This window comes from Lingula anatina, chromosome 8 (genome assembly GCF_051362555.1).
Source record: "Lingula anatina isolate TDL-2025a chromosome 8, LinAna3.0, whole genome shotgun sequence".
Taxonomy (NCBI): Eukaryota; Metazoa; Brachiopoda; class Lingulata; order Lingulida; family Lingulidae; genus Lingula; species Lingula anatina.
The window spans coordinates 4,506,385-5,065,702 of record NC_141774.1 but is presented as its reverse complement, the minus strand read 5'-3'; the positions used below and the strand labels follow the sequence as shown (position 1 = coordinate 5,065,702).

The window sequence follows — 559,318 nt, the reverse complement described above, 5'->3', positions numbered from 1 at the left end:
AGACGGGTACTATGCTGGCAAACTGCTGCTAAAGCATTTGAACCCCATGCACTGAATTTTCGAACCCGGAGCAGCATATTCATCATGGTGTGGGGCTGCATCAGCATCCATGGCTTGGGCGAATATTACATAAATTGATAGTGGTTAATGGAAACATGAATCACTAGAAATATATCGATGTTTTAGAGTCAGGCTTGCTACCATCTATTACTAACGTGTTTGGTGACAGGAATTATCCATTTGTTCACCAGGATGACAATGCTCCTTGTCACAGGCCCAGAGCAGTTGATGATTGGTTTAACCAACAGGACATTCGCAGGGTGATGTGGCCTGCCCAGAGTCCGGATGCAAACATAATAAAAAATGTGTGGAATGATATGTCAAAACTTTTTACAAATGCCCGTCTAACCAGCAGAGAAACTCTGTTATATTCAGTATTTCATGCTTGGGCCAGCATAAGCCCTGAACGCATCAGACAATTATATGAAACCTTGCTTCGTAGACTGGCACCTATTATTAGGTCACGTGGCTATGCCACTAAGTACTAATTTTGGACTTGAAACTGCATATTTTGGTAGAATGTATATTTTGTTCTCATTTTGTGATTTTTTGTGAAATTTGATGTTAATAAAATGATACCAGGAGCATATCATTCCACAGTCATTTATCTCCCCCATAGTATTGGCTCAGTAGGGGTGACACTTCTTTTGTCCAGTGTGTGTACATACAATCGCACAAATAATTCACATATTAAAATCACGTAATAAAACCGTTAGAATATACATTGTAAAATGATTCTCAAAAGAACAAATGAAACAATGACTGACTTTACTGTATGAATAGCTTAAGCTTGTAAGAGGTGAGAGGTTTGAAATATAGAGCTAAGGCCCATAAAACGTATGATTTGCTTTTTTTGCAGTTTATTGATAGAGTTAATCTGCTTGGATAAAGTGCATAAGACATCACTGGGGACTTTGGTTTTGTAACTAAAGCCCCCATCACACTTATTCGGAATCAGCAAGAATCAAACAGAACCAGGCGGAATGACTAAATTTGAAAATTCGTACTACATTCGGGAAGACATTTCAAATTGACCTAAATTATTGTAAGCATGCCGTTGGAATATATAGAATGCGCTTGAATCAGCCTGGAATGATTCGTGCACATTTCGGCTGTATTGGCTCTCAAATGCAGCTCGAATGCAAGGGGAAAATTAAGAATATCAATAATGCTGTCAGAATGTAATCAGAATATATAGAATACACTTTGAATGGCGTACGATTGCAGTTCGATTGCTGGCTGAAATAGGATCGAGGTGCATTCGAGTTGCATTCTGACTCGGCTCATTCTAGCAGTATTTGAAGTGTCTTGCCATTTCGGTTCTCCCTCGAACGTGATCAGAATGTTTCGAATCTGTCGGAATGCCATGATAGTATGTTGAATGCAGTCATAGTGCAGTTAGAATACTATTCAAATGCCTCTCAAATGCATTTTTCACTTGGAATGCACGTCGATTTTTTTAACATGAGCAAAATATTCGGGCCGGCCACAAGAATGGGCAAAAATATTTTGAATGCACCCGGAACTTTTAGAATGCTCTTCAAATATCCAGGAACGTGCAAAGAATTGTGTTTCCGACGGCATTCTTGTTCATTCCGCCTCTAGTGTGACGGGGGTATTAGCTTCGGAAATTGACACAGTATATATTGACAAGGGCTGTGCTTTTATCCCTCCCACCCTCACCCATTGCCCTTCCACCTATTTTAGAGGCACCCTCTGCACGCTCCCTTAGTTTCGTGTTGTTGGTATTATTGATTTTTGATAATTTCATTTTAAAAGGGAAACATACAATTGAACCGCTTGGATTCTGCAGATCAAGGGCATCTACTAACACTAGTGGGCTGGATTTGGTCTTAAAGTGCAATTTAAGTTCACAAGTGATCTTACACGATCTTAATCATTGCAGCAGTGGTCTTAAAAAGGACTGAATCTGCTTTTAAGATAAAAAATGATCTAATAACTACTTATATGGTCAAGCAGTTTCCTCTCCTCACAATGGAGGATGCCTTCCCTCACAATAGAGGACACCTCTGCTCACAATAGGAGAATGTGTAAGGGGAGACAACTTAATTGGCTGTCAGACCAGAAATGGCCTTACTCATGGTTTAAGATCATGTAAGACTATTTGTGAACTCAAATTGCACTTTAAGAGCAAAATCAAGCCCACTACTGTAAAGAACGTAACAGTGTATTTATAAGCAGTTCGGAACAGTCCTCGTCTAGAATTTAGAAGGACCAATTCAGGACACATTTTACGAAATTCAGACGAAACTGGTTATAGGGTTTGGATTGCGTGCTTAAATACCACGCTTTTTCGTAATGCTGGCTGTTGACACTGATTAAAATGTGAACCACACTAATTATGCTGACAAGACTGTTGAAAGAACGAGAACAACTTTTCTTATTTCTGCCACGCCTTCTTAAACGGCTAGGGGTAAAAAATAATTACTCCCGAACAGTTTACTAGATGTGACAAGCATTTAAGCCCGTTAAGTTGATAACAATTTAGTGAGACTCCCCAGGGAGATAGATCGATCCAAATTTCTGTGGGAATGGCCCCTTTGTTTTTTAATTTGGACCTAAACGATAACTGGTAAGTAAAGAAAGAAAATTATTATATTCATAGGCGAATATAGGATTTTGGAAAGGGTGAAGTCCAACCACCAGGAAGTAGATTAACAACCTGAAAAAGGCCTTCACTTCCAAAATTTGGATAAATTTGAATATGTGATCACCAAAAGCCATCTGTTTTGAAGCTTAAGAGTGACCGCCTACAAATAATGAAACATTGATTCGTGAAGATCATGGGTTCGTCTCCCTCTCGGGACACACTTGTTTCCAAGGCTAAACAACAGCATAACGCATCATGATTACTTTAAAACAATTAGCGAGATGGCCAAACAATAACAATATAATTACCTTCTAATAGTTTTACTGCTTGTATATTGTAATTTATATTTATACATATATACATTTATTTTTAGATATTTCATTACGCTAGTTACTTATGTATTTTTGGTCATAAATCTTTATTTAATGTTTTAGAGCTTATAAAGATTTTCATTTTCTTATTATAAACGGTACCTACTGTGCTTGGCACTTTGGGGTTCAAGCAATGATAAAGTTCCTGGTCTGGCAGAGAAAGATATTTTCGTTTGCTAGCTTTCAACGCCTCTTACGGCATGTTGGGATATATACTCTTCAGGAAGATAGTAGTGTCAACAACCAGATTGTATCAGGGCCAAAAAAAGGCCAGACGTCGGTAAATTGTGCTGTGATGTATCAGTAGTGCGATATATACACTGTAAGAAGTGAACTCTCCCTTTTTGTATTCATTTTATTCCATGTATACCCGAAACGCGTCATAGGTTTAATGCGTGTAGCATACTTAAAGCAATAATAACTCTTCCTTTGAGATTCAAAATTCCGCAAGAAATACATTCTAAGCAACGCATGGAAATATATTATATTGCATTTCACCACTAAAATGGCTGTTATTATAGTAAAACTAAAAACTGTGCTTGTCACTAGGGCTTGGTGCCTTTCTCCCCGGTCGACAAGGCATCCGTTGCCAAGGTCTTTGGCGTGTCACGCGGATTCTCGTGTTCATTCGAGACCAAATAACATTTCGCAGTATAAGATACAACAGGCGCATGATGCAATCCTCAGACGTAAGTTGTGAGTTTTTGTACAGTGCGTCGGATAACAAAAGGCCCAGAACTGAACACATTGTAGATATAAATGCATTTTGAGCAATAAGACAATTATATCGTTTGAATCTTATTTTATTGTAATAAAGTGTTGTTGTTGTCTGCTTTTCCCGCTGTTTTAAGTAGGTCACCAGAAAACCCCGCTCGATATCGCGTGCCTATGCAGTGTCAGAGAGGGCCCCGTCAGTTAAAATCTCTTAAGAGAGATTTTAACAAAAAAAAAAAAAAACAAAAAAAAAAACAAGCGTTTAGGAAAAAAACTAGACTAACTTTGAATGCAGGAATGGGGTCGCTGACCTTTGGTAAGTACGGGGAAATTGCCGTTTACTCCAGGAAAATCCAATTTTTGACCAAAACGATGAGTTAGTATGACTTTAACAGCTCTATGTGTTTAGCAGCTAAACCCGTTGAAAAACATTAGACAAATCTGAGACAAATCAGGCGCTTAGAACTTGTTTAGGACCTTTGCACCGCCTTAACAGTGCATAGAGAAACTAGAGGTAAAACAATAAGTTATGAAGTTTTAAACCTGTCTTCTTTTTAATGAATGGATTTCTCTATATTGTGATGCGAATAAACAGTAATCTTATTCACGAAACAAATGCTTCGGTAATGTAATTCTCTGATTAAAGACATAAAACCATTAATAATGCATATTTAGTCGATTTTTCTAATTCCTATTCAGCGTTTAAATCATAAATATAATTTTGAAATTAAAAACTCGCTCACATTCTGGTAAACTTTCATATGGTTTTCCTCCTATGTATTATGCGCCGTAAAACAGGGAGTCCTCATTTCTTTTGAGAAAATAATCAACAAATGCTTTGGTGAACTCTTCCTTTTCAATGAGACCGTTTTGGTTTTTATCAATGATGATGAATTGATGCTCTCCTGAACATTGAATACTGCAAGGAAGTCTTTGTGTTCCTGAATACTAAGCTCTCCGTTGTCGTCATAATTTGTTACACGGAATAACCCTTTGCCAAAATATGTGAGCGACTTTGCAGCAAAATCGAACTTGTATAGATCAATAAGCACGTGTATCGAAATGAAGTCATCCAGGTCGAAAACACTTTCGTATTCATCCTCTGGAATAGACCAAAAGGTTGACCAGCCTTTGGAAAGAATATTGTTGATATCACTGATTTTATCTGGCCGAAAATATACTTTGGCTCTTTCAACTGGAATATCAACATACTCATGGCGGTTCATAATCCCGTCATTGTCAGCTTCCAATATGGCGAAAAAGTGTTCCATTTTAGCACGCCATTCAGCCGGGAGGTGCTGAAAGTCATTGGCTAATGTTAACAATTTGATATGCAAGAAACACGGCTTCTACCCCGATTTCTCACCGACTACGAATTCCACGAACCGCCAAGACATGAAAAATCACAGGTTTCTTAAAACACCCGCTTAAATATACAATGCTAAATGTTTATGATTTATTTCTTCAATGATCTTTCTTCATACATCATTTTGGTTGTTTGGTTGTTTTTTGTCTTGATTTTTTTTATTAACATACCTATTTTATAAATACATTCATCGACCACGAAGGTGATTTCTAACTAATAAAGGGGTAATAATACTACTTCTTCTAGATCGCAGTGAGCCGACTAAGTGACAAGTGCAGACGGGCTTACCATAGACTGATAACAATGTACTAACACTGCTAGTACCAGTCAACACAATGCAATACAACTGACAAGCGGGTATCGCAACATTTTGATGCTGGCTGGTACTACAATACACTTTTCAACACTTAACAGAGACCTGTTTTATTAGATTAAGAGTCAACGTGCATGATGCATGTCCCCAATTTTAGGCAAATACACTCTTGGTCAAAAAGGCTGTCCCACCTGTACTTCCATTTTTTTCCATTTTTTTTAAATTTTGCTAACTTTTTGCTCAAATAGCAATTGTTGTTTCACATATATTTTGAAGTTAATATTGGTTGCACTCATTAACCTACGTTATTAATCGTATATTATGGCAGTTATACAGTTTGGGAGATGTAAGATAACCCCCTCTCCCATTTTTGTAACTATTACATTTTTTATTTTGCCATTTATATATATATATATATATATATATATATATATATATATATATATATATATATATATATATATATATATATATATATCGAAGAATTAAGTCAGTTCACCGTGAAAAAGTGCTCCACCCATGGCGGCGGCCCGTGGGGAGCTGGTATAATCAAGGATGTGAATGACTTAGCTTCCTCTCTCCATTTTATTTAAAAAAAAGCCCTACGGCCGTTTCGGCCCTGAGGCCTCGTCAGGGGCGAAAACAAATTTGTTTGGAAATGGGGGTGGGACAACCTTTTTGACCAATGTTGTATATTGCCGTTTCAACACCTATTCAAATACATGTTGTGAGTGTCTTTTAACTACAATGCCCGTATAGACCTGAACATGGATTCAACTACATTTCACCCAGTGAGCAGTTCTGTAGGTAAATCAAATTAATTATAGATTGATGACAATCATCATCATCAGGTGCCATGTTTTGCAGCTTCGGCAATTATGGTCTTCAATCTCTTCGATTCCAGACACTAGCTATAGTGTTGTTAGGTCGTAATGTTCTAAGCCATGCCGTGAGGCCGTCCAGCATTTTTTCTCGTTGTTTAACTTTATCTCTCTTTCAACAGATCCTCCCAGTGCTAATGATGTGTTCCATTCCGAGCATTTGCATGACGTGCCCAAAGAATGTCGTTTGGCGCTTCCTGATCGATGTTATGAGGGATCTTGATGTTCCTGCACTCTTCAGCACGACCTCGTTTCTGACATGTTGCATCCTACGGAGGAACCACATTTCTGTGGCTTCCAGTCTCTTCTGTTGTTGTTTTTTTTTTGATGTTCCACGCTTCAGGTGCATATGTAAGGATCGGGTATACATAGTTGTTGAGACCCCCCTCTTCCTGACATTCATGGATATATTTTACTTTTTCAGGATTGGGTAAGTAATACTTATAAAGGCCGTTTATTGTGAACCAACTGAGTGACAAGTGCAGGCGGGCTGGTTACAATGAACTAATATTAATGATACTAGCTAACACAGTGTTGTCCTACCGACAGGTGGGTATTGCAACACGATGCTGCCTCATACTTGTTAAAGCACGGATTTGAACACTTTCGGGGACCTGTTAACTAGAATAATAAACAGAGGAAAATTATTTTAAATAGTGATATTTATTCCAGATAACATATCTGACATGGTTCATGGTACAGAAAATGCAAAACACCCTTAAAGATACCTATAGTTCATACTATTTAAAATAAATTTAGTGCATCTTTCCCCTCAGACCTGAGGTTCCACGGTGGTTATCGCGGGGGTAAATGTACTTAAGCTTTAAAATACACCATCAATGTCACCAACTTTACACACAATTAGCATTTGCAACGGGAATGTGCCCGTTTAAGGTCACGTGTCAAATAACGTGTGTGTACATGTATGTAGCGCGTACTGCATTAATTTTCTAATATCAGAACTCAAATATGGTTGTTCCTTGTATCAAGAACATTGTGTTTCTGCAATTACTCATTATTTAATATTTGTGTTTTTAACACGTTTGATTTTTAATGCTGGGTATTAGTAATAATGGACAGTGATCACACCTACATGTAAGTTATAGAACAAATCGTCGAAAAGAAAAGAAAAACATTCAACCCGAAATTCATGCATGCACTACTGTCATGTATTGGTATATATGGGTTTCTTCTACATATTACATGCCGAAAAAAGAAGAGTTTTCATTTATGTTACGAAAATAATCAACGAATGCTCTGGCGAACTCTTCCTTTTCAATGAGACCGTTTTGGTTTTTATCAATAAAAACAAATGATGAATCGATGCTCTCCTGAACGTTGAATACTGCAAGGAAGTCTTTGTGTTCCTGAATACTTAGCTCTCCGTTGTTGTCCTGATCTGCAAGCCGAAATAATATTTCCCCAAAGTATGTGAGCGATTTTGTAGCAGAATTAGACTTGAATAGCATTGTGCGCGCGTGCATCGAAATGAAGTCATCCAGGTCGAATTCATTTTGGTAATCATCCTCTGGAACAGACCAATAGGTTGACCAGCCTTCGGAAAGGGTATCGTTGAAATCACTGATTTTGTCTGCCCGAAAATATAGTTTTGCTCTTTCAAGTGGAATATCAACATACTCATGGCGGTTCACAATCCCGTCATTGTCAACATCTAACAAGCTAAAAATGCGGCCCATTTTAACACGCCATTCAGCCGACAGGCCCTGAAAGATATAAGTTATTATTATCAATTTGATATGCATATAACTAATAATCGAATGTTAAACAGGAAGAATAGCAACATATCATAGCGTAAAGTGCGTACGAGGAAATGGTCAGTCATGCCGTTAAAAAAGGAGTGTCTCACATCCATCATAAATGGTGAGGTGAAAGCCCCTGTAGGTGATTTAAAACGTACTATCAATCTTCCACAAAGTAAGCAGGACGTGGTCCCTTGTGCCTCTAACTGATTGCCATGGACGACGTCCAGTTTAAACCACGGTCCCCACATTGGGAAGTGACATCTTTCTAACAGAATGATCAGGTTAATAGATGTCTATAGATATGTGTTCTAGTGATAGGCCTAAGGTTCGAATCTGTACATTGTTTCAATTGGCTGAATTTTGTAGACGCCCTAGATTAATTACAACCAACCATCTGAAAGGTCAAGGTGCAGGGAAGAAGTTCAAGGGGGAAAAAGAACGCAATATTTGTGCCGGATAAATATATCATGATCGATCTTTAAGCTATAGAACTGTGTTCTTTACGGGTAATGGCATATTTGTGCTCAAGGACTCCTTCTTTCTAAAGTTCTATTCATATAACATTTGATATAGATTTTCCCTGAAATATTGGTATTAACTTGCACAAAATTTTAATTACTGCAGTGAAGAGTCCAGGTAACATGCCTTAAAACAAGTTTCCACAGACTGATGACAGTGAAATACAAAAAAAAAAAAAAAAAAAAAAAAAAAAAAAAAAAAAAAAAAAAAAGGTTTTACAGTCAAAACAAGCACAGAAGCCAGGAAGCAGGTATCATAACACGCTGATGCTGGCTTTTAACATGCTGGCTAGTTATGTCGATTTCCAACCCACACTATATCTGCAAATTCATAGCAAAATGCTTTAAGGTCAATTTGTTTAGTTGGGGGGTGGCTATGGAGTTTACCCATTCCAAATCAACTTATTTTATGTCATAGATGTTAATTTTTTGTTTCTTTTTTAATAAAGGGTCACATATAATGGTCTGGATCCTTGTCTGACAAGAACTCGCGTGTCTGTCGTCAAAATGTGCATTGACGAAAGGTAACCGTGTTAAGTTTTGTATCTATGATTAAATACTCTTTAGACTGCAGCCATTTAGAAAAACAAAATAGTTCAAGAAAAGCCATTATCCTCAAGTCTATCTTAACAATAATATAACAGAATCATGTAGGGTAAAAGTTTCTACCAAAAATGTGCAAAATTCTAGGATTCTTCACGATGTCCTTATCCGCAGAATAGGTGATTTTCTAGTTCATGCGGAGAATATGAGAGACATGATTTTAGAGGTTTAAAAAATGAAAACAATATTGAATTACAAGAGTTAAAGGTATTCACCCTCATGTAAAAATATTGCTTACTGATGTTATCGTATGTATGATGTCCTATTGTTTGTCTAATGACATATTAATTGTTGGCTTATGTTTCTAATATACCATTATATCATGTTCTTATTTTGTATTACTTGCAGTGATGAGATGTTTGTTACACTTGTATAATAATTTGGTTTTTGTCATACTACATGTGTTGCTCCATGCGGTTATCTTAAAACAAATAAATAAAAAAAATGTAATATGGGCTGGTTGCCTAAAATTACGGGAGTGTATTGATTTTATTATTATTATTATTATTATTATTATTATTATTATTATTATTATTATTATTATTATTTTTATATGTGTGAACTGAACATAAAACCAACAGGACGGCTTACCTTCTGACCATTTTGACCTCCTGAAGAAGAGTTTCCCATAACATGAACAACCACCAACAGCAACCCAAACACACGTGGAAGAAACATTTTACTAATAGACTGAACAGGCCAATCGCATTTAGAACGGCTGTCTGTGAGTTATGTGTCGTCTCGACTAAGTAATTGGCTTAAATAGGCTGTAACTCGTGGATGACGCTAAGGTATACTGCATCCAATCACCTTTGAGCACGTGATGGAAGGAAGCAGTTTAAGAAAATTGCGTCACCTTAAACACATAATGATAAATGGAAATTTATATGTATTTCTTCATACATGAAAACACACCCTTTCAGTTGTGAAATGAGTGTTTTCTTTACTTCAAACTTTAATTATATACCATATTTGCATATATTTACGACGGCGCTAATTTTCGTACTATTACATGGGTTCCCATGCTCGTTTCCCTCGGTCAATTCCAATCGTGAGTGCATTCTTTCTCGCACCATTGATGTAATTGTATAAATCTCTTTTGATAACATGTTTTTTAGCTATACATTTATCATTTTGGCAATAATTTAAGCACGTATCCTGAATCTAAAAGAGTAAAATAAATTTAGTAAGTTCTCATATTTGGATAGTTTTCAAAGTTCAGATTCTAGCTGTAAGCAACGTCATAGAAATCATTGTTTGATGGCGAAATCAACAAAGCAATAAGTACATCACGTTACTTCTACTTAAAAGTTTTCGAATTTATTAAACAAAATTTCATTCAAATCTGCACATGTAATTTTTGATAGTCATTAAACATTTAATGTACCTTTACTGTTTCTTCTTTAATTCCCGACATATTGATATTGATTAAGTCATAGTTACAGAGACGGCAGTTAACAGACGTGGTGACACGTGCAGGCGGGCTTCCCATAGACTGATAACAATGTGCTATCATTGATAGCACCAGTTAGCATCATGTTATACAGCTGACAAGCGGGTATTGCAACATATTGATGCTGGTTTACTCTTGTTAAAATACACATTTGAACACTTTACAGGGACATATTATTGGAATAAGAATCAGGATGTCTGTTTACAATCCTATGCATAATACATTCTTGGTCAAAAGTCACTCTAAATTTTTACGCTAGGTATATATATATATATATATATATATATATATATATATATATATATATATATATATATATATATATATATATATGAATGCATAGTAACCATACCTAAGTCACAGAAAAAAAAATAGAGCCTTCAACCCGAAAATCATGCGTGCACTAATGACACATATTATTATTCATGGGTTTCCCTGCATTTCACGGGCCGAAAAATGGAGATTCCTTATTTTTGTTGAGGAAATAATCAACGATTGCTTTGGCAAACTCCTCCTTTTCAATGCAGTTATTATGGTTTTCATCAGTAAAACCAAACGATGAATTGATGCCCTGATGAACGTTGTATACTGCAAGGTAGTCCCTGTGTTCATCAATACTACGCTTTCCATTGTCATCATAATCTGCTATATCAAATATCTTTCTGGACGTAGTATTTAACGATTTTGCTGCGAAAGCGGGCTTTAAAAGATCGATGCGCACGTGTATCGAAATGAAGTCATCCAGGTCGAAAACACTTTCGTATTCATCCTCTGGAACAGACCAAAAGGTTGACCAGAGTCTTGAAACAGTATCGTTGAAATCATTGATTTTGTCTGCCCGAAAATATACTTTGGCTCTTTCAACGGGAATATCAACATACTCATGGCGGTTCACAATGCCGTCATTGTCAGCATCCAATAATGCAAAAAAGCGTTCCATTTTAGCACGCCATTCAGCCGGCAGGCCCTGAAAGTAATTGGCTACTATCAACAATTTGATCTGCAAAAAACTAATATTCAAATGTAAAACAACTGGAACGATAGCAATAAATCATAGCTTATTCTGTCAGAGTCCGTTTAAGGAATACGTTTCATACCCCTTTTCAACACCGGCTACGAATTCCACGAACTGCCAGATATTAATAAATGGCAGGGTTTTTACTTTGATCGGGATAATTATTTTAAGTTCCTCACTGATTCTTATGTCAATCAGTTCAAAATGTTGTTTAAAATAGTTTATATTCATTCAGTTATAAATAATTCTATCACGACAGCAATGACCTAAACTTAAAATCCCTCTCAACCAAGATGCAAAACAGACATTTTAAACGTGACTCACATCATATTAAATACATTCATGTGTATATTCAATACTATACACTATACTATACACTAACTGAGCGGGTGCTTTATTGTGTTAACTCAGTGCTTTATTGTGTTAACTCAGTACTTAGGTTCAGCTATATGTGGGAGCAAGGCATAAAACAAACGGAACGTGAGCCTTACCTTCAGACGATTCTGAGCTCCAGAACAGAGTCTCCCAAGTACATAAGCAACCACCATTAGCAACCAAAACACACGTGGGAAAGACATTTTAGTCATATACTGAGCAAGATCGTCGCTTTTAGATCAGGGTTCTATGCGTTCTGTGCCGCCTCGAATAAGAGAATGATTTAAAAAGACTGTTATTCGTGGAAGGTGCAAAGGTAAAATGCATCCAATCAGATTTGTCAACGTGATGGAAGAGGGAGTTTAAGGAAACAGCGCCAGCTGAAATACATAATGATTAATGTAATTGATTGATTCCTTCATAGATGAAATGAACCCTTTCGGTTGTGCATTTTTTTTTCAAACTTAAACAATATACCAATTTTACAAGTACATATATTAACGACGACGCTTGTTTTTCTTACTAATACAGGGGTTCACATGCTAATTTCACTCTAAGCTTTGGGTCAATTAACTATACAAAATCATTTATGTAATAATTTAAGCACGTATCCACACATGCTAAATTAAAAATAAATCAAAATATTTTAGTATGTTGTCATATTTGGACAAGTTCAGAGTCTAGCTGTAATCAACCTCATTGAAATTACTGTTTGATGGCGAAATCAATTATCCAATAAGAACATCACGTGACGTTGATGTTTTCAGTTTATTTGCATTTCAGCGGGTATTTAACTAAATGTGGCTTCCACTTAAACATTTTAGTATTTATTAAATAAAACAATTCATTCAAATCCGCTTATGTTATTTTTGATAGCCATTTAACATTTGATATAAATTTACTGTGTTTTTCTTAGCCGCCACGTAACACGTGCAGGCGGGCTTCCCATAGACTGATAACAATGTACTAACATTGATAGCACCAGACAGCATCATGTTATACAACTGACAAGCGGGTATTGCAACATCTTGATGCTGGTTTATTCTTGTTAAAATACACATTTGAACACATTTCATGGACCAATAATGGAATAAGAATCATGATGTCTGTTATAATTCCATGCATAAACATTCTTGGTCAAAAAGGTTGTCCCATTCAATCTTAAATTTTAACGTAGGTGGAGAGAATGCACAGTAACCATGCCTAAGGCATAGAAAAAAATAGAGCCTTTAACCCAAAATTAGTGGCATATATTGTCATTTATGGGTTTCCCTACATTTTACGGACCGAAAAATGGAGATTTCTTATTTTTGTTGAGGAAATAATCAACGACTGCTTTGGCAAACTCCTCCTTTTCAATGAGGTTATTATGGTTTTCATCAGTAAAGCCAAACGATGAATTGATGCCCTGATGAACGTTGTATACTGCAAGGTAGTCTCTGTGTTCATCAATACTAAGCTTTCCATTGTCATCATAATCTACTATATCAAATGTTTTTCTGGCCACAGTTTTTAACGAATTTGCCGCGAAAGCGGGATTTAAAAGATCGATGCGCATGTGTATCGAAATGAAGTCATCCAGGTCGAAAACACTTTCGTATTCATCCTCTGGAACAGACCAAAATGTAGACCAGAGTCTGGTAACAGTATCGTTAAAATCATTGATTTTGTCTGCCAGAAAATATACTTTGGCTCTTTCAACGGGAATATCAACATACTCGTGGCGGTTCACAATTCCGTCATTGTCAGCATCCAGTATGGCGAAAACGCGTTCCATTTTGGCACACCATTCAGCCGGCAGACCCTGAAAGTTATTGGCTACTATTAACAATTTGATATGCAAAAAAATAATTTTCAAATGTCAAACAACTGGAACGATAGCAATAAACCATAGCTTATTCTGTTAGAGTCTGTTAAAGGTACACGTTTCATACCCTTTTTCAACACCGGTTACGAATTCCACGAACCGCCAGATATTGATAAATCGCAGGGTTTTTACTTAAATCGGGCTTATACTTTTAAGTTTCTCACTGATTCTTATTGATTGTCTGTCAATTCTTGCAATTCTTGAGAGAACGTGAAATCGGGACAAAGGTGTTGAGCTGTTCAACATTTTGTTAAAAAATATTAAATATTTATTCAATTATGAATAAATCTATCACGACAACAATGGCCCAAACTTAAACGCCTTCTCAACCAAGATGCAAAACAGACATTTAAAACGTGACTCACATTATATTAAATACCTTGATGCGTATATTTAATACTATACACTATACTATACACTAACTAGAATGCTTCATTATGCACTTACTGTGATGCCTGTCAATTCAAAAAAAGAGCAACAATAAACCGTATCGACCTCATTCTCATCCACCATGTAGGTGGTTATCATTATTTGGTCTCGACATGTTTTGAATACACCAGTCAGTTGGGTGGGTGCTTTATTATGTCAACCTAATACTCTGGTTCAGTATTTGTGTGAGCCTTACCTTCAGACGATTCTGAGCTCCAGAAGAGTGGCTCCCAAGTATATAAGTAACAACCAACATCAAGCAAAACACACGTGGAAAAAACATTTTAGTCATATTCTGAGCAAAACTGTCGCCTTTTCATAAACGTTCTATGCGTTCTGTGCCGCCTGGAATAAGTGAATGATTTAAAAAGACTGTTACTCGTGGATGGTGCAAAGGTAAAATGCATCCAATCAGCTTCATGAACGTGATAGATGGGGGTAGTTTAAGGAAACAGCGCACGATTAAATACGTAATGATGATGGTATATGGTTTATTTCTTTATAGATGAAAAAGCGCCATTTTGTTTGTGTGATTGTTTTTTGTCTAAAAACTTAATAAAATACCTACTTTACAAATACATTTGTTTACGACTGCGCTTATTTTCCTACTAAATCAGAGGTTCCCATGCTCGTTGCCCTAGATCAGTGCCATTCGTAGGTACCTTCTTTCTCTCACCACTTGTGTAATTCTATAAATCTCCGTTGATAACATGATTTTGGTCAATTAGTTATTTAATAATCATCCACGAAACAATAAAGCACGTATCCAGAGATCCTGAATCTAAAATAAATTAAATATATATTTAGTATGTTGTCATATTTGGACAGTTATCACAATTCAGATTCTAGCTGTAATCAACGTCATAGAAATTATTGTCTGATGGCGAAATCAATTAACCAATAAGAACATCACGTGCCGTTGATGTTTTCAGTTTATTTGCATTTCAGCTGGTATAAAGTCTCGGTCACAACTTGCCGTACGGGCTCTTACGGGCTCTTATTTTGCGCAGAATCTCACGTGCAACGCAAGTCTCTCTTGTGAAATTTGGAGTTCGCAGTCAGCCCGTATGCACGTACGGAGGATGTTTGACATGTCGAAAAGATCCTACGAACCTACGAATAATCTGCGAACAGCGAGGCTGCAAACGTACCTTGCTTCACTCGCAAAGAGTTTGCAAGTGAGAGGTGAGTGGTCCAAGACGCACGTCGCAAGCAATGAAGGAGCAAGTGCCTTTTGCGTGTTGAGTACGAGACACGCCCTCACAATTAACGACCAAAGTCGAAAGCACCGCGGAAGTGCGTCGCACGTGCTTCACCCCTACGCCAGTAGAATAAAAGGTGTACTCCCGACGCACGCTCGTGTCTCAAAAATGAATGCAGATCGTACAACCTGTGCAACATTTTTCAAAAAATTCGGATTTTGCTTAATTCAGCTTCTAATATGCCTCCAAAATGCAGAAAACCAACTTACATGTAGAAAGCAGAAAAAGGGGAGATAGAAGTAGAAAGAAGGGGAGAACAGTACGCAAAACTGACATACGCGGTTAGTACGTCATCACAAGTGTGTGAGGCAAGTGTGAAGCAAAATGGAACTACTTTCACTGTGCGTTGATTTCTCTACAATGGTGGTGAGCGCGAGCCACGTACGCAGGTAGAAAGACAAACTCAAGAAATGAGTACAATTTCCACAGCCCCTGCACCTTGCAATTAGCGTTCCTGCTTGGAAGGACATCTCATTTAGCCCCTGAAACTCACAAGGCAGATTTTCGTCTACCTCTAAGACCTCCACGGCTTCTACTGCACGCAAAATTCGCAGGGGACGTACGATCCTAAAATTCATGCGTCCGGTTGTGACCTTGGCTTAACTGAATGTCACTCCTATTTAAAGGCTTTGAATTTATTTAATAAAAGTTCATTCCAATTCGTTCATGCAATTTTTATAGTCATTAAACATATGATATGAATTTACTGTTTTTCCCCGGCCATATTGATATTGATATTGATTAAGTCATAGTAACAGAGACGGCAGTGAACAGACTGGGTAACACGTATAGACGGGCTTCCCATAAGTAGTAACATCCGTACTATACGGGAGAAAAGAATTTCATTTTTTTTCTTTTGTTATGTTACATCATTTGAACAATGGAAAACCTATACCGGACAATGGGGATGTTTACATAATAAACAAACAATTTTTCTCATAGTTCACTATTTGTGAGGTTTCATAACACAGTGAGATACCCCTCACTTTACAAATTGTCTTTCCCTTTGCGGTAACGTATGCGTAGTTTTTTGGCCCGCCCGACACGAAGGTGGTGATGTGGTCCCCCTCATCTAGCTCATCGGTGAAGTCGCCGAGGTAGCTGCCCATGATGGTATTTAGGTAGGCGTTGGTTTGTGCACTGCCATCGTCCAGGAAGATGATTGAGTCCGTGTCAAAGTAAAGAACGTTTCGATCCAGGACCTCTATGGCGCTGTAAAGAACCATACGAGCGTGGGCGGTGGTGTACGCGGCTATGACGACGTTGGTCTTATCGGAGCATTCATTAAACTCAGATTGGTGTTTGTAGTGTACCTCCACCATGTCATCGGTTAAAAACATCACGTTGGTGACATCGACGGATTTGTTCAACAGCAGCGCAAAGTACTCGTCCACCTCGGTGACGTATTCGGACTGTGTCATGGTCATTCGTTGACCGAATTTGCCTGAAATAACAAACATAAAAATAAAATAAAATAACATAATTATGGTAGTAAGGATAGTGAAAATGCACGGATGAGAAGTACTGTAATATTGTATGATGTGAATAAACAAGGTGTAAACATAATAACGCATCAAGGACAGATGTAATATGCAAATGTACGTACGATGTTATTACCATTATTTACGGTGAATGACAAATACAAATATTGGAATTATGCGTGAACCTCAGACATAGTGTTTGTAATAAATGAATGCTACCTCTGTTTATACGTACCCCAAAAGCTGTTAAGTATCAGTTTAGACAAAGCCCTCAGACCTGGGTTCTTCTTAATTTGGTTAGGGTCTAGTCGAATGCCCTCTTTGGTGAAGTAGGAAGCAATGTAGTCTCTTTTGAGCTGTGGTGTCGTGCACTCTGGTGGATAGCCGCTGGCCTCTTGTTTGAGCTTGAGAAATGTATTGATATAGTCAGAGAAAAGACCCCCCGTTTTTGTGATTGGGTTGTATTCGCTAACATGATCATAATGCCAGACCTCGTGCATTTGTTTAATCACATAGCCCTTGGAAACGGCCTTTTTTAACTCGACCGTAACCCATGTACCTGTCATACAACGCTCTTCGTCATTATGCTCACACCGTGACTGCTGCAGTGTGTCAGCGCATGTGCGACAAAGAGGAAATGTTAGTTTCCCTTGTGATCTATAGGGAAGGACAGGATGATAAAGGCCGTGAGGAGGAAGAATAGTACATTTGACTAAACCTTCATACTCGCTAAGAGGACCAAAGTTTTCGGTTATGATGGTGGGATGGCAGAGCGGGTATGGTTTGTATTTGTTGACATAGGGATATAGACTACACACGTCAATGTAACGTATTTTCTGTCCCTGATCTGCCTGACAAAAAAGCTTTACTGCGTTCGTCCTGCCCCCGTAAAAGGCTTCACGAGGGTCAATACAATCGACAACGTTCACGCTATCCACTATTTCTTTCACGCCAGCATCCTCCCGTATGACCCTGTCAAACTCACACTCCCATACCTCTATGTAGTTGAAACCTAAAGATTGAAGCGCATGCTTCTTATCCACCGTCCTTTCTAACAACTCACCCATTGTCATCAAACTGACATTGTTGATATTGTAACTGTTGTAACATTTTGGACACCCATGCCAAAAACACCCCTGATACTCGTAGACAGTGTTAGTTGTTGACGCCCAACCATCAACGACAAACTTTCCTATTTTCTTTTCTCCCTGATTATGAGCATGCTGTATAAAGACATTGTCACGCTCCGCCCTATACCGCAACCATTTAGCTGCTTTCACGGACGTTTTGTTTTTCGGCTTATACCCCTGTGCTGGAATAATGCCGATCGTGTTTTGCATAAGAAATAAAGATCTGAACACAACATTGCATGCGCTGGCTATAGTGATAGATCAATTTCCACACCATTCGCAACTGTTATATCAAGCATCAATTTCCTGAATCGGAGACATGCTTGCCGAAGAATGGTGACGTCCATGCGGCAGTATATGAGTATTTCCTTTTGGAAATCAAATATATAGTTTTGACTAACCTGATCATTGTACCATGCCAAAAATTTTTCTCTCGCACCGGTAGACATTGAATCAGAGCCATAGAAATTAGTGGCGGGCATTTTACCCCTATAGTCTTGGTTTTCAGGGGTATTAAAGAAGTGGGGGAAGTAGCCCTTTGACAGGGATTCATCTAGACCAAATGCAGCGGGAAGTTTGTTGAGTGCCATGGGGAGGAAGCTGTAAGAATCAATAACGGTTATATCGCCCACCTTAATAGAAAGCACCTTGGCGCCCCGTAATATCACCTCAGGAACGATACATTGGTCTTTGAGCCATTTTAAGAGGAAAAAACCATCATAACCAGACATGTTGTGTGCCAACAATATAGCCCCATTATGTATGATCATATCCTCCTCGTTATTCTCACATTCATACTCAGCACCATCAAAACATAACGATGCTCAAGGATTCATTCGTTTACTGCGACCTCCTTTGTTTTTTCCTTTCCTTTTCCTTTTACCTTGTGCATGTTCAAAACTCTGATCTTCAAATACCCATTTGCAAAATTCATCAACACACGACGGCCCCTTAAACACATGTTCATTTTTGCCACATAGCTCACATGTACTAGTGGGGGTTACGTCTAAATTTAGACAGTGATGACATACCCTGTGAGCAACCACTAGATTAGGGGTATGAACATGCGATGGCTGCGCTTCAAAATCAAAAAATATGAAAGGGCGTTTTGAACCAGGTTTAAACTTACCAATGAAATTGGCATCAGGATTCTCATCGATATACATAAGTAAATCGTCACCATCCTCACCACGGTCATCTCTATCAATTTGCATGTAACATAAGTGACCGTCTTTGACGTACTTATTACATGACTTGCACTTGTAAGTGTAACACACATGTTTTTCCTCCCTTTTATGATCGACAAATTTAGTGCACTTTTTACAAAGAGTAAATCGTCGGCAGGTTGACCATTTACCTTGTTCGGGTACAAGTGTATGATTTCTAAAACAGCTGTCAGAGAGGAAATTTCTGCTACACTGACCGCAATGACGCCATGTTTCAAACTTGCATGACGAATCCTTTTTACACCTCTCGCAATATTTTTCGCACGAATGGTCACCCATGTGATCAAAACCTATATTGCATTCCGTACAATAGTACGCCCTACCCATGAAACCTGTTATCGAAGTTATGACATCATAATGCCCCTTATGATAAAATAAAAACAGCTCCTTCAAAGCTGAAGGTCCTTTATGAATTAAACTCATAAAGTGATCTCCAGAAAACACAGATATTTGATAATTACTCAAATATGACTGAAACTGTTTAATTTCAGGGACACCACAAGGACCTAACGGTTTTCCAGCTCTTGTATGCAAGTCTTGGGCTCTTTCTAATTGTTCACGACAACGGTTATCAACGATTGTTGCATATTCGGGGTCATTATCTGCTTTGGCCATAGCTACAACCAATGCACGCGCTAAACACAACTGATCTCCCGCCCCGTTACGTATTTGAATGACTGAACGCTTTGCGTGGAGAAAGCTCTGCATACCCATAGACCCTCTTTTTAATCTTGCTCCACCAGGGCGTGGCATACTGACATGACACACAGTTAAAATAATAGATGCGTCAAGTCTAAACTCCTCGTGAGACTGTAATACTCTTATTAATTCGTCCAAAAAGAGATCCACTGTAAATTCAGATACCCTCGTGAACGCTATTGATATGGGATACTCTAACGTGTCAGATTGCAAGACAATTCTGACCAAATCATGAGGAAGCATGTTCTGCACTAAGTCGTCAAATATGTTTTGGAAAAGCTCACGTAGGAACGGGATCATAGAATTTAAACTTCTATTTTCTAAATGGGAGAATGTGAGCTGATAGTCCGTGTTTACAGTTGAAAATTTTTTCATGCGCCGTTCATTGACCCGTCGCAGATTATAAAACCTTCTATAATCTACCCCCATCCCGAGTTCACCTTCGAACTGATCTACATGATTTACCAGCTGATCGTCTGTTACATTTGAATCAGCCCATAACTCATCACCACTCTCATGCTCCGCATTCAATAAATCATCCTCATTACTCATGTCTTCCCACAAATTAGAAACCGATCCCTCAGACTCTGTGTCACCCATGATAAAATAGTGTTAAAGGCACATGTAATAAAAGGAGGGGTAATGTAAGGGGTGAGGGTAAGGAAATCTCAAGCTCAAGCAATAGCCACTGTGCGTGATATCTATAAAGATCAAAAAATCAAATCAGTCCCCCGTTTCAGACAGCTAAACATTTTAGACACAATATTAACGATACTATACAAAAATTTTAACGTGAATTAAATTGACTGAATGTTCAGTAACTTACATTTTGTGTGCTCCTACACTGGCACTCCATGGGACCTTCTACAATGTATTGCCGCGACATGCCTCCACAGACGTTAATGCTCAAATGACGCCGAAGCCACGATGTTTAATATTAAGAATAATGAAATAAAACTTTTAACCAATAAAAATATCCCACGTCACATAAAATTACGTATACCATTGTGTTGTTCGCGGAAAAATGTAGGGTGATAACCGTGAGAAAATGCTGTTGATTATTCATATGTCCTGGCCTTATATTGTCCTCCCTGTTCACAGAATCAACACCATGCAGCCTCTTATAATTTCAATGCCACTCTCTTGATGTAATCCCTTACAACAGCACGCATGGGTGTGACTACAGTTGTTCTATTGTATCGATTGATACGCGTTTAAATTTCATTACATAGTCACACAGCGTTGCACTCAATAAAATGTAGTAGTACATAACACAAATCAAATACTATCAATAATATCGTCTTCGTGGGAAATGTTGTTAATAATGTACCTGCCGTACAAATCGAATACTATCAATAATATCGTCTTAGGGGGAAAACGTTGTTAATAATGAACGTGCTGTGGTCTTCTATTGTACCCCCCGTGTACAGAAACAACACCAGTCTCTTTAGTACTTTCAATGTCGCTCTCAACGTAATCTCTTCACAAAAGAATGTGCACAAGCACAATCACACGCTATTGAAAGGCCCATAGAGACGAAACAGCACACATTAATTAATGGCGATTGCCTCTTTGTGTACGATGCATGAGAACTGAATGTACCGTGTCACTAAGTACCCTCCCCCGAACTTACGAACTTTAGCTTGAAAATGAAAAGCGGTTATCAATTTTACTGCAATTTTTATCACTTCACATGTATGGATAGATAGAAACAGTGTTCCCTAACCACTGTCTCAATGAGGTATACCAGCCCGCTTGGCGCCAGGTGTCGCTAGTGTGAATTCAGTCCTTCCACAGTCGCCATGTTGGATATCATATACGTTGGACTGTGGCACTGGCCTTAATAAACATGCCTCAGTATTGTTGTGTAACTGAATGTCAAAGTCGGCAAGGTGGGCATAATTTTCCTGAGGATTCAGGGCTTCGTTTGAAGTGAAGGGTTGCCCATGTCAACACACCTTCCATGTTAAAAGGACAGTTACAACTTGACCCAGGCACAGTAATTAGGCCCCTAAAGATAGACGAGTTGCCTCAAAAAGAATACACGTAGAAAGGTTAATTGATCTTGGAAAAACTTATAAAGTTTTGGAAAGAGAGCTCCATAGCAAGAAAGTGCCCCTAGAAAGTACGATTTATCAAAGTGCGTTTTCTTCTTATGTCCGTAATTTCAGAAGAGTTGTCAGTAAATATACATAAGTGCCGGTAGCCTTCTACCCGCATAAGGTTGTGTTATTAAGTAATATCCTTTTTTATTGATGTATTGAGCATGACCGGTAATGTTAATTAAATAATTATTTTTATTTAAAAAAATTATTCAGTACATCGTAAGAATCATAAAACTAGGTATAGTTAGATAATTTATTTGTACATGTATAGATGCAATTTCTCAGCCAATGGAATAATGCATGTTTGGAAATCTTTTTGTAACAGTTTAAGAAATAAAATTTAAAGAAAGAAAACATTTTATAAATAAACAGTTTTTATTCTTTTTTTTTTTTTTTTACAAAATAGCACTTCTGAATTGTTTTACTTGAGTAGAAACACCATATTATTTCATCGCTCTGAAAATTCATTAAAAAGCAGCAAAACCAAATGTTTTATTTAAACAAAATAATTATTCAGTCCATAGTAAAAACCATGAAACCATGTAATACTTAGATAATTTATTTGTGCTATAACTTTCCTGATTATATAGCTGCAATTTCTCAGCCAATGGATTACTGTAGGTATGGAAAACTTTTTGTAACAGTTTAAGAAATAAAAATTAAAGAAAGCAAACATTTTACAAATGAACAGTTTTTTTGTTCCTTTTTACAAAATAGTACTTATGAATTATTTTACTTGAATAGAACCACCACATTATGTCAGCACTTTGAAAATTCTTTTAAAAGCAGAAAAACCAAATTATTTGCTGTAAATACAACTATCAAATTATTTCATCCCACTAAAAATACTTTACAAAATAGCATCATAGTTTTTTCTCATTACAGTTAAATATTATTAAAAACAGCATAAACACATAAGTACTTTTTGTAAAGAATATAGCACCACCAAATTATTTCATTTTAGTTAAAACATTTTTTTTAAATGGCACTTCAAAATTGTGATTGCAGATAAAACCATCTCATACAGGGGTACTTTCTATAAACTAGCTGACACGTACTTCCTATAGTGTTTTTCATTAAAAAAAGTTATCCTCGGCAAAATACATGTAGAAAAATATCCAGTGTCAGAATGAATCAACCCCACAAACAGATCTTTGAATGTAAACACAACAAAAATAGCAGAATGGGCGATTCGTAATGAACATCTGGCCTTCTAACTGAGTAAAGTATTTGCAGGTTTTTTTAGGCCCGGATTTGTGCACGAGATACACATTCCAAAAGGGGAAATCAGGTCCGGGTCCAACTGTCATGTGTCTGCAATGGTTTTGGACACAACAATGATTCATACAGTTTGTTTATATACTTCTTCTCTGTAGCTGCAATTATCTCTCCAAATCTTGAGGCAGTGATCCGCCATTGTCTCTCCTTGTGTCAGATTGCGCTCTTTCCTTGTTATAACTTGCTTACTCCGTGTCCTTCGCTGTTTGTTCCTCAACCTGAAATATTCATATCCCATTAAAGCATGGTAGATGGTTACAGCATTAAATAGATACAATTTAGATTAGTTTAGATACAATATTATAATTCTATGATGTCACCTATCACCTAGTTTGATAATTCTTTCTCATATTTGGGCCTGATTCTTAAATAGTAGACCTCTGTTTTCACTTACATCATTCCCTCTATCCATGCTTTATTCTTTTCATGGCACTTGGCAATAGTTGTTGTCCATCACAGCCGCCTGTAAGTCAGCTTTAGGGTAGGCATTACTGGTGGCTACATCAATCTTTGCCGCTGATGTGAAGTGATAGGTAAGATTCCTGAAGTAATCATTTTATCCTGCTCTTGAAGTTGGCTGTCCTGGGGTCCTGAAATCGACAGTTTCAGGCTTTGCCCCCGATATATGGGCCTTCTTTGGGTAATCTTATAAAGAAAATAAATAAGTACATTTACTAAGTATAAAAATATTTCGTGCTACTAAAACAAAATATGAGCGTAGGCCTACTCGTACCTACAGTAGTCTACATGTACATGTACATAACATGTCAGATTTGACACACACACCTCGACTAATTTTTGATTTTTTCAAGGAAAATAGTTAGCATTCGTGTTTTTCAAGCACTAAATGAAAAGAAAACACATACCTTCCAGTCAATTCACATTTTTATCCAGATGTTATGGCACCACATTCAAGTAAATTGCGTTTGAGTTGGTTCACTGTCAGCGACGCGTGCACACGCTCCATGTTAAACTCTGGTGTAAAGCCGTGAGCGAGATTCTGCGAGATTTTAGAAGGACTGCTTTCACCCCCACGCCATCTAGCGGCAGACCCTTAAAGCGGGTATTCCCCATTAAAATGTCCAGGCCCCTCCTAATAAATCACATTACTACATAGATCAAAGCGCTAGCATAGCCAGGCTAATTATAAAACTTGAACATTGACCGTTGAAAACCAGATGTTGTAAGGATAATAGTAAGCGAAAACTTAGAAACACGTAGAACTTCATCATGGAAAGACTCAATTTATTTCTTACACTTTTGATTATATCTCGGATGAGCATTGCCCGTGGAGACTGTAACAACCGAAATTTACCTGTTTACACAGTTAAATGTCATGGTGTTGAAGATGGCGAAGTTTATTCGGGTGAGCAAAATTAATTTCCTAAGAAATTTACATTCAATTTTACCTAAACATATAGAGCATAGGGGGAAAATTAAGTTGTATCCAACCAATCTATTGATGTAAATATCGTACCGTTGTTTTATATTATTAGGTATGAGAGTGATAATTTTTGAGGATGCTGACCATGCAAAAGGTGTGAACCTGGATAACATGTTTCCAGATGGGGATGTATGGACGTTGTTTGTAACCCGAGGAATACGACGACATTTATATCAGTTGCAGCTACCGATATGACTACTTCATCACCACTTTCCAACCCCACTGAGAAAGATGAAATGGCTGACTGTGCAAGTACCATCTGTACGTGCAACTGGACTACACCTGACTTTATTACAGTTAGTCTGACCACAGCAATTTTATTTAGCGTTATTGCAATCATAGGATGTCTGATAAAATTATTTTTTCGCACACAATTACGTGTAGAACCAGAGTCGATGAATAGTTTAAGTAATCAGAGTTATTTAGCGCCAATACAGTTAGAAGACAGAATTTATGATTCAGTAGCTTCTTTGTAGAATGCATAGTTATTACGCTTCATTTTTGTTTCAGCTGGATTATCCTCGGGGCTTGCCAGTATAAGTAGTTTAGCGCTAGCATATGCCATCCACTTAGTTAGAAGATTTTATTTGAGACGAAGACGTCGAAATGCAGAGGAACCTCAAGGAGAAACTGAATTGTGACTCTTATTTTTCTGTTGACTATTTTAGATAGACTTTTTTTTTTTACATGTATATATACATATAGAATGTAGTCCGTTATAAAATCATATTACAGTACTATGACTTTTGTTTTTATTGCTACAGCTGTAATAGATGCATGGGAAAAGTACTGCAGAGTCACAACAACTGCAATGAACACGAGAATGCTCATTAGACGTAGCGGGTTTAACTAAGAAATGACGGAAAGAAAGGGGAATGGGTGGGCTTGGTGGAGTGGAGGGGTGGGAGACTGGCTTCAACATGGGTATGGTAGTATGAGATTGTCAACTGTCAATCATTTCATAATCATGTTCATAATACAGATTGGCTGAGACTAGGGGAAGAGGGGGTATAAATACCACGTTTCAAACAATGCTCTAGTATCCTTCCAAACACACCATGGAGGTTATTTGGGAGGAAAATGCAGCAACTCTTGAGGAGTTGTGCGAGGAGCAAATTTACACAAGTATAAATACGGAAAATGTCATTGACTTAATGTCAATGGCAGATAGGATGGGATGCACGTCCCTTAGGGCGTGCTGCATAAACTTTTGTGTACAGAATTATGCACGCATCAGCATAAAAACAGTAAACACACTATTAAGGGACCCAATGCTGTGCAAGCTGGTCATGGACCAGTTTGCATACACTCTTAGTGACATACACGAAGAGGTAAGTTAACAATTAATTTAACTAATCATATACATGTATATAAATATATATTTGTAAATAATGTAAACATTACTACATCACTAAATGTTAACAGAAGTACAGCGCTAAAATAAATAAATATATATATATATATATATATATATATATATATATATATATATATATATATATATATATATATATATATATATATATATATATATATATATAAGCGTTATATGCTGATGGATGAGATATTAGATGCAATACCACAGCGTGTGCGTCGCAAAGCTAACGTAATTTTGAGATACATGTCTAACCAACCTAATGTGCTGTCGTATAATGATCAAGGGGAGTTGAAATACAATGGTAGAGTGTACGAAGGAAGCAATGTAGTAGATTTGTTTAACGATCTGTATGTACCCCGTAGGAATTACGAACCGCCAGGGCTTACTGTATTTTTAAAGGGTTTGAAACGTCTTAATGTACCACTAAATAACATCTCAAACGTAAAGCGGCGCAACCAGATCATGTCGTTGGACACTTCTTCCAGTTCAACTCAGATGGGCTCGGGACATGTAGCAAAAACTAAACCAGCTCCCAGGCCAAGTCAGAAAGATTCGGAAAATGTAGTAAAATCTAAACTATCTTTATTCAACATATATTGAAATAAAATAATAACATAAAACATATTTGCACAGCTGTATTTTTATTATTACTCGAATAAATGTGTTTAATACAATATTCCTAGTGACTTCTTTGATCTACAAACTTGAAAACACCCGTTTACACAGTAGGGTATGTTGCAACGTGCATTAACATAATCATACACTAATATATCATTAAATTGTTTGTCGCTGGTGAATTTACTAAGTATCTGTTCTAATTTTTTTCCACGAGATCTATTCATCAAGTAATATATACAGTATTGTCCACACACTTTGGTATACAGGCTCTGTAATGTCCTAGTGTTACACTTCCACCCAGATAAAGAGTTTTCGTCTAAAAAACGTTTAAAAGCTGCATTGTAATAATAAGGTGATTTCGCATAAGAGTCAAAGAACTCTCCATGTCCCTGTTCATCAAAGTAAAAAGCAACCCAGTGCACGCCCGGTTTATCGTGAGGATCCGTATTAGCTACGAGGCATGCTGGATAAGTCCATATCTTTTTGGGCATCGCGTCTGATGCAAACACCCCTTGAAAACATGTACTCGTAACCGGATCAGTCTGAAGAATGCATTCTATTTGCTTCGTATTCATATTTTAATATTCTACAAAAACGCTCCTACGTTGGTCAATTTTGATAACTGAATCAAATTCTGCCATGACAAGCAACACGATATTGTTAATCTGTTGTCCAAACTCCAGATCGATGTTAAGCGAACCCTGCTTTGTTGGAGTTATATAATTGTCAAAGGTTTGATCAGGGGTTAGATCGTGAGCGAATAAAACATATCCATTCAGGTATTGAGTTCTATCAATATCGATGCTGTGCTCTCCGTCTGCCGCTCCAACTGCTGACAAAAGATCATAATACGCCCTTAAGTAGTTTAACCCCCCTTGAACACTAAAATCAAAATTGTAAGGTTTGAATGGTATTTGTTCCCCCGCCACCATTAATCGAAGTTGCCTTAAATCGTTGTGTTTGAAATTAAACGGATTCTTAGTATAATCTCCCGAAAAAGCATCATCTTCCAACAAAGCCAAAAGAATACGTTTAGGCATGCGTCCAAAATACGCATTGTCAATATGAGCCGTTCTTACACCATTGGGTAAATTGATAACTTTGACTTCCCTTCTAGTCATGGGATAACATGCTACGTGTTTGGCTAATATGTTCTCATGAGCCAGTTTCAACCGATCAGATACTTTGACTCTCCTTACAAAAAGGGATATGTATTTGATCAGAAATTGCTCTTGTTCATCAGTGTCCGACATAAGGCAAAATGCATGCGACGTCCTTCGCAACTTGATTCGTACGTCCACTTGATTCAGAAGAAGCTTGTTTTGAGTGGCTAAGTCAATTTTTAACGGTCCATACATTTCAACCCTCCTGCTCCTTTGAAACCAAGAATTACGGGCCTTAAATCCTTCATTCCCTGGGTCTCCGTCTACATCAACGTCGTCCATCATTCCATCGGTATCTCGGTAATACATTTCCGAAGTTAAAAGCGATTCTTTAGCATTTTTCCCATAATACAATAAATTTTCCAAGTATGCGCGGTAGGCATATGTATTCTGTCCCACAGTTATTAAATGGTCATTCAACTCTACGTCAACCGCTGTAAATAGGGAGTGTAGCGTGTTATTCACAACTGACGTGTTTTGTCCTGCATCGATGTCAGTTCCATCTGCTTTAACAATTTGACCTTCAACGTATAGGTTGATTTGCGTCGTATCGATATATTCGTCGGGTGTTCCTTTAATGACAAATTCTATTACGGGGCTCACATCTGCAACCGCAGTGAGAGGTCTCACTTCTTCAAAATAGCTCGATAACAGATCGGTCTGCATATGATCGCGTATATTCGAAAATATATCCAGTTCAGTTCTGACGATGGGATCATTTTCAGTGTTATTCATGTCTAAAAATTCGTTTCTCGTGCCTTGAATGAACGTGACTGTTTTGGTCGTCTACCTTTTACTCTTCTGGATGCTTTAGGTGTGTTGTTCTTTTTTATAGTCATGGCGTTTAACGTTTTCCTTATGATGTCACCATTAACATAAAGTTTTGACTTCGGGGTACGACTTCTTTTACGTTTCTTCTTTACTGCGGGTTGTTCTGTGCGTTTCGGGTTATTCTGTCTATCTACATGCAATATTTCAGCGTGTCTAGGTTGAAATAACCTACCATTGCCTCTTTGCATTCGTGATTGTACCCTTGTACCTCTAAATTTATGAATGGATCCTCCGCCCACCTGTGCTTCGTATCTTTTTACTAACGCTACGTATACAGGATCCATTTTTATAATAAACTCTTTCTGCGAAAATGAAGTGTCGCTATAGCCTTCCCGCTATCAAACTGCACAAGTTCACCCGTGTCACGACTTATATCTATTCGAATTGTGTCAATATGACGACGATTTAGAGGGATGTAAATGGGATTGTCAAATGTTTTTGTGACCACTTGTCCGTAAACACCATTAATATCAACAATCCTCAGTAAATTTGCCGAAGCGTCCCCTACCATCTGATTTTGTATAATATCTGTATACACGTAGAGGGAATTGAACCCTAACGTCATGTTTGGAGGGTAAGGGGCTATTGTATCTGCATTAACTCTGACATTCGGTTTAAACCCTAGCATTGTCGCCATGTCTCCCGCAACATCGATGTAGGCCCCCGATTTCAAGTGAACTGTAACTCGTCTGCTGATAATGTTATAACCCAACATTATGTTTGTTTTTCCAATAGCTGTTAACTGATCGTGAATTGCAGTTATTAGATCGCCAACTGTCGGATAATACCCTGCAGTAATGTTTAACGTATTTGTTTTTACCCCGTCGTAATATGTCAAGACACCGTTCTGAATATTATTCCACGAATATGGGTACTGTAGTTCGACCAATGAGACTTCAAAATCCCCTTCTAGATTAAGTGACGATGACAGTTTTGTTTGGAATGTCTCGGGTCTGTTGTTAGGGAAATACTTAAAGCTGCTGTTTGACGGTAAGATAACATGAAAAGACGACGCCATCCTTTCAAATGAGGTGTATTGTCTGGTACCGGTTACATTTATGTTTTTTGTACATCCTTTGAATCTACCCAAGTATTGAAACGATCATCATAACCTACCCATTTTACAAAAAGCTGCCTAGTTTTCCCCTTTCCACGGGTCTTTAAAATCTTCTCGATACGATCCACGTCGTCAGTTTTAATAACTTTAATCATTTCTGGTTCGTACAAGACACCTTCGATTTGCTCTCCATTGTAATCTTTCACCTTATACACAGGAGGTGTTCTGTTTAATCTTTCTGATATTGTAAATATTTCCTGTGTCCATCCCTGTTCGTATCCTTTTGCAAAAGGGGTGCGTGTTTTGCTTAATCTTACAGTATCTCCTACTTGAAATTTAAACCCCGACTTCCCTATTTTTACTTTTCCATACAAGTTTTTCCACACAATGTTTGCATTTCGTGGATTCACATCGATTGGGGCCATCTTTATGATTCGATGTTTTGCATGGTTGTATCCTGTCATCAAGTCGTTTAGGACTGTCACATACGTTAACGTACTGTTTGCTGTGAAATATCTGTACAAACGGGTCTTTATGCTTCTGTTAAAACGCTCAACCACTGAGCTTTTTCTTTCCGATTTTGTTGTGAAAAAAGCTATGCCTTGACTCTTGAGGTACGCTTGAAATTTTCTATTTGCAAATTCTGTCCCTGCATCAGTTTGAAGTACCAGTGGCTTTCTGCCTTCGGAAACAATGCCTTTAAACGCATCTAATACATTGTCCGCTGATTTTGATTTGATTGGAACTGCCCATGCGTATTTTGAAAATATATCAATCACGGTTAACAAGAATTTCATTCCTTTATTGTATTTTGCTATTTTACTGAGGTCTGCCAGATCACCCTGCCATTGATCATCAATATAATTCACCATGACGCAATTTGTACTGAATTGTTTCCTAACCGGTGCATGTAATGTATACACATCTTGGGCGGCTAGAAAATCTTTGATTTGCTGACGACTGATTTTCATACCATCTTTTCGTGCGGCATTATACAGTTTTAACATACCACCAAAGCTTACAGGGTTTGACGGGTTGGTATACAAACTATGCAGATATGCATCTGTTTTGTTCTGCCCTTTCTTGGTTTTTTTCTTACGCGGCATTTTCTCATACAGTTATGGATCAATTCCAACAAGCTAAATGTTTTCTTTCTTTATCCTATCTCTATTTATAGTTCCCGCCAGTTTCATCGTAATGGGTATTTAGTAGCGACATCACTGTACTGGCGGTATGTACAACGGGCAGTGTGTCATCTACCACAAAAAGCCTAACCATTTGAAATCGCTTTTTAGGTGTAAGTGGTACATTAAATCGTTGATTTATTCTTTTTCCAACCGTACTCATCATGCATTGAGGAGAGTGTCGTTCGTGTTCGACATCTGGGGCATCTCTCAGCGGGTCCCAATTCTTTAGATACAAATCGCAGTAAAAACAACGAACCACATCATCGTGTCTAGACGCTCGTGGGTCTCGGTAAAATCCACTAATGGCTAAAGGGATTGGGTTGATAAGTAGTTTGCCCGGCCAATTAAGAAAACTCAAAATTCGGTCTTCTTCTTTTGCGTATGGCATGACCGGTCCATATAGCGCACCCCCCCAACTCAGAATCGGTTTCCGGATGATCATCATCCATTCTGTCTACTCAGTATAAAGAAAAAAGGATCGCAAACACATTTTTGTAATTTTTTAGGTAAGCGGTGTGTTTATTTCAACCAATCATGTTGCTTCTTAAAAGGTATTACATTTTTTCTAACCAATCACGTTACAGCTAACAACAAATAACATTTTTTCAACCAATCAAATCACATATTATTTTAATCAATGAAATGTTTGTTATCAACTCTTTACTATCAAATTGTCTTCATCACATCAAATTAACGTTCCATATATAAATCTATTTTTAGATATGATGTCATAATCAACCAATCAAATGTCTTCTTTCATCGCACACTTCTAGCTAGTGTACATGCAAACTTTGTTAATTCTACACAGATTATACGGCGTCTTTTTCTGTTCAATTCAAAGTTTATTCTGATTTTTTTTCGCCTTATACAAATGTTCGCCATATACAATCTTGCACACATCGTAGACCATACTAGCGAGGACGGGATCAGGGGATAACGCATGGCTCGGTTCCTCCACGTCTTTCCGAAAATCTTCCAGCAGCGATGCAGTCATGATGATGGAAAGTATGTATGGGTTTTCTTGTTGTCTCAGTTTTTTCTTCATTAACTTGTAGGCCTTCAGTATTACCTCATGACTTACAGCAGCTTTTGCCCTGGTGAAGTAAACATGTACCGAAACTGACCAGTCGGCCATACACCCATCCATGTGATGCTTTTGGGAACCGTGCGCGGCTATACACCCAGTACAGTACCTGTAAAGCATGGCCTCTATTTCCTGCACGATCAACTTCACGTAAATGAGATGAATTAATACTACGTCTGCTTCTACATCGTTTTCGGCTCCAAACATTATTTCATCACTTTCTTCCGGCTCCTCGCTGACTGTTGTCGGTGGGATTTCACCCAGCGCTGCATTGATTTCAGGCATTTTGGTCAGCAACGTCTCCAATGTGCGTTTGTCAAATTGTACATCGTACATCGCTTCATACGACGCACTTACTGGTGCGTAGGCTAGCTTCATTACAGATTCCTCCTTACCAATGTCGTACAGCACACGGACATTATAGTTTTCCCTCAGCTGATCATCTATTTCAGTATCGGTAGACATAGCAGTTTGGACGGAAGGCAGGGTGTTTTTAAAATCTTCCCATGCTTCTCGAGGCATCCGGATCTTGTTCAACGTTTTCAAATCGCTGAAGACGACCAACTGGACCCCCTGTTTGCTTCTGCATATCGACAACAGACTATCTTCACCAAGTTTGAAGAACTGCGACATTTTGATGTTCGAACGTACAACTTAGGTCAGTGAATTGGAGTTTGATTTGACCATTCCAACATATATAGCCTTCAAATTGCACGCCTGAACATGCAACACGCCTAACAAAAGAATTGCGCTTGACGTCATCCGTCGCTATGACAAAACGTAAACATTACTCCGACATGCCCAGGCCCGTTCTGTGACGTCATCCGTTACCATAGTGAAACGTAAACATTACCCCCGACATGCCCAGGCCCGTTCTGTGACGTCATCCGTTACCATAGTGAAACGTAAACAAAAATAGGGAGTCTCGTTTGTTTACATTAAAAAAATTGTTTGTTTATTTTGTAAACATCCCCATTGTCCGGTATAGGTTTTCCATTGTTCAAATGATGTAACATAACAAAAGAAAAAAATGAAATTCTTTTCTCCCGTATAGTACGGATGTTACTACTCCCATAGACTGATAACAATGTACTAACACTGATAGTACCAGTCAGCATCATGTTATACAATTGACAAGCGGGCATTGCAACATCGTGATGGTGGCTTATTCTAGAAAGTTAAATGGCGGGAGAACCAGACACATGCGGCAGTCTACTTAAATGTCTAAGAAATTGTTCGACCACTGTACTGCTATTGAGTTTTCTAGAGACTGAAGTGAGATGAGTACGAAAGTTGTAGGTACTGTATTGTACCGACTAATTGTTTTAAACATAAAATTGGCTGAATTGTTATTCATGTGGATGCTTTCAAAAAGGAGCTGGTACTAGCGGCTACACAAGTGGGAACTTAATTTTTTGCAAGCATGCCTGTGTCTCCAGTGCAAGACTTCCGCATAAAATACATCTAGATTACTGTTGCCCAGTTGACCGAAAAGATCAAACAAAGTCGGCCCGAGTCTTGGATATTGTGTGCCAGAACAACCCTCAACCCAGAAACCAAAAATTCTGAATAGCTTTCACGGGCCAGTGTGCAGCTGTTTTCAAAGTCACATAAATTATTTTTGACGGTGAGAACAACGAATCAATAAAACTTTTTTTCTTGCATCAAATTTGCGGTATACATTTCATGTGTCTTTTTCCTGTCACATAGATATTGGGAAAGTCATAATTATAAAGGCGGTTAGTTGTGAATAGACCGAGTGACAAGTGCAGACGGGTTTTTCATAGACTGAATATTATGATCTTATGTGCATTGGAGATACCAGTAAACAAAGTGTAATACAAACGACACGCTAGTATTGCAACATGATGCTGCCTCACACTTGTCAAAGTACACATTTAAACACTTTTCATCGACCTGTTAACTAGAATGATAAACAGCTGTAAATCATTTTAAATAGTGTTTTTTATTTCATATAACATATCTGACATGGCTCGTGGTACAGAAATGCAAAAGACCTTTGAAGATATCCCTATTTTATACCATTTTAAAGTAATTTATTGCATGCTTCAAGTCAAATATGAGGTTTCACGGTGATTATCACAGGAGTGAAATGGTAATTAAATGAAAAATACACCACCAATGTCACCGAATTTACACATCAGTTAGAATCTGCACTGAACATAGGTTCATTTAAGGCCACGTGCCAAGTAGCATTTGTCTATACCTCATGCCGCTATTATATCCTAATATCAGAGCTCAAATATGGTTGGTCCATGTCTTCAGGACATTGCGTTTCTGCAATACCTCACTATTTTACATCTGTGTATTTTTAATACTTTTATTTTTTAATGCTGGGTATAAATGAGAACAGTACAGTAAAGTAAACATGTACAGTAAACATGAATAAGTCATAGAAAAAAAAAAAATAGAGCCTTTAACCCGAAAGCCATGCATGCACTAATGGGATATTGTTACTTATGGGTTTCCCTACATTTTACGGGCCGAAAAATGGAGACTTCTTATTTTTGTTGAGGAAATAATCAACCTTTGCTTTGGCGAACTCTTCGTTTAAATGAGGCCATTGTGGTTTTCATCAGAAAGCCAAACGATTAATTGATGCCCTGGTGAACGTTTAATACTGCAAGGTAGTCCCGGTGTTCATCAGTACTAAGCTTTCCATTGTCGTCATGATCTGCTATATGAAATAAATTCCTGGCCAGGTTATTGATCGATTTTGTGACGTACTAGACATGTGACTTCCAAATATGGAAGCGCCCCTGGCAGAAATTTGTAGAAGAAAGCCCACGAATTGACGGTGTTCGCTTGAAGCCTGGTATTGCTGATATGGTTTATATTAAAATTAAAATCAAGCGGGCAAAACCGGAATCTAGAACCAAGGGTAATTAAATGTTGCTTCCGCTTAAAAAACTTTCGAATTCTTTATATAAAAATTCATTCAAATCCTCTCATGTTATGTTTGATAGTCATTAAACCTTGAATATGCATTAACTGTGTCTTCTTCCCCGCCATATTGAAATTGATTTAGTCATAGTTACAGAAACTGCAGTGAACAGACTTGGTAACACGTGCAGGCGGGCTTCCCATAGACTCATAACAATGTCGTATCATTGATAGCACCAAACAGCATCATGTTATACAGCTGACAAGCGGGTATTGCAACATCTTGATGCTGGTTTACTCTTGTTAAAATACACATTTGAACACTTTACAGGGACATATTATTGGAATAAGAATCATGACGTCTGTTTACAATTCTATGCATAATACATTCTTGGCCAAATGGCTGTGCCATTCACTCTTAAATTTTAATGCTAGGTATATATGAGAATGCATAGTAACCATACCTAAGTCATAGAAAAAAATTAGAGCCTTCAACCCGAAAGTCATGCATGCAGTAGTGGCATATATCGTTTTTTATTGGTTTCTCTACATTTTACGGGCCGAACAATGGAGATTTCTTATTTTTGTTGAGGAAATAATCAACGCCTGCTTTGGCGAACTCCTCCCTTTCAATGAGGTTATTATGGTTTTCATCAGCAAAACCAAACGATAAATTGATGCCCTGGTGAACGTTGTATACAGCAAGGTAGTCTCTGTATTCATCAATACTAAGCTTTCTATTGCCGTCATAATCTGCTATATCAAATAGCTTTCTGGACACAGTTTTTAACGATTTTGCCGCGAAAGCAGGTTTTAAAAGATCGATGCGCATGTGTATTGCGATGAAAGCATTCAGGTCGAATTCATTTTCATATTGGTCCTCTGGAACTGACCAAAAGGTTGACCAGGCTCCGGAGAGAGTTTTGTTGTAATCATTGATTTTGTCTGCCCGAAGATGTACTTTGGCTCTTTCAACTGGAACGTCAACATACTCGTGGCGGTTCACAATTCCGTCATTGTCAGCATCCAATATGGCGAAAAAGCGTTCCATTTTAGCACGCCATTCAGTCGGCAAGTCCTAAAAGTTATTGGCTTATATTAAACATTTGGAATGCAAATAACTAATACTCAAACGAAAGACAATGGGAACGATAGCGACATAGCATAGCGTATTCTTCCAGAGACCGTAAAAGGAACACGCTTCATACCCCTTTTCAACACCGGTTATGAATTCCACGAACCGTCAGATATTGATAAATCGCAGGGTTTTACTTTAATCGGATAATCATTTTAAGTTCATGATTGATTATTATGTCCGTCAATTCTTGCATTCTTGAGAGAACAGTTACACTGTAAAAACAGTGTTTAGCACTTAAACACATTTCTAAGCGCCTGTTTTGTCTCATTATTTCGAAGCACGTTAAGCTCCTTAACATCTTACATGATTTGACGCTTTTGACGCCTATTAAATGTAGGGTGTATTTTCTTAACATTTAGGTGGTAAGGGTTTCAACTGTTTTAGTCACACACGCGCGCGCGCGCACACACACACACACACACACACACACACACACACACACGAAGTCACGGTCGATCTCCTTTAACTGCTATAGTTATCTCTATTTATAACAGGGTACCGTGAACTGTCAACATTGTTGACTTCACACCATTACCTTTACAGCCGGACTTATTCATCCTTGTGTTAGCTGATCTTGCCAGAAAGTTTATTAGAATATATTTCTTAAAATCAAGTTAGAAAATTCACTAGTTAACTAAAGACACGAAACAGCTATCACTTTTACTTTAAACGTTTTTTAATTTTTGATAAAATGCGTTACGGTTTTGGTGTCTATTTATTTTTTCCTGAAGTAATGAACAATAGAACATCAGGATGATGGTGGGGTATTCACTATAATGGTTTATCTAAGCTTTCATCGCATGCTGGTTATTTTGGTAACGATAGACCGAATATTTAACAAATCGCACCGGTCTGGTCGCCCACTAACCCCAAGCCCAATTTGGAATTAACCGCTAACAGTAGTTCATACAGCACTACGATCTATTAAACGGATATATTAGATCTTAGAACAACAGAAGACGTGTTTTGGTTATTTATAAAAAAAAAATTAAACATCAAATAAGGTTTTTCCAGAATGTTATAAAACGCTTATAAAACCGCAGGGGCATCATTTTGCATGGAGATAAAAACACCCATAACGTTACCATAAGGTTATTCTCTACCATCACCATCATGTAACCAGCTGATAACGTCGTGAATTTGTTATTTAGATTTATACTTAATAGACCTATTATAAATAATCACACGTTACTGCAAGGAAGGACCCAACGCGTTCGTGCAGGCTGCTCCACGCCTCCAATAGCTCCATACATTTACAATGCGAAGTGTTGCCAAATTGTTTAGTCTTGTAATAAACTTGTTATGGGATCGTATACATGGGGTTGTGAAGTATTTCTATTTATCTATTTATTTATTTATTTATTTATTTATCTAATTATATACGATCTATTAAACGGATATATTAGATCTTAGAACATATATATATATATATATTTTTTTTTTGTGACAAGCTTGAAAAGCTAAACTTGTTGTTCCACAGCTTCACGCGTTTAAGAGTTCCACACCTATAGCAGCTCCATATGTTTATCAACCTCACGTGCTTAGCAGGGGAAGTGCTTAGCCAATGTGCTTAGCTTGTGATAGACTTGTTGTAGAATCATATGCCGGTGAAGCTAAACGTCTCTAGCTTTTTCTTCTGTGAAACGCTTGAAAAGCTATACGTGGTTAGCTTTTACACATATTTCTAAATGCGTATAGGTGCCTAACGTGTGTTGTATGTATTTAAATGCTAAACACTGTTTTACAGTGTATGAGGTGTTCAAATTTTTGTTTAAATATTTAGTATTAATTCAATTATAAATAATTCTATCACGACAGCAATGGCCCAAATTTAAACGCCTCCTCAACCAAGATGCAAACAGATATTAACGTGACTCACATTATATTAAATACCTTGAAATGTGTATACAATACTATAACCTATAAGTATGTTTACGTTTAGAAGGTCATGAACATACGTCTCCAAAGTTTAAAATGCTTTAAATTTGAATGCTTAATTATGCACTGACGGTAATACATGTACTTTCAAAACAAGAACAGCAGATTAAGCCTATTGACCTCATTCTCCAAGATATGTAGATATCATTCTTTGGCCTCGACGTATTTCAACGCATGTGTCAGTTACGCGGGTGCCTTAATATATCTACACACAATTCAGCTTCATCTATGTGTTAGCGAGGCATAAAACAAACGGAAAGTGAGCCTTACCTTCAGACGATTGTGAGCGCCAGAAGAGTGGTCCCCAAGTACATAAGCAACTGCCAACAGCAACCAAAACACACGTGGAAAAAACATTTTAGTCATATACTGAGCAAAGTTGTCTCGTTTAGATCAGGCTTCTATGCGTTCTGTGTCGTCTCGAATAAGTGAATAGTTTAAGAAGGCTGTTATCCGTGGAGGGTGCAAAGGTAAAATGCATCCAATCAGCTTTTTGAACGTGATGGAAGAGAAAAGTTTAGGGAAACAGCGCCAGCTGAAATGATAAATGTAATTGATTGATTTCTTCGTAGATGAAATGCGCCCTTTCGGCTGTGTATTTATTTATTTTTTTTTCTTCAAACTTAAATAATATACCAATTATAGATTTACAACGAAGATACATTCTTACTAAAACAGGGAATTTCATGTTCGTTTCCATCGATCAGTACCAATCGTGAGTACTTTCTTTGTCGCACCAGTTGTGCAATTGTATAAAACTCATTTGATAACTCTGGGTCAATAAGCTATACAAAAATCATTTATGCAATGATTTAAGCACGTATCCGCACCTCCTAAATCTAAAATAAATTAAAATATTCTAATATGTTGTCATTTTTGGACATGTTCAGATTCAAGTTGTAATCAACGTCATAGAAACCATTGTTTGATGGCGAAATCAATAAACCAATAAGAACATCACGTGACGTTGGTGTTTTCAGTTTATTTGCCTTTCAGGGGTATTTAATTAAATGTACCCTGAGTGTCGGAGATCAGTTAAAGCTAGCTTTTAAAAATCTTGTGATGCGATTGCTTTTTCCTAGCTCTGACGAGCAGCGGCCATGTTAGATTTCCGTCAATCAAATGAATCTGCAGTTGAATGTCATCAGACCAAAATGAAACGTAAAACAGATTTAATTCTGCTTTATTTCATTTTATTTACTGTATTTCAGATATGTAAAGTGAAAAATAAACAATATGTTACAAAAGAAAAAGGTATATTCAATGTTTTATTTTTTTTGTATATATATATATATATTTTTTTTTATTGTATTTTTTTTTTTTTTTTTTTTTTTTTGCTTATCAAAGAAAATTTGCTCCTGAAGATATATGTAAACACAATGCACGTGTTTGCCGTGTGCCAAGTTTGACAGCTACACTGTATGCCCGATACCACTATAAGGGCTGCGCAATGGCTACAACAAAATCAGTTTTTAAAGCAGAACGTTGCTTGTATTGTGGTACTGACATTAGACTACAAGATTTTCTTAGTTAAAATTCCAACTCCACGTCAGCCACTTTGCTTCATGTCTCGTCTGCACGAGATAACATCAGTGCAAGGCGGGAAAGGCAGCTCCAGGCGGGCAAAGCTGTGACGTACTAGACTTGTGCCTTCCAAATATGGAAGCGCCCCAGGCAAAATTTTGGAGAAGAACACCCACGAATTTACCGTGTTCGCCTGAAGCCTGGTATTGCTGGTATGGGTTATATATGAAAGCAAGATCGAGCTTGCAACACCGGAATCTAGAACCAAGGGTAATTAAATGTTGCTTCCGCTTAAAAAACTTTCGAATTTATTATATAAAAATTCATTCAAATCCGCTTATGTTATTTTTGATAGTCATTAAACATTTAATATGCATTTACTGTGTCTTCTTAACCACCATATTGAAATTGATTTAGTCATAGTTACAGAAACTGCAGTGAACAGACTTGGTAACACGTGCAGGCGGGCTTCCCATAGACTGATAACAATGTACTAACATTGATAGTACCAGTCAGCATTATGTTATACAACTGACAAGCGGGTATTGCAACATCTTCATGCTGGCTTATTCTTGTTTTTACATGTTAAAAAAATTAAATAATCAGACCTAATATCTTTGTTGAAAGCAGGCCGCTTGATGTTCAATAAGAACATCACGTGACGTTGATATTTTTTAGTTTATTTGCATTTCAGCTGGCACTTAACTAAATGTTACTTCCGCTTAAAAACTTTCGAATTTATTAAATAAACTTTCATTCAAATCCGATCGTGTTATTTTGGATAGTTATTAAACATTTGTTATGCCTTTACTGTGTCTTCTTCTCCGCCATATTGAAATTGATAAAGTCTTAGTTACAGAGACGGCAGTGAACAGACTTGGTAACACGTGCAGGCGGGCTTCCTATAAACTTATAACAATGTACTAACATTGATAGCACCGGTCAGCATCATGTTATACAACTGACAAGCGGGTATTGCAAAATCTTGATGCTGGTTTATTTTTGTTTAAATACGTATTTGAACACTTTTTGTGACCTTTTATTAGAATAAGAATCATGACGTCTGTACACAATTTCAATACTGACAAAATCCAATATTGACAAAATAAATAAATAAATAAAATAAAATAAAAACAAAAACAAAAATAAGATATTTCCCCCATCCGACCTCTATTGAAAATAAATATGTTAATAATTGTTTTAGAAACAAGTGATAAAAAATAATCTCTCGAAATATGAACTATTACAGTTTGAGTACATAGGTACGACCTATGAACGTTGGACTGCAACATTTAAGAAAAACAAAATAGAAAATGAATCTGTTATCTTCCAACTATTTAAGAACCATACACCAATGTCCATTTATTATTCAATTTGACAGTTTTCACAGTTTAGATTTTGGCTGTTATCAACGTCTCATAAATAATTGTTTGAGGGCGAAATCAATTAACTAATAAGAACATCACGTGACGTGGATGTTTTCAGTTTATTTGCATTTCATTTGATACTCAAATAAATGTCACTCCCACTCAAAAGCTTGCTAATTTATTAAATAAAATTTCATTCAAATATATTTTTGATAGTCATTACCCATTTCTTATGCCTTAACTGTACCTGCTTCCCCGCCATATTGAGATTCATTTAGTCATAGTCGGCAGTGAACAGGCCAGGTGACACGTGCAGGCGGGTTCCCACAGACTGATAACAATGCAGTAACATTGATAGCACCAGTCAGCATCATGTTATACAACTGGCAAGCGGGTATTGTAACATCTTTATGCTGGCTTATTCTTGTTTTTACATGTTAAAAAAAATTACCTCAGAACTAATATCTTAATTGAAAGCAGGCCGCTTGATGTTCAATAAGAACATCACGTGACGTTGATATTTTTTAGTGTATTTGCATTTCAGCTGGCACTAAACTAAGTGTTACTTCCGCTTAAAAACTTTCGAATTTATTAAATAAACTTTCATTCAAATCCGATCGTGTTATTTTTGATAGTTATTAAACATTTGGTATGCCTTTACTGTGTCTTCTTCTCCGCCATATTGAAATTGATAAAGTCTTAGTTACAGAGACGGCAGTGAACAGACTACAGGTAGGCAACACGTGCAGGCGGGCTTCCCATAAACTTATTACAATGTACTAACATTGATAGCACCGGTCAGCATCATGTTATACAACTGACAAGCGGGTATTGCAACATCTTGATGCTGGTTTATTCTTGTTTAAATACGTATTTGAACACTTTTCAGTGACCTTTTATTAGAATAAGAATCATGACGTCTGTACACAATTTCAATACTGACAAAATCCAATACTGACAAAATAAATAAATAAAAGAAAATAAAAACAAAAACAAAAATAAGATATTTCCCCCATCCGACCTCTATTGAAAATAAATATGTTTATAATTGTTTTAGAAACAAGTGATAAAAAATAATCTCTCGAAATATGAACTATTACAGTTTGAGTTCATAGGTACGACCTATGAACGTTGGACTGCAACATTTAAGAAAAACAAAATAGAAAATGAATCTGTTATCTTCCAACTATTTAAGAACCATACACCAATGTCCATTTATTATTCAATTATATACCACATTTCTGTGAAAGTCGAATTTCTTATCAATATCAGACTCCGAAAAACCAGGAATCCACCTTTCGGTTGTAAAAATAATCATGAGCTGCTTTCAGGAACTCTTCTTTTTCGATGCTACCGTTTTGGTTCCCATCGATACATTTAAAAGACTTGTCAAATCCTTCTTGAACGTTAAACACTCGGCAAAATGTTTTGTGCTCGTAGACGCTGAGTTCTTCGTTGTCGTCTCCATCTGCTGCTCGGAATAGGCCCTCTGCCCAATCCCTGTTTGATTCGTCTAGTTTGTTAACTTTGAATAAACGTTTGTGAATCCAAATAGCATCTTTTTCGTCAAGACTACCTCTATATTCATCTTCGGAAACAGACCAAAATGACAGCCACGCTTCGGAGATGGTATCATTGAAGTCATTGATCTTATCTGCCCCAAAATATCGTCTAGCTCTTTCTACAGTCTTGTCAACGTAGTCGCGGCGGTCCACAATTCCGTCCTTGTCAGCATCCAACTTAGAAAAGAAACGGACTATCTTAGCGCGCCACTCGTCCCCTATATCCAGTTCGTCCTGAAATTTATAAATGTAACAAAATGTTTTGTCTGGTAATACTTAAATCTATGTTAATATGATTTTTCTCTCTGTTGACAGAGACAGTGAATGAGTCCATGACAACTAATATTTATTTGCATAAGTACATAGAACAAAAAAAAAAAAAAAAAAAAAAAAAAAAATCCATCTTCCTGAGTCTTCAAAGACGACCTCTTATAAATGTTATATACTAACCGTTGTTACTAGGCATCGGACAAAGGATGCGTCCAAGCTAATGACACATAGATGGCCAACAGCTCGAATCCAAAACCTTAGCAGACCTTATATGCCACGACTCTTTAACAAGGAGCTTCAAGGGTATATATCTATCAATTGAACATGTTTGAAATACGTGAAAAGGACACTTTTCAAGTTAAGGAAAACAAAATATAACAGATATAACTGACTCCAAAATATTATTTGATTTGATGTCAATAACTAGGATGTCATAGTCGAAGAAACGGGCATGCATTTTCTAGTATAGGACATGTTAGCTCACTTAAACCTTGTGGAGGGAATGACACCTTTTTTCCAGTGGAGTGCAGTGGTGGTCTCTGTACAAATGTGAGATATTGCAAACATAAAGAAGGTATATTTAAGCACAGTATTTGTAGATTTGATAAAAGTATGTCACGACGCGAGCTAAGTAAAACCGTAACTTTTGGGCACTTCACACCACTTTACGCAATACCCATTTTGGACACATATTCCAATGGTTGTTTTATAAAATGAACGCAGCTCCAAGGCATAATAACACATGTAAAATTAAAGCTAACAATTTTAACTCTGTCTAAATTCCATGGCAAAAAGATAATACAAATACAAATGGGCAACTAAACTTGAAAATTATAAGTGTCTCCAAACAGTGAATGATATTTAAAGCCCATACATGTAAACGTATTGTCCGTACAGGGCTTGGTTTTATCAAGATCATTTTTATTTCTTCTTCGTTTGTTAAAATATTAAACACATGTATAATTTTAAACATAAATGCCCAATTTATCACGAAAACAATGATCCAAACGTTAACGACCCCAACCCAGGAATGGCAGGTTCGTTTCCAAAACAAAGAGTAACGTAACTCACTTGATAAGCTAGTAATTCAATGCTGGACCGTAGCGAATCTTATATTACATAGGTCACCCAGGTACGTCTCCTTATTCTAAAAACGCTTTTAAAATTGGAATGTGTTATTTTGCAGTCGCTGTGACACAATATGTAGAAACAACAAAAAAAAAAAAACCTCATTGACCTCATTCTCCAAAATATGTAGACTTTTTTCATGAGTCTCGACATATTTTGAATGCATTACAACAACACAGTCAGTTAGATAGTGGCCTTATTGTGTCAGCTCAAAACTGGGCTTCATCTCTATCTGTGAGCTGTGCACAAAACAAACAGTACGCCTTACCTTCTGACCATTTTCAGCTCCAGAAGAGTGGGTTCCCATTACTTTAACAACCAGCAACAGCAAGCAAAACACACGTGGAAGACACATTTTACTTTACTTTTCGTTTAAAATCAACGTTCTATGCGATCTGTGCCGTCTCTAGTAAGCGAATGAATTAAATAGACAGTAACTCACGGAGGGGTCAAAGGTACATTTTATCCAATCAAGTTTGAATGCGGGGGTTTAAAACGCAAAATAGCATTGTGTCCAATTCAGTACACCATACTCAAGTTCATATTGCTTTTTAAGGAAAAAATGTTCTTGCACTTGCGATAGATTCACATGTCTCTCAAAGCGACTTCCGTGACATGGTAATATACCTGCAAAAAACTGCCTTTGATATATATGTAGTATAGAGACTTGATACAGACGTTGGGGAAGATACATGCCAACTGCCGGACGAGGCGCTACAAGTTAGCATAGGAAAAAATCTTCCAATGCCAGACAAACCACTTTACCCTTGATTCAACCTCCTAAGTAAAGCGGGGAGGAAGCAGGTACAATTTATAAAGGACGCTGAGTATTATTTCATCCAATCAAGGTTCCCTTACGTAAAAATCCCAAAGGATCCTATAAGATCCTACATGATCCTAAAGGAAATTGGCCCTATTTCCTATAGAATGTAATAGGATCTTATATGATCCTATGGGACTTGAATGTGGTGTTGAAGGGAGCAGTTTAAGAAAGGATACCGTCAAATTGAGCCGTATGCAGTATAATAACTCATGACCAAAGTGAATGCTATTATTCATCAAGGAGTGTTTTAACTAAAGTCGAGGCAAAATTGAATAACCGGCGAAAGCTCATTTCACTTAAGGAGGACCTTGTGAGATAGTCGAAACGTAGTGTTACTCGTTTCAAGTAACATCTAAAGTAGTGTTAGATTCAATTTTTTTCTCTACCTCATGGTCAATTTTAAGACAAAATAAATAACTTTTGTTCTTGTATGCTATACTTGCCATTGACTTGCCTATCATTTTTTGCTTCCGTGGCATCGTTGGCAACGTACCTGCAAAATATCGGCCCTGGTATAGACAGGATGTAGACGTTATCGCCTCCCTGGGGAGGATACATCTCAGTGACCGTCTGAGGCGCTGAAAACTAGCTTATACAATGTAATAACAACGACTTTCATTGTCAGAACAGCACTTCACACTTGATTCAACTCGTAAATACCTAGGGCCAAGACTAAAGACAGAGGGTTCTGTTAATGGCTTCATTCAGAATAGGGATCAAATGTGGCCGCGGGTCAAATGTAGCGGCCCACTTGAATGCTTGTTGCGTGATCCCCACAGAAAATCTATTCAGTGTTTTATCCTGAATTAAGCGACAAGTGGGTCACCATATTTGTTCTGAGGGTCAACTGTTGTAAATATTCCTCTGTGAAAGCGTGCACGTCCCCGGAAAGGATCGAAACCAAGTTGTCCAGCTGTGAGTATGGGGGACCTACATGAAAGGAAGACCAAAGCTACATGTATGTTGTCGGTTCTTCGTAGATGAAAACATATTTATTTATTTATTCTGTGTGTGCAAATTATTTAATTAAACAGAATATACTCACGAATAATCTGACATATTCCTTCACTGCACCTTTTTATTGTCATACTGTGGAACCATTCAGAATAAGAAGAGCCGAGTTCTAGCTAATTTTTGTGCTGTATATGAAAGGAAGGCCACTTAGTCCTGTAGGTTTTAAAAATGCCTAAAAAGGCACCAAAGAGCAAGAAGGGGAGAGGGGGAAAGGGGGCATGCCAAACTTATTATTTATAGATCTACCGAAGACGGAGGTTTATATGATTTGTCATATTATTAATCTTGCCATTTTACGTTGCTGTGCCGCTGTTTTTATAAAAATTGCTGGTACGGTTCAAATATGCAAAGAGGCCATTGATGTATTAGTCTTGGATGTCATATGGCACACTTTATATCAAACGGGTTTTGATTGATCTCAAAATGTGTATCATTTGGTGCAAAAGATGTCATGTATTTGGTACCCTGAATGTCAGAGCAACGTAAAAGCTAGCTAGCTTAAATATACCTTGTGATGGAGTAGCTTTTACTAGCTCTGACGAACAGCGACAATCTGAGGGAGTTCTTCTTCAAAATTTTGCCTGGGGTGCTGCCATATTTGGAAGTCACACGTCACAGCTGTGTCCGCCTGGATCCATAATTGGAAGTCATAAGTCTCGTACGTCACAGATTTGGCCGCCTGGAGCTGCCTTTCCCGCCACGCGCTGAAGTTATCTCGTGCAGACGAGACGAGAAGCAAAGTGCCTGACGAAGTTTGAATTGAAAATATCTTGCAGTCGAAGGTCAGTGCCACAATACAGGCAACATTCTGCTTTAAAAACTGATTTTGGTGTAGCCATTGCGCAGCCCTTATAGTGGTAACGGGCATACAGTGTAGCTGTCAAATTTGGCACACGGCAAGCACGTGTATTTTGCACGTGTATCTCTCAGGACTAAATGTTCTTTGATAAGCAAAAAATACAAAAACATTGGATATATCTTTGTTTTCGAAGAATATTATTCATTTTTTTCACTTTACATCTCAAATACAGCAAATAAATTTAAATAAAGCAGAATTAAATCTGTTTCATTTTGGTCTGATGACATTCAACTGCAGATTCACTGCAGAGCAGTTCTATTTGATTGACGGAAGTGTAACATGGCCGCTGTTCGCTAGAGCCGGTATTGTTGATATGGGTTATATATGAAATCAAGATCGAGCTGGCAATACCGGAATCTAGAACCTAGGGTAGTATTTGGTTACATTAGGGTAGTTTTCCTTTCTGATATAGTTACCTTCAGCGGCCTATCTCGGTATCTGCCCTTAATTTCATTAAAAAAGAATCTCTAGAGCCTGTCAGTGTGCTTGTGTTATGTACCTGTGCCACTGCCATATCAAAATTGCTGAAAAAAAGGTTCCAATATCCGTAATCATGTGTCATTTTCTATGCAAAAACAAATTTCCTACTGATTTTAAATGTATAACATAGAGGCCATTGATTAATTAGACCTCGATTTAATGCATTTTAAATCAGACGGGTTTTGGTTAATATAAAGTTGTATCATTTGGGGCAAAAAGTGTCATGTGATGTAACAGCTTAATTGTTACATTGGGGTAGTTTTTCTTTCAGATATAGTTACGATCAGCCGCACGATCTGCCCTTTCCTTTTCAGATATATCCAGTGACTGTCAGTCTGCTTGTGTTATGTACCTCTACGTGTGTGCAGGCAAGTGGGTGTTTGTGTTTAGTTAATTGATGATAGTTAATTTGAAAGATTGTCAGCTTTTGATATGATCTAAACCACTCGAGGCGACCATAGTCTCGAGCATCACATATATTGTCACCGTAGTTAGAAAAAAAAAAGTCACGAAAGACCGTCACAGGCAAAGAAAAAGATTTTCAACGAATGCCAGACCCCTTTCTGGCGTTTTGGTGCATCCCACGTCAACACACTGAGGCATATAACGAAAATTGCCCAACTCCGTTCATCATAACCTTCCCTCGCTTCACTGTATTCAGTTTGAAGCTCAGCTGTTGCAAAGACCTTTGGCTTTTTTGTCCCCACATCACCACGTGACCTAGATCTGTTACTTCATTTTTGCATATTGAGGTGGGGTTATCTAAAACGCTTTATTTCTACCAAAAAAAAAACTGTTTATAAACCATTTATAGGGTTATCGATACAAAAAATATCTCTATTGTACATATTGGGTGCTGCATCTAAAAAAAATCGAGAAATGGATTTTATTTATTTATTTTTTTTTGGTACAGCTACGTCCTTTTAAATTGTTCTACTTATATTTTTCCTTTGTCAACAATTTTCTTAGTTTAGTTGAGCTAAAAAAAATGACAGGAAATTGATTATTATTATTATTTTTTTTTTTATGTAAAACGTGTTGAAAAGGGAAAGAAATTCATTACAGTACAGTTATCTCTGGTGTACATGTTAGCATTTTCAAGGTATGACTTAGAAATTTCATGGGTCTGAAAAATTAAGCTATTCACATTTTCTACACACCCATGTTACCTGCAGTGCATTGTTAAAGATTGGTGGTGACTATGCTGTTAAGCATTATGTGATATTGCATCAAAATTGAAGAAAAACCTATTTTGGGCACTGTTGCCATAGTGACCATCAAAGGAAAAGCATGCCACTAACTCTTCTTAAACTTACAGGAAAGAAACATAGGACTTAAATGCAGCTTTATCTGGATAACAAGCATGGTTGGTTGATTTTTCTGGAAGTTATACATGTTTTTGTGAATTTTTAATTTTTCACATACTATTGGCAATTTCAAGGTGTGACTTTAAACCTCCATGGGATTGAAGACCTTTGCCAAACACACTGACAGGCTCTAGAGATTTTAAAAGGAATGGGCATATTAACAAAAAAGGCTGCTTAACGATATTATATCAAAAAGGAAAACTACCCATATGTAACAATTCAGCTGTCACTCCACCAAATGATACAACTTGAGATTAATCAAACCTGTCTGATTTAAAATGTATGAAATCGGGGTCTAATTAATCAATGGCCTCTATGTTATACATTTAAAATTAGTAGGGAATTTGTTTTTGCATAGAAAATGACACATAATTACGAATTATTGAACCTTTTTTCAGCAATTTTGACACAACTGCGTTAAAAAATAATATTCTGACAGATTTGATGAACAGGCGTTGTCGGTAGATCTATTAGTAAGTAGTTGAAATAAGCATTACTCAGTCAGTTTGCCCTCGACTGTTCAAGAGAGAGAGAGAAAGAGAAAGAGAGAGCAGACTTCTGAAACACTTGTGGTATCACAGTGACATAACAGGTAGGTAAAATCTTTGTATCAAACAGGTAGGTAAAAGCTTTGTAAGACGTATTTGTATTATAATTTATCGACACCATACAATAATTCAAACATACAGGTGTATATGTCACAGGCCAGACTGAAATCCTGACAGATTATAAACAGATTATAAAACTGCCTACGCCAGATTGATATTCAGAGTCAAAGACAATTTAAAATAGAATGATCGCAACTATATATGTGTGTGTGTGTGTGTGTGTGTGTGTGTGTGTGTGTGTAAAGAATCTCTGAGCAAGAACACATTGTATAAACTACATGTACATGTATGTTGCATGCGGATATACACAATATTTACTTCATCTTTTTTTTTTTGCCTCACATACGGGTTCTTGAAAAGCATGTCAATACTGTGTGTATTTCGATAAACATTTTGAAAATTCTGCGCTGCTTCCGTGACACTTTGAGTGAAAATGTTTAAAAAAATGTTTGGAATCCCAAGTGTTTTAAGATTGCAGATCAGTCAGGTGCGGAAAACTCTCCTAAGGGGATTTCAAATCATGCCTGGTTTTCAATCTGGCTTATGCTCGTGATATGTGTGTGAGTGTATTACCTATAACAACAACTCCAAGCAAACAAGGAGCTTTTTTAACGTTTTAACGTGTGCTGGGTTCATACTTCGACGAAAAAAAATGGGCAAGAAGATATTTATTCAAAATAAAATAACGTAAACATATTGAATGACATGGGGCAATTATTTAAGATGATGACTAAACAAGAGCCAGAACAGAATGTTGTTGAGTAGTAACAGTTTGCCAAAAATTTGCTTTAGGCGTTTTATCCCCTTAACTAACTATATCTGCTGTTAAGGAGATACGAGTGGAAATCGTCAGAAAAACACGTCTCACCACTAAAAATAAATGCAATCGAGATTTTACAGGCTTTGTAATAGCTTAAGGTGATCGGAAAATAACTAATGGAGGGCTATCGAGTGCGATGTGACAACGATTAAAACTGACAGAACGTAAACATTGATTTTTTATGCTTTTTAATTTTTTTTATCCCTCCCCCACCCCCCTGTAGACGAACCTGGCAACCAGAAACTAGTGTCGTTTTTCGAAAAACGATTCTGGCATCCAACAACTAGTGTCGTTTTTCAAAAACGATTCTGAGAAGCCAGAATCGTTTTTGCGAAGAGAAACAGGGGTGGGCAGAGGGAGAGGCAACCAGCGGTGTGCGTGTACCGCGATTAGGTAACCCTCCATCCCCAGAAATGCACTGCATGACGTCACGCCTAGCCCACTGCGCATGCGTGCATTTTTAATGAGTTGCTAGATTGCCATAGGAAAATGAATGGGTTCGCGATTCGTGAGAATTCGTGAGAATTGACAAACTAACGGCCTGATGCCGATAGACAGCAACGCTGTGCTATGCTTCAAGCAACTCCTGACCAAATATCGCTAGGGTTTTTTTTTTTTTTTTAATATGTTGTACACACGTACTAAGAAGTTTGCCGTGTATTGCCCAGCCTACCCTCAACAAAACGCAAATATTTTTAGTAATAGTGTTTTTAGACGGTAGATTCACTCAGAAACAAAGGCAAATTAATTCGTTGCCGATAGCACCAGCAGATAGCAGTAGCACCAGCAGATAGCAGTACCATACAGAGTCTGATTAAAAACTTTCATGGCAATTGAAAAATTTTTACCACTGTACAATGGAGTCCAAAAAGAGCACTTGGCACAAATGTAAAACTGCCCAGTGCAAGGCCAAGAATTCAATCAGTATTTTCAATCATATTATCAGATTCTTCATAAATTGACTGACCGTATCACTACTCAGTATTTAACTAAGCTCTTAATCCAAAATCCCTATCATCATTTAATAATTATGCAAAATTCTTCTTTAAGATTGCTATTTATTTAAATTTTTAATGCTGCGACTGTTCCAAAATAATTTTGTAGTAAAGGAAAATGCAAATAAGAAGTGGAAGACCAATTTTACCCACAGTATTCAATTATTTGAATATAAAAAGAATAAGATCACGATTTAACAAATTAAAATAATCTTTCATGAACCCTTCCATGAATAACATAATTAAACAAAAATAAAAGTTATAAATCAGTGGTAATGGCTTATTCTGGAATATATGACCTCTGCACATCATCAGTACCTGACTTGGTACAGTATAGTTACTACTTGGATACAGAGTAAGATTTAATAATGTAACAATAAGAACAATATATATTATAATAATAAACTTCTCTGCACATATCAGACGCTTGTTACCATGAACTAACACTACTTGACAATGGGCTGAGCACTTATCACAGAGTCTGTGTGCGATGCCATTCTTGTGCTGTGATTGGTTAGTTGAGTCACGTGAAGCCCTACTGTTGCGCCCTCGCGTATCGTGTGAATGCTGCACATTTCTGACCATGACCGCGAAAGCCGGGCAGGGTTTTACGGTATCTCCTCGACGTGCGCTGAGACCGAGACGGTCGCCGATTATTGCCTACGGGGTACGGGCAACTCTCAGTGTTTCAAAAAACGACACTGGTCTCTGGGCATCAGAATCGTTTTTGAAATATTCAATAATATTAAAAATTACACTTCAAACTACAAAGGGAGGCCCCGGGGGCCCCTTCCCCCTCTTCAACCTTACCCTTATTCCCCCACCCCCACTTAAACTTGCCTCTCCGTCTGCCCACCCCTGTTTCTCCCCGCAAATACGATTCTGGCTTCTCAGAATCGTTTTTGAAAAACGACACTAGTTTCTGGTTGCCAGAATCGTTTTTCAAAAAACGACACTGGTTTCTGGTTGCCAGAATCGTTTTTGAGAAACGACACTAGTTTCTGGTTGCCAGAATCGTTTTTGAAAAACGACACTAGTTTCTGGTTCCCAAGTTAGTTTTTTTGAAAAACGACACTAGTTTCTGGTTGCCAGGTTCGTTTTTGAAAAACGAAACTGGAAACTCAAAAATAGACATTAACTTCAGCGCTCTACGATTTCTAGTCTCGCATAACTTCAAGCAGTGCCGACAGTTTAGTTTTAGGATATTCCGGATGATTTCCACCATTTTTTCTAAATATTGTTCTGTTCCATTGCGTCTTTTTCAGTTGATTCGCGTGTTTAAAGATCATCTATGAAAGTCTGCACCTGAAGAATGTTTTTTATATACCTTCTAGGAAAACTGGAGATGTTTTTCTTGCGCATCGCCGCCACTCTCATGGTGTTGTTGCCGCTGGTTACCGCCCAGAAAGCCAGTAAGTCACCTGCAAATGTCTTTGATTATCGGAATCTTTTATATCAGAATTTACTTGTATAGCTATTATAATGAATTAATAAATATAATTTAATATTTTTACTATTGTAAACGATTATTTCCGCATGTTACATGTATATTCAAAATAATGTACATTGATTTCATTTGCTTTGCATTTTGGCAATTATATGTTTTTTATTATAGTGCACAAGGCAATATACAACATTTACTTTCAAAGTACATTGTTGCAGACTATTTAAATAAAACTTGTTTTTTTTTTCAAATTAAATATAAAAAGACAAATATCAGTCCTCTTTTTCCTCACTGATATCGAAACGGACAACAACTCTTGGGGATGGGAAATAAATCCTAAATAATAATGTTTTTTTCCATTGCAGTTGTGCTTCTTCGGTCCAAAAATTACGAGGATTATACCTGGGGGGTGAGGGACAATGGCGACGCATACATCAAACAGGGCTACGGCGGGGATGCTTTTCGCATTTTACCAGGGTTAAGCGGGAAGAAGAACGGGAAGAAAACCGTCTCCTTCATGTCCCTGGAGCATCCATGCTCCTATCTCCGTCACTATAATTTTTTCTTGCACCTCGAAAGCTCGAAGAACCCAAGGAATGCTAGCACCTTTGACGAGAACGCCTCCTTTATCCCTCGACCTAACCTTTTCTTCCGAGGGTACACGGCGTACGAATCAGTGAACTACCCCAACCACTTTATCCGCCATGGTGACTTCAGGCTGCAGATACGACCATACGACCGCCATCCCTTGTTTAAGACAGATGCCAGTTTCAAGCCGGAGAAAATAGGTTCGTGTATATTTTGTGTACAACATATAACCCATGTTTTTTTTCTACTGTACAATTGATATGAAAGCATATACTGTGGCCGAGTGGCCTCCCTTTCTCTCTCTACTCTGCAAACTGCATACTTTCTACTTGTGTTTATTTGTTTTTGTATCATTTCAGTGTTGCAGAAAAGCTGTAGCAACTAATCTCCTGTCACTCACGCCTAGGCCGGGGACGTTTGATATGCAAAAAAAAAAAAAGGCTCCACGTTCAATGGCCTTATGCGTGGAATAGACTAGATGTTCACCTGTAGATTTTATTTAAAATTAATTTTTTTCGGTAGTTTGATCTTTTAAAAAAAGAAGAAAAAAAATATATATATATCGGTTTGACAAAAGCCTCAGGCGCAAGATAAGTGAAGCGCTCGATCTTTGGATCATTTCAAATGAACCTGATAATAAATGCAGAGACGAAATGCTTTTTTTTAATTTTATTATTTTATTTTATTTCATTTTATTTTTATTTCATTTTATTTTTTAGCAGACACATGGGAAGTACACAGGTGTGTGTGTGTGTGTGTGTGTGGGGGGGGGGGGGGGGGTGAGGGGGTTAAAGCGGAGGTCGTATACGATTTTCCACTGAGTTTGAATTGCAATCTGTCTGATATGTTGGGCGTTTTTTTTTTTTTTTTTTTTTTTTGTGTGTGTGTGTGTGTGTGTGTGTGTGTGTTATTCTCTTTCTCCATTACCACTGCCACCGCGCACTAAATTTATGACTTGACATACCGCGTTTTGTCATATTCGAGTTCATGTTGACCGTGGCTAGGTGAAGAACTAATGTATGACAATAGTAACTACTTCTAAATTCAGTTCTAAAAACACATTTTAAAATAAAGAAGAGAGCACAGACCTTTGCCAATTCAAGGCAGCTCACTTTTCATTTTTTGAAAGCAATCAAAATCAACCATCAAAATGTAACAGATGCATTTAAGTCCATTTCTGATGCTTCTAAAAATGTCAAAAACCGTCCAAAACTTTCTAAATCAAGCGGTTCAGAAAGGTTGCATTTGCCTTCAATATCCTTGCGATTTCTATTTAATGGCCGTACCTGTATGTATCCCCTTTAAGTGCGAATATATCCCCTTTAAGTGCGAATATTGTACACGAATTAACACCATGGATTTAATGTACCTACTCCGAGGAGCTTGTTCTTTATTTCACCCATTTTTTACCCCCGTTTGTCTTTCTGTCTGTCTGTTTGTTTGTTCAACACCAGTCTAACGCAAAATGATTTGGATGGGTTTTGAACAATTTTTTAGGATAGGTTGGAAATGGGCAAGTTTACAATTGGTTAGATTAAATTCAGTCGTGATCCAGATTTTTTAAAATGATACTTATCCATTGCAATATAGGATCATTCACCTTGACCAAAAGGTGTTATAAGGTCATTGTACAATGGATGTCCTCTCAACTACCACAATTAAAAAAAAAACACCTCTAATTATGTCTGATTATTAAAAGTGATGAATGCATGACCCAAACTATAATCAACACGCGTGCCCAATTATATAATCCTCTGAGCTTTGCTTCCAGTTATGTCCCCTTCTATTGTCCAGAAAGGGGGCAGATGGCAACGCTACGCGATCATGCCTCCAGAGGGCTACGTCTCGATTAAGCGACTATCAAGTTTCTTTCTGTTTTGGCTGTACTTAGGCTTTGTTTATTTTTAACAGGACGACTGCTTTTACAAGCAGTCTTCTTCAGTTAGCTTTTTGATAGACAACGAACCCCTTAAGCTGACCCAACCTGAGAAATGACATAGATTCTAGATCACATTTTGGTTCAGAGAAAAGGGCGTTTCGTTCGACCACCCCAATCGTTGAAAATTTGTTCTGAAAACTGTAGAATTGACTGAATTAAAATACTTTTTGGTTATTTATTACTTTTGTTGTAATAAATATAAGCAAACGTCAGAAAAAAAAACCGTCGGTGTCGGCCTATTTATTAGATAAATTGATATTTTATATACTTTGGAGGCTAAAAACGCAAGAGTTGTCTGGTTCTCAAATCTAAGCACGGTGTTTTGTTCGTTTGCTCATAACACAGGGAAACATATATGGGGGGGGGGGGGTGTAAAATTGTAACTATTTTATTGGCTCGACCATGATGCCAATAGCGTGCCGTTATGTGCAGTTGTAGTTATGTTTATAGTGAGGGTGTTTTCTTGAAAAAGACGCCCAAAAGGAGTCATGTCATTTTGATATATATATATATTTGCACCAAAATGTAACAGATGCATTTAAGTCCATTTCTGATGCTTCTAAAAATGTCATTTTGATATATATACATTTGTAGTTGTCACTTCAAGACCGTCTAATTAAGTTCTTCTGTCAAAATTGTTAAATGTTAAATTATATAAGCCATATACGGCTGTTGCGTTGTATCTTTTTTTTTTCGAATGAAAATAACACTTGCCTATCAGCATAATAATTATGAATTTTGAAACATAATATGATATACACAAGAGGACATGATTATCGGAAAACCACACATTGGTGAAGAAGTAAATCGTTTCTTAAGGCTAAACAATTGCGGAACACAATCCCGTCGATAAGTAACACCTAAATGACAAGGTTAAATATATATATTGGTATCATCATTATTCCATAAACCTTAATAATGTTGGTTTTCAACTCTTTTGAGTAAAATTCCTATGGTTTCTTATGCATGGTTTCCAGTGCAGATAAATGGCATCGTATATAGACGGTATTACGATCACGCACAAAGACATTAAAATCCACCATAGAAACGGGGTTGAAGTTGGGACCGAGCCAGTCCTACGACTTGCAGGTACTCTGGGAAGGTATTATATTTGAAATAGCAGCCTGGGGAGGCTATGGCTTTAATTTTCTCGTCATTTACATTGTTACCAATACAAATCACGCAGATAAACCAACCTGGAAATAAACATATAGTTAATAAAATTAAATAAAATTAAATTTATTCAAATGAAAATCGAAAGGTTATGAAAAGGAGGGAACTGTGGACGTGGGCCCAGATGTTAGATCAATAATTATGGTGTTATCAGAACAATTTAATGTTCGAATATAATACCCAGGTCAAAAATGTATGTATTTCGGCCAAGCACACTTTCAATGGTAGTTCCCTCTTTCATAACTAGCTGGCTTATTGCCAACCCGATAATAATGGAAAAAAAATAATGATAAGACTATGCCCCATTGTAACTTAAACAATAATTTTCGACTACTTTTTAGACCCCATTCCCATACCTAGATCGACACAAGATTGTTAATTTGCCCCTAAAAGCTTCAGTACGCGTGCCTGACATCAGTAATTTAGAGAGAAAACCCTCGGAGAAGGGATAAACTAACCTAGTTTCTTAATGTGTGTTGCTCTTGGTCGTGCATCGCCCACAGTGAACACCCCGTCAGTAAGTAGCCATATTAACTTCGTGTTCTCTTGCAAGAAAAAATCTTCAAACATGAGCTGTGCGGTTTCCAAGGCCAGTTTACCGTTCGTTAGACCACCTTGGGTACAGAAAATAAGTTTTCAGTGGGGTGTGTTTTATCAGTGTTATGTTTTAAACGTTTTAAACAACAATCATTATTTTGAGAGTTACATTGGCATCAATGTAAATTCAAGAATAAAGTATCCTTGTATAGAATGTATGTCTGTGTTTCCCTGTGTGTGTGTGTGTGTGTGTGTGTGTTTGTGTGTGTGTGTGTGTTTGAAAAAGAAAGAGGGAGAGAGAGAACCACCGGTTTTATTAATCGCGTCATTGTCAGCTTAAACGCACGCCCGCTCGTGTGTGTGTGTGTGTGTGTGTGTGTGTGTGTGTGTGAGAGAGAGAGAGAGAGAGTATAGAGAGAGAAGTAAGAGTAAAGGAGAGAGAGATTATATAGAGAGAAGTGAGAGTAAAGGAGAGAGAGACCCACCGGTTTTATTAGCAATCGCATCTATGTAAGCTAAAACGCTGGCCAAGTCAGTGTGTTCATTCAGCTCGAACTCTCTCGACACGTTTGTGGCAAACGTCAATGCACCAACCCGGGATCCACCAGGGCGAATGCGATGGACGACATTAATGATTGTGGCAGTAATCTGAAAGAATGTTTAATTATATATTTTGTATATACAAGGGTAAATAGTTTTCGATTTGTGAATTGTCAAGATCATCCTCCGAAAACGTTACATAAATGCAAAACATGTTATAGTCCCTTTTTATATATCAATTTGTCTACAATAAATATTTAATATTTCAGTTTGTATAGGTGCGGCAGTAACTAATATTTCACCTGACATGTAAATTGGCTATTCATAGACATGGGAAAAATCGCAAAACACGTTGTGTTTTGTAAATTGCAGGAAACAAGAAAAATTAAGGGCATGTTTACTAGTTTACGTGAATTATCGAAAAGAAACCCATTACCTTTGATGCAGCTTTCTGTAATTGAAACTCTGTATCCTTAATGCTGCCGCTGGCGTCCAAAGCAAACACAACGTCCAGATTAGGATTCCTGCAGGAGGTGTACGTGTAGGAACATGGAGTGAGGAGAATCCTTAAAATCCTAGAGAGCTGACTTGCCTTTGTTGATGCCCCTTGTAATTTCATGTAACATTAGATCAATTCGTGTTCTTAGTAATGTCTTAACACATTGATTAGGATGATGGTAAAAGGTATACTGGTACAATACATTATGGTCAATTTATTGTTATTTAGAAAAAAGAGTATACATGTATGAGAAAGACATGAATTGCCAAGACCACTTGGAAGTCGGTATTTTCTTTGGATCAAAATAATCTCGCCGGCCCACTGTACAAAGAGCTATGGCCTTTGTGTCTCTTACAACCGTTAACAGAGGTACAGGAAAGTTTGCAATGGAAAGGTGCCTTGCGAGTCTCAGTGTCCACGTGAGATTATAATACTTTACGTGCTGACAACTGGCCGATCATTGAGCATTCATTCTGATACAAAATCAATGCTCGTGCGTCCTTATTAAGACCACAGCGATGCCAAATTTCATGGTCGCAGAAAAGACGCGGTCCAGTGAAAAGAAGGTATTACGAAGAGAATACTACGCATGGCGAAAGTAATCTCATTTTGCTTCACACTTGCCTCACACGCTTATATTAACGTACTGACCGCGTACGTCATTTTTGCATTCTGTTCCCCCTTCTTTCTTTTTCTTCCTTCCTTCTTTTCTGTTCTCTGAGCTTCTTTCCCTTGCCTTTTGGAGGCATATTAGGAGCTGAACTAAGCAAATTTCGAATTTTTGAGATGTTGTACACGAGGCTTAAAAGTACATACGAACCAAGCATCGGTGGAGCTTGGATTTTCATTAACACATGTAAACCACTTCGACTAGTTTCTTATACGACTCAAGTTAATTCGCCATGCCAAGGGATAAACTGGATAGATCACTCGATCAGCCATAAAAGAGCTTTAGACTGCTCCTTTCTTTAAACTTTTGGTCGAAAATTTAACCTACTTTCGTGACCTACTTTTCTGCCACATTGACGTACAGCATAGAATGCTAGCAGCAAAATCCATTCAAACATCATTTTCAGGTAAAATTAAAATCAGGTAAAATTTGCGGCCTCGCTGTTCGCAGATTATTCGTAGAATCTTTTGGTCATGTCCAGCATCCTCCGTACGTGCTTACGGGCTGTCCGCGAACTTTAAATTTCGCAAGAAGAACTTGCTCGGCAAGAGAGATTCTGCGCAAAATTTGGACGCAAACAGGCCGTAAGAGCCCATACGACCGGTTGTGACCGAGGCTTGTATAGAACTTAGGTAAAACCCAAATACCCCCCACATTTCGTTCAGGGGTCGGGTTTATAGTCTATCATCGCGTTGGAAGGCGCAGGTTGCAAGATGGTCGATGCAAGCAAAGTGCCCAATGGACGCGCGAGTAGCTCGCAGTTCCACAGGAAAGGCCAAATTGGGTCGCTTAAGGAGCTACAAGAAACGTTTGACAACACAACTTTCTTGTTTCAGAGTTCATTCAGGGTCCTAGAAATAGTCTTGGTCGTAGAAGGAACGCGCAAAGATCGCCTCTCGGCGTAAAAGGGTTTTACGGTTGCCCTAGGCAACGAAGGTTTATAGTATACATGTATCAAAAATCTTACCTTTGGCTGGGACAATTAAGTTTCCCGCATACCCCTTTGTCAGCAACAGAGCAGCAATCAGAAAAAGTGCACAGAATCGCTTCATATCGGTTCCGGCCGTCAGCAATCAGCGTTGGATCTGTATAATGTAACAAGCAGCTGCGCTGCCTTATATAATGCTAAGAACGGATGCGCCTCTGGCACGCTGGTTGTGTTGTTATTGCCAATGGCTAATGTAATCACCAAGGATAAATTTAATGACAGTCTAGAACAAGAGATATGGCTGCCTACTACAAGAAATTTGTGATTTTTGTATTTCTGAGGTGTAATATGTACACTCACCGGCCACGTTTACATATCGCTTCCTTGAGACTGTCATTGAATTCAAAATTAAAACGCCAATGGGCTGCCTGTACTATAACGAATTGCAAAGCGCGAAACAACTCAAACCAAAATCTGCAATTGCTTTGTTTCAAAATATACAGAATTGTATGAAATTGAGACAAAAGTCCTAAAGAAAACTCACAGATTGAAGAGAGTAGATGTCTGTCGTAATACCAGTGTAAATGCAGCCATGGTCGACCGTAATGCCTCAACACGCGCTCGTTAAATGTTTAATTTCTGCCATGAACACGTTCTTTGAGACAACATATTTTAACAGAACTAGAACTGGGCACTAAAATAAGACAATTATTGCGCCCGGCGCCACAGCAGAAAATAAACACACATGGCTTTGAGGGATGTACTGAGGATGACAAGAACATTGCGCCTTGTTGCTTTAAGTTTAATGGCGGTTGGGAATGTTAGATTTTACGTTTTAAAAGGTGGCTATATGCCAACTGAATACTAACCACATGTTTACAGGCCAGATCTCACATTGATTACGACATAATGTCAGTATGGATATTTTGTAGGATAGCCAGTTTTCCTCAAATGAACCCCACCCTCCTGACCATGGCCTAAAAAAAGAGTAATAATCCTCTTCTATGTTGGCCCGGGTCTAAACACATTTTTCATTTGGACGTTTTTTTTTTTGTTTGTTTGTTTTTTTTTCAGTCCATCATGTTGATACGTCGCTGATGATGCCACTCTTGGGCTGCTCTGGTCATGTGGTGATAATGGGTAGTTAAACCATAAGAAGGTTTAACCAAAGTCCCCTGTGTAACCAACAGCACCATTAATTCATGCAACGGCACAGCACTTATGTCACTCCCTGCACATACATCCTTCCTTTAGCATATATATATATATATATATATATATATATATATATATATATATATTTTTTTTTTTTTTTTTTTTTTTTTTGTTTTTTGTTTTTTTTCTTTACGCTTCACTGAGGTCTTGACCAACACCAACTATTTCAATTACAAAAAAAAAAAAAAAAAAAAAGAAAAAAGAAAAAAAAAAAAAAAACACACAGAGAACCCCGTCCTCTGCCAAGAAAACTCATCATTATCAATTAGTCGTTAATGAAAATAGGTGTCAAGTTGTACAGTGTATGGGAGATAGCATAATGACACCTAATCAATTTACACACATTTAGTATTAGGGTGTGCTCGTTAAAGGTCATGTGTCTATTAACGTGTGTGTGTGTGTGTGTGTACAACGTTCTGTGATTATTTCCTGTAGACGGCGCCGCTGCCATCAACAAGGGTTACAATTATGTTTTGTGGGATATAGAATATACATTTAAGTAAATATATATCAAGATTCTACAAATAAAAATTATCATGGGTCAGATCAGTCTTACGTAGTTAGAAAATGAAGGAACAGTTAGAGTTGACATAATGTAATTTATTAGTATCAAGGCAAAGGGTTTAATGGACAGATCAAAACATAACAAAAAATATATATTTTCACTTTTAAACCATAGTTACAAATGAAGCTTTTTAAAATGCTTACCGGTCCAGCCAATGCTCTCAGAAAACGCCTTAACCTCAGCGTCCTTCAATTCCTTGTTTGCCCATTTTTCTTGCTATAGTTCGCGAAAGTAAGGGCGGTCTTCAAAGAATTGCATAATGGTGATTACATAATGCACTGATTCATTTATCTCCATATGTCTCTGTGCAACTCTGTACTGACCCCTCCACATAAACATCCTCATAATGTTAAGCCTCAGTCACAAGGGAAAGAAGCTAAGAGAACAGAAAAGAAGAAGGAGGAAAAAGAAAGAAGGGGGAACATGAGGCAAAAATGACGTCAATACAAGCGTGTGAGGCAAGTGTGAAGTAAAAGGAAATTTCTTTCGCCGTACCGTGTACGTAGTATTCTCTTCATAAATGGTGAATGCGTGCCACGTACGTAGGTAGCAAGACAAACTCAAGAAATGAGTACTATAATTTTTTTCTTGCACCTCGAAAGTTCGAAGAACCCAAGGTATGCGAGCACATTTGGCGAGAACGCCACCTTCATACCGTCGTATCCCTCGACCTAACCTTTTCTTCCGAGGGTGCACAGCCTACGAATCAGTGAACTACCCCAACTACTTTATCCGACATGGTGACTTCAGGCTGCAGATACGGCCATACGACGGCGCTGCCTTGTTTAAGACAGATGCCAGTTTCAAGCCGGAGAAAATAGGTTTGTGTATATTTTGTGGTGTCGACATTTGATATGCACAGGACGTTTGATATGCACAAAAAGGCTCCACGTTCAATGACATTATACATGGAATAGACTGGATGTTGATCTTATTTAATTTTTTTCGGTTATTTGATCTTAATAAAAATTAAAAAGAATTTTCAGTTTGACGAAAACCTCAGCCGCAAGATTAGTGAAGCGTTTGATGTTGGATTATTTCAAATGGCATTAAAAATAAATGTAGTAACGAAATGCTCTTTATTTATTTATTTTCTTTTTTCTTTCTTTTTTTAGCCGACAAATGGGAAGTACACAGGGGTGCGGGGTACCGGTAAAATTATTTTAATCAAAATCAGTTCATATTGATAACCACCGAAATGATATAGATACATTAAGGTCCCTTTCTGGCGCTTCTAGAAAAATATCAAAAGCCGTCCCAAACTTTCTAAGTTAAGCAGTTTTTAATAGATAAGTTGCATCTGACGGCAACATCCGTGGGATGCCAATATCGTGGCCGTGTATTATCCCCCTTTAAGTGTGAATATTGTACACGAATTAACACCATTGAATTAAGGTACCTTCGACAAGGACCTTGGTCTTTATTTCACCCTTGTTTTAACACCGTTTGTCTTTCTATCCGTCTGTTTATTTGTTCAACACCAGTCTAACTCAAGCCGATTTGGAAGGATTTTGAACATTTTTTTAAAAATAGGTCGGAAATGGGCTAACTTACAATTGGTTATATTTAATTGGTGATCCAGAATTGTACATGATACTTATCTATTGGCATTGCGATATAGGATCATTGATCTTGACCAAAAGGTGCTATAATGTCATTGTACAGTGGATGTCCTCTCAACTACCACAATAAAAAAAAAAACACCTCTAATTATGTCTGATTATTAAAAGTGATGAATGCTTGACCCAAACCATAATCAACACGCGTGCCCAATTATATAATCCTCTGAGCTTCGCTTCCAGTTATGTCCCCATTGGTTGCGCCACCCCCTGTCCAGAAAGGGGGCAGATGGCAAGGCTACGCGATCATGCCTCCCGAGGGCGCGGCCTGGATTATGCGACTGTCAAGTTTCTTTCTATTTTGGCTGTACCTAGGCTTTGTTTTTTTTTTTTTTTTTTCAACAGGACGTCTGCTTTTACAAGCAGGCTTCTTCAGTTAACTTTTCAATAGACAACGAACCCCCTAAGCTGACCCAACCTGAGAAATGACATAGAATCTAGATCACATTTTGGTTCAGAGAAAAGGGCGGTTAGTTCGACCCCCCTTCCGAACCCCCCCCCCCCTCCCCCCCCCCCCCCCCCCCCCCCCCCCCGGGCTACGGGCCTGACTTGATTTATAACCTGGTAAGAATTGAATTTTTGTTCTGAAAACCGTTGTACTGACTCAATTAAAATACTCCTTTGTTATTATTTGTAATAAATACAATCACAAAAAAAAAGGGGGCAGGGGCGGTTCCAGGATTATTTGAAAGGGGTGGGGGACAACTGATTACGAAGCCGACCATCACCCTCTTGTGTCCCGAAAAAATTTTGGTGTGTTGGAGAGCAAACTATGCCCTTTGGTATGATTAAGCAAGTCAAATTCTTATTTCAAGACGGGAATATTGGTGTGATATATTTTTCAGAAACCGAATTCTCTGATCAACGGACCCCTCTGACCTCTTTCTTAACCTCTCACTGCTGTGCAATACGAACATTTTTATAATGAGGTTGAATGTTTTTATTTATATTTTTAATATTTTTAATCTGTTTTGTTTTGCTAGAATTAATGGGGCATGGTAATATTGAAACTCTTTTATGTACTCGACCATGATGCCAATAGCGTGCCGTTATGTGCAGTTTAAGTTATGTTTGTAGTAAGGAGGTTCTTGATGAAGACGCCCAAAGGGAGTTATATCATTTTGATATATTTGCAGATGTCACTTGAAGACGATATAGTTAAGTTCTTCTGTCAAAATTTTCACATGTTGAATTATATATACTCTACTCGGTCGTTGCGTTCTAGCTGTTTTTGCTTCGTATGAAAATTACACTTGCCTATCAGCATAATAATTATGAATTGTGAAACATATGATGTACACAAGAGGGCATGATTATAATAAAACCCTACATTGGTTTAGAAATAAATCGTTTTAAGGAACACAATCACGTCGATAAGTAACACCTAAATGACACGTTTTAAGGTACGGGCATTTATTGGTATCGTCATTATTTCATAAGCCTTTAATAATGTTGGTTTTCGACTATTTTGATTACAATTCCTATGGTTTCTTATACAATGCTGTGCAGATAAATGATATCGTATAGAGACGGTATTACGATTACGCACAAAGACATTAAAATCCACCATAGACACGGGTTTGGAGTTGGGACCGAGCCAGTCCTACAACTTGCAAGTACTCCGGGAAGCTTCTATATTTGAAATAACAGCCTGGGGAGGCTATGGCTTTAAGTTCCTCGTCATTCACATTGTTACCAATACCAATCACGCAGATAAACCAACCTGGAAATAAAACAGATGGTTAATTTACAAACAAAGTAAGGACATTATTTTTACTTCAGATGAAAATCGAAATATTATGGAAAAGGGGCGATTGTGGACGTATTACGCGTGGTAAATTAATTGTGGTCTCACAAATATAATACACAGGTCTAAAAATTATACATTTCGGTCAAGCACACTTACACGGTACAAGGGATAGTTCCTTCTATCATAACTAGATGGCTTATTGCCAATCCGATAAACGAAATAATATTCCAAGACAATGCCCATTTGTATCTTAAAATATTATTGATAACATTTTAGACAGACACCATCCCCGTGATGTGAGCCATTTAAGCTGAGCGCAATTTAGCGAGAAACCACTCGAAGATTAGTCAGACCTGCTAGATCGATGTAGGTATGGGGACGAGGCCTTAGATTGTGAAACACATCATAGCCTGCTAAGATCCAGGAAAGGCTTTTTTCAGACTGAGTGTGGACTTCATCCCTAAAGATACACTAACCTAGTTTCTTAATGTGCGTTGCTCTCAGTCGCGGACTGCCATGGGTGAACACTCCATCGGTAAGTAGCCATATTAACTTCACGTTCTCTTTCACGAAAAATTCTTCAAACATGAGCTGCGCGGTTTCCAAGGCCAGTTTTCCGTTCGTTAGACCACCTTGGGTACAAATAATAATAACAATAATAATAATAATAATAATAATAATAATAATAATCATAGTGTTATGTGTTTTATTAATATCGTTATGTTAAAACGTTTCAAATTTATAAAAATCTAAATGAAGAAATATTTTTGAGAGTTACACTGAATTCAAGAAAATGTTTTTTTAAATACGTGTGTGTTTCCGTGTTTGTGTGTGTGTGTGTGTGTGTGTGTGTGTGTGTGTGTCAGAGAGAGAGAGAGCGAGAGAGAGATAGAGAGAGAGAGTTGGATCGGTTTCATTAACCTCGGCAATGTACACGCAAACGCTTGTGTGTGTGTGTGTGTGTTTGTGTGTGTGCGTGTGTATGTGAGAGAGAGAGAGAGAGAGAGAGAGAGAGAGAGAGAGACCCACCGCTTTGATCAATTGCATCTATGTAAGCTATAACGCTGGCCAAGTCAGTGTGTTCATTCAGCTCGAACTTTCTCATCACATCATCGGCAAACGTCAAGGCACCCACACGGGATCCACCAGGGCGAATGCGACGGAAGATATTAACGATTGTGGCAATAAACTGAAATGAACAAGATTAAATGGATTTTAATTACTGAATTGTCAAGGTCATTGTCTTAAAAATGTTACATAAACGCAGAACACTTGATTTTCCATTTTAAAAATAAGTATGTCTATAATAAACGATCATTATTACTTTGTGCAAAGGTGCAGTGGTTAGTGATATTGCACCTGACATGTAAATTGGATATTCATAGACACGGGACATTTTGCAAAACAAGTTTTGTCTTGTAAATTGCAGGAAACTAGACAAAGTAAGGGTATCCATCCCTTGAGCCTTATGTAGCAACACTTGCAAACACTAAAGCAGAGTTTCTTGAAGGATATATGTTCTAATTTGCGTTAATTATCAAACAGAATTCCATTACCTTTGATGCATCTTTCTGTGTCTGAAACTGTGTTGAATTAATGCTGCTGCTGGCGTCCAATGCAAACACAACATCAAGATATGGGTTCCTGCAGGAACTGTACGTGTAGGAACATGGAGTGAGGAGAATCTTTAAAATCCTAGAGAGTTGACTTGCCTTCGTTGATGCCCCTTGTAATTTCATGCAACATAATTTAGAAACGTTTTCATAGCGATGTCATAACATATTGATTAAGACGATGGTAAAATGTATATATTGTATTAAGGCATTGTCAGACCTTTATTGCACACTTATCGAAAATGCAAATTAAAATTATATGAGGTAGACATGATTTCTAAGAAAAAAAATGGAGGTCGGTATTTTCTTTGGATCAAAATAAACTGGTTAGGCCCACTTTACACAGAGCTATAACCTTTTTGCCTCCCTTGGACGACCACTAATAAGGCCAGGATGTTCCTAAAGCAAGCAAATCTTGCCTCTGTGTAAACGCTACAAAGATCTTTTATTTGTGTATACTTTGAACTTGACAAACCCTATAGATTGAAGACCTATATGCGTCCACAAAAACTATGACAAGAACTGCATCATGAACTGCGACCGAAATCGTTCTAGTAGACTATATGGTCCAAGAATTGACAAACAATAAATTAATAGGATATTAAGTTTGGTTTGAATCATTGTATTTGTTACTATCAGATATCTAGCCTCTGAGGAAAAAATAACCTAGCAAGGATGAATGAGTAAAATTGCATCTATTATGTGCCGACCACTGACCGATCAATGGGCATACATTCTACAAACCAAGTGATACTTGTGCCTCCTTTCTCCTTTGCTTGAGACTCCCTTTAAATTATGGACCGTAATAATAATAATAATGATAATAATAATAATAAACTTTATTTAAAGATGACAAATCAGGTTGAATATAATCAAGTTTTTACTGCTTTAAATCTGATGTTTGTGCAGCCATTGCGCAGTCCTTATAGTGGTACCGACATACTGTAGCTGTCAAAATTTGCACACGGCAGGCACGTGTATTGTGTTTATATCTTCAGGGGCAAATGTTAAAAAAACATCTGGTATATCATTTCTTCAAAATATATTATTAATTTTTCAATTCGCATCTTAAATACAGTAAATATTGACGGATACTCAAAAGTGCCGCTGTTCGTCAGGGCCACTGTTAAGCACTCCATGCAAAGGTATGAATAATGAGCAAGCTAGTTTATAGTGCCCTTACTCTCAGGGCAGTTAAACCCGAACACCGCTCAAATGTCGTTCAGAGGCCGCCGTATTGACTACCATCGCGTTGGAAGTCGTAGGTTGAAGGAGGTATGCATGCCAGCATTTCAGTGGATGCACCAGTAGTTCGCAGTCCCATCGGAGAGGCCAGCTTGGTCGCTTTAGAAGCACACGAATTGATTGAGAATGTACACAAGGTTTATTGTTTTAGTGTCCAGTCGGGCGCTTAGAAATACTGTTGGTCGTTAAAGGAACGCACAAAGGTCACCACTAAGTGTAAAGGGGGGCTGGCAGTTGTCTCAGTCAACGACAGTTTACAGAATGCATTTAACAAGAACTTACCTTTTCCCTGGACAATATAGTCCGACGCATACCCCCCTGTCACCAACAAAGCAGCAGTCAGAAGAAATGCATATAATCGCTTCATATCGATTCTGACTGTCGACAACCAGCGTTGGATCTGCATAACGTAACTAGTAGCTGCGCTGTCTTATATAATACTAACAACGGATGCGCCTCTGGCACGCTGATTGTGTTGTTATTGCCTATGGCCAATGTAATCGCCAAGGACAAATTTTATGGCAGTCTGCTACTAGAGAATATGGCTGTCTATCATAACATATATGTGACTTTTGTATTAACTGAGGGGTAAGATGTACACTCACCGGCCGCGTTTACACATCCCTTCTATAAAACCGCCCTTGCGCTCCAAATGATAACGACATAGAATTACCTATAACAAAACGAATTGCAAAGCAAGGAACGATCCAAACTAAATTCTGCAATTGGTTTGTTTCAAAATACACATTCATGCAATAAATTGGGACAAACGTCTTAAAGAAAACGATACTTCAAGATAGACTTGAAGACCATAGCTGTCTGTTTTAATGATAGTCTAAATGCATCCATGGTCCACTATAATGCCTTAACGTGCGCTCGTTTAATGTTTACTTTCTGCCAACAACATGTTCTTTGGGACAACAACTTTTTAACAAAACTAGAACTGGGCACTTAAATGAGATAATCATTGCGTCCGGCGCCACAGCAGAAAATAAACACACATGGCTTTGAGGGATGTACAGAGGATGACGAGCATTACGCCTTGTTACTATAAGTTTAATAGCGATTGGATATGTTAGATTTCACATTTTGAAATGTGTCCATGCCAACTGAATACTAACCACATGTTTACAGGCCAGATATCTCATTGATTACGACATAATGTCAGTATGGATATTTAGTAGGATAGCCAGTTCTTGAATTGTTCTTGAAATGGCCCCACCCTTCTGACCATGTCTTCAAACAGGAATTGTAATATTCTCCTATGTCGGCACGGGTATAAACACATTTTTCATTTGGGCGTTTTTTTTTTTTTCAGTTCATCTTGTTGATGCGTCGCTGATGATGCCAGTTTTGGGCTGCTTTGGTCATGTGGTGATAATGGATAGTTAAACCATAAAATGTCATTCACTGATTCCTTTATCTTCATCTGCCTCTGTGTAACTCTGTACCCCTCCACATAAACCTCATGATGTTTTTGCTCCCCCCCCCCTTTTGTTGCTGTAAAGAGGCATATGAATAATAAAATGTATAAATATTCCCGAGTTTGGAGATGCTCGTTTCTTTCTTATTACGACGAGAGTGGTCTAATACGCACGGGGACTGCACCAATAATCACGCTCGGCTGTCATCTTGATTGGACAGTAAGCGATTGTCGTAAAATCACTATATGATTTAAAACTGGGAGCATAAATTTACCATGAATGTCAGAGCAACGTAAAAGCTAACTAGCTTAAATATACCTTGTGATGGAGTCGCTTTTACTAGCTCTGACGAACAGCAACAATCTGAGGGCTTTTTTCTTCACAATTTTGCCTGGGGCGCTTCCATATTTGGAAGTCACACGTCACAGCTGTGTCCGCCTGGATCCATATTTGGAAGTCATAAGTCTCGTACGTCACAGGTTTAGCCGCCTGGAGCTGCCTTTGCCGCCTCGCTCTGAAGTTATCTCGTGCAGACGAGACAAGAAGCAAAGTGCCTGACGAAGTTTGAATTGAAAATATCTTGCAGTCGAAGGTCAGCGCCACAATAGAAGCAACATTCTGCTTTAAAAACTGATTTTGATGTATCCATTGCGCAGCCCTTATAGTGGTATCGGGCATACAGTGTAGCTGTCAAACTTGGCACAAGGCAAACACGATATTTTCTTCGTAAGCCCGGTGTAATGGGAGGTTAGAGAGGACCGATTTAAACTTCAAGGTGGGGTTTGGGTTTACGGATTGATTGCGCCTATGCGGTTTGACAATGGACTCAGGCTCAGGCACTAGATTAGTGAAGCATTTGATGGTTGGATTATTCCAAAGGAACCTGATAATAAATGCAGTAACGTGATGTATATTTTTTTCTTTCTTTTTTTTTTTTTAGCAGACACATGGGAAGTAGGCCAACTCAGGGGTGCGGGGTACCGGTAAAATTTATTAACTTAATTCGTGCATCAGAAACCGTGAGCTCCCTGCTCTTTGCACTCAGAACTAGTGTGTGTGTGTGTGTGTGTGTGTGTGTGTGTGTGAGACAGTGTATGTGTCCTTTTGTGAGTGTGTTGGGAGAGGGGGGTTAAATTCAAGATCGTATACGATTTTCGATTCGATTTTAATTGCAATTTGTCTAATATGTTGGGCGATTTTTTGTGCGAGATATGTTCTTTCTCCAAAACCACTGCCACCGCGCGCGAATTTATGACTGATGCCGCGTTGTGTCATATTGTTTATGTTGCCGTGGCTAGGTAAAAAAAAATATATATTAAAATACTCTCATGAGAGAAATCCCGCAAACTACTTCTAAATTGTTCTAAAACACATTTTAAGATGAAAAAAGAGAGCACAGACCTCTGCCAGTTCAAGACAAAATCAAATTTATATCGATAACCACCAAAATGTAATAGATACATTTTAGCCCATTTCTGAATATTTTCAAAAGCCGCCCAAAACTTTCTAAGTTAAGAGGTTCAGATGGCTTGCATTTGGCTACAATATCCGTGCAATGCATATATAGTGCCCGTATATCCATTTTAAGTGTGAATGTTGTACACGAGTTAACACTCAAGATTAAAGATACCTTCGGCTAGGAGTTCGTTCTTTATTTCACCCATGTTTTTACCACCTTTTGTCTTTCTGACTAACTGTTTGTATGTTCAACACGAGCCTAACCCAACATGATTTAGATGGATTTTGAACAAAATTTTAAGATAGGTTGGAAATGGGCAAGCTTACAATTGGTTAGATTTAAGTGGTGATCCAGAAATTTTAAATGGTGTTTATCTATTGCGATATAGGATCATTGACCTTGACCAAAAGGTGTTACTTGGTCATTGTACAGTGGATGTCCTCTCAACTACCACAATAAAAAAAAAAAAAGAAAAACACATCTGATTACGTCTGATTATTTTAATAATATTTTAAAAAAGTGAGGAATGCATGACCCAAGCTACATAATCAATGCGCGTGCCCAGTTATATAACCCTCCGACCGTCGCTTCCAGTCAGGTCCCCGTTGTTTGCGATCTTCTCCTCGCGATTCTCAAGTTTATTTCTGTTTTAGCTGTACCTAGGCTTTGTTTATTTTTTAACAAGCAAGCTTCCTCAGTTAACTTTTCAATAGACAACGAACCTCCTAAGCTGACCCAACCTGAGAAATGACATAGAATCTAGATCACATTTTGGTTCAGAGAATAGGACGGAGCCCCCCCTGGCTGCGGGCCTGATTTGATTTACAGCCTCTAAAAAAATTATTTTTTTTCTGAAATCCGTAAAATTGCCTCATTTAAAATACTTCTTGGTTATTATTTGTAATAAATATAATCACAAAAAAAAGGCCGCGGCCGGTCTATTTATTACATAATTTATTGTTTGTAGAATTTGGAGGCAAAAGACGGTTCTTAAATCCAGGCAGGATGTTTTGTTCGTGTCCTCATCATACAGTGATACGAGTTATACATATTAATGCCGTACAGGGGCAGAACCAGGATTATTTGAAGGGGGGGGGGGGTCCAGAACGACAGGTACGGAAGCCGACCATCGGCCCCTTGTGTCCCCAAATTTTTTTGGTGTGTTGGAGAGCAAACGATGCCCTTTGGTGCGGTTTAGAACTATGATTTAGTTAGTCAAAATTCGAATGTCAAGAGAGGAATATTGGTGTGATATATTTTTCGACAAACCGAACCCCCTGATAACGGACCCCTCTGACCCCCTCATAACCTCTCAGTGCTGTGCAATACGAAAATTTTGATAACGAGGTTGAATGTTTTTATTTTTTATATTTTTAATGTTTTGTTTTGCTAGAATAAATGGGCCATGGTAATATTGAAACTCTTTTATTGTTTAGACTATGATGCCAATAGCGTGCCGTTATGTGCAGTTATATTATGTTTATAGTAAAGGTGTTTTCTTGATACAGACGTCCAAAAAGGGTCATATCAGTTTTAAAATATTAGAAGTTGTCACTTCAAAACGATCTTAATAAGTTCATCTCTCAAAATTCTTAAATGTTGAATCATATAAGCCTTTCTGTTTTTTTTTTTTTTTTTTTTTTTTTCATGAAAATTTCACTTGCCTATCAGCATAATAATTATGAATTGTGAAACATATGATGTACACAAGAGGCCATGCTTATCGTAAAACCCTACATTGGTGAAGAAGTAAATCGTTTTTAGGAATGAAAAATGCGGAACACAACTACGTCGATAAGTAACACCTAAATGACAAGGTTTAAAATATGGGCATTTATTGGTATCATTATTATTCCACAAACCTTTAATAATGTTGGTTTTCAACTATTTTGAGTACAATTACTATGGTTTTTTATGCATGCTTTCCTGTGCAGCTAAATGATACCGTATATAGACGGTATTACGCTCAAGCACAAATATATTAAATTCAACTATAGACACGGGGTTGTACTACAGTAGTTGGGAACGAGCCACCCCTACGACTTGCAGGTACTCTGGGAAGCTTTTAAATTTGAAATAGCAACCTGGGGAGGCTATGGCTTTCAGTTCCTCGTCATTCACATTGTCACCAATACCAATCACGCAGATGAACCAACCTGGAAAAAAACAGATGGCTAATTAACAAACAAAAAAGTAATTCTTCTTCAGATGAAAATCGATAGATTGTGTACAAGGGGCAATTGTGGACGTATTACGCGTGTTAAATTGATTGCGGACAAATATTATACACAGGTATAAGATGTATACATTTCGGTCAAGCACTCTAACACGATACAAGAGTACAGTAGTTCCCTCTATAATAACCAATTGGCTTATTGTCAATTCTATAAACGAAATAAAATTTCCAAGACAATGCCCAAAAAAGTATTATTGATAACATTTTAGACCCAATTCCCGTATCTAGATCGATACATAATTATCGATTGATAATTACCCCTTACTGCTTTAGTAGGCGTGTCAGGCATGTGAGCCACTTAAGCTGAGTGCAATTTAGCGAGAAACCCTTCGGAGATGGGTCAGACTTGTTAAATCGATATAGGTATGGGAAAGAGGTCTTACATTGTGAAACACATCAAAGCCTGCTAAGATCCAGGTAAGGCTTTTTTCAGACTGAGTGTGGACTTCATCCCTAAAGATACACTAACCTAGTTTCTTAATGTGCGTTGCTCTCAGTCGCGGACTGCCATGGGTGAACACCCCATCGGAAAGTAGCCATATTAACTTCACGTTCTCTTTCACGAAAAATTCTTCAAACATGAGCTGCGCGGTTTCCAAGGCCAGTTTTCCGTTCGTTAGACCACCTTCGGTACAAATAATATAATACAAATAATACAAATAATAATAATAATAATGCTGTGTTCTTATCAATATCGTTAGGTTAAAACGTTTTGAATTTAAAAAAAATCTTTATGAAGAAAGAATTTTGAGAGTTACACTGAATTCAAGAAAAAATACTCTTTTAAAAGATACATGTATGTGTTTCCGTGTGTATGTGTATATGCGTTTGTGTGTGTGTGTGTGTGTGAGAGAGAGAGAGAGAGAGAGAGAGAGAAAGAGACAGACAGAGAGAGAGAGAGAGAGACAGAGAGAGAGAGACCCACCGATTTTATCAATCGCATCTATGTAAGCTATAACGCTGGCCAAGTCAGTGTGTTCATTCAGCTCGAACTCTCTCGTCACATCATCGGAAAACGTCAAAGCACCAACCCGGGATCCACCAGGGCGAATGCGACGGAAGAAATTAACGATTGTGACAATAATCTGAAATGAACAAGAGTAAATGGGTTTTAATTTCTGCATTGTCAAGAAATATGGTACGCAGAACACTTGATTGTCCATTTTAAAAATTAGTCTGTCTATAATAAACGATCATTATTACTGTGTGTATAGGTGCAGTAGTTAGGGGTATTTCACCTGACATGTAAATTGGCTATTCAATCACACGGGGAATATTGAAAACCACGCTGTGTTTTGTAAATTTCAGGAAACAAGACAAAGTAAGGGTGTCCATCCCTTGAGCGTTATGTATCAACACCTGCAAACAGTAAAGCAGAGTTTCTTGAAGGATATAATTATGTTCTAAATTGCGTTAAATATCAAACAGAAATCCATTACCTTTAATGCATCTTTCTGTGTCTGAAACTGTGTTGAATTAATGCTGCTGCTGGCGTCCAATGCAAACACAATATCTAGATATGGGTTTCTACAGGAGGTGTACGTGTAGGAACATGGAGTGAGGAGAATCTTTAAAATCCCAGAGAGCTGACTTGCCTTCCTTGATGCCCCTAGTAATTTCACGCAACATAGTTTTCATAGTGATGTCATAACATGTTGATTGAGACGATGGTAAAATGTATATATTGTATTAAGGAATGCTCTAACCTTTATTGTACACTAATCGAAAGTGCAAATTAAAATTATAGTAGGAAAGACAAACAATGAATATATGAGGAAGACATGATTTCTAAGAAAAAAAAAAATGGAAGTCGGTATTTTCTTGAGATCATAATCAACTGGTTAGGCCCACTTTACACAGAGCTATAACATTTGTGTCGCCCTTGGACGACCATTAATATGACCAGGACGTCCCCAAAGCAAGAAAATCGTGCCTTTGTGTAAATGCTACAGCGATCCCTGTGCCTACTTTAAATCTTGACAAACCCTATAGATTGAGGACCTAAGCGTCCACAAAAGCTAGGACGAGAACTGCATCCGAACTGCGACCGAAATTGTTCTAGTAAACTATCTGGTTCAATAACTGACAAACAATAGTAATAGAATATTAAGTTTGGTGTGGAGCTGTTACTATCAGATTTCCTGCCTCTGTGTAAAAATAGCCAAGCACAGATGAATTGGTAAAGTTGCATCTACATTATGTGCCGGCCACTGACCGATCAATGGACATACATTCTACAACCCAAGTGATACTTGTGCCTCTTTTCTGCCTTCCTTGAGCCTCCCTCTATGGACTGTTATAATAATAATAATAATAATAATAATAATAATAATAATAATAAAGAGGGCAAAACGGGTTGAGTATGTTTATGTTCACTTTTTTTACACACGGTCATGTAGTTTAGAATAAAATATTGTTTTAATGAATAACATATTAATAAGTCAAATAATGGAGATAATAAAGAAGTAAAACCGATTCAAATTAAAAGTAATTATGCAATAAAAATAAAGCAAAATACAGCAGACAAGTCCATATGGTAGTAAAAATCGTAAATGTTAACTCACTACCTCGACCTGTTCGAGTGATGTGAACATGCTCAAAATTTGCGACAACCAAGACGTTAAATGCGACTCGTGAAAATCCGGCAAATCACCTGATGCTGCTTTTAGTCTCCAGTGGTGACTCAGTCATTTTATATGGCCGCACAAAGGTGGCGCAAGGATCAATTTTCTGTGTAAAGGGGGTGTGATTAAATATTTCTGTGTTTTTGAAAGAAAATATGACTTTTACGAAATGTTGGCGCAAATTAAGGTATAAGGTATGGCAAACAAGGTGCACATTTACTTATATGGAACTTAGGTTAAAACTACCATAGGTTCTAGATGTCAGTATTGCTAGCTCGATCTTGGTTTCATATGTAACCCATATCAGCAATACTGACTGTAGCCACTTGTCAGATTTGGGGTATGTTCGGCAAAATTTTGCCAGGGGCGTTTCCATATTTGGAAGTCACATGTCTCGTACGTTACAGATCTGTCCCGTCTGGAGCTGCCTTTCCCTCCTTGAGCTGACGTCATCTCGTGCAGACGAGACAAAAAAAAAAAAAAAAAGCAAAGTGGCTGACGCGGAGTTTGAAGTTTGAACTAAGAATATCTTCTGCTTTAAAAAGTGATTTTTGGTGCAGCCATCGCGCAGATAGTGGTACCGTCATACTGTATCTGTCAAAAGTTGCACACGGCAGGCACGTGTATTGTGTTTATATTTTCAGGAGCAAATGTTTTTGATGAGCCCCCTCCCCCCCCAAAAAAAAAATAAATAAATAAATAAATAAAATAAATAAACATCTGGTATATCCTTTTCTTCAAAATATATTATTAATTTTTCAATTCACATCTTAAATACAGTAAATATTGACGGATACTCAAAATTGTTCGTCAGGGCCACTGTAAAGCACCCCTTGCAAAGGTATGAATAATGAGCAAGCTAGCTTTATAGTACCCTTACACTCAGGGCAGTTAACCCCATAGGATCCAGTTAAAGGACAATGTTCATGTAAAAATCCAGTTCTCGAATTTTGAAGATACAGCACTCAGTCTATACACTAGAGGTATGTTTTAATCGATCCCCGCCATTTAAAAATTATAAAAACAATCTATTAGTAGAAAAAAAAGCGTTTTAGTAAACCTCACCTCAATATGCAAAAATGAAGCAACAGATCTGGGTCACGTGGTACTGTGACGACAATCACGATAAAGGTCTATGAGACTCTGAGCTGCATGTTGCATACAGACGGAGAAGTTAAGGAAAGTTGTGTAGAACGGAGTTGAGGAATTTTCGTTATGCCTCGGTGTGTTGCCGTGGGATTCAGCAAAATTGCAGCTCTCATTGACAATCTTTCTTTGTCTGTGACGGTCTTCCGTGACTTACTTACTAACTTCGGTGACAATAGTTGCGATGCTCTAGATCATGGTCACCTCAGGTGGTTTAGATCATATCAAGAGCTGGTAGTCTTTCAGATTAACTGTCATCAGTTGGCAAACTTACTGATTGCTGATGCATTTTAAATGCATTGTAGTTGACCAAAAGCTCGTTTACAACAAACCTGTTAATTATGCACCGCTGCAATTCCCAAGCCAGGTAATAACAGGTATGAAACTCATCTTGGTGGGCTTTCATATTTTTCAATATATCTCATGATCATTTATTTCATGGGGTTATTTTATTGGTATTTGTAAATGACGTTAAATATCAATACTTAAACAATTAAGTTCAAACACGGTCGCGAACATTAATAAAAGAAATTGCTCTCAGGGTATCTTGAAGCTTCCGTGGAAGAAAACGTGTTGAGGAAAAACAGGAAAAAGAGCGTTATATTAAAGAAAAAATGGGAACTGCTATAATAAAATGGTTCGTTATCCTAATTCGTTTATGCTTTGAGGATTTGTTTCTGAAGATTATTTCATCTGAAATATTAAATAATTTAAAAGATTGATCATTTTATAACTTGAAACGCAAATTCTGCGTCAGTACGCATTTTTTTTTTTTTTTTTTTGCAAATTTGTAAGCTTATAACACCGTGCTATTATAAAGATCTACTCAAGAAAAAAATTTGCTTGGGTAAAATTGAGTACGGAATGAACTGGAGACACTTGGCTTGTCATTAAGTTTACACGAAAATATGTCAGGTAATTAACTTTATACTGTCTTTGAAAGAGTAAAGATTGAAAGATAATTTTAGACAAACTTTGACGGGGGAAATACCTACAAAGAGTAATGGGCTATTTCGCCAACATCTTGTTGAAAATTTTACACTGCAATTCTATTCAAATAAGCTAAGGAACTAATTGCCAAATTAATACTCTCATCACATAACAGGGGGGTAACCAGACCTGCAAAAATTGTACGCACATATTTAAAAAGATTACACGCACATACAGCAAAATGTAGACTTACGCAAAACATGAAGGACAGCGTACCGTAATCACAGCAAATGTACCTCATATAGTAGCTTAATTTCCATTAATAATAAAATCATCATTTAAGTCAAAAATATTCTTGCGATGTAATAACTATTTTAATTTACCCAGAACGGTATATTTATTTTAAAGGCGGTTAACTGAAATATAGTTTTATGATTTGTTTGTGAAAATTGCCCATGTCACCCTGTTAGTTTGGAGATCTAAGCTGGATCAAGTCCGTGTTAAAATTCCTATGAAGTTGTGCAGGAAAAATTCTTCCTTTCTTTCTCTAGCTCCTCGATAAACCTGGTGTTCAGATTTTATCTACCCCTGTAGTACCCCCAGGTATACGGGAGCTGCGCTTTGTAACTAACGCACAGGTAGATTTTTACCTGAGATAACTGGAGTAAAGCTTAGATAGAGAGTGCGTTCGATACAAGCAAGACAAATTGAATGCCATTTAACCCTCTAATTAAGAGGTAAAGGAAGTTCCAGTTAGATGGATGATTAAGATAGGACTTGTCAAGGTAACGGGCATTGTTTACCTCAGTTTAATAAAAGTATGCAAGACGGAGTGTCAGCGGTTTAATAAAATAAATTGAATTTCACAAATAACATGGACCTCATATGCAATAATGAACATTTCCCTTAACTCATTCAAATGCAGTGTTTTATACAACTTGGGATAACCATAATGAAATGCTTGTTAAAGAAATGACTAGACGGGAAATGGTTTTACACAGCTTCACGAGGATTTAGACCCCTCGGGTAAGAGATTTGAATGAGTATAAACTTTTATCAGAAGCCAGATAGAGAAGTCATCTTACAGGTAGACAATGCAGCTCAGTTTGACAGCTAAGCACGCTCTGTTCTCCAGTGGCTCGATTGTCGTCATTGGACCACGTGACCACGTAGCTCATTAACTCCCAGGCCGAGCAAGTAGGACGTTTTTTAAAGCCAAAAATTTACAAAATGAGCTTTTAATTTGTGTATTTGGATTAAGATATCGTTAGTTGGGCATGTTTTCTGAAGAATATGTTCCGTTCAGGCCATTCTGACGGCATGAAGCAAACCCTTTAATGCTGACCCATAAAACTCTGCTGTGCCCAATTAATTCTGTGAGCTAGCCTTGAAAAGCCGGGTCACCTCAGTAAATTGGCCTTATTATTTGTTTGCCTTTATTACCCATACAAAGTATACATTTTTTAAAAGCCTATATTCCAAGGTAAATGAAAATAGAATTACATTTAAATTCAACATGCAGTATCAAGAGTTATGGCCGGTTAAAAACTACATTTTCATTTGGTAATGGGTGAAATAAAACAAAGTTGATTTATCTTATGCACATCAATTTTTTTATTTCTCCATACATTTGCCTGAAAATTCACAGAGATGATGTCAATTATAGTAACTTTCAATCCAGGAAATTTCAGCAAGTTATCTCCATTAATTTCCAAGTTATGCTCGTTTTGCTATCAGGTATACCTACTTGAGCCAGCTTTTCAGCTCACCTGAATATCGTGGCCAGAGCTGAATAGAAGTCAAATTTTAACACCATCTTTGACAAAAACATCTATAAAACTTATATCATGAATAAAGGAATATCATCCCCACTGTCTATATCACTGTCACTCGAAAACACCTTATCAGTGTCGTAGTTTTCAATCATTTCAATAACAGTATCCATTCGCAGGCCCCTTCCGTAGTGAGATGTCGCCATTTTGATTTTACTTTCTCCAGCTAGGTCTAGAAAATCGCCGATTTCTCGCTCATATATATTTCTATCGTCCTTTATATAATAAATAAATGAATATCATCGTCACTGTCTATGTCACTGTCACACGAAAACTTCTCATCAAAGTCCGGGTTTTCAATCATTTCAATAACAGTATTCCTTCGCAGGTCCCTACCGTAGCGAGGGGCCGCCATCTTGAATTTAATTTCTCCAACTAAGTCTTGAAAATCGTCGTTTTCTCGCTCATATATATTTCTATCGTCTTAAAAAATGGCGGCAATGAGAGACAAGAAACATACCCGGATGTTAAACTATATATCATTTCATGACTCACGATACAAAAGAGTACAGAAGACGATCTTTCCAAGATACGCACATATGCGGTTCTGGGCTTTTGGGGTAAACGATAATTGAACCACACATATGCGGTGACGGGCTCTATGGGGTAAACCCCGAACACCGCCCAAATGTCGATCAGGGACCGGCTGTATTGACTATCATCGCGCTGTAAGCCTTAGGTTGAACGAAGTAGGCAAGCCAGCTTCTCAGTGGATGCATGGATAGCTCGCAGTCCCACAGGAAAGGCCAGCTTGGTTGCTTTAGGAGTACACGAATTGATTTAGAATTTACACAATGTTTATTGTTTTAGTGTCCAGTCAGGCGCTCAGAAATATTGTTGGTCGTTGAAGGAACGTCACCGCTAAGTGTAAAGGGGGTCTTGCAGTTGTCTCATTCAACGACAGTTTACAGAATGCATTTAACAAGAACTTACCTTTTCCCTGGGCAATATAGTCTAACGCATACCCCCCTGTTACCAACAAAGTAGCCGTCAGAAGAAATGCATAGAATCGCTTCATATCGATTCCGGCTGTCGACAGCCAGCGTTGGATCTGCATAACGTAACTAGTAGCTGCGCTGCCTTATATAATACTAACAACGGATGCGCCTCTGACACACTTATTGTGTTGTTATTGCCTATGGCCAATGTAATCGCCAAGGACAAATTTAATGGCAGTCTGCTACTAGAGAATATGGCAGTCTACCATAACATATATGTGACTTTTGTATTAACTGAGGGGTAAGATGTACACTCACCGGTTGCGTTTACACATCGCTTCCTTAAAACTACCCTTGTGCTCCAAATGAAAACGTCATTGAATTACCTGTATCAAAACGAATTGTAAAACAAGGAATAACCCACACTAAATCCTGCAATTGGTTGTTTCAAAATACACAACCATGTATTCAATTGGGACACAAAGCCTTAAAGAAAACGAGTCCTCAAGACAAACTTGGAGGGAATAGCTGTCTGTTGTAATGATAGTCTAAATGCAGCCATGTTCCACCATAATGCCTTTACTTCCGCTCGTTAAATGTTTAATTTCTGCCAAGAACATGTTCTTTGAGACAACTAGGTTTTTACAAAACTAGAAGTAAGAAGTAAAATGAGACAATTATTGCGCCCGGCGCCTTGTTAGGAAATAAATACAAATTGCTTTGAGGGATGTACAGAGGATTACAAGAAAGTTGCGTCATGTTACTACACCTTTAATGGTAGCGCGATATGTTGGGTTTTACATTTTGATATGTCGCCATGCCAATTGAATGCTAAGCGCATGTTTAAAGACCAGTTATTTACCCTCACATTGATTACGACATAGTGTCAGTATGGAAGTTTTGCAGGAAAACAAGGTTTTCCTAAAATGACCACCAACCTTCCAGACTTCAAGAAGGAGTAATAATAATATGTAGACTCTAAAGACACTTTTGATCAGGGTATCTCTGGCAAATGAACAGTCACTTGTCACTAAATATCCACTCCCAAGTGACACGTTGTTTATTGGGTTTGTATCGGTTGATTACTCAGTTCACTCCGGTGAGGAATTGCTGGCGAAGCCATATGACGCTCCAATCGAAAACAGCAATGGCTAACCTGTATCAAAGCAAATTGCAAAGTGCGGAACAACTCCAACCAGAATCTGCAATTGCTTTGTCTCAAAATACACGGGAATGTATGAAATTGGAACAAAAGTTATAAAGATCACAGGAGTCTCAACGCATGCAGGCTTAAAGGAAATAGCTGTCTGTTGTAATGATAGTCTACGACTGGGTTCCCATACCTAGTTCTATGTAACAGGATCGATCAAACTCCGAGGAGTTTCTTGCTAAATTGCTTTCAGCTTTGATGATGACATTAATATCTATATATTTTTCCTTAATGCTGCACTGAGGTAACGGCCACATTACTTAATATGAATACAGAAAAGGGGGAGACAACACCAACGACATGAACAACATAAAAACTACATTAACACAGAGAACCCCGACCTCCGCAAAAAAAAAAAAAAAAAAAAAAAAAAAAAAAAAAAAAAAAAAAAAAAAAAAAAAAAACTCATCATTATCAATTTATTGTCAATGAAAATAGGTGTATGGGAGATAACACATTGTCACCCATTCGATATATGCCAGAACATCCCGGGCGTCAGCGCGATGTGTTTAGTGTGCATATCGCGAGGGTGGCAGTGCATACCTCGAAATGCTGAGAACAAAGAATTGCATTGCACCGGAAATATCCCTAAGCCAAATGAAGCAAATACCGCCACTGTCACATAACATCTCTATGTAAACAGACCACCCTGTTATTGACTGTGCTACGCATGTTGCATCTAAAAAAATATGTCCTGAGAGAACCGGAGTGCGGAGGTTATGGCGCATGCGTTGCAGGACGGAAACGGAAAGAGGAGATTGCATGTAGCAAATGAAGCCTTGGCAGTGCTGGGTTTTACATATATAAATAGGGTGGATGGTGATACAGAGCACCAGCAAAATCTGAGCATTTGTTCCTTGGCAGACTCCCATTACCTATCGCAAAATATTGCTAACGTACGTACAAGCAAAGTGAATCAAATACCTTACCCCTTGGCGGAAATATTATTATTATTATTATTATTATTATTATTATTATTATTATTACCAGAGCTTGGATCTTGGCATATGAGTAAATGGTATACCATCAGCGTATATAATATTCTCTCCTGACCCCAGGCAATGGAGAAGGCAGACACTTTGTCTCGCCTTTTTGTCTCCCATACGCTACTTTGTAGTTTTTTCTATAGATCCAAGAACATTATGAAAAAAGGTATAAAATTGCTGAAAAGAAAAGTTACAGAAAACATAAGCAAAACATGCATTACATGTAAAATATTTGACAAATGTCATTTCAAATACTGCTCTGTGTTAAACAATATCCATGCCTATTGATATTTCGCTCACCTTGTCTACAGTTACATTTAAAAATGTTATTGGTATTTCAAGATTTCAGCAAGGGTATTTCCATCTTCACAGAGCATAACAAAAACGCGGATCAGCCAACCTCCTGTGCTACTAACTGCGTCTGATGAACGTTAATCGCTTTGTTTGCAAGATCAGGTGATATTCAGAGTGCATGGTGTCACATCTCTGTTAGGCAACTACAGCAATCATATCCTGGCTTAGATTCTCCTCAGTGTTTATTAGTCGCATCAGTGTCTGTCGACCATAAACCCTTGCGTGTCACATGGTGAGTCGAGTAAAGGACAACTAGCACATCATTGAACGGACCGAATAAGTAACTAATTGTCTGGCACACTTAATAGTTGTCGAACTACCCAATAGTTGACTGACTGAATAACTGGCCCGGTGACATAACAACTAGTTAGTAACCAGACACCGTGTCTTTTATAAAACTCTCGAAAATACAGTCGACAGTGACTGTAGTACTACCAAACCTATTACATTATTTTTCATTATAATATGTTGATTTTATCCATGATTATTATCTATCTTTCAGATAGCTAGCTGTATTTTGTTGTTTTTGGAAGATGAGCCCATAATTATTTTACTGAATTATTATTATCTTATTAATCTTCAGGATAGATCATGCAACGTTAGGGAAAGAGAAACAAACTAGCACACCGGGCTTATAGAGACATCTACCGGTATAATTGCAAAGCAATATCAACTAAAGCAATATTACGTAAGTACCAGTCTCTGCAAGAATCAGAAAAATAACACAGGGACATTGGGAATTGACACCCTTAGATTTTTTTCTTTAAATATATTGTGAAAATATGCAAAATAAATACTAATAAATTAAGGCCAAAAGTTGCATATTTTAATTTATTTTAGAATGTTTTAAAGTTAAGTTTGAAATTTTCCTCTCAAATACTTTTTTAAATAAAATGTTTAGGTAAAGTTAATTTTTTCTCATTTTTATAGACCAGCAAAAACACTTACTTATACGTAAATCAGTTAGGATATGGTATGATATTTAACAGTGGCTGAAAATGAAAAAAAATGTTCATTTATCCACCTTTATGATTTACACGGTTTATGTCATCTTGGTTTATGCCATCTTGGGTGGGAATTAGTAAAAAAACTGCTGTTACCTGGCAAACGAGGGTGATAAACACAAACCAGTATCCGTTTTTTTTTTTTTTTTTGGTTTGGTTTTTTTTTTTTTTTTTTTTTTTTTTTTTTTTTTTTTTTTTTTGGGGGGGGGGTTTGGGGGGAGGAGGAGGGGCAATAAGGAACAAGTGCACCGTTTTCCATCAGAATCTGAGAGGGTTATGTGTCACCCTATTTGGAACCTTACAGAGACAGTTGCTAAATTATTCATCAAAGCTTGAGAGTCCTGGAAACAGCAGTAAGAGACCAGGCGTGTCACTGATCGCGTTTGTGACTACATAGACACAGGTATGAGTCTCCTTGGTTGGTCGCGTAACTTTTTAACAGCTATTTATTTGCATAATTATTTGATACTAATAGTTCTTTTTGGTTGTTTTAAATCAGAATAATTAAGCCGTGTATTTTATTTTATTTTTATTTTTTGCCTCTCCAATAATTAGGTTAAAGAACTAATGTCACAATGGCATTGAACATAGTATTCATAGTTATTAATGCACTATATATATTTTCTTTTTTAATTCATCAGTCGTAAAATAGGAAAAAATCGAAGAAACATATTAATCAAGGAAAGATCCGTAGAACAGAATTAGAGCAAACTTTTAAAAATGTATCAGGTTGATGTTTTTGTGCAACAGCCATTTCAATATATCCTGTCTGGACACCCCATGCTTAATCATCATCATTGTCATTGCCTATTATTTTATAATGTTAGTGTGGAGGGGGGCGTACATGTTCGTCTCGCACTGATTTTGACATGTTGCAATTAAAAGACACAAAGTGACATTGTACTGAAAAGAGTGTGTTTACACTGAGCCATAAATGGCTTTTGGAAATCCAAATCAATTACAACAGGCCAGACAAAAAGTTAAAGAACATAAACACGAGATAAATTACACCCTGATGACCAAGGTGATAGCATTTATTTAAAATGATCAGTATTCTTCGTGCTTGTGATAGTGGTGGTTAAGTTTTCGTCATTGTTCTCTTTTAATTACATATAACGTGCAAACATCTTTTTTATATTGAACGGATCTCGTACATTGATGGTATTGCGAGTCCAAATGACATGAAGAGTTAGGCAATTATATTTTTGTGGTCTAGGCCCTGAGCCTCTTTTGCCACCTTTGCGTACTCTGTAAAACTTCCAAATTTGACAGCACATCCCGGAGATGCTATGTCGGCAATTTCGTCTACATTCCCATGGTTACCAATAACAACCACGCAGATAATCCATCCTTGAAATAAAGATAGTTATTTGATAAATGATGAAGACAGAAACTATAAAGTTATTCCCAAGAACGCTGAAATATATTTATTTTTTGTTTGTTAATACTTATTTGAACTGTGAGTGTATTTCAAGGGTCACATCAACAATGGTCTTATAAAAAAAAAAAAAAAGTGAAAAACGGGCTGATTGTATTTGCCGCTTCATTAAAAAAACAAAAATAAGTAAAATAAATAATAAAATAAAATAAAAAACAGCATTATATATTTACTGTCTTTTACAGAACGCTTGCCCCACATCATTTCAAATCATTTGCAAAACAATAACTTAGTTGGCTTAAAACCACCAGAGTCGTGATTAAGACTGAATGAAAATTTGATCGTTTTTTTCAATACAGGCGAAAGGGATATACGAACCTTGTTTTTTCATGCTTGTTGCCCTTGGTCGCGGATCGCCCAGGTTATACACTCTGTCAGCAAGTAGCCATATTATCTTCTGACTTTCTTCCAAGAAAAAATCTTCAAACATGAGCTGCGCAGTCTCTAAAGCCAACTTTATGTTCGTAGCTCCGACTTGTAAAGAGAAAAATAAATGGTTTGTAGTGTATGTATGTGAGCGCATGCACGTGTGTGTGTGCATGTGAACAAGAGGGTAAGTGTGTGCATGTGTTTATGTTTATGACAGAGAGAAAAAGACAGAGAGGAGAAAGCGGCCAAGAAAAGAAATGGGCTTACCTCTATTGTCAATCGCATCTATGTAAGCTTTAATGGTGGCCAAGTCGGTGTATTCATTAAGCTCGAACTCTCTGACCACATCAGTGGCAAACGTCAATGCACCAACCCGGGTTCCGTCAGGGGCAATGAGACCATGCTTATCAATGAATTCAGCGATCAACTGAACAAAAAAGGAATGTCTGGCTTCAATTCATTTAATACATCCGAAATTAACATACCTACGACGATGGCATCTTAAGAATGCATAAAATTAAACATGTTAAAACATTCATTTTGACAGGTTATATGATGTGGCGTTAACACAGTTTGTAAATTGTGAATCACCCCCTATAAAGCACACAGGGAACAAACCTACCATTCTAATCCCAAAATGACTATCTAATTACGAAATATATATATAGTTAAAATTAGACCACTCTGTATCAGATTAAAATAAAAAAGTCGATGCTCGCCACATATATTTATTGTATTACGTATGACACTTATTCAAGCACATATGAAATAACCCACAAAAAGATCGCTGGCGTTGTGGAAAAATAAAGCAGTGTATCTTGTGATTTTTTATCTTAAATTCCAAGTAAAACTAAGTGTCTTTTGAGAATTATTTTTAAATATTGAATTCAGCGTTATCAAAGGAACTCTTACCTGTGTTGCATATTTCTGCACCTTAAATTCCGTATCATCAATGCTCGAACTGCTGTCCAAAGCGAAGACAATATCAAGAGCAGGATTCTTACAGTTGGTTTGCTTGAACGTACAGGGAGCCGCAACCGTCACTAAAATGTGCGCGAGCTCACTTGCCGTCGTAGATCTCCCTTGTTGATAGTATAATGAATTATGGCAATAAATAATTATATTTTCTAGTTATATTTACTAGTTATAACACAAGTCGTCCGCTATATGCGACATGTAAGAGCGTAAGCGCAACCGAGATACAAGTTGCTCTTGTATGTCGGACACACTGGACGACGAGTAGTTAATTATACCACGGCTGGCGCTTCATACATAGAATGAACGCATTGGAATGGATTTGTATGAGAATAAGAATGCAGGCATGCCTGTATGCGAAATACAAATGCAATTATGCCGTTGTTGGAAGCACCAGCCGTGGTACATGTATGATTACAGATATCATGGTAAGCGAGAGTAAACACCACAAGTGACTTCTATGATCATACATGTTTTCATGTTTACCAAGTCGTAAGAGACATTTAACTTAAAACAATTACTATTAAAGGTACATACTGTACGAACTGAGCATCGGTGGAGCCTGGATTCCCTGTAACACATATAAACTACTCTTACTAGTTTCTTACTCTCAAATAAATTCGACATGCGAAGGGATAAACTGAATAGATTATTCGATCAGCCGTAAAAGAGCTTTTGACTGCTCCTTTCTTTAAATTTTTGTTCAGTAATTTAACCTACTTTCGTGACCTACTTTTCTGCCCCATTGACATATAGCATAACATGCTAACAGAAGAAAAAAACATTCAAACATCATTTTCAGGTAAAATTAAACAATGCCCTTTGGTAATTCTCTTAGTTATACTACTTGAAACTATATGCTGGCGTTTGGCTGGGTTTTTGGCAAAAAATTGATTTTATATCTTTAACTGTTACCAGTTTGATCTCTAATAAATAAATATAATAATTCCAATTCACCTTTTATGCAATATGTAGCTTTTATTTTCACACCTTGAAATTCAGGGTTTTATTACATGTATTATGAAAATCAATTGATCTGTAAAAGACATCAGTGGCTACGACTAAGAAGTCTGTGTGATGATCAATAAACCAGTATATGCCATAATTATATTTCTTTTGGAATTTTAACTCCTACATATTCATTACAATAAGCGTTAAAACGCTTATTGTAATGAATATGTAGGAGTAGGAGTAGGACGTCAGTGTCAGTTAATTTTTTAATATTTTTTTTAATTTTTTTTTATGAACAGTACTGATATAAACCTCAATATCTATTATGCTGAGAAATATTGCAAAGCTGGGACATAAGTGCAAATTTACCTATAAAGAATGTCAATCAAGGTGCACGGTTTATTACGTTTTACGTTGTCCTAATCATCGAAAATTAATGGAATACAATTATCAATCACGTACCTTTACTCCAGGGAACAGAGTTAGCCACATATCCCTCGTTCAGCAACAGAACAGCAGTCAGAATGAGTGCACAGAATCCCTTCATTTCGGTTCCAGCGTTGGATCTGATAACGTAACTAATACCCGAGCTGTCTTATATAACACTAAGAACCGATGCGCCGCTGGCACACCTAATGTCCTGTTGTTGCCAAAGGCCAATGTAAGCGCCAAGGATAAATTTAATGGCAGTCTACTTCAAAATGTTTGTGACATTTGTAATGATTTAGGGGACATATGTAGATTCACCGGTCGCGTTCAAACATCGCTTCACAAAGACGGTCATTGCACTCCAAATGTAAATGTAATCAGGTGTCAAAACGATTTGTAAAGGGCGGAAAAGCCTAAACTAAATCATGCAATGGCTTTGTCTGAAAATACACTGAAATGTATGAAATTGGAACGAAATTTCTTAAGAACACGGGAACCTCAACGCGACCTTGAATGGAATAGCTGTCTGTTGTAATGATAGTCTAAATGCAGCCATGGTCATCCATAATGTCTCAACGTTCGCTCCTTAAATGTTTAACTGTCGTCGTGAACAGGATCTGTCAGACAACAACATGCTTTTACAAAACTGCTTTTACAAAACTGTGCAGTAAAATGAGACTATTATTGCGTCCGGCGCCTAATAAAGAAATAAACACACATTGCTTTGAGGGATGTACAGAGGATGACAAGATCATTACGCATTGTTGCTACTGTTTAATTGCAGTGCAATATGTTGGGGTTTACATTTTGGAATGTGGCCATGCCAATTGAATACTAAGCGCAAGTTTACAGACTATTTCCTTACTTTCTCATTCATTATGCCTCATTGTCAGTATGGATATTTTGTGGGATAGCAAGATGTCCCTACGTTCATAAATGAGTTGTAGAGCCGCATTTTGCAACTGCAACGCATTTTGCAACTAAAGAAAATTGTAAAAACGCATTTTGCAACTGCAACGCATTTTGCAACTAAAGAAAATTGTAAAAACGCATTTTGCAACTGCAACGCATTTTGCAACTAAAGAAAATTGTAAAAACGCATTTTGCAACTGCAACGCATTTCGCAACCATTTTTTTTTTTTTTTTTGTAAGTCCCTGAAACAGTTTGAAGTACGAAATAGGTAGAACTGGAGTGGGGGCGGGTTTGCTTCGACTATTAAACATTTTGTTAGGCACTTGCATGGGATTTCTTTTTTTTTTGTGTAAATTGGGGGGGGGGGGGGGCGTCCCTAGGGGTGGTTGATTGCAGTTTTTACTTCGTATTTTCTTCTATCTACCCTTATATCTTTAGAATTAGGAAATATAATAGGGATTATTTATTACACTATGGTAAGAAATGTTTTTGGGCACTTCGGAAATTCATTGTGACATGGGGTCCCTGGGGTGGTTGATTTTATGTTTACAACGTATTTTATGCTCTCTACCCATTGTATCGACTATTTGAGTTAAAAATATGAAACATAGCTACAGTATCATTTGATTTTTTTTTACTTGGGGTGTGGTCCTGGGGGTGGTTGAATATAGTTAGACGTAGAAATTTCTGCTATCTACCTTGAGACCATATAAGTTAGGAACGGAAGGCTATGGGGATTGAAAACATGTTTCTATGGATATGTATGGGTCCTTGTGGGTTTTTGATGATATAAATTGAGACATGAAAGGTTGGGGATTGATAAACCAGTCACTTTTTAAGATTGTTTAAGGGTCTTTGAGGAATGTAGAGAACAGCAGCAGCGCACATGGCACTTAACAGACTTACAGCCGTAGGCATTAATTTAGGTCAAGGAATCCAATTGAATAATCATTCAAGGCCCTACACACTCAGAAATCCTGGCGTTCAACTAGCCGTTGTGTCTTAATACAAAACAAACATGTGATTAGTAGGTGTGTCGGTATACAGAGGCTATGCACAATGATTCCTGAAAGTATGGGTTCTTGCACGGGTTTTTAATTAACTTGACCTACATTCAAGCATACCGCTGAAGGTGTGTTATTAAGTGCTGTCTGCTGCTTTCTTTGCATCCCCTTTCCTTCTTAACTCGAAGACCGCTTTTAGATTCACACATCCTACTAGCTGGGTCGGTCCAACTCTGCAGGGGATCTCACTTCAGTGCAATCAGTGAAATCAGCTTAATTGTCTGACATATGCCACCAATCACTCATCCCCTCAGGGACAGTCACACTCGAAGTCACACTAAAATTCCCCCGTACCCATGCACTAAAGACTCATGTTCCTAACTCGAATGGTCTAGAAGGAGATGAAAGAAATTGCGGTGAAAATATTACAGTCAACTATCCCCAGGGACGGCCACTCCCCAAGTAACCAAAAATTCCGATGTGCCTAAACACATCTCTAACGATCTCAACTACCCTCAGGGACAACCACACGCTAAGTCACAAAAAAATCTGAAGAGCCCAGGCACATTTCTTACGATAGTGTATTAATTCCCAACACTTTTATTTTCTTATTCAAAAGATATAAAGGTAGATAACAGAAAATACAATGTAAAAATTACAAATAACAACCCCTAAGAAACTGTCACACCCCCAATTTACAAATTAAAAAGTGCCTATGTACATACCTAACAATGTCTTTATTATGCCCTGACGCTTCAACTTCTTAACTCTAATGGTCTAGAAAATCCCAATGAGAAATATATATTATATATTTTCCCCGCCCCAGAGGCAACCTGACCAGTTTCAGCGTACCTAGTCGAAGCAAACCCGTCCCCACTCCAATTCTACCTGTTTCGTAGTTCAAACTGTTCCAGGGACGTAGAAAAAAACCTGGTTGCAAAATGTGTTGCAGTTGCAAAATGTGTTGCAGTTGCAAAATGCGTTTTTACGATTTTCTTTGGTTGCAAAATGCGTAGCACTTTCAAATGCGGTCGGTTGCAAAATGCGGCTCTACAGTAATAATTACGTTGGTCCTGCAGACTCTAAAGACACTTTTAATCAGGGTGTCTCTGGTAAATGAACCGTCATTTGCGACTGAATTTCCACTTCCACCCGACAAGTTGTTTATATAATAATATGTAATAATAATAATAAGAAGAAGAAGAAGAAGAAAAAAAAGAAGAAGAAGAATAGGAAGAAGAATAGGAAATATACCACATATCAGGAAAAATACAGGATTAAGGTCACTGGTCCACTGCTGGTTCTAGGAAATGGAGACGACTGACTGTTATCTACAGTCCAATTGTCTCCCCTGAGCAACTTTCATGCCGTTAATAACATATTCAAATCCATTAAGAACAATAAGTTTAAGAAAGGAGAAAAAAGGCCACAACAACCATTTATGGTACTTGTATCTGATGAACGTTACATGGTTTGTTTGAAAGGTCTCATGATATTAACAGTGGTTTATATCCCTGTTATGTGACTACCCCTGTCTGGGAATCTCTTTAACTTTATCAGTGGCTTCAATGTCTATCGACCACAAACCGTGTCACATCATTAGTGAAGGACAACTGACGCATCATATAACCTACCGAATAACAAAGTAACAAAATATCACACTGAGCAGTTGTCTCACTGATTAACTACCCAATCAGTGGCGGATTTAGAGGGGGGGGGGGGGGTCAGGAGGGTCTTGCCCCCCCCCCTTCGTTCTCTGAAAAATATATCACACTAATATTCCCCTCTTTAAATTAGAATTTTGACTAGCTTAATTATAGATGAACCTTACCAAAGGGCACTGTTTGCCCTCCAAACCACCAAAAATTTTCAGGCCCTTGAACAGACCTTGTCGTCAGAACGATTACATTTTTGACTCTGTTTAAACATTCTTAATTGATAACTTATATATTCAAACATTTGATCAGTCTTTCGCCCACCCTCTCTGTTTGAGCTTTGCCTGTTCCTCCCCACAGCCGTCTTCCAATGTGCCAGGCCCTCCTCTCCTATTACATAATTATTATATTTATCATTATAATAATTTCATTTTATCCATAATAATTATTTATCTTCCAGTTATCTTGCTGTGTTTTTATGTGTTTTTATAGGTGAGCCCCTGATTCTTACACTGACATTTAATTATTATTTTTCAGGATAGATCAGGCAACGTTGAGGAAAGAGAATCAAACTAGCACACGGGGCTGCAGTTGACTTACAGAGACATCTATCGGTATAATTGCGAAGCAATACCAACTAAAGCAATAATACTTAAGTACCAGCTCTGTGTGAATAAACAATTGAACAGGGACATCGGGAAGTGACACTTACAGATTTTGTAAAGTTTAAGTATTTTTTTTTCTTTTTCATTTTTAAAGGAGAGCAAAAACACTTAAATTGTCTGTTTTTAAATCCATATGTCATGATATTTAACAATGTCTTAAAATAAAAAAAGCTAATTTATCCAATTTTGTGATTTATGCATTCAAAAATAGCTGAACTTGAAATATTGTAATCTGGATTTTTCCATCCCAGGTGGTAATTATTATGTGCTACTAAGAAACTAATATCCGTTATGTTGGTTTGGGCTATAGTGAACAAATCCACCATTTTCCATCAGTCTGAGAGTGTCATGTGTCATCCTATTCGGAATCTTACAGATACAGTTACTAAAATTTCGTCAAAGCTTGAGAGTCCTGGGGCATGCAGCAAGAAGAGGGCAGACGTATCACTCGCGTACCTTTTTAACGGCACATTATTTGCATAATTTTCTGATATCAATAAAAAAGTCGTGTATTTTTGTTTGCTTCTTTGAGAAAGTCAATTAAAGAATAAATGTCACAACGACACTGTATATATATATATTTTTGTTCCTTTTATTTATCCGCCATTAATCGAAGAAAACGATTTGGAAATCCAAGGCAATTGCAACGCAACAGACAAAAAGTTAAGGAACATAAACACGGGATAAATTGCACCCTGATGACCAAGGTGATAGCATTTATTTAAAGTGATCAGTATGCGTCATGCTTTTCATAGTGGTGATTTTGTGCTTGTCATCGTTTTTATTCCAGTGGCTTTCGTAATGCGCAAACAATGTCTTGCATTGAACTTATCTCGTACATACAATACATGTTATTGCAAGTCCAAAAGACACTAAGCGTTATCCTTGGTAACCAAATTCATCAAACTGATCTGGGCCCTGAGCCTTTTTTGCGACTTTTGCGTACTCTGTAAAACTCCCAAATTTGACAACACATCCTGGAGATGCTATGTCGTCGATTCCATCTACATTCTCATGGTTACCAATAACAACCACGCAGATAATCCATCCTGTAAATAAATATAGAAAATGAACTGATAGATAAAGGCGACAGAAAATATAAATTATCCAAACAACTTTATTATATTAATTTGAACTGTGGACCTGTTTCAAGGGTCACATCAATAATGACCTTATCAAATAAGAGAACTGAAAACCTGAAAATAGGCTGATTGTATTTGTTGTTTCATTTCAACAAAATGTGGATTAAAAAAATGAAAATAAAACACACACACACACACACACACACACACACACACACATATATATTCATTAATAAGATGATCATAATGTTCTATATTTTAAACATGAAGTGAAGAATATCAGGTACATGTACGGAAAAAGTTAACTACAATATTGGTCACTGGGCCTTTACAGAACGATTGACCCACAACATTTCTAATAATTTGCGAAACAACATCTTAGTCCGGTTAGAGTTACGCATGTCTTGACTTAGACTGACTGTTGATTTGATCGTTTTGACAATACAAACTCTAGGTATATACTAGCCTTGTTTTTTAATACTTGTTGCTCTTGGTCGAGGATCGCCCAGGTTAAACACACTGTCAGTATATAGCCAGATTAGCTTCCAGCTTTCCTCTAAGAACATATCTTCAAACATGAGCTGCGCAGTCTCCAAAGCCAGTTTTGTGTTTGTACCTCCCACTTGTAAATAGAAAAACAAATGATTGTAAAAATGAAATTTGTAATAATGTAATATGTGTGTATGAATGTGAGTGAAGGAGACAGGTAGGCCGACAATGAGAGAAAGTGAGAAAGAGAGAAGAAAGAGGGCGAAAAAAGAGATTCACTTACTTCTTCTACCAATCACGTCAATGTAACCTTGAACAGATTCCAAACCAGTGTGTTCATTCAGCTCGAACTCTCTCACCACATCAGTGGCAAACGTCAATGCACCAACCCGGGTTCCATCGGGGGCAATGGGACTATGCCTATCGATGAATTCAGCAATCATCTGAGAAAAAAAAAGACATGTTTATTTTCAATTTATTCAATACATTCACAGTTTAACTACAAAGATGGCATATCAAGAATACATGAAATGAAATATGTTAACGTTATCGTGTCAAACTAAAAGACTTAATTTTAACAAGTTGTGTAATGTGGCTTTATTTATCTCACTTTGTACACTGTGCATAATGCCTAAAAAGCACGTATATAATAAGCCAACCATTTTCATCCAACATCTAATTGCTCAAAATAAAAATGGCACGATGCCCGCCCCAGGTGTTTCTTTTATTTCGTATTATAATAATTATAACACATTAGAAATAGCCCATGGTAAGATCACTGACATGTGGGAACGGTATCCGGAACAGGGAAACTAAGTTTCTTTGGATTTTTTTTTATATTAAATTCAAAGTAAAAGTAAGTTAAAATTAAAAATGGAAAATTATTTTACATATTGTATTTTGTGTTATCAAAGGAACCCTTACGTTTGTTGCATATTTCTGCGCCTTAAACTCAGTATCATTAATGCTCGAACTGCTGTCCAATGCGAAGACAATATCGAGATCAGGGTTGTTGCAGTTGGTTTGCTCGGTGGTACAGGGAAACACAATCTTCTTTAAAATACCCGAAAGCTCACTTGCCGTCGTTGATGTCCCTTGTTGATAGTATGTTAAATAATAGTGATAAATGCAATACAGTTGCGATACAATTTTTAAAGATATCATAGTAAGCGAACAGTTTCCGATGAGTAAACGCAATGAGTACATGGCTTTACATATTAACCAAGTCGCAAGATATATTTTTTTTTCTTTATTATTATTTTTAAAGAAGTAAGAGATTGGTTTAAGTATTTGCCCTCTAGCTACTTCCAGTTGGAACTCTAAATTAAAAATAGAAAGATTCTGATTCCCTTTGTATGCAATATATGGATTTTGTTTTCAAATCTTACTCCCCTTTTTAAGAGATAGAGAGCGTACATGCAAAAACATCTTGTAATCACGTAAGTGTTACCATACAGTTACGGTGTACAAAGAAATCACGTTGTCCATTTTGTCATTATTTAGGGAAAATAATCTATATGCAAAATGTATCAATGGCTACAACGAAGTAAATGACTAACAGTGATACCTAATGCACGAATATTTCCTTATCAGTCTTTTACAAGAAATTTGTGCATTGTTCAGTAAGCCAGTATATACCATGAATTTATATTACTTCTGCATTTAACGCGTATTATAATATATACGTAATTGGGTATCAGTATTTTTTATGAAACTGTACCGAAAAAAATATACATATACTGAGAAATATTGCAAAGGTGGGGTATAGATGCAAACTTTTCTATCAAGTATAACAGTCAAGGTACACGGTTTATCATATTAAACGTTTTCCTATTAATTGACAGTTTATGGAATGCAATTATCAATAACTTACCATTCCTCCGGGGAACAGAGTTAACCACACACCACTCGTTCAGCAACAAAGCAGCAGCCAGAATGAGTGCCCAGAATCTCTTCATATCGGTTCCAGTGTAATCTGTATAACGTAACGTAACTAGTAGCTGCTCTGTCTTATATAATAGTAAGAACGGATGCGCTGCTGGCACACCTATTGTGTTGTTATTGCCAATGGCCAATGTAACCGCCAAAGACGAATTTAATGGTAGTCTAGTACAAGGTATCATATGTGACTTTTGTGTTAATTGAGGGGAAATAAGTAGACTTATCGGCCACGTTTAAACATAGCTTCCCCAAGACTATCCTTGCGCTCCAGATTAAAAAAAAAATAATAATAATAAATGGCAAACCTGTATCAAAACCAATTTAAAAGCGTGGTAAGTCTAGATCCAATTCTTGCAATTTCTTTGTCTGAAAATACACAGAAATGTATGATATTGGGACAAAATTCCTCAAGAACAGGAACTTCAAAGTTGACTTGAAGGAAATAGCTGTATGTTGTAATGACAGTCTAAATGCAGCCCTTGTGACCCATGATGCCTCAAAGTGCGCTCGTTAAATGTTTGATTTCTGCCATGAACATGTTCTTTGAGACAACAAGGTTTTGACAAACCTACAACTGAGGAGAAAAATGAGACAATTATTGCGCCCGGCGCCTTGTTAGAAAATAAATAAACATGGCTTTGAGTGAAATACAAAGGATGACAAGAACATTGCGCCATGTTGGTATAAGTTTAATGGCAGAGTAATATGTGGGGTTTTACATTTTGAATACAAACCGCATCTTTACAACTCCCTCCAGACACGTTATTTATAGGTTTTGAATGCAATGATTACTCAATCCACTCCGGTAATGCATTGCTGGCGAAGCCATGCAAAGCCTCAAATTTAAACGTCAATGTCTAACCTGTATCAAGACGAATAGCAAAGCGCGGAACAACTCGAACCAAAACCTGCAATCGGTTTGTCTCAAAATACAAAGAAGTGTATGAAATTGGAACAAAAGTCCTTAAGAACACAGGAATCCCAATCAGACTTCAAGTACATAGCTGTCTGTTGTAATGATAATCTATGACTGGGTTTTCACACATAGAATCTAACAGAATCCATCCATATCCGAGAGCTTTCTCACTAAATTGTTTTAAGCTTAAGAGTCGAAGATGTCTGACACGCCTACTGAAGCTGCTAAACGATGATTGATAACCCCCTACCAGCTTCTGTAGACGAGACAAACATCTAAGCCGCTTAAGCTGAATGTAATTCAGTGAATATCCCTTTGGAAATAGGTGGATCCACAGATAATACGATAGGGTGTGAGAATGGTCCCTAAGTGAGCCATGGCCGACCATAATGCCTCAACGTGCGCTCCTTAAATGTTTTATTTCTGCCATGAACATGTTCTTTGAGACTACATTTTTTGGGCTCTGACCATGTTGCTATAAGATTAATGGCAGCGCAGTGCGTTGGGTTTTATGTTTTGCAATTTGGCCTTGCCATCTGAATACTGAGCGCATGTTTACAGATAAGTTCTTCACTCTCACATTGATTACGTAATAATGTCAGTATGGGTATTTTGTAGGAAAGCAAGATGTTCCTAAAATGACCGCCAACATTCTGGACATGGTCTAATAAAGGAGTAATAATACTCTTTTATTTTGTCTCTGCAGGCTCTTAAGACACTTTTGATCAGGGCGTCTCTGGTGAATCAACAGTCCTTTACCACTGAATATCCTCTTTCACCTGACACGTTGATAATGGGGTTTGCATACCTTGCTAACTCAGTTCAGCCCAGTGATGAATTGCTGGTGATAATAATAATAATAATAATAATAATAATAATAATAATAATAATAACCAAGGGTAGGCAAAAAAGTGTTATAAGTAAAAGTATACGATTAAGATGTTTGTTCCCTGGTCCACATGCAGCTAATACCAAGAAATGAAGACTGCTGACTTTTGTCTACACCCAGTTGTTCCCCTGCGCAACTTTTATGCCTTAAAAAAATCAAGAGCAATTATGAGCAATTATTTTAAGAAAGGAAAAAATACGTCCTAGCACCCTTTATTGGTATGTGATGAACGTTACACGCTTTCTTTGTAAGGTCTAATATTCACAAAGATGTTATATCTCTGTAATGTACTACTGTCTATTTAGTATCGAGTTAGACCCCATTTCCAGAGAATAGATCGATCTACTTTAGATCGACCTAACTCCCTGGGGGTTCACGCTAAATAGCTGTCAGCAGAGCGGACACGAAAGTTAATTACCCCCTTACAGCTTGTAGTAGGCAGGACGGACATTTAAGCCGGAATATCTGACAGTAATCTAGTGAGACTCCCCGCGGGAATAGATCGATCTAAAAGCTTTGGGAATACAGCCTTAGTCTGTTGCCAGATCAGGTATTTGGTCAGTCGGTGATAATGCAGTTGGTTGGGTAGTTAATCAGTTAGCGAACTATTAAGTGTGGTATTTAGTTACTTAGTTATTCAGTGCATGTAGGTTATATGATGTGTTAGTTGTCCTTCAATCATAATGCGACAGGCAATGGCTTCTTGTCAATAGACAATTAAGCAAATAATAAATGTTGCGATTCTACTCACCAGGCACCAGGCAAAAAGTTTAGAAACATAAACACGAGATAAATTACACCCTGATGACCAAGGTGTTGTCATTTGTTTAAAATGATCAGTATTCATGCTTTTAAAAGGGGTGGTTTATTAGTCTTCATTATTGTTCTATTACAATGACTTACATAATGCGCAAACGATGTCTGCATTGAAAGGATCTCGTACATATAGGGGATGTTATTGCGAGTCCAAAAGATACGAAAAGTTAAGCATAAATATCACTGTGCTTTTCTTGTGATTTAAATATACTCTGCAAAATTTCCTATTTCGACAACACATCCTGGATATGCTATGTCGTCGATTCCGTCTACATTCCCATGGTTACCAATGACAACCACGCAGATAATCAATCCTGGAAATATATAAAGATAATGAATTGATAAATAACACACACACACACACACACACACACACACACACACACATATATAAAAAATGGTTAATTATGAAGTTGAACGTTGGGCATGTTTCAGGGGTCACATCTATTTTAGTCTTATCAGAAAAGAGAGAATATCACTTGAAATTTTGTTGACTGCATCTGGCGTTTAATAAGAAATTCAAAATATAATTATACATTCACTGATAAGGTGATCACAGTAGACTATATTTCAACCAAAAGGTACATAAGCTGCTAAAGTTACTAAAAATGCTGAACTATAATTTTAATATAAATTACCCCCTAAAAGCTTCAGTGGACGTGTCAGACATGTAAGTCGGTTCAGTTGTTTGCAATTTAGGGAGAATCCCCTTAGAGATAGATCGATCAACAGTTAGCAAGAGACGGTCTGGGAATGGTCCCTTAGTCCCAATGTTGATTTGATCATTTTGGCAATACAGGCTTCAGGGATATACTGACCTTGTTCCTTAATTTGCGTTGCTGTTGGTCGTGGATCGCCCTGGTTAAACAACCCTTCAGTAAATAGCCATATTAGCTTCTGTTTATTTTCTATGAAAAAATCTTCAAACATGAGCTTCGCAGTCTGCAAAGCCTTTTTTATATTCGTAGCTCCCACTTGCAAAGAGAAAAATATATCTGTGTGTGGGTGTGTGCTCGTTTATGTTCATGAGAGAGGTAGAGAAAGAGAGAGAGACAGAGAGTAAGTGTATGCGCATGTGTATGTGTATATGAGAGAGAGAGAGAGAGAGAGAGAGAAAGAGAAAGAGAGAAATAAATGATTTTGTAATAATGTATGTGTGTGTTCGTATGTGTGTACGTGCGTGTGAAAGAGAGAGAGAGAAAGAAGGAGAGAAAGAGCGAGGCAGTGTGTACGCGTGTTTATGTTTATGGCAGATAGAGAGAGAGAGAGGAAAGAGCGCTAGAAAACAAATTGACTTACTTCTCTTGTGAATCGCGTCGATGTGACCTTGAACGGTGGCAAAATCAGTGTGTTCATTCAACTCGAACTCTCTGACCACATCAGTGGCAAACGTCAATGCACCAACCCGGGTTCCATCGGGGGTAATGGGACTATGCCTATCGATGAATTCAGCAATCATCTGAGAAATAAAGGCACAGCTGTCGTCAATACATACCACGCAATTGAGCTATGGTAATGGCATATTAAGAATACATGGAATTATATATATATATATATATATATATATATATATATATATATATATATATATATATATATAGGCCTATATATATATATATATATAATATTTGATGCGACTTTATCACGTCAAGTGCTCTGTACATCACCCTTTAAAACACTAGCGAACAAGCCTGCCTAAGAAGAACCATTCTAATCCCATTTCTTATTACCCAAAACATGGTTACAATTAATCCAAGCTGTGCACAGACACATAAATAATGGGCCGATGCTCGCCCCATACGTTTCCTTTATAACTTATAATGATAATCAAAACACGTTAGAAATAACCCATGGTAAGTTCACTGACGTGAGAACGGAAGATGACTACGTATATCAGCACCCAGCTAAAAAAATATTATAATAATAAATAAATTAATTAATTAAAAAAATACAGAGGACCCATTCACCTTTGTTGCATATTTCTGCATATTAAACTCGGTATCATCAATGCTCGAACTGCTGTCCAATGCGAAGACAATATCAAAATTGGGGTTCTTGCAGTTGGCTTGATTGGAAGTGCAGGGAGACACAATCTTCTGTAGAATACCCGATAGACTTGCCGCTGTTGATGTCCCTAGTTGATATTATAATAAATTATGGCTATGCATGAGAATATTTCAATACAATTATTACAGATATCGTAGTTCATGTAAGCGAAGAGTTTACGACGAGTAAACACGGTGAGTGACTTTCATCACGCTGCAATTAGGTTGTTTACCAAGTCACAAGAGACGTTAAACTTTTAAAAGAGGATATGATTTTATAAAAATATTCACCCTCAAGCCGTTTCCAGTTTTAGATATAAATTTAAAAAAAAACATTGCAATTGCCTTTTCATGCAATATGTGCATTTTATTATCTTACACTTCAGAGTTTTATTTTATCATTATTTGATATATATTCACCTTCCAGTCCCCTTTTTTTAGCCTACATGCAAAAATATTTTACTCACTTAATTGTTTTTATACAGTTACCAAGAAATCACAGTGTCCATTTTGTCATAATTCTAGAAAAACAGAAGATCTGCTAATTGGTCAATGGCTACAACTAAGACCGCATTCACAACGAGTTGAGCCATGGCTCTACAAATCCAAGAACTAAATATGGCGGACTTACATGAAAGAAAAACGGCCTAATATTTTAACAGTCTATCCGCCTCTCACACGCCTCCCCATGTGTCGTCCCAATGGAGCCGAGATTTAATGACTGAACCCCCGCAGGGAGGTGTGTGAGAGGCGGGGAGACTATTAAAAGATTAGGCGGTTTTTCTTTCATGTACGTTCGCCATATTTAGTCCTTAGATTTGTAAAGCCATGACTCAACTCGTTGTGAATGCGGTCTAAGTAAATGATTAACATAGACACCGAATGTACGATGACACACTTCAAAGCGATGGCGCAGATTCCCGATGGTCTCCCCGCCTCCACACGCGCCATTAAACGGACTAAATCTCAGCTCCGAGGTATAATTGTTAGGCCCCTGCAGTAACGGCGCTTGTGGAGGAGATCATCATGGATTTATCGGCATCGCTTTTGAAGCGGGGTCGGCCATATTTAGTTGGCAGATCAGTTTGTACCCGGATCATCTATTATACTGTAAATTACCCCTATTACAGTCAAGATACATATCAATTGATGTGTGTCATATGTCATATTGTATCCTATTGAACGTTCTCCTATTCAGCGACAATTTATAGAATATAATTATCAGTAATTTACCTTCACCCTGGGGAATAGAGTTAACCACACACCACTCTGACAGCAACAGCACAGCTAACAGAATAAGTGCACAGGAGCGCTTCATGTCGGCTCCGGCGGCCAACAACTTGCGGTGGATCTGTATAACGTAACTAGTATCTGCTCTGTTTTATATAATACTGTAACGTGACAAGGATGCAGCCTGATCCTTCCTGTAACTTGATGAAGTTTATTTCTAGTTAGCCCTGTTTAACCTGAATTTCAACGATTGCACTGCCACGATAAACAGTTGGGAATAGGAGCCGCCATTTTGTAACGTCATGCAGCCTTGACATACAGCATAGCCATTAAAAAAACTAGACACTTTAATAGCTTGCGCTGTCTACAACTTAAGTGCAAGTACGCAAGCCCCCCATAGTGGTAATGATAATAAGAGGATTAAGATTGGCAGCTTTGGTTGCTTATCGTAACCGCTGTTAAACCCGTAATTAAGCTATTAACATGACTAGCAATATTATGTATGGGATTGGGTACAGACACTATAGAGGTGCAGTATTGCTTAATGCGATTTAACCGGGTCCTGAAAAGTGTGCAATTTGCAAACGTGTTTTCTTGGAAAGCATGAGCCAGCATTAACATGTTGCAATACCCGCTTGTCGGCTGTATTACACTGTATTAATTACTGTCGTTAATGTTACATCATTGTTCTCAGCATATGGAAAGACCATGCGTACGTGCTACTTACAGTGTTTATCTGTTGTAGTTCTTTTTTCTGTATCAGTATGACAGTAAAAAAGGTGTAGTGAAGGAATATATCAGATGTTATTATATTGAGTATATTCTATTTAATTAAATACTTCGCAGGCGCAGAATAAATAGATAAATATGTTTTCATCTACGAAGAACCAACAACATAGCTTTGTTGTCAGTGCCCACAGGTGGAGGACTTGGTTTCGACCCTTTCCAGAGACGTGCACGCTTTCATAGAACGAAAATTGGAATGGTGGACTAACAGATCCAGAAATCAAATATGGCGACCCAATAAAAAGCTTCATTCAGAATAATACACTGAATAGATTTCAACAAGCATTCAAGTGGGTCGACCACATTTGATCCGCGGCCACATTTGATACCTATTCTGAATGAGGCCATTAAATGAACCCTCTGTCTCCACGCTTGGTGTTGGGTACTTAGGAGTTGAATCAAGGGTGAGGTGGTATTTTGAAAGTGAAAATATGTGTTATTATAACCTAGCTTTCAGTGCCGCGACGGCAACTGAGATGTATCCACCTCGGAGAGGCGCAAACGTCTACACCCTATCTATACCAGGGCCAATTTTTTGCAGGTATATTGTCAAAGATGTCACGGTGGCAGGCCAAGCGCAAGTATACAAGAAAAATAGTCATTTATATTGTCTTAAAAAAGTGATATTAAAGTGCCCATGATGTAGAGAAAAAATGAATCTATATACTGGATATAACTTGAAACGATCGAGCAACACTACATTTCGACCTTATCACAGTGTCTTCCTCAGGTGAAATAACGCTTTCACCGGTCATTCTATTTTGCCTCAACTTATTAAGTTAAAACGCTTCTTGATGAATCAAGTCATTTACGTTGACCCTGGGTTATTCCATTGGATACGGCTCAATTTGACGTTATCCTTTCTTAAACTGCTTCCTTCAACACCACATTCGAACTTATTTGGATGAAATAAAACTCGGTGTTCAACAACACAAAATATTTTGTCATGATTTTAACGTTCAAGAAGGGATCGACGAGTCTTTTATGAATTGTATCAATGGGAACCAAAACGGTAGCTTCGAGAAGGAAGAGTTCCTGAAAGCAGCTCATGATTATTTTCACAACCGAAAGGATGATCTCTCGTGTTTCGAAGTCTGATATTGATAAGACATTTAACTTTCAAATAAATGTGACATTTAATTGAATAATAAAAGAACATCGGTGCATGGTTCTTAAATAGTCCGATGATAACATACTCAATTTTGCTTTTTTTAAATGTTGCAGTCCAACAGCATTTTTTTTAATTACTCGCAATTTCTAAAGCAATTTCATGATTTTTTAAAAAATTTTCTTAGGTCGGAAGGAGGAAAGATTATTTAATTTTATGGCACTATTGAAAACATGTAAGGCCAATTTTAACGTATTTCAGCCAAATATTAAAATATTAAAAACAACGATTCTTATTTGATGAAGGATCTTATTTGTTCTTAATACACGACCTACTTTTAAAACATCATTTAAAAAGGGCGACCGGATACAACACATCTTGTAAACTGTAAGAAATCCACATTCTAATGGAACCATTTATTCAGCCTGACCAACAACTACAATGCAGAACCGATCTATCGGGAAAAATGCTTCTTTGAGGTTTGCTTTGTTTGTTAATAGAACTCATTAATGAATAAATTGGCATTTATCTTGGTCAGAGGGTTAAACGTGTTCGATGCATTCTGGAAAGTGCAAATACACAGTAAGACCCAATCAGTTTTGGTACATATAATGACATCCAATATCAGCACGATGTGGTGCGTTGTGCGTTACTCCTTAAATTACCAGTAAAATCATGTATGAGATTGGGCATAGACGCAATGTAAATTATTTCTTATTCTGATGTACAATGTCCCTGAAAAGGATTCAGTCGTGTAATTTTACAGGCATAACCCACCATCAACGTGTCGCAATACCCGCTTATCGGCTGAATAACACTGTATTGACTACCGTCATTTATGTTACCTAATTGTCATCCGTCTATGAAGACACCAAGCCTACGTGCCGCTTACATCGTTCACTGTGATCTAATGCTTTATTTCGTACCAGCATGATATTAGAAAGACGCCGGGAAGAAATATATCTCATGAATAATGACAATATGCTGTTGAATTAAATAGTTACGGTTGTATAAATAGATAAATAAGTCGGTTGTCATCTAAGGTCATATGGCCTTGGGGTTAATGTCAGCATTCGGATCTGGGGGACATGGCATCGACGAGCTAATCCTTCATAACCGGTACCTGCTGTCTCTCCGCTTGGTGCTTGGCACTTAGGAGGTTAAATCAAGGATAAAGTGCCTGGTCTGGCAGTGGAGGCTTTTTTTTGCTATGCTGACTTGTAGCGCCTAATCCGGCAGTTGGCCCAACGTCTACATCACCAAGTATATATATATATATATATATATATATATATATATATATATATATATATATATATATATATATATATGATTACATTTCACGAAGCAGCTTAGAGAGACATGTGGACCTATCTCAAGTACAATATACAAGAACAAACTCTATTTTATCTTAAAAGAGCAATTCGAAATTGGCCATGGTGTATTCAATAAGATGCAATAATAGTTTGTGTTTTTAAAACCTCGCACTCAAACTTGCTAAACTTGATTGGATAAAATGTACCTTTGAACTCTCCATAAGGAACTGTCTATTTAATTAATCCGCTTATTCAAGACGGTACAGAACACATAGAACGCTGATCTAAAAACGATTAACTCGTTCAGTCGATGATTAAAATGTTTCTTCCACGCGTGATTTGCTTGCTGTTGGTGGTTGTTAATGTAATGGGTTCTGGAGCTGAGAAGGGTCAGAAGGTAAGGCGTTCTGTTTGTTTTGTGCACAGCTCACAGATATAGATAAAGTCTAGCTTTTCATTTTTGACACAATAAGGCCCCTATCTAACTAACTGTTGTTGTGATGCATTCAAAATATGCCGAGACTTATAAATGAAGTATAGATATTTTGGAGAACGAGGTCAATGAGATTTATTCTGTTTTTTCAACTTATGAATGAGTCACAGCGACTGCAAAATAATACTTTCCAATTTTAAGCATTTATTTAGACTTAAGAGATGTGTATGTACGTGAATGACCTATGAAATATAAGACTCTACTATAGACCATACGCTTCAAAATTCAACATAAGATAGCAAAATTATGTCCACTTTCAAAATGGCGATGGCGGCCATCTTGGATTTGAGGCACAAAATGGCCATCAATCGCTTCCATAATATCAAAAATGGGTTCCCGGTCCCTAATTTTGTCAGGTTTGATAATCTATACATGTTTCTAGACCAAAAATTAATAGAAATATGAAATATTATATATTTTGGCACCTAATTTGCATAGTTTATGCTGATTTATGCATCGATAGAGCGTGTCTCTTTGGATAAAACATTTCCTTTTGGCCCAAGGAACATTTATGCCAAGTTAGACATTTGTACTATAAAATGCAGCGTTTGACCCCTTAACAAGCCTACTATACGGTATAGCACTGAGTACACACATCAACGTGTTTCACATTTTAAGTGTGTGTCCATGATAAGACCAGTCAGAGGGTGGCAAGGTGGGGGTCAACAGATTTCAACCAAATTCATAATATTGTTGCATATATAGGAGATATTAAAACTGAAGGCAACAATCCCAAAAGAAATCATAGGATATAATTATAATATGATATTATATGTTTTGGCCATTTTTGGCTTGATTTTCAGCTTCGGTCAATAAAGCCACTTCATAAGCAAATATTTCAAAACTGATGACTTTTTAAAATTAATTGAAAATTTACATATTTAAACCAGCCATTTGCCATTTAGAATATGTTACTAAATTTCAGTTTAACCCACAAACTAACGAGCCACGCCCATTTTTTATGACCCCACCCCCCAAACTCACTTTTCTACCAAGCAATGTTCAAGCATTCATATCTCTCTTTTTGCAGGCTTGACAGCCATAAAATTTTGTAGGGATCCTAAGCATATATTGGTCTAATCATACAAAATTCAAAAAGTGTGTTAAACACAACAGAAGATATTGAAAAAGTGCCTCAAACTTTAGAAATTTTAGCAAAAAACCGAACGGCCAAAATCAAGATATCACTACATTTTGAGATAATACCTATCAATAATCAAATTTAATCAAAGGCTCACAGCCAGGAATTCAAACTATACTTTGATTAGGGCAAATCTATCAAATTTTTATAAATACAAAATGGCTGCCATCAAATCTGTCCCAAAATACATTTACCCTAATTCCTCAAAATAATAAGAGGCCCATTTTTGCAGGTTTTTTTATTTTGATATCTGTAATACAGGATTGCTGAAATAATATTCTTTTCAAACAGAGCCATACAACTTCTGAATGAATTTAAATTACTAGTGACAAGTTATCCCCCCCCCCCAATTTAATAAGTTATTACTGTGCAATACAGTGTCATCAGCATTGTGTATATACCTTATTTTCAGGGAGAAAAAAAAAATTACAAATGATTTTCTAAAGGTAAAAGGGAATGACTGTCTCATTTTATCAGTTTTCTCAAGTGCAACACTAATTAATCCACTTGAAATGATTTATATTGCATTTTTCAACAATTCTTTTTCCTTTCAAATGATTCATAGGCTTTGTAAATACATATGATATCTATATTCTTTTTCTATAAAGAAAATTAAAACAGAGTCAGCAATATACAATGACAGAAGTACTTTATTTTTATATCATCAATTGGACAGTGAAAGAACAAAGCAGTTACTTTTTACAGGAGTGAAATCAAGTTATGAATCTCCAAGGTTCCAATATCACGGTCATCTTTTCCATATACTGAACACAACAGTGATGGGTAGTGTTCCACAGATTTTAATCTTATAACTGATTGACCCCAAGTTTCTTCTTCTGGTTGAGAGATCCAGGGTCTCCTACAGTAATGATAATTCAGCAATCTTAGAATAAGTGTGGTTACTTGAAGCAACATGCCACTATAGTTTAGTGTGACTGAACTGTCAATTGTCAATATTTGTCAATTCAATGGCGCCAATCCTCCTTTCCTACAAAACTGATTGAGATTGTCAAGCCTAAGATGCATATTTGTTATGGGGGAATGTACCAAGGTGGCTCTAAGTCCAATAAAGGTTTGCCAGGATATCCACTACTGCGTCTACCTGAAGATGGCAGGACAGGCTGTCAAAAGAAAATGTATGAAACATATTTTAAACTCATGTTAATTGCTGTATAAGAACAATTACTAAATAATATTCTGATCAAACATATTGCATAAGTGTAAAAAAGGAAATCAAATATGCATGATTGTAGCTACCAGAATTTCATGATAGAAAAAGAAACAAATGAAAAAAAGGTAAACCTTTTTTCTTCTACGTGTAAGTGTTCCAGGTATTACAAAGTTGGTGCTCACATCTGAATCTGATGAATTTGCCTGTGCAATTTCAGGTGACTTTTCTATTATTGTCTGTAACATTGTCCAGGTCAAGGTTCACATACAGGCCTAGGATGTAAAATCTGAAAAATAAACATAATATCAATAAATGCTTTACAACAACAGAGGCTTACTGTGTTCAGAATAGAAACTATCGTAGCAGGATCAATCTATCTCAGCGGAGTATCACACTCGGGCTCAGTCGTTGTAATCAGCTTAATTGTCTGGCACGCCCCCTTGCACAGCAACATGAACAACATAATGGACCGCAAAGTTTTCCTGATTTTACTAAAGTACCTTTAGTTACAAGTGTCCTGTGTAATATGTAAGTCTTGAAATTTGAAGCACAGGTGGTTAACTTCAACTTCATTGTAAACACACATAAATCTGCATAGTGAATATAAAACTGAAATATAAAAAACTGGCACAAGTAACATCCCCTAAAATGCCAAAACTTGAAACTGAATGCGTGTTACATACCTTTGATTCTGGGTAAGAAATTTCTTATGAAGCTGTCTTCAAGCTCAGTATAGTCCTTAACTGTTTGTGTTATGATAACACATGTAACAAAGCCCTAGAATTTAATGCAAAAATATACTTTATAAGTTAGATACACAGTTAATTCTTTCCAGCATACATGTTTACCACGAAACAGAAATCAAGTAAAACTCTGTGAATTGAAAAATACCAGTATGTCTTTTAAATTTGCTTATATTCTTTATATTACTGAAAAATATTCAAACTTATTATTTAAACTGGTTTGAGTTTTTAGTGTATCTGATTCTAGTATATGTATGCCACCACTGATCACTTACCTTACAACAAACATCCAGAGCTAAATCGATGAGATGGATGTATTGAGGAACCCAAGCCTGACAACAGTCTGAAGTGGTTCAACCAAAAAATGCACATTCTAAGGACGACCAGCTGCTATGGTCATTTCTTGTTATATTCTGTTGCACACCAATCCTTCTGAGATGTACCTAAGCATCTCTAGTGTGTGTTCTTCATAAATTTAAGAAAGTATTATGTTTTAACACAGTGAAGACGATGTGCTTTGCTCCACAGTTGCTCTGGTGATACTCCTAGTACCCGCCATGTTGAAAATAGGTCACAGAGTTAGCATCGTTATTTTACATTTAGTTTCTACAACATAAACAAATTAAAAAATCTATTTTCGCTTCATAAGTTCGTCTGCAGGGCAAACATAATTATTTTAAGGGCTTTTCACAAACCTATACATGGTTTTGACTTATTAATTTAGTTGAAGAAACAGTTTAGCTTTTAAGTAGTATAAAAATATTCGTTTTTAGGCCCTTTTTAAAATTGTTATAGTTTTTATTTTACGAGGTTTAACACAGATTTTATTTTACAAAATTTATTTTTCAACCCTTTTCTATCAGCACATACCAAAATTATATGGATACAGCCTGCAAAAAAGAAGTTGTGTGCATTTCAAGAAGGGGAGGGAGTCAAGCATACGGAAAACATGCCTTATTGGAATCAACCTTGTGTGGTCATGACAGTGCCTTTTCAAAAAATCTGTACTGGGTATTAAAGGTCTTTCCTTAACCTATCACGTGGCTGACCTAAATAATTCCTTATGATGTACATGATTTTTAAAAAGAATATTTAAAATTATAACTTTTCAAGAGCTAAAAAATGCTATATTTTGGCAAAATTGTCAATAAAAGATCTGTCCCCATATCTCTAAAACTAATGATCCCAAATAAGAAAGCCAGTGGCTCACAATATCTTTTATGTTGATGGTTTACCACACCAAAAATTATTAAAATCTGCTGACCCCCACCTTGCCGCCTTCTGACTGATCTGTCTGGCTTTCTCATGGACGCGCTCTTAATAACCCATCGAAATTCTAGCATATAAGCGAGTTGTGTTAATATTTGTTTTGTAAGCGAACCTGTCATTCCTTGGTTGAGGGGCCGTTTACGTTTTGATCATCCTTTTGGTGATACACTGGTTGTTTATGTTTGAAGTATTTAAGCAAAAGGAGAAAAACAATCTTGGTAAAACCAACATTTTACATGGCCTCTTCCGTGATATGCAACTGCTTTAACATGCACTGTATTCAAATAAACATTTTTTTTCTGTCTAGAGACAATTGGATTTTTAAAGTAAAGTTGATAATTTGTATTTTTGAAGGTCCTTAGTATTGCATTTTTCCATGAGATTTTAACATAATTAAAACTGTTTGCGTGAAGAGTACATGGCTTATTCTAATGCTTCGGATTGGAGTTCATTTTATAACACAACCATGAAATTTAAGTCTTCAAGATGGGTACTGTGTAAAGGCTTTAAGTGGGCAAAAGCTACGGTTTTACATCGCGAGTGAGATACTATTATCAACTCTATAAATACTGTGTTTAAATATACTTTATGTCTCCTCCATCCCAGTGAATCACAAACTTGCTTAGTCCCGTTCATAGCAAAAGAGAATGCAACAAAGACTATCGGGTGTTCGTGATTTGGCCAAACGAGGCCGCTTTTATTATATAAACTCACTATCCTAATAATTTTAACAAAAATAACAGTGTGGCAAATTGTTGCCTGCATTAAATGGCTTTAGGAATAAAAATTAAATATGAAATATTAAATAAGACTCATCATCCTAAAAATAATGATGTGACGAGTCAGCAAAAGTTATCATTTTCAAGCAATTTTGCACAAATTTCGTTTGTGGGGTTGCAAAGAGGCCACACTTTACTTTTTTATATTTGTTAAATCTCACATCGATACAACACACCATCGTTGAACCTCGCTGGAAAAAAAAAAAAACGTGTCAATCCCTCCCCGACTGTTCAGGGACGTTACACGCCCTAATCCATAATTTCCAAGCTCTTTTTCTCGACTATGGAGTCTATGTTATAGAAATCAAATCAAATAATATTCTGGAGTCTGTTATATTTGTTATATTTTGTTTTCCTTAATTCAAAAAGTGTACTTTTCACGCATTTCTCACATGTTCAATTGATGTATAACCTCTTGAAGCTCCTTGTTCAAGAGCCGTGGCATATTAGGTCTGCTAAGATTCGGGATTTGAGCTGTTGGCCATCTATGTGTCATTAGCTTGGACGCATCCTTTGTCCGATGACCTAATATTAAGAGTTGGCATATAACATTTGAAAGAAATCGTCTTTGAAGACTCAGAGCGATTGAAAAGTTTTGCTACATGTACTTGTGGAAAGATATACTCGTTGCCTTGGAATGTTTCACTCGCTCTGTTCACAGAGAACAAAAAAACCATATTAACCTTAGATTTTAAGTATTACCAGAGAGAAAATTTTGTCTCATTTATAAACTTCAGGACAAACCGTATATAGGGGACGAGTGGCGCGCTAAGATAGTCCGTTTCTTCTCTATTCTGGATGCTGACAAGGACGGAATTGTAAACCGCCACGACTATGTTGACAAGACTTTAGAAAGAGCTAGAATATATTTTGTTGCGGACAAGATAAATGACTTCAATGATACCGTTTCCGAAGCGTGGGGTAATTTTTGGTCTTTCTCTGAAAATGAATACAAAGGCAGTTTTGAGAGAAAAGATGCTATTTGGATGCACAAACGTCTATTCAAAGGAAACCTAAGAGAACCAAGCAGTGATTGGGAAGAGGGCATCTTTCGAGCAGCAGATGGTGACGACAACGAAAAGCTCAACGTCTACGAGCACAAAACATTCTGTTTGGTATTTAACGTTCAAGAAGGCATCGACAAGTCATTTAAGTATATCGATCAGAATCAAAATGGCATTATCGATAAGGAAGAATTCCTGAAAGCAGCTCATGATTATTTTTACAACCGAAAAGAAGGTTCCTGGTTTTTCGGAATCTGATATTGATAAGAAATTCGACTTTCACAGAAATGTGGTATATAATTGGTTAATAAACGGATATTGGTGCATGGTTCTTAAATAGTCCGTGGACAAGAGACTCATTTTATCAATTTGCTTTTTTAAATCTTTCTGTCCAACGTCACTTTGGTCATACCTATGAACCCCAACGTCAATAGTTCACATTTAATTACTTGTTTCTGAAACGGTTTTTAACATTTTCATTTTCCTCAGAGGTCGGATGAAAAAGCATTCTTTAAATTTTTTGTCAGTATTGAAAACATTGTTGACCAATTTTAACCTAATTCAACCAACTATTAAAGCATTAAAACAGTGATTCAAATTCAATGCAGTGTTTTATTTGTCGTAAATACACGACAAACTCCGTGGAAATAAATGAAAATTAAAAAAGGACACGTTTCTGACAAAACACAGTATAGAAAACTGTATATTAAATGTTGTTATATGTAGAGATTTCTTTCATGCAACTTTCACTTGAGCAATAATTGCGAGAGAATCACAATTGCATTATTTTCACCTTGAGCAACTCACATTTCCTTATAGAAACAATAAAAATAACACTGATAATAATCTCACAGTTAAAACATTGATAGGTTTACATTAACAGGTCTATTTTCTAAGTCAAAAAGCAGTTAAGACATTGCCAGGCCAATGGTTATAAACATATTCACAAAGTAACACGTGACTTTAGACGTTATAAAGGTACAGGGGTATATACCATTCTTGCGAAGGTGCATTTCAGTGTCTGAAAACATGGACATGTCATGATGAGATACCAGTAATAGGCATGACACGTCATTTTGTCATGATAAATAATAAAATGTATACATATCTAAAATGTAAGTTTCCATGTCTCCCCCCCCCCCATTAAAAACAGTGATTCTTATTTAATGAAGTAGTCATAGTCGGGACCATTCATCTGTCCACATATAATGACGCACATACACAGTTAATACACGTCGCTGGTGGTTGATTCCAGCCTATTTTCAATAACGCATGCGCAGTTAACGCATTTATTGCATTGCATTTTCAACATATAATGACGCTGATGAGATACCAAGAATTGACATGACACTTCCTTATGACATTATAAATAATAATGAATATAAAATGTTCGTTGTCCACCAGTGTCACTTTAAAATCAATGCTGGTGTATCAGTTTCAAAATATTCTTACATTTATCATACTTTTTTGGCAATAGTCGACAGTATGTTCTCGCCAACAATGCCCTCAAACAAGTACCCACACAGTTATTATTGGTCCTTGATGAACAAATGCACTAAAACAATTTCGAATGGATAAACTCCCTCCCCCACCCCCACACCAACTAAAGGATTTGGCCATTGGAAATTATTTTGCTACGAATATGCAGAGTTAATGTACATAAAATGGTTTGGAAATCGACAAACTGTCGAGCATGTTACATGTAAAAGCCAGTATCATCATACTTTGGGCTGGTAACTGTGGTTTACTGTAGTGTAAAACCAGCATTGAAGTTTCCAAGTAAATTCTCAATAATGGAATCTCCTAAACAGTAATTTCCATATCTTTGAGAAGAACATTATAAACAGATGAATGGTAGATAATAATCCATTGGGAGCTAATGAAGCATGGCACAGTCTGTGAAGTGCAAGGAATAACAGTGATGACATATGAAAGTGAAAAAGTTCAATCAGAACTCGACAGAGAATGTTTATGATATACGATGCATCGTGTCACTGTCATTTCCCCAAAGACAAATAAATTAAAATATATTGAAAATACAGCACCAAATGTCACTAAATTTACACACATTTAGCATACGGATGTGCTCGTTTATGGTACTGTTATATCATGCCTTGAACAAAGCTATTAGTTCTGAATTGAAATGTGCAATCCAGAGAAGAACCTAACTCCAAATAGTCCAGACCAATTCCACCAAGATTGCCAGGAATCATGGGACAATATTCCACAAAACAGATTTGAATGGGACAACCTTTTTGACCAATGTGTTATGCATGGAAATGTAAACAGACACCATGATTCTTATCCTAATAATATGTCCCTGGGAAGTTTTCAAATGTGTATTTTAACAAGAGTTAGCCAGCATCAAGATGTTGCAATACCCGCTTGTCAGTTATATAACATGATGCTGACTGGTGCTATTGATGATAGTACAATGTTATCAGTCTCTGGGAAGACCGCCTGCACATTTTGTGTATTTTTGTGAAATTTGATGTTTATAAAATGATACTATGGGGCACACCATTCCACAGTCATTTATCTCTCCAAAAGTATTGGTTCAGTAGGAGTGACAATATATATATATATATATATATATATATATATATATATATATATATATATATATATATATATATATATATATATATATATATAGACTTGGTGTAGACGTTGGGGAGGATAATTGCCAACTGCCAGATAAGTTAGCACAGGAACAAAATCTTTCACGTCCTTGATTCAACCTCCTAAGTGCCAAGTTGATACTGGGTTATGCTTGTTAAATTACACGATTAAATACTTTTCAGGGACATGTAAAATAATAATAAGAACCCAATCCCACACATTATATTGCTAGTCAGTTAATCATAATAAGTAGGAACGCGTCACATTTTATTACATGGGTTTAGGTTTAATGGGTTTATTTTATTGATATCTCCCTCCCTCTCTCTCTCTCTCTCTCTCTCTCTCTCTCTCTCGGAAACAAAATATATAAAGGGATACTATCATTTCACAGCTAACTTTTATTCATATTCGGTCTTCTGAAAAAAATTAAACTATTGATAAGTTATGCACTTGCACAAAGTGTTGACTACGGTAGTCTCAGCTGAATAACATGGGAAAATCGCTTTTTCCTACTGAATTCACTAAGGTCTCATAAACATTTCTGTAAAAATGCGAGCGATGACGTAAATGTATATGAGTCCCATAATATTTATCTTAATCGCGTATTTTTTAAATCATCTAGTCAAGCAGGTTGGTATATGCAAAGCATGTCGAAGTAGGATGGTGACAATATCCAAAACAGGAATAACCCGTCTTCGGTTCCGCGTAACACGAGCAGTCTGCGTTAACTGTACATGGGGTTCTTCGTTCATAAACATTAACTGAATGAGACGGCGCCCCTAAAACTAGAGAAAAATGTAATTAGCCAGATATACAATGGATTCATCCAAAATCTCGTTTTTTAATATTTTATACATTGTATATATTTATTTATTCAATTATTTAAACCAAATGTGCATAAATCATTTATTATTCTCTTAGACTAATATCGACTTAGCATTAATTTTCTAAAAATTTCTACGTCAATTTTTTAAAATGCAAATACATATAGTCTATTCACTACACATAATCTAAGAATACACGTAATGAGTAGACGTTTTCATGTTCATCTCAAGAACTATACTATAAGGTCGACAGACAATAGATAATATGCCAAACACTCGTTGGCGTTAAACAAACGCGCTCTATAAACCCGAAAAAGCAACATATCATATGCATTTCATAAAGGGGCAGTTTTTCTAAAATACACAGTATACATTTAGTTTACATTTACAAGGGCAATTCCATTTACTATGCAGGATTTCATATTCAGTCGTGATTTTAAGTCCCAAACTGCTGACAAATAAATGAAAGAGCAATAACATTCTTGGCCCATTACGAAAGAGGTTTCCCATGGTCTCTTGATCGCATATTCATCATAACTATCATTTTCTTAGATCCACACATGGTTTACCGAAATACTGTATTTGACTCTTATTTTAGTAAAAAAAAAAATATATATATATATATATATATATATATATATATATATATATATATATATATATATATATATATATATATATATATATATATATTCTAATTGCTAACGAATCAATACAACAAGTTGCTACATTTAGAATAAACAAAAACAGTCTCACAGAAAGCGTTAACGTTCGTTCGACCTTATGATTGCAACTATATGAAATACAAAATAGGCAACAAGCTCGGTATCCAGGTCTTAAAAGACAAATAAATAAATAAATGTTCACTCACCATCGACATGAAGGCAAATCATTACCACAACTGCGCATAGCAAAATCTTCATTCGCAACATCGTCGTGCTTACTAATGATGAGCGAAGAGGCCAGCACCTCTGAAGTGACTGAATCATCAAAGTGATGATATATAAAAGCAACCTCCGGATGAATGGGTTGTCACGCGACCTACGTTAATGCTATACAATGCAATGTAACTTCATGTTTTTCAAATTGAATTGTTTGTGTCTATCGCTTTGTTTTTTTTTATGTAATGCCGGTGTGAACGGAATGCAGGTCCGCCCGGAACCGAGGTCCTACGGACCTCGGTTCCTAGGAACGGTGGTCCGTAGGACCACCGTTCCTGAGGAATAGTAGTCCTAATGGGACCTGCATTCCTGATATAATAAAGGGTAGGACTTCTATTCCTGGCGGACCTGCATTACGTTTACATTAGTCAACGGAATGAAGGTCCGCCCTATAACTATGTCCGACCATTTAAGCTAGTGGATAATGACTATTGGCAGTAATAGTATGCTTCAGTGAGCACATATAAGTACCCCGTAAAATCGACGGTTTGCCAGTTCGTCTCCCTGGTGTAGTGGTAAGGCTGTGCAGTGAAATGGATGTTATACAGAGTAATTGTGTAAGTGGATGGAGGTTCGAATTTCGTTTACAGAAATAAAATTATATTTACTTTTCGTGTGAATTTTTTTTTATTTTGTTTTATCCTGGTCGTCATTTTTGCCACGTAGCAAATTTTTGATTGGTTACAGACATAACCAGATGTCACACGCTACCTTGTTATACTATAAATACCGCTCATATATGAATGCCACACCCTCACTAGACGTTTGATATGGAAGTGCCAAGCAGCACCCGGACCAGGCCCGAAGTTGAAGTTATTTTCCAATATCTTCAGGAGGGCACGTATCCTATCGAGACAACACCAACACAGAAAAGAGTGATTCGGAGAACAAGCAAGTCTAATTATAAAGTAAACTTTCAATTTTCATGATGTTTAATATGCAATATTATTAGAGGTCACACTACGTTATACGCAGATATATAATTCCAGGGATGTGTGTACAATGGGCCTATGTACCTTGAATAAATGTCCTGCAGGGGATTACTATTTAATGGGTATTTATGCCCGGGGGACTACCATTTCTGGGATTTTAGGTCCGGGGACTACCATTTCTGGGATTTTAGGTCCTGGGACCACCATTTCTAGGATTTTAGGTCCGGGGACTACCATTTCTAGGATTTTAGGTCCGTGGACTACCATTTCTAGGATTTTAGGTCCGGGGACTACCATTTCTGGGATTTTAGGTCCGGGGACTACCATTTCTAGGATTTTAGGTACGGGGACAGCTGCTTACGATTCCTTTTCTCAGTTTTAAACTCTAACAAAATAACAGTAATATAGGTCAATAAGTCCTTTAACATCATGAGTTCACATATATGCATATTGTAATGCTTATTTCAGATTGAACATGGCAAGCTCTATTACAGAGTTAGCAAGAGGAAAGTGAGGGACGTAGCAGATGAAGGGCAGAATGATAATGATGATAATGATGTTGGTGGAGTATGGCGAAAAGTTGTAAGAAACAGAGAAGAAGTGAAAAAAATTTTGGATACACTGCATACATCACCGCTTGGTAAGTATGTATTAAAAGAATTCCGTATTCACAATACCGCGTATACGTTGTTTTATTAATTGTGTGACGTAATTCCAGACATTGACAAACGTAAAGTGTCTATAAAATGCAATTTATTAATTTGCTTGTTTTTAAATTTAAGGTGGTCACCTAGGACGAGATAAAACCCTGGCAAAGGTTGAACAGAGATATTATTGGCCAAACATGGTAGACGACATCAGAAAATTCATTTCAAAATGTGACAAATGTCAGCGTGTCAACAAAAATAACAACAACGGCTCTCCACCGCTTAACCCTATTCCAGTGAACAAGCCTGAGGCGTGGAGGATGGTAATCAAGACAATTTTTCTCTTAATCGTGGTGTTTAATTGAAAAAAAAAAAATAGATATTGAAAATCGTTTTTCGTTGTTATCGTCATATTGTTTTAACAGAACACATTACGACTAGTGGAAATTTCTTTATTTTTCAGTTATTTATGTAGTTAAACATCTACGAATTTAATGTAAAATCAGAAATAACGTATTTTTATTAATTTTTGGTAGATTGGGATAGATCTAATTGGGCCAATGCAACAAACAGAAAGGGGCAATCAGTACGTATGCACTGTTGTGTGCTATTACACAAAGATGGCCCATGCACGTGCCTTGCCCTCCAAGGAAGCGACAGGGGTAGCCAGCTTTCTTTTGGACCTTTTTTTTACGTAAGTGTTGAATATTATAGGTGCAGTAATGAATATGTATCGACAACGATTGCTTTCAAAATTACATGTTAAGATAACTTTTTTAATTTACTTTTTTAAATAGGGTGGATTATACCCCTTCGATAACAGTAAAAAGTAACATTTCCGATGAACATCATGACGACGAAGTTGGTAACTAAAATAACCATGGTATTACTGAATGTTTTCCAGTTTCGGATTCCCAAAGGAAATGCTAACAGACCAGGGGAGAGAATTCAACAACAACCTGTTGCACTGTATTACCACGTCACTTCAAATAAAACATAAAAGAACCACAGCTTACCATCCCCAATGCAATGGTCTCACGGGTGTGTTTGATTGGAATTATTTAAAATGTCTCTGTGATCGTGCATACTGTCCTTAATCTTAGCCCACGTTTTAGTTAAAGAATATATTAGCCATTTAATGTAATGCATTATATATTATTAAACTTTTGCAAGTTAATATACTTGGTGAGATAAGCACACATTTTTATTATATTTATATTGTATATAGATTTTAAGATGCAGGCCTATATAATATTCCAGAACGCTTCAACCAGACCCTGAAGGATATGCTTTTAAAGTATCAAGACGATCATGAGTGGGATGACGTTTTGGGGGATGTAGTATTTGCTTATAATACATCAGTCCAAGCATCTACTGGGTTTTCACCCTTTTATCTCATGTTTGGGAGGTATGAAGGAATATGTAAATTATTCAATTATTGTTCAATTATTTCATGTTTTATTAAATAAATAAAATTGGGTTTTACCCACACCAGAAATGATGTAATTAATAATGAAAAATGTCGTCTTTTTATTCTAATTATGCTAATTTGGTTGGATACAACATACGAAATAAAAAGCATTATTAACTGTTTGTAAATTTAAATTAATATTTTCTTTAGAGAACCTGTACTCCCTCTTGATGTGTGCAACAGCGACGAAGGAGAAGACCAGTCTGACGAGAATACAGCAGGCCCAAGTGGCCTACAACTGCCTAGTGCATCTCAGTATGAAAAGGAAGTTGAAACGAGGGTTGAAACAATGAAAAAAAAAGTTGGAGAGGTAGCGTTACGAAATATAAAAAGAGCGCAGCAAGAGCAGAAAAAAAGATTTGACGCTCGCCATTCAACTGATGAGGTATAAGCTTTTGGTGAATTACCCCATGAATCAAATTGATGCATATTTTACTTATAAAGCATTGATTTAATATAGTGTGACCGTACTATGTACACTGTTTGCCTGGATTATACCATTTACTGGTGGTGCGCCTTGTACATTTGTATACTTCGTAGTCAATTACCATTTATATTAAAATTGAATGCAGGTGAACTGTGATTAACGATGCAAAAACACTTATGGTATCTAAATTAATTTTACAGGTACTTACCGTGGGAACAAAAGTGTTGAAAAGAAATTTACGAAGGAGTGACAGAAAGGGGGGCAAACAAGAAAACCCCTGGCTGGGGCCCTACGTTGTGAAGGGGATATCCAAATCTGGATCTTACATCCTCCAGATTGAGGGCGGGTGCACACTGAAAGGCGCCGTAAACAGGGCAAATTTGAAAGTTTATGTTGCAGATGAATAGATAAAGAACTGAAAAAAAAATGTGAAAAACTTAAATAAATATATGCAAATGTAACAAGTGTTATTCTTCATATACCTTTTTTATTCTATTGTATTTGTTTAGGTGAAATATTTTAAAAGTAATGGTAATATTATATTAGTTATCTATCTATCTATCACTCACTTAAAGTGCGAGAGAAAAATGGTAGCGGACATATATTCCTAGTGTAAATCAGGATAACAGGTCCCATCCGGACTTAGATTCCTGGCGGTGAGACATGCATTCCTTGGTAACTGTTGTCCTACGGACGTTAAATCCTAGTAACGTATGTCCTAGGACCTCCATTCCTAGCAACGCTAGACCTAGGACTTACGTTCCCAGGACTTAGTGTCCGGTCGGACTTGCGTTACTAGGACTACCATTCCGTTCACACCGGCATCACCTGAATATATGTGCGTTGATTTATTTCATTGATACACATCGAAACGTTTTACTCTCTCTCTCTATCTCTCTCTCTCTCTCCGCTACACCTGTACACACCAAACAAAATACGTTTGTTTGTGTCTATCGCTTTGTTTTTTTTATGTAATGCCGGTGTGAACGGAATGGTAGTCCTAGTAACGCAAGTCCGACCGGACACTAAGTCCTGGGAACGTAAGTCCTAGGTCTAGCGTTGCTAGGAATGGAGGTCCTAGGACATACGTTACTAGGATTTAACGTCCGTAGGACAACAGTTACCAAGGAATGCATGTCTCACCGCCAGGAATCTAAGTCCGGATGGGACCTGTTATCCTGATTTACACTAGGAATATATGTCCGCTACCATTTTTCTCTCGCACTTTAAGTGAGTGATAGATAGATAGATAACTAATATAATATTACCATTACTTTTAAAATATTTCACCTAAACAAATACAATAGAATAAAAAAGGTATATGAAGAATAACACTTGTTACATTTGCATATATTTATTTAAGTTTTTCACATTTTTTTTTCAGTTCTTTATCTATTCATCTGCAACATAAACTTTCAAATTTGCCCTGTTTACGGCGCCTTTCAGTGTGCACCCGCCCTCAATCTGGAGGATGTAAGATCCAGATTTGGATATCCCCTTCACAACGTAGGGCCCCAGCCAGGGGTTTTCTTGTTTGCCCCCCTTTCTGTCACTCCTTCGTAAATTTCTTTTCAACACTTTTGTTCCCACGGTAAGTACCTGTAAAATTAATTTAGATACCATAAGTGTTTTTGCATCGTTAATCACAGTTCACCTGCATTCAATTTTAATATAAATGGTAATTGACTACGAAGTATACAAATGTACAAGGCGCACCACCAGTAAATGGTATAATCCAGGCAAACAGTGTACATAGTACGGTCACACTATATTAAATCAATGCTTTATAAGTAAAATATGCATCAATTTGATTCATGGGGTAATTCACCAAAAGCTTATACCTCATCAGTTGAATGGCGAGCGTCAAATCTTTTTTTCTGCTCTTGCTGCGCTCTTTTTATATTTCGTAACGCTACCTCTCCAACTTTTTTTTTCATTGTTTCAACCCTCGTTTCAACTTCCTTTTCATACTGAGATGCACTAGGCAGTTGTAGGCCACTTGGGCCTGCTGTATTCTCGTCAGACTGGTCTTCTCCTTCGTCGCTGTTGCACACATCAAGAGGGAGTACAGGTTCTCTAAAGAAAATATTAATTTAAATTTACAAACAGTTAATAATGCTTTTTATTTCGTATGTTGTATCCAACCAAATTAGCATAATTAGAATAAAAAGACGACATTTTTCATTATTAATTACATCATTTCTGGTGTGGGTAAAACCCAATTTTATTTATTTAATAAAACATGAAATAATTGAACAATAATTGAATAATTTACATATTCCTTCATACCTCCCAAACATGAGATAAAAGGGTGAAAACCCAGTAGATGCTTGGACTGATGTATTATAAGCAAATACTACATCCCCCAAAACGTCATCCCACTCATGATCGTCTTGATACTTTAAAAGCATATCCTTCAGGGTCTGGTTGAAGCGTTCTGGAATATTATATAGGCCTGCATCTTAAAATCTATATACAATATAAATATAATAAAAATGTGTGCTTATCTCACCAAGTATATTAACTTGCAAAAGTTTAATAATATATAATGCATTACATTAAATGGCTAATATATTCTTTAACTAAAACGTGGGCTAAGATTAAGGACAGTATGCACGATCACAGAGACATTTTAAATAATTCCAATCAAACACACCCGTGAGACCATTGCATTGGGGATGGTAAGCTGTGGTTCTTTTATGTTTTATTTGAAGTGACGTGGTAATACAGTGCAACAGGTTGTTGTTGAATTCTCTCCCCTGGTCTGTTAGCATTTCCTTTGGGAATCCGAAACTGGAAAACATTCAGTAATACCATGGTTATTTTAGTTACCAACTTCGTCGTCATGATGTTCATCGGAAATGTTACTTTTTACTGTTATCGAAGGGGTATAATCCACCCTATTTAAAAAAGTAAATTAAAAAAGTTATCTTAACATGTAATTTTGAAAGCAATCGTTGTCGATACATATTCATTACTGCACCTATAATATTCAACACTTACGTAAAAAAAAGGTCCAAAAGAAAGCTGGCTACCCCTGTCGCTTCCTTGGAGGGCAAGGCACGTGCATGGGCCATCTTTGTGTAATAGCACACAACAGTGCATACGTACTGATTGCCCCTTTCTGTTTGTTGCATTGGCCCAATTAGATCTATCCCAATCTACCAAAAATTAATAAAAATACGTTATTTCTGATTTTACATTAAATTCGTAGATGTTTAACTACATAAATAACTGAAAAATAAAGAAATTTCCACTAGTCGTAATGTGTTCTGTTAAAACAATATGACGATAACAACGAAAAACGATTTTCAATATCTATTTTTTTTTTTTCAATTAAACACCACGATTAAGAGAAAAATTGTCTTGATTACCATCCTCCACGCCTCAGGCTTGTTCACTGGAATAGGGTTAAGCGGTGGAGAGCCGTTGTTGTTATTTTTGTTGACACGCTGACATTTGTCACATTTTGAAATGAATTTTCTGATGTCGTCTACCATGTTTGGCCAATAATATCTCTGTTCAACCTTTGCCAGGGTTTTATCTCGTCCTAGGTGACCACCTTAAATTTAAAAACAAGCAAATTAATAAATTGCATTTTATAGACACTTTACGTTTGTCAATGTCTGGAATTACGTCACACAATTAATAAAACAACGTATACGCGGTATTGTGAATACGGAATTCTTTTAATACATACTTACCAAGCGGTGATGTATGCAGTGTATCCAAAATTTTTTTCACTTCTTCTCTGTTTCTTACAACTTTTCGCCATACTCCACCAACATCATTATCATCATTATCATTCTGCCCTTCATCTGCTACGTCCCTCACTTTCCTCTTGCTAACTCTGTAATAGAGCTTGCCATGTTCAATCTGAAATAAGCATTACAATATGCATATATGTGAACTCATGATGTTAAAGGACTTATTGACCTATATTACTGTTATTTTGTTAGAGTTTAAAACTGAGAAAAGGAATCGTAAGCAGCTGTCCCCGTACCTAAAATCCTAGAAATGGTAGTCCCCGGACCTAAAATCCCAGAAATGGTAGTCCCCGGACCTAAAATCCTAGAAATGGTAGTCCACGGACCTAAAATCCTAGAAATGGTAGTCCCCGGACCTAAAATCCTAGAAATGGTGGTCCCAGGACCTAAAATCCCAGAAATGGTAGTCCCCGGACCTAAAATCCCAGAAATGGTAGTCCCCCGGGCATAAATACCCATTAAATAGTAATCCCCTGCAGGACATTTATTCAAGGTACATAGGCCCATTGTACACACATCCCTGGAATTATATATCTGCGTATAACGTAGTGTGACCTCTAATAATATTGCATATTAAACATCATGAAAATTGAAAGTTTACTTTATAATTAGACTTGCTTGTTCTCCGAATCACTCTTTTCTGTGTTGGTGTTGTCTCGATAGGATACGTGCCCTCCTGAAGATATTGGAAAATAACTTCAACTTCGGGCCTGGTCCGGGTGCTGCTTGGCACTTCCATATCAAACGTCTAGTGAGGGTGTGGCATTCATATATGAGCGGTATTTATAGTATAACAAGGTAGCGTGTGACATCTGGTTATGTCTGTAACCAATCAAAAATTTGCTACGTGGCAAAAATGACGACCAGGATAAAACAAAATAAAAAAAAATTCACACGAAAAGTAAATATAATTTTATTTCTGTAAACGAAATTCGAACCTCCATCCACTTACACAATTACTCTGTATAACATCCATTTCACTGCACAGCCTTACCACTACACCAGGGAGACGAACTGGCAAACCGTCGATTTTACGGGGTACTTATATGTGCTCACTGAAGCATACTATTACTGCCAATAGTCATTATCCACTAGCTTAAATGGTCGGACATAGTTATAGGGCGGACCTTCATTCCGTTGACTAATGTAAACGTAATGCAGGTCCGCCAGGAATAGAAGTCCTACCCTTTATTATATCAGGAATGCAGGTCCCATTAGGACTACTATTCCTCAGGAACGGTGGTCCTACGGACCACCGTTCCTAGGAACCGAGGTCCGTAGGACCTCGGTTCCGGGCGGACCTGCATTCCGTTCACACCGGCATCACCTGAATATATGTGCGTTGATTTATTTCATTGATACACATCGAAACGTTTTACTCTCTCTCTCTATCTCTCTCTCTCTCTCCGCTACACCTGTACACACCAAACAAAATACGTCCCTCTCTTTCGACTGAAAAATATACTTACCTGTATGTCTTTATACCGCATGCAAGCACTACCCTGAGTGTCAGAGCAACGTAAAAGCTAGCTTGTTAAATAAACCTTGTGATGGAGTCACTTTTACCATAATCTGACGCACACCGACAATCTGAGGGAGTTTTTCTTCAAAATTTTGCTTGGGTCACTTCCATATTTGGAAGTCACACGTCACAGCTGTGTCCGCCTGGATCCATATTTAAAAGTCATAAGTCTCGTACGTCACAGGTTTGGCCGCCTGGAGCTGCCTTTCCCTCCTTGCGTTGACGTTATCTCGTGCAGACGAGACAAGAAGCAAACCTTCCACGAGTAACAGTCTTTTTAAATCATTCACTTATTCGAGGCGGTACAGAACGCATAGAACGTTTATCTAAAGGCGACAATCTTGCTCAGTATATGACTAAAATGTTTTCCCCACGTTTGTTTTGCTTGATGCTGGCGGTTGTTAATATACTTGGGAGTCACTCTTCTGGAACTCAGAGTCGCCTGAAGGTAAGGCTCACGTTCCGTTTGTTTTATGCCTTGCTCACAAATATTGAACCTGAGTATTGAGTTGACGCAATAAAGCATCCACCCAACTGACTGGTGCATTCTAAATATGTCGGGGCCAAATATTGATAACCACCTACATACTATGGAGAATGAGATCTGTAAGGTTTATTCCGTTGTTCCTTTTTTTTTAATGTACATGCATCACAGTCAGTGCATTATGTAGTTTGTCCCGATTTCACGTTCTCTCAAGATAGGCAAAAATTGACTGACAATACTCAGTAAGAAACGTAAAATAATTCTCAAGGTTAAAGTAAAAACCCTACGATTTATCAATATCTGGCTGTGCGTAGAATTCGCACCCTGAGCTTCAGAGCTAACTTGACACTAACCTTTTCGCTGTAGCCTATCTCCATCGTGTCAAGTAACCTCTGACCAGATTCGAGTGCCCCCGCCGCCCGCCAATCAAATTTAAAGCCCGCACTCAATGACTCATTGAACGATCTAGCCAATGAACGCGAACGAGTCAAAGCGCGCTTTGTTCAAATCCGGACCAATCAAAGATAAGGCTGAATATCAGGGACTTGCCGTAACATCATCCCTCAGTAGATAATGATGCAGGGCATCATACTGCTCTGGTTTCAATTCCGATATACTCCATGCTTTCTTTGTGTACGGTTATGCACTCGGAACCACTCGGAACTACTCGGATGTCTCCGCACTCGACAATAACTATGTTGTTAGTATGGAGCTTGCGGAATCAGCCGAGGATTGCCGATTGACGATCAACCAATCAGCGTTTTCACCAAACTTTGGTGAAAAATTTTGAAACATGGATTCGATTGGCTTATATAAAATAGGTCAAACTATTTTCGTCAGAGGTTACTTGACACGATGGAGATAGGCTACAGTGAAAAGGTTAGTGTCAAGTTAGCTCTGAAGCTCAGGGTGAGAATTCGTAGCCGTTGTTGAAAAGGGGTATGAAACATGTTCCTTGAACGGTTTCTGGAAGAATACGTTATGTATCGTTATCGCTCCTGTTGTTTTACATTTGAGTATTCGTTAGTTGCAAAAAAAAAAAAAAAAAAACTGTTAATATTAGCCAATAACTTTCAGAACCTGCCTGTTGAATGGCTTGCTAAAATGGAGCGTTTCTTCGCAATATTGGATGCTGACAATGACGGAATTGTGAACCGCCATGAGTACGTTGATATTCCAGTTGAAAGAGCTAAAGTATATTTTCGGGCAGACAAAATCAATGATTTCAACGATACTTTCTCCAGAGCCTGGTCAACCTTTTGGTCAGTTCCAGAAAACCAATTTGAAAATGAATTCGACCTGGATGACTTCATTTCGATACACATGCGCATCGATCTTTTAAAGTCAGCTTTCGCGGCGAAATCGTTAAGAACTGTGGCTGCAAAGTTATTTGATATAGCAGATTATGACGACAATGGAAAACTTAGTATTGATGAACACAGAGACTACCTTGCAGTATATAACGTTCACCATGGCATCAATGCGTCGTTTATCTTTACTGATGAAAACCATAATAACCACATTGAAAAGGAAGAATTCGCCAAAGCAATCGTTGATTATTTCCTCAACAAAAATAAGAAATCTCCATTTTTCGGTCAATAAAATGTAGGGAAACCCATAAATAGCAATATATGCCACTAGTGCATGCATGGCTTTCGGGTTGAAGGCTCTAATTTTTTCTATGACTTAGGTATGGCTACTGTGCATTCTCATATATACCTAGCGTTAAAAATATAAGAGTAAATGGGAGAACCTTTTGACCATGAATGTATTATGCACGGGAATGTAAACAGACATCATGATTCTTAATCCAATGATAGGTCCCTGAAAGTGTTTAAATGTGTATTTTAACAAGAGTAAACCAGCATCAAGATGTTGCAATACCCGCTTGTCAGTTGTATAACATGATGCTTACTGGTACTATCAATGTTAGTACATTGTTATCAGTGTATGGGAAGCCCGCCTGTACGTGTCACCTAGTCTGTTAACTGCCGTCTCTGTAATTATGGCTTATTCAATATAAAATGGCGTGGAAGAAGACACGGTAAATTTATATCAAATGTTTAATGACTGTAATAAATAACATGAGCGGATTTGAATGAAATTTTATTTAATGAAGTCGAAAGATTTCATGTGGGAGTGACATTATTTATTAGTTTAGATTAAGTAGGTGTGTATAAGTGCTTAAATAATTGCATAAATGTATATTTTATTGATAATTGACAAAAAAAAAACATTTTATCAAAGGAGATTGATGCAATTTGCAAAAAAGTACTCACGACTGGTACTGATCGAGGAAAATAAGCGTGAGAAAACCTGTATTAGAAAATATGAACTTGTAAAGTTAGCATATTATATTATAAAGGAAATAATAAACTGATTCCACAATGAAAGGGTGTATTTTTATTTATGAAGAAAACAACCAATTATATTTATCATGATGCATTGAGTTGGCGTTTTCTCAAACTGCTCCCTCCCATCGCGATCACAAATCTGATTGGATACATTTTACCTCTGCACCCTCCACGTATGACAGCCTTTAAAACTATTTACTAATGGAAGTCGACACAGAACGCATAGAACCCTGATCTAAAAGCGACAACCTTGCTCAGTTAAGGGCTTACATGTTTTTTTTTTTTTTTTTTTTTTTTTTTTTCACGTGCGTTTTGGTTGCTAATGGTGGTTGCTTATGTACTTGGGAACCATTCTTCTAGAGCTCAAAATCGTCTGAAGGTAAGACCTCCGTTCCGTTTGTTTTATTCCTGGCTCACACATATTGCTGAACCTGAGTATTGAGTTGACATAATTTGTCCAGTGGCTTAAGGCAAAAAAAAAAAAAAAAAAAAAAAAAAATGGCCACATCGTGACACGGCGGATAAAAGCACTAAATTTTGCATGTAGGTACCTTTTGACATACTAAATCAAATTAGGGCCATAGCCCACGGAAAAAAAAATACCATTTTGCCAAAAAATCCCAAATGGCCGCCAATTTGTGAAATTCTGTATAATTATGTACATACCTACACGTATGTTAATTTTTATCAAATAAAGTATTTTCTCAATGTTTTCCACATCCTTATTACCCATATTATGCATATATGTCAGAAAACAAACGAGTGTCCTTGGACTCTGAAAAATCCAATATGGCCGCCGTATGGCATAGGAATACTAGAACATGTACAAGGGTTTTCAACTAATGCCAACTAGGAAGAAGCATTGCCCACTATCTAATTAATTTTGTTTCTGGGTGCCTTATTACACAAATAATATATTTGTGGTGAGTAACTGACCTTTATTCTCAGGCATTTCGACAAAAAGCCAAGATGGCCACCATATCAAAGGAATACTAGTATACACATAGGGCTTCTTCTGCCATAGAGATATAATATTAATTGATAAATTAGGTTTGTTCCTGAGTATTTTCCACATCTTTTTAATCCACATAATATATATGTGATGAGAATGTTATGTGTATCCTTTTCGAAAACAAAACAAAACAAAACGGCTGCCATTAGCCATAGAAGGTGGGGTTCAGTTAATACCTGCGAGAGATCCATATAAAATGAAGCTAAATTCAGTTGTTTTTCTGTTTTTTTTTTTTTTTTTTTTCATTATTAATATTAATCCCATGATAATATCTGTTAGGTAATTAATGTCCATATTTCATCATTTTGGGGAAATCCAAGATGGCCTTCTTTTCCCCATAGGAAAACTGGTGCATTGGATTTTATAGGCACTTCTAAGGCAAACGAGGGTAATTATGATATTTTGTCAAAATTCTTAAGGGTGCACACTTGTTACCCACCAGATAGATATGTCAAAGTCCAAAAAGAATGTGGGAAATACTGAGAAACAAAATTCATTTTATATTGAACCCAATGTCTCTCTAGCAGTTGACTGTACAATTCCTATTGTGAATTGCAGCAATCTCGAATTTTCTCAAATACCCAAAGATACACACATGCTACAGACCAGGTATACATCATAAGGGTATTAATAAATGGAATGAAAAACAAATTATTTTTTAAAACAAACCCATGGTAATGTAATTGTATAATGAACCATATGCATCTCTAGCAGCAATTGAAACCCACCCATTAGTATTCCTATGTCAAATTGCAGTTATCTTGGATTTTCTCAGAATTTCCAAGGATTTACCCACCAGATATATATTTTTTTTAAGCCACCGGACTAAATAAGGCACCTGCTCAACCGCCTGATTAATTCAAAATATGTCGGGGCCAAATAATGATATCTACCTACATACCTTGGAGAATGATTTCCATAAGGTTTTTTTTTCTGCAGTTCTTGTTTTGGATGTCCATGTATCACAGTCAGTGCATAATTAACATTTCTAATTTAAAGCATTTTTAAAGTTTAGAGACGTATGTGGATGACCTCCTAAACGTTAGCATACTAAGGGTATAGTATTGAATATACACATCAAGGCATTTAATATAACGTGAGTCACATAAACATCTGTTTTGCATCTGGGTTGAGGAAGCGTTTAAATTTGGACTGTTGCTGTCGAGATGAATTATATATACTTTAATTAATATTAAATAGTTTCAAAAAAAATTTGAACAGGTCAACACTTTTGTCCCGCTTTCGAGTTCTCTCAAGACTTGCAAAAAAAAAAAAAAATGACTGACAATAAATAAGAATCAGTAAGGAACTTAAAAAAAATTATCACGGTTAAAGTAAAACCCTGTGATTCATCAATATCTGGAAGAATACGCTATGATACGTCCCTATCGTTGACGTTGTTTTACATTTCACTATCTGTTATTTGCATACCAATGTTTTCAATATTAGCTAATTACTTTCAGGACTTGCCAGTTGAATGGTGTGCTAAAATGGAACGATTTTTCGCCATATTGGATGCTGACAATGACGGAATTGTGAACCGCCACGAGTTTGTTGATGTTCCTGTTGAAAGAGCCAAATTATATTTTCGGGCAGACAAAATCAATGATTTCAAAGTCACTCTTTCCAGAGGCTGGTCAACCTTTTGGTCAGTTCCAGAGGATGAATACGAAAGTGATTTTGACCTTGATGACTTCATTTCGATACACATGCGCATCGATCTTTTAAAGCCCGCTTTTGCGGCAAAATCGATAAATACTATGGCCAGAAATTTATTTGAACAAGCAGATTATGACGACAATGGGAAGCTTAGTACTGATGAACACAGGGACTACCCTGCAGTATTAAACGTTCACCAGGGCATCAATTCATCGTTTGGTTTTACTGATGAAAACCATAATGGCCTCATTGAAAAGGAAGAGTTTGCCAAATCAAAGGTTGATTATTTCCTCAATAAAAATAAGAAATCTCCATTTTTCGGCCCATAAAATGTAGGGAAACTCATAAAAAACAATATATGCCACTAGTGCATGCGTGACTTTCGGTTTGAGGCTCTAGTTTTTTCTGTGACTAAGGTATTGTTACTGCGTATTCTTATTAATTCATTGGCCCTATGTGGCAGCTGGCAATGCACATGCATTTGACACTTTCCTTTTTAAACTGGTAGGAAGGCCACCCCTAAATATTACCTTGTGCCCTTATGAACAAATCTGGTTTGAATTTTACACACATTTTAATGACAACGAATTGCGCAGATAAAACACGCAGGAATAAAGAACCACTCGTTTACACATGCCTAAATGACTGCGTTGAACTTATAGCATGTTGTTCAAAATGTTTATGATGCCCGGTAACTAATCGCTTACTGAGCTATTTTTGAGACATTATTGCATGTTATTGTCATTTTTCTATTGGCAATTGTTTATACGCGTTAGGCCCGAAGCCAGCAGTTTCAAAGAGGCATTTATGAGATGTTTTACAATGTAACTTTCGAGTACCAATATCAATTTCCCCATAATGGACCTCTTTTCTATTTTATAGCAAAAAAGTGGTTATTTTGGTCTCCTAGCTACGAGCTCTCTGGGGTGTACTGTAGTTGAAATTATGTTCAAGCCTATACCAACATTGCAGTTGAAAAAGATAAAGACACTCATAATCTTTATTGAATATGTGTTGAAACAGCATTATTTCATTTTAAACAGGCCTTGAACAGAAATGGATGTATAAGTCACTACCTGTAAAAAAGAGATTTATTTAATCATGACGCACTCAACGCTTTTTCCACTGACTGTTCCCCTTAATTTCGACCATACATACAATTGAATGCTACGATCTCGGGACCTTCTGGAGATATTAGCCCTTAAAAACAAAAAAAAAAAAAAGATGTACCACTATTGTAAAGCAAAATAATTTGTAGACGATTTATTTGATGAATATCCATGAAAAAAGAACGGCGTTTTTTTTTTTTTTTTTTTTTTTTTTTTTTACCACGTTCTGTGTACTTGTTAGCAATGTTTGTTTATGGTACAACCGCGCTTTTTCTATGGCACTCAGTGCGGCAAGGCACCCCTTTGTGTGAAGGAAGGCAAACTCACCATTTCTTAAATATGTTTCACTTATAATTTACCAGAAAGAAAGTAGGTGTACCTGTGATCGGGACTGAGGAAAAGGAGCATCAGTTCCCATGTACTCGTATGAAAACAAGAGTTGACGTCAATGTATGTATTTGTAAGGAATGTTTTTTTTTTTTTTTTTTTTTTTTTTTTTTTTTTTTTTTAAGACAAAAGGCAATCGCACAAACCAAGGGGTGCGTTTTCGTGTATGAAGAAATAAGCCAAACACTTTTATCATTTTTTATTTGCGCCATATTTTTCCTTTAAACTGCTCACTTCCATCACGTGCAGAAAGAAAGATTCAACATACCTTTGTTGCGTCCACGAGTTGCAGCCTATTTAAACCGTATAATTATTTGAAACGGCATGGAAGACATAGACAGCCGTTCTAAATGAGTTTGGCTTGTTCAGTCTGAGTAAAATGTTTCTTCTACCTGTGTTTTGGTTGCTGTTAGTGGTTGTTCATGTAATTGGACTTTTTTTTCAGGGAGTCAGAATGGTCAGAAGGTAAGGCTTTCTGTTTGTTGTATGCACATCTCACACATATAAGCTGAAATGATTTTGAATTGACACAATACAGCACTTACCCAACTCAAGGAGTTATAACAGAAGGATATTACACGCAAGCCTCTCTATTGCCCGATGTCTGTTACGGTGGGCGGAGCTAGCTACGGGGGGGCCTCCTTTCTCGAGGTTTCATCTGCGTCGCTCTCCTCAGCTTGGAGATTAATTTCATATGCGTTATTTCGCGTTAAAATTCGAGATCAGTAGTGTCAAAGCGGTGCTGTATGCTGACGATTTTTTTCACAGGTAATTATTTGGACGATGTGCTGGAAGGGAACGATATCATAGAAAGCGATTATAAGGTGGTGACTGAGGATGGTCGCCATGAGTATTTTTGAGTCGTTGATAGATGGCTTTTTTGCATAACCCAGTGAAAAATCACCAAGGAGATGTCAAAAGAAAACGTCCCAACTGTGGTTTGTGAAAATGACATTCAAGTGAACGTCTGTCCTCACTGTCCTCACTGCCAAAGGACATAATATTAATATTAACATGTCAGTTTTTTTAATACTCGTTATAAATTTCTTTATCTTGGAAATCACCCTTTTTTCAGGGTTATTTTGACACATACTAACACTGTTCATATTTGTCGGTAAACAAGTGCACAGTGCTAAACATTAAGAATAAGTTCTATTCATTCATAAATTTTAGTATTTCAATTTTAAATTTCAATTGGCTCGTATTCAATCTAGACCACATATAAAATCGAAAAAAAACAACAATACTGCTCAAGAAAATGTATTGCACACACACCAATTAGTTAAATTTTATGACTGTCATGTGACACAAGTATCAAAAAGTAGGAGGAAAATGTCTTTTGGAGTGTTTTTTTTTTTTTTTTTTTTTTTCGAAACATAAACAAGATGGCGGCTTATGCATCTGCTTGTTATTCGGCTATCGAAAGTTTTATTCTATGCTATTGCCACAAATTACTAAACAATTGCAACTGTATAAAGACCAAACTTTCTGCATCTGATACTAAATTTATAAGCACTTGTTATGAGTGGGAGATATTTTTCTTGCAATATTTATTCTCCACACACCACCTCGCGAGATCGACGTGGAGCTGGATACTTACACAGAGAGACCCTACGGCATAAAAGTTGCAATTTATCTTCATATTTCGTGTAGTTATGCATTTAAGAGCACTAACCTGTTTTTTTGAAAACCTTATCCAACGTTATATCCTCTGCACTCTGAACTTCTCTCATTTTAACAAACTTTTGAGTGCGTTTCGAAACGTTAGACGAAGGCACCTATTCTGACAAACGAGATTTAAACGAGAGCGTAACAGAGATAGGTACCCATTGTTCTCTGGGTTCTATTCATTCCGACCAATGAGAGACCGTAAAACGGGCTCCGCCCCCACGCGTGTAATCTCCTTCTGTTATAACTCCTTGCCCAACTGACAACGGTACTGTGATGGTACATGATTTATCGAGACTGGGAAAAAAGTGTCTACATATTTTGGAGAATAAGCTGAATTAGGTTTCCTCTTCTGTTCTTGTTTTCAATGTGAAACAGTTAATGCTAATAAAAACAAGTAAAGCATTGTTACGTTGTTATAATTGTTAAATTTATTAGGATAGTGAGTTTATATTATACCAACCGGATGGCCTTGTGGTTAGAGTGTCCGCCTCCGGAGCGGCAGGACGAGGGTTCAAACCCGTCCGGGGACATACCAGTCCTTTATATACGGTACCTGCTGTCTCCCCGCTTGGCACTCAGCACTTTGGGGTTGAAGCAGGGTCCTGGTCAGGCAGAGAACGATATTGTAAGTTTGATAGCACTCAGCGCCTCACATGGCAGCGGGGCTGTATCCTCCCCAGGGAGGCGAGATTGTGGACACAGCGTGTTTTGACCAGTTGTATACTTGTTATATGTATGTACATATTTGTTAAGTCTAACGAACATATTCATTTGGAGTTTAGACTAAAACTAAATGTATTTTTTATATATATACTAAAAGCGGCATTGTTTGGCCAAATCACAAACAATCGATAAGAATATATCCAAAGATTTCGCTGGGGCGTGAACGGTAGACGACTGTGTACTGGCACTTTCACGGGGCAGTGCTGCTCCTGACAGGTAGGCCTATACAAAACGGAAAAATCAAAGTAAAAACGCACGCAGTATAATGGTCAAATATAATGCAAGCAAATTACAGCCAGCATAGGAAACAATTGTGGTATGTTTGAGGAGACGGGGAAGGCGGTGGGTGATTTTTTTTTTTTTTTTTTTTTTTTGAACTGAAGGTTAAAGTTGAAGGTTGGAGATAACCTGTAGCTTAAATGTATCGTGTGCGTCAACAGAATGAATCGAGCGGAAAATGGGTCAGGCATTGACGTCCCATGATATAATTATCAACATGTGCCTCAATAGGGAACACCCCTCTAGGGTAGAATTGAGTATGTGCAGAATGCGTATGTGAGTAAATAAGCTCTGGAAATTGTTGTCGCCATAAAATCTCGTTTGACTACGCCAAACTTTTCTTTATCCATGTATTATGATGTATGCTGTTACCAGTCGTAGACAGGTGCGTGTGTTTTTGACAGAAAAAGAGTCAGATAGCTATCTGAAAAGTGTTCAAAGTGTATTTTAACAAGAATAAACCAGCATTAAGATGTTACCCGCTTGTCAGTTGTATAACATGATGCTGACTGGTGCTATCAATGGAAGTACATTGTTATCAGTCTATGGGAAGCCCGCCTGCACGTGTTACATGGTCTGTTCACTGCCGTCTCTGTAACTATGACTTAATCAATATGGCGGGGAAGAAGACACAAGAACGGATTTGAATGATATTTTATCTAATAAATTAGATAAGAGTGATATTTAGTAAGTGACATTTAGTGAAATACCAGCTGAAATGCAAATAAACTGAAAACATCAACGTCACTTGATGTTTTTTTTATTTATTTGCTGATTTCGCCATCAAACAATAAATTCTATGACACTGATTACAGCTACAATCTGAACTGTGAAAACTGCCCAAGTTTTACAACATACTAAATATATTTCAATTAATTTTAGATTCATGAGGTGTGGGCACGTGTTTGAATTATTACCTAAGTGACTATTCTATTGCTAATTGATAAAAAAAAACAAGTTATCAAAGGAGATTTATACAATTACACAAGTGGGAGAAAGAAAGTACTCGACTGGTACTAAAAGTTGGTATATTATTAAAGTTTGAAAGAAAAAAAACTTTTCACAACTAAAGGACGTATTTTCATCTATGAAGAAATCAACCAATTACATGTATCATTATGTATTTCAACGAGCGTTTCCTCAAACCGCTCCCTTCCCTCACGATCACAAAACTGATTGGATACATTTTACCTTTGCACCCTCCACTTATAACAGCCTTTTTAAACTATTAACATATACGAGACGACACAAAACGCATAGAGCCCTGATCTAAAAAAGATTTTGTTTTAGTAAGAAAATAAGCGTCGTCGTATACATATGTATTTGTAAAGTAGGTATTTTATTTAAGTTTTTAGACAAAAGGCAATCACACAAACAAAAAGGCACGTTTTTTACTATAAAGAAATAAACCATATACCTCATCATTACGTATTTAAGCGGGCACTGTTTCCTTAAACTGCCCCCATCTATCACGTTCATAAAAATGATTGGGTACATTTTACCTTTGCACCTTCCACGAGTAACAGTCTTTTTAAATCATTCACTTATTCAAGGCCGCACAGAACGCATAGAACATTTATCTAAAGGCGACATTCTTGCTCAGTATATGACTAAAATGTTTTTTCCGCGTGTGTTTTGCTTGATGTTGGCGGTTGCTAATATACTTGGGAGCCACTCTTCTGGAGCTCAGGATCGTCTGAAGGTAAGGCTCACTTTCCGTTTGTTTTATGCCTTGCTCACAGATACTGAAACTGAGTATTGGGTTGACACAATAAAGCACCCACCCAACTGACTGGTACATTCAAAACATGTCGAGACCAAAGAATGATAACCACCTACATACTTGGGAGAATGCGGTGCTTTTTTTAATGAACATGCATCACAGTAAGTGCATAATGAAGCATTCTAGTTAGTGTATATTATTAATATACACAAGAAGGTAAATAATTTAATGTGAGTCACATTAATATTTGTTTTGCATCTCGGTTGAGGAGGCGTTTAACTGGTTTGGGCCATTGCTGTCGCGATAGACTTATTTATAATTGGATTGATTTTAAATATTTTTAAACAAAATTTTGAACAAATTTCACGTCCTCTCAAGTATTGCAATAATTGACTGACATAAGAATCAATTAGAATCTTAAAATAATTATCCCGATTAAAGTAAAACTCTGCCATTATTAATATCTGGCGGTTCGTGCAATTCGTAGCTGATGTTGAAAAGGGATATGAAACGTATTCCTTTAACGGTCTCTGAAAGAATACACTAAGACCCCATTCCCAGAGATTAGATCGATCCAATTAGCTCGACCTAACTCCCTGGGGGTTTACGCTAAATAGCTGCCAGCCGAGCGGGCACGAAAGTTCATTACCCGCTAACAGCTTGTAGTTGGATGGGCAAACATTTAAGCCGGATTATCTGACAGTAATCTAGTGAGATTCCCCATGGGGATAGATCGATTAAAAATTTTTGGGAATGCGCGCTATGATATGTCACTATCGTTTCTTTTGTCTTACATCTGAGCAGTAGTTATTTCCATTCCAACTGTTTAATATTAGCCAATAACTTTCAGGACCTGCCGGATGAATGGCGTGCTAAAATGGAACGCTTTTTCGCCATATTGGATGCTGACAATGACGGAATTGTAAACCGCCACGAGTATGTTGATGTTCCAGTTGAAAGAGCCAAAGTATATATTCGGGCAGACAAAATCTACGATTTCAACGATACTCTCTCCAAAGCCTGGTCAACCTTTTGGTCAGTTCCAGAGGACCAATATGAAAATGAATTCGATCTGAATGCTTTCATAGCGATACACATGCGCATCGATCTTTTAAAGCCCGCTGTCGCGGCGAAATCGTTAAAAACTGCGGCCAGAAAGCTATTTTATATAGCAGATTATGACGACAATGGAAAGCTTAGTATTGATGAACACAGAGACTACCTTGCAGTGTATAACGTTCACCAAGGCATCAATTCATCGTTTGGTTTTGCTGATGAAAACCATAATAACTACATTGAAAATGAGGAGTTCGCCAAAGCAGGCGTTGATTATTTCCTCAACAAAAATAAGAAATCTCCATTTTTCGGCCCGTGAAATGTAAGGAAACCAATAAAAAACGATATATGCCACTAGTGCATGCATGACTTTCGGGTTGAAGGCTCTAATTTTTTTCTATGACTTAGGTATGGTTACTATGCATTCTCATATATACCTAGCATTAAAATTTAAGAGTGAATGGCACAGCCATTTGGCCAAGAATGTATTATGCATAGAATTGTAAACAGACGTCATGATTCTTATTCCATTATTGGTCCATAAAAAGTGTTCAAATGTGTATTTTAACAAGAATAAACCAGCATCAAGATGTTGCAATACCCGCTTGTCAGTCGTATAACATGATGCTGTTTGGTGCTATCAATGATACGACATTGTTATGAGTCTATGGGAAGCCCGCCTGCACGTCTTACCAAGTCTGTTCACTGCAGTTTCTGTAACTATGACTAAATCAATTTCAATATGGCGGGGAAGAAGACACAGTTAATGCATATTCAAGGTTTAATGACTTTCAAACATAACATGAGAGGATTTGTATGAATTTTTATATAATGAATTCGAAAGTTTTTTAAGCGGAAGCAACATTTAATTACCCTTGGTTCTAGATTCCGGTTTTGCCCGCTTGATTTTAATTTTAATATAAACCATATCAGCAATACCAGGCTTCAAGCGAACACCGTCAATTCGTGGGCTTTCTTCTACAAATTTCTGCCAGGGGCGCTTCCATATTTGGAAGTCACATGTTTAGTACGTCACAAAATCGATCAATAACCTGGCCAGGAATTTATTTCATATAGCAGATCATGACGGCAATGGAAAGCTTAATACTGATGAACACCGGGACTACCTTGCAGTATTAAACGTTCACCAGGGCATCAATTAATCGTTTGGCTTTCTGATGAAAACCACAATAGCCTCATTTAAACGAAGAGTTCGCCAAAGCAAAGGTTGATTATTTCCTCAACAAAAATAAGAAATCTCCATTTTTCGGCCCGTAAAATGTAGGGAAACCCATAAGTAACAATATCCCATTAGTGCATGCATGGCTTTCGGGTTAAAGGCTCTATTTTTTTTCTATGACTTATTCATGTTTACTGTACATGTTTACTTTACTGTACTGTTCTCATTTATACCCAGCATTAAAAAATAAAAGTATTAAAAATACACAGATGTAAAATAGTGAGGTATTGCAGAAACGCAATGTCCTGAAGACATGGACCAACCATATTTGAGCTCTGATATTAGGATATAATAGCGGCATGAGAGTAGTAAAAGTATGTTGATTTCGACCTGCAATTTTCACCAAGACCATATACTTTTAATGGTGACAAAAGGTGGGGCTTTTTAGTAAGCATTTTTTTTTGGTAATGAAGGGGCTTGTGGGGCTTCTTAGTAAGCTGCTATTTTTAGCCACCGACTCGGTTACAGCTCTTGCTGCGTTTAGCAAGAGCTGTAAACAGGAGCTTTTATTATATAAAACCCGAAGCAATGTTTACGAATTATTTATTAATACACTAGACGAACAACATACATTTACATAACATGGCATAAAATTTTATTTCATTGAAGTAAATAAATATATTAAGAATATTTTTTATTTTAAGACATTAGATATCTAAGGGTTCGGTGGACACTCCGTCTTCTAACACTTTTCTTTTACAATAGAAATAACTAAAGGCGTCTCTTATTTGTACGTACGAATACATAGTGTTGTTAAATAAACGTATCCCCCTATTGACGCCACTACCGCTCTTTTTGTTCAATAACACGTCTAAATAGTTGTGTTTATCTATGTTGTTGTTGTTCCTGTTGACTCCTTTGCAGCTAAATTTCGATTTGGTGTCTTCCCCAAAACAGTAGTACGTTTTACTACACAGGCCAACGATTCCGTCACCGACCCACTCGGCTTTGAACAACCCAGGCGTCCGTTTGTCATAGGCTTCGTGTTCTGGGGTATCAGTACGCGGAAACCACAGATGTTTCTCGGCTTCGCACTGCGCTCTCATGTGAGGTTTCACTACGTCTTCTAAGCTGTCCGCCGAGAGGGCAATGTACGCGGAATCCGTGTCCATTTCGCAGTATTGGAAATCGGACGGATCCACGAATTTCAGCATGAAATCGTAGTAAAACTCCAACATGCGTAGCTTGGCGTACTGATACACCATCACACCTATGTGAAGAGGGAGGTCTAATTTGATGATTTTTTTGTTTAGCTCGACCTCAAACACGTTTTCGCAAATTTTATCTAAACGCCGAAAACGGTGACTGTTAACTTTTTGGGAGGCTTTTGCCTCGCCGCAATATTGCACATCGCGGTGCCTTTCTTTGTTGGTCACCGTTTTCCCGTAGCCCAAGTTGCCGATCAGCTTCATGGTGTCGGCGACGATGGCTTTGGTCTTGTCCCTGTCTTCCTCCCTACGAGCGTCACTCACGGCGTTTCCGAAATGCTCGAAACAGGCTTTCGGGGTGTACTCGATTACCTGGTGGATGCGCGTCACGCGAAGACCGTGGTTTAGGTACCATTTCAGAAGCGGGGTCGCCAAAACAATTTTTTCACCGAAAAAACTCCCGATCAGCGAGCTTCTCGGGACGCTCATGATGCGGTTTTCTTCAGCGAAACGCTTCATGAAAGGACCGATGTCGTCGCGGGAAACGGTCGTGTTCTTGAAAATGGGTGGCATTTCTGAAAATTTTGGTCTTAGATCGAGCGGGACTTCTACGTCGCACTCGACGAACCCAAACAGATTATCATTGCGAATCGCGTCTAGGATATCGCCGAACGTGAGCCGATAGTTGTGCTCTGTGGGAAGCGTGTACTGAGCTACGAAGTTTCTCACTTCTGTGTTTTCTTTCTGTATTTTTTTCCATTCACACTCCCACATTTCGACGAGATCGTAGCCACAATTCCTTATGTACTCGCTGGTGATTTCCGTTTCGATTCTCAAAGATTCCATGGTCACCTTTTTTTTGTCGTTAATTTCTTTGTAGGTGCCATCTTTGTTTCGGTTCAAATGGCACCGATGACCGTGGAAATAACAGCCTTGGTACTGATACACGGTCTGCATCTCTCGACAAAACCCGTCCACCGGTAACCGACGGCACCCGACGCGCTTTTCAGTACCGTTAAACTGATGCCGGATCTTCTGACCCGTGGAGCGGGCAACCCAGTCTAACCACATCGTGGCTTCGCGGCCTCGCGGGTGAGAATATTCGCGCGTATAGCCAGACTCTTCGCGTCTGCGTATAAACGTGCCCGTGGGCATGGGTTGCATCAAACACCATAGATACAAGGCATTAGCGTCATACCCGACGATCTTTTTGCACAGCTTGGGAGCTTCAGATGTCGCCTTTCGAAGAAAGGTCTTATTCCTCTCATGGTACCGATGAAAGATGATGCTGGGCCCGCCCACGATGGCGTTTTTCAAAAGGTAGTACAGATCGGAGTTTTTGTCGTCAAAAAGGGTAAAGAACGCGTCGCCTACGTTTCGAAAGAGATACTTCAACGTTAAACCCGGCACGCTAATGCCGTCCTTAAACATGTCTATACCCCTTTCTTCGTAAAAGGCGAACATTTTTGCCACCGCTTCCAACATTGGCTCAACGTCTTTGTTATTGTACCAGATGAGGAAATCTCGCATCGTCTGCATCCCGTTTTCAACCCACACGCGTTGGCACTGCGCGTAATCTTCCTCGCTGATATTACTTTGTTTTAATTTCGAGTAAAACGCTTCGCGGGAAGGGAGGCTAGGAGATTCGAGTTTGTCCAAAGAGTCCATCCACTCGTAAGGGAAGAACCCCTTGGACTCCGTACACTCGAACGCTTTTAAAAACTGACTATAGCTGCATCCAGGAGCCAAATAGTTGCAGATGTCTAAAATTTTTAGGCGTTCCGATTTTAACACCATGGACCCGTTGAGAGATGCGGCGGATGTGGAACACGAGCGCCACAGTCCACAATGTACCATGAATAGCGTTGCAAAGCGACTCAAGAACCCGCTAAATGTACCACTGACGCCCGAAAAACGACACGAATTAGTGCAGCTGTTTGTCCCGATTGAAAAAAAAACTAACTACACAGTACAGTGAAAACACTGTTGAACATAGGCTTTGACGAAGTGGACCAGGCTCCATGGCCTAAGCCTTATACTCTCTTCTGATTGGTTAAATAAAGTTACTCTGCATTTTAAAAAAGCCGTTATTTAATAAGAGTGTCTATTTAACATCTTACATTCTTAGAGAACTGTTATGGCAAGTCCATCCGTTAAAATCCAGTGCGACGATATTAAGTGTGTAGTTGCGTGTTGTCAGGGACAGACAGATGTAGTCAACGACCAAAGAGATGAAACGGAATGCGACAAAGAAACCGAGCAACGACCTTGCATATGTACAAGAATACGGCATTACATCAAAACCTTACTTTGTAGTGTGAAACAAAACGCAGACAACTAAGGTCATCATGCGAAAAAGTGAACCACCAAACAGTAGGATAGATGGTTACTTAAAAAAAATATATTACGATCCTTCCAATCCAGCTAGTTTTGGAAGCGCGTTGAAATTATATAAAGCGGCACGACAAGATAAAAAGAAAATCGGACTTAGACAAATCGAAGAGTTTTTGACCAAGCAAGATACGTATACGCTACACGCTAACGTCAGAAAACGATTTCGAACCAATCGCGTTGTTGTTGGTCGTACGGATCAGCAATGGCAAGCCGATTTAGCCGACCTCAGCAAATTATCAAAGTACAATAAAGGAATGAAATTTTTGTTAACTGTGATTGATGTATTTTCAAAGTACGCGTGGGCCGTGCCCATCAAATCAAAAACTGCTGATAGCGTGCTACAAGCTTTTAGCGATATTTTAGCCGGAGGTCGAAAACCGGCGATCCTACAAACAGATGCCGGAACAGAATTTACAAATAGAAAATTCCAGGCATACCTGAAAGAACAAGGAATAACCTTTTTCACAACAAAGTCGGAACGAAAAAGCTCTGTCGTTGAACGGCTGAACAGGACTTTAAAATCTAAATTTTTTAAATATTTCACCGCCAACAGTACGCTGACGTACATATACGCACTCGACCAACTGCTGACGGGGTACAACGCGGCTAAACACCGGAGTATAGGCATGTCACCGACAGAGGCCTCGAAAGAAAAAAAATTCGGACGCGGTATGGAATAAACTATACGGAGGTATGAATTTCGAAAAAGCAAAGTTCAAATTCAACGTCGGAGACACCGTTCGATTGAGCAAACATAGGTCTCCCTTTGCGAAAGGCTACGAGCAGGGTTGGACGCAGGAGTTGTTTACGATAACGCAACGTTTAAACAGGTCACCGCCGGTCTACAAGGTGGAAGATTACGAAGGAGAGGAGATTGAGGGTGTCTTGTACGAACCTGAAATGATTCGCGTCGTGAAGAAAGACGATGTGTACAGGATAGAAAAAATTATAAAATCAAGAGGCAAGGGTAAATCGAGGGAATTTTTCGTTCGATGGCAAGGTTATCCTGCTAAATTTAGCTCTTGGGTCAAAGCGTCAACTGTCAAAACGCTATAAAAGATATTTCGTTGCATTTAAAGATCAGTTGTAACCATGGCCTCGTCCTTTCACGTTATCTTACCATCCAATAGCAGTTTTAATTATTTTCCGAACAACAGAGCCGAGTCATTCCAGACAAAATTGTCATCAACCTTGCATTTAGACGGCGACTACGAAGTTGCATTGGTGGAACTACAATACCCGAAAACGTGGAAAAATGTGAAAGACAGTGCCATGACGTATTACGATGGGTTGAAGACAAATACATTAACTGTCCCTGCTGGATACTATCCAACGGTCAATGATCTCATTACAGCAATCCACGATGACCTATCAACTATCGGGAAAACAAACATCACGTTAGGGTATAATATTATAACGAGACGAGTTACAATTCATTTACGCTCCAGTGCAAGTATCGATTTTACCGGCGATGTAGGAAAAATGTTAGGTTGGGCAACGGACACCAGGGTAACTTCAGACGTGATAGCTCCTCACCCTCCCAACATGACGCTAGGGTTTAATTCGCTCTATGTATACACGGATATCATACAAAATCAGTTGGTGGGGGATGCGTTTGCAAATTTACTGAGGATCGTTGGCGTCAACGATAAAAGTGAGGAAGTTGTTACCAAAACATTTGATTCGCCTATTTACATCCCTTTGAATCAACATCACATCGATACGATTCGACTAGATATATGTCGCGACACGGGGGAACTTGTGCATTTCGATAGTGGGAAGACGATTGCGACGTTGCATTTTCGCCGAAAAAGTTTACTGTAACAATGGATCCTGTTTATCAAGCCCTAGTTAGAAGATACGAGGCACAGGCGGGTGGTGGTTCTATACACGCCTTCCGTGGTACAAGGATTCAACGGGGTGGTGGTGGTAGGTTACAACCACTTCGGCGTGCTGAAATACTGCAAGTGCATAAAACTGCTCCTTCAAAAAAACCCATGGCTGTGAAAAGAAAACCTAAAAAGAGAGGTGCACTCGACTTGTACGTGGATGATGACGTCATGAGAAAAGCTTTAAACGCCATGACTATAAAGAAGAACAGATCACCTCAAGTGGTCAAAAGTCCAAAAGTTCGCAAGACACAACGGTCACGTCCAGTCAAGACAAATTTTTAGACATGAACGACCCAATTGTAAAAACGGAACTTGATTTATTTACCAATATTAGGGATCATTATCAAACGGATATCGAAAGCTCTGTGGATGAGGAAATTCGGCCGGTGACGTCCGTGTCACAGCTTAGCAGTGTTATAGAGTTTGTCATCAAAGGCACGCCTGACGAATATATCGACCCCACTCAAATTAACTTGTATGTAGAGGGACAGCTCAGTAAGGCTGACTTGACCAATCTAGACATTGGTCAAAACACATCGGTCGTGAACAACACGCTGCACTCATTATTTGCATCAGTGGACGTTGAGCTTAACGACAATTTGATAACCTTTGGTCAAAATTATGCTTACCGAGCCTACCTAGAAAACCTATTGTACTACGGAAAAAGTGCAAAAGAAACATGGCTTACGAGCGAAATGTGGTACAAAGACACCGCCGGTCAAATGAACAGTACAAATGTTAGTGGCGACCCTGGAAACAAGGGGTTACAAGATCGCGACTTTTGGTTTCAGCGTAGTAGGAAAGTGGAGATGTATGGTCGACTGAAAATCGATTTGGCCAATCAAGAAAAACTACTTTTGAACAACGTAGACGTGCGTATCAGGCTAAGAAGAGCACCCGATGCATTCTGTTTGATGTCAGACACCAAAGACAAAAATGAAAAATTTCTGATCAAGAACATTTCTCTTTTTGTGAGAAGAGTCAAAGTCTCCGATCGGCTGAAATCGGCCCACGACAGCATATTAACCAAACATGTAGCCTGCTATCCTCTTACAAGAAAAGAAGTAAAGGTTATAAATTTGCCTAACGGAGTCAGAAATGCTAATCTTGATAATATATACATCGGGACTATGCCTAAACGCATCATTTTAGGGATGGTGGCGGACGATGCTTTTTCGGGTGATTACGGCAGGAGCCCTTTCTTATTTGACCATAACGATTTAAAGCATTTGCGACTAACGGTGGCGGGGGAGCAAATACCATTCAAGCCTTATAATTTTGATTTTTCCGTTAACGAAGGTTTTAACTATATTAGATCTTATTACGACCTTCTTTCGTCAGTTGGCGCGGCCGGTGGCGAGAGTGATATAGATGTGTCTAGACTCGATTACCTGTACGGAAACACGCTCTTTGGCTTCGATCTGACAGCTGACAAAAACTTTGAAAAATATATTTCACCAACAAGACAAGGTACACTCAACATTAATCTAGAATTTGATAAAGCCATCAATAATAGCGTCTTGGTAGTTATGGCAGAGTTTGACTCTGTCATAAAAATTGATCGCCGTCGCAGTGTATACGTTGAGTATTGAAGATGAACACGAAACAATTGGTGTGTCTTCTTAAGACTGACCCGTTTACAAGCACTTGTTTTCGAGGAGTATTTGCATCGGACGAGCTGCCTGCTCAGTTAAAGAATTACCCCGCATGCATAATTGCAAACACTGACCCACACGACAGGCCTGGTGTGCACTGGGTCGCGTTTTACTTCGACGACAACGGGACTGGGGAATTTTTTGACTCATTCGGCAAAGAACCTTATTACTATAGCGATTTTTTCAAACGCTTTTTGGACGAGAATTCTACATCTGGGTGGACTCGCAACACCAGAACACTACAGAGCATTTATACGAAAGTGTGTGGACAATACTGTTTATATTATTTAACAAACCGTTCTCGCGGGAAAACTTTAAGACAAATTCTTAACAGTTTTTCTCGTGATAAACAATTCAACGATATTTTAGTGTACGATTATGTTAACGCACATTTCATTATACCCAGTTATGTAAATACTAGTTTTCAAGCTTGCATATCAAAAAAGTCTTTAGGCTTTATGTAATAAATACGTTTATTCAAGCAAAATAAAGAAATGGTTTTATAACAGTTGTTTCAATATATGTTGTATGAAGCTAAATTACCCGAACCCATCTGACTTCTGGCAGAGGAAGTATCTCCATCTGCAATCTGTTTACGCCGCTTCGTGTTTGAGATAGAATTCAACGGTACATTGAGACGTTTTAAACCCTGCAGAAAGGCAGAAAGACCGGTAGGGGTATACGTTTTACGTGATACGTAAAGATCATTCATCAAATCTACAATGTTGGTACCTTCTATTACACTCCCATTATATTTCAATAACCCTTGTTCATTATAGGACAATACACTAGGATTGTTAGACATGTATCTCAGGACTACCCCAGCCTTTTTTCGCATCCTTTGTGGAATCGAGTCCAATATCTCTTTGTTAATATAGGGTTTTACAGGAACGTCTTCTGTCTTTACGGGAGGGGTGTCTGTTGGTGCTGATACGTTTTGTGTGGAGGGCGCCGGCGAATTCTGTACCACTACAGCAACAGGCTCCTTCTTTCGCGCAATCTTCAAATACTTAACTTGCAAATCGTTGTACATTTTCATTTTTTCGTCAAAAGGTATGTCGGTCCTTTGCATAGTCTTCGCCATTTCATTTTGCAATCGCAGTGTTTCTTCTTGAAAGGGGGAATAACTGCTGTTCACCCGTTGTTTTAAGGCGTTTAGTTCGGTTTCACTTATCAAGACCATTTTCCGAAAGCTTGACATTTCTTGATATCGGGTTTAAAATTGCTTTAACCACAGGCGTGTTTCGTAACAAAAGTTGTTTCTTGGACTGTATGGATACTTTTTTATCAGCCAGCCGAACGACGACGCGTTTGACTCTGCGTAAACCCGATTTTTCTTTTAAAGTTAGTTTAAGGTCCCTGTTGTACAGTAAATTTGCAGCAAAGTTACACAAAATTCGAACGAGATCGTAGGAAGCGTTTTCTATTATACCACGTATCAATTTCTTATCGGCTATTGAAAGCAATTTGACATGAACACGAAATAACTTTTCGGTCCCGGCTTTCATGTTATACTACCACAAAAAGGACGCTTCGCAAATATTCATAGTCAACGACTAAATGTCTTGTGGATGTTCCGATGTCCATCAACAAAATGACTGGGCACATACGAAAAGTTCGATATTTATGCGTATTTGTGTTCCCAGTCTAATACGCGCCGATTTGCGTCCATTATTTGCATAAAACAGAAACACGGTTGGATAGTATTCGTAATTCAAACTAAAAATCTTCATTTACATTGAAATGTTCTTTCAAATACCTCCTCTATGGCAGATTTCCCCTTATCTGTCAAAGCACGAGTGCCTATTCCTGCGAAATTATGTGTGAGTTCTGGGACATCTGGATATACTTTGAACATTTTTCTTACAAAATCAAACCTGTACCATTGACCTGACCCTTCCTCCATCCCAGACCTTTCGTTTTTAAAAGAGTCAAATACGTAGACGGGTTTATTACTGTCCACCGCCATTTGCACTGCCCACCCTGTTCCACCGTCAACCATCTTGTTCATGATAACTTTTCCGACAGCAAAAACGGCGTCGGAATTTATCACCTGATACCAGTTACGTTGAAGTAAACTGTCGACAAAAGTCTTGCCCGTGGGAAACTTTCTGTGCAGTGACTTGTTGGCTCTAAGCAAATGCACATTAGAATCTTTTAGTTCTTTTTTATTCAGAACTTTTCTAAAGGGCTTGCTTGTAGCGTGGCCTGAGAATGAATACACAACTGTCTTGACATTATACCTTTCACTCAGTTTTTGCCAATACACGTCACTCCCATTGGCGCCACCAGAATGGTTGGTATACAAAGCTGATGTGTCGACAATTCGATGCTGGTTAAATGTACTTTGACTCAATTCTAATCTGTCTGGGGATGACCCCGGTTCTTCTGCCGCTCTAAGTAGTTTGCTGTAATTGACAAATTTACCCCCTAAACTTAACATCTTTCTTGTCGCTAACAGTTATAATAAAGACAAATGTTAACAAACCCAGTCTTTCAACAATTATCTGTGCACACACGAAAAGTAACAAAATATTTGTGTTCTCCGTCAAGCACGCACGAACGCAATTTGCGTCTCTCCCGGAAATATGCGAGTTCTCAAACGAATCTCGTCTGGGCAGTCTTGGGTTAAATCGATCAGTAGATAACCGTTCGGTTTCTCCGTGGCCTGTTTGAACACGTCTAGAAAACCGCTTGCCTCTCCGTACATTTGTGTGGCTAAGGTTCTTACTTGGAGAACATCGCGCGGGTTTTTAATAAGCACGATATAGTGGCTATTCAAGGAGATCGTTCTGGCTTGCTTTTCCTTTGGAAATAAAGTTTGTGTTATAAATATAACGCTGACGTTCAAGTGATGAGAACCTTTGGTAAACAAATCGCGAATTCTACTGTCACTTCCAGCTTCTGCGAATAAATCATCAAAAATAACCAGATTGCTTAGATTTGCATCAAAAAAGTGCTCAGGCTGAAAGTCTACCGGTATGCCTTTTACAAATGTTATGTTGTTGACGACGTCTTCCATTTCAATAAAAACAGGTTGCCAGATCGAATAGAAATAAAATATTTTATCAGGAGGCGGAGATATCATTTTGCCCGCATTTAGCAGAAGACTTTTCACCCAAGTAGTTTTCCCGCATTTCGTCGGACCAGAAACAAGCATCGTGCTAGGCGATTTAAACCGCACGTCACCCATGGTGATAACTGACATTCGAATAGCACAACACGGCACTTTATAACAGTTTACGTGTTTGATCTGGTACTACTACTCACCTTTGTTTTTTTGTGCTTTCTTCAAATTTTTCTAAATGCTCGGCCAGCTCATCGTCGCTTGTGGTTTGGTGTTCAAAGCCTTGCTGTATTTCAAACTGTTCCACATGTGCGACTAATTCACTGTCGGATATATTGCTCTGCCATAATTCTGAGTGATCCATGTTGCCTATCCGAGTCCTTTAAACGTCGGAATATTTATATGCAGCGTAATACAATGACTCGGTATTTTTCTCAACCAGACAAAATAGGTTATGTCATAGAATGATCCAGATCCGTGACTCAACTCTCTCTTAGTATTATATTATAGAATGTTCTAGAAAAATGTCTATTGAAATTCTGATTAAAAGACGGTTATGCAATATTAGAAAACCGGTTAAAACTGGCTATAAAGATAATAAGAATGTTCCAGATCCGTGACTCAACTCTCTCTTAGTATTGTATTATAGAATGTTCTAGAAAATGTCTATTGAAATTCTGATTAAAGACCGGTTATACAATATTCGGAAAATAATAGGAATGTTCCAGATTCGTGACTCAATCCTACACAGAATATATAAATATTCCAGAACGGTGACTCAGCGGTTTTTTTTTTTTTCTATAACAGAGAATAAACAAAGAGAGAATATTCCAGAACAGTAAAATAGATATTACGCAGTAAGAATGTTCCAGATTCGTGACTCATTTTCTTTTTCCTCTATAAAAACGCGGACAAATCCCACAGACGTGCTTAAACTCAACCGAGAGCGATGGCGACATTTCTACCCTTTGGTACAGCGTTTTGTGCAACCGTCTGTTATAACAGACAAAACGAAATTTTGATCGTGTTGACGGACAAGACCAAGCGCAAAATCCGTTTTAACTCTACCGTGTGGGGTCATGTCAAGAGACACGCAAAAGAAATTGAAGAGGCCTTGTTGAAGGAGCAAGTTTTGGCAGTCCCGTTCTGCGATGGCTACACGCTGTCGTTTGACGGCAAAAGCTCCCCTGTCAAGATCAGCTACGCAGAGGGTGAATCCGCTGCTGCGGTCATCGAGATGGGGAATACAGATTGGTTGGCGTTCTTGCGGCTGTTCCCGAAGATCGACGCAGCTCTAGGCAAGAAAAAAGACGCCGCCGCCGGTCCACCGCCAGGTACAGATATTGTGCGCCTTATCTACAGCTATTTCCTAACGAAGAAAATCGTGCAACTGAAGAGTGAAGATTGCCACGGCTGTGCCATCGATCACCCCAGCCAAAAGCAACATGCTTGTATCGAACCAGTATGGAGCGTTTCGGTTTATGAGTTTATTGAAGAAGCATTTCGACATGTCGACAGCAGCGTCGTACTACGGGCCTACGAGATTTATTGCTCTACTAAAGCTCTGAAGGACGACCCTTACGTTTTTGCTCTGATCCAGCGCGTAGCTCAGGATCGCGAGAAACTTATACACGACGTGGTTGCAGCAAACGGTTTCCCATGCCCCGAAGACGCCTTGAAATCTTGCTACGATCAAGTGTATGAACTGTAAATTGCGTGGACTTAATTATTTATATTTATCAGACTCTGCGTGATGTGTTTAACTGTCAATGTTATTATTTGGATATTATAATGCACAGCTCTATGTATTTGCTCGTTTAATCGCAATTTATCCAATGTATCTTTTTCTTTCTTTTAATTTAATAAAGCCTGTGTGTCAAACATGCCCATTGTGCTTGGTGTCTTTTGCTGTACAAGTGTTCTCACCAGTCGCAGTGCGATATTGCCTTGAGGTAGTAAGTCTCGTTGTGTTGGTCAACGGCTCTCACCAAACGCAATGTGTCTGCGTTGACAGCAAAAGCCCTACGCGGGGTCAGAAGAAATGTATATTACTAACGTCGGTGATAAAATGTTTGCATTAAACGCGTACTTAATGAATTCCCACTATTGCTCTTAACCCTCACCTAGCTTTAAAAAAATAACAAAGTAAAGATTTTTTCAACTGATTTATTGCGATAAAAACCCCCGTATTTCTATCCATTAGTGCTGCAAGGTCAGTCAGTGCAATGCACGACTTCAAACACTGCCCGAGCGGTTTAATCTTTTCTGCTTGCGAGGAAAGATTTATATTATTCTATCGGTCTATTCAATGTATAAGCGCCTCGCTAAGTAAGTCTTTTGTCGGTGGCATTTTCGTAAATAGTGCGAGAGGTGTATAAATAAACAGTCACTATGCCGCTAGGAGCGATGTGTAAGAAAAGATTATATTGAACACAAACAGTCTTTTCCTCCCTAACTAAGTCATTTTCGTAAATTCTTGCCGTTTGGACGAGACATACATCCGACATTCTCCAGCCATTATGGATTATTTAAAACTGACCAGTTTAAAGCATACGGACAACATGATTGCTTGTGGAAAAATACAACACCACGATCTTTGAATTGAAAATGTTCTGGACAGCCCGTAAATGGTAAGTTAAATATACTGGAAATGTATCGTGCAAAAGAAAAAAACAACTACAGATTTACATTTTCAATTATTTTTATTTTTTCTCTAAGATCACCCTGTGCGTGATACATATTTGCTAAATTTTAAAGATCACCCTGTGCGTGATACATTTATTATATTTGCTACATTTTAAAGATCATCCTGTGCGTGATACATTTACTATATTCGCTATATTTTAAAGATCACTCCGTGCGTGTCCATCTCTGAAAAAAAAAAAGAACGCTTAATTACGGAGACAAACAAGGCTTTTGAGCTTCTAGCATGGTATAATTATTCTCTATCTACCCGTAAATGACAAATTTACATTCACATATTATTATGTAAAACGTTTTAGCAATCTATGCAACGACATTATCTTATGTGGTAAACAAAACTTACCCGGCTAAATTACCGGCTCTGCTACCCGTCGATAGTGACGTCTAATATATGTAAAAAGAAAAAATGTTCATTATTGCTTCGTCGACGGATTTTTAGGTAATCTTGGACAGTGTATATCTTTATGTATGTTTCCCACTTTAACGCAGTATGCTAGGAGACATTCTATTAGATATATATGAATAAATGTTGTGTTTACCTTTTCCACGGGGTACCGATACAGTTCCCCCTCCGTCACATCGAACGGGTCTTCCGAGTCCTGTAAAAAAATTATATAATTTAAAATATTTATCGAAAATACTTAATAAAACACTAAATAAATACGTATGATAAAACTATGCACAATTGTCTGCATGAATCGTTAGAATATATGATGTAAAAGATACTTACGTCCACTCTGAACACTTCCACCATCACATCCTCATTGTAAAAAATTAGAACCAGGTGCTTGCACCTGACGCAGCGATAGAGGAAAAATTCCATGTTTAGGATGAGAAGTCTGTCAGATTTCTCCGTATTTATACAGCAAAATACAATGACAGTCGTGTATTACGTCGGAGAATCTTTACAAGGAACGCCGTTGTATAATCGTCTTGAAAGAACGTTCTGGAACGTTCTGGAAAATCACTTCACATTTTATTTAAACAAACATCCGTCAAATTAAAGTGTCAATGAGTTTTATATAATAAAATAACCGTCATTAAAATTCGCTGACAATGAGGTTTGAAGAGGACAAAACGAACTTTCTGGATGTTTCGATGTCAATTGTCATACCCTCGTATAAGCGTCTTGAAAGAAAACTGCCGAACGTTCTGGAAAATCGCTTCACATTTTATTTAAGCAAACATCCGTCAAATTAAAGTGTCAATGAGTTTTATATAATAAAATAATCGTCATTAAAATTCGCTGACAATGCGGTTTGAAGAGGACAAAACGAACTTTCTGGATGTTTCGATGTCAATTGTCTTACATTTGACTGATGTTGACGGTGGGACGTGGGGTCGGACAATAGAGATGAATCGTTTTCTAAAACTTCAAAACTTTAAAGTTACAATGACCAGTGCAACGACCCGTGGGTCCAGCAACAGGGAATAAATTACACGTTTTATGTAATAAAATAATCGTCATTAAAATTCGCTAGCAAAGGGGATTTAAAATTACAATGAGAAGTTTCGAGAAGACACACATCGTAAAATGACCAGTGCTGACCCGTGGGTCCGGCAAGAGAGATGAAATTATAATGTCAACACGTTTTCTAAAACTTCGCTAACAAAGGGGATCTCACACGTTTAGTGTTGTCAAGGGCTACGGGACGGCCGTTGTTCGTTCTATTTTATTAAGACGTTGTTGTTATTCTTGCGCACACTCCCCATTCACACATACCCACGCCCGATGTTTACATCAACAGCCCAGTGGTCATTGGGGGCAGATGCACTAAGTTGTGATTATAAAACAGTTTGATCTATATTTTTTTTTACTTTAAAAATAAACGAGAAGCTACTTCTACCTAATCCAAGTAAATAGTTAAAAACAGCTCCTGTTTACAGCTCTTGCTAAACGCAGCAAGAGCTGTAACCGAGTCGGTGGCTAAAAATAGCAGCTTACTAAGAAGCCCCACAAGCCCCTTCATTACCAAAAAAAAATGCTTACTAAGAAGCCCCACTCTTACTAAAAAGCCCCACCTTTTGTCACCATTAACCCTCAAGAGACCAAGCTATTTTACTGACTGAAATGACCAAGTGGGGTCATCTATGACCCCATTGTGCTCTGTACAGGGATCCTTATTATTAAAGGCTGTTGAGGGTTTATCACACCTATACTACTCCCAGGATTTAAGACAAGTATTTTATAATGCTCTAATGTAATAAGTATTTGGTAATAATACTTTTATTGCATGAAATAACCAAGCACAGATTTTAAGAACAACATTACACCGGTATTTAGACAGTCCTTGTCAGTTTCCACTTGCAGAAATATTTCTCTTTTTATTTGCCACACTAAATGAAAAAAGTATATTACAAAATTACTTTGAGTAAAAATATTTTGACTTATGTTGAGATAGCATCCTGCTAACTTGAATAAGAATAATAAGCTGACTTGCTGAGTAGGGAATACCCTAATGCTGGTAAGGAAGTCATACTACTCAGAACACATTCAATCAACCTACATGTATGTTACTACCACATCTATGTATAAAAAACCCCACACAAACAATTTGTTAATATATGTATAATATGATATCGGCAGTATTCTTTACATTTCCGAAATACCCGAAAATTGTAACCGCCAAAATGAGAGAACCAGTTATGAGAACAAGTTCCAACAAGGCTACTGAAATTAGATTCAGCGATGCACTAGTAGTAACACTTCAAGCACAATCGTCACAAACCACTTATTTGTGCCTATGTTTTGGGCACACTGGCTGGTTGCATGAAGCACATGCATGTGACATTTTCCTGTCAGTGTTGCGTGGGCAAAACATTTGAATAAAATTTAAAAACTAATATTTAAAAACCAATGCTTCTCTTTGGGGTCATAAATGACCCCACAAGAGTTTGTGATGTATACGCCACACTAATTGGTTGATCTCTCCAAAAAACTGTGAAAGTGTGTAGGATTAGTAGACTGACAAACTCATGCAAGGAAAGAAAATTCGAATAAAAAATAAAGAGATGGCACATTAAATAATATGGCTGGGGTCGTAAATGACCCCACTCGGTCACTTGAGGGTTAAAAGTATATGGTCTTGGTGAAAATTGCAGGTCGAAATCAACATACTTTTACTACTCATGAGGTATAGACAAATGCTACTTGGCACGTGGCCTTAAATGGACCTATGTTCAGTGCAGATTCTAACTGATGTGTAAATTCGGTGACATTGGTGGTGTATTTTTTCATTTAATTACCATTTCACTCCTGTGATAATCACCGTGAAACCTCATATTTGACTTGAAGCATGCAATAAATTACTTTAAAATGGTATAAAATAGGGATATCTTCAAAGGTCTTTTGCATTTCTGTACCACGAGTCATGTCAGATATGTTATATGAAATAAAAAACACTATTTAAAATGATTTACAGCTGTTTATCATTCTAGTTAACAGGTCGATGAAAAGTGTTTAAATGTGTACTTTGACAAGTGTGAGGCAGCATCATGTTGCAATACTAGCGTGTCGTTTGTATTACACTTTGTTTACTGGTATCTCCAATGCACATAAGATCATAATATTCAGTCTATGAAAAACCCGTCTGCACTTGTCACTCGGTCTATTCACAGCTAACCGCCTTTATAATTATGACTTTCCCAATATCTATGTGACAGGAAAAAGACACATGAAATGTATACCGCAAATTTGATGCAAGAAAAAAAGTTTTATTGATTCGTTGTTCTCACCGTCAAAAATAATTTATGTGACTTTGAAAACAGCTGCACACTGGCCCGTGAAAGCTATTCAGAATTTTGGGTTTCTGGGTTGAGGGTTGTTCTGGCACACAATATCCAAGACTCGGGCCGACTTTGTTTGATCTTTTCGGTCAACTGGGCAACAGTAATCTAGATGTATTTTATGCGGAAGTCTTGCACTGGAGACACAGGCATGCTTGCAAACAATTTAGTTCCCACTTGTGTAGCCGCTAGTACCAGCTCCTTTTTGAAAGCATCCACATGAATAACAATTCAGCCAATTTTATGTTTAAAACAATTAGTCGGTACAATACAGTACCTACAACTTTCGTACTCATTTCACTTCAGTCTCTAGAAAACTCAATCGCAGTACAGTGGTCGAACAATTTCTTGGACATTTAAGTAGACTGCCGCATGTGTCTGGTTCTCCCGCCATTTAACTTTCTAGAATAAGCCACCATCACGATGTTGCAATGCCCGCTTGTCAGTTGTATAACATGATGCTGACTGGTACTATCAGTGTTAGTACATTGTTATCAGTCTATGGGAAGCCCGTCTATACGTGTTACCCAGTCTGTTCACTGCCGTCTCTGTTACTATGACTTAATCAATATCAATATCAATATGGCCGGGGAAAAACAGTACATTCATATCATATGTTTAATGATTATAAAAATTGCATGAACGAATAAAGGGAACCGGAGAAGATCAGCATTGGTCAGAATTGTGCCGGAAGTGACGTGCAGTGGTGTTAGAAACGAAGCTGAGTGGTTATTTTAACATAGAGGTGAACGGCAGTGAAGACGGGTTGTCGGAGGAAAAAGAAGTTTTCTAAACAACATGGTAAGATAACTCTCTTTTTTTTACGCATTTTGGGCAGAGAAGACTTGTAGAAATAATAAATGCATGATATGAAAACGTGACACGGAACTTGAAGGTGCAAAATCGTGCTTAATTTGCGGTCAACTTGTTTAGAAATAAATGCTGCGTCGACCGCCAGCGCGACAAAAAGCGCAAAGGGGAAATAATTCCCGGGAGTCTATAAATCGTTGTCATGTGGAAATTTGGTATTAATATAATCCGATATGTCCATATCTAAGTATTTTGGGGTGTTTTATGGTATGGGCTGCAACTACAACGATGTTTTAGAGGTCTTGAAGGACCTTGTGAAAACCAGGAAGTAGTTCGTAACTAACAAGTGGAATGTACCGATCTCCGACTGCTGTGTACAGCTGTACCTTTTTTTAATATATTGACCACGATTTTGCACTCAAGTTCCGTGTCACGTTTTCATATCATGCATTTATTATTTCTACAAGTTTTCTCTGCCCAAAATGCGTAAAAAAGAGAGTTATCTTACCATGTTGTTTAGAAAACTTCTTTTTCCTCCGACAACCCGTCTTCACTGCCGTTCACCTCTATGTTAAAATGACCACTCAGCTCCATTTCTAACACCACTGCACGTCACTTCCGGCACAATTCTGACCAATGCTGATCTTCTCCGGTTCCCTTTATTGGAATGAACTTTTATTAAATAAATTCAAAGCCTTTAAATAGGAGTGACATTCAGTTAAGCCAAGGTCACAACCGGACGCACGAATTTTAGGATCGTACGTCCCCTGCGAATTTTGCGTGCAGTAGAAGCCGTGGAGGTCTTAGAGGTAGACGAAAATCTGCCTTGCGAGTTTCAGGGGCTAAATGAGATGTCCTTCCAAGCAGGAACGCTAATTGCAAGGTGCAGGGGCTGTGGAAATTGTACTCATTTCTTGAGTTTGTCTTTCTACCTGCGTACGTGGCTCGCGCTCAACACCATTGTAGAGAAATCAACGCACAGCGAAAGTAGTTCCATTTTGCTTCACACTTGCCTCACACACTTGTGATGACGTACTAACCGCGTAGGTCAGTTTTGCGTACTGCATGTTCTCCCCTTCTTTCTACTTCTTTCTCCCCTTTTTCTGCTTTCTAAGTTGGTTTTTTGCCTTTTGAAGGCATATTAGAAGCTGAATTAAGCAAAATCCGAAAATTTAAAAAAATGTTGCACAGGTTGTACGATCTGCATTCATTTTTGAGACACGAGCGTGCGTCGGGAGTACACCTTTTATTCTACTGGCGTAGGGGTGACGCACGTGCGACGCACTTCCGCGGTGCTTTCGACTTTGGTCGTTAATTGTGAGGGCGTGTCTCGTACTCAACACGCAAAAGGCACTTGCTCCTTCATTGCTTGCGACGTGCGTCTTGGACAACTCACCTCTCACTTGCAAACTCTTTGCGAGTGAAGCAAGGTACGTTTGCAGCCTCGCTGTTCGCAGATTATTCGTAGGTTCGTAGGATCTTTTCGACATGTCAAACATCCTCCGTACGTGCATACGGGCTGACTGCGAACTCCAAAGTTCGCAAGACAGACTTGCGTTGCACGTGAGATTCTGCGCAAAATAAGAGCCCGTAAGAGCCCGTACGGCAAGTTGTGACCGAGACTTTATACCAGCTGAAATGCAAATAAACTGAAAACATCAACGGCACGTGATGTTCTTATTGGTTAATTGATTTCGCCATCAGACAATAATTTCTATGACGTTGATTACAGCTAGAATCTGAATTGTGATAACTGTCCAAATATGACAACATACTAAATATATATTTAATTTATTTTAGATTCAGGATCTCTGGATACGTGCTTTATTGTTTCGTGGATGATTATTAAATAACTAATTGACCAAAATCATGTTATCAAAGGAGATTTATAGAATTACACAAGTGGTGAGAGAAAGAAGGTACCCACGAATGGCACTGATCTAGGGCAACGAGCATGAGAACCTCTGATTTAGTAGGAAAATAAGCGCAGTCGTAAACAAATGTATTTGTAAAGTAGGTATTTTATTAAGTTTTTAGACAAAAAACAATCACACAAACAAAATGGCGCTTTTTCATCTATAAAGAAATAAACCATATACCATCATCATTACGTATTTAATCGTGCGCTGTTTCCTTAAACTACCCCCATCTATCACGTTCATAAAGCTGATTGGATGCATTTTACCTTTGCACCATCCACGAGTAACAGTCTTTTTAAATCATTCACTTATTCCAGGCGGCACAGAACGCATAGAACGTTTATGAAAAGGCGACAGTTTTGCTCAGAATATGACTAAAATGTTTTTTCCACGTGTGTTTTGCTTGATGTTGGTTGTTACTTATATACTTGGGAGCCACTCTTCTGGAGCTCAGAATCGTCTGAAGGTAAGGCTCACACAAATACTGAACCAGAGTATTGGGTTGACATAATAAAGCACCCACCCAACTGACTGGTGTATTCAAAACATGTCGAGACCAAATGATGATAACCACCTACATGGTGGATGAGAATGAGGTCGATACGGTTTATTGTTGCTCTTTTTTTGAATTGACAGGCATCACAGTAAGTGCATAATGAAGCATTCTTGTTAGTGTATAGTATAGTGTATAGTATTAAATATACGCATCAAGGTATTTAATAAAATGTGAGTCACGTTTTAAATGTCTGTTTTGCATCTTGGTTGAGAAGGCGTTTAAGTTTGGGCCATTGTTGTCGTGATAGATTTATTCATAATTGAATAAATATTTAATATTTTTTAACAAAATGTTGAACAGCTCAACACCTTTGTCCCGATTTCACGTTCTCTCAAGAATTGCAAGAATTGACAGACAATTAATAAGAATCAGTGAGAAACTTAAAAGTATAAGCCCGATTTAAGTAAAAACCCTGCGATTTATCAATATCTGGCGGTTCGTGGAATTCGTAACCGGTGTTGAAAAAGGGTATGAAACGTGTACCTTTAACGGACTCTAACAGAATAAGCTATGGTTTATTGCTATCGTTCCAGTTGTTTGACATTTGAAAATTATTTTTTTGCATATCAAATTGTTAATAGTAGCCAATAACTTTCAGGGCCTGCCGGCTGAATGGTGTGCTAAAATGGAACGCTTTTTCGCCATACTGGATGCTGACAATGACGGAATTGTGAACCGCCACGAGTATGTTGATATTCCCGTTGAAAGAGCCAAAGTATATTTTCTGGCAGACAAAATCAATGATTTTAACGATACTGTTACCAGACTCTGGTCTACATTTTGGTCTGTTCCAGAGGATGAATACGAAAGTGTTTTCGACCTGGATGACTTCATTTCGATACACGTGCGCATCGATCTTTTAAAGCCCGCTTTCGCGGCAAATTCGTTAAAAACTGTGGCCAGAAAAACATTTGATATAGTAGATTATGATGACAATGGAAAGCTTAGTATTGATGAACACAGAGACTACCTTGCAGTATACAACGTTCATCAGGGCATCAATTCATCGTTTGGCTTTACTGATGAAAACCATAATAACCTCATTGAAAAGGAGGAGTTTGCCAAAGCAGTCGTTGATTATTTCCTCAACAAAAATAAGAAATCTCCAGTATTCGGTCCGTAAAATGTAGGGAAACCCATAAATGACAATATATGCCACTACTTTTGGGTTAAAGGCTCTATTTTTTTTCTATGCCTTAGGCATGGTTACTGTGCATTCTCTCCACCTACGTTAAAATTTAAGATTGAATGGGACAACCTTTTTGACCAAGAATGTCTTATGCATGGAATTATAACAGACATCATGATTCTTATTCCATTATTGGTCCATGAAATGTGTTCAAATGTGTATTTTAACAAGAATAAACCAGCATCAATATGTTGCAATACCCGCTTGTCAGCTGTATAACATGATGCTAACTGGTGCTATCAATGTTAGTACATTGTTATCAGTCTATGGGAAGCCCGCCTGCACGTGTTATGTGACGGCTAAGAAAAACACAGTAAATTTATATCAAATGTTTAATGGCTATCAAAAATAACATAAGCGGATTTGAATGAATTGTTTTATTTAATAAATACTAAGCGTTGTCGTTAATATATGTACTTGTAAAATTGGTATATTGTTTAAGTTTGAAAAAAAAAATAAAAAAATGCACAACCGAAAGGGTTCATTTCATCTATGAAGGAATCAATCAATTACAATAATCATTATGTATTTCAGCTGGCGCTGTTTCCTTACACTCCTCTTCCATCACGTTGACAAATCTGATTGGATGCATTTTACCTTTGCACCTTCCACGAGTAACAGTCTTTTTAAATCATTCTCTTATTCGAGGCGGCACAGAACGCATAGAACCCTGATCTAAAATCGACGATCTTGCTCAGTATATGACTAAAATGTCTTTCCCACGTGTGTTTTGGTTGCTAATGGTGGTTGCTTATGTACTTGGGAGACTCTGTTCTGGAGTTCAGAATCGTCTGAAGGTAAGGCTCACGTTCCGTTTGTTTTATGCCTTGCTCCCACATATAGCTGAACCTAAGTACTGAGTTAACACAATAAAGCACCCGCTCAGTTAGTGTATAGTATAGTGTATAGTATTGAATATACACATGAAGGTATTTAATATAATGTGAGTCACGTTTAAAATGTCTGTTTTGCATCTTGGTTGAGGGGGAGTTTAAGTTTAGGTCATTGCTGTCGTGATAGAATTATTTATAACTGAATGAATATAAACTATTTTAAACAACATTTTGAACTGATTGACATAAGAATCAGTGAGGAACTTAAAATAATTATCCCGATCAAAGTAAAAACCCTGCCATTTATTAATATCTGGCAGTTCGTGGAATTCGTAGCCGGTGTTGAAAAGGGGTATGAAACGTATTCCTTAAACGGACTCTGACAGAATAAGCTATGATTTATTGCTATCGTTCCAGTTGTTTTACATTTGAATATTAGTTTTTTGCAGATCAAATTGTTAATAGTAGCCAATTACTTTCAGGGCCTGCCGGCTGAATGGCGTGCTAAAATGGAACGCTTTTTTGCATTATTGGATGCTGACAATGACGGCATTGTGAACCGCCATGAGTATGTTGATATTCCCGTTGAAAGAGCCAAAGTATATTTTCTGGCAGACAAAATCAATGGTTTCAACGATACTGTTACCAGACTCTGGTCAACCTTTTGGTCTGTTCCAGAGGATGCATGAATACGAAAGTGTTTTCGACCTGGATGACTTCATTTCGATACACGTGCGCATCGATCTTTTAAATCCCGCTTTCGCAGCAAAATCGTTAAATACTACGTCCAGAAAGATATTTGATATAGCAGATTATGATGACAATGGAAAGCGTAGTATTGATGAACACAGGGACTACCTTGCAGTATACAACGTTCATCAGGGCACCAATTCATCGTTTGGTTTTACTGATGAAAACCATAATAACTACATTGAAAAGGATGAGTTTGCCAAAGCAATCGTTGAATATTTCCTCAACAAAAATAAGGAATCTCCATTTTTCGGCCCGTGAGATGCAGGGAAACCCATGAATAACAATATGTGTCATTAGTGCACGCATGACTTTCAGGTTGAAGGCTCTATTTTTTTCTGTGACTTAGGTATGGTTACTATGCATTCATATATATATATATATATATATATATATATATATATATATATATATATATATATATACCTAGCGTAAAAATTTAGAGTGACTGGGACAACCTTTTTGACCAAGAATGTATTATGCATAGGATTGTAAACAGACATCATGATTCTTATTCCAATAATATGTCCCTGTAAAGTGTTCAAATGTGTATTTTAACTAGAATAAACCAGCATCAATATGTTGCAATACCCGCTTGTCAGTCGTATAACATGATGCTGACTGGTGCTGTCAATGTTAGTGCATTGTTATGAGTCTATGGGAAGCCCGCCTACACGTGTCACCAAGTCTGTTAACTGCCGACTCTGTTACTTTGGCTTAATCAATATCTATATGGCGGGGAAGAAAAAAAAGTAAAGGCAAATCAAATGTTTAATAACTATTGAAAATTACACGAGTGGATTCGAATGAAATCTTTCTAAATAAATTCTCAAGCGTTTAAGTTGAAGTAACATTTCGTTAAGTACCAGCTGAAATGCAAATTAAATGGAAACATCAATGCCACGTGATGTTCTTTTTGATTTGTTGATTTTGTCATCGAACCATAAGGATCTGAACTTTGAAAACTGTCCAAATATGACAACATACCAAATATATTTTATTTACTTAATCATTATTTAATTTAGGAGGTGTGGATGTGTGCTTTAATTATTGATTAAATTATCGCTAATTGACAAAAAAGAATACGATTGCATGCTATGTACCTCGGAACCTTCTAGAAATATTAGCCCATTACAAAAAAAAAAAAAAAAAGATGTTATGATTTTTGTAAAGCACAACAATTGATCAATCTATGAGAACGATGTTTCCACCTCGTGCTGTGTAGTTGTTGGTAATTGGTTGTTTACGGAAAAGCCAGAATTTTCTTATGTCACTCAGCTCTGCAAGTCACCCCTTTGCTTTAGGAAGTATGTGCCCCACCATTTCTTAAAATATACACCAATTTTCTCCCTTCAAAATAAAATCGGACGCAAAATTACGTTTTGCCGACAGCCCGCTGATGTTCATGAATAGTTCTCTCCAGAATCTAGCTGACAATGTGTGTGAAGGCAACACACTGGAGCTCACCAACAAAATCAAATTCTTCTTCAAGTCAGTCAGCGAAAGCCTCTTTCCTCTAGATCCCAAACAAATCGATCTTCATGAGACTTTCACCACATCCTACTTCACAATCAACCCCTTGGAAGTAGAAAAACAACTTCTTAAGTTAAAGACTTCCAAAGCAATAGGTCCTGACCAATTACCAACCTGGATTCTGAGAAATTTTGCTGGGTTCCTTTCTAACCCAATATGTGCAATTTTCAACAGCTCCATCCGTGAGGGTCATGTTCCTGCAATCTGGGAATCAGCTGATGTGGTTCCACTACCTAAAGTACCACAACCTTAGTCAATTGAATGTGACCTCAGACCTTTATCTTTGACACAAATTCTCAGCAAGGTTCTATATAGTAAAGTGGTTTTGGGGTTTTGTAATTATTGATAGAACACAGTTAGGTGTTGTGCATGGCAGTTCCACAACGCATGCCCTAGTAGAACTAATCCACTTATGGATGAGCGGTCTTGAGCCTTCACATAAAAGCAAGTCATTCCTCATGATCCTTTTCCTTGACTTCTCAAAGTCCTTTGACCTAATTGATCAAAACATTCTAGAACGTAAACTTCACAACCAAGGTGTACCTGATACCCTTGTCAGCTGGGTAAGATCTTTCCTTTGTGGTCGCTCTCAAAGAGTCAAATACAAAGACGTACTCTCTAGCTGGAAGCACATTCACGGTGGCGTCCCTCAGGGAACATTGCTGGGTCCCTTATTATTCATTATCATGATAAACGACCTTAAGGCTAGCTGCCCAGACTACAAGTTCGTGGATGATACAACCGTGTTTGAGGTATGCGACTTTAATGCCTGTAGTAGATTACAACAGGCCGCAAATGAAATCATTGACTGGACAGAAAGGAACAATATGAGACTAAATGCCACCAAAACAAAAGCTATGACAGTAAACTTTACACAATCAAAGACAAAATGTCAATCAGTTAATATTAGAGGAACTCATGTCAGTGAAGTCCCGGTTCAAACTGTTGGGTGTTTTTATCATTAACAATCTTAAATGGTCTGAACATGTTGATTTTATCTATAAAAAAGCATGCATACGATTGTTTTTTCTGCGCCAGCTTAAACGTGCTAAACTGTCCTCATCTGATCTTGTTCATGTATATCAGAGTTTAATTCGGATCGTGGTTGAATATGCTTGTCCTGTGTGGCACCCTGGATTAACTGGAGAACAATGTAAAATAATAGAATCCATCCAGTCAAGGGCACTTAGGATCATTTTCCCTGAATTAACTTATGTTGATGCTCTAGCCAAAGAAAAACTTATTACATTAAAAGAGCGCAGAGTTGAACTCTGCAAATCATTCTTTGCAAAAATACAAAATGACACAGACAAGCTGAACTACCTTTTAACCTGCAATCCACACAGGAGACTAAGAAATAGCCTGTCAATGTTTAACATACCAAAAATTAAAACTGAACGTTTTAAAAAAACGCTTTTATTCCTTTCTCTTTATTAAACCATTAGTGGTCTAAGTTTTACTTTTGAAACTCATTTTGGCCTTTATTGTATTTAATTATCATTACTCAGTCCTCTTTTACACTAATATTCAGATGCCTGTGCAAAATTTGTTTTATTCATTTATTTTAATTAATCCTTTTTTTATCTCATTTAGTTCTATTTGCATATCCTATGTTATACCTGTATATCATTATTTTAATTTGTAAATTTTATTCTCACTCCATTTTATGTATAACTTCAACCTTTTGGTTGCCATGTTTTAATAAACTTATTTACATTTAAAAATGTTGCTAGACGCCGATTCTGTATTAATCAAATAAACTGTATTTACATTTTTACCATAACTACTGTAACTTTATGTTTATATATATATAACAGTTTTCATCAAGCCCAGAGGATAACAGAGATGAAATCCACATAGATCCTGGAAAAAAAACTGGGCGTGATCTAATTAAATATTATTTAATGTAATAATTATTTTGGAAAAAAATGATACCGCCCTTCCGCAAGCAGGCTAGAAAGTGACCACTATTACCTGTATCCTCCCTTTTATACCACCCACGCCAATCTTCATTGGACGTGCATTGAACTACTATTCATAACTGTACCTCATTAGGTCATATACCCAAACATCTCCACGTACCTTCTTTTACATCACAAACCGTGAATACAATAATTTTCCACTATAATAACGAAACGCGGAAAATAGTAATACGTTTCACTTATAATTTCTGGAAATAAACGCTTCTGTCTACCGTTGTTTTACATTTGAGTAATAGTTCATGTACATAATGTGAATATTCTGGATATCAGCAATTACCTTTTAGGAGGTCGACCTTCCGGCTGTAGGTCTAAATGGCTTGATTAATTCGACGGTTTTCCATACAACACTGAATGCTGACAATGACTCCACAATGACCTTTGAATAATTCGGCAAAAAATTTATGTCACATTGCAAATTATGGCAAGAGTGAAAAGCGTAGTAATGATGATCACAGTGACTAAATGTATTTGACTTTCAGCAGGGCGGTGATTTATCATTTGGTTTTATTGAACAGATGCCATTGAAAAGGAAAATGTGTGAATTTGATGACATTTAGTGATTTAATAGATTTTTTACTTCTGTGCTAATTCTCGTATGACACGTTTGTTGGTGAGGCATGTTTTATTTTCTGTACTATTAGTCATATAAGATAATTATAATAAAAATAATAATACTAAATTATAAATGAAAACCACAAGGTGATCTGTCGTAAAAATATTGATATTCATTTATGCAGCCAAATATTCACAAGCACAATGAAGCTCTTTTTTGCTCAAGGGTAAATAAGTCCATTTAACTATGACTATCAAAAATGACATGAGCGGATTTGAATGAAATTGTATTTAATAATTTCGAAAGCTTTTAAGTAAGAGTAACATTTAGTAAAGTACCAGCTGAAATGCAAATAAACTGAAAACATCAACGTCACTTGATGTTTTTTTTTTTAATTGATTTGTTGAATTTGTCATCAAACAATAAATTCTATGACATTGATTACAGCTAAAATTTGAACTGTGAAAACTGTCCAAATATTATTACGTACTACATTTTAATTATTTTAGAGTCAGTAGTTGTGGATACGTTCTTAAATTATTGCCTAAATTACTATTTTATTGCTAATTAACTTAGTCATAAAATATGTACTTGTAAAGTTATCATATTATTAAAGTTTGAAGGAAAAAATAAACTGATTGCACAACGAAAGGGTGTTTTTCAGCTATGAAGAAAACAATCAATTATATTTTTCATGATGCATTTCAGCGGACGTTTCCTCAAACTGCTCCCTTCCATAATGTTCACAAAGCTGATTGGATGCATTTTACCTTTGCACCCTCCACGGATGACAGCCTTTTAAACTATTCACTTATTGGAATGAACATGAATGCCGTTGGAACGACAATTCTTTGTGCGATCCTGGATATTTGAAGAGCATTTTAAAAATTCCGAGTGCATTCCAAATATTTTTACCCATTTTTGTGGCCGGCCCGATTGTTTTGCTGATGTTAAAAAAAACTTTTGAAGTGCATTCCAAGTGGAAAATTATCGAATGGCATTCGAAAAGTATTCTAACTACACTATGACTGCATTCTAAATATTTTCACGGCATTCCGACAGCATTCGAAACATTCTGATCACATTCGAGGGAGAACCAACCCAGCGGGCAAATTATGTTGTTTTAACGTTTAAACAACGTTGAACCATAACGTTGACAATACGTTAGATAAACATTGTATTTGAAAGTTGACTCAATGTCAGATAACAACATTGTATCAACCGCAATTGTTTGACAACATTCTTGCATGAAAAGACATTAAAATGACCTGAAATGTTTTTATTTTTGGTACAAAACATATGTAGGGTTTATATGTATGGCCTTTAAGTTAAAATTTCCAAGGTTTAGCTTAATATATATAGTTATTTTCTTTATATATATATAAACAAGGTATCATGTTTTCAATAGTTAATGTTTTAAATTACAATCCATGTCTGCAAGGTTGTGTCAATGACCAAAATACAACGTTGAGTCAACGTCACATTATGTCGGTGTTTTGACGTGGCTGGATCAATGCGACTATGCCTGCTGGGGAAATGGCAATTAAGACACTTTAAATCCTGCTAGAATGAGCCGGAATGCAACTCGAATGCATCTCGATCCTATTTCAGCCAGCAATCGAACTACACTCGTACGGCATTCGAAGCGTATTCTAAATATTCTGACTGCATTCTGACAGCATTACTGATATGCTTAGTTTTCCAACTACATTCGAGCTGCATTTGAAAGCTAATACAGCCGAAATGTGCACGAATCATTCCAGGCAGATTCAAGCGCATTCTGAGTATTCCAACGGAATGCTTACAATAATTTAGGTCAATTTGAAATTTCTTCCCGAATGTAGTACGAATTTTTATATTTAGTCATTCTGGCTGGTTCTGCTTGATTCCTGCTGATTCCGAATAAGTGTGACGGGGGCTTTAGTTCAGACTTCAAACTCCGCGTCAGCCACTCTTCTTCTTCTTTGTCTCGTCTTCACTACATGACGTCAGCTCAAGGCGGGACAGATCTGTGACGTACTGTACTTAGTTCGCAGATTACATGACCGTATCAGCTGCGGACGCCAACGACCCGGTTTACGAATACCACTCTTTACCAAAACGGGCTACTTATTTTATCTCGTTTTCAAGGGCTAAACAAGACGAAGTTCCGTCAAACATAAGTATTAAACCGACATTTTGTCCCTTGTGTTTTTTGTCAGTGAGACGATTTCAAGAAAATGGACGTTTCAGCGCGAATCGCGTTGGTGAACAGCCGCAAGCTGTGTTTCAATTGTTTGCCATATTAAGTAGTAACCCTGTATCGTTAGTTTGATACGTGCTTCTGTGGTAAATTTGTGTTTACTGGCAGCATTCCTTTACTTAGGCAGCATCTTTTTTTAACTGTTTTTTCCGCCCTCTCACACCGATTTCAGGGTCCCCAGAGGATGTCATCCATAAAAATTAAAAAGTGTGGCCAAACCGACATTTTGTCCCTTGTGTTGTTTGTCAGTGTGACGATTTCAGGAAAATTGACGTGTCAGGGCGAATCAAGTTGGTGAACAAAGGCAAGTTGTGTTTCAATTGTTAAGACGCGGACCCTTTTCCCCATGTACAAGGTGTCCGGTTGTGCTTATTAGCACTCGAGATTACTTCACGTATTCTCCGAAACAACTCATGCCGATCAGGGTGCGAGATCGTCAATCGTGACTAATATTAGTGTTTTGTCAGTTGAGGCGGCGGGTTATGCGTCAGCGTGCTTTTAAAAGCATCGGTGTGTGTGACTTTGCCCATCGTTACAGTGAGAGTGAATGACAAGATAAACGCACTCGCGCTTTTAGATAGCGGGTCAACGTCTATTTTTATATCACAACACTTGGCTTTTTCTCTTTGCCTTGATACAAAATATGACGTGCAGTGTCAGTTAAAGCCTCGGTCACAACCGGACGCACGACTTTAAGGATCGTACGTCCCCTGCGATTTTTGGGTGTTGCGGAGGCCGTGGAGTTCGTAGAGGTAGAGGAAAGTCTCCTTGCGAGTCGCAAGGGCCACATGAGGTGTCATTTCAAGCAGGGACGCTAATTGCAAGGAGCGATGGCCGTGGAAATTGTACTCATTTCTTGAGCCGGTTGTGACCGAGGCGAGTTTGTCTTGCTTCCTGTGTACGTGGCACACACTCACCACTTACGAAGGGAAAGCAACACACAACGAAAGTAGTGCCCTTTTCTGTCAGTTTGTTTCACACTTGACTCACACGTTTGTGGCGACGTACTGACGGCGTACGTCAGTTTTGCTTCCTGTTCTCCTTTTCTTTCTTCCTCCTCCCTTTTATCTACCATGTAAGCTTCTTTCTCTTGCCTTTTGGAGGCATATTGGAAAATAAATCGTGCAAAAATATGAAATTTTTGAAAATAGTTTTACACGTTACACAGTCGACGTTCATTGCAGAGACACGAGCGTGCGTCGTGAGCACGCCTTTCATACACCAGGCGTGGGGGTGACGCACGTGCGACGCATTCCCGGTGTGCTCTCGACTTTGTTCGTTAGTTGGGAGGGCGTGCGCCTTACTCAACACGAAAAGGGCACTTGCTCCTTCATTGCTTGCGACGTGCGTCTTGCACAACGCGCATCTCTCTTGCTAACTCCGTGGGAGGGGGGCAAGTTATGCTTACGGCCTCGCTGTTCGCAGGCTATTCGTAGAATCTTTTGGACATGTCCAACATCCTCCGTACGTGCTTACGGGCTGTCTGCGAACTCGAAATTTCGTAAAAAGGACTTGCGTGGGACGTGAGATTCTGCGCAAAATTTGGACGCAAACAGCCCGTAAGAGCCCGTACGGCCGGTGTGACCGAGGCTTAAGTACGCTTGACCGTTCAAGGACTATTAGGTCGGCTGCTGTTCCAATTGACGTGCCTCCTTGCAGCGACGCTGCGAAGACATACCACTTATCGAATGTGTAAGTTGTCCCAACTATACAAGTCCGAGCAAACCAACCTATCAATGTGTCAGCTTCCACGCATCTACCAGATATAAATATTGTTCTTAATGCCTTATGCATTACATCCAAGCAGATAAAGACTATCGATTGACTACAAAATAAACAAACTTCACATTTAATGGGTCTTTGCCCTAGGTTTCACACATCTCACCCTTTACAAGTTTAGCTATTCATAAGTGCAGTCATACTGTCACCACATCAACAGTATCGTGGTTTAAAAGACTTGCAGCCACTGGCACACATACTTTACAACAGTGATTTCCATAAGTGGCTTCTCACTGATGTAGCTCGATAGAAATAGCTACCAAACACATTGATCATAACAAAATACTTGTGTATGCCTAGATACACAGCAGCTAAGACATGTCAGTGCCCCGGACAACTGCTATCGTCGTGCCTTGGTCAGCTACCTAAAGGTCGAAATGTTCAGATACCGTACTAGGATTAAGAATGTGTACATTTACCCCGTGGACCATTTGAAGATTACACTGCGATTAATGCGGTGGAAAATACAATAGATTGAGTGTATAATGATAGGGTCGCTAAACGATTGTTGACGGCGTATAGTAACTAGCCTAATCCCCTGGTCGCCTGGGTAGCCACGCCCCCTTAGAGTACTTATGTAAACAAACGGTCTCCCGTTGCGAACTATCCTTTTGTTCAACAGCTTCGCGCGTGCAGCTGATTATGTATGTAGTGACACTATAGCTAACTGCATATAAATTTGTGCTAGCTGTTATTTGATTCATTCTGCTGTGTCGGATGTTGTGGATCAGCCCACTAGTTCGTTGACTTATGTTTTTCTGAAGATTGGTGGTGCAGATTTTGAGTGCTTAATTATTTACCCTCCTTCTAACAAGAGAAAGGGGAAGGGAGATAAAAAGATAGAGTGTCAAATGAAACGGGTAATGAGTAATACATTACATTAAATAAAGGGACTCGCGGTGGAAGAAACGATAGACTGTTTTGCATCAAGGTATGCCATTATAATCCGACATGGCCCATAACATGATCCATAACATGATCATTGTTGTATGCCTTATATTTGTGCCGACTTATATTTTACTCTCGTTCATTTCGTGAAACTATTTCCTTGAATAAAGTTTTGCCTGTATAAATTAACTTTGTGACATGAAGTAATTAATAAAACGCGCCTGTTGAAAAGGGGGCTTTTCGTAACTAATAAAGGTTCACTATTCAGAAAAATATCGTCGCCGTTCGTCGCCGCTACCTTCAGGAAAGCGTACCCTCCGCGTGGATCACCGGCATTTTTGATTATCTGACAAATTAGGGCAATTTACGTTTTAGCTAATAATTCTGAATTTACTAATATTTTGGACATAGCAATGACGGAGAGCCGCCAGAGTAACTGTTTAATTTTCTAAACTAATCAAACTAGAACGCGTGGCGATAAAATGTGTCGTTAGATCTTGTAAACACTCAGCGAAATGCACCTAGTGACTATATTCAATGTGCCGTCACTTAATTGCTTTCTCGATTTCATTAATTGACGATAGTAATTGCAGATAACAAGGAAGAGGAAATGCTGAAGACAAAACAACGTCGGGTCTTTGTGTGACTTTCTCCCTAAACACTTTTTATGTTGCTGTCAAAGAAAAAGGAGTCTAGAAGGCGATTTTTTAAACCACTTTTGCAGGTAGACTTCCTCGTTTATCATTTAAATGCTCCCCTCCCCCAGCAGACTTGATGCATGTACGTCTTGGTAGCTATAGTACAGATCTTGGTTCAAGTATCGAAAGGTTTAAGCACAAAACGATAATTTGAGGCTATTTTTTCATTCAAGACAAAATTAAGTATCTATGGTGTGTGACTTTACAAAGCTTAATTTGTCCTTAAATATATATTCCAGTAGCATAGGCGAGCGACGTAATTGTAACCTCAACTTGAGGTATCCTCGATGAAAGCGGAGTACAAAAATTAACTTTTTTAAATATAGATTACAACATGCTGTACAATGATATTGAGACTAAAGGGATTAATGGACTTCTTTGCCTTAAAAGCAATTCATTTCAAAATTAAAAGAAACAGTTTTTTCGGGGAGCGCGGGTAGACAGTTTACGTCAGGTGATTCGTTGAAGTCGAGGAGTGTTTCACTATCAAATGTGTAAATCATATATGTCATAAAACACTATAAGAAAGTTTTTTTGTTACGATCTGCAACATTTGTTCATTTATATACCAGGGCGAAGTTAAAGCCAGAGGTAGATAGAACCTAATACCGTCATCCTCCTCGTCCATTTATTTAAATCGTATCAAAACGTTTGATACACAATGTTCATTAAATTCATAATTTTGGCTATTTATAAAAACCATATTGGTACATAAAAGTTTAAGATTAGCATAAGTTAAGCAACAACCAGTATGAAGAACAACACCCTTTTTAAATGAGGCAGGACACCCTCTTCACACTGATTATAATCTTGAGTAAGACATTATGCAACTTCAGGCAAAGGAGTTATGCAAAGTTCTTTCAACTCGTGTGTGAATACAACACATTCTTTGTCACTTTTACAAGACAATGGAGGCGAGCAAGTAGAGTAATTACTATATACAATAAAAAGGACATTAGTATAGAAAGCTTACTTCGGGTCAGCCCTTTGCTTGTTCAAATGAACTCCCTTTATTAAACCTTCGTGAGTTTGTGTAAAAGCGTGAAAGACAGGCAACGGTCTTTAGTCGCTGTTGATATTGTTCGCGATAAATATTGAAGTATAACTCCTTCGCCTGCATGTAAACGTGTTACTTTTCCTCATGTTCTCTATATTTCTTTTAGGTGGTTGAGACAATGGGATGAGATCGATAAAAGTAAAGGTTAATCTAAACAATTAGATGCGATTTTTGTGAAATGACTTATTAAGTGATGTGCATGTACGTAGCATGTTTAAATTCTTGAATTTCTAATTTGTTAAATCTTTCATACACGGCCTCATATATGTATTACTCCCAGGCCTTCGATATTATTGTGTTACACGGGACTCCTGGAAACCTGAAGCACAGGTCTACGGAGTCTTGTTATCCTTCATGCAGTTTTATGGCTGGGATGAACACCGCGAAGAAGAAACAGCCTTTACTTAGCTTTACTTGATGCACCACAGTTTAAACAAAACCAGTCTGCAAGGCTTGCTTTGATTTGGCGTTAACCTTACACTGGTTTAAAAAAAACAAATATAAATATGTTCGATGGATTAAATGCCGGCTTCGTTATATTTTAACTAAATGCGTTCATTTGCACAGTTACACAGATAATATTTTTAAGTTGTCTGTCGTTCAGCACGCATTATAGGCGAGTAGCTAAAAAGTGACGGTGATCAATCCAAGCTCAATCTTGGCAAGTATCGTTTACAAAATAGATCATGTTGAATAAACTTAATTACGCTTTAATAAATAATCAACACACGGTTCGGTTATTGTCACTTGAAAGCTTTCGATCAAAGACGTTCAATGAAATCACAAATCATTTGACGATTAAAAAATGGACATGTTCAAGGGGCAGTTTTTGTTTCAGCTGAAGGGACTTCGGGTTCAGGTAGAGGGTTCAGTTACGTGTTTCATCGAATGATAGCATCACGCCCTAGGTCTAAGCGAGTTGAATAGAAGCTTTTTATCCAAACATCCTATTCCTAACTACTGAGTTAGGACAAAGGTCTAGTAACATGCACTGTGCAATTACTATAATGGATCAGATGCATACTTGATTGTTTTTCCTCTGGTGTCGCACGTATGCATCCTTTCTTGAGTGATCTAAAACAAGTCGCTAGTGTACCATGTTTCTCACTGTAGCAAAATATGTTCGACATGGTGTTTCTGAACGGCAGCCGGAGACACAGTAATTGTATAGGCATGCTTTAAGCTTGTTCGAGAGATAATAACAGTCGGGTTTAACAATAGATAGCGAGTTATAGTAAGACCCCCTCCTCTTTAACTGATGATTTACACTTTTAATTGACCGTACTTTTGTATATTGTATGATCATACAGCCAGACTTCCCCCTGTTGCACGTTGTAGTTGGATTGTCATTGCGCCTATGTCAATGCACCTCATTTAATTTCAATATTATAATATAAGCATAATATAAGTAATATGTTATTTCCTTATTCCTCTTTCATTATCATTCATGTTTTATAAATACTTGAACGCTTGAATGCAGATATTTCAAATTAAAACGTAAGTACATAAATAAATTATACATTTATAAATTAATGCAATAGGAATTTTTTGAGACAGATTGATGCTGACGCTCATGCATTTCAACCAAACAAACAATAATTAGTTCAATTTTTGACTGCGGAAATTTCATATAGGATGAAATAACTGATAACAAATTTAACTAGCAGTTTGTTAGCAACACTAAAAACCAGCTGCGCGTGCCAAACTAGTGAACAAAAGGACAGTTCGCTTCGCGTGGCACGCCTTAGCATGGGTTTAGCCTCTTCAAGCTATAATCCTATCGCCGCAACAAACAATAGGGACCTTCTGGCTGATGTATCCTGCTGTTAATTACACCTAGTTACAGCGGATTGTCACGCTCGCGCTGGGCCACAGAAACCGGCGTCATGGGGTTCACTCGTATTAAGTATTGTGTTATTCCACCTAAGCTATTGTGTTTGTGCGTTCGAATTTTGAAGGAATTTATACGGCCCTCCATTGTTTGTCCGCCCCCTTCTATTCACAAGATAGGGATTAAAACATTTCGAACGTTGTTACACCGGTGTACAACGGAAACAAAATTATTCCGACCACTGTACATGCCCCAAAGACTTTTCCCTATTAATAGAATATTTATGTATATAAAGTTGTTACTACCACTAGAAACAAATCATTCCCTACATAAATACAATTAATTATCTTATTTGTTCTTTTGAGAATCATTTTATAATGTATATTCAAACGGTTTTATTACGTGATTTTAATACGTGAATTATTTGTGCGATTGTACGTACTACAATATATTTGTCTTTCACCCTGGTAATAATGAAGAGATGGTTATACAATCTTAGTAAATATGATAATATATAAACAGATAGAATTTTAAAATGGAAATAAATAAATGAACAAACAAATAAATAAATATATAAAAGCCTCATGACATTTGTATCTGAAGCCACCATAACTATCTAGCACACAGCTTTAGGTATACGGCGTCGGGAGCAAATGAATTAATCTAGAAATATCATTGACAGTGTCACGTGATGAATAAGCTGGTTGCCAATCACTTTCATATACATATACATATACATATATTTTATCGCTGCTCACTTATTCGCAAGCTGCCGTAGGTCCATTAGCCATCTAAGAAGACAGATAGCGTAAAGACAATCTATAGAAGAATACACAGTCATTCAAGTTATCCAAGTACAGCAAGATTCTTCTTGGTAAGTGTGGATTTTTATTTTGCTACACGCAATAGCAAATCGTTGCCTAACTCTGCTCAGTTTTCTGTATTGCTATAGAAATTATAAAGAGAATGGTTTCGCAATTCTTTTATCCGTGAGCGGGCCCAATGAGGTAATTTACTTGTTTTACTGGGCTTACTTTGTTTTTCTGGGTGTGACTTTAGAAAGATTTAACCTATCTAATCTGTGCTACCCGAAATGCTGCTGTCGTTTTAAGTGACAACTGATGAGCACCTTAAAATAGGAAAATAGCTTTTGGCTCGTCCAGCTGCATGCACTACGTACCCTGTGCCATATTTCAGAACATTTAAATGTAGAAAAAAGAAATAGAAAAGTAATTGGAAATGGTGGTTTTTGATGAAAAGAGATAAACATAGCTACATATGTATATTGTGCTTCATCGAAATGATAATTTGCAAAGTGTGGGTTATCTGTGAATTCGGGTAAATGAATTTGTGAATACAGAATTAAAGTTTTGGACTGGAGGAGAATTATACCTTTATTTCATTTAATGCATTTCCCATAATTAAGTTCAATGTACATTGGTTATATGTAGCGTGTTTAAAGCTAAAACTAAGAACCTGCAGTTTGGGTGTGTGTACTGCATAATTTTGTGATGATAAATTAAAAAAAAAAAACATAACAAATGTATGTTGCATGTGTAAATAAGACAAGGGTGGCATGCACAGTAGCTTCAGCGCATAGTTTATCTGCACGCATTCCTGATGATAATGTATTATATGTACTTTACATGTAAAGTTCGGTCAAGAGTTGCGAAAACCTAAATCACGTTACACCCAAGCGTTATAAAACTATATGAAATGCATTTCTTATATATTCCTATTCTACGACAAACTTAAAAAACACGTTCTGTGCTGTATATTAAAGTATAGTGTGAACTGAATAGTGACTGTTATTTTTATCATGAAAACAACGACTAATGGAAACGCACAACTCTTACTTCTATTATGATTAAATGGTATATTATGCGGGTGCTCTTAATTCGAAAAACAGCATGCAGGTAACTTAAAGATCATGACTGACTCTGAGTTACCTTGATCTGCAGTAGCAGGGCTGCGAGCGTTCTACCGGACTCCCTGTAACATCATGTAGTAGTTTTAATAGAATTGCTTGTCCCACACACCAAACATTGTACTTTACACATTTTAATTTAAAAAGCAGCACGTTTGTTTTTTTTTTACCACCGTTAATGAAATCCGTTCATATTTACTTTTTGCAATGTATTTGGTTTCCTTTCCCTGAGAGCCATTATGTTACCCTGAGTGTCAGGACACAGTAAAAGCTAGTTTGTTAAAAATCTTGTGGTGGGATCGCTTTTACTAGCTCTGGCGAACAGAGACAGTGTACGATTTCCGTCAATCAAAATAAACTGCAGTTGAATGTCATTAAAGCAAAATGAAACGTAAAACATATTTAATTCTGCTTTATTTAATTTTATTTACTGTATTAAAGATGTAAAGAGAAAAATGAATAATATTCATCTAAAAGAAAATGTTTTTGTATTTTTTGCTTATCGAAGAACATTTGCTCTTGAAGATATAAACACAATGCACGTGCTTGCCCAGTCTTAAACTAGACAGCTGCACTGTTTGCTCGATACCACTATAAGGGCTGCGCAATGGCTAGAACAAAATCAGCTTTTAAATCAGCTTTTACTGACCTACGACTGTAAGATATTCTGTGTAGTAGAAATGATGCAAAAAGATCCAACCGGAGGTAACTACCGAGTCCAAACGAGAAAAATACTCAAAAATTAAACAAATGTATCCAAAATTGAAAACAGCATAATTGTGTTGATAATAATAATAATTAATAATAAAGGTTTATTGTGTTCTTTGCAATATATAAGACATATATTGAATGTATATGTATAAAAGTATAAAGATGTAGTACTAAAATAGAGCTTTAAGATAAATTCTAAGTTATAAAACCAATAATGAGGTTAAAAATGGTGATTCGTTGTTATTTTCAAAAGCTAAAAGTTAATGGATAGACCAAGATCATTGACACGTATATAAACAGTATGGGATAAAAGTGTTTCTATATCTTTTTGTCCGACATTTTGGTAAAACATATCTATAAACATTCCTTAGGTCCTTTTCTATGACACGAGTGTTAGGTAAAAGATGGTTCAATCTATGTGTACACAGTTTTATCTCATTAAATAATTTTTTGCATAAGTCAGTACGCCGAGATTTCAAGGTAGGTAATTCAGTGATGTCCATTGCTTCGTTGTAAGTGAGTTCAGGGTATATAATATGAAGAGCCCTTTTTTGGATGTTCTCTAAGGCTTTAGATTGCTGTGCGGTAATTCCAGCATGCCATAGCTGACAAGCGTACTCAAGTGTTGGTCTGAGATTGCTTTTATAAATTTGTAAGAGGTCATGTCTCGGCACCCCAGCGTGTTTGACCATGCATAAGAAATACAGTCTGGATGCAGCTTTTGAGAGAATTTTTTCTATATGTAAGTCCCATTTCAAATTAGAACAGATATGAACTCCCAGCAGTTTGGCATGTGAAACTTGTTCGATTTTTATACCATCAATTATTAGGTTATCAGGTACAGTAGGGTTTTTACTGAAACAGATAAACAGTTCAACAGTTTTTTTAGGATTGATTAGCATGTTATTTTGTTTTGTCCATTCATATAGGTTTGAGGCTGCTATGGGAAGTTTAGATTGTGTAGGTTTGGCACCTTGTTCTATTTCCCTTGGAGATGGTTGGTGAACTGTCTCATAAACTGTAGTGTCATCCACATATTTTACTGCTGGTAAAAAACATTCCATGTCATTTATCATTGTAATGAAAAGGAGAGGTCCTAATTTTGTACCCTGGGGCACGCCCCCATGAATATGGCACCATTGTGACATTACTGATCCACACTTGATCCGTTGCTGTCTATTTAGTAAAAAGGCATGGACCCATCTGAGTAATACTGGAGGTACTCCATAGCTGCAAAGCTTGCCTAGCAAAATATTGTGGTCTATTAAATCAAATGCTTTTCTAAAACCAAGTAATAAAACCCGAGACTGTGCCCCATGAGTGTCACTGGCCTTGGCCCAGGTGTCAAATAGCTCGATTAAGGCCATTGTGGTGGAGGAACCTTTAACATTGCCAAACTGATCTTTCTTAATATGTGGTCCTAGTATCTCCCACAGCCATGTAAAAATGAATGCTTCCAATTCCTTGCTGAGGATAGGTGTTAGGGAAACAGGTCTTAAATCATTTTCCACGCTCAGTGCTGGTTTAATTTTAGGCAGTGGCACTACATTGGCACATTTCCAGATTGTTGGTAGCTTTCCTTGACGTATGGTATTGTTCCAGATTGCACATACTGGTGCACCGAGAACTCCAGGAAAGTCTTTGAGAATCCAGTTCGGTATATTATCAGGGCCGGATGCCTTGTTTGTGTTAATATTTTGAGAGATCTTTCCACTTGTTCTACTGTGAGCTGGTACTGTGAGGGAATGTTAACATCATGGAAGTCCGTCTCATCTAAGGGGTCTAGGTGAGAAGTAATGGACTGGAAGAAGTTGTTGATGTTTTGTGCAAGTGCTTCCATATCCCCCTCATGGAGATGGTTGGCCATGGTGGTCAGAGAGGCACTGTTTTGAGATTTACCCATGATGTTATTGATACCTTTCCACCATTTCCCTGGGTCTGACGATTTTGCCTCTTCAATCTGAGTTCTGTAGTAGACCGTTTGTAACCGTTTGCGTTCTTGGTTTACTTTGTTTCTAAGGTTTCTAAATTCAGGGTCCTTCAGTTGAAAGGCACGCTGGCGTTGGATGATTAGGTCACGAAACTCATCTGTCACCCAAGGCTTGTCATGTGTACTCCTTGTCACAACCTTGGTGGGGAAGTGGGTTTCTATTAAGTTATGCAAGGTCTGATAAAACATCACATTGCTGATGGACACAGTCACTGTGGTATAGTTCATCCCAGTGGATGTTTTGAATGGCATCTGCGAAACTAATTCGTTTTGAAAGTGGGTATTTTCGGACAGTCACCTTACATTTCCTGGCTGATTGTAACATTTGTGATGCAACAGGTTTCACTAAGATGGTTTCATGTTTAGACAAGCCAATAGGAGACAAATGGACTGGGCTCTGATAGTAATCTTGCATGTTGGTATAAACAAGATCTAAGGTGGAGTTCATATGATTTTGTGTTGAAAATCGAATTTGGTTAAATGCTGAGACGCGGACGTAAAAGGAACCCCCATCTGTGATTGGACAAGATTCCGATGGGGGATGTAGCAGTGAATCCGCCTTCCAAAAATGCAGCATTGAAAACGAGGCTACGGGCTAGACTGTAAGTGTAAGACCGTCGCCATAAATTAACGTTTGACTACGCCAAACTTCACTTTTGGATCTTTTAGATGTTTTGACAACGGTTGTTTATAGAGTATATGTCCAGGAAAGGTCCTTTCTACATTAATGTATTTACATGGCATTGCATATGGAGATCCTTAGCTATCATATTTTTTTTTTTTTTTTTTTTTTTTTTTTTTTTTTTTTTTTTTTTTACAATACCACATTTGAAAAAAAAGTCCGAATTGGTCGATTTTTTAATTTTGAAGAGCATCTAACTGTAAAGCCATGTTTATGAATCACTGCCACTCTGTTCTTTTTTGTGTTGCAGAATCGATTCCATCTACGATGTGTTCACTGCAGTTCTACATCATCGCATTGTTTCTGTTAGACAGTACAGCGACCAGTATGTATACCCATGATTCATAGCAAACAAAGGACGAAATACTTTGTTATAGCAAATGTTATCTGTCTCCTCCGTGATAATTTACCAAAAGTATTTACTTCACCAACCACAAACGTTAATTAAAAAATATGTTGAGGAATTATTGTTTGATGACTGGCCATTTAATTCTGCTTTTTCACCACCAGTGAATAACAGGGCAATTATTTGCTTTGTAGGCCTAGGTCCACTTATATTAACGAATTTTAAAAAAAAGTATTCAGTATTCAATAAACCAAAATAATTATGCTGTGCCTCTGTCAATACCATTTATCTGAGGGTAGCGACACTACATATACATATTGGGTCCTCTGGTGACGGATCTAATGAATCTATGATTTTCCATTGCTATTACAAAATCAGAAACTGAATAGTGAAAAGATTGCCCATGGATTGTACAAATCTGTAATAAAAGTGTTCAAGATGATCGCCTGGAAAATATTGGGCCTCTTTGCAACCCCACAAACGAAATCTGTGCAAAATTGTTTGAAAATTATAACTTTTGCTGACTCGTCACATCATAATTTTTAGGATGATGAGTCTTATTTAAAATTTCATATTTAATGTTTATCCCTAAGGCCATAACATTTAATACAGGCAACAATTTGCTAAATTGTTATTATTGTTAAAATTATTAGGATAGTGAGTTTATATAGTAAAAGCGGCCTTGTTTGGCCAAATCACGAACAACCGATGATCTTTGTTGCCTTCTCTTTTGTTATGAATGTGACTATGCAAATTTGTGGTACACTGGGATGGGGGAGACATAAAATATTAACAGTCCCTGCATACAGTGCGACCCATTTCAACGTGAAGATTAGTTTGATATAACAACGTGTCAGTATGAAACAAGTAACCGGACAAATGAAAACTGTCCGTGCACTATTTGTTTGGATATTTTTATATTTATGCTATAACATTACGTGGTTTTACATGTAATTTACTCACCATTATCTAATGATAAATAATACCTTTACACTATTCTTCTACGAGAGGGACTTTTCAATAAAAGAGACCGTCACCGGCAAATTTTCGAACACCATTTTTTTGTGTTTGCACTTTACTTATACTTTCCCTTGGGTTAATGAGGAGACAAAAGTATTTATACCATTTCAGGCTTGCACTTCATATATGCCACACTCAGCTGTAGGCCCGCTCTGGATAACGCTTTATGTGGTAAGTTGGACGTTTTTGTTTTCAGGAATTAGTCAGTTGTTAATAACACACATTTTGGCCTGATGAATTATGGGTTTCTTTAAACATGTAATAATCACTGAAGATACGATGGGCAAGCGTCTGTGTGTGGAGTCAAAAAGCAATGTTACGTTTGCAGAGTGATGGAATTCCATATACGATGCAAATATAGTTTAAGGGATCATTTTTGTATGCAGGGTCATCCATCAGTTATCAATTTCCGAGGATAACCTACAAATTCCTAATGGGGTTCTCATCTAGGGCTTGAGCTGACCTTTGGGGCTCCGGATTTGGTTTGCATATAACCAGCCTACTGTCGCATTGGCTGTGCGTGGAGTAACATTATCACAATGAAGCATCAATAAGTAGTCGTGGGTCCCAAAGATATTGTCGACAGAATTCCTTAAGTTCCTTTCCAGTACTCGGATGCGTGGGTCTGTGTTAAGGTCCCTGTCGACCACTACCAGCTCGCCTACACCATAGTAGCCACAACACCCCATGCATGTTTTGCCCTGTTCTTTTGTAAGGTGCGTCTAATAGCAGATAATTGAGAATAACTTATCCGCTTTTCTCTAAACCCTTACGTGTCCATCAATTCTGAAAACGCCTTTAAGCTTATTAAAACTTCTCTCAGCTGATAACAGCATCATTGCCAAGTTTTAAGTCTGTGTCCATATCACAGTTACGGTGGACCATCTCATTCGACGTGGAGAGTTCTAGAAATGAAATCGTCAATGTTGATACTATATCTTTATAACTAATCTGAGTCGTTTCCTTTGATTTAAGTGACCTGTGCTTGGAGGTCTGCCTGGAAATTAGATGATGGTCCTTGTGGAAAACCCTGCAAGCAGGCTTATTTAGCTATACTCTTTTCTAAAGCTTTTAATACTTGGGAGTGTTACTCTGGTAAGTATAATCATCTGATGCTCACGGATTATCCGCATGGGTTCAACATTGTTGAGTCTAATTTGGTCAAAGGGCAATCCTAAGTTGTGACATCACAATATCACATTCAGTTATCCCCCCTTATGTTTAACTTTAGGTTGGGGAATCCCAGAGAACTTTGCTTTTCATAGATACTATGTCACAGGCGTAGACCCGAATGACAAATGGCAACAAGGGGAATATGAATTTGATTACACGCTGCCACACTCTGGCGTGGTTTCTGTTGGGTAAGTCTATTTTTGTTTGTCCTGCACCATTACCCAACCACTTCCTGGTCAATATGCCTTCATACCTGTACATCACTAACTGGTATATTAGCATCTAGCACAAACAGACAGAAGCGCACATACAACATTTAAGACAGGTTAAGTTGGTGAGCTAAAGAATTAGTGTGACATCAGTGAGATTTTTTTTCGAGTGAATATTTCGTGTCGTATTGTACAACAGGTTAAGTTGGTGAGTAAAAATAAAAAAAATGTGTTATCATTTAGCATTTTTGTGAATATTTCATTTTGTATGCTAAGGCATGTGCTCGAAGCCCTGTATCAGTTACATTTTCTTTTCGTCCACAACATGATATTCAAATTGATGGTGATTATGCAGTTACACATTATGCATTATTGTTGCAATATTGACAAACCATGGGTTAAGATATCATAGTGCCTTATACTAAGACTTATTGTATATAGGTCTATCTAGATTGGCTGAGAGGGGATTTGCTGTGGGTTCTCAAATCAATTTTTCCTCAGCTGTTTCAAAACCATTATTACCTGATCCTGTAAGTTGAGAAATAAAATAAATGGCTTTAGTAAAGCAAGCTTTTACCTTGGTGACCTTTAACCCACACATTTCACAAGAATTGATCATAATGCATATTTTATTATAACGGTTTATGTATGACAATGCTAACAATTGTTCAAATATAGCATATTGTGGACATACGGGAATTAAGGTTGTTGTAAAAAAACATTCCTGTTCAGAAAGTAGCCAAGGTTAGCGGTTGACGCAAAGTAAGTAGTCCCTAGGTTTATGAAAAAGTGAGAGTCCGTCTGGCGTTCGTTATCAATAGACTCACTTGTATATGGTACAGGCAAGGCCTACAGGTATGTCTATAGTGTCCAAGCATGCGTGATTTCATTCTTATATAACCCCAGCCCGCCAGCAGCAAGCGCTTTTTTTTTCAGATGGGGGTATGGGAAATAAAACGCTTACTGTATCAGAACGATAAAGATATATCAGTGTATCATATATCATTATGGAGGCAAGAGAGGAAGCATGTAATTTCATGAGACAAAGATGCGTGACAAGAAGTCAAGGGTCATAATGGGTCAGAGGTCACAGGAGGTCACAATTTATGGGTTTTTCAAATATTAGAATCAACAAGTTTTTTAAAACATTATTTAAACAAATATTTTTTGGTATTTGGTGAATGGTTTATAAAATTTATGAAGAAACTATAAAGCTTATGAAGAAGCCTCAAGTATTTTATTTCAGAAAATTATATAATTAAACGTGAACCCAACAGTCAAAATATCCCCTATTTGAAAGTGGGGGTAGGGGAAAGAAAGTGGTTACTACATCAATTTGGAAAATGATATATCAATAAATTATACATAATTATAGATTTTAGGGATACGACAATTACGTTTGTAGGTCACAAATACATAGTAATTAGTCAAGGGTAATTGACAATGGGGCAAAGGTCAGAAGAGGTCATAATTCATGGATTTTTCATACATTTAAGCCAACAATTTTCTAATGAAACGTGGCTTTTTACAGTGTCTTCATTAAGAAATAAATCACCCTATCCTAAAACTGCATAAATATGTGCAATGTGTTGCTGTATCTTCTTCCAATTTCAGTAGTCTCTCTCCCCTACCCAAACTTTCAAGAGGGTGTTTCTTTTTTTTTTGTTTTGTTTTTTTTTTGTTTTTTTTGACCGAAAGCTACACATTCAATGAGTAAAAAATATATATACATATTTTCTAAAAAAGACTCTTGACTCTCCAAATTTTGTTCAGACGCATAACCCTATACACCCAAAACCAATATAGATATGCATTTCACGTGTCCAAAATAAAATTGAAGTGATTCAAAGTTGTGCTCACTTTTTTAAAACATTTACGTGTATAAAACAAAAACCCACGACTGTCTCAATTTAAACTCAGATTTTAAATTCTGCCATGTCTTTACATTACGCAAAGACCCTTAACCGTGCAATAAACGAATGATAACGTATTTTCCAGGTCATTCAATTTCCATTTTATACCGCGTTCTGATATTTTTTGTAGTGATTCAGTCATAAATTATACATGATGTAAAACTGTTTTTTTACAAATATTTAAACTCAAGAGGTTTTTTGTCATAGCTTATACTATGTAACGTATGTTCCCCAAAAAATTATCTTTTTTAGCAAAAACATGTTGTGATTCCATGATATTTGGAAATATCTGATATACTATGTGGTTTACAAGTGGAAAATAGTTTATCTAATGCTTTTTTCTGATGGGAGGTGAGTTTTTTCCTGTTTTTAATATTGAGTGACAAGTAAACTCAAGTCAATCAAAAAACAATTAACTATTCTATACAGAAGATTATTACAGTTTTTAGCAACGTTATACTTGTAGGATATAATAGAACTATAAATATTTTGATGCATCTAGAAAGATCTACATAATAGTTGTTGAATACAGTCCGAGCTTTCGGCCCCTGGGCCTTCTTCGGGGAATATGAACAAAAAGTAAAAAAAGTAAAAAAACAAACTCCTAACGTCACGTATCCTAGGAGTTTGTTTCACCTTAGACTGTTACATCTATCTATCTATCTATCTATCTATCTATAACAGTATACCGAGAACTATCAACATCATATACTTTACTCATTCACATTTATAGCTGGACTTAATCATCCTTGTGTTAGCTGACCCTTCGAGGAAGTTTATTAGAATGTATTTCTGAAAAACAAGAAAAACAAGGGGAGATTCACTAGTTCACTAAAGACACCAAACAACTGTCACTTTTATGAATTTTGTTACAGTATTGGTGTCTATTTAATGTTTTCCAGAAGTAATGAAAAATAGGACATCAATGTGATGGTGGGGTATTCACAATAATAGTTTATTTAAAGGTCTAAAAACTGTTCATTTTGGCCAAAAAAAAATGAAATTTCCTGGGGTAAAGAACAATTTTCCCATACTTACCAATGGTGAATGAATCCATTCCCACTTTCAAAGTAAGTCCCTCTTTTTTTTTATCCTAAGAGAGTAGCCATCTATGGCGGTCACGCGAGGTGATGGCAAGCACAATGCCCAGAATTAATGCATTAAATGCCGTTTTGGTGGTAAAATGGATTTTACTTTATTTCTGTGAGTTGTTTTGAATTTATTTATTGTGAAATATGGATATTTTGCGAGCAGTTGTTATCCCTTTAGGCTTTCATCACATCCTGGTTATTTCGGTAACGATGGTAGGAACAATCTACAATTCGCGACTAACCCCAAGCCAAATTTGAAACTAGACTGCAACTGGCTAAAGCCAGTGGCGGAGGATTCCCCTGCAAAATAGGCGTGGAAATGCTCTTACAAGGTCATGTGAAGGTCACGGGTTAAATTTGATCCCATATTCTGAAAGAGCATGTGCGAATTGGGGGAGGGGGGGGGTCAACAAAACATCACTTTTAGCCCACGTCAATAATTCTCCATGAAATAGCCAAATGACCTTGAAAATGAGGGTCAAGGTCAAATTTGACATTTGATTTGGGGGTTTTGGGTATGTGTTTGGGGTAGTTTACTATAGCATGCTATGACCAAAAACCAGTGTTTCATGGAGAAATTGCCAAACTCAAGATTTCTGCAATGTCATAAATATTTAAAAATCTATATTAAAAAAAGTAATTAAGCAGTCGCTACCAAAGTACGGCTAACCTTAGATATATATATAGGGCATCATTTGCCACTATGATTGGGGCTCTGGGCCTTCCGTTTCTTGAGAACTCGGAAACAAACCTTTTTGAGCCCGTTTGCCCATTAGCGACCTTGACCTACTTGCATAAAAGTAGGTCATTATCTGTGGATTTACCTCAGTATCACTGGCCATAAGGCTCTTAGCCATATGGCTTATACTTTAGGCCTAATGGCAATTTCAAATTTTACAATTTTTGCCTTTAAAAGCCCCTGTGACCTTGAAAAGTAGGTCAAGGTCACTGAAACTGGTTCTGTGGCATATTCTGACCATAGGCTACCTATGATAATTTTTTCAGATTTTTTGCGAAAAAAAACGCGCGGAAAGAATAATAATAATACTACCAAAAACAATAGTATTCCCCTATGGGGAATCCTAATTAACTGCCAAATGTAGTTCAAACAGCCTAAAAAGTGTTTTGGTTATATATAAGAAAGGTTCATAAAACACCAATAATGTTTTTTCCAGAATGTTAAATACGCTGATAAAACTCCACAAATTAACGTTGTCATAAAGTTCTGTAGAAACGATCTTCGAACATTTCGACAATTATTATATGAACCTTACGAAATTAATTAACCTAACCTTACGAAATTAATTGTCTCATAATGGTTTATGATACCTTGATATATCCTTATGATTCTGATATACTGTAGTAGCGTTTTTCCCTCACCCCCATCTGAAAAACAAAGCACTTGCCGCTGGTGGGTTGGGGTTGTATAAGGTGTACTATAAAATGCTATTACACATATTCGGACAATATAGAGATACGCCTTACTAAAAATCACTATTCGTCCCTTTTTTCATACCAACACAGTGTACGGCTCATGGCCTAAATGATGCAGAATATTACGCGGTCGTTTTAAGGCAATTTATTTATTGAATCCAACAGGTACTCGTATTTGCGTGCCTCATATTTACACTTTTTAAACATTTCAGACATGACGGTTGTTACTGGACAACACTGGAATCAGGAAAATTTAAATGTTGGAAACTTACAACCGAATATAATGCTGGTATCCGAAACGACACGGGAAATCCAAATGCAAGTCCCGTAATCACAAGCAATCCCCTGGTTAAGTAAGTAGAGCGTTCACGTTCTGCAGATAAAACTGAAGAAAAGATCATAATTGTCGAAATATTTCTTTCCTCAGGTATATATACAGGGTTTTCGACTATTGACTCAATTTCACCCTTTGGCAAGATAACACAGGGTAAAACTGCTTGGAAAACCTGCATTTAGGGATATTACATATGGCCACATGGTTTTACTCGATTTACGCATTTTCCACGAGAACGCAAAATAAAGTTGCGTTTGAAATCTAGGGAGTTAGCTTTGGATCAGATGTGTTGCAGTTACACAGTAAGATTTCCATCCCTGGACGTCTGAAAGAAAACCCAAGCTTTTGTCTTGTAAATTTAATAGATACGCTAAATAAAAACACAAAGATCCAATGTGAAGGGAATGGTTGTCCGCCGTAATGCATATCCGTAGGGGATGTTTTCCTAGAAATGAATTTTCTTGCGGACACTTACTCCTAGGAATGCATATCCTGGGTCTTCTATTCCTAGGGACGCATGTCCTAGGGCATAATTTCCTGGGATTTAAAGTCCAGTGGACACCCATGACTTAGTATTACGCAGACAGTTATCGATGCCCTAGCCCCGTCTGAAAATTGCCGATACTCGTGTTAATAATTATTGTACGGACATTAATCATGTAAAGCCTCGGTCACAACCGGATGCACGGATTTCAGGACCGTACGTCCCCTGCGATTTTTGGGTGTTGGGGAGGTCGTATACCTTAGGTTCTAGATTTCATTTTTCCAGCTAGATCTTGATTTCATATATAACCCATATCAGCAAAATTGACTCCTAGCGAATATCGCACAACGCGCGTCTCTCTTGCTATTCGTAGAATCTTTTGGACATGTCCAACATCCTCCGTAGGTACTTACGGGCTGACTGCGAAATCGAAATTGCGTAAGAAGGACTTGCGTGAGAAGTGAGATTCTGCGCAAAATTTGGACGCAAACAGCCCGTAAGAGCCGGTACGGCCGGTTGTGACGTAGGCTTAAGATTTGTGAAATGAAATTATGTCCGACAGGAATACATGTCCTAGGTGCGTATAAATACAGCTGGGAATCTAGGCCCAGGTAGGACAGTACATCCTAGAGAACGCACGTCCATAGGACATGCATTCCTTTTCAAACCGGTTCTGACAAGAATCAACTGCTTCTTAAATCGACAAAGTCTGCTCTAAAATGATTTAAGATTATTACAACATGTTGTATTTTCTCACATATTTGTGTAAAGTGACAGTATAATTGCAAGACCCCTGCAGGGTCGGCGGATTAGTCGGCTTTGCTCTTATGTTGGTCAGCCATATTTGATACCAGGATCTGTTAGTCCGCAGATGGACTTGTTCTCAATGGCCTCTAAGGCCCAATCAGAATAGATGATCCGAGTGCTAACTGATCCGCCGACTAAATATGGCCGTCCACATTTCAGAATAGATCATTATCATTATGTATTCTTTTCAATTGCATGGATGTCACATGTGGTTATCGCCTTGACATCCAGAATGCTGATACAGATGGGGATATTGTAAGATGTCGCTGGGCAACGGGAAATGATGAGTGCGGCGGAATATGTGGGCCACTTCCGGGGTCAATTCTGTATCCGGTACGTAAACTTTCTCTCTCTTTTTATTTCTTAACGTCATAACACACTGCAATAAACTCACACACACACACACACACACACACACACACACACACACATATATGGTGGTGCGTATGGCCTCATCTGGCAACTGCTACGGCTTTAAATCGGCAAGGTTATCCTTCTGACAGGTTTATTGGAGGTTGAACTAGAATTACATATTCCAGTAGCATTTGAAACTTCTCCAGTTTAGTTCAGGTGTTTTGTAGGACGTTCAGTAGGCCGTTCATTCAACGTACACTGGTCACCCATAGACCACGATAGACACTCAGACCCTTGGTTTTACAGGTGTTTTACTGGGAGGTAAACTTAACTTGTAAATTAAAAGTGTTCCTCTGGCAAACGGGGTGCATGTGGTTTACAAATTATGCCTGTATTTGATCTGGTTCAGGTTTTTGTAGATGACTTCCAATGAGATTTTGACACCAACGTCGTTTCACTTTTCACAGAGGGCTCTCTAGAGATCACATGGTATAGAAACTTGCTAAGACCAGTCTGGCTATGACAATAGGACTTGGGAACGCTTTTTTTTTTTTTTTTTTTTTTTTTTGTGTGATAATTTGCCGCTCGTTCTGAAGGGAACTGGTTGTTTTTCCTTATTTGTAGCAGTAAAGACGTAAGAACAAGGGGTCCTGTTCTCCGGTGTTAAGTTCTGGATGTCTTGGGTGTGGCCTAGTTCAGGTTCACCAACCTGTGTTGTACAATGTTAGTGTGGGTGCAATGGTTACTGTAAATGATAGCACGGCATCGGTTAACATAACCTGGACTCCGGCCCCTGCACAGCACGGACACCACCTGATTTGTTATCAAGCCTTTGGCAGTGATAGGTAAGTTCAGACTCATCTAAGGGTGCTTTCCCAGAGATTTAGATCGATCTAAAGATTAAGATTTAGATCGACCTAACTCCCTGGGGGTTTACGTTAAATTGCAGTCAGCCGAGCGGGCACCATAGTTAATTACCTCCATACAGCTTTTAGTAGGCGGAACAGACGCTTAAGTCGGCCAAGCTGACAGTAATCTAGTGAGACTTCCCACAGGGATAGATCGATCTAAAAATCTATTGAAATGGGGTGTAAGACCTTGTTCCAGTACCCTATTCGAGCTAGCAGGATCGACCCAACTCTAGCAATGGAACCATGGAGTCTTTTACAGAATGAATATCCGAGCACTAACACCGAATTGGTCAATTACTTAATAGATTTCCATGTTTCCTGAGAATACTTGTGAATGCATATTATGCGCAGCCGCTGTCTGCTCTGAAACTGACGCTGAATCAAGTAACGGAGCTCAAATTTAAGAAACCCCTCTAAGGGCTTATTCTGATTGAAATCCATCTGTGTAGTCGTAGTATATGGTTCAAGTATTAAACTTTCCAATTTCTACACTAAAACATAGAACTATACCTGACAGAGCTTTCGATCACATTCGTGATCATCTTCAATGTGCTGTCATATGGGACGATCACTGCTCACCAGTGATTTGGTGATTGAGTTGTCCCAAATGTGTGACAGTTGGTGCCCCCATCTCTGCTCAAGGTTGGGTTATGTACCTTGATGCAAATGGCCTCCTTAACCCCCATTTCATACCAAGAATAAAGCGGAAGATTGTGATTAAACTGCAATATTTACTGAAAATAAGAATCACAGAAGATAAAAACATATTTCCATAAATTGACGTCTGTCTGTTCAAAGCAATAACTGTCTCGTCTGCTGATCTTACTTTTATATTCACGAGGAAGAGAAAGAACATTAGAAACAATTAAAATTCGAATCAGCAAATTATATTATATTATATCATATTATATTATATTATATTATATTATATTTACAGATGTCCTGGACCGTCCCTTTGTGACAAACTTGTAGTAGGTAATGTGTAATATTTCGATATTGGTGGTTGCAACTTGGGTATTTTGGAACTATTGCTAAAATCATACTTGCACTTGAACGGGATGTCTTGTTCCATTTTATTTTATAATGGAGCTCATGAATTATTTAGACTGCCATGTTTCCAAACATATCAGAATGGAATATCCAAAGCATTTTGCACGTTCTTGTGAAGATTTATCATCTTAAATGTATGAATATGGAAAAAAAGTAATACACAAAATTGAAAGACATCAATTGCAAAAAATTGGCAGAACCCCACTCAGCTAAGGATTTGATACTTAAAATATGTTAATGTGTTATACATAATAAGTGATTTTCATGTGAAAAAAATTACTTGCTATTTGGATGTAGCCTTGACCTCTGGTGACCTTTAAAATAGAGGCAAATGACATGCGGTGCATCATTCAGTAAGAGTAGATACTTAATAAATATATATTAGGTTTCCAAAATATGACATTTTGGCAATTTTGCTCAAAATAATATTTCGACCTAAAGTTAATTCTTGACCTTGACATGCGGTGACATTGAAACAGCTGTAAAAAATAGATGGTACTTCACAATATAGGAGTTGACACTTTGAATACGTTTCTGAGATACTGAGTTGCCAAAATATTAACATTTGGGCGTTTTTTTTTTTTTTTTTTTTCTGAAAACATCCATTGACCTTGCATTTTGTTCATGATCTTTACCTCTGGTGACAATGAAAATTGTTGCAAATGATTGCTAGTGCCTCATTTAGTAGAAATATGTTAGTAAAAATATGTTCCTTGTACATTTGGTTACCAAGTCAAGTATAGTTAGGGACCCACCCCATTCAAAGGCGGCCATATTACACTGTCACGGGAGGATGTCTGGGGATTTTCTTTTCAATTTGGCTTCATTGGGCCTTAAACAGACGGGAATCAGTTGAGATACCTTTGTCACCATTTTTCCAACATCAGTGGGGAAAATTTGCTCGTTTCTTATCCAAAAAATGACACATTACTGCTGCGTCTGAAATAACATACTGTTATTATGTACATGAGGTTTAGCAAAAATGACCGAGGGTTTATCAACATATAAATTGTCGCAGTTATATATATATATATATATATATATATATATATATATATATATATATATATATATATATATATTATTTTTTTTTCTTCAGGACTGGGATCTGTCTTCATCCTTATTACATATATATGATTAAACTGTCACTTTAATACACAATCTTTTATGTAACCTGGCTTTTTTTATTGTTCTCTTTGGTCTAGTGTAAATTAGTTCTTCAATATGATTACTATTGTCACGTGCTTCTTTCATCCTGGTCCATTACCACATGATCCACCAGGTGGTAGCCCCGGTCAAGACGCAAACAATAGGCCGCCATGTATTGGTTATAACATTGTATCGTTTGCTTTAACTTAGTTTGCTTAACAAAATTAATAGTTTCTGTAACTGTTTTATATTCAAGTATTGCTTATAATGTTGTCCCTCCAAAAGTGGAATAAAATATACAATTCTACGTTCACAGACTCTTCAGTTGACGGCGGATTGTGCCCGTACGGCGATTGGAGTGATTGCTCGGTAACGTGTGAAAATGGTACACAGACACGCTCTGAGGAGTGCAAATGCCCTGAACCCTCCTACGGTGGCGCCGACTGTGTAGGTGCCAAAACCGAGACTCAGTCTTGTAGTGGCCCCCCTTGCCCAGGTAACGACCCCCTCTCTCCTACTTTCTCCACCCCTCTCTCTCTCTCTCTCTCTCTCTCTCTCTCTCTCTCTCTGAAATCGCAGTTAAAACAGACGTTTCATTGACCAAACCTAAAACTATATTTCATTATGTACTTTTATTGCCCCCCAGTTCACGGCGGATGGTGCACGTACAGCGATTGGAATGATTGCCCAGTGACGTGTGAAAATGGTACACAGACACGCTATAGGGAGTGCAAGTGTCCTGAACCCGCTCACGGTGGCGCCACATGTGTGGGTGCGACAATCGAGACACAGTCTTGTAGTGCCCCCTGTTGCCCAGGTAAAGAAGTGCATCTCTCTCTCTCTCTCTCTCTCTCTCTCTCTCTCTCTCTCTCTCTCTCTCTCTCTCTGAAATGCTGTATAGACATAGCCCAAACCATGTACCCCACAAGAGCGCGGACTTCAATATAATCATGTCAGGCGACGTGTGATGCAAGAGACCAGGTTGTAACTTCCCAACAATGTGCATGACGTAAACAATTCAATTATATTAAGGTGTGAATATTATAACATGTGAAGCTTCGACGCAGAACCCGTTTTGGTTTTTATCCATATCACCCCCAAAATAATCTACTCATCTGTTCTTTGGTACATATGTGACCTATCCTGCAAATATCATCAAGGTTCGTCCAAAAAGTTTTGCGTTATGTTTCGAACAAACAAACAATCTTACGTCATCATGAACAGGCGATAAGGCAATATTCGGAACCTACTAATGGGAACCTTATATCCCTTTTGGGGGCGGCGATGACATTTTAATGCTTATGTTCCAGTGGATGGTTATCTGAGTAATTGGTTACCGTGGTCTTCTTGCACTGCTACTTGTGGACTGCCAGGAACAGTGACTCGGTCACGTACCAAGGAGTGTATATACCCCGTCCCAGATTGCCGTGGTGATGACTGTGGCCAACTTCCAGAAGTATATGAAAACTGCACCCAAAAGCCGTGTTGTACAACAATTGGTGGATCACCGGGTTCATTCCAACACTACAGAGGTTAGTATCCTATTGTAAAATTCGGATATAACATGACAAAAATAGCTTTTATATGATAAAGGATTCTGTTGCAGGCCCATATATATAACCGCACACAGTAGATTCATATCCCCATATTTTTTTCTGTTATTACCGTTGGCAATAAAGTTTGACAGTTTTCATCTCAATTACAGAATTGATACAAAAACAACAAGCATTACTTAAATCCGGTTTTACATATCATAATTTCCTTTTGCTATATAAGGTGTAAAGCTGTATGTACTGGTATGTTCTATAAAACCGTACATGTGACATGATTTGAAGATGATTTTTTTAAACAACTGGTATTAACACTGTGACTTTCATTGTGATTTCTAGGAAATAGGCTTCATGATCTTTGCGTGAATTTCCGGCTAGCTAACACAAATGACAATTATGTCACCTTTAGATGTGGGATTGTACTGATTGAAAGTATCCAAAACTATGGTAAGCCGAGACTGTTTTTTCCCTATATAATGGGTTTCTTATTGTGGTAAAAAAAAAAAAAAATATATATATATATATATATATATATATATATATATATATATATATATATATATATATATATATATATATATATATATATAAATATGTGTGTGTGTGTGTTGTTTGGTAATTATAAAGACTGATAAAGCGCCCAATATGGACATCGATTGGAATATCAAATTGTCATAACTTTGGAAATAAAGACTCAAAATACATGGATATTTTTTTTATTATTAAATTGCATTTAAAAACCAACGTGAATCTTATGTAGGTACTCATCATGTTATTTATTTTTAGAGTTTTTAAAATAACGTATGTTTTGACATGTTACTAAATTTTATTTCATCATTATTATTTTTGCATTTTACGATACATATCCACAATGCATTCCTTACCCTCAAAAAGTGCCATGCGGAACATATAGTGTTATTTCTGTTTTTCAAATTGAAATATTCCAGATGAGACCTACGTTGCTACCGTGCAGGCTGCCGTAACCGCCGTATGTACCAACCAATCACGTCCGGTTTGTCACGTGACAATCCCTGCCCCTTCTGGCTGCCCATGCCAAGTGATGATAAGCTACATGTGTTGCGATGAATTGTATTAAATGGTAAGTGTTTAAGGAAATAGAGGTTAAGTGTTAGAAACAAAATAATCAGTTAAACTAATGATGGTGACTTCCAACACTTCTTGAAACTAGTACTTCATAAATTTACATATGTACACAAAGTTCCTTATATCTCTTGGAATCGTTGGTCTCCCTTTATGCTTTACATTTATTGTATTTGGAATCCGAGCTTAAGTATTTATCAAATGTTACTCTTATATTTACAGGGATACGCCAGGACAAAACGGACTTATGGAGATATTTCCCAACTGCGTTTTAATATGCAGTTGTATATTATTCCCACTGATTATTAGTTAGCAGATTAAAAAATAATAATAAAAATTATAAAATATGGAGAAAAAACTGTCGCAACTTGCTTATTTACCAATTTCATATAATATAATTTACCTCTCAAATTAACTAAAAACTTTACCTTGCTTGTATTAAAGGTCATTATGAACTCATTTCATAATTTTCTGGTGGGGTGAAATATATATATATATATATATATATATATATATATATATATATATATATATATATATATTTTATATCCAAATACTAATAAGACACTTTTTTTTGTTAGAAGAAAGGCTTGGTGTCGTTTAGGTACGCCTAGAATCATTGTTTTCTTTTTTTTCTTAATTCGAATAATACAAGGTGTTGGTTAATCCATTTAATGGTAAGTAAGCCTGATATATTTCAGAGGCACTTCGTTATGTACCATTTATGTTATTTAATACTTAATTAATCTTATTAATAATTAATTAATCTTATTAAATATTCAGATTACATTAACATATCTTAATATTCGTATGTACTCATTTGTCGTGATAAGGGAGTGAATGGCTGTCTTGTAAACAAGTCATCCTACTTCATGCAAATAAAACTGCCGCAAATGCTTCAGTTGTGTTGTTTCCCATGCCTTCTTGCTTACTGTATGTTTGGTAAGCTCATATAAATTATATATCATTCAGTCAGTTTTAAAAGTAACTAATTGTCTCCTACTTTTGAATCATTGCTCGACACGATCCTCTTCTTTCTTTTGATGCATTGCTGCCGTACAAACCAAATAACTTAGTTATAAACGAAGAAATATTGATGGAGACCGCCATAGAATACCAAAATAAGGTACCAGGATATCGCTGTATTTAAAAGCAAATTGAATGTCTGTAAGAATCATTTATGGTAAGACAGGGACGTATATTAGATTTCAGCAGTCTCACCATTAGTGGTTCTCTCACCGGCTCTAGTCACAGCGGTCTACCCAGCAGCAGTCTACCCAGCTCGGCGACAGCAGTCTCACCAGCAGTTTTGGTTCAAAATAATTAATGCGTGAATTATGCTACAAGTAAAGCGCCGTATATATATTCCGTTTTACATTTTCCTTATTATGGGAACATAAATTGCTTTTCATCGTCCCTAATTAAATATGCACATCATGCAGGTGTCTCCATGGGCGAGGCACGTCATTTAATCTGATGCTTTTTTTCTCTTGGGTTTCTTACTTTGGCTCCCTCAATGGCGTATGGTCAGATGAGATCTACGGTGATCAGTCTACGTAGATGTCTGCGTTGCAGGCGGGCAGTCCGTCTACCTGTGCTGCTGTTAATGACTGGGGCATTGATTTACATCTTCCGATTCATGAACGGTTTTGAAAGTAAGCATTATTCGCCATTTAGATAGTAACAACATATAAACCCTGTTTTTTTTTTTAGATCTTAGTCGGAATTTAATTTGTAATTTTAATTACGTGTCTGGTGGATTCACCAGCAACTGAATGTATGTCAGTATGAGCTATTTGGCGTTTTGAAAATAAAATAAATGAAATGTAAATGTTCAGCTTTCAATATTGTCCATGTATTGAAGGCTGAAAATTTACTTACATTTTTAATGTCACTATTATATTATTATATCTTTATATGACAATTCAGTCCTGTCGTCAGCAGTGGACAAAGCTAAAACAATTGGCAATTTTTTGGCTATGAACGGGTCCGTTACGTCCATCCACCAGAAGAATAAGAAGGGCCCTCTTTCCCAGTTAACAGAAGCAATCAGATATTAAGCCATCCAAAACTAGTAGCTCCAAATCTCCTACATCAACACCCTATGAAGAGGAATCGTTAACTACAGTAGAACATGGATTGGGCATACATCAAAATACGACATCACACTTTGTCTTGATCTGGTCGCATTATGCCGCAATTCCACAAGCGTTTATGGATAAAACAGATACCTTTCTCTAGTTAAATCCAAAGAAAAGCGTTATATTTTTATGTGGAGGCAGTGGATGTATAGATCAAATAGGCGGCACGTCGTGGAAACACGTAGCAGCACTTCGTTTACTGTTATCTGAATTAACTCATGGCACACCGCAGGACGATTTTGTCTCTAGATCCGACATTCTGAAATTGTTCATGGGTCGTAAATATGGCATCCGTACATGAAATAAGTGTTTTGCTTGTACTGTGGAAATATGGTGAACTTTACATAGATGTAAGAAGAAAAATGCCGTTGAATTTACCAGATGAATATTTCACAGGGGAATGGATGTCTACTGAAGGCATCTTTTTCGTATCCAGATTTGAACGACATTCATTGTTCGTCAAAAATGCCATGGCCGAAATTCAGTTGGCATACAGCAATCTCAGTAGAAGTCAAATCCAAAATTGGGACACTGCTTCAGTCTTGTTGAAATGAAAAGTTCTAAGTCAGGTAGATAAGAGACCGATTGAAAAGGGCGGTGCAGATTCTGTAATACCTTTTTTTGCAAGATGAACTCTTTGGGATCCTAACTTTTGACAATTGAGTGAAGATGGCTAGAGACATCAATGTTGGCGATGAGATTCACACGCTAGCAGGGGTACAATTTCTTCCCTTTGTTGACCTATTTGTGGACAGGGATACTTGGAGCGTCCCCAGTGTAGTAAAAACATTTGCTCAGTCCGAAAATACTGACAATTTTTTGGAGGAAAACACTAAAAGAGAAAGTCAAGGAATGGCAATAAATCCGGATTTGTACATGGTCCGAAATGTTGCAGGTAATTACATATCTAAAACAAGAGATACAAAAGATCAGTATAGAAGAGGGTCCATTGTTTCCCACGAAACCAATAATATCAATGAAGCAATCACAATATTTCTTAATGGATGGTATAACGACGGCCATCAAAGGTTAATTTAAACCCTTTGATTTTTTCAATGCAATTTGGATCGAATTTCTGGAAGAAATTACTAACTGAAACGGGCAGACATGGCCCTGTGGGTGTCTTGATGACGTCACTTTTAATTTCTTAAAATCCCAAAATTCCTCAGTATATAAATCGGGCTGTTTGACACTTCCAGTGCGCAATCTCAACCCCACCATTAAAAGAGAGGGTATATTTGTCGTCGATGTGAACAAACGCGCTTTAGAATTAATTGCTCCATATCAAATACGAATAACAGCTATAAATGTCACCCATAACTTGCCTAGTTCGAATAAATTCAATAGATTAACACGCAACGAAGCCGCAAAAAGTTTGATGGAAAGTTATTCACGCGTAAAATTAGTTATAACCCCGAGAATCCATTGCGCTCTTCCTTGCGTTGCCATGGGGATTCCAGTAGTTTTTGTAGAAACTGACATCTTACCTGGAGGTGGAAGGCGTCAAACTGAGGGCTTAAAAGAACTTTTTCACACAGTTACTGTAGACCTCAGGATGGAAACCTACCGAAGCCTGGACAACTTAAATTGGAACAAACCGGAAATGAACCCAAATCGTGATATCTACACGCGCTTTCGAGCCTCCTTGTGGTACGCGATACGAAAATCTCGCAAATTACGAGAAACGGCGATAACATTTGGGTTCGCACCCTTCAAAAAATCCAGGCAGTTAAAAAAAATTGAAACAACTGAACGGTGTTCTATCAGGTGTACACAACAAAAAATCAGACAAAGCGGAACCGCCGTTCACTCGAGAGTATATTTCACCACCATCCAAGCTCGAAAGTGCTCATTCTAAGCAATGTTTTGACACAGAAGGCGTTTTCTGAGTTCAATGAAGCAGGTTTTCAAGTAGAGTTCGAGAACTATACTCTAGAATACCTACTCAGGCGCACTGAAAATCTGGAACCAGAGACCTTCGCATGTGGCTCGAAAGTGTTTTTGAAAAGTATGCCCGTATTTCAAAAGGCCATTGGTATGCCAACAAAAGTAACTTGATCAGGTTGCTATTGTTATATCTGTACGGTGGCGTTTAGATGGACACTGGCGTTATTTTGGTAAAGAGTGTAAACGTTTTGAATAATGTTACTGCATGGGAAAACAGAAAAAAAAACATTAAAATACCGCTGTTCTCAAATTTGATAAACACAGTCCATTTATCCGTGAGTGTATAAAATAATACCTCATTAACTATAGGCTGGGCGTTTGGGGGGCAAATGGGCCGCAAATTCTCACCCGCGAGGCGAGAAAACATAGCACGTGGATGTGTGACGTCAACAGTTTTGAAGATGTACCCGGTATCAAGAAATAAGTCACGCATAGTCATACGTTTGTATCGGCAATCTTTTTTATCCTATTGAGTACCCTTACGTTATACGAAAATGTTTCCTTGATAAAGGCAAAGTAAAGGAAATGTCCTTTGCTGTGCATCTATATAACACATTTTCAAAAGCGTACGGGGATGCTACCAAGCCTGGGACGTTCTGCCGTTACCTGCTAAACAATTTTTGCATTTTCTGTGGAGATTTTGTTAAAAACGTCTGTAATGCTTGTTTGTTTGTTTGTTAGTTTGTTTTGATTCCACATCATTTTATGAACTATAAACCCATCATGTTATTCTAATGCAAAATAAATTTGACACCGGAAAGGTGAGATACACAGTAAACCGGCTGTCAATCCCGTAAGGACGATTATAACAATGATATCATTTTTTGTCCTTAAAATCTAGATTAATTCAATTTTAATTAAATCTTGAAGTTGAAACTTGTAGCATGTGACATTGTCCACTGAGTATATTTCTGTATCTTCATTACTTTTTATTTTACCAATATTTGTTAGCTTTATACTGAGGTCATCGTCTTCAACGCAGTTCCTTCACTCATCATCTCTTGTAGTAATTCACATTGCAATATAATCCATGAGAACTATGGTTGCAAAACGCTCTGCACTTATTAAAACCCCGAGGCCGGGGAGGGGCGTGGCTGGGGCATGCGCAATCAGCGTTACTTGTACACGGAATTCTTCGTTCAGAGACCGATAGTGGCAATGGCAGTGCTCCTAAATTAAACAAATGTTGCTATAAATAATTGGACAATATTTATTAATTAGTTTAGGCAATGACGAATATGAATCATGCCAGTGAGGAAGAAAGTGAATAGGAAATATTTAAAAGAGTACAATGAACAAGAAGTAACAAATAGCAACAAGAAAGATTTCGCTACCATTCGTTTATGATGGGATGATGGAAATCTATATTAGTTGCCATTCCTCTCTGATGAGATAATAGACAGCTAACATTAATAGAAATTGTGAACTTTGGTCAATCATCACACCAGCAACATGAACTTTTGTAGATCGATGTATTGTTTGGAATGCAAAATTACAGAGAAAAACATAGAGAATATGTATGATATGCCATAATATTGTAATGTGACATGAGAAGAGAAAGCTTGTAAGCTTTAGAATATACGTATACACCTTTTGTACACCAACATGTGCGTGTTTTTCCTGCCTGCTGCTACATGGTATTATTACAATACCATACAAATAATAGCTAGTAGACATCTGTGCTTCCATTTAAAATATTATCTTGTTTTATAAAAAAAAAAAACATATTGCATGAGATTGTTACCGTAAAAATCGAACCAATATTTTGAATGAAAATCGACAGGCATTCATTTATGTTCAAAGCTACCTCAAATGCATTTTCTTTTCAAACAACGTCCTGCTCACCATACGGTCACATATGAATAAAATAGGCACGAAAACTTTTAAAATCATAGATCATGGCCATTGCAGTCTACAGAAGGATGAACATGCGCCACTGACTGACACAACACTGGTGTCAGTCCGTTGACAACAGAAGTACTTTGCAAACATTGGTGCATGCACTGCATCTTGCACAGCGACCGGATATTCGTTCTTTAATTTTCTGAGAAAATAGGTCGGCTCAAGAATTAAGAAGTAAGCTACAAATATAGTGAGATAATGTTCACTCACCATCAACATGAAAACAATTCATCACTACGAGCGCACACCAAGATCTGCACCCTCAACATTGTCGTGTTATGAAACGATCGGCGAAGTAGCCAGCTATATTGAGGTGACGAAAACATCAATGGTTCGATATATAATATGTTACACCAAATAAATAATACGAGTGTTGGGCTGTTAGATAACGTTTCACCATAGCACGACACATTGATACTGGTACCAGGGGTACTTCAGAGAAACCAAATATCTGATGATTGGTTTCCCTTTGATGTCAGTGGAATGCTGGGATGGTTTGCATATGCGGTTTAGAACAGTTAGAATTAACTTCACTGATCGTTGACTGATAGCTTTTTGCCTATCTCTCTCTTGATAACAATTTTACGATCACTCTCCCTCATTTTAAAATCGAATCGATTAAATATAACCATTGCCTTATTTATAATTGAACAATCTGGCGCAAATATCCAATCAGTTCCCATTGCATCATATGTAAAGGCTTAGGCCGCATTCAGAACAGTTGGCAACAAGTCCGAGGGTCAAGTATGACCAACCCACTTGAATAGTACGGGGAATATATTCAGTGTCTATATGCGGATAAGACGGCATGCTTTTTATTAGGTCACCATATTTGACCCTCGCACTACTTTCAGCAACTACTTCGCACTACTTTCAGCAAAATCGAGTGAAAATTTACGACTTTTGAGCTCTTCGTATTTTCATGTGTAGTTTTGTCAACAGTTGATGTGATTAAACGATAGATATATAAAAAGAAGCGGGAATATCTAGGGATTCGGAATTTCAAGGTTAGTTGTCATAAAAAATAGATTCAGAACGGTAAAATGGAAGATTTATCCACGCGGGTGATTGCAAATGCGGTCCCGTTTCAGGTGTCCCAAATTTTCTATTTGAAGATCTCTATAAGAAGTTTAAATTGTACAAAGTTTTAAAAGCTAAATCATGAAAGCTGGTTAAACTGGGTCTCTGGCAGTATATATATATTGAAAATTCAGCTTTGTCCACTTTTTTTAGCGAGAGGTGAACTCGACGCCAAGCACTCGCATTTTTGAAGCGTGTGACACTTGGGTGTTTCAATTTAAACAAAATTGCTACAATGTTGATATCACCAGCGTTTTATATATATTCTGAAAGGTAAACAAATGTGCTTTGTGTTGATATGAAACACATGTTGCGTTTGGGTCCCAACTCGTTGGCAAAGTGTTCATATTCCCGTGAAGTCGGTGTAAAAGTCGGCAAAATCGATTTGTCTGGCTTCACCGAATTACAGTGGTTATGTATCGCAGGAAACGTAAAATATTTTTAAACAATTACATCCTACAGAAAGACGAGATCATGAACTTTCAAATGATATATAACAAGGCGTGTCTCCTACAAATTTTACCCATTTTGTGTGGGGAAATTAGCGCATCTCCAAAACGACGACAAAAATGGAACCCCATTTTCATCAATTTATAGCGTCCCCAGATAGCAAGAAGGCGTTGGCCCGATGCTGGGCCAACGTCGGCATGGTTGGCCTTACGACGTCGCGCCAACGTCGTAAGGCCGACCAGTACACTGGGCCGACGTCGGGCCAGCGACGGTGCCGGCGTCGGGCCGACGTCCGTGCTCATCGGCCATCGGTCGGCCCGACGTCGGCCCAACGTCGTTTTGCCGACCAGCTGACGTTGGCCTGATGGTGGGCCGACGTTGGCCCAATGGTGGGTAATGGTTGGCCCGATGGTGGCCCAGCATCAGGGTTATGGCGTTGGTACGATGTTGGCCCAATGTAATTATGCCATCCAGCTTATTGGCCCTACGTAGGCCCAAAATTACCTTTTTTTTTCCAAAGTAAGTGATTAATTGACTTAACGAAATTATAAGCAAAAACAACAACACTTTGTCTGTCTCCAACACAAATATATTCTTTATTATATCATAGTGGTGATTTCATGGCCAAATTTCATTGCTGAAAATTCCTACTTTAGATAAAGTCTGAAAATTATATTAACTGAATATTTATTTAGTTACATAAAAGTTATTTATGAATGAACCTTATATTAACCCTATACATTAAGTTCTACAGGATGTTTTCAGTTTTAAAAGGCCTGATTCACTTTATTTATGGCTTCATTTTATAGTTAAAGTTAAAATCTGTTCAATTATGTTAAAATTATATGTGTGTGTGTGTGTGTGTGTGTGTGTAACCAAATCAACAGTAAATACAGTGTCAATACATTTAATAAAAAAGAAACTTGTCTTTTTGTACAAAACAATGTAAGTTTAAAATAACAACACTGCAAAAGGGCAAATATTCAGACACTAAACAGGGGAAAATGTCACTTATATACATTTTTTTTACAAAACAAAGCTGCTCATCGAATCTGAACTAACACAAAAATACCAAAATTGTAATTAATTCTGCATGTACAATGGGTTCGAGGGGGAAAAATATTTTTGCACACTTTAACCTAAATAATATTATACATTGTCATTTTTAAACTAATTCAAACATATCATTAATAATCATAATCACAAATCACTGTAGTTCTGTAATGAATAAATCTTGAATAATGAATGAAAAAAAAACTTTGTTTTTTAGATGATGGAGAGTTATAATAAAATTATAAATAACCATACAGTAAAAGTTTCAATGTATTCAACTTGCATGCTGGCTACATACATATAAACTCTGAAAAAGAATTATGTATACCCTAGCATAGATATAGATGTACAATAAAAAGAGAATTACATGTGCACAAAGACAAACCCCAGTATATTGTTGATGCTTTTGAATTAAATTACATCACGATTCAAATCACTCAATGAATTGAACCAGTTTGCAACGCTTGTGCTTTTTTCATATTCATAACACTAAGAAATGATACATCCGGCTCCTTGACAAGCTAATAATAATTAAAGGAATTAACAATGGAACAAGTAACTCTACTAAGTTAATAACAGTTTATTCAAATGTCAAGTCAAAACACAACATCCCTTCCTTTCTTGGAGAGAAACGGTCCTTTCAAATATATGCTAATTGACAGTTCACTCTTTAAATTGTCTTTTCAAACATTTGCAGAATAACAATGACCTCCAACTATAATTCTTTTAACCACACTGAAAATTCTCAAATCTAATCAACTCATATCAAACCCCATGTCATTTCACTACTACAAATTCCAAATGGTCTCTTCCTTTACCTGCTTATATGTCACATTCAAATGTTCCCTTCACTTTTAAAGATTTCTCAGACGTGTATGAATAATACTGTTTGTTTTGTGGTCCTCCACAAGAGCCTGAGCCACATTTATTTTTCTTATTTTCATTTTTATTATTATTATTATTATTTATTTATTTATTTATTTATTTATTTATTTTTTTTTTGGATTTCAGCATTCCCCATGTATTTTCATCAATGATATTACAATATGCACCTGAATCTCGTAATACACTGAGATCAACGCCGCCTATCTCTATTTCCACCATATTTGGCATGTCTGTGTATATTGCATTGGTTCCCACACCAAATGTATATGCACTCCTGGATTATCATGTTCATAACTGTCATTTACATGAACAATAGTTTCAGTTTTGCAGACTTTTGCAAAGTGATCCAACGTTCCATGTTTTCTCAGTCGGGGGGTTTCTACTTCGTTTTTCATGTCTGAACTCGTGGTGTTTAGACTGAGTTGGTTTGTTAAATGACTTCGGTTTCACCATACTCACAGTTTCTGGTGTTCCACTTTCATTTAAAGTGTTATTCATGTTTCTCACCTGTGTAACAGTGTTTGAGAGAGTCCTGAAAATATCTTGTACACCTGTCCCTGCTGAATGCAACATAAGCGCGCGTCTCCTCTGACATGTATTTTTAATTTTCTGTCTTTGTTCATTATATTCATTCCGTCTGTTGGTTCTGAAACGATCAATCCTTTTCCGTCAGCGAAGACTTTAAAACTGTAAAGCCAGCGCGTCCAGCGTGGCCCTAATGTCTCCCGCTCCGGACTTCTGTACGGTTCGAATTTCGTAATTTCACATTTTTCCTCCATTTTCTCAAAGAAAGTTGGCTCACAGTTTTGCACTAGAGTTAATCCTCGTCGCCAGTGTTGATGTCTTCGAATTAAATCGCATCACGAATCAAATCACTCGACGAATTGTATCGATTTGATACGCTTGTGCTTTTTTCATATCCATAACTCTAAGAAACGCTACATCCGGGTCCTTGACCGGCTTATCTTAAAAGGCGGAATTTAAAAAAAAGCGGAACGAGTAGCTCTAACAAATTAACAGTTCATTCAAATGTCAAGTCAAATTTAACAAATAGTGGATTAATGAGGGGACTTTGAAAAAAAGAGAGAAAGAGATTGAGATAAATTAAATCAAAATTGATCAAATGATGTTAGTTCAATGCATTCAGCTCACTGGTCAATAAAAAAATAAATAAAAAATAAAAATAAAAAATAATAAAAATAAATAAAATAAAAAAATGACATCATATATTGGCTTGATGGCGGTTTGACATGAAATTAAAAAAGACTGGTCCAACATAAGTTTAATGCTTAAAAAATGACGTTGGCCCTACATTGGATCAACGACAAAAAATGATGTTGGTCCTACATTGGCCCAACGTTGGCCCTACATCGGATCAACGTCAAAAAAAAGGACGTTGGCCCGACGTTGGCCCAACGACGGCAGGCCAACGTCAACAGTGCCAACGTTGGCCCAACGTTGGCCCGATGGCGGCATGCCAATGCCGACCAAGTGCCAACGGTGCCGACGTTGGCCCAACGTCATCTTGCTATCTGGGGTCACGTGACCAACCTGAAGCACTGACCCGACTTGGCAAGACTACCAAGTTTTCTTAAATATTCTGAATATCAGAGCAAACAAGTTACAATAAAATTAAAATACGAACAAGAGCTGTGCATCTTACATCAGAAATATTCCAAGAGTTATGCTTCATTCTTAAAACATCAAAAATTGTATAGTTATGATCCACTCCACACGAAATCCAGTGAATTTTGACCGAAAGATATTGCTATTGCTAGATCTAGTTATGAATAAAACAAGATTTTTTTAATTGAATAAATATTTACAAAGAGGTACTGGCCTATGATCAGGTTGTACTTTTTAAAGCCTGAAAGAATTTTGATAAAAAAATCATTCAACACCGGTTTAATCATTATATTAAGATCTGCACTTCTGCCTCGCTCTTATTTTACTGCTCAAGATTTATTTCTATGTGCTAGTACTATTTTTGTCTCTTACATATTTAACTATTCAAAATAAGACACTTCCAATTGTAATTTGAAAAAAATATCCCTAATCTATTTAAATTTTACCTTTCTCTTTTTAAAAGTGCAAAATTTTGAAATCTGTGTGATAAACAAAACTAAGTAAACATTTAAAACTCATGTCCTTAAAGCACTGTCCCTGGGAAATGTTCATTCAACCTCATGAATATGCACTGAACTTTTTGAAAGTTTTTTGAAACCTTTTGCCTTTTAAATTAAAACAGTTAACTAGGCTCCAATAAACTCGTTGGCAAACTTGATCTGTCTATTCTGAGGGCAGGAGAAACACCTGCCCCAGCAATTTATGAATATTACTTTAGCCAAAACTGACATATAATTAAGATCATCCCCAGCTGAAAATTCTTGAATATAATTTGTAATTAAATACATATCAAAGTTAAGTGCATTAAAAATATAAAAAAAAAAAACTTCAGTATACAAGTATGTTTCAATTTTTTTTTTATTTCCTTAGAATCTTCAATGGCCAGGTCATTTACCTGGATATGACAATCAGAAAACAAAATCAATTTTCAAGTTCAAAATTGGAGCGTTTTCCAAGAGTGCCACCCTGCCACTTAGTTGATAGATTCCTTGACGAAATGATCATCAAAACGTGGTCCCTATAAAACTGCTGTCAAAATTTTATTAACTTAAGCATAATATTCCCAAAACTTGACCTCCAGTCAGATTCCATTCTTTTGAGAGCACTGTATCCTCTCTTCACCTGAGAAGTGGACAGGCTGAACAAGGCAATTTCAATTAGCATTATATTGTATGTATTCTAATCTTTGTGTGGTCTCCCAGCCTTGAAACAAATCAGTACACATATCTTTACTTTTATTCACTATAAACAAGCAACCTATGTGCTCTTTAAAGACAGGCCACTCTCAATGGAAGTCTTTTGGGTCAAAGCCCATCCTGTATAATACTTGAAGAAAATAATGTTCCAGAACTTGTCTGCTATGAGAAAGGTTTCTAGGGAAAACAATATCCAAGACTCTACAAAACATCATCTCTTGTTCAGTCACACCTGCATCAACAGCACCATCAAACAAAATCGTATGGTAAATATTTCTCCCTGGTCTTGACCAGAACACCTCTTCCCTTATTGTCAGCTGATATGAAATTCGGGAATGTGTTAAAAATAAATATAATGAAATGATAAAATCATACATGTAGAAACAAGAAATTTATACAAAGCAGATAAAAACTGAAATTTAATGAAAAATCTATAGATTAAAAAAAACTCACCTCATTGTCAGTCTCACACCAGTTGTTTATCAAAGTAATTTCTTACCATACTATATAGTAATAATTCCTTTGTCCTACTACTAGTAATAGGCCAGTTATAAAAAATACAGAAGTATTGGCTTATATATATATATATATATATATATATATATATATATATATATATATATATACACTTAATTACTTTCTGCTTTGTCTAACTGGTATCTTTTCATCATTTCATGCCATCAAGTCCATTCTCATGCTATAGCTTAGGCAGGGCAAGAAGTTATAACTTATAACTTCTTGGGCAGGGATAGGTATGCTGTCAACATTTCACTAAAACTGAAAAAGCACAATGCATAGGTCATAAATTAAAAGTGTGCATATATTGATCATTAAGTGTGGCTCTGCCTTGACAAACGATTTTTTAACTTGTTAAATTTGAAGATTTTTTTACTACCAACAATTTCAGATAAATTGAGAAAATTGTTTTAAAAATCACAATATTAAAACTTAATGTAAAACAACTTTGAAACCTGCCCAAGAAAGACCATTAGTACACCTATAATGCTGATTGCGCAATGTGCTAGTTTATAGACACACTCCCTATTTCGAAAATGTCTAGATTCCAACTCTATAAAGGAAATAGAACGGATAAAGGTATGCTAGTAGGCCTACACATTATAACAAAGTACAACTATAACTTTGCAACAAAATATAACATTTCACTGGTACTGAACGTCAACAAGTGCATCTAAACTATGCGAAGGGAGGTTACTCCAAAATCATTTCTATAAATTTCGGCACTTATATGAAACATAGTGAATGCAAAAAAGACTCACCTTTTAGTCTGCAAACCCAAAGCTTTGTAACTTGAAAGGCAAACGTCAGGTTTTTTCCATTCTAAAACCATGTTATGGCAGATCTGCAGCACCGATGGCGTTTTATTCACGTATTATTTTCCATAACAACTCTCACTATGACAGTATACTATAAATTTACACTTGAAAAGCTGAACATTTAATTTTCTTTAACTGAAATGCAAGATTTGCCGAGAAAATCTCTTTCACGTCACTTCCTCAGTGCAACGTGACAGTCCCAGTTTCGACTGACCTACATACTTCGCACTAAAATAGGGATTTCACTAAAAAGGACGGTTGTACAAAATTTTTATTCTTTTTGGCTCAATTCCAGCACATATAGTTGCATAAATCGTTATAATATCAAAAAAGTAAGTTTGTCCATTTTTTCTACAATCATTTCATTTTAGGGTACAAAATTACACGATCTGCTTGAGAAAAATGCGTGTGCTATTTTTAGACAACTGATACAAGGCTTTCGTGGAAATTGAAATGTTCATTTTACATTGTGCGTTTACATCAAGTTCTAAATTTTATTTTTTGAAAGTTTCAAGCTGAATAATGAGTTATTCTCAGAGCTTCATGGATTTATATAACAACTTCGGATTTTGAAAAACATGGCGCGAAACACACGTCGCGGACTATTTTGTGCAAGCGCGTAGGTGTTTTTGTAATGATCACCGCTTACGCATTGATATGCAAGATCTGCGGACAGACTGATTTGAGTATTTATGACACATTTGTAAACACAACAATATGTATCTTACCATCCATTCATAATTACCTCCGCCAAGGAGAACATGTTTCACCCCTGTTTGTTTGTTTCTCTGTCTGTCTGTCTGTCATAAACATAACTAAAATGTTTGGATCGATTTTGATGAAATTTTCAGGAACTGTCAGAAGGGGCCCAATAAACAGTTTTTGGTGGTAATCTGTATCAAGAATCAATTAATAATCAATAATAATGATAAATTGCTGCCTCAGCGGACGTTCCGCTTTCGGAGTCCTTGTCTAGTATTATATTTGTAATTGGACTAGTACATCAGTCCATAATAAAAAAAAAAAATATATATATATATATATATATATATATATATATATATATATATATATATATATATATATATATATATATATATATATATATATATATTTTTTTTTTTTTTGCTCATTCTCTTGCTGTTTTATTTCATTTTATTGTAGAAAATCATGTTTATTTGTGTGCCAGCACAGAAAAAATGTATTGAATGTAAAGAGAAACACGTGAAACTATATTGTTGAGTGCACTTTGGTTTTCACCACTGCATATACATAAAGGAGCATGGGGCTGTTTTCACGGAAGAAAAACTATATAAATCTAGCATTTTGCCTACAATGTAATGTAGAAAGACCCATAGAACATAGCAAAGAATGTCAGAGACACGATGGATGATAACGTGACAGTGCATTCAGGTAGCTATCCGCTCGAGGACCAGGTTTCAATTGTCCCGCAAACCTCTAGGTAAGTTTGTTGCTTCATACTATTGTGCCAGTAGGGCCAAAAATTCATGATTTTATATATAATTCCTGTGATATCACGCAGCTAAACGACATGTATTCAGTTTGAATAGATGATGATGATGATGATGATGGCAACGCAGATATCCTTTAAAATGACAGACATTATACGAAATGTTTTCGGGGCATACAAACCCTTTAACTACTAATACTATCAGGGTTTCCTAACCAGTGTGGCCATTACATCATTCGACGTTGTCTCAGTGCAAGGTTTCCGTAAAATATCTAATTTACCTCTGTTGCCATGCCATTGTCCTCTCTATTGTTATTCTACTAGCACTTATGTAAGTTTTGTCTCGTACTTTCTTCTGTTTTTTTATCTCTCTTATGTGCTATTTTTTTTTTTTCTTCTCAGGGTATCGTCTGCTGCATTGACTTGTTAAATCAGGGCAGTCACGTGGAAAGTAGGTTGAGCAGTTATTTAACACTTCTTCCCGCCCGTTCATTCATATGCTACTATATGAGTCACATGAAATACTGTGTTTCTCTCTGTTTAAACACACAGCTCTCCTATTACAAACTGGCGTGCATAATTCGAAGAAAAAAAGATGAAAAATTATTCCATTGAAATGTAGTGTGGCATTAAGTTATATATTACACAATGCTACACTAGATTTCAAAGGAAAACGTTTGTATGTAGTTTTGATTATACTCTTTTTCAGTGAAATGCTGGTGTTATGTACGTGAAGCTTAACAGAAACAGACTAGTACATATATGTCATTGATTGACGCGTCCCTCTTTCTATTGGTACCTCATCCACTCTCTTTCTTTCTCTCTCTCTCTCTCTCTCTCTCTCTCTCTCTCTCTCTCTGTGTGTGTGTGTGTGTGTGTGTGTGTGTGTGTGGAACATACAAAACTATAAAGGCATATCATCATCTCATAACTCGTAATTTAATTTATACTCATTCTTCTGAAAACTTATTTTTTCAAAGTGTTGTTAAACTATGCACAACGTGTAGACTTTGGTTCAGCTGAAAATCATGATGGAAAAAAAACGATTTGTTTCCTTTGGGTAAATTAAGGTCTCATAAACATTTCTGTGAAAATAGGAGCAATGACATATACGTGTTTCAAAGTAATAATCAATGCACTTTTAAAAATCATCCAGTCATACTGTCAACGTACGTATATAAATATAAAACATGTCGAAGTGGGTTGGTGACAATATGGAATGCACCCATACGTCATCCAAGGTGGAAACAAACACGAACAGTCTGCGTTAACTGTACAGGGGATCCTTCTTTCAGAGACTTTAATTGATGGAGACAGCGCCCCTTAAAAATAAAAAAGGACGAAAGTATATATACATACATAGATATACATATATATATATATATATATATATATATATATATATATATATATATATATATAGTCATCTACCGATTGTGCATAACTTGACTATGTGCGCGAATCATTAATTTAGTTCTTCGATGGAAATCGAGATAGCATTAATTTTCTTTCGGCGTGCTGTTCGAAAGCAAAAAGAAAAAATATATATATATACGTCGAAGAATGTTATAACTCCGTAAATATTCACTGCGATTCAATTCAGTACGCAGGATCCTTTACATTTATAACTAATGTTTAACTTTTAAAACGTAAAAATATATAAAATTATTATCTCATTATAGAAGATTTTTGATTTCAGATTGCATATTTATCATAACTATCATTTGCTTAGATCCACATGTGATGATGATGATATGTTGAAATACTGTGTTTGACTATTGTTATTTAGTATAGCTTAGTAAATAATCAATATATTTATATTTTCTCATCGTTATCGAATCAAAACAAGTGGTTGTATGTATATGGATAAGAAACAAAAAAAAAGTCTCAAAAGAAGTGTTAACGTTTGCACGTGCTTATTTGGCAACAATGTGAAATGCAAAATGAACGACACGCTCAATCTCCAGGTGTAAAAATTAATATTGTTCACTCACCATCGGCATTAAGAGAAACCATCACCACAACTGCACACAGCAAGACCTTCATTCTGAACATTGTCGTGCTTTCAAATGATGAGTGGCCAGCTACTCTAAAGTGACAGAATCATCAAAGGGGTGATATATAAAAGCAACCTGAATAAGTTGTCATGCGACCTTCGATAAGGATTTGTCATGCAATACCATATACATTTCAAATGGAACAGTTTGTTTCTATTACTGCGATTTTATGAAATGCTGGTATTATACGTGTATGTGTAAGTGGAGTTATTTTACTGATACACGTCAACCCCCTCTCTCTGTGTTCCTCTCTGTCTGCCTTTCTCTCTCTCTCTCTCTCTCTCTCTCATAGACCCCAATCTCTCTCTCTCTCTCTATGCATCTCCCTCTGTTTTGTCTTTCTGTCTCTATCCCCCCCCCCCTCCTCTCTCTCTCTGCAATATCCATACATACCAAACAAAGTGTATCTATATGTCTTTATCGCGTACACGTACATGTACTAAAACAGTGTTTTTATCTGACAAAAATCTTGTTTCATGGTAAATTGAAATAGTTATCTGCCCTGAGTTTATGTAGGTTTTTGGTAGATAAATGTGTTGAATTATGGGCAGGGTATGCCCCAGGATATAAACTATTTAGCTTCGATAGGATGTTTATTTTTGAAAAGAAAATGAAGAGAATATTTATTTGTGAATCAACCTAAGGGCAGTACTTTCACTGTCACTTTATGCCCACGATCACATTTATTCGCATTTATACTACAATTACCAGGAAATAAGACATTGTACCGATGCATGCAGATTACTTATTAATAAAAGAGAATGCTAGGATTATCAGAAGCAGAGAGGCACAGTGGAAGCGTGCGGGCCCATAACTTCGAGGTTTTAGGATTGAAACCTTGCTCTGCTATCCACTTATTTGTTGCATTTAACTGCAGATTCACTGCGGAGCAGTTACTCAAGAAAGCCGCTGTTCCTCAGGGGCACTGTAAAGCTACCATATCTTGAACAGTTATATCGAGCAAGCTAGCTTTATATTGCAATCAGGTCACCGCAACTGCACACAACAAAATATCCATCCTAAACATTAAGTTTGAAATGTTCAGTTAATAGGCAGTTAATAAAAAGAAATTTTAATGTTAAAACACCACAACTGCGCACAGCAAGACCTTCATTATCAACATTGTCGTTCTTTCAAATGATGAGCAGAGTGGCCAGCTACTCTAAGGTGACTGAATCATCAAAGTTGCCTTCATAATGTCCCATCATCATATATAAAAGCAACCTGTGGATAAATGGGACCTACGATAAGGGTTAACCATACAATGACCAACCGTATGTATTTCAAATGGAACACTTTGTTTTTATTGCTTAGATTTTACGGTTTCTATTGCTTAGATTTTACAGTATGCTGGCATCACACATTTGTACGTGCGTGGGCATAGTTTACTGATACACGTCAACACGTCCCTGTGTCCCTCTCTCTCATAGACCCCAGCCTCTCTCTCTCTCTCTCTGCAACACCCGTACACACCACACAAACTTTGTCTATATATATACGTCTTCACTGCCTACAAGTACAGGTTATAAAACTGTCTTCATCTGAGAAAGATATTGTTTCATGGCAATCCACATTATTGGTGAATCAATCTATAGGTAGTATTTATCTAGCCACATTTTATCCAGGATCAAATTTGTTCGCACCAATCACATTATAAACTGCAATAACCCGAAAATAAAATCAGCAGGCATGGTGACAATGAATTAACGTTGAAAACAGGTTGGAACGTTGAATCGCCGTTGATCTACCTAAATCCAACGTCACATCAATGTAGAACCAGTCACATCAAAATGCCGTTATAATGTGACGTTGACTCTAATTTGTATTTTGGTCGTTAACTTAACGTTGTTGTTTGGTCGTCGTGATGCAAGACATGTAACGTAAATTATATTCTTATTCGTTTCACTCAATCGCATATAGTAAATCATTTATTGTCTAATAACTCGCAACGAAAACACCAACCACCGCATCGAATTCAAATCATTTTTATTTCGTTAACCCTTGCTATGAGTTGTTGCATGCTTGTCTGCGTAGGAGAATGCGTACATACCACGCATTAACTGTACTTCACAAACTCTTCGAATACAGCCATCTACCGACTTATTGTTACCACCACATCTGTTATTCTATTTTCTTTTCTTTCGTTCTTCCTTTTTTACACTTTAAATTTTAACCACCTTTTATATATTTCAATAACATTTTTCATTCCATGTTGCAATATTATATATATATTACTTAATGTGTACATGTCCAGAATTTCTTGTCACAACCACCATCTCTTCTTTATTACTGGTTTTATACATTTAACACTGCTCTATGCATTCTTGATGTATCATTAATAATACCAATACCCTTTTATTCGCCGACTTATCACAACTGGTTCCTTTTGTACCTAGCTTCTTTGATATATTACTTTTCTTACCAACTTCAGTATTATTTAAAATACTTTTGAATCGTATTTGCGATTTACTGGGCCCGACGCAGCAAGCTGGAACAGTTTTGAATAAAATCTACTCATCTCACAGTTCCTTTAATACTACTGCGCAATGCCTAAACTGCGCATCTAATACCCCGTTCACACTGCAGTCATTTAACCGGTTAAATAGCGAATTAGGTCGAGATTCGAATCACTGCAGTAGTCTGAACGCATGGGGATTTTTGTAAACCGGTTTCTAAAAATCCTACTAGCGAACTGGATTTTCTCTAGCGATTCGGTTACTTTACCGGAAGGGCCACCTGTATAGATCGCACTGCGCATGCACCAGCAAATCTCGCGGGAAAGAAAAGGAACATGCCAGCTCAGTGGACCCACAAGGAAATCTCTTGTTTAATTGACATATGGAAGCAGGAAAAGCATCAAAAAGACCTAACTAAGAAGAGGAATCAGCATGTATACGATGACATTGCCCAAGAACTGAAAAGCGTAAGTACTGAACACAAAACAAGCCCGTGATTATAGGCGTGGCTGATGTTTGCATTTTTAGCGCGCCATGGCTGTGCAGGGGTAGCACGAAAATTCATGCGTTGGCACTCCTATAGACGATAGCACGGACAGTACATATCAGAATCGTAAATTTGGGTCTTCAGGATCTAATTTTTTTCTGTCGGAAGACGGTCAAAAATGGAAGATGAATCAACAAAAATAGCTGGCAAGACTGTCAAAAAATAACTCTGGATCCGCCCCTGCTATGTACACTTATGCTAGTACATTTATTATGATTTATATCTTTTATGAGTTTTAGTTTAAGTATGGTAATTAATTTGGTTTAGCGATGCTTTAACAAGAAACTTTCAGCTTCAACTTGCTAAATGTAGTGATTGGGGGGGGGGGGGGGGGGGGGGGGCACAGACCTACGTTAGTTTGCAGTCCTACTAGTACATTGGATATGCATAAAGCTTATTTATTGAATATTAAGTACTCCTTTCCTTTTTAGTTCCAGAAACACAACATCAACAAGGATGGCGATAGCTGTAGAGTTAAAATTAAAAACCTTAAACAAAGATATAGAAAGCAGAAAGACACACTCAGGAAGAGTGGTGCTGGGGCCATGGGGGAAGAGGACTTCCCTTTTTTTGAGGCTCTTGATGAGGTCCTGGGATGCCGGGCTTCATCAGAGCCTCATGTCCTCTTGGACATGTCCTGCCATGGTAAGTGTTCTCTTGAATTCCACTTATTGATTGCAATCCTGTTATTATTATTATTATTGTGAACTATTTATATATAAATATTTTTTCCTAAAGTTTAACTGTTCATTAAAAAGAATAAAATGTTTAGTTTAAAAAAGTGAAATACGATCAAATAGCTTCTTTAAAGAAATAATTATTTTATAGCTAAGGAAAGTGACGAGGAAACTGACATCAGCCAGGAAAGCCAGCAGAGTCAGGAGAGTCTGTCAGATGAGGAAACGCCAAGAAATGAAGACAAAAAGCCTCAAGTGAAAAAACCGATCAAGAACAGTAAGCAGTCTTTTATTCTCCCAATATAGAGAAGTGGGTGAAATTGTTTTGCTTCAAGTGACAATTCATGCTAGGATCAAAACGAAGGAATACAAAACCAACTGCAGTGTCCTTCTCATTATTTATCCACGTGTTGGCAACAATTTAAAGGAGTAATGATACTTTAAATTGTAAATTTTTAGACACTACTTCAACACTAAAATGAAACCTTGGATAATAAGGTAATATTTTTTTTAATGTTCTAAAAATCCCCACCTTGTCTTATATTTTTGCAGCTGCAAACAAGAAAAGGAAGGAATATGAAGGCATGCTTCAGCCACTTAAGGACACATTCGAACAACAGGAGCGACAATTCCTGGAGTTTGAAACCAAGAGGCTGAGAGAAGAGGAGGAGAGAGAAAAGAGACAAAGAGATTTTGAAATGCAGATGAGGAGGGAGGAAAGAGAGCACCAGTTGAGGATGGCTCAAATGTTTGCTAATATGTTTAGCTCTATGTCTTCCCAACCTGGTCACGCTCGCTTTCCTCCACCCCCAGCTGCATCAGGTGAACCTCAGCAACATCGTTCCAGTACGCAATCACCTTTCTCTATGTACCCCCCAACAAACTCCAATCAAGACCAGGACTTTTTTCATTTGTAAATGTATTCGTATTGTTACAACCTCCAAAAACAGAGGCACGTTTTTGTATCTGTTCGTGTTTTTCTTTTTGTCTTTGTGCATTAAGCAAAAAGTAATGGACAGATTTTGATGATATTCTGAAATAGTTGACATGTTATGTAAATATGTTGATAGGATAGTTCAGAAATGGGCATATTTCATTCATATTTGGGCAGGTCAGAAATTGAAAAAATAAAAAAGACCCATTAATTCACTAACCCAGTATTACTCTTTGTGGAGCTTGTACTCTCTTGAGTGTTTTTATTTCATTTAAAGGTCATTTTTAGTAAGTGCCAAAGTTTTCTAAAACTCAGTCTGACAAAGCTCAATTTTTTGTGCTTATTATTCATTTATTTTTTTTCTTACATTTAATATTTTATGGTAGCTAGAAATTATATTAATTTCTTAAAATTATTATTCAGATTCAAAAGGAACAGCTATGTTAACTTTAGCATTTCCACATATATAATATTGTACTTGTATTTGGAATCCATATCATATTTGATTGCATTGCTCAGTAATTGCGTTGTGAGTAAATACATCTCTTGTATTTTTTTAGGCTTATTGTAGACTGAAAATTAAGTCATTTCCTTGTGTTATTGTAGATTTTGATATCCTATTTGAAGTGTAGAATTTAATATATTTATCTCTGGGTTCTCCAAGAAAACACAAGTATAAACATGGTCATCATCTGCCACTGTACTGAGACTAGTCAATATAGTAATGATATCTTTTTTTAGTTCTATGACCAGTCTAGTTTGTTTTATTTGATCTGTCAGTATTGTGTTTTATCATACCTTGGAATTCTCAATATTAGACGCTCATTATACATGTATCTAGTGCAATTTATTATGTTATAGCTGTCTCAATGTAACATTGCTCATTTTCAAATGATTAAAACAATTGTGTTACTTTCAGTTAAATAGTACGGATAGTTATTTTTATACGTTATTTTCTCTTTCATTATGTGCCAACTATATTAGATAGAAAAAATTATTTATATAAATGTAATTTCTTCAATTATGTGCTAAACACTATGCAAGACACATTTCAGTATTCCAATGAACAATGGTTGCAATCATCAAACTGCAGAATAAATGTTTTATTGAATTGAAATATACTTGCTGTTCCATTTTATTTAATGTACAATTTTAAGTCTAGCACTAGCACCAAAACAATTAAAGGCAAGTACACAATTTTGACTTCGGAAACTTTGATGAACATTTTCATCGAAATGGAAATAATTCTGTTGAAGATTCCTAGCAACAGACACTTTGTAAATTACAATATGTAATCCTTGTCAATTGAAGTATTGTATTAGTACATTGCGAATGTGTTGACCAGCATTGAATCCATGTTGGGCAATTCGATTATGTGGTGGTTGCTGAGGACGATTTTGAGGCTGAGGATAAGCATGGTCGTGAGCATGTACAAGCTGTAACCAGTCCTCGGGAAAACCATCAGCTTCTTGTTCACAGATGTTGTGCAATATGCACAAAATAACTTCAGCCAGGGTTCCTATACCAACATCCAGTCTTTTTAAGAGACAGCGCCACCTGCCCTTTAAACGTCCAAAACTATTTCCTATGGTCATTCTGGCCCTAGATAGACAATTGTTATAATGATGCTGTGCCTCAGTTAGCCTACCGTCGTCATTAAATGGTTTAACCAGAAAGTCCAACAAAGGGTAGGCAGCATCCCCAAGTAAAACCAGTGGCACTTCATTGTTGTTGAGGTATACAGTTTTCTGATTAAATAGTGAGCCTTGCATTCCTCTTTCATATATGAGGCTGTTGGTAAAGACCCTGGCATCGTGAACACTGCCAGGCCATCCAACATATATATCAGTAAACTGGTATCGGTCATTACAAATGGCCTGCAACTGTACACTGTGCCATCCCTTTCTATTGTAATAGTCTCCCTTGCTGTCAGGTGGGGCGATGATGGGTTTATGTGTCCCATCTATTGCTCCACCCACATTTGGGAAGCCCCACTTATTATAATATCCTTCCACAACCCTGTCCAGCTCTTGGTCCTGAGGAAATGTAATGAATATATGCTTTTTTGAGTTGATCGCCTCAATGAACCTTTTGACAATCACAGAAACAGTAGATCTTCCAACTGCAAACAGATGATCAAGCGTTCGATAGCTGTCTCCACTCCCAAGAAACCAAAGGGCTATTGCTACCTGGGCAGATCAAGAAAAACAGAACTGATGCATACAAAATATTCAATAACATGACGCAAAATACACTTGATTTGAAAACAAATACGGACTAAAAGAATAATTTGTAAATAAATAGCAAATCAAGTTTGACACATTTCAAGTTAACTTCCCTTAAATTGTCTCCTGTATTCAATTAACAATAAAGGTAATCAACTTTTAAAAATGCAGAAATATTGCAGAGGTATACTAATCATTTATAGGAAACCATAAGTACAGCTGTACCGGTATAAGATTCACCGTGTAACATTTTAAACATACCTGCTTTTCAACAGCTATGGCACGGCGTAGGTGAGTGTTTTTTCTTGTCAACTGAGGTCTCAGAATGTTGCACAAGAAATTAAAGGAATCTCTACACATCCTGAAATTCTCTCTCCAATCCCTCTCTGTAAAAGTCCTGAAGAAGTAATAATCAGAGGATCAAACAGAGGAAAATATATAAATAATATTCAGGGTGCACAGCTTGCCTAAATTAAGCCACATTTAGCTGCAATTTATACAAAAAGTTTACCAATGAATGAAATATAATTCTACTAATTAAATGCTGGTGTTATAACATAGCACACCTGTAGGTATTATCCATTGCATAGTGTTGAAAATGCTCATTAACAGTGTGTTCCCAAAATAAGTTCCTTCTTTCCCTGACCCAGGTACTTCTGTTTATTGTCTTGGGCCTCAGCCATGATGCAACTGCTAATACAAGCATCTGTCTTTTCTGCATGGAAATCAACAAAAATATAAAGTCATTAATGTAAATATGCTTATAATAACCATAATAGTAATACTCACCACAGAAAGAAATTAAATGCGATATCGTACACTAACAACTCCCAACTTTATGGTGTTGTACTGGTATTCTATTTAGTATTAAATAATTTGAAATAACAGATGAAGTTGCAGCAATTTGACTTTGATGCCACATGTAAATAGTGTCAAAAAGAACCCGCAAAATCAGCAGTCTTACGATGTAGCAATGCATAACATAAAGCCTAATAACTACGACCTTGTAGTATTTTAAATAATCAGTCGTCTGCTGTGATTACTTGTACAAGTACTGTATGCATGGAACGTACCCTAGCTCTCCTACGAAACCCGGCTAGTCTCCTTCTTCTCTCCGTCAAATTCTTCCTCTTCTTAATTGAATCTTCCTTTGACGACCTTTGGGATAAATCTGAGGTTCCAAAAACAAACACGCGAGAAAAAAACCAAAGTGCGAGAAGAGCAATGATTGGCGCCATATTTTTGTTTTCATGGATTTTGCGCATGCGCAATTTTTCAAACCGGAACCTCCACCTGGATTTTCAGTACGCGATTCGGTTTCCCTTTGCTGTGTGTGGCCAGAAAACCGAATCGGATTTTTCGCCCGCAATTCGCATTGCAAAAATTCGGATATTTCAGATTGTAGTGTGAACGGAGTATAAAACTCCCCGCCCTATGAACTCCTTTCCTCACCTGACTTGATTCTCTAAATCATTTACGTTTACTCGTTAAACGACAATAAATTCATATATTAATTATTGAAAACATAATATTATTTTTATCAATACTGTAACGAACTTTATCAACATATTAAAAAAACGGCGCTTTACAGTAAATGTGACAGATACTTTAGGTCTTTAGTGAACTATGGAGTTGTCTTAACTTGTTTTTTAGAAATACTTACCAATAAACATCTTTGCAAGGTCAACTAACACAAGGAAAAATAAGTCGCTTTAAATGTGATGGAGTGACGTTAACGCTGTTGACATTTCGCAGTACCTGTTATACAAAGATAGACAACTTAGGGTGACCGTGATATATATATATATATATATATATATATATATATATATATATATATATATATATATATATATATATATATCTTTGAGTCATAAGTAACACATTTATGTTTCAAAGTCCATTGAGCAGGTGCAATTTCATGACGTTTTTCGAATATATTATGTCTATGATTACATATGTCGGACCAAACACATTTATACTACAAAAGAAAAAAAAGAAAGAAAGTAAGATATTGGATTAGATTATTTATTGATAAATGAGGGGGACAATATTGTTAGAAGCAGACTGACGCAGTAGACGCATGGGGCCCATAATCCCGAGGTCCTAGGATCGAAATCTAGCTCTGCTAATACCCCTATTTCACACAGACCTCGAATCCCACGAAGCGCCAGGAATTGAAAATTTCAGGATTCGTGAAGTTATTAACAGATTCGTATATAATCGTAGTCAGTTCTTGCAATTCATGATCAATCAGGAATTTGTGGCAACAGATTGAGCTGTTCAAAGTTTTGGCCATGAACTCCCGATTCAAAAAAAATCGTAGTGAATTTCTGGACAATATTCGTGCAATTTCAGTCGAATCCCACGAATATTCGTACACTATCGCACCTGTATCGTAACTGAATCGTGAGCATGTCGAATTAGACCAGAAAATTGGCAAAATCTGACGAATCCTCTCGCGGTCTGTGTGAAATAGGGGCCTAACAGATTTCATTAGCTATAGGTTCCAATCCAATATCTCCTCTGATTTGGCATAAAAAGATATGCCCCCCCCCCCACATATATATATATTTTTTTTTTCACTTTTCTTATATTCCTTGTCGAACAGTCCCATTGACGGATAATCAAGATTGCCGCTGTTCTTCAGAGGCTCTGTAAAGAAACCACATCTTGAAAAGTTATAGTGACAAGCTAGCTTTATAGTTCCCTGACACTCAGGTCACCGCAACCATCCTCAACATCGTAGGGTTTTGGCCAGCTATTCTAAAGAGACTGAAGCCCCAGTATAATATGTGGTACATAACACTCAAATAAGTAATAAACGTGTTTCACCATAAGCTAAGGTTTCATTACAGCACGGTATACTGGTATTAGGTGCAGTTCAAAGAAATCTAATATCTCCTTCGTTGTCTATGAAATGCTGGCGTGTTATGCATGTGCATAACCACATTTCACTGATCTACGGCTGACAGATCTGTATGAGAAATTATTATGTAAAATGCAGTGTTAAAATACCGAAATACATGAAATACTATGCTACTCTATGTTTAAAAAAAAACACGTAGCTTTCCCTCATTACAAACTGGCGTGCATAATACGAAAAAAAAAAAATAATAATAAAAAGACTTAAACATAATAAAACAATGCCACACTAGATTTCAAAGGGAATCGTTTATAAGCAGTTATGATTAGTTTTGTTTTGAATGAAATGCTTGTGTAATGTACATCCAGCAAAACAGAAATCGACAATTATATTTATTTTCTTGATAGACTTGTCCCTCTTTCTAACGCTACCGCACCTCTCTCTCTCTCTCTCTCTCTCTCTCTCTCTCTCTCTGGACCATGCAAAACTATAAAGGTATATCATCATCTCCTAACTCACTTTTATTTATGGTCGGTCTTTTGAAAACTGTTTTCAAACTGCAGGTAAATTATGCACACTGTGTAAACTGCCGAAATCCATGAAATAAACGCCTGTTTCATCTGAATGATTTGAGATCTCATAAACATATCTGTGAAAAGGGTAATGACATTTTCTTGTTTCAAAGTTTTTTTTTAATCTTAATTGCACCCTTTAAAATGAGCCAGTCGTACTGTCCTAACGATCGAAGGTGAATGCATAACATGTGGAAGTTGGCTGGTGACAATATGGAATGCAAATATAAGTCACCCAAGGTGCCATATCACACGACTGCGAGCAATCTGCGTCAACTGCACAGATGTTTCTTCTTTCAGGCATCTTGACTGATGAAACCGGCGCCCCTAACATGAAAAAAAAATTACGAAACTATATATATTATTCCATTCAAAATCATGTTCGGACTCGATTATCAAAAAATTCGGAGCTTTTCCAGGATTATTTGACCGGGGGGCTGGAGGTTGCGAATGCGAAGCAGACCCTCTCCCCCACCCACAAACTTGGGATGGGGTTAGGAACCCGCTGAAGGCCACGGAAATTTTGGGAGTTTAGAGGGCGAACGGTGTCATCTGGTACGGTTAAGAACTATGACAGCTAGTCAAAATTCTTGATTCAGGAGTGGGGCCAGAAATCCAAGTGGGTGGGTGGGGGGTGGGGGAGATCAGGACCCCACTGACCCCCCTCTAAATCCGCTACTTTTAAGCCCCGCTCTTCGTGCCATCCCCCCGTCACTCTTTCTGCCAAAAAAGCCTGCATCAAACCCTGACATTAAGTATCTCTGTAAATAATTAATATATTCATATGTCCTCATTGTTAACGAATCAATGCAAATTTCGCTATGTTGATGAGAAACAAACAACAGTCTGACAGATGACGTTGACGTTTGCTTGTTTATGGGTTGCAACGAAATGAAATACGCATTGTGCATTGTTTACCTATGTTAACGTTTGTTCGAGCTTATGGTTGCAACAAAATAAAATACAATGAAACGACACACTTGATTTCCGGGTCTAAAAAACAAAACAAATAATATCCACTCACCATCGGCATGAAGAAAAATCGTCACAACAACTGCGCACAGCAAGCCCTTCATTCTGAACATCGTCGTTCTTCCAAATAATGAGCAAATTGGCCAGCTAGTCTAAAGTGATAGAATCATTAAAGGGGTGATATATAAAAGCAACCTGAATTGTCACGCGACCTTCGATAAGGATTTACCATGCAATAACATACGTATTTCAAATAAAGCAGTTTGTTTCTATTCCTTTGATGTTATGAAATACTGGTATTCCATGTGTGTACGTGCGTGGAGTTATTTTACTGATACACGTCAACCCCTCTCTGAATCCTCTCTCTCTTTCTCTCTCTCTCTCTCTCTCTCTCATATACCCCGATCTCTCTCTCTCTATGCCTTTCCCTCTGTTTCTCTTTCTGTCTCTACCCTGTCTCTCTCTCTCTCTCTCTCTCTCTCTCTCTCTGCAATATCCATACATACCAAAAAATTGTATCTATGTGTCTTTATCGCGTACACGTACAGGTACTAAAACCGTGTTTTGATCTGACTAAGATCTTGTTTCATGGCAAATTGAAATCATCATCTGTTTCATTCTCTGCCCTGTTTTTTTTTTTTTTTTTTTTTTTTTTTTTTTTTTTTTTTTTTTTTTTTTTTGGCAAATTGAAATCATTATCTGCCCTGAGTTTATGTGGAGGTTTTTGGTGGATAAATGTGTTGAATTATGGGCGGGGTATGTCCCAGCATATAAACAACAGACTTGACATTTAATATGGAATATTTTTTTCGAAATGATTATTTATCAGTTTTTTCCTATTTTGCTGACTGATAAATGAAAATAAGGATTAAAATCGTGTTTAAATAACTTTTAATTATCTCTTTGATGTCATTGTGACATCAGTTCATTAATGGAATTCGCCAGAGAAGCAAACAAAAACACATTGCCTATTCTATGTCATACGACTCCCATTAAAAGAGATATTTTGAATCTCCATATTTTCCAAATTATCGTCTGTAAAAGGGTAATACGCTCTACAAAAGACCCACATGTCAGTTGCTAGTCACAGTAATGGTCGTTGTTATGCCTGGCCTCTTTGTGGCTGTTGCCAGCGCTCTCAAGTTGCAAGGCATTTCTGGGGGGGGGGGGGGGGGGGGGGGGGGGTTTAGAGTTCAATCTGGAATAGCATTCCAGGCATAAGTCTAAAATTGTCCAATCTGGTCCAGTTTTTGTTGTAGGACATGTAGGCAGTTGATTGGCGAGTAATGGTTGAACGAAATATTGTCTATGTGGTTCAAATGTGGCGATTTTGATGACCAGGGTAGCTGCTCATTCCCATTGGTTCTGTAAGTTATCTGCTATTAAAAGTGCTCAGTGTGAACCTGCAACCTCATCGTGCAACCTAGAATTGTTCCTAAGGTGCCCCCTATCAAATGATAGTCAAGTGATTCCGAGATTATTCCTTTATTTGATCTGGTTCAGGTTTTCGTCGATGACTACCATTGGTGTTTTGGCACCAATGTGGAATCTACTCCAAATACTGACGCTGTCAATCACCCTTGTCACTTTAGACCCGGCATATGCTTCGTCGTAGGCCTCTTCTGGATATCTGTAAACTCTGTTTTGACTAATTGAGCGGTACAGGTTAAATATGACCTCAATAAAGAAAGCCACGCAGTTTCAGTGTTATACCCAGAATCGTTCATGGCCCCCAGTGGGTACCTCGGAGGTCACTTGGTGTTCTTACCTGCGAAAACCAGTTTGGTGTTCGCTAAGGGCTTTGAAAAACGCATTTTAGTGGCAATTTACCCCTCGTTCTGAACGGACTAAGTGTTTTTTTTTAGTTGCAGCAGCGTATCCCGAAAGACAGTGGGTCCTGTACTCTGTAGGTAAAAATTTGATACATTGGGGGTGACCTCTGTGTAGGTACATCAGTCTGGGCATTACTCTATAAAACTGTGGGGACCGTTCCGTTAGGCGCTATGATCTGTCTGGTAATGTCTGTCTTTTTCGCGCCATTCTGCCTTAGATTAACACATTTGTAATGCACTACTTGACTCATCTTACGCACTGCAAAACTGACCGCTTGCATGCAAAATTTCAAATTCTTCTATGCAGTAGTTGCCGAAATATGGATACTTTTTTTGACAGAACCAAGCTTTGCCTAAGCCAAGCTTTGATCAGCCCAAAGGAACACTACCCAATTAAATCACTGCAAATTACATAATGTAGCAGCGCAACAGGCAGTGGTAGTGACACACCTGACTGCACACTTTTACATTCACAAATCTTATATGAGATCGAAGTTTTTTGAAAAAAGAACGTATTTTTACCTAGGCATACCTTCGAAACTGAAATATTCCATATTAAATGTCAGGTCTGTATTTAGCGTCAATAGGATGTTTATTTTTGTGAAGAAAATGAAGATAATATTTATTTGTGAATCAACCTAAGGACAGTGCTTTCATCGTCACGTTATATATACGATCACATTTATTCGTATTTATACTACAATAACCAGACAATATGACATTGCATCAGTTTACTTATTGATGAAAGATAATGCTAGGATTAGCAGAAAGGCACGTTGGAAGCGTGCGGGCCCATAACCCCGAGGACTCTATAGTATTGAAACCTTGCTCTGCTATCCAATTATTTTCTTTTCCAATAAACTGTTTCCCTAAATCGATATTAAAATGTGTATATGCATATATTCCCTTTTTGTATTACCTTTTATGTTCTGTGTGCTAGCAGGGTGCTACAACTGTAATACAAAACATGGAAAATGATCGGGCAAGTCAATCAGTATGCTAAATAGCATAGGCGGATATGCCCCCAATATGAGTTGTTTGTCCTAATGGGTTTTCCGGGTTTGGGTGCTTGTCAGAAAGACACAAAACATATGTAATGCAATGGTAATGAAGGGCGACATCCTCGTGATGATTGGATAATTTGGAACGTACCAAACACTGCTTTATATACGTCTTTTGGCAGGCACAGTATTGTCAAGCATGGTATACACCGCCATACACTGCAGACATGTGTATTTTGTTTATTTCTTCAGGAGCAAATATATTTTGAGATGCAAAAAAAGAACAAAAAAAAAACATACGTTATATCTTTTTCTTTTAAAACATGCACTTCACTTTTAATTAACATTTAAAATACAGTAAATGGATTTAAATAAAGCAAAATAAAATATGATGTGCGTTTCATTTTGGACTAATGGCATAAAACTGATTCAGTTATACAATGAACTTACCTTAAAAGTTTTCCAATGCTGCCTTGAAGTTACAGTTTTTAGTCTTTACGTCTCATTTTCATTTTATTTTAACTGTTAATTGCCAGTCAGTATATTTGTGAAATATATATTCATAGCAAGTTGAATATTCATGAATCTTACATATTTTAATTCATTATATAATAGAACTCGAAATTGAATCTTAGCCAGTCGTGCTGCTTGATGTTTCAGTTTCTACATGTAGGATTTCTTATATTGTGTTGACACTGGGTTCATTTCGTGCCATATATTGCTTTTGGAGATCGATAAAGTCAATTGATTGAATGTAATAAAAATATAAAAATAACCACTAAATTACCAACATATTTGGAGGCTCGCACCCCCTCCCTTCAAATCATCCTGGACCCGCCCCTATGTATTTAATCAGACCAAGGTGATGTCATGCGACTAATACAAAGGACCAGTTTTGATAAACGGTTTGATAGTATTGAAGATATCTAATTAGTTATATTAGGTCTGTTTTGCATTTTACACTGGAATTTACTAATCAAAATTTACTATTTTCCAAAGGGTTGGACATCGAGCCTCTTTAATTTGTCACATGTAATGTTTATCTTCAGTGTGGTAGATGAGATGTAGACACAGTGCAAATCTCGGCATGCATTAAGCAGTGACTCTATTGATAAAAGATGTAAGAGGTGTGTCAAATATTGTTATGGTTGTGACCGATTGTGTTGGATTGTGTTGGAGGTGGTTGTGCGGTGGGTCCCTCTGGTGGTGAAAGGGAAAAAAGTGAGCAGTTCCTGCAGGTTGGAGAGTGTGGACTCTATGCGGAGTTCTGATATGTTTGGTCACACGTGTTTGTCCATGTTAGATAGTGGACTCCATGCGGAGTTGTGATACACACACGTAATAATAATAAATGTTCACGAACGCTCAAATCAACACAAGCACACAGGCTTTCAGTAGATTGAAAACTATGGACTTACAAGACAAATGATTATAGTGATAACAGAATTCATCTACCGATAAGCGACCATTATGACACATTGGTGCTGCTTACATCTATAATTGATTACATTCACAGAATGCTGAATAGACCGCGTTCTTTAATATTAATTTCCAAAATATTATTAATATACAGAGAAACAAGCTAGTGTACTGAACAATGCATAAAATGCCCGGGAAGGTTACATCAAATATCCGATCTTGAATCTGAATGGTGATGCGATTTCATACACATTTATCTCCCCCAAAGTATTGCTTCAGTAGGGATGACACTTCTATTGTCCAGTGTGAGTAGATCTGGGGGAGAAAGACCTTCGAATGTCCTTAATTGCTTTGCAGCTAGATATATTGTAAGGGAAACTCAGATACCCAGACTGACTAGTATTTCTAGGTCATTTGCGGCCACTTAAACCCCCTTTACACTGGCGGCGTCCTTTCTGCGTCCTTTGTGCGACCATGAAACTGACCAGGACGCCGTCGGACGCTCGAAGAACGCACAGTGATCGCCAAGGTCGCACAAAGAACGTTCAAGCATCGCCGAGGACGCCATGGCCGCCGCGAAGATTTGAGCATGTTCAAAACAATCGCAGAGAGAACGCGATGGAGGATGGTCGCTCAGTGGACGCAGAAAGGACGCACAAGCATCGCCGTGGTCGCAGAGAGAACGCACAAGCATCGCCGCGGTCGTAGAAAGGAGGCACAAGCATTCACCAGACAGACATTCACCAGACATTCACCAGACAGGAATTCTAGGGGGAACAGTGGTCTCATATCAGCCTCCGATTATTTTTTCCCTAAAATTCATGAAGCGATCCATTTTTTTAGGTTATTATGAAACGAATATTTTGCCTTTTTTACAAGATGCATTAATTGTCAGAACTTTTTGCAGAATGCGTCATTTGAAAACGGATTCAAACATTCTATGTTGTCAGTCATTCTTTCTCGTTTTCGGCGACTGTTCATCCTTCTTATATGGATAACAATGAGCACCTGGCTGATTATCAGTCCATGCAGACCTTGCATCACTATAGTTTAAAGCGTTTATTCCCATTTATTTACTTTGTGTGCTGGAAATGTTCTTTATTGGATGACCTGGTTAGAACAGATGAAAAATATGAGTTAGAATATAGAGAAGGACGCCCAAACAACGCTCATCGGTCACGCAGGATGCAGAATGATCGTAGAATAGACGCCACTGACCGCCGATGAAGGTACAGAAAACGCAGCAAGAATGCTCAAGGCTCAGTCACAAATCAGTTGCGATGCGTCGGGGATGGGTAAAAACTGGGAAATTTGAACAAAATCTTGAGACTGATCTTACGATTTTGCACCCGTCGGAGGCGCTCTCCGGACGCCTGCGGGTTGTCGCAGATTTTTTAGACATCGCCACACCCGTCACGGTCCCCAACTTTGAACTTAAAATTTTAAGATTGCTCGCAAGATTTTCCACCCATTTTGGGCATCCCAGACACAATCTCCGATGACCTACGATGCCCTTCGATTAATCGGAGGAGTCCTCCGAATAATCTGAGACTAGTCGTAAGATTCTGTGTGGGATTGGAAAATCAGGTTGAGCTTCAATATCTGCGAGTAGTCTCCGGTGCCCTCCGACTGAATCGGAGGCGCCCTGCGACGATTGGTACGCTTTATGAGATCGTCTCCGACGAATCATAGGGTGGAATCGTAGTAAATCGCCGTGTATATAAGGGCGCCTCCGACCGGATCGCTAAAAGTTTGAGAAAAGGGGGGGGGGGGGAATTACAAGAAAAGACGCTCGCAGATATCGTCTCCGATCGCCTCCGATTGCATGAGGCTAATCCCACGATTTTTCGACAAAACCGGTTGAAAATCCTTGAAAAAATCTCAGACAATGTGACTGCTCCACTTTTATTAGGATTATTGCTAGGATTGTCCAAGGATTCTTTATTTTCTACGACGACCCCCGGCCAAAACTAATCCCCGACAGATCGCCGACATTGTGACTGAGCCTTCAATGATCGCTCAAACATCGCAATGGACGCCTTGGGTTGCACAGGGGACGTACAGTGGAGGCAGGCAGGTTGCTCTCAGTTTTACAGGTAAAATCAAGATTCGGTCGTTCAAAGGACGCACAAGGGACGCAGACGCAGACGCCTTTACACTGAGGCTCGATTTAATTGCTTTGGCGACCGTTGAGCGTCCTGGCCACATTTTTGAACGCAGAAAGGACGCCGTCCAGTGTAAAGGGGCCCTTATTCTAGGATGTGACTCACAACCAACCATACTCCTTTTCATTACCGCTAGATGGCAGACAAGTATCGAAACAACTGTGGAATTTTCGCGGAAGTGAAAAAGAAAATAGGAGTGACAAGTTCAGTACATTGCGCATTGAATTAAGGTAATAAAGTGGAGGTACTTTGTATTTTATCTACTAAACATTTAACTCTGAATCTAGCAAATTAGCAACTATTATAGATAAGCAGACACAATCTTGAAGAACGAAAACACTATACATGTAGGTAAGCAGGACAGCTGGCTTGGTTTTTATCTCTTAGTTAATCATTGATTAAAATCGACGTGCATTCCCGCATGAACGTGCAGTAGTATCGAAGTAGCAAAGAACATTAACGCAGTAGTGGTATGGGCCATATTTGCAGTAGAAATACAGTATAGCATACTGCAATTCCACAGCAAAAAATTACATAGGTTTATAAAGAGAGGAGCATTAGTAGATTAGCAACATATGATAGAAGCATGTTTCAAATATGCTAATTAGCTCCCAAATCGAAGCAGATTTGAGGCATGTTTGCAGTATGATTGCACTAGTCTACTGCGTTGGAGTATCTACTTCGTTTTCGTGCGGGTTTACTTCAGTGCAGCAAGGGTCAATTATACAGTATGATTACTTTAGAGAGAAATTGGCGTACGGCGAATTTGACCGATTCGCAGAAAGTCAGGTGATCAAAGTGAAGGCCTTTCAAATCAAACAGTAGCATTTTCACGGCGGATCTTTTGGCGACCAGGCGACTGAACGGGAATGTTTTGAACTCCTCGAAATACAGGTAGGCCAGAGTGAGTTGGTTATGGGATATATGCTTAATGAGCTCCAGAAATCGTTCCAAACGGTGACTATTTTCTTATTCAACACCACATTTACTCTCGCTGTTGACAAAGGACTGCTTTTTCAGCATTAATGCCTTTATGATCAATAAGGAATTAGGGCAATATCAACCCCTTCTCTCTCTAGCTCCCTCTCTCTTTCCCTCTCTCTCTCTCTCTCTCTCTAGCAACAAGGGGTCTTTTCTCGTTCACCTACAAAAAACGTATTTCTCCCAAGTTTAATATGTTAACAAGCGTTTAGACACCATGTTTACCCGCCAAGTTCGACCTTTTTTGAGGACGCCATGATAACACCTGTTAAGGGGAATCCCCGCCTATTGCATTGTGGGTATGTGTCTATTTTAGTCCGGTGTCGTACTGGTTTAAGTTAAAAGATGGCTTGATGATTTAATGTAGGAAGGAACGTTATAATCGGGATCGTGTTTGTGGGATATAGTCCCTTTGCATACACTCAGGCTTTTCGCTTCAAATTATAGGCAGTGGTGAAAAGCATGGGGATGTGATATGTTAAGCCACTTATATGATTTGCTTAGCGGAAGTTAAAAAAGGGAATGAGGTAGCATTCAGGACTCCCATTGTCTTTTACAATCTCGATCAGCTGATATTTTAGTTTTTTTTTACTGTTCTATATAACGGTATAGAGTACTGTACCCGCCAGTATGTCTAAATAAATACGTAATTGTTCTGTTGTGCTTAGTGTCAAAACACAAATGTAGTAACACACAAATTTGATTTTATTTAAAATCAGATTAAATCAATTAATTATAAATAATATGTGCTCATGTATTTTACCACAACTGGAATTTCTGTTGTATTCCCAGGGAAATTAAATACGATATGCCGTTTCTTTTAATTATTTTAGAATAAGATTAAATTTATAAATTAGAAACTTATTATAAGGAATATACTCTCACAAATTAACCACAACTGTATTTTATGTGTTATTCCCTGAGAAACAAAGATCTTCTTTTTTAATGACCATTTTGAAGGAAGATGGTCTACGGATAAATTAACTTGTTTCAATCAATTTAATTAAGGTTGCTGTTGTAATAATACTATATGAACGTGAATGCAATCGCAATAAGTATTATAGGTTTATACTAACATTACAGCTTACAAATGCATGCTTGATATATTTATTTATGTGTTTTCTAGATATGGATAGGAACGAATTGGGCAACGACAATGGAGGGCAGTAAGTATTTTTTTTTTTTTTTTTTTTTTTTTTTTATCGATGAACTGATTTCCATGAATCCTTTTCCCTCAACAAGCTAAAAAATGAATGGCTTGGGTAAGAACACGGTCCCCACAAACAGGTGAAAAAAAGTGGTATGTTTGGGTATCAAAGTCCGACAGAGTTGATTCAGTTTTGTATAATGGTCCCCTTCCTTTGCAAACATGTTATTTAAGATATTTTACGTAGGTGAAATGGCTTAATATACGACAAATTAAATATTTATACAGCAGTTCGAATATATATTTGTATTCTCGTCGGCCTTTATCATTATTATTATTATTATTATTATTATTATTATTATTATTATGTTGCAGGTATGACCCAATGGTGCAGGTAAACACATTATTTTTAAGCTGTTTGTGTTTTCTTTTCTCACTTTCTCTTTCGGTATATTTTCTTTCCATTTTTTTCGTTAAATGCTGGTATAACTCCATGCTCGGATTTTTTTTTTTTTTTGAAAGGTGTTTAGGCCATCTGTAAATCAAAATTCCTTGTTTGTGCTTATGAAAGACGAGATTCCTTAAATAAACGTGTAGCAGATTTTAATTATTGACATTACCAAACACATTTTCACAATTTTATTCTATTTTAATTTGTTTTTAATGATTTTTTCATATAATTATCGGCCTGACTGTAATTCAAATGGTATGCCATTTAATATATTTTAAGCCCGCTGTTTGAATATGTTACGATTAGCAAGGTTGTAACAGTACCCTCCATTTACTGATGTGCATGTATTAGGTGTCTAAAAACCAAATATAGGGTAACAAGGCTGAAGATATACAGTTTATTTCCTTCCTTGTTTACCAGGTAAATGCCTTGGTCCAAAACCTCATCTCAAAAGTACTCATGGCTTTGATTAAAATTTTTATAAGATTTGGGAAAAAAGAAAACCTAGTTAAAACCCAGGAGTGATATACTCTCTGTTGAGAATACTGATAGACACCTACCCTTATTTCCAGAACATGATATCTTGTACATGTACTTTAAACTGGGTGCAATGATTTTCAATTGCTTTCTTGTCCTTAATTAGCTGCTTGGTGTCCATTTTGCATATATATATATATATATATATATATATATATATATATATATATATATATATATATATATATATATTTTTTTTTTTTTTTTTTTTTTTTTTTTTTGACAATAGAATGATGCTCCACAGATTGCTTATATTTACCCAGATAACACAACATCGTATGTTTCAGTTTCTTGGCATATATGTGCCAGAGGGTCTCTACCGTCGTGAAGAAGCACGTCAGCTTGTTAAGTGCCAGTCTTTTAAAGAGGCCAACGAATGCTTCAGTGCACTTTTAGGGAATATTCTTACAGTGGCTGAAACTGGAATACCAATCCCCAAAAGTTTAATGGTCGAATTTTACTATGGTCGAGCCCAATGTAGATTGGAATTGGTAAGTTTTGTGTATTCTTAAGGATGCCATTAGTAACGTCTTTTTAATATATGTTCACAATATTCAATTGTACAAGGTTTGGACAGTTCATTGATTTATTATTTGAGTAAACCTTATAATATTCACACATACATATTCATATTTTTTGATGATATTGAACTAAGACATTTGGTAGGAATAAAGTTGCATTTGTAATCAGATATAATAAACGCATTATAAAGCATAAAGTAATAAAAACATTCGAACAGACAGGCGTCTATATCTCTATATCAGGATTTTAAACCATGGATCAAATCGGTCGTTTGCGTGAATTTACAAGTAAAATCACGTCTGTATGTCTGTTTTTTTTTTTCTTACCTCGCTAATTACGTGCAACATTAGCTACAAAACACATGTAGGTATGCTCTGTCACTTTCCCATGAACTTTATATGAACTTGAATCACCGTAAAGTATACATAAACCTTAGTTGCCAGAGCATGTTTTGTTTCTGGCAAGCAGGGAGGTGCCACCCTTAAGGTGTTTCCATTGACTTGTATTCAGTGTTTATTTTTCAGGATTTACTTATTGAAGTTTTGGAAGATCTGCACGAAGGTAAACCCTTCTCTCTCTCTCTCTCTCTCTCTCTCTCTCTCTCTCTCAACGAGATTACCATAATGTGTATACGATCAACGAGATTACTAAAATGTGTATATGATACATGTTCTCTATTGTACAAGTGTAAGATCATGTTGCTTACCTAACGTACGTGACTCTGACTCGGTTTTATACAATGCACAGATAATAAAGAATGAGAGGGGTGCAACTATGCATCTTAAAGTTACAAGTAGACTTTTGGGGCTACACACTTGATTAGGGGGTCGCCCCGGTTTTTGAAAGTGCCAATACTGATTACTACAATGTGGCATATTAACGGATTCAAACATGTATTTTAGGTTTATAGTTAGGCGGCTAAGCCCAAAAATTGTGCAAAAGTTGATAAAAGCATGAAACTTTCCACGATGAAAGACCATTGGGTATTTGTCAATTTTGGATCGGGGGGCAATTCCAAAATTCACAAGCACCCGGATGAGCGGCTTTCTTAAAATATGCTGATTCAGCATTTTTACGTACATCCAAAATTCCCTTAAACGAGCACTACCGGCGTTAATTACGATAATATGAATAAATTTGAGAAACATACACTTACTGTGCACATCTATAACAGTTATAATGACGTCATGATGATGTCACTGGGTGATATTGCACAATACATGCGAATATCTACTGACTCCCATATACTAAATAGTCGAACCCTGCAACGATCTTTCCTGTAAACATCCATTACAGAAATCCATCCTTTAGGGCTAGAAAGGTTCAGTAGCTTGGTGTCTACTTCCAAGACTTTGAGCATTTTCAATATGGCCGTCAATTTTTGAGGGAAAATAGAAAAACAACCAAAAGTCGACAGATATACTTTATTTGTGGCTCTTGTGAACCTATTTCCTGTCAGAAAAACATAGTAGGATAATTGACTGCGTACTGGCACGTTTCTGGTATGGATAAACCAAAATGGCCGCCAACGCATACAGCAGAGGATGAAGTATAGAAGTAAAATCAGTCTATTACTGGTACAATTAGTCTTATTAAAACTTTTAACGCTTTCGCTTTTTCTGTTCATTTGGATTTTTCATTGGCCACTATCCTTACCTATCATTAATAGCTTGTTTGACATTCAAAAATAAAATAAAAATGTAAATGAAAAAGAGAAAGAATAATTTTCAAAGAAAGAGGGGTATAAAAAATAATTTAAAATAATATAAAAATACATGTACATTAAAAATTCAATAACGGACTTATTTTGGTAGTTTTATTTATTTATTTATTTATTTATTTATTTATTTTTTTTTTATTTTTTTTTTTTTTTTGCAGTCTGAACTGCTAAAGCACGTGGATTTTAATGAAAAATTATCATTCAGCAATCAGTTGTTACCATCTCAGCCATGTGACATTAACATAAATTATATACATATTTCACTCAGTTGCTGATGAACGCAACCAAACCACCTTGTTTCCCACTGACGATCTTCCACTAATGCAGCCCTTGAACAAATGTGGAAATTGCCTTCTTGTCTCCCTCGAATCGCTGACGATATCCCTCCGACCTTATTAATATTGCCTTCTTGTTTTGCTCGGATTCATAACTATCTCCCGCCGATGATTTTTCAGCTGACGAAGTCCCTAAAACGAATATGAAATTTACCTTCTCGTCTCGCTCGGATCACAAACGATATTCGGCTGACAATGTTAAAATTGCCTCTTCATCTCGTTTGGATTGCTAAATGCCATTTGCTACATATGCCGTACAACGAAATCATATACGGTTTTCCGTGCGATTTTTATGGCATCGTAAGTGGCTACGGGCTACGGCAGGTACATTTACATTACATGGTTGTGCCGTGCCTTGCGCTAATTAATATGAGCTTACGGATATGAAGGGAAAATTCGGTTTGTCGACTGAAACTGATCATACCGAGTCCGTTCAGTCTCAGTGCAGTTGCTGCACGCCTTCCGTGTGGCTTTCTTGAAGATAGACGATGTTGGCGCATATTCCTAGGATTTTTAGCATCCACGTGGTCAAAAGAGGAAAAACACACAACTTCAAATCTGTGCATGTGAATTACAATATTTTAAAGACCTCTGCTATTGTTATGCCCCCTTAGCCCACCAAAGGTAGAAGAAAAAGAAGCTATCTCACGCTGACGATATGCCGCTAACGAACTCCTTTGCGTGAATATGAAAATTGCTTTCTCGTCTCTCTCGGATCGAAAACAACATCCCGCGGAAGGTATGAAAACTGCCTTAGTGTCTCAGTCGGATCGGTATCAATCGTCCGCTTCCAATCATCTGCGGACAAAATCCCTTGAACGAATAGGAAAATTGCTTTCTCGTCTCGCTCAGATCGCAAACAATCTCCCTCTGTATATATGTAAATTGCCTTCGCGTCTTGCGAATAATCTACCACTGACAATCTCCCGCAAACGTAGCCCCTACTGAACGAATATGAAAATCGACTTTTCCTCTGTCAGCGCTGTCAAGTGATGCTTGAAGGTCTGATAGGTTTTACTTTTCAGGCAGCCGTCCAAATGGCGGCTGGGCGATTCGCTGAAAAAAAGCCTAATCAAAAATCTAACCTTAGTTGGAAATGTCTTTAGCCTTATTTTTCAAACATAAAGGGGTTACTGCTGACATATTAGAGATGACTGACTGCTTAATCGAAGAAGAAACTTGATTAACATACCTCCTTTCCTTTTTGCTTTATTACGTTGCCTTCCAAGCGTATAATTTTACTGACATACAATGTATATGTAGATTTCATTCGTTTTAAATCTTTTTCAGTGAAAAAAAAAAAAAAACATAATTTACCATCGTTTTACCTGCCTTTTCCGTACCGTTTTGGTGGTCGTTTTGTTATTTTGGTGGCATATGCTTCGTCGTAGGCCTCTTCTGGATATCTGTAAACTCTGTTTTGACTAATTGGGCGGTACAGGTGAAATCTGACCTCAGTAAATAAAGCCACGCAGTTTCAGTGTTCTACCCAGATTCGTTCATGGCCCCCAATTCATTAGAGAAACAGACGACGATGTTTTGCTGTATACAATGGGTACCTCGGAGGTCATTTGGTGTTCTTACCTGCGAAAACCAGTTTGGTGTTCGCTAAGGGCTTTGAAAAACGCATTTTAGTGGCAATTTACCCCTCGTTCTGAACGGACTAAGTGTTTTATGTTTAGTTGCAGCAGCGTATCCCGAAAGACAGTGGGTCCTGTACCCTGTAGGTAAAATTTTGATACATTGGGGGTCATCTCTGTGTAGGTACATCAGTCTGGGCATTACTCTATAAAACTGTGGGGACCGTTCCGTTTGGCGCTATGATCTGTCTGGTTATGTCTGTCTTTTTCGCGCCATTCTGCCTTAGATTAACAAATTTGTAATGCACTACTTGACTCATCTTACGCACTGCGAAACTGACCGCTTGCATGCAAAGTTTCAAATTATTCTATGCAGTAGTTGCAGAAATATGGATACTTTTTTGACAGAACCAAGCTTTGCCTAAGCCAAGCTTTGATCAGCCCAAAGGAACACTACCCAATTAAATCACTGCAAATTACATAATGTAGCAGCGCAACAGGCATGAAAGTCAGTTAATTGGTAGTGACACACCTGACTGCACACTTTTACATTCACAAATCTTATATGAGTTTGGAGTTTTTTGAAAAAAGAACGTATTTTTACCTAGGTATACCTTCGAAACTGAAGTATTCCATATTAAATGTCAAGTCTGTATATTTATATATACATATATTCATATTTATTCATTGAAACCATGTATTTATCCCCTTAGCACTAAGATGGGAAAAACCAGCTAGGATATTATCTTTACCTCCTCAAATTCCTCTTGTTCGGGATGCCACCATAAAAAGATTACTAGAACAACTGCCGCATTGGATACTGGTATGTTAATTGCTTCAACATAAGAACATGAAGGTACACAAGATTGACAGAGCGATGCATGAAACAGATGTGACATATTAAAAAAAAGTGTCTGCGTTTACTTGTGTCTGAGTCTGGGTCAATGTTTGAGGGGGATGTATCAAGACAAACACAATACTTATAGCTAAAATTGCACCCGCCGTGACAGGGGTATCGGTGTGACTGCATGGGTTCAGCGTAGTCATGATTTGATCACAATTCCCTTGGGATAAGTGGAATTGATAAGTAGCATGCTCATTGGTTAGAAATGGCATGATCGACTCATTCTGTAGCTAGGCCTCTAATGCCTTCTATAAATATTATGGTTTAAGATTATTGATGATGGACAGCCTCATATCGAGACTTGCTACTGCTATTGCAGAAATAATAATAATAATAATAATAATAATAATAATAATAATAACAGGCATATAAATATATCAGTAAACAAATGAAATAAAATGGAAAATTATGTGCAATCTTACAGCGTATTCCTGACTTAATAAAGAAACTGCATACCTATGGAGACGAGAGTCTGGAGCAAAAAGAGTTTGTGCATGCTTTGCTGTGCTACCGTGACGTCCTTATACTATCTGGCGGCGTCCGTGAGTGTCAGATAATGAATAAACAAACTACTGCTCGCCTGCTTCTTGGGTATTCTGAATGCTGTTTAGAAATAGCAAAAACTGACAAGGACGTTCAAAATCATTTATATTTAGATATGACTGAATTGTACACCGTTGTCTTTGGTTAAACGATTCCTTTTACTTTTTGCATATTCATTTAATAACGAAATCTTAAATAACGAGATTAAATCCTTGTATATTTTTCTTTGATGCAGACATTTACAAAACTATGTGGAGACCATTGCATAAAAGGTAAGTTATTACCTTTATTGAATTAAGGGACCACGGGTTCTTCATTAAAATGGGTAGTATATTTGATTCCCCTTTCTTTATTCTGCAAACTGATTAATATTTCTAAATGAAAAGTACCATTGAAACCGTGATAATCTTTTTTGCGTTTATTTGGCATTTAGCATTCATTAATACGCTCCGTTTTCAGCTCTTGATCTGATAGAAAGTGAACAGGAAGAAGACGAATGTCGCGCGCTGTGTGCAAAGGCGTACGATTTAAAGTCGAGGGCGTTCCATAATCAGGGGGACATTAAAAAAGCCATCGAAATGGCAGAGGAGGCGCATAGCATTCTGCCCAGTGTACGTCCACATATGATGAATCTTTGTTGATTAAAACAATGTTATAAAACAATCTGGTCACCTTAAAGGTATTCAGTATCGTCAACAAATCGTACATGCAGACTATATATTAAAATATTGGGACATTAATCTCCTTTAAAGCCAATTTGGAAACGACATTAAGCTTGTGGACGATTAAATTTGTTTGATGATATGTCTGTTTAATGGATTTATTCGGGATAGATAAAAAAACGATATTTGGAGTGGAACCCAACTTAGTTTTATATGTGCACTGTGTCCAATATACTTCCTGATTAATGACCATCAATGATTTTTTTGTTCAAACAAACAAGGTGACGGTACCATTAATATTTTCTTTTGATATATGTATGTAATAACTTAAGTATTGGTTGTGGCGTGTGCATGTTTTACGTAATTTGCAGGAATCTAGAGAACACGAGATTCGAAGATTGAAAAGGACGCAAGATGAAATCGAGGCCATAGAGAGACGGGCGTCACCCAAGTACGATCCGGATTGGATTGTGGGACTTCTGCCGGTTTGTATCAAAATATTTCACTGTAAAATGACTTGGATTCTATCTTAACAAACATGCCTGATTTTACATTTAAGAATAGACCATCCGTTCTTTCACATGTTGTAAAACGACACATACTATTTCTAGCAGTGCTTATTTTTTTCAAATAATTATCCTGCTTTACAGGCTTCAAGCCGAAGAGTGACCAAAACCAGTAAGTGTTGGATGTTGGGATATGATTCACAATAATCGAACAGTTAAATAAACGCATGCAGCTACGTATTTAAACACCATGAGCATGTCGAATATGCGCTGAATTGGCTTTAAGTTACATAAATAACAAGCAGATGGATTTTTTAAATTTTAGTATGCTGTTTAACGTTCAGCGTTTTACTTACCAGTTGTGATTTAGTTTATAATAGATTGCCTAGTCTGATTAGCTTATTGTTTGTAATATTGCTGTTGAGATGTTGGTAAATGTTACACTCCTTTCAAAATATCTATCGATTTTAACAAGACAAATATTTGGCGATTTGAAACACAATATAACGTATGTGACTGTACAAAAGATATACCACATTTAATGTCACAGAAAATAAAGCAATTGTTTATCACATAACAGGCTATCAATAAATTGCTTCCTGATCAGTCAAACTTTTGCCTCACTTTAGCGGACCACTGTACATTATTCTAAATATAATACGGTATCTACATGCGCTTAAAATGTTTGTCAAATAGTTTCCGTTTCCGTTTATGATATTTACCGTCATCCGCGCTTTTGATTGAAGATGTTCGGTTCAGCTACTGTTTCAGAAAAATCGACGAAATCAGATAAGATAGTGCCTAGACATTATAGAAGAAATAGGCAGGTGAACACTTCTAGTGACAGCAGGGTAAGACCCCTACATTGATTTACATACTCGACATTTAACATGGAGTATGAAAGCGTTCTCTTTTTTTCAAAATGCTCACAGCTTAATCTCGTAGAGACCATACATTGCTGACCTAGAAACCTCCCATGGGCCCAGTAAATGTGAAAAGTTGGATTACTTAAGCTTCGGTCACAACCGGACGAACGGATTATAAGACCGTACTTCTCCCACGAATTTTGGGTGTAGTGGAGGTTGTGGGGTTCGTAGAGGTGGAGGAAAGTCTGTCTTGCGAGTCGCAAGGGCCACATCAGTTGTCCTTTCAAGTGGTGACGCTTATTGCAAGGAACGATGACTGTGAAAATTGCAATCGTTTCTTGAGTTTGTCTTGCTTCCTGCGTACGTGGCACATACTCGCCACTTACGAAGGGAATGCAACGCAGGCGCAAGTAGTGCCCCTGTATGTCAGTTTTGCTTTACACTTGCCTCACACGTTTGTGATGACGTACTGACGGCGCACGTCAGTATTGATTCCTGTTCTCCCCTTTTTCTTCTTCCAAAATTCAGACGCAAACAGCCTGTAACCCCGTACGGCCGGTTGTGACCGAGGCTTAAGGGTTATGGAGTTCTGAGTGCCCGTTCTGCAACACTTAGAGCAATAATAACTCTTCGTTTCGGCCAAAAAATTAAATTTCCTGGAGTAAACAACAATTTTCCCATACTTACCTATAGTTAATGGATCCATTTTTACATTCAAAGTTAGTCCCTGCTTTTTTTCTAAAAAGTTTGGTTTTTTGTTAAAATATCTTAACGACTACAGCAGTAACCTTAAGAGATTTTAACAGAGTATAGCCATCAATGGAGGTCACGTGGTCTACAAAGCTCAGATATCAGAATAATAGCTATAACTGCTGTTTTTGTGGTAAAACAGAATATATTTTATTTCTATGAGTTATTCACAAGGTATTTATTGTGAAATAAAGATCTCATACGAAGAGTTATTATCACTTTAAGCTATGCAGAAAATCCCCACTCTTACTAATACGGTTTATTGTTACATGATTAAAGAGTGAGGAATTCTTTCCAGGATGCCACTAAAACTAGTCGAAGACCCCCAGAAACTATAGCATCAATGGAAACGGATCTTGGTCAGCCAATGACAGAAGAGGATCAGGAGGATCAGGCTGATTTAGAGCGACTTTTTAATGAAAAAACACGTGCGTTAACGCTATTCGTCATTTGACAAACGTGGGCGTTTGAAACAAAAAAACCCACATTGAATTGGATATTAGGGTACCATTACAGGAATGACTTTTGCAAACTTCGGTTGACACTTATCTGATTAACAATTAAGTCATCGTTCCCTTTTTGGGGAACTAGTAATGTACGTAACATCATACTGTTAAATATGATATATAAAGTTGGTTCCTAAATTAACTATTCTACGCTGGGCATTTTTTTCAATTGTAACTAACATGGCAATGAAGATATTTAATTCATAATTGGTATAACATGAACAGACAAGGTATTATCATCAAATATTTTGCAGGTTCATTAGACACGATATAACCCTTTTCTTGTCCAGTATATAGCAATCACAATTGAAATTTACACCTAATTGAGCAATACATTTTATTATATTCCAGGCAAACGGCTTCCATCAAAAGCTCCCGGCTTTGCGGCTGTCCATTCGTCTGGAGCATCCCAAGATGAAGAGGCTGTTTGTACGCCATCCATTGCGGCGGTTGAGGACGAGCCTTTGGAAGAGTCGATGATTCATGTGGCGCAACCTGTGTTCCCGAATTCAAACTCAGTTGAAGAAGAGGAAGAAAACATGCTACATGAAGAATTCATGGAAAAGGACTTCCATGATGCTCTATACGAAGACCCATTTTTAGAATCTTTTGAAGATGATTATTTTGGCGACAATGTGTATGATTTTCACTCAAAGTTCATGCTGGAGAAAATATTACGGGAGAATCCTTCAAAATATAAACTCTGCACCCTTTACATAGAAACCAACCAGAAGGCTCATGCGATTCCGATAGGCACAAATGAACAGATACCGCGTATTGAACTCTACGGCAGAACACGTTCTGGGCTTGCTTTTAATGAATCGGATGTTGTCGTTGAAGTGTTTAACCCACCTAAAAATGATCCAGTACCAAACCATATATACAGAGGCAAAGTAATTGGTGTATGGTTTGAACCCCGTGTCAAAAAGTTCTCTCGATTTGCATGCACCATTGACGACTACAGCAGTAACCTTGCAAAGCCAATATGCCAGACAGTTCCTAAGATTAAGCTCCTTGGATTCCCTGACAACATCCAGGGAAAAGATGAAGCAGATGTCCCTATATACTCTGTAGAATATAACGGCCAATTGAAATACAAAAAGAAGATGAAAATAGAGGCCAAATACAAAGATGAAATCATACTCTTGGTAAGATACCTAAAATGGAAGCCCTTCCATGTTTTTCCTCTTGGGGTTGCTGTTGGTGTCTTGAAGGGTAGCGCATCACTGGAGCGAGAAATGAGGCTACTCATGATTCAACACGAACTTGTCAAAACGTTCCCAACACATGTTGCTGATGGAATAAAAGCTTTGTCCAGAAAACACAAAAAAATCCCCGCGCATGAGATTGAAAAACGCTTGGACTACAGGGGCGTGGTGACCCTGACAATTGACTCCGCAGATACACGAGATATGGACGACGCATTGAGTATTGAAGATATAGGGGTCGACTGTACACGCATTGGGGTTCACATTGCTGACGTCACGTATTTTGTTAAGAAGGATGACCTGATCGACAAAGTGGCTCGAGCACGAGGTGTCAGCTTTTATCCTCCCAGTGATCAACCACGCATATATATGCTACCGGATGAACTCACAACATCCATGTGTAGTCTCGTCGAGGGTGAGGACAGGCTGGCACTTTCAGTATTCTTCGATTTTGATAAAACCTACAATTTCAAACCTACCATTAAGAGAACGGTGGTGAAATCGAAACAGAAATTATCCTATGAAGAAGCAGAGGTGATACTGTGCGGGACAGGACTTGAAAATGAAATAAGCAACGCTTTGAAAAAATTACATCACATCGCAAGTAAATGTCGCGCCCATCGATTGAAAGAGGGGTCTGCTTTTAACCAATTTCAGGACAGCGGTGCCCCTATGGCTCACGTGACTGTGGAGGAATTCATGATCTTGGCTAACGTGACCATAGGGCAATCCCTTGGCGAATCATTTCAACATGTTCTTCTACTGGTACAAGACCCTCCTATGGATTCAGCTTTGCAAATGTGGCAAAAGGAGTTCAACCAAGTAGCCAAGCACTCCACTACATTGAAAAATTACCGACGAAAATATGACACAGGGTTAAAGCAGGTCCAATAGCAGGGGCAGTTGGGTACACTGCATGTGAGGGAAGCAGTGTGGAAGAAAGCACTTGAGGTTTCCAGGAAGGGTGGTGGGCAGGAACTTTTGGATATATTTTCCAGAGAACAGCATGCTCCCTTAATATACAGTGCACACTGGAACCTTATCGAACTCCAACGACCGACCCGAATGGCGGCTTACAGTTCCGCTGCCATCCCATCCCAGTATAAAAGGCACCACGGACTGAACAAGACGGACTACACTTGGTTTACGTCTCCGATACGAAGATACGTGGACATCGTAGTTCACCGTTTTGTTCACGCCATGCTTGACAAGGCAGATGACACTCCGCCTTATACCCAAGAAGAATTGGAAGAAATTTGCAAGGAGATGAATGCGCTCCACAAGAAAGCGAAGAAGTTCCATGGTGCATGTGAACTCATGCAATTCTGCCTCCAGTTGAAAGAGAACACGACGAGCACCATACTTCCAATAGTGACTGCATTTGACGATTCCTTTATCCAGCTACGCTTACCGTGTTGTAAAGACATCCCCTCGAGGCATCTCAGACTGCGCTTTGGGTCTATGGGCCTGAACAAGAGACCCAATTTAGAGCAAGACACAGGTGCGCATGTCCAGTTTTGTCCTCTAAGATGGAAGAAGAAGTTATATGACAGGGTGGCATTTCCAAAACCCCCGGACGGGGAAGGGCAAAAACAACACGCCCAGGATTGGCACGATGTTAACCCAAATCAGTTTCTGACTCCGTTGCCTATACGTGTGTGGGACGACATCATTGAGGCTGTTAGCCAACAAAATTCCCAGGCTCTTTCGACATTGATCCAAAAGAAACAGAAAAATATAGCTAGCGAGGCTCAAAGAGAAAAAAAATTCATTGTCAACATAAACACCGATGCCTATCGCAACAGAGACGGGACTATCGCAAATAAGGAATCTAAGTTTCAGCTAAAAATGAGCCTTGGGACAGTTGTCCGAGTTCTAGCTCAGGTAAAGTTCCATAGAGGATCTCTATGTCCCAGGCTGTCTCTAATGAGCCTGTCGCCCAATGTGCACATCTGCTTAAAACACCACGACGACCCTGTGGCCTGTTTTTGTGACATTTCCCCAGTAAAACCTCTACAAATGAAATATACAGACGAGAAGACCTATCAGTCAACACTAATCCCTCTACTGCAGATAGAGGGCGCACAAGCGGCTGTCATAGACGAAGTTTCTTTGACCGTCCAAAACGTGAGAGTATCGTGGATGAAGAAAAATAGGAACTGGTATGGGAGCGTAGTGCTAGGAGACACCTTCTGCGAAGACCGGGGTATCAGGCTTTCCTCCAGCCAGGAAGATGACGGCGATGCAGCCGCTAACCCTGATAGAATAGTAGACACCGGCGAGTACAGAGGGTATGTGTGCATTGTATACCGCAACATTCAGCCTGACTCCCAATGCGTCAGTGACAGTGGTGCTACTGGCGATTGCCCCGTTGACCATCAGTCCTCTCATAACAAGCCGTCATCTAGAAGCATCTGTTTGCCGCAGTACAACTCAGACGCAGAGTCCACGTGGTTGGGACATGGTCTGATTGTGCATGTTAGACGCAGGGACAAGAGGGTGGTTTTTAAACTCCATGATGGTATCATTCCGGAGACGATCAAGTCCAAATCCAATCCGAAATTAGCCACAGTGGAATTTCTTGACAGAATAATGCCGTCCGTGTATGTATTGCCATCATTAAAGAATTTCATCTTTTTTCATAGAAGGGAAATTTCAATGAATTGTGTGCAGTGTTGCATATAGTGGCACTTCATCAGTGCCTGGTGTTTAACCATGTAGCTAAACATTATTTGCAAAATGACTCTGTAGTTGGGAAAGGATCTGAACAGTCCTTTTGAATCCTCAGTTGAAATAACAATTAGTTTATTTTTTGTGTTGTTTGCCGTATGTAAAGGATTAGCATTTGATCTGTGAAAAAGCAGATGGTACAAAGCTTCTCTGCACACACACACACACAATTTACAGATACAGTAAATTCAATAGCATTAATTTCTAAAATCCGAACATTCTTGTTGAGTTTTTGCAACAAAAACTCGCACACACATACACACCCACGTATACACGCACGCGCACACATACACACATAAAAGTACTTGCATACATAGGCCTACATACACACATACATACATAAATACATACATACAAACTTACATTTACAATTGTGTCTGTGTAATTCTATCATTTTAAGACGAATGGAAAATGCGGTGCGAAGTCTTGGTGAAGCAACCATTTTGGCTAGAAATATCGCTTTGGGTAAAGCCAATCTCAGAGATGTGATGAACGATAGAGGTAAGCAAAGGTTTACCGCCTTATTATACCAGTGCCTTTATATGCCCAAATTGTATGGCTTAAAGTAATCTCTTTATCTTTACAATGGGGAAAATGTAAAATTTACATTTGCTTTACTCATTTATACTTAAAATTCGAACGTCCTTATTATTTGGGTGCAATAAAACAAAAAAAGGAGTTATTCAAACTATTTTCTGCAAAGAAAAAGCGCCACAGATGCTACATTTAAATTTACGCTGTAATGATTCTAAAAACATGTTTCTGAAAAAAGGTAAATTGTACCCACTGAAAAGATCGAGTCATTACAGTATTGTTGTCAGCTGCCGTCATCACTCTGTCTAGATAGAACTCAAACTTTCAAAACTGAAATATAGGACAAAGTTTTTCAAATCTGGGGGAATTCCAAAGAAGTACATTAATATCAATAAGTGATATATAAATAAAACGAAAGATGTTCAGTACGGTTAGAATTGTTGTCAGACGTTGAGAAGTGGGTGCTTTTGTTGATTTTTAACGCTGGCGATTTATGTGTATTTTTAGCGTTAAATTGTTAACGCAGGTGTTTGGCTGAAATGCGATACTTACATTGCTGTATATTATTTTTTCACAGACTTTAAAGATGTAGAGGCATTTTTCTACCTCCACGAGGAAGACCCAAAAAAGAGGATAGAGAGGGAAATGAAAAAAGGAAGAGAATCATCTCGCGTGAAACCCGAAGATCTTCTTGACAGAAAAACTAAATATTCCAAAGGGCGTTACTTGGAGAATTATCTTCCGAGAGCCAACGAGAAACAAAGGGAAGCGGTGATATCTGCCATAATGAAGCCATTCTCATTGATTCAGGGACCACCAGGTATATAAGCAAGATCTTTTATGTCTGATTCAAATTGTTATATATTTTGTAATAGGTATTTGTATTGTAAGAAATTTTAATGTAGTTATAAATGATTTAAGGTAGGGATATATTCACATGGGGCTAAAATAACGTTTTATGTATAAAATCAACAGCAAGTCTATACAGAACCCCCCCCCCCCCCCCCAACCCGTTCTTTGTACTTTATTCACGTGTTTAAAAGTATATTTATCGCTGTTCAGGTGCCTGAGGAAATCAGGAAGCCGAAAATGATGCTTTTGTCTCAAAAATCCCAATGTTACGTCACACGGTTGACTAGAAGATTTTTTAAAAACACAATTAGTTGTTTTGAAGATACATTAAATGACTGCAGTAGGAATGAAAAATTGAAGACTTTTTATTTAAGACAAAATATCCAATCTGCAGTTCTGCTTTAAAGGTCAAGCTTTGGATAAGCTTTAACATTGGTAATTAGATGTATAATGTATCTATATGCATATCTCTCTTTTTTAATTTTTACCTCTATCTTTTTGGTAGATTGATCAACTAACAGTCAAAGTATGTATTTAACAGAAGCAAAACAGTAGGGCATAGTATGTTTTAACAAAAGCATTTCATTGATTGGAGCGGATTCTTCCCTACCAACACTTGGTCTTTTATGATCAATCTGTTTGTTTTAGTTTTAAAATATGTCATGCAATGTCTGCTTAAATTAATTTTAAATTCCCCTCACTAACCAATGCCATTTCTCGTATCCAGGCACAGGCAAAACGCTTACAGGTATCCGTCTGGCCTACTTATTCGTAGAATGGAATCGCAGAAACTCCCCAGGAGAAAGAAAACATGTGCTGTATTGTGGACCGTCTAACAAATCAGTTGATGTGGTTGCAGGTAGGGAAAACGCAAATAAAGAAGGATGAGAATTGCATGAATGGCGACAAGGTGTTTGGTATCCATGCCGTCCGTTAAATGAGGACCCAGCATGCGCAGCAGCCGCAGTGTTGGTTTAAGGTTGCATTTTAGCCACAGTCTGATACAGACGATGTGTTTCTTTGATAGAAAGGTTTCAATATTGGAAACTACTTTGTCTCATTCAAAATCTTTCCTTCTGTGGCATTATCATTTGCCATCATTTGTTTTCAGCGGAAAATAAACAACCAACAATAGCTCGCTGATTATGGTAAAAGTCCTTCCCATCATCTTAATGTAAATCCCCCTCAGTGATGGTAAAATATGAAATACACAATTTCTTTATCTCATTACCAATGGTGGTAAAATAATAAATGTATCTCTTGTCGTTTAACGGGTCAATGATGACGTGTCTTATGAGGAAGGTCATTTGGGAGTTATTCAGGTGACGTTGTATTCAAACGGTGAACACATCACGTGAGAAAAGAAAACTATCATTGGAGGTCGATCAGCACTTTATTCCTTATATATATATATAAATGTATGGGTTAGCAATTGGGGCTAATGTCACTCATAAAAAGTAATGGGGGGGGCAGAGTTATATCTGTCCCTAGCCGACTACCCGTCCTGTCACACTGGTATTGTATAAAGACATTTTCTTATGTGTTGTAAAATTATCAAATGTACAGTAAACTACAGTAAAGAACGCTCCAGATTGTTATCTGTCTGTTACCTTTTGTTACCAAAAGTAACTATCTAGCTAATAGCGATAAGGGTATTAGGGCTGACACCTCAGTCTGCTTAGACAGGGGATAACACCCCATGCTGCAATGAAACACCATACTATTGTGTGTTGATAACGCAATGAGCAAACATGAATTGTGTTCAAATAACACGATTCATAAAAGAGGGGCGGCGTTATAAAAAGTAACCAGTTGCTTTGTTAAAAAGTGTTATTTTTGGTATTGTGACATTCTTTCTGAACGCAACTGTATATAAGTAAGAACTGTACCAGGATCGGAATTGGAATTTTGCTATGTGGGAGCTCTCACTCTCATGGCTGGTTATTGGGCAAAGTTTTTTTTTTTTTTTTTTTTTTTGTGTGTGTGTGTGTGTGTGTAATACTGTACTGTCGGTATGCAGGCAGAATACAACGACTCCTTCCAAAGTATAAATTGATATTTGATATCAAATATTATTATTTTATTGTCATATATATATATATATATATATATATATATATATATATATATATATATATATGACAGGAAAATAACACTGATGTCAATGCTCTTTTATAGATTTCTTCAAAAGGAAATTTTCCCCACAGCAATACGACTCAAACGACGAACGACCCAGCATCTGCCCAAAGATCCTTCGCGTGTACGGGAAGAGTTTGGTGACCCGTGACTTTCCTATTCCCAAAGAACCGGATCTGCCGCGAGCAAAGGATGCCGTTTCTACTGAACGACACAAGGATATCGCCCTTCACCATTTAATTCGTTCCAAGGGAACTAAAATATCTAAAGACATTTTAGAACTGGATGCCAAATTTAAATCTTTTTTCGAAGACCCTGTCAAGAATGACGTCTCTCTTGCAATAATAAACCGCTACAAATGGCTCGTGGCGCAAGCGGAAGAGGATGAAATAAAGCAACATGATGTCATCCTCTGCACGTGCACCACGGCCGGAAGTAATGCTGTTCTAAGATCGGGGATTATAGAGCAATGCATTGTGGACGAAAGTGGCATGTGTGTCGAGCCTGATTGTCTCGTGCCAATCGTGCACTCAAAAGCTAAGCAAATCGTGCTTATTGGAGACCACATGCAACTAAGACCGATAGTATTAAATCAGCTTGCGCGGGACATGGGATTGGAAAGGTCTTTGTTTGAGAGATATGCTACGCAGTTTCCTACGCAAACGATCATGCTGAACAAGCAGTACAGAATGGTACGTACGCAATTGTCGTGACTTTTTTTGCCATCTTTTCAAAGAGCATGCAAAGCCATGATAAATTTTTGCAGGGAGTATACCTTATCAGTCCCCCATCATTAAGATATACATTCATAGTTATGTTGCTCTCGATTTTCATTTATTTATTTACCAGTCTTCTGGTTGACAGCTTACGATCCTCAGACTCAAAAATTTTATTTAGTAAAAAAAAGTGTATAGGTGAATTATTGTCGTATACATTTATTCATTTAGCATCCAGATATATGCTACTTTCCGTCGACTGAATTTTACCGTGGTCAACTGTATAGTCCGCCTGTTCTGAGATTTGCCAGTGATCCAATGTTCAGGGATTTCACCCCAGCAGCCGAGGTACTTTGGCCTAGAATAAGACAAGGTCGAATGCTGATAGAAGACAAACGCTTCGTGATGTGCCACGTAGAGGGCGAGGAGGAGAGCATGGTTATTTCGACACCAGAGGGCGGAGAAATGTCCAAGAAAAACCAGGATGAGATACAGGAAGTGGTTAGTATTTTTTCCATTATTCTAATTAACGCCATTTCATTATACAGTATGTCTGATACATATTAGTATATATTTGTCGCCAAAAGTATACATTCTCCATTCAAAATTAATTTCATGAGAAGAACTTTCTTTGAGGAGAAGGGCAATACAATATATGCCATTTTCAATAATTTCGATAAAGGCCTACATTTTTTCTATAACTTTGCGTTCGGTTTGCTGTCTTCATATTTCTACTCAATTCGCTGTGCAAGTATTCTGGTGCAGCTCGCCTCAGTAATTGACACATGGTTATTTTAACCTTACAAAAAGAAAGTACACGGTAATGTTCCCTCGGTGCATTTGTGAGTGGGGCAGCAGGGAGATTGGAATAACCCCATTTGCAATGGTAATCGTAACCAGTCGGGTCGTTGAGATTAACTGCACTGTATAATATTGGCCCATCTTGGCTGAAGACATTTAAATGCTTTCAAGTTTGAATACATCCCTCTCTATACTTCACAAGGAACGCATCTACAGCATCTTGGTGAGCAAGACATCCCTGAACTTACCCAAAGCGAACATCATGGTACTGTCTCAATATAGGGCGCAAGTCAACGGGATCGAGAAGGCGCTAAAAGCACGGCATGGCGAGGGTGTTCAAGTGAGCACGGTGGTGGCTAGTCAGGGTAAGACCAGGTTTCACACACACACACACACACGCACAAGCAAACAACAACAACAACAACAACAACAAAGCCCTGGCTAAGAACTTCATTACCAATGTAACATTGTCACATACACACCTCTTCCCTTAGCAATTTATCAGGCTGCAATATTGCTGCAAACTGCAATTCTTTTTTGCAAACTTGCAGTAAGTATGCTGTAAAATGGCTGCAAATCAGCAGCAATATATTTTTTCTTGTAAACTCGTTGCTGCAAAGTTTTAGTAGGGGTTAACCTAATAAAAGTAATGGGAGGCAAATTTCTAGCTTCATGTAGATTCAGTTTTTGCAATTGTCAACGGCAAAGCCTTAGATTACAAATACGACCGCCACCGACTCCAGAACAAAAACTCCGTCACCCATATAAGGGACTATTACCAGACCCTATCGTACTAACTACAGATCGATCTATCTCCGAGATATTCCTTGCTAAATTACAATCAACTTAAGCGGCTTAGTTATTTGACACGCCTATACTGAAGCTGCTAGGGGTAATTAATTATCGTTTATTAGTTTCAATAGGCGTGTCAGACATCTAGACCGCTTAAGGTAAAAGCAATTTACCTAGAAACCCTTGTTAGATCGATCTGGGTATGGGAACCCAGTCTTAGGTATCAGTGCGCTGTTAAAAGCAGTACTGGTCCTCTGCAGCATTAGCTGACTGCAGACTCGACCATTGGTTTTTTGAAATCCCTTGATTCATGTACAATGCATTCATATTTTTTCATTCCACCAGGTGGAGAATGGGACATCGTCATCTTCAGCACTGTCCGTTCCATCCCAGAGTACCAGATTGTTCAAAGGCCAACCAAGGGCTGGTGTAAGGTCAACCTTGGCTTTATAACAGATGACAATCAGATTAACGTGGCACTTACTCGCCCAAGAACATTCCTGATTATTATTGGTAACTGCAAGGACCATATGCTCTTAAGCAAAATAGAATTCCGTTTGGAAATGTGATGAGATGAAACAAATTGAAATAATGGACGAAAGTGTTACTGAAGTGCTTTTGAGAAATCGGATTGTGATAATTAAGCTTGTAAAAAAACAACTATTTATGTGAACAATGTGTAATATACAGCTTTCTGTTATCTGCGATATGATTTCTGTTTGAATATAGCTTTATGACAATTTTGTCAAAATATTTTATCTTTAACCTATTTTGACTGTATTGTTGGATATAATTGTAAAATAAAAGTAAGCCACCGTCAAAGTACACTGTAACAAAATCGAAGCTAGACGTAGCTTCACATAAAGCGCTTCCACTGAAGAGAAACATCGTGAAGGGATATTTATATATGCCGTAAAGATGAGGATTCCCGTGACGTCGTAACTTATTTTAATTTCAGGAAATAAGAAGCTACTTAGATGTAATACCACGTTAAAAAAGCTGATATCACATTATGAAGAAAACGGGAGAGTCAAAGATGCTGGCGAGTTTCTTCCAATGGGCATAAAAGGTATTAAATAATTGATATTGTTATATGTGTTTGTGTATGTAAAAGGTTGATCTATATTGACTGTATTTGTGACATTTTTTTCTTTCTGGTCAATTTCCTTTCATATGCATGTTCGATATTGCATGCATTGAACCGTTTTTATCTTTGTTTGATGACTGTGGAGTTAATAATAATCTTAAAGCATTAACTCCTCTACTGTTAGCCCCCAAAATGTTTTTTTTTTTCAGGAACAAATATATTTCCCCCTTTAACAAATTATGCAAATGGGTATTTGAGGCTATTGCTTCAAAAGCCGAATTTTGTGGTAATATGATTTTAAATTAAATCTAACTACGACCCGTATATTCATATAATGTAGCGTGTTAAACTTTATACGTTAGGAACACCATTTTACAAGAAATTGCCTCCGAGATTGCAAAGGAAGCTTGATGCTGGGGAGTATTATCAGGAAGAAAGACAACGCTCAGACGAGTCAGATAACGAAGTACATTTTGAGGATGAAGAGGGTCTTTGAAAGACACTTCCTAACGTGTGACTTCCGAATTGTAATTTTTTACAGCTTCTGGGCGGGTACATGACTGATGGCCGTAGCGTCAGAAATGTAATAACGACCTACAAGTAAAAAATAAAGGATTATTCTACAGACGTGAAACAACAACTGTAAAATATCAAAGTATCACATTTTACACCTGTTTTTTTTTTTTTTTTTTTTTTTTTTTTTTTTTTTTTTTTTTTTTTTTTTTTTTTTTTTTATACAGTGCATTTAAACTGATGCATTCTCAATTATTTATAAATAAAACAATTTGATTAAAAGAGGGGGCATTTAAAACGCTGAGTGACAAGGTTTTATTATTATTATTATTATTATTATTATTATTATTATTATTATTATTTAGGTAAACAACAGGGCTTTATTTTGATTCTTCACTTTCAATGGAAAACAGATCTCGAACATTATTTACCGGTAGTCTCGTTTATTCAATATTCGGAATAAATTGTGAGGAAATACGTGAATCAATCAATCAATATTCGGAATAAATTGTGAGGAAATACGTGAATCAATGGAGCTACATATACGTTACAACTTATACAACTTATACAAGCAGCAGTTATAAGCTGGTTAACTTTGATTTTTAATTTTGTATTATATGGATGTCCACATGGTAAGATTAAATATTACAACGCATGCAGAGTATATAGCCCTGACTTCCATTCTTTCCACCTTAAAATTACCACAATACTTCAGTTTGCTAGCAGCTGCACTGGTTACCAGTTTGGGCTAGGATTTTATTTAAAATTTAAGTTAAACGCATACTGCATTTTATAATCTAATAATATAACTCTAATCTAATGTATAACTACTCTTTAATGGAGCAACACGGTTGAAATAAATGCCAAAATGTCATGTCATCCCTTTATAACATTAGCACAGAACTCCATGTATTGTATTTTCCGCCTGTGGCCCAGCCAAGGAGCTTTTTAAGTCATAGATTTTATCTTCTTCTTGTTCTTACTTGTGCAATTTCTGTTGCAGTTTGTGTTAGGTTTGGACTTAATGAATTACACATTATAACCCAGTACAACCATGAGAATCATTTTAAAAGCAGGTTAGAACAAATGTTAAGATGTTTTATGCATAATTTATTTATGTTTGAAATAGACTGTATGAAAGAAATATTGGATTTTTGTAACTGTATTACTTTTAATGTTTTACTTTAAGTACTTTTTAAACATTTTACTTTAAATTATTATTTCAGACGTCAAACTTTAATTGTATATATAATCATTCTTATGTATAAGCCTTCATTAGATTTGTCTACTGAACATGGAATCAAGACATTAAATAATGAAAAAATGCGAATAAATACATTATTATTATTAGTAGTATTATTATTATTATTATCTGCAGTTGTAGTCGTCGAAATCATTACTGATGAAAATAATTGTACATGTCATTTCGGTAAGAAATAAATGAAAACGGGGATAAAAGTTTTTTTTTTTTTTTTTTTTTTTTTTTTTTTTTTTTAATTCTGCGTACAAGTTTCTTTAGTTTTCGGATGCCCCAGGCATATCTGTTGATCGATCGTGATAACAACACCTTTTTAATATATTTATTAGTTCATGAATATTGTATATGAATATAAACATATAAAGAATCTGATGGTAAATCGCTTTAAGCATTGTATACTCATCTTCAAAGGACCTAAGAATATAACCAATTAACTAATATATATCCATTGATGATGGAGAAAAGAAATTTATGATGGAGAAAAGAAAAATGTTGCTGGCACTGCTTTTACTGGCCTGTCTGTATTTCTCAATAAGATTCCGGGTGCACCATTCTGCTTGCACTTTTTTTCGGGGGGTGGGGGGGGGGGCATAGTGTAGTTACCGACAGGATTGAGATTTCATCAAAGCAAGCGAAGCGTGATGGAGGCGTGGCGGAAACAAAAACGGTGGCTAGGCGTTCCTTGCTTTTTAAGGATGACTAAGGGGGCTGATGTGGAATATTACAGTGTATCTTCATGAAAAATCTAAGAGCACTTATTACGTACACATCTTACGTAATTGTTCTATGAATGTCTTAGGTATGTTAGTTCCTAAAATATTCAGAAATGAAAGGCAATAAGGCAGAATATAATTTTTTTTTTTTTTAGTTTGTATACAGATGGTGCAATAACCTAATTAGAATAGAATAGAGAGAGAGAGAGAGAGAGAGAGAGACAGAGAGAGGTCATGAGAGGGAGAAATTTGAGATTGGGATTGAGCCAAGCTATTTTTGACATTGAAAACCAGCACACACTTCCTCTCCTTCAATGTCACGAGAATAGTTACCACAGAAGCCACCTGTGGATATTAAACCACTTACGTTTAAATCATACACAAATGTATAGCCTCTGATGCGCTTGCAATCAGAATGGCGCTATATACCCTGTATACGTTACGCATCTGTCAAAAATACAATGTTTATTCATTTATTGATCAGGAAGTGGATACAATCCACAATGCACAGTTTTATAAGCTTTATCCAATCAACAACCTGATTCATAAAATGTTCGCAGATAAATGGATCCATTGAAATAAATTTAGCGCTGTTACTATGGATACACCGCGTCCGCCGTGGGTCACTGGTTAACGTCGACGTTTTAGAAGTAATTTCGCTGATCTTTTTTGTCGGAAATTATTATAACCGTGCAAAGTAGAAACCAGAATCAATGAAATAACCAACATCCATTTCCTTCTTTACTTAAAAATGAATCTGCGATAATGGATAAAAAACATTTTTCGGTAAATTGCACGTATCTTTAGTCGGGAACCGTGCGAATAGTTTACATAAGTTTGCGGATCCACGTGGAATATCTCAGGACCCGTCTTAAAACAAATAAAATTAAATAAAAACAAGGAAAACTGTATTCGAGTTCGGCAGTTGGGATAAATATACCGAAGAACGTCGATACTTTTCGATTATGTATTAGGACCAAAATGAAACTCGTAAAGAACACTTTTGAAGGGGAGCAAAATGTGCACCTAAGTTAAAGAAATTTGCCGTGCTTTTCTTAGATCAGTTCGCCGTTTATTTATCTATTTACATATATTTATTATGATTTTGATAAAAGGAGAAAAAGGCACTCATTTTAAAATTATACGTATGTTATTTTTTTATTGACACAGGGATTATCACGATTTCCTCCTAATATTAGGCAGATGTAATGTTCTGATTAGAATACAAAAGGCAGAAAATGCTAGTCACGAATTGGTCAGACGAATCGTTTACAGTTTATTACTAACATTACCACGTCCAAGAGTTATTGTCGGAAACGAAAAGGATTTTTTATTACTGGTATATGCAGACTGAATTGTGATAACTGTAGAGGATGCACTTGGCAGACGAGGATTAAAGGGTTTTCTCCACTACAATTAACGTAGCCAAAACCTCAGATTTACAATTGATAAACTAGCACGGTACCCGACGTATGCTATCAGATGAAAAAAGCTTACCGGCTAAGTCGTCTTCTACAGTATTTAAGCTAGCGTGTCTCTGGAAAAACGACTTCAGGAAGCAAACAAAACAAAGGGATATACTCGCCAGCAGGGCTGCTAACAAGTAAGTGGAAGATTTTTTGACAATACATCACGGTACAAGTACAGTTAAAAACACACCGGGTTTTTGAAAGATAATGATAACACTAAAATTGTCATCGTTTTCGTTTTATTGTTGAATGTTTGTATTGTTTATATGCAGCGTAATTTTTTTTGGTTTTTTTTTTTTTTTTTTTTTTCAGATCAACAATGGCCATGGCTGTCACTATACCTCCTATTGCTGGTAAGATCAGTGGAATACCCACACGCTATTCGCTTTCACCACCATTACTCATAAGCACCACGATACAGAAAATAAAAAATCTGATACTCAAATTGTGTCGCGTAATGACGAAACTGAAAGCTGTGTTTCTACAGTGACCAGAGCCTGTTTTTAAGAGTGTTATTTATTTTTGGGGATACAGCTCATGATGTTGACTTTGGTCTGAGCATATCTCATGCACCACGTTTCAGATGTTAATAACGACAATCGCAAATCCATTATCCGGTTTAAAAATGTTCGTGGTTTGGGTGAAATAAACCGATTTTTTAAAACCAAATATAAAGAACATCGCAATTCCCAGTTACGTTTATATTTCGAAGTACCTACTGTGCAGATAATTGAATGCCGTTATAATTACTGCAGATAAAGGTACATCATTATATTTCCAGGTTATACAAGCGATAACAGCACAAGTCTCTTCAGTGCTTGTTCATCGGCCGCTATTTTCCCGCCACTGGCTTGTGGGGACAATACGCTGTGCACACGAAACCCGCTGTTCTCGATCTTCACCGGCTCCAACCAGTTGTGTCTCTGTCCTTTGACAGCTTACCCCTTGGTGAATGGAACATGTCAAACTAGTGAGTGATTTTTGGCATTTTTATAGTTATATTTACTTTACACTGTTATGAGTGGAAGTCGCAATCGCTACTGTATTTATTTCGAGAGTGCCTCAAAGGTTGGGAAATGTAAATATTCCTAAGTCATTAGTTTTAAATTGTAGATGTTTCTTGAAAACATTCGTACTGTTCAAGAAGAATGTGCAAATTCCACAATATCTGTTTTTATTTTTCTACTTCTATTTTTGTAAATTCTTATGGGGTTCTTGGAATGCATAGACACTGGGAATTAGGGGGCTAAGTAGTCCGAATTATGCGTAGAACTATGGTTTCCATGTAACTTGCTGATTAAGGCCGGAAAATATGACAGTGATGTTTTTTCTAAAAATTAACAGGCATTTCGTAATTTGGTTACTTGGGGGAGACCCTTTCGCATACCCTGGTATATCTTGGAGTTGAAATCTTGTTTCATGTTCTCATTCCTTATGACACGAAATATAGACTGATGTAAAAAAAAAAAAAAGATACGTCCAACACCAGAGTGGAGATAAACAAATCTCTTATTTTAATTTAATTTAAATGGGTTAAACTAAATTGTGAAATTGCGTGTAAATTAAAAGGTTTACGCGGGGGCTCAAGATAAACATAACATAAGTTACACCTAACGTTCATTCTTCTCTGCACATAACAAACGTTTCACAGGATTTTACTTGTATTTTATTATTTTCTTGCTAATGTATATTGTATAGCACTACATTGTTGATTTAATATATATATATAATGCAATGGGTACAAAAGTAGCCCCCACTTACACTACACTTGTCTTAGGATACATCGAAAAAGGCCTTTACAAAAGATGCGAAGAACGGTTTGGAGTCGAATTTAGGAATCAATTAGAAAACACATGGAAACGTTTCCTTGATGACTGTTTTATAATTTGGGACAAAACAGAAAATGAATTGGAAGATTTCAACCTGATCCTCAACAACCTACATCCCTCTTTACATTTTACGATGGATTCAAGTTCAACACAACTCCCATTCCTCGATGTTATGGTAATGAGTGTAAAAGGAAAAATTGAGACAGATGTGTATTACAAAACAACAGACACAAAACAATATCTCCCTTTTAACTCGTGTCATCCCAGGCACATTAAGCACAACATACCATACAATCTAGCTCGAAGACTATGCACAATTGTCTCAAATGAAACCACATTAAAACAAAGGCTCAAAGAGCTGGAAGGATTCCTATTAAGGAGACAATACCCAGGACAACTGATACAAACTGGGATTAAAAAGGCAAAACAGATACCGAAGAACGACCTGAGGACCACCAAAGACAAAATTCAAATTAAAAAGGAAGCCATACCGTACATATCAACATATAATCCAAAAAATCCGGAAATACATAAGGTCATAACTGGAAACTTACCTTTGGTAAAACAAGATGACAAAATGAATGAGATACTAACCGAAATGCAGATTATAAAGAGTAAGAGACAAAGTCCATCACTAAAGCAAATTTTAACAAAAGCAAAATTTGAAAACAATTCCAGGACATATGTGGAAACCTCAACAATACGAGTACAGAAATGTGAGGTACCCAGGTGTGGCACCTGTCCACTAATTAAAGAGGGGGGCCATATAACATTTAAAAATGGACTTACATTCAGAATCAAACACCCATTCACCTGCACCAGCTCAAATTTAATCTATGTATTAACTTGCAGTGGATGCGGTGAGAACTATATAGGACAAACTGGAGACACTCTCCGACATAGAATGACCGTTCACAGACAACAAATAAGACAACCTAAATATCAGTGCACGTCTGTGAGTGGGCACATTAGGGAATGCCCTATGAACAAAAACAAGGATTTTACGGTATTCTCATTTTATAAATTCACCAGGGAAACAACCCAAACAGAAAGGGAAATAAAAGAAAATCTATTCATTAATAAGTATAAACCTACATTGAATAGATAAAAGCATTGGTAAAAGTAACAATTAAACACTCATTGTTAAAGACGTCACATTTAAGCCTTTATGACATCACCTAGTAACAAATAAACAAAACCCCCTGAAGAAAGAAAGAAACCGGTCGGGGCAAGAAAGTTGCTGTTCTTCTTTTTCTTTTATTATATATATATATATATATATATATATATATATATATATATATATATATATATATATATATATATATATATATATTTCTTAGAGAGCATTTTAATGTAAAACTTTTCTGTGCTCGATTATTTATTACTATTATTTGTATTATAGTTGCCGGAACATCCTGCACGACCGACCAAGACTGCAGTAACAGGTCAGCCGACTGCGTTGGTTTGAGCGGTTTCGGATTGGAAACTTCCTTAGTTGAATTTCTGTTGGTATGTTAGCACAGTTATCAACATCATGCACACAGAATCACAATCACAAAACTGTTGCACACGGTTTGCTACATGTATTCATGCAACTGTACACTCGAACCCGTTTTCGTTTGCCTTACAAGGTGCGCAACCTTTTTTAAGCGCCTTTTTTTTCAGAACTTAAAAAATAACTTTTATTGTAGAAGAAGAGTGAAAGTCGATGGAACTCACTCACCACCTTATCGATTTCCCACGTCTGGATTGAGCAAATATTGTTCAGTCTTATCAACGGCAAGATCGGCAGTAAACCATAAAATAAATAAACACTAATGGAATTACAGCAGCTCCTCTCAGCTCATGCATTATCAACACATAATATTTTATTACCCCCCCCCCCCATTCCTCTTCACGCTGGGCGGCGCCCTTTCTGCGTATCGTAGTACAGCCCGGTTTGAGAGTAAAAAAAAATACTAATAATTTCTTAATTACGTGCCGACAGTTGTGCCATCATTAAGCATTTATGTTGCAACCAAGGCAATACGCACAAAGCGCGCAAAAAGAACGCCGTCCATTATAAAGGGGTTTTAAGACCAATGCATAAATTTGATTTGATCGCTATTTAGTTCATGCGTTTCTTTTCCAGCCCGTTGTTGTGTTTGTGTGTCAGCTTACTGTTGAATTCAGCTTTCAAGTCCCGGTGTGGACCTGCACGGGAAACACTTGCGCCGTCGTGGGAATCGGGGCACCGTCGATATTTTCTGGAGGGTTCCCTGGAAGACGCAAACGGGAAGGTACGCATGAAGACACTCAGGGCTCGGAATCTCGAAAGGTTCGCTATGTTGCGCACACGCTCTAGCATGGCCAGCGTGCGCTATCCCGTAGCTTCGCAAATCCCGGCCGTGCGCTAATGTCCAAATCGCCATTAGTTTCGAGGCTATTATTTGCGGCGTATCAAACTGATCGCAAAGGCCTCTGCGTATGCAAAATTCGTCATTTTAATGTGTCTTTCATGTAATTAAACATGGTGGCAAGTTTGGGTTGCTAGTCATAATAGCATATAATAAAACATATAACAAAAACATGGAAGCTTTTAATTGATTGAATCACTGGTACCTCTGATAGAAAAACTTGCGGTAAATATTCACGTGAAGAATGCCAAAGTCATATTTTATTATGCAGAAAAATTTCAAAATTAAACATTTCATACATCATTTTATATTTTCTGGTGAATTTCATTCATCTGTGTAGTCTATTGATAATAATAATAAATTTAAAAGTGTCATTTTCCACACAAAATGAAAAAGCAGAAACAAAGCATTCGGCCGCACCGTGACCTTCCTCAATGTCTATTATTGTGAGACTGAACACTACTCACCATTGTGTCAGTAATTGTGTCAGTCCAAGCTTCGCTTATTGAATTGTTTTTTGACATTTTATTGGTGTCAAATACTTCAAATATCAGTATTTGTAATTCCTATAAATAAAAACAACCTCTTGATTTGCGTCATGGTGAAAAAAATTGCATTTTGTGTAATTGTGTTATGACGTCTTCACTTAATGCGGCAATCGAATATTAGTAGAGTTTGAGGTTATAATTGCGTTGCGTCTGCTAAGGCTTCGAGATAGCAGGTGGGTGCAATCGCACTAGCAAATAGCGCACGCTAGCTATGCTATAGCGCGTGCGCAACATAGCGAACCTTTCGAGATTCCGAGCCCAGGTTCACTCATAATAAGACTACCTATATATAACAATGGGGATTGGATGACAATTACGTGTGAGATGTTCTTTGCATGCTGTAGGTAAAATGGTAGTATTTCAAAATACAGCATACTTTTCTTCCCCTGATTGTTCTTTTTTTTTTTAATCAGTTTGTTTGTTTTTTTTTTTTCAAAAAATGATTGGAAACACTTTCAGCGAATCCATGGCACATTCACAAGGTTAAAGCCTATACAGTGTATGTCATAGCGAAAAGTTTATTTCACCATGACGGGGACGAAGTGAGTGTGTGTGTGTGTGTGTGTGTGTGTGTGTGTGTGTTTGTGGAGATTTCAAACTATTTTCACCTATTGTTGATATCCTGTATCAACAAAACGTCGGTTTACCTCCTCAACCACGCGAGATCTCATCAGCCACACGAGATCTCCTCCATGCAGCATTATTTTCACTCTTTGTTTTGTTTTCCTTTTCTGCAGTTTCTATCCCATCTGAAGCGATAAAAGAAGATCATGGTGCCCCGATAACTGCGTCTGTATCCAGGAAAACAAGAAGCGAATCAGAGACTGCTCTTGGGCCGGAGATCTCTTCCGTCGGTGACTCCAAATCGAGGCAAAAACGCTGGACGCCAACAGTGGCGTGCACACCTGCTGTCCAAGTATGGGGCTTTATAGTAAGCTTTTTTACAAGCCAGACAAATACGTACGTCTGTAGTTCGTTCGCACCTTCTTAAAAGCCAGATATCACAATACCCGTCAATCATTTAAGACAGTCAAAAGGACATAGGATCAACTCGATGCTCAGCCACAGCTATTGGCGCATGTTACCAGGACTTCGATGCGTTTTTTTTTTTTTTTTTTCTTGCTGACAGGATAGTTAACATTTGATGATTTCATAAATGTTGGTAGATTCAATTTTCAGAAGAAATTATTGGGCACATTGCTTTGGACAGTGTATTATTTCAAAACGCAAATTTCTGTCGATGTGTGAAGGGTTATGATCATACATTGGTAAATAATAAAATGTGGCATTTTGATCGGATCGTACGGTTGGCTTATTTGAACACATTCATACATAATGTGACAGGAACAGCGGTAGCTGACTCCGAGTAAAGGAATAGTAGCCCGTTCAATGTTACTTTATACCTGTGATATTCGCCCTCTAACTCAACCCGTTACTTCAGACTGACCCTAGCATGTGGGACGCCGGTGTGAAGGGAACGGAAGTCCTGGGAATGCATGTCCTGGGTCTTCCATTCCTAGGAACACATGTCCTAGGGCATAATTTCCTGGGATTTAAAGTCCAGTGGACACCCATTACTTAGTATTTTAAGTCCTGCAGACAGGTATCGATGTCCTAGTCGGACATATATTCCCGGCTAGACTAGTAATAGACGTCCTCTGATATTTTCATATGGACGAGGTGCTAATTTTAGAAATTTCAAACGTGATGTTTAATTATGTAATACGTTTTTTAAATTATTTGTATACATGTGTCCCTAAACACAATTTATTCGCCTAACTTAAGATATTTTAAATAAACAAAAAATGACTACAAATTAATATTAGATTTATAATATAATATAATTTTTTTCCATTTTATTTCATATTTCAATTCAAATGAAATATCAAAATATGAAAAATATGAGATTCGCGCCAGTCAATGCACCTTCTGAAATATGTCGGCCTCTTCGTGTAACATAAATGCCTTAAAGCAATAATAACTCTTCCTTGAGATTCAAAATTCGGCAAGAAATACATTGTAAACAAAGCATGGGAATATATTATATTGTATTTTACCACTAAAACGGCCGTTATTGTAGTAAAACTAAAATCTGTGCTTGTCAATAGGGCTTTCGATGCCTTTCTTCCCGGTCGTCAAGGCATCCGTTGCTAATGACGTAAGGGTGTCACGCGGATTCTCGCGTTCATTCGAGACCAAAATAACATGGCGCGAAACGCATTAATGCAGACGCATGTAAAGCCTCTCTTCTGGTCTTCAAATCAAGTTCGGTCCCTTGGTTCTAAACTGTTTACCAGAGGCTCTGTTCTGGTCCTACACCTGTTAATGTCCATCATGACGTATTCTAACGTGTTCCCCAAACGTGTCCTTGGCTGACTCTCTTTTGGGCCCCAAACTTTTTCTGCGGTATAGTCTTCATTTGGAAACCTGCCAGTATGACTTTCGGGGGAGGGGAGGGGATTAATTACTTGCAGTTAAGCAACTCAACTAACGGACATTTGGTTGATTCGCGAGATCAACGGACTATCTGGCTATTATTTCACAGCATAAATGGAAAGATATAAATTGCAGAGTAACCTAGTGTCGCAAGGATACTACTTATAGTTATATATTCCCTTCATGCTCCCTCTTCCTCCCCCCCCCTCCCCGGGCACTTGTAATTGATACTCCGTATCCTGATTGATGTGGAAGAATTGAAAGATGAAAAGAGCGCCCAGACGTGCTTTTGACAGGTCAGGTCACGAAGTAACGGATACGGCATCTCAGGCTACAAAATATGGCTTCACAAGACAGTGAACAAACTCGAGAAATTCCCCTCTCCGACAAAATTCCGAGCATATATGGTAACCCTGCTTCCTATATGTCTTTACAACAATTCAGTATCATTATACTGAATTCTATTACTGTTCTATTACTAATGTTGTATTCAACCATTTAAAAAAATTTAATATTTGAAGAAAATTTTATTGCAGGATTTTACAATATCACTACTTTGCACCATTGCGCAGAGTACAGGTTCCAAACAGGTATACCTGCAAACAGTAAAATTGTTTGATATTAATAAAAATATAAACAATAATGTTGATCATAATAAGTAAACCACTCAGCAGTCTAATTGGCTACGGATTATTGCCAAGATGTGTTTAGTTTATAACACTCTCCCCTAGTTCGGGACATTTACAGAATGTCTTGACCTCTCTCTCCCTCGTCATAAATCTGACATTTAAAATTAGTATTTCAATTCAGGATATTTACAGAAATGTGTGAACATTATATTAATTTGAGAAAGGGTATTTTACAGTGTTCGTAAATGTATCGAAATGTAACCAACAGTCTCCCTCTCAGTGGCCTCGTTTTCGAAGTTCTGTCTGTGTGATATGAAGTTGAAAGACAATTTGAAACGAGGCACAATGTTCTTAACCAGCTTCAGTGCACAGCAGATAACGTTACGTCATTGTTTTGTGTAGAGGAGATACCGCGAGTAGCAATTTGTAGGTTGAGAGTAATAAAAATGTGAAAGTATAAAAAGTTATGATATTGATTGAATCGACTTATAGGTACATGAAGTGCTTATAATCAACAGTAATAAAGGCAATGGAGGCAAATAAAAGGAGAATTTTACAAAAAATTTGAATCCCAAAATTATGAGTGAACGTACGAGTTTACGCCGTGCGTCAGATGTAGTTCTTTTCCCACGTGCTTTCATCTTGGGCTGTCAAAAAAGAAAAAATTCTATCAAGTCCGATAGAGAAGTTCACAAAAGAAAAACAATTGAGGAAAGAAATAAAACTTACAAAGATAACGACAGAACCAAACGAAAGAGAACAAATTGGGACCAATGGAAAGGTGACTTCGATTTGCAATTAGTCGAGCGGCAACATTTTTTTTCGTAAAACCGTAACTCGAAAGTATCACGCATTGCGACCGAGCGCAAGCATCTCCATCCAATAACTCGTCCATACTCGCCCCATATAAAAATGATATTGTAGCCTCTATGTGATATATATAGCTATTCTCAATAAGCAATGCTTTCGAGATACGGGGCCCTGCAGGACTGTCTATGGGCCATTAGCGTGCAGGACCGTTCCCGACCGCTTTTTAAAGCTTAAAAGCTATATTCATCAAAGGGACCCTACGTGCTAAATTTTTTCTTCTTTATTGTTAGCACAGAGATCGATTTATTTGACAACAATATATATATTTTTGGTCATACTTGTTGCTACATAAAAAAGCAAAAATTATTATCAAATTATCTCACGAAATCGGAATAAAAGTTATGAATAAATTATTGACAAAGAAATGAGACAGCCTGCAAGGTGAACATAAACTGAATTGACTACCCCCGCCCTCCCCCGACTGCTAAAGGGCCCTGAAAATTTTTGGTATTTTAGATGGTGAATGGTGCCATTTGGTATGGTTTAGAACTATGGTTCAACTGGTGAAAATCTTATTTCAAGAGGTGAGTTTTTTTTTACAGAAATTAAAAGGGGGGCGTCAGGAGCCCCTTGAACCCCTGACAAGGTATCATTCAGTAGAAATTCCAAACAATCTCTAAATTTCCATGCATAAGGCATGATATTGCCCTTTCATTTCCAAATTACTCTCCCAAGAATGCATTCTAGACCCCCTCAGCATACCTCTCTTAACTCTAGGGGTTATCATAAATAGGGCAGGTAACTACATGGCCGGGCTGGTAACTTTTCAGAGTTACCTGCCCGGCGGTCTGGCTAGTAATTTCCTTGAATTTCATACACTGGTGACTTAGGTAACTTTTATATAAACTGAAAATAATATATAATTAAATGCCCGTGTCTGGTGCGAGTCCTCAAACATAATTATAAAACATAGCAAATTACAGTATTTTATTCCATAAGTCTTGGTTATAAAATTATCAAAGGCATTCCAATTATAATTGACACATAAATTGTATTCATATTGTCATTTTCATCCACACAAGTGGATGCATATGTTACAGTGAAATAAACTAAACTAAACTAAACATAAACCATACCCCAACCAAAAATTAATCCCTGACAAAGCTTAGATGTAACGAATTAACACAATCTTCCAACAATCTGCTTAAAAGCTCTAATTAGTATTGGCGCTCTTTTGAATCTTTCCCTTGAAGTGGTAAATTGAAACGGGGATGTTAGCCTTTAATTTTGTCCAAGGGAGAACGGCGTTGTGTAACAGTAAATTGCATTGGTATGCATACTTATACTACGTAGTTATACTGGATCTTTCCTCTACCATTAGTCCCTCAAATTTACTTTGGTCAGATCACTGGGATTTCATGATATTCCCTTAACTGTACGCTCCTAAAGCAATACAATTGGGATGCTACATGTAAGTTGTCATCCAGTAGCAAAACATCACTTGAACATTATCCGAATGATATGGGATATATAGCTTGTGAAAGCCTAGGTATAAATACCAACAAGGTATACAGCTCATCTCTAAACCAGACCCGTCAATCAAACGCACATTATCTTCACTTGCGTCTTAGTTTAAATGCAGTCGAACAGGCTATAAATACGAATATATTGCGCGTTTATTTTAGATCCGCTGATTCGAAAATAATATAATCCATTTCTACTACTTGCACAAAACGCCTACATTTTGGTATTTTTATAGTGACCATACCTATACCCTAAATCCTGAAAATTGAAAAAAAAAAAAAAAATTCTGAAACAAAATGCGTGAATGAATAAAGTAGCTAGACTATCCTTCATAGGGAGCTCTTTACATAAATTGCAGTATTAATAGATTTATAAAACGTATGTAGTAAAAAACCATTATACTGTGCCTATATAAGCTCTGAATCACTATAGTTCTTGACAGTCCAGTGGACATTTAGGAAATTCACAGGAATAAACGCGTCCATATGAAAATAAGAGCTTATACTAACTTGAAACGGAATAAAGAACGAGTGAGTGAGTGAGTACACCCCCACTCCACACACACACACATGCACACAATCACCCACGAATGTAACTGTCTTGAAAACAAGAAGCAGAGAACGCCATAAACATTTCAGAAGTATTAGGCATCCTAAAGGTAGTCACGCAGCAAAACATAAGTGTTCTTTAAAAAATCTGAGAATATATTATAGCAAATATAATACAATTTAAATAATTGAAATGCATTTCTTTCCAACATTCAGTCTACGTACGTTTTTTGGTAGCCTCTCAAAGTTTTAAACCTCAAATATTGGAGACCATAATAGAGTCAGCCAAGGACACGTTTGGGGAACACGTTAGAACACGTCATGATGGACATTAGCAGGTGTAGGACCAGAACAGAGCCTCTGGTAAACAGTTTAGAACCAAGGGACCGAACTTGATTTTAGGACCAGAAGAGAGGCTTTACAGACGCAGACGTAAGTTGCGAGTTTTTGTACAGTGCGTCGGATAGCATAGCGAAAATCCCAGAATGGCACGCATTGTGGATATAAATGCATTTTTAACGAAAAGACGAATATATCTCATGAATCTTATATTATTGTTATATAGTGTTATTGTTGTCTGCTTTTCCCGCGGTTTTAAGTAGGTCACCAGTGACTATGCAATGTCAGAGAGAGCTCAGTCAGTTAAAATCTCTTAAGAGATTTTAACAAAGAACCGTACGTTTAGGAAAAAACCCTGGATTAACTTTGAATGCAGGATTGGGGTCGTTGACCATTGGTAAGTACGGGAAAATTGCCTTTTTTTTCCAGGAAAATCCAATTTTTGGCCAAAACGAAGAGTTATTATGACTTTAATTGTTATTAATCGGCCATCCACATACAATTGTCTGGGGGTACACAGATTTAGAGTTTGACTGGTGCCCATTTCTAACCAATGTATTTTGTCCTTTATACACATCACACTTCACGTCTTACAGTTTTTTTTTTTCGATGAAATACGAGTGTGTGAAATAATACACTGCCACCCTCTCGCGATATATACACTTAGAAGTACGTGTTGAACACTTCTCGATGACATAAATTTTATTTCTTTGTATTTTCAGGTGAAAGTAGGAAGCATCGGCTCTTATATGTCCACTTATCCAATAAAATTCGGCCACGGCCTTGTATAGTCTACCTCGAGTTTATGAAAGAAATCTAAAATAGCTCAACTTTAAAAAAATGATATTTATATCAAACATTTAAATGATTCAAAATTTCACCTCATCAAAATAATCTAAATTGTATAACAACATAAAGTGCTTTTAGTTCGTTGAAGAGGGGAATAAATTGGGATAACATTTGCATAAAGAGAGTAACATCGCTGCTGGGGATTCGAACTCACTAACGTTTCTTTTCGCTATTGGTTATTGTATCAAGCCGTTTACTCATGAACCTGTGTGGAAGCAGTCAACTGAAAATTACCGATACTTATGGCCTCGCGTTTATAAGTATTGTAGGGGTATTTATTATGTAGGACTTGCGTTTCTGTGTATATGTGAAAGGAAATTATTTCCGACAGGAATACATGTGTCCTAGCTGCGTATAAATACAGCTGGGAATCTAGGTCCGGGTAGAACAGCACATCCTAGGGAACGCACGTCCATAGGACATGTTTTCCGTAGGACCTTCGTTCCTGGGGGACATACATTCCTTTCACATCGGTTTAACGAAACTGAGGGTCCGTGTAACAGAAAGTCCATCCTCCAATGAGTTATAATGGTTATACTTAGCCTGACCTAAGTGGGTCAAAATCTAGAACGAGGCTTACCTGTACAGATGAATGGGAAACGGACTCTCTGTCACCATACATCGCAGTATCATTTTTTTTTTCTAATCGCCCGCCATCATTGATGGCAACTGCCATACTAGTGGTTGATTCACAGTTTCAAAATTGTATCAAAGTTTCAAAACTGAATCTTCAAAATTGCATAATTTGCTCTAAGCAGACAATATATTATAGTGAAGAGGTATGATTTATCACATTATAAAGGACTATACAAGCAGTAAAGGCTATATCATATACCGAAATGCAACACAACTACAAATATATATATGTATAATAATCGAGGTTGTAATGAATCAACATGATACATTGTAAACATGTACATTCATGTGCGATATGCAACAAACGGTGTACAGGACTTAGGGGACTCAAAAAAGAATAGAGTCCAGTGAGACGTGACCAATCAGATGCCTGCGATTAACTATTAATCAATGTTGTATTAGATTTACATGATTTAAAAGTATACCTACAATACACATTACATGGCAAGCGAGCGGCTAAGAAACGATGGGTTTAGCGTGGGCATGTATAAATACTGATATTAATAAATTAACTTTGCAGAAGCAATATTGCATACCAAAGACCAACTGTGTTTCTTTATTAGAGAGTCTTTCTCCTGTATTGACCTCCTGGTAGAATGGTCAGGTTCCTGGCTTAGTTGGCTAGGATTTCCATGAGTGTGTTGTAAAACTACTCCTGATACGGTAAGATGTGTTTCTGTGACCATGTTACCTTGGCAATAAGGTTCTTATCCAGGGAACCTTTTTTTGTGTGAAACCGGGTCCTGATCACACAGCTATCTTTCATCATTTTCAGACTTACATGACAAAGCCTTAGGGTTAAAACCAAATGTTTATAATGATCGGTAAATAAATCCCATTTCTATTAGTCTGGCCAAGGGGTAAACAAATGACCTGATTCTGCCACAATGTTTTCCAATAAATTGGTTGTGTTTCTGCAACAGCAATATTTTAACAATTGGAATCCGCTTGTGGCATCAGATCCCATCGTCTACATATAACGGACAGTTTTCTTTTGAAGTATTCCCTGGCTGTTATCTTATTCTTGTAAATGTCAGACCTTGTGCAGCTTATCCCAAGGAACAAAATCCCCAACTACAAAACAAAACAGGATAATAATAATAATAATAATAATAATAATAATAATAATAATAATAATAATAATAAAAATAATAATAATAAAGTTGTAGTTATCTCAACCATTTCATTACCAACATAACATTGTCAAATACACACCTCTTTCTTTAGTAACATAGGCTGCAATATTGCTGTAAACTGCAATTATTTCTTGCAAATTTGCAGTAAGTGTGACACAATTTGGCTGCAAATCAGCAGCAACAGATTTTTCCCTTAAACTCGTTGTTGCAAACATTTAGTAGGGTTAACATATAGGGCTTATGCCACCCGTAAAAGGTAATGGGCGGCAGATTAAGTACTTTCCCTAGCGGACTACCGTTCCTGTCACAATAGCATTGACACAGGTCAAACACTCCACCAGACTTACATTAGACATCAGTGCGCTTTAATAGGCAGTATGTTAAAGGTTGCGAACAACATTATCTTATTGCTGATGCGGTCTGTGGCCTCTGAAGACTTCTAGCTTCATGTAGATTCAGTTTTTGTAAATGTCAACGGCAAAGATTAAGAAAACAAATACCACCGCCACCGACTCCAGAACAAGCACTCCGTCACCCATATTATCGACCACTTCAGACACCCTATCGCACTAACTATGGATCTATCTATCTCCAAGAAAAATCTTGCTCAATTGCAATCAACTTAAGTGGCTTAGATGTTTGACACGCCTATACTGAAGCTGCTAGGGGGTAATTAATTATCGTTTAGCAGATTCAATAGGCGTGTCAGACATCTAGGCCACTTAAACTGAAAGCAATTTAGCGAGAAACCCTCCGGAGATGGATCGATCCTGTTAGCCCAGTCTTAGTGCGCCGGTAAAAGCAATGTGAATCGTCTGTTACATTAGCTGACTACAAACGCGATCACTGGCTTTTTGAAATCCCTTGATTCATGTACAATGCGTTCGTATTTTTTTTAATTCCACCAGGTGGGGAATAGGACATCAGCACCGTCCGCTCTATCCCATAGTACCAGATTGTGCAAAGGCCGACTAAGGGCTGGTGTAAAGTCAACCTTGGCTTTATAACAGATGACCATCAGATTAACGTGGCACTTACTCGCCCAAGAAGATTCCTGATTATCAATGGTAATTACAAGTACCATATTCTCTTAACCAAAATAGAATTACATTTGGAAATATGATGAGATGAAATAAATTGAAATAATGGGAGAAAATGTATCTGCAGTGCATTTTGGTAATCGGATTGTGATTAGCTTATAAAAAAAGATAAATAAAAATAATAAAAAAAAAAATTAAAAAAATATGAAAACAAAGTAAGCTATACAATTTTATTTTATCTGCGATATAAATTTTCTTTTAATATAGTTTTATGACAATTTGGCAAAAAAATATCATTTTAACCCTTTTTTTCACTGTAATGTTGGATAACATTGTAAAGTAGAAGTAACCCAGATTCAAAATACACTGTAACAAAATCGAAGCTAGACGTAGCTTCACATAAAGCGCTTCCATTGAAGACAAACATCGTGAAGGGAGATTAATATGCCGTAAAGATGAAGATTCCCGTGACGTCGTAACTTATTTTAATTTCACCCAAACATGTACAGAACCACCTCCTCCAGCTATGAGAGTGCGTAGGCACCCTGGGGAGAGGCTATTAACTGAAAATATTCAGGAAACAATAGCTGGAGGAGGTGGTTCTGTACATGTTTGGGGTGCCATTTGCAGCAACGGTATTTGCCCAATGCCTCCTTTGGATGAAAACCTTAACGCTGCCAGATACAGAGACATTCTCCAGTAGAACCTGGAGCCGTTCGGAAGAGGGATATACAGAGACAATTTTAGATTGCAACATGACAACCCAACTCCCCACAAAGCCCGCTTAATTGCAGACTATATGCGACAAAACAACATTCAGCTGATGCCACAGCCAGCAAGAAGCCGAGATGCAAACCCAATTGAGCACATGTGGGACGAACTTGGTCGTGCTATTCAGAGGAGAAACCCTTCCCCTGCAAATCTAGATGAACTGCGAGATGCCCTTGAAGATGAATGGACCAGAATTCCTTTCCAAAAAGGTGTAACTCTAGTTCACATTATGTCACGCCGTCTGGCGGCCATTATCCAAGCTCGGGGTGGGCATACCCGCTATTTAGATTAATAATGAACTCTGAAGATGTTTCTTGTCAATTTCCCCTAATTTCGTATTAATTGTAAATCACAGTATAAATTTATGTTTAATTTTTCACTTGGTACTGTTATGTAAAAAAAAGTACTCTTTTGGGGGCATAAGAAAAAAAAACCTAAATAAATTAACGCTTTTTTCACATGTGCATTGTTTGTTTCTCCTTGACTTTACCAATCATCCAGCTTCACATATTTAACAATATAAACAGTATTGATTTGATAATATCAATAAAAATGAAAGAAACAGGGCGATGTGCATCCCAAACTTTCCGTGTACCAACCATTTTGGGCAAGAGTGTATATGTATAATAATCGAGGCTGTATTGAATCAACATGATACATTGTAAACATGTACATTCAGGTGCGATATGCAACAAACGGTGTACAGGACTTAAGCCCCCTTTACACTGGACGGCGTCCTTTCTGCGTCCAGCAGTACGGCCCCATTTGAGAGTTAAAAAATTATAATACTTTACGTGCCGACAACTGGCCGATCATTGAGCATTCATTCTGATACAAAATCAATGCTTGCGCCTCCTTTTTAATACCACAGCGTTGCCAAATTTCATGGTCGCAGAAAGGACGCAGAAAGGACGCCGTCCAGTGTAAAGGGGGTATATGGGGACTCAAAAAAGAATAGAGTCCAGTGAGACGTGACCAATCAGAGGCCTGCGATTAACTATTAATCAATGTTGTATTAGATTTACATGATTTAAAAGTATACCTACAATACACATGGCAATACACATTACATGGCAAGCGAGCGGCTAAGAAACGATGGGTTTAGCGTGGGCATGTATAAATACTGATATTAATAAATTAACTTTGCAGAAGCAATATTGCATACCAAAGACCAACTGTGTTTCTTTATTAGAGAGTCTTTCTCCTGTATTGACCTCCTGGTAGAATGGTCAGGTTCCTGGCTTAGTTGGCTAGGATTTCCATGAGTGTGTTGTAAAACTACTCCTGATACGGTAAGATGTGTTTCTGTGACCATGTTACCTTGGCAATAAGGTTCTTATCCAGGGAACCTTTTTTTGTGTGAAACCGGGTCCTGATCACACAGCTTTCTTTCATCATTTTCAGACTTACATGACAAAACTTTAGGGTTAAAACCAAATGTTTATTATGATCGGTAAATAAATCCCATTTCTATTAGTCTGGCCAAGGGGTAAACAAATGACCTGATTCTGCCACGATGTTTTCCAATAAATTGGTTGTGTTTCTGCAACAGCAATATTTTAACAATTGGAATCCGCTTGTGGCATCAGATCCCATCCCAGTATAGGCGTGTCAAACATCTAAGCCACTTAAGTTGATTGCAATTGAGCAAGATTTTTCTTGGAGATAGATACATGTATGATGAGATGAAATAAATTGAAATAATGGGAGAAAATGTTTCTGCAGTGCATTTTGGTAATCGGATTGTGATTAGCTTATAAAAAAAATAAATAAAAATAGTAAAATAAAAAAAAATTAAAAAATATGTAAACAAAGTAAGCTATACAATTTTATTTTATCTGCGATATGAATTTTCTTTTAATATAGTTTTATGACAATTTGGCAAAAAAAATATCATTTTAACACTTTTTTTTCACTGTAATGTTGGATAACATTGTAAAGTAGAAGTAAGCCAGATTCAAAATACACTGTAACAAAATCGAAGCTAGACGTAGCTTCACATAAAGCGCTTCCATTGAAGAAAAACATCGTGAAGGGATATTTATATGCCGTAAAGATGAGGATTCCCATGACGTCGTAACTTATTTCAATTTCAGGAAATAAGAAGCTACTTAGATGTAATACCACGTTAAAAAAGCTGAAATCACATTTTGAAGAAAACGGGAGAGTCAAAGATGCTGGCGAGTTTCTTCCAACGGGCATAAAAGGTATTAAATAATTGATATTGTTATATGTATTTGTGTATTTGATTGCAGTGGAGATAATATTAATCTTAAAGCATTAACTCCTCTACTGCGAGCCTCCAAAGTATTTTTTCAGGAACAAATATAAACCCCCTTTAACAAATTATGCAAATGGGTATTTGAGTCTATTGCTTCAAAAGCCGCATTTTGTGGTAATATGATTTTAAATTACCTACCTACGACCCGTATTCATATAATGTAACGTGTTAAACTTTATACTTTAGGAACACCATTTTACAAGAAATTGCCTCCGAGATTGCAAAGGAAGCTTGATGCTGGGGAGTATTATTATCAGGAAGCTTTTATCTCAGCCAGTTAACTTGGAGTATGGTGTCCCACAAGGGTCTGTGTTAGGTCCGATCCTATTCTCATTATACATGTTACCTGTAGAAGATATCATACTAAAGCATGGCCTGAACACTGTTATTTTTGCAGATGACACACAAGTATATATTACATGCAAGAGCAGCCAGTCTGCAACAATCACTTCTATGGAGACTTGTCTTGCAGAGATTCGACAATGGATGAAAGTGAACATGTTGGCTTTAAATGATAGTAAGACTGAGTTGATATGGTTTACATCAAGGTTCAAGGCAAATAGAAAAAATGTAGCAAATGCCAACATTTGCATAGGAGATGTTCTTATAAAAAAATCTATCTGAAGTGTGTAAATCAGCATCTTATGCACTATGGCGCATTGGAAAAATAAGGAAAGTGTTAGATAACAAAACCACTGAAAAATTAGTACATGCATTTATATCATCAAGATTAGATTACTGCAATAGTCTCCTCTTTGGTATTTGTGACTATTAGATTAAAAAGTTACAAGTTATTCAAAACTCAGCTGCAAGACTGGTTTGTCAAATTAAGTACAATAGTACACACCATATCACTCCCATTCTGAGAGAATTACACTGGCTGCCTTTGAAGCAGAGGATTGATTTTAAAGTACTTTGTATTATTTTTAAGGCGATCCATTCACAAGGACCATTATATTTATCTGATCTTATCTGTTTTAACTTACCACGGCGGTCCACTCGTTTTAATGCTGAAAATGATTTTATTTTAGAACATTCTGTTTTAGAGAAGGGGTGCCTCAAAAGTTATGGAGATCGTGCTTTTACAATCTACGCCCCAAAAGAGTGGAATGGTCTACCAAATTTTATTAGAAAAACAGAAGACTTTGACAATTTTAAATCTCTTTTAAAGACCCACATTTTTAATTCTGTCTACATGTATATCTCTTAGTTTTATTTTTTTAATATATATATATATATATATATATATATATATATATATATATATATATATATATATATATATATATATATATATATGTATTTTAATAAGATTGATTTTTAGTAGTGTAAATTTTAAATGGTTTCCAATGAGAGTTTATGATTTAAATATTGTAGTCATTTTAATGATTTTAGTATATTAGCCATTATTGTAATGCGCCTTGAGATAGAATGTAAGGCGCCATATAAGAATCTTATTATTATTATCATTATTATTATTATTATTATTAAGAAAGACAACGCTCAGACGAGTCAGATAAGGAAGTACATTTTGAGGATGAAGAGGGTCTTTGAAAGACACTTCCTAACGTGTGACTTCCGAATTGTAATTTTTTACAGCTTCTTGGCGGGTACATGACTGATGGCCGTAGCGTCAGAAATATAATAACGACCTACAAATGAAAAAAAAAAAATAAATAAAGGATTATTCTACGGACGTGAAATGACAACTGTGAAATATCAAAGTATCACATTTTACACCTTTTTCCGATTATTGAATGTAATACTTGAAATATTTTTTTAAATAGTGCGTTTGATACTGAGGCGTTCTCAATTATTTTAAAATAAAACAATTAGATTAAAAGAGGGGGCATTTAAAACGCTGAGTGACAGGGTTTTATTACTATTATTTATTATTTATTATTTATTTATTATTATTATTATTTAGGAAAACAACAGGGCTTTATTTTGATTCTTCACTTTCAATTGAAAACAGATCTCGAACATTATTTACCGGTAGTCTCGTTTATTCAATATTCGGAATAAATTGTGAGGAAATACGTGAATCAATCAATCAATATTCGGAATAAATTGTGAGGAAATACGTGAATCAATGGAGCTATATATACGTTACAACTTATACAACTTATGCAAGCAGCAGTTATAAGCTGGTTAACTTTAATTTTTAATTGTGTATTATATGGATGTCCACATGTTAAGATTAAATATTACAACGCATGCAGAGTATATAGCCCTGACTTCCAGTCTTTCCACCTTAAAATTAACACATTACTTCAATTTTCTAGCAGCTGCACTGGTTACCAGTTTTGGCTAGGATTTTATTTAAAATTTAAGTTTAACGCATACTGCATTTTATAATCTGATAGGTATAACTGCATCGGTCAAACATCATAACCCAGTACAACAATGATAACAAAAATTAAGATGTTTTATGCATAATTTATTTATGTTTAAAATGCACTGTATGAAAGAAATATTGGATTTTTGTAACTGTATTACTTTTAATGTTTTACTTTAAATACTTTTTTTTTAACATTTTACGTTAAATTATTATTTCAGACGTCAAACTTTAATTGTACATATAATCAGTCTTATGTTTAAGCCTTGGTTAGATTTGTCTACTGAACATGGAATCAAGACATTAAATAATGAAAAATGCTAATAAACACATTATTATTATTATTATTATTATTATTATTATTGTTATTATTATCTGCAGTTGTAGTCGTCGAAATCATTACTGATGAAAATAATTGTGCACGTCATTTCGGTAAGAAATAAATGAAAACGGGGATAAAAGACACTTTTTTTTTAATTCTGCGTACAAGTTTCTTTAGTTTTCGGATGCCCCAGGCATATCTGTTGATCGATCGTGATAACAACACCTTTTTAACATATTTATTAGTTCATGAATATTGTATATGAATATAAACATATAAAGAATCTGATGGTAAATCGCTTTAAGCATTGTATACTCATCTTCAAAGGACCTAAAAATATAACCAATTAATTAATATATATCCATTGATGATGGAGAAAATAAATTAATGATGGAGATAAGAGGAAGGTTGCTGGCACTGTTTTTACTGGCCTGTCTGTATTTCTCAATAAGATTCCGGGTGCACCATTCTGCTTGCACTTTTTTTTCGGGGGGTGGGGGGGGGCATAGTGTAGTTACCGACAGGATTGAGATTTCATCAAAGCAAGCGAAGCGTGATGGAGGCGTGGCGGAAACAAAAACGGTGGCTAGGCGTTCCTTGCTTTTTAAGGATGACTAAGGGGGCTGATGTGGAATATTACAGTGTATCTTCATGAAAAATCTAAGAGTACTTATGACGTACACATCTTATGTAATTGTTCTATGAATGTCTTAGGTATGTTGCTTCCCAAAATATTCAAAAATGAAAGACACAATAAGGCAGAATATAATATTTTTAGTTTGTACACAGATGTTACAATAACCTAATTAGAATAGAATAGAATAGAGAGAGAGAGACAGAGAAACAGAGAGGGGTCGTGAGAGGGAGAAGTTTTAGATTGGGATTGAGCCAAGCTATTTTTGACATAGAAAACCAGCACACACTTCCTCTCCTTCAATGTCACGAGGGTAGTTACCACAGAAGCAACCTGTGGATATTAAATCACATAAGTTTTAAGTCACACACAAATGTATAGCCTCTGATGTGCCTGCAAGCAGAATGGAGCTATATATACGTTACGCATCTGTCAAAAATACAATGTTTATTCATTTACTGATCAGGAAGTGGATACAATTCACAATGCACAGTTTTATTAGCTTTATCCAATCAACAACCTGATTCATAAAATGTTCGCAGATAAATGGATCCATTGAAATAAATTAAGCGCTGTTACTATGGATACACTGCGTCCGCCGTGGGTCACTGGTTAACGTCGACGTTTTAGAAGTAATTTCGCTGATCTTTTTTGTCGGAAATTATTATAACCGTGCAAAGTAGAAACCAGAATCAATGAAATAACCAACATCCATTTCCTTCTTTACTTAAGTGTGTGTCCACGAGAAAACCAGACCAAATGTAGAAAATGCGGCAAGGCGGGGGTGAACGGATATACACCATATTTGGTGTGTTTGAACTTTTATATGAATAATATCTGAGGCTGCAATATTTCCTGAAAAAAATCCCTACCTACAGAGATATGGGCAGTCACAATTTGGGGGGTTAATCAACCAAAAATTCATCTGAAAAACAGGGTTATATTGATTGGCTTTACAGTTTATACAGGTGTCACTTAATGCTTTAGTTTGGTGATATGTTATAACCTAAAGATAGGGGATTAAAATGATATACACTTTTTTCACCCTCTTTGATTCCATGGTAACAAACTAAACGTTTTTCTCAGGGCTACGAACCAAATGCTTTGAACACCCCCCTTCTATTTTTGACAATATCTTCATCTTCACAGGTCTTTGGGGAAAAGCGTGTTCAGGACTAACAGATAACTCATTAATCCATTTATACATGAAATCAAAACTTACTGCTGTTCTACAACTTGTCCGTTGTAAGAGATAGAACATGACCTAATTTCTTCATTTTTCGTAAATATATCTGGACACATTTATCGGTGCTCTAAACTTCAGCTATCTCTTTCAAGTCAACAAATGGTTTAAAACACTGTTAGTTGAGCTTTATATCTTCATTTTACCTATTCTATTTTTTTTCTGGTTAAAACAAGCATCTAACACATTTTAAAATCATGTGAAACTAATGTACTAACGACAGAACAATACAGCGCGATTAACCAACATGGCGGAAAGCGCAGACTGTTCCTTTGCAAATCTTCCTCACCGAAGTCGTATATCATGTGGTTTATACTCTGTCTACAGATATGAAAAAACATGTAGTGTATTGAAAAATTGCAACAGAGATATTAACAGCCATCTTTGTCGCGTTTACGTGAAGCAAAACAGCGTGAGTTACGAAAGCAAACTGATTCTTGTCGGGTGTGGACTCTTGTCTCCGATGACCACAATTGGACATTTTCAAGTATCTTTGGGAGAATGAATGGGTTACACCATGTGTCCAGCATAGGGATATGGGCTTGGTTTGTGCTGGAAATCATCCACACAGGGAAAAACGAGCCTATAACGAAATATGTCATGGGATTCACTTGCAGATGTCAGTGTAGACAAAAAGCCATTTGAATATAGGCCTACTGGTGCCACTTGGTTCAGGTAAGAAACGGGTTTGTTTGTATTTTAATACAGGCTAAAAGCCAGAAAAAAGGTCATTCAGAAAAATGATCTAGGTGCAATTTTTTAATGGTAAACGGTCCATTTTTTTCCTTTTTTAAAAGAAAAATGCCCCCTTTCAAATAATGAAATTTCAGCCTAAGGACCTGTGATAATCTTTTAAGCTATAATTGTGTATGTATTTAGGTTTGTTTAAGGGTATTTGGGTAAAATAAATTTAACACCCCATTCTCATAGGCTCTGTTCTCACAACTTTTAGATCGATCTATCACCGCGGGGAGTCTCACTAGATTACTGTCAGATAATTCCCCTTAAGTGACCGTCCCCGCCTACTACAAGCTCTAAGGGGTAATTAACTTTCGTGTCCGCCCGGCTGACAGCTATTTAGCGTGAACCCCCAGGGAGTTAGGTCGATCCAATGTAGGTCGATCTAATCTATCATCCCATTCTCATAGATTAGATCGACCTACATTGGATCGACCTAACTCCCTGGGGGTTCACGCTAAATAGCTGTCAGCCGGGCGGACACGAAAGTTAAATACCCCTTAAAGCTTGTAGTAGGCGGGGACGGACACTTAAGGGGGATTATCTGACAGTAATCTAGTGAGACTCCCCGCGGTGATAGATCGATCTAAAAGTTGTGAGAACAGAGCCTAAGGGTAACAATTGGAATTAGATTGAAGCTAGGGCTGATCTTGGCAAAATTGCTAGTCTCATCATAATCTAATTCGAAACCATGTCTTATAAAACATCGACACATGGGATAATAATTTATTTTTCATCAACGTATCAATTAACTTTGAGATAAGTGTTTTCATGTGTCTATAGTAAGCTATATTTATATTTCAGGCACATTTGAGAGGTGTTATTTGACACACAGTGATCTTATGGTCAGCAAAAGAGTCCAAAGCCTTGCAGAAACTGAAACTAGTGTGGAAATGACGGATGTGGTAGAAAGGCATGTATGTAAATGAAAGCCACAATATAACAAATGCTGAGGAGATGCATGAGGCCTTAGTTTCTGCAGATGGAGTGGAGGGGTGCTCTTTTGCTGCCATTTTCTACATCCAGCTAGACAGACATCTTCCAAACCTGCGTGGACTGGAGTGTCCAATTACAACAATTTGGCTTTCTTGATTCCTACAACATGAGAAAAGGTGTCTCTTTTCCTTGAGCAGTTTTAATATGAGTGATACTGATGTTAAAGTTAATTTGGGTTTTTCTGAGGTAAATGTGCCAACTGGGACTATACCGAGAGAACTCCACCCTCTTGAATATCCCACTGAGTTACACAATGGATGAGCTTTAAAGTCATATAAACCTTTGAAACTATATTCAAATAAAGTAAAGGAGTTTTTACTGAAGGAGTTTAGAAGGGCACAAGAAACAGGCCAGCAGAACCTAGCATTTGTGAGCATGAAGATGAGATTGAAATGTCAGTAAGGAGGGTTACAGACTATTCAGGAAGAAAAAATCGGCAGTATTATAAACTTTGATGTTATGAGCTTTAATGTTTGATATAAAACTGTTAAGATGTTTCATAACACCAGGATATATTTTGCAGTTGTGTTAGTTTTGCTTTTTGAATAGAAATTTATCTTGTTTTGCTACATTATGATATAGGTTGTAATGATCACAACTAATGTTGCACTGCTTTGCATGTATTGCTGTATTATAATTTTGTGATTTTTTTATTATTCGTAATTATTCATCTGAGACAAAAATAAACTAATTTGAATATTTTTTAGTTACTGTTTGCTCATAAATAGTCACCAAAAAGTGGTGTGGATGATGAAAAAAAAACTTTTGAAAATTTAAAAAAGATTTGTTCTGCTTTGATCTCATAAATACCATATGGCATATCCTGATCTCTTAATGATAAATATTGCACCAAAAAGAAATCTTTACTAAACAAAGATATTTGTATTCACCGAATTGATGATATATATATATATATATATATATATATATATATATATATATATATATATATATTATCATGTAAACTCTCAAGTTAATTGCAAGTGCTTATCCAAAGTAATAAAATCTAAGATTTATTTCCTCTTAACTTTTTGTTCATACAAGTGAAAAAGAACATATATGACAATTTACAAAAATGAAGCCCAGTGACCTTGACCTATGACCCACTGACCTGATATTCATTAGTACACATCCACTTTCCGTGCTCACCAGCCCTATTAATTTGGTAACATCATTGTAGAGCAAAATGGTTTAATAAATTAATCAAACCCATTGTCTACATAGACTTGAATGAATCCACCACGATTTTTTTGCCTTAAAAATGGCCAACTTTGGGGGCATTTTTCAGTACCTGTTTTAATACAGCAGTAACTTTTGAAACTTGATTTGGAGTGATCCATATCTGCCTAAAATATTCATGCAGTTTTATAGCTGTAAACCCTGTGAATTTGGAGATATCTGCAATTAAAGATGGTAGTGTCAAAATTGGACTTTGGGGGGAGAGGTGTTATAAATGGGTGTGGCTCGCCCAAGCAGGGTCTTATCTGAACTCTACATATATCTGTGGCAAGCCAAATGATTGTTTTCAATGTTTGTAAGGTCTAATATTTTTAGTCTTCTCCATTTTTGTTTAATTTACACAAAATTTATCATTATTTTTCCAAGGTAAAAATGGAGTCTCAAAGAGGCCACATAAGCCATGACTTATAATAGGCTGTAATTCTCTGAAGAAAAGATATTTTTGGGATTCCTTCCTAACTCATGAATAACTTCCTAATATGCCTCCATACAACAAATTTGGTTGAAATCCGCTGACCCCCACATTGCCACCCTGGGCTTCTCTCGTGGACAAGCTCTTAAAAATGAATCTGCGATAATGGATAAAAAACATTTTTCGGTAAATTGCACGTATCTTTAGTCGGGAACCGTGCGAATAGTTTACATAAGTTTGCGGATCCACGTGGAATATCTCAGGACCCGTCTTAAAACAAATAAAATTAAATAAAAACAAGGAAAACTGTATTCGAGTTCGGCAGTTGGGATAAATATATCGAAGAACGTCGATACTTTTCGTTTATGACCAAAATGAAACTCGTAAAGAACACTTTTGAAGGGGAACAAAATGTGCACCTAAGTTAAGGAAATTTGCCGTGCTTTTCTTAGATCAGTTCGCCGTTTATTTATCTATTTACATATATTTATTATGATTTTGATAAAAGGAGAAAAAGGCACTCATTTTAAAATTATATGTATGTTATTTTTTATTGACACAGGGATTATCACGATTTCCTCCTAATATTAGGCAGATGTTATGTTCTGATTAGAATACAAAAGACAGAAAATGCTAGTCACGAATGGGTCAGACGAATCGTTTACAGTTTATTACTAACATTACCACGTCCAAGAGTTATTGTCGGAAACGAAAATGATTATTTATTACTGGTATATGCAGACTGAATTGTGATAACTGTAGAGGATGCACTTGGCAGACGAGGATTAAAGGGTTTTCTCCACTACAATTAACGTAGTCAAAACCTCAGATTTACAATTGATAAACTTGCACGGTACGCGACGTATGCTATCAGATGAAAAAAGCTTACCGGCTAAGTCGTCTTCTACAGTATTTAAGCTAGCGTGTCTCTGGAAAAACGACTTCAGGAAGCAAACAAAACAAAGGGATATACTCACCAGCAGGGCTGCTAACAAGTAAGTTGAAGATTTTTTGACAATACATCACGGTACACACCGGGTTTTTGAAAGATAATGATAACACTAAAACTGTCATTCTTTTCGTTTCATTGTTGAATGTTTTTTATTGCTAATATGCAGCGTGTTTTTATTTCGTTTTTTTTTCAGATCAACAATTTGCGGTGAGCCATGTCTGTCACTATACCTCCTATTACTGGTAAGATCAGCGGAATATCCACACGCTTTCGCTTTCACCATCATTACTCATAAGCACCACGATACAGAAAAGAAAAAAATCTGATATTCAAATTGTGTCGCGTAATGACCAAACTGAAAGCTGTGTTTCTACAGTGACCAAAGCCTGTTTTTAAGAGTGTTATTTAATTTTGGGGTTACAGCTCATGATGTTGACTTTGATCTGAGCATATCTCATGCACCACGTTTCAGATGTTAATAACGACAATCGCAAATCCATTATGCAGTTTAAAAATGTTGCTGGTTTGGGTGAAATAAACCTTTTTTTTTTTACCAAATATAAAGAGCATCGCAATTCCCAGTTACGTTTATTTTTCGAAGTACCTACTGTGCATATAATTGAATGTCGTTATAGTCACTGCAAATAAAGGTACATCATTGTCTTCCCAGGCTATACAAGCGATAACAGCACAAGGCTCTTCAGTGCATGTTCATCGGGGGCGACTGCCGCTATTTACCCACCACTGGCTTGTGGGGACAACACGCTGTGCACACGTAACCCGCTGTTCTCGATCTTCACCGGCTCCAACCAGGTGTGCCTCTGCCCTTTGACAGCTTACCCCTTGGTGAATGGAACGTGTCAGACCAGTGAGTGATTTTTGGCATTTTTTTAAACAGTAAAATTTATTGTTATGAGTGGAAGTCCCCTGTATTTATTTCTAGAGTGCCTCAAAGGGTAGAAAATGTAAAATATTTCAAAGTCATTCTTGCTATATGTAACTGTTTACTGAAAATATTCCAAGGCTCTTGGAATGCGAAGTCGCCGTGGAACAGGGGACTTAGTAGCCCGAATTGTGTGTGGATCTATGTATCTTGGTGATTAAGCCGGAAAATATGACAATGACTTGTTCTAAAAATCGATAGGCATTTTGTCATTTGGTTACTTTGGCTAGGCCCTGTCGTATACTCTGTCTTGGAGTGGTCTTGCTGTTGAAATCTTATGTTCTCATTCCTTATAACAAGAAATATGGACTAAAATGTGAAAAAAGCTAAGTCCAACACCAGAGTGGAGTCTTTAATTTAAATGGGTTAAAATTTAATGTGAACTTTTTTGGTTATTTAAAATGTTAACGTGGGGACATCTATCGTTTAGCTAAAGAAAAGCATGACATAATTACACTTATTGTTCATTCTTCTCTGCACATAAGCATTTCACAGAATTTATCAGGTTTCTTGCTAATATATTGCATAACACTATATTTATTTTCGTTATTTAATATCATTACTATATATATATATATATATATATATATATATATATATATATATATATATATATATATATATATATAACTTTACATGTAAATGTTAAACATTTCTGTGCTCAATAAATTATTATTATTATTATTATTATTATTATTATTATTTAATTGTTGTTGTTGTTGTTGTTGTAGTTGCCGGAACATCCTGCACGACCGACCAAGACTGCAGTAACAGGTCAGCCGACTGCGTTGGTTTGAGCGGTTTCGGCTTGGAAACTTCCTTAGTTGAATTTCTGTTGGTATGTTAGCACAGTTATCAACACAATGCACACAGAATCACAAACACAAAACCGTTGCTCGGTTTGATATTTGTGCAATTATACACTCGAACCCGTTTTAGTTTGCCTTGCAAGGTGCACAACCTTTCTTAAAGCGCCTTTATTTCAGAACATGATATATATATATATATACATATATATCGGAGAATAAAGTCAATACACCATGAAAAAGTGCTCCACCCATGGTAGCGGACTGTGGGGAGCTGGTATAGAAAATCAAGGATACGAATAAATTAGACTTTTCTCTCCATTAAAAAATGCCCTACAGCCGTTTCGGCCCTGAGGCCTCGTCAGGGGCGCAAACAAAACAAAATATAAAAAAGACTCGGATTATAATCAGACTTAATCAGAGTCTTTTTTGTATTTTGTTTTGTTTGCACCCCTGACGAGGCCACAGGGCCGAAACGGCCGTAGGGCATTTTTTAATAAAATGGAGAGAAAAATCTATTTTATTCGTATCCTTGATTTTTCTATATATATCTCGATTTCTAGGGGTCTTATTTTCAATCACAAACTGCCATCGTCCCATGCAATGAGGGGATGGGGCAATTATTGTTCATGCAGTCTAATAAACGGCAAGCTCAGCAATAAGACGTAAAAGAAATAAACACTGATGGAATTACAGCAGCTCTTCATAGTAGAATCATGCAGTCTATTATCAACACATCTTTTTAAGCCCCCTTTACACTGGACGGCGTCCTTTCTGCGTCCCGTAACTTACGGACGCGTTTGAAAGTAAAAAATACCAGTATTGCTTAACGTTCCCACAACTGATCTATCATTGAACCTTCATTATGCAGCCAAAGCAATGCTTGTGCCTCCTCCACAGCGATGTCAGTTTCATGGTCGTAGCAAGGACGCAGAAAGGACGCCGTCCATTGTAAAGGGGATTTAAAAACCAATGCATACATTTAATTACCGATTTCTATTTAGCTACTGCGCATGCGTTTCTTTTCTAGCCTGTCGTTGTGTTCGTGTGTCAGCTGACGGTTGAATTCAGCTTTCAAGTTCCGGTTTGGGCATGTTCGGAAGACACTTGCGCCGTTGTGGGAACCGGAACACCATCGATATTTTCTGTAGGGTTCCCTGGAAGACGCAAACGGGAAGGTACGCATGAAGACACTCAGGTTCACTGATGATAATAATAAAATAAATAAATGGATGACAATTGCCCCTTTTAAATTTTTTTTTTTTTTTTTTTTTATTTCTAAAAAAAAAAAATGAATGGAAACACTCTCATGGCACATGGCACAGGCACATCCATAAAGTGAGGTCTATACAGTGAACATGTATGTCATGCCACAGAAAGATTATTATACCATGATGGGGGCGACGTGTTCGTGAGCATGCGTGTGTGTGTTTGTGGAGGATTCAAACTATTTCCACCTCTTGTTGATATCCTACATCAACAAAAAGGCGATTTTCCTCCTCAGCCACGCGAGATAACTTCTATGCAGCATTATGTTCAACATTTGTTTTGTTTTTCCTATTTTGCAGTTTCCATTCCATCTGAAGCAATACAAGGACAACATGGTGCCCCGGTGACTGCGTCTGTATCTAGGAAAACAAGAAGCGAAACAAAGACTGCTCTTGGGCCAGAGATCTCTTCCATCGGTGACCCCAAATCGAGGCAAAAACGCTGGACGCCAACAGTGGCGTGCACACCTGCTATCCAAGTATTTGGCATTATATTTGGCTTTTTCACCCTGGGAAGCCAGACAAGTACGTTTGAGTACGTCTGTAGCCCGTTCGTGGTACCCTGAGTGTCAGAGCACAGTAAAAGCTAGCTTGTTAAAAAATCTTGTGATGCGATCGCTTTTACTTTCGCATTGCTGATATGGGCTTTATATGAAATCAAGATCCAGCTGGCAATACGGAAGTCTAGAACCTAGGGTAGTTCGTGGCTTAATAAAAGACAAATATCACAACAACCACCGAACATTTTAGACAGTCAAAGGGACTGAAGGATTAACTCGATGCTCAGGCACAGCTATTAGTTCATGTTACCAGGATTTCGATGCTTTTTTTTTTCTTGCTGACAGGATAGTTAACATTTTATGACATGTTTGCTAATTTCCAAAATATTGGTAGATTCATTTTTGCAAAATGAATTCTTGTACACATCGCCTGGGACAGGATATTATTTGGAAGTGAAAGTGTATGTCTAAGTAGGATCATGATCATTATATTGATAAATAATAAAATGTGGTATTTTGATCGGATCATAACTGTTGGCTCATTTGGACATGATCATACTGGGGCATGAACATTGGTAGTTGACTCCGAGTAAAGGAATCGTAGCCCGTTCAATTATACTTTGTTCATGTGATACTCGCCCCCTAAAGGATGGGTCACACTGCGCTTGCAACCTTTTGGCAACTTTTGTAAAATCTGGCAGTCGCTTGCGATCACCTCACAAGCTAATTAATATATATATATATATATATATATATATATATATATATATATATATATATATATATTTTTTTTTTTTTTTTTTTTTTTTTTTTTTTTTTTTTACTTGTGACAGTAGCTGCATTCTCAAAAAGACGGGACTGCTATAATAATTGGCTTTGTTTACCTAAGCGGAAAAAAGAAAAGAAAAAAAACTCGGAAATAGTGGGTGAGACCGTGGATTCCAAGACGCTCCTTGTAAGGCGATTACAAACATTTGATGAAAGAATTTGGACCTGAAAATTTGAGCGTTTTCATTTCCTTCCGAAAATAAAACCAGCAATGTTTTGTGAACTTTTGAAAAGACTACACCCTCACCTAACGAAATCAGTGCTGTAATGAAAACATAAATTTGCGTACGCTTTGATCTTTATTAATCTTATAATACCCTTTAATATTTTCTTGTTCAATTACTTGGTCCCTTTGAGGTCGCGAGGCCTGTGCGGTAACGGTAACACTGAATAAAAAACCTCTTTGTGACTTGCAAATGTCACCGCGGTTGAGTCAAAAAACCGTACATTGCTTTTAGCTTCACATTATTATTATTATTATTATTATTATTATTATTATTATTTTTGTATTGCGTAAGTTTGAAATACCAGGTATATGAAAGCCTTGGCAAATAGTATAAAAACTTGCCAACAAATGCAATTTATGTTTTCTTTTTCTAAAATATTGTAATTTATGATCTTAATATTTAGAAGGCATACATGACAAATTATGAAATATGAAAAAAGTCTTTGGACAAATAGACCACCATCCTATGCCTATTTTATTTCAGTCACTTGCAGCCTTCCTGTGACATATTTTCGAATGCCTGCGATCGGCAAAAAACCTGTGGTCCCTTCGCTACTGGTTATAGCACCTACTGACAACCATAAAGAGACCGATAGGCAACTTTTCGGATGCCGATATTTTTCATCTTTAGTCGCACTGGTTATCGATGCACAGAAAATGGCCTTCATGTGTCAACGATCGCAGGCGACCTGTTAGCAACCTTATGCGACCACTTTAAAACCTATGGCAACCTCCTTGCGACTGAGGTTTCAAGGAGGTTGCCAAAAGGTTGAAAGCGCAATGTGACCCAGGCTTAACTCAACCCGTTATTTCAGACTGACCCTAACATGCGGGACGCCGTTGTAACGACACTAGGAGTCCGTGTAACAGAAAATCCTCCCTCAAATGAGTTATAATGGTTAGGGTTAACCTGATCTAGGTGGGTCAAAATCGAGGACGAGACTTTCCTGTATAGATAAATGGGAAGCAAACTCTCTGCCACGGGGGTCTGTCTGTCACGTTACACCGGAACCCACACCACCATATCATCTGTTTGGCTTTATTTCCTAGTTCCCAGTCACCCGCAATCATTAGAGAGCTTTCGCACCTGCACGTTTAGGCGAACGACTACATTTAGCTATCCGTAACCGTAAAATGACCGACGTTTATTTTTCCGTGATTTCACAGAAAGACCCGGTTAGTCTTTACGGATAGTCGAATTGTACAGTAGGCTGATACATGTTACACATGCTGTAAAGGCACGGTCACAACCGGACGCACGAATTTCAGGACCGTACGTCCCCTGCGATTTTTGGGTGTTGCGGAAGCCGTGGAGGTCTGCCTTGTGAGTCGCAAGGGCCACATGTGATGTCCTTTCAGGCAGGGACGCTAATTGCAAGGAGCGATGGTCGTGGAAATTGCACTCATTTTTTGAGTTTGTCTTGCTTCCTGTGTACGTGGCACACACTCACCACTTACGAAGGGAATGCAACGCGCGGCGAAAGTAGTGCCCTTTTGCGTCAGTTTTGCTTCACACTTGCCTCACACGTTTGTGATGACGTACTGACGGCGTACGTCAGTTTTGCTTCCTGTTCTCCTCTTCTTTTTTCTTCCTCCTCCCTTTTTTCTACTACCCCAGCGGGCAAATCAACATTGAATCAATGTTGAATCAACGTTGATGGTCAACGTTGAAACTATGTTGATATGACGTTGACTATGAAAGTTGACTCAACGTTGAACCATCAAGGTTGAATCAACCTTGAAATCTCAATGTTGAATCAACGTTGACGGTCAACGTTGAAACTATGTTGATATGACGTTAACTATGAAAGTTGAATCAACGATCAAGGTTGAATCAACCTTGAGGTATCAATGTTGAATCAACGTTGATGGTCAATGTTGAAACTATGTTGATATGACGTTGACTATGAAAGTTGACTCAACGTTGAACCACCAAGGTTGAATCAACCTTGAGGTATCAATGTTGAATCAACGTTAACGGTCAATGTTGAAACTATGTTGATATAACATTGACTATGAAAGTTGACTCAACGTTGAACCATCAAGGTTGAATCAACCTTGAAGTCTCAATGTTGAATCAACGTTGACGGTCAACGTTGAAACTATGTTGATATGACGTTGACTATGAAAGTTGAATCAACGTTGAACCATCAAGGTTGAATCAACCTTGAGGTATCAATGTTGAATCAACATTGACAGTCAACATTGAAACTATGTTGATATGACATTGACTATAAAAGTTGACTCAACGTTGAACCATCAAGGTTGAATCAACCTTGAACCATCAAGGTTAAACAACCTTGAGGTATCAATGTTGAATCAACATTGATACCTCAATGTTGAATCAATGTTGAAATAAAGTTGAATTTGAAAATTAAATTAACGTCGACATATCAATTAGGCTATCAGGATATTTGATTGAAATTTGCCTGATGGCTGAAGGTGTTCTCCAAGATATCAAGCATTTCTTGAAATAAAAAGACTCAGATCTGAAAAGGGGGGAAATTAGGAAAATTACCTACAAAAAAAAAGGTAATTTCGGAAGAAAAGGGGGGGGGCAGACCCCGGGACCGGCCCCTGTATCCACCTATGGGTCGTTCTTTTTAAACTTTCCAGTTTGATGCTCAGTGTTACGGACCAAAACAGCCCGAACATAAAAAACACAAACAACAACTAACTTAACTATGAATATAATATATTACAAACAATGAACATACACTTCATAAACTAACTACATGTAATACTATCATGTTGCATAAACTTTAACATTTGTCAAATACAGTTAAATTCTAACAGATTCGTAGACAGTTAAGTTTTGAAGACGCAATGTCAAAGTTTTACGAGTCCTTTTCTGTTAAACGTTCCTCCTGATAGTGTGGGGTTTTGAAGACGCAATTGTCACCGTTTTCCATGTCCTTATCTGTTGAACGATCCTCCTGATAGTGTGGAGTTTTGAAGACGCAATGTCACCGTTTTCCATGTCCTTATCTGTTGAACGATCCTCCTGATAGTGTGGACTCACAAAGTACTGTTAATAAAGTACAGTTTTTGTACTGTAAAAGTGTTACACACTGTCCACACTCACGTGTTGCATCAGCTCATGTTATCCGGATTCTCGCACTTAATAACAGTCCCGCACTTCATTTACATTATACAAGTATGCAGGTACATACGGTAATTACTCATAAAAATTAAACAACAAATTAGCTTTACTAAAATAATTATAACGTCACATCAGTTAGTTAAGATAATTTTAAGAATACAAAAACAAAAGGGTCACCAGTCTAATTTTTTTCTCACAGCTAACTTAAATTTCCAGAAAAACAGGCATTTTTGGCTTTTTCAAGCTTTTTCTTCAACCTTGAGTAAAATTTTGTTAATTTGCCATAAAGTAAGGCTGGTGACCCTATGTTTTTTTTTTCTTTTTCTTAAAGATAACCTGTGGAAAGTTTAAAAAAAAAGGGACGACCGCTTTTTTCACAAAATTAATTTTAACGAAAAAGGGGTAAAACAAGCGTTTTATGAGGGGTAATTACCCCTATGCATACCTCTCTAGTGAGATAATCATTTAAAACTATTATCAAGGTTATGATTAAGGTTATAAAGTTAAGGTTGGCCCAATGTTGAGATCCAGTTGATATGTCAACATTGACAAAGGGTTAACAAACACAGGTTGTTTCAATGTTGAAATCCTGTTGATCTATCAACATTGAAAACTGATTGACAAAGAAAGGTAAAATCAATGTTGAGACCCTGTTGATCTATCAACATTGACAATTGGTTGACAAGAAAAGGTTGATTCAATGTTGAAAACCTGTTGATCTATCAACATTGAAAATTGATTGACAAAGAAAGGTTAAATCAATGTTGAGACCCTGTTGATCTATCAACATTGACAATTGGTTGACAAGAAAAGGTTGATTCAATGTTGAGATCTTGTTGATCTATCAATATTGATGGATCAACATCATCTCAACCTATCCTCAATGTTGAATCAACGTTGAGTGCCCGCTGGGACGTAAGTTTTTTTCTCTTGCCTTTTGGAGTTTTGGAGGCACATTAGAAACTAAATTGAGCAAAAATTTGAAAATTTTGAAAATTGTTGTACACGTTACATAGTCGATGTTCATTGTAAATAAACGAGCGTTCGTCGTGAGCACGCCTTTTATACACCAGGCGTGGGGTGACGCACGTGAGACGCATTCCCGGTGTGCTCTCGACTTTGTCCGTTAGTTGTGAGGGCGTGCGCCTTACACAACACGCAAAGGGCACTTGCTCCTTCATTGCTTGCGACGTGTGTCTTGCACAACGCGCGTCTCTCCGTGCGAGGGGAGCAAGTTACGTTTGCGGCTTCGCTCTTCGCAGGCTATTCGTAGAAAATTTTGGACATGTCCAACATCCTCCGTACGTGCTTACGGGCTGTCTGCGAACTCGAAATTGCGTAAGAAGGCCTTGCGTGAGATTCTGCGCAAAATTTGGACGCCGCAAACAGCCCGTAAGAGCCCGTACGGTCGGTTGTGACCGAGGCTTATGCAGAGACGTCATTGGACAGGTTAGGTAATTTTGGAATGGTCTTCCATACGCAATTTATGGAGATCCGGCTTACCCCGTTAGAAGGTATTTGTTGAGTCCCTTCAGAGGAGCAAATTTGAGTGCTGAAGACGAAGAATTCAACAGGAGAATGTCCTCTGTGCGGGAATGCGTCGAGTGGGAGTTCGGAAACTTATTGTTACACTTTGCCTTCCTGGACTTTCGAAAGAATTAAAAAAGTTCTGTTGTCTCCTGTAGCCACGTACTACTTAGTTGGTGGTCTTCTGGTCAACTGCCATACCTGTGTGTATGTCAATCAGATGAGTAGGTACTTTTAACTAGATCCTCCCACCTTGGAGGACTATTTAGCATGAACTGTACACGTGTACATTGTGCGTATGAGAAAGTTTAAGAGTAAAATGTTAAATTCATACCGCAAGCAAACATTTATTTAAATGAAATCTTGAATAAAAAAACTAATGTTTTAACAAAGATTCAGCCCATGTGTATCTTGCAGGCAGCAAGAGCCTAGTATGTCAATTCAGTTTTTCTTTTTAACCAAAGACAACCATATCCATCATTTGCTTGTCTCTCAATTTGAGCTTCTAGCTCTTTCTTTACTAATTCAAAGCGTTCTTTCTCGAAGGCCAACTTGTCTTTCGGGTAACTGACGTAATCTGCTGGTGAATCAGTACGGCGCTTCTTAGTTGGCGGCATGTTGTCGCAATTTTCAGCTGAAAAAATAAGCGTGTCACCAATGAATGCAGCGTCAGTTTTTGTTACTGATCTAATAAATATTAATCAATATTTACTATTAAAGACAATTTCATGTAAATAAAGATGTGCTGCCCTTACTTTTATTTATAATTCATTTGTTCAAATACACAAAACAGGGCGCCATGTGACTTTCGAAACAAGGCTTCATAAAATTTGCATTAAAAGTCAAGGAGACATGTCCTGTCAACTAAAGGAGAAAATCGAGCTACTAGTAGTATCTTACTAAACGGCACTTACCATACGGATATCCTGCTTGTTATGCGTCAAGTGCAGACGGCTAGTCTACAGACCACTTATAAAGACATGTGTACTCGTAACAACTGCTCACAAAATGATGACCTAACAGTCTTAAAATACAATCAGTCACGCGTGCGGAAGGCCAGTTCTGACTGCCTTGTGGTCAGTGGAAAATGCCTTTTTACGGCTATAACCTATATTTCAATAGTAACAAAAAACATAGACACAAATAACAGAGACAACATGTTTCACATATATTGCAAAAATAAAATGCCCAATAAGATTTTAGCATAGACATTATCAATTTTGATTTCATAATATTATGCTGATTTGTCAAACCGTTTTTCATTGACGGGTAGCAATCTAGCTGCGGATAATGTTCTCTCTAACCGTATGTATACACGTCACTAGACAGCAAAATATGATGACCTAAACGTAGTCGTTCGCCTAAACGTACAAGTGCGAAAGCTCTCTATTGTTGGCAACTCCGATACTACTAGTTGCCTCACAGTTTCAGAATTGAATAACTGCATGTTTTTTGTTTTTTTTTGCCCTAAGCAGATAATGTATTATAGTAAAGAGATTTATCACATAAAAAGGACTATAAGCAGTGAATGCTATATCATATACAGAAATGCAATACAACTACAAAGATAGCAAATAAATAAATAAATAAATAGATAAATAAATGCATCGGGGTTGTATTGTATTAACATTGTTAACATGTACATGTACCGGTAGGTGCGATATTCAACAAACGGGGTACAGGCCTTAGGGTATATATGAATAGTGCTCAGTGAGAGGAAATGGGGCCAGGACGCTACCAACCATAGGATATATAATAAACTCTTAAACAACGCTGTAATGGATTAACATGATTTACAAGTACGTGCAATATACCGTTATATGGCAAGCGAATGGCTCACTAGGGAACGATGGGTTGATCGCTCGAGCGTGGGTAAATGGTGATCTGGTGATCTAGCCGCAGTTTCTCGATAAATAAAATAAAATAAATAAATAAATAAATAAATAAATAAATAAATAAATAAATAAATAATTAAATTCATGAATACATAAATAAAGTCAGCTCTGGCGTAGTTGATTTGGTTGATTAGGTTGTAACACTGTTTCTGATAGGGTAAAATGTGCCCTTGTGACCATGCAATCTTGATAACAAGGTCCTTATCCTGGAAACGTTTTTATTATGTATGAAACCGGGTCCTGATCACACAATTATTCTTCACTTTCAGACATACATGACACACTCCGGTGGTTAACACCAAATCTCTTATAATGGTCGGTAAATATATCCCATTTCTTTTTTGTCTGGCTTTAGGGTAAACAAACGATCTGATTCTGGCGCGACGTTTTCCAATAAATTAGTAGTGTTTTTGCAACAGCAATTTTTGAACAACTGGAATCCGCTTGTGGCATCGGAACTCATCGTCTACATATAACGGGCAGTTTTCTTTTGGCGTATTTCCTGGCTGCCATCTAATGTTTGTAACTGTCAGAGCTTGTGAAGCGACAACGACGCCAAAGAAGGTAAAAAGGCAAACTGCTGGATATGCAGCATATCCCAAGGAACAAAACTCCCAACTACAAAATAAAATAAAGCAAAACAACAAGAAGAAGAAGAATTACTGTCACGAAAAGGTGTCTTCACCATTCTACTGTTAATGTAGTTGCCCCATTCCTCATGTAAAAATATATATATATGTCCCTAAATGATATGCACCTCAGAAAGGTCTAAAGACCATTGTTGGCTGGACAAAGTAGTCTACAACACATACAGCATCTGCAAAACTAAAAACCTAGTAGGTTTATAAGAATTCACTATAGACCTAAACTAGTTTCTTCTGGTGTTACAGGTACATTTATCTTATATCTCTTAGAATGGACCTATGCATATAAACAACGGTTCATACGTACCCAGAATGGATCACTTTCCAGGCTGTACTTGTACCAGGAAAAAATTGGAAACTGAATAAATGTTAGCAAATTAGCGACGGAAACTTGAATTCCAAATGCCTTCCCCGTGTGTTCCTTCGGAAACCTAAAGTAAATAAAACGTTGTGTTGGAAGAAAATCTGTCCGGCGATTAACTGTATCATTTCCGCATGATGCTTTGTTACTTCTATCTTGACACAAGATACCTTAAACTACCTTTAGATCTGAATGACTACACCAAATCACAAAATTGGGAACAAAATTCCATTCATAAAGTATGATCATTGAAATCACTGACCAATTTGTATTTTTCTTTGCAAAAAAAAAATATATATATATAAAACAAATAAACAAATAAATAAATAAGGAGACTATTATGCAGATGCATAAAAACAACAGGCAGAGAAAGTACACTTAAGTATTATTGCCGATTTACTTACGCGATAACTAAGAATGCCAAATGCACGGCGAAACTTCCGCTTTTCAACAGAGAGTGGAACAAAATGGCCACAAACTGCATCTCGATAATGGGTACGATGCACGCAATGGATACCACGAATCCTGCGAAAGCTGTCAGGGCAAATGGAACCATGAAGCGTTGCTCTTTGTCTAAAATATAAAGTTTATATTGATATCTGTACTGCACGGGTGAATTATACTCGTTTGAGACATATTTTCGGTATCCTGTGATCACGGTCTGTGCCCTGGATACCCCGCGGCGTAATTACTGGCAGCGCCGAGTATTAATTTCAGCGTTGGAAGTAACTGGCTCGCGCTGCCAGTAATTACGCCTTGGGGTATTCAGGGCATAGCTACAGGTAGTGCCTCTGTAAATTCTCTGCCACAATGGCTATTTGCACGGGCCATTGTTAGTAAGCCATCAGAAGCTCAATTTCCCAAGCATAAACGCTGAGAAGTTGGAAGGCCAAATAATTTAACCCAAATGTTTACGTATCCCCCACAACCACAGAATGATCAAAATCGTTACTTTTTAAAAGTAAGAAAATATTTTTATTGCAATACAGTTAAACTAGAAATGTCATCCAATACTGACATATGCCTTTGTCTTAGAATTGCCAAATTGTAATAACTGTAGACATTTGTATCTCGAATGGCGGGTGTTCCCTAACCTCTTTGGGGTAGTATATTTTGCATGGACGTTTATGACTGGTGGTATTTGCATTTAAAGTTTGTTCCTATTGAAGAACTCCCATACTTACTTTACTCGCTTACATTATGAAAAACACATTTTCACATTCTAGTTAATATATTATTTTGCTTTTAATCAAAAATGCAAAAATATTCTAAACAAAGAAAACCATTTCACTCACAGATCGGTCAATAGCATCATCATGTTGATTACCTTCTTTGGTCGCCCCGGCCATCAGTTTGTCCAGAATCAAGCCAGTCAGCAAGGCCCAGAACAGAGCACCAACTTGGAACCAGGAAAACACGTCGGTATACGTACTTACTGTAACATAATAAGGACATAATAAGATGATCAGATATTAAAAATATAATAAATGGTTCGTGAGAGTGGGCGAAATTCGTGATCCAAGCTCAGTGTTACAGGAGTTTTTTTTAAGTGATATACACGTAAATCAATTACCTGTACTTTTGACATTGTTCCCGTAGTAACTGATGACCGCATAAAAACTACCTTGGAAGGTAACAATCAGAGTTGTCTGGCAACACAGCCACAGCATCGACATCCAAAAGGTGGGATTTTTGAGAACCAGTAGTGAGCCTTGAAGTGAGCTTATGTTAGTCTCTTTGTCTGTTTCTTTGCTTTCAGAGTTCTCTACGTCGGGGACCATGTTCGCACTTCCGTCAGTACGGGGTTCCGAGGAATTGACCTTGTTTTTGTGCTGATGCCAAGCGTCAGTAGCGACATTAAGGTCGGATTCCGTCTTTGGTCGAATATTTGCGTTATATGAAGTGGTTGCTTCGGTTGCAAAGTCTTCTTCAATTATTTGAATTTCGTTTATCTCGTCGTCCGATTCAAATTCATCAACACTATCTGGCTTGGTCTTACAGTCGACAGTTGTACTACTCTTACCGCACGATGGAGGCGATTCCTTGGTACTGTTGAACCTTTTACGTATCTTTAAACAACAGGCTGTGTCAATGTTGTTCCCGTCGTCATCCTGTCTAGGTGGAAGGATGATTGTGTTGGCAGTAGACATAAGGAGTATGATACCGGTAAAAGTGAACATGCACGTCTTGTACGACACTCCAGCCTGATACGCCAACTACAAAATGTTGTAGCATAATTAAATACATCCATTGGTGAAGTCTATGGTATTATTTCAGTTACGTCTTTTTGACCTTTTACGAAATAATCAGAAAAATCACATTTTGGAAAAGATAAAAACGATTGCCATATGTCGGTGAGGTGCGTTATTTATTTATTTATTTTTTTATTCTTACGACTGGCCATTTTGGGCATGCATGGTCATCTTAATAAATATTTTAAGCAGATCATCCTACATTTAACAGAGGGTTTTCTTCATCATCGTGTCAGTTTATAAAGTTGTTATCATAATTGCGTTCCATCGAAATTACATTTGCACAGGCATTCTTCACTAGCAATAATAACTCTTCCTTTGAGATTCAAAATTCCGCAAGAAATACATTGTAAACAACGTATGGAAATATATTCTATTGTATTTTATCACTAAAACGGCCGTTATTGTAGTAAAACTAAAATATGTGCTTGTCAATAGGGCCTTCGATGCCTTTCTTCACGGTCGTTAAGGCATCCGTTGCCAATGACGTTTGGGTGTCTCGCGGATTCTCGCGTTCATTCGAGACCAAAATAACATCTGGCGTCAAAGGCCTGACGCAATACGAAGACGTAAGTTGCGAGTTTCTGTACTGTGCGTCGGATAATGATTAGAATTGCACACATTGTAGATATAAATGCATTTTGAGCAATAAGACGAATATATCTTATGAATCTTATATTATTGTTATATAGTGTTGTTGTTGTCTGCTTTTCCCGCGGTTTTAAGTAGGTCACCAGAAACTATCGCTCGATACCGCGTGACTATGCAATGACAGAGAGGGCTCCGTCAGTTAAAATCTCATAAGATATTTTAACAAAAAAAAAAAAAAAAAAAAAAAAACGTTTAGGAAAAAAACCCTGGACTAACTTTGATTGCAGGAATGGGGTCGTTGACCATTGGTATGTACGGGGAAATTGCCGTTTACTCCAGGAAATCCAATTTTGGCCAAAACGAAGAGTTATTATGACTTTAATGCTTTAAAATATTTGAATATACAGATACAACATATTTTGGTGTGTGCTTGCGTATTTGTGAATGTCCTTTTGTGTCAGTCGAGTGATATAGATGGTCCTAACCTTCAACAAGATAGGTACAAAACCACTTATGCCCATAGCACCGGAAACCAAACAGGTGAGTGTTGCCTTTAGCTTAGGAAAAAGCGTGGCTACTTGGACGTCCGTTACAGCCATCTGCACCCCTCCCAGTAGGTGAAATACCGCCCCAGGGAATAGCAGCCACTCTGTTCCTGTACAAAGAAAATAAAAAAAACACTATTTATTTATTAAAAATTGCAAATTGTAATTATTTTAATAATTAAAATTCCATTTATTGTGTGTAATGCATATAAAGTGTTCTCCTTCACTGAACATGCCGAGACCATTTACTTTTTGACACACTGTTGTTAACTGTTTAACACTTGTGACTGCCTCGACGCCAAAATTTCAAAATTTATGGTAGTCTTAAATATTTTGGAAAGCTGTGCGTGCGTGTACTTGTTTCATTCGAGTGACTTTCTTCTCGAAGATTTAAGTTACGAGTTTATGTTTTTCGGAAAGATTTTTTTTTATTCATACCTGATTCTGCTAACGCCATCAGAAAGAACCCACCAGCACATAGACATCTAAAAGAAAACCCCCAAAGATCAATCAAATGCTACTGTCATTTCCTTAGAATTAAATGTTCTCTCAAAAAAGCCGTCGTTTAACAAGTGTACATGTTTTAACATGGTTTCCAATACATTCGTACAGAGAGAGGGAGAGAGAGAGAGAGAGCACAAGGCAGAGAAATACATCTTTCTCACATGAAAGTCAAGTTTAACGCTCAATGACACGCAATGATGATCATGAATTCACCTTGAACATTCTACTGAGTTGTAATGTGTTCATATTACCTATACTTACATGGATATGGTTCTCACGAACACTGTCCCACAGTGATAAAAAATATACCCCAGCATTGAGAGAGCCGCTAAACCGACAAATGCCACCGTGTAGACTAAGTTTAACATCCCTTCCTGCTCAGTGCAATTTTGAACGCGACCATCTTCGGCATTTTCGTGAGTGCAATTATCAAAACCAGTACAGGCAAGTTCTACAATGTCACTGCTAGCATTCGCTCTAGAGTCAAAACGACAAAGGGAATAGTAAAAGTGTTCCTCTATGAATATATACACATACGCTGGCCATCCGAATAACGTAGCAGAGTAGACAGCAGCTTCTAAGATTCCCAAGACGGCGCAGAATAGCTTCCAACACGATGTATTTTCCATGTTGTCCAACACACGATAATAAATATGCTAACCCGGAATGCGAGCACCATCTAGGGACCTCTAAAATAGTAAAGGTAAATCAAAAAGATGTTACAGCCAGACTAATAGCGCACCCTGCCACTGGGAGTAGCACAGTCGTGTCTGCACAAATATCACCAGGCTTTTATTCTTGCTTGTCATCAGCGAGTTTTGCTGTCGTTATTATTATTATTATTATTATTTTTATTATTATTATATAATAATAATAATAATAATAATAATAATAATAATGTAGTTGACTTTGAAATATTAATAAAGGGTATTATATGATTTCGTTTACTTAATTGGAAAATTGGGTTGAAAAACTGGGTGTGCAGATCGATTATTCTCACAGCACCTCCGTGATTTGCTACACCAGGGTATCAGAAGAGAGAGAGAGAGAGAGAGAGAGAGGGGGGGGGTCTGTCATTCACATATCTATTTAATGAAAGTGCCTACCATCTGTAACTGTGTATAATGCGTTGCGTTGACCACAAAATATTAATCGATATTTTTCACATTAATATTTTTCTCAATATTATAAATATTTCCGTTCCCAACAATAATACGATCTATAAGATTATAACGTAGTGCAGCAAGTAGCAAGGCGTGCTCCAGTATTCATTCTAAGTGTGCATCAACATTTAGAAACTTTATAGTTCAAAATGGGTTCTGGGTCGTCATTTTAGGTAAGTTATGCGATATATGAGCCTGAACCTTCTGTCATTTGATGATGATACATTAGTAAGGGAAAGAGTGAATTTAACATGCCATTAATTTGCTCTGAAAATTAACGAGAAATGTAACGACCTTGTTGTCTCTTGCTTACATATACCTTTGCTAGGTCATTCCGTTAACTTCAGTATACCTTAAAAGATTTTCTCATGTTCTCACGCCTTGCTCACAAGAACAAACTGTTCATGATAATTCACCCAGAGAGAGAGAGTATGTTAGATGAAGTGAAACAATCAATTTTCGATTAGCAAATTGAGCCCATGAATCGACCCCACCCCCTCACTGACACACGTTCAGTTCTACGAGAACAGTTCTAAAAGAACGAAAAGAGCGTCCATACTAAAGTCTCAAGCGTGACAGAATTACTATTCAATGTCCATTCTTGTCTGCACATTAGCAAAGCTTCGGGAATTTTACAAGTTTGCTTAACACAGTTGCCTGCTCGACTGAACAAGACTGCAATAACAAGCCATTGTGCTACATTGGCTTGAATGGTTTCGGATTGGAGACGACTTTTAAACCCCTCCACACTAGACGGCGTCCTTTCTACGTCCTCTGTTCAACCATGTATCTGGTACTCCTGTGGTCGTAGCAAGGAGGCACAAGCACATCTTTGGTTGCAGAATGAATTATCAATTATCGGCCAGTTGTCGACCCGTTAAATCTTTCTTTTTTACTCTCATACGGGGCCGTACTACGGAACGCAGAAAGGGCGCCGTCCAGTGTTATGGAGCCTTTATTGAATACATGATGGTATGTAGTCGGACCAGGCCATTCAGGCTGACACCAGCAAAATAAAACATGCCTGCCGAGGTCACAACTCAAGCAATCGGGCATATTCATGTCAGGCACCAACCATGAAAACTGTGATGAGTTATGGTTGAACTCCACTCCTACGACAACACGCCAAGCGTGGAGAAGTCTGTGGAAGTCATCCGCCAGCAATGGCGTGACAGACCGAGCTGAAGATGTGACGAAGTTGTTGTCTTTATCTAACTGATGTTACGCGAGGTAGTAAATACGACTCAGTTGGTCTTTCTTATCATTCATTAACTGGGGTGTTAAGCAAACTTGTACTTAATTATTACAACCGACCGGATGGCCTTGCGGTTAGAGTGTCCATCTCCAGAGCGGGAGGACGTGGGTTGAAACCCGTCGGGGTACATACCAGTCCTTTATAAACGGTACTTGGCACTCAGCACTAAGCACTGGGTTGAAGCATGGGCTTGGTCTGGCAGTGGAGGAATAATACGTTTGTTATGTCTGAGTCCCTTATGTGACTGACTTTTTTTAAGTTAATGCTAAATAAAATTACAATAAATTCCCTGGGGCAGATAAATTATCATGAGACTTAAATATCACTCTCGTTTGAGCAAGCCTGCGAAGCTTTTAAAATTCAATTTTCTTAAAATCATGCCTTACTCTTGTTAAAATCTTCAGCATTAATCAGAATTGGGGAAACATCAGTATAATCATAATAATAATAATGTCCAACTATTATTTATAAGCATTTGCTTAACTAGATTATAGAATAACAAGAGTGTAAATCATTATTAAAGGTTCATAAGAGCTACAAGTCGAAATATTTCGCCTTTCAGGCAATTACACTGCTTGTGGTAACTTGAGGTGCAACTTAGGGGCCATTCCCATAGATATTTGGATTGATCTTACTCATTGGGAAGTCTCACTAAATTGCTAACATCTTAACCGTCTTAAATGTCTGTCACGTCTAGTAAAGCTGTTAGATGGTAATTATCTTTACCCTGGCTGATTCGGCAGGCGTGACAGACATTTAAGGCAGTTTTGCTGATAACAAAATAGTGACACTCCCACTGGAATTAGACCGATCCATATGGATCGTTCTAGGCATGGGAACCCAGTCATATTTAGAGAGAGTGTGAACATTGTAAAAATCAATTTGCGCTTTTCATCTCCAATTACAATTTATTCATTTATTTTCCAAAATATACAATTTTGTATTTTTTTTCTTTTTTAAGTTTAAAATGTAAACTCTACATATTTGAATTTAAAATGTCAGAGACATAAGATTAATATGATTGTAGTTTGAACTATAATAAAATTTCTTCAGGACTTTATCTAGATTAAGGAACCGTATAAGTCTGACACAAAAGGGATATATACATAAATGCAAATTCTAAAAAATAATTTCAGACACACCATAACAAAAAGGAATCAAGCAGATTAAAACAATCACTGAAAAATAAAAAAGCACCACATTCTGTGAACAGGCAGCGGAATGAGGCCATTTTGTTCTAGACTGTTTTCCGAAACCTTTACTAATAGATAGGTATTTTGAAATATTCACTATGTTATGACAACTCCACACATAGCCAAATAGTAAAATGTCGCCTATAGCAATGTCCAAAATGAACGCAATAAACAAATATAAAATACTACTATGCTAAAATGGTCTTAGCTGCAGAGTAAGTGAAGTACCTAGCTGGAGGTTATCTACATATATGAAATATTCACTATGTTATGACAACTCCACACATAGCCAAATAGTAAAATGTCGCCTATAGCAATGTCCAAAATGAACGCAATAAACAAATATAAAATACTACTATGCTAAAATGGTCTTAGCTGCAGAGTAAGTGAAGTACCTAGCTGGAGGTTATCTACATGTAGATAGAGATGACATTTCCTCACATTTAGTTATCAGTTGAGGTTACCTTCCTTCAATACAAATTGAGTCACTTATTGTGGTTTGCATATTCGCTGCCGTAAAAAACACGTGAAAAATATTGCCTCGTGGCGCTTAGAAGTTTACAGGCGTTTGACAAGCCATCTTTTAGAATCGGCGCAGACACACGCAGTGGAAGCATTTCGTACAGGAACCAGGCTGGCATAAGCAATCTTCTCGCCAACGGGGGCTCTACGGCATCGGTGTAACACGACGCCAAAATGTCATTCACGATGATGGTCCCGTTCGTAGTGTGGGGACAAAAGGCTCCAGTGACTTTCTTTCTGCCTGTTGCCACAATTTCACCCATGGACATGACGTTCATCGCAGGGTGATAAACGAACACCATATCTCCAACTCGGATATCACGGGCGGCTTTCAGGGAGAATGGGAACGTTGAAAATCTGGAGAAAACGTGGATATAGTGACCTTCAGAGACGAGAAGGTGTTGCCTCGTTGAAGTCTCTAAGTGGACATATATAGTCTGACAATGGGAATCCGCATGACCAAAGCAGAAGATTTCCTCGAAGCCGACGGAGCCATCGTCCCTAACACAAAGCACTTTGTCACCGGGAGATAGTTTGGCCATTGCTGTGACTGACCCATTGCTAAGTCGCACAGTGGAAGAGCCCTCGAAACACCAGAACTGCGATTTTAAATCTGCCTCGACCTCCTTTTCTAATTTCTTCTGTATTTTATCATCACTCAGGTTAGGGTATTTCTTTTTCAGTTCTTGTCTTCTCTTACTTGCTTGCTCGATTACCTCATGGGAGAATTTCTTACCATCATGAGCTTTTGCTATGGCGTCGACGTGGTGAATGATGGATTCTACGTAGCCTCTACGCTCTTCCTCGTCTTGCGTGACGCTGTTGATGAACACTATTCTGTCACCGGCCTTCTGAAGGACCTTCTCCATTCGGGCGGGCAGCTTCCTTCTGAAACTTTCTGTTGACTCTCCCTTATTGTTCTCAAGCTTGTCCTTGTGAGTAGCTACAACAACCATGTATTCAAAAATGACTTTGAAAAAAATCGTTCTTAACTCAATTACGGCGTCCAATTCCTCTTTAGACGGCGTTTCGTCGCAGCGAATGACAAACAAGAACGCGTCGATTCCTTCCTCGCCCCTAAGCCTGGTAACGCACTCCGCCAGTATCTGTTGAATATTTGTCCTTTCCTTAGCCGACACAGCCTCTAAGAGGCCGGGAGTATCAAGGAGTCGAAAATTACGGCCAACCACATTCACACAGTGCGATGACAGGTCTTTCGTTATGCCGCCCGCGGAGAAACCTGCTGGGAAAACCCTTTCTTTTTCGACCATCATATTAAGGGTAGAGCTCTTTCCGGTACCTATCTTCCCGACGGCGACTATGTTGGTATGCTGCCCCTCTGTGTGGGCTACTGGTGGTGTCTCATGAGTATCAGTGTCCTATAACAAATGCCCAAACTATTACTATTCTGTTTAAATTGACAATGCGTTTATTTACAGGTCAGTTACAAAGTGTCATGGAGGGTTGTCCTCAATAATTCTAAGTCTTTACACAATATCAGGAAAAAAAACGAGTGTTCACTTGCTGTATTGGTAAGTTGTTTGTCTCACTCTATCACCGTGTTTGAGAGAGAGAGAGAGAGAGAGAGAGGTGCCGCAGAGCATCTCACCTTGATATATCGCTGGGTCATTTGCCTCACTTTACCAATGCATCTCCTCAGACCAGCAGCAGTAGGGTTGAATTCCATGTACGCTGTCTCTAAATGTCTAACGATTTCTTTATTTTTGGCATAGTCAGCCTTTCTGTGAGTGAGTACCTTTAAATTTTCTGTGAATGTGCCTTGCAAACTTTCAAGATCTTTCTCAAGCTTAATTTTATCGTAGGGAGGGTCGTGAGACTGAGTTTGGTGATCTTCGAAGAAGCTGCGAAGGAACCTGGAAGCTGAACATATGTCGTCATACATGTCTTCAAGTACTTTAATATTGCTCCCCAGTCTGTTTTCGAATTCATACGGCTCTGCAGACTTGTCAATTTCAGACAAAGGAGATATTTTGGCCAGCATCGGTTTGCCTTTGCCGCCATTTTGTTCCTCAACGTTTTCTATGAAGCGGTTTATCAGCTTCTGCAAATTGGTTTCGAGAACGTCGTGCTGCATTTCTGAAACACTCGAGTCAACATTCACTATGCATTCTTGGATATTTATCAAGTAATCTTCAAGATTTTTCAGTTTACTGTCGGCGCCGTACTCTTTAAATTTGAACTCTGCATTTGTTCCTTTGTCCCTCTCGAAATTCTCCTTGGCCTTGCGGCTGTTCCCACATGCTGTTATGTCGATGGTCAGATAGCCACCGTAGGCTAAAGACGATACATAATGCGTTGGTTGAACCCCAGGTTTTCGTCTTACACTTCCCTGTCTACGGTCGTTCAGGCGTTGAATTCCCTGAGAGACAAAATATTAATTCTAAGCATTAAGGGGTGGATGTATCTAATTACGGCTAAAAATCATCATTTTGGGTTTTTTTTATGTCAAATTATTGGTTAAATGTGTATCTAACGTTTAACGGAATAACATTTTTACATTTTGAACAAAAAATATGTTTTTATTCTGAGGATTGTGATGCTGCATCCATCGGCACTGGTGACTTGGTCTGTGCCCCGCCTTTGTTGCCAAGGGCCGTTGGCATGGGTAACCTCGGAAGGAGGACCTTGCCAGCATCAGCACGACTCGCCACACAATAAAACAGGAGCGTGTCACACTTCCTTTGTCATAAACAGCGATCGGCAAAGCACTGCTTAATGTTCCGCTTAAGCTGTTTTGATAGTCTCTCTTGATTGTGATTAGCGCTAAGGAGAATCTTTTCCGCCACATGGGATATGCTCGAAATACGCATTTTCCATTGAATTGCTTGTTGCTATACACGCACTTTCGATTTTCTTCTAAACATTTTGAGATACGAAAAAAAGAGAAACATTCCACCGCTTGCTATCTGTGACAGCAACCGTCAAACTATCGATCAATCTTCGACAGCAGTTCTATACAGTCGGCAGGTTTTATAGATCTATGCAACTTGGGCCATCTGGCCTAGCATCAAAGCGGATGTTTATCAAATCTTTAACTTGACAGCTAATGATTATGATGTGACGATGGTGATAATTTCTGTGTTTTGGACTTTTTCTGAGCGACATCGATGTAATTATTTGGTCGAATACTGACTGAAATCGTAGACAAGATTGATTTGCGTAAATAAAAGGCTTGAACCCATATCCTAGCATATCCTTTCATCGGGTGGCGTAAAACTTCAGTTCATGTGCAAAAATAAATAATAATAATAATAATAATAATAATAATAATAATAATAATAATAAATAAATAAATAAATAAATAAATAAATAAATAAATAAATCTAAGCAAATAGAGCTAATGTTATCGCTAGACTCCGTTATTCGCGCGAACAGTAGTAAGCTGGGATCGCGTAAGAGCTGTGGTATTTATAACATTTTGATTTTTTTAGAAATATTCATTTCGGCTATTAGGTATGAGATGGAGAATAAGTCCTAGCATTTTCAACCTAAATGCTGGTATATCGCGAGGTACAGTTCTGGATGCAAGTATGCACTTTTAAGGCCGACATGGTGTTTTTTTTTTTTTTTTTTTTTTTTTTTTTTTTAATTATTATCCCAATTTCTGACAAACACAACTTTACACATATCCTCTAACAAGCCCTGCCTGCCGATCGGCGTCCTGTAACACGACCGTGTTTTCGAACCATTTTTCGCTCGGCGAATGTAGACAAGACCGCCTGCGATGATGCTATTGTGTTCACATCCTAGAGCGCATCCCTATAACACTTGTCCCGACGTCAATTGACGTGGCCACTGATTGGTTGAGTTATTAGGGCTTACTTGATTGCCTGTAAATTATTCTGGCAGTGCTAACGGTAACCCGTTGAAGTTACTAACAGGAGGTGGGATTGATACAAAAATAATATTTTCTGACATCCAAATGCATGCAAACAATCTCTTTTCAACGGGCAATAGAGTACCCATCTTTGCGATCGTCAGTACGATAACAGGTAAAGCTGTCAACAATTTAATTTACTATTTTGGACAATTAACTTCCCTGAAAGGGTTTTTGTTCGTTTTCTTCGCTTTCAAGATTGACGAGGTAGCGTTATCGGAGCGAGCTATAACTGTCTACATGTACACCTGAGGGAGACCAAATTCACCATGCTTATTAGGAAATGTATGCACTACAAGTACTTTTTAAAATATTTTTATTGATCCTCTCTTTTTCCATTATTTGACTTTGAAAGTGAAATGTCCTTAATATTTTGATGTAATTTCACGTTTTTATAGATTAAATCAACAATAAGTCTCTAGAGAAAAAAAACCCTGACTCCGTTTTGTAGTGCTTCGTTTAAGTGACATAATACCATTAAAAGCATGTTTATAGCTGTCCAGGTGCCTGAGAAAATCAGGTTTTAAAAAATGGTGTTTTTGTCCCCAAAATCACAATATTACTTCACACGATGAAGTTGGAACTGTGTTTCAAGCATAATTAGGTTATTTGAAGACACATTAAATGAATGTGACAGGAACAAAAAAGCTAAGACCTTTATTTTTAGAGAAAATCTCCAACCTACATCCCCCCCTTAATCATTCATTATACGCGGAATAAGCGTTAAAACATGGATTGAAAGGGTGACTATAATGCACAACTGTGAACGCTGATGTTTGTTGAACATTTCTGCAATGTACTATTGAACAATACTATTTTCTTTTTTTCAAACAAACATTAAATTTATTTTTTCATAATCATAGTCTTAGTCATATTCTTTTATTTTCTCATCCATATACTATCAGGCATTTCCTTATTTATTAATTCATGCATTACTTTACTCATTTGTGTGCTCACTTATCTTTTGCAAATTGATTAAATCAGTTTCAATTTAATTGATTCTGCACATCTCCTCCTCCTAGAGGAAAACATGAAGTAAAGAAGGCGAAAATATACGGAATGGTTTAGAAATCCTTTGATTTATTGTAAAAGAACTGACAACTTTTTTATTTTTATTCTTTTATTATTATTCACTGCCGTTTATCATATAGTGGGCTGGTGTTTTTCTGGCGTAGAAATTATATCAATTAACCAAACAAATGTATATACATAGGTCAATAAACAAAGGAACAAGTAAACAACAACGACAGCAACAAAATGGATAATTAAAAAAAAAAAAAAAAACTTACAGTTTGCATACGAATAGACAGGCGCAGTGCGGTGACGTCTCCCTCCGTTGTGTTTTCCCCACTGCCTTTCCAGCTAGCATTTGCTCCTGCCTCGACAAAATGGAAAACTTTTGCCTTAAGCCTCACAAAACACTCGCTACTGTTAGTCTTAGCATCGCGCTCGGTAAAGTGCCCGGCAAATTTGCGGATTTTAATATCCCGATCTCTTGTAAAATCTAAGCTATCCTGTTCAATGCCCTCAATTATGGCATGTGTTCTTTCCATGGTATCAACGTTGTATCCATCTCCGATTTGCAAGTCAGCGTAGCATTTGATCCAGTGTGGGTCGCTGGAATTCATGGTGCAGTCTACCTATGCCAGTTCACACCACAGTCAACTAAATATCTGTTTGGATTATGTTCAGTTGCGAGGGAAGTCCTTTCTTCTAGTCTTGCGACAGTTTTGGAAGATTTACTGTTAATCAGATTAAAACGCTACTGTGTTTTCTTCCAAAGTGTTTTAATAGCACACTAGCCCCGCTGAGTTTAAAGTAAATATTTCACTGCGTAATATCAAGCATTTACCTTGTTTCGACTATTAGATTATACTTCATGAGGAAAGTATATGTTTGGTAACGAACACTTCCTCTCTAACAACAGTTGCCGTACACTGCTGGAGTATATATAAAAGAGCTGCAAGTTGCGACTGGCTGGGCGGAAGATGCCTCGTGCCCCTGATATGCAAATCAATAACGCCGAGGAGGTCAATAGCTCAGGGAGTGTCTTATAACATGTATAACATTTTTTGCTGATTAAAACGAAAGGAGAAAAGAAAAACCTTGTTTTGCCACTGATATGAGCAATGTGGCGAAGTGACTGTACAAACGTTAGTAGAATACCACCAATAAAGTAAACAGGTTTTCAGATGTGTGTATGTGTGTGTTACTGTTTTGGGTGAGTTTGAAATGGAATGATGTCATCGTGTTTTATACGTATACAAGTTACAGTTAGAACATGGCAACTATATACTATAATGACAAAAAGATTGAAGGGAAGAGCTAATAGCGAGAAAATGCAGTAGTATCGAAGTAGCAAAGAAGCATTAACGCAGTAGTGGTTTGGAGCATATTTGCAGTAGAAATGCAGTATAGCCTTCTGCAATTCTACTTCAAAAATTAAATAGGGTTGTACAGAGGAGGAGCATTAATGCAGTAGATTAGCAGCATGATAGCAGCATGTTTCAAATATGCTAATTAGCTCCCAATGCGAAGCAGATTTGAGGCATATTTGAAGTATGATTGCAGTAGTCTACTGCGCTGGAGCATCTACTGCGTTTTCGTGCGGGGATCATGCAAGGAAAGAAAAATTCGGATAAAAAATAAAGAGATGACACAGTTAATCATATGGGTGGGGTCGTAAATGACCCCACAAGGTCACTTGAAGGTTAATGAAACCTCAAAGCATTCTATAACGACACAAGATATTCTATAACGAGGAAATGGGCACCATAACAGTCACACGCTGTTTTTGGTGTCCATTGGAGCTATTCAAGGAACCGAGCTCGTGCGCTGTCCACGTTGTGGACACACCTGGCTTAGGATCCCTGACTACATCTGACCATAAGACATTGGATAAAATATACAAAGAAGCCAGGTGTCTGCAGCACGTGGACGCAATATTAATTGTGTTTAAAATGGACCGAATTAAAAACACACAAATGAAAGCCGTAGAGCAGTTTCGCAAATTTTTCGGAGACAATTTTCTTCAGAAAAGCATCATTGTACTTACGTATGCCGATGTCGCAAAACACCACAACGCTTCCATTGGTTGCGAGAAAATAATAAAATTAATTAAATAATGTATAATAACGATTTTCCTTGCATTTGTCATACATTGGATCTTTGAGATGGTCCCACGAATCACCAGGGCATGCGCAGTTTGGTCTACAAAGCCATTTGCCGTCCCTTACCTTTCAAAGCAGAAAATTCCAGCTGTAATACTTCGCTAGATCATCCGTGCTCTCAGAATAGGAACAGCAAAGTAAGTATACATACACACGAAATGATAAGTCACTTATGGAGTGAAGGTAGAAAACAGCGAGTTGTTCATGGAGTCAGCTTTAGGCCAAAGAAACGTATCGGTAGTTTCAGTTCAGCTGTTCAAGTTGTTAAAGGGTTAATGGAAGCTGTGCTCGATTTCACACAGATGGTTATTATCAAGAAAAGGCTAAGGGTTTATTGCGTCTATAATATATCTTGGTAACTGTCCCAACCGCATAAAAAATTATTGGTGATTTCAGTTGGTGTTTTAGAACCTTTGTTTGTGGTATAATAAATCTTAGATTGTATTATATCCGTTTCATCTATTAAACCTTGTATTGTGCACTATTGCCATCATCATCATCATCATCAGCAGCAGCAGCAACATCAAAATCATAATAATAATAATTATTATTATTATTATTATTATTATGACAACATTATAACAACAAGTATTAACATTATTATTATTATTATTATTATTATTATTATTGAAAATGCCTTTTTCCAAGACGGACAAACACTTTTCATCAATAAGTATAAAACCAGTTACTGCTTTCAAATGAGATTTTGTTTTCATTGTTCTGACTATCTCCACAAGGTGTTGTTTTTTTTTAATTCAACTTTTATGATTTATGGTGAAATCATTTTTTCTCAGGATGACCACCAAAACCTACAACGTCATTGTCGTTGGCTATCAGGGGCAAGGGAAATCTGCAACTGTAATGAAACTATCCGGGGACCCTAATTATAAAGGAAAAAGTGGCAAAATTGCACGTAAGACTTTCGGGCTCAAGGAACCGAGCTCGTGCGCTGTCCACGTTGTGGACACACCTGGCTTAGGATCCCTGACTACATCTGACCATAAGACATTGGATAAAATATACAAAGAAGCCAGGTGTCTGCAGCACGTGGACGCAATATTAATTGTGTTTAAAATGGACCGAATTAAAAACACACAAATGAAAGCCGTAGAGCAGTTTCGCAAAATTTTCGGAGACAATTTTCTTCAGAAAAGCATCATTGTACTTACGTATGCCGATGTCGCAAAACACCACAACGCTTCCATTGGAGATTTTTTAGCCAGTTCGCCAGAGACATTTCAGAGTCTTTATAAAAATTGCGGTGAACGAATATGGTGTGTAGAAAACAGTGACTGGGAAGACCGAGAAGAGAAACAGGACGAGTTAATGGAGTTGATAAAATCTGTTGAAACGGTGCCGTATAAAGTTCCCGGTGCTGGAAGGGTAATGCTCGCCTATTTTATTTGCTATATATGTTGACAATTGCTTTATTAACTTCGACAAACTGTTTTAGCCGGGGTAAAGGACGGTAGAAACATTTGAAAGTGCATACGTTATTACTTTAATGGTGGCTATGGTGATATGAGCCGGAATATAATGCAAAACATATTGAATGTGTATTGAAATGTATTTAGTTTATGATTTTAAGCAAAACTAACCCTTGAATAAAGCGGTGATAATGTGCGAACTGTCGTATCCCACAATTCCCTAAAAAGGGTTAATATAAAAGGACTTAATTAACATTTTTAACATCTTGATTTTTCTCAACGAACTCGTACCATGTATGTCTTGTTATAAATGAAGAAATTGGCGGAATTCAAGGGAAAGTATGTTTCTTTTCAATAGTTGTTTATCCATCTCTAAGATTCCCTTCCACGCTTCCTGTTAAGTGACATGATTTCGTTACATTCTACACATAAGTTTCTTTTTTTTCTAATTTTAATTATTTCCATTCCAGGTCATTTGCTGTGGAAAAAGTGTTGTGTGTATTGCTGTCACTGTTGCTGTCGTTGGCGTTGTTGTCATCGCTGTTGCCGTCGTGGTTGGCGTTGCAGTTGCCAATACTTAAACATGCACTGGTCCAAAGCAACCGAACTGATTCCTACAGAATGGCAGCAAGTACTTTCACGACATCATAGACAGCGCAATGTAATAAACTGCTGAGGATCAGTGGTAGTCACATGACAGCCACATGCCCCCCCCCCACCCCACCCCCCCCCCCAGCATGGAACCGCGAGGTGATAGATTAATGTGCCGTTCCTTTGAATTATTATTATTATTATTTATTTATTTTTTTTTTTATAGACACCTTTAAACGACTTTGAACGTTTCCTGGATGCTGTGGGTTGAAGTGGAGACAGTTTAAGGGACTGTTTTGCTTGGCTTTTAAACATTCGGAAAACCTACACTTTGTATATAATTAGTTCCGTTTTTCAAGTTTTGCTATCGTCATCATGACCATCATTTTGTACAGTTTGTACATTTTGTACATTTTGTCATTTTGCTGCAACATTAAGACCATTAATGCATGAATTTATTTGTATAGTATGCATGTGAATGTGTGGTTTACTGTTTCCCTTTACAAGGCGTTCTTTTCATCTTCAACCCTCCCCCAGCCAAATCCTGAACCCATCACGCACTGTTCTAGCTGGTTACATACAGCAGAGGTAATGCTGTTGATAACATAATGGTAGGCTAAGCGAAGTACGGTGTGATTTGTGTATAATATAAAAGAGTGAGGTTAACCTCGAGTTCTATATATTGTTTGTGGTACGTTTACTGGCATGTAATCTGTCTGAAAAGGCATGCAAATATAGATTAAAAAAAAAATGGACAAAGATGAACTTATCCCAGACACAGGCACTGGCACACAACAGATAAGAATGGAAACGCTGCTTGGTGAGCGTAATGTCAACGCAGCCCCTCCCATATTCCATTTGATTGAATCGACAGAGAGAGAGAGAGAGAGAGAGAGAGAGAGAGGAGAGAGTGCATGCATAAAAGAAAAAAGGCTTTTACACTGTAACAAAGACCACGTTTTTTTTTTTTTTTTTTTTTTTTTTTTTTTTTTTTTTTTTTTTTTTTTGCACATAAATTGCCAAACAATCCTACTATGTACGTAAAAGCCATGCTTTTAAAGGATCCTTTCAACCTCTTAATGCAGCTAAATTACCAAGTTCAAACGTGTTCGTGAATTCCACTAACGTGTTTGTGTTAGATATTACCAGGTGTGCCATTTATTCTTTCTGATGTGCGTCATATCTTGCAAGTACAATACACAATGGCAAATAGCTGCATGGATGCAGTAATGTCATTATGTATGGAAAAATTTGGATAAGAAAACAGTATTGAGTGTGGATGTTTATGTAATCTTTGGAGGCGAATTTGTTTACAAAATATCACATACGAGCTGTGTCTAGACGTTGGACTGGAACACACTGCTTTCCCTAAAATATATTGGTGGAAGTTCTTTAATGTAAACATTTTTCAATGTAATTTAAAATGCACCCTTCAATTGAATGTAACAACTGCAGTGAAGTGTATTTTTATGGGCTAATTATATAACATTGTAAAGTGTACTAAACTTCAAAGTATGCTGTGGCTCAAAATGAAATATTATTATGATTTATTATATGTACCGACTGCACTAAATAAAAAATATGTTACCTCTTACAAACAAAAGGAGTTGTTGGTATTTTTTTACGAGGGGGGGTTATTTATCAAAATAATCCTTACAAACGAATTTTAAGGATAGACTGATAGACCTTCACCTTGAAGGTTATTTTCTTATTTTTCATCCGCATATTCATCGTGTCTATTTACTATAAGACCCAATCCCTTTTACTTGACTCAAAGTAGACTAAAATATCATAGGTTTTTAAAATAATAATTTAAAACAATATTTTACAAATTCCTCATGTCGTGAACAACTTATTCATCATGAAGATGTATTCCAAAACTATGGTAATATACCTCGAATCTTAGCATTTTCATTTTAAATAAAAGACTACATGTATATTTCAAACTGGCAGTAGCGAAATAATTACTGCCATGATAAGGGCCAATGATGAAGAGACCACTCCCGCCTGTTTTTAAAATAAGATTGAAATGTCACGTGCAATTTGCTGGGGCTTGGGGCGCTTGGAGTGAGTCAAAACATTGTTTCAACGTATCAGTGAACGTGCCTGGTAAAAATGCAACGACGCTGATCGCATTACCATATTGATATTTAATGAGCGCGCGCTTATCTTTCCTTGTGTGTTTTTGTTTTCTTTAAGAAACAGCTGACTCTAATCAGATCACTTCACGTGCAAGGTCACACGCTAGCCGTCTTGTTTTTTCTGGGTCACTAAAACAATGTATCAGGCCAGATTGAAATCCAGTCAGATTTTACATCGGCCCAGACCAAATTAGAATTTCAAGATTATAATCCATAATCAGATATTATCTTTATTTTAAAATTAACACTGGGATACAAAGCACAGTAACAATTAAATGTCACAATTCTGTATATATTAAGTACATTCTTTTCCAAGCGGGAGGGTTATATTTAGAACTAATGACAATAACAGTTCTAGGCAAAGAAAGAAAAGAAGTAGAGTCTTTTAAGCCCCCTTCACACTGGACGGCGTCCTTTCTGCATCCAGCAGTACGGCCCCATTTGAGAGTTAAATTATAAGTCTTTACTATTCTATATAGCATACACAAAACAAAGGCAAATACTTATTTGCCGACTAGCCCGGCCGATAAGAGAAGGGAGTCGGTTTTATTTCTTTCAATTGGAATTCATTAACAAATAATACAATACGTTGTGTGTAATATATATTTGTGCTTTGTTTTACTAATAGAATTTTTTTTTTTTTTTTTTTTTTTAAATTTACCATTTGAGTATCAAACTCAAATAATGACATATTGAATGTACTTAATCTTCTACCGATAAATTAACTTTGAACTCCGCTATCATTACTATTATTATACATTTCCGAAAAACTGTGCGTAAAACAGATCTCCTTAAGAATAACATGCCGCTCAGTAAAAACCATAGATAAAACTGTGCATGCGAAACAGTAAAGTCACTATGGAAAACTGTGTCTGTAGCTGCGATGCTAACTTATGCGAATCATCGCCCTATAAAATATAGATGCATGATATTCAGAGATCTAGAGTGACAGACCTCACTCTGAATTCACAAACCCAAATAAATATTTATAAAATAAATTTTTTAGTGTGTCCTAACTGCTAAGCTGTCGGGCTAGAACTGAAGTGCTACTGCAAAGTACACCTAATAGTCACACCTGTGACTACTACTCAGCACTGTCACATGCTTGTGACGTAACGCAAAGACAATCATTTTTCACTATACGCTGTACCGTGAAAAATATTCATACTTTACATGCCGACAACTGACCGATCATTGAGCATTCATTCTGAAACAGAATCAATGCTCGTGCCTCCTTATTTAGACCACAGCGATGCCAGATTTCATGGTCGCAGTAAGGACGCAGAAAGGACGCCGTCCAGTGTAAAGGGGGTATTAGTAAATATGCATTCTCTTGCTAATTCTTCACAGGAATAAATGTTTCCTTTCTCACCATATGTCACATCAAAACTAAAAAAGTTGATGATTTTAGCAGAGATGACCAACTCTAAAAGATGAAAAAAAAAAAAAAAAAACAATCTCTAAGATTTTTCAAGACTTGCGGCTTATTTGACTTACTTTACGTCGCTTATAGATTGTGATCTAGTTAAAAAAAAGCAACTTTCTCTATATCGACGTTCCGTGCTCAACCAGCTGACTGTAAACAGATCATATCACGTGCTAGGTCACACGTTCGACGCCTTGGTTGTCTGGTTCATAAATAACATTGATTGTTCAGATTGTTCAAAATACAGCCAGGTTTTACATCGACCCAAGCCAAATTAGAATTCAAGATTATAATATGACTGGATAGATTGAAATTTCAGTATAACAGCAGAAATAATAAGTTAATATCATAATAAATTTATATTTTTTTCAAAAACATGTGCTATATTTCATTTTGCTTATCCTTAACTTGAAAATATAAAATGATAGGACTCATAATGTTTCTAACTTCCACATAATTTACATTTTGCTAAACTAAATGTCACATGGTGCAAGCATGGTCAACTCGAAGCTTCTATCATGACCGATTTCTCCTCGTCTCTCCCGTTACTTTAAGATTTAACTTATTTTCATGCTTGACTTTATCAGTAAAATTGTTAATGGAATATTTAGTGATTGGTATATTCAAACAAAAGTTAGCGCCTCATGATGGACAATTGCAATAACTCCATGTAATCAGGATGTAATTGAATACTAGTTTGAAGCCAAATGCAGTTGATCTGGGTGTGAAATGTAATATTGTAACGATTTCACATAGTTTTAGTTTAAGGGCAAAAGTCATTGCACGTACTAAGCTATATATAGCCCTTTTCACATTCAACAAGTGTTGTTTTGTCTTTGAACTTTAAGTTGGAATGGCTTGTAAGCGGCATCAGTTTCCTAAACAGGGGCATGCAGTGGAGGGGTTATTGGTCAACCGTTCAAAGTTCGCCCACTTTTCCCCGCCTGCATACTAATCAACTGTGCGGTGAACCGATTAAGGGGTAAATACAGTAAATACAGCTGCTCTGCGCTTTGTTTGCCAGTATAGAGTATAGAAACTAGCCAGAAAGCAGTGTAGCAGTACAGCAGAGTAGTGTGTGTATTTTAGACTCAAGGCAATAAACAGCAGCAGAGAGTAAAGTAGCTGGTTCCAGATATAGACAGATGTGATTGGAAAGGAAAACGTTCTTAGAAAATGAAAGAAAAAAAAACATTTAAGTGCTGTGCGGTTTTAAAACTGAAGTAAGTCGTATTGGTGGCAGCAATTAAAAAAAAAACTTAAAGGTTCCCAAAGAAAAAACCTTTTTACCAGAGCAAAGACAGAACATTACCAAATGAAAGTACGTATACGTCTTAGATTCCTATATATGATTTTACGTGGGGTATTGTCTTGGGCGGTGGATTCTAATTTGACATTGTTATCTACCCTTGGGTCTTTAAAATTAGGCACATAAGGCTTTGGGGATTAAAAAAATTCTATTTTTCACATCGTTTTTTTTACTATCTACCCGTAGAGTTAGGAATATGAAGCTCTGAAAAATAATAAATGAGTTATTTTATGAATGCGTATGGGTTCTTGAGAAATGCAGAGAACAGTAGCAGCGCATACAGCACTAAACAAGCTTACATTATGTTCTCGTGTTCTTCCATTTTTTATGTCTTTGGACAGAACATAATTAAATTTGAAAATCAAAACATGCCTACCGTAGGTTCTAGATTCCGGTATTGCCAGCTCGATCTTGATTTCATATATTACGCATATCAGCAATACCAGGCTCTAGCGAACAGCGGCAACTCGGGGGCGTTCTTCTTCAAAATTCTGCCTGGGGCGCTTCCATATTTGGAAGTCACACGTCACAGCTGTGTCCGCCTGGATCCATATTTGGAAGTCATAAGTCTCGTACGTCACAGGTTTAGCCGCCTGGAGCTGCCTTTCCCGCCTTGCGCTGAAGTTATCTCGTGCAGACGAGACAATTAAGAAGCAATTAAAGTGCCTGACGCGGAGTTAGAAGTTTGAATTGAAAATATCTTGCAGTCGAAGGTCAGTGCCACAATACAAGCAACATTCTGCTGTAAAAACTGATTTTCGTGTAGCCATTGCGTTACCCTTATAGTGGTATCGGGCATACAGTGTAGCTGTCAAATTTGGCACACGGCAAGCACTTGTATTGTGCACGTGTATATCTCAGGACTGAATGTTCTTTGATAAGCAAAAAATACAAAAACATTGGATATATCTTTTATTTTCGAAGAATATTATTTATTTTTAACTTTACATCTTAAATACAGCAAATAAAATTAAATAAAGCAGAATTAAATTTATTTTATGTTTCATTTTGCTCTGATGACATTCAACTGCAAATTCACTGCGGAGCAGTTCTATTTGACTGACGGAAGCCTAACATGGCCGCTGTTCCTCAGAGCTAGTAAAATGACTCCAAGGTATATTTAATATTTGCAAGCTAAGTTTTACGTTGCTCTGTAAACATGTCACATATTTAATAGAAATATTATTGCGCATTTACAATTTATTAGCTTTAGGTAAGGCTGTTTTATTGATGTGTAATGGGCTGATTGCCTTAGTTGAGCAGCATATACCGTGTAGCTATTAAAAAACACGACTACTGGTACGCGTTTAATCGATAACTGATTTAATACTCGTCAGGTTACCATCCGCACCCTTCCTTATGAATAGGTATTACTTTATTAATACAATGCAACCGACGTGTAGCCGCATGTTAGAAGACTATGTGTGACTACGCACAGCAGTATGAGGCCGCTACCCCTTCCCAGCAAGGAGTCAACTAAGCCGCAAGTTAGAAGACAATGCGTGATTACTAACAGCAGTAGGAGGCCGCTACCGCTCCCCAGCAAGGAGTCAACACAGCAGTGCGTAACCCGGGCTTAATTAGGGGTTATTAGTTGTCCACTTATGATCGGTATTGTTCGTCTTGATTGCAGCACACTTCCTACTCACAATTGGTTCGCCCGCCTCTTCTTTAAATGCTCTCTCAAACCTTTCCTCAGTCAGCCGAGAATGGAAACACGTTTATCTGCCGATAAACTTCGTCGTTGATGTATTTTTTGGCATCCTTCTACAGTGGGCCATAAGGCTCTATCTATGATTTTTTTCGTCTGGCATTTTACCAGATTAAGCTGACGCTTGAAAACTAAATTAAATGAATAATTTTCTCACGTGCACATATCCAGCTAATTTTACGACAATAACTTCCACGGCACCTCCGCCATTTGCAATTGTAGACGAACCACGTGTTTCCAACTGATAGGCCAATACAACTATACCAGACCCATTGCACGATAAAAAAACGTTTATATTTAATGAATTAAAAAAACATTTGGGAATCGCGATTTTCTATTGATAAACTTTCGATGGTATCCCTGTACTAAATCATCCACTGCTACCCCCTCTATTGTAGTGTAGCATGACTCGTATCACAAGATGGTCTTAGAAATGAAGTAAGACAGGCCTACACTCTGATAGTTTTAGTCTATTATTAACCCTAATGTCGTTTCTTGTCATTCATTCTAGAACTCTCTGAGCCATCGCAAAGTTATTTGCCAGGACATAAAAAGGCTACTTCTTAACGGTTTTTTTTTTCACTGAGTCCAAAATTGTCCGAGGACGTCTCTGTCGTTATCGCCGTTTCTCGAACGTCATTTAAACGGCGTGGAACGGCAGTCCCAGACAAAGGATCGGAATTTTCTAAATAAAAGAACTTATAAATGCTGCCACTAGCCAGTTATTGTTCCTAAGTAAAGAGAGGCGATAATGATCTGTTCTTTCTTCTAGCTTAGTCTGTCGACTAAAATGAACAAGGTTAGGCCTGCAATGCAACCACCAATTATTACGACCATTAATGAGGTTCTTTGCTACACTCCCTTTCTTCATGATCGCGAAACCCGTGGGGTGCTGTGTTTTAAATATATATAAAAGGGGTCTCGCGAGGTGAAGCTATAATAATGAACTAAAATCCGATGAATAGGCCTATCTAATAAACCATGAAGCACGTAGCCTAGGCCTCTTCTTTGACCGACATCAAATTTTTCCTTTTTTTTTTTTTTTAATAAGGCCACACTTTTTTAATTTTATGGATGACATCCTGCGCGCGCACCGATTTTCGTCCGTTCTCCAAAAAAAAAAAAAAAAAAAATCCCCCCCCCCCCAAACCGCCCCCCCCCCCCCCCCCCCCCCCCAAAGGAAGTCGGTTGTCGCAAACATCGTTATTGAATTTGCCGGAAAATGCAATCGGCAATTCTCTGCTAATTCCGCAAGCTCCATACTGTCATTGTCGACTGCGGAGACATCCGAGTAGTTCCGAGTGTGGAAAATGAGCTTTCTGCGCATGCGTATTATCACCACATGGAAATATGGCCGTTTTGCCGTCAACTTCATCTCTAGCATTAATTTCAAAATACACGACAATTAAAGTCATAAAGAGAACGGGGGCCGTCGTTTTGGATTGGTTTGCCATTGATATTGGACATGGAGATATCACCCTTTTACAATTTTACGAAAGGCTGGCCGCGGCCAGCAATCGTCGCCCGGAAAATTTCAGTGACATTCTGTCCAAAGCAGCACATACCAGTTTCTTTTTGGAGCGAAAAAAGGGTCGACAAGAGCGTCGCGGTATTTGGTGGACTGAAGGTCGGACAGGCCACCCGATAGTTGGCTGCTAGCGTGTGAGTCGAAGTAGACAAAATGGCATCGACCGAAATTACCTTAGTAGTAGGAAGCATAGGCCTATCTTTGCTTAATTTTTTTAACAATTCTGTGAAGTGTTTACAATGCTTTAATTTTCTGAGAGTACAAATAAAGACACGCTATTTATTTGATATTTGTTTTATTGGTTTCTATACCAACAGAATGCATGAAATAACCTTAAATAGATTTGGTAATATGCAGCATATATATTCATGACTTTTTACCTTTCTACGAAGTAGGCCCTATTCACAATGCTTTAATATTTTGAGAGCATGGATAAAGACATGTTGTTAGTTTGATACGTGTTCCTGTGGTAAATTAGTGTTTCCAGCTGTGTACTGAAAACATAACTTTTCTTAAGCAGTTTTTTTTTTTTTTTTTTTTTTGGACTGTTTTTTTTTTTTTTTTTTTCTCCCGCTCGCACCGACTTTGGGGTCCCCAGAGGATGTCATCCATAAAAATAAAAAAGTGTGGCCTAAGAGGGCGAACGTAGTCTAATTTGTCTTTTCGTGGTGATTTTGCTCGAAGTAGCGGAGTCAAGTAAATCGGTGATTTACCGTTGGTAAGAGTAGCAATCATCCCTCCTGCGTCCTCACAGATTACTTTCTAATCCCCCGTAATTAACGCAGTCAGGAAGAAGCGCTGAAATAGGGGATTTTGTATCAGGGAAAAGTTTAGTATTAATCTTATGTTATCACGTATCTGTATTATGTCATCACGTAACTCATTTTCCCAAGGCAACCACCAATTATGACGACCATTAATGAAGTTCTCTGATACACTCTTTCCTCTCCTCTCTCGTGAAACCCTGGAGGTGTTGGGTATATTGGGGGTAGTTTACTATAGCATGCTACACTCTCCTTATGATCACTTGCTCGATCGTGAAATCTGGAGTGAAACCCTTGGTTTATCTAACAATGGTTTAAATAAATAAAAAGGGTGTCACGGAGGTGAAGCTGCTTAACTCATAAGAATAATGAACGAAAAAATACGATGAACATTTAATACACCACGAGGAACGTATGTTTTGACCGTCATCGCCTTTTTTACATAAGATGTTTCATCAAGAGGGCAGATGTAGTCCAATTTGTCCTTTTGTTGGTGATTCTACTTCAGGTGGCTGAGTGTAGTTGATCGGTGAAGTACCGTTGGTAAGAGTAGCAATCATCACATCCGCGTCCGAACGGATTACTTTCCAACCCCCCATAATTAACGCAGCCAGGAATAGGCGCTGAAATAGGGGGTATTATATCAGAAATTAATTTTTGTAATTATCTATCCGTAAAATAAGAATCGTTACATTATCACGTTTTTTTCCAGATGGAAAATATATTATAATATGCACATTGATCAAATTATAAAGAAAATCTCCAGATGTAAACAAAGGTCAGTCAAGCATCACTCATCCCAGGCTGCAGGGCAGATAAAGAGAATTGAATGAAGCGCGAGTGATCTGGCAACCCTACAATTTCGTCATAATGATTCATGGGCAAACAATAGAAGCATGAAATTAACACCTTTTACAGTGTGAAGGACGACACCTAATGGGGCTTTTGTTTTTTTCCCTGGGTGGTTATTACAAAGTAAGAATGTTGACGTTAATTGTTATCTGCTTCCTGGTGAAGACTTTTGCGTGTTCAAAGGAACAATGGAAATGTCATTTCAAAACAAAGAGCCACATTTCCCTACTTAGGTGGCCAAAATAATGTCAATGAAACGCAAAAAAAAAAAAAAAAAAGATAAAATCACCAGCTGTTACTGACTGAGTCTAACTCAAATGCAAAAAGGTACGCACAGCGACAAAGCGCTATTGTAAACAATGACCCGACGATGAGATCAATAGATGTATAAATGACTTATTGTACTATAAAATTGTACCCCTGCCCCTACTTGTATATTATTACACACATAAGGCCACCCTATACCAGAATTGCAGATTGATTTTTCATTACGCAGTCTCTTGCACTGAAGAAAAATACTCATATATAATTTGCGGTCCTAGTAGAGGGTCGGTCTTCTCTCATTTTTTTCAAATCAAAATAAACTAGCAAACATGAAAATTGACAAGCTGTATTAGGATGTAAAGTGTTGAGAACCCTTTAACAAGGTGTATGGTAATATGCAGGTTTAGACAAATTTTAATTTTAATTTTAATTTCATTTAAATTTAATTTAATTTCAATTAAATTTAATTTAATTTCAATTAAATTTAATTTAATTTCAATTAAATTTGATTTTAATTTTAATTAAAATTGATATTACCGAAATTAGTAAATGTCGTTTGCGTCATGTATCAATATGTATGCGCATAATAGTACCTACGTTATAAACATTCAGCAAAGATCTTTGGAAGGCCGCTCTTTCGTCGTTTATATCAAATGAAAACTATCTGATACCCATCGTATCAATCATTATACCATGATAAGCGATAAGCATACTAATTTATGTCCCCAGTCATAATAACTTTAACAATTACAACAAACCTCCCTACTCTGCTTTTCGTTGCAAAAACAATTAGCCACAACTGTTTTAATATTAAAAGATGCCCGTCGGGCAGGTTATATCGCTTGCAACGACGTTAACCGTTATTCCACCAATTCTATTATACTTTCACACCGATATCGAGAGATCTGTATTGCCGGGCATGCCGAAGCTTTGCGGAAATTGCCGAAGGCTAGGAAAATTCTTCAAAATATATTTTTATTACTTTTAATCAAATTCAGACTATCTCTCACTGCCCTGAGGTATGGCTAAAACCTTTCAGTTGTCATCAGACTTTGTAATTTGGGAGAAAAAAGTGAAACAGGAACTTCTGGTGATGAATAATATATTATAGTGCTGCAATGTCTTGTTTTCTATCCCTGATGTACGAGTAGCTTTTTCTACAGTTTCTATAATTCTCTTAACGTATGAAAATATATATAATATATAATACTTTTCAAGTCGCGAGTCGGGATAAATATCGGCAAGGTGGAGATATGTCCCGCCGGCGCTTCCGCAACAGCAAGACTGAAGGACGCAAGTTACAAAGCAAAACATGTTTAGTCAAGTTAAAGACTTAATTACCGGCCTAACAGCGGCGATAGTGACTCCCGCTGTGAGCGACTTGCGCTGTCTATCGTAATCCCCCTATCATGAACACTGTCGGGGGCACACGCACGTTCGCACGTGCGTGTGCTATTAAAGTGACCGGGGACTAAATAGCTACACGGTATTTTCTTATCGATTGTGTCGAATGAAAGCACGTGATCAAAATTTAAGTGCGCGTTCGTGTTCAGTATTTCTGCTGTCGATTGATGCCGTTCTTCAAGTTCGTAAGACATGCAGAGTTTACTTTGGGGTTTATGTAAGATACAACAGTTGTGGATGATATGTAGAAGGATTACAGTTCGCAGAAAAGTGGGAAGAAACGTGATGTGATTCATTCCAAGGTGTTGTTTGTTTAATAAAGCTTGATCGCCACAGCTGCTTATTGTCTGCGTTCTTTGCGGATATGATGTGATTAGAATTCATTAGACTGGATTCCATGAGACTGGATTGCTCATTAGTTTTAGTGCCCAAGGTATGTAAAATGTAAAATGTTAAGGCTTGTGATTTTGTGGAGCTTTACACACAAGAGCATGAAATGGTAAGAGGGAGAGTTTATGTATGTATATTTACAATATTTCATTATTTTCTGGTACATTATGAATATATGTTTTTTTTTTGAAAAAGAAAATAAATCTAAACACCAATCTCCAATCCACCTTTCAAGCCGTCAAAGACTGGAGTTCTCGCATACATATTTGCAATTCTGTTCTTAGTTGGAGAAAGCTCTGCAGGTGGTTGTCCACTTCCAGTGCAGTTTCCGTGGTTCTTCAATTGGTTATGAGACTTTTTTCACATAGGATACCATGTGTCTCCATTTATTACGACATTCTGCGGAACTTCTAATGGAGACTGTCACTGATGGTATTTATGTTGAAATGAATTTGAAATGAATTCCCATACTTCCACCTTTGCCTAGTTATTCAAGGTAGAAGTGTGCTTGTTCCTTATGATGTCATTATGATTTTACAAAGCTAAATAAGCACTTGAATTTCTTCTTGACTCGAATTGGGTTTTCTCTGCCTCTTGCTGGAAACCTGCTTCATTTTGCAAGAAGCAGACGACAAATGACAATAAAACACAATCCATTCTACCGGTATTTTGATGTGTTTGTCTTGATGACTGATTTAAAACATTTCATTATATGTCTGCTTAATAGCAAAAATGCGGTAGAATTATTTTCAACGGGGAATGGTTTTGAACAATACCTGTGGCAGTATAATATTTAAGCTGAACATTTATATCGAAGTATGTAGTATTATGATCAACACATTGAAAACACATCGAAAAAGTAAATAAAATGGGTGGGATTTTAAGTGTTGGCATATTTAACATGATCATATTGTGACAGAAATGTTCGGGTCCAATTTTGGGATTCGTAGTCCGTTCCCTTAAATACGTGTAGTTTGTTCAGGTAATTGCCCTTAACGCAACCTGTTAGTACCAACTGTTCTCCACCTTATCGTACGGGATACCGAACTTCGTGTCCGGGAACACTGATTCCTATTCAGTCTCTGCGATCCCAGTGCAACAAAACCTGTGTTTCTTTGGGTAAATTATTGCAGTGCATATGGATGTTTGATATATAAAATAAAATCTGTATCGATTTTTTGTTGAAAAATACGGAGGTCCCCATTGATCACTCATTTTTTTTTTTTTATCTCGATCGCTCGACTTACTATCTCGAGCGCCCGACTTACTAACTTACCCGAGTTAGTAAGTCAGGCGCTCGAGATAGAGTAAGTCGAGCGCTAGAGAGAGTAAGTCGTACGATAAAAAAAATAAATAAAAAAAAAAATAAAAAAAAAATTGAGTGACCCCTGCGGGGCTCCGTAGAAAAAAGGCATTGTGACTGGTCTGTATTTTTTCACAGCTGATGCGAATCTTGCAGATATTCTAAATGGCTACTGCAACCACCCATTTCTATCATACAGCTGTTAGATCTTGAAATTACAAAATAATAATAATCAATCAATAAATAAAAACTTTTTGATCCTGGAACCGTAAAAGCAAGAAATGTCTTGTTTGTTGCATTTTGTAGAGGTTGTCAATTACAACACTGCCAGCAGGGTCCTTTTTGTTTCCGTTGCGGTTTAGTTGTGCTGTTTCAGAGAGTAGGTGACGTCGAAATGCTCATTGTTGAAAATAAAATGTGATATTCTTCCAAACCGGAGATGCAGCCATAGTTACTAATAAACTTGAATAGGAAGAAATATACTGAGAGTCAATGAAAATCTATCACATATTTATCAAATAATATTTTCAGTTCCTTTGGCACATTAAGAAAATAACAGTTTTCGTGTGAAATATGACCCATTATTCAGTCACACAAGGTGAAATAAAGGTCAGAAAAGATCATTAAAATGCAAGGTCACGTGATCAAATATATTTGGTTCCACCCAGCCTCCAGCATCCCCAGTGCCAGGCGTAGCATCACTGATTTTTTTTTTTTTTTTTTTTTTTTTTTTTTGTCATGTGTTATACTGGATTTGGTGACTACCTTAAATAGGCTTAATTATTCACCACATATTGAACCTGATTAATTCACACCAATCACGAGACAGGAAAAACGCATTATTTTGTAACAGCTGATCACAAAATCACTGAAGCGGAAAATTTAAACTTCCGAGTACAAATGCACTCTCTTATGATCAAACAAGTGCATTTGAACTCGTTCATATGGTTGGAATCGATTCTCGGCAAAAAAAAAAAAAAAAAAAAAAAATACAAGAAAGTTTTCTGATGCGTTTTCATTGACTGTCAGTATATATAGACAATATGTGACCTTGGATATGAAATTATACCTCTTTTCATCACATAATTAATTTTGCAAATTTCCCAACCCTTATATCTCAAAAAAACTGACGGAAATACGCTCATAGTTACAACTGAACTTGAATACAAAGTCATATAATGAACGCCTTAAAACGTCCTCATATTTAACCTTTTCCTAGTGTTCTTTACAGTAACATGAACCTCGCATATTTCTCAACCCGTATTTCTCCACAACTAAAACACGTACATCCAGAGCGACCATTAAACTTGCATAAGCTCAACTTTGGCGGCTTCGAAACTTTAGTTGTAAATTGTAAATAATCCATCAACACAATCTCTGCGTAGAATTATCCCTAATAATAAGCTAAACATGACCTATAAAATACCAAGAAGGCATTGTCACTACCACTACACTGACAGCAATCAATGGCGTCATAAACAAGACGAGATGTCAGTGCATAATTGCAGCGATGCCAGAAAATATGCAGAACCGTTAAAAAAACTCATGGCCGATTTTCAAAACTACCTTTTTCAAGTATTACTTAAAAAAAAAAATATATATATATATATATATATATATATATATATATATATATATATATATATATATATATATATATATTACTGGAAAAGTTACTTTTATCTTTAAAAGTTACTTTAACGCCTTTTTTCAATAATGGCTTAATTCAGTCGGTTTTTATCAACTTCTTCAAAACCCATGTTTTTTTTCTCCCAAAAGGAAGTTAACTTTCTACAAATAAACAGATATGCGTCTTCGGCGGAACAACTCAGAAAGAGGTTAATTGGTATATGCGGGATTAGCGTGCCCCTCCACTGTATAAACCTGATCCCGTTGTCGCTGCAGTGTCGACAGTTGTTGATTCTCAGATTTGCTCTTGGATTTATTTGCACAGTAGGCCGCCAACTGAAAAAAGAGAACATATTTGTGCTGTTAATTTTTAAAACTATCAAAAAATATTAAGGTCTTTTCTTCCGTTACCATGTCTAATGTAGTATTTCAACAAAAACTCAGTATGAGCTTATATTCACCAACTACCAATGTATGACTGGGTACCATCCTTAGATCGATCTAACAGGATCGGTCCATCTACAAGTTTTTTTGTTTTTTTTTTTTTTTTGATAAATTGCTTTCAGCTTAAGCGGTTGAGAAGTCTGGCACTCCTAATGAAGCTGCTAAACGATCATTAATCCCCCCATAGCAGATTCACTATGCGTGACACACATTTAAGCCGCTAAATTAGATAGCAATTAAGCGGGAATCGATCCAAAGGTACTACGATAGTCTCTGGGTATGGTCTATATGACGTCATAAACCGCGTCATTACTAACCACAACTATGACGATAAGTAGGAATAGGCCGCCTAAACTAGCACCAAGTATGATCCAAATCAACATCTCGTCACTCGAGGCCATGGCTTTTTCTTTCACTTCACTCCTGGCGCCGAACTCTGTGTCACTGTCCACCCATATTTCTTCGTGTAACTTTCTGTATTGATCTTGAGCCTGGGATGCTTTCTTTTCCTTCCTGTAGGATCTCGCCAAACCGAGCACCGTGGCTGAAAAGACAATGCCAAGGTCGGGAAAATGTACTGATATCAAGATTTACATGCATGATATGTCAGTATTAATACCACGAGATCAGCTGTCGCTGCGAGCTTCGTGTAAGACAGTTCCTGGTAATGTTGCAACCATTCCCTGCAATGACTACAATCCATGACATCATAACTAGATCCACCTAATAGATCACGCTATAAGTGCAAGTTTTATGATGCCCCGATGTTTTATATACATATAGAATGTCTGCAAAAGTTCAATCCCTTTAAAATCAAATTCATTATTAAATATTGGAAATTTGTTTCCTAAAATCAATCATGAAATTGCTTACAAAATAATGTCATACGATCAGTTTTCGATGTTATAGGATTTTAAAATACAAACCAGCTCTGTTTGGGTACATGGCCTGAGACTGGACATAGAGGGCCGTTGCTGGCTCGTTGCCGTATTCGTGCATGATGTCTCCGTAGAATTCGTAGGTTGGTATAAACAGGAGAGTGGGGCTACTTGGCAGCAGAACCATGGTGTCCTGGATGCCAGTAGCTTCCTGCATCAGTTTGAGAGCTTCTGGGGATTTACCGCCACTGGAATAGAATTTGGAAGACTTGTCCATTTTTTTGTACACCTGTATTATTCACATAACTCATTCAATTATTTATATAAAACTGTGTACTTGGTAGAGTATGAAGACCCACCATGTCCAAAATTGTTAAGAAAATTACAAACCCTAAATACAAACCCTTAATTCTGAATTTATTTCATTTTTCTTTTTTTGATTGACGTTTACTAGTATCGATCTCTTTTACGAGAGTAATTCAGAAATAAGAAACGATGAATATGAAATTGTATACCGTAAGGCATCCAACCTCTGACCATACCTGATTTCCCTAGCTGCCTGTAGTTGCAGTTTCAGTATCTTCACAGCTTTGGTGACGTAATCCCAAGACGCCTTCTGTTCAGTTGCACTAATCAGAGCATCAATACGGGTGAGAGCGTCGTTAGTTAGCTGTGTAGCGTTTGCAAACTTTAATTTCATGGCTTGCATTGCCCTAGATTGCAGGTACCCAGCTTCCGTAAATGACGACCAAAACATGTCGCTTTCCAGCGGAACGTAGGCTGGAGGATCAAAAATTATCGGGCCCACCTAAGTAAAAAATGTCTTTATCACATGAAATTATAAAAATTAGTTAGACAGAAGGAACTGTATAATTTATAAATAAAGTAATTGATTAATTAATTGTCGTCACCATTATTATTATTATTATTATTATTATTATTATTATTATTATTATTATTTACAACCACTTCAACATTGTCAAATAGCATACTGGTTCATGACCATGTTCTGAATTTCCATTACTATTAAAGAGGGCCACACAAGTGAACAGACTACCGCGGAAAAAAGACTGTTGAAAGAAAGAAGACTCAGACATAAACTGTAAAGGGACAGAGAAGTAAGCACGGATATCTTAATGCTAACGTCATAGTTTCTTGACTCCAGATACTGGCGCGCAGCCATTCTGTACCAGGTCTGGCGGAAGAAAAGATCGTCTGGTTTTGCCTGTACAACTTTGCGCATGCGCTCTAATAATTGCGCAGCTTCTTTAAAACGGGCTTGCTGAAATGCGAATATATGTGAAAAAATAATCGATATCTGAATGCATATGAAACAAATAGATGTTGTTAATTGAATTTAAATTTAAAAATGTGGATACTACTAATCGCCTCTCATGTATTTTATCACCCTATTCTTAAACAGAATTTACTCAATTAGCTTGGTGCGCTGAAGGAAACTTTCACTATGTGTTAGCTGCGTAATTTTAAAAGGTATTGATGATTATAACGAATGCGATGAAGACATTCTGCAAAAATTAAAAACTTTATACTGAACGATTGTGAACCTATTTGTGAGGGGGGGGGGGTATTTACGGGGCCGGTGTCACGTGACAAAGAGAAATAGAGAGTCCTCTTTCCATTCATCTGTACAGGTAAGCCTCGCCATCTTGGTCCACTAAGATCAGGCTAACCCTAACCATGGAATGCGGACTTTCTGTTACACAGACCCTCAGTTTCATTACACCGGGGCTACTTACTTGTAAAAGATAATACTGCAAGTACTCAAGAGAATGATACCGGTTCCACTTGTCGTAAGAGTCGCTCCCGTTCTTTCTCTGCTTCGTGAAATCATCCCCTGCTTTCAAGGCCACTCTCTCTACCTTGACCGCTTCCTTCCACATCCCTAGTCTTATGTAGATGTGCGCGGGCATGTGGTCGCCGTGCGACGCCTGGGAGACTATTGTGGGATACCTGTCCGCCGCAGCCAAGCCCTTCTCCGCCACGCCCTCTTGATGGAAATCAAAGGCGTGCAAGGCAAAATGGAGGCCGGCGGGATGGTTGGGGTCTGCCTTTAAAAGACTGGACAAAACGTCTCTGGCTTCATCTAGTTTGTTGAGTTCTAGTAACGAAATTGAGTAATAAGCAGCTGCCACGTGGTCACCTGGGTATGCCTCTAACAAAGACGCCATTTTGGTCGAAAAATCTTGATCTCTCTCGCGAATATTTTCGTCGGTGGCATTCTTAAAAAGAGCCCGTATGGCATCGATGTACATTGTTTCATGAGCGTTCATCGTCGGGTTGTTCTCGTCCATGAGACGCAAGATGGCGTTGGCGTCGTCCGGGAAGTCGCTGTTCCATAGAAACCACTTTTTGCACAGGGCCTCGCCCCAGTATGCCATGGCGAACGCAGGGTCCAGCTGCTGCGCCTTACGGAAAGACTCTTCGGCCAGGTCATGCCAAAATGATATCACCAGCTTCAGACCAAAGATGAAATAATCCTGAGCATCGGCGTTTGCTGAAACGGGTAATGATACTCTAAATTAACTAAGAGATGATTGCACACTTCACTTACTTAGATTTTAAGATTCTTATTATCGTTTGCTTTCATATACACCTCGTTTACTCTCTCTATTGAAAAAACCGGAGTTCGTCTGAGTAAACGATAAGGTATACGTAGCAAATATGTATTCGTATAATAAGGCAATGACTGATGTTTATTATTATTATTATTATTATTATTATTATTATTATTATGGAAAATGTAACACAGATCCATACATACCAAATAAAGATAATTTGAAATTGTAAAATCGTATTATTATAAGGTATAATATAATATAATAAATATAACTAACATTGTGAACTACTTGTACTACATGTATTTTTGTGACTCGCTGCCACTACAAAAAGTACCAAAGCAAGTAATATTTTTCTAATTGCCACGGAATATTCCGCTGAATATACCCAAGGCATAGCGGAATGGACTCGGGTCATTTCTCTCGGACGCCTGTGCATGACACCAAAACCCCAACACACACCAAAAGGCATTACGGTTGTGCAATACGTGTGTATTATACAAGGACGGATTGTAGCAGGGCGCAATCATGTCTATATCAGCATGCACTTTAGTGCTAAGCGCCGAACAGTAACCTATCATTATATATGGAGCCAGGCCGAGTGGATAGCCATGGACCATGTAATAGGCGACATCTTAGATGTCCTATAACTGGGTTATACACTAGTATAGGCAGTTAAATGTATATTCATTCACGGGATGAGGCAACATGTATTATGCACTGGCTCTGTGTGTTTGTGAGTCTAAACAGTAAAGTTTAAGTGACTCATGCATGTTGCTTTGTAAGAGAAACTATTATATAGCAAACTAGGACAGAGCCAAACTAGCATTTTATCGACAAATGAAGGTATTACATTGCTGTTTTATTTAATTTATTTTTTCTTTCTTAAAACACCCTTCTTTACGTGTTTAGGTGTCAAGGTTGAGATGTCGGAGTCCGAATCTATCGATAACTGAGTGTAGAACGTTGCTGTTTTTTGTTATTTTTAAAATATTTTATTTATTTATTTATTTATTGATTGATTTATTGTTTTCAATTAATCCTCTTTACCTGTTGAGGTGTCAAAGTTGACATTGTCGAGTACGTCCGAGTCTATCTATAACTGAGTGTGAACTTTGTTGTTTTTACCATTAAAAAATATTTTATTTGTTCGTTGTTAACGCATCCTCTTTTACCTGTTGAGGTGTCAAGGTTGACATTCCCTAGTCCGTCACTGATCTTTCTTTCCCAGGGTTCCAGAGTGCAGGACACACCTGCCGTGAGTGACACCACTGTCAAGAGCCCGAGAGTAAACTTCCACATGCCTGATGTCAGTGCTTGCTAGAAATAAATAAATACATAATAATAATAATAATAATAATAATAATAATAATAATAATAATTTTAGAAAATAAACTGTTCAACTGATTGCAAGCAGCTAGACTCCCTACAGAGTAGGGTGGATCTACGTAGACGTATGGTGTATATGGGAATGAGGCCTAACATTTCACCTAGATCGATCCAACTCCGCGGAGATACTCGCTGGGTGTAATTTGACTGACAGACACGCCCCCTTGTTCCCAACGTCCTGGCGGAACACAATTTCTTGGCAACGCCAGGAGGGGGCGTGTTAATAGTTTAATCTGATTGTATCCACAGAGTCAGCGTAGGTTACCCCGGTGTTGAGTCGACCTACGCAGCAAAACCGTTGGGAAGAGCCCTTTTTATTGTGTAAGGGCGCATTCCCCTTTATATTTAGATCGATCTATCCCCGTGGTGAGTCTCACTAGATTACTGTCAGATAATTCGGCTTTAATGTCCGTCCCGCCGACTACAAGCTGTAAGGGGGTAATTAACTTTCGTGCCCACTCGGCTGACAGCTATTTAGCGTGAACCCCCAGGGAGTTAGGTCGATCTAGTTGGATCGATCTAATCTCTGGGAACGGGGTCTAACTGTTGAACCCTTGTGATGTGCCGTAACGGTCACTGACCCAGATGATGCTCCCGCTATTAGCATAAATATAGGTCAATCCCATCAAAATAATAATAAGAAGAAGAATGGACTCGCATATTTCAGCCTACGCGAAGGTCTTTTTCTACTATTGAATATCCGCCCAATGTTGATAATATCGTCATTCCTCTCTACCGTCTTAACCCAGTAAGAAATATAAATTGATGGAACGATATGATCGTTAATTCTTGATATTAACAAATGTAGATTTTTCCTGACTACACATTGTGATTTTTGCTTTGGCTACAGTATACCTTGGTTCAGTTTCATCAACACTGGATAGCGCTGTCCTACGGTCAAATATCCAATGGATGAAATTGTTATCCTCTGGACACTTATCCTGTGGGTAAATTAATGTTTCCTAAATGCTAGACAAACATTTTTTTTTCTAATGTTGCTATCCAGTGGTTAAAAATGGCTGCTTTCTTCGAGACAACAGTCCATAGGATAACAGACTTATACAATGGATAGTGTTATCCTTGTTAATAAAGAGGATATGTTCTTGTTTAACTCATCTAATGCCACTACGTACTAGTATATATTTCGCGCACGCTGAGAGCATTCATGAACGACGATGTGGACTTTATGGTAGTTAGTCACGCATAGGTATAAAACAATAAACGTAAACAAGTGAAAACCATCATCATACTTCCGTTTTGAATCACCCTGGGCGTGTACCTTTTTTAAAGAATGAAATTAAGAAAAGTTAAAAAGGTTATTCAGCCTCGCCGTCTTGACCACGAAACGCTGTAGGGTGATACATGTGGAAATATATACTTAAAATATTCAAGAGGAAAACATGGCCAAAGTAATAATATTGCGAATAACCTCATCAGTTTGCCGTTCTTCCTACTTGAATGGAGCACTGTTAATAAGCGATGTGTCTCTTCTGGTTCATCCGTTTGACATTGTCAAGGTGTATTTATAAATTACAGTTTATCATCCACTTAAAAAAGACAAGACATCATCTGGGCCCTTTAACACACCATACGGTCGACGATAAGAACTGTGGAAGTTTAAAGATGTTTAAAGATTGAGCCAAGATAAAAGGCACTTTTACATTTTTTTTTTTCAAAACAGAGACCAACAACAAATGTTTTTAAGTGCTCATCAGAGAAATCGTGGGTCCCGACACGACATTCTTATCAAAATACAGACAAAAACACATATTTTAAAAATATTCGTATTTCTCTAATTTTATGTACTATACAAAAATGTACATTAAAAAAGCTATTAACATTTACAGTACCTCTCTCTCCAGAAGGGACCCTGTGTTAATAAGTGTCCTAGTGTCTACATAGTGACCACTGCCTGGCCCGACTTGCGGTCAGTCAGAATAGAGGCTGGTCCTTATATTGGCCGGAGAGGCGTGAAAAAACACTCACCTCTCTACGCTGTCCCTTGATTTATTTATAATGTCCAAGTAGGGGACAGTCACAAAGCGTGACCGTGACTGACATGTCTCCATTAACTTGCGAAGCTATATGATTTCATTTAATGGAAAGCTTCGGACTGGAGATCGGCAACACCGTGTATATGTCTATGTATGATCAGGCCGGTGTGACAGAAATCCTAGGGATGGAAGCCCGGGCTCCCATGTGATTAATACAGGTTTGGGTTAGTAGGAGCATTGCGGTTAGTATATGGGACGACTGTCAAAGTAATGGGGAACTGACTCGGGTCCTAGTGGGTCCTGAAAATTTTTGGTATAATACAAGGCGAACGGTGCAATTTTTTTAAGATTTAGGACTATGATTCAGACCATTAATTCCATGTGGGGACTACCGGTGTGATTTTTTTTCAGAAATCGAACGGGGGTTAGGACCCCCCCCTCCCCCCCGTACACACTCGTACTGGTATCGGATATTTCAATAGTAATATTCCAAAACATACTAATCAATACTCACTACTGAATGATATTTGCAGGTGCACTAGTTACCGTTGTTTTTCATCCAAAGCTAGGCGCAAAAAGCGAGGACAGCTTGGTATCGCCAAGGTCTTCCGAGTTTGACTCAAAAACAATGAGTCATGGTACTTGTGTACGTATGATATGGTAATGATTCGAAAGATGCATATCAAACAAAAACTGTGCCCTTGTTGACCTGGGCTCACGTGTCATATTATATGAAACAAACAAACAAAAAATAATAAACTGATAATTAAATAAACAAACAAACACAAGTGAATAAATAAATAAATACATTAATACATTGATAGATAAATAAATAAATAAATAAATAAATAAATAAATAAATAAATAAATAAATAAGTAGGATCACATATAATCCATTGCAAATATCAAACATGTTTTTTGCGGCTAGATATCAATGGTCAAGTATCATTTTAAAGACCAAAAAGCAAAGAGAAAAAAAATTGAAGACGCAGACTTTATGGCGATGACAAAAAAAAAAATAAATAAATAAAATAAAATACAAAAAAAATAAATAAATAAAACGGCGGAGTTACCACGGAGCCACAGAATCTTCGTTGATAGGTTGCAGACCAAATGGACAAGTTCTACTTTCTCACAGAGAGGGACAGTTTGGCTGTACATGTGCATATCTGACATAACAATCGAAAACCCGTGAAGCGTACATGCAGGTACTGTATGTATTTCATCCCGCGTAAAGCAGTCCGCGAACATGGTATCATCATCATCAACGTTGTTAAGCCCCCTTTACACTGGACGGCGTCCTTTCTGCGTCCCGTTGTACGGTCCTGTTTGAGAGTCAAAAACAATAATACCTTTGAGTGCCGACAACTGGCCTATCATTGAAAATTCATTTGCAACCAAAGCGGTGCATGTGCCTTCTTTTTTACGACCACAGCGATACCAGGTTCACGGTCGCACAAAGGACGCAGAAAGGACGCCGTCCAGTGTAAAGGGGGTTTTAGTGTTCGTCATGTACACGAGGACGTACTTGAGAAGCCAAGACGAAGCGTACCTAAATCAATTATTAATTTCTTTTCTATTTTTTTTTTTTTTACTTTGACTTTGAATGATGCTAAGGTTTAGTTTGGCTTCACCTATGACATTAACGAGCACAATGGGACGGTTTTATTTTTAGCAACCCTTTTAGAAGAGGGAATCATGAGTAAAACATTCAAACATGAATATTCTGCTCCGCTTTCCATTCAAGCAACTGCGACAATGCTAATTGTGAGAAAAAATATTTGACAAATAAATCCGCCAAGAAGATATCATTGTATTCTGCTGAACGCAGTTTACAGGGTGTATGACGTGCTGATACACCAATCATTTCTGGTTACGTTTTTTTTTTTTTTTTTTTTTTTTTTTTTTTTTTTTTTTTTTTTTTTTTTTTTTTTTATACAAGTAATTGTACCCGGAACGTTCTTAGATGATTTCAGTTGCTGTTGTTTTCATTTTGTTTTACACTGAATGTACGTTTGACTTCACCTGTGCGGTTATAGAACACGATAAGAGCCAAAGAGGTTTGCAAGCAGGCGATTTTAGTTGTGAGTATAGTCTTTGCCATTTCAATTGTCGACTGCGTAACGCCAGTCCGCGAACATGGTATTATCATCAACGTTGTTAGTGTTCGTCATGTACACGAGGGCGTATTTCAGAAGCCAACACGGAGCGTTCCTAGATAAATTACTTCTTTTTATTAATATGGTTTTGAATAATACTGAAATTTAGTTCTGCTTCACCTACGACGTACGTTAAAGAGCACACCTACGACGTTAAAGAGACGGTTTTAGTTGTAGCAACCCCATTCTTGGTATCGACGTCGGCAAATTTATTCATCAGTAAAAAAGCTTATCAGCCTTTTAATAAACCAAGATGAAATAATTTATTAAAATGCTTAGTATGAAACAATCAGTTGATATAAAATACGTCCCTTTGGCGGTGTATCATATCCACTTATAATGCACTCCTTTTCACGCATACGCTGTTCACAATCGTGTTGTCTCACTAATGACGGCTATAACCACCTTGTCTGGGTGTGTGTGTTGATCCTTGCTATCTGTGTGTGGACGTCGGCTGCAACAAAATAAAATATTTAGTGGGATAATCGAACTACGTCTAAATACCAAAGACAAGTTAACCTTTTCGTTCCCTCTCTTGCTCTCTCTCTCTCTCAGATTAGGGAAAGGGCGGTATTTTTCCGCTAATATTACCAGGCAATCATCTTTACAGGATTCATCTTATTCATGTTTAAACAACTGTGCATAATATTTATCTAAATTGTTTTTTTTTTTAGATCAAATGGTCTTACCACACCCCCAAACCACAGCTAAGTGAATTGAAAAGAACAACATACTGTTTAAAAGTATTTGCGTCTTCTATCGTCTCGGGGAGGTCTCTTTTTGCAGTTTCTGGAAGAGGAATTGTACACACCGATCCAAATATGGCCGCAGCGCCGAATATCACAAGCGGTAGAGTATCCTTTCCAATGCTTTCCACTTTGATGTCCCTCTAGAATGAAAAGATGGAAATAAGCTTATGAACAAAACAGGGCAAATAATAAAACAAAAAATCCCAGAATGAATCAAACATAAAACAGTATATAAACGATGCCTGTAAGGACTAAATAAATATAAATAAATAAACAAATAAAGTAATGTTAATGAACTAATGATGAAATTAATGTATTGATTAGTTTAGAAGTCAAGTAAGAAATTAATTAATACCAATTTAATTAATTAATGAATTAATTAAGAAAATAATACAAAATACGAAAAGTAGATATTCTCAAGGCACGTTTTGCCTTAGCTTACCACAATAACAGGACAGAGCATATTCCCGAGGGCTGCAGACACGGAGCCCAGTCCCATACTGAAGTTACGAGTGACGGTGGGGAATACTTCTATACTCCAGATATATAAGACATTATACGCTGCTGTCATACCAAATTTTCCGATCACAAAAAGTGCGATCTTAATATAGTGAGTAGATTCTAAATCTGAAAGACGAAATCAATACATGCAACTATTCCGGTACATTTAAAAGTGCCTAAAGCTACTAATACATGTATATGATATAAAAAAAATAAATGTAAATGTATGTGCCTGTACAAAAAAGGACTCTCTCCGAAATTGGTGGATGATTTTGCTGCAATTTTTTCTCTACAATCACGGAGTCATTGCTAATTGATTGTGTGTGTGTGTGTGTGTGTGTGTGAGTGTGTGTGTGTGGGGGGGGGGGGGGGGATGGGGGGGAGGAGTGTCAGAAGGGGGTTCTCCCCAAAACTAAGTCCGGAGCACACGCTACATGTGCGTCCCATGGCGTCCGCCAATAGAAAATTAACCTCACCTTTATCTGCATACTCTTGCACCAAGAGAGGTGCAAGGCAAGCTAGAGCACCTGCAATAATGAACAGAATAAAGGGCTTCTTCCTTCCGAATCTGTCGATGGTGAAACAGACTGCGTTTGCTGGGTACTCTATTAGAGTTAAGAGTAGAAAGTTGAAGTAGATGTCCCCGGCCATGTTCCCGGCGTGAAGATTTAATCCAAAATATGTCATATCTGCAACAAACCTGACAATGACACAAATGTCGAGGTAAATGTTGCGCATAAATAATTTACTAGTACATGATCATTGTTGTAAAACAAATAAACAAATGTTAATGTAAAATTGACCGCTAAGTATCTATTTTCAAAAAAAAAAAAAGAAATTTTATAAAAATTGCAAACCTTAATACAGTATGACGGATTATAAACATATTGACGTCGTCCGTCCTTTCTTTGTCTAAATGTGTATCATTTCTCTCTGTCCCCTCTCTCCCTCTCCGCCCCCCTCTCTCTCTCTATCTCTCTCTCTCTTTCTCTCTCTCTCTCTCTCTCTCTCTCTCTCACACACACACACACAAGGTGCACCCATTTAATTATTTAGATTTCGCTGTTATTTTATCTGTCTCTCCCTTGATGCGCTTCACAGGATCCTACGTACCAATTCACATAAAGCAGGAGCATTTTTAACATCAGTTTGGGTGCACGAAGCAAGGCTCGAGCACTGGCGGTGGGAGGCTCGTTTATTTCAACCTTCCCTAAAAGGTCCTCAGGGAGGAAAGTTCCGTTTATCCTAGCGGTACGTTTTAGAATTTTATGTGCTAATTTATGGCGACCCCTGGTGAGCAGCCACCTCGGAGATTCCGGAAGGCACCTATGAAAAACGAAATGAACAGATACAAAAACCAATCAGGCAGTAAATAGTATTTGGACGTTGGCAATTGTAATGGTACAATATTAATTAATCGAGTGACTTTTTAAGAGAACTGTGCCATTTCTGATGTATTTTCACAGTTCAAAGTTATGAATTAATTCCAATAATCTCGGAAATTTTTTTTTTTACAATTTGTTCGTCCTCTGTCATTGCAGAACATTATGTAACAACAGTTTGTTTTGAAATTGCATATACTTGAAATTGCGCACACTCAGTTCTGATTGCCTTGCAACGAAAGGAGTTAATAACAGTATTTATCCAGATTTATAACCTTTAAAATGCAGGCCATAAGCGTAATTTGAAATTCTGGAAAATTTCAGCACTTTCTCCCAAATCATTAAGGTATATCAAAACTGTTTACAGATTTACTCACGATCCATGGACCCCTTTCATAAGCTTTTGTCACATTATACGCTGCTGTCATACCAAATTTTCCGATCACAAAAAGTGCGATCTTAATATTGATCTTAATATGATGGAGATATATTGACTAGCACATTTATTTGGTGTTAGTACGGGTTCATTCATCCTAATATTCCAGCGGTTTTGGTTCTAATCGAATATACAGGTATATCTAGGCCATAAAAAGTTAAATTGATGAAAATGCCTTCCCCAATATTCCGCCCAATATTTACCAAAACATTATTACTGCCGACAGTAAACATGGCGCAGACATTGCCAACTGTAGATGGCGCCAGTCTCGTAGGAAGTAGGCTATTCCCACAGTAGCTGTCGCACCCGCCGAATACGCAAATGCCAATCCTGTCCCCACCCCCATGCGTCTGTTTGGCCCCACCATCTCCAATGCTAAAAAGGATTCGTGTTAGTAAAATATATTGAAATCAGACTTTTCAGAAAACAAAATAATGTGACCCCAAATAATAATAAAATGTTAATGAATAAATAAATTTCATTATGAAGTAGTCTTTATCTGCAAAACCATTTAGTGTTTGCTATTAAACAAGTTGGCGCAATATTTAATTTACTAGGAATGCTACTGAAATATCTTGAATCACTGCAGACAAAACCGTGGTTTAAATGTAAGTGCCAATACCCCTTCCCCCGAGTAGTTGCTTAATTTATACAGTGTTTTTATCAACTCTTTTAATAGATACGTTTTAAGAAGAATCCTACCTAATGTGCTGGACAACCCGTACAGTGCACTGATCCCTAATCCATACAGGAACCTGAAGGCGACGCTCCAGTCATAAGTTGGAGAAAACGCCCAGGCTATTCCCGACACACCACTCAGGAACAGCCCTAGCAGTAGTGCCACCTTTCGGCCAGCTCTGAAATTAAGTGTCATTTTATGTAACATGTGAATGGAATAGGCAATATTTTTTAAATCTATATTTGCCTATGGCGTTGTTTCATGAAATTACTACTTTAGAAACTATATAGCTTCTAGACATTTACAGTTACATCACTAATTAAAGTGTTCATTGCTTACTTCCACTTACTCATCAGTTGGACCCACAATAAGCAGTCAAGGGTTTAGCATGTCATTTTTTTTCAACTTATACGCATGGTTTTACAGACCTCTTGTCACATCCGACAATTAAAACGTTTTAAACCAAGATAAAGAAAACAAACAAAATACTCACACGTCCACCTACCAAAATTCCTAGCACATTTGATATATAGGAATTTGTCAGTTTTGAGGAATGGTCACAAACTAGACTGAACTAAAAAGAAACAAAAGGCCGTGTGTTGTAAAAAGCTTTTGCACAACTTGGACATGTAGTCATGCACATCTCATTACTGGCCTCAGATTGCTCCTGATAGGGTAAGATGCAGCTATGTGACCATGTAACCTTGGGAATTAAGTTCTTAGCTAGGGAACCTGACTTATTTATTATTATTATAATTTTTGTGTGAAACCAGGGCCTGGTGTCACTTTACAACTGTTATAAGGACGTATTTCTCTAATATCTGTAAAGGAACAAGGGAATTGAAAAATCTTGGTTGAGCAATAATTCAAATTCATCTTAATAATAAACTTAATTCGTAAACAATTGCAAAAATAAATGATTATTTAAATATTTCGGAATTTTATATTTATCTCCACTTATGATATGCAACTAAGCAGAAACTATACAAAAAGTAAATAAATAAATATAATTGATATCTACTAGTACCTGCATAGGATAGGAATATGTAACATCGGTGGTATCAAACACCCATTCTGTACATTTCTCCGGTTTCGTCTCGTTTTGAAAGGCATCCCCAAACGGACTGGTATTTTGAGGAACGGTGCATTTTCCATCAGTCACATTCATTAACGAAACGTCGACAATATGTTTGTGCCATCCCCCCTGGCTTTTGAATGTGTCATTTGGCAGACTTGGTAACTTGCATCTGGAAAATATAAGTTGTAATATACTTTGGAGGAATCAACCCTTCCCTTTAAAGTAAAATCAAAATTATCTGTTCATCATAAATAATATTCAGTTCTATTTTTAATACTCGTTACCGTGTCAGTTATAGTATATTTTTGATTTACTTGAAGTCAGTTCGGTCAATAAACAATCTGAAAATTCTGTTTATGTACTTGGAGGAGAAATTAAGACAATAATGCATGTTTACGGTTTTAATAAGTGAATACTTCAGTCACCCGACATAATTAGATTGAGGAATATGTAAAGCTCTGACAGTCAACTAGCTGCTGATGTTAGTTCTGAAATCAGAATTGTGCATATTTCTCATTAAGGGCGCGGACTAACAGATCCGAGGATCAAATATGGCCGACCTACTTGAATGCTTGTTTCGTAATTCCCGCGGGGAATCTATCTAGTATCTAATCGGGAATTAAGAGGCAATTTTTTAAGTTGGTGGCCATATTTGATCCGCGGATCTGTTGGTCCGCTGTCCTAATTGCCTTCATAGTATTAATATTCAATCGCATACGTATCATGTTAGAAACGGACCTTACTGTACCTGAAACTGGGGGTGAGTTCTATAAAGACTACGGCGGCATACCCCATACTTTGTAACATAGAAGCTATCGTAAGAAACACAAACAATAACTTTTGGTATGTCCCAAATTCTCCAATAAGCACAAGAATGTCGTCAAAATCATTGATGCTAGTGTCAGGCGGCTCCTCACTTCCTCCTTTTCTCTCTCCCATGTTTAGACTTCTTTTCCTGAATAACTGAATGTAGAACAGCAAAATAAATACTGATAGAATTGTAGGGAAAAAAACTTACCGAAGAATGGCACTGAAATATTAATTTTGAGTAACCACATGTAGAGAAGCTGTCGCTGGCCTGCTACAGAATCTACCTGACTGATGACTAACGTAGTGACGTAAACAATGTATTTATAGATCAAAGGTTGAGTAAACAATCCGCTTTTGGTGTACCTGTCCTTACCTTTACACAGACTTAGGTTAGTGATCATAGTCATGTGATGTTATAAAGACTGAATACATTTGCACATTCTATTTCAAGCCGTGGAAACGCACAGCATTATTTATTCTAACTCGCAGTGAAGGTGAAATACAAGTTATTTATTTAATTCTTTTGACGAAAACAAGAGCAGACAAACAACATCTGGCGGTTCGATATAATTTGATTATTATATTTGAACTAGAATTACGAACAAACGGCATGTAAAATAAACTCGGTTCCTCTCTACCAAGGACTAAACATACGACCCATGCTTTTTATACAAAAAAAAAAAAAATGACTTTCAGGACTTGTGGGCCCCCATTTGCTCCCCAATTGAATATAATCGGTGAGAACAAGAATCTATCGTAATATCGACAGACCTACAATAAATAATATCTTAATTCCTATGATAAACACCCTGGCGGTATTAATTAATTCATTGTAAGATTTCATGTCAAAGGAAAACGGGTATACATGGACATGGACATGGTTTATAAGAAAAATAATGTGTTACCGTGTCTCTTAAATGTACTGCTGTGCTGGAATTTGGCCCAGATACTTTCAGGTCACGCTGCTCGTAGTGGAAGGTGAAGCTGACATGACAGAATCCTAAATCGATTATCGCATGTAACAAAATATGTTTGTTTTTACCTCAGAAGGACAACTGAGTAAGTCGCCATGACACCTGACACGCTTCCCTCCGATAGAAATGACATGCAATAAATAATTAACAAAATCTGAAGTCAGGTACCCTTTTAACCGAAAGAAGCCTACCTATAAGATACTAGTGGTGCGCAGCCTTAATGTCTTTAAATTATCTTAATTTTTCTTTTCACAGGCACGGGACATTACGTACATGTCGGAATGGAGAGTGAGGGTATCGTTTGTAAAGCCTATCGACCGAAACGAACCCATCGACTTACTAATAAAAGATCGCATTCACAACGAGTTGAGCCAGGCTTTACAAATCCTGGGACTAAATATGGCGGACGTACATGAAAGAAAAACCGCCTAATCTTTTAATAGGCTCCCCGCCTCTCACACGCCTCCCCTTGTGTCGTCCCAATGGAGCCGAGATTTTATGACTGTACCCCCGCAGGGACGACGAGTGGGGAGGCGTGTGAGAGGAGGAGAGACTATTAAAAGATTAGGCGGTTTTTCTTTCATGTACGTCCGCCATATTTAGTCCCAGGATTTGTAAAGCCTGGCTCAACTCGATGTGAATGCGGTCTAAGACAGATATATTCAATCCAAATGTGTCAATTTTGTATGCGCTCTCTCTACCTTCCGCCCTATTCTTTTTAACCCCTTTCAACCAAACATTTGAAGTTATATAAAACTACGGTATTTATCTCCAGCAACATTTTCAAAAGACTCAGTCGTGCGGTATGTTAACTAAAACAGTAAACATAGGGACCATTCCCAGACCGTATCGTACAGACTGTAGATCAATTTGTCTCCGGGCGGATTATTGCCTAAGTGCAATCAACTTAAGAGGCTTAGATGTAGGTCACATCTACTGAGGCTATTATGGGGTAATCCGTTATCGTTTAGAAGCTTCAATAGGCGTGCCAGACACCTAAGCCGCTTAATCTGAAAGCAATTCAGCGAGAAACCCCTCGGAGATGGACCGATCCTATTAGATCGGTCTAGGGATGGGAACCCAGTCACGGAAATGTCAAATTCGCCTTCGTGGAAAATCGCTTAAAAGTCCCGTCATCTGCAGACGAGATTTCTAAAGCTGTAATTTGATGGTTCGGAAAACATTATGTGACTAATGGGAGTGACGAGCTACGTAAATGGGAGTTACGTCTCCTCACGGGACAACGTTTGTTGTGCGTGTACTCAATTACTGAGGGTGGGAAGGAGTAACATGGACATACATACAGACACAGAAACATACACACATTTATTTCATGGAGCTCATATTATTTTTTTTGTTTTGAAATGAAAGTGCTCCACCATCAGATCGTTTGGCGTCATTTTGCTACGTTAATCAAACAAAATAAATAGATTAGAAACTACAATGTAGGTACACTTACCAAAATATTTAACTCTTGTGTGTTGTGTCGGGTGTCTCTTCCGCTGTTTTAGCCCTTTTAAAACTGTTAAAACAAATATCCAACGTTCCTCGTAGTTGTCTCTTAACGTCCGTAGGCAGTAGGGAGTGGGTGCCTCGCTTGGACACTTACGTTTAGTTAGGGGAATGGCCAATTGTCACCTCCGTTTCATTGTTTGATGACGTAACACACAATCACATTCTGATTGGTTACCTAAGTTAGTTCAATATCCCCGCACGAAAATGCAGTAGTATCGAAGTAGCAAAAAAGCATTATCGCAGTAATGGTGTGGAGCATATTTGCAGTAGAAATTCAGCATAGCCTACTGCAATTCTACTCCAAAAAGTACATAGGTTTGTACAGAGGAGCATTAATGCAGTAGATTAGCAGCGTGATAGAAGCATGTTTCAAATATGCTAATTAGCTCCCAAATCGAAGCAGATTTGAAGTATGTTTGCAGTATGATTGCAGTAGTCTACTGCGTTTTATTGCGGGTCCTCTCCATAACATTAATGATATAAAGGACTTAACCCTTTATTCGTATACATACCTAGAGATACCATGTGACAATGGCTATTTAAAGTTTATTCGATTTTACGGGTATTTAAGAGGTTCTTTCTCTTGTATGTATTTCAAATAATACACTGCCACCCTCTAGTGATAACAGTGCATGTCTTTAACACCTCTCGCTAAGGCTCGAGGTGCTCTGGCATATAGCGTCTCAGGTGACAGTATATTATTTATGCTGGACGGTGTAATTCTGCAAAGTTATAAATGGCATACTCTCTCTCTCTCTCTCTCTCTCTCTCTCTCTCTCCAGGCACATATTTCTTTCATATTTTAACTTCATGTGCATTTTAAACCAACTTCCATTATACTGACATGCAACTTGCTATGCTTATGATCATCTGAGAGATTAAAATAATTGTACAATTAATATAACGGTGTCCGTATTTCGAGCCCACTTGTGATTTTTATTCATTGCTTAATTCGCGCGGTTCTGTTGTGACAGGAATGGTAGTCCTAGGAATGGAAGTCCAGGGATCCATATGATTAGTACAGGTTAGGGTTAGATGTAGTATTAAAGCTTTATCGCCAGGCCGTCAGAACGGCCTGAACGGAGTATATTCTTCAGAAAACATGCCCAGCTAATGATATCTTTATCAAAATACACAAATTTGGAGGTAATTTTGTGAAGTCTGAGCTTCAAAACACCACTCTTTTAGCTAGGTCTGGGAGTTAATGACGTAATCACGTGGTCCGGTGACAACAATCGTGCCACCGGAGGTGAGAGGCACTTCAGTAAGCTGTCAAATTGAGCTACCATTATCTACCTGTAAGATGACTGCTCAAAATACTGATAACAATTCATACCCATTCCCCTCTCTAACACCCCCTTTACACTGGATGGCGTCCTTTCTGCGACCATGAAATTTGGCATCGCTGTGGTCTTAATAAGGAGGCACGAGCATTGATTTATAATTGGTATCAGAATGAATGCTCAATGATCGGCCAGTTGTCGGCACGTAAAGTATTATAATTCTTTAACTCTCAAATGGGGCCGAACTGCTGGACGCAGAAGGGACGCCGTCCAGTGTAAAGGGGGCTTTACCGGAGGGGTTTATATCCTTGGGAAGCCAGGTGCCTGTCTATTCAATTATTTAACTGGCATTTAATTACGGTTATCCCAGCTAGTGTAAGACCGCATTCACATCGAGTTGAGCCAGGCTTTACAAATCCTGGGACTAAATATGGCTGACGTACACGAAAGAAAAACCGCCTAATCTTTTAATAGTCTCTCCGCCTCTCACACGCCTCCCCACGCATCGTCCCTGCGGGGGTACAGTCATTAAATCTCGGCTCCATTAGGACGACACATGGGGAGGCGTGTGAGAGGCGGGAAGACTATTAAAAGATTAGGCGGTTTTTCTTTCATGTACGTCCGCCATATTTAGTCCCAGGATTTGTAAAGCCCGGCTCAACTCGTTGTGAATGCGATCTAAAATACTGCATTCAAATGACTTGAGGGTATTTTGGTCATTCAGTAAGAGGTCCATGTTATTTCTTTAATTCAATCAATTCAATTTATAAAACCCTTGAGTCCGTCGGCTCATCAAAATGAAATGCAGTAAACATATAAAGTCATATCAACAACAATACACATACTACAGCTACTAATAGTAACGATAAAAAAAACTCATCAGACTGACATTCATCTTAACTCCGATGCACCACGCCTTAAGTACTTACCTGAGTTGTTTATTGTGTAACATTGTTAAGTGAAACAATTTGTTTTGTTTGAAACCAGTTTGCTTTGTATAATTACATTTCTGATGCATTTCTGCCCAATCGTTCTGTAGCAAGGACATTTAAGAATAAAATGAAATTCATCCTCGATGTCATTTAAAGTACATAGATTACAGGTTCTTAATTTTTATTTGTGTCTACTATCTGGGTTTACCTTCTAGTTTCTATAGCTAGATTATGTAATGCGTGGCCTAAATTTGGCAATTACACTGCAATTCCTTCTATTTATTTGAACTTGGCTTATTAAAATATAATCGAACCGTAAAATCATCAACAATATGTTGGTGCAATAGCCCTTTGCTCCTTTTAGATATTTCCCAGCCCAATTTGTATAAAATTACGGTATCTTTCACTCTTTGCTCTTTCAAGGGCAGTATAAAAATATCTGATATATTTTCGTGAAAAATAAATGACAACCCAACCGTCTCCAGTCCATTCCGTACTCACGTTACCCAATTAAACATTTTGTTAAGCAGATCTGTACAGCACGCTGTTATATATATAATTTTTCGAGGAGCGGATTTTCAATATACAGACTTGACATTTAATATGGAATATTTCAGTTTCGAAGGTATGTCTAGGTAAAAATCTGTTCTTTTTTCAAAAAAACTCCGATCTCATATAAGATTTGTAAATGGAGAATTGTGTAGTCAGGTGTGTCGCTACCAATTAACTGACTTCCATGTCTGTTGCGCTGCTACATTATGTAATACGCAGTGATTTAATTGGGTGGTGTTCCTGGGCTGGTCAGGGCTTGGCTTAGGCAAAGCTTGGTTCTGTCAAAAAAGTATCCGTATGTTGGCAAATACTACATAGAAGAATTTGAAATTTTGCATGCAAGCGGTCAGTTTTGCAGTGCGTAAAATGAGCTAAGTAGTGCTTTACAAATTTGTTAATTTGTGACAGATTGGCGTGAAAAAGATAGACATTACCAGACAGATAACAGCGCCAAACGGAACGGCCTGCACAGTGTTATAGAGTAATGCCCAGACTGATGTACCTACACAGATGTCACACCCAATGCATCGAAATCATACCTCCAGGATACAGGACGCACTGTCTTTCGGGATATGCAGCTGCAACTAAACAAAAGCCACCCAGTCTGTTCAGAACGAGGGGTAAATTGCCACCAAAATGCGTTTTTCAAGACCCTTAACGAACACCAAACTGGTTTTAGCAGGTTAGAATACCAGACGACCTCCGAGATACCCACTGTAAACAGCAAAACATCGTCGTCTGTTTCTCTAATGAATTGGGGGCCATGACCGTTTCTGTGTAGAACACTGAAACCACGTGGCTTTCTTTATTGAGGTCAGATTTCACCTGTACCGCCCAACTAGTCAAAACAGAGTTAACAGACATCCAGAAAAGGCCTACGACGAAGCATGTGCCGCGCCTTAAGTGACACAGGTCATCGACAGCGTCAGTATTTGGAGTGGATACCACATTGGTGCCAAAACACCAATGGTAGTCATTGACGAAAACCTGAACCAGATCAAATAAAGGAATAATCTGGCAACCACTTGACTATCATTTGATAGGGGGCACCTTAGGAACAATTTTAGGTTGCACGGTGAGATTGCTGGTTTACACAGAGCACTTTTAATAGCAGATAACTTACAGAACCAAGGGAATTAGCAGCTACTCTGATCATCAAAATCGCCACATTTGAACCACATAGACAATATGTGGGTAAGCCATTACTCGCCGAATCAACTGCCTACATGTACATGCCCTACATCAAAATTGGACCAAATTGGACAATTTTGGAGTGATGCCTGGGATAATATTCCAGATTGAACTCTTAAAACCTATCCCAAGGAATGCCTTGCCGCTTGAGAGAGCAGGTAACAGATAGAAGAGGCCAGGCGTAACAGCGACCGTTACTATGACTAGACATTGACATGAGGGTCCTTTGTGGAGCGTGTAACTCTTTTACAGACGATGATTTGGAAAATATGGAGATCCAAAATATCTCTTTTAGTGGATGTCGTATGGCATAGAATAGGCAATGAATTTCTGTTTGCTTCAATGTCGAATTCAACCAGTGAGCTGATGTCACCATGACATCAAAGAGATAATTTAAAGTTATTAAAACACGATTTTAATCCTTATTTTCATTTATCAGTCAGCACAATAGGAAAAAAACTGATGAAAAATGACTTGGAAAAATATTCCATATTAAATGTCAAGTCTGCATATATATAACCCAATAACCATATATATATATATATATATATATATATATATATATATATATATATATATATATGGTTATTGGGTTATTGTATCTTTAATTAAATTCACATTCAGATCTTCCAATGTATTATTTTGTTTTTTTGTTGTCACAGTTGCCTTGTAAATTACATTTTTTTCTAGATGTTGAGGATATTTTTGAAGATTAAAAAACAACAAGAGCGGATATAAATAAATAAATAATAATTTTAGTATGACGAAAAAAAACTGTACAGAAAATGCTGAATAAATTAGATATAAAAATGAAAAAAATTGATACCGTTAAGTCACTAAAGTAGACGAGGTACTGCTAAGCCGTGGGTCGGTAGATCATGCCGTGGGTTGCTGAGGCGAGTAATGCAGAGCCGTGGGTCGGTAGGTCGTGCCGTGGGCCGCTGAGACGAGTAGCTGCAGAGCCGTGGGTCGGTAGATCGTGCCGTTGGCCACTGAGACGAGTAGCTGCTGAGCCGTGGGTCGGTAGATCGTAGATCGAGCCGGATATCAACACCCAACGGCATGGAGGAGAGAAGATTGAAAGCCGCAAGAACGGGACGCCTCGCTTCTTTCACAAAACGAGTATTAAAAGCAAGGCAGATGATTCAAGAAGAAACGACAATCACTCATAGGCTATATCAGATTGAAGAAGAAGTGACTGCATTAAAGGCAGAATGCGAAACGGCAAACAACGCTTACATCGATACCTTAGACAACGACGACGACGCCATTGAAACGGCTCAACTTTGGTTCGTAGAGGTGGAGGAAACGTGTGCTGACTGCTTACGGGAAATTTCCGAGAGAATTCACGCAGATATTCCGAAGCCAGTCCTACAGCCCTCCGTAAAACCCATACATACCTAATAAAGTATGTCTATATATTTTCACTGCGTACAAGACAAATACTTAAACACTGTCTTCATCTGGGAAAGATCTTGTTTCATGGCGGATTGAAATCATCAGCTGATCCATTCTTTGTCCTGAGTAAATTGAGGACTTCTGATAGATAAGTGTGTTGAATTGTGGACGGCGTATATCCCAGCATATAAACTATTTAGTTTCAAAGGGGAGCTTTAAATATCTGTCCACAGAATGGAGAGAATTTTTTGTGTATCAACCTAAGGGCAGTGTTTGTCCTCGCTAAACGTTTTCAAGAAGCAGAGTGACGCAGTGGAATCGTGCGGGACCCATAACCCCGAGGTCCTGGGATCGAAACCTAGCTCTGCTATCCGAATACTTTCTTTTACATAATAATTGTACATGATAATTTGTTTCTCTTATTCGACATTCACTTTTCTTCCATGCCATTTAGGGTGCATTCCCATATATCTTAGATCGATCTATCCCCGTGGGGAGTCTCACTAGATAACTGTCAGATAATCCGGCTTAAATGCCCGTCCCGTCTACTACACGTACAAGCTGTAAGGGGGTAATTAACTTTCGTGCCCGCTCGGCTGACAGCTATTTAGCGTGAACCCCCACGCAGCTAGGTCGATCTAGTTGGATCGATCTAATCTCTGGAAATGGGGTCTTATATACGGTTGGTTTCTTGGAGGGTGCTACAACTGTATCAAAAAAAAGGGAAAATGATCGGGCAAGTCAATTTGTATCCTAAATAACACAAAGGAAGGGCGTCACGGACGTGCCCCAATATGAACTTATTTGCCCTAATGTCCTGTCCTTGAATTTTCACTCACTGAGCACGCATGCTATATGCGCGCCAGTCTTTCTATCACTATGGATTTGGGTGCTGTGTCAGAAAGACACAAAAAATGTAACGTGCCTGGAATGCAATGGTCATGAATGGTATGTAAAATGCCATTGGCCTATTTTGTTGATGGTATCAGGTCAGTTCATTTATATCTTGTTATTTATAAAGGGCATGTTCTTAGAATGTATTGTTTTACCTCAGTTTATAAGAGGACTAGCTTGAACAGAGGTAAGGTATAGTGGATACGTTCCACGGACGCTCTGTAGTGCCCGTTAGTAGTAGCTCTTGGAGTTGTGGCGTCACTGCAATAATGTTCTTAGTAATGTCTAGCATTGGTGTGTTTTGAAACGTAGATGCAACATATATAAGGTCCGTTAAGGACGAAGTGGTGCGGTGGATTCGAAAGAACCTTCATTTCTGGCGACGAAAATTCAAATCAAATCGAATTGTACATGTATAATGTTTTATGGATGCTTCAAGTTGTATCATTTAAGAGTGTTAAAAAATTACAGAAAAAGGTCCCCACCTTAAGAACATTACATAAAGAACTTGAAGCTCAAGTTCCTCAAATTAGCATTGTTTTGTTTCAAATGTCTTCGTTTGTCAGTGTATGTGCTAGTGGTGTTATGCACTTCGAATAATGTATACAATAGAGAGTTTAAAAGGTCAAAGAAACATCAGATTGCTGAACAATGTTATCTAAATGTAAACTTATAAACTGAAGTATTGCGAGACACAGGGTTATATATGTGGAACACAGCAATAATGTTTTTTTTTTCTATACGAATATAAAACGTGCCAGGATCATCAGCGTGGCTATTTGTTAACAATAATGGTGAAATTATACGTCCGAGGGCTAGTGTTTTGGAAAGCAATTTAAAGCAATACACAACGATGTCTTTAACCTACTGTCCTTAAAATCTCGCTTGGTTTGGAGTATTCAGATTCAGACATCGCACTAGCTGGGTCTCTACCACTCTGCGGGGGATTCTCGCTAAAGATCATTCAGTGAAATCGGCTCCTCGAGCAGCTAGGGTGTAATTAACTATCATGTGCTGATTAAACTTATTCCACTTAATCCCCTCAGAGCTGGACCAACTCAGCTATAGTGCGACGATGAATGTGAGTGCGCCCTAAGGTGAAAGTCTGCAGGCTATCACGGATGCGTCCCGTTGGTTTACTTCTCCCTATCTCTTTTTTGATTTAAAGCAGCTGTAAATGGGAGACTGAACAATGGACGAAGAGGAAAGAAAAAGTGAGGAAGAACCAGAAGACAACCCAACAGATTACGATGACATCCTCGTGATGATTGGAGAATTCGGGACGTACCAAAAGTTGCTTTATATACTTCTCTTGGCAGGCGCAGTATTGTCAAGCATGGTATACACCGCCATCGTCTTTATCGAGGACACACCAACCTTCAGGTACGTTGGCCGCAGCAGAGAATGTTTTCATGAACATCATAGCTTAAATCTGCATTGTTTGCCTGGACACTACTGCTTAGAAGACATGAAAAGTAAGGGAAAAAAAGGGGGGAAATAGGCCTGGCGTACTGCAACATTCATAAAATAAAACTTTATAAGGTATATGCATCAAAATGTAAAATAAAAAAAGGTAAATTTGTAAAGTCAAAGAATAAAATGAGTTAGCTAAAATAGATATTGGCATATCAGAAATTGTCCAAGAAGGAAATTGTTCTGCCAGTGTGGAATATCAATGGTTTGTTCAAAACGCTGAGTAATATGTGCATCATGCATAAACCCGATTACATCAGTTGCAGTGCTTTTTTATTACTATTTAATTTTATTTATTTATTTATTTATTTATTTATTTATTTATTTATTTATTTTTATTTTCTTTTTTTTTAGGTGCAAGCTACCAGACCTGCAAAATGACACATTTGAAATCCAGGGAGAATGGCACCAAAGGATGGTCGACATCTCGTTCATGAATGTCACTGATGACGAATGTACCGTATTTCACAATATCAGCCACCAGGTCAATGTCGGCCAAGACGGGACAGAGCCTGAGAAATGTACAGAATGGGTATATGATACCACCTATATTACATATTCTTATCCAATGCAGGTATGTACGTCATATACCTTGTCCAAGTTTTTGTTTTTCTTTCTTCCTTTTTTAATGTTTTTGTTTGTAAGGAATATAATAAACAAGTATGCGGTTAAGTTCAAGGAGTTTACTTTCCTATTGAGTCATAAATATTACAGTCTCAAAGTTCATTTAACAGGTGCTATTTCATGATGTTTTTTTTTAGTATATAACCTCAAATTATGTCAGTGTAATTTTTTGTTATTTATTTAATTTTTTTTTTACTTGGAATCATGTATACGTTAGAATAATGACATTATCTTATGCCATTCAATTATTTCTATTCAGTTTAGTCTTGTTTGCGACAGCAAATCAAAACTGACTACTTCCCACATAATAAACGTGCTAGGCGTTTTGATAGCAGGTGTCTTAAGTGGTGCCATAGCCGACATGTAAGTATTACAAGCATTTCTTGATTACCAATAGTTCCGACGGGAACGCTGCTTTGGTCTGTCCATATAAGGCCAGTGTAAAACCATATTGAAATAACGAAGTACCATTAAAAAAACAATAAAAACGAAGTCAATGCACTTATCTATTTGGCCTTTAAGAGAATTTATTGAAAAAAAAGGCGAGGAAGAGCTTGAAATGTACAAAATCCAATTTACAAATGCATGGACATTTCAGAGCTGGACGAAGGATGGGGTTGCTGCTAGGACTAGGCCTCGGTGGACTGGCGGGAATTGGTTGGGCATTTGCACCCTCTTATATCTTGGGCCTTGTATTGAGATTTTTCTACGGATTGGGATTTGGCGGAGTGTACTGTCTGGCCAGTACTTTTAGTAAGTTTATCTGGCGTGCACACACCAACGCACACACATGCACACACACACACACACACACACACACACACACGTGCAGTCAAGCTTAGAACAATTACCAACTTCCTCATTAATTGACATACATGTGCTTTTTTATTATTATTATTATTATTATTTTTTTTTTTTTGGGGGGGGGTAAAGCACTTGTGATTGCTGACAGTTATAGCAACTAATCTAGAGTCTGTGCGGTGTGAAATACCACTCCCACCATTTTTGAAAGAATTATGCCAAATGTATGAAACGCACGTTTCTCATGTACATCCAACAGCACGATTATCTGTGTGGTACCAGTTTGTGAGGTTCACAGATTGATAGACAAATCAATATGAAAGAGATCCACTAAAACGAAACTCCCGAGACGATCCATACGGACAATTTACATGATTCAGGTCCATAGCCAGCAAGTCCGGGGTAATTTGCTGATAAAAGCGGTGCTTTTAAGCTTGGGTTGTCATATTTAGATCGATCCATCTAGATCGACCTAACTCCCTGGGGGTTCACGCTCAATTGCTTTCTGCTCAAGAAGCTTAATTGTTTGTTACGCCTACCGAATCAACTTGGGGTAAAGATAATCACCCCCTATCAGCTTTACTAGGCGTGACAGACAATTAAGCAGGTCAAGTTGACAGCAATTTAGTGAGACGCCTAGGGAGATAGATCGATCCAAATATCCGTGGAAATGGTCTCTTAACCTTCGTTTTTTTTTTTTTAACCCAGAGCGGATATTTTCCCTGGCGTAAGTACGGTTTGTTCACCACCACCCTCTCCCCGGAACCCAATGGCTATAGATCTGGGATTATACTAACGATTGTGACTTTTAAGGGTGTAAAGTCCAACCTCATTTTCCTGAACAAACGAAAAAAAAACTGGTTCGATACAAAAAAAAAAAAAAAATTACCTGTGTAACGGGACAGAGAGATCTCTATGGTAGAGAGTCCCCTGCGCATTCATTTGTACATGTAAGCCACGTCCTAGATTATGACCCACTTAGGTCAGGCTAACCCTAACCATTATAACTAAAAGGAGAGCGTCGGACCCTCTGTTACACAGCTCCACAGTTTCGTTACACCGGTCGTCGTGAAAATTGCCTACTTATCAGTATGGTTTCATTTTAGCACTGGAGATGGTTGGTCCGCACAGACGGGTGATGACGGGAACAGGATTGGCCCTCATGTTTGCAGGAGGTGGAGTGGTCGCTACGGGAATGGCCTATTGTCTGCGAGACTGGCGCCATCTACAGACAGCAGTGTCTGTGCCATATTTGTTATTAACAATCCTCATGTTTTGGTAAGAGACTTTTAGTTGATGGGATGTTTACAACACAAACCACATTTGAATATATCATATTTCATTAAAGATATGTAAACGTGTCAATTAATTATATGCTAATATTACTACCCATAGTCCAGTTATATTACATAATTTTATAGTTAGAAGGGAATTCTTCAAACTGTACCGTTATAATTCATATGTTCGGTGTCACTGCCGTGTATTAAGGTACCTGAAAACGAAAGTCCATTTTGTCCTGTAAAGTGGGGTTTATTTCAAAATGTCTTTTCGAAAACCATGCAATTTTTTAAACAGTGTAAAGGTTTTTTTAACTGTTTTAATTTGAATGAAAATGTTTAGAAATTGGCGTCTGTCATATTGACTACCACCCCCTTGACTTCATAGTTATAATTTGCAAGTTTCTTGACCAGAAAACCACAACTCAGTGGCGGTTATTTATTTTATTTTAGTATCATTATACAGCATTGGTCAAAAAGGTTGTCCCACCCCCATTTCCATGTACTTTTAATTACAAAGGATCACCTCACAGCTGTAAATTGTTAGAAATAGTGCTTTTTATCACAGATACCGTGTCTAACATGATTAATGGTTTAAAAAATACAAAATGGAGGTAAAAATATACATATTTTATACCATTTAGTCAAATTTATAAGAGGTACCCCCTCAAATCCACTGTTTCACTGTGACTTCTACAGATGTAGAGAAATGTCTATAAAATTGAAAAAGACGCCATCAAATGTCCCCAAATTCACAGACAATTAGCATTAGGGTTTGCTCGTTAAAAGTCACGTGCCTTACAGCGTGTGCGTCTACCGCGTACTGCAATTATCCCCTGTAGACGGCGCGACAAGCCTTCAACACGGGTAACAGTTCTGTTTTGTGGAATATTGTCCCATTCTTTTTAAACAAGTTGGGGGAGTTGGTCCACGTTTTTATGGGGTTTGTTCTCCTTTGCATTGCACACTCCAATTCATGTCACGGTTGATTAGTAAGTTTAATATCAGGGCTCAAAGATGGTGGTTCCATCCTTAGAGCATTGTGTTTCTTCAACAAACACTTGCCAGGCGAGAGGTGTGAGCAAGTGTGCAGTCATGATAAAGCCTGGAATTAAGCCTAAAGTCAGTTCTTGAAGATGGAATGAGATATCAGCTGAGAATGCTACGTACAGTGATCCCACAGGCACCTGAACCTGGCCATCCATCACTGGAAGGAAGTCTATTTTGATGCAGAATCAAATTAGAGAGAACAGTTTCATTAGCTCTGTATGTATAAATTCAAATTACTGTTTTTCTTTTTATCAAGAGCTTGTAAAATATGTGGGTATTACCTCCAATATTTCTGTGACTGTCAGTCACCATCATCAGGGAGTAAATGACTAGGGTCATTTCACCTGGAATGAAAATCCAGGTCAATTGCCCACATAATACACACATATAATACCCACAGGTAATACCCACATATTTTACAAGCTCTTGATAAAAAGAAAAACAGTAAGAATCAAATTATTTCTTGTATTCCATCGATGGTCAAAGAGGGTCTATAGACATGTTAAAAAATGCCTCTTGGAAGGGTGTGTGTAGGATAATATCGCCTGAGGTGTTAGATCAGTCCGCATTTGGAGAACATTCCAAGCCCATGGTATTAGTACAGTGTTCCTTTTGGAACAAAACGTAACAGGTGCATTTTAATGTAACATTCTCAACAGAAATCTCACTCCATTTGCAAGAGGTGACCTCAGGGATGCTACTGGCTTCATTGTGACAACGCACTTGCTCACAGCTCTCGTCTGGCAAACGATTTGTTGCAGAAACACAGGGGTCTGAGGATGGGCCAACAGTCTTTGGGTCCTGATATCAATCCTACTGAACACCTGTGGCATGAATTGGAATGTGCACTGCAGAGGAGAACCAATTCCCAAATAATCTTGACCAATTCCGCCACGCTCTTTAGGATGAATGGGACAATATCCCACACAACAGAATTGTTACCCGTGTTGAAGGCTTGTCTTGCCGTCTACAGGAGATAATTGCAGTACGCGGTAGACGCACACGCTGTTAGGCACGTGATCTTTAACGAGCACACCCTAATGCTAATTGTCTGTGAATTTGGGGACATTTGATGGCGTCTTTTCAATTTTATAGACATTTCTTTACATCTGTAGAAGTCACAGTGAAACAGTGGATTTGAGGGGGTACCTCTTATAAATTTGACTAAATGGTATAAAATATGTATATTTTCACGACTATTTTGTATTTTTAAACCATTAATCATGTTAGACACGGTATCTGTAATAAAAAGCACTATTTCTAACAATTTACAGCTGTGAGGAGATCATTTGTAAATAAAAGTACATGGAAATGGGGGCGGGACAACATTTTTGACCAATGCTATATATATATATATATATATATATATATATATATATATATATATATATATATATATATATATATATATATATTTTTTTTTTTTTTTTTTTCGGTTTATGGAAAAATAAAACACACCGATATTCAGATATTGATATTAGAATTTTGAAAAGCTGAATTATAGTTCTAAACTGCACCAAATGGCACCGTTTGCCCTCCAAAACACCGAAACCCACATCAAAAGGGCAAGGGTCGGCCTTGCCTCCGAGACCTGGCTCTACTACTATATATATATTCTTTAAAAATATGGACCCCCTCCCCCTTCAAATAATCCGAGATCTGCCCCTTTAACTTTATTTACTTCATAATTTCTCAAGGTTACTTCCGGAGTCCCCAAGATGGTTGCTTACCAAAGGGCGTCATGAACAGGCGGAGGCAATTCTGAGACGCACCGCGAAGATAAACGGCAGTCATTTCCCAACTGGACTTATAGCAAGAGTGGGAATAAGCGAACCTCCCACCGAGAGTGCCCGTTCTCTACTACACGCACCTAGACTAGTGTTGAAAATGCTGCTTCTTTATATAAACTGGTACAGCATGTTTTCAAGCTAGTCCTGTGTCATGAGTTGAAAACCAGTTGAAAACCAACAGGATCGCGTATATCCTTCATATGGCAAAATGCCAGCTGATTCAATTTTGCTTGGTTTAGTTTTTTTTTCCTTCTTTTATTATTATTTTTTTTTCGTAAACAATGTATATACTCAGTTGAGTGGACCTTTTACTTGTAGTCATCCAGAAGATTAAGAATGAGAAATATTTAGATGCTAAATGAAGTTCAGCATCAGTTAAACATATTTCTAAAAGTGAATATTTGAATTGCAAATATTGCATATTTTTCGATCAATTTATGTTCAAATGCGCCGCATATACGGTGACAGCTGACGTTCAATACGAACGGCGACGTGTGTACGGGTACATCTAAAAAAAGACCTTTACACTGAACGGCGTCCTTTCTAACATGATCACCTCGGTGTCCACTTTACTTCCAGGGCTATACTAGACCTGATGTATTTTGGGATAAACCTTCACGCTGGCAACATGGACGGCAACATGTACCTCAATATTTTCCTCTTTTCCCTGGTTCAGTTCCCGGCCTATGCCTTCTGTTTCACCATCGACATATTTGGGCGGAAGAAGCCGTATATAATGTGTACAGCCCTGGGCGGACTGGCATGCCTTTCGTCTCTCTTCGCGAAAAAGTATGCAGACAATGGTGAGATTGATAAATATTTAACAAAGGCGGTGTAACAGAAATGGAATTCCGCTAGGATCTGTGGTCCGCTTCCCATTAATTTGTACATGTGACATTCGTCCAATATACTAATCCTAATACTCCGACTTACCCTAACCTGTACTTATTATATGGGAGCCCGGAATTCCATTCCTGTCACACCGCCCAAAATGAAACTTTACACACCCATTTGCTCAGTTGACATACTGCATCATCACACGCAAACACATACACATGTATACAGAATTTCTTTCGCACATCCCGTCGACTTACGCGGACTGTACATGTGTTGTTATACACACTATCGTATTTAAATCTAGAACCTTTATTTCTTTTTTTAAACTAAATGACTCAGCATCTGCCGTACTCTTTATGACCGGCGAAACAAGAACGGTAGCGTTTCTTATAAACATTGCTGCCCTGGCCCCAAAAACTAAGCACAGGTAAAGCTTAGCCGAAAAAGTCTGGGTCAGTATATATATATATATATATATATATATATATATATATATATATATATATATATATATATATATTTACGGTGTTCAGTTGCTTTAGTTCGCTTCTTTTCCTTTTTCGTTATTCTTTTCAGAATTGGAATCTACCAACTACATCAAAGTCGGTCTCTCCACCGTTGGGAAATTTGGCGTGGCCGCTGCTTATAATATTTTGTATATCTGGAGTATTGAAGTGTTCCCCTCCGTCTTGCGGAACTTTAGTATGGGGCTGGCACTGGTCTCAGCTGGTGTGGGAGGCATGCTCGCACCGGTCATCGTGGTGAGTCTTTACTTAACTTTCATTTTTGCTTTCATTTTCACTTTCAATTTTTTACCTATAGTTTTTACCATTTGCTTTTACCATTTGTAGATTAAGTTGCTAATGTGTTTGCTTGTTCCCTCGATGTTTATCTGCATTGCTCCCTCCAAACAAAACGCATATTTTTAAATACATATTAGATTAGATTTTTTTTTTTTTTTTTTAGAATTCTTTACAGTAACATTCGAAAAACATTTAACTGAATCCCAGTATTGAAATAATTGGGATTACTTTACCCCATCAATAATTCCTATTTTTTGGTATGGAAGCCTGCAGTCTAGGTGTTCTCTCAAGCTTTTTTTTTTTTTGTTTTTTAGAGGGACATCAACGTAGAAAGCCTTGGAAAGGACACTTTGCCTCTTGTGATATTCGGGATATTAGCCTTATTCGGAGCTGCTTGCACACTTCCGGTTCCGGAAACCGCCAGGACAGACCTACCTGTGACCGTCGCAGACGCAGATACCTTCAAGAAGTATGGTTGTTCAACTATGAATTAAGTGAAAAGCTTCTGAAAAATAGCCTTGACATAACCGTAGGAAATACAAATAGCATGTTTCAGTAAAATGTCCAATTCAGTGAACGAAGTGGTATTTTTAATTAGGTGTGTGTGTGTGTGTGTGAGAGAGAGAGAGAGAGAGAGAGAGAGAGAGCTTTTGTGCGTGTATGTGTTCATCTGTGTTTGTATGTGTGTGGATGTAGGTTTGTAAGAGTGTGTGTGTGTGTGTGTGTGTGTGTGATAGAGAGAGATATAAAGGCGGGGGAGAAAATGAGTGATCCTCTGTAATTTATTGCTTGCTTTACTCCTGTAGGTATATGATAATTAATGCCTCTTTTTCATCATCGCTCTCAATCTGTTGTTTTATTGTGTTCTATTAAGAACACAATAAAATACATTGTTTTCTGTTTAAAGACATTTGATCATTGTTTTCTACTCTGCAGCCGTCGACAACGCGACAACCGTAGCGGTCAAAAGTCACAACAACAGCAGCTAACGGAATATGGTACTGAGATTGGCGAACTGAGGAAATTAAAGGCATAATTGTGGACTTCAAACACTCTGAATCTAGTTGGAGCCCATTCATGCAGTTTCTTCAATGGCAAACACTCATTGTGCACATTGATCGAACTCTGATATCCAGTGTCAAGCTTCACTGAAGTTATCGCGTCATACGGTTATATAATTTCAAACGTAGCCTATATGCAGTTGTCCTTATTTCATATTTTTCTGCAAGGGCAACCGTGAACTTTTGCCATTTACTCGGTACAACACGAAATATATCATGACAAAACGCATAGGACCGTGCGTGCCTGTGGTACACTGCCATTTATAACTGATTGTGGTAGATTACTGTATAGTTTATATGTACCAGTATATGTTATATTTGCGAACAGATCGACATTCAGGCAATCTCTAGACACGTACTGTAACTTGTTCGTGTCTTGGGACTCACTCCATACATTAATATGTATTTTTTTCATGTAAACTCTCAAGACTTTAAAGTAATTCGGAGTGTATTCATTTTTATACATATTTAATTGATATATTATAAGCAACACTGTCACTGTGGCGCTTGTAAAACACAACATGCAGTGTAGAATTCTAATATATGCATCAGTTGCTAGGGGTTAGGCCGATCTTTACGCTAGGATTTTTTTCTTATCCACTTAAATAGTTATGTAATAATGTTATAACGTCAAATATGCATCGGATTATTCGAAATAATGACGAAATATCATTTTTAAGAGTGTGTGTTGAACATTGTTGTTAATTTCAAATAGATCTCCCTAGCCTGAACAGCGTATCAACACCGCTTTTTCGCCTGCTTAATCACAATTATAAGCACCGCAAGTAAATTCCAGGGAATCTTCTTGAAGGACTTATAATTTTGAATTATCAAGAAATAGGCAAACCAGTGCCTTTGTTAGATGGAGTACTGTAGAAAGAGGCTTATGTCTTATGGCATCGCACTGTATTTCACACCCATGTGGTCAACCATCGGGGGAGGGGGGGGGGGCAGCATTTCTTAGAGGGAGTTCAAAAATCTGAATTTTAAGAGGTGTCATCCCCTCAAAATAACAAGTTTCTATGGCGTTTTATTTGTTGTTTTCAGATAACCAAAAGGATGTTAACAAACGATCGTAACCGACAGCTTGCCTTATTGATTTTTTTTCAAATTACTGTCCCAGTACTGCAGCAACCCTGCACTGAAAACAATAGAGAAATTTGAGAATGGATTGAAAACCACGAGAACATAACCGTATTTTATATATGTAACTGTGCTGTGAAAATCACCTTTTTCCAAACTGCTTTAAGCTAAAATCTTCTACACCTTATTTTGTCGTATTTCCACGGAACTTGAGACTGCCTATTTTACGTCAACCACGTCTCTGTGGCGCAATCGGTTAGCGCGTTCGGCTGTTAACCGAAAGGTTGGTGGTTCAAGCCCACCCAGGGACGGTCACTTTTTACTTATTTTGTAGGATAGACCGATCAATTAAAATTCAACGCCGTGACACTTCTCGTTTTGGCTCTACCGTCTAATCATGAACGGCAAAATACGACGGTGTAACTTCACCTCGTCCTTTTGTACGCCAACATTTTTTTACCCGCTACCAAGGTCACGGCTTCATTTTTACTAGACTAGACAATCACAAATATGTCACCAGCTAATTCACGACACGATTATGTAGAGAACGATGACATGGAAATGTTCAACCTTTCCAGTATACTGATATATCCGGTGTTACGAAACTAAGCGTCCGTGAAACCTACGACCCAAATATATATCTTCTATCCCAGGTGTAACAGAACGTCTGCCCTCTATTTAGTTATAATGGTTAACGTTTGCCTGATCTTAGTGGGTCATCATCTAGGGCGAGGTTAACCTGTGCAAATGAATGGGAAGTGGATTCTCTATCAAGTCCCCTTTATGCTGGAGGGCCTCCATTCTACGTCCCGTAGTACGGCCCTGTTTGCGAGTAAAAGATAATACTTTGCGTGCCGACAATTGACCGATCATTGATCATTCATTCTGCCACCAAATCGATACTTGTGCCTCCTTTCTACGACCACAGCGATGCCAGTTTCATGATAGCCGTCTAGTGTAAAAGGGGAGAGGGTTTCTTGGAAGATTCTCTGTCACGTTACACCGGTTTGCCCGGAATGGAAGTCCACTAGGAACCGTAGTCAGCTTCCCATTGCACTTTGCACATGTGACATTCTCCCATATGCTAACCTTAATACTACGACTACCCCTATAACCTGTACTAATCATACGGGAGCCGGACTTCCATTCCTAAGACTACCATTTCTGTCACACCAAAACCGCGCAGATTTAGCAATGAATAAAAACCACAAGTAGGCTAGAAATACGGACACCGTAATCAATTGTACAATTATTTTTAATCATTCAGATGATCATAAACATAGCAAGTTGAATGTCAGTATAATGAAACTTGGTTTAAAATGCACATAAAGTTTAAGTATGAAAGAAGTATGGACGCATACCAGTGCCCGGAGAGAGAGAGAGAGAGAGAGAGAGAGAGATAGAGAGAGTATGCCATGCATAATTTTGCAGAATTACACCGTCCAGCATAAATAATATACTGTCATCTGAGACTCTATTTGCCAGAACACCTCGAGCCTTAGGGCCCCTTTACACTGGTCGACGTCCTTTCTGCGTCCCCTTGCGTTCAAAATTGTGGTCAGGACGCTCAACGGTCGCCAAAGCAATTAAATAGTGTCTCGGTGTAAAGGCGTCTGCGTCCCTTGTGCGTCCTTTGAACGATCGAATCTTGATTTGTCTGCTTTTGTTATACCCCCTTTACACTGAACGGCGTTCTTTCTGCGTCCTTTCTGCGACCATGAAATTTGGCATCGTTGTGGTCTTAATAAGGAGGCACGAGCATTGATTTTGTATCAGAATGAATGCTCAATGATCGGCTAGTTGTCGGCACTTAAAGTATTATAATTTTTTAACTCTCAAATGGGGCCGTACTGCTGGACGCAGAAAGGACGCCGTCCAGTGTAAAGGGGGCTTTACCGATGGGCACCAGCCAAAATTTAAAGGTGTGTACCCCAGGAATGTGGATGTGGATGGCCGAGATATTTCATAAGGTACATTGACTGGCGCGAACCTCAAATGTTTCATATTTTGATATTTTATTTTAATTAAAATAGGAAATAAAATGAAAAAGTTTATATATATCCTAAATCTAATATTAATTTTAGTCATTTGTTCGTTTATTTGAAATATCTTAAGTTACCCATTAAATTGTGTATAGGGGTACATGTATACAAATAATTATAATAAGCGTAATAACATACTTAAACATCACGTTTAAATCTTCTAAAATTAAGACACCATCCATATGAAAATGTCAGAGGACATCTAGTCTAGCTGGGAAAATATGTCCGACTAGGACATCGATACCTGTCCGCAGGACTTAGAATACTAAGTAATGGGTGTCCACTGGACTTTAAAGACTTTAAATTCCAGGAAATTATGTCCTACAACATGCGTTCCTAGGAATGGAAGACCCAGGACATGCATTCCCAGGGTTGAGTTAGAGGGTGAATATCACGTGTATAAAGTAACATTGAACGAGCTACGATTCCTTTACTCGGAGTCAACTTCCGTTATTCCTGTCACAGTATGATCCTGTTCAAATAAGCCAACAGTTATGATACGATCAAAATACCACATTTTATTATTCACCAATGTATTGATCATCACCCTTCACACGTCGACATAAATTTTCGTTTTGAAATAATACACTGTCCAAAGCAATGTGCACAAAAATTTCTTCTTGAAATTGAACCTACCAACATTTATGAAATTTGCAAACATGTCATAAAATCTCAACTATCCTGTCAGCAAGAAAAAAAAACGCATCGAAGTCCTGGTAACTTACACCAATAGCTATGACTTAGCATGGAGTCCTTTTGACTGTCTTAAATGATTGACGGGTATATTGATATTTGGTTTTTAAGTAGGTGCGAACGGATTACAGACGTACGAACTTGTCTGGCTGGTGATAAAGCTTAATATAAAGCTCCATGCTTGGACAGCAGGTGTGCACGCCACTGTTGGCGTCCACCGTTTTTGCCTCAATTTGGAGTCACCGACGGAAGAGATCTCCGGCCCAAAAGCAGTCTCTGCTTCGCTTCTTGTTTCCCTGGATACAGACGCTGTTATCGGGGCAGCATGATCTTCTTGTATTGCTTCAGATGGGATAGAAACTGCAGAATAGGAAAACAAACATATATATATATACTGGTCTATACCTAAAACCAAAACCATTTAATTCTTCCTATTGCAATGACACATCTCACATGTAACTGTCATCCAATCCCCATAGTTAAAGATAAGTATTATTATGAGTGAACCCAGAGTGTCTTCATTCGTACCTTCCCGTTTGCGTCTTCCAGGGAACCCTCCAGAAAATATCGACGGTGTCCCGATTCCCACGACGGCGCAAGTGTTTCCAGTGCAGCTCCACACCGGGACTTGAAAGCTGAATTCAACCGTCAGCTGACACACGAACACAACGACAGGCTAGAAAAGAAACGCATGCGCAGTAGCTAAATAGCAATCGGTAATCAAATTTATGCATTGGTCTTAAAACCTCTTTATAATGGACAGCGTCATTTCTGCGCCCTTTGTGTGTATTGCCTTGGTTACAACATGGATGCTTAATGATGGCCCAGTTGTTGGCACGTAATTAAATTATTATTGGTATTTTTTTTAACTTTTAAACCCGACTGTACTACGAGACGCAGAAAGGACGCCGTCCAGTGTAAGGGGGGGGGGGGGGTGTAAATAAAATAGTATGAGTTGATAATAAGCTGCACTAGCAAGTATGATGTAATTCCATCAGTGTTTATTTATTTTGTCTTACTGCCGATCTTGCCGTTGATAAGACTGAACAATATTTGCTCAATTCATGCGATTGAATATAAGACCTAAGAAATCGTTAAGGTGGTTAGTGAGTTCCATCGACCTTCACTCTTCTTTTACAAAGAAAGTCATTTTTTAAGTTCTGAAAAAAGGCGCTTAAAAAAGGTTGCGCACCTTGTAAGGCAAACTAAAATTGGTTCGAGTGTATAGTTGCATGAATACATGTAGCAAACCGTGTGCGACGGTTATGTGTTTGTAATTCTGTGTACATGGTTTTGATAACTGTGCTAACATACCAACAGAAATTCAACTAAAGAAGTTTCCAATCCGAAACCGCTCAAACCAACGCAGTCGGCCGACCTGTCACTGCAGTCTTGATCGGTCGTGCAGGATGTTCCGGCAACTAAAATAATAATAATAATAATAATAATAATAATAATAATTTACTGAGCACAGAAATGTTTTAGATTTACATGCTTTATCAGTACTATATATACATATATATATCTGTCATTCTTTGCTAGTGGTTACAAAATGTTGAATTTGACCGAAAATTTCAAACTTTCTCTGGGAAGCTGTAATTTTGCGATGTGATAGCTACACCATCACAGTTTATCATTTCATAAAAAGGGAAACAGCAGCTGCCCTTTTTAGGGCACACAGGACAGTTGAACAGCTATACTCACCAAATCCAAGACGCGTTACCCTGGGTAATATATTTTGCACAAACTAATGAAAGTCTAATGGAATGTTTTCAGTTTTAGTTTAAATCATAAGGGGGTGTTGTCTCAATGCTTCAAAACTGGTTTGGAAGAATTTAATCCACATTTCATAATTAATAAAAATGGTGAATATGTGGGTCACGGTAACGTTATTGACGCGGGTACAAAAACTTTTTATAATCATGTAAATAATAACAATATTTTTGCTATTATCCATACACACTTCATTCATGAGGGGCACACCACTTTCACATGCTTTTAAAATGGAATTGACAAACACAGAGGAATAATGCACATATTTTATTTACTATAACTCTGTCATATGGGACACACACTGAACAAAGTTGATCTAAAGAATGTTCCAGATTGTAGTTTTTTATCAGAACTATTATTTTTTTATTATTATTTTAACACAATAAAGTTCAGTTAAATACAAAATTTAACAAAATGAAGTTCAGTGTAACACAAAGTTCATAATTATAACATTCTTCCTGACATATGTAGACCAATGGTGATATCTGTTCTGTGCTCACTAAGGCATCCACTCTTGGGATTCTGAAAAAAAATCACACAAAGAATCTGTTAACTCTGATAACGAACAATGGATAACCTAAGATCACAAATAGTTTATTGCTTATTCAAACAAAGTACAGTGCATTATGAGTGGCAAACACGCATTACTGAGACACATTTTCTTCACCCATTTTCGGTGCTTCATTGCGTAACGTAAGTGTTGCTAGTAATCCATTATTGCTGTTTTTACAGACGGTTAAATTTTAAACGCACGGAATACAGTGTAGCAGCTTAATTTAAGACAAAACTAAAAAAAAGTAATTCAATTTCGATGATTGAGTTTTCGAGAACAAGAGAACATGAATACGGTATCACCGCGTCACCATGTTCAATATGACCTTTAGTCCCCCATGTGAAACAGACGCAAAACGAAAGTTCAGACGAAGTCACCCTACTTATAGAATGGTAAAAATCAATCGGTACACAAATATGTTGAAACAATTGAAGAAAAATGAAACGAAACTCATTATTTCTCACCTTCATACAAAGAAGATCCCAATAAACAATCCTGTGACGGTTAAATCGAGGGAATTACACCTGTGCCCTGCATCCTATCTCGACAGCGTCATTGCGTTATGCGTTATCAGAATGGGCCACCCGCCAGTTTGAGCTGGTCTTTTTAGTGTGCAAAAGAAGCCATTCGTGTGTAAGACGTCATCAGTTAGTGAGTATGGAAGAAGATCGCTATCGATGTATAATTTTCACGCGGCATTTTAAAGTCGTCTGATAAAAATCGATCTCTGAAGTTTCAGCGTTGCGAACGTTATATTGGGACGCGGTGAAGAAAAATCGACCTTGCTGAGCAATAAATGTGAAATTCTTAAGAAAACTGATATTATCTTGGATTTCGTGACACAAACTAACCGACATACTACTTTGGACGATTGAACAGTTTTAATACGGAAAGATAGGATTAGATGAAATTTTCATCGGGGTGGGACACCGCATGTATCGTAAGTTAAGCTAATTTTGTGATCATTTTTCAGTGACTTCAAATAAATTTTTATTTAAATAACAATTTGCACGTTCTGTTTATTATATCTTCTTGCAGTAGATGTATTTCCTGCTTCAATAATCCATTCAAACCCTAAACAAACTGTTCTTAAATAGAGGTAGGGTCAAAATTCCACAAAAAAGGACGCCATTTTGAGGGTTATTTCGATATATTTTCTGCTTTTTCTATTTTTTTGCTTTTATAACAACATCCTCCTTGCTCATGCAGCTTCTTTGATTTGTTATTGAAACATACACAACGATGTCATGAGAATTTGGTTGGCTATCTAAATTTAAATAACATTCTTGTTATGGTCCCCCTGCAGTGCACCACTAGCAAAGAATGACTGATATATATATATATATATAAAGACCCGCCGGAAAATCACCTTCCTTACTCTGCGGGTCCCTGTGGGTTGTTCATACAGCCTGGCGCGGTAACCATGGAAATAACATTGTCATTCATGCGCTGTTTGGTTTCTGTTAACAATAGTACCAGCTAGACAATAGATTCCCCCACGTTAACATTTTTATAACAAAAATAAAGTTCACACTAAACTTTACAAGCTTTTTTCAACATAAGACAAGATTTCAACTCCATGACAACTCCCAGACAGAGTATACGAAAGGGCCCAGCCAAAGTAACCAAATGACAAAATGCATATCAATTTTTAGAACAAGTCATTGTCATATTTTCCGAGTTAATCACAAAGATACATAGATCCACGCACAATTCGGGCTACTAAGTCCCCTGTTCCACGGCGACTATGCATTCCAAGAGCCGCCAGGAATTGATGAATTTTAGAAATCCTGAGGAATCGTGGAATTTGCACATTCTGCTTTAACAGAAAAATATTCTCAGTAAACAGTTACACATTGCAAGAATGACTTAGAAATATTTTATATTTACTACCCTTTGGGGCAGTTGTGACTTCCACCCATAACAGTAAATTGTACCATTTAAAAATGCCAAAAAATCACTCACTGGTCTGACACGTTCCATTCACCAAGGGGTAAGCTGTCAAAGGGCAGAGGCACACCTGGTTGGAGCCGGTGAAGATCGAGAACAGCGGGTTACGTGTGCACAGCGTATTGTCCCCACAAGCCAGTGGCGGGAAAATAGCGGCCGATGAACAAGCACTGAAGAGACTTGTACTGTTATCGCTTGTATAACCTGGAAATACAATAATGTACCTTTGTCTGCAGTGATTATAACGACATTCAATTATCTGCACAGCAAGTACTTCGAAATATAAATGTAACTGGGAATTGCGATGGTTTTTATATTTGGTAAAACAAAAAACGGTTTATTTCACCCAAACCACTAAATTTTGGTAATGAACAATGGATTTTTGAACGTTATTAACATCTGAAACGTGCTGCATGAGATATGCTCAGATCAAAGTCAACATCATGAGCTGTATCCCCAAAAAGAAATAACACTCTTAAAAACAGGCTCTGGTCACTGTAGAAACACAGCTTTCAGTCTCGTCATTACGAGACACAATTTGAGTATAAGATTTTTTTTCCTTTTCTATATCGAGGTGCTTATGAGTAATGATGGTGAAGGCGAATAGCGTGTTGATATTCCGCTGATCTTACCAGCAAAAGGAGGTATAATGACAGCCATGGCTCACCGCAAATTGTTGATCTGGAAAAAAAAACGAAACAAAAAATTACGCTGCATAAAAGCAATAAAAACATTCAGCAATAAAATGAAAACGATGACAATTTTAGTGTTATCATTATTTTTTCAAAAATCCGGTGTTTTCAGCAGTACTTGTAGTGATATGTATTATCAAAAAATCTTCCACTTACTTGTAAGCAGCCCTGCTGGCGAGTATACGTATATCCCTTTGTTTTGTTTGCTTCCTAAAGTCGATTTTCCAGAGACGCGCTCGTTTAAATACTGTGGAAGACTCCTTAGCTCAGCCGGTAAGCTTCTTTTCATTTGTTAGCATACGTCCTTTACGTGCAAGTTTATCAATTGTGAATCTGAGGTTTTGAATATGTTAATTGTAGTTGAGAAAACCCTTAATCCTCGTCTGCTGAGTGCAGTCTCTAGAGTTATCACAATTCAGTCTGCATATATCAGTGATAAAAATCTTTTTCGTTTCACATTATAGCCCTTGAACGTGGTAATGCTAGTAATAAATCGCAAGAGATCTGTCTGACCAACCCGTATCTAGCATTTTTATCTTTAGTATTTTAATCGGAGCATTATATCTGCCTAATATCAACAGGAAAACTTAAATGGTCCCTGCGTCATTAAAACAAAACGCTTGTATCATTTTATCAAAGACATGTGTCTTTGTCTACTTTTATCTAAGTCATAATAAATACATGTAAATATATTGATAAACGACAACCTGATCTTTTGAAAGGCACGGCAAATTTCCTTAACTTAGATGCACATTTTGCTTCCAGTCAAAGTTGGTCTTCACGAGTTTCATTTTGGTCCTAGTACATACCCTGTAAACGAAAAGTTGCATCAGTAAAGTGCATATAAGCGCTCTTTGGTACATCTATCCCAACGGCTGTAATATAGTTTTCCTTGTTTTATTAAATTTCATTTGTTTTATGCAGGGTCCCGAAATATTCCAGGGGGGGGGTCCGCAAACTTGTAAACTATTCGCACGGTTACTGAATAAAGATACACGCAATTACCGAATTTTTTATCCATAATCGCAGATTCATTTTTAAGTAAAGAAGGAAATGGATGTTGGTCATTTGATTGATTCTGAATTCTAATATGCACGGTTATAATCATTTTCGAAAAAAAAAAGATCACCGAAATGACTTCTAAATCTTAGCAATTAACCAGTGACCCACAGTGGACGCTGTGTATCTATAGTAATAGCACTAAATTTATTTCGCTAGACCCATTTATCTGCTGACATTTTATAAATCAGCTTGCTGAATAATAAAAAAAAAAAAAAAAACTTGTGTAGTTTGTGTGTATGATTTCCATTAATTTTTCTAGACCATATGAAACAAATTAATATTGAAATTTGGAGATAGGCGTTTAACGTAGCCTCTTTCTGCTTTCATATCACTAAGAGCACATTTGTGTGTGGCTTAAAACTTATACGACTTAATATCCCCTGGTTTCTTCTGTGGTAACTATTTTCTTGCCACTGAAGGAGACGAAGTGTGTGCTCGTTTTTTTATGTCAAAAATAGCTTGGCTCACTCCCAATCTAAAACTTCTCCCTTCTCTCTCTCTCTCTCTCTCTCTCTCTCATTAGGTTATTGCACCATCCGTATACAAACTAAGAAATGATATATTCTGCCTTGCTGTGTCTTTCATTTCTGAATATTTTTAAGAAGCGACATACCTAAGACATTCATAGAAAATTGAGTAAGAATTGTACTTAATAAGTACTCTTAGAAATTTTCATGATGATACACTGTAATATTCCACATCAGCTCCCTTAGTTACCCTTAAAAAGCAAGAATCTCTTAGCCACCGTTTTTATTTCCGCCACGCCTCTATCACGCTTCGCTTGCTTGATATACGCGTATACACGAATTTCCACAAGATAGAATCTCAACCATGTCGGTAACTACCCCCCCCCAAAAAAAAAAAAAAAAAAAAAAAAAGTGTGAACAGAATGGTGCACCCGGAATATTACTGAGAAACACAGACAGGCCAGAAAAGCAATGCCAGCAACCTCTTAGCACTGCACCCCAGGCACTGCGCCAAGGCAAAGATTTACAAACTCGAAAATAGTTGTACAGTCGCCCTCGGGTTGATCCCTGCTTACTCCGTCCTACAGCTGCCCTTCGATGTGCAATCCCCCTACCTCCCCTGTAATGTACTAATTTTTAATATAAATTACCGCAACAGTATTTTAATGATTAAAATAATTAAAACGTTTTTCTTTCTTCTCCATTAGATATGCATTAGTTAATTGGTTATATTTTAGATTCTTTTAATCAAAATCGACCATCAGATACTTGTAGATATGCCGTGGGCATCCGAAAACAAAGAAGATGTGTACACAGAATGGGGTCATTTGATTTTTCCCCCGAAACGATTCATATTTCTAACATGTACATTTTTAATTATGTTCGTCAGTTATGACTTGTACGACTACAACTACAAATAATAATAATAATTATAATAATAATAATAATAATTAATATTTGTTCGCATTCTTTAAAGAATATAATGTCTTCAATCCATATCATGTTGAGTAGACCTTATAACAAATTAATGAAAGTTTATAAATACCAAAAATGATATATACCTGAAAGGTTGACTACTTAAATAGTAATTTAAAGTAAAATTTTAAAAGTATTCAAAGTAAGATTTAAATAAAAATAATAATACTGTTACAAAAATCCAACATTTTTTTTTCATTCAATGCATTTTAACATGAACTGCTTTTTAAATGGTTGGCATGGTTGTTTTGGGTTATGATGCTTAACCAATGCAGTTATACATACTAGATTATAAAATGCAATATGAGTTTAAACTTAAATTTTAAATAAAAACCTAGACCAAGCTGGTAACCAGTGCAGCTGCAAGAGAATTGAAGTAATGTGGTAATCTTAACATGGAAAGATTGAAAGTCATGGTTAAATAATCTGCATGTGTTGTAATATTTAATCCTACCAATGTGGACATCCATTTAGTACACAATTGTAAATTAAAGTTAACCAGCTTATAACTGCTGATTGTACAACAGCAGTGTCAATAGTCCGAATATCGAATAAACGAGACTAAGTAATGTTGGAGATCTGTTTTTCATTAGAATCGATATAAACCCCTGTCGTTTACCTAAATCATGATTTAAAAAGTTATAATAATAGCAACAAAGCCTTGTAACTCGGCGTTTTTAATGTTCCCCTCTTTAAGTCTAATTTTTCTATTTAAAATATGAATGAGAACGCCTTAGTAATCTGATCACATCCTGCATGGGCTGACGTGACTTACTATTATGAAACGACCGTGCAAAACCCTCATTCTTTTTCCCAGTATAACACTGTATCATCAGAATAAGGTGTAAAAATGTGATACTTAACAGGTGTCGTTTCGCGTCAATCTAATCGTCAATTACCAAACTTCCTGCGCTTTTTTTGTACTCGTAGATCGTTATACTATTTCAAACACCATGATCATAAGAAATGTACCAGCCCAGAAGCCGTAAAAATTACAATTTGGAAGCCACACGTTAGAAAGTGTCTTTCAAAGCCCCTCTTCATCCTCAAATTTTACTTCGTTATCTCCATCGTCTGAGCGTTGTCTTTCTTCTTGATAATACTCCCCAGCGTCAAGCTTCCTTTGCAACCTCGGAGGCAATTTCTTGTAAAATGGTGTTCCTAGAGCATAAAGTATAACGCATTACATCAAATGAATACGGGCCGTAGGTACAAGTGGTTTAGAATCATATTCTTCTAACAAAGTTTGGCTTTTGAAACAATAAACTCAGATATTTTTTTGTATAATTTGTTAAAGAGAAAAAAATGTTTGTGACAAAAAGAAAAAAAAAAAGCTTAGACTGCACATCAAAAGGGATTAGTGCTTTAAAATAATAATATAAACCTCACTGAAATCAAAGAGAGAGAGGAAAAAACGGTTCAATACATGCAGTATCGAACACGTATAAGGGAAGCGATTAGAAAAAATGCTACAAATACATCCAACATGAATTGCTTTTCACACTTACATTCAAATACATACAATAATTTCGATTATTTCATACCTTTAATGCCCCTTGGAAGAAATTCGCCAGCATCTTTGATTCTCCCGTTTTCTTCATAATGTGCTATCAGTTTTTTAAAAGTGGGATCACATTTAAGTAGCTTCTTGTTCCCTGAAATTAAAATCAGACATGATATAACAACAAGGAATTCCCGTCATCATAAATGTATATTCATATCTCTTTGCGCTGATTATGTCCTCACTGGAAGTGCTTTATATATATATATATATATATATATATATATATATATATATATATATATATATACGGTTACTACTTAATATGGGATATTATTTTGGGTGAGTACATTTTCTACAAAATATTTATTTTCTCTCTTATTTTCTCTCTCTGCAAGCAGGGGGTGTTAACGTCTCTGTTTGGAGAGCATTTTATTCCGGTGCCCAGAACCAGTTGGTTTTTCTAGGTGGCAACCTCAACCAGGGTTCCTACAGAGACATACTACAGCAAACAATCCTTCGATTTGTATATGAAACTGCGTCAAACTATGATGTTTGTTACAGTGAACTTTACCTCACTTCTGGTTTACTGTGTTATCCAACAATACCCGCGAAATACAGTAAGAAAAATGCATTAACTAAATTTTTATTAAAATATTATACATGTTAACATAAATCATTTTGCAATTTGTTTCATCTCATCAAATGTCCAAATGTAATTGGTAAGGAGCATAAGGGTCTTGTAATTACCAATGATAATCAGGAACCTTCTGGGGCGAGTAAGTGCCACGTTAATCTGATGTTCATCTGTTATAAAGCCAAGGTTGACTTTACACCAGCCCTTGGTCGGCCTTTGCACAATCTGGTACTCTGGGATGGAGCGGACGGTACTGAAAATGACGATGTCCCATTCTCCACCTGGTGAAATAAAAATTACGAACTCATTGTGCATGAATGTAGGGATTTCAAAAAGTCAATGATCACGTTTGCAGTCAGCTAATGTTGCCAAGGATCCACATTGCTTTTAAACGCGCACTGATACCTAAGACTGGATTCCCAAACCTAGGTCGATCTAACAGGATCGATCCACCTCCGAGGGGTTTCTTGCTTAATCGTTTCAGCTTAAGCGGCTTATCTGTCTGGCAGGCCTACTAAAGCTACTAAACATTAATTACCCCCTAGCAGCCCCAAACGATCAAGTTGATTGCAGTTTAGCAAGAATCGCCTCGAAGATAGATCGATCCACGATTAGTACGATGGGGTCTAGGAATGGTCCCTAACATTGGTGACGGGGTGCTAGTTCTGGAGTCAGGGCCGTACATTCTGAAGCTTTGCCGTTGATAATTACACACACACACACACACACAAAAAAAAAAAAAAAAAAAAAAAAAAAACAGATCAGAGCTCTGAAACCATATTAGTAAAGATGATCGCAAATGAAAAATCATTAACACATTGTACATGTACATGAATCTAGAACCTATAAAAGCGCACTGATGTCTAATATTAGTCTGGTGGAGTGCTTTTTCTGGTGTCAATGCCAGTGTGACAGGAATGATAGTCCGCTAGGGACCTTAATAAATCTGCCTCCCATTCCTTTTTGTGGTTGACATAAGCCCCATATATTAACCCCTACTAAAAGTTCGCAGAAACGAGATTGCAGGAGTTTGCAAGAAAAATATACTGCTACTAATTTACAGCTATATTGCCTCACACGTACTGCAAAATTGCAAGAAACAATAATGCAGCCTGATATTTTGCTAAGGAATAGGTGTGTATGTGACAATAAAACGTTGGTCATGGAGTTCTTAGCCAGGGAACCTGATATAAGTTTTTTTAAATTATTTTTTTTATTTTATTTTATTTTATTTATTTATTCATTTATTATTGGACATGGACTTACCCTGACTAGCCACCACTGTGCTCACTTGAACCCCCTCGCCATGTCGTTCTTTTAGCGCCTTCTCGATCCCGTTGACTTGCGCCCTGTATTGAGACAGTACCATGATGTTCGCTTTGGATAAGTTCAGGGATGTCTTGCTCACCAAGATGCTGTAGATGCGTTCCTTTTGAAGTATAGAAATGGATATATTCAAACGTTGAATGCACTTAAATGTCCTCAGTCAAGATGGGTCAATATTATACAGTGCAATTAATGTCAACGACCCGACTGGTTACGATTACCATAGAAACTGAGGTTATTCCAATCTCCCTGCTGCCCCACTCACAAATGCACCGAGGGAACATTACCGTGTACTTTCTTTTTGAAAGGTTAAAGTAACCATATATCAATTACTGGGGCGAGCTGCACCAGAATACTTGCACAGCGAATTGAGTAGAAATATGAAGACAGCAAACCGAACGCAAAGTTATAGAAAAAATGTAGGCCTATATCGAAATTATTGAAAATGGCATATTTTGTATTGCCCTTCTCCTCAAAGAAAGTTATTCTCATGAAATTAATTTTGAATGGAGAATGTATACTTTTGCCGACAAATATATAATAATATATATCAGACATACTGTATAATATAATGGCGTAAATAAGAATAATGGAAAAAAATACTAACAACTTCCTGTATCTCAGCCTTATTTTTCTTGGACATTTCTCCGCCCTCTGGTGTCGAAATAACCAGGCTCTCCTCCTCGCCCTCTACGTGGCACATCACGAAGCGTTTGTCTTCTATCAGCATTGGACCTTGTCTTATTCTAGGCCAAAGAACCTCGGCTGCTGGGGTGAAATCCCTGAACATCGGGTCACTGGCAAACCTCAGCACAGGCGGACTATACAGTTGGCCATCGTAAAATTCACTCGACGGAAAGTCGCATATATCTGGATGCTAAATGAATAAATATATACGACAATAATTCACTATACACCTTTTTTTACTAAATTTACTTTTTGAGTCTGATGATCGTCAGCTGTCAACCAGAAGACTGATACATAAATAAATGAAAATCGAGAGCACCATAACTATGAATTCATATCTTAATGATGGGCGACTTTTAAGGAATAGACCCTGCAAAAAAATCCATGGCTTTGCATGCTCTTTGAAACGATGGCAAAAAAAAATCGTCACGACTTCTGCGTACGTACCATTCTGTACTGCTTGTTCAGCATGATCGTTTGCTCAGGAAACTGCGTAGCATATCTCTCAAACAAAGACCTTTCCAATCCCATGTCCCGCGCAAGCTGATTTAATACTATCGGTCTTAGTTGCTTGTGGTCTCCAATAAGCACGATTTGCTTGGCTTTTGAGTGCACGATGGGTACGAGACAATCAGGCTCAACACACATGCCGCTTTCATCCACAATGCTTTGCTCTATGATCCCTGATCTTAGAACGGCTTTACTTCCGGCCGTGGTGCACGTGCATAGAATGACGTCATGTTGCTTTATTTCATCCTCTTCTGCTTGCGCCACGAGCCGTTTGTAGCGGTTTATTATTTCAAGAGAAACGTCATTCTTTACAGGGTCTTTGAAATAAGATTTAAATTTGGCATCCAGTTCTAAAATGTCTTTAGATATTTTAGTTCCCTTGGAACGAATTAAATGGTGTAGGGCGATATCCTTGTGTCTTTCAGTAGAAACGGCATCCTTTCCTCGCAGTAGATCCGGTTCTTTGGGAATAGGAAAGTCGCGATTAACCAAGCTCTTCCCGTATACTCGAAGGATTTTTGGGCAGATGCTGGGTCGTTCGTCGTTTGGGTCATATTGTTGTGGGGTAAATTTCTTTTTGAAGAAATCTATAAAAAGACATTAAAATAAGTGTTATTTTTAATAATATATATATATATATATATATATATATATATATATATATATATATATATATATATATTGCTTTTCTTAACTTGCCTACAATTTATCCGTTTTGAAGCCTTTCTATCAAAAAGACACAGCGTCTGTATAAAACTAGGACTTAACTGCTAATTTAAACCAACACTGCGGCTGCTGCTGGTTGCTCATTTAACGGACTGCACGGACAACAAACATCTTGTCGCCATTCATGCAATCCTCATCCTTCTTTACGTGATTTTTCCCTACCTGCAACCACATCAACTGATTTGTTAGACGGTCCACAATACAGCACATGTTTTCTTTCTTCTGGGGAGTTTCTGCGATTCCATTCTACGAATAAGTAGGCCAGACGGATACCTGTAAGCGTTTTGCCTGTGCCTGGATACAAGAATTGGCATTGGTTGGTGAGAGGAATTAAAATATTATTTTTTATAGAAACTGTAAGGCATACATGTATCTTTAAAAAAAAAATAAAAAATAATAATAATAAAAAGACTGACAAGGAAAATTCCATATTTCGGTATAGTATATATTGATGGTATTCCTTTTTTTTCAATGAAATGTCTTCGTGTACTACATGTTTATATAATTTTTTTTTTTTTTTTGCTTCTGATATAGATCGCGTTGAGTGCAAGCGAATCAATCTACCACAGAATAAATGTAGAAAATAAAAACAGACATATATCTAGTTTTATTTACCAATTCTTAACTTAATTCAAGGCTTGAATAAAACCATTTATGGCTGTATTAAAATGTCTTAAAGTACAAATACCGAGATAATCATAAAAGGATTTGAATCAGAGAAAGTTGGACAAAATATCGTGTTTATATACCTGGTGGTCCTTGAATCAGTGAGAATGGCTTCATTATGGAAGATATCACCGCCTCCCTTTGTTTCTCGTTGGCTCTCGGAAGATAATTCTCCAAGTAACGCCCTTTAGAATATTTAGTTCGTCTGTCAAGAAGGTCTTCGGGTTTCACGCGAGACGGTTCTCTTCTTTTTTTCATTTCCCTCTCCATCCTCTTCTTTGGGTCTTCCTCGTGGAGGTAGAAAAATGCCTCTACATCTTTCCAGTCTTTAAAAAACAACAACAACAACAACAATAATAATAATAATGATAATAATAATAATAATAATATAAGTATTGCACTACAGACAAACACGTGCATTAACAATTTAACGTCAAAAATGCGCACAAACCCCCTTACACCAGTGACATTAATGAAGAAGACAGTACTTGTACGCGTTTTAAATCAACGAAAGCACCCACACAAGTTACTGACAAATGCAACAATTCTACCCACCTTTGAAGTCTTTCATTTTATTTGCCTATCATTTATTGATATTAATGCACTTTTTTTGGAATTCTTACAGATTAGAAAAATAAATTTTGTCCTATCTTTTAGTTTTGAAAGTTTGAATTCTATCTAGACAGTTTGATGACGGTATCTGACAACATAACTCTAATGATTCGATCTTTTCAATGGGTACAATTCGCATTTTTTTCAGAAACATATTTGAAAAATTGCTACTTTGTATATTTAAATGTAACATCTGTGATGCTTTTTCTTTGTAGATATAGCTCATTCATTTTTTGGATTTTAAGTATAAATGACTTAAACAATAGCTGTATCTTTTTATTTAATATTTTTTCCGTTGTAAAAGTAAAGGCATTACCTTAAGGCATACAATTTGGGTATATAAAGGCACTAAACTCTAGCTTACCTCTATCGTCAATCACATCTCTGAGATTGGCTTTACCCAAAGCGATATTTTTGGCCAAAATGGTTGCTTCACCAAGACTTCGCACCGCATTTTCCATTCGTCTTTAAAAAAAGGATGGGATTACAGAGACACAATGGTCAAAGCCATTGTCACAATGAAACAGTATGTATGTATGTATGTATGTATGCATGCATGCATGTACCCGTATGTGTGTATGTGTGTACGTGCGTGTGTGTGCGTGCGTGCATACGTGGGTGCATATATGTATGTTTTGTTGCAAAAACTCAGTAAGGATGATTTTAAGAATAAGTGATTTTAAAATTACTGTATCTGTAAATTATGTATACGTGCAGTGAAGCTTTGTACCATCTGCTATTACACAGATCAAAATTTAGACATTTCCATACGGCAAAATACACAGAATAAGCTAATTGTTATTTCGACTGAGGGCTCAAAAGGTATGTTCAGTTCCTTTCCAAACTACATAGTCATTTCGCAAATAATGTTTAGCTACGCGGTTAAACACCACGCACTGAATAAGTAACACAATATGCCACGCGGCACATAATTCATTGAAAACTGTAATAATTGAAAAATTTGCTTCTATGAAAAAAATATAAAATTATTTAGTGATGGCAATACATACATGGACGGCATTATTCTGTCTAGGAATTCTACTGTGGCTAATTTCGGATTGCTTTTGGACTCGATCGTCTCCGGAATGATGCCATCATGGAGTTTAAAAACCACCCTCTTGTCCCTGCGTCTAACATGCACAATCAGACCGTGTCCCAACCACGTGGACTCTGCGTCTGAGTTGTACTGCGGCAAACAGATGCTTCTAGATGATGGCTCGCTATGAGTAGACTGATGGTCAATGGGGCAATCGCCAGTAGCACCACTGTCACTGACGCACTGGGAGTCAGGCGGAAGGTTGCGGTATACAATGCACACATACCCTCTGTACTCGCCGGTGTCTACTATTCTATCAGGGTTAGCAGCTGCATCACCGTCATCTTCTTGGCTGGAGGAGAGCCTGATACCCCGGTCTTCGCAGAAGGTGTCTCCTAGCACAACGCTCCCATACCAGTTCGCATTTTTCTTCATCCACGACACTCTCACGTTACAGACGGTCAAAGAAACTTCGTCTATGACAGCCGCTTGTGCGCCCTCTATCTGCAGTAGAGGGATTAGAGTTGACTGATAGGTCTTCTCGTCTGTATATGTCTCATCTAGAGGTTTTACTGGGGAAATGTCACAAAAACAGGCCACAGGGTCGTCGTGGTGTTTTAAGCAGATGTGCACATTGGGCGACAGGCTCATTAGAGACAGCCTGGGACAAAGAGATCCTCTATGGAACTTAGCCTGAGCTAGAACTCGGACAACTGTCCCAAGGGTAACTTTTAGCTGGAACTTAGATTCCTTATTTGCGATAGTCCCGTCACTCTTGCGATAGGCATCGGTGTTTATGTTGGCACTGAAAAGTTCGTTTTCCCTTTGAGCCATGTTAGCTATAGTTTTGTGTTTCATCTTGATCAATGTCGAAAGAGCCTGGGCATTTTGTTGGCTAACAGCCTCAATGATGCCGTCCCACACACCTACAGGCATTGGTGTCAGGAACTGATTTGGGTTAACATCATGCCAATCCTGGGCGCGTTGTTTTTGTCTTTTCCCTCCCGGGGGTTTTGGAACTGCCACCCTGTCATATAACCTCTTCTTCCATCTGAGAGGACAAAACTGAAAAACTGCACCCGTGCCTTTGTCTAAACTGGGTCTCTGGTTCAGGCCCATAGACCCAAAGCGCAGTCTGAGATGCCTCGAGGGGATGTCTTTACAACACGGTAGGCATAGTTGTATAAAGGAATCGTCCAATGCAGTAACTACTGGAAGTATGGTGCTCGTCTTGTTCTCTTTCAACTGGAGGCAGAATTGTATGAGTTCACACGCGCCGTGGAACTTCTTGGCTTTCCTGTGGAGCGCATTCATCTCCTTGCAAATGTCTTCTAATTCCTTTTGTGAATACGGTGGAGTGTCAACTGATTTGTCAAGCATGGCGTGAACAAACCGGTGGACCACGATGTCCACGTATCTTCGTATCGGAGACGTAAACCAAGTGTAGTCCGTCATGTTCAGTCCGTGGTGCCCTTTATCCTGGGACGGGATGGCGGTGGAACTGCAAGCCGCCATTCGGGCCGGTCGTTGGAGTTCGTTAATTTTCCAGTGTGCACTGTATATTAATGGAACGTGATGTTCTCTGGAAAATATGTCCAAAAGTTCCTGTCCAGCACCCTTCCTGGAAACCTCAAGTGCTTTCTTCCACACTGCTTCCCTCACATACAGTGTACCCAACTGCCCCTGCTGTTGGACCTGCTTTAACCCATATGGCGCATTTGCGTCATATTTCAGTTGGTATTTCTTCAATGTAGCGGAGTGTTTGGCTACTTGGTTGAACTCCTTTTGCCACATTTGCAAAGCTGAATCCACAGGAGGGTCTTGCACCCGTAGAAGAACATGCTGAAATGATTCGCTAAGGGATTGCCCTATGGTCACGTTAGCCAAGATCATGAACTCTTCCACAGTCGCGTGAGCCATAGGGGCACCGTTGTCCTGAAACTGGTTAAAAACAGACCCCTGTTCCAATCGCTGGGCGCGAAATTTACTCGCAACGTGATGTAATTTTTTCAAAGCGTTGCTTATTTCATTTGAAAGTCCCGACCCGCACAGAATCACCTCTGCTTCTTCATAGGTTACTTTCTGTTTTGATTTCACCACCGTTCTCTCAATGGTAGGTTTGGAAACCATGTTTCCATTTTGATCAAAATCGAAGAAAACTGAAAGTGCAAGCCTGTCCTCCCCCTCGACGAGACTACAAATGAATGTTGTGAGTTCATCCGGTAGCATGAATATGCGTTGTTGATCACGGGGAGGATAAAAGCTGACACCTCGTGCTCGAGCCTCTTTGTCGATCAGGTCATCCTTCTTAACAAAATACGTGACGTCAGCAATATGAACTCCGATGCGGGTGATGCCGTCCCCGATATCTTCAACACTCAATGCGTCGTCGATGTCTCGTGTATCTGCGGAGTCAATTGTCAGGGTCACTACCCCCCTGTAGTCCAAACGTTTTTCAAACTCATGCGCGGGAATTTTTTTGTGTTTTCTGGACAAAGCCTTTACTCGATCAGCAACATGTGTTGGGAACGTTTTGACAAGGTCGTGTTGAATCATGAGTAGTCTCATTTCTCGCTCTAGTGATGCGCTACCCTTCAAGACACCAACAGCAACCCCAAGAGGAAAAACACAGAACGGCTTCCATTTGAGGTATCTTACCAAGAGTATGATGTCATCTTTGTATTTGGCCTCTATTTTCATCTTCTTTTTATATTTCAATTGGCCGTCATATTCTACAGAGTATATGGGAACATCTGCTTCATCTTTTTCTCGCACGTTGTCAGGAAATCCAAGGAGCTCGATCTTGGGAGCTGTCCGGCATATTGGCTTTGCAAGGTTACTGCGGTAGTCGTCAATGGTACATGCAAATCGAGAGAACTTTTTGACACGGGGTTCGAACCATACACCAATTACTTTGCCTCTGTATGTATGGCTTGGTATCGGATCATTTTCAGGTGGGTTAAACACTTCAACGACAACATCCGATTCATTAAAAGCAAGTCCAGAACGTATTCTGCCGTAGAGTTCAATACGCGGTATTTGTTCATTTGTGCCTATCGGGATTGCATGAGCTTTCTGGTTGGTTTCTATGTAAAGGGTGCAGAGTTTATATTTTGAAGGATCCTCAAGTAATTTTTTCTCCAGCATGAACTTTGAGTGAAAATCATACAAATTGCCATGGTCGCCAAAATCATCATTTTCAAAAGATTCTGAAAATGGGTCTCCATACAGAGCATCGTTAAAATCCGTCTCCATGACTTCCTGATCCAGCGTGTTTTCCTCCTCTTCTTCATCTGAGTTTGAATCCGGGAACACAGGTGGCGCCACATGGATCATCGATTCTTCCAAGGGCTCGTCCTCAACCACCGCAGTGGTTGGCGTACAAGCAGCCTTTTCATTTTTAGTTGCTCCCGTCGATTGGTCAGGAACTCTCGACGGAAATTGTTTGCCTGGAAAATAAAATGTACTGGTCAATTAGGTGTAAATATCAACTGCAAATGCTATATAAACACAATGAACAATGGAAGTCTCACCCTACTGAACCATTACTTTGGGAGATGACTGTGGAATGATATGCTCCTGGTATCATTTCATTAACATCAAATTTCACAAAAAAAAAATGTAGACCAGGTATAATAACTACTCAAAATCTGCCTACTTTGATTATTGATTACTTGATTATTATTTGAATACACTGATTCAGGGGGTGACACTTCTATTGTTCATTTGTGTATTGTACAAGAAAATGGTAAGTTTGTGTTTAATGAGGTAACAAAGTATTTATTGACACGGGGCTAGGTCTTTTATGATGTACCGATTACGAATTTAATATATTCATTTTCATGTCACTACAAATGAAAATCCAACGCCTAGCGTAGAAAAGATAATTTAGCCAACTTTGCATACCATGTATTACCATATAATATATCAGACATTAAAAGAGGATTGATGGCTTAATTGTTAATCAGATTGGTGTCAAATAAAAAAAAAATCAATCAAAATTTGCACAAGCCTTTCCTGTGATGGCAGCTTTATATTCAATTCAGTTTGATATATATATATATATATATATATATATATATATATATTTTGTTTCGAAATGTCAATGTTTGTCCCATGACGGGAAACGTTAACGCACGTGTTTTTTCATAAAAAAGTCGCCCTAAATCCGCCAGATCCTCTTCTGTCATTGGCTGACCAAGATCCATTTCTATTGATGCTATTGTTTCTGGGAATCTTCGACCAGTTTCAGTGGCAGCCTGGAAAGAATCCCTCACTCTTTATTTATTCAACAGTAAATAGTATTAGAGAGAGTTTTTTTTTTTTTTTTTTTTTTTTTCTGCAAAGCTCAAATGTTGCGTACAGGTACGCTGATCACCATAACCCTAATCATTTTAATTAACAACAGATTTAAAGTGCGCACAGACGTGTATACACTGTAACAAACTGTAACTGTATTATTATAATGATTTAGATTTTACCCAACCTCCGTAGAGAAAAAAATATATTGTGCTATGTTTACATGTGGATATTTATTGAAATACAGTAAAGACATGGGTTAAAATAAGTTTTGCTACTCTCTGAATACTTCTTCATGAAAACAATGTTTGGGATATATATATCCCGGTATTGCGGAGTTTATATTTCTGCATTTTTCGTAATCCAACTTTCTAAAGGCACCTGTGCACATTAAAGGGATAATAACTCTTCGTATGAGATCTATATTTCACAGTTAAAACATTGTGAATAACTCATAGAAATATAATATATTCTGTTTTACCACAAAAACGGCAGTTATAGCTATTATTCTGATATCTGAGCTTGTCTTTAGAGCACGTGACCTCCATTGATGGCCATAGTCTGTTAAAATCTCTTAAGAGATTTTAACAAAAAACCAAACTTTTTAGAAAAAAACCAGGGACTTACTTTGAATGTAAAAATGTATTCTTTAACCATTGGTAAGTATGGGAAAATTGTTGTTTACTCCAGGAAAATTCATTTTTTGGCCAAAACGAAGAGTTATTATCCCTTTAACTGGGCCCATGGGAGGTTTTTAGATCAACAATATATGGTCCCTACGAGGTTGAGATCTGAGCATTTTGAAAAAAAAAAAGGAACACGTTTTTACCCGGGCATACATTTGAAAGTGAAATACTCCACGTTGGATGTCGAGCCTGTAAATCAAGTGTAAGTCTTACCATGATGTTACTAGCGGTGGTCGCCTGCATGTTTCTTCTATCATGTGTAGTCGTTGTCTTATTTGATTTTGTCGATTTCTCTGAAACAGTGTCAGATACAAACATCTTCCATGGAGCCGATGATGGATATATCATAATTGGCAAATGTTCCCTAAACGGGAACTCTTTGACAAATATTGTAAATGCAAATTAATCTATACAGACACCGTATTTCATAACCTTTTTTTTCAAGATTAGAATATAGTGGTTCCTTAATGTGAAACAAAAGTTTGGCTGAAAATATGTAATGATAGCCAAACAATTGCAATATTTTCTTGGAACATTTTTGTGACATACGTTGTTTTATTTCAAATCGCCAAAACTTTGCCTTGCTAAAATCAACAAATACACATTTTGAACCAAAAGTAAATGTACATACATTTTAACAGCAATTTTCCAAAACAATAAACTAATCCGACTAGGAAAGACATTATAAATAAACACATCTGGTAAGTAAAACGCTGCTTGTTAAACGGCATACAAAAATGTAATTTATCTATATACTTGTTACTTATGTCACTTAGTACCATTTCGGCACATATTCGATTTGTTCACGGTGTTTGAATACATAACAATATGCGTTTATTCAACTCTTCAACTGTTTTTAGTCATATCCCAAAATCCACCACTTACTTGTATAAGCAAATTTTTCCACTCTTCCGCTTGAAGCCTGTAAAGCAGGATGATTATTTGAAAAAAAAATATCATCATTGGCAGGCACTTTGTGTAGTTAACAACATGTGAAAAAAACGTATGGTGTATCATTTAAATGTCAAATCATGCATGACTGTTAAAATAAAAAATCAAGTCAAATTTAACAGGGAAATATTTTGCTACGAACTGGCACAAGTCCCGCTATCCAATCTGGGTCGTATTTGGGTGACTCTCTCCTTTCTTTGGCCTCGATTTCACCCTGCATTCTTTTCAATATTCGTATCTGTTTTTCTCTGGTTTCCTGTAAATGACATAAAATATGCACACGCCACAACCAATATTTAAGTCATTACATGAATAATTTAAATGCAGCGAGGAATGGTAATGTCACCTTGATTGTTTTGAAAAAAAATCACTAATGGCATTTATTTAAAATAAATTTAAGTATCTTGGACACAATGCACATAAACTGGTAAAACCTGGTTGGGCTCCACTCCAAAAATTATTTCTATCCTGAATAAAATTATTAAACAAACCTGTCATCAATTAAAATTAACCGACCGCAAGCTTAATGTCGTTTCCAATTGGGAGATTAATGCCCCAATGTTTAAGTCTATAGTCTACGTCATGCATTTTTTAAGATACTGAATGTCTACTGCTTAAGGTGATTAATTTGTGTGATAGCATAGTTTTTAATCAACAAATATTCATCATAAGTGGACTTACACTGGAAAAGATGCTGTTTGCCTCCTCTGCCATTTCGATGGCCTTTTTAATGTATCCCTGGTTATGGAAGGCCCTCGACTTCAAATCGTACGCCTTTGCACACAGTGCACGACATTCGTCTTCATTTTGTTCACTTTCGATAAGACCAAGCGCTGAAAACGGAGCTCATTACTGAATGCTTAGCACCACATAAATTCAGTTCTCACGGTTTCATTAGTACTTGACGAGTTACTCCTTTGCAAAATCAAAAAAGGGGGAATTTTATTCATCACCATTTTTGGTAGAAGGACACACGATTACTTAATTTAGTAAATTTAAACAACTTACCTTTTTGGCAATGGTCTCCACATAGTTTTGCAAACATCTGCGTCAAAGAAAAATATACATATTTTAATCTTGTTATTCATGTTCCAATTTCTGCATCGAAGATGCATAAAATACAGAATCGTTCAACCAAAGACAAAAATGTACAATTCGATCATTTTAAAAATAAAATACAATGCACAGTATGTAACCTTACCTGATTTAGAACGTCCATGTCCGTTTTAGCTATTTCAAGACAACATTCAGAATACCCTAGAAGCAACCGAGCAGCAGTCTGTTTATTCATTATCTGACACTCAGGGACGACGCCAGATAGTATAAGGACGTCACGGTAGCACAGCAAAGCATGCACAAACTCTTTTTGCTGAAAACTATCGTCTCCAAAGCTATGCAGTTTCTTTATCAACTCAGGAATACGCTGTAAGATAACATATAATTTTCCATTTGATTACATTTATTTATTTATTCATGTATGTCTGTCTGTGATTTTATTATTATTATTATTATTATTATTATTATTATTATTATTATTATGTCTGCAATAACAGGAGCAAATCCCAATATGAACCTGTTCAACATCGATTACTTTAATGCATAAGTCGACCATGTCAGTCCTAACCGATGAGCAACACTAAGGGATTTTGTACTCATCAAGTCCACGTATCACAATAAAATCGTGATCAAACCATGACTTATTTGAATAAGCCATGCAACTATTTTTCATCGCACCAAGACCCTAGTCAGCATCGGGAACAATTTTAAATACTCAATTTGTGTTGCTATCTCCTCCCTAACCCCACTTTTGTTTTCTTTCTTGATGCACCCCCCCCCCCCACACACACACACACACACATTTTAAATATAATGGTCTGCCAACCTTGTGTTTGTGCATGCCATAATGGTTACCCTCCATCACGCATATTCGAAATCAGCAGTACTCAAGAAGAATGAGCCGGAATGAAGAAGTTTTGAAATTCGCGTCACATTCGGGAGTTAATTTCTTGTAAATTCTCTTGGAGAACCGAAATGGCAAGACACATCAAATCCAACTAGAATGAGCCGGAATGCAACTCGAATGCATCTCGATCTTATTTCAGCCAGCAATCGAACTATACTCGTACGGCATTTGAAGTGTATTCTATGTATTCTGACTGTATTCTGACAGCATTATTGATATTCCTAGTTTTCCAACTACATTTGACCTGCATTTGATAGTTAATACAGCCGAGATGTGCACGAATCATTCCAGGTAGATTCAAGCGCATCCTAAGTATTCCAACGGCATTCTTACAATAATTTAAGTCAATTTGAAATTTCTTCCCGAATGTAGTACGAAATTTTAAATTTAGTCAATCCGGCTGGTTCTGCTTGATTCCTGCTATTTCACACAGACCACGAATCCCACGAATCGCCAGGAATTGACAAATTTCAGGATTCGTGCGGATTCGTGAGATTTTGCCAATTTTCTGGTCTAATTCGACACGCTCACGATTCAGTTACGATACAGGTACGATAGTGTTACGAATATTCGTGGGATTTGGCTGGAATCGTGAGATTTTGCCAATTTTTTGGTCTAATTCGACACGCTCTACGATTCATTTACGATACAGGTGCGATAGTGTTACGAATATTCGTGAGATTCGGCTGGAATCGCACGAATATTGACCAGAAATTCACTACAATTTTTTGGAATCGGGAGTTCGTGGCCAAAACTTTGAACAGCTCAAAATTTTTGCCACGAATTCCCGATTGATCAAGAATTGCAAGAACTGACTACGATTATATACGAATCTGTTAAGAACTTCACGAGCTGATTACGATTCAACAACGAATCCTGAAATTTGTCAATTCATGGCCATTCGTGGGATTCGTGGTCTGTGTGAAATAGGGGCTTTATTCGGGGCTTCTATGTGGTTCGATTGCTGGCCGAAATAGGATTTACGTAACCATCGAGATGCATTTGAGTTGCACCGGCTCATTTGAGGCATATGCCAAACATTCTGACAGAATTTGCAGTGTCTTGCCATTTCGATTCTCCCTCGAATGCAATCAGAATATTTCGAATGATGTTAGAATGCCGTAAAAGTATTACGAATGCACTCATAGTGCAGTTAGAATACACTTCGAAACCATTCGATATTTCTCCACTTGGGATGCACTTCGATAGTTTTAAGTATCAGCAAAACATTCGGGCGGGAAACAATAATGGGTCGACATACGGAATGCACTCAGAGTTTTAGAACACACTTCGAATATCCAAGAACATACAAAGAATTTTCTTTAAGGCGGCATTCTAGCTCATTCTCCCTCTAGTGTTACTAGGGTTTTAAAGCAATCTACATACCGGTCTCCAATACGGCAGTTGCTCTAGTAATCTTCGTATGGTGGCATCCCGTATAAGAGGAATTTCAGGAGGTAAAAATAATATCCTAGCTGGTTTTTCCCATCTTAGTGCTAAGGTGATAAATACATGGTTTCAATAAATGCAAGAAATCAGTGTTCACAAGGTTCATATCATATGAAATAAAATATAAAAATTAATGTACAGTTCTGTCATCCAGAGAAATAGTCTCATATTTCAGTATAGTCATATCTCACATTCGGAAATCTGCAAAAGTCACTTCAACAATAGAAATACATATTAAATGTACACTGTGAATCTTTTTTTTTTCTAATTTGCCACATTGTAATAATCAGTATTGGTACTTTCAAAAATCAGGCGACTTATAGGGTGACCCTGCCCCCTAATTTGGCGTGTAGCCCAAACATCGAATTGGAAATGATTTTTTAAAGATGCACAGTTGCACTCCTCTCACTCTCAATTACTTGTGCACTATATAAAACCAAATCAGCGCCCAGTACGGTCAGTAAGTAGAAGGGCATTTCAATTATAAAATAGTGAACAGGTTTATAATTATATACACAGCATTGTTATCGTTTTGAACGAGATGGTATGGGCGCAGAGAGAGAGAGAAAGAGGGAGAGAGAGGGGAAAGAGAGAGAGACAGAAAGAAAAAGACAAAGAGACAGAAAGATTTACCTTCGTGCACATCTCCCAAAGCTTCCACAAGTAAATCCTGAAAAATAAACAGATCTGAATACGAATCAATGGAATCATAGGAAAGTGATGGAACATGCATGCATTTGCATGTTTTGCAGCTGATGTTGCAAATAATTAGTGAAAAAAAAAACAGACTTACATGTACTTCCGTTCTACAGAGAGACGTGACTTTGCCTGTGAATTCACATTATTCACAATTTGATATATGGTTTAAAATCCTGATAGCGTAACCCACGCATGCTTATTCGCTTGCTTTTATTACTTTATGCTTTATAATGCGGTGTTATATTTGATTACAAAATGCAACTTTATTCCATCAAATGGGTGTGGTTCAATTTCATAAAATCATGACTATATTTTATAGTGAATATTATAAGGTATATCCCATTAATAAACCAAATGACCAAACCAAGTGCATTTCAATATTGTTAAGATATGCCGATGAAAGCATATTAAGGAGACATAACTAATGGCATTCTCAAGAATATAAAAAAACTTACCAATTCAAATCTACATATGGCTCGACCATGGTAAAATTCGACCATTAATCTTTTTGGGATTGGCTGTCCAGTATCTGCCACTCTGAGGATATCCCCTATAAGTGCACTGAAGGATTCGTTGGCCTCGGTGAAACACTGGCACTTAACAAGCTGAAGTGCTTCTTCACGACGGTAGAGAACATCTGGCACATACATGCAGAGAAACTGAAACATACGATGTTCTGTTATGTGGGTACAAATAAGCCATTTGTGGTGCATTCTATTATATTGTATTCTCAATAGAGAGTATATCACTCTTGAGTTTTACTTAGTTTTCATTTTCTAAAAGTCTAATTTAAATTGTTACCAAAGTTATGTTTGAGATGGGATATTGCTAATATGAGAGGTTAAAGACCAAGGCCTGGAACTGGTAACAAGGAAGGAAATCTACTTTCAGGCTTGTCACCCGATACATGCACATCTTTAAATGGAGTGGTGTTGTTACAACCTTACTAATCGTAAAAATATTCAAACAACAGATTAAAAAAAACTCAATGGCATACCAATTGAATGATGATCAGACCAGTAATTATATGAAAAAAAAAAACATCAATAAAGACAAAGTGAAATAGAATGAATTGGTGAAAATGTGTATGATAATGTCAATGATTGAAATCTGTTACTCGTTTATTTAAGGAATACCGTCTTTAATAAGCATAAAAATTAAAAGAAAACGATACATGTATTTTGATTTAGATATGACGTAATCCCCCTGACAAAAAGAAAGAAACAATATCGAAAGAGAAAGAGAGAAAAGAAAGCACAAAATAGGTTAAAAATAAATGTTTTTACCTGCACCACTGGGTCATACCTGCAACATAATAATAATAATAATGATAATAATAATGACCGACGAAAATACAAAAATACATACAAAATGTTATTTATTCATTTCATTAAGACCCTACAACAAAATACCCATTACTACTCAACATAACTGGCAAAGTTAAGGCTACTTCAATACTCCCATTTATAAGACTGGGTTTCCATTCCTAGATCGATCTGACAGGGTCGATCCATTTACAAAGGGTTTCTCGCTAAATTGTTTTCAGCTTAAGAAGCTTACCGGTGGATGTCTGGCACGCCTACTGACGCTGATAAACGATAATCAATTACCCCCTAGCAACTTCAGTAGGCGTGGCAAACTCTATGGCGCTTAAGTTGATTGCAATGTAGCGAAATCCCCCTTGGAGATGGCTCGATTCACAGTTAGTACGATATGGTCTGGGAATGGTCCCTAAGGGTTCGTCGCCTGGTTAGTATGTCCAAAGATTTCTTTTAAAGATTTAAGACAAAGTTATCATTTACATCATGTCAAGACTGCTTTAAGTGTAGCCATATGGTTATCTTGTGTTCACTAGTGTACGTCTATTTTGTTTTGTCACGTGGACGTCATATTACTTTCCCATCGGTCATCTTTCCCGCCTTTCGTCGTATATTAATATCGTCGCCGCCTTTTTTCTGTCATTCTTATTCTCTCACCATCGTTTATCTTGACAGGTAGTTTTGAAAACTCTGTTATTTATATTATCATCATTATAATTGTTTTCATTATATAATCAGACATCATAGCTATGAATAAGATTATTATGGTGAGACTTCTTATTCCCTCATCGTTATGTTATTACTTTTTGCAGCACAATGGTCTTGAATAAACGGAAATAAGAACAAAGAAAATGTATTTTGTCTTGAACAGTTACATATGGCGCTGAGAGCAGAACACAGTAAACACAAGATATCCACACGGCTACATAACTGATGCACCAGTGCAGTGTACCAGACGGAGATAATTTTATTGATGCCGTATTGCTGAAAATTAGCAGAAGCATGAGAAGCTACTTAATTCGAGGTTAGCGTTTGGAATAAACACGTCTTTAGTACCCTACGTATTAATTTGGTTTAGGTCTTTCAAGCAAAGCTTCACCATTAACATGTAATGAAATGACCTGGTAGAATAGAAAGCTTTTATTTATTTATTTATTTATTTATTTATTTATTTATTATTATTATTATTATTTCTTGTTGTTGTTGTTGTTTCTCAACAAATTTTGTCGTATATTAACCCATTTCATCTAAATCTTGAATAACAATTTTGCAAAGGCATGGGACCGTAATACGAAACTGAATCAACTTAATTATCGCCTAACAAAGGATACTTTGTCGCACGTTGATAATCAAAAACACCAGCACATGTTATTTGTACGTTTCTTAATCTGGTTGTGGGGACCGTGTTATTACCCAAGCCATTCATTCTTTTTTAGCTCGTGGGGGGAAAGGATTTATGTATATTCAGTTCATCGATAAACAGAAGAAAAAACTTACTGTTCTTCATCGTTGTAGCCGGATTCGTCACTATCCATCTCTAGAAAACACATAAATAAATAGATCAAGTATGCATTTGTAAGCTTTAAGGGCTATAGTGTAAAACCTATGATGCTTAATTCGATTACATTTACATTTATACAGATTTATTACAACAGACACCTTAATTAAAATTGATTAAAACAAGTTAAATAATCTGTAGACCATTCTCCTTGAAAATGAAACTTAAAAAAAAAAAAAAAAAAAAATATATATATATATATATATATATATATATATATATATATATATATATATATATATATATATATATATATATATATATATTATTTACAATTCTATTTCTAATTAATTGTTTTAATCTGATTTTCAAATAAATCAAATTTGTGTGGAACTACATTATGTTTGGACACTAAGCATGAAAAACCTATTTATTTAGACATACCAGGGGTACAGTCTCCTAAACTTCATATAGCGAAAATAAATAAATAAATAAATAGCTGATCGAGATTGCAAAAGACAGTGGAATCCCTATATTGCTGTCTCTTTCCCTTTTTTAACTTTCATTAAGCAAATCATATAATTCACTTAACACATCACATCCCAATACATTTTACCACTGCCTTTAATTTGAAGAGGACAGCCTGACTAAAATAGACACATACCCACAATGCAATAGGCGGGGAATCCCCTTCACAGGTGTTTTCACGGTTATTGATCGGCGTCCTCAATACGGGTCGAACTCGACAGGTAAATATAGTGTTTAAACGCTAGTTATCAGATTAAATGAACCTTAGTACGCATTCCGCAGCTGTGCAGCCGGAGGGGGTTAATTCAATATAAACCAATGTTTTTGAATTTGGGAAAATTAGTCTTTTTCAGGTGAACGAGAAAAGAGGATAAATCATTGTTGATTTTTACCATATATATGAAGTGCCACTGTTCCATTCCGATAAGAATGACCGCTTGTTGCAAGAGAGAGAGAGAGAGAGAGTTTATATAGCCCTACTTCCCTTTTGCTCATTAAATGCATCCATGCTGAAAAAAGCATTCCTATGTCAACAGCGACAGTAAATGTGATGTTTATAATCCAGCCCTAAGATTCAGAATGTGGAATAAAAAAAAAATCAGTCACCGCGTTTGGAACGATTTCTGGAGCTTATTAAACAAAGCCATAACCAACTCACCCTGGTCTATTTCGAGGAGTTCAAAACATTCTCGTGCAGTCGTCTGGTCGCCAAGAGATCCCCCGAGAGAATGCTACTGTTTGATTTGAAAGGCACTCACTTTGCTCACCTGACTTTCTGCGAATCGGTCAAATTCGCCGTACGCAAATTTCACATTAAATTAATCATATAATTGACCCTTGCTGCACTCAAGTAAAGTCACATCAATTTTAATCAATGATTAACTAAGAGATAAAAACCAAGCCAGCTAGCTGTCATGCTTACCTACAGTAGCCTATATTGTTTTCGTTCTTCGAGATTGTGGCTGCTTATCAATAATGGTCGATAATTTACTAGATTCAGAGTCAAGTGTTTAGTGGATAACACACAAAGTACCTGCACTTTATCACACTAATTCAATGCGCAGTTTTGAACTTGTCACTCCTAGCTATTTTCGTTTTTACTTCCGCGAAAATTCCACAGTTGTTTCGATACTCTTGACTGCCATCTAGCGGCAATACGGTGAGATGAAAAGGAGTAAGTTGGATGTGAGTCACATCCTAGTGTATGGCCGCAAATGACCTAGAAATGCTAGTCAGTCTGGGTATCTGAGTTTCCCTTACAATATATCTATCTGCAAAGCAATTAATACTAGGACATTCGAAGGCATTTCTCCCCCAGATCTACACACATTGGACATTAGAAGTGTCACCCCTACTGAACCAGTACTTTGGGGGAGATAAATGACTGTGGAATGCTATGCTCCTGGTATCATTTTATTTACATCAGATTTCACAAAAAGACCAACAATACAATTCCATGGTACAGTAGTTTTATACTCATTAGTCACATTACAAGTAGACCAGGCATTATAACTTTGATTAATCTGATTCAGGGGGTGGCACTTCTATTGTCCAGTTTGTGTACATGAAAGGGACACGAAAGGAAAATTATGAAGATATGCATCATTTAATTTGATTTTATTCGTGAGTTTGTTTTTCAATTCTCTTCTTTTTGTTTCTTTGACCACTGCGTTGCTGTACACTTTCTCGTCACATTTTCGTCACGCATTTAGAAGAGACGGTTCAGGTACAATTCTGTAGCTCTTTACTATAGCCTCGCAATACACGTACACGGAAAAACCCATTATCAAAATTGATTCAGTTACCGCCCCCCCCCCCCTAAAAAGGATAATACTAAACGCATCACAAGCTACTAGTACGTATGCATCTAGATAACTCATTCGTTTTGTAAACTAGGTATAATATTTGATCACTCATTGACCCTTGACGAAGACTTCACGAAGGCACACCTTGAAAGGGGAGATTATATTCTTAGAATTTCACCATGCATAAGAAACTAAAGTGAAACGTGAGTGAGTCACCACACAGCTTGCGTGCACGGACAAGAGGTGGTCTTTTGAGAATCTTAAGTACCGTATATCATACACTTATGACAAAAAGGACACACCTAAATAGTTAATAATTCATTGTTCTAAGTAGAGATAAACAAGTTATGACGTGCGTAGTAGCATGCCCCATGTCTGTGTTGCCACTGTATCGTACCATGTACATGTAGATAATGATTTAACCACTTCATGAGCAGACGGCGCTAGATATTTAACAGATCTATAAACGACATCTTGTTAAATGGGTAATACATTTACTCATAATTCAAAATAGGATGATCACTGTAAACTTTCCAGAAGTTATATTGGTAGCGGTTACTCTTGTAGTTATGCGTGATGTCACACCTGATGGAGATTTTATTGAAGGCTGTTTCTACTATCTTCGCTCAAGATTAAACATTAACTTTCAGTTACCACAATATTTAATCAGATGATTACATTTTCTTGCATTGTTCAGTGCACTTGGTTCTTTATAAATATATATATATAATCTTTATAAATATTTTGGAAATTAATAATAAATAACGTGGTCAGTTCAGCATTCTGTGAATTTAATCAATTATAAATGAAGCCAGCACCAATGTTTTATAATATCCGCTTATCGGTGATTGAATTCTGTTATGACTGTTTTTCTTGTAAGTCCATAGTTTTCGATCTACTGAAAGTCTGTGTGCTCGTGTTGATGTAAATTAAAAAAAAATATATATATATATATATATATATATATATATATATATATATATATATATATATATGAACGTTTGATATCACCCACTTCTTGTTTAATCCCAGGGGTAAGCTGCAAGCAATTAGAATAGGGAACACACAGGGGCGGATCCAGGATTTTTGAAGGGGGGGGGGTCGCGGATGCGAAGCCGACCCCACCCCCTTACCCACTCACTTGGCGTGGTGTTCGTGCCCGCCGAAGGGCCTCGGTATATTTGATATTTCAGAGGGCGAAGAGTGCCATTTGGTGCGGTTCATGACTATGATTCAGCTAGTCAAAATTCTTATTTCAAGAGGGGACCAAAAATCGAAGGGGGGGGGGGTCAGGACCCCCCTGATACCCCCTCTAACCCCCTCTAAATCTGCCACTGACACATGCATCGTCTGCTTCAACATAAACCTCGTCAAGTAAAACCAATTGTGATAGGCCGGGTTTGCCTTCATCTAGATTGTTGAGAACACGGATGGTTTTCTTTTTTCGAAAATTATTTTTGACATGGGATGCGAATTTAGATCAAATGAATCAATACAAATAGATGCAATTTTTAGTTTAAGGCTGCAGTGCTTATTTATTATTGACATTCTCAACGTTTGTCGTTTTACTTAAAAATGCCAAAACAGAACCTGTACACTCAATGCAGACAATAATATTTAAACCACGGCTAACGCGTAGAACAAAAGACTCGATCGTGCTGTATTCGACATACAAGCACGTCATGTACGAGTGCGTTCCACGGTCTGTTGCACTACTAGTGTAGTAGCCAATCAGAGGCCGTGGTTTAAGCCAGATACAACACTCGTCGCCGAGCTGTACGTGAAAATTACTCGTGTATTGTCTCGCCTGCGGCTCGCCAATACACTTGTAATATTTCACGTACAGCTCGGCGACTCGTATTGTATCTATCACATACATTTACAACACTGAAACGAAAATAGAGGGTGATAAGGTACGGGATGACTAAATATAGAGCTACTGTAGAACAGGCTACAATAACACCGTGACCCCGCGTTTCCGGATAAGGGTGACTACCCGCAAGAAAACGCAGTAGATACTCCAGCGCAGTAGACTACTGCAATCATACTGCAAACCGCTGTAGACTACTGTATTCATACTGCAAACATGCTTCAAATCTGCTTCAATTTGGGAACTAATTAGCATATTTGAAACATGCTTCTATCATTCTGCTAATCTACTGCATTAATGCTCCTCTCTGTACAAACCTATGTACTTTTTGGAGTAGAATTGCAGTAGGCTATGCTGCATTTCTACTGCAAACATGCTCCACACCACTACTGCGTTAATGCTTTTTTGCTACTTCGATACTACTGCATTTTCGTGCGGGTAGAGAGAAGTATTGCAGAGCAGCATGGTCTTTAAGCCCCCTTTACACTGGACGGCGTCCTTTCTGCGTCCCGTAGCACGAACCAGTTGGAGAGTAAAATAAATACGTTACGTGCTGACAACTGGTCGATCATTCTGCAGCAAAGGTGGTGCATGTGCCTCCTTTCTACAAGCATGGCGATGCCAGTTTCATGGTCGCACAAAGGGGTTTTGTCAATACAGAGTTCACACCCTCTCTGTCAAACTTCCGTTTTATTCCTCTTTGCGTACATCTCTTACATATGTTTTATCAATAGAGCCACCACTTCATGCATGCTAAGATTTACATTGTGTCTAGATCTCCTCTACCACACTGAAGATAAACATTACATGTGACAAATTAAAGATGCTCGATGTCCAACCCTTTGAAAATTTCAAAAATTTGATTAGTAAATTCCAGTGTAATATGCAAAACAGACCTAATATAACTAATTGAAAATATTCAATACTATCAAACCGTTTATCAAGACTGGCCCTTTGTATTAGTCGCGTGACTTCATCTAAGTCTAATTAAATTCACAGGGGTAGATCCAAGATAATTTGAAGGAGGGGGGATGCCAAGTCAATCCCCCATTCAGTACGAAATGACCCCTGTGTCAACAGGAGAAGTCCAAGGAAGTAAAAGGATCTGAAACTTCAAGCAGCACGACTGGCTTGGATTTGATTTTGAGCCAATGTTGCAACTTTCTCGTACTGTGCAATATCTCCAAATTGGAAAACACAGCATGGGGACGATATGGTGTTAATTTCAGCGTCATCCACATTGTTACCAATGGCAACCACGCAGATGGTCCATCCAGGAAAAAAACAAAAACAAACAATAATAAATAAATAAATAAATAAATAAATAAATAAATAAATAAATAAATAAATTTGATGAAATATTTTTATCAGGAAATTAATTTCGGGAATAACAAGGAACTATCTAAGTTGTGAGCAGGTGTACATTTGCTTTCAATATATTAGTAATTTATACGTAAGATTCATGCATATTGTTCAACTTGCTATGAATATATTCCACATGCCCAAATAGACTTACTGGCAATAAACAGTTGAAATAAAATGAAAATGAGACGATGACAACGTATAGACTAAATACTGGCACAGTACCTCTAAGGCAGCATTGGAAAACTTCTTAGGTAAGCTTATTGTATAACAAAACAAAGACGTTCCTAGGAATGAATTTTTACTCTAGACGTTTTGTAAAGCAACCTTTGTTGATATACTAACCTAGTTTCTTAATGTTCTTGACTCTTGGATTTGGATTACGCATGGTAGATTGCACATCAGTAAGTATCCACATTAGCTTATTGTTCTCTTCAATGCAATCTCAAGCATGATCTGCGCAAGTTGAATGTCCGTAAGACCATCCTGAGAACCAAAATGTTGGTAAGTGTACGTTTATCAAACAGAATTTGAAAAAAAACGCTGTTCATTGCGTTTGTTTCGGAGAGCCGAAATGGCAAGACACTTCAAATTCTACTAGAATGAGCCAGAATGCAACTCAAATGCATCTCGATCCTATTTCAGCCAGCAATCGAACTACATTCGAAGTGTATTCTAAATATTCTGACTGCATTCAGACAGCATTATTGATATTCCTAATTTTCCAACTACATTCGAGCTGCATTTGAGAGCTAATACAGCCAAAATGTGCACGAAACATTCCAGGCGGATTCAAGCGCATTCTGAGTATTCCAACGAGAATTTAGGTCAATTTGAAATTTCTTCCCAAATGTAGTACGAATTTTTAAATTCAGTCATTCCTGCTGATTCCGAATAAGTGTGACGGGGGCTTTATTGTTTAGGGAATGACAATGTGAAATAAATTATATAATTTCATCCTCCCCAGGGGCAGCCTGGAAAGTTTCAGCATACTTAGTAGAAGCAAACCCGTCCCCTTTCCAATTCCACCTGTTAAGTGATTCAAACTCATGAGAAATGTCTTAGAAGACGGTGTCTCCGCTACACATTGAGACATATAAAACTTGATACAGTATATACGGGCTTATGTTTGCTATACAAACTTCAGTTTTAGGTTGTTGATCACATATCGAGTAAAATAAAAGAACTATTTTCATTGAAAGCAAACGTGTACTTAACTTTTTAACTGAATTCGAAGGGAAAGAAATCATAATATTTAACTTTGATTAAAAAAATTAAAGAGAAAAATATGAAGAGAAAAATAAACATACTGTACCGTATAACTTTAAAAAGTATGCTGTATGTATGTATTTCAAGAGAAAAAGTACTGCAAGTTTTAAGTTTTAAGCACTTCACAGTCCCGTCAAAACCAATGCATGGTGTTTCATTTGATCCAGAAAAAATAATCTCAAAGTCTAAAAGAAAAATACTACAGGGTGTTACTTAAAAAAAAGAAAAAAATACTCCAATCTAAGTAATCAAAGCGAAATATACTTTTCATTTGTACACTAAAATCAGTGGTGTTTTAGTTGTTCGCGAATAAATGCTCGTATTTTTATAGCCGGAAAGAAAAATACTTCGATTTTTAAAGTGAGAAAATGCTACAACTTACAAAGACGAAGAGACCAAAGGTTGAAACAGTTTTACTTGAAATATAAAAATACGCAGATGTTTTTAATGGACATTAAATACTCACATGCTTAATTATGACTGTTGCAGTTTATAACATAAAGGGCAACGAGGTCAATCACATAGTAGACACACGAGGAAAATACACAATGAATAAAGAAATATTATATCAATTATATATATATATATATATATATATATATATATATATATATATATATATATTCTATTTTCCACCACCTTTAATAATTTTCATGAAAACATGTAGACGTCCAGTCAGTCTTCTTAAAATAGGCGTGCTTCTGTTGCTACTAGAGTAAACCTTTTGTAAACCTTTTGTGCAAATCTAGAGATGAATAAGTCTATATTTTATGTGAAACGTGAACTGGAAAATATACACACCATCATCATTAATATTTATTTCCGTAGGTTATACCACGCTGATTTTATATAGGAGGCCTCCATTAGTTTGCAGTTTGCTTCAATCATGCAAGCACGGTTTAAACAAAATCTCCACAGAAAATGCAAAACATGTTCAGAAGGTAACGGCAGAGCGTTCCAGGCTTGGTAGCGTCCCCGTAGGCTTTCGAATGTTTGTTATATAGATGCACTGCAAAAGAATCTTCGCTAACTTTGCCTTTATCAAGGAAACATTTTTGTATAACATGACGAGGCTCAATAGGATAAAACGATTGCCGATACAAACGTCTGACTATGCATGACTTATCTTTCGATACATCTTCAAAACTGTTGACGTCACACATCCACGTGCTATGGTTTCTCGCCACGCGGGTGAGAAGTTTCGGTCCATTTGCCCCCCAAACACCCTGAGTATAGTTAAGGAGGTATTCTTTAATACACTCACGGATAAATGGATTGTGTTTATCAAATTTGACAACAGCGTTATTTAACTTGGAGTTGTCTCTGTTTTCCCATGCAGTGACATTATTCAAAGCTTCTAAACTCTTTACCAAAATGACGTCAGTGTCCATGTAAACGCCACCGTACAGATATAACAAAAGCAACCTGATCAAGTTACTTTCATTGGAATACCAATATGGTCCTTTTGAAATAACGGGCATTCTTTTCAAAAACGCTTTTGAGCAACCTGCAAAGGTATCTGGTTCCAGATTTTCAATGTGCCTTAGTAAGTTTTCAAGAGTATAGTTCTCGACCTCTACTTGAAAACCTGCTTCAGTGAACTCCGAAAACGCCTTCTGTGTCAAAACATTGCTTAAAATGCGTACTTTCGTACTTGGGTAGTGGTAAAATATACTTTCGAGTGAACGGCGGTTCCACTTTGTCTGGTTCTTCGTTGTGTATACTTGATAAAACACCGATTGAATTGTGTTATTTTTGTTTAACTGCCTGAGTGTTTTGAAAGGTGCGATTCCATATGTTATCGCCGTTTCTCGTAATGCGCGGGATTTGCGTATCTCGTACCACAAGGTGGCTCGAAAGCGCATGTAGACATCACTATTTGGGTTCATTTCCGGTTTGTCCCAATTAAAGTTGTCCAGGCCTCGGTAGGTTTTCATCCTGAGGTCTACAGTAACTGTGTGAAAAAGTTCTGTTAAGCCCTCAGTTCGACGCCCTCCACCTCCAGGTAGGACACCAGTTTTTACAAAAACTACTGGAATGCCCATGGCAACGCAAGGAAGCGCGCAATGGATACTCGAGGTTATAACTAATTTTGCGCGTGAATATCTTTCCATCAAACTTTTTGCAGCTTCGTAGCGTGTCAATCTATCAAATTTCATCGAAATGGGCAAGTAATGGGTGACGTCTATCGCTGATTTTTGTATTTGATATGGCACAATCAATTCTAAAGCGCGTTTGTTCACATCAACGACATATATGCCCTCTCTTCTAATGGTGGGGTTGGGATTGTGCATTAAGAGTGTCAAACAGCCCGATTTATATACTGAGGAATTTTGGGATTTTAAGAAATTAAAAGTGACGTCATCACGAGCACCCACAGGGCCATGATTCCAAAGGTAATTTCTGCCAGGCTCAGTTAGTAATTTCTCCCAGAAATTCGATCCAAAATGCATCGATAAAATCAAGGGGTTTAAATTAACATTTGGTGGCCACGTCATGTTGCCGGCGTTATACCATCCATTAAGAAATATTGTGATTGCATTTTTGAAATGATTGGTTTTGTTGGAAACAATGAATCCTCTTCTACGGTGATCTTTTGTATCTTTTGTTTTAGATATGCCAATACCTCCAGCATTTCGGGTCATGTACAAAGACCAATTTGTTGCCTTCCCATGGATTTCCCTTTTAGTGTTTTCTTCCGAAAATATGTCAGTATTCTCCGATTGAGGAATTAACTTTACTACACTGGTGACGTTCCAAGTATCCCTGTCCACCAACAGGTCAACAAAGGGAAGGAATTGTAGCCCTGCTAGAGTTTGAATTTCATCGTTGATGTCTCTCGCCACCTTCACTCGATTGTCAAATGTTAGGATCCCAAAGAGTTCATCTTGCAAAAAGGGCATTACAGAACCCATACTATCCTTTTCAAACTGTCTCTCATCTAACTGGCTTAGAACCTTTGATTTTATCAAGACTGAAGCAGTGTCCCAATTTTGGATTTGACTTCTACTGAGACTGCTGTAGGCCGACTGAATCTCGACCATAGCACTTTTGACGAACGACGAATGTCGTTCAAATCTGGATATGAAAAAGATGCCTTCAGTGGACACCCATTCCCCTGTGAAATATTCATCTGGTAAATTTGACGGCACCATTCTTATTAAATTTATGTGGAGTCCACCAAATCTCCACAGTACAAGTAAAACACTTACTTCGTGTACGACTGCCATAAATTTACGACCCAAGAGCAATTTTAGAAAGGCGGATTTAGAGACAAAATCGTCCAGTGGTGTTCCCTGGGTTAACTCAGACAACAGTAAACGAAATACTGTTACGTGTTTCCACGCCTTGGCGTCTATTTGATCTATACATCCACTGCTTCCACAAGAAAATATAACGCGTTTCCCTGGATTAAACTGGAGTAAGGTCTCTATTTTATCCATAAACGTTTGTGGAATTACGGCATAATGCGACCACACCAAGACAAAGTCTGATGTCGTATTTTGATGTTGGCCCAAGTCATGTTGTGCTGAAGATAACGATTCCTCTTTACAGGATGTTGATGTAGGAGATTTGGAGCTACCACTCTTGTCTGACCTGATAGCCGCCATTGCTTCTGCCAACTGGAAAGAAGGGCCCTTTTTATTCTCCCTGTGGATGATTTCTCCGGACGTATCGGACCTGTTCATAGCCATCAAATTGCAACTTGTTTTAGCTTTCGCCACTGCTGACGACAGGACTGTATTGTCATTAAAAGATATAATAATATAAAAGTAACAAGGTAAGATATATGAAAATGAGCCCTTCAATACATGAACAATATTGAAACCTGAAAATGCAATTTATATATAGTAAGAAATGCATTTTCAAGGCCAAATAACACATTCTGACCTATGAATGTTGAAGGCGAATTTACCAGAAACGTAAGTAAAATTACAAATGAAATTTAGTCTAAGAACTAAAAAACATGGTTAATATGTTGTAACTAACTCAATGGTCCTGACTCCGCTGTATGTATCTAATAGGCTATAAATAAGCTGTACGTTAATCTGTGCCTTTAATGGCGAATGATGCTTACTTTCAAAACCGTTCATGAATTGGAAGATGTAAATCAATGCCCCAGTCATTAACAGCAGTACAGGTAGACGGGATGTCCGCCTGCAACGGAGACATCTGCGAAGGCTCATCACCGTCGATCTCATCTGACAATATGCCATGAAGTCAAGCGAAGTGATAAATCCAATAGAACAGATCCTCAGATGAAATAACGTGTCTCTCGCAAATAACTGCTGGTAGAACGTGAGCAATTAATAATGAACGTTGAAAAGCGATTCATGTTCTAATAATACGGAAAATATAAAACTTAGACGTCACCATAGGCGGCGCTTTACTTGTAGCATAATCCATGCATGAATATATACTGCAAGCTACATCATCCCGTCGCTCGTTTGTAAATTCCGTGCATGGCATACGCACAATCAAACCGTAAATCCAAATTCCTGCTTTGACGATTGAGTCGGTCCTCTCTAACCTCCCATTACGAAAAAGAAGCCATGCCATTGGACAATGCGACCTCTGCGGTTACGTCATTTCCTGAATTGGATTGTGGAGTGGACCGACTCAATCGTCAAAGCAGGAATTTGGATTAAGCCTGTAGCCTGCAGTATTTGCGGTAAGCGTGCCAAGTTTTAGGCCTCTCCGATGCCCGGCAGTATTTTATTTCGATTATTATGTTTAAAATTGTGGAATCTTGTTTCACAAGCTTACTCTATTTTATTGTCTCTATGGAGGTATATGGGGACTTTACGACATTCGGTTTGAAGGCTTTAACCACTTATTATAGTTTATTTTTGCATTGTATTGGATTAATGTGGCACTCCAAGGTTGTCCTAGGTGGTTTTCAAGTTTATGCACCCGGTTTTAATATCATTTAGCGATTTTACGACAATCGTTTACTATCCAATCAAGGTGACAGCCGAGCGTGAGAACACTGACGTCTAAGGCTGCTAGCTACACCGCTGTGACGAGGGCCGGTGAGAAAGCCACCGATGGTGAGACTGCTGACGTTTAGGGCTGCTGGGTAGACCGCTGCAGGGAAGACCGCTGTGACGAGGGCCGGTGAGAAAGCCACCGATGGTGAGACCGCTGACATCTAGGGCTGCTGGGTAGACCGCTGATGTCTAGGGCTGCTGGGTAGACCGCTGACGTCTAGGCCTGCTGGGTAGACCGCTGACGTCTAGGGCTGCTGGGTAGACCGCTGACGTCTAGGACTGCTGGGTAGACCGCTGACGTCTAGGGCTGCTGGGTAGACCGCTGCAGGGAAGACCGCTGTGACCATTGACAATTGAACTGGAGCCTCACACTGCTGTAGAACCGGTTTTCAAATACGACCACAGCGATGTCAGTTTCATGGTCCCACAAAGAACGCACAAAGGACGCCGTCCAGTGTAAAAGGGGTTTTGTCAATAAAGAGTTCACATCCTCTCTGTCAAACTTCCGTTTCATTCTACTTTGCGTACACCTCTTACATCTTTATATCGATAAAGGAAGACACAACTTTATGCATGCCAATTTTTACATTGTGTCTATATCTCCTCTACCACACTGAAGATAAACGTTACATGTGACAATTTAAAATACTCGATGTCCAACGATTTGGATATTTAAAAAAAATCGATTAGAAAATTCCAGTGCAATATGAGAAAGAGACCTAATAAAAGTTATTGGATATCTTCAATGTTATCAAACCGTTTAATCAAAACGTTATGAGGACTTTTTTTTTTTTTTTTTTTTTTTTTAGTCGCGTGAGTTAATCTTAGTCCAACTATAACAACGCAGGGGCGGATCCAGGATTATTTGAAGGGGAGAGGGTCTATGGATGCAAAGTCGACCCTCCCACCCCCTTCCCCTCCTTGGCGTGAGGTTTGGGCCCGAAAAAAATATTTTAGAGGGTGAACGGGGCCATTTGGTACATTGGTATGATTCAGCTAGCCAAAGGTTTAATTTGAAGAGGGGACTATCGGTGTGTTTTGTTTATAGCAATCCAAGGGAGAGTCAGGACCCCCCTCCTCCCCGACACCCCTCTAAATCCACCACTGCTTGGTTTTACTTTTTTATATAAAGACAGTTTATATTAAGAAAACTTATTCTAAAGAACTCAGTCAATTTGGAAATTACTTTTGTTCCTGGGGTACTAAAAGAAAAGATTGAAGGAAAATAGCTGACAAAACAATCCCTTTTCCAATGCACTGCATACGTTACATTGAATTTTTTTTTTAAGTTTCAATTTTATTTAATTGTTTAGCTTGTGATTTTTTTCTGATTAGCACACACATTCAAACAATAAACTTGGCCACGGTTTGCATTATGTGGATTTTCATGATTGAGATAGACTGTAACAAATGACTTCAGGCATGCACGTGATCTTTAATGAACACAATGCAGTGAGCGTATTCAGTTCAATGTTCGTACAATGTATTTCTGACAATATGGAAGAAAATGCATTGCATTTATAATTATGTTACATTTTAAAGCGTTAAACAGATATAGTAAAATGCCAGTAAGCACAATAAAGAGTGTGTGATAGTGTACAATACTCAGCAAATGCGAAACAGTACGGCAACTGTTCGACAAAGAGAGATACATAAACCCGACCATAAAACATGTTACATTTAAATGCCATCGTTTACTATATGGTTATAGATTCTGCATGCAGCACTATATAATTATCATTCGTTGTTTAGATTATAGCAGTGATTTGGTCATGTATCTTCCACTTCAGCGATCGATCTCTTCTCCAAAAGTAGGTTTGATGGGGTCACGAAAAGATCCCAGAGTCAACACAATGTAAGAATTCCTAGAAACTGAACCTTCAAGCAGCACGACTTGCTTGGATTCGATTTAGAGCCAATGTTGCAACTTTCACGTACTGTGCAAAATCTCCAAATTTGAAAACACAGTCTGGGGACGCTATGGCGTTTATTTCGGCGTCATTCACATTGTTACCAATGGCAACCACGCAGATGGTCCATCCTATAAAAATAAAGAAAATGCATTAATCAGAAAATAAATTTCGGAAATAACAAGAAATCATTTCAGTTGTGAGCAGGTCTACATTTGATTTAAAGGGCATCATTAACAAGATACTGATTTATTATGAATCCATATGTAAGATTCATTTAATATTCTTCGGCTTGCTATAAGTATATATTCCACATGCCCAAATAGACTTACTGACACCAAACAATTAAAATAAATGAACACCATTGTAAGGACGGTGATAACGTATAGCTATAGACTAATTACTGGCATTGTTCCTCCAAGGCAGCATTGGTAAACTTTTAACATAAGGTCATCGTAAAACAAAACTAAAACTAAGCCGTTCATGAGAATGGTTTTTCACTCTAGATGTTTTGTAAAACATCATTTGTTGATATACTAACCAAGTTTCTTAATATTGGTGGCTCTTGGTATTGGATTACCCACGGTAGATTGCCCGTCAGTAAGTAGCCATATAAGCTCATTGTTCTCTTCAACGAAATCTTTCTCAATCATGAGCTGCGAAGTCTCCAACGCCAGTTGAATGTTCGTAAGTCCATCTTGAGAACAAAAAAAAAAATGACTTGGTAAGTGTGCATACGTTAATCATTACTTCATTGAAAATGTCGAACTTTGTGTTGTTGTTTCGTTTTAGATTAAATGAAAATTGAAATTATCTCTCTGTCTCTCCTGTGTCTCAATGTGTGTGTGTGTGTGTGTGTGTGTCGTGTGTTGCGTACGTGTTTGTGGCCTTGATTCGTACACGTGCATCCTTTAGGAGTACTACTTTAGACTCGACTTACTTCCGTTTTGGATTGAGTCAATGTTAGTCTTAACACTGGCCAAGCTGGTATGCTCATTCAACTCGAACTCCCTCACCACGCCCCTGGTAAATTTCAACGCACCAACTCGGGTTCCACCAGGGAGAATTGGATGAGAAATATCGATGGTTTCGACGATAATCTGAAGGTAAATCGATATATATATATTGTTTTCAGTTAATCTAATTCTAAAAGGTGAACATTTAGAAATTTCCTACGACCAGCAAAAATATCATGATATAAACATAAAATAGACCGAATGCAGCATGTGAGCCACCGTATGTCATAGTACATGTGACAGCACCCGACAGAAATAAACAGATCCCTTAGGTTGGTTAACACTGTATCTCGAACTCGTATAAGGAAATGACTACCTTTGAGGCATCTTTTGCTGAGGTGAACTCGGCATCATCGATGCTGCCGCTGGCGTCCAGTGCCAGCACGACATCGACATTTGTAACCTTGCAAGCAGCGTCTCGCACAGAACACGGGGATAGGACTTTCGTCAATGTATTGGCGAGTCGTGCCGCTTGCAATGCTGCGCCTAATATAAGCAAATCATTTGTAATCAATTGGGGGATTAAATATTGCATCATGATAATATAGAGACCGTAGAAACCAACCTTGAACATTTTTTTTACAAAAGATCGAGGTAAAGGGAAATGTTTTCTGGGGGCACCATCTGAGAGAGACTAAAAGGAGGATAGGACGGTGCTTGATGTCATAAAATGTAAATAAAAGCGAGGAACTGCGTGACGAAGGGTTGAGTTATTAAAAAAAGTCCTTTTCGTAGGAATATGAGAAAAGATTATCCGTATCTGTTAATACTATCCAGGATAGACAAGGCTTTATTTAACTACTGCAAGGCTAAGATAGCGACAAAATGAGTTGTAAAAACACAAGTTTCAAAGCTACGCACATTACACCTTGTGTTACCGCACATTTCAAGCGTTCAAATAAGATAGCAAATATATCAGTAAAAATGTCAATAAGATCAATATAGAGAAAAAAAAATGGGAATGGATAATTACCTCCGCCAAGGAGGTTATTTTTTCACCCCTGTTTGTCTGTCTGTCTGTCATCAACATAACTCAAAAAGTTAAAGACCGATTTTGATGAAATTTTCAGGAACTGTCAGAAGTGGGCCAAGGAAGAGTTGATACGTTTTTGGTGGTGATCCAGATCAATAAACAATCAATAATAATAAAAAAAAAAAAGTTGTGGACCGATTTTGATAAAATTTCCAGGAACTGTCAGAAGTGGGCCAAGGAACAGGTGATTAGTTTTTGCTGGTGATCCGGATCAATAATCAATCAATAATCAATAATAAAAAAAAATTAAACATTTAGGGGTGAAAGGGCATTGGTGGTACACACAACCACATTATTTTACTTATGTTTGCACGCACGTACCTGCACCAGCATGTGTTGAGGTCTTTTTACTTTCTTTAATTGCACCAAAATACACTAAGAATGTTTAACAATATTAATATTATGATAAAGATATAAATATAGTTCTGTTATAAGCCATCTACAGACGCTCACAGATGCAGGCAATTGAGCTTGGAAAGTAATACACTTGAGCATACCACTACAGGGTTGCTGTTTCGTAAGGCACCGGTGGACAGAGGTAAATTAAACGGCAACTTACCTACGTTTTGGATCAAATCAATCTGCGCGTACCCCTCCGCTAGCAACAGTGCAGCGGTCAGAATAAGAACATATAATCGCTCCATGGCGGTATTGACAGGTAAAAAAACAACCTAGAGTGTCACGGTTTCTTAAACAACAACGTGCACGGGGCGCAGTGGCTTTATATACTGTTGATTGCATATACGCAGTTGGCGCAATTATAGTGTTGTTGTTGTGGACATAACTTTGCCCCTGGTTAATGTGGTCGTCAAGGACGAATTTAATTGCTGTCTGGTACAAGAGATATGTGACGTACGTATTAACTGGGAGAAACTGCGTGTTATCAAAAGGCGCGTTTAAACATAGCTTCCTTAGGATTGTGGTTGAAATACAAACGGTCACGTTAATGTAGAGGCTGAAATAAAACCAGTTTTAAGATATGACGTACCTTGAATACGTTTTTGCTATTGAAAAATACAGGTATGTTTATCATAAAGAACTGCAATTTATATTATGGCGAGAAAATGTTAAAGAAAATGAAAATTCGTTCCAGTCTTGAAATGTGTTTTAACTCTCGGTTGTTTGAGTGCAGCAGCAATGGAACATTTTGCCCCAACATGCGCTCGTTAAATTTGATAACCATTGCCAACGTTTGATGTATACGACACCAGTACAATTTAAACAACGTAGTAATGACCTGATGTTACACACTTGTGGCGACCGGCGCCAAGCGCGATCTAGTCAGAAATAAAACAAACTCTGCTTCGTGAAATTTGTCTGAGAAACTAACCCCTTTCCACAAAAGCTGTCATTTCATTTCCACATTTACACATGCAAAAATTGTAGACCCTATCTAAATGTATCTAAACTTCAAAATGGGCCATTGCCTTTGGAATTTACAAGCACTTAAGCATATACCTGTAAAAAGAAAAAGAAGAAGAGGAGGAAGAAGATGAAGACGGAAACAAGAAAGCGGGTTGTGTCGACATGGTCTCTTCATCACTGATTAAACATAATGCCACCAAAGCTCTCCAGGAACATTCACTGAACATTACGGAAAACGAACAGCACTAAACTTGCTCACAGTTTTATAGTTATTAAATATATACATTTAGGGATCTTTTAAATGTAATAAGGGCTCTCTGTCGTTCTTTAGTTTTACCATATTTTAGCAGCTTTTAGTCCTGAGCATGTTTAAAAGTATAAACACAATATGGCTTAGTATTAGGCCCCTATATGTCGGCCTCATAGACCTTGGGGACTTGGTTTCAAAATTCACAGAGCCATGGCACAACATGCTCCACACTACTAGACAACTACTTAATCTACCTCAGTTTGAATTAAATTCAGAGTTGTTCACTTATATGTAATATTAGTGTTATACAAAGCCAAAATTGAGCATTTTCTTCGTCCGCCATGTTTTATTAAATCGGAGTATTGATGATGTACCACAGATCAACATTTCATATTTGTCTAAATGGTAATTACGCTGATTATTTTAGGGGTTTTTTTTTCTGAAACAGGAGCCTGACGAACGTAACCAACCGTGTTAGTAAAACCTCACACAGTGCTACCGGTAAAATTGCAGCACAGTGTTACAAAACGTCTGCGCAAGGGGGTACAGTACTTCAGTAACATTTCCTGTCCAAAATCCCCTGCAGCATTTAAGTCGCATGTCTAAAGACTATGAAGATATCGACGTCATTTTGGGTAGAGGCTATTTTTCGGTTAATGTATTTAGCTTAATTCATAAAGGTCAGAAGTGAAAAGAATATTCATAATTGATGACCTTATCAAAATACTGTGTAAGTCCGGTAAGTGAACTGGTATTTCCGCTGTCGTAGTGTCATGCGTATTTCTGGTAACGCATATATGTCATTTTACGTGGAAATGTGAATGACTTCATCTATATATTCCACCGTTATATAAAATGGGCGCCAGACAGATATCAGACACTGATACATTTCAACAAAAGCTATTTAGGGACGCGGTGCGTTGCACATGTACCATGATTGGGAATTGTTGATTATTGTGGTGAGATACCCATCCCTGCTGTAGAAATAAACGGCAGGTTTTGTTCTACTCTACTAAAGTTTAAAACGATTTAATGTCCTGGATAAGAAAAACCGATTGATAAATAATCAATTCAATCGGTTAAGGAAGGGACTATATATGACATTACGGTGCATTATATATGGAGAGAGAGAGAGAGAGTGAGAGAGAGATGCGTGTAGGAATATTATGCAGTCGGGAATCATCATTGCATTCAAGTCCGTGTCAGCATTTCATTTAATTGTTCATAAAATAGCTGAAATTCGTCAAATTTGGATTCAAATAAACATTTTATACATTTTTCTTTAATCATGTTAGCAGGAGATAGTTGGCGTCGTACTAGTACGTTCTTCAGCGAGTGGTTATATGTACAGGCTAAAATATACGTGATCTTTTCACTTAAGAAAGTGACTTGTGAGACGTCTGAATGTCGGAGTGCAAATATAAATATGATTTTTTTTTTTTTGTTACAGACATTGCGTTGCAGAATTAATTGCAGTGAAACTAACTCGTCTATTGCCCTCTTAGTCTTAGCCCATTCAGAACAGCGGACTTGTATAATTACACACACTGGGCAATAGAAGTGCCACCCCTACTGAACCAATACTTTGGGGGAGATAAATGACTGTGGAATAATATGCTCCTTCTATCCTTTTATCTTAATAAATTTCACAAAAGAAACGGTTCTGACTGAACAATTCAACTGTATCGATATTCTTATATTGCTTATATTCCACCTCTTCAGGTTAATAACTTTGATTACTCTGATTCAGGGGGTGACACTTTTATTGTCCAGTGTGTGAAATATGACCGACCCTATTAGTGCTTGTTGCGTTATCTCCACGGGGGTTTATTCAATGGCTCTATTCCCATAGATTTTAGATCGATCTATCCCCGCAGGGAGTCTCACTAGATTACTTTCAGATAATCCAAACTTAAATGTCCGTCCCGCCTACTACAAGCTGTAAGGGGATAATTAACTTTCGTGTCCGCCCGGCTGACAGCTATTTAGAGTGAACCCCCAGGGAGTTAGGTCGATCTAAAGTAGGTCGATCTAATCTATGGAAATGGGGTGAATGTCTAATCTAGTGAGTTGCTACATTTGATCTGCGGATCTGTTAGTTCGTTGTTCTGAATGCGCTCTTTGGGGCAAATCCAACCAGTGCGACATATGGCGTATTATCAGGGGTCCGTCGCTGTTGGTTAATTAATAACTAGATAATCCACCTGACCTGTCAATGATGCCGTTACAGCGTGCTAAAACACGTGAGAACATTCTACAGTACATAAACTGTCAAACTTAACAGATACAGATGCCAGCAGATGTTTCCGACACGAACGGCCTGGCAGTGACGCCAAAGGATTCGTCCCACGGTTGTATTTTGGCGGCTTTGTCTCATCATAACTAGAATCCCGCCTCGTTCGTTGCTGAGACGGTTACTAGTTAACGTAATCAAAAATAACTCCTCACTGGACTACAGTACGCGTGTCTGAGTACTTGTTTACTGTTTACCAACCGAAAAAGGTTCATATTTATTTCGAAGCACGGACTATAACAACGATCACTGAGAAGAACTAACGCACTGGCACATGAACGACTAGGAAACTGAAATCGTGCGAGCAATCATAAACTATTTAATTTGACGAAGTTTTTTGGTGCAGTGGCTGATTGGACTGGGACTAATACGAGGTAAAACGGCAGTGATTTTTGTCAATATATTCAGTGGAGTTGCACAGTTTATGTTCAAGGTTAAAAGATATAGTTTTGCAGAGTACGCATGCACTTTATTTCAGTCCCGACGTATCACCTGCAAGATAGTCGCAGACTGTCTCATTAAAAAAATACATATATATTTACCAGACAGAAAGTCCGCATTTTTGGACCAGACTGTAGCCGCTACTAAATACTGTTATATTGAACGATCAGGTCGTTTATCCTCTTCATAAAGGACCCGTGTAATATCTGGCAATCACAGCGAGGCACATTGCTGGACGTTCACCTCCTCACTCTGCATGGGAAGCGATGATCTAAGCGGCCCGCATGGACGGGAACTGAAGCAGTATACGACCAGTGCGGCGTTTGGAAAGAATGACCAGGCGCCGGACACTGGCGTCCCAAAGGTCTACCGAGTGGTCAAGACCGTGATTATCGCCTGGGCGCTTTGTTTTGAGGTACGAGAGTCTTTTTTTTTCAATTTAATCAAGTAGACAATACAGAGCTAACTGCTCTTGTCACCGGTTTCTTTTAGAATCCATTACGTTCATTGAATCACCACCTACCCTCAATTGACTAATAGGGCCTACTTAGATAAACCTGCAAAGTATCACGTACAAATAGATAAATATAACAATCAATAAAAAGTAGCCTTTATATTACGGCATATCACATTAAACAGTATAAACAAAAGATCACATATGAACGTATAGGATTCTACTAACAGCCAAGTAATATGATTGAATCTTTGAAAAAAAAAGTAGTAAATTGCATCACTTGTCATTAAAAAGAGGGTTATTTTCACTCCCTCCCCCTCTCAATTTAATCAGAATGCTTTAAATGTTTTATGTTAATTAATTAATTAATTTAGTTATTTAGTTAGTTAGTTAATTAGCTATTTTGTCTATTTATTCCAGAGTATCGTTTATAGCTTACGTGTTTAATTGCTGCCCTTGTTATTCATTTGTTTCTTCGCATCTTATTTATTTATTTATTTAATTATTTATTTATTTATTTATTTATCGTTCACTTATTAATTTGTTGTTTATCTATTTATTATTTTTATTTAATTTTTCTATCATCGATCTATCTTTTTATTCCACCCCCAGGGTATCGTGTATGGCCTTAACACTCCTGCTCTGCTGGACTTGATGCAGCTGTACCACGCAGACTGCGAGCAGGTGTCGGACGGTCTGACAGGGCGCAGTGCGGGGCTGCTGGTAGCCGCAGTCCTGGGGAGCTATGTCTTTAACAGGTAGGAGATGGGAGAAATACGTACAAGTAGATGCATTTATGAAATGCTGTGGCGGCCCGATATTATGTTCGATAGGCCAGAAATGTCCTACGACCTGCCTGTCGGACACATATGTCTCTTTTTTGTCGGACATATTTGGCCTGGCAAACACATCAGGCTCTTTTTTGTCGGAGATTTCTGGCCTTCTCTTGTCGTAGGACATATCTGGCCTGTTGGACATATCGGGTCGTCACAAATGCCGGCTTTTTTGTTTAGTGCGTTGCATGGGGATCGAATTTGAAATGGATGGGTAGATATTTAGATGAAGAATAACGGCGGGGTGGGAGAGGGAAAGGGGAAGGTGGTGGAAGGCCTTGAGGAAGGGTCCTAACCTTACGCGCTTACTTCCGGTGGTTAAAGATAAGACCCTTACATAAGTCACTCAGGCAGCCACGTGCCAGGCCGCCTTTCCTGCGTCAAAATAGACAGTTTCAAAACAGCAAAGGGCAAACTTCTGGTCATGGAAGCATGGCATGACACCTGAGCAGTTGCAAGCGGCGAACATCAGTCGGAGGCTTGAGTGCACAGTGGAGGAGCGTACCTTATTGTTTGTTGCACCGCGACGTGGTAGCTAGTAAATAAGCATCAACCAACGCTCAACACGAGCGAGGCAGACGATCGAAAAAAGCCCCTTTACACGTCCTTTCTGCGTCCCGTTGTACGGCCCTGTCTGACAGTAAAAATTAACACTTTACGTGCTGACAACTGGCTGATCATTAAGCATTAATTTTGCAACAAAAGCGATGCTTGTGCCTCCTGTTAAAAAAAGCAAAAGGTGAACAAAGAGAAAGATAGGCGTACTGATTACATAACATATTTATGCAACAGCGAGACTTTACTCTTGTAATAATAATTAATCAGCGCTAATACATTGTAATACCAAGCTGAATAAGGACACAAACACTTAAGAAAGATTAAGTGATGCTTCATTAGTCAATATTAATTTCATTGTTTGCATTGAATGCCATCTTGTCTTATCAAAATTATGCTGCTTGTGACCGTATATTGACCTAATTATGGTCTCTAGTAACCCACATAACACAGTCAGTGATGGCGTCAATGCTTATGTCACAGATTAGATAATCGGGCATAGGAATTACACAGGTTGCAGTCATTTTATCTCTTTCCACATGGTTATGAGGCCCACATTTCTTCTAATTTAGGACATGATGAACATGCACGAGCAAAGATTATCGATTTTATCAGAGAACTCATGTATTCAGCGGTTAAAACATAATTATATTGACACAATTAAGTTAAGGAGGTCTTGTTCCATTGCCAATAGATCAATATTATCAGCACCCGTGCTAATCATACACGGTTTATTGATAGTTCACTCAACCAAAATCGTAGATATATGTAGACAGAAGTGGACACAGGCCCCACCCCTCATGGCTTACTATCAATACAGACACATATATCGGGCAAACCGAGTTAAATTTAAATGGATAACAATTGATTTAAATGTTTGTTGTGGCATAAATAAATAAATAAATAAATAAATAAATAAATAAATAAATAAATAAAAATTGCCCTGGGGTAAACTTACCAATGTTTAATGAATACATTATTACATTCAAATTCAGTCCATTTTTTTAATAATTGGTCTTATTAAAACCTTCCACCTGTAATACCTGATAATGTGCCGTATGACGTTTTAATTAGCAATCAAGCAGAAATAAATATTTGGCTATTAGAGAAACCATTCTTAATTTCACTCCAACCGATTCACGTCTTCGCCTTTTTAATTTAATTTTAATTTTAATTCATTCACTAGTGTCAGTTTCTTTAAAGATATTGCACGTGTGTTTATTTATCTGTTTATTTATTGACTTATTTAATCAACACGTCCTCAAATAATTTTTTTATTATTATTTATTGCGGTTCAAGTACATTTTTTATAATGACTATGACCTAACAGTATACATAATATAATCATATAACTAAAATTACAATAGTAAATTACAATATTGTTTATACAATAACTGTGATCAGATTTTACAATTGCAGTGTGCGCTCGTTACTTTGGTTGACTAGGTGGTGGTTTATTGAGAATATTTTTTCTTTCCTTATTACACATTGTGATATAGTGGGCCACATTCTTTATAACATGTAAATCGTTTGACTTCATTATGCAGTCAAATAATGTTTTCTGTCATCTTTCCAGATTTTCCAAACACCAAGACGTCCTGCTATCGGTCAGTATGTTGGCGGTTGGTGTGGCCACGGCAGCTTTGCCATGGGCAAGATACACATTACTACTGGGAGGGTTGACCTTCTTCCAGGGGGTCGGAGCTGCCTTCCTGTTCACAGGTACATTGTATGTCACCCAACAAGTATTAAATTTAAGGCCATGAAGCTGGGCATCGTTTTAGAATTAAACGTTTATGTTTTTAACATCACGTTTTCGTATCAGTCTTTTTATCTCGTAATCGATGCAATATTTTCCCAAACTGATGCACGCACATGTTTATACCCCTGTTTTATCTTTACAAATCCAGAGTAAATTTTGAAGTCTGTGACATTTATGTGTGTCGTTTGTTTGTGTTAGAAGATATATTAGACGATTTATTTGCACAGGATACCCTTCCTATGTTGATCTCTACCATGGCCCATAGGAGCCTACGCGTGCGTCTTTTAGACGCCCCTTTACATGCGAAAACGACAAGCACTGACTCAAGCCGCATTTTCAAAACAAATATCAAGACCATGATCCTACTACTTACTGATTATCTTGTCTTTACCCAGAAAGATAAGCATTTTCAAATCTTATTTTGTTTACATACTTGATCATAGATTATCGAGCATAAAAATATTTCCGAAGGTACACGTACGTTTATGCCGTATAAGGATTATTATATTAAACCCTTTATCCATTCTAGGTGGCAACACAGCCATGATACAGATGTGGGGGGAGGAAGCCATGGTTCCTCTCCACCTGGCCCATGTTGGTTTGGGGGTGGGCATCATAGTCGCCCCATTGTTCGCCGAACCGTTCTTGGCGCCTCTGTGTGATCATCAGAACGTGACGCGTGCCCCGGAGACCACAGTCATGCCAGGCCACTCCTACCGGCATGACGCAGCTAACAATTCTGTGCTGAAACTCATCCACAGCACACATGGGCCTGGTTATACAAAAGCGCCATCTTTCGTGGATAAACCGGCGTCAAACATATGGGCAGATGGACTACGTGCAGCCTCGGTCTTCACTCAAGTTAGCGCCCATCACCAGAATGGGAACCCCAACGCTTCGATCCTCTGCGGACCATCGATGGTTCAGATTCCGTACGGTATAACAGGCGCTGGTTGCCTATTAACAACGATTGCTTTTATTTTTCTGCACTCGCTTATAAAATCTCCTACCAAAACCGATGTCAAAGAAGCGAGTTCCCATGACGAAAGCAACGAAAGATCTCACAAAGGGGCGGACTCTGGCGAGAAAGGGGCATTGTCAAGTTTGAAAGACACAATCAACCCAGCGTCCTGCACTGGAGGACGCCTTTGTTTTGGGATTCAGTTTATAGCATTATTTTACCTACTTTCGTTTACATATGGAGCTTCAAAAGTTCCCCTGACCAACTTCCTTTACGCCATTGCGGTTGAAAGCGAATTGCAATTCTCAAAAACCTTGGCAACGACTCTAGTTACCACCAACGGCATCGCTTATACCGCTGGCAAGTTTCTCCCAGCTCTGCTCTCACTTTGCTTGCCGACCAAATTTATTCTGATAGGCGAACCCTTACTTGTATTTTTATCTTTTATCTTTTTGGCTCTGTTTGGTGTGCACAGCCAATCGGTGTTCTGGATATGCACGTGCTTTTATTCTCTCGCCCAATCAGCGCTTTTCCCCACCTCTTTAGTCTGGGCCAATGACTATATTACTGTAGGCTCTAGTATATCTGCACTCTCTATAATAGGGGACTCTACGGGAGGACTGGCTGCCACCCCGCTAGCTGGGTATGTGTACGAGGAAATGGGGATTATGGCGTTGTTATATATGGCGTGTATATGTGCGGGTGTGGCAACCGCTATGTCCATTACGATACAGATTGTTGCCTCGTGCCAGTCGGACTGTACTTGTAATGCTAATAAGACTGAAGTTGATAAAGAAGATCATAGGGTTTCTGTAAATGATTCGGAGAAGTTGATGGAGTAAGAGTGATTCCTAATTTATTCCAAGCTGAACATATTGTGAAACAGTCATTATCTTCTGATATTAAATAAATCATTATATAATAAAAGGTATGTGATGAATTTGTTTATAATACACATATTGCAATTCGCATTCGCTCTACGAAGTGGAAAATAACGTATACAATATTGCAGTGTCACATTTGAATGATAAAACAATTATCAGTAAACCCACACACAGGTTGTTTTTAAAATATTTAAAATATACGGAAGTACATCTGTAGAAATATATATGTCACTATATAACTTCAAACTGTATATAAAGATTTCATGACTGAAATTAAAGCATACAATAAAATACTTCCCCTCACATGTCCCTATTTTGAAGGTAAAATAAAGCAATGTTATAATTTCCGAACGAATAGAACAACGGCGTGTGCTCTAGCCCCAAGTATTTTTTATTAATGCTGGCCTACACTGGACATGGGACATAAGAGTTTATTGACTGGTGCAACACCTCAAATAACTAATGTTTATAAATAAGATCAAGTCAATCCAGAAAATAATACCATGAGTGTCAGAGCAACGTAAAACCTAGCTTGTTAAATATACCTTTTCGATGGGGTCGCTTTTACTAGCTCTGACGAACAGCGACAATCTGAGGGCGTTCTTTCTTAAAATTTTGCCTGGGGCGCTTCCATATTTGGAAGCCACACGTCACAGCTGTGTCCGCCTGGATCCATATTTGGAAATCATAAGTCTCGTACGTCACGCGTTTAGCCGCCTGGAGCTGCCTTTCCCGCCTTGCGCTGAAGTTATCTCGTGCAGACGAGACAAGAAACATTTAGTGCCTGACGCGGAGTTAGAAGTTTGAATTGAAAATATTTTGCAGTCGAAGGTCAGTGTCACAATAAAAGCAACACTCTGCTTTAAATACTGATTTTGGTGTAGCCATTGCGCAGCCCTTATAGTGGTATCGGGCATACAGTGTAGCTGTCAAATTTGGCACACGGCAAGCACGTGTATTATGCACGTGTATATCTCAGGACTAAATGTTCTTTGATAAGCAAAAAATACAAAAACATTGGATAAATCTTTTCTTTTCGAAGAATATTTTTTATTTTTTCACTTTACATCTCAAATACAGCAAATAAAATTAAATAAAGCAGAATTAAATCTGTTTTACGTTTCATTTTGGCCTGATGACATTCAACTGCAGATTCACTGCGGAGCGGTTCTATTTGATTGACGGAAGTGTAACATGGCTGCTGTTCACTAGAGCACAAAAAAGTGCCAATGTATCCTCCATTTTACATACTACAAGATCACAGTCATATATACTCAAAATAAAAGAAGATATATCAAGTTTTGTGGAGGGGGAGTCAAATTTTCATGGGGGAGTCAGATTTTTATTATGTGCACATTTTTAATTTTCTCATTTTTTTCATGAAAATTTTCACCTGCAAAATAAAAAAGTGCCAATGTATCCTCCGTTATGCATACTACAATATCATGGTCATTTACTCAAATAAAATGAGATTAAGGAATGTTTTTTTTTTTTGGGGGGGGGATTCAAAATTTCATAGGAGGAGTCACATTTTCATTTTGAAAATCTGACTGGGGAGTCACATTTTCATAATGAAAATCTGACTGGGGAGTCACATTTTAGGGGAGTCAGATTTTCATGGTAGGCTACACCGGTATTGTTGATATGGGTTATATATGAAATCAAGATCGAGCTGGCAATACCGGGATGTAGAACCTAGGGTAGAAAATAACTGAAGTAAAGTCAAATAAGATAGGGATCTATTCGGACTCGTGTTTATCTTTATTGGGAAAAACGTAAAGACTAACTCCATCATCCATTTCCTTAGCTCCTTTCTGAGCTGTCTGTCTCTCAGAAGTAGCCTCCTTTTCGATCTGGCCCCCAACGACGCCATGCAGCACATCACATCTCCATGGCAACCAACCAGCACGGAAAGCGACGTTTGTGATGTGTGACACGAGCAGAATAGTTATCAAGCTGAGCAGCATACAACCCGTCCTATAGGGGAACGGCTGGAAATCCGTTTCCGCTTCATACCAAGGCCACCGCAGAACTGCTCGCAGACCTAACAACGGCTCTCCGCTAAGTACCCGGATGATCAATCCCAAGACGTACCCAGCAATGGACCCGTAGATGTTGGCTGCGTCTACGAACAGGGCTGCCGTCAACTGAGGGAACAGGATGACGTAGATGAGGTCGGAACTCAAGATGGAAAGAGCGAAGATGCTGGTGATCTCGATGGCCAACACCGTCGTCAGAATGGCCATGAGAGTCATAAATACTCGCATGGCCCAAATGATCTCACGTTCGCTGGCCTGGAAAGAAAAGGCACGCACGTGCGTACACGGGCATGTATAGCAATATGCTATAATGTCTTGTAAATTTTGTTTTGTTTTAGTTTTAACTTGTATTGATAGGGGCCTCTTGCCACGTTTACAAAACAAGCACTTTTACATGAGCTGCTGTTTTAATTTATAATCCTCCCTCTTTTAAGTCTCTAATATTATTCTTATACCAGATATTATTGTTTTGTGATGTATTGTTCTGATATCTTCAACATAATGTAGTGTGTTATTCTTTCACGCGCGGTTATACTTGATCATACCTTTCCCATTCGGGCAGGTTTGTAGACATTGTTGGCGAACATGGAGCTTGACGAAAGCAAGATGGAGTCTGCAGATGACATCACTGCAGCGGAAACGGCACCAAGACCAATCAATGAAACTATAAAGGCAAGAAACATAGATATACAGACAAAACAAGAAAACAACTCAGCGAAGATCTCCGCTAGGTTTATACCATAATACATTGTGGTTGTTTAGAACACGTTAACTTGCACAAAGTGAAGACTATTGGTCCTTGCCCGCAGCGGTAGGAATTTTACCCGCACGAAAATGCAGTAGTATCGAAGTAGCAAAAAATCATTAACACAGTAGTGGTGTGGAGCATATTTGCAGTAGAAATGCAGCATAACCTACTGCAATTCTACTCCAAAAAGTACATAAGTTTGTACAGAGAGGAGCATTAATGCAGTAGATTAGCAGCATGATAGAAGCATGTTTCAAATATGCTAATTAGCTCCCAAATCGAAGCAGATTTGAAGCATGTTTGCAGTATGATTGCAGTAGTCTACTGCGCAGGAATATCTACTGCGTTTTCTTGCGGGTATTTACGTACGGTGTTCTGGATCACTTATCACCATTAATATCCTATTTTTTCACGTTACCCAATTTCGACTTATTCTGAAAACTTCATAAACAATCCATCCATGACTGTTTTAATTATAATGTTGACTAACAAACAGACCACTTTACCGCTTTCGCAGAAGTAGGCCTAACATGAAGTAGAGTAGGAATATATAATTGCTGCCGAGTGTACATTATACATACATTGAATTTTAGGTGCACATTTTCTTTATTTTACATAACCCTTTTCATGTTAAATTTCGTTTTGAATCATATTTCCATCCTCACACATACTTCACAAATTTAAATCATAATAAATCGCATTATATAATAAAATATTATATTATATTATATTATATTATATTATATTATATTATTACATGAACTCACCAGCAAAAGGGCAGACGTACTGCAGAACAAGAGGTGCGATCAGTTTTACATCATCTTCAGCAAAAGGAAGTTCTCCTTCATATTCTGTGGAATTCCAATCTTTAAAAATTCAATCATCACACATTTAATAAGCAGCTTTTTTCACAGCTACTTTGATTTTTCATCCTAGTTGTCCCTAAAATTCTCTGTCATTTATTTAAATTCCAAAACCAAATATAATAATAGGTTCTTAAAATATTAAATTCTTGCAATTGTTCAGAGGCCTAAAAATCGACTTAATTATTGCCTGTGTGATTCAATTAGTTTTGACATGTATTCATTTTAGTCCTATATATCTGTTCTCCCACCACATTATTATTGAAATAAAAAAAAAAATTAAAAATTAAAAAAAAAAAAAATATATATATATATATATACCAATCTTTCATCAATAACCAAACATATCCCTAAAATATAATTATATCAATTATAAATCAAATCATCAAATTATTTTTCAATGAACGCCTATGATCGACGATCGCGTTGAAATTAAAAAGAAAATTACCGACAGACACTGCAGTCATCCCAATGAGAAGTGGGGGAATGGTACATAAAATACCCCCAAATGCGCCTGCGTACATGGTCACTTTCGCCACCTTCACTGACTTCACCGCCAGGGCGCGCTGCCACAGGACCTGCGCGTGCGACGATGGAAATATTATTAATTGATGAAATGTATATATGAATGAAAAGAAGACTGCTTTCTGTAAAGTAACAGGACTTTAAACAGATGAGAAGACCATTTGCATCCAAAACGTATAGATAAGAGAAATAAATTGAACTAATGCCGACCATATATACATACCATACAGTTTTGAAACAAATTGCGTTTCTATCAAGCAAGAGGACTGGGGTTTCATATCACAAAAATCGATGTAAAATATTTCTAAAATAATAGAAAACATACCTGCCACGGTATCCCTCCTAGTACTAACTGTAACGTCACATCTACGTAAGTGCTGACGTCACGGCTATGGATGGTTCCAATCCAGTTCTGTGACGTCTCTGATAGTGACGTCATATATGGACTTGTCATAGCAAATGGAATGGTTATCCACTGGAAAAAAATGGTACTTACAACCCTCTGGTTTCAATAACATTTCATTATATTGTAAGTGCTCAAAAATTGAATGGAAGTATTTATAAAACATAAAATGTAAACAGACGTTCTTGACCAAATGTATTTCGTCATACAATGGAAGGAGCAAAAATGGCGTATACTATCTTCCTCAGAATGTCGGTTGATGATTCACTCAGTGGCTCATAGGAGCAGTGGCATTATTGAAAGGTTGCATCACTTTGTACTAGGTTCTTAGATATACCGTGGGTATAATCTAGACGCTATATAGGGCTCTAATCCACCGTTGAAGGATTCTAGGTTCGGTACGCGATTCCCGACTTGGGTTATGCCCGGAGAGAAGAGTAACGCAACACCACTGTTTAGTTACAAAAATCAAAACTCGTTTATTGCAAGAGCTATAAACTTCTATTGACACGTATTACGAGGAGCGCGCTCAAGCCCGCGACTCAAATTGAATAAATTACTAGTCTGAACAACTTGTTAGAACTGGTTAAAAACACAAAAAGCGAAGGGTGATAGAGACAAACTTTTCCGCTCTAAAACGAGAAATGTGTTGCATGCTTGTTCTCAGAACAGCATCCTTCAGACATAGGGCCTATATGTCCAATCCTATCCCTGTCTTATACCCGAAACATATACCTGTACTACATAAACTACCTACCAAGCCGAGGAATATGAATATCATCTGCATGACGTCGGTGTAGGAGACCGAGTACAGTCCCCCAAACAACGTGTATATCAGGACCACAGCTGCCGACACCGTGATGGCGATCCAGTGGTCTAGTCCAACCACTACGGTCAAGGTCGTACCTGATTATATACAATTTACATTCTTTGGAACTTCACTGTAGGCTATAAAAATGGGCAAACTATTATAATATTCTGATATATATGTATAAGCCTAGTGTTCCCTTAATAACCAAAAACATCAACTGTTGTATTTCAAGTATGGGCGTGTACGCGTGTGTGTGTACGTGTTTCCAGATATGAATGTCTAATTGGAAACTAATAATGAAAGCTTTAATTCAACTGTACGATGAATGACCAGAAATAGGCCAGTTGAAAAACGGGCATATGCTATATAAATGATCCCATTAGCGACATGAACGCAGCATTCACAACAGCGGATCAAGTATGGCGACACTCGATCTTAACAGTTTGCCGTCCTGTGCCCTTATAAACACTGGATAGAATATCCGCGGACATCATGCAAGAAGCATATAATTAAGCCTTATGGGTCGGCTATGTTTTTGTTCCGCGGACTAATTGGTCCGCTGTTTTGAATGCGCCCTTACTCACCCAATGACGACAACGTTGCTGCGCACCAAAACATATCCCCTGACAGCGCTGGCAGAAACAGAAACCCGGTCATAATTTTACCAAACTTCCGTTCCAAGGGATCCAGCATAGTGACCGTACCATCCTGGCGTATCCTCTTCACAAAGAATAATGCAGCTGGGCAGAAAATATGGTATAATTGTATTTGTGGGAGTGGTCGACTTTCAACAAAAATATGTGTATGTCTTTAATTGTACAGTATGATTTTGATTGTACTTTTATAGTAATTATTTTTTGCAATCATTAAAGAAACGACGGAATTAACGCGTCATAATTTCATTGGGTTTGATACATTAATTTGATAGACAGCAAATAAGTTTGAAATGAATGTGATGCTGCATATCCACGTGTCCTGCCAACATTTAAACGTTAGTAAAAAAATCTTCACAGCTGTATAATAAATGCATAATAGCTTACTTCTTAAATATGTGTTTGATTTGATATGAATCTTCAATGTGGCACGCGAAATTTGTAACGTTTGTCATCAAAACAGTACGAAAAAAGCTTCTGATAATGCCCAGAGACGTTTCATATCTTAAAACATATCTAAATTACCTACTTGTTTTGAGAAATCGCCATATTGGGCAGTAAAATGAGGTGTTGGTAAGAGGATGGTTTAAATGAAACGCTCGGTAAAAATGCGGTGATACAAATAGCAACACCATTTTTTCCTGTAATTCTTAATTCCAAAGTGCATTTTGGGCGTCAATTAAAAAAATGTGTCCCCTTTGAAATAAAGAATAAGCTTAGTTTGATTCATTTTGGGAGTTGGCAGTAGATGAAAAATTTGAGACGTACCTTATTTGATCATTTTTTTAAAAAATCCCTGAAGAAGGCCACGGACCAAAAGTTTTTATATATTGGATTTAAAAGTATATCTTCATAGATGAATCAGTATAATAACTGATTTATTTTGATGTGCTACATGTAGCGCTGCAGTACCTACGACCGTGCTCACGGAATACCCTAGTGGCATTTGGAGAGCAGCCAGACCGGAAGTATAGACACCCTCGGCAACACCACTGATCAGAGAGCCGTCCACCCAGGTAGCTGGAAACGATAAATGATGAATTTGAGGTGGGGATAACAATAGCCATCACTATACCAGTAGTAACAACATTGGAATCCGTGGCAACAATAACGATCAGTTGCCCAGTACTTACAAAAATTGGCATCAATAGTATAATGTCCTTGCAATTAATTTTTGGTAAATGATATTTGTATTCCGACATCTAGGCATTACTTTTATTTCTAATGTATTACAACCATGGAGCTGTGTCTGTTGTTTCATTTACACCACTAAATTACCATACATGTGTTCAAACTGTGGAATTTAACTTTGTGTACTTAATTACCATACGATTTGAGAGTGCTGGGCGATTCTCAAGTAATTGTTGTTTTAAATTAGATAAGGCGAAATGGAATGTTTTTACTGAAATAATAATGCAATGTTTTAAAGTTAAAAGTTACAATAAAATCGTTTTTCCCTTTTTTCATCCGCTTCCAATTTGTCCAACCCTGCACCATAAGAGTACAGTACTACATGAAGCATCTCGGACCTAACATTTACCTGTTAGAGTACAAATACCAAGATACGTCCCAATATTTCTCCCTGCTAACAAGATGTCCTCGCTTGTGGTTTCTTTCCCTCGTTTCTTATTCCTCCTGGCCGCCCAGATACCCAAGATAAAGATGAGGACGTAGAAGATGATGATGACTACTAGGCCCCAGACGTGTACGGCCATGCTGCGTAAAGAGTGTCTCAATTTCTATGTAATTCCTCAACGAATATGCTCAAATTGTGTTTTGTAAGTTTTCCCTGCTGCAAACAGCTGAGCAGGTTGACAAGTTGCACGTTTAATAGTCTTCTTTTTCTTCTTATGGTTTTCTTTGATGTTGCCCCACACCTTATAACCTTACAAAGTTGAGCATAAGGGTGTCATGTACACAATGTCTTGAGGGCAGATGCCGCTAGTGGATTAATGTAAACGACGAAAACCATCAGCGATCTGAAACATCTCCTTACACACGCGCTCTCGTAATGCAAAGCAGATACCGTCAGATGAAGGACGTGTGTGTGTTACCCCTCTAGCATATATATTAAGATTATAGGCACAAAAGCTTTACTGTTATCCATATCAAGTGAGGACAGACTCGAGTGATGACTTGCATGTCGTGCAAATAGATATCTAAGGATCACTGCATCCTTGTATGATTCAGGTGTACTGTGTATATAAATATTAAGCTACGGTAGGTAAATGATACATACGAATATCTAATAAGCAAACAAGTGCAATGTATGACCGATTGGATTTGACCGGGGGGGGGGGTATTTAAATAGTAGGTCTAAAATAATCAGGAAACATTCTCGCCGCGATATTTTTTTATCAAGGGTGGGGATAATTGTAATTACGATCTTCTTTCCATTGTACTGTAATAGTATTTGTTGGAACGGGAAAGAGGGTTCCTTTGCTGAGGGGTCCAATTTGCCCCCCCCCCCCCCCACCTCCCACCATCACTACCACTGGACACATATCTTGCCCGATGACCGTGGATCTGATAATAATGGACGGCGAGTGGTGTTATATTTCCTTACCGCGTTCTTTTATCCCAGTTTCAAAATATCCCCCCATCCCATCTGTCAAGTTTTTCCCATATTTCGTAAGCCCCGCCGCAACCTCTAAAGTTGTCGGTACATACAACATTGGTCAAAAAGGTTGTCCCACCTTCACTGTCATGTGCTTTTATTTATAAATGATCACATCACAGGAAAATATTATTTTAAATAGTGATTTTCATTCCAGATACCATAACTAACATGATTAGTGATACAGAAAATACAAACTAGCGGTGAAGATATAAAAATTTAATACCATTAAATCACATTTATTACATGCACCCCCTAAAGTCCGACGTTTGACTGTGATTTTCACAGAGGCAAAGAAATGCCCATTAAATTGAAATGACACCACCAAATGTCACCAAATTTTCACTCATTTAGAATTCTCTTTGTGTAATAACGTTTGTGTTTACTGCGTATTGTAATTACCTCCTGTAGGTGGCGCGGACTGCCTTCAACAAGGGTAACAATTCTGTTTTATGGAATATTGTCCCATTTTCCGAAAGAGCTTGGGGGGAGTTGGTCCTGATTATTAGGAGTTACGTTTTCCTTTGCATCGGTCACTTCAATTGATGCCACAGATGTTTAGTATGGTTAATAATAGGGCTCAAAGATGGTTGCTCCATCCTCTGAACATTGGGTTTTTGCAACAAATCACTCAGCAGACGAAAGTTGTGGGCAAGTGCATTTCCATGATGACGCCTGCAGTATCCCTGAAGTTACCTCTTGCAAAAGTGTGAGATATTTTTTGAGAATGTTTCAGTGAATTGCCCAAGTATCGTTCTTTTCCGGAAAGAACAATGCACTAAAACCATGGGCTTGGAATTCTCTCCAAACGTGGACTGACCTGACACCTCAGGCAATATTATCCTGCACAAACCTACCAAAAAGCATTCTGCAACATGTCTACGACTCCTAATTTGACCATCAAAGGCATACAAGAAATACCCTGATTCTTCAGCAAAACCAAATTGTTCCTAGTGATGGGTGACCAAGTTCTGGTAGTTCTGGGATCACTGAACCCAGCATTCTCAACTGATACCTCATTCCATCTGCAAGAGAGGACTTCGGGGGTGATCCAACCTTCATCATGACAGTACACTTGCAAACAGTTATCATATGGTGAATGATTTGTTGCAGAATCCCAATGTTCTGAGGCTGGAGAAACCATCTTTAAATCCAGATAATAAACCTACTGAGCACCCGTGGCATGAATTGAAGAGTGCAATCCAGAAGAGAACCAAATTCCATATAGTCCAGACCAATTTCGCTAAGCTTTTTGGGAAACAAAGGGCAATATTCCACAAAACAGAATTGTTAACCTTGTTGAAGGCAGTGGCATGACTGTCTACATGAGATGATTACAGTACGCGGTAAACACACACGCTAATAGACAAGTGACCTTAACGAACACACCCTAATGCTAAATGTGTGCAAATTAGGTGACATTTGGTGGTGTCAATTCAATTTAATTTAATGGACATTTCTTTACCTCCGTTGAAATGACAGTGGAACATCGGATTTTAGGAGGTACATGTAATAAATGTGAATTAATGGTATTAAATTTTGATATCTTCATCGTTAGTTTGTATTTTCTGTATCACTAATCATGTAAGTTATGGTATCTGGCATTAAAATCCCCATTCATAGCAATTAACACCTGTGGTGTGATCATTTATAAATAAAAGCACATGAAACTGGGGGTGGGACAACCTTTTTGACCAATGTTGTATGCCGCCATACGTGTAGCCAGGCTTTTTGCTGCCCTTATAATAATTAAAATTCCTTAATTTGCTTGCTCGATCTGCTGTGTATAATATTTTGTTGGTATGCCCGTGTCATTGAACCACAACACTTGCTCCATGAATAATGAAATAAGTAACTCTACCCTTTTGCTTTGCAAGGGATGCGTAATGATGTAAACTTGTACTCCAATTTCAACAGCAAATAAATTACAGAGGGCAATTTATGTTTAAATGATGTCAAGATGTATGTTTATATATGTTTAAATGATGTCAAGATATCTTATAGGTACCAGGTGATTTCCAGATTATGGTTAATAAATATGCCGAAACTCTTATAGGTATATAATATCATTCTAGGCTGAAGGGGGGAGGGCAGTGAGGGGGGTCGGGCTCTTTCTGACACACCAGGGAGCGTTATCTTTCTGAACTCTCTACTTAAATCTCCCACCAAGACGGATGTAAATGAAGCGAGTTCCCGCGACGAAAGTTCGCAATGCGGCGTGCTTTGGCTAGAAAAGGGCGTTTAAAATTTGAAAGACACAGTCAACCCTGTGTCCTGCACTGGAGGACGCCTTTATTTTGGAATTCAGCTTATTGCATTATTTTATTTACTTTATTTTACATATGCAGCTTCAAAAGTGCCATTGACCAATTCCCTTTAAACCATTGCAGTTGAGAGTGAATTCTCAGAAACTCCTCTTGTTACCATCAAGTTTCTCCCGGCTCTGCTCTCACTCTGCTTGCCGACCAAATTTATTCTGATAGGCGAACCTTTACTTGTATTTTTATCTTTTATCTTTTTGGCTCTGTTTGGTGTGCACGGCCAATCGGTGTTCTGGGTTTGCACGTGCTTTTATTCTCTCGCCCAATCAGCTCTTTTCCCAACCTCTTTAGTCAGGGACAGTGACTTCATTTCAGTAGACTCGAGTATATCTGCACTCTCTATAATATGGGACTCTACGGTAGGACTGGCAGCCACCCCGTTACCTGGGTATGCATAAGAGGAAATGGGGATTACGGCGATCATAGGGTCCATAAATGATTCGGAGAAGTTGGTGGAGTAAGACTGATTCCTAATTTATTCCAAACTGAACATATTGTGAAACAGTCATTATATTCTGACAATAAATGTACCGTTATATACACGCTCGGCTGTCACCTTGATTGGATAGTAAACGATTGTCGTAAAATCGCTAAATGATATTAAAACCGGGTTCATAAACTTGAAAACCACCTAGGACAACCTTAGACTGCCACATTAATCCAATACAATGCAAAAATAAACTATAACAAGTGGTTAAAGCCTTAAACCGAATGTCGTAAAGTCCCTATAATACTCCATAGAGACAATAAAATAGAAAGAGCTTGTGAAACAAAACTCAACCATTTTCAACATAATAATCAAAATAAAATACTGCCAGGCATCGGAGCGGCCTACAACTTGGCACGCTTACCGCAAATACTGCAGGCTACATCACCCCGTCGCTCGTTTGTAAATTCCGTGCATGGTCAAACCGTAAATCAAAATTCCACCTCTGATGTTTATTTCGGTCCACTCTAACCTCCAATTACGAAAAAGAAGCCATGCCATTGGACAATACGACCTCTGCGGTTACGTCATTTCCTGAATTGAAGGTTAGAGTGGACCGAAATAAACATCAGAGGTGGAATTTTGATTTACGGTTTGACCATGCACGGAATTTACATACGAGCGACGGGGTGATGTAGCCTGCAGTATTTGCGGTAAGCGTGCCAAGTTTTAGGCCGCTCCGATGCCTGGCAGTATTTTATTTTGATTACTATGTTGAAAATGGTTGAGTTTTGTTTCACAAGCTCTTTCTATTTTATTGTCTCTATGGAGGTATATGGGGACTTTACGACATTCGGTTTGAAGGCTTTAACCACTTGTTATAGTTTATTTTTGCATTGTATTGGATTAATGTGGCAGTCTAAGGTTGTCCTAGGTGGTTTTCAAGTTTATGAACCCGGTTTCAATATCATTTAGCGATTTTACGACAACCGTTTACTATCCAACCAAGGTGACAGCCGAGCGTGGTTATTTAATAAAAAATTATGTGATGCATGTGTTTATTATACACATACTGCAATTCGCATTGGCTGCAATACATTACGTATTCACTACCGCATTGTTACATTTTAATGATTAAACAGTTACAAGTAAATCCACATACATGTAGTTAAATATTAAAAATATACGGAAGAACATCTGTCGAAATATATGTGTCAATATATAACTCTAAACTGTCCCAGAGATTTAGATCGATCCAGGGATTAAGATTTTGATCGACCTAACTCCCTGGGGGTTCACGCTTAATTGCAGTCAGCCGAGCGCGCACCATAGATAATAACCCCCTTATAGCTTTCAGTAGGCGGGATAGACGCTTAAGCCGGCTAAGCTGACAGTAATCAAGTGAGACTCCCCACAGGGATAGATCGATCTAAAATCTATGGAAATGGGGTTTAACTAAAGACTGACTGAAATTAAAGCATCCAATAAAATACTTCCCCTCATATGTCCCTATTTTGAAGGTAAAATAAAGCAATTTTCTAATTTCCGGACGAATAGAACAACGGCGTTTGCTCTAGTCCCAGGTACTTTTATTAATGTTGGCCTACACTGGACACGGGACATTAGAGTTTATTAACTGGTGCAACACCTCAAATAACTAATGTTTATAAATAAGATCAAGTCAATCCAGAAAATACCTGAATTAAAGTCAAATAAGATATAAAGATTTATTCGGACTCTTGTTTATCTTTATTGGGACAAACGTCAAGACTAACTCCATCATCCGTTGCCTTAGCTCCTTTCTGAGCTGTCTGTCTCTCAGAAGTAGCCTCCTTTTCGATCTGGCCCCCAACGACGCCATGCAGCACATCACATCTCCATGGCAACCAACCAGCACGGAAAGCGACGTTTGTGACGTGTGACACGAGCAGAATAGTTATCAAGCTGAGCAGCATACAACCCGTCCTATAGGGGAACGGCTGGAAATCCGTCTCAGCTTCATACCAAGGCCACCGCAGAACTGCTCGCAGACCTAACAACGGCTCTCCGCTAAGTACCCGGATGATCAATCCCAAGACGTACCCAGCAATGGACCCGTAGATGTTGGCTGAGTCTACGAACAGGGCTGCCGTCAATTGAGGGAACAGGATGACGTAGATAAGGTCGGAACTCAAGATGGAAAGAGCGAAGATGCTGGTGATCTCGATGGCCAACACCGTCGTCAGAATGGCCATGAGTGTCATAAATACTCGCATAGCCCAAATAATCTCACGTTCGCTGGCCTAGAGAGAAAAGGCATGCACGTACGTTCATGTACATGTATAGCATTGTGTTATTAGGTCTTGCAAATTATGTACGTTTGTTGTGTTAATAGGAAACTTTTGTTTCAAAAATCGTCTGTTATATATGCTGTTGCTAATTCCCCCTCTTTTCCGCGTCAATTAGTGCTATTATCCCAGTAATTGTCTTTTTTGTAGCATGATTTATTCAGCATATTTCCTTACGTGTATTACTTTCACTCGCGGTTATACTTGAGCATACCTTTCCCATTCGGGCGGGTTTGTAAACATTGATAGCAAACATGGAGCTGGACGAAAGCAAGATTGAGTCCGCAGACGACATCACTGCAGCGGAAATGGCACCAAGACCAATCAGAGAAACTATAAAACAAGAAACACAAATTCAGAAAAAAGCAAGGAAAAAAAACTCAGCAAAGACCTACGCCTAGTATTACAGCCTAATACGTTGTGGTTGTTGAGAGCACACATATTGCATAAAATAAAGACTATTGGTCCTATCCCGTAACGGCAACAATCTTATTTTCGGACGGTGTTCTGAATCACAGATCACCACTAATATCGAATGTCTTCTTACGTAGGCCCATTCCGACCTATCCTGAAAAATTCATGAAGATCCATCTATAAACGTTTTTCAGCTATGCTGTTGAAAAGCAACACAGACCATTTTACCATTTTGGCAGAAATAGGAATAACATGAAGAGGAGTAAGTATATAAAATTACTGTCGAGTGCTCATTATACATATATTATATTCTTTGTTTTCATTATTTTACCTGATCCCTTTCATATGAAATTTAATTTTGATTCTTATTTCCTTACAAACTTGTCAAATTTAGATCACAGTGAAGCTTATTATAAGCCATTTAATTATATCCCATATAACACCATAATATTACATGGACTCACCAGCAAAAGGACAGACGTACTGCAGAACAAGAGGTGCGATCAGTTTTACATCATCTTCCGCAAAAGGAAGTTCTCCTTCATATTCTGTGGAATTCCAATCTTTAAAAATCCAATCATTACACAATTAATAAGCAGCTATTTTCACAGCACCTTTGATATTTCATCCTAGTTGTTGCAGCTACTAAAATTCACTGCCAATTATTCAAATTCCAAAAAAAAAAAAAAAAAAAAAAAAAAAAAAAATATATATATATATATATATATATATATATATATATATATATATATATATATATATATATATATAATTAAATTCTTGTTCAGAGACCTTCATGTAAGAAAATCGATTTATATGATAACTGTGTGATTCAATTAGTTTTGACATATATTCATTTTATTCATATTTATCTATATATATATATATATATATATATATAATTTCTTTAAACCGTGCTATACAAATATTTTAGCATTGTTTACTTTTTATTGTAACATGTAAAAACCCTTTAATCAATAACCAAACATATTCCTATAAATATAATCATATCAATTATAAATCAAATCATCAAATTATTTTTCAAAATTGTTAGTTCACTCTAACTTCATGAACACCCACGTTTACGTTGAAATTAAAAAGAAAACAATTACCGACAGACACTGCAGTCATCCCAATGAGAAGTGGGGGAACGGTACATACAATACTTCCAAATGCGCCTGCGTACATGGTCACTTTCGCCACCTTAACTGATTTCACCGCCAGGGCGCGCTGCCACAGGACCTGCACGGTGGGACTTCATAATATTATAATGTTAATGTTTTCTTTATTTCTTATTTCAATTTGTCAAAAAGGTAACAATGCCCACCCAGCAAATGTTTATTTTAAAGAGAAATAAAAGATGTTCGACGATGGAAATGTTATTAATTTATAAAATTTATAATTGAATGAAAAGAAGATTGCTTCCTGTAAAATAACATGACGTTACACAGATTTGAAAACCATTTGCATCCAAAACGTACAGATAAGAAGAAAAAAAACAAGGAAATTAAACTAATGCATGTATATTACAAATAACAAATAACGGTTATAACAAGTAAGCGGATTGGGATTTCATATCGCAAACATTTATGTGAAATGTTTATCAAATAAAAAAGAAACATACCTGCCACGGTATCCCTCCTAGTACTAACTGTAACGTCACATCGACGTAAGTGCTGACGTCACGGCTATGGATGGTTCCAACCCAGTTCTGTGATGTCTCTGATAGTGACGTCATATATGGACTTGACATTGCAAATGGAATGGTTATCCACTGGAAAAACGGTACGTACAACCCTCTTTCTGGTTTCAACAACATGTTATTATATTGTAAGTAAATTGTAAATTGTATGGAACTAATTATAAAACATAAAAATATAAACAAGCCTTCTGGACCAAATATATCAGGTCCTACAAAGGAAGGAACCATATTCGTCAAAATGGCGGATAATGATTCATTCTGAGAAGTGACATGACTGTCATTTAAATCTGGTTAAAAACACCAAAAGCGAAGGGCGATAGAGACGCATAAATTTTTCCGTTCTAGGGCAAGAATTCTGTTTCATGTTGTTTCTCAGAACAGCATCATTTAGACATATATAGCCAATCCGATCCCTGCCATATACCAGAAACATACATCTTTATCTGTACTGCATAAACTACATTCGTTGTACCTACCAAGCCGAGGAATATGAAAACCATCTGCATGACGTCGGTGTAGGAGACCGAGTAAAGGCCCCCAAACAACGTGTATATCAGGACCACAGCAGCCGACACCGTGATGGCGATCCAGTGGTCTAGTCCAACCACTACGGTCAAGGTGGTACCTGATTATATATAAATTACATTCTATGGAACTTAACTATAGGCTATTAGTAAAGGAAAACTATTATAATATTCTGATAAACATGTATGTCTATATATTGTTCCCGTAAAAATCAAGAGCATTTACCGTAGTATTGCAATTCTGGACATGTGTTCGTATGTAGTGTATTCGTCTATGTATTGTTTATGCGTCACGCCAGGTGTCGCATGACACCTGGTACCATGTGACTTGACGCGGGAATCTTAAATGTAATAAAGCAGAACTCACAACAATGGCGACAAGGATGGTCACATTTTATTACGTTGAATGACGATTTTACGATTTTAAACAACATGGAGCCTCTTTGCTCAAATGAAATTGACAATAGTGGTGAGGAAACACGGATTACACGAATGGAAAACGAAATTAGACACTTAAATTCAAAATTTGAAGGACTATGTGAAAATGTTTATAAAATGACAGAAGGATTGCAGAAATTTCAAACAGAATTTATCTCATATATGAGACGTGACAATACATCCTTATTGGAAAATTCAGTTTCACCCTTGACTCATGCTCAGCAAGGACACATTGAAATAAATGATCCTCATGATGCTGATGCTCCACCTGTCTCCAATACTTCAACGGAGTCTTCAACTCATGGTTTAGCTGAGCAATTTAGTCAAAATGTTGATTTTGTACCAGACCCGGGGCAGCCAGTTGTCAGTGATCCAACCGTGCCAGCGTGCCGTTATGGACGTCAGAATTCTGATCGGAGAGGGCCACACCGACAATACCGTGAGGATGTACCCAGATTCACTCCCACGCAAAGATCGCGGCCAGTGGACACTCCCCTGTATACTGACGAAAACCGACAACCACCTCCAACAGGTAGGTCATTTCCCATATACAATGAGTCACACATTACCTGCCCCCAGCCGCCCACCCGTTTTCAATCATATGATGGAAGTACTAACTTCTATTCATATTACGTAAAATTATGTTGCGTTGCTGAGAGCAAGGGATGGGGAGTCAAAGAAATCTATGAAACCATGATCACCTCTCTAGAAGGTAAAGCCCTCGATGAGTTTGTAAAACTACCTCCTAACGAAAGAATGCAGCTACGCAGTGTTGTAGATACCCTTATGAAATGTTTCGGAAAAACTGAAAATTCATCATTGGCGCGAACAGAACTGGCCGCTATAAAACAAAAAGAAAACGAAAGCTATGAAGAATTTGGCTCACGTGTGAGAATATTAGCGTTGTCTGCCTACCGTGGTACTGGCCTATTCAATCAAATGGCCACTGAATCGTTTTTACGTGGGTGTTTAGATAAAGATTTAGTTGGGAAAGTGATGTGCATGAGACCTAGAACATTAGAAGAGGCGGTCGAAAATGCCCGTACGTGTGGAGCAAATATGCAAATTTTGGGGTTACGCAATGAAAATTGTAATAAGCAAGTGCGCAAAGTTACTTTTAAAGAACCCCAGTCTCTATGTACAGATCATATTGAGCGCCAAAATCCACCCAGTGTGAGTCGCGTTCAGTTTTCACCTCGTAGCTCGAGTCCTAATCGGACAAAATCATTTCAGTCGAATGATGCAGAGCAGAGGTTGCAAAACATTGAATCCTCGTTGTTAGAATTGATTCAGTTATTCCGTCAGTCCGTGAACCAGACACAAAAGGGCAATGACACTCAGTTTGGTACACCCACTAGGGGCATCACAAGGTGCTATAATTGCCATGAAATGGGTCACATAGGCACCAATTGTCCCCAGAAAAACAGTGATTCGTTAAACCGCAACAGGTCGCCTGTGCGGTCCAACAATCGACCTCAGATGCAGTAGGACCAAATCTGATCCCACACACTGTTTATTTGAGGATTCATGTTGATTCACCGTATAGATCTTGGTAATAATAGAAGTATAAATATTTTGATGCATCTAGAAAGATCTACATAATAGTTGTTGAATACAGTCCGAGCTTTCGGCCCCTGGGCCTTCTTCGGGGAATATCTGTTTTCCAGACAGATGTCACACTCAAACATTTTCAAGAAATCTAAACCCAATAAAACATTGTCTGGGATAGGAGCTGCAAGTACTGTCCATTCATACACTTCTGAACCAATTGCTAATTTTAGGCCTTTTATTTCTCTTGCTCGTAAGCTAATCTGCGGTATACCTTTTATGTCATGGTACCCGCCGTAAGTAATTTCTCCAGTAATTTGTGACAACAGCTTGTTACTAACTATGGTCACTTGTGCTGCCGTGTCGATAACAGCGTTAGTTTTGAATCCATAGATATTCCCCGAAGAAGGCCCAGGGGCCGAAAGCTCGGACTGTATTCAACAACTATTATGTAGATCTTTCTAGATGCATCAAAATATTTACACACTGTTTATTGTAATGGCATGGCCAAAGGCGAAAGTTTGGTGGTCCCCATACATATCAATGGATTCAAAACTAACGCTGTTATCGACACGGCAGCACAAGTGACCATAGTTAGTAACAAGTGGTTCAGAAGTGTATGAATGGACAGTACTTGCAGCTCCTATCCCAGACAATGTTTTATTGGGTTTAGATTTCTTGAAAATGTTTGAGTGTGACATCTGTCTGGAAAACAATTTCATATCGTTGACCAGACCAGATCCTTCAGATAGAAGACGCAATAAAGTTCATGCCTCCATAAGAAAAGGTAGTGACAATTATTTAGTGGCGAATCGTGTTATTTTATCAAAGAAAGTGGCTGTTCCGCCGCATTCTGAGAAGTTTGTTCAAGTTCCCTTTTTGGCGGAAAGGAACAAAACCTTTTTACTCAATGCCCCTAAATATGATCAGAAAGGTCTTTCGGTGCCCTATGGGTTGATAAGCACCGATTATACGGATGATTGCCTCAGTTGTTTACTCACTCTAAGGAATGAGACTGATAAGTCAATTACCTTAAAAGCAGGTCATGTGATGGGTGATTTGGAAGAGATTGACAGTGTACTGGGATATCCTGAGAGTGTTGATGGTTCAAATGTGCACCAGTCTTTCTCGGTGTTAAAAGTTGATGTGAACTCTAACGATGTGGAGAATAATATTCCTGAACACGTGCGTGATTTGTGGAAACGATCTAGTGAGGATTTGTCTGATGAGCAGTCTCTCAAATTAGGCAATCTTTTGACAAAATATGCCGATGTTTTTTCCAAATCTGAATTTGATATCGGTCATTTTACAAAGATTAAACATAGAATCGATACCAACGAAGCCAAACCTGTTAAACAGAGACTGAGACGCACACCTATGGGTTTCGAGCAAGAGGAAAAGGCAACATTAGATAAATTGTTAGCCGCTGACATTGTGCAACCCTCTTGTTCCGAATGGGCGTCCCCTCCTGTTTTAGTGAGAAAGAAGGACGGCACTTTGAGATATTGCATAGATTTTCGTGCTTTAAATAAAGTGACCGTTAAGGATGTGTATCCACTACCACAGATAGACGAATGCTTAGATGTTTTAGCGGGCACTCGGTATTTCAGCACTCTTGATATGAACTGTGCTTATTATCAGGTTGAAGTTGAGGAAAGCTCCCGGTCTAAAACCGCTTTTATGACCAAGTACGGTTTGTTTGAGTTTAAGAGACTACCGTTTGGTTTGACTAACAGCCCTGCTACTTTCATGCGAGCAGTCAATTCCGTTCTGCATGGTTTAACGTGGAGACAAGTACTCGCTTACTTGGATGATGTTATTGTGCTTGGGAACAGTTTTGATGATTCTATAGCCAATATTGCACTGGTGTTGGATAGATTCAAAGAAAATGGATTGAAATTAAAACCATCCAAGTGTTCGTTACTCAAAAGGAGTGTTCTCTATTTGGGTAAATTGGTAGATGAGAATGGCATTGCTCCAAATCCTGACAGTATAAAAGCAGTTCAACGTTGGCCACGTCCAAAATGTAAGAAAGACGTGGAAAGATTTCTTGGTCTAGTTAATTACCATAGAAGTCACATAAAATGTTTTGCTGCTATGTCTGGTATACTGTATGGTTTGACCAAAAACAAAAGTGTTTTTAATTGGACTAATGAACACGAAGTTGCATTCAATGACTTGAAACAGGCTTTGGTCCATAGTCCCGTGTTGAGCTTTCCAGACAGTGATGGTTTATTTATTTTAGACACGGACGCCAGTGATACTTGTATTGGAGCTGAGCTCATACAGGTGCAGAATGACACTGAAAAGGTCATTAGTTATGGTAGTTTTGCTCTCACTCCTAGTCAACGTCGTTATTGCACGACTAAAAAGGAGCTTTTAGCAGTAGTCCGATTTACTCGGCAATACAGGCACTATCTACTTGGTAGAAAGTTTGTAATAAGGACAGATCATTGCAGTTTGACTTGGATCATGCGTTTTAAATTGCTCAATGGTGTTTTAGCAAGGTGGATGGAGGAATTGGCCCAGTATGATTTCGAAATTCAGCACAGATCGGGTAAAAACCACAGTAATGCTGATTCGTTGTCACGAATCCCTCTTCAGCACCAGGACTGTAATTACTATGAAGCTGGTTGTGATGTGACAAAGTTACCTTGTGGAGGCTGTCATCACTGTACCAGGCTTCATGAAGAGTGGGACAGATTTAACAAAGATGTCGATTACATAGGGTCTCTGTCTCTAAGAAGCGTGAAAACTGTTACACCTGCTGTAGACCCATCCAGGGAAAATACTGGGAATGTTGAATTGTTTGCAAAGTATACCGCAAGTCAACTCAGAGAAGCGCAATTAAAAGATCCTCACTTATTAAAGGTGATAGGTTGGATTGAGGAAAATGTAAGTCCTTCTCAAGAGGAGTTGCAACTGTGCTCGACAGCTGTGAAATTTTTATGGACAAATTTCAATTTGCTGTCCATGAAGGATGGTGTTTTATATTACAGCAGATTTGATAAGGGCTCTTTTAACCCTCTTTTGGTATTACCCAAAGAATTTCAACAGGAAGCCTTATCTTTGTGTCATGACCCTGTTATTTCAGGTCATCAGGGGATTGCTCGGACTCTTTCTAAGCTGAGACAAAGTGTATTTTGGTATGGAATGACTACCGACTGCAAACTGTATGTCAACTCATGTGTGGCTTGTGAAAAAAATAAAAAAGCAAGCAGGAAATTCAGAGCTGAATTGCAAAATTTCCATGCCGGTGCACCTTTAGAGAGAGTTCACATAGACATTTTAGGACCACTTACTCCCAGTAAATCAGGGAATAAGTACATTTTAGTTGTCGTGTGTCAGTTCACTAAATGGGTGGAAGCGTATCCCTTACCGGATCAAACTGCAGATACAGTTAGCAAAACATTGGTGAACAATTTCATTGCTAGGTTTGGTTGTCCGACAATCATACATTCCGACATGGGTGCCAATTTTACAAGTGAATTGTTTAGTAATGTTTGCAGTTTACTTTCTATTAACAAAACCCAAACTAGTCCGTACAGGCCGTGTTCAAATGGCGCTGTGGAGCGTCAGAATAGGACTATTATGCAGTGCATACGGTGTTATTTGGAAGGACAGGACAGTAATTGGGATGAGCATTTATCTTTAATTACTAGCGTAATCAGGGCGGTCCCTAACAGACAAACAGGTCTGACCCCAAACATGTTGATGTTTGGAAGGGAAACTAGACAGCCCATTGATTTTACGTTTGGTTTAAAATCTATTAAAGGGGATGTTGAACCAAATAGCTATGTCATGCAATTAAAAGAAAAGCTAGAGAGCGTTCACGAGTTGGCCAGAAAATGTCTCGGCGAAAATTTAAAGACACAAAAAGCGTACTATGACGCAAATGCCAGACAGACACAATATTGTAAAGGTGACCTAGTGTATAGATATAATAACATGTCAAAACCCGGTCGTTCAAAGAAATTACAGCCTGTATGGCTCGGTCCCTTCAAAATTATTGAGGTGCTTTCTCCAATTTTGTATAAGATAAAAACAAAAAGAAAAGTTGTGGTGGTGCATCATGATCACTTAAAACCCTGCAAGGGAAGGGGGGCCCTAAAACCCTCCAAAGCTAAATGTGTGACTCCTAATGTGGGTGATGACCAACCGCAAGGTGATAGAACTGTCAAAGATGCTGTTGTTACGAGAAGTGGCAGAACAGTTATACCTCCAATACGTTATTGTTGAGAGGAAGACTCAGAACTAATGTTATTATTAACAGATGTGACAGCGATATCCACTACAATACGTTATGCCAAGGACAATTTACTGAGATAATGGGACATTTTCTGTGAACTCTATTGACTTTGAACCGAACATTGACTATGTTTTACATACATTTATTGGCTACATTATACTGAGCCTGTATTTGCATTCAATATTCTATTCATACAAGTGACACAATTATATGTCGTTAACTTTATCAAGGCATTTGTAAAAGTTGTTTGTATTCTGAAGCTGTTTGGATGCACAGCACAGTCTTGTGAGTAAAGTGCATGTGTCATGTTGATAATGCAGATTTAGCATAATTAGTAAAGTTCATATGTGCCGTTTATGCAGTAATGTATGCACATTTATATATAAAAAATATGGGACTTGAAAGTATGCACTGTTTAACCCCATAGAGCCCGTCACCGCATATGTGCGGTTCAATTATCGTTTACCCCAAACGCCCAGAACCGCATATGTGCGTATCTTGGAAAGATCGTCTTCTGTACTCTTTTGTATCGTGAGTCATGAAATGATATATAGTTTAACATCCGGGTATGTTTCTTGTCTCTCATTGCCACCATTTTTAAAGGCGATGGAAATATATATGAACGAAAAAACGGCGATTTTCAAGACTTAGTTGGAGAAAGTAAAATCAAGATGGCGGCTCCTCGCTACGGTAGGGACCTGCGAAGGGATATTGTTATTGAAATGATTGAAAATCCGGACTTTGAAGAGAAGTTTTCGTGTGACAGTAACATAGACAGTGGCGTTGATATTCATTTATTTATGATATAAAGGACTATAGAAATATATATGAGCGAGAAATTGGCGATTTTCTAGACCTAGCTGGTGAAAGTAAAATCAAAATGGCGACTTCTCACTACGGAAGGGGCCTGTGAATGAATACTGTTATTGAAATGATTGAAAACTACGACACTGATAAGGTGTTTACGAGTGACAGTGATATAGGCAGTGGGGATGATATTCCTTTATTCATGATATAAGTTTTAAAGATATTTTTGTCATAGATGGTGTAAAAATTTGACTTCTATTCAGCTCTGGCCACGATGTTCAGGTGAGCTGAAAAGCTGGTATACCTGATAGAAAAACGATCATAACTTGAAAATTGATAGAGATAAATTGCTGAAATTTCCTGAATTGAAAGTTACTATAATTGACATCATCCCTGTGAATTTTCAGGCAAATGTATGTAGAAATAAAAAATTGATGTGCATAAGATAAATCAACTTTGTTTTATTTTACCCGTTGCCAAATTAAAATGTAGTTTTTAACCGGCTATAACTTTTGATACTGCATGTTAAATTTAAATGTAATTCTATTTTCATTTAGCTTGAAATATTGGCTTTTTAAAAATGTATACTTTGTATGGGTAATAAAGGCAAACAAATAAATTTTGACCAATTTACTGAGGTGACCCGGCTTTTCAAGGCTAGCTCACAGAATTAATTGGGCACAGCAGAGCTTTATGGGTCAGCATTAACTGGATCCTATGGGGTTAACACAACATGTTACCTTAGTTATAAGGAAATAATGTATTTATATGTGCCGTTAATATGTAATGTATATCCACAAATATTATTTACTATGCACAAAAATAGATCTCATTATCATTAACTGTGCTGATGTAAGGCATACAATACATATAACATTGTCATTTAAAGCAAGGGTTGACTAAGATGCTGTTGATAAAGTGTAATCCGTATGTATGTTAAAGTTATGTCAACAATTGTAATTACTTCACACTTATCTTAATCATCAGTGGTTTGTATATAAGCATGTTTTGAAAATATGATGGGGAGGAATGTAGTGTATTCGTCTATGTATTGTTTATGCGTCACGCCAGGTGTCGCATGACACCTGGTACCATGTGACTTGACGCGGGAATCTTAAATGTAATAAAGCAGAACTCACAACACGTACGTGTGTGTTTCCAAATATGAATATGTAGGCGAAAAGCTATGAAGTAAGGTTTTAACTCAATACTAGATGAATGGCCAGAAATTAGGAAATGAGCCAGATGGAATACGAGCAGCATGAAGACAAAGGCCACATTCACAACAGTGGATTAACTAGTCTGCGGATCATATTTGGCGACCCACTGAAACGCTTGCAGTTTTATTCGTTGTATCCCCTAATAAACACTGAATAGATCCCGAGAAGCATCATAGCAAGGCAACACGCAACACTCATTTAAGTGGGGCGGTCTCATTAGATCGCCGGACTGATTAGTCCGTTTTTGGAATGCGTCCTTACTCACCTAATGACGACAAGGTTCCTGCGCACCAAAACATATCTCCTGACAGCGCTGGCAGAAACAGAAACCCGGTCATAATTTTACCAAACTTCCGTTCCAAGGGGTCCAGCATAGTGACTGTGCCATCCTGGCGTATCCTCTTCACAAAGAATAATGCAGCTGGGGAGAATATGTGATGGAACTGTATTTGTGGAAGCGATCGATTTTCAACAGAAATATATGTTTATATAATGTCTTTATGTTTATAATATTTTTATAAATTTTATAAAAACAAAGTGTTTTTTTCTTTTTTTTTTTTGCAACTCTTAAAGAAACAACGGGTTTAACACGTCATGATTTCACGTCATGATTTCTGAGTCATCCACATTGACCACCGAAATTGTAATTCATGAAATAATTTTGCAGTGAACGAGATGCTACATGCCCACGCGTCCTGCCAAAATATACACGTTACCAAACAAGGTGTGTTTCATATATGACTGAAATATAATGAAACTAACTTTATTAAAAGGACACATAAAATCATTAATAGACGTCCAAAATACACTTTGGAAGTATGACTTACAGGATTACATGTTGATGTTATTTGTACCTCCGTATTTTTGCCGATCGTTTAATTTAAACCAATTTCTAACCAACGCCTCGTTCTGACTGCCCATTGTGGCAATTTTTAAAGACAGTTATATAATTTAGACATATTCTGAAACAGGAAATGTCCCTTGAAAATATCTGGATGTCTTTTTGGTACTGCTTGCACACCTATACTGGCAAACGTAACTATTTCAGCGTGTCTCATGTAGCGCTACAGTACCTACGACCGTGCTCATGGAATACCCTAGCGGCATTTGGAGAGCAGCCAGACCGGAAGTGTAGACACCCTCGGCAACACCACTGATCATAGAGCCGTCCACCCAGGTGGCTGGAAACAATGAAAGATAAAATTGAGGAGGGGTGGGTGGGGGCAATAACGATCACTACATCAGTAGTAACAACATGCATGGCAACGATAACGATCAGTTAACCAGTACTAACAAAATATGGCATTCATGGCAACAATAGCGATCAATTAACCAGTAGTAACAAAAATTGGCATCAGTGGAATAATGGCCTTGCAATAAAGCTACTTCCAACACCTATCTCACTTGGGTAGTTTTGTTGTTGTTGGTTGATGGTTGTAGCGCATGCTTTGGCACTTATATATATATATTTTGGTAAATACTATTTTTATTCTGTCAACTAGGCATTAGATTTTTTAGTGTATTACATATACAACCATGGAGCTATGACCATTGTTTCATATACGCCACTAAATGATATATACGTTTGTTCAAACTGTGGGATTTAACAATGTCTACACATCAAGACATAGTTTTTCTTTGATTAAACAGTCAATTAAGAATCAATTTGTCCCCTTGATTAGAGTGATTAGAGATTTTAGAGTGCTGGGCGATTTTCAGTTACTTATTGTTTTAAATTCGATAAGGCGAAATGCAATGTCTTCACTAAAATAGTATATAATGCGATGATTTAAAGTCAAAGTTTACAATAAAATTATTTTCCCCTTACCTTTTTTTTCCTTCTGGCCTTTAAATCTAGAATATTAGTATTTCGGACCTAACGTTTACCTGTCAGAGTACAAATGCCAAGGTACGGCCCAATATTTCTCCCTGCTAACAAGATGTCCTCACTCTTCTCCTCCTTCCCTCGTTTCTTATTCCTCCTTGCCGCCCAGATACCCAAGATGAAGATGAGGATGTAGAAGATGATGATGGCTACTAGGCCCCAGACGTGCAAGGCCATGCTGCGTATAGTGTGTCGCAATTTCTGAGTAATTCGTCAACGAAGATGCTCAAATTGTGTATTGTTAGTTTTCCTGCGGCGTAGGCGAGCAGGTAGACAAGAATCACATTTAATATTCATCTTTTTTTATGTTTTTTCTTTGATGTTGCCCCACACTTTATAACCTTACAAAGTTGTGCATAAGGGTATCGTGTACAGAATACCTTGAGGCAGATGGCCCTAGTAAAATGTAAACGACGAAATCCGGCGATATTTAACATCTTCTTACATACGTGCTCTGGTAATGCAAAGCAGTAATCTTCAGATGTGTGTGTTACCCCACTAGCCTACATATTAAGATTATAGGCACAAAAGCTTTATTGTTATCCATATCAAATCAGGACATACCTGAGAGATGGCTTACATGTTCTGCATATAGGGAACTAAGGATTGCTGCTTTTATTTATGATACATGTGTACTGTATATATAAATATTAGGCTACGTTAGGTAAATGATACATACGAATATCTGATAATCAAACAGGTGCAATGTATGACAGATTGGATTTGACCAGGGGGAGGTATTTAGAAAGTAGGTCTAAAAAAATCAGGAGACATTCTCGCTGTGTATAATATTTTGTTGGTATGCCCGTGTCATTGAACCACAACACTTGCTTCATGAATAATGAAATAAGTGACTCTACCCTTTGGCTTTGCATTTACATAAAGATGCAAGGAATGCGTAATGATGTAAACTTGTACTCCGATTTTAATAGCAAATAAATTGCAGAGGGCAATATACCTGTATATTCTGAAGCATATTTCTAAATGATGTCAAGATATCTTATAGGGATCAAGTGGTTTCCAACACAGATCATGGTTTATAAATATAATGCCTTTACGGTTTATTTCCTTGCCGAAACTATCAAAGGTCTAGGATATCATAACAGGCTAGGGGGGGGGGGGGGAGGGAGGTCATGCTATTTTGACACACCAGGGAGCGCTATATTCTGCACTCTATACTAAAATCTTCCACCAAGACAGATGTAAAGGAAGCGAGTTCCCGCGACGAGATTATTGCGAGATTTGTCAATGTCCGATCGAACAGAACAACAGCGTGTGCTCTAGCCCAAGGTACTTTTATTAATGTTGGCCTACACTGGATACGGGGCAGGAGAGCATAGTTACGGGTGCAACACCTCAAATAACTAATGTTTAAAAGTGATATTAAGCTAATTCAGAAAATACCAATAGTTTGAGTCAGCCGTGACTGCATTGGCTCCCGACGCTGTAGCTTTTTAAACCACAGGACGATGCTACATGTACGTCTCCGTTATGCCGTGGTATGTAAACCCTGCATTTTCCTGGAACTGGAGACCATTTAAATTTACAAAACTGTTAAACATTCGCCTTATATGTAGCATAATCCAAACTGTTCTTTCAATATATATCCTTGGAAAAAACTTCAAACTGCTCAAAAGAACAACGAATAAAGTGAGATCCAAAATTATTGCGTATATAGAGTGCAAAAAAAAAAAAAAAAAAAAAAGACAAATGAAATAAAGACAAATAAAATAAAGATCTAGTCGGACTCTTATTTATCTTAAATGGGAAAACGTTAACATTACCCCATCATCCGTTTCCTTCGCTCCTTTCTGAGCAGTCTGTATCTCACACGCAGCCTCCCTTTCGATCTGTCCCCCCACGACGCCGTGGAGCACATCGCATCTCCTTGGCAACCAACCAGCACCGAAAGCGACGTTTGTGACGTGTGACACGAGCAGAATAGTTATCAAGCTGAGGAGCATACTAGTTGTCCTATAGGGGAACGGCTGGAAATCAGTTTCTTCCTCATACCAAGGCCACTGCAGAACTGCTCGCAGACCTAGCAACGGCTCCCCGCTAAGTACCCGGATGATCAATCCTGCAATATACCCAGCAATTGATCCGTAGATGTTGGCTGCGTCTACGAAAAGAGCTGCCGTCAATTGAGGGAACAGGATGACGTAGATCAGGTCGGAAGTCAAGATAGAAAGAGCGAAGATGCTGGTGATCTCAATGGCCAACACCGTCGTCAGAATGGCCATAAGTGTCATAAATACTCGAATGGCCCAAATGATCTCACGTTCGCTTGCCTGGAAAGAAAAGACAGACACGTGTGTACATGGACATGTATAGCAATATGCTATCAGGTCTTACAAATTATGATCTGTTTTTGTTGTGTTGATAGTGACCTCTTGCCACGTTTACAAAATCAGCAGCGTTACATTAGCTGATGTCAAATTTATAATCCTCCCTCTTTTAAGCAGCCTCTAATATTGTTCTTATAGCACATATTATTGTTTTGTGCCGTATGGTATATTCAATAAAATGCCGTGTGTTATCATTTCACGCACGGTTATATATATATACCTTTCCCATTCGGGCAGGTTTGTAGACATTGTTGGCGAACATGGAGCTAGACGAAAGCAAGATGGAGTCCGCAGACGACATCACTGCAGCAGAAACGGCACCAAGACCAATCAGAGAAACTATAAAGGCAAGAAACATTCAAATACAGACAAAACAAGAAAACAACTCAGCGAAGATCTCCGCCTAGGATTACACCATAATAGGGACATTGTTGTTGTTGTTGAGAGCACATTACTTGCTGTGAAGACTATTGGTCCTTTCCCGTAAGGGTAGGAATCTTATTAACGGAGGGCGTTCTGGATCTCAGATCACCACTGATATCCTATTTCTTTTCGCGTTACCAAATCCCAACTTATACTGAAAACGTCATGAAAATCCATCCATGACTTTTTTAGTTATGCTGTTGACTAAAAAAAAAAAAAAAAAAAAAAACACTTTGTCACTTTGTCAGTAAGGGGCCTAACATGAAGTAGAGTAGGAATATGTAATTGCTGACGAGTGTACATTATACATACATTGTATTTTTTAGTACACATCTTCTTTATTTTACATAACCTTTTTCATGTTAAATTTCGTTTTGAATCATATTTTCATTCTCACGCATACTTCTCAAATTTATAGGGATAATAACTCTTCGTATGAAATCTGTATTTCACAATAAAAACATTGTGAGTGACTCATAAAAATATAATATATTCTGTTTTCCCACAAAAACCGCTGTAAAAGCTATTATTCTGATATCTGAGCTTGTCTTTAGACCACGTGGCCTCCATTGATGGCTATACTCTGTTAAAATCTCTTAAGAGATTTTAAGAAAGAACCAAACTTTTTAGAAAAAAACCAGGGACTAACTTTGAATGTAAAAATGGATTCATTAACCATTGGTAAGTATGGGAAAATTGTTGTATACTCCAGGAAAATTTATTTTTTGGCCGAAACGAAGAGTTATTATCACTTTAAATAATATTATATTATATTACATTATTTATATTATATTATATTCCACGTCATAATATTACATGAACTCACCAGCAAAAGGGCAGACGTACTGCAGAACAAGAGGTGCGATCAGTTTTACATCATCTTCAGCAAAAGGAAGTTCTCCTTCATATTCTGTGGAATTCCAATCTTTAAAAATCCAATCATCACACAATTAAACAGCTAATTTCCACAGCCCCTTTGATTTTTTTATGGTAGTAGTTCCAGCAACTAAAATGCACTGTCATCTATTCAAATTCCAAGAATCAAATATAAAATCAAGTTCGTAAATGATTGCTCAGAGACCTAAAAAGATTCGATTTACGAATTGGCTATTTGATTCAATTAGTTTTGAAATATATTCACTTTATTCCTTTATACCTTTACACCTGTTCTTCCGTCCCATACTACATGTAGTATTATTGATGATGTATAGTTTCTTAAAACAGTTCTTGGAAAATGTTTAAGCACTGTGCACGTTTATTGTAACATGTTAAAACTTTCGTCAATAATCAAACATTTTCCCTTAAATATTATTACAGCAATTAGAAATCATTTCATCAAAATATTTTTCAAACTTATTTTTGTCATTGTAACTTCATGAACACTCAGGATCGCGTTGAAATTAAAAATAAACTAATTACCGACAGACACTGCAGTCATCCCAATGAGAAGTGGGGGAACGGTACATAAAATAAATCCAAATGCGCATGCGTACATGGTTACTTTCGCGATCTTCGCTGACTTCACCGCCAAGGCGCGCTGCCACAGCGCCTGAGTCGTGGAAACTTCATAATGTTATATAACCTTGATTTTTTTTAATATAATTTGTCACAGTACAAGCATTATTCAACCGGCAAATGTTTTTAAGAGAAGTTAAAGATGTGTGACGGAAATATGATAAATTGGTGAAATTTAAATATGATTGAAAAGAAGATTGCTATCTGTAAAGTAACAGGACTTTAAACAGCTGTGAAATCCATTTGCAACCAAGACATACAGATAAGAAAAATAAATTGAACAAATGCCTACCATACAAACAGTTTTGAAACAAATATTGCTTATATCAAAGGGTATCATATCACTAACATTTATTAAAATGTTTCTAAAAATAAAAGCAAACATACCTGCCATGGTATCCCTCCTAGTACCAACTGTAACGTCACATCTACGTAAGTGCTGACGTCACGGCTATGGATGGTACCAACCCAGTTCTGTGACGTTTCTGATAATGACGTCATATATGGACTTGACATAGCAAACGGTATGGCTATCCACTGAAAAAAATGGTCTTTACAACCCTCTGGTTTCATCATCAATTTATTATATTGTTAGTGATCATAAATTATATGGAACTAATTATAAAACATAATCATGTCCTACAATGAAAAGAGCAAAATTGGTGTAGTAACAACTTAGCCAGAATGACGGGTGATGATTCACTGTGAGTAGTGATATGACGGACATGTTGCATTACTTGTTAAACGTGGTAAAAAGAAAAAAAAAAAAAAAAAACGAAGGGCGATAGAGACAAATAAACTTTTCCGTTCTAAAACGAGAATACTGTTCCTTGTTGGGTCTCAGAACAGCAACCTTTAGACCCAAATAACCAGTCCCATCCCTGTCTTATACCCCAAACAAAAATCGTACATGTACTTTATAAACTACCTACCAAGCCGAGGAATAAGAATATCATCTGCAATACGTCGGTGTAGGAGACCGAGTAGAGTCCCCCAAACAAAGTGTATATCAGCACGACAGCTGCCGACACCGTAATGGCGATCCAGTGGTCTAGTCCGACCACTACGGTCAAGGTGGTACCTGGTTATATACAGTTTACATTCTATGGAACTTAATTATAGGCTATTGATAAAGGGAGACTTTAATAATATTCTGATAAACATGCATGTCTAGATGAAAATCAATCATGAAAGCTTTAATTCAACAGTACAACGAATGACTACAAACAGGCCAGTCAAAACACAGGCATGTAAAAGCAAATACGGCATCCACAACGGCGGATCAATTGTGGCGACACACTTAGAAGCTTGCCGTCCTACCCCCTGATAAACACAGGATAAATTCCTCGAGGGGGGGGGGGCGGACATATTTGATCCGCGGACTGATAAGTCCACTGTTCTGAATGTGTCTTTACTCACCTAATGATGACAAGGTTGCTGCGCACCAAAACATATCTCCTGACAGCGCTGGCAGAAACAGAAACCCGGTCATAATTTTACCAAACTTTCGTTCCAAAGGATCCAGCATAGTGACGGTGCCGTCCCGACGCATTCTTTTCACAAAGAATGCTGCAGCTGGGGAGAATATATCATGGAACTGTATTCGAAAAATGCGTTCTTTTATGGTAATTATGAAAGCAATGCATTTCATTTTTTTTTTTTTTTTTTTGCAATCATTAAAGAAACGACGTAATTTCATTGGTTTAGATACATTGTTTTGTGAGTCAGTCACATTGACCACCGAAATTGTAATTCAATAAATAAGATCCTACGATGTTCATGCGTCCTGCCAAAAAAATATACACTTTACCAAACTAGGTGTGTTTCATACATGACTGAAATACACTGACTTTATTAAAATTAACGTTAAAATGTATTAAAGCTAACTTTATTAAAAGGGCACACAAAACCATTAATAGACGTCCAAAATACACTTTAGAAGTGTGACTTTCAGTTGATGTTATTTGCACAACCACATATTGACTGCCCATTGTGACAATTTTTTAAAACAATAAGACATGAAATGGGAAATGTCACATGAAACATCGAAATGTCTTTTTGGCACTGCTTGTACAACTATACTGGCAAACATAATTATTTCAGCGCGTCTCATGTAGCGCTACAGTACCTACGATCGTGCCCATGGCATACCCTATCGGAACTTGGAGAGCAGCCAGACCGGAAGTGTAGACACCCTCGGCAACACCACTGATCAGAGGGCCGTCCACCCAGGTTGCTGGAAACGATGAAAGATAAAACTGATCGCGATCTCTATACCAGCAGTAACAAGATAAATTGGCATCAATGGCAACAATAGCGATCACTATACCAGAACTAACAACATTGGCATCCATGGCAACAATAACGATCACAATATAAGTAGTAACGACATTGACGTCCATGGCAACAATAACGACCACAACACCAGAAATAACAACATGGGCATCCATGGCAACAACAGCGATCACTATTCCTTTGTAACATCATGAAGTTTAACGATGTATACATAGTAAGACATAGATGTACTTTGGTTGGACACTCAATTAAGAGTGCGTCCATGAGAAAACCAAGGAAATCGATCAGAAATAATTAAATTTGGGGTAAAGAGGTGTGAATATTTTCTGCTGTGGTAAACTATCAATATTAAAAAAAAGAAAAAAAAAAACATTGGCAGCCACTGGCTTTCTTATTTATGATAGTTAGAGATATTGGACAAATACTTTTTATAAAGCATTTAAGCTCTTAAAAATTAAGCAATACTTTCAAATATTCTTTTAAAAATCATATACATCATAATAATTTATTTAGATAAACCATATTATGGATTTAGGAAAAAGCTTTAATACCCAGTTCAAATTTATCAAAATGGCACTGTCAGACCCAATATCTTTCCACCAGAAGTAAAAACTTGGGGATCAATCAGTCATAAGAATAAAATCTCTTGAAAACTACCCACAACTGTTGTGTGGGAAAAAACTGATTTTAATTAGATCCTTGGAGATCCTTAACTTGCTTTCACTCTTGTGAAAAAAAATTGTTTTGTTTTTGTATTATCCAATTGATAATATGATAATACAATACTCTATTGTAATTCATTTTCCACATGGACAACCACACTTGCAATGATGTCCGTAAATTCAAGGATCTGATTGAATCAATGGGACTCACTCAGCATATAAATACAGCAACCCACTCAAAAGGTCATATTTTAAATCTGGTTCTTACTCGCGCCGATTCATGCTTGCGGAGTTTTACCATCGACAACAGCCTCCCATCGGACCACGCCGCCGTTCACTTTGTAGCTGACTTTATTCGTCCACCGCCTATCAAAAAAGTGACCCATCGTAGGGACTTATCAAGACTTGATCCAGCAATACTTATTGATAAACTGAAATGTGTTTTTGAAAATACCGACCAGATCACGGACCCATGTATCTTTGCAGACTACTACAACACATCTATATCTAATGTCATGGATGAGGTTGCACCAGTTCTAACTAAAATAAAAATAGAGAAAACGCGGGCTGAGTGGTTTACACCGGAGCTGTGTGAAGAAAGGAAACATGTCAGGAAACTGGAAAGGAAATGGTGTCACTCTCACTTAGAAATTCATCGGCAATTGTTCATATCTGCGCGATCTCACTATCACTCTCTTCTGGTGGCACACAAGAAAGAATATCACCGCTCCCGTATTAAATCTGCTGATCAGAAAACACTTTTCAAGATCGTGGACCAAATATCGGAATCAAAATCATCTCAATTAAATGTCCTCCCAGACATGGAAATCTCAGAGCTCCCTCAACGTTTTTCAAATTACTTTACAGATAAGATCAAGAGCATTCGAAATGATCTCGTTTCTTATTCTTCTGTAGAAATCTCAGAAACCCCAGTTACCTGTACTCATGCAGTATTGACTGAATTTTCACCTGTATGAGAAGAAGATGTTTTAGCATTAATGAAAAGCATGAATTCTAAATCTTCTGCCTTAGATCCTGTGCCAACACATATTATCAAAGAGTGCATTACTGTTCTGGCCCCAGTTATTTTAAAGATAGTGAATCTCTCTTTTACAACAGGCATCTTCCCATCCAACTGCAAAGCAGCAATTGCTAGACCCTTGTTAAAAAAACAAGGCCTGTGCAAACAAGTGTTTAAAATTATCGACCAATATCAAACTTGCCCTTCTTAGGGAAGTTTCTTGAGAAAATGGCATGTTTACAACTGAATAACTATCTAGCTCAAAACAGTCTATATGGCAAGTTTCAATCAGCTTATAGAGAAGGACATAGCACAGAAACAGCTCTCCTAAGGGTTCATAATGACATCATGCTTTCTTTAGACAAACAAAAAGATGTTATTTTAGTCCTTTTAGATCTGTCTGCTGCATTCGACACCATTGACCACAACATACTTCTGCACAGACTACAGTACCGATTTGGAGTAAAAGATTTAGCATTTAATTGGTTAACCTCATATCTAAAAGATCGAACACAAAAGGTGGCAATTGAGTCGTTGCTATCAGAGCCCACTATTTTAGAATATGGTGTCCCTCAGGGGTCTGTGCTAGGTCCATTGCTCTTTTCATTGTATATGCTACCAGTAGAAGACATTATAGTTAAACATGGTCTCAACACTGTCATTTTTGCTGATGACACTCAAATTTATGTCACAAGTGAAAGTAATCGCTCCATGGCTATCACCTCAATAGAAACTTGTCTAGCTGAGATCCGAAATTGGATGAAAACAAACATGCTAGCACTAAATGATGGAAAAACTGAACTTATATGGTTTACATCAAGGTCCAAGTCAGACAGGGGAAATGCAATGAAATCTGATATTTGTATCGGTGGTGTCAACATCAATCCATCTAGCTATGTGAAAGATTAAGGTGTCACCTTCGATCAGTATGCAACTATGGATAGACGGATCTCTGAAATTTGCAAATCGGCATCATACTCACTTTGGCGAATTAGTAAGATACGTGACTTACTGGACAAAACTTCAACTGAGAAACATGCTTTCATTACTTCTAAGCTTGATTATTGCAACAGTCTCTTATATGGTTTAGGCAAAAATAATCTGAACAAACTTCAATTAATTCAAAATTCTGCAGCTAGGCTGGTAACTTAAATGGGATGGAACAGCCGAGAGCATATAACACCTGTTTTGATGGAACTTCACTGGCTTCCAGTAAGAGAGAGGATTTTATTTAAAATTTTATGTGTCATTTTTAAAGCAGTCACTGAGAATAAACCACTTTATATCTCAGAACGTATGAAGCAACATCAGCATGGAAGAGTTACCAGGTCTTCAACTTTTAGTCATTTACTTTTAGAACACAGTGTCTTAGAGAAAAAAGCTGGTAAATTTTACGGTGAAAGGGCATTTATGATATATGCACCCAAAGTTTGGAACACCTTACCCTCTGAAATACGAGCAGCAAGTGTCATAGATACTTTTAAAAAGCTTTTGAAAACTCATACTTTTAGAATAGCCTATCAGTAACTATCATATAGTTAATTTTAGTTACTGTAATTTTATGATTAATTTTAAATGTTGTCACTTTAGGTTCTTATCATTTTAGAATATGAATAATTGGTTCTTTAAATTAGTTCTTAGTCCTTTAGAATTGTAATGTGTTCTTATATTAGTATTGTGTTATTTAGCTCTTTTAAGTGAATGTTGTAAGGCGCATTGAGATTTTTAATGGAATGCGCCATAGAAAAATAAATTAGTATTATTATTATTATTATTAACTCTATGTTACTGACTCCGTTTTCATTTTCTCTACAGGAAAGGAAAATAAATATCAATATATCACATGCATCTACAAGGACTATAAATTATTTGAAAGGCAGGAAAAAGAAAAGTTAAAAAAAAATAATATATAAATCATTACAAGTGGATTAAATTAGGCTTACACTTGAGGAAACTGATCGAATGAAACAGTCATTCCCTTTTACCTTTAGAACACTTCATTTGTAATTTTTAAAACCTGTATTACACAATAAAAATAAGGTATACACAATGCTGATTACATTGGATATTCTGAGTAATAACTCATTAAAAAAGGGGGGATGGAGACTTGTCACTATAATAATTAAAAATTATTCAGAAGTTGTATGGCTCTGTTTGAAAAGTACATTGTGTGATCAATCCTGTATTATAGATCTCAAAATAAAAGTCTTGCAAAAAGGGAACTCTTGATTAGTTTAAGTTATTATGATAACTTTAGTTATTTTTTATTATTATTGTTATTATTTCTTTTAGAATTGATAGATGCCAAATTGTGCTTATGAAAAAAGACGGATAGATTTGCCCTTATCAAAGCATTGATTGAATTCCTAAATACGTTTGAATTCCTCTTGCATTGTTCTTTCCGGAAAATAACGTTATTGGAGCAATTCACTAAAAGATTCTCAACACATATTTCATTCATTTGCAAAGGGGACTTCGAGGGAGATCCAGGCTTCATTATGACAGCACACTTGCACACAGTTTTTTCTGGTGAGTGATTTGTGCAGAAATTTAATGTTTAAAGGTTGGAGAAATCATCACTGAGTCCTGAAATTAAACGTACTGAGCACCCGTGGTATGAATTGAAGAGTGCAATCCAGAGGAGAAGTAAACTCCAAAAAATGTGGACCAATTCCGCCAAGCTTTTAGGTAACATGAGACAAAATGCCACAAAACAAAATGTTACCATTGTTGAAGGCAGCGATGCTGTCTACATGATGTAATCACAGTATACGCGGTAAACACACGTGTTAATAGACACGTGACCTTTAACGAACACACCCTAATGTTAAATGTATGTAAATTTGGTGACTTATGGCGGTGGCTTTTCAATTTAATGGGCATTTCTTTACCTGTGTTGAAATGACAGTGGAACATGGAATACATGTAATTAAGGTGAAAAAATGTCATTGGAATTGGTATCTTTACCGCTAGTTTGTATTTTCTGTTCTACTATTAATGTTACTGCAGTTATGATATCTGGAATATAATAACTATTAATAACAACTTTCACATGTGATCATTTATAAATAAAAGAACATGAAACTGGGGAATGGGCAACTTTTTGACCAATGTTGTATTTGCTCATGAAATGGCTTTATTGACTCAAGCTGAAAATCAAACCAGAAATGTCCTAATGTCATATTTCAATTATATCCAATGATTGTTGCCTTTAATGTTAATATCTGCTATGTGTGCAACAACAGTTTGAATTTAGTTGAAATCTGTTGACCCACACCTTGCCACACTCTGACTGGTCCTATCACGGACACACACCTAAGTATCAATTTGTCACTTTACCATACGATTCGAGAGTGCTGGGTGATTCTCGCTTAATTTGCTTGAAATTAGATAAGGCGAAATCGAATGTCCTTCGGAAATAATGATATAATTATTTAAAGTCAAATGTTAGAATGAAATCATATTCCCCTTGCTTTTTTCCCTTCGCACCATTAAAGCTATAGTACTAGTATCTAGGACCTAAGATATACCTGTTAAAGTACAAATGCCAAGGAACGGCCCAATATTTCTCCCTGCTAATAAAATATCCTCACTCGTCGTCTCCTTTCCTCGTTTCTTATTTCTCCAGGCCGCCCAGATACCCAAGATGAAGATGAGGACGTAGAAAATGATGATGGCTACAAGGCCCCAGACGTGCACGGTCATGCTGCGTAAAGTGTGTGGCAATTTCTGTGTAATTCGTCTACAAAGATGCTCAAATTGTATATTGCAAGTTTTCCCCACGGCGTAGACGTGCGGGTACGTTGACAAGATGCACGTTTTATTATCTCCTTCTTCTTTTTATGTTTTACTTTAATGTTGCTCCACATCTTAAATCTTTACGAAGTTGTGCACAGAATACGTTGAGTGCCAATGACACGTGTGGATTAAATCAAGCGACGAAAACCACAAAAATGTCTCCTTATACACGCGCTTTGGTAATGTAAAGCAGATATCGTCAGGCAAAGGACACGTGCGTTACTCCTCTAGCATATACAATAAGATTATAAACACAAAATCTTCACTGTTGCTAAAATAAATTGGAAACCTGTCAGATGTCAAGGTACGTTTTCATTGTTAATGTATTAACTTGAAAAAGATAACAGTGCCCAAGTCTGCTAATAGCTTAGAGTAAAAATCATGTATGTATGGAGTTAACGCCCGATGAAAGGTGGCATCTTGTAAAATATATGTTTCTAGCAAATGCCACATTCCTTGTACATGTTAGGTAAAGCCGCTCACAGACATCGGATCCCGCAAGAAAACGCAGTAGATACTCCAGCGCAATGGACTACTGCAATCACACTGCAAAACGCAGTAGACTACTGCAATCATACTGCAAACATGATTCAAATCTGCTTCGATTTGGGAACTAATTAGCATATTTGAAACATGCTTCTATCATGCTGCTAATCTACTGCATTAATGCTCCTCTCTGTACAAACCTATGTAATTTTTGGAGTAGAATTGCAGTAGACTATACTGCATTTCTACTGCAAATATGCTCCACACCACTACTGCGTTAATGCTTTTTTGCTACTTCGAAACTACTGCATTTTCGTGCGGGATATTATCAGATATTTTGTATTCATTAGTGTCACCCAGTCGTGTCTGTTCAGTATTTACATTTAAAGAATCTTAAAGAGACACTTTAGGTGAGCTTTGAAACACGTGTTCTTAGGCTCTGTTCTCACAACTTTTAGATCGATCTATCACCGCGGGGAGTCTCACTAGATTACTGTCAGATAATCCCCCTTAAGTGTCCGTCCCCGCCTACTACAAGCTATAAGGGGTAATTAACTTTCGTGTCCGCCCGGCTGACAGCTATTTAGCGTGAACCCCCAGGGAGTTAGGTCGATCTAAAGTAGGTCGATCTAATCTATGAGAATGGGGTGTAAAACTCTAATGTATTGGTAAGGTGCAACAAGCACAATCGCCTCCGTAGCATTAGTTTTTACCTGTTAAGTATTAAAGTACGTACATTGTTTTATTTTTATTTTATTTATTTATGTTTAATTATAGGCAAGGAACTTTGGTTGTAGTCCAGCGTCAAGTTTAAGGGTTCAAAGAGGACAAACGTTCATGTACGATTAATCAATAGAACCTATGTTATTACTAATGTATGTTACTTTACAGTTATGATAAGGTTAAAATTTCCGTTTGGCATTTAGTAAGAAGTGTACAGAAAGAAGTGTATGTAATTGAGTAGTTACTGTTTCACTTACGCTTTATTGTTTATTTACTGCAACGACAATTGCAGCAACAACACTTGTAGCAATAAGTCAAAGAAAATAAAGATGGTTTATGCTGTTACAACCCACATGTCATGAGTTCCGACTGCAACCTGTCTATTTGCCCGAGTACATGTGCCGCCATACGAGTAGAACAGACTTTTTTGCTGCCTTTATTGAAATTACGATTCCTTAATTTGCTTGGTCGATCTGCTGTGTATGATTTTTTTTTATGCCTGTGTCGTTGAGTTACAACACTTGATTCAAGAGTAATGAAATAAGTGATTTTACCCTTTGACTTTGCAATTTACATAAAAATGTGTAATGATGTAAACCCGTACTCCGATTTAGCAAAAAAATTAAACTACAGATGGCAATATTCTGAAGCATATGTCTAAATGATGCCAAGATATCTTATAGGTACCAAGTCATTTTAAACACAGATTATAGTTTATCAATGTATGGCCTTTACGCTTGATTTCCTTGCCGAAACTATCATAGGTCTATGATATCATACCAGGCTATAGGGTGTTGGTTGAGGGGGTGAGGGGGTGTCAGGGAGCGTTAGCCTGTCATATTTTTACTGCCCATTCCCTGATGAAGTTCGCCTGGAAAACAGACGACATGCCGACGCATAAAGGACAGCTCTATTTCCCAAGCTATGGCTTCCACAAAATTTTTTTTTCGAGAAAATATCTGTGTTCTTTTCTGTTTGAAGAGCAGAGTATGGAAATATGTGATTTGACCAAATATATAACCTTAATATTGATGGTGGGGAGACTTCCAAAAGGAAGAAAAATATTTATAGAGGTTTATAGATTCGCAGTCATATACTTACGTTAATGTCGCGTAATACAAATCGTTGTCCGGTTTTCCTGACGATTAATCAAATGTTACCATATTCTGTTGGTGTTTGGTTGTGTTTGGGAAAAGATTTTGCGTGATATTTTCACTTTTACACACTTAGGCGATTACAAACAGGCCTACCTGTATATGGTGATCAATAAGAATAGAACTTCGACATCACTTCAATAATTCACCGAGTCCTTTTATTATTAATTTACTTTTCATGTGAACAATATCATGCATGCGCATTTTGTAAATTGGATTAATTTTGTAATAAAACCAGTACCCTGTGAAAACATAATCGTTAAATGCAAATCATGCGGTTTGTCGTTCAGTGACAGCGTCTGGTACTTGTTTTTAAAAACCTGTGGTCTAAAATGATCATTTGACTGTAATACTCAGACCATATAGAAGGTCAGTTTGACGTCAGCGGTTCTTGTTCCAACCTGGAAACTTCTTCTGAGCCATCGTCTTCAGCTTCGTTCACCTCCATTTTTCGTCTGGGTAGAATCTCTAAATCAACAAACTCATTCTTTTCATTCTGTGCCGACCAATTTTCATCGGAGGGTTCTTTCGGTTTACTCTCTGAATACCACACAATGCCGTTGAGTACGTCATACCGCCTAGGCAGCCATCCTGCCAGAAACGCCACGTTTGTGACGTAGGACACGAGAAGGATAGTTAAGAAGCTGAGCAGCATACAGCCCGTCCTATAGGGGAACGGCTGGAAATCCGTTTCTTCCTCATACCAAGGCCACCTCAGAACTGCTCGCAGACCTAACAACGGCTCCCCGCTAAGTACCCGGATGATCAATCCCAAGACGTACCCAGCAATGGATCCGTAGATGTTTGCACCGTCCACAAACAAGACCGAGGTGAACTGAGGGAACAGGATGACGTAGACCAGATCGGAGCACAAAATAGCCAGAGCAAAGATGCTGGTGATCTCGATGGCCAACACCGTGGTCAGAATGGCCATGAGAGTCATAAATACTCGCATGGCCCAGATAAGTTCACGCTCACTGGCCTGGAAAAATAAAGTAGGGCAAAATATACGCTTGTCACCAAATTTCCGTGGGGCATTTTGTTTGTTTGTTTTTTTTGTTTTTTTTTTGTTTGTTTGTTTGTTTTTGTTTTTGTTTAATAGCAATCACGTAGCGTATATACGTAAAAAATCGCGTTGTAATATTGACTTAAAAACGATAAAATGACCAGACTTAAAGCAAACTGCCTCATTGTATGTTGCTCACAGTCCACTGATGTTTGTGATTGAAAATGTTTAATACCTTTGTTTGTAATGTAATTTATACGTTTGATTTACATGATGTCAAGAATAATATTTTTATGTTGTTTTTCAATAAAACAAATACCAATGAGGTAGAAAGCAACTGGCTAGCCATTGATGAACGCTGTTTAGCCTATGTAATTTGCGCATAGTAATTTCTGTAACAAATTTATCAAAATAACCTGCAGCATTGTACAGCTGTTTCTCCTTAAAAAAAAGATGAAACTGCCTAGCAAATACCTTTCCCATCCTTGCAGGTTTATAGATATTGTTGGAAAACATGGAGCTCGAGGAAAGCAAAATGGAGTCTGCAGACGACATTACTGCAGCGGAAATGGCGCCAAGACCAATTAGAGAAACTAAAGCAAAAATAAAAAAACGACTTAAAGTTATTTGCACTTTAACATAAACCATATACTTTCATATTTAGTCAAACTCTCTTATGTTATATTATATTATATTATATTATATTATATTATATTATATTATATTATATTATATACAGTTACTGTTTAACTTAACGTTAATACATTACCTAAAGTTTGTCATATTAAATATATTGTGGTTCATACTTTAAAATGATATTACCTACAAAAGGGCACACATACTGCAAGACAAGCGGTGCAATCAGTTTTAGGTCATCTGCTGGAAACGGGAGTTCTCCGTCGTACGCTGTGGCGTTCCAATCTGACACCAAATAAAAGTAGTAAGAATAAAGGAAAAAATCTAGTTGCATCATTCTCCCATTTGTTGGAGAGACAATGTATTGGGACGCAGTGCAGATTATTAGAGATACAGGAATCGTTCCAAATGCAGGACCATCCAAATTGCTTATAAAGACGCGTTACAATGAACATCTGACCAAAATGTCAGTTTCAGGGCTATATTTGTAACTTCTTTGTAAACCAGATATAACAGCACTGGTAGTAATAATAATAATAATAATAATAATAATAATAATAACAATAATAATAATAATAATAATAATGGTAAGCAATAACTTAAAATGATAAAAAAGTCTAAAGTATACTGAAATGAATATTAATGTCCAATACAAAGTATAATTGATCCAGATCAATTACCAACAGACACTGCCACCATCCCTATGAGCAGAGGCGGTATTGTGCAGACTACAAAACCTAGTGCGCCTGCGTAAAGCATCACTTCCGCCAACCTTGATGACTTCATCGCTAGGGCCCGCTGCCACAGAACCTGTACAGCAGTTAATGACAAACACAATTAATTACAAAAACGCAACTGATGGAACATTTTGCTCAGTGGCTACCGATATACTCATATCTGTGTACAAAATCAGCAGTTACCCTTCCTCACTCCAAAAGTATTTTGAAAAACTGCATTTTTATTTCTATTTGAATTGAAACCACTAAATAACTACTCTCAACACCTAGACAAATACCACGTATTAGAAATAATCAGCTTGTCGTTAAAGGGAGTCATCGAAGGCCTACAGCAGCCACTCCCTTCTCGAATTCGCATAAGCATTTTCTCTCAGCCTTGATTATAAAGAAACGAGCGTTTTTACCTGCCAAGGTATTCCTCCAAACATCAGTTGTAGCAGTATGTCTATGTAGGTGCTGATATCATGGTTTGGAAGCGTCCCTACCCACTTCTCTGTCGTCTCTGATAGTGACGTCATCAAGGGGTTGGACAGAGCAAAGGGAATGGCCAGCCACTAGAGAAGAAATTAAATTGCCGTAATGATTTGGTGTAAGGCAAAACGTATTATGAAAGATTTCAATTGTGAGAATTAACACAAGTTACATCTGTGTGTGTGCTACATGTTGAAAATAGCAATTGTGTTGGAGTACATGGTGACATTGCCATCTGTGTCCATTGTCTACCAGCGGTCATGTAACCTTAGCTGTTACAAATGTACCCTGTATATGTATATGCATATCTGCACGCCTTGCACCTTTGTACAGTGTAACACACAAAAGAGAGTAAAACTTACCAAGCCTACAAAGATGAACAGCATCTGCATGACGTCGGTATAGGAGACGGAGTAGAGTCCCCCAAACAACGTGTATATCAGGACCACAGCTGCCGACACCGTGATAGCAATCCAGTGATCTAGCCCAACCACCACCGTTAGAGTTGTACCTATTTCGACAAACACTATAATGCATCGGTTTTCATCCTGACATTGAGGTCAAACTGTGTGTTTTATAAATGTATGTATGTATGTATGTATGTATGTATGTATGTTTGTATGTATGTATGTATGTATGTATGTATATGCGTGCAAGCATGTATGTAGCCATTTATATACATGGAGAGAATTGGTCTTGGTATAACATCATTTTTAACACTTAAGTGTGTTTCTGAATAAATATATATATATATATATATATATATATATATATATATATATATATATATATATATATATATATATATATATCTTATTCATAAATACAACCCAGACCTAATGACGACAAGGTTGCAGCACACCAGAACATGTCCCCGGAGAGAGCCGGCAGGAACAGGAACCCTGTCATGATTTTACCAAACTTCCGGTCGAAGGGGTCCAGCATTGTGACATTGTTGCCTTCGCGCATCTTTTTGACAAAGAAGAACGCAGCTGGAATGGAATTTGTCGGTAACATCAATAATCATGTCAGTCCGTACAGGTACATTCTATAGTTTGTACAGTGTACTCTGTAGCAAAAGTAATCTGCAATTTTCTTCCAGAATCATCTTTAAAAACCATGAAATCAAACATAACTTGGATGTAACAGTTTTAATGCTAATATTACTGAATTCTGATTGAAACAAATCTGAAAAGGATCTACATTACACATTCGATAGTTTCGTGAAAATTGACATGTCCCCGTGCAGTGCATTTATAAAAACAGGAATGTATAGCTTTTGTAAGAGTTTAAATGTACATATTATGCTCATCGATAATATAATAGTATTTTCTGTCTTGTCACATATTATGTTCCATTGTGCGACATTGCTGATTACCTAAAATAGTCGACATACAGTACCCTAGCGGCATACTGAGCGAGGACAAACCGGAAGTGTAGATACCCTCGGCAACGCCGCTGATCAGAGCGCCATCTACCCACGTGGCTGGAAGTTAAATTGATAAAGTTGACGGCATGCAGCCACAATGGTCCATCTGGGAAAAAATAAAATTGCACATGTGCGCATCGATTTTAATTTCTGGGTCACCAAGATTCTGATAAGTGTTCTCTCCTGTTTCAGTTACACTATATCATAGTGATAATACCTTTCGATATATTTAACACACAATCATGTCTTTTCGCGGAATTGTAAATAAAACACCAAAAGTATAAGTTTTAATAGTCAAAGAAGAGCCCGGAAGATTTCCTAGGCAGATTATGGACTGAAATAACTTCAATATTACCTGTTGACTGATCACAATCAAATAAATATGATTTATTTATTTTTTTTTTTTATTTATTTATTTTTTTTTTTGTAAATAAAACCATGCTGTTAGTGTGGATCTTTGGTGTGAATACAAATAAAACAAGCGATAAGACGAAAGAATAATTGATGATCTATTTGAACTGCATTGAAAAAGCAGGAATGCTTTGTGTGAGGCAGATACGGCAATATGGCAAAAAAGAAATAACAATTGAACAAATAAATGGATAGGCAATCAAGAAAATCGCATATTCAATATTTGCTGACGACAAACTCTCTATCTTATCCTTTGCCCTCAACTCAAAACCCAAAATCATATGGCATATTTATGCAAGTCACTGGTATTTTATATTGTTTAAAAGCACTATAAAATAAACTGACCTGTCAATGTAAATATCCCAAGATACGTCCCGATATTTCGCCCGGCTAGCAAGATGTCCTCACTCGTCGCCTCCTTCCCTTTCTTTTTATTTTTCCTCGCCGCCCAGATGCCAAGGATGAAAATAAGCAAGTAGAACACAATAATGGCGACGAGTCCCCATACGTGAACAGCCATATTTCAGGAGTTCTTTACCCGATAAAGATAAACTATACGATGATTAAGGATTTCTGTCCGGATTGTTTCTCCGTTATTACTGGCTTCGTACCGAGTGTTCAGTCGATGGAGTCAAATACGCCACCAGTGGGTGCCTCATTAAATGTCGCTAATGCATATGGTACAAAGAACTTCTATCATATAACTTCTCAACACTAAACGTCTCACAGAGTCAGTTAATCTACGTCAAACTGAAATGACTTCAGTGCGCCTAATCATATCGAAATTGACATCTCATCCTATCACGTTCAAATTAAATATTTGCCGGAGAATGCCGTCATATGTCGCTCATCTCAAGTCTGGGCTATGCCCTGATACCATTTGATATCTTTATCTAAGCAAATAGGTGCGAGGTCGTCTGAATTTATCAAGTGATGATCGAGGAAAGTGTAAAAAAATGGGTCACTTTCTCCCACCCTTGGTGTCTGCATGCAAAACTTAATTAAGGACTCAGTGATGCTTCACTCCCACGATATTCAACGGGATAACAATATGTGGATGACACGGTGGGATGTATGATGTCACCGTTTTACCCTTAAAAACTGTCATCATTCATTTGATATATACGTCTATTTACCTTTTTTTACATTCTGTGGTTTAAAGGATGGTCCGATCAAGTATGGTGACGAAAGAAACCTGTGCTTTGCATGAAAACATCTGGTCCCAGTTTTATAAAGGACGTTTAGCACTAACCAATGTTTAACTCTAACCAGACCTAAATAGTCTGTTAGTAAAATGACCTTTAAATAATTATTTAATCCAGTTAAACACTGGCCAGTTAACCAATTGGCTGTTTTCCGTCAGAAGACTGTATATAAAACACAATTTAACCATCTTTTAGTTAATGGGTGTCAGGGGAATTTATCCACTGGTTAGGCTTATCCACTTGTTAGTGCTAAACGTCTTTATAAAACTAGACCCAGAATATTTCACCGAAAACATGCCGTCGCCGTTAGCCCCTGCAGACATAGATACCCTGCCTTTATAAAAAATGTTATAACGTCAATACTATACATCCCCAAACATGCATTTTGCTTCCCAAAGTCGCAGCCGTCCTTATCTAATGCAGATTTGCAGTGGTTAAATGTGTAATTTAAAGTAATTGAGATCTTTGTATGCACCACAAAATCTAACTTTACGTGATAAAGCTATTAAGTTGTGTATGCATGGGCCAGTATATACGACGGTAATTAATTCAGTTGGAGTGTCGAGAGAGACGGAGAGATTGTTACGGTGTATGTAGCTACTGGGCGATCGACTACTACTACTGTTCATAAGACATTCTAAGTTTCCTCTACGTCAAGCCGTGATCGAACCATGAAATTTTAAGTTCCCGTTTGACTCCAAGTTAAAACATTAAGTCCTAATCAGAGCCCTAATTTAAGCTTTTCTAAATTTAGAGAAATTCAGGATATTATCCCAACCGTTTTAAATGGTGTAGATATATACTCTAAGTGGGATAGGAATGGGGTAACTTTGATATTGTTTGCCGAATCTGGCGGGGTTGAGTCATGAACTTGAAAGACAATTGCTAGATTTTTCCAGGGAAATAAGCAATTTTTCTCGTACACACGAATCATTAATCTGTGTCTAACTGTTCTTGGTATTTGATTTTAAACTATATTTGTAAAGGTGTACCTTAAAAAGACTGAGCATTCATTTACCATCGAGCATCTTCCTAAAACTCATGAGGTTCATGGACCCTCTTGAATTAAATTGGTTTGAATGAGGGTCTTATATGTACCGTCTCTGGGGAAGATGACACCATTTTTTGCACACTGTAATTTCCGCTATCTCCTTCTAGACCAACGTGTGACGTGCGTGCCCTAATATAAATCCCAAAGTTTTAAATTTATTAATTTTGACGGTTTAAGAAGAGTTGCGGGAATTACAATGTGTGACAATAGATCCATCCACCCCCGGGAACAGCCAGACGCATGTATCTTTCCGAAGGACCACTAAACTACTTTGGTGATATGTTTATCAGTCTACAAAGTCCTAGGCATCTTACTTCACCCCACCTGATTTGTCGTACGGCTAAAATGTACTGAAAACTCATATCCCTCCTACGTCTCTAGCTCTCTAATGTATTTGGTATTTACAGTAACTTAACAATATTGGCAAAACGTTTTTCTGTGACTAAAATGCGGCTCTACAGCTGTTTTATGTGTACATGTATAAATACCAGTACACTATACACAGTGAAATGCACCACACGTCATCTTTCGGCACTTTTTATCTTGGCCTTGACCCCAAAGGCCTGGACTGCATGGTGCTGCGTGATTAGTGCTTCCAATGATTAGCCCCATTCAGATCGAGGAGAACCGAGTGCTAGCTAGGCCGCGACCTAAATATGGCGGACAGGAACCTAGGAACCGAAGTTCATTCTTTATTACTTTGTACAGGTGGCCTTCGCCCTACCTGTATCTACTAACCCAATATTCTGACTATCCCTAGCCTGCACTATTCATATGGGACCTCGGTGTAACATGACACGGAGTCCCCCATGATAGAGAATCTGCTTCCCATTCATTTGTACAGGTGCGCCTCGACCTAGATATTGATCCACTTAGGTCAAGGTTACCTTACCCAGCGTATCTAAATGGAGGGCGGATCCTCAGTTTCGTTACATCGGGCTTCCATTTCTGCTGCAGCGTCTGACCGCCACTTGTGGCAATGTTGTTCCGACACCTACTTTTGGTCGTCTGCTTTATCGTCTTATAAGAAAACACCTACTAGATAAAATCTCATCGAAAATAAAACACTTAAGTTAAGACACACGTGAGCCAATAAACCGCAATCCCCAAGGGTCATTTATGAAGTTTTCATTACTAGATTTTGTTATCTTTTATACCTTTAAATGATTCTGTATTGCAAAGGCTGTAGATGTATGTTTTCAGGTCTTGATAGAGATGTTTTTGCATTGTTTACGATTTATGTTTTACTGCACGATACAATGCGGGTAGTATTTCGTAGTGAATACTGCTGGTTATGAACACACTTATGTTAAAATGTTCTTCTTCAAAAGTAATGTCTGGATTAAATGTGCGAGACTTTAACGTTCCTTACTTGAGGAGCATATCTTTGTAGGTAACGTTTTTCTGTTCCTCAAAATTAATTGCATTTTTCAAGTGCTTTAACTGCAGGGCTCACAGCTGTTTCCTAGCTGCTATTGACTTTACAGTTAAAAGATTTACTAACGTTTTACTTAAGGCCCCAGTTCCACAGAAATAAGCACTCCCCATTCTATACGTATTTACCGCAATACACAAAACAAGACAAAACATATGTATTAAAGACAAACACAGTGTTTTTGCAGAAATGTGTACGCCACTTTACGGATAGGCTGATCGTCTTATTATCATGATAAAAACCTGCATGTGATGACAACACTCTGCTACCATTACATATTGCATATCATTTGCCTAATATTCTTGTGTTGATCAACAGCGTGGAAGAACAGGACCCACCAGGTATAGCACTGCGTTTTGTAAGTATTCAGCATATATTTAGAGTACACTTGGGTACATTTCTGATGTAATCTGGATTGAGAATAACTACTTTTTTTTAATACCAAATTAGTGAATAGATAGGGTTGGATTAACAACGGACAGTCATATTAATGCCACAGACTTATCATAACAATGATACCATAAAATCCAAGGATATGATCCCATGACACCATGCAGTGTCTACGCTGCAGCTGGAGGTAATCATCCATCCATTCTAACTGGACACCAGCTAGTACCCCCCCCCCCTCCACCCCTTATACTGGACGGCGTCCTTTTGCGACTTCTGTGCGACAGCGCTGTGGTCGTAATAAGGAGGGACGAGTATCGCTTTGGTTGAAAAACGAATGTTCAGAGTGATCGAGTAGTAGTTGGCACGTAAAGCATTATTATTTTTTTTCTTTTTTTTTTTTACTCTCAAACGGGGCCTTACAAAGGGACTCGGAAAGGACGCCGTCCAGAATAACAAGGTAACTCCCGGATGTTTCGGAGGCAGAGGGATTTTTTAAGTGACTGGACCAAACTGAAATGCGCAACTACACTTATTTTCCATAATCTTACTATTATCATTGTTGTCGTATACTATCGACAAGGTATTGAAATACCATATTGACTTCTCGCTTGAACACTGCACCGAGATGTACGTGGCGTCCACCCTTATCTTGTTTTCACGTGTTTAGTAATTTCAAAGCAGTGAACCATGGCTATGTGTTTTTAAAGCTAAATTTCCTAAATCCAAATTGTTGAAGAAAACGTAACTATTTCTCTTTATTTGAAATTTTGCATGCAAGTGATCGCAAAATGGGTTAAGCATCATCATGCCCAGACTGATGTACCTACAAAGAGGCCATGGCACACCCAATGTTTAGAATTCTGACCACTAGGTACTTCCGGATATGGTGCTGCATCTAACAAGAAACCCCGAATAGATAAATAATGGTAATAAGCTTTATAGGTACGCATAGTTCTAGGTTTTTGTATTAAAGGCAAAGGCGTGGTCATTCGACTTTACTTATTTTGGTAACGCAGGAGTTCAAACCTTGGCACGACAAGTTTTAACGGAGATATGGCTGTTCACGTATGGGGACTCGTAGCCATTGTTGTGTTCTATTTGCTTATATTCATCCTTGGCATCTGGGCAGCGAGGAAAAATAAAAAGAAAGGGAAGGAGGCGACAAGTGAGGATATCTTGTTAGCAGGGAGGAATATCGGGGTATTTCTTGGCATCTTTACCGCGGCAGGTCAGTTTGCTTTTATATTGTTTGTGATTGTTAATCAATTAATAATCAATCAAATTACATAACAGTTTTAGGTATTGTGTTGGAGGCGAAAAGGAACACATCCTGCCGTATATATAACTAAATTTCATTATTTCATTTTTAAGCTATCAGTTTGGCTTTTTTTCTTATGCATTTTTATAGTCACACATGCCTTTTTCTCTTATATTGACCAATATGTTTCATATATTATATAATACGGGTTCACACATTAAGAATATCCTTCGTTCAAATTTCCCAATTTTCCTTTGTAATGTTAACAAATGTAGTTAACGTTAACTCATAAAATTGCGTGCTCTTGCTACTGCAGCATTTTGTTACATAATGAAATTTTAGATTGATAACTAAATCAAAAGAGAACAATAATCACAAACAAGTTGATTCATGCACATATTCAAATGATATTTTGCCAATGCTAGCAGCTGTCAACATAAAGATTTTAATTTCCAGCTACGTGGGTAGATGGCCCACTAATTTGCGGGGTTGCCGAGGGTATCTACACTTCCGGTTTGTCCTCGCTCAATATGCCGCTCGGGTACACTGCGGGTACTGTGTTAGGTAACAATGAATGTGTACCTGTGCAACAAAATGTATGATATGCAAAACATTAATCCTCCCCATCATTAAGCATAACTCCGAGACTGCACAACTATAAAAATGGAATCATATATACTCAGTCTTTACTATTCTATATAGCGTACACAAAGCAAAGGCAAATGCAAATTTGCCGACTTGCCCGGCTGTTAGAAATTGTATTATTAATATTATTGTTACCATGAAGCATAACTCCGAGACTGCACAACTTAAAAAATGGAATCATAAATACTCATTCACTTATACAATTACATTTGTCTTGAATGTTGTTTATAGAATTTAAGTATTTTAACTATGATATAAAAATTATGTTGCAAAAAATATAAACTTAACATTTCATTATCTTGCACGTATTTTTAAGGTAAAAATTCGGGATGGTAATTGCATAGCTTACACATTTTATGCTTTGTTTACACATATATCCATGTTTTGATTGATTCACTTATTTTTAGCTGCGTTCTTCTTTGTCGAAAAGATGCGTGAAAGCAATTATATCACAATGCTGGACCCCTTCGACCGGAAGTTTGGTAAAATCATGACAGGGTTCCTGTTCTTGCCGTCCTTTTCTGGGGACATATTTTGGTGTGCTGCAACTTTGTCTTCATTAGGTAAGGGGCTGTTTTGAAAAAAAAAAAGAATAAACTTCTCAGTTCATGGCAGTCAGCCGACTAAATGAACCCATTAAAATCCTTAGTTGATTATAAGCTTAGCTAGCTTTCAATATTTAGTCTGCTTGCAGTCAGACTTCATCAGGGAATGAGATTGTGACAGGTGTGACAACCTATCACCCCCTCCGGTGTGCTATTTGGACAGACCCCCCCCCCTTGCCTGCCCCTCCTTTAGGGGTGGTAGGTAGAGGTTGGGTAGCTCAGTCCCATCGTTCCGTTTCAGCTTGGCGCCATGTAAGCTAATGTTAATCGCTTCAAGATCTTTCCGGTGTAGGTCCAAGTAGTACACCAGAGGGGATGATAGGTCAAAAGAAGATAATATGGACAAAATAATTTTCACAAATCTATTACAATAATTTAGCTAGCTTTACTTTGTTACCCCGTTCTTTGATTACCTGTCTATGTGATTACTTGTCTATGCGCGTCAATGGAATGCAGAGGTTGACATAATTTTCACACTTTAAAAAAAGAGGTACATAGTGGTGTTCGTCGAATTAGGTACAACGTTGACAGTAGTGGTAGGACTAGATCACTGGATCGCCATCACGGTGTCGACAGCTGTGGCCCTGATATACACGTTGTTTGGAGGCCTCTACTCAGTCTCCTACACTGACGTCATGCAGATAGTATTTATCTTTGTAGCCTTGGTAAGTTATGCCCTTATAAGCAAAACTTATGACAATATAGCCCTTTTGCAGTTAGATGACAAAATGTTGCCAAAGAGTTCAGGAGAGCAAGCTATTCAGCAAACTAAAGAAATCAACATCTAGTAATCTACATGTAGCTGCAAAATACCTATTGATGTAAGATGGTTGCACTTGCGTCACTCTCGACTTAGATTGGTCGGACTCAGGAACAGATTGTAATATATTGAACAATGCTCATGGGATGTCAAAACTGGGGGGAAAGAGCATTAAATATTAAATGGAAGCTCCGAATTCACGCTTTTTAATGCCATTAAACACTTTGATCACGAGAACATATGCAATAGTATACCTACGGTATATATTGCATGAATTAGTCACCCTAATATTGCATGAATTAGTCACCCATCAGCACCCTGAGCTTCAGAGATAACTTGACACTAACCTCTTCACTATAGCATATCTTCATCGTGTCAAGTTACCTCTGACGAAAATAGTTTGACCTAGTTTATATAAGCCAATCGAATCCATGTTTCAAAATTTTTCACCAAAGTTTGGTGAAAACGCTGATTGGTTGACCGTCAATCGGCAATCCTCGGCTGATTCCGCAAGCTCCATACTAACAACATAGTTATTGTCGAGTGCGGAGACATCCGAGTAGTTCCGAGTGCATAACCGTACACAAAGAAAGCATGGAGTATATCGGAATTGAAACCAGAGCAGTTTGATGCCCTGCATAATTATCTACCGAGGGATGATGTATTTTGCGTGCTGCCCACAGGTTACGGCAAGTCCCTGATATTCAGCCTTATCTTTGATTGGTCCGAATTTGAACAAAGCGCGCTTTGACTCGTTCGCGTTCATTGGCTAGATCGTTCAATGAGTCATTGAGTGCGGGCTTTAAATTTGATTGGCGGGCGGCGGAGGCAATCGAATGTGGTCAGAGGTAACTTGACACGATGAAGATAGGCTAATAGTGAAGAGGTTAGTGTCAAGTTATCTCTGAAGCTCAGGGTGCCCATCAGCGACAGAATGGGGTATTTCTACATTTACATACCGTAGGGCATTTCTACATTTACATACCGTAGGATTTGTTTAGGAATTTGTTTAGGAATTTCTAAAAGTATATCATTTATATTTTCTTAAGGCGATAAGTATAGGATTTCAGTAACATTTTTATTTAAAATACCTCTCGTTGAACTTTGGATAATTTTCTTTCATATTCTAACAGTTAAAAATGCTTTGAATCAATGTTAAGCAAATTCTATTTTATCACCTTCTGAAATACAACTCCCTGCGGCAACAATATTGACACAGTTTTGAATCGCACTCAACCCAGAAATCGGTGCTCGAACTGATGGCGGATTAAAAAAAAAAAAAAAAAGAAACTTTGCGCGTTTCATGAAAGGACAGCCAAAGGTTGGTTAGTCAGATTAAAACACCGTTCATCCCAGTTTAACCCGTTTTATTTATTTATTTTTTTTTAATTTATTTATTTATTTATTTGTTTTTTTTTTTTGGGGGGGTATCATCATGAAAGGCCAACCCAGGGTGGTAAGTCAGATTAAAACACCGTTGTTTATCCCAATTTAACCCAAGTTTAGGAGGGGAAAACTTGCACTTGGTGTCTTGATAGAAATAGCTATCCACGAGCATATCTATAGCCATGAACATAACATTCCATGAATCCTCTTATTATTGAATAATTTATTTTATCTCCTTTATTCCTTTCTTCTCCAAGTGGTTGACTATTCCATTTGCTTTGTCCAACCCCTTGATGACGTCACTATCAGAGACGTCAAAAAAGTGGCTAGGGACGGTCCCCGGCCGTGACGTCAGCACCTATATAGACGTACTGCTACAACTGACACTGGGAGGAATACCTTGGCAGGTAATACGGCTCATTTCTTTGATATTATTGACGTGGTGAATGCCCCTGCAGCCTACATTTATCTCCCCGATATCACGCACTAATATTTCTATACGGAACAAAATTTACATTACATCATCTCTCATATAGACATCCTTAGCATATGTCATTTTTATCACGAAATAAAGCTGCTACAAAATGAAAACAATGGGTCTTAATTGTGAAGTCCCTTGCAAGAACACATCATCTTTATATGTGCTTTCGTTAAGTTGTCTGTTTTGTGTGTGCAAATGTAAATAGTGTTGCTGCGTATCTGATTCAGGGTTTCTTTTCAGTAATAATCAACAGTGAGAACATTTGTTTTTTTGTTCACATACAGGCTGTGTGGCAGCGCGTCCTGGCGATGAAATCGGCGAGGTTGGCACAGTGGATGTTGTACGGAGGCGCCTTAGGTGCTCTGGTCTGCATGATCCCACCTCTGCTCATAGGGATGGTGGCAGTATCAGTTGGTAATTTATCTCAGTCAGAAAGTGGTTATACATGTTGATGTCAGTATTAATGTCTACTATTATTATCACCATTATTATTATTATTATTATTATTATTATTATTATTATTATTATTTTGCTCAAGGCGCCAGTTTCTGCTACACAAATGTCCTGGTTTTGATATAGTGGCATTTACATAGTCAATGAGCGGTCTAGTCTTTTCATGGGTAAAAGTATGTATTTCTTTAAATGGTCTTTGCCAGGTAATGTACTTTACTCGTGCCGCCAAAGTTATAAAACATGATTTTCTTTTAGATTGGAATGCCACAGCCTACGACGGAGAACTTCCGTTTCCGGCAGATGATCTTAAACTGATTGCACCGCTTGTCTTGCAATACGTGTGTCCATTCGTAGGTAATATTGTGATAAAAATAATTTTACAATATTTTTAATATCACTTAATTCAGAGTAATGTATAAACGTTAAGTTAAACAACCGCAGTGTTGCCGCTTATATAATATAATATAATATAATATAATATAATATAATATAATATAATATAATATAATATAATATAATATAATATAATATGTTCACCAGTTATAATATAGTATGCTTTTCTGGCTTTAGTTTCTCTGATTGGTCTTGGCGCCATTTCCGCTGCAGTGATGTCGTCTACGGACTCCATCTTGCTTTCCTCGAGCTCAATGTTTGCTAACAACATCTATAAACCTGCTAGACAAGGAAAGGTAATTTCTAAAAATAATATAAATAATAATATTTCTAAAAATAATTATGCCAACCTTAAAATGTTTTTAACAATGTCTGCCAACGCCTAGGCAGTTTAATTTGCACTTATGTATTATTTGCTTTTGATTTAGAATAAAATATAAAAATACTCACAGAACACAATTTATTTTGGTCTTCGGTTTTGCAGATATACCAAACACAAAAGTGACTTAATTGGTCACAGAGTAAAATTGTTCCCATGCAATTTTTTTTTATGCCTGATAAGTTACTGAGGTCATTGTTTGCAAGACCTCTTTAAATTATTGTTTTTTAATTTTATTTATTATTATTTTTTTAACAAAATCTGAGAAAATGATGCATGTTTTTATTGTGGCACGTGTATGTTCTGCGCCTCAGTGAGGGATAATAAAAGGGATACTAACTCTTCGTACGATAAAAACATTGTGAACAGCTCATAGAAATATTTTATATTGTGTTGTACCACAAAAACGGCAGTTATAGCTATTGTTCTGATATCTGAGCTTGTATTTAGACCACTTGACCTCCATTAATGGCTATACTCCGTTATAATGTCTTAAGAGATTATAATAATAATAAAAACATAAATAAATAAACAGTGACTAACTTTGAATGTAAAAATAGATTCATTTACCATTGGTAAGGGGAAATTGCTGTTTACTCCAACTTCATTTTTTGGCCAAAAAGAAGAGTTATAATCATTTTAATTTTTTCCAGGCTAGTGAACGTGAGATTATTTGGGCCATGCGAATATTTATGATCCTCATGGCCATTCTGACCACGGTGTTGGCCATCGAGATCACCAGCATCTTCAATCTGGCCCTTTTGTGCTCCGATCTGGTCTACGTCATCCTGTTCCCTCAGCTGACCTTGGTCTTGTATGTAGACGGTGCAAACATCTACGGATCAATTGCTGGGTATGTAGTGGGACTGATCATCCGGGTACTTAGCGGGGAGCCGTTGCTAGGTCTACGAGCAGTTCTGAGGTGGCCTTGGTATGAGGCGCAAACTGATTTCCAGCCGTTCCCCTATAGGACAACAAGTATGCTCCTCAGCTTGTTAAGTATCTTACTCATGTCACACGTCACAAATGTCGCGTTCCGTGCTGGTTGGTTGCCAAGGCGATATGACGTACTCAACGGCATTGTTTGGCATTCAGAGAGTAAATCTAAAGACCCCGCGGATGAACAGAGACCGGCTGAGATAGAAAAGCATTTTCTTCCGGACGATACTAAGGATAATATTGCTTTGGAGATACGTCCCAGACAAATGGTAGAGATTAGTGAAGCGAGAAACGATGATACATTTATGTGAGCAGATAACGCCTTCATGTTGGAGCCCGTGTAACAGGAATGAAAGTCCTAGGAATGGAAGTCCGGACTCCATAATGATTAGTACAGGTTAGGTTTAGTTGGAGTAATGGGGTTAGTATATGGGACGCTCGTCACCTGTACAAAGTAATATGAAGCCTACTACGGTTCCCAGCGGACTTGTATTCTTGTTACACCGGACCAATTACATCTCACAGATATTTTATGCAGTCTGCAGACAACATAGATCAAAAATGACCATTTGGAAATGACCACCTCACAGGTGTAATCGTTATTAACAGTGCCGCTTTGTATTCCAGATATCATTATTATATAACTTGTACGATTAATGGTACAGAAAATACAAAATAGAGGTGAAAACATCCATATTATGTACCATTCATTTAAATTCACAACCTGTACTTCCTCAAATCCAATGTTTCACTGTGATTCCCACGGCATTTGGGTGTGCTCATAAAAGTTCAAGGGCCTAATAGTGTGAGCACGAACCCATTATTGCAATAAGGCCTATCTCCGGTAGGTTGTGTTGCTCGGGCAATTGCTGTTGTTGAGATTACCAGCACAAAAATGCAGTAGTATCGAAGTAGCAAAAAAGCATTAACGCAGTAGTGGTGTGGAGCATATTTGCAGTAGAAATGCAGTATAGTCTACTGCAATTCTACTCCAAAAAGTAAATAGGTTTGTACAGAGAGGAACATTAATGCAGTAGATTAGCAGCATGATAGAAGCATGTTTCAAATATGCTTATTAGTTCCCAAATCGAAGCAGATTTGAAGCATGTTTGCAGTATGATTGCAGCAGTCTACTGCAGTTTGCAGTATGATTGCAGTAGTCTACTGCGCTGGAGTTTCTACTGCGTTTTCTTGTGGGATATATAACAGCTATTCCGCCAGACAACCGAAAGCAATGAATAACATTAAATGTGATGACTAATAGTGACTGGGGCTTTTGTAAACGTATCAGCGTATTGAATAAAAAAAAAAATTAAACAAGTTAAACAATAAACAAAAGGTCTCATTATCGAAGAATTTGTTATTCGAAATGTAAATTGCTCACCCCCCCCCCCCGCGCCTCCGCACTCCTCTTAGCCCCGTCACGCACGCGTATATGAAAACATTAAAAAACCGATTGGACAAAGCTCGAAAATGTCTTGCTCATATTTAATTTTCCCTCGAAACTAAGAATCTTAAGTAATTGTGTGGTCTAATGTTTAATGAAACACAAAGTATTTTATAACGGCACAAATATTATATAACAGACAGACGCTGTTTTTGTTGTCCATTGGAAGTATATTATAAAATCATTACCTTAAGACCATTTATAAAGTTTAATTACTAAATTTTGTTATCTTCATGTACCTCTTAGTAATTCTGTACTGCAAATTATGTAATACATTTGTTATCAGGTTTTGACAATGAGAATATATCAGATTTTCATTGTATACTATATGTTTTACTGCACGATAAAATGCGGGTAGGATTTCGTTGTGAAAACTGCTGGTTATGAACACACTTATGCTTAATTCTCCTTCTTCAGCTTAATGTCTGGAATAAACGTACAAGACTATAACGTCCCATACTCGAAGGCATATCTTTGTAAATACAGTTTCACTACTGAAAATGGGGTTTCCTGCATCTTATTATTCAATAAGGTATCTGTCTTTGCGTGGGTTTAAAACAATATAACCCCGTGCCGTCATTTTAGTTTAATTGTTTTTGTTGTGGAGCCTTGAGCCCCTTATAACATATTTTCATTAAAAACCAAGGCAACAGTTTGCCTTATTATTGATGATAAATCGGTATTGAAACGGTGATCATGGGTGCTCAGGTAAAAAAAAAATAAGAAATCAAAACCGATTTTTCAGATTTTACCCAAAAATGACAATTATGGCGTCACCTGTAAAATGACATTTGCCTTAATATTATTTAATATAGTTACTGAATACTGAACATTTATGTATTACCCAAAAGGATATATATTAGACAGTATATAAGGGTGAAGGGTGACAATATCCTTAACATCTGTATCCTACGATTGACTTTACAGATATAAGGGCCACCCGTGTTTTCCAAAGATATACTAACGTAATACCCAAAACCCCATAAAAAATAAATAAAAAAAAAAACCTTCCCCGCATTCTTCACGTTTTTTACACCAATATACACAAAAATACGCACTAAAGACAAACACGTTATGTCTGCCAAAACGTGAACGTGACTTTAAGGATAGGCTGATCGTTTTATTATAATGATAAACACCTGCATGCGATGACAACACTCTGCTACCACTACATATTGCATATCATTTGTCTCATATTCTTGTGTTGATCAACAACGTGGAAGAACAGGTCCCTTAGGTATACACATTTCTATATTTATGTACTGAAGGCAAAGGCACGACAATTCGACTTGTTTTGGCAACGCTGGGTTTCACACTTTAGCACGACAAGTCTGTAACGGCTTATTTGGATATATGGCTCTTCATGTGTGGGGACTCGTCGTCATAATTGTATTCTACTTGCTTATCTTCATCCTTGGGATCTGGGCGGCGTGGAAAAATAAAAAGAAGGGGAGGGATGCGACGAGTGAGGATATCTTGCTAGCAGGGAGAAATATTGGGGTATTTATAGGTATATTTACTATGACAGGTCAGTTTGTTTCTATATTGTATATAAATAATAATAAAGAAATTGATAACAACAATAATAATTTTAAATATTTCAACAGTTTTTGCTTTTGAGTTGAAGGCAACAAAAAAAAACATATTCTATCTTATCTTTCACAAATAGTGTTTCATCGTTATTTTTTAATATTATTTTATTATTTTATCTTTGTAACAATCCCTTTAGAGTTTTTTATCCAACTTAAGAGATTATTACAGTGGGCAGCCATCCACAGGAGCCACGTGGTTCGATGGCAAGCACAGTTGTCAGAATAATTGTGATAACAGTTTATTATATTTATACGGTATATGTTGTTTTCAATGCAATTATTATGAAATATGGATCTCATTCAAAGAGTTGTTATCCCTGATTTCTAGCCACGTGGGTAGATGGCACTCTGATCAGCGGGGTTGCAGAGGGTATCTACACTTTCGGTTTGTCCTCGCTCAGTATGCCGCTAGGGTACTGTATGGGTATTATTTTAGGTAATAAACAATGGTCGTGTACTGGTGCAACAAAATTTACCATATGTTACGCAAGAAGTAAAGTCTCCTCACTGATACGTATACCTTTGAGAATGACACAATGGTAAAAATTGGAATTGTGAATACTCAGTAATACTCTTCTGAACATCACTTGAATGTCGTTAATACTGTAGATATGCATCTTTCAGAATTTGAAAAATTAAGCATTTAAACTTTAATATCCAACTTTTTGTTGCAAAAAATCTGATGTGATCATTGAATGATTTTAGATAGATTTCGCATAAACATTGCACAATTTACCACTGTTTTGCATAGACTTTAAGCTATTTATTTTCAAAATTTCAGCTGCATTCTTTGTCAAAAAGATGCGCAAAGGCAATAATGTCACTATGCTGGATCCCTTCAACCGGAGGTTTGGTAAAATCATGACGGGGTTTTTGTTCTTGCCAGCTTTTACAGGGGATATATTTTGGTGTGCTGCTACTTTATCTTCATTAGGTAAGGTGTTGTATTTAAAGGTATACTAAAAAAAAGAGATTATTCAAGTACCCAAAGTCGTTATTTATCATTATCTAAAAATAATCCATTCTGTTAGTTTTGACATAGGTCTTGTACAGATGTAAATCTAGGATAAGATAAGTCCGTGTGGTGGCGCAACAGTCAGGTGACGCAATTCTAAGGTGGTGTGAACCCATTCAGGTTATGTTGCAGGGTTCACTTTCACTCTAAGTTAGCAAGAAGTAATCTGAAAAGAGCAGAGAGCATCGGCGTTTTGTTAGGCCAGAATGCAGTGTGGAGAGATTCGGAGAGTGAATAGTTCGCGAGAGTTTTTGGCTGTCAGCCGTCTAAATGATCTCGCTAAAATTATTTGTTGACGAAACTTAGCCGCAGTAGTTGAATTACCAAAGCTGAACACATTGCCGCCAACTTTGAGACCTCACCTTGTGCAACAACTGGAGAGGGGTTATGCTACTTTCTATACCTGGAAAAGCACTGCTAAAAATTATCTTGAAGAGTTTTAAGACTGCCCTCGACAAGACCCTGCGAGACGTACAAGCAGGCTTCCGCCAAGATAGAGCCTGTACAGACCACATCGCCACAATGAGAATCATCATAGAGCAGTCATTGGATTGACAGACACCAATGTACAGCGATTTTGTAAACTTCCCGAAGGACAGGGAGCGTGGACAGCGTGGACAGGGAGGTCATCTGGAAACTGATGCAGCGCTATGGCTTTCCCCCAAAGCACATCACTATCATTCAGCAGCTGTATGAAGATACAACCTGCCGAGTCATACATGAGGGAAAGCTAACTGATCCCTTCAAGATACAGACCGGTGTACGTTACGGATGCATGTTGTCACCAGTAATTTTTCTGATGGTGGTAGACTGGATTGTGCCGCAATCCCATGCAGGCCATAAGACCGGCATCCAGTGGACATTCACCACTGGAAGACCTCGACTTCGCTAATGTCACGAGGAAAATGAAAGTTTGCAATCTTTTCGTCAAAAGGTGCTTGCGTAACATCTTGCGTAACATCTGGGATAGAACAAAACAAACAGCAATAGAAATAGACATCAGAAGGAAGAAATGGAGGTGGATAGGCCATACGTTACGCAAACCAACATCAAACGTAACTCGCCATTCACTAGACTGGAACCCCCGGGGAAAGCAGAAAGTTAGAAGACCCAGGCAGACTTGGCGAAGGAGCACGGACACTGAAATGAAGACAGCCAGAATGACATGGGCCGATCTGAAGAGGATCTCCCAGAATCATGTCCGTTGGAGGAGAGGCATAATGGAATGGAATGCATTATATTTTATTTAAAAATTCAACAAAAATCCAGTAACATTCAAGAAGATTATAATATAATATAATATAATATAATATAATATAATATAATATAATATAATATAATATATTGAAGATATGTACTTTGGACATTTTTATTATGCTCTCAATTTCCAAATAGAAGTTTAGCTTTGCTAAACTTATGTTTAAAGAAACTGCCAAGAAGGCTAGGATTTGCATATGTTACATTTTATTACCTCCAAATTTAAAGGAAAACAACCGATGTCCTTCTTATTGTCCGATATTAGATATCAAAGAATCCAAGTGCCACACAATTTTGCTTCAATGTTTTTGTTTCAACTTTGTCACCTAGGCGTTTGATTACCTATGCTTTGTCATTACGACATTACAGTCGCAGGAAGATGTTGTCCTACAATGGCGTCACTTGAAACTTACCAACCAGACTATCAAAATTAAAAAAGGTTGTCGATCATTTATACATATAGTATTTACATTGTCAAAAATAGTCAACTTTTTTATTTATTTGTTTATATAAGTAGCCCTTTAAACTAAAAGTAATTGGTTAAAATGCGTTGATAAAATAAAATTTCGATCTTATACACAACCACTGGCGCTGGTGTACGCACACACACACATGCATTTTAATTTTAACTACAGTTCTACTATTTCATAAAAATGCACTTATACACACGCGAAAGTCTATGAAAAAAGAGGCTGACTTCATTTTCAGAATTTCACATTTTGAAAAAGAGGTATATTGTGGTGTCCATCGATCTAGGTACAACTCTGACCGTGGTTGTCGGATTCGACCACTGGATCGCCATCACGCTGTCGACAGCAGTGGTCCTGATATACACGTTGTTTGGAGGACTCTACTCGGTCTCCTACACTGACGTCATGCAGATGTTGTTCATCTTTGTAGGCCTGGTAAGTTTTACTCGCTTTTGTTTGTAATAGCTAACGTTGTAGGTAATACAAAGATAACAATATCACCATGCTTTCCCACAAGTGGTAATGTGTCCCTGTACCCACACACATATGTACAGTAACTTTTGTTAATTCCCTGAACAGCAGCCTAAGTACAGTAAGAAACAACCGATTTAAGGTGGCTGCACTCCTGTTTACCAGTAGATTTGTCGAACTCGAGATCATTGAGAAGTGTTTTCTCTGGTTGTAACATCCTTTTTTTTCCTTTCTTTCCTAGTGGCTGGCCATTCCGTTCGCAATGTCCAACCCCCTGATGACGTCACTATCAGAGACAACAGAGAAGTGGGTAAGGACAGTCCCTAACCACGATATCAGCACTTACATAGACATACTGCTACAAATCATGATGGGAGGAATACCTTGGCAGGTAAAAGCGCTCGTTTCTTTTATACCCTAGTAGGCATAGGCTTAGAGAAGATGTTTCGAGGAGGGGATGGCTATTTTAGGACTTCAATGTTTTCAAAATCATGTTGCGGTGGGGAGGAGTAACTGGATTTGTATGTGTAAGCTGGAAGCCACATGATAAAATGATTCATTACTTATGTTTCGAAATAGTATTTATGTTTGTCATTATACAGGCTCTGTGGCAGCGAGCATTGGCGATGAAGTCATCGAGGTTGGCTGAGATGATGTTGTACGCAGGCGCAGCAGGATTTGCAGTGTGCACAATCCCGCCTCTACTCATAGGGATGGTGGCAGTGTCTGTTGGTAATTTATCATGGCCAAAACATGTTTTGGGCATTGGTGGACATAATAATGTACTTTAGACATTCATAATGTACTTCTTGGTCAGATGTCCAATGTACCGAGTCTTTTAAACAATGTTATGCTTCTACGGTATATTTAGAACGACTCTTATACCTCTAGTAATCTGCTCTGCAGCGCAAAGAGCTCATTACAGCAAATCATGAAAAGTCCTCAACAGCGAGTGTGTTCTCCAGCAGCCGCTTGCAGCGCCCTCATCCTACATGGCATACCCTGTGACAAGTTTTTAAGAGTTTGGATGGGAATATCATTCCACGCAGTGATATTTGCCTGTCGCAGTTAATCACTATTTACCGACCGATGACCATAGCTACTAATTCTGTGAGTTACTTCCGCCCACAGATTTTCAATTGGGTTCATATCTGGGGAGTTTGCAGGCCAGGGCAGTTGCTGAACCCATTGGTTTCGAATAAAATCAGTGATTCTGCGAGCGCGATGAGGGGTTGCGCAGTCGTCTTGGTACACAAAGTTGTTCCTGAAGTTGACTCTTACAAATCGAAGCATTGTTTGCTGTAGAATGTCTCTGTAGGAACCCTGGTTGAGGTTGCCTCCCAGACAAACCAACTGGTTCTGGGCACCGACATGAAATGCTCCCCAAACAGAGACGTTACGACCCCCTGATTACACCCTAGGCGGTACACAATCATCGTTTTATACCCCTCGTACACGTCGGCGGACATGGATTCGACCGTCAACCCTAAAAACTCCATATCTGGCCTCATCACCGAAAACGACGTGATTCCAGTGTTTTGGCTGCAAACGCACGTGGTCCCCAGCCCATTGCAGACGTCGCTGTATATGACCTGCTGTTAACAGTAGTTCCCCTACTGGTTTTCGTGGAAAATAACCGCCTTGCAGTAATCTCTTGTTCACGAGTGACCTTGAAACGGGCGTTTGAATGACATTCTGCCACTCTTTTCTGAGGACACTGGTTGTCTTTGTACGACCAGCACGGCGCATTCTAAGGAAAAGGCGATTCTGTCTTCTTGGTGTGATACGCGGACACCCTGGTCGAGGTATTGGAGTAGGTGCCTTTCTTTTAGCATTTCTTTGGAGGACTTTACTAACGGTTCCTGATAAATGTTGCATTGCCTGTCAATGGCTGTCCGTTTCTGGCCATTTTCTCTGAGAGCAAGAATCCCATAGAAAGCTGCGTTGCTTAGCAGTCGAACCATATCATCTCTAAGGTACCTGTCTAGTTTCAGAGCGATCCCTTTGTTGCTTCTCTAAATACACTCCAAAGATTGGCCAAACCTATGCGTTTTTATACACGTGCAGAAATTGCCAAAAAGACCACCCCTCACATTTCTGACCACAGAACATGCAACTGCATGCATTAATTGTTTTGAGAGTTGTGTGGTAATTAGGTAACACACCTGGCTACACATGGAGTGACACTTCAGTTTGGGATTTAAAGTAGTTAGAGAGAAAATAAATATTTTGCAGAAAATTTACTCGACAAAAAATAATATTCCATATTAAGTAGTAACCCTGTATATTTTATCTATTCTAATTTGGTGTCAGATTGGAACGCCAGCGTACGACAGAGCACTTCCGTTTCCAGCAGATGATATATATCCATTTAATGATCGTTGCCAGGCAGTGTACTTTCTAGTAAGGTAATAAAAACTGTTTTGCTTTTAGATTGGAATGCCACAGCCTACGACGGAGAACTTCCGTTTCCGACAGATGACTTAAAACTGATCGCACCGCTTGTCTTGCAGTATGTGTGTCCATTCGTAGGTAATATTATGATAAAATATGAGTTTACAATAGATTAAAATATAGCCATTAAATGTTTAAACATTCAATTAAACCGTCACAGTCAAGAATATAATATAATATAATATGGAAGCATACACAGTGATTATATGTAAAACAGCACATTAAAGAGCCAGACTCTGTACAATGATTTGGTATAATATATATGTATGCCAGTACATGTATACGTTTTCATTTATTTAGTTATTTATTTTTTAGTTTCTCTGATTGATCTTGGCGCTATTTCCGCTGCAGTGATGTCGTCTGCAGACTCCATTTTGCTTTCCTCGAGCTCCATGTTTTCCAACAATATCTACAAACCCGCAAGAATGGGAAAGGTATTTGCTAGATAGTTTCATCCTTTTTTTAACGAGAAAGCAACTGTAAGGTGTTATGCAATATTTTGATAACATTGTTACATAAATTACTTTGCATAAAAAAGAAAAAAATCTGTTAAACAGGACCGTCTTGGCAGTTTGAATTGTACCTGTTTAATATTTGTTTTAATAAGAAACATACAAATAATATACGTGCATGCAGGTATAAATCATATTTTAAACATGTGTGGTCAGAATGTATACTAATAAATCGTAAATGTAACTAAAAAAGCAGGAACTAAAAAGGAGCCCGTTTGCTTTCAGAATGATAACTCTAAGCAAACTGTCAGGCCTGATGCAAAAATGAAGGCTCATATTAGCAACAATAAACCTTTTCTTGCAAACTTGTTGCCATAGACTTTTACTTTGCAGCAAATTTGCTGCAAATTTTCCATTTTCTACAGGTGTCAAGCGCTTTTTTTTTTACAATATTGCTTCAACGAGCTATTTTTATATGTATACATGCGACATGTTACACATTTGGTGACTTGTGTATAGTTTGCCCTTCAGTGAAGAACTGCAACCTGCTTTACATTTTCCAGGCCAGCGAACGTGAACTTATTTGGACCATGCGAGTATTTATGACCCTCATGGCCATTCTGACTACGGTCTTGGCCATCAAGATCACCAGTATTTTCAATCTGGCCATTTTGTCCTCCGATCTTGTCTACGTCATACTTTTCCCTCAGCTGACTTCGGTCTTGTATGTAGACGGTGCAAACATCTACGGATCAATTGCTGGGTATGTAGTGGGATTGATCATCCGGGTACTTAGCGGGGAGCCGTTGCTAGGTCTGCAAGCAGTTTTACGGTGGCCTTGGTATGAGGAAGAAACTGATTTCCAACCGTTCCCCTATAGGACGACTAGTATGCTCCTCAGCTTGTTAAGTATCTTACTCGTGTCCTACGTCACAAACGTTGCATTCCGTGCTGGTTGGTTGCCAAGGCGATATGACGTATTCAAAGGCATTGTCTGGCATTCTGGGAGTAAATCTAAAGAACCCGCGGATGAACAGAGATCGTTTGAGATAGGAAAACATTTACTTCCGGGCGATACTAAGGATAATATTGCTTTGGAGATGCGTCCCAGGCAAATAGTTGAGATAAGTGAAGACAGACACGATGATGTATTCATGTTATAAGCAGATGACACCTTCATGTTGGAGCGGGATCATTTACGTCTCACTGATATTTTATGCAGTCTGCTGACAACATTGCTCAAAATGACCGCTAACAAATGATCAGCTCACAGGTGTAATTGTTTATTCCGGATACCATTATTTTATAATTAGATATAATTAAATAAAATATAAAATGGCGATGAAAATATACATATTTTGTACCATTTATTTAATATCATAACCTGTACCTCCTCAATCCAATGTTTCGTTGTGATTTCCACAAAGAATTGTGGAAATCACGGGTCTAATGCCGTCTGTACCAACCCCGTATTGCAATTAGGCCTATCAACGGCCTATCAACGTGCGACTCGGACAATTGCTGTAGTTGAGATGAACAGCAGTTTTGACAGACAACAGGAAGCAATGAATAACATAAAATGTGATAATTCATTGATGAAATGAAAACAATTTGTTCCATAATTAGGACCATATATGAAGTTTTCATTGCTAAATTTTGTTATCGTAATGTATCTTTCAGTGATTCGGAATTGCAAATTATGTAGACATATGTTATCAGGTTTTGATAATGAGAAGATACCGGTTTTTCATTGTTCACTACATATGTTTTACTTCAAGATACAATGCGGGTAGGATATCGTTGTGAAAACTGCTGGTTATAAACACACTTATGCTTAATTCTCCTTCTTCAGCTTAATGTCTGGAATAAACGTACAAGACTATAACGTCCCATACTCGAAAGCATATCTTTGTTGATACAGTTTCACTACTGAAAATAAGGGTTTCCTGCATCATATTATTCAATAATGTATCTGTCTTTGCATGGGTTTAAAACAATATAACCCCGTGCCGTCATTTTAGTTTAATTGTTTTGTTGTGGAGCTTTGAGTCCCTTATAACCACCCTGAGCTTCAGAGATAACTTGACACTAACCTCTTCACTATAGCCTATCTTCATCATGCCAAGTTACCTCTGACGAAAATAGTTTGACCTAGTTTATATAAGCCAATCGAATCCATGTTTCAAAATTTTTTACCAAAGTTTGGTGAAAACGCTGATTGGTTGACCGTCAATCGGCAATCCTCGGCTGATTCCGCAAGCTCCATACTAACAACAGTTATTGTCGAGTGCGGAGACATCCGAGTAGTTCCGAGTGCATAACCGTACACAAAGAAAGCATGGAGTATATCGGAATTGAAACCAGAGCAGTTTGATGCCCTGCATAATTATCTACTGAGGGATGATGTATTTTGCGTGCTGCCCACAGGTTACGGCAAGTCCCTGATATTCAGACTTATCTTTGATTGGTCCGGATTTGAACAAAGCGCGCTTTGACTCGTTCGCGTTCATTGGCTAGATCGTTCAAGAGTCATTGAGTGCGGGCGGCGGAGGCAATCGAATGTGGTCAGAGGTAATAACTTGACATGATGAAGATAGGCTATAGTGAAGAGGTTATAGTGTCAAGTTATCTCTGAAGCTCAGGGTGCTTATAACATATTTTCATAAAAAAGGCAACAGTTTGCCTTATTATTGATGAAATCTGATTATTGATGAAATCTGATCTCGCCCGCATTCGTCACGTTTTTTACACCAATATATACAAAATGGCAAATATATATATATATATATATATGCAAAAACATGAACGTGACTTTAAGTATAGGCTGGTCGTTTTATTATCATGATAAACACCTGCATGCGATGAGAACGCTCTGCTACCATTACATATTGCATAGCATTTTGTCTTATATTCTTCTGTTGATCAACAGCGTGGAAGAACAGGTCCCTTAGGTATACACATGTCTATATTTATGCACTGAAGGCAAAGGCACGGCAATTCGACTTTACTTGTTTTGGCAACGCAGGGGTTCACTTTGGCACGACAAGTCTGTAACAGCGACTTTAGGAATATGGCTGTCCATGTGTGGGGACTCGTCGCCATAATTATGTTCTACTTGCTAATTTTCATCCTTGGTATCTGGGCGGCGAGGAAAAATAAAAAGAAGGTGAAAGAGGCGACGAGTGAGGATATTTTGCTAGCAGGGAGAAATATTGGGGTATATCTCGGTATATTTACTATGACAGGTCAGTTTGTTTCTATATTGTATATAAAAAATAATTAAGAAATTGATAACAATAATAAGAATTTCAATTATTTCAACAGTGTTCGCTTATGAGTTGAAGGCAAAAAAAATATTCTTTATTTTTTATATAATTTTATTATTTTATCTTTGTAACAATCTCTTTGGAGTTCTTATCAAACTTTAGAGATAATTATAGTGGGCATCCATCCACAGAGGTCACGTGGATCGATGGCAAGCACATATCCCAGAATAACTGTGATAACAGCTTCTTTGGTGGTAAATTACAAGTTATTATATTTATGTTGTTTTCAATGTAATTATTATGAAATATGGATCTCATTCAAAGAGTTGTTATCCCTGATCACTAGCCACGTGGGTAGATGGCGCTCTGATCAGCGGGGTTGCAGAGGGTATCTACACTTCTGGTTTGTCCTCGCTCAGTATGCCGCTAGGGTACTGTATGTCTACTATTTTAGGTAATAAACAATGCGTAGAATGGAAGTGCACTGGTGCAACAAAATTTACCGTACGTTACCGCATTTACCGTATGTTACCGCATTTACCGTATGTTACCGCAAGAAGAATAGTCTCCTCATTGATACGTTTAACTTTGATAATGAAACAATAATAAAAATTGGAATCGTAAATATTCTGTAATACTCTTTTGAAAATCAATTGAATGCCGTAAATACTGTAGGTATACATCTGTCAGAATTTGACAAATTTAGCAATTAAACTATAATATCCCACTTTTTGTTGCAAAAAAATCTGATGTGATCATTTCATGATTTAAGATTTACCACTGTTTTGCATAGATTTTAAGATATTTATTTTCAAAATTCCAGCTGCATTCTTTGTCAAAAAGATGCGCAAAGGCAATCATGTCACTATGCTGGATCCCTTCAACCGGAGGTTTGGTAAAATCATGACGGGGTTTTTGTTCTTGCCAGCTTTTACAGGGGACATATTTTGGTGTGCTGCAACATTATCTTCATTAGGTGAGGTGTTGTATTTAAAGGTATACTGAAAAAAAAAAGATTATTCAAGTACCCAAAGTCGTTATTTATCATTATCTAAAAAATAATCCATTCTGTTAGTTTTGACATAGATTTTGTACAGATGTAAATCTAGGATAAGATGTATGGTGGCGCAACAGTCAGGTGACGCAATTCTAAAGTGGTTTGAACCCATTCAGGTTATGTTGCAGGGTTCACTTTCACTCTAAGTTAGCAAGAAGCAATCTGAAAAGAGCAGAGAGCAGCGGCCTTTTGTTTAGGCCAGAATGCAGTGTGGACGATTCGGAGAGTGAATAGTTCGCGAGAAAAAAAATGAAGGAAGTCTGAGTTTTTGGCTGTCAGCCGTCTAAATGATCTCGCTAAAATTATTTGTTGACGAAAGTTAGCCACGGTAGTTGAATTGCCAAAGCTTTACACATTGCCGCCAACTTGCAGATTTCTAGAGGTCAAAAGTGTTAACAGATAAGGCAATGTTGCATTCTATTTTTATTGAAAAATTCAACAAAAATTCAGTAACATTCAAGAAGATTATAATATAATATAATATAATATAATATAATATAATATAATATATATTGAATATATGTACTTTGGACATTTTCATTATGCTCTCAATTTCCAAATAGAAGTTTAGCTTTGCTGATTAACTTATGTTAAAGGAAACTGCCTAGAAGGTTAGGATTTCGGAGCCTACATGCTGCAGTGAAACACTGCTCTTTTCATATGTTACACTTTATTACCTCCAAATTTAAAGGAAAACAACTGATGTCCTTCTTTTTGTCCGATATCACATAATCCGAGTGCCACACAATTTTGCCTCAATGTTTTTGTTTTAACTTTGTCACCTTGCTGTTTGATTACATATGCGTTATCATTACGACATTAAAGTCGCAGGAAGATGTTGTCCTACAATGGCGTCACTTGAAACTTACCAACCAGACTTTTCTCATTAAGGTGTCATTTTCTTCACTGTCAAAATTAAAAAAGGTTGTCGACCATTTATACATATAGTATTTACATTGTAAAAAATAGTTAACATTTTATTTATTGGTTTATAGTAGTAGTCCTTTAAACTAAAAGAACTTGGTTAAAATAATATTAAAAATATTAAAAATAATATTTTCATCTTAGGGTGCATTTCCAGTAGTTTAGATCGATCCAGAGATTTAGATTTAGATCGACCTAACTCCCTGGGGGTTCAAGCTAAATTGCAGTCAGCCGAGCGCGCACCAAAGTTAATTACCCCCTTACAGCTTTTAGTAGGCGGGACAGACGCTCAACCCGGCTAAGCTGGCAGTAATCTATTGATACTCCCCACATCGAAAGATCGATCTAAAATCTATGGGAATGGGGTCTTATACACAACCACTGGCGCTGGTGTACGCACACACACACATGCATTTTAATTTTAACTACAGTTCTACTATTTCATAAAAAATTCACTTATACACACTCGAAAGTCTATGAAAATAGAGGTTGACTTCATTTTCAGAATTCCACATTTTGAAAAAGAGGTATATTGTGGTGTCCACCGATCTACAATTCCATAAACATTCACGTACAGACACGAGGTTGAGTATATTTTCACAATTTTGTATAAGAGGTACATTATGATGTGTATCGAAATAGGTACAACTCTGACCGTGGTTGTCGGGTTCGACCACTGGATCGCCATCACGCTGTCGACAGCAGTGGTCCTGATATACACGTTGTTTGGAGGACTCTACTCGGTCTCCTACACTGACGTCATGCAGATGTTGTTCATCTTTGTAGGCCTGGTAAGTTTTACTCTTGTGTGTTACAAAGGTGTATGAAGATCACATATATACATACTTTTTTCTTGTAATAGCTAACGTTGAAGGCAATACAAGGATAACAATATCACCATGCATTCCCACAAATGGTAATGTGTCCTTGTGCCCACACACATATGTACAGTAACTTTTGTTAATTCCCTGAACAGCTGCCTAAGTGCAGTAAGAAACAACCGATTTAAGGTGGCTGCACTCCTGTTTACCAGTAGATTGGTCGAACTAGATATCATTGGCCAGTATGTGCAGTTCATACACTGTAGACGAGAAATGTGAGAGAAAAGTGATTTCTCTGGTTGTAACATCCTTTTTTTTATTTCTTCATTTCCTAGTGGCTAGCCATTCCGTTTGCAATGTCCAACCCCCTGATGACGCCACTATCAGAGACTAAAGAGAAGTGGGTAAGGACATTCCCTAACCACGATATCAGCACTTACATAGACATACTGCTACAAATCATGATGGGAGGAATACCTTGGCAGGTAAAAGCGCTCGTTTCTTTAATATTCCAGTCGGTATAGGCTAAGAAAATATGTTTCGAGGAGGGGATGGCTATTATAGGACTTCAGTGACTCCCTCTAAAGGCAAGCAGGTTATTTGTAACACCTGAGGTGTTTATCTGGGCGTTGCGTGTAGTTAGAGACTTGATGGACTGAAATCAATGAAAATTCTTATTATTTATGTAGATTAAAATATTTTCATAATCAGGTTGCGGTGGGGAGGGGTAACTGCTGAATTTTATGTAAACTGGAAGCCAAATGACAAAATGATTCATTACTTATGTTTATAAATAGTATTTATGTTTGTCATAAACTGCTAAACAGGTCATGTGGCAGCGAGTCTTGGGGATGAAGACAACGAGGTTGGCGGAAGTGATGGTGTACGCAGGCGCAGCAGGATTTGCAGTGTGCACAATACCGCCTCTACTCATAGGGATGGTGGCAGTGTCTGTTGGTAATTTATCTTGGTCAAAAACATATTCTGTTCATTGGTAGACATTAAAATGTACTTTAGACATTTATTTTGTACTTCTTGGTCAGATGTTCAATGTACCGCGTCCTTTAAAGGTACATGCAAACCGAGCATCGGTGGAGTGTGGATTCCCAGTAAATGCATGTAAACCACTTCTACTAGTTTCTTATATAAATTAATAATAATAAATTATTTCTCAAATAAATTTGACATGCCAAGGGTTAAACTGAATAGATCACTCGATCAGCCATAAAAGGGCCTTAAACTGCTCCTTTCTTTACATTTTTGGTCGGAAATGTAACCTACTTTCGTGACCTACTTTTCTGCCAAATTGACATACAGCATAGAATGCTAGCAGAAAAATCTGTTCAAACATCATTTTCGGGTAAAATTAAACAATGCCTTTTGGTAATTCTCTAAGTTATACTACTTGAAACTATATGCTGGCAATTGGTCGGTTTTTGTGGCAAAAATAACTTTGTATGCATCTTTAAACAGGTTATGGTTTTATATTTAGAACTACTCTAATATCTATAGTAATCTACTCTGCACGCAATGAATGGTCCCCCAACAAATGGTGTCAATGTGCAACTATATTTGGAAATGTCTCTTATTTTATCTATTCTTATTTGGTGTCAGATTGGAACTCCACAGGGTACGACGGAGTACTCCCGTTTCCGGCAGATGACCTAAAACTGATCGCGCCGCTTGTCTTGCAGTATGTGTGTCCATTCGTAGGTAATATCATTATGAAATATAAGTTTACAATATATTAAAATATAGCCATTTTTATGTTTAAACATTCAGTTAAACAGTCACAGTCAAGAATATAATATAATGTAATATAATTAATATTATATTATAAAAATATAATTTTTTTCTTAAATAGCACATTAATGAGCCAGACTCTGTTCAATGGTTTAGTATAATATATATGTATTCCAGTATATGTATACGTTTTCATTTATTTATTTATTTTTTTTTTTAGTTTCTCTGATTGGTCTTGGCGCCATTTCCGCAGCAGTGATGTCGTCTGCGGATTCGATCTTTCTTTCTTCTAGCTCAATGTTTTCCAACAATATCTATAAACCCGCAAGGATGGGAAAGGTATTTGCTAAACAGTTTCATATTTTGTAAGGAGAAAGCATAAGAACAGCATTATGTTGATAACATTGTTACATTAATTACTTTAGGTAAAAAAAGCTGTTTAACAGGACTGCCTTGGCAGTTTGAATTGTACCTGAGTAATATTTGTTTTGATAAGAAACATATAAATACTATTCATGCATGCAGGTATAAATCATATTGCAAACACAGGTAGTACGGATATAAATTAATAAATCGTAAATGTAAGTAAAATGGCAGAACGTAAAATGTTTGCTTTCAGAATGATAACTCTTAGCAAAATTTCAGGCCTAATGGAAACATGAAGGCTCAAATTAGCAACAATAAAACTTTTGTTGCAAACTCGTTGCCGAAAACTTTTAGTTTGCAGCAATAATGCTGCAATATTGCTGCAAATTTTCCATTCTCTAATGGTGTCAAGAGCTTTTTTTTTCAATATTGCTTCAACGAGCTACTTTTATATGTATACATGCAACATGATTGCAATATGACAAGTGTTACAAATTTGGTGACAGGCGTATAGTTTGCCCTTCAGTGACGAATTGCAACCTGCTTTACATTTTTTTCAGGCCAGCGAACGTGAACTTATCTGGACCATGCGAGTATTTATGACCCTCATGGCCATTCTGACTATGGTCTTGGCCATCAAGATCACCAGTATTTTCAATCTGGCCATTTTGTCCTCTGATCTGGTCTACGTCATCCTTTTCCCTCAGCTGACTTCGGTCTTGTATGTAGACGGTGCAAACATCTACGGATCAATTGCTGGGTATGTAGTGGGATTGATCATCCGGGTAATTAGCGGAGAGCCGTTTCTAGGTCTGCGAGCAGTTTTACGGTGGCCTTGGTATGAGGAAGAAACTGATTTCCAACCGTTCCCTTATAGAACAACCAGTATGCTCCTCAGCTTGTTAAGTATCTTACTCGTGTCCTATGTCACAAACGTCGCATTCCGTGCTGGTTGGTTGCCAAGGCGATATGACGTACTCAAAGGCATTGTTTGGCATTCAGAGAGTAAATCTAAAGGACCCGCGGATGAACAGGGTTCGGTTGAGAACGAAAAACATTTACTTCCGGGCGATACTAAGGATAATATTGCTTTGGAGATACGTCCCAGACAAATAGTAGAGATAAGTGAAGACAGAAACAATGATGCATTTATGTTATGAGCAGATATCGCCTTCATGTTGGAGCGGGATCATTTACGCCTCACTGATATTTTATGCAGTCTGCTGACAAAATGACCGCTTACAAATGATCAGCTCACAGGTGTAATTGTTTATCCCAGATACCATTATTTCATAATTAAATATAATCAAATAAAATACAAAATGGCGATGAAAATATACATATTTTGTACCATTTATTTAATATCATAACCTGTACCTCCTCAATCCAATGTTTCATTGTGATTTCCACAAAGAATTTTGTATTCTCATTGAAGGTCACGTGTCTAATACCGTGTGTACCAACCGCGTATTGCAATTAGGCCTATCAACGGTCGACCGTGCGACTCGGACAATTGCTGTAGTTGAGATGAACAGCAATTATGCCAGACAACAGGAAGCAATGGATAACTCAATATTTAACAAATCAATATTTAAAAACTTATGCTTCTCTTTGGGGTCATAAATGACCCCACAAGAGTTTGTGATGTATACGCCTAGCAATTGGTTGATCCCTGCAAAAAACTGTGAAAGTGTGTAGGATCAGTAGACTGAAACTCATGCAATGAAAGGAAATTTTGATAAAAATAAAGAGATGGCATATTAAATAATATGGCTGGGGTCGTAAATGATCCCACAAAATATTATATAACGAGGAAACGGTCACCAAAACAGACACAGACTGTTTCTGGTGTCCATTGGAACTATTCTAAAATGTATACCTTAGGACCATATATGAAGTTTTCATTACTAAATTTTGTTATTGTTATGTATCTTTCAGTGATTCGGAATTGCAAATTATGTAGACATATGTTATCAGGTTTTGACAATGAGAATATGCCAGTTTTTCATTGTTTATTATATATGTTTTACTGCAAGATACAATGCAGGTAGGCTTTTGTTGTGGAAACTGCTGGTTATGAACACACTTATGCTTAATTTTTCTTCTTTAGCTTAATGTCTGGAATAAACGTACAAGACTATAGCATCCCATGCTCGAAAGCATATCTTTGTAGATACAGTTTCACTACTGAAAATAAGGGTTTCCTGCATCATATTATTCAATAATGTATCTGTCTTTGCATGGGTTTAAAACAATATAACCCCGTGCCGTCATTTTAGTTTAATTGTTTTTGTTGTGGAGCTATGAGCCCCTTATAACATATTTTCATTAAAAAGGCAGCAGTTTGCCTTAAAATTGATGAAATCTGATCTAAGATTTTGAAGAAAGTTTTTGGAGTACTAAATTCTTCACGTCTTTTACATCAATATACACAACATGGCAAAAAAAAAAAAATACGTACTGAAGACAAGCACTATGTCTGCCAAAACGTGAATGTGACTTTAAGGATAGGCTGATCGTCTTATTATCATGATAAACACCTGCATACGATGAGAACTCTCTGCTACCATAACACATTGCATTTCATTTGTCTACTAATCTTGTGTTGATCAACAGCGTGGAAAAACAAGTCCCTAAGGTATACACATGTCTAGGTTTATGTACTGAAGGCAGAGGCGTGGTAATTCGACTTAACTTGTTTTAGGAACGCAGGGATACACATTGGCACGGCAAGTCTGTGGCAGAGACTTTGGGAATATGGCTGTTCATGTTTGGGGACTCGTCGCCATTTTTGTGTTCTACTTGCTTATTTTCATCCTTGGTATCTGGGCGGCATGGAAAAAGAAAAAGAAAGGGAAAGAGGCGACGAGTGAGGATATCTTGCTAGCAGGGAGAAATATTGGGACGTATCTAGGGATATTTACTTTGACAGGTCAGTTTGTTTTTATATTGTTTATAATTGATAATTAAATAATAATAATAATAAGTTCAACAGATTTAGGTATTGGTTTGGAAGTAAAAAAAAAGAACATATTCTGCCTTATTTATACTGTAACTAATTACAAAACTTTAGTATTTAATTATTCGTTTTTATGAAGTATGGATCTCATGCGAAGAGTTGTTATCCCTTTACTTTCCAGCCACGTGGGTAGATGGCTCTCTGATCAGCGGGCTTGCCGAGGGTATCTACACTTCTGGTTTGTCCGCGCTCAGTATGCCGCTCGGGTACTGTGCAAGTTCTGTTTTAGGTAACACTAAATGCGTATCAGTGTGACAGTCACACCTGTGCAACAAAATAAACCATATTCTATACAAGAAATAAATTATCCTCATTAATAAACATTTTGAGACTGTCACAATTATAAGAAAAAAAAATGTAATCGTAAATACTTGGCAAATTCAATTATAAAGAAAATTTTGAACTTTGAATTCCAGTTGAATGCCGCGTATATTGTAACTGTGCATATGTCAGTATTGGAGAATTGTGTCATTTTCACTGTAATATCCAACTTTTTGTTGAAAAATTCATATGTCATCCTTTCATAATTTATAGGTAGGTTTTGTATGAAAATAGCAATTTTCCGTTGTTTCGCATCAACATTAAGCTTTTTATTTTCATCATTTCAGCTGCGTTCTTCTTTGTCAAAAAGATGCGTGAAGACGATTATATCACTATGCTGGATCCCTTCGACCGGAAGTTTGGTAAAATCATGACAGGGTTCCTGTTCTTGCCAGCTTTTACCGGGGACATATTTTGGTTCGCTGCCACCTTGTCTTCATTAGGTAAGGGGTTGTATTTAAAGGCATCCTGGAAAGATATATTATTCAAGTACCCAAAAAGTCGCCATTCATCATTTTCTTTTAAAATGCATTTTTTTCTAGTTTTGACATAGATTTTGTACAGATGTAAATGTAGTGTAAGATACGTCCGCGTGTTGGCGCAACAGTCAGGTGACGCTATTCAGGGCCGTAGCCTCCGGGGGGGCAGGGGGGGGGCAGCTGCCCCCCCCCCTGGAATTTGGAATTTTACACACCACACCCTCCCCCCTCGGTAGCTTCGCCCCCTCGTGTCCGCTTACTGCCCCCCTGGCATTTTGCTCTGGCTACGGCCCTGCTATTCTAAGGTGGTGTGAACCCATATATTACATTGTGCTGTCCATCGATTTAGGTACAACTCTAACAGTGGTTGTTGGGCTCGACCACTGGATCGCCATTACGGTGTCGGCAGCTGTGGTCCTGATATACACGTTGTTTGGAGGACTCTACTCGGTCTCCTACACTGATGTCATGCAGATGTTGTTCATCTTTGTAGGCCTGGTAAGTTTTATTCTCTTTTAGGTGTAAGAAAAATGTAACAGCTAACGTTGTAGGCAATACAAATATGGGAATTTCACCATGTACCCCCACAAATGGTAATGTGACCCTGTGCCCACACATAGGTATACAGTAACTTGTGTTTATTATCTCCGTCGATATGTGCAGTTAATGCTCTGTGGAGGAACTGGAAAAGAGTCTTTTCTTTAGTTGTAACATCCCTTTGAATAGGAAAAAAAGTAAATGTCTTTCTTTCTTAGTGGCTGGCCATCCCTTTTGCCTTGTCGAACCCCCTGATGACGTCACTATCAGAGACGTCAGAGAAGTGGATAGGGAAGGTTCCAAACCAAGACATCACCACCTACATAGATACACTGTTACAAATGATGATGGGGGGGATACCTTGGCAGGTGAGAGCGCTCGTTTCTTTTATAATCTAGTCGGAGGGCTAAGAGAAGATACTTCGAGGTGGCTATTGTATCCCGGTATGTCTTCAGTGACCCCCCCCCCCCCTCTTACGGCAAGCAGGCTATTTGTAACATCAGTGGTGCTTATCTGGGTGTTCCGTATAGTAAGAGACTTGATGGACTGAGATCAAGTAAAATCATTATTCTTTAAATAGATTAAACTGTTTTCAAAATTATGTGGCGATGGGGAGGGTAACTGCTAGCTGATTTTGTATACCGCCCAGGAAGCAAATAAGATGATTATTGAGTAACGTTTATATAACCCAAATAACTCTATGGCAACGTTGTAATGTCGTTATAAAACGTCCTGTTTGCTGGGCGGTGGCCACTGGGTAAAATTAAGTACTTAAGTTTATAAATAGCATTAATGTTTGTCATTAACTGGTAAACAGATTTTGTGGCAGCGCGTCCTGGCGATGAAGTCATCGAGGTTGGCGGAAGTGATGGTGTACGCAGGAGCAGCAGGATTTGTAGTGTCCACAATCCCGCCTCTACTCATTGGGATGGTAGCAGTGTCTGTTGGTAATTTATCTTGGTCAAAAATGTTTTGGGCATTGATATTCATCTAAATTTACTTTAGACATTTGCACTGTACTTCGGGCCTGGTCACATGTCCATTGTACCGCTTGTTTAAAACAATGTGCATGCTTCTACATTCAGAACGATTCCTGTATCCCTGATAATTTGCGCTGCACTGCGATGAATAGTCTCTGTAACAAATGTTGTAAGGGTGCAACTAGATTTGGAAACTTTCTTTTATTTTTTTATTTTTTTGTTTTTATTTATTTGTGTCAGATTGGAACGCCACAGCGTACGAAGGAGCGCTTCCGTTTCCGGCAGATGACTTTAAACTGATCGCACCGCTTGTCTTGCAGTATGTGTGCCCTTTTGTAGGTAATATCAGTATAATATATGATTCACAATGGCTTTTAAAATTACAAAATTTAGTTAATGTTAAAGTCATGATATACATCTTTGTTTTGGTCAAAAATGGATTGTCCTGGAGAAAACGGCAATTTTCCCGTACATACCAATGATCAACGACCCTATTCCTGCATTCAAAGTTAGTCCAGTGTTTTTTTTTTTTTTTTTTCCTAAACGTTTGGTTATTTGTTTAAATCTCTTAATATATTTTAACTGACGGAGCCCTCTCTGACATTGCTTTGTCACGCGTTATCGAGCGATATTTTCTGGTGACCTACTTAAAACAGACAACAACAGCACTATATAAAACAATAATATAAGGTTCATAAGATGTATTCGTCTTATTGCTCAAATGCATATTTATCTTCAATGTGTGCAGTTCTGGGCTTATCGTTTTCCGACGCACTGTACAAAAACTCGCAACTTAAGTATGAGGATTGCATCATGTGTCTACTTTCATATAGCACCATATGTTATTTTGGTCTCGAATAAACGCGAGAATCGGTGTGGCATCCCAACGTCATTGGCAACGGATGCCTTGACGACCGGGAAGAAAGGCATCGAAAGCCCTATTGAAAATCACAGATTTAAGTTTCACTACAATAACAGTCGTTTTAGTGGTAAAATACAATATAATATTTTTTCCTGCGTTGTTTACAATGTATTTCTTGCGGAATTTTGAATCTCAAAGAAAGAGTTAATTTGTTTAAGTTAAACAGTAACTGCCGATAATATAATATAATATAATATAATATAATATAATATAATATAATATAATTGAATGGAATTGAATTGGATTAATATTGAAGCATACATAATAGTGCTATGTAAAAGCGTTTATTAACGAGTCAGTCTTTGTGCAATAGTTTTATATAATATACATCTATACCAATACATTTGTACTTTTTTAGTTGCTTTGATTGGTCTTGGCGCCATTTCCGCTGCAGTCATGTCGTCTGCAGACTCCTTCTTGCTTTCCTCGAGCTCCATGTTTTCCAACAATATCTTTAAACCCGCAAGGATGGGGAAGGTATTTGCTAGACAGTTTCATCCTTTTTAAGATGTTATGCATTATTTTGATATCATTGTTACAGTAATTATTATGCTTAAAAAACATCTGTTGAACAGCAGCGTCTTGGCAGTTTGCAGTGTACCTGAAAAATATTTGTTTGAATAAGAAACAAATACGTTCTATTCATGTATGCATGTAAAAATAATATTTCAAGCATGGGTAGTATAGATATATACCAGTATTATTTTAAATAACAAATGTAAGGTATACATAAAAAATCTCAATCACAAGCCTAAAAATTTCAGTATACCGTTAACTTACGGCCAACCTGGTCGAAGGGCTTCATCGGACTAATGTGAGTAGTTGTTCACACTCACTGACTGCTAGGTGGTATAGCTGCCAGGACCCTCTTGTAAATGTCAACATCAAGTTCACTAGAGAGCTGTAGGAAAACAATTATATTGCTTTCCTGGATTCATTAATCACACGTGATTCAAACGACAGCCACCTGAGTCTGAAAATCTACAGAAAGGCCACACATACCAACCAATACTTTAGTCGCACCACCCCCTACATTACTGCTTCTAACAGGCCTTAGAATTTTCATGTATATCCAACAACCAAGCTAATGAACATTTTGCTCAAATGTAATGTAACTGGCAGAAGTGTAAAATATGGCCGTTAGCTTTCAGAATGATGAGCCATAGCAACATTTTAGGCTTGGTGCAAATATGAAGGCTCAAATAAGCAGAAATGAACTTTTTTCTTGCACTTGCCTCTAACCTTAAGTTTGAAGCAATAATGCTGCATGTTGCTGCAATCTTTCAATTCTCTAAGGGTGTGTTCAGCGCTTTTTATTCAGCATTGCTTCAGTGCGCTATTTTGCATGTATACCTGTCACATAATTGCAATATGACAAATGTTACTTGCACATTTAGTGACACGCGTATAGTTTGCCCTTCAGTAACGAACTGCAACCTGCTTAAATTTTTCCAGGCCAGTGAACGTGAACTTATTTGGGCCATGCGAGTGTTTATGATCCTCATAGCCATTCTGGCCACGGTGTTGGCCATCGAGATCACAAGCATCTTCAGCCTTACCATTCTGTGCTCCGACCTGATCTACGTCATCCTGTTCCCTCAGCTGACCTCGGTCTTGTTCGTAGACGCAGCCAACATCTATGGATCAATTGCTGGATATATTGTAGGATTGATCATCCGGGTACTTAGCGGGGAGCCGTTGCTAGGTCTGCGAGCAGTTTTACGGTGGCCTTGGTATGAGGAAGAAACTGATTTCCAGCCGTTCCCTTATAGAACAACCAGGGGCCGGTTTCACAAAGCAGTAGTTAGTTAGAACAACTAACTACTGAACTACCTCGCTAACGAGCAAACTTAGAGATTTTCGAGGGGTGTTTCACGAAGCAGTAGTTAACTCATCGCTAAGTTCAGTCGTAAAGTTCGGTCGTTAGTTCTCTCGTTACTCACCGTAGTCTCGAAACCGTCTGCCGGAAATGGAACTCTTGCGTAAAAGTGTCACGAAAGCACTAACTCTCCAATTTTTGGTGGCTGGAAATGCATAAGAACGTCTGCTTTGAGGTCGTCGTAAAGGATCTCCACCACATTTTTGCCGCTCTTTTTGTCACAGCTAGGCGCAACCTCTCGTAAATTGCATCATCGTGCGTATATTCTAATAGATTCTGCCTTTCATTAAAACGTCGTAGTCTACGTTGCCGTCTGGCGGTAGCCGCCATACTGGATACAAAGACAGACGACAGACAACGGTAACTAAGCAACCTTTTTATTTCACTCATTACGCATGCGTACGATGAAACTCTAGAGTTAGCGACTGGTCTGACCAGTCGTTAAATATCCAAGGCAACAACGAGACAATAACGAGCGAGAGAACTAGCGACTGCTTCGTGAAGCGAGAGGCTAACTACCGATCGCTAACTAACTACTGCTTTGTGAAACCGGCCCCAGTATGCTCCTCAGCTTGTTAAGTATCTTACTCGTGTCACACGTCACAAACGTCGCACTCCGTGCTGGTTGGTTGCCAAGGCGATATGACGTACTCAACGGCATTGTTTGGCATTCGGAGAGTAAATGTAAAGAATCCGCGGATGAACAGAGATCAGCTGAGATACAAAAGCATTTACTTCCGGACGATACTAAGGATAATATTGCTTTGGAGATACTCCCCAGACAAATGGTAGAGATAAGTGAAGCTAAAAACGATGATACATTTATGTGAGCAGATGACGCCTTCATGTTGGAGCCCGTGTAACAGGAATGGAAGTCCTAGGAATGGAAGTCCGGACTCCATAATGATTAGTACAGGTTAGGTTTAGTTGGAGTAATGGGGTTAGTATATGGGACGCTCGTCACCTGTACAAAGTAATATCAGGCCTTCCCAACTACCAGACTCGGCACCTACGGGTCCAGTATAAACCGGTTTATCAGACCACTCTACCCGTTTTCAAGGTGTGTGTCAGATCGCATTACAGAGTATCAGCCACCACACCGATTTTGCCTGGTGCGCGATGTGATAGCAATGATCCTAAGCGGGGTTGGAAAGTAGTGCATCTCATCTAGATTCATGCGCTGCTGCAATTTTCTCTGTTTATGCTCAAATCTGACAGTACCGCAATTTTTAACATAAAATTTAGGTTCGGACATAGCCATTGATGTTTTGTAAATAAGAACTTGCAAACTTATATATTAATTTAGAAAAGTATACCTAATTTTGATAGCAGAAGCATATTCTGTCGGGGGTTAAATATTTTTGTGACTACCGGGATGGACGAGATTGAGGGCAGGGGTAATCCTAGAGAGGGGTGAGACACGTCCATTGTTCTCGTCAGCGAGGCTGTCCTTTTTCAGGGTTTGTACGCACGGACAGAAAACTTAAGTATTGTGGGAACGTTACTAATGAAGCCACTGGTAGTACTAGTAGATATCAGCCTGTAGTCTTGAACAAGCGCCTCGATGACGAGTGAACAGTTGTCAAAAACAAAAGACCCAGGTGTGGTAGTTCAACTACTGTTGATGCGTGCCGCAACGACCAAACCTAATTGCTCCTCAAGGTCACAAAACAATAACCGGTACTGACGGCTAGGCTCGTCTTAATCATATAAGTAGCGCGTTTCCACCCCCTGATTGAGGGAGTCGTCTGTTGTATTCATGCGACTCCTACTTGACGAAAACGAGGCGCGATACCCGGATGACAGGTAGGCTTACAGAATTTGTGATAGGGTATGATACTCTTTTATGCGATCTGACACACACCTTGAAAACGGGTAGTGTGGTCAGATATACCGGTTTATTCTGGACCCGTAGGTGCCGAGTCTGGTAGTTGGGAAGGCCTGAATATGAAGCGTACTACGGTTCCCAGCGGACTTGTATTCTTGTTACACCGGACCAATTACATCTCACAGATATTTTATGCAGTCTGCAGACAACATAAATCAAAAATGACCATTTGGAAATGACCACCTCACAGGTGTAATCGTTATTAACAGTGCCGCTTTGTATTCCAGATATCATTATTATATAACTTGCACGACTAATGGTACAGAAAATACAAAATAGAGCTGAAAACATCCTTATTTTGTACCATTCATTTAAATTCACAACCTGTACTTCCCCAAATCCAATGTTTCACTGTGATTTCCACAGCATTTGGGTGTGCTCATAAAAGTTCAAGGGCCTAATAGTGTGAGTACCAACCCATTATTGCAATAAGGCCTATCTCCGGTAGGTGGTGTTGCTCGGGCAATTGCTGTTGTTGAGATTATAACAGCTATTCCGCCAGACAACCAAAAGCAATGAATAGCATTAAATGTGATGACTAATAGTAACTGGTGCTTTTGTAAACGCATCAGCGTATTGAAAAAAAATTAAACAAGTTAAACAATGAACAAAAGGTCTCATTATCGAAGAATTCGCTATTCGAAATGTGAATTGCTCACCCCCCCCCCCCCCCCCCCGCGCCTCCGCACTCCTCTTTGCCCCGTCACGTACGCGTATACTGAAACATTAAAAAACCGATTGGACTAAGCTCGAAAATGTCTTGCTCATATTTAATTTTCCCTCGAAACTAAGCATCTTAAGTAATTGTGTGGTCTAATGTTTAATGAAACACAAAGTATTTTATAACGTCACAAATATTATATAACAGACAGACGCTGTTTTTGTTGTCCATTGGAAGTATATTATAAAATCATTACCTTAAGACCATTTATAAAGTTTTTATTACTAAATTTTGTTATCTTCATGTACCTCTTAGTAATTCTGTACTGCAAATTATGTAATACATATGTTATCAGGTTTGGACAATGAGAAGATATCGGTTTTCCATTGTATACTATATGTTTTACTGCACGATAAAATGCGGGTAGGATATCGTTGTGAAAACTGCTGATTATAAACACACTTATGCTTAATTCTCCTTCTTCAGCTTAATGTCTGGAATAAACGTACAAGACTATAACATCCCATGCTCGAGAGCATATCTTTGTAGATACAGTTTCACTACTGAAAATAAGGGATTCCTGCATCTTATTATTCAATAATGTATCTGTCTTTGCGTGGGTTTAAAACAATATAACCCCGTGTCGTCATTTTAGTTTAATTTTTTTTTGTTGTGGAGCTATGAGCCCCTTATAACATTTTTCATTAAAAAGGCAGCTGTTTGCCTTATTATTGATGAAATCTGATCTAAGATTTTGAAGAAAAATCGCTGGCAAGGTTTTGGAGTAGTAAATTCTTCACGTTTTTTACATCAATATACACAATATTTTTACATCAATATGGCAAAAAAAAATACGTACTGAAGACAAACACTGTATGTCTTTCAAAACGTGAACGTGACTTTAAGGATAGGCTGATCGTCTTATTATCATGATAAACACCTGCATGTGATGACAACATTCTGCTACCATAACACATTGCATTTCATTTGTCTAGTAATCTTGTGTTGATCAACAGCGTGGACGAACAGGTCCCTAAGGTATGCACATGTCTAGGTTTATGTACTGAAGGCAAAGGCGTGGTAATTCGACTTAACTTGTTTTAGGAACGCAGGGATTCACACTTTGGCACGGCAAGTCTGTGGCAGAGACTTTGGGAATATGGCTGTTCATGTTTGGGGTCTCGTCGCCATTTTTGTGTTCTACTTGCTTATTTTCATCCTTGGTATCTGGGCGGCATGGAAAAATAAAAAGAAAGGGAAAGAGGCGACGAGTGAGGATATCTTGCTAGCAGGGAGAAATATTGGGACGTATCTAGGGATATTTACTTTGACAGGTCAGTTTGTTTTTATATTGTTTATAATTGATAATTAAATAATAATAAAATTAAGTTCAAAATATTTAGGTATTGGTTTGGAAGTAAAAAAAGAACATATTCTGCCTTATTTATACTGTAACTAATTACAAAATTTTAGTATTTAATTATTCGTTTTTATGAAGTATGGATCTCATGCGAAGAGTTGTTATCCCTTTACTTTCCAGCCACGTGGGTAGATGGCTCTCTGATCAGCGGGCTTGCCGAGGGTATCTACACTTCTGGTTTGTCCGCGCTCAGTATGCCGCTCGGGTACTGTGCAAGTTCTGTTTTAGGTAACACTAAATGCGTATCAGTGTGACAGTCACACCAGTGCAACAAAATAATTCATATTCTATACAAGAAATAAATTATCCTTATTAATAAACATTTTGAGATTGTCACAATTATAAGAAAAAAAAATGTAATCGTAAATACTTGGCAAATTCAATTATAAAGAAAATTTTGAACTTTGAATTCCAGTTGAATGCCGCGTATATTGTAACTGTGCATATATCAGTATTGGAGAATTGTATCATTTTTCACTGTAATATCCAACTTTTTGTTGAAAAATTCATATGTCATCCTTTCATAATGTATAGGTAGGTTTTGTATGAAAATAGCAATTTTCCGTTGTTTCGCATAAACATTAAGCTTTTTATTTTCATCATTTCAGCTGCGTTCTTCTTTGTCAAAAAGATGCGTGAAGACGATTACATCACTATGCTGGATCCCTTCGACCGGAAGTTTGGTAAAATCATGACAGGGTTCCTGTTCTTGCCGGCTTTTACCGGGGACATATTTTGGTTCGCTGCCACCTTGTCTTCATTAGGTAAGGGGTTGTATTTAAAGGCATACTGGAAAGATATATTATTCAAGTACCCAAAAAGTCGCCATTTATCATTTTCATTAAAAATGCATTTTTTTCTAGTTTTGACATAGATTTTGTACAGATGTAAATGTAGTGTAAGATACGTCCGCGTGTTGGCGCAACAGTCAGGTGACGCTATTCAGGGCCGTAGCCTCCGGGGGGGGGGGGGGGGGGGAGGGGGGGGGGCAGGTGCCCCCCTGGAATTTGGAATTTTACACACCACACCCTCCCCCCTCGGTAGCTTCGCCCCCTCGTGTCCGCTTACTGCCCCCCTGGCATTTTGCTCTGGCTACGGCCCTGCTATTCTAAGGTGGTGTGAACCCATATATTACATTGTGCTGTCCATCGATTTAGGTACAACTCTAACAGTGGTTGTTGGGCTCGACCACTGGATCACCATTACGGTGTCGGCAGCTGTGGCCTTGATATACACGTTGTTTGGAGGACTCTACTCGGTCTTCTACACTGATGTCATGCAGATGTTGTTCATCTTTGTAGGCCTGGTAAGTTTTATTCTCTTTAAGGTGTAAGAAAAATGTAACAGGTAACGTTGTAGGCAATACAAGTATTGGGATTTCACCATGTACCCCCACAAATGGTAATGTGACCCTGTGCCCACACATAGGTATACAGTAACTTGTGTTTATTATCTCCGTCGATACGTGCAGTTAATGCTCTGTGGAGGAACTGGAGAAGAGTCTTTTTTTTTAGTTGTAACATCCCTTTGAATAGGAAAAAAAGTAAATGTCTTTCTTTCTTAGTGGCTGGCCATCCCTTTTGCCTTGTCGAACCCCCTGATGACGTCACTATCAGAGACGTCAGAGAAGTGGATAGGGAAGGTTCCAAACCAAGACATCACCACCTACATAGATACACTGTTACAAATGATGATGGGGGGAATACCTTGACAGGTAAGAGCGCTCGTTTCTTTTATAATCTAGTCGGAGGGCTAAGAGAAAATACTTCGAGGTGGCTACTGTATCCTGGTATGTCTTCAGTGACCCCCCCCCCCCCCCTCTTACGGCAAGCAGGCTATTTGTAACATCAGTGGTGCTTATCTGGGTGTTCCGTATAGTAAGAGACTTGATGGACTGAGATCAAGTAAAATCCTTATTTTTTAAATAGATTAAACTGTTTTCAAAATTATGTGGCGATGGGGAGGGTAACTGCTGATTTTGTATACCGTCCAGCAAGCAAATAAGATGATTATTGAGTAACGTTTATATACCCAAATAACTCTATGGTAACGTTGTAATGTCGTTATAAAACGTCCTGTTTGCTGGGCGGTGGCCACTGGGTAAAATTAAGTACTTAAGTTTATAAATAGTATTAATGTTTGTCATTAACTGGTAAACAGATTTTGTGGCAGCGCGTCCTGGCGATGAAGTCATCGAGGTTGGCGGAAGTGATGGTGTACGCAGGAGCAGCAGGATTTGTAGTGTCCACAATCCCGCCTCTACTCATTGGGATGGTAGCAGTGTCTGTTGGTAATTTATCTTGGTCAAAAATGTTTTGGGCATTGAGATTCATCTAAATTTACTTTAGACATTTGCACTGTACTTCGGGCCTGGTCACATGTCCATTGTACCGCGTGTTTAAAACAATGTGCATGCTTCTACATTCAGAACGATTCCTGTATCCCTGATAATTTGCGCTGCACTGCGATGAATAGTCTCTGTAACAAATGTTGTAAGGGTGCAACTAGATTTGGAAACTTTCTTTTATTTCTTTATTTTTTATTTTGATTTATTTGTGTCAGATTGGAACGCCACAGCGTACGAAGGAGCGCTTCCGTTTCCGGCAGATGACCTTAAACTGATCGCACCGCTTGTCTTGCAGTATGTGTGCCCTTTTGTAGGTAAGATCAGTATAATATATGATTCACAATGGCTTATAAACTTACAAAATTTAGTTAATGTTAAAGTCATGATATAAATCTTTGTTTTGGTCAAAAATGGATTGTCCTGGAGAAAACGGCAATTTTCCCGTACGTACCAATGATCAAGGCCCTATTCCTGCATTCAAAGTTAGTCCAGTGTTTTCCTAAACGTTTGGTTATTTGTTTAAATCTCTTAAAATATTTTAACTGACGGAGCCCTCTCTGACATTGCTTTGTCACGCGATATCGAGCGATATTTTCTGGTGACCTACTTAAAACAGACAACAACAGCACTATATAAAACAATAATATAAGGTTCATAAGATGTATTCGTCTTATTGCTCAAATGCATTTTTATCTTCAATGTGTGCAGTTCTGGGCTTATCGTTTTCCGACGCACTGTACAAAAACTCGCAACTTAACCCCATAGGATCCAGTTAATGCTGACCCATAAAGTTCTGCTGTGCCCAATTAATTCTGTGAGGTAGCCTTGAAAAGCCGGGTCACTTCAGTAAATTGGCCATAATTTATTTGTTTGCCTTTATTACCCATACAAAGTATACATTTTTTAAAAGCCAACATTTCAAGCTAAATAAAAATAGAATTACATTTAAATTCAACGCACTGTACAAAGAATTATGGCCGGTTAAAAACTACATTTTTATTTGATAATGGGTGAAATAAAACAAAGTTGATTTATCTTATGCACATCAATTTTTTATTTCTCCATAAATTTGCCTGAAAATTCACAGAGATGATGTCAATTATAGTAACTTTCAATCCAGGAAATTTCAGCAAGTTATCTCCATTAATTTCCAAGTTATGCTCGTTTTGCTACCAGGTATACCTACTTGAGCCAGCTTTTCAGCTCACCTGAACATCGTGGCCAGAGCTGAATAGAAGTCAATTTTTAACACCATCTATGGCAAAAACATCTTTAAAACTTTTATCATGAATAAAGGAATATCTTCCCCTCTGTCTATATCATTGTCACTCGAAAACACCTGATCAGTGTCGTAGTTTTCAATCATTTCAATAACAGTATCCATTCGCAGGCCTCTTCCGTAGTGAGAAGTCGCCATTTTGATTTTACTTTCTTCAGCTAAGTCTAGGAAATAGCCGATTTCTCGCTCATATATATTTCTATCGTCCTTTATATCATAAATAAATTAATATCATCGTCACTGTCTATGTCACTGTCACACGAAAACTTCTCATCAAAGTCCGGGTTTTCAATCATTTCAATAACAGTATCCCTTCGCAGGTCCCTACCGTAGCGAGGAGCCGACATCTTGATTTTACTTTCTCCACCTAAGTCTTGAAAATCGCCGTTTTCTCGCTCATATATATTTCTATCGCCTTTAAAAATGGTGGCAATGAGAGACAAGAAACATACCCGGATGTTAAACTATATATCATTTTATGACTCACGATACAAAAGAGTACAGAAGACGATCTTTCCAAGATACGCACATATGCGGTTCTGGGCGTTTGGGGTAAGCGATAATTGAACCGCACATATGCGGTGACGGGCTCTATGGGGTTAAGTATGAGGATTGCATCATGCGTCTGCTTTCATATAGCACCATATGTTCTTTTGGTCTCGAATGAATGCGAGAATCGGTGTGGCATCCCAACGTCATTGGCAACGGATGCCTTGACGACCGGGAAGAAAGGCATTGAAAGTCCTATTGAATAGCACAGATTTAAGTTTTACTACAATAACAGTCGTTTTAGTGGTAAAATACAATATAATTTTTTTCCTGCGTTGTTTACTATGTATTTCTTGCGGAATTTTGAATCTCAAAGAAAGAGTTATTATGGCTTTAAGTTAAACAGTAACTGCCGAAAATATAATATAATATAATATAATATAATATAATATAATATAATTGAATGGAATTGAATGGAATTGAATTGGATTAATATTGAAGCATACATAAAAGTCCTATGTAAAAGCGTTTATTAACGAGTCAGTCTTTGTGCAATAGTTTTATATAATATACATCTATACCAATACATTTGTACTTTTTTAGTTGCTCTGATTGGTCTTGGCGCCATTTCCGCTGCAGTCATGTCGTCTGCAGACTCCATCTTGCTTTCCTCGAGCTCCATGTTTTCCAACAATATCTATAAACCCGCAAGGATGGGGAAGGTATTTGCTAGACAGTTTCATCCTTTTAAGATGTTATGCATTATTTTGATATCATTGTTACAGAAATTATTTTGCTTAAAAAACCATCTGTTGAACAGCAGCGTCTTGGCAGTATGCAGTGTACCTGAAAAATATTTGTTTGAATAAGAAACAAATACGTTCTATTCATGTATGCATGTAAAAATAATATTTCAAGCATGGGTAGTATAGATATATACCAGTATTGTTTTAAATAACAAATGTAAGGTATATGTGAGTAGTTGTTCACACAGACTGACTGCTAGGTGGTATAGCGGCCAGGACCCTCTTGTAAATGTCAACATCAAGTTCACTAGATCGAGAGCTGTAGGAAAACAATTATATTGCTTTCCTGGATTCATTAATCACACGTGATTCAAACGACAGCCACCTGAGTCTGAAAGTCTACAGAAAGGCCACACATGCCAACCAATACTTAAGTCGCACCACCCCCTACAATTACTGCTTCTAACAGGCCCTAGGATTTTCATGTATATCCAACAACCAAGCTAATGAACATTTTGCTCAAATGTAATGTAATTGGCAGAAGTGTAAAATATGGCCGTTAGCTTTCAGAATGATGAGCCATAGCAACATTTTAGGCTTGGTGCAAATATGAAGGCGCATAAGCAGCAATGAACTTTTTTTCTTGCACTTGCCTCTAACCTTAAGTTTGAAGCAATAATGCTGCATGTTGCTGCAATCTTTCAATTCTCTAAAGGTGTGTTCATCGTTTTTTATTCAGCATTGCTTCAGTGCGCTATTTTGCATGTATACCTGTCACATAATTGCAATATGACAAATGTTACATGCACATTTAGTGACTCGCGTATAGTTTGCCCTTCAGTAACGAACTGCAACCTGCTTAAATTTTTCCAGGCCAGTGAACGTGAACTTATCTGGGCCATGCGAGTATTTATGACTCTTATGGCCATTCTGACCACGGTGTTGGCTATCGAGATCACCAGCATCTTCAGCCTTACCATTCTGTGCTCCGACCTGATCTACGTCATCCTGTTCCCTCAGCTGACCTCGGTCTTGTTCGTAGACGCAGCCAACATCTATGGATCAATTGCTGGATATATTGTAGGATTGATGATCCGGGTACTTAGCGGGGAGCCGTTGCTAGGTCTTCGAGCAGTTCTGCGGTGGCCTTGGTATGAGGAAGAAACTGATTTCCAGCCGTTCCCCTATAGGACGACTAGTATGCTCCTCAGCTTTTTAAGTATTTTACTCGTGTCCTACGTCACAAACGTTGCATTCCGTGCTGGTTGGTTGCCAAGGCGATATGACGTACTCAAAGGCATTGTTTGGCATTCAGATAGTAAATCTAAAGGACCCGCGGATGAACATGTGCAGAGATCGGTTGAGATAGAAAAACATTTACTTCCGGACGATACTAATGAGAATATTGCTTTGGAGATACGCCCCAGACAAATGGTAGAGATAAGTGAAGCTAGAAACGATGACACATTTATGTGAGCAGATGACGCCTTCATGTTGGAGCCGGTGTAACAGGATTTCAAGTCCTAAGAATGGTAGTCCAGGCTCCCAAATGATTAGTACAGGTTAGGTTTAGTTGGTGTTTGGGGGTAAGTATAGGGGAAGAAGGCTACATGTACAAAGCAATGGGAAGCGGACTACGGTACCTAGCGGACTTGCTTTCCTTTTACACCGGGACCAATTACGACTCACTGATATTTCCTGCGGTCTGCAAACAACATAGATCAAAAGTGACCATTTAGAAATGACCACCTCACAGCTAGGTGTTATTGTTATAAACAGTACATTTCATTCCAGATGCCATTATTATATAACTACATGTAGTGTGATTAATGGTACAGAAAATACAAAATAACGGTGAAAATATCCATATTTTGTACCATTTATTTAAATTCATAACCTGTACCTCCTCAATCCAATTTTTAACTGTTATTTCCACAAAGCATCAGGGTGTGCTCATTAAAGGTCACGAATCTAATAGCGTGCGTACCAACCGTATTGCAATTCATCTCCGGTAGGTGTGACAGAGCTTGGATAATTGCTGTAGTTGAGATGAACAGCAATTCCGCCAGACAACCGGAAGCAATGAATAACATAAAATGTGATAATAACCATTGGTTGATGATTAATACTTACTGGGGCTTTTGCAAACGTACTAGCCTACTGGAAAACACATTGATGCAAGTAAAACGGTGAAGAATAGGTCTGATTATCAGTCAATTCGCTATTCGAAGTGCAAATATCTGTCCCCACCCCGCACCTTTTACATTGCCCCGTCACACACGTGTATATGTTTGACGGTTGAAGCTCTATCTTTGTTCTCTATCCGCCAACGCATAGAATAAATTCCAAACCCTAATGAAATTCCATACAATTTGCTCTCCTAAACGCTAGGACACTAGGCCGAGGCGACGAAGAGTGTCTCAAAATAAAGGCTCTGTCACACCTAGCTTAAAGACATACCTACACATGTATAAGTGTCGTGTGTGACATCGTTTACAGGCACAGCTTTGAGAAATAGGAAATAACCCTGTTGCCAGCGTGTTAAAGTGAGGAGACAAGTTGTTTCTGAACATGGTCACAGCATTCTCCTGGTATGCACACATTCAACGTTTGCCAACGCATACGAGTTAACGACGAACACTTTGCGTTTGTCTGCGTATAGGTTTTTTTTTTCGGTATCTGCTAAGTATGAGAGTGAATTAAGCACAGCTTTCAGCCACCTAATGTGTTGAGTTATATAGAATCAGCCGGGTGTTACGATGGAACTCATTCACCTGTGACGCTCATGCACTAAGGACACCAAAGCGGTTATTTAACATTGTGTCAAATAAACGTAAAGTATGTCCTTTTCAGATTCAAATTTCCCAGTCAAAAGGATGTATTCGTTGGGTATGAATAGCGACAAACCAAACTAATTCTAAATGCATCACGGAGCCCACAGTGGCGTCTAAATACACTTTTGTGTTTGGAAGACTCTATTTATAGCCAAGTATTATATGTATGTGTAGGATATTTGGTTGATGAGTTGATTTGGAGGCGGTATTTAAGGCGACTCCCTTTGCGATCTTTGCTTAAGACCTAAGGCTTCTGCTCAATCCTACGGACGAGCTAGAGTCTTAAATTTACCGTTGAGTTGGAGGAATAACATTCTATCTGGTAGGCAAGTAGAGGCAGAGGTCAGCCTACAGTACTCTTATTTTGAGGAGGCCCAGAGACCCTACCATCTCTACTTGTCCCAAGTCATTTAACAACGCCTCGCAAAACGTGTTGCTGAATCAAGGACAAGACCAAGCACTCCAAGATGCAGATGATAAAGACATCACTCGCCGTGGTTATCGTTGGAGCGTTGCTGTGCGTTGATGACGGGTTTTCCGCCCCTCCCCCTGGAAATAGTCGAAAGTTTGAGGGTTTTGATAAAGATAGGTAAGATAATGAAGTTTTTTGCTAAGACGCCTGATTTTATTTTCATCGCAGTTAGTGGTGAGTTATTGACATTCATGAGGGGTGTTTCATATGTATTAACCCTTGGGCATGGGCGTTTAATGCTCTTATATGTAGTGGCGTTCGCCCTGAAAGCAATATTCAAATACGTATTTTGCCTGACCTTTATAAATCTTATTTTATTTGAATGTATACCTTTTGTCTTGAAGTATGCATAATGGAGGATACATTGGCACTTTTTGAAATTTTTCAGGAGGAAATGAGAAAATTAAAATATTTTTTTTCACCCAATGACTCCTATGAAAAGGCTATGCTAGTCCAAATCCTACAGTTAGTAAGATGAATACTTGTTTCAAAAATTATCAAATTTCACCAAAATTTTCACCACCAAACTTTTAAATACTAATAAAATATACGTCACAATGCAAACCACGTGAAAAAAATGGTATGGTGACTTAATATAAAATAGTGCCTTTTCTTCATGAGAGTCCAAAATCCCATGGGTATGAATATAAAGAATTTTCATGATTATTTTTTTCATTTTTTGCACCCAATATTTTGCCACCAAACTTTCAAATATTCCTAATATATTCTTCATAAATTATGCTAAAGAGATAAATGTTGAAATGATCACCATGTAAATATCAAATAAAAAGCTTTTTCATATGGGAGTCATTGGGTGATAAAATACACATTTTAATTTTGTTATTTTCTCATTAAAATTTTCACCTGCAAACTAACAAAAAATGCAAATGTATTATCCATTATGCATACCACAATATAAAAGTCATATACTGAAATAAAATAATATTTATAAAAAAATTGTGGGGGAGTCAAAATTTCATGGGGGGAGTCACATTTTCATTATGAAAATTTGACCGGGGAGTCATATTTTCATAATGAAAATCTGACTGGAGAGTCACATTTTGGGGGAGTGAGATTTTCATGGTACACCAGCATCAATTGCGTCTCACTGATATTTTATGCAGTCTTCTGACAACATTGCTCAAAATGGCCGCTTATAAATGATCACCTCACAGGTGTAATTGTTACAAACAGTGCATTTTATTCCAGATGTCATGATTATATATAACTAATATGATTAATGGTACAGAAAAGACAAAATAGCGGTAAAGATGTCCATACTTGGTACCATTTATTTAGATTCATAGCTTGTCCTCAAACTGTGATTTCCACAAAGGTAAATAAGTGTCCAGTAAATTGATAAGACACCACCAAAATTAATGTCACCAAATTTACACCTGTTGAGCATTAGGAGCGTAGTGAAATTACCTCCGGTAGGCGGTGCGGCTCGGGCAATTGCTGTTGTTGAGATGAACACCAATTCGGTCAGACAACCGGAAGCAATGAATAACATTTTAAATGTGATAATAATCATTGGTTGATGATTAATACTTACTGGGGCTTTTGTAAACGTATCAGCATACTGAAATACAAATTAAATCAAGCTAAACGATAAATAATAGGTTTTATTATCAATGAATACGCTATTCGAATTGCAAATCGCTGCCCCCACCCCCGCACGTTTTACTTTGCCCCGTCACACACGCGTATATGTGTGACGGTTGAAGCCCTTTCTTTGTTCTCTATCCGCCGTCGCATAGAATAAATTCTAAAACCTGCTGAAAATCCATACAATGTACTCTCCTAAACGCGTTGATACTCGGCCGAGGCGACGAAAAGCGTTTCCAAATGAAGCCTCTGTTACACCTAGCGTAAAGACATACCTACACATGTATAAGTCTCGTATGTGACATTGTTTATATGTAAACTTTGAGCGTATGAAATAACCCTGTATCCAGCGTGTTAAAATGAGGATACAAGCGACGTATAAAACTGTTTTTCAACATGCTCACAGCATTCTCCTGGTATTCACACATTCAATGTTTGAACGTTTGCCTACGCATACGAGTGAACGACGAGCACATTGCATATGAGAGTGAATTTAGCACAGATTTCAGCCACCTAATGTGTTGAGTTATATAGAACCAGCCGGGTGTTAAGATGGGACGCTCATGCACTAAGGACACCAAGGCGGTTATTCTCCATTGTGTCAAATACACATAAAGTATGTCCTTTTCAGATTCAAATTTCCCAGTCAAAAGGATGTATTCGTTGGGTATGAATAGCGACAAAGTAATTCTAAATGCATCACGGAGCCCACAGTGGAGTCAAAAGACACCATTTGCGCTTGGAAGACTCTATTTATTGTCAAGTATTATATGTATGTGTAGGATGTTTGGTGTGACGACCTGAATTGGAGGCGGTATTTAAGGCGACTCCCTTTGCGATCTTTGCTTAAGGTCTACGGCTTCTGCTCAATCCTCCGGGCTAGCAAGAGTCCCAAATTCACGGTCGAGTTGGAGGACTAACATTCTATCTGGTAGGCAATTAGAGGCAGAGGTCAGTCTACAGTACTCTTATTTTGAGGAGGCCCTGAGATCCTACCGTATCTAACTGTCCCAAGTCATTAAAGTCCTCACGAAACGTGTTCCTGAATCAAGGAGAAGACCAAGCACACCGAGATGCAGATGATGAAGACATCCATCGCCGTGGTTATCGTTGGAGCGTTGCTGTGCGTTGATGACGGATTTTCCGCCCCTTCCACTGCAAATGATCGAAAGTTTGACGATTTTGATAAAGATAGGTAAGATAATGAAGCTCTTTGTAATAGCAGCTTAAAGCAATAATAACTCTTCGTTTTGGCCAAAAAATGAATTTTCCTGGAGTAAACAACAATTTTCCCTTACTTACCAATGGTTAATGAATCCATTTTTACATTCAAAGTTAGTCCCTGTTTTTTTTCTAAAAAGTTTGTTTTTTTGTTAAAATCTCTTAAGAGACTATAACAGAGTATAGCTATCAATGGAGGTCACGTTATCTGAAGACAAGCTTAGATATCAGAATAATGGCTATAACTGCTGTTTTTGTCGTAAAACAGAATATATTATATTTCTATGAGTTATTCACAATATTTTGATTGTGAAATATAGATCTCCTACGAAGAGTTATTATCCCTTTAAACGCCTGATTTTATTTCTATTGCAGTTAGTGGTGAGCTATTGACGTTCCTAAGAGGTGTTACGGTTGTATTGACCCTTGGCCAGTGCGCTAAATGATCCTACATGTAGTGGTGTTCGCCCTAAAAACAATATTCAAATACGTATTTTGCCTGATTAATATGATGAAGACATCTAAAGCTGTCATTCTTTGCTAGTGGTTACAAAATGTTGAATTTGACCGAAAATTTCAAACTTTCTCTGGGAAGCTGTAATTTTGCGATGTGATAGCTACACCATCACAGTTTATCATTTCATAAAAAGGGAAACAGCAGCTGCCCTTTTTAGGGCACACAGGAGAGTTGAACAGCTATACCCACCAAATCCAAGACGCGTTACCCTGGGCAATATATTTTGCACAAACTAATGAAAGTCTAATGGAATGTTTTCAGTTTTAGTTTAAATCATAAGGGGGTGTTGTCTCAATGCTTCAAAACTGGGTTTGAAGAATTTAATCCACATTTCATAATTAATAAAAATGGTGAATATGGGGTTCACGGTTACGTTACTGACGCGGGTACAAAAACTTTTTATAATCATGTAAATAATAACAATATTTTTGCTATTATCCATACACACTTCAATCATGAGGGGCACACCACTTGCACATGCTTTTAAAATGGAATTGACAAACACAGAGGAATAATGCACATATTTTATTTACTGTAACTCTGTCATATGGGACACACACTGAACAAAGTTGATCTAAAGAATGTTCCAGATTGTAGTTTTTTATCAGAACTATTATTTTTTTATTATTATTTTAACACAATAAAGTTCAGTTAAATACAAAATTTAACAAAATGAAGTTCAGTGTAACACAAAGTTCATAATTATAACATTCTTCCTGACATATGTAGACCAATGGTGATATCTGTTCTGTGCTCACTAAGGCATCCACCCTTGGGATTCTGAAAAAAAATCACACAAAGAATCTGTTAACTCTGATAACGAACAATGGATAACCTAAGATCACAAATAGTTTATTGCTTATTCAAGCAAAGTACAGTGCATTATGAGTGGCAAACACGCATTACTGAGACACATTTTCTTCACCCATTTTCGGTGCTTCATTGCGTAACGTAAGTGTTGCTAGTAATCCATTATTGCTGTTTTTACAGACGGTTAAATTTTAAACGCACGGAATACAGTGTAGCAGCTTAATTTAAGACAAAACTAAAAAAAAGTAATTCAATTTCGATGATTGAGTTTTCGAGAACAAGAGAACATGAATACGGTATCACCGCGTCACCATGTTCAATATGACCTTTAGTCCCCCATGTGAAACAGACGCAAAACGAAAGTTCAGACGAAGTCACCCTACTTATAGAATGGTAAAAATCAATCGGTACACAAATATGTTGAAACAATTGAAGAAAAATGAAACGAAACTCATTATTTCTCACCTTCATACAAAGAAGATCCCAATAAACAATCCTGTGACGGTTAAATCGAGGGAATTACACCTGTGCCCTGCATCCTATCTCGACAGCGTCATTGCGTGATATGTTATCAGAATGGGCCACCCGCCAGTTTGAGCTGGTTTTTTTAGTGTGCAAAAGAAGCCATTCGTGTGTAAGACGTCATCAGTTAGTGAGTATGGAAGAAGATCGCTATCGATGTATAATTTTCACGCGGCATTTTAAAGTCGTCTGATATAAATCGATCTCTGAAGTTTCAGCGTTGCGAACGTTATATTGGGACGCGGTGAAGAAAAATCGACCTTGCTGAGCAATAAATGTGAAATTCCTAAGAAAACTGATATTATCATGGACTTCGTGACACAAACTAACCGACATACTACTTTGGACGATTGAACAGTTTTAATACGGAAAGATAGGATTAGATGAAATTTTCATCGGGGTGGGACACCGCATGTATCGTAAGTTAAGCTAATTTTGTGATCATTTTTCAGTGACTTCAAATAAATTTTTATTTAAATAACAATTTGCACATTCTGTTTATTAAATCTTCTTGCAGTAGATGTATTCCCTGCTTCAATAATCCATTCAAACCCTAAACAAACTGTTCTTAAATAGAGGTAGGGTCAAAATTCCACAAAAAAAGGACGCCATTTTGAGGGTTATTTCGATATATTTTCTGCTTTTTCTCTTATTTTGCTTTTATAACAGCATCCTCCTTGCTCATGCAGCTTCTTTGATTTGTTATTGAAACATACACAACGATGTCATGAGAATTTGGTTGGCTATCTAAATTTAAATAACATTCTTGTTATGGCCCCCCTGCAGTGCACCACTAGCAAAGAATGACTGAAAGAGAAAACAAATCCATGGGTCGGGTGTTCAGCAAGTTTAGACGGGATCCAATATGGGGCTCAATTGTTCGTAGATAGTTAGCCCCGAGACCTCACCTTTATTATGGAGTTCTTATATCAGACAGTGCTGACACAAATATTTGATTCGTGTGCATACCCATGTAAAATTGCGTCTTATATTAGAAAGCATTCTGCCGTGAGGTTGCTCTAACACTATTGTTCAACTGGGGTTACCGGTAGATAAGACACTCCCCAACACAACATAATAGTATGAAATATAGAGCAACGATTGTAGTTCCAATTTACCTTAGAATTTTTTTTAAAAAATGAATGGCAGTGAAGCGAGGAAAGAAAAGAAAACAGCGCATACACCTTTTCAAATGCAGTGCCGATTGTTAAATTTTGCTTAAGGGGTGAAAGAAAGAAAAAATAAACAAAGTAGCCTCTCTCGCACAGTAGAAACAAATGATAGCCTGCGACAATCCTGTGTCATTTTGGTTGCTATGTTTTTTTTTTTTCAATAAAGGGTCTCTCGTGGTCCACCACCAACCCTCCCTCCCACACACACACACACATACACACACGCACAAACACATTTACTCACACACACACACACACACAGAGGAGAAATACATGTATGTTGCAAAACCGTAGAGTTATTCCACTAAACCATCACCAGGTATTATTAGAATTCATTCTGTATTCCAAAAGAAAAACGGGGAAAGAAGAATGGGACATGTGATATTCAATAGCTTAAACTTCTTTTGTTATCATTTTTTTGGTCTCTACTTGCGGATAAAACCATATGATTTATGAGACCACGACAATTAATTGTTTGCTTTTATGTATTCCTCCCGCCATGCATTTCTGCATTCATTAAAGGCACCAATACATCAAAATGTTTATACATAAAGAAGCAAATTTGTCAATATTTTAAGTAACCTAATTCACAAGGCAATGACCCGTATGACCACCATGAGATTTCGTCGCGTTATTCGTACATCAAGAAGGCAACACATTGCCTTGTTAAAAATCGCTTTATTTATTTATTTGAATAAAGAACATATACGTTTATCGGTCATGAGAGGTTTCTAAAGACACATAGCAATTCGTTACTCTCTGCCAGAGACATGCTGATTGATGACGTCAATTATTGTGCAAATACTATGTGCAAACTATGCTGACTGACTATGCAAATACTATGTGCAAACTATGTTTTATTAAATGCTTTTCCTTTATTCTGATTCTAATGAGAACTTTTGGGAAAAAATTGAAAAATTTTGAGAAAGAGAAGCAATAAAAAAATACCCTGACACTGTAAACCTGATCTATCAATTTCATAGCGTCATTAAGGGAAATTCGGCAATGCTACATCTTTTTTTTTTTTTTTCAATTTGATGCCCTCGGGGAGTCCACCAACAAATTGAGAAATAAGATATTTTCTTAAATCCTCTAACAATAAATCTCGGTAAGAGAAACGCACGAAAGAAATGATTGTCACAAACATTCCATCTTAATATTGCTGACGGTAGTAACGTGCTTGTCTGGGGTAATGCAATCACTTCTGTACCGGCTGACCTGTGCCTTGACCAATTTATCCTTAAACACTCTGGATTGTGCCCAAACCTTATGATGACGATTTTTATTATTTTTATTTCTTTTTGAATAGAATCAAATGATACAAGGCGTGTGGCAGAGAGACCTTCCTACGAAGCACGTGTTGATTCTATGTTGCCAACCATTTCATTGCTGTCCAACAACGGTCAAGCAAATGTAAAACGGGCACCTAATGTCCATCCCAGCCACATTCAACACCATCCATGCCTCTCATTCCGTCTCAATTCACAGTTGTCACATCATATCTCATTAATAAGATACTTCCCAGACGTAAGGTAGAGATAAGTGAAGCTCAAAACGATGATACATTTATGTCATGAGCAGATGACGCCTTCATGTTGGAGCCGGTGTAACATGAAAATCTAACACCCCCAGTCAAAATTTCATAATGAATATCTGACTCTCCCCATGGAAATTTGACTCCCCCTCACAAACCTTTATAAATCTTATTTTATTTGAATATATAACTTTTGTCTTGAAGTATGCATAATGAAGGATTGGCACTTTTTGAAAATTTTCATGAGGAAATGAGAAAATTAAAATATTTTTTACACCCAGTGACTCCCATGAAACGGCTGAGCTAGTCCAAATCCTACAGTTAGTTAGATGAATACTTGTTTAAAAAATTATCAAGTTTCACCAAAATTTCCAGCACCAAACTTTTAAATACTAATAAAATATACGTCACAATGCAAACCATGTGAAAAACAATGGTATGGTGACTTAATATAAAATAGTGCCTTTTCTTCATGAGAGTCCAAATTACCATGGGTATGAATATAAAGATTTTTCATGATTATCTTTTTTTTTTATTTTTGCATCATATATTTTACCACCAAACTTTCAATTATTCTCAATGTATTCTTCATAAAGTATACTAAAGGGACAAATGTTGAAATGATCACCAAGTAAAAATCAAATAAAAAGCTTTTTCATAGGGGAGTCATTGGGTGATAAAATACACATTTTTAATTTTGTTATTTTCTCATTAAAATATTCATCTGCAAACTAACAAAAAGTGCAAATGTATCCTCCATTATGCATACCACAATATAAAAGTCATATACTCAAATAAAATTATATTTATAAAATTTTTTGGGGGGAGTCAAAATTTCATGGGCAGAGTCACATTTTCATTATGAAAATTTGACTGGGGAGTCACATTTTGGGGGACTCAGATTTTAATGTTACACCGGGATCAATTGCGTCTCACTGATATTTTATGCAGTCTGCTGACAACATTGCTAAAATGGCCGCTTATAATGATCACCTCACAGGTGTAATTGTTACAAACAGTGCATTTTATTCCAGACGTCATGATTATATATAACTAATATGATTAATGGTACAGAAAAGACAAAATAGCGGTAAAGATGTCCATACTTGGTACCATTTATTTAGATTCATAGCTTGTATGTCCTCAAACTGTGATTTCCACAAAGGTAAATAAGTGTCCAGTAAATTGATAAGACACCACCAAAATTAATGTCACCAAATTTACACTTGTTGAGCATTAGGAGCGTAGTGAAATTACCTCCGGTAGGCGGTGCGGCTCGGGCAATTGCTGTTGTTGAGATGAACACCAATTCGGTCAGACAACCGGAAGCAATGAATAACATTATATGTGATAATAATCATTGGTTGATGATTAATACTTACTGGGGCTTTTGTAAACGTATCAGCATACTGAAAGACAAAATAAATCAAGTTAAACGATAAATAATATGTCTTATTATCAATGAATTCGCTATTCGAATTGCAAATCGTTGCCCCCACCCCCGCACGTTTTACTTTGCCCCGTCACACACACGTATATGTGTGCCGGTTGAAGCCCTTTCTTTGTTCTCTCTCCGCCGTCGCATAGAATAAATTCTAAAGCTTGCCGAAAATCCATATAATGTACTCTCCTAAACGCGTTGGTGCTCGGCCGAGGCGACGTAAAGCGTCTCCAAATAAAGCCTCTGTTACAACTAGCGTAAAGACATACCTACACATGTATAAGTGTCCTGTGTGACATTGTTTATATGCAAACTTTGAGCGTATGAAATAACCCCGTTTCCAGCGTGTTTAAGTGAGGATATAAGCGACGTATAAAATTGTTTTTGAACATGCTCACAGCATTCTCCTGGTATTCACACATTCAAGGTTTGAACGTTTGCCTACGCATACGAGTTTGAACGACGAACACATTGCGTCTGTCTGCGTATATTATTTTCGCTAACCGCTTAGTATGGGAGTGCCTTTAGCACAGCTTTCAGCCACCTATAATGTGTTGAGTTATATAGAATCAGCCGGGTGTTACGGTGGGACTCTTTCACCTGTGACGCTCATGCACTATGGACATCAAGGCGGTCATTCTCCATTGTGTCAAAAAAAAAAAAAAAAAACATAAAGTGTGTCCTTTTCATATTCAAATTTCCCAGTCAAAAGGAATATTCGCTGGGTATGAATAGCGACAAACTAATTCTAAATGCACCACGGAGCCCACAGTGGGGTCTAAAACCACTTTTTTTCGCTTGGAAGACTCTTTTTATAATAAAGTATTATATGTATGTGTAGAATATCTGGTGTGACGAGTTGATTTGGAGGCGGTATTTAAGGCGACTCCCTTTGCGATCTTTGCTCTAGGTCTAAGGCTTCTGCTCAATCCTTCGGGCTAGTAAGAGTCCCAAATTCACCGTTGATTTGAAGGACTAACATTCTATCTGGTAGACAAGTACAGGTAGAGGTCAGTCTACAGTACTCTTATTTTGAGGAGACCCAGAGACCCTACCATCTCTACTTGTTCCAAGTCATTAAATTCCTCGCAAAACGTGTTTCTGAATCAAGAAGACCAAGCACACCGAGATGCAGATATTGAAAACATCCCTCGCCGTTATTATCATTGGAGCGTTGCTGTGCGTTATTGACGGGGTTTCCGCCGCTCCCCCTGGTACTAGTCGAAAGTTTGACGATTTTGATAAAGATAGGTAAGATAATGAAGTTCTTTGTAATAAAGCTCAAATACCTGGTTTTGTTTTCAACGCAGTTCCTGCGAGGTGTTGCATATGTATTAACCCTTGGCCATGGGCGCTTAATGTTCTTATGTTTATGTAGTTGTGTTCTCCCTAAAATCAATATTCCGTGTTATTTTGCCTGATTAATATGAAAAAAATACCCTTGGGTCGGGTGTTTAGCAAGTTTAGACAGGGTCCAATATGGGACACAATTGTTTGTAGATATGTAGCCCAGAGACCTCACCTTTATTAGGGAGTTCTAATAACAGACAGTGGTGACACAAATATATGATTCGTGTGCATACCCATGTAAAATTGCGTCTTATATGAGAAAGCATTCTCCCGTGAGGTTGCTCTAACACTATTATTCAGCTGGGATTACTGGTAGATAAGACACTCCCCAACACTACATAATAGTATGAAATATAGAGCAACGATTGTGGTTCCAATTTACCATAGAATTAAAAAAAGAATAATAAATAGCAGTGAAGCGAGGAAAGAAAAGAAAAACAGCGCCTTCACCTTTTCAAAACGGGGAAATGCAGTGGCGGATCTAAAATTTTGCTTAAGGGGTGGGGAGTACAAGAAACAAAGTAATTTGCCTCGTCTCCCACAGTAGATATAAATTATAGCCTGAGACAATCCTGTGTTATTTTGCTTACCATTCGCTTTTTTTCAATAAAGGGTCTCTCGAGGTCCACCAACCACCTTTCCACCCACCCACCCACACACATACACACACATACATGTACACACGCACACACACATTTACTCACACACACGCACAAAAACACACGCACGCACACACACACACACACACACACACACACACACACAGGAGTAATGTGTTGCAAAATCGTGGAGTTATTCCACTAAACCATCACCAGGTATTATTAGAATTCATACTGTATTCCAAAAGAAAAGTGCATAACTGGGAAAAAAGAATGGAACATATGATGTTCACTAGCTTATACTTCTTTTGTTATCATTTTTTTGGTCTCTAGTTGCGGATAAAACCATATGATTTATGAGACCACGACAATTAATTGTTTGTTTTTATGTATTCCTCCCGCCATGCATTTCTGCATTCATTAAAGGCACCAATACATCAAAATGTTTATACATAAAGAAGCAAATTTGTCAATATTTTAAGTAACCTAATTCACGAGGCAATGACCCGTATGACCACCATGAGATTTCGTCGCGTTATTCGTACATCAAGAAGGCAACACATTGTCTTGTTAAATATCGCTTTATTTATTTATTTATTTATTTGAATAAAAAGCATCTACTTTTATAGGTCATGAGACGTTTCCGAAGAAAAGACACATAGCAATTCGTTACTCTCTGCCAGAGACAAGCTGATTGATGACGTCAATTATTGTGCAAATACCATGTGCAAAATATGCTAATTGTTTTATTAAATGCAGCACAGGTTTTCTTTGAAGAAAATTCTTTGAATGAGAATTTTTGAAAAAAAAATACCGTAAGAAAATGAAACAATAAAAAACCCTGACACCGTACACCTGATCTTTCAATTTAATAGTGTCATAAAGGGAAATTAGGCAATGCTACATTTTTTTTTTTTTTAAATTTTGATGCCCTGGAGGAGTCCACCGACAAATTGAGAATTTTGCTCAAGGGAGTGATGATCACAAGGATGAAATATTTTTGCTTTAGTTCAAGTATATTGTAGCCTAAGCTAATTTTGTATCATCTTGCTTGACTTTTGTTAATTTTATAATAAAAGTACGCACGTGCCCCCCCCCCCCCCCCCCCCCCATTCAAACACACAGGCACGCACAAACACAAGGGAAATTACTTTGGTGCAATATCGTAGAGATATAACACAAAACAATCACCACGTTACCTAAGAATACATACATTTGTGTGCCATACGAAAAGTAGCGTTAAAAACGGGGAAATAAAGAATGTGACAATTGATAGCCACGACCTCACCAGTCAATAGTGCTTGACCTGGCATCCTTTGGTTGTACAATGTACGAGGTCACGACCATTACTTTCTTGTACAATAACAAGAAAATGCATTTAAATATAGAAATAACTTCGTCCAAAGATTAAGTTACCGCTTTCACCAGTAACTATAAACCGCCCGACGCCGCACATTCAAACCTCATCATGGATTGGTACTTGTAGGCCTACATCAAGCAGACGACACACTTCCTTGTAAAATATCGCTTTATTTCTTATGATATTGCCAAAAGAACTACTGCATTTCAATAAATGTTTCCAACGCGAAGACACAATATACGGAGACTGGCTGATTGAAAGTCAATTTTGTGGAAAAATTCTGTGATTATCGGACGATAAAATATAATCCTGTGGCCCTGGAAGATGGTGGTAATTTGCTCTCCCTTATATGCCTAAATGGAAACTTATTTATTTATTTATCTATTTTTATTTTTTACTTTCATGTATGTGTTAATGTATTTTGTCGCATTAAAAATATTTTAAAGTATGTTTTCCATACCCTCTCCATACATGGCTGAACATCCTGAATATACGGGCGTTCTGTACACGCAAATATGCATCATTTATCCACGCTACACTTAAAACCGTTCAGGTGTAATCTTACATTTTTATCCTATAGAATTTCATTTTAAGTACAAAGTTGTTTTTATCGTCGTTGACAAAGGGGCTTCACCTTGTGAGGCTCCCGAGTGATTTGGGTGCAAAGTAACAAAACCCCGTAGACATCAGCAACAAGATATTTTCTTAAGTCCTCTAACAAAAAAAAAAAAAATGAAGGTAAGGGATACGCACGAAATAAATGATTGTCACTTACCTTCCATCTGAATTGTGCTGACGGTAGTAACGTGCTTGCCTGGGGTAATGCAATCACCTCTGTACCGACTGACCTGTGCCTTGGCCAATTTATCCTTAAACACTCTGGGCCGTGCCCAAAACGTATGATGAATTTTATTATTTTTATTTCTTTTCGAATAGAATCAAATGATACAAGGCGTATGGCAGAGAGACATCCCCACAAAGCACGTATCAATTCTATGTTGCCAACCATTTCATTGCTGTCCAACAACGGTCAAGCAATGTATAACGGGCATCTAATGTCCACCCAAGCCCCATTCCACACCATCCATGCCTCCCATTCCGTCTGACTTCAGTTGGCACATCATATCTCATTCATAAGATAAGAGATAATAATTTACTAAACCAATAAAATACTGTACAAAATATAAAATCGGGAAACTTGTACCCTGAAATATCGTCATTTTTAAATAAAAATATTTAAATGTACTAGAATGAAATTACATATTAGTTTTAAAAGAGTTACTGCTGAAAAACTAAAAGCCTCGAGTTACTGGGTAATAAATGAATAGGGTATGAGTTGGGTGAGTGGTATCAGTCGAGATGGAAGCTGTTGTATTTTTAACCCTATCGAGATAAAGGGAATGAATGGGGGTAGGATCCATTCCAATTACATTACTTGCCGTTTAAACAATCTTTTCTAGTTGGTTTTTATCCTGAAAAGTTACATGCCGACACCAAAAAGTTACAGTATAAGTAAAAATACTTTCTAAAGCACACCTATAAAAGTTCGTTAAAATAAACACATTCCTGGTAAAAGCTTTCGGTATCCTTAAAAAGTACATTTGCTGTCTTGCCCTTTTAATACTTTCGTGGTGTTATCATCTGATTATTCTTATAATCCACGTGACATTGTTGCCACTGGTATCAGATATTTTTTCAATAATCATATCAATTGGTAATTTTTTTCTTTTGTTTATTTTACTCATTTATTAACTGGTTTATTTACTGGTCATTCTTTCTTCTTGTATTTTACTTTTAAGGTCACAAGCAACACATGTTGATTAAATTATTTCAACTTCGTTTTTCAGTAACGGGAATTTGAACATGAAGGAATACCTAGCCTCTCTCGAGGACGGCCATGACAAACTTTCTGAGGATATGATTCTCCAGAAATTCGAATTACTGGACGGAAACAGTGACGGTAAAATAAGCAGCAAGGAGTTTTCTGCGCAAGATGATGAAACCAAGAACACTAATGACGACGACGAGACTAAGCTGCTCAAAATACTTGAACACGCATCCGCTGACCAGATGAAGACGGAAAACCTTGATGAAAAGAAAGACCAGAAGACGGATGTTAATGCCAAGGAAGATGATGCTGATGACGCCAATGATAAGGATGATCCAGCACACGATGATGAAGTTGAGGACCTTTTTCAAACAGCAATGAAAGCCCTCAAAGAAAAAGATGCGAAGAAACAAACGGTTAAGAAAGAAAAGATTGAAGGGAAGAAGAAGAGCATGGACTCATCTGACAAAAAGGAAGCAGATGCCTCCAAATATAAACTAATCGATTCAGAATTAGGATCTGCTGAAGAAATACAGGACCAAGTTGAGAAAAAAGAACACCAGAGAGAGAAAGATGACGATGCCAAGGTGGACGCGCTTCAGAAATTACTGGAGAAAACTTTAAAAGATAAAGCAGCCGGTGACGCTGAAAAGACTGTCAAGAAAGAGCAAGGAACAGAAAACAAAGACGAGCATGATGTTAGTAAGCTAAATGACGAGGGGAGGAAAGCACTGAAGCGAAAGTTGATCTCAGAAATAAAGATGACTCTCCGAAGAATCATGGATGACTTTGAAGATAGCAGAGACGCAGATGAAGATGACAATGATGATGATGACAACGACGAAGCAGACGACAGAGAAGCCGATGAAAATGATGATGACGACGATGATGATGAAGAGGACGACAACGAGAGAGACGACGACGACGAAAATGAAATGGACGAGGACGACGAAGAAGGTGAAAACAGAAATGCTGTTCTACGAGATGCTTTGATGAAACTTTTGGAAAAGAGACATAACCGACGTGATTAAATGAAATGACTCTAACACGACTCCTCTTGACGGTCCAACGGCATATGGTTACCACCCAGTAACACAGAACGTTATCAAAACGTTACCATAACATTTTTTTAGTTTTATTAACGTTGGGGTAACTTTTTAATAACGTTCTGTTTTGTTTTGTTTTATTTTATTTTATTTTTATTTTATTTTTATTTTATTTTATTTTATTTTATTTTATTTTATTTTATTTATTAATTTATTTTTATTTTTGATTTATTAATTTTTATTTTTTATTCCATTTTTTGTTGAGTTTTTACCCCCGATTTATAACAGCTGACATGTTACACGTACTCGAGAAACGAAGTCTTCGTTCGAAACCATCGTCTTTATCATTGATAATAGACTGTTGTTATTACATTCTATATAATCAACTATATCATTTTGTATTCAGAGAAATTTTTTTATTGTCAAATAGCAACACAAATAAAATTTAATCAAATATTCAGTATATGTATCTAATTGTAACATGCTTTCAAGGTTAGTGTGGAGCATTTCTCAAGGCATCACTTTTTATTTACCTACGCAGACCGATATGAATTGTATTTTGCAATTATTTAATCTATCATTAATCATAGGCAGGTAACTGGAGTATCAAGATATATCTTTTTATATCACTTTGTGACTATAAAATACAAACAGACAACCGCCTCATGGAAAATTATGGTTGCCAGATTTATTATAGTCGTTTGTATGGAAACTTTTGATTGGCTACGTTATGCTTGATTTCAGGGCTTCTGTATTTCTATAAAAAATGCTTGATTAGCATTAGCATGCACACTGATAACCGCCAGTAGGCTATTTTCACATATTGTTATCTAAAAAATGTAATTCGTTCAAATTATGCCGAGAAAAAGATGTGGTGCAATGGTAGTAAACTTCTGCTGTTGTAAATAATATTGGGGGTATATAGTACATTTAGGGGTATATAATTAAAATGTTTCTTTGGTTCACCAGATCAACACGTTGGTCACGTGTTTTCTGATATATCTGGAACTTGATATTCACATGGTCTTACACGTTTTAAATGGAGCTGTTGTGCAGCTTTTTAACGGTATCCCAATTACCGAAACTGTTTCGATTTATTAAAAAAATGGGTCATCGTGTAAATCATTAGCTAATCCAGTAATTTGCTATTGGGGAGGGTGTGGGCAAAATGACAAAGCAACTTTCTTAGTATGGAAGTATGACCGTGTGATGTTAGGTAAATGGACCCCCAAAAAACTAGATCGGTGAAGTCACATTAAAGTGCTAACATCTACAGTTATGGTTGACCAATATATTGGCCAGACAATATCAACAAGGTTTCAATTTTACCCAGAAATTTGGCAGGTTAGTTATACTGGAAAGCTTCCAATTAATTCTCGTGGGTGTAATGGCATGTCAAGTATTTCGCATAGTGTTTATTTTCAACGGCCTCTTTGTGTGCAATACCATCGTATACAGTAGAACAACAATATTCGGTAAAATAGGACGCCTGTTGTTACTGCTACTATGATACCTAAAAGGTATAAAAACGTTAAACCACTTTAGAATCGATATGTTTTTTTGCCAGTGACTTTTTTGACGAAAATGTCCATCAGTGAATAGAAAATTAGAAATAAAGCACTCTTAAATCACTTCGATGCAATTTATTTTCTTTCTACACATTCAGATCTAGAGCATTTATGAATGAAAATGCATTTGAACGATTTTTTCCCTAAGCAAAAGTCAGAAATCTTCCCACTTCAGCTACATGCATTAATATAAAGGTAAATACATTTCTTCTATCAACAAATGAAAATACGCTTTCTGACAATATTTTATCTGACTCATTTGCCTGTTACCAATGATAGCCTTTGGCAATCAACCTATTAAACAACAAATTAAACATAGTCACACGTTTACTTTATATTTGAGGGGAGATGAATGTTAATTTCTACTACTTGAGATGGGGCTACGCCGGTGTTGAACGACCGATTTCTGTGAGGTTAACGTATGACATACGGGGCTGACAGATAAAAAATCGTGATCATTATCTGAATTAAATTGAGTTTAATACATCCAATCACTAACATGTCTCCTTATGTGATGCTGCGTGTCAGTATTAGCACAGTGAAGTATGTGAGGTCAAATCAATGTTCATGTGTCCATGTGTAACGTGACATAGAGTTCCCCATAACAAAGAGTACACCTCCCATTCATGTGCACGATTGGGCCTCGCCCTAGATTTTGAACCACTTAGGTCAAACTAATCCTATCCATTACATGTCCTTAGCCAGCAATTTAAAATGGGGGGGTGTCTTTTTCTGAAAAAGTGGACCTTTTACTATACAACCTTCATGTACCTAGATAAAATTTCATCCAGAGTGGACCTTTTTCTCAGCAAAAAGGGTGGCTCTTTCGAACCCCCCCCCGACCCCCCCCCCCCCCCCCCCCCCCGGCAACGGGCCTGCATTATAACTAAATGGAGGGAAGACCTACTGTTACACGGCTCCTCAGTTTCGTTACACCGGCTGTCGGTTATTGTGTTAGGTGTCATAGCTTATACAACTAACATAACAGGGTGCCCTCTGCACCCCCACGCTCTGATGTAGGTTTGTAACGTTTTTTTATTTTTTTATTTTTTATTTTTATTTTTTCAAAAACTGTGTGTGTCTCTCATAAACATGAAAATAATGTGTTATTATGTTGAGGTGGTACTAGTCCATCTCGCTTCCGATCACTACAGGTTTATAGATGAAGCTGACTCTAGTGGGTCCGTTAAACTGAGATCATCTTACAACAGCTTGGAAAAACAAAACACGCCGTGAAGGGGCTTTTTACACCAACATCATTTTCGGTACACAGGGTATCTGTTATTGTGTTAGGTTTCATAGCTTATACAACTAACACAACAAGGTGCCCTCTGCACCCCCACGCTTTGATGTAGGTATGTAACGTTTTTCTATAACGGTGTGTGTCTTGCACTAACATGAACATAGTGTGTTGAACCTAAGTATTTTTTTAAGTATGTTGATGTGGTGCCAGTCTATTCAGTTGACTCTAGTGAGTCCGTTAAACTGAGATCATCTTACAGCAGCTTGGAAAAACACAGACCGTAAAAAAGGGCTTTTTACACCAACATCATATAACTAACATATCACTGACGTCCCAGAAGACTGATACATGTAGAAGAGCGCGGTTCTTGTCGATTAAGTGCAGCAAAAGCCCTCACTCTCATTTAAGTAAAAGACTCTGTAAACACCGACCGACTATAGTCTACTTTGGAAACAGGAAGTAAAACAGAAATGTTATCACGCCAGGTCACAGCATTTAGATCAGAGAGTAAGACAGAAATAACTGAGGTGACTGGTTAAAACAGGTACGTTTGGTGTTTATGTGCACTTTTCGATGTAAATGGCCTACTACTGCAACGATTAAATATGCCAGTTGTTGACCGGTTTATATGTTAAATTGAATCCGTTGCAGTGAATTCATATTTCAGTATGTACATGGCACATATTCCCTGGTGTAGTAAAGGGTATGCTGATGCATGTAAGCCACACATTCATAGCAAGCGGAATTGAAGGATACCAAAAACTAAATGAAATGCTGTTTGCACCATGGTTTTAAAAGAAATAAATTTTAATTCCATAGCAAGTATGGCCACATAGCTGAACTCGAGAATATTTACGTTTTAAGGAAGGTGGCAGTTTGACGTCATCAAGTCATGGCGGGAGCTGCTACTGGGTGGTTTTCAGCGATTTCCATTGTAACAGGTAAAACTTAACCTTGACCTAAGCCCCTTTACGCTGAAAGGACACATTGTGCATCCCGTCTACCACCCAAATGTGACCTGGGCCCCGTATCTCGAAAGCTTCGCTTATGCCGAGCGTGCACAAGCATGGCGAGCGTGCGCTATCCCATATCTCGAAAGCTTCGCAAATCGCGGCCGTGCGCTGATGGCGAAATCACCATTAGCTTCAAGGCTATTATTTGCGGCGGTACAAACTAGTCGCAAAGGCTTCTGCGTATGCATAATTCGTCATTTTAATATGTCTTTCATGTAATTAAACATGGCGGCAAGTTTGGGCTGCTTGTCATAAAAGCATATAGCAAAAGCTATAACAAAAACATGGGAGCTTATAAAAGATTGAATCACTCGGTACCTCTGATGGAAAAACTTGCGGTAAACATTCACGTGGAGAATGCTTTTAAAAGTCATGTTTTATTATGCATAAAAAATTCAAAATTAAACATTTCATACATCATTTTATTTTTTTCTGATGAATATAATTCATCTGTGTAGTCTATTGATAATAATCATAAAATTTGAAGTGTCATTTTCTACTCAAAATGAAAAAGCAGAAACAAAGCATTCGGTCGCACCGTGACCTTCCTCAATGTCTATTATTGTGAGACTGAACACTTCTCACCAATGTGTCAGTAATTCTGTCAGTCCAAGCTTCGCTTATTGAATTGTTTTTTGACATTTTATTGGTGTCAAACACTTCAAATATCAGTATTTGTAATTATGATATTCCTGTAAATTAAATCAATCTCTTGATTAGCGTCATGGTGAAAAAAAAATAGTTTGTGTAATTGTCTTATGACGTCTTATCTTTATGCGGCAATCGAATTTTAGTAGAGTTTGAGGTTGTACTTGCGTTGCGTTTGCTAAGGGTTCGAGATAGCAGGTGGGTGCAATTGCACAACATAGCGAAGCTTTCGAGATACGGGGTCCAGAACTATTATAAGCTTCCATGTTTTTGGTTATAGCTTTTATTATATACTATTGTGACTAGCAACCCAAACTTGGCGCCATGTTTCATTACACGAAAGACACAATAAAACGACAAATTACGCAAACGCAGAGGCCTTTGCGACATTGACATTTGATTCCACAGTCAGTCAGTCTCTCTCTATCTCTCTCTCTCTCTCTCTCTCTGATATATTACACCTTACACCAAACATGAAATTCTTTTAGCGCTGTATGTCCAGGCTGCACCTTGTAATTTCCAATGGCAAGCGCCAGAGCGCCAATATGCCAATGAAGGTGGACAGTTCACCGTAGACTGTAGCTTTACTGCCAACTACCAGCCTTCCAACTATTTGTATGTAATCGCATGGAGAAATCCTTTAGGACTTGCCTTAGAGTTGGTATTGCATAACGACAATATCATAGACGATGCCACACTAGACCAGTGGAACCGTCAATACACCTTCATCAAACCAGCCACAGTGCAGCTTTCAGCAGCAACAGCAGCGGATGCTGGCAACTACACGTGTAGAGTTCGATTAATCCTAGGATGCGATTCCACTAGCATACCTGATAAACAGATTCAAATTGTGCTGAGAGGTAGGTGCAGGGATGTTTGAGGCTCTAACCGGTATATCTCTTTTGTTTTCTCTCTTTGTGTGTGTTGGGGTTCATTACCTTCATGACGTGAAAGTTGCAGTCACTGGCACCGTCAGTACAAGTGCGAGTGCATGTTCTCGAGTGTATACTTCTATTTACTTTGTTTTACACCCTCACTCCCTTTATTAATCATTTATTTCAGTTCCTCCATCTAAATCTGTGATCACACGTTACCAGTCTACAGGATTTACTGTTAGTGAAGGCGACTATCCCAGACTGAAGTGTATGTCAGCTACAGGTACTCCACCGCTTGTATACACCTGGGGTAGAGGTAGTACTTCACTCACTGGTACACCTGACAGTGCTAACACCTTCAGTATACTGACCATACCCAGTATACAGAGATCACAACAAGGACCATATCAGTGTAGTGTACAGAATGCAGCAGGAGCCAATACATCAGATAGCGTGACTCTGGATGTTCAGTGTAAGTATATAACCAACTCAATACATATATCTTTATGTGTATTATAGTGCCAATAACGACATTCTGGGGTTTTCAAACATTTATTCAACGACCCTCTTTTTACATTCAAATTCACAAGTATTTATATTTCATTTCTCCGTACTGATCACGCATTTACTGATTTTCTTTCCATTGTCTTTGCGTGATTATAAGGAATTTTCCATTGTCACGTTGCAAACCTCCGTTCACCATTCCCTTATTAAGTAATTTCTAAGAGATTTGTTTTCAATTGAAACCATTAAAAATATTAAAAATATTATTATAATTACTCATGCCTGGACCATATCCGAATTTAGTTTGCATGTGGCAGAAACTTGCAAATCTTTTGAGGAATTAACCAATCAAATGGAACTATATATGAGACTTTTGACATGTTCCCTCTTTTTCTACCACTGGGACAGTTTCTACAATTTCTTTCTTGTTGAATCTTAAAGAAATTTAACTTACTCTCAAATAATTCCTCATCCTTTCCCTCATTTGATACAGTTGTTTCTTGCAACCAGTGAAAGTGTTAGCCTTAACAACTTTACAACATATAGTAACACATCTATTGTGCAACGTATATATGTGCATGTATGTGTGAATCTTTCTAATTTAAAAAGAATGGAATGCATTATTTACGTCATGCACAGTCCAATATACTTAGAAAGAACATTTGTTCTTAGAGAGTTAAGTTGTGGTGCATAAAACACTTACAAGCAAGTACTTGGGAGCTGTACTTTGGTTTGCCGTGTTGATAACTTTTGTTGAGCTTATGAATGTGCAAAATGTATTTACATTGATGCTAAGGGATCTTTGGTCACAACTATGGAATGTAAGTTTTATTATTATTATTATTATTATTATTATTATTATTATTATTATTATTATATAGCCGATTAATTTTTTTATGTTCGTTAAATTGATTGGAACCTTTTCTTTTGGTTAAAAATCATGATAGATCAATGATACTCGAAAGAAACGATCAACTGTCAATCCGACATATCCATATGCAATCCACAGACTGCTTGGCTCTTATTATGTACATATATTGTACAGTATTACATGAAAATTATATATTAAACTTGTCGTCTGATAAACAGGTGTTACGACAATCTACGGGCTGTTTAAATGTTTAGTAAGTATCAACCTGGAATACCGAAGTGAACTACAGTGACACATGAAATGCATACTATAAAATTCATTACCCAATTTACAATTTGATGGTAGGCCTATGTGTGCTGCATTTCACCTGTATCATATCTGTATCATAACATTACATTCATGGTTTCCAAACATATGTCTACTCCAGATCCCCCTGGCAGAGCCACCGTGGACGGTGGTCAATCTAGCACCACTGTGACAGCAGTTGAGGGTCAGCCACATACTCTAAACTGTGAATTCACTGATAAGGGCAATCCACAGGCTACATCCTTTGACTGGTATGTCCACAGTTCCACTGATTCAAGCAGACAAGCAGCAAGTTACTGGATATCTCAGACAGCTCTGACAGACTCTGGCACATATCATTGTAGACCATCCAATGCAATAGGCAGAGGTAACCCTGCTACAATGACGTTACATGTGCATGGTATGTACAGTAGTTACCATTTTATATCAAATTAATGAATGCTCTCTGATGAGTAGAAATTTTGCACCATATTACTGCAATTGTTGAGAAACTTCGTGGTTAATTAAACTTTGAGTTATCCTTGTATTGGTATTTTTTCCAAATACATTGTACATCACTCTGGATTCTCACTTCTCTATTATATCAGTTACTGATACGGAAAGAGGTGTTTGTTCAAAATATTTAGTTGTTTAATTAAAGTATTTGCTGAACCTTTGAGTCTAACCCGGGGTACCCTACCTCGTGACTTGTTTTAAAGTTGCATGTGTATCCATGATAATGAATTATTACATATGACATTAAAGCTGTCATTTTAATGTGCAAAATTGTACGTTTAGATTTAGATTATGCCTCAGAAAAATGTTGCAAACACTGAGAGAAATCACGAAAAGCAACTTTAAATTACAATCCGGTATTTCTAAACACTGTCATAAACGTGCGTATATTATACTATCATCACACAGCCCCAAGCACAATACAAAGTAACCCGCAGAACCTGACAGTCAACGAAAGTGATGTCTCAGTACAGTTGACGTGTGGTGCCCGAGGAAAACCAGTACCAACAGTCACGTGGACACGTGGCGACCAGGATGTAAACAGTCAGCTATACACAGTACAGAACACACCACAGTTGAATGGTGTCACACGATATGACACTGTCACCAGTACCTTGACACTAGCTGGACCAGGCCGTACTGGGGACAAAGTGACAAGAACTGACCATGGCTACTACAGCTGTACAGCCAGTAATGGTGTGGGAGCTGTCGCAAAGAGTTCTTTCTATATCAATGTACAGTGTAAGTAAATGAAACGGTGTCATTTATTTCACATATGAATGATTTTAAGCAACATAAATGTATATAATTGCACATGAACTACATACAACTAAACCTTGCTCTCATTGCTATCTGTTTCATGTCTGCTAAAATGTCCAGCCGTGGTTCAAAGAAAAATGTATGTGTACGGTCACAGGCTACGCTCGCCGAGGACCGCCCTTTAATTATGAACAGTTTGTATTCAAGGCATTACAGCGTGACCGTAACAGTGGCCTAGTGTCAATAGAATGTTTTTTATTTTAGTTGTATAGCATCTAATAGATCTGATTCCATGTTTTAATCATTTCAGACCGTGCAGAACTACACCCCACAAAAGTATCAGTGAGAGAAGTGGCTGCAGACATTGGCTCAGTGGGTCTCTTTACTTTATATGTGGTGGGAAATCCAAAACCAACCAGTTCTACCTGGATGAGAGTAAATGGAAGTCTTCCTGCAAATGCTGTACCAGGACACGATATTGATAATCAGATATCCACATTAACAATACCACACCTGGGGGGCGAAGACATTGGAACGTATACATGCGTTGTGAAGAATGCAGCAGGGGAGAGAGGATTTACATTCATTTTAGAAATGAGAGGTGAGAAGAGAACTTCGGATGATGCATGTTCAATAATTTTAATTGGTTTAACATTATACTAGAACACGAACAAAACATCTTGCCTCTACAGAATATTCCCAATACAATTTCTCAAAACGACACCAGAAATGAAAATTAAATAAAATTAACCAGACGGTAAACATAGGCAGGCGTTGTCAATTTCACCAATTTGTTTATTTCAATTTGTTTATTCACCTTATTTGCAGGGAAACCCGACCCACCCACCGATATTTCTGCCCTTAAGGTGTCTGCAGTATCTGTCACTGTTCAGTGGACATCAAACAAAAATGGAGGATATGAACAGACATTTACTATACAGTATAAGGCACCTGGTGAAGACTGGCAATCCATAACCAACATAGAAGACCCTGGGTACAAACGGAGACGTAGTTATAAAGTACAGAATTTACAAGCTGACACTCAATATAGATTTAGAGTGGAATCAAGGAATAAGGATGGGAGTGGGGGCTATTCTTATGAACTTGTAGTGCAGACTAAATGTAAGTAAACCCTGTTACCTCAAGCACAATATGTAGTTTTAATATGTAGAGACATGATAGACCAAATGTAATAAATCTGTTTAACATTTTTGCTGCAAATTGTATTATGTGTACTAATCCAGAATGCATTTTTCACTAGCAAAATGAAATTGCAAGACTATAGTTTAAGACAAATTTACAAAAAGACTCGATTTTTACACACATACTGCTGAAATACTCTTTAAAAGATATAACTTTACTGTAGCTAAACCAGTTATTGCTGAATCGTCTCTATCAGTGGATGTCAAAAGAAACATTGCTACAATCAAATGGTCCCTTCCTGAAGGAGAATTCGCAGGTTATGGAATACAGTACTGTGTTCAAGGAACAAACCAGTGTGCTTCCCACAATATAACCAATGTAACAGTCACATCAGCTAATATCACATTGCCTGATGATGGTCATCAGTATGAGTTCTCTCTGATTGTGTACCAGGGGGACGATGCTGTGGTCTCTTCATTGCTTATTAAGCAAGGTGTGTATGATTTGTGTGTACTTAACATGAGCTTCAGACAGGGTGCTTTCCCAAAGATTTAGATCGATCTAAAGATTAAGTTTTAGATCGACCTAACTCCCTGAGGGTTCACGCTAAATTGCAGTCAGCCGAGCGGGCACCATAGTTAATTACCCCCTTACAGCTTTTAGTAGGCGGGACAGACGCTTAAGTCGGCCAAGCTGACAGTAATCTAGTGGACTCCCCACGGGGATAGATTGATCTAAAATCTATGGGAATAGACACACACCACTTTACACAAAAAGCTTGTCGCTTAGACCCCATTCCCATAGATATTTAGATCGAGCTTTTTGTAAATATCTCATACTTCATGTCACCAGTTTATTGTTATCCGTCTCCTATAGGAAGTATTTATCTCTTATAATAAACAAAATGGGCTGCTTTTGCATCTAGACTACCTGTTAAACATCAGGGCCCAGTTTTATAAAGGATGTTTAGCACTAACCATTGTTTAACTCTAACCAGACCTAAACAGTCTGTTAGTTAACTGACCTTTAAATAATTATTTAATCCAGTTAAACACTGGCCAGTTAACTAATTGGCTGTTTTCCGCCGGAAGACTGTATATGAAACACAATTTGACCATCCTTTAGTTAATGGTGTTAGGAGAATTTATCCACTGGTTAAGCTTAAGCACTGGTTAGTGCTAAACGTCCTTTATGAAACTGGGCCCTGGTCCTAGTTTTATAAAAGCCGTTCAACACCAACCAACGTTTAAATACAACATTTAACGTTTTTAACCATGTTTCATAAACGGTGTTTAGCGCTAACAGACGGTTAAATCTCCAAAATGGTTAGCTAAATTTACACGTCCCTGCCAGATAGTTTATATTTCTTAAAAGATGGATAGATGTAGCAAATTCCTCTTAGGTTTGTCAGTAATCTTAAATGATGCTTTGTGTGAGATAATGATTTAGCCACTGCATGGTTACGCTTATACAGTGGATAAATAGTGCTAAACGCCCTTTATTTAACTGGACGCAAACTAGCTTTATTTTTCGTATGCTTGGACTATACTATACTATACTATACTATACTATACTATACTGTATTTAACTTTATTGTAGAAGCACAAACGGCGCAAGGCAGTTTCCCTGTTGGAGTGGTGGTTGGCGTGATAACTGCAGTCGTATTGGTTGCCGTCACCGGTGTTTTTGTATTCCTGTATTTCAGCCGAAGAAACCGAAATCACAATAACGGTGATTATAATAGTATCCTAAGTTAATTTAAGATAAAAAAAAATTTAACTGAATTACTAAACCAACTAAAATATGCTAATACCGTATATGCATGATGCCCTACAGTACTTCTCGTCACTTGATGACACATTTTAACTACCCGATTATGCTTACCATGTGTGTTTCTCGTTGTAGCAAACAGGAATGATGGCATGGGTCGAGAAACTGTCACCAATGAGTTATCTGTTATACAGAGTAGAGAGGTAAGTAAGCAAGAAGTGATTGATAACTCGAGTACTGATACTTCCAAGGTTAATTTTTCAACATCATAATCAGGCCTCCTGCAACGTGTTTGGATTCCAAGAGTATTAAATGGATCTGGATGACTAAATAGAAAAAGTATTTGAAAGGAGACAACGACACGGCGTGCTTATATTAATACAAGACATGATTAAATGATATAATAATTTGTCTCTTTTCAGGAAAATAACCTTTATGAAAAACCTTACCAAGCTGAAGAAACCCAACCCGCCTACGCTGTTCTTAAATATTAAATCAAGTGATTTTGATTTTGGAAACAACACACGTGTATAAAGGACAACAGGTGTCTTCGCATTTAATTGAATACTGTTTATTTACATATGTCATTTAAAATAATTAATGAACGTTAATACATTTGTATGTACCATTATTAGCCCAGGCCCCAGATTCACAAAAAAAGGACATGGAACATGGATACATCTTACCCTATCAGGAACAGTGTTTCAGCACTCTAATAGAAATCCTGGTCAACTAGCCAGGGAACTGACTTACGTTTTTTATGTGTGACTGGGCCCAGGCGCAGTTCACCCAGCAAACACAAACGCTATTATAACGTTACCACAACGTTTACATAACGTAACGCTAACGTTATAGTAACATTCTGTGTTTGCTGGACATGAACTGCACGGTGTTTTACGACGTAATGCATCTTTGATGATAAAGGGAATTAATAATAGCCAGTCAATAAATAGGTTTATCATTCGCACGTTATTTGCTTAAATGCAATATTCAGTAACTTATACCTATTTAAAATTATAATGTTTTTATGTAGTCAATTAAACTAGTTTTATGCACGTTTGGTGTATTCTTATCACACGTGAGTTTTTCAATGAATGTACATCTATATACTTAAGGTCAAAATGTGCAGACACAAGAACCAAACTAAGATTATTTCATATAAACAAAGCGTTTATGTATTATTATCAAAGGTATTACCACAACTAAAAACAAACCATTTCCTACATAAACACAATTAATTATACTAAATGTAGTTTTACGTAACCAAGGTCCATCAGGTACTGGATCGAATCATCATCATGCAGATTGATATCATTTAAGTGAAAAAAAATTATATTTTATTATCTTATCCAGAGACCATGCAAAACCTCTTTCATGGAGTCCATACATCCTCAAATTTAATTTTAAAAAATGAGTAAAATGTATTACGTATAGAATAAACTATAAATTAAAATGATGTCAAAACCGCGACACTAAATGTGGTGGGATTTTATACACATTTATTTGCGCTACGTGGGATAAGCCACAAACACTGTCGCTTTAAATTTAACTTTTGTAAACAAATCAAAGTTAGACTAATAAAAAAAACTGACATTCGAATAATTGTTCTAGGTTAGGTAGCGTGTAAGCTTAAATCTCCCCTGCCAAGCTTTTAAATGAACTTTCTAAAATATTACTGTTGAATTGACACGTGTAAGAAGACTATCAAAATGTCAAATGGCAAAACCAGACGATAAACGTACATATCTTATCGCTTTGGATATTAATTGACTATAAAACACCTGACAGCTTTATATAACGATAAAGAAGGCAGTTCGTTTGTCTGTGGGGTGTTATGTTAACAGACCAGGGAAATAATCTGCATCGTAAAGGGACTCGTAGGTGAAGGTGGATATTTGGTAAGTATAGGGTTTTAAAACCTTTGTAAAGCTGAACTAGATGTAGTGCTTTTCCATTTTTTTTCTGCTTATCTTAATACAGCTGTGACATAACTTTAACGCAAATTCCAGATAACTTTCAACACGAAATAAAAATCTTATATCAAATTTGCAAAAATTCGCTGCCAGTGCGCAAGAGCACTTGACATTTGCAGCAAGACTGCGGGGAGCGTTCAAACCCTTTCAAATTTAAACCAGTAACTCACTTGCATGGTGAATTTCTTCTTACACATTTGCAGCGCATTTTTGACAACTGTGTGCAAGAACTCTAAAATGTCGCTAAGGGATATTTTTTTGTGCTTTATATAAGATCACTCTGGGAAAAAAAACATGGAAGCCTATAGAACGAGTCTAATCGAGCAACAGCAAATATATATACTTAACTTGACAACTCGACGTCTTTACTTATATAGCGTACGCACACGGTAATGAAAACACCAAATAGGTTGCAAGTATGTAGCCTGCTGGCTACTCTGCTTGTTGAATAATCAAACTCGCCATCCACAACTTTGCTCATCATTTTTTTTAATTGTTGTTGTTGTTGTTAGGGATCTGTATGCTAGTAATGTATTTTGTAATGGTTAGCTATCTGTATGATTCTATTGCAGTTACTGCTTTCGTTTCACTTGCACCAAAACATGGGAGGTGTTGGTTGGAACGTACTGTTATTATCAGCCTGGCTTATTGTAGCAGGTAAAATGCATTTAATTCCAAACATAAATATTCGAAATGTACGTAGTAGATCCTTGTGCAATACTTTCATGCAATTCAGATTTTCTCTAATATTCTTGTATTAGTGCAATTACTATGTTTATGAATAGATTTTAAAAATAAGATTTAACATGACTGTTCTACCTTTCGTACATGTTTAATAATAATAATAATAATAATAATAATAATAATAATAATAATAATAATGTATAAATATATCATTTAGTAGCAGCATGACTGAAAAAATGTTGATATATTAGTCCATGCATTCGTACAATAGTAGTTTATGAACATATTAGTTAATTCCATTTTACAATTATTTTAAAAATATAAACATTGCATTCCTTCATGGCAATCCGTGTGGCCAAAACCTGTGGTTGGTTTTGGCTTCTTCCCTTTTGTAAGCGTTCAAAAAGTACCCCTTCTATAAATGATTTTTCTTTTAGCATTACAAAAGTTCCCAGTCCAGATATGATGCCTGATGTTATGATTATATATGAAATTGAATGCTAACATTTTTTCTTAATTTGCAGATGTTAAGGGACGTATTACAATAGAAGATGCCGGACAAACATTTGACGTAGATCCAGGAACAGATGTTTTACTACCATGCCAGTTCCAGACGAATATCAGTGGACTCACAACAATAGAATGGAATAAAAAACTATGTGATGGATCTTATATTAGGGTCAATACCATAACTATCATACCTCCGTCAATAGTTATTGCAAACCCCAATATAACTTATGGGAACCGTGTTTCTAATCTGGGAAGTAACTTGGTTTTGAATTCCACAGAAGAGTCAGATAGTGCTGAGTACACTTGTGTTGTAACCATTGGTTTTGTATCCAACTCCAGCAAGCGTTATCTTCGAATCAAAAGTAAGTGGTGACATATTATTTTTAATCCGGTGCACTTATAATTATGACTACTCCATCTTTATGTCTTCAAACATACGGCATTATTTGACTTTCGATCCATTAACCTATATGGGCATCTGTAAGTGTTTCATCCACTGGGTAGTGCAGTGTTTACATAAAAAAGTATGATTTTCTTTGATATACTCACTGAAATAGCACACTTTTTCACTTCTGTGATTTTTCAGAGACCCCTGCACCTCCCGTCATTACTAGTGACGTGTATGAAGCAGAAGTGGGGGAAACCGTTTTTCTGAAGTGTACTTCTAAAGGGGCTAGACCATTTGTTGACATTGCATGGCAGTACCCCACCAGTGGATCAAATGTCCCGGGCATATCGATCGAAAATTTCAGTGCCTATAATGCAGATTGTGATCCAGACTATGGAGATACTGTCTCGATATTTGCTTGGACAGTCTCAAGTGGCATGTTGGGCAGGAGGTGTGTGACTTGTACCGCAACTGGCATCGCGGTCCAAGGCACTGTACCATCAGATCAATTCTGTTTTGAAGTCAAAGGTATGTTAAAAATACAAATGGAACAATAAACAGACTTTCTGTGCATTGGCTTGCTTTTCTTGGCATTAACTTTCTCTTGAATGTTTTCGTATTGAGAAATATTTAAATAATGTTTTATAGGTATGTTTTATTAATATGATATGACATGTTTATTACATGGTGTGTTCAACTTATGATGCACGCGCGCGCGTGTGTGTTACGATTTCATCTACATCACGAGTTTTCATATATGTAATGTAGGTCAGAGGAGGCGTAACTCTTTAACACCCGAAGAGATGCAACTTTCTCTAAGGTAAGATTCTGGATTGAGTTTGAAATAATTTGAACTTATGTTACGCTTATCGTTAATTATTGTATCAAAATGCACAGTTTTAACTTGTTTATGTAATTATAGTTTTATCATGCATTGCAAACCCAATAATAATAATAATAATAATAATAATAATAATAATAATAATAATAATAATAAATTTAATTATAATTTCTTTTACAATTAACGCATTCCATGTCCATACATTCCAATGCAATTTACGATTAAAATATTCAATTCATAAGAATGTCAGTACTTAAATAAGAATTACTATTGAAGTCTTTAAACATTAATCATATAAAAATCATAAGAAGTTGAATTTTAAAAAGACTAAAAACAGTTGCAGTTACTTTCAAATCTTATAAAAAAGCGGTTTGTTTCAATGGGGTATGCCACCCTACTTAACCCAGATGGGGATGTTGGACTTTCAGCCCTACTACAGCCATTTTGTTAAAAAATGCATTTAACACTGTTGGAAATATATGTACATCATAAACATCGAATATCGGTGCGAACGGAAAGTCAAATTCGACAAGGTTGGCCTTGGGGGTTGGTCTGAAATGCGGGGTTGCCACCGATTGCCTCTGCATAAGACAAAATGCCTTTTCAATCCCGCTGTAACGTGACAGAGAGTTCCCCATGACCGAGATTATGATTTCCATTCATTTGTTCAGGTAAGCCTTGCCCTAGACTTTCACCCACCTAGGTCAGGCTAACCCTAACCATTATAACTAAATGGAAGGTGGACTTTCTGTGGACAGGGGCCCTAAAATCCGTTACACCGGCCTAATGATACCGCCCCAGAGAAGATGCCAAGCATCCCCATATTTTCTTTACTGCAGTTAAGATAATATCTCGACCAAGCTTGTGATACGCGTTCTTTTGCTTTCTTGGAATTCAAGGAATGCCCGAAAGAACCTTTGAACGTTGTTTTATACATTTTTTATTGTTGCAAAAACACTGCAACGCATGGTTTATGTTATGTGAAAGAAAGAATTGCTGACACACTGTGTTTTCCATATCAGCCCCAATTCAGAACATTTCAGAGCAGAAACAAGAACTGCCATTAAGATAATCTAAAAACATTTTATAGTACTTCAGATGATTTATATTCTATTTGCATCAAAAATTCTGTTCTCAGTCTTTTGCCTGTCAATTAAATGGGTATTATTTATTTTTAGTCTTTTTTTTTCTCCAGTCTTATATAGAAAAATGTATACAGCGTGTTTCAAATAGATAAATGAATAAATAAATTAGTAAATAATGTTAACAAGTATAATCATTGTTATTAAAAGTAGTAGTAGTAGTAGCAGCAGCAGCAGCAGCAGTAGTAGTAGAAACAGTAGTAAATTGTTGAACTAATATTTGAAAAGAAGAAGAAGACATTGATCAAGGTCTAGACATAATTTAGGGAGAATATCGCAATATCAGAGTTACTTGTAGAAATTGGGGTTATACTCCATAAGTAGGTAAATCAATGTGCAAGTAAAGCAACAAATACATTGTAAAATGCCATTAGGCTGGTAGCACATTTCATGTTTCTAGCGGATTGCCTTCGGTGTTGGTTTACCCCACTAACCTTTTTAGCATGCAGATATTTGTATGCTAAATATTCAGATTATTCCACAGTAGTTGTATATTCACCATGCAAAAATCGAATAAAGTATATTTTCTTCAATCAACACATAATATCGACAGCTAAATATCACCATCAATATTTCGATGTCTCTCAGAGAATATTCATCGGGGATTGAATGCCTACCAAGAAAATATTGGAGGTAAATTAGCTGTCAATACTAGCTGTTTATTGAATAAAAAAATACTTCATTTCTATAACATCACACAGCTGATGAATTTTTTCTCTGGCAAAATATTCGGTTTACAGGAGACAGACTTCGGCCAATTCTAAAGATAGTGTAGGAAGTCAAAGTAAAGTACCCCTTTACGAAGCTATAACTAGCTGGCATACCGCAAAGGAAGATATTGACAGAATGCAGTAAGTTTGTATGTCCCAAATTAAATAGGTAAATGTTTCAATCCTAGAATTTGGAGCCAATGCAAATTATTCCCGGATTAACATTTCATCAATTCTGTCTTCCAGAAACATGCGTGTACTATATTTCAAATAATTTTGATATAAGTATTTTAATAATATGATTCGATAATTAATAAATTCGTGAATAATTAAATTCCCTACAGGAAACCAAAGAAGAAGAAGAAAAAGAAGAAATCCGACATCGGGTATAAGGAACCTAGTATACAAAAGGTTGCAGTTCCTAGGAAGTTACCGCCACTGAAAACGTGAATAAAGGAAGGAATTGAGCTTTTGATTCAAAATCGGCACTGTACACCATGTATAATTTACCTGGATAATGGGCATTAATTTGAAAAAGGATCATAATAGGATCTGACGTGTCCACATAGAAATACTGAAATTGTACATTTATCGCTGTACCCAGAAACAACTTTCTGTGAACTTTGAAACAATATGCAAGGCCAGAACTCAAGATTCATTTTCAGTAGAAATATTCACAGATGTGCATCTTGGTAATTTTGCAGCGAGAATTCATTCATGGAACTGCCTCAAAAGCTTGCCTCAAGTAAAGAGCCGTATGCATGTAGCTTCTTTTGCTATGGCATCTGTGCTACGCGGATGAAACTATTTTAAATGCAAATTTTACATGTTTTAGCTTCATTGTTGCATGGCATGCTTCTCATACATACCTAGGGAAGTTATATGACCGTGGCGATTTGATGATCATTGAAGCCTGTCCATTTAGCCAAGCTTCAGTGAAGATCTTGGCATCAAGAGAATAACTAAGAAATTAATCTTCAGTGTTCAGTGACTAAAGTAATTAACATTTACACATACAGTAGTTCATCTTATACGGGTGACGTCATACTCGTCATTTTGGGGTAAAAACTAAAAAATCGTTTTTTTTTTTCTCAGATTCCTCCTTTACTGTTTCAACGGCGATATAATGACATCATTTAGTACTCCAAAACCCTGCCAGCGATTTTTCTTAAAAATCTTAGTTGAGATTTTATTGTTGATAAAGCAAAAGTATGCCTTTGCCTTATGGAAATCTTTAATTAGGGGCTTTTAACTCCATAGCAAAAATATTTAAACCAAAACGACGACACGGCATTGTAGCCCATAGACTCGATGTCAAATCTCATATTTTGCGATAAAACCGAGCACCTCAAAATAGAAAGAAGGAAAATAGTCGATTAAACCTTGAGTTACCTATGCTTATACATTACAACGAGTAATATAAACACAGACATTTTATATTTTCGAAGGTTTTTTATTGTTTCCAAACAGCACAAAGATACATGCATTATTGACTTAATCGATACAAGAAAAACCTCCTTTTTTGGTATCTAGATAAATAAAGGGTCACAATGCCAATAAGGCAATTTTAAATTATTTCCATCTAAGCATTATTTAATATGCATTAAATCAAGAGCCAGGAGATATGGAACTCCCTTACTTATGGCTGCGTCGCGGGAAAAGTCAACACATTGCGAACAGAGTGTTTATTGCAGGCTTCTACAAACAACACCCCTCGTCCCACGCCAATCCCCCACGACGTTTCCTTGAGGACACAGTTAATAACGCCGACACTTGGAAAGAATGTATTACTTTCGTAGTGGATCTTCAGTGTTGACTGGTTTAAGATGTTGCGACATGAAGGATTGCCGTAGGAGAAGTTGTTCTTACTCATTCTGTTCTTGTTCTTCTTCCCCATGTTATCACAAAGGGGAATGACGTAATCACCGTAGATGATAATGCTTCCCTTTGGTAAAGTCATGTTGAAGGTACCGCCAGCTTGATAGTCGTCGTTCACCATGACCACCCAGCCTGAAAGTTTGATACACATGTTATCGCAGGAGTTTGAGATCAGAGGTATACGATCGTGGTGCGTGTACAATGATAAAATTGTATCACTGGGTAAACAGACATTTTATTATTATTATTATTTTAATATGACATTTATAGGCCCTCTCCAATGGAATAAGCCCCCAAAATAAAGTTTCCTCTTAACTATATCCACAATGCTAAATCTAGATATGTGTGTGGACTTAACAGCTTTGCGACTGTCTGTCTGTCTGTCTGTCTGTCTATCTGCCTGTCCGCGCGTATGTTTGTACTATATGTGTGGTTTACAAAAAGTACAAACAAAAGTTTAATCATCTGATACATGTACATGGTCATAACTGGTTCCACTGTGTTCACTTACCCGCAGCAGAAATCGGGGCGTTAAAGAATTCCACCTCATGTTGTTTGCTGGCCGACACCAGCCTGTATCTGACAGCGGGGTCCAGTATGAACGTTTTGAATGTTAAGGAGCCGTCAGGGCTTGTTACTGCCTTGGTGCCATCTAAGTACACGTCGTCCTCCACATCGGTGAAGTCAATACCGTATTTCGTCTGAAAGTAATAAAATGATGTTGAGACAAAATAGGCGCAGATATCTAAGCAGGTTAAATAACTATGAAGATGACGTTGACAATGACCCTGATAAAATAACGATGTTAGCTTTATAAGGTTCTATACCCTGAAATGTATCGTTTAGAGACCTAGTTTTATTTTATTTATTATTAATCTTATTATCAGGGTATTCCATCTGAAATATCCTAAGTGACAATATATTTGCTGATCAACATATTGATAAGAGATAGGACAATTGTAGTACGATACCATTTAAAACTCTTGAAATATCTATAAACGTTTTGAAACATTGGCCAGAGTTGCTGATATTGATGTCGTTATTAACAAAGGTTTATTTTTTAAACTATGATGCAAGAGATTTTGATAACATGAAACCCTAGTATGTAGTCTGTGTAGTCTGCAACAGTCTATTGAAAAATTGAAGTAATTTCAGTTTATTAAGTTGTGATAAAATATAAACGGACTGCTTTTAAGAAAATCTGTCGGAACAAAAACAAAAAACACTCCATACTTTCAGCCAGGCGGTCGCCATTTTCCCCTCCTGAATGGCGTCAGATTCAGTTCTCCCTGCCAATTGGTGATGAGCCAGAATCTCGCTGCGGTTTTGGCGAAAAAAATTGTCTGTTCTTCCGTCCATAATAAAGGTGAGGACATAATCATAGCAGGGGGTGGCACTGCTGGAGCAGGTGTCACGGCGGTCGTTAAGCATTGGTTCACGACCAGCATTTGCCACTGCCACGATGCCGAGGATGGCTGCCACAATGAACACTTTGGTGCTGCAAGGAGTGACAAGATGATACTATCGTAATGAAAATGATTAAAAGTACAGATACAAAGTTGTGATTGTAATGAATACATTGTACCTTTCATAACTAATACAATATACATTTGTTAAGAGGTTAAATAGAGTAAGTAAGAAAGTTAAAGAGTGCATGTGTTGTTCAATAATAAAAAAAGAATAAGGGAGTATAGTTATCATTCCTTCAGGATGATACAATGAAAAATCTGTATTAATAGAAATGGCGACCTAAGGTCAAGTAACATACCATTGCCTAATAAGAGAACGATTATATTTTGGTAATGACGTAATGATGGAAAGTTATGGAAAAAGGGATAACCATAGACATTGTGTAAGAGCTGAGGAATTATTACATTACCAAATAAGGTAATGTAGGAGAAAGACTTTGTGATACATCATGACATTGGAATGATGATCTATAGGATAAAAGAGAATGCATTGTAACTGGAAAATAAGAATATACGAATAAATCTTTTAGGCCCCCAAAAGATGTATGTTCTTCATTTATAGTACTGGCGAAATATCGGTACTATAACTGGTGGAAGAAATCGATCCAGCTACCTACACGCTCTAGATGCAAGGAGAAAATCCAGCAGATTGGAGTCCACCAGCAGCTAACACTAGGCAAGCAGTAGAAAAGAAGAAAATCGAGGGTCTGGAAGGTAAGACATCAGAGAGACTTCCAAAACAAACAATCAAATTTTATACAAGGACACCAAACTTTTCACCTGCTCCATCTATAACCAAAGAAAAGTGTGTGAGAAGCAAACTTTCACGTCGCAACTTACTTTCATCAAGCGACTCGTCTGACGACGAAGAAATACGGACTACTCATCAAATTAACGTAAATACACAATCAGAAACAGTAGGAAACAGCGCATTTTCAATTGTTGATCAATGTGTTCCAACGAATCTCGAACTATACGAATCAAAAATAGAGACAGGCGAAAAGTATTCATTATCATTGACCTCAGTAGTGAATCCGACAGCAATAGCGATACCTAAACGGACGACAATAACGACACAAATTTCAGCGTTACCTGGTCAAACCGACCCATCTCCAATCGCCCCGAGTCACCTATCGTCATCAGTGACGAAGAAACAGACGACGACGACCTCAAAAATTCAACTCCCAGAGACAATTTGCCTACCACAAAAGACCCACCAACAATCAATAGCAGTACCATTAAACAGTTCACCAACCGCCCCGAGTCCCCAATTTACATCAGCAGCGACGACGAAAAAGAACAACAATAGCCAATTGCCCGGCGATCCCATCTCAACATATCTTAAAAGCCCAGAAATATTTAAAAAAACTTTGGGAAGGAAAATAAAAACACTCGAAAACATGAGTTCAGATTGGAGCCTAGCACCTGAAAAATTTAAAGGAAACGGTCAAGAGGATGCCGATAGATGGTTAGATCATTTCAAGAACTATATTAACTTTAAAGCTCTTGATCACGATCAAATTATTTCAATTTTTCCTCTATTACTCACTGATGCTGCATTAGACTGGTATGAAACTTTGGCCGAGGAAGTGAAACAGGAATGGAGAAACCTCAAAGAAGAATTCCTTAACAGATATAGGCCAAGAAACACGGAAACTTGGTCTATAACATCAAAACTGTTTAAGAGGCAGCAACTGCCGGGGGAACCCGTCCAAAATTACATCGCATCCATGAGACATGACGCCAAACTGGCACAACTCGATGAAAAAATCACGTTAACGGCAATTGTGAACGGTCTATTGCCACAGATCCGTCCCTTTGTTGTACAACAGGAGCCACGTGACCTAGACCAACTGATGTCACAGGCAAGGCTAGCTGAGAATGCGGTACAGCCCTCCAGCATAAAGCAGAACGTGGACCTCATGGAGGTGACAGCCAAAATAGATGCTCTCGGCGCACAGATGAGTCAGATAATCAACACCACTCGCCCTGCAGAGGTGCACATCATGGGGACGTCCCAAAGAGAGACGCAGACTCCTATGCAACCGAGAAGACAGCAGACGGGTGCATTTTATCGTGCGCGCAACCGCTACATCGGAAATCGGAGGAGAGGCGATTTTCAAGACAGCATGCACCGTGAAAACAAACAATCTGGTCCACGATCAGGTCAACGTTCAGAAGAGCAGGGATTCCCAATGTGCTTGAGTTGCGGTAAGTACACGCATCTTCGAAGAAATTGCTATGCTAGAAATTTGAAATGCTTCGTGTGCAATCGTGTTGGGCATATTTCTAAAATTTGTTATTACGCACGTGCCAATAAATGACTAGATTATAAGAAGAACGAAAAAGAAAATGAATGCGTCAAATTTTCAAATGTTGAAAATCATCAAATGCACAATCTATTATCAATCAAAATTTCGAAAATGCACGTTGATGCATTGGTAGACACTGGCGCTGTGATTTCATGTGTGTCAGAACAATTTTTGAGTTCAATTAACAAGGATTCAAAATTTTACAAATCATCAAAGATAAAAGAAGTTTCAGGAATAAACGGTTCTGTTCAAAAGGTTCTTGGTTTGATAGAATTACCCCTTTGTTTCGGCGATGTAGTCATCAATCACGAATTTTGTATTTTACGTATATTACCTCGAAAATTGATCATAGGCATGGATTTTCTAAAAAAACACAATGTCAAAATAGATGTCGGTTTTGACGGTTTTACTGTACCTGAGTACAACTTAGAATTACCTTTGTACAATCCTCCAAATATTGGATTTGTTAGATCCATTAGAAAAGAGACCATTCCAGCAAAATCAGAATGTTTAATTCCAGTGAAAATCTCGCATGCTTCGTGTGTACATACAGCATTGTTAGAGCCAGTCAATCAGTTAGCATGTAAAAGAAACATCTTAGGATCTAAATGTTTGGTAACAGTGGATAAAAATCGATCATGTTATCAAATCTTGAACCCAACAGATGAAAATATAATATTACCAAGCAAAACAGTCCTAGCTAAAGCGTGCTCTGTAGAGGCACATAGTGTAAGTGTGTTGGAAGAAATTGGGACACAAAATGAAAACAAAGATCAGAATATATCTAAAGAGATAGCACTTAAAAATACAGAAGAACTGAGAATAGATATCATAAATTCTAATTTGAATGAAAATCAAAAAGAACAACTCAGAATATTGATTGGTCGAAATCGTGACGTTTTTGCTAAAGACATGTCAGAGTTAGGCACGGCCAGCAGATATGAACATTATATCCAGACAGAAAATGATATTCCCATTAAACAAACGTTTTACCGAACATCTCCAAAATTAAAAGAAGAGATTGTAAGACAAGTTGACGAAATGTTGAAACATGGGATTATAGAAGAAAGTATGAGTGCATATAGTTCTCCTGTAGTTTTAGTGAAAAAGAAAACGAACGAATACAGATTTGCAATCGATTATAGAAAGCTGAACAAAGTTACAGTGCCTATGCATTGGCCATTACCTCGTTTAGAGGACGTTTTTGATGCAATTGGAAGTGCAAAACCTGAATATTTCAGTTCGTTAGATATGGCAGGAGCATATTGGCAATTAAAATTAGATCCCAAAACAAAACACAAAACTGCATTTATTACACACCATGGACATTTTCAATTTCTTAAATTACCATTTGGACTCAGGAATGCAGGTGTTAGTCTACAAGCTCTTATGAATGACCTGTTCAAAGATATGAATTGGAAAAATGTTCTGATATATATCGATGATATATTGGTAATGAGCAAAACGTTTGAAGATCATTTGAATCATTTGGATTTAGTGTTCAAAAAGTTACGTGAGGCCAACCTAAAACTGAAACCAAGTAAATGTAAATTTGCAACGCAAGAAGTTGAATACTTAGGGCATGTGATTAGAAAAGATGGTATCAAACCAGACGATAAAAAGTTAGAGGCAGTGAAATCTTTTCCTGTTCCAAAAAGTACAAAAGATGTGAGAAGTTATCTAGGATTGTGCAATTTTTATAGGAGATTTATTAAAGACTTCAGTAAAATAACTGAACCTTTGAACAAATTATTGAGAACAAATGTTCAATTTGAATGGAATCAAGAATGTCAGTCAGCATTTCAACAATTGAAAGACTTACTTGTGTCACCACCCATCTTAGTATATCCGGATATGACAAAAGAATTCATATTAACCACAGATGCATCTATTAAAGCAATAGGTTTTATTTTAGGTCAAAAGGATGAAAATAACCGAGAAAGAGTTATTGCCTACGGTGGAAGATCTTTAAACAATGCAGAAAAGAATTACTCAATATATGAATTAGAATGTTTAGCAGTAGTAGAAGGAATAAAGCAGTTTGAATCGTATTTGGCTAATAATCATTTCAAAGTTTTCACAGATAACAAAGCCATTACGTGGTTACAAACGTTGAAACATTCCACAGGTAGATTGATAAGATGGGCATTGAAATTACAGGGCCTCGATTTTGAAATTGAACACAGAGCTGGAAAAACAAACCCAGCTGATGCTCTTTCAAGACGCGAATATGATGAAGACAATTGTTTACCAAACAAAGATTGTGTACATGTCGTGGATGATATAAGCAGACAGAAGTGTCAAAACAGTGGTTTGGTGCAAGCTAGGTTATATGTAGCAACAGAAACAGAAAATGTAAATAGACAAAATGAGAATGGAAATAGTCAGATATTTGCTATTGACGTAAAAATTGAAAATGAAAAAGATAGATTGAAACAACAACAGCAAGAATGATACATCAATTACAAAATTACACCCTGTTAATCTTGGTTTACTGCAATATTTTTATTCCAACAAAGAAATATCACAAATAGGAAGTAATGATTTCTTTTCTCAACCCCTTGATACTAATTCTTCCAGATTACACATGTACCAACAAGATTTTTCGAAATTTTTAGCGCAGGATATGAAAGATCATTTGAATTTAAGAAAACTAGCTCAAGCAGCAAAACACAATAAAAGAATGTATTCTTCAATGGCAGATGCTATTGCAGCAAATGAGATTTTGCTTCCATCAAATTCAAAACAATCTTTAGTTTGGATTTCCTTAGCAGTTTCGAGTGCGATTATGCTCGTTGTGATCTACTTATGTATCAAGATTCGCATTTTAACGCTAACAGTGATGACCCTTAAAAATGTTAATACAGGTGAAGCGATGCCAACTGTACCAACATGGATATGGGGTACAACTACAAAAATTAATTATGAAGTACAAACAACTTGTGATGATCCATATTCCTTCATAACATTTCTAACTGCATGTGTTTGTGTAATTTTGGCTATAGTTTGGATACGAGATAAAATTATTAAGAAATTATGCATCTTCCACAAGGCACTTCTTATTTTAGAAATTGCCAATGACCAACGATGCATTACTATTCCTATTATTCAACTAAATGGAAGTCCTCATTCCTGGCATTTTCATATGACGCAGATCTCTGATATTTTACAAATTGAAGGTAAAATTAGATCAAATTTATTGATTGATTGGCATGATTTGGTGATAACAAACTACGTAACTGGTCAGACAATACAACTACCAGCACGTGTTCCGATTTCGTTTATAAAAGCAATACAATTACACAAAATTATTGATCGCGAATTTTACAAGTTTTTAGCCATTAAACATGCTGGAATGTTATCCTACATTCGATATTGTCAACCAACGTGCACCGGATCAAACTTAGAATCTTAAATATAACTTGATATTTTCAAACCATCAAATTTTAAAAGAACGGCATAGTAAAATTACGGAGCATAGCAATTGCATTCATGATGTGTGTACGACAGTTTGTATTTAGAAATATTTTTTATGTTAAATGTGTTTATGTGTATGGAATGTACCAATAATTAATAAATTCAGACGGACATATGACATTGAAATGAGATGAACTGATTTTACATGAAATGTAATGAACTCAGTTCCAGAGACAAAATGTTGGAACAAATGAACATTAACTTTTAATGTACATACATATACGTATACTATATTATTAATATTGTCACAATGAATTATTCAGTGAATGAATATGACATAATTTCATATTTGATTAACATTTATGAATGATTTATAATGGAAATATTAGTGGAGATTTCCAATTGAATATTATTGAATATACAGGAAACTGTGGACATTTATTCACAAGAATAGTCACAAACACGGACTATACGTTTATTTTGTTGTAAATGATGCAGAATAAACATCATTTTCATTGAATGAACTTTAATTTAATTATTAAAATTATAAAACATTATATCCTTGACAAATGGTTAATGATTTAAATGTCATTGACATATTGCGTAATATGTTAAGAATTACTATTAAATAATATACATGTAAGTATATTGTTGTTATCTTAGACTTTATACACTTTATAACGATATATTATTAGCAGTAGACTAAATTGCATGCAAATTAATGTATTGGAACTAATTTCTATTTTAGAAAGCAAGATGACATGGAACAACAAATATAAATTTTTAAAGGAATTATTGTTTTTGAATATCAACAAATTGTGGATGTACGTAAATGTATTATAAATAGTGGTTATTCACAACCATAAAGGAAAACACTACAGTATGGATGATAATAACAAACGAAATGCAGATTTTCACCACGGACAATGTGCTGGTCACAATGTTGGTGATGATGGCTGTATATTCGAAAAGGAGTCATGACCCTATAATCCAACGTAGTGTATTTAAGAAGATATGATAAAATGTGTCAGAGCCATAATAAGAGAATTACATGTTAAAATTACACAAAATTATTAATAAAGTTCAGCATGTGTATTCTTGGGCCGCACATTAAAGACAATAAAGGAAAACACATTACGCATCCACGCGTATCGCAAAATTTGATTAGTATTATTTATCCTTTCTAATATATTCATTGTTTCATGTCAACTATATAACTATATATATATATATCTATATTATACCATATTATTAAGTCTAATGACAGTATTTTAAACTTTTTAAATAGATTTTTTTTTAATTATGCAATGCTTGTGCTTCTACATTCAATAAAATAGAAAGAATGTATATCGTAATAAAAAAAGGGAATTCGAGGACGAATTTATTTGAAGAGAGGGTGTATATCGTAATGAAAATGATTAAAAGTACAGATACAAAGTTGTGATTGTAATGAATATATTGTACCTTTCATAACTAATACAATATACATTTGTTAAGAGGTTAAATAGTGTAAGTAAGAAAGTTAAAGAGTGCATGTGTTGTTCAATAATAAAAAAAGAATAATGGAGTATAGTTATCATTCCTTCAGGATGATACAATGAAAAATCTGTATTAATAGAAATGGCGACCTAAGGTCAAGTAACATACCATTGCCTAATAAGAGAATGATTATATTTTGGTAATGACGTAATGATGGAAAGTTATGGAAAAAGGGATAACCATAGACATTGTGTAAGAGCTGAGGAATTATTACATTACCAAATAAGGTAATGTAGGAGAAAGACTTTGTGATACATCATGACATTGGAATGATGATCTATAGGATAAAAGAGAATGCATTGTAACTGGAAAATAAGAATATACGAATAAATCTTTTAGGCCCCCAAAAGATGTATGTTCTTCATTTATAGTACTGGCGAAATATCGGTACTATAATACTAAGAAATGACAGTGCCTTGTTTGTATCGTATCAGTAAGATGGTTTCTTCAGTACCTTGAATAGGTATCAGGACAATCCCCCTCCCCGGACAATTCCCCCCGGACAATTCCCCCCCGGACGAATGAAATATTTTCATCCATTTCATCCATTTTCTGAATATTTCTTATTGATCGGGTTGGGGGGGGGGGGGCTAGAATTCTTGAATATGACCGCATTCACAACAGCGGAGTAACAAACCCGCGGATTAAATGTTGCGACCCATTTAAAAACTTGTCGTTGAAAGCAAGTTTGTGAGAAACCCCTCGGAGATGGATCGATCTTGTTAGATCGATGAAGGTATGGGAACCCAGTCTTCTCGTTGTCAATGGCAGATGCGTCGCTTAACGGAATAATTTATCAAAAAAGGGAGGCATATTCGCATAATTCTTCCATATTCATGTCTGAAGAAAACAGGTATATATACTCCCACGCAAAGAAAACGCACCAGCCATAAAAAGTAAGCTAATGTATTTATCTGAAAGGGAGTTTGAAATCTCATATATCTTATAATAGGACAATGATTAGGCATTATAGCACACATGGCACAGCAGTAATAACAGTTTTTATCGTAAGCTCTGCAAGGTAACGCCTTAAACAAGGCTGGTAGAAATCCAAAAATCACAAACCTCAGTATCCGGTATGCTCACCTATTGCATCGATCACAGCCTGACAACGGCGGCGCATACTGCGGATCAATCACTGTATTCGATATTGTGGAATAGCATTCGCAAGTGCGTCAATCAGGGCTCCGTATCTCGAAAGGTTCGCTATGTTGCGCACGTACGCAAGTGTCTCGATTCCATGGCCCCGTATCTCGCAATAGAATCGGTTATGGAATCGAGACACTAACGCTCGTGCGCAACATAGCGAACCTTTCGAGATTCCGAGCCCTGATCCTGGCGGCTGTGGATTTGCCGAGCGCCGCTGTACACACAGCGTCCAAGCTGGTGCCAAAGGTCCTCAGTTGGGTTATTTTTCTTTATGGGTGGTGCGTTTTCATTGCGTGCGACTATAGTTTACAATAGTAGTCTACTCCATATACGAACGGCTTTCTGACCTCATCGAGGTCATTTCTCGAATTCACCTATTTTGGCGACTAAGATCGCTTTAAAATGATTTTTTCCTTCTCCACATTGCATCGCATTTCTCTAAACATGATTTAGTTGTAAGTCATCCATTACATATAAACCAAGTATATTATTTTAAGAATATACTTATGCATAGCTTTATGAAACATCACACGGCGAAGAAATCGCACCTGCATTCTAGTATTACCTGTATCTAGCTGCTCTGTAGCGGTGCTTACCTTACAACGCTGTCCATGACGTGCGTCGATTACATAGACAATATTGCGCAAGACGAGACATTTATATAGACCAAGCAGGCGTAACATATGATCATTACAAGGGCGATGACTGCTTCGAAGGACCTGCCCAGAACCAGATTGTCGATGTCTGTGTTATGTAAAATGTTACCCAGCCAGATGGGAGATGTCGTCATTTAAATTGTTACTAAAATCTTAACAGTGTAGATGAGTGCAGATCAATGGCCATAGTTATTCGGTGTTTCAAAATTCCATTCTTCATTTAGATAAATATGGTTGAAGATAACTGGTCAATTCATTAATTTAATATTTTTCTTCATTTGACATGTATGCACAGGATGGTCCATAAAAAACAACCTATTTTACTTTCAATCGCAACTTTGATATAATTTAGGAATTTCTTTTACCACATTGTTTAAAAGGCTAACCATTTTATCCTTGCAAATTCTGTAGAAATTGGAAACATTTAAAGGGATAATAACTCTTTGTATGAGATCTATACTTCACAATAAAAACATTGTGAATAACTCATAGAAATATAATATATTCTGTTTTACCACAAAAATGACAGTTATAGCTATTATTCTGATATCTGAGTTTGTCTTTAGACCACGTGACCTCCATTGATGGCTATACTCTGTTAAAATCTCTTAAGAGATTTTAACAAAAAAAAACAAACTTTTTAGAAAAAAAAACTGGGACTAACTTTGAATGTAAAAATGGATTCATTAACCATTGGTAAGTACGGGAAAATTGTTGTTTACTCAAGGAAAATTCATTTTTTGGCCAAAACGAAGAGTTATTATCCCATTAAGTTACTCAAATTATAATACCTGATGATATGATCTATCCATTCTCATCGCTGCTGAATAACGCTGGTCACGAACATGGGAATTGGCCATAACTCTCGCAGACATGTCAGTTTCTTAATTCTCGCGGTATGTTGGTCTTCATAGTGTCAAGATTATGTGGACTGTTAACTTAGATTCTTTCCTTAGGGTGTACCACTAAAGTAAAAGGGGTCGTTTTTTATGGATGCACTTCACTCTTTGTATAAAATTGCATGAGAAAATCAACATAGATTTAATAGGCTGAGGTTTACCTAGGAATTTTTTTGTCCGCCCCCCCCCCTCATTTACTTTATTGTTTGTATTTTTTTTTAGTCAACGTAAATGTTTAATGCGCTTACGCGTCCTTTTGAGTACTACCCCGCCCAGTCAGTGGACAAAATGTACGAGCCTGTTTGGCCGATGTTTTTTATTAACAATATAAGGTACCATCCAAGACATTTTCCTCATATATTATATAATATAGTAACTGACTCTCTTTCGGATATATATATATATATATATATATATATATATATATATATATATATATATATATATATATATATATATATATATATATATATATAACGAAAAATTAAATCCGTTGTAGTGAATTCATATATCTGTGTGTACACAAAATCCGTAATGGCACATTTCCGTTGATATAGTGGGGTCACTAAACAGCGTCATCGGATTTTTTGTAGTGATTATTATCAGTTTTAATGTATTTGGCGTTGTCCTGTTTATGCTGAGATGTAGATATTCTCTATGTCAAGATGAGCCAAACACCAGTTCTTGACATATGCTTACACAGAATGTATATCTCAGGTCATACAAATATGCAGTTTAACATGCTATAAGACCATTAACTTTCAATGAAAATGGTGGCGTTGGCGTCAATTATCAGTCTTAGCGTGTTCAAAACTGCCGTGTGAATACAAAGCATGTTCTGAACTTATCCAAACTGCTTCTCTGTTCAGACCTTTGACAAGATTTATGTTTGTAATTTGAAAGTGTTCACTGATTCACAGTAGTAGCTTTCCTTATCTCATTTTGACGGACCCACACTAGTTGCTACAAGAACATGAAGTACAAAAACCAACCTGATGGTAATAACGCTGTAAATGTCCTTTGACTTGTTGTGTGAACTGAACGACTACGAAAAGCACATTCTCCAAACCGCATAAGCAGCAGCAGCGTCTTCATTATTGTTTGAACAATGAGACAATCAATGCAACGATTTGAGACCAAATAGCATCCAAGAAAAAAAATGCCAATTTCCTATAAGGTCCCATAGGGTAAACGACAATTCTGTATATACAAGAGGTAATTGCAGAAAATTAGAAATATTATGCAAATTGCTGGAATATGAGTAAAAACAAACTGTTGGTGCAATGATTGCACCGGAAGTACCAGAAACACAACTAGCACAATCTCAGTCTAGCCTTTCCTGTACTGATTTTGCCAGACATTTAAAAGTAGTGAGACAGAGAGGACCTTAGCTTAGAAGACCGAGGGAAAAGATGGAATACTGGCGGGTTACACATACACATATATTATATATTCACCTTAACTTCCCAATTAGGCGTCACCACGACTAACAGCGTGCCTCCTATCATTATTTTCTCGGACATTAAGACCTAAAAAAACATATTAAGTTTATACCTTAATAACATATAAGATATACGTATATGAACGGTAATGGCTTACGGCTAGAGAAATAATGTTTGAATAAAATAGGCCGAATGACATCTGAACCTTTCTCGAGTGGAGACACAATCTAACCGGTATCTCAATTCAAAGTAGGTGTTAGATAGACAATAAAAGCCTTAATCTAATAATTGCCTATACTTACACATGGCAACGAGAAATGTATACACCGAGATTTGATACTTTCGAAGGTTTTTTTTTTTTATTGTTTCCAGGCAGCATGAATACAGATGCATTATTGGCTAAATAGATACAATATAAACTTCATTTTTTGTATCCGGATAAAAAAAGTGTAACAATGGCAACAATGCTATTCTAAAGTATTTCCATCTGAGCATTATTTAATATGCATTATATCAAGAGCCAGGAGATATGGAACTCCCCTATTTACGGCTGCGTCGCGGGAAAAGTCAACACGTTGCGAATAGAGACTTTATTGTCGGCTTCTACTAACAACACCCCTTGTGCCACGCCAATCCCCCACGACGTTTCCTTGAGGACACAGTTAATAACGCCGACACTTGGAAGGAATGTATCACTTTCGTAGTGGATCTTCAGTTTTGATTGGTTTAAGATATTGCGACATGAAGGATTGCCGTAGGAGAAGTTGTACTTATTCATTCTGTTCTTGTTC

At 37.6% G+C, this 559,318-nt stretch overlaps 45 protein-coding genes, 6 long non-coding RNA genes and 1 other non-coding gene across 65 annotated transcripts; 26 read left to right on the top strand and 26 right to left on the bottom strand.

Moving 5' to 3' along the window:
• Positions 1-16,512: 16,512 nt before the first annotated feature.
• Positions 16,513-18,469, bottom strand: LOC147760235 (uncharacterized). The gene is made up of 2 exons (XM_086994116.1): positions 17,318-18,469; positions 16,513-17,045 (listed from the first exon to the last, which is right to left on the bottom strand). Exons 1-2 carry the CDS (start codon positions 18,420-18,422, stop codon positions 16,513-16,515), a joined length of 1,638 nt encoding a protein of 545 aa, XP_086850242.1. The 5' UTR covers positions 18,423-18,469.
• A 9-nt stretch (positions 18,470-18,478) lies between these two features.
• LOC106163657 (uncharacterized) lies at positions 18,479-21,129 on the bottom strand. Its single transcript, XM_086994261.1, has 2 exons — positions 20,964-21,129; positions 18,479-20,838 (listed from the first exon to the last, which is right to left on the bottom strand). Exon 2 carries the CDS (start codon positions 20,735-20,737, stop codon positions 19,037-19,039), a length of 1,701 nt encoding a protein of 566 aa, XP_086850387.1. The 5' UTR covers positions 20,738-20,838; positions 20,964-21,129; the 3' UTR covers positions 18,479-19,036.
• A 2,356-nt stretch (positions 21,130-23,485) lies between these two features.
• Positions 23,486-24,599, bottom strand: LOC147760234 (uncharacterized). Its single transcript, XR_015330866.1, has 3 exons — positions 24,387-24,599; positions 23,915-24,165; positions 23,486-23,738 (listed from the first exon to the last, which is right to left on the bottom strand). It is a non-coding gene; the product is annotated as an uncharacterized LOC147760234 (long non-coding RNA).
• An 11,140-nt stretch (positions 24,600-35,739) lies between these two features.
• On the bottom strand, positions 35,740-36,237 carry LOC147760233 (uncharacterized). The gene has a single exon (XM_086994115.1). It carries the CDS (start codon positions 36,235-36,237, stop codon positions 35,740-35,742), a length of 498 nt encoding a protein of 165 aa, XP_086850241.1.
• A 12,859-nt stretch (positions 36,238-49,096) lies between these two features.
• Positions 49,097-53,769, top strand: LOC106180469 (uncharacterized). 2 transcript variants are annotated; one of them, XM_086994305.1, is made up of 4 exons: positions 49,097-49,248; positions 52,345-52,491; positions 52,889-53,311; positions 53,471-53,769. In XM_086994305.1, exons 2-4 carry the CDS (start codon positions 52,392-52,394, stop codon positions 53,494-53,496), a joined length of 549 nt encoding a protein of 182 aa, XP_086850431.1. In that variant the 5' UTR covers positions 49,097-49,248; positions 52,345-52,391; the 3' UTR covers positions 53,497-53,769. The 2 variants fall into 2 exon arrangements, with proteins under 2 accessions (XP_086850431.1, XP_013419910.2); XM_013564456.2 differs by having other exon boundaries at positions 49,099-49,248; positions 52,414-52,491.
• Positions 53,770-55,624: 1,855 nt separating this feature from the next.
• On the bottom strand, positions 55,625-57,919 carry LOC147760232 (matrilin-1-like). Its single transcript, XM_086994114.1, has 4 exons — positions 57,737-57,919; positions 57,246-57,408; positions 56,682-56,837; positions 55,625-56,246 (listed from the first exon to the last, which is right to left on the bottom strand). Exons 1-4 carry the CDS (start codon positions 57,917-57,919, stop codon positions 56,080-56,082), a joined length of 669 nt encoding a protein of 222 aa, XP_086850240.1. The 3' UTR covers positions 55,625-56,079.
• A 6,197-nt stretch (positions 57,920-64,116) lies between these two features.
• LOC106180452 (collagen alpha-1(XX) chain) lies at positions 64,117-67,833 on the bottom strand. The gene is made up of 5 exons (XM_013564439.3): positions 67,687-67,833; positions 66,103-66,272; positions 65,576-65,735; positions 65,023-65,178; positions 64,117-64,519 (listed from the first exon to the last, which is right to left on the bottom strand). The coding sequence occupies exons 1-5, from the start codon at positions 67,808-67,810 to the stop codon at positions 64,353-64,355; spliced, it is 777 nt and encodes a 258-aa protein (XP_013419893.1). The 5' UTR covers positions 67,811-67,833; the 3' UTR covers positions 64,117-64,352.
• Positions 67,834-72,105: 4,272 nt separating this feature from the next.
• LOC147760231 (matrilin-4-like) lies at positions 72,106-80,130 on the bottom strand. Its single transcript, XM_086994494.1, has 5 exons — positions 79,989-80,130; positions 73,963-74,132; positions 73,449-73,608; positions 72,993-73,148; positions 72,106-72,443 (listed from the first exon to the last, which is right to left on the bottom strand). The coding sequence occupies exons 1-5, from the start codon at positions 80,110-80,112 to the stop codon at positions 72,298-72,300; spliced, it is 756 nt and encodes a 251-aa protein (XP_086850620.1). The 5' UTR covers positions 80,113-80,130; the 3' UTR covers positions 72,106-72,297.
• Positions 80,131-84,352: 4,222 nt separating this feature from the next.
• Positions 84,353-87,861, bottom strand: LOC106180460 (von Willebrand factor A domain-containing protein 1). The gene is made up of 5 exons (XM_013564447.2): positions 87,743-87,861; positions 86,267-86,436; positions 85,622-85,781; positions 85,304-85,459; positions 84,353-84,897 (listed from the first exon to the last, which is right to left on the bottom strand). Exons 1-5 carry the CDS (start codon positions 87,825-87,827, stop codon positions 84,737-84,739), a joined length of 732 nt encoding a protein of 243 aa, XP_013419901.2. The 5' UTR covers positions 87,828-87,861; the 3' UTR covers positions 84,353-84,736.
• A 4,668-nt stretch (positions 87,862-92,529) lies between these two features.
• Positions 92,530-96,454, bottom strand: LOC106154890 (matrilin-1). 2 transcript variants are annotated; one of them, XM_013529429.2, is made up of 6 exons: positions 95,764-96,454; positions 95,391-95,492; positions 94,442-94,611; positions 93,801-93,960; positions 93,495-93,650; positions 92,530-92,995 (listed from the first exon to the last, which is right to left on the bottom strand). In XM_013529429.2, exons 2-6 carry the CDS (start codon positions 95,473-95,475, stop codon positions 92,826-92,828), a joined length of 741 nt encoding a protein of 246 aa, XP_013384883.2. In that variant the 5' UTR covers positions 95,476-95,492; positions 95,764-96,454; the 3' UTR covers positions 92,530-92,825. The 2 variants fall into 2 exon arrangements, with proteins under 2 accessions (XP_013384883.2, XP_086850617.1); XM_086994491.1 differs by lacking the exon at positions 95,764-96,454 and having other exon boundaries at positions 95,391-95,674.
• Positions 96,455-96,899: 445 nt separating this feature from the next.
• LOC106180462 (matrilin-4) lies at positions 96,900-101,687 on the bottom strand. The gene is made up of 5 exons (XM_086994493.1): positions 101,358-101,687; positions 100,047-100,213; positions 99,379-99,538; positions 98,898-99,053; positions 96,900-98,393 (listed from the first exon to the last, which is right to left on the bottom strand). Exons 1-5 carry the CDS (start codon positions 101,440-101,442, stop codon positions 98,281-98,283), a joined length of 681 nt encoding a protein of 226 aa, XP_086850619.1. The 5' UTR covers positions 101,443-101,687; the 3' UTR covers positions 96,900-98,280.
• A 5,143-nt stretch (positions 101,688-106,830) lies between these two features.
• LOC147760230 (uncharacterized) lies at positions 106,831-108,862 on the bottom strand. Of its 2 annotated transcripts, none has more exons than XR_015335641.1 (4): positions 108,388-108,862; positions 108,053-108,146; positions 107,501-107,655; positions 106,831-107,319 (listed from the first exon to the last, which is right to left on the bottom strand). It is a non-coding gene; the product is annotated as an uncharacterized LOC147760230 (long non-coding RNA). The 2 variants fall into 2 exon arrangements; XR_015335642.1 differs by having other exon boundaries at positions 107,552-107,655.
• A 20,795-nt stretch (positions 108,863-129,657) lies between these two features.
• Positions 129,658-130,155, top strand: LOC147760229 (uncharacterized). Its single transcript, XM_086994113.1, has one exon. The coding sequence runs from the start codon at positions 129,658-129,660 to the stop codon at positions 130,153-130,155; it is 498 nt and encodes a 165-aa protein (XP_086850239.1).
• Positions 130,156-135,637: 5,482 nt separating this feature from the next.
• On the top strand, positions 135,638-137,093 carry LOC147760228 (uncharacterized). The gene is made up of 2 exons (XM_086994112.1): positions 135,638-135,697; positions 136,569-137,093. The coding sequence occupies exons 1-2, from the start codon at positions 135,638-135,640 to the stop codon at positions 137,091-137,093; spliced, it is 585 nt and encodes a 194-aa protein (XP_086850238.1).
• A 1,568-nt stretch (positions 137,094-138,661) lies between these two features.
• Positions 138,662-140,692, bottom strand: LOC147760227 (uncharacterized). The gene has a single exon (XM_086994111.1). It carries the CDS (start codon positions 140,690-140,692, stop codon positions 138,662-138,664), a length of 2,031 nt encoding a protein of 676 aa, XP_086850237.1.
• Positions 140,693-143,732: 3,040 nt separating this feature from the next.
• LOC106153393 (uncharacterized protein F54H12.2-like) lies at positions 143,733-145,040 on the top strand. The gene has a single exon (XM_013527299.2). It carries the CDS (start codon positions 143,733-143,735, stop codon positions 145,038-145,040), a length of 1,308 nt encoding a protein of 435 aa, XP_013382753.2.
• Positions 145,041-213,229: 68,189 nt separating this feature from the next.
• On the top strand, positions 213,230-216,388 carry LOC147760226 (uncharacterized). Its single transcript, XM_086994697.1, has 3 exons — positions 213,230-213,580; positions 214,098-214,305; positions 214,489-216,388. Exons 1-3 carry the CDS (start codon positions 213,449-213,451, stop codon positions 214,641-214,643), a joined length of 495 nt encoding a protein of 164 aa, XP_086850823.1. The 5' UTR covers positions 213,230-213,448; the 3' UTR covers positions 214,644-216,388.
• Positions 216,389-216,419: 31 nt separating this feature from the next.
• Positions 216,420-218,909, bottom strand: LOC147760225 (uncharacterized). Its single transcript, XM_086994696.1, has 4 exons — positions 218,570-218,909; positions 218,099-218,211; positions 217,758-217,893; positions 216,420-217,460 (listed from the first exon to the last, which is right to left on the bottom strand). Exons 1-4 carry the CDS (start codon positions 218,759-218,761, stop codon positions 216,573-216,575), a joined length of 1,329 nt encoding a protein of 442 aa, XP_086850822.1. The 5' UTR covers positions 218,762-218,909; the 3' UTR covers positions 216,420-216,572.
• Positions 218,910-229,122: 10,213 nt separating this feature from the next.
• Positions 229,123-237,191, top strand: LOC106172161 (uncharacterized). The gene is made up of 7 exons (XM_086994104.1): positions 229,123-229,217; positions 230,431-230,470; positions 230,827-230,845; positions 231,727-231,930; positions 232,486-232,522; positions 236,310-236,419; positions 236,925-237,191. Exons 2-7 carry the CDS (start codon positions 230,433-230,435, stop codon positions 237,189-237,191), a joined length of 675 nt encoding a protein of 224 aa, XP_086850230.1. The 5' UTR covers positions 229,123-229,217; positions 230,431-230,432.
• Positions 237,192-237,240: 49 nt separating this feature from the next.
• Positions 237,241-253,044, top strand: LOC106168606 (3'-5' exoribonuclease HELZ2). The gene is given in 16 exon segments (XM_086994288.1): positions 237,241-237,315; positions 237,503-237,654; positions 238,077-238,190; positions 238,356-238,383; positions 238,983-239,062; positions 240,126-240,255; positions 240,685-244,144; positions 244,672-244,772; positions 245,383-245,625; positions 246,385-246,516; positions 247,836-248,485; positions 248,741-249,010; positions 249,513-249,675; positions 250,448-250,615; positions 251,061-251,171; positions 251,552-253,044. Coding segments are annotated over 16 exon segments (5,979 nt in total). The 5' UTR covers positions 237,241-237,272; the 3' UTR covers positions 251,686-253,044.
• Positions 253,045-254,200: 1,156 nt separating this feature from the next.
• On the top strand, positions 254,201-262,890 carry LOC106172170 (uncharacterized). Its single transcript, XM_013552787.2, has 6 exons — positions 254,201-255,276; positions 255,455-255,495; positions 255,924-256,112; positions 258,377-258,483; positions 259,106-259,253; positions 260,656-262,890. Exons 1-6 carry the CDS (start codon positions 255,146-255,148, stop codon positions 260,907-260,909), a joined length of 870 nt encoding a protein of 289 aa, XP_013408241.2. The 5' UTR covers positions 254,201-255,145; the 3' UTR covers positions 260,910-262,890.
• Positions 262,891-269,641: 6,751 nt separating this feature from the next.
• On the top strand, positions 269,642-273,207 carry LOC147760224 (uncharacterized). Its single transcript, XR_015330876.1, has 3 exons — positions 269,642-269,892; positions 272,733-272,843; positions 273,104-273,207. It is a non-coding gene; the product is annotated as an uncharacterized LOC147760224 (long non-coding RNA).
• A 4,511-nt stretch (positions 273,208-277,718) lies between these two features.
• On the top strand, positions 277,719-279,303 carry LOC147760223 (uncharacterized). The gene is made up of 2 exons (XR_015335630.1): positions 277,719-278,129; positions 278,997-279,303. It is a non-coding gene; the product is annotated as an uncharacterized LOC147760223 (long non-coding RNA).
• A 2,434-nt stretch (positions 279,304-281,737) lies between these two features.
• LOC147760222 (uncharacterized) lies at positions 281,738-285,833 on the top strand. The gene is made up of 5 exons (XM_086994618.1): positions 281,738-282,033; positions 282,462-282,659; positions 283,466-283,572; positions 284,571-284,718; positions 285,109-285,833. The coding sequence occupies exons 1-5, from the start codon at positions 282,006-282,008 to the stop codon at positions 285,372-285,374; spliced, it is 747 nt and encodes a 248-aa protein (XP_086850744.1). The 5' UTR covers positions 281,738-282,005; the 3' UTR covers positions 285,375-285,833.
• A 6,305-nt stretch (positions 285,834-292,138) lies between these two features.
• Positions 292,139-298,468, bottom strand: LOC106154472 (equilibrative nucleobase transporter 1-like). Its single transcript, XM_087018824.1, has 6 exons — positions 297,719-298,468; positions 297,221-297,390; positions 295,466-296,108; positions 295,220-295,327; positions 294,297-294,465; positions 292,139-293,962 (listed from the first exon to the last, which is right to left on the bottom strand). Exons 1-6 carry the CDS (start codon positions 297,735-297,737, stop codon positions 293,809-293,811), a joined length of 1,263 nt encoding a protein of 420 aa, XP_086874950.1. The 5' UTR covers positions 297,738-298,468; the 3' UTR covers positions 292,139-293,808.
• A 3,185-nt stretch (positions 298,469-301,653) lies between these two features.
• Positions 301,654-307,792, bottom strand: LOC106154465 (uncharacterized). Its single transcript, XM_013528817.2, has 3 exons — positions 307,105-307,792; positions 303,527-304,297; positions 301,654-303,296 (listed from the first exon to the last, which is right to left on the bottom strand). The coding sequence occupies exons 1-3, from the start codon at positions 307,441-307,443 to the stop codon at positions 301,881-301,883; spliced, it is 2,526 nt and encodes an 841-aa protein (XP_013384271.2). The 5' UTR covers positions 307,444-307,792; the 3' UTR covers positions 301,654-301,880.
• A 1,208-nt stretch (positions 307,793-309,000) lies between these two features.
• Positions 309,001-311,128, top strand: LOC106154466 (uncharacterized). Its single transcript, XM_013528818.2, has 3 exons — positions 309,001-309,122; positions 309,780-310,368; positions 310,883-311,128. The coding sequence occupies exons 2-3, from the start codon at positions 309,781-309,783 to the stop codon at positions 310,991-310,993; spliced, it is 699 nt and encodes a 232-aa protein (XP_013384272.2). The 5' UTR covers positions 309,001-309,122; position 309,780; the 3' UTR covers positions 310,994-311,128.
• A 14,628-nt stretch (positions 311,129-325,756) lies between these two features.
• LOC106165737 (uncharacterized) lies at positions 325,757-333,754 on the bottom strand. Of its 3 annotated transcripts, none has more exons than XM_086994615.1 (8): positions 333,520-333,754; positions 330,798-330,942; positions 328,804-329,561; positions 328,191-328,328; positions 327,589-327,854; positions 327,095-327,294; positions 326,486-326,712; positions 325,757-326,060 (listed from the first exon to the last, which is right to left on the bottom strand). In XM_086994615.1, exons 2-8 carry the CDS (start codon positions 330,922-330,924, stop codon positions 325,935-325,937), a joined length of 1,842 nt encoding a protein of 613 aa, XP_086850741.1. In that variant the 5' UTR covers positions 330,925-330,942; positions 333,520-333,754; the 3' UTR covers positions 325,757-325,934. The 3 variants fall into 3 exon arrangements, with proteins under 3 accessions (XP_086850741.1, XP_086850742.1, XP_013399519.2); XM_086994616.1 differs by having other exon boundaries at positions 333,552-333,754; XM_013544065.2 differs by lacking the exon at positions 333,520-333,754 and adding an exon at positions 332,862-333,101.
• A 1,462-nt stretch (positions 333,755-335,216) lies between these two features.
• LOC106154464 (organic cation transporter protein) lies at positions 335,217-340,997 on the bottom strand. The gene is made up of 10 exons (XM_086994103.1): positions 340,738-340,997; positions 339,939-340,158; positions 339,394-339,485; positions 338,935-339,089; positions 338,436-338,607; positions 337,528-337,740; positions 336,891-337,114; positions 336,356-336,540; positions 335,899-336,053; positions 335,217-335,618 (listed from the first exon to the last, which is right to left on the bottom strand). The coding sequence occupies exons 1-10, from the start codon at positions 340,926-340,928 to the stop codon at positions 335,531-335,533; spliced, it is 1,695 nt and encodes a 564-aa protein (XP_086850229.1). The 5' UTR covers positions 340,929-340,997; the 3' UTR covers positions 335,217-335,530.
• Positions 340,998-350,709: 9,712 nt separating this feature from the next.
• LOC112042472 (organic cation transporter protein-like) lies at positions 350,710-352,739 on the top strand. Its single transcript, XM_086994102.1, has 5 exons — positions 350,710-350,921; positions 351,366-351,585; positions 351,895-351,998; positions 352,234-352,388; positions 352,696-352,739. The coding sequence occupies exons 1-5, from the start codon at positions 350,731-350,733 to the stop codon at positions 352,737-352,739; spliced, it is 714 nt and encodes a 237-aa protein (XP_086850228.1). The 5' UTR covers positions 350,710-350,730.
• Positions 352,740-356,988: 4,249 nt separating this feature from the next.
• Positions 356,989-359,816, top strand: LOC147760221 (solute carrier family 22 member 15-like). The gene is made up of 4 exons (XM_086994333.1): positions 356,989-357,356; positions 357,967-358,151; positions 358,508-358,662; positions 359,130-359,816. The coding sequence occupies exons 1-4, from the start codon at positions 357,149-357,151 to the stop codon at positions 359,227-359,229; spliced, it is 648 nt and encodes a 215-aa protein (XP_086850459.1). The 5' UTR covers positions 356,989-357,148; the 3' UTR covers positions 359,230-359,816.
• A 758-nt stretch (positions 359,817-360,574) lies between these two features.
• Positions 360,575-360,648, top strand: Trnan-guu (transfer RNA asparagine (anticodon GUU)). Its single transcript has one exon. It is a non-coding gene; the product is annotated as a tRNA-Asn (tRNA).
• A 2,229-nt stretch (positions 360,649-362,877) lies between these two features.
• LOC106154477 (uncharacterized) lies at positions 362,878-368,337 on the bottom strand. Its single transcript, XM_087019283.1, has 6 exons — positions 368,197-368,337; positions 367,981-368,029; positions 367,364-367,552; positions 364,387-364,493; positions 363,601-363,748; positions 362,878-363,432 (listed from the first exon to the last, which is right to left on the bottom strand). Exons 2-6 carry the CDS (start codon positions 368,006-368,008, stop codon positions 363,179-363,181), a joined length of 726 nt encoding a protein of 241 aa, XP_086875409.1. The 5' UTR covers positions 368,009-368,029; positions 368,197-368,337; the 3' UTR covers positions 362,878-363,178.
• On the bottom strand, positions 365,100-366,733 carry LOC147760219 (uncharacterized). The gene is made up of 2 exons (XR_015335704.1): positions 365,863-366,733; positions 365,100-365,367 (listed from the first exon to the last, which is right to left on the bottom strand). It is a non-coding gene; the product is annotated as an uncharacterized LOC147760219 (long non-coding RNA).
• A 2,080-nt stretch (positions 368,338-370,417) lies between the features above and the next one.
• On the bottom strand, positions 370,418-392,754 carry LOC106154479 (3'-5' exoribonuclease HELZ2). 3 transcript variants are annotated; one of them, XM_087019281.1, is made up of 23 exons: positions 392,560-392,754; positions 391,109-391,148; positions 389,579-389,597; positions 388,748-388,951; positions 388,227-388,263; positions 387,531-387,640; positions 385,383-385,604; positions 385,190-385,226; positions 384,863-385,014; positions 384,324-384,437; positions 384,116-384,152; positions 383,444-383,523; positions 382,384-382,504; positions 378,220-381,694; positions 377,574-377,674; positions 376,681-376,923; positions 376,094-376,225; positions 375,143-375,792; positions 374,616-374,885; positions 373,949-374,111; positions 372,796-372,963; positions 372,089-372,199; positions 370,418-371,705 (listed from the first exon to the last, which is right to left on the bottom strand). In XM_087019281.1, exons 2-23 carry the CDS (start codon positions 391,144-391,146, stop codon positions 371,572-371,574), a joined length of 6,618 nt encoding a protein of 2,205 aa, XP_086875407.1. In that variant the 5' UTR covers positions 391,147-391,148; positions 392,560-392,754; the 3' UTR covers positions 370,418-371,571. The 3 variants fall into 3 exon arrangements, with proteins under 3 accessions (XP_086875407.1, XP_086875406.1, XP_086875408.1); XM_087019280.1 differs by lacking the exon at positions 392,560-392,754 and adding an exon at positions 392,296-392,513 and having other exon boundaries at positions 391,109-391,146; XM_087019282.1 differs by lacking the exon at positions 392,560-392,754 and adding an exon at positions 392,296-392,511 and having other exon boundaries at positions 388,748-388,929; positions 391,109-391,146.
• Positions 392,755-404,349: 11,595 nt separating this feature from the next.
• LOC106159571 (matrilin-4) lies at positions 404,350-407,632 on the bottom strand. The gene is made up of 5 exons (XM_013535883.3): positions 407,453-407,632; positions 406,177-406,346; positions 405,785-405,944; positions 405,386-405,541; positions 404,350-404,975 (listed from the first exon to the last, which is right to left on the bottom strand). Exons 1-5 carry the CDS (start codon positions 407,535-407,537, stop codon positions 404,815-404,817), a joined length of 732 nt encoding a protein of 243 aa, XP_013391337.1. The 5' UTR covers positions 407,538-407,632; the 3' UTR covers positions 404,350-404,814.
• Positions 407,633-410,574: 2,942 nt separating this feature from the next.
• On the top strand, positions 410,575-416,738 carry LOC106159570 (solute carrier family 60 member 1-like). Of its 2 annotated transcripts, none has more exons than XM_086994670.1 (5): positions 410,575-411,175; positions 411,435-411,657; positions 412,309-412,454; positions 414,661-414,806; positions 415,376-416,738. In XM_086994670.1, exons 2-5 carry the CDS (start codon positions 411,499-411,501, stop codon positions 416,647-416,649), a joined length of 1,725 nt encoding a protein of 574 aa, XP_086850796.1. In that variant the 5' UTR covers positions 410,575-411,175; positions 411,435-411,498; the 3' UTR covers positions 416,650-416,738. The 2 variants fall into 2 exon arrangements, with proteins under 2 accessions (XP_086850796.1, XP_023932834.2); XM_024077066.2 differs by having other exon boundaries at positions 411,413-411,657.
• Positions 416,739-417,713: 975 nt separating this feature from the next.
• On the bottom strand, positions 417,714-424,829 carry LOC106159569 (high-affinity choline transporter 1). Its single transcript, XM_086994614.1, has 9 exons — positions 424,274-424,829; positions 423,646-423,753; positions 422,665-422,820; positions 422,027-422,175; positions 421,192-421,341; positions 420,790-420,919; positions 420,246-420,344; positions 419,276-419,394; positions 417,714-418,985 (listed from the first exon to the last, which is right to left on the bottom strand). Exons 1-9 carry the CDS (start codon positions 424,446-424,448, stop codon positions 418,431-418,433), a joined length of 1,641 nt encoding a protein of 546 aa, XP_086850740.1. The 5' UTR covers positions 424,449-424,829; the 3' UTR covers positions 417,714-418,430.
• A 4,996-nt stretch (positions 424,830-429,825) lies between these two features.
• LOC106159568 (high-affinity choline transporter 1) lies at positions 429,826-443,652 on the bottom strand. Its single transcript, XM_013535879.2, has 9 exons — positions 443,215-443,652; positions 442,401-442,508; positions 441,593-441,748; positions 433,018-433,166; positions 432,464-432,613; positions 431,952-432,081; positions 431,304-431,402; positions 430,640-430,758; positions 429,826-430,380 (listed from the first exon to the last, which is right to left on the bottom strand). The coding sequence occupies exons 1-9, from the start codon at positions 443,387-443,389 to the stop codon at positions 429,826-429,828; spliced, it is 1,641 nt and encodes a 546-aa protein (XP_013391333.2). The 5' UTR covers positions 443,390-443,652.
• Positions 443,653-444,684: 1,032 nt separating this feature from the next.
• LOC106154469 (high-affinity choline transporter 1-like) lies at positions 444,685-449,948 on the bottom strand. Its single transcript, XM_024077070.2, has 9 exons — positions 449,631-449,948; positions 448,918-449,095; positions 448,431-448,579; positions 447,886-448,035; positions 447,403-447,532; positions 446,810-446,908; positions 445,781-445,899; positions 444,997-445,503; positions 444,685-444,738 (listed from the first exon to the last, which is right to left on the bottom strand). Exons 1-9 carry the CDS (start codon positions 449,946-449,948, stop codon positions 444,685-444,687), a joined length of 1,704 nt encoding a protein of 567 aa, XP_023932838.2.
• Positions 449,949-457,773: 7,825 nt separating this feature from the next.
• Positions 457,774-463,491, bottom strand: LOC106172225 (high-affinity choline transporter 1). Its single transcript, XM_013552856.3, has 9 exons — positions 462,673-463,491; positions 461,866-461,973; positions 461,324-461,479; positions 460,850-460,998; positions 460,421-460,570; positions 459,960-460,089; positions 459,466-459,564; positions 459,118-459,236; positions 457,774-458,619 (listed from the first exon to the last, which is right to left on the bottom strand). Exons 1-9 carry the CDS (start codon positions 462,845-462,847, stop codon positions 458,008-458,010), a joined length of 1,698 nt encoding a protein of 565 aa, XP_013408310.2. The 5' UTR covers positions 462,848-463,491; the 3' UTR covers positions 457,774-458,007.
• A 7,596-nt stretch (positions 463,492-471,087) lies between these two features.
• Positions 471,088-471,995, top strand: LOC147760218 (high affinity choline transporter 1-like). The gene is made up of 2 exons (XM_086994101.1): positions 471,088-471,469; positions 471,828-471,995. The coding sequence occupies exons 1-2, from the start codon at positions 471,356-471,358 to the stop codon at positions 471,993-471,995; spliced, it is 282 nt and encodes a 93-aa protein (XP_086850227.1). The 5' UTR covers positions 471,088-471,355.
• Positions 471,996-473,469: 1,474 nt separating this feature from the next.
• On the top strand, positions 473,470-474,018 carry LOC106172226 (high-affinity choline transporter 1-like). The gene has a single exon (XM_086994100.1). It carries the CDS (start codon positions 473,470-473,472, stop codon positions 474,016-474,018), a length of 549 nt encoding a protein of 182 aa, XP_086850226.1.
• Positions 474,019-478,773: 4,755 nt separating this feature from the next.
• Positions 478,774-484,028, top strand: LOC106172228 (high-affinity choline transporter 1-like). Its single transcript, XM_086994099.1, has 7 exons — positions 478,774-478,861; positions 479,775-479,923; positions 480,201-480,269; positions 480,562-480,691; positions 482,393-482,491; positions 482,729-482,847; positions 483,429-484,028. Exons 1-7 carry the CDS (start codon positions 478,774-478,776, stop codon positions 484,026-484,028), a joined length of 1,254 nt encoding a protein of 417 aa, XP_086850225.1.
• Positions 484,029-485,935: 1,907 nt separating this feature from the next.
• LOC106172229 (high-affinity choline transporter 1-like) lies at positions 485,936-490,436 on the top strand. Its single transcript, XM_086994098.1, has 7 exons — positions 485,936-486,110; positions 486,478-486,585; positions 486,955-487,107; positions 488,755-488,903; positions 489,269-489,418; positions 489,761-489,890; positions 490,426-490,436. Exons 1-7 carry the CDS (start codon positions 485,936-485,938, stop codon positions 490,434-490,436), a joined length of 876 nt encoding a protein of 291 aa, XP_086850224.1.
• A 3,363-nt stretch (positions 490,437-493,799) lies between these two features.
• On the top strand, positions 493,800-499,543 carry LOC106172227 (high-affinity choline transporter 1-like). Its single transcript, XM_086994096.1, has 10 exons — positions 493,800-493,974; positions 494,183-494,290; positions 494,670-494,825; positions 495,211-495,359; positions 495,617-495,766; positions 496,216-496,345; positions 496,619-496,717; positions 497,659-497,777; positions 498,756-499,033; positions 499,480-499,543. Exons 1-10 carry the CDS (start codon positions 493,800-493,802, stop codon positions 499,541-499,543), a joined length of 1,428 nt encoding a protein of 475 aa, XP_086850222.1.
• Positions 499,544-502,791: 3,248 nt separating this feature from the next.
• Positions 502,792-504,859, top strand: LOC147760217 (high affinity choline transporter 1-like). Its single transcript, XM_086994094.1, has 5 exons — positions 502,792-503,062; positions 503,269-503,376; positions 503,757-503,912; positions 504,306-504,454; positions 504,713-504,859. The coding sequence occupies exons 1-5, from the start codon at positions 502,888-502,890 to the stop codon at positions 504,857-504,859; spliced, it is 735 nt and encodes a 244-aa protein (XP_086850220.1). The 5' UTR covers positions 502,792-502,887.
• On the top strand, positions 504,695-509,851 carry LOC106178830 (high-affinity choline transporter 1-like). Its single transcript, XM_087019413.1, has 5 exons — positions 504,695-504,862; positions 505,309-505,438; positions 505,711-505,809; positions 507,867-507,985; positions 508,883-509,851. The coding sequence occupies exons 2-5, from the start codon at positions 505,333-505,335 to the stop codon at positions 509,483-509,485; spliced, it is 927 nt and encodes a 308-aa protein (XP_086875539.1). The 5' UTR covers positions 504,695-504,862; positions 505,309-505,332; the 3' UTR covers positions 509,486-509,851.
• A 1,080-nt stretch (positions 509,852-510,931) lies between these two features.
• LOC106172223 (uncharacterized) lies at positions 510,932-527,955 on the top strand. 3 transcript variants are annotated; one of them, XM_013552853.2, is made up of 2 exons: positions 510,932-511,432; positions 525,297-527,955. In XM_013552853.2, exons 1-2 carry the CDS (start codon positions 511,311-511,313, stop codon positions 526,306-526,308), a joined length of 1,134 nt encoding a protein of 377 aa, XP_013408307.2. In that variant the 5' UTR covers positions 510,932-511,310; the 3' UTR covers positions 526,309-527,955. The 3 variants fall into 3 exon arrangements, with proteins under 3 accessions (XP_013408307.2, XP_013408305.2, XP_013408306.2); XM_013552851.2 differs by lacking the exon at positions 510,932-511,432 and adding an exon at positions 513,604-514,118; XM_013552852.2 differs by lacking the exon at positions 510,932-511,432 and adding an exon at positions 521,030-521,391.
• On the bottom strand, positions 515,174-516,798 carry LOC147760216 (uncharacterized). Its single transcript, XR_015335723.1, has 2 exons — positions 515,937-516,798; positions 515,174-515,441 (listed from the first exon to the last, which is right to left on the bottom strand). It is a non-coding gene; the product is annotated as an uncharacterized LOC147760216 (long non-coding RNA).
• Positions 527,956-529,421: 1,466 nt separating the features above from the next.
• Positions 529,422-538,573, top strand: LOC106172230 (cell adhesion molecule DSCAM-like). 3 transcript variants are annotated; one of them, XM_086994624.1, is made up of 12 exons: positions 529,422-529,678; positions 529,954-530,075; positions 531,284-531,655; positions 531,858-532,142; positions 533,473-533,751; positions 534,255-534,587; positions 534,916-535,206; positions 535,434-535,727; positions 536,005-536,241; positions 537,348-537,479; positions 537,654-537,721; positions 537,941-538,573. In XM_086994624.1, exons 2-12 carry the CDS (start codon positions 530,027-530,029, stop codon positions 538,010-538,012), a joined length of 2,412 nt encoding a protein of 803 aa, XP_086850750.1. In that variant the 5' UTR covers positions 529,422-529,678; positions 529,954-530,026; the 3' UTR covers positions 538,013-538,573. The 3 variants fall into 3 exon arrangements, with proteins under 3 accessions (XP_086850750.1, XP_086850749.1, XP_086850748.1); XM_086994623.1 differs by having other exon boundaries at positions 529,431-529,678; positions 529,999-530,075; positions 535,972-536,241; XM_086994622.1 differs by having other exon boundaries at positions 529,431-529,678; positions 535,972-536,241.
• Positions 538,574-539,331: 758 nt separating this feature from the next.
• LOC147760215 (uncharacterized) lies at positions 539,332-544,826 on the top strand. 2 transcript variants are annotated; one of them, XM_086994661.1, is made up of 7 exons: positions 539,332-539,416; positions 540,064-540,148; positions 540,700-541,047; positions 541,272-541,601; positions 541,842-541,893; positions 543,797-543,907; positions 544,111-544,823. In XM_086994661.1, exons 2-7 carry the CDS (start codon positions 540,094-540,096, stop codon positions 544,214-544,216), a joined length of 1,002 nt encoding a protein of 333 aa, XP_086850787.1. In that variant the 5' UTR covers positions 539,332-539,416; positions 540,064-540,093; the 3' UTR covers positions 544,217-544,823. The 2 variants fall into 2 exon arrangements, with proteins under 2 accessions (XP_086850787.1, XP_086850788.1); XM_086994662.1 differs by lacking the exon at positions 543,797-543,907 and having other exon boundaries at positions 544,111-544,826.
• Positions 544,827-559,318: the final 14,492 nt, after the last annotated feature.

Bases quoted from the DNA above. Each gene is read 5' to 3' on its own strand.
- LOC147760235 (XM_086994116.1), bottom strand. From the start codon at position 18,422: ATGCAAAACACGATCGGCATTATTCCAGCACAGGGGTATAAGCCGAAA. The intron at 17,046-17,317 runs GTACGTATAAAC...TTGTTATTTCAG, and splicing joins GATACTTAACAGCTTTTGGG to GCAAATTCGGTCAACGAATG.
- LOC106163657 (XM_086994261.1), bottom strand. From the start codon at position 20,737: ATGGGTGACACAGAGTCTGAGGGATCGGTTTCTAATTTGTGGGAAGAC.
- LOC147760233 (XM_086994115.1), bottom strand. From the start codon at position 36,237: ATGGAACGCTTTTTCGCCATATTGGATGCTGACAATGACGGAATTGTG.
- LOC106180469 (XM_086994305.1), top strand. From the start codon at position 52,392: ATGTTTTTTATATACCTTCTAGGAAAACTGGAGATGTTTTTCTTGCGC. The intron at 52,492-52,888 runs GTAAGTCACCTG...TTTCCATTGCAG, and splicing joins GGTTACCGCCCAGAAAGCCA to TTGTGCTTCTTCGGTCCAAA. The intron at 53,312-53,470 runs GTTCGTGTATAT...GTATCATTTCAG, and splicing joins TTTCAAGCCGGAGAAAATAG to TGTTGCAGAAAAGCTGTAGC.
- LOC147760232 (XM_086994114.1), bottom strand. From the start codon at position 57,919: ATGAAATTACAAGGGGCATCAACAAAGGCAAGTCAGCTCTCTAGGATT. The intron at 56,838-57,245 runs GTGGGTCTCTCT...TCTGTACCCAAG, and splicing joins TGCGATTGCTAATAAAACCG to GTGGTCTAACGAACGGTAAA. The intron at 56,247-56,681 runs GTTAGTTTATCC...GTTTATTTCCAG, and splicing joins AACACACATTAAGAAACTAG to GTTGGTTTATCTGCGTGATT.
- LOC106180452 (XM_013564439.3), bottom strand. From the start codon at position 67,810: ATGCAGATCCAACGCTGGTTGTCGACAGTCAGAATCGATATGAAGCGA. The intron at 65,736-66,102 runs GTAATGGAATTC...TGTTCATTTCAG, and splicing joins CACAGAAAGATGCATCAAAG to TTTATTGCCACAATCGTTAA. The intron at 65,179-65,575 runs GTGGGTCTCTCT...TTTGTACCCAAG, and splicing joins AGATGCAATTGATCAAAGCG to GTGGTCTAACGAACGGAAAA.
- LOC147760231 (XM_086994494.1), bottom strand. From the start codon at position 80,112: ATGCAGATCCAACGCTGGCTGTCGACAGCCGGAATCGATATGAAGCGA. The intron at 74,133-79,988 runs GTAAGTTCTTGT...TGAAATTACTAG, and splicing joins CTATATTGCCCAGGGAAAAG to GGGCATCAAGGAAGGCAAGT. The intron at 72,444-72,992 runs GTTAGTGTATCT...GTTTTTTTCCAG, and splicing joins AACGCACATTAAGAAACTAG to GTTGGTTCATCTGCGTGATT.
- LOC106180460 (XM_013564447.2), bottom strand. From the start codon at position 87,827: ATGAAGGGATTCTGTGCACTCATTCTGACTGCTGTTCTGTTGCTGAAC. The intron at 86,437-87,742 runs GTACGTGATTGA...ACTATCAACAAG, and splicing joins CTCTGTTCCCTGGAGTAAAG to GGAGATCTACGACGGCAAGT. The intron at 85,782-86,266 runs GTAAGAGTTCCT...TTTTTTGTTCAG, and splicing joins TGCAGAAATATGCAACACAG to TTGATCGCTGAATTCATTGA.
- LOC106154890 (XM_086994491.1), bottom strand. From the start codon at position 95,640: ATGATACCTTGTACTAGACTACCATTAAATTCGTCTTTGGCGGTTACA. The intron at 94,612-95,390 runs GTAAGTTATTGA...ACTATCAACAAG, and splicing joins CTCTGTTCCCCGGAGGAATG to GGACATCAACGACGGCAAGT. The intron at 93,651-93,800 runs GTAAGTGAATCT...TCTATTTACAAG, and splicing joins TGACGTGATTGGTAGAAGAA to TGGGAGGTACAAACACAAAA.
- LOC106180462 (XM_086994493.1), bottom strand. From the start codon at position 101,442: ATGAAGCGCTCCTGTGCACTTATTCTGTTAGCTGTGCTGTTGCTGTCA. The intron at 100,214-101,357 runs GTAAATTACTGA...AATATCAACTAG, and splicing joins CTCTATTCCCCAGGGTGAAG to GGACATCAACAGCGGCAAGT. The intron at 98,394-98,897 runs GTCAGTATATCC...ATATATTTCCAG, and splicing joins AACGCAAATTAAGGAACAAG to GATTGATTATCTGCGTGGTT.
- LOC147760229 (XM_086994113.1), top strand. From the start codon at position 129,658: ATGGAACGATTTTTCGCCATATTGGATGCTGACAATGACGGAATTGTG.
- LOC147760228 (XM_086994112.1), top strand. From the start codon at position 135,638: ATGTTGGCGGTTGCTAATATACTTGGGAGCCACTCTTCTGGAGCTCAG. The intron at 135,698-136,568 runs GTAAGGCTCACT...AATAACTTTCAG, and splicing joins GAGCTCAGGATCGTCTGAAG to GACCTGCCGGATGAATGGCG.
- LOC147760227 (XM_086994111.1), bottom strand. From the start codon at position 140,692: ATGCGAGATTTCCTCATCTGGTACAATAACAAAGACGTTGAGCCAATG.
- LOC106153393 (XM_013527299.2), top strand. From the start codon at position 143,733: ATGAACGACCCAATTGTAAAAACGGAACTTGATTTATTTACCAATATT.
- LOC147760226 (XM_086994697.1), top strand. From the start codon at position 213,449: ATGCCAGCTCAGTGGACCCACAAGGAAATCTCTTGTTTAATTGACATA. The intron at 213,581-214,097 runs GTAAGTACTGAA...TTTTAGTTCCAG, and splicing joins TTGCCCAAGAACTGAAAAGC to AAACACAACATCAACAAGGA. The intron at 214,306-214,488 runs GTAAGTGTTCTC...ATTATTTTATAG, and splicing joins CTTGGACATGTCCTGCCATG to CTAAGGAAAGTGACGAGGAA.
- LOC147760225 (XM_086994696.1), bottom strand. From the start codon at position 218,761: ATGCGCAAAATCCATGAAAACAAAAATATGGCGCCAATCATTGCTCTT. The intron at 217,894-218,098 runs GCATTTTCAACA...TTACTTCTTCAG, and splicing joins TGGGAACACACTGTTAATGA to GACTTTTACAGAGAGGGATT. The intron at 217,461-217,757 runs GTATGTTTAAAA...TGATCTGCCCAG, and splicing joins CCATAGCTGTTGAAAAGCAG to GTAGCAATAGCCCTTTGGTT.
- LOC106172161 (XM_086994104.1), top strand. From the start codon at position 230,433: ATGGATAGGAACGAATTGGGCAACGACAATGGAGGGCA. The intron at 231,931-232,485 runs GTAAGTTTTGTG...TTTATTTTTCAG, and splicing joins CCCAATGTAGATTGGAATTG to GATTTACTTATTGAAGTTTT. The intron at 232,523-236,309 runs GTAAACCCTTCT...TTATCCCCTTAG, and splicing joins TTTGGAAGATCTGCACGAAG to CACTAAGATGGGAAAAACCA.
- LOC106172170 (XM_013552787.2), top strand. From the start codon at position 255,146: ATGCTATCAGATGAAAAAAGCTTACCGGCTAAGTCGTCTTCTACAGTA. The intron at 256,113-258,376 runs GTGAGTGATTTT...TTTGTATTATAG, and splicing joins GAATGGAACATGTCAAACTA to TTGCCGGAACATCCTGCACG. The intron at 259,254-260,655 runs GTACGCATGAAG...CCTTTTCTGCAG, and splicing joins TGGAAGACGCAAACGGGAAG to TTTCTATCCCATCTGAAGCG.
- LOC147760222 (XM_086994618.1), top strand. From the start codon at position 282,006: ATGTCTGTCACTATACCTCCTATTACTG. The intron at 282,034-282,461 runs GTAAGATCAGCG...TTGTCTTCCCAG, and splicing joins CACTATACCTCCTATTACTG to GCTATACAAGCGATAACAGC. The intron at 282,660-283,465 runs GTGAGTGATTTT...TTGTTGTTGTAG, and splicing joins GAATGGAACGTGTCAGACCA to TTGCCGGAACATCCTGCACG.
- LOC106154472 (XM_087018824.1), bottom strand. The intron at 295,328-295,465 runs GTAATTGATTTA...ATTATGTTACAG, and splicing joins GAACAATGTCAAAAGTACAG to TAAGTACGTATACCGACGTG. The intron at 293,963-294,296 runs GTAAGTAAATCG...TATTTACTTTAG, and splicing joins TTGGCATTCTTAGTTATCGC to GTTTCCGAAGGAACACACGG.
- LOC106154465 (XM_013528817.2), bottom strand. From the start codon at position 307,443: ATGAATTCCAGCGACCCACACTGGATCAAATGCTACGCTGACTTGCAA. The intron at 304,298-307,104 runs GTAAGTTTTTTT...TTTGTCTCTCAG, and splicing joins TGTCTATTCGTATGCAAACT to GGAATTCAACGCCTGAACGA. The intron at 303,297-303,526 runs GTGAGATGCTCT...CATTTGTTATAG, and splicing joins TGACCCAGCGATATATCAAG to GACACTGATACTCATGAGAC.
- LOC106154466 (XM_013528818.2), top strand. From the start codon at position 309,781: ATGACCACCAAAACCTACAACGTCATTGTCGTTGGCTATCAGGGGCAA. The intron at 310,369-310,882 runs GTAATGCTCGCC...TTTCCATTCCAG, and splicing joins AAGTTCCCGGTGCTGGAAGG to GTCATTTGCTGTGGAAAAAG.
- LOC106165737 (XM_086994615.1), bottom strand. From the start codon at position 330,924: ATGTGGAAGTTTACTCTCGGGCTCTTGACAGTGGTGTCACTCACGGCA. The intron at 328,329-328,803 runs GTAAGTAGCCCC...TTCGCATTTCAG, and splicing joins TGCAGTATTATCTTTTACAA to CAAGCCCGTTTTAAAGAAGC. The intron at 327,295-327,588 runs GTATGGTCAGAG...ATTCTATTCCAG, and splicing joins CAGGCAGCTAGGGAAATCAG to TGGCGGTAAATCCCCAGAAG.
- LOC106154464 (XM_086994103.1), bottom strand. From the start codon at position 340,928: ATGGGAGAGAGAAAAGGAGGAAGTGAGGAGCCGCCTGACACTAGCATC. The intron at 338,608-338,934 runs GTAGGATTCTTC...AATCCTTTTTAG, and splicing joins CGGGTTGTCCAGCACATTAG to CATTGGAGATGGTGGGGCCA. The intron at 336,054-336,355 runs GTAAGCTAAGGC...TTTTCATTCTAG, and splicing joins TGCTCTGTCCTGTTATTGTG to AGGGACATCAAAGTGGAAAG.
- LOC112042472 (XM_086994102.1), top strand. From the start codon at position 350,731: ATGGACGAAGAGGAAAGAAAAAGTGAGGAAGAACCAGAAGACAACCCA. The intron at 350,922-351,365 runs GTACGTTGGCCG...CTTTTTTTTTAG, and splicing joins GAGGACACACCAACCTTCAG to GTGCAAGCTACCAGACCTGC. The intron at 352,389-352,695 runs GTAAGTTTATCT...TACATCCAACAG, and splicing joins CTGTCTGGCCAGTACTTTTA to CACGATTATCTGTGTGGTAC.
- LOC147760221 (XM_086994333.1), top strand. From the start codon at position 357,149: ATGTATTTTGGGATAAACCTTCACGCTGGCAACATGGACGGCAACATG. The intron at 357,357-357,966 runs GTGAGATTGATA...TATTCTTTTCAG, and splicing joins GAAAAAGTATGCAGACAATG to AATTGGAATCTACCAACTAC. The intron at 358,663-359,129 runs GTATGGTTGTTC...TCTACTCTGCAG, and splicing joins GACGCAGATACCTTCAAGAA to CCGTCGACAACGCGACAACC.
- LOC106154477 (XM_087019283.1), bottom strand. From the start codon at position 368,008: ATGGCTGTCATTATACCTCCTTTTGCTG. The intron at 364,494-367,363 runs GTGAGTGATTTT...TTATTATTTTAG, and splicing joins GAATGGAACGTGTCAGACCA to TTGCCGGAACATCCTGCACG. The intron at 363,749-364,386 runs GTATGTTAGCAC...TTTCTTTTCTAG, and splicing joins CTTTAGTTGAATTTCTGTTG to CCTGTCGTTGTGTTCGTGTG.
- LOC106154479 (XM_087019281.1), bottom strand. From the start codon at position 391,146: ATGGATAGTGACGAATCCGGCTACAACGATGAAGAACA. The intron at 385,227-385,382 runs GTAAGGTTACAT...TCTTTGACGCAG, and splicing joins ACATGGACGTTCTAAATCAG to ATGTTTGCAAAACTATGTGG. The intron at 376,924-377,573 runs GTAAGCTAGAGT...TGTTTTTTAAAG, and splicing joins AGATGTGATTGACGATAGAG to ACTGGAAAGATGTAGAGGCA.
- LOC106159571 (XM_013535883.3), bottom strand. From the start codon at position 407,537: ATGGAGCGATTATATGTTCTTATTCTGACCGCTGCACTGTTGCTAGCG. The intron at 405,945-406,176 runs GTAGTCATTTCC...ATTTACCTTCAG, and splicing joins CAGCAAAAGATGCCTCAAAG to ATTATCGTCGAAACCATCGA. The intron at 404,976-405,385 runs GTTAGTATATCA...TTATTTTTATAG, and splicing joins CACCAATATTAAGAAACTTG to GATGGACCATCTGCGTGGTT.
- LOC106159570 (XM_086994670.1), top strand. From the start codon at position 411,499: ATGGGAAGCGATGATCTAAGCGGCCCGCATGGACGGGAACTGAAGCAG. The intron at 411,658-412,308 runs GTACGAGAGTCT...TTCCACCCCCAG, and splicing joins CCTGGGCGCTTTGTTTTGAG to GGTATCGTGTATGGCCTTAA. The intron at 414,807-415,375 runs GTACATTGTATG...TATCCATTCTAG, and splicing joins AGCTGCCTTCCTGTTCACAG to GTGGCAACACAGCCATGATA.
- LOC106159569 (XM_086994614.1), bottom strand. From the start codon at position 424,448: ATGGCCGTACACGTCTGGGGCCTAGTAGTCATCATCATCTTCTACGTC. The intron at 422,176-422,664 runs GTGAGTAAGGGC...GTATATAATCAG, and splicing joins AGCAACGTTGTCGTCATTGG to GTACGACCTTGACCGTAGTG. The intron at 419,395-420,245 runs GTGAGTTCATGT...TTGCCTTTATAG, and splicing joins GTACGTCTGCCCTTTTGCTG to TTTCATTGATTGGTCTTGGT.
- LOC106159568 (XM_013535879.2), bottom strand. From the start codon at position 443,389: ATGGCCTTGCACGTCTGGGGCCTAGTAGCCATCATCATCTTCTACATC. The intron at 432,082-432,463 runs GTATGTTTCTTT...CCCACCGTGCAG, and splicing joins TAGGAGGGATACCGTGGCAG to GTCCTGTGGCAGCGCGCCCT. The intron at 431,403-431,951 runs GTAATTGTTTTC...GGATTTTTAAAG, and splicing joins GATGACTGCAGTGTCTGTCG to ATTGGAATTCCACAGAATAT.
- LOC106154469 (XM_024077070.2), bottom strand. From the start codon at position 449,948: ATGGATGCCCATGTTGTTATTTCTGGTGTTGTGGTCGTTATTGTTGCC. The intron at 445,900-446,809 runs GTGAGTTCATGT...TTGCCTTTATAG, and splicing joins GTACGTCTGCCCTTTTGCTG to TTTCTCTGATTGGTCTTGGT. The intron at 445,504-445,780 runs GTATATATATAT...TTTTCTTTCCAG, and splicing joins AACCTGCCCGAATGGGAAAG to GCAAGCGAACGTGAGATCAT.
- LOC106172225 (XM_013552856.3), bottom strand. From the start codon at position 462,847: ATGGCTGTTCACGTATGGGGACTCGTCGCCATTATTGTGTTCTACTTG. The intron at 459,565-459,959 runs GTAATTGATCTG...ATTTGGTGTCAG, and splicing joins GATGGTGGCAGTGTCTGTTG to ATTGGAACGCCACAGCGTAC. The intron at 459,237-459,465 runs GTAATATCATTT...TTTTTGCTTTAG, and splicing joins GTATGTGTGCCCTTTTGTAG to TTTCTCTAATTGGTCTTGGC.
- LOC147760218 (XM_086994101.1), top strand. From the start codon at position 471,356: ATGACGTCACTATCAGAGACGTCAAAAAAGTGGCTAGGGACGGTCCCC. The intron at 471,470-471,827 runs GTAATACGGCTC...GTTCACATACAG, and splicing joins TGGGAGGAATACCTTGGCAG to GCTGTGTGGCAGCGCGTCCT.
- LOC106172226 (XM_086994100.1), top strand. From the start codon at position 473,470: ATGGCCATTCTGACCACGGTGTTGGCCATCGAGATCACCAGCATCTTC.
- LOC106172228 (XM_086994099.1), top strand. From the start codon at position 478,774: ATGGAGGTGGATAGGCCATACGTTACGCAAACCAACATCAAACGTAAC. The intron at 480,270-480,561 runs GTAAGGACAGTC...GTCATTATACAG, and splicing joins CAGAGACAACAGAGAAGTGG to GCTCTGTGGCAGCGAGCATT. The intron at 482,848-483,428 runs GTATTTGCTAGA...TACATTTTCCAG, and splicing joins AACCCGCAAGAATGGGAAAG to GCCAGCGAACGTGAACTTAT.
- LOC106172229 (XM_086994098.1), top strand. From the start codon at position 485,936: ATGGCTGTCCATGTGTGGGGACTCGTCGCCATAATTATGTTCTACTTG. The intron at 486,111-486,477 runs GTCAGTTTGTTT...CCTGATCACTAG, and splicing joins CGGTATATTTACTATGACAG to CCACGTGGGTAGATGGCGCT. The intron at 486,586-486,954 runs GTAATAAACAAT...TCAAAATTCCAG, and splicing joins CTGTATGTCTACTATTTTAG to CTGCATTCTTTGTCAAAAAG.
- LOC106172227 (XM_086994096.1), top strand. From the start codon at position 493,800: ATGGCTGTTCATGTTTGGGGACTCGTCGCCATTTTTGTGTTCTACTTG. The intron at 494,826-495,210 runs GTAAGGGGTTGT...CCATCGATTTAG, and splicing joins TGCCACCTTGTCTTCATTAG to GTACAACTCTAACAGTGGTT. The intron at 497,778-498,755 runs GTATTTGCTAGA...AAATTTTTCCAG, and splicing joins AACCCGCAAGGATGGGGAAG to GCCAGTGAACGTGAACTTAT.
- LOC147760217 (XM_086994094.1), top strand. From the start codon at position 502,888: ATGGCTGTTCATGTTTGGGGTCTCGTCGCCATTTTTGTGTTCTACTTG. The intron at 503,063-503,268 runs GTCAGTTTGTTT...TTTACTTTCCAG, and splicing joins AGGGATATTTACTTTGACAG to CCACGTGGGTAGATGGCTCT. The intron at 503,913-504,305 runs GTAAGGGGTTGT...CCATCGATTTAG, and splicing joins TGCCACCTTGTCTTCATTAG to GTACAACTCTAACAGTGGTT.
- LOC106178830 (XM_087019413.1), top strand. From the start codon at position 505,333: ATGAAGTCATCGAGGTTGGCGGAAGTGATGGTGTACGCAGGAGCAGCA. The intron at 505,810-507,866 runs GTAAGATCAGTA...GTACTTTTTTAG, and splicing joins GTATGTGTGCCCTTTTGTAG to TTGCTCTGATTGGTCTTGGC. The intron at 507,986-508,882 runs GTATTTGCTAGA...AAATTTTTCCAG, and splicing joins AACCCGCAAGGATGGGGAAG to GCCAGTGAACGTGAACTTAT.
- LOC106172223 (XM_013552853.2), top strand. From the start codon at position 511,311: ATGCAGATGATAAAGACATCACTCGCCGTGGTTATCGTTGGAGCGTTG. The intron at 511,433-525,296 runs GTAAGATAATGA...TTCGTTTTTCAG, and splicing joins GAGGGTTTTGATAAAGATAG to TAACGGGAATTTGAACATGA.
- LOC106172230 (XM_086994623.1), top strand. From the start codon at position 530,027: ATGGCGGGAGCTGCTACTGGGTGGTTTTCAGCGATTTCCATTGTAACA. The intron at 530,076-531,283 runs GTAAAACTTAAC...AAATTCTTTTAG, and splicing joins AGCGATTTCCATTGTAACAG to CGCTGTATGTCCAGGCTGCA. The intron at 535,728-535,971 runs GTAAGTAAACCC...ACTTTACTGTAG, and splicing joins ACTTGTAGTGCAGACTAAAT to CTAAACCAGTTATTGCTGAA.
- LOC147760215 (XM_086994661.1), top strand. From the start codon at position 540,094: ATGGGAGGTGTTGGTTGGAACGTACTGTTATTATCAGCCTGGCTTATT. The intron at 540,149-540,699 runs GTAAAATGCATT...CTTAATTTGCAG, and splicing joins AGCCTGGCTTATTGTAGCAG to ATGTTAAGGGACGTATTACA. The intron at 541,602-541,841 runs GTATGTTAAAAA...TATGTAATGTAG, and splicing joins ATTCTGTTTTGAAGTCAAAG to GTCAGAGGAGGCGTAACTCT.